Genomic DNA, 576,716 nt, shown 5'->3' with positions numbered 1-576,716 from the left:
AAATTGTTCCTTACTCCAGGAAATCAACTTCTTCGTTACCATCATCATTCATATCATAACATCTCCTAGTATTTACATAGTGCATTTCAAGAATTTCAAGTGTTTCACAAAATAAATAAATTCAAAGTGCTGCACATATATTTGCCTTGATCCAACAAGAGGAACAAACAGGTACTGCATGTACTTGCCCTGGGCTAAAAAGCATGATTGAGGAGGAGATGGTGTTTTGCATGATGCCAACTGTCATCCATCCTAAAATGCTACTGATGATAATTGGACAGGAACTGCACTTGCATACCACAACTCTTGAACTGGACTTTCCTGGCCATTTGCACAATATCTGCGCCCTTTTAGACTGGGACAAACATAGAATCATAGAATAGCAGAGCCGGAAGGGGCCTACAAGGCCATCGAGTCCAACCCCCTGCTCAATGCAGGAATCCACCCTAAAGCATCCCTGACAGATGGTTGTCCAGCTGCCTCTTGAATGCCTCTAGTGTGAGAGAGCCCACAACCTCCCTAGGTAACTGATTCCATTGTCGTACTGCTCTAATAGTCAGGAAGTTTTTCCTGATGTCCAGCTGGAATCTGGCTTCCTTTAACTTTTCCTTTAACTTGAGCCCGTTATTCCGTGTCCTGTACTCTGGGAGGATCTCTATTATTATTAAAACAAACCTGTGAAATCAGCTAGTCTTTATTAAGTTATATATAAAAATATATCCATCTGTTCATCACAATATGCAATATATCATTAAAACCAATAAAATGCACAATTGATCAGTTATCAAAAAAATCCATATATATCACCAGTTACCTTGCTCCGATTCATAAGCCCAACCATCTAATCAAAAGGCTTGTTTTTAACCAGCACCAAAGGCTAACCAATGTTGATACCAGCATTTCAAAACCAGAGCGCCACTACCAGGAAGGCCCTATTATGAGTTACAGAAGTCCAGACTTTTGTTAGATGGTGGTATAAACAAAGGTACTTCTGTGGCGGATCTCAATTCAAAGTCAGGATGATAAAAGCAAAGGTCCTCCTGTATTTAGGGTTTTATATGTTAAAATACTGAAGTGGGCTCAGTAACAAATAGGCAGCCAGTGCAACTCTCTAAAGACCAATGTTATATAGTCTCGCACAGCTGAACCTGTCAATATTCATGCAGCTCTAGACCATCTTCAAGGGCAGCCCCAGGTAGAGCACATTATGATAGTCCAACCAGGGGCATGTCTACACAAAGGGTTTGCCCCGGGATGGCTTCACAGTAGCGGCACATCATCTACATGATGGAGCTGCCATTGCGAAGCCATCCGGGGGCAAACGCTGGAATCTCTACTCCAAAAAAGTCCAGCACTTCTGCGCAGATACAGATAATAAAAATAAAAATAAATGTGGGGGAAGGAACAGGCAGCCGGACAGAGGGGAGGAGAGGTGGTTTGCCCAGAGTCCCTGCCCCCTCTCCTCACATCCTCCCTATGGCTGCCTGTTTGTCCCCCCCTTTTTAAATTTTTATTATCTGTATCCTCTCCTCCCTCCCCCCTCCATTTTGTTTTTTACTTTTAAAGACTGGAAAAGTTTGCACTTGCATTCCTTCCCATGCAGATGTTGGGAAGGAACGCAAGTGCGGGCACAAGGCAAAGCGCCGCTGTAAAGACAGGGGCCACGACTTGAATTATTGTGGCCAGTCTATCCCTGTCCAAAAATATCTGTAGCTGCCGAACCAGTTGTAGCTATTAGAAGTCACTCCAACTCAGTGCAGCCATTTCTGTACCTATTCCTTCAGGGCGTATGCAAATAATGATATCCAGAGCCAGCCACTCCCCTAATTTCAAGATCCAAGCCACCAATCCACAGTACCCCACAGCACAAATGTCAAGAGGCTTAGTAGAAAGCCTTCAAAGCTACTTTCTAAAACTGGCCCTGAAGGCAAGGGTAGAAGCCCTGTAATACCATGTCTCCAGCTCCCAATCCATGGAGCTTACACACACACACACACACACACACACACACAAAGAGAGTTTTCCTACTTAAACACCACTTTTGCCTCTTCTCTCCCCCCACCCCCTTAAACTGATAATTGTTGACAAGGAGAGATAGGCCTATAAAAATGCAGGCTCAAATTATCTTAGTGGTGAAATAATTTTCTACCACCCTCTTTTGAACTTGGCAATCTTGGGAAAGTTCCTGAAATAACAATTAAAAGGGCTTTTAAAAGGCACTGAGTCCAAGAAAATTTGCAGATCCAGAGAGCAACAGCATAAGACAACATTCTCCGATTGTTGCCTTTACTCTCACTTGTGGCAATGAAAAAAATGTAATCATATATATAGAGAGGGGGGAAGAGAAAGAGGGAGGGATAAAAGAACTGGTTGGTTCTTGGATTGGACTGTTGCATTACCATTGTGTAATCCAATGTAGTTACACAGAATGACTGGGTTTGCATGACACAACAACCCATTGTGGTTGACAAGCCACAGTAGGTTGTCATGTTGTGCGAACCCAGACTGATTCCCACAGGGTAGGGTGGCAACAAACCACCCTAACAACTACGGCTTGTTGTTGGGGGGTTTATGCTATGGAGGGTTGGAGTGTCTTCTGAACCCACCAATGCCAACATAACTTGGGTTATATATACTTTTGGAGTGCCCAAGTCCTCAGCATGCCACTTGCCCAAGTCCTCAGCATGTCATTTTCATAGACATCTAACATCCACTCTCCCCTTTCGCATGCATTGGAAGTAAACATGACTACATTTGAAAGCTGTCAAAGGAGCTGTCAAAGATTGCTGTGGTTAGTGGGAAAGGGACCAAAAAGAGAGTTATGTATAGATCTCTGTGGAAAAGACTTCCCACAGAGAAGAGAACTTTGTGGCAGACAAGACACGTTCTATCGCCAATCCCCTGAAATATCTGCCGGGGCCAGTAGAAAGACCGAGGAGGAAAGAGTGGAGAACAACCCATGGTGAGCCCAATTGCCTGTCAAGTTCACCATGGGTTGTTCCAACAACCCATAGGCTCAGTTCGGACAATACGCTAATCAACAGGGGGTGGGGTGTAACAGGAAGAAAATGGAAAACAACCATTGAATAGCGTGTCGTCCAAACTCAGCCATAGTGTGTGGCTTATTTCATAGGTTGAGTTGCCTTGTAGCATGAACTCGATCACTCTCTCTATTTTGGCTCATTAGACAGAGCTTGCGGTATAAGAGAAGTCTGAAGCCTTGTTTCTCAGTCCCTGCAGGCAAGATAACATACTCACACAAATATGGGTTGTGTACTGGTTTGAACAATGCAGTGTTCCAGCTAATTCACATTAGTTGTGAGGTTGTGAGCACTTCAGAAGTGTGCAGAGCTGTTGGGGATGAGGCTAAGCAGTGCACATGACTGTCTAGATTTGTACAACCATGGCAATATTTTTGAGACACTGCACTTATACAAATCAGTATTATAGACAGTCAGTCCCTCGACAAGTTAACACCAGTGGTGTTTGCTTTTCTGTGAATGCTGCCAAGCTGTGGACATGGCAAAGCCACACACTTCCCAGGGGCTCCCATGGGGGCCACCAGCTAAAGCTAAATTAAGCCCTCCCAGGGAGATCACAGCCCCTCATTCACCTTTAGGCAAATTGCTAGACAGGAGCAAACAGAACAGGGATTTGGAGCAAGGCATACTTGTTGGGATTCCTCACTTTAACTGTATAGCTCTGAAGTTTAGCAAGTTTTACAAGCCCCCGGAATAGCAAACTAATGAGAACTACGAACTATTGGATTCAATGGGATGGGTTTACTTCTGAGTGAACACTTTTATAAAGCTGGGTTCTAGTCTACAAATGAACAACAAGGATATAAAGTAAATACATTTTAAGTCAAGTTTTTACTCTAGAAAACAGCGCTCACAGCCAAAGTACAGATGGAAGCTTTAAAGAACGATTTAAGCGTCACTTGTGAAAACAACCTTTAGGCCGTAGAAAGAAGGCGGTTCCAGCCACTTCCGCCGACAGGCAGTCCTTGAAAAGGAGGAGCTTCTCACTAACTCACAACCTTCGAGTTGTGCTTTACAAAACGGGAGGGGCCATTTCCGAGTCTCTCGCTTTCTCTCTCCCTCCCCCCCCACCTTTCCAGTCGCTGCAAAAGCCCCTTTTCCCCTCAGCTATTTCCTTCCTTTACGAGCTTGGCGTGGCAGAGCACTAAACAAGGCGGCGGCCCCGCCTTTGTAGAAAAGTTCCCCTGCCAAGCACAAACTAAAGTTAAAATGAAAGTTCCCGCGCCATGCTTTTGTGTCTGGGACTGATTATTTGAAAAAGAAAATGCTATATAAAACAGTTTCATTCGGCTTGTGGAGGCCGGGGGGGGGGGGGGAGGAGAGGGAGAAATGACAGTATGCAAACATCCTCTTGTAACTAGTAACACGTTTGAGCTATTTACGAGAGTGCGAGTGTGGGCTGTTTCCTACACCAGAAACTTACCAGTTTCCAACGAAACGGAAAAAAAGGAGTAACGCTGGAAGGGAAAGGGGTGGGCGAGCGGGGGAGGAAGGCGACGGAGGGGTTGTGAATCAACGTGCAGCGATTCAGCTTGCAAAAATGCGAAGGCAGCAGGGTGCCGTAAAAATGGAGGCAATCCATTTAAATCAAAGCAGACCAGAGGCAAGGCTGCCTTAAACTGGGAAGTTTTTCGGAGTTGGGAAACGGCCTGCATAAACGACGCCTCTTCAAATTATGTTCCCGGGGGAGAGGAAGGAAAGCGGTGCGAGGTGAACGAGATATAAGCGCAGAAAGCGCTGTTAGCAAGTGGCCTCATTGCGTCGCAATGGAAAATGCACTTCAGGCGCGCGGTTTCGTAACAGCCAGGCCGAGCATTTTTAAAATATTGTCCCATAAACATCTGCGGGCTTGCGGGGGTGACACTTTGCTGTAACCAGGGCACATGGAAATCGGAAGGAAAGCAAGACTGGTGTTTCCACTTCACTCTAACCTTGTATTCCACAACTTAAGGACGCAGGGGAGAGTGTTGGGGAAGGGCGTAGAGCGCAATCGACTTTCTCTCCTAGATGCAAATTACGGAGTAGGGCCCTCTGTGTTGTGTCTGATAGAGACCGACCGTGTGTCACGTTCCTGTGCATGTGACCCTAACTCAATCCCGCCAAAAATATATGCATGAAATAAAATCTGAATAAATCGGGAAACTATCTGCTAAATAATTAAAAGGCATGGAGCGAACGGGAACAAACAAAGCAGAAAGATAAGTCGGCCATTGTTCAAACACAGACATTTAAAAGAATCGTTCGCATTTTCATGAAATTTATCAACGCCACGGTGGAATCAAAATCAGTATTTGAGAAAACCATTACAAACTGGTCTGTAACCCACCCACCCCCGTGAGGGGGGCGGAACTCGAGGAAGCCCTGCAAGACTACTTCCAGAAAAGACTTAAGTAGGAAAACGTCTCTCAGGGCTTTATCGACTTTCTTGTCCCCCGCCCACGCTCCCTCTTCTTACAGATCTGTTTGCAGTAGCTTTCAGATACTGATTTTGATTCCAAGACTGATACACTATGTTTCCGCGAAGACGACCGGATTTATTTATTTTTAATAAAAGACTAGAACTTCAGTACTGTAAAAATAAAAGAAAGGCAAAGTAAGGGCGAACACACTTCCCCACCCACCCCGTCTGTAACTTGCACATTTTAGCTTCAGACTCCTCGGCAAAAGGGGGTGAAAACTTTGCAAGTTCTTTCTTGTATATATCCCAGCGCTTACACACGCTTACACGGAAGCCAGCCCTTTGATTTTAACAGAACTTAACTTCCAAGTAATCGTGCCTGCAGTCACAGCCGCGCAGCCTGTTCCTATTCTTGCGGTGCTTACTCAGAAGGAAGTCTTGGTGAATTCAATTGATTTACTTCCCAAGTAAGTGGACGTGCGGTTTCGAGCCTAACTGCGCACGTGATCAAATACACTTTTTTTCTCTTGTTCGGTGTTAAAAGTGAAAAGTCTAGGTTCTCCTTTGTTTTCTCAGCAACATGGAGGAACGAAGAAAATGAAGTAACCAAGATACCCAGAAAAGCGTTTCAAAGGAAGACCTGAAAGTTTTGCGCGAGGAAAACAGTTGATCCCGCCTTTAAGCTGAAAAAGAAGGGGGGCGGCAGGCCAGAGCGGGTGAAGTGAATAGCGTCACATGTTGCATTCAAGTCTTGACAAAAGAGACTTCTCGAGTCCTTCCCCTCCCTCGCTTTCTAATTAGAGGTAACTTGCACAAACAGTGCCGCACTCCTTAAAACTCCCCCCCCTTTAAAAACAACAAGCTTCGTTTAGAGACTGCCTTAAAGTACTCCCCCTCCCCCTTTTTTCGCCCTCCTTGAAAGTTTTGGTAGATTTGACCGCATGGGTGACTCAAGTTTTCACGTCAGGCAGCTCCCTCCCCCCATTCCTCCTCGCTCATTTAAATGAAGTTGGAGCTCCTCCCATGGGGTAAGGGCTGAAACTTTATAAATCGAGCTTTACGCAAACTTCTTTGGAAGGAGAAAGGAGAATTGTTGGAGCTGGAGGGGGTAAAAGGAGTCCATTCCAGGGAAACTGGAGGCTGTGCCTTGCAACACTGTGATTCATTTTATTTTTCAATTAGAATTGTTCCACACTTTCATCCCTCTTTTTGTTAGCTGAAGATGTCTACAGCCCTCGTGTCTCCAACCATCTTTGAGCTGAGTGAAGTTTTATGCAAAGTAAGTTGCCTCCCGTATTCTCTTCCAAAACTTAAAAAAAGCGGTGGGGGAAAACTTTTTCGATTGTCTAAGGAAACTAAAAGCTATTGATCTCTCACTCTGCATCTGACACACACCCCATCCCGTTTTTCTTCCATATTCAACAGTTAAGACATCGAGGGATTGTGGGGTGCGTCTGTTTTAAGCAACACAAGATTTGTTTGGGATTGTAACTAGTGTGTAGTCCTGATAACGTATTTAGGAGACTTGCCTAGGAAGAAGTTAAGGTTGGGTGCTGCGCCAAAAGCTTTAATAAAACGCTGTTTAAAGGGGTTTTTTTTCAAGGCAGCTTTCTCTGCTACTAGTGTGCATAATTTTGTTTGGTTGTCTTTGACTTTCCTTCACTTTCAAGTCCTTGAAAATCGGGTGCTTTCTCAAAATAAACTTTCTAGATGTCTTCAATGAATTGCTGGGATTGCATGGCAACCGTTTTGGAATGCAGCATTTCTTTCTTTGTAACCAGCTTAAACGGCTGCGCCTTCCTCCTTTTCTTAAAGTCTGAAAGCCTTTCGAATGTGTGAAGCCGTGTGTGTGAAAATCTGTGGAAAAGTTACTGGCTCTCTATTTGCATGGATCTGAAAACGTGTTTAGGATTGCAGCCTCGTTTCTCCTGGAAGTCGCCCTACATCGTAGATTCTGTACTTTGAACTAAGGCGTGTTCTCTCCCTGCCGCCCCCACCCCCTTCTCCTCCCGCAATGTTGTGGAATGTAAAACTGAAATAACTTGTGCGCTTCGGAGAGCAGAACCAGCCTCTAGCATTCACTGGAACTCTGTTTCAGAGTGTGTGTTGGAAAGTGTATGCCTTGCTTGCCACACATCTAATTGCCTATTCGGGGTGGGGAAAGATGGCTGTTGTCACGATTCCTCGCGAGTCTGATCTGAAGCCGCTTCACGTTTATGGTTCTCTTCGTGTTGGAAGAGGGAAATCATGTGTGTCCGGGCTGAGGCTTCTGCAAAATAACGTTAGCAGGCAGTGACCCCGCCCCCCTCCCGCCTCTAGTTTTGCAGCCCTTACAGTTTGCTTTTTCTGCAGTTTGCCTCCCTTATCTCGCATCCCACTCATGTGGCTTGGCTTTTCTCTTTCTCTAGAGCTTATCTTTGTTTAGCCAAAGTCCTTGCCTGTATGCATTTCCCCCATTTTATGACCACGTCAGAGGAGTGTTGCTCACTGGTTAGAGCATAACGTGGTGGGAAAGCCATGTACTAGGTTTCTTTTTTGAGAACAATGTCTTCCTGAAACAGTTGAAATTCTGAAGTTGCACAATTGTTTCTGCTTTCTCGGAAACTTCCAATGCTTTTCAAAGCGGAGTTAACCTGGTTCTGTATCTAGTTTGCTTCTTTAGTTTTAAATGTGTGAAATCTGGCCACACAATAGTAACTCTGGGAAAAGAAGGCTTCTAGAATAAGTGTAAAATATATACTTTCCTCTACCCTACCCCAACGTTTCTTTCATTCTCTTATACTTTAAAGCCGTTTAAAGCTGAGGCTGCAGACTTTCTTTACAGCCAAAAGGCTACTTGTAAAGGAATCCTCTTGTGGTTATGGGTGAAATCTGCCATGGATCACATGAAATGCAATTCCTGTGCAGGAGGTGGAGTAAACGGGATGGGATTAATTTAGATTAGTAGCTAGTGTGTTTCCCAAAGTCTCACATCGCCTTTCGATTTAAGTCCACTTTCCACCCACCCTCTGAGACAGAACCTTTTGGGCTCCAGAAAGAGATCTGTTTTATATAACAGACTTACAAAGTCATAATAGCTAAACATGCCTTCCCTTCACCTCCTACCCATAAAATGCCTGATTCTTTCAAACTGGAGGACCATTGGAGTATGGGTTGAACAATATGCCAAGAGATTTGGAAGAAATTAATTATTAGGCTCTTGGGCATAAATTATGGTGGAAGACTAAAACTGGGAAAGTAGTATGCTCTGGGGATGTGGCTCTTACAGCTGCTTTAGGAGTGGTTAGATAGGCCGCTAGGGCCTTGCCTAAGGCAGAGAAACAAAATATGATTCGTTGATGTGGCTGGAACAAATGAACCTGAGGCAAAGGCTGTTGTATAGCAGCATTGTTCTCTGTGCTGATTGGAAGCACTTTGTTATATGGCTGTTTCATGGTAGCCATAAACTCATGTTTGGGTTTGTGCCCTTTCTTTACCTTGATGAGCCTGTGACACTGAGTAGGGCTTGGTCTAGTGACTCGTGTCAAGTCTCTTGCGCAGATACACAGAGAGGGCAGTGCAGAGGCCAAGTTTAGGCTGCATTTCAAAGTATAACTAAAAGGTTGTTGAGGACTTTGGGTCTCTGACTGCTTTCTTGCTTCCTACTTGCAGAGTAACAAGATGCTGAACTACAACCCCTCAGCTGTTGGAGGGTGTCTCTTGGACAGGAAGGCAGTGGGAACTCCGGCTGGCGGGGGTTTCCCCAGGAGGCATTCTGTCACCTTGCCGAATTCCAAGTTCCACCAAGCCCAGCTCCTTAGCAGCCTCAAGGGGGAGCCAGCCTCAGCCTTGGGCCCCAGGGAGAATCGCTTTCGGGATCGCTCCTTCTCTGAAGGTGGTGAGCGACTACTTCAGCAAAAGCAACCTGGAGGCCAAGTCAACTCAAGTCGCTACAAGACAGAGCTGTGCCGCCCCTTCGAGGAGAACGGGGCCTGCAAATATGGAGACAAGTGCCAGTTTGCCCATGGCATCCACGAGCTGCGGAGCCTGACCCGCCACCCCAAGTACAAGACAGAGCTCTGCCGCACTTTCCATACCATTGGCTTCTGCCCTTATGGGCCTCGCTGTCATTTTATCCACAATGCTGAGGAGCGGCGGGCGGTCGCAGGTGGGAGGGAGCCTGCCATCAACGAAAGACCCCGCCTCCAACACAGCTTCAGCTTTGCTGGTTTCCCAAGTGCTGTTGCTGCCAATGGGCTGCTGGACAGCCCTACTTCGATAACCCCTCCGCCCATCATGAGTGCTGATGACCTCCTGGGCTCTCCTACTCTGACTGACTGTGCCAGCAATCCCTTCACCTTCTCCAGCCAGGAGCTGACCAATCTTTTTGCTCCCAGCATGGGGGTACAGGTTTCTGGTGGGGGTTCACCCACTGCTTTCCTCCTGAGACCCATGTCTGAATCCCCCAACCTGTTTGACTCACCCCCAAGTCCTCAGGACTCCCTCTCTGACCATGAAGGCTATCTGAGCAGCTCTAGCAGCAGCCACAGCGGCTCAGATTCGCCCATCCTGGACACCTCAAGACGTCTTCCCATCTTCAGCAGACTCTCCATCTCTGATGAGTAACCTGGTGTTGCCTCTTGGCCTCTTCCCACCTCTCTTTTACAAAGTTAAGCTTGTAATCTCTCTCTCTCTCTCTCTCTCCCTCCCCCAAGTCTTCTTAACATCTCTGGGTTAGATGTTAGCACAAAGAGAGTCCACCTGCCAAGAGTCTACTCACTGGCTGAAACCATAAGTGCCAAATTACAACAAAAAGTGATAATCGTTTACAAATGTAGTGCCTTTTAACATGTTCACTGTGACTATATTACCTCCCCAGCTGCAGAGGGCACCAGCAGCCTCCATAGAGCTCTGTGCATTTCCAGATGTGCAGGGAATATCCGGAACCAGCAGCTCCCATCACTGGCCATGATGCAGGATCCTTCTACTTCCTTTCCCCCACTTCCCTTCTTTTGGCTAGTGTTTTGTAGACATAATGGCATGTGGACACCTGTTAACATCAAACCCCTTCTACCTTTTAAAGACTAATCTTGCCTGAAACTACTCAGGTCAGCCAGAAGAACAGCTGAAAATGGACAGTAACTATAACATGCGTGGGACTTGGGAACTGGAGAGGGAAGCCAGATGGACAATGAAAGACTTGCTTTTGGTGCTACAAGTTCCCCATGTGTGTACATGTGACATCTTCATCAACAACAACAACAAAATGGGGAGGGGTGTGTTTAACGGTGTTCATTCCACACATGCAAGTTCTGTGTAAACAAAGTTCCAGTAGTCATAGCTTTAATGGTTTTGCTCTAGAGTACAATAGACCCATCTGTAGAGCACTCACGCCAAGCTTTTTTATTTTTTTTCCTGGGTTTTTAATTTTGTATAACTTTTCAGAAATTGGAGAGCAAATTTTGCTTGTCACTGCACAACAATATAAAGCTTATTTAACTTATCAAAACGTATTTATTGCTGAACCTATGCTTTTTTTTGTTAATTTTGTTCATATTTATCTGGATGATGAATTCATAGAATATATTCTTTTATGTTTAAATTATGATCTTCCATATTAATCTTAAGATTGTGAAGTCTTTTTCTTTCCCCCTCCCCCACAGTTTAATATATTATACTACAATGACATTTTTTGTAACTTTACACTTTTTTGGTTATTTTATTTTAAAAAAATGAAAAATTAATTTAAAAAAATGCAACAGCTGTGTTTGGATTATTTATTTTAGATCGTTCCCCTTTTTGTGTCGGACTGCAAATTGAGTTTAATGTGCTTCTTTGCCTCTCTTTGCCCCAACAAGGCCTCTCCCAGATGGGATGGAATTTTGACCATGCTGATGTCATTGGAAGCTTTGTCACTGACTTCAGTAGGGTGAGGATTTCACTGTGGGCCTCTAGAATGTAAACGCACAAGCTGTGCTGTGAGACGATAAAATGGAAGACTGCTTCCTTTTTTCTTTTCTTTTTTGTAAGTATTTAAAGGAAAAACGTCTACCCTTTGCTTTCAAGTGCCTATCTTAAAGACATTCCAAATACCGTTTGTCTTTGCATTTCTGTATTCCAAGAATGGAGTGTTTCCTCTTTTAAGGTAAACTTTACTGGCACAAAGAACACATTGAATGTAATTTTCCCCATTACTGTTCACTACATTGCCTTTTTCTTTTTCCCCCTTTTGTGTGAGTTTATTTAAAAGAATCTTTTGTAACGACTGTTTGCAGTTTAAATCAATAAATCCCAAGTGTTTTTTCAAGAATTTGACAGTGAAACTGGTTTTACTTGCAAAAAAGTTAAAGAACTGTTCAGAACAAGACTCTGTCTTGCCAAGAACTTTTGCACTAGAATAGTTCATTTGCACAAACATCTTTAGCAATGTACACTGACTTTCTTTAAGTTCTGTATGATGATATTAAGCTAAGCTAGTATTTCTGGATCTTATCTTAGGCTTTCATCTCTTCTCTGGGCTATTTTAATAGAGTAAGTGCTTTAATATCTAAATCAGAACTTATTTGATTCCTGCTTTAAGAGCATATTGCATTGGCTGGGAGGGGGGGAAAGTATTGTCAAAATGCCAAATAGCTCATTTAGTACCACAGCAAAATCATTGGGTAGATTGCCTTCTAATCAAAACTTTATCTTCAGTTTCCAGGAATTGTTGAAAGCATGTCATTGCTTGGTATACTTTCTACCTCTGCCAAAAGTTCAAGAGCTCCTGACTATGAACCTCTGTCTCCATTGCCCACTCCCCACACACCATGTTTCAGTCTTATCATTTGGCTAGGTTGGATGACCATTCTTAGTTGCACCATGTATGAAAAACTTTCAGAAGTACCTAAGCCAAGAAAAAGTTCCTTAACACAACACATTCATGCACAATTTTCTGTGTTGTGCTACCTTTGTCTGGGATTTAAAGAAGGCTACAAAAAGTAGATTAACAAATAAAAATCAAGAGTGATCAGAACCCAAAGCAAACATAGTATACTTGTGTAGAAAAACTAGTGCTTGTCTCAACAAGCTTCATTAATTAGAAAGCTTGGTTGAACTAGGAAAGTAATAACTGGATTCATTTCTAGAGAGGGGAGTTGTTAGACTTTTGCAAAATCAACAACAAAACTTGTGGTACGGGCCTTTAATGCCCACTTGTCACATGCATAAAGTGTTATCCTTAGTTTACAGATTATATATACAAAGAGGTACAGAAGGGGGGAAATTGGGAAATTAAAGCAAGACATAGTAGGCCTGAGATTTTTGTCAAAGACTGTTCCTCTTGGATTTCATAAAATTATCTTTTTGTCAAGTTTGTATGTACCTGCAAACTAAGAATAACAATGCATTTGACAAAGTGAGCACTAGTCTATGAAAGCTTGTGCCATAATAAATCTATTCATTTTTAAGATGTCCCAAGGCACTTCAAAATCTGGGTTCTGTAGTGTGCATGTGACAGTGAAGCCTCTGGCAGTATGGTGTCCATGCCCTCCTAGTGCACAGTCTGTCCATGGGCCCCAAACTATGTGTTTGGGTAGTGTGTGAAAGATCCCTACATGTCAATCACTTCCACATCAAGGGGGATCCTGGGCCATTGAGGATCTCCCCTCACATGCAGGCCATTACAGGTCTAGGGCCATCTCATGTGCTTGAACATGTACCGGGGGGTGGGTGGGATGGCCACCGTGATACTGCTTCCCTCTCCATCAGCTTAAATGAAACCCCCAAATAATTGCCTGAGGTGTTATGATGTTACAAAATTTACCAACATTTGAACAGCAACAGAACCTTTGCAGTCTAGGTTCTCCGAGGAAAGGAAAAATTCCGCCATTTGGCAGGGATTAAAAGGTTGCATAGGCCTTGGGGCAGGATAAACTCTGGAGCAGGCGGGCAAGCTGAGGAATAGAAACCTGAATAGAAAGAAATAAGAGGTTGTAGGAAAGAGGGATTCTATAGACGGAATGTTTTGAAGAAAGAGGACGGGGCAGAAATGGTGGAGCCTGGCAAAATGGAAGGTGGAGACTGAAGCTTGAGAAAAAAGATGACAAAGACAGCTGATTAAGGAAAGGGACTAATTAGAAAGGGTGTTGCACACTCAAAAACTAAAAAAGAAGCTACAACGTTAGTGAATGGGGTGAAGAAGCAGGAGAAGGCTTGCTGAATAACTAATTCAGGGTAACTACAGGAAGAGGAAGACAGTCGGATGAGGGTTGAAAAACAGAGATCTTAGTAAAATAAAGAGGAAGGTACATGGAATTGAAGAAAAGGGAGCTAGCCAAAATCTTACATAGTGACTGGGGATTTGAGTCTACATGTTCCTGGCAGGAAAGAGGAAGGTAGTTAAGAGTGCTTGGTGGGTCAGCAAGTTAAGAGACATCAGATTGCTTTTAAGAGTTGCGTACAAGGAAGGAACATGTTAGATGTGACTCCTATGGTCACTGCAATATTATAAGGGGGAGGGGTCATAGGTCCTAGGTTCAGCCCGTGGCATCTCCAGGTAGGGCTGGGGGGAAATCTGCCTGAAATCCTGAATTGCTGTCAACAATATTGGGCTAAATGGACTAATGATCCAAGTCAGCTTTTTTTATTCTAATAGTCGGACAACCCCAAGGAGGCAGCAGCAGCAGCAAGAGCTTAAATGCAGTGCAGTGAATTGAAGTTCACGTGTTAATTTGAAGAACACTTAGTAATTGGTATTAGCCAATTCTTCTAGCATTCTGCTTCTAGTCTAAAGTGTTTTCTTATTTAAAAGATGAGTGTAAAGACGCAGAAGTCTTGTGAGGAGCGTTTGAGAACTGAGGCTTCACCATGATGGGTCTCTCTTGACTTGCCCGCCACTTCTCTTCCTGAGCACACAGCGCAATTTGTAATATGTCATTTAAACACACAGGACTCCCAAACGTGAGAGAGCAGTATATATGCAGAAACTGGATTAGCAAGAGAATCTAGGAGTACTTGACATATGTTGGGAAGCATCCTTGGGAAACCTTTGTGAAGGGAGTTGAAGTGGTTCCAGGGAGGCTTTCTACCAATGAAGATCGGTGATTGGGCAGATACAAAGCAAGAGCACAAGATTGTATCTTGGTTAAAAAGAATAAGTGCTAAGAGTCAGAGCTGTTCCTATTTGACTTCCACGCTGGAGCCTACAGGCATCAAGATGAGAAAATATAAGCAGATGCTTAGCTTCCCTCCACCACCACCTGTGCAAAATAGTCAATTTCTCTCTCTCTCTCTCTCTCTCTCTCATAGGCCATTTGTGAGTGTTCAGATAACGGAGGGCACATGAACTCCATCCTGGTGCTCTCTGTTTGCAACACCTTTGTCAATGATGATGTTGATGTAATCTGCTCCTGCATCCAACCCTCAGTTTCTTGTTTTACAATGTTCATATGCCCCACAGGGTTATGGAGACATGCATATTCTTAATCTCTTCTCGATCATCCCAGAGTGCAGGACACGGAATAACGGGCTCAAGTTACAGGAAGTCAGATTCCGGCTGGACATCAGGAAAAACTTCCTGACTGTTAGAGCAGTATGACAATGGAACCAGTTACCTAGGGAGGTTGTGGTCTCTCCCACACTAGAGGCATTCAAGATGCAGCTGGACAAGCATCTGCCAGGGATGCTTTAAGGTGGAGTCCTGCATTGAGCAAGGGGTTGGACTCGATGGCCTTATAAGCCCCTTCCAACTCTACTATTTTGTAATTCTATGTGTTTTAAGCCAATTATTGACCAAAGAGCACATTCAATATTTCTCAAAGAAAGCATGCTTCTCATGTGCAAGGAGCATCCAAAGAAATAAGCTTAGCTGGATTGGCCCATTACCTTCAGTGGTGTGGCCGATGGCAGAGAAATAGGAAGGGACGGTGGTGTAGTCCAGGCATAGCAACCACTAGGGCAAAGTTGGGGTTTGATGGAAAATTTCTGTCTACCCACATGCTTTGTTCTTTTGCTGTTGTAAGTTGCAGTGGATTTCTTCACGTAGAATTTCCCTAGACAACCTCTGTATTTAAAGGGGTCTTTAAAACGTCCTAAATGAGTACCTGCTGTGCTTTGATTGACTACTAAGGGCAAAACTGCTATTGATTTATAGCCTCCCCCTCTAAACCAAGAAGGGCTCTAAAGGAACCCACGATAGTGTTTAAATATAGCCAAAGGCATTGAGGAACACAGTTCTGCAATAACAACAACAAAGGAAACAGGACTTTGGGTCGGTTGCTGCCAGGCGTGATGTGGTTAATTACGTTTCCTCATGGGTATAACAGAACTCCTATTTGCTGTTGCTTTTTATGTGCTAGCCTGAGTTGTACTGGATTGATTGCGCTGCAAATATTTTGAATTCCACCACTTCATTTATATGTTCTCTCCTCCTCAAACCTCCGAATTTTGATCCTTGAACTACTATTACCTGCCAGTCTCTTGGAAACGACTTCACTCAAAACTGTGGCTTTATACTACAGAGGAACACGAAAGCTCTTGCTGCTTTAATACCTGGTACAAATTAATATTTTAAAAATAGTTTCATCTAAGATCTCCTACTACCACCCTCTTGCTCAACATGCAGAAGTGAAACCTCCACTTAACTGTCTCCAGATTTTTCAACTGCCTGTTTTAACATCTGGCTGCCATTTTCAAAACTTCCACAGTGTGCCACAGCAATTGCTATTTCCCAACTTTCTAAAATACTGGGGAAATCATTGGAACTACTAAAATAATTAAGGGTGCAATCCTATGCATGATTAGACAGAAAAGGGTTTACATCTCCCGGCCGGTAACCATGTGTGGAGACTTGTAGGACTTTTTCTGTCTAAATAGGGTGTTCAACATGTTCAGGTTGGACTCCACTTGGAGGAGTGGGTTCATAGCTTGGAGGTTCTCCTGGAGTCATATCTATCATTTGAGGATCATAGAATCATAGAATAGTAGAGTTGGAAGGGGCCTATAAGGTCATTGAGTCCAACCCATGGCTCAGTGCAGGAATCCAGCTGGACAGGGATAATCTGGTTTCAGTAATCTATGCTCTAATTATCTCCAAGTTAGATTACTGCAATGTTCTCTATGTGGGGCTGCCCTTGAAGACTGTTGAGAAGCTTGTGCAAAATGGGGCAACCTGATTAATTACTAGGACTAGAAGGTTTAAACATACAAAACCAATTCTGACCCACTTGTATTGCTGTTTATGTCTTTCCGAGCCTGATTCAAGCTGCTGGTTTAAACCTATAAAGCTTTACACAGCTTGGGACCACAATACCTGAACCTGACCTGAACCTACTCAGGCACTACAATCAACACCTGAAGCTGTCTTCTGGGTGTCAACTCCAAGAGATGCTCAGGGGCTGACAACAAGTGAGAGGAACTTCTCAAAGGTGGCCCCCTGAGAAGTTCCCCAGTGAGGCCTACCTGGCACCAGCACGGTCATCTTTTCAGCGCCAGGTTAAAGCTGCCCTCTACTCCCAAGCATTTAACAGCACATGATGGGTCACTATGTCAGCTGTCTTGAACTGGTCAATTATTGAAATTGTTCGTTGACATTATTTTTAGTTTAACTCATAAATTTTGTATGTTGATTTTTTAAAACTGTGTTTTATTTGTAATGTTGTATAATTGTGTGGTTTGCTTTTTTGGTGAATTGTTGTGAACGTCCAAGAGAGTTTTGGCAATTGGGCAGTGTAGAAATGAAATAATAATAATAATCTATATATATAAAACGCTTAGGTATGTTACCATTTTGCCACGCCCACTTTGCCTTCAGGAATTCTAGAATGGCTTCAGCTGATACAGGTTGCTAAGCAACAGTAACAACATGTAACATCAGCTGATACAGGTTGCTAAGCCCCTCGCCCGACTCCTCCGGGCTTTCCAAGGTAATCCTACCCCCCCTTTTGCCTCTTCGCTCCCCCCCCCCCCATGAAGGGGGCAGCACCACGGTCCGGAGCATGAGCGAGGCATGGCCGGGGCCCTTGGTGGCCAGCTGAGAGGCCACTCGCCTGCTGCGAATGAATAAATAAATAAAATGTGATGATATTTAATTAATAAACTTTAAGATATGCTACAATGGTGTATGTTACGCCGGGTACAGCTAGTAATAATAATACATAGGATTGCACCCTAAAAGGCAAAACCTTACCTTAATCTGCTGGTAACAAGAGAAGTATAAATACTTTATTATGATACACATCATTAGGTCTGTTTCTTTTTTTCTGTAGCACTTGTCAGCATGCCACACATTGACAGTCTCATTCAGCATTCTTTAACAACACTGTGAGCGTAATCATTATCACTCCTGCTGGGAATGTAACACAGGTGAAAACTGAATAATTTCCATGTTGAACTGAGCTTCCTCTTCCCCAGAGTACACTTTGCCCTTCAACCAAAATACAGCATTGAGAATGAGGTATATACATACCAAAGCCTTGATTGCCTCTTACACAAGTATTTGGAAAGCTTAACCATTTTTATGCCTTCTGCTTCTGGGTGTTTTCTTTCTAGGAGTACATGAGGAGAACATTTGTGTATTCTTTTGGAGTAACATTACATTTCTATATAGGATTCTTTATTATGTAGTACTGCAAGCACTTTAGAAGTCTTTGGAGGTATGCAAATATAAACAAGTCCCTTCTACAACTGAGGCCTTAGCTAGACCTAAGGATTATCCCAGGCAAATGGAGGGATCATCCCTGCCTGCTCCCGGTATCCCCTGTGTGTCATTTGTATGCACAGGGATGATCCCGGAATATAGGCCTGGTCTAGCCATGGCCTGAGTTACTTGGCAAAAGATAAGTCAACAGAAGACCCAGGAATAGCATTTAGAAGTCCTGCCCACCCCTCTTCTTTACCTCACTCCTCACCCTCACCCTCTTCTCTCTTGGGTCCACAGGAAATATTCCCTCTGAGAGTAGTGGATGGTTGGGAGGGATAGATGCCAATGTTGAACTGAATCCTTTGAAATACCAGCACTATACAGGCTAAAAGCAGATGTGCTTTCTGGAGAAGAGACCAACATACACAGAACAAAAAAGCTTTTTTAAAATGTACTTGCTTTACTTGAAAGTATGTTACATTTATTTTCTTCTGCTATTTTGTGGGATATAGTTATGTGTACTAGTTAAGGGAGCTATCAGGTGGAAATAAAAACTCACCTCAGTCAGGAACTCACTGGGCTGAGGTAAGCAACTTTGTCTCTCAACCCGGATCTGTAGTATGTGGGATAATGCTACCATCTTTACCTTCCCTTAAAGGGTGGTTGTAAGGATTATTGAAATAATGTATGTGAAGCACTTTCAGCATTTGTGAAAAGAGCTATATAAATATTCCATTTCATTCATTCATTCATTACATTTCTATACCACCCAATAGCCAAAGCTCTCTTGGCAGTTCACAACCATTAAAAACATGAAGCCTTATTACAATATTTATTAGTAGGTATTCTTATACCACCCTTCAGTCACACTGCCAGGGTGATTTGCAAGACAGAATGAAACAATTAAAATGAAAATTCAAAACGTAATAAACTAAAAGAGATCTTGGGGTTGTGGTAGACAGCTTGATGAAAATGTCAACCCAGTGTGCGGCTGCTCAATGTTAAGCATTATAAGAAAAGGAATTGAGAATAAAACTGCTAATATCATACTGCCTTCATACAAATCTATGGTGCAACCACACTTAGAATACTGTATACAGGTCTGGTCACCACAGCTAAAAAAGGATATTGTAGAGCTGGAGAAAGTGCAGAAAAACGCAACTAAAACGATTATGGGGCTGGGGCATCTACCCTATGAGGGAAAGTTACAACAACTGGGATTGTTTAGCTTGGAAAAAGGGAGGCTAAGGGGAGACATGATAGAGGTGTACAAAATTATGCATGGTATGGAGAATGTGGATAGGGAGACATTTTTCTTCCTCTCTCAAAATACTAGAATCTGGGGTCATCCCATGAAGCTGAGTTTCAGGACAAATAAAAGGACGCTCTTTTTCACACAGCGCATAGTTAAATTATGGAACTCACTACCACAAGATGTAGTGATGGCCACCAATTTGCATGGCTTTAAAAGGGAGTTGGATAAATTCCTGGAGGAAAAGGCTATCGATGGCTACTAGCCCTGATGGTTGTGTGCTATCTCCAGTATTCGAGGTAGATGCCTGTATGCACCAGTTACTGGGGAACATGAGTGAGAGGGTGCTGTTGCACCATATCCTGCTTTGTTGGTCCCTAGTCGACAGCTGGTTGGCCATTGTGTGAACAGAGTGCTGGATTAGATGGACCCTTGGTCTGATCCAGCATGGCATCACCCAACAGCTCAAGTTCCACAACAACCGGTATACAGGAGGATACTTCCTCCAATACACGTAAAGATAGGCATTTCTTCAATAAATATTTAATTTCTTTGTACCAACGTCTCATACCACTAACAGCCTACACTGTGTGCTTTCTGTATGCTTCTGCTTAGTGTTCCTAGCAGGCATTTATTCCTTCACTCTATTTGCAGTTCCCAGGGAGGGAGTGAACAGGGTGAGGTAACAGTAGTTTGGTAGCGGAGTTTGACGGAGGAGGTCACTAACAAAATTTCCCCATAGGTAAGTGGACAATGCATGCTTAGAAGGGCCCACCAACTGAGCAGCTAAGGAAATAAGAAGAAATACCACTGCACTGATAGCAAAGAGGGAGGGCTCACATGGAAGATAAAAATGGACTGATGTAATTCAGCAGTGGTGACCTGCAAACTATGCAGTGTGTTTGTTTTCCTGCCTAAAAATAATATGGTGTACATTACTAGAAGTAAAGGCAGGACTTCTGCGGGGGGGGGGCACTTGGAAAAAGGAGCAGGATGTTTGAAAGGAGACGCATCCTGCACGGACGAGCGACACTCAGGAGGAAGAGATTTAGAAAGCACTCTGCACTGCTGGAACTAAGAATCCGCTCTGAGGCTGTAGCAGAAGGGAGTGGCTCTGAGCTTTTGAGAGAACATCTACAGCAGACCTTGCAGGACAGGAAGCAAGATGCTGGAGCATGATGGAACAGATGGAATGGAACTGCTTCCTGCAGCAGGAAGACGAGAAGGGTGGTCATGGCTGGTGACTCCCTACTGTGTGGAATAGAAGGGGCTGTGTGCCAACCAGACCCATTGGCTTGAGAAGTATGTTGTCTCCCAGGAGCATGGATTAGTGATGTAATAGAACAGCTGCCAAAACTCATCTAGTTCACAGATAGTTATCCCCTAATGCTTACCCAGAAGAGCCACAAAGGTGATCAGGGGACTAGTAACTAAGTTCTACAAGGAAAGATTGAAGGAACTTGGTACATTTAGCCTTGAGAAGAGAAGACTGAGGGGAATATGGTAGAACGTTTCAAGTACCTAAGGGATTGTCACACAGAAGAGGGTCACAGCATGTTCTCTGTTGTAGGACACAAAGTAATGGGCTTATGTTACAGGAAGGCAGATTTCAGTTAATGGTCAGCAGTCAGACAAGGGAACCAACTGCCTAGGAAGGTGGTGGTCCCTCTGCGCTGGTGGTCGTAGAGCAAAGACTGGACAGTCATCTATCAGGGATGCTTTAAAATGGATTCCTGCATTGACTAGAGGGTTGGGCTCAATAGGATAAATGGCCCCCTCCAACTCTGATTTTATGACAATTGGTTTTATTATTACATTAATTAGTCCTTGTTTGTTCTTGGTTCAAGACTGTTTCCAAATCCTTCGAAGAGTGCATCAAGCTTCTTTATTTTCATATTGCTGCAAAATTATTATTATTATTTATTTATATAGCACCATCAATGTACATGGTGCTGTACTAATGCTTCCCAATGTCCACAGTGTTTTAGATAATTGTATTAACTGCTCTTAAGGCAAAGAAATATTTTTTTCTTCTCCCTTATAATTATGAGCCATATTTCACTTACCCTGTTTGGTTACCATTGTAAATTGCCTGCCTGTGGTAAGCTGGCACATTGGGGAGAAAGGTTATAGCCAGGTAGGGGTGGAGCAAGAATCTGTCTGAGTTTGACTTTTATTTGAACACAAAGAATTTGTAAGACCCTGAGCCCAAACCAGGCATGGAACCTTCCAACCTCTGAACATCCTGAACATCCTATCTCAAGCGCTCAAAATCCAAGTGCTTGGAAGGGGAAGTCTCACAACTTAGTCGCGCCTCTTCCACCTTCTTCTCACCCCCAAAGCAATCCATGCCTCCCGAGCATTTGAACACTTGCCGTCTTCCTTTCTTAGGGGGAGCAGTGGTCACAAGATGGGAGCACCAAAAGGGAATCCCCGTCCATGCCTCCTAGACACCCAGAGTAATGCTGCTCATGGGGAAAGTCTGGGAGGGGTACTTTATTCAAGGGTTTTTGCAAAGGCAGGGCATCAAGTAATGTTTTACATGTGTGAAAGAGCTACCATTGGCCATGTACCCAAGAAAGAACTTTATTACCACATCAGACGAAACATTTGCAGCTGAAGTAATTCACACATTCAGTTGTGAGTCATTGATGAGTGATGAATTCCAGAGGAGTAAGAAAGTTTGCCTATTGGAGCAGAAACAATAAAGAATCCTGTAGTGCACTAAAGCCTAACCTGCTGCTGAACTCAGTCACCAGACTTCAGTAACAACCACTAGCTTCTAAAGGAGCCTTCAGCATTAAATTGCTGAACTATAATTTATAGCATATTCTATTCTGGCTTATTAAGAACTGTTGATTTCTTTCCCTCTGCAGGTGTTAGAATCATAGAGTTAGAAGGGGCCTATAAGGCCATCGAGTCCAATCCCCTGCTGAATGCAGGAATCCACCTTAAAGCAGACCTGACAGATGGCTGTCCAACTGCCTCTTGAAGGCCTCTAGTGTGGGAGAGCCCACTACCTCCCTAGGTAATTGGTTCCATTGTTGTACTGCTCTAGCAATCAGGAAGTTTTTCCTGATAATCAGCCAGAATCTAGCTTCCTGTAACTTTAGCCCATTATTCCATGTCTTGCACTCTGGAAAGATCAAGAAGAGATCCTGGCCCTCCCTAGGTAATTGGTTCCATTGTTGTTGTTGTTTGTATGTGTTTTTAATGTTTTTATTGATTTTCTCTAACTACATAATAACCATACTTCTAAACAATACAAATGATACAATATATAATAATAACTCCGTAATACATAATAATACATACTTAAACTAATAAACATACATTCTCTACACTTAATTCTGCTTTGATCTAATGATTGATTAACATTAAAGTGCACCCCAACCCAGGTATCTTATTCTGATTTCCAAAATCTCATTGATTCTTCTGGAGGTGTTTTCCCTCTCCCCCTTAATAATACAAAATCCAAAAACTGTTTCCATATTACTTCAAAATCATTTTTTTCTCATTCCTCTTCTAACTCTGATGTTACATGTTAATTATCATTAATAGCAATATTCTATATTTCTTTATACCAATCTTCTATATGATAATCCCCTTAAACCTTCCAGTTCCTGGATATCATTAATCTTGCAGCTGTTAACAAATTCGTTATCAATTCTTTTATCTCTTGATTACATTTCAATTCACCATACACTGATAACAATGCCACGATTGGTGTCTCCTCTATCTCCATTCCTATAATTTCTTTTATCTCATTATAGGTTCCATTGTTGTCCTGCTCTTAACAGTCAGGAAGTTTTTCCTGATATCCGACCAGAATCTGGCTTCCTGTAACTTTAGCCCATTATTCCATGTCCTGCACTCTGGAATGATCAAGAAGAGATCCTGGCCCTCCTCTGTGTGACAACCTTTCCAGTACTTAAAGAGTGCTATCATGTCTCCCCTCAAGGCTAAACATCCCCAGTTCTTTCAGTCTCTCCTCATAGGGCTTTCAGCATAGCACAGCAAGATGACATTCTCACCAATTACTGCTGTTGTAAATTGGTCACTCTGTTCATACCATGCATAGATGCCAGACTTACATCTACCCCATGCATTTCATAGTCTTTTGACCCTACCATCTACCGTGTGTGTGTGTGTGTGTGTGCGCGCGCATTTGCGATAGCTATGCATGTATAATATATATAATCTGCCAACTGAGGATAACACTTCATGCATCTGACAATACATCTCCTCGTCTTAAAGGTGTCAAAAGCCTCTTTATTGAGTGATGAAAAATCAAATGATGCATATGTCAATTGGCTCATAGTGTTCTCATAACAAGGATAGAGAAGTAACTTGTGATAATCTTGAAGGTAGATATCATATTTCCCACCCTAACCACCACAAATGTTTCAAGGACTCATATTCCCTGTGCCTGTACTGAATCTGTGGTAAACACACAGCAGAGGGCTTCTTCTACTTAGTAAATGTCTTTGGAGGAACATGGATCAGGGTGGGAGAAGAGAGTAAGAAAAGTAAGCGGTAGCCTTGAGAAGAGTGCCCTACACTCAGCCAGTGATAACCTATGCAGGATATAGATTGCTGGATAGAACAGTGCCTCAGCACCAGGTGGGGCATGCCACCACATGGTGCAAACATTTGCCTGCTCTAGCATGCCCTGTTCCCACAGGTTAACCTCACCCTCCTTCCCATACAACACCGAGTCAGAAGACCCAAAAAAAGCCATGCAGAACTCTATGTTCTCCTGGGTGTTTTTAACCACATACTTCCTCTTACTGTGTTATTTTGCTTCTGCACTAGAGCTGAGGCCTGACTGGTGGTGGAGGGCGTGGGGCTTGCGGCACTGACTAAACACACCACTTCTTCAAGCAGAGTGCTGCTGCTTCAGCAGTCACACATCTACTGTTGTTGTTTCTGCTTCTAGCCCAAGTTGCAGCTTCTCAGAGCAAATCTTTACTGTAGTCGATACGACGCATACCAGACAAAACCAAAGGGCCACGTAGTCCATTGTCCTATCCCCAGAAGTAGTTCATGGGAGGAAGGCAGCTGACTTCCAGAAAATTTTCCCAGTTATGCAATGTTATTCTATGGAAAGGGAAAAGAAAACAATTATTTAGCCTGAGGAGGAAAAGAATATGTTATGCAAAGTTTATTATTATAGTTAATTACACCCTTGGTTGTAGGAAAATTGTAACTGGGTTGGGATAGTCAGATGACCTAAAATATAAGTTTATTCCCCCCCCCCTTATAATAATACTTAGCTGTCAATTAAGGTGGAAACCAATCCCTGGCCCAAAGAGAGTTCCTGTGCCCTAAACAACAGAATGTATTAAGTTCTAAGGCTTGGACTAACTCTGGTATTTTCCATCTCCATTGACAAAAACCTCTAGTTCTTGCCCCAAATGATACACCTATTCAGGTTTTCAAGTTCAGCATGCAATAATTTAAGTTGCTCAGGAGCTAAATGTCCTTCATATAATTGGATTGCTATTCCAACTGGTTCAAAGTTCTGGTTCAGATTTTCCCAACCTGGTGCCCTTCAGATGTTAGGCTACAGCTTGATGAGTTTGGCCATCCTTCAACTCTGGACAATGTACATGTTTGCTACAGGATGCATTTCATAGATTTTTGAGTGTGCATTTTTTGCAAGTAGCTTCTGTCTAGTTTGGCTTGTTCTCCTTTTGTATGCTACAGATTGCCTTACTGGGATTTCCCCCCTCAACTACAAGACCACAGAAAGTATTTAATCTCATCTTAACGGCTGGTGACATTGGACCCTCCTGGGTAGGGAGCCACACTTTCTTGAAATCCATGTAACTGAAGTTGTAAGGGCTCAGGACCATAAAGATTTGGTAACCAGTTTAGCATATCAAAACCACCCAGCTTAATTCTAGTATTCTTGTTACCGAAAAGTGTAACATTTGCACAGAAGAAAGGTGGCACTGAAATTTACCCACAGTTAAATACTGAAAGCCCCAGTGCCAACAATAAGAGCTTTGAGCTTAACTATTATGTAGGGCTTCAAATGTCTGTTTGTCTGATATTTAAATATGATTGGGGCAGGGGCAGGGGCAGAAGTACATGGTTGAAATTAAAATCTTACATTAAACCCATTCTCTGGCTCAAATCACACAACCCCATGTTGCCCAGACCCCTTTATCATATTTTGGATGTTCCTATCTCAGAGTCTGGACGCTGGGAAGCTGTTGCTCTAAACTTGTAGAATTATTATGCACACTGAGTTTGGAGTATGAAAAGAATAAATTTTAACTGTGCAACATTTACAAAAGAATTAAAAGGCCTCTGATCTGGGTTTCCACTCTATTGCAACTGGGTGGGTGTCTATGCCACTTTACAGCTGCTCCCCCCTCAAAACCCCGCAGCATCACTGCTGCAGGGTGGCAACGTGAAATCTAGAAGGCAGGAGGGAGTGTGGGCTATCCAGCAGCCATTCCGCTTGTCAATGCCCTGCATTCCCGGGCTTACCCTGTACTGGGATCTGCCCTTAGGACCAAACCAAAGCCACCACTGAAAGATGGGAGAAACAACATGGTGGCATCGGGGCATATGGAAAAGTCACGGGAAGGGAGACTGTGAGAAAATGCGGTTTCAAAGGTAGAACCCTGATGTGACTGTGACGGGGCAGTGCATCAAATAAACAATGCAGCAGCACTGCACAGCCACTATGAGTCATATAGAGAAGCCCCAGGAGTTTGCCCTGTAGGCAAACACACCATTTTATTTTCTCACAGCCCTGAGCTGAAGTGGGGCTCAATAAGGTAGATAGGGATGGATGAACCTGTCAGTTTTGCTTTCTTTCATGTTCTCATTTTTCCAATTTTAAATTTTAGAACTTAAATTGGAACATCTCGAACCTTGAGTGTTTTTCCAATCTTAAGTTCAGCTCATCGTGAACGTTGAGATTTTTTGAAAGTTTACATGAAAATTCATAAGCAATGTTGTGCATATTTCTCCTGGTACATGCATTTGGCTAGTGGGCGGTATAGAAATGATATAAATAAACAAATTTTTGGTAAGCATTTTAGAAAAGGATTTCCTCCTTTGGGGCTTTCCAGTACTACTGCCTGAGTGCCTGAAAACTGAGTGAGAAGGAGGAGGAGGTGGTGTCTTTTTAATGACAAAAACAAGCATGCATGGCTCTGCTTTCAGGCACTCAGCAGGCAGCAGTACTGGGAAGCCCCATAGGAGGAGGTCCTATGGTTAAATCCTGTAAGGGGGCTTTTCAGAAAGCAGAAACAGCTAGAGAGGTTGCAACCCACAAGAAAAAGGGACCTAAGTTGAAAAAGAAAGCACTGCGTACATACCTTGGCCACCTCGATACAGCAAGTTCAACCCTTAAGCACTGCATCTAAGAAATGTCTCTGAAATTCTCATCCCTTCCCTCAATTTTAGGATGTAAGTTCTTTTTGCCCCCCAACCTAACAAATGGTCAAAAATGCATATATTGAATAATTCAGCCCTATACCGCTTTATACAAATCTATGATGTGGCTATACTTGGAATACTGCATACAGTTCTAGTCAATGCATCGCAAAAGTGGTATTGTAGAACTGGAAAAGGTACAGAAAAAGGTAAACAAAGTGATCAAAGCTGGAGCAACTCCCCTATGAGGAAAGGTTACAACATCCGGGATTGTTGAGCTTAGAAAAAAGGTGCGTACGAGGAAGTATGATAGAGGTTTACAAAATTATGCTTGGAATAGCGAAACTGGATTGAGATCCTTTTTCACCCTCTCTCATAATACTAGAACCTGGAGTCATTCACTGAAGGTGAATGGTAGAAGATTCAGGACAGACAAAAGCATGGTAGCAGCCATCCCAGCAGGCTGAACTGAGGGATAAGCAGGACCATTACACCAGCCCTGCTGAAAGGAGTGCCCCCCCACCTTCCTTCCCTATTCCTTTTCCATTATGTGTCCTGTCTTTTCAGTTGCAAGCCTGTAGGCAGGGACTGTCTTGTTCTATTGACAATTTGTAAGCTGTTCTTGCAACCTTTTTAGTTGCTGAGCAGGATAAAAAAGACTCTTAAAAATGTATTTCTTCACCCAGCACATGAACCCTCACCCAATGATGTGGGGTACACTTTTTATTGCAGAATGTACACATATGTGCAATCTAGTCCATCTATGAGATCATCACCTGTATGGTAGTAAAAAAATGTTTCCAAATTTCAGCCATTTATCACTTAGGGCCCAGTCTTATGCATGAAAAAAAAGCCTATTGTATGGAGAGAAAATGTCCCCTGCACAAAACCCTCCAACTACTTAACCCTTGGTTGATCCCAATCAATGTAACATGTTGGGAAGCATTTCCCCCCAAGAATAACTGATAAGGGAGGCAGATTTGAGTGCCCATACATTAGGGTGACCAACTGTCAGGATTTCCCCAGATTTGTCCTGGTTTTTGTTCTTTCCATAGTGTCAGGGGGGATTTTCTATAATTTTCAATAATGTCCTGGAATGACACACCTTCCCCTTTAAGGCTGCCATTAGCATGGCAGGAGGGAATGACATGCTTTCTTGAGGCACATCATTCCCCCACCCCGAGCTCCAATTGAGGTCTTAAAGGGGAAAGTGGGTCATTCATGGACATTATAGAAAAGGCCCCAATTGGAGTACATGGTGGTGGTGCAGAATGAAATCCTTTCCCCTCCTCCACTCCAATCGAGTTCTTTAAGGTGGCGGGGGAATAACGTACTTTCTGCAGGACTCAGAAAGCGGCTTCCCCACACACACACTAGGTGTCCTCTTTTTTGGTTTCCCAAATATGGTCACCCTACCATACATTTTTCTTTCTGAAAGCCCAAAAGAGCCTCAAACAAACATACCAAAGAAATAATCCAATGAATCTGTTGGATTTTGCCACTGAAATGCTTTTGTCCCGGCTAATGTTAAAGTAATGGCATTAAGAAATTTTAAGAAGTCCCACTGGGATAAAAGATGCCCCGTGATACAATTAAGCAAAATGAAGTACACTTCTTCTGTAACCAGACAGGAGGCTTGGGGGACATTTTACTACTCTAAGACAGATTTGAATGTTGCTTGGGGTAATAAAATACCACAGTACTCATCTATGTCAGGGCCCTTTTTGTGGGGGGAGGGGTTCCATGAAAATTAAACTATAGAATTTGGTTCCACAAGATGTAGAGATGATCACCAATTTGAATGATTTTAAAAGGGGATTAGACAGATATGAAAAAGATAAGGCTAGTGGCTACTAGTAACAAGGGGCTATACAGCACAGACATTTGTCTTATCTTCCACAAATTTGTCTAGTAGTGGTCAGGGGCAACATGTCTCTGAATTCCAGTTGCTGAGGAACAACAACAGGCGAGAGCTATTGTCTTCATGTCCTGGTGTGGGCTTCCTACGCCTGTTGCTGTTTGCTGAATAGTGTTCCAGCTTCCTTAGTGTCTTCCTGTACTTTCTCTCTTGTCAGTAAGAAAAACAGAGATAGAGCAACAGAGGAAAGAATGAAAGCTGTGTCAGTTATTCTTTTAGGGACCTCAGGAACGTCACACGGGAAATGAACCCATGTGTCTTCTCCCATCAAAAGCATGAGTTGCATGCTACAAAACATGGCAAGAGTTGTGAAACGAAGAGATAAGAACATGAGAAGAGCCATGCTGAAGCAGGCCAAAGGCCTTCTGTTGCCACAGTGACCAACTAGCTGCCTATGGGAAGCCCTCAAGCAGGACTTGAGTGCAATAGCACCCTCCCTGTTGATGTCACCCAGCAACTGGTATACAGAGGCATCCGGTTGTAGGGAACAAGGCTTGGGGACTAGGCAGACTTTTGATATGATCAAGCAGGGTTCTTTTTATGCTCTTAAATGCCTCTGCCTGATTATGAAAGCCTGAGAGGACCTATACTGTAGTGTAGTGACTAAGAGTATGAGCTAAGAAATCCCTAGTTCAAATACCACCTCGGCCATAGGATTCCCCCTCCCCGCATCTATAATATGGGAGCGATAAATAACGCCAGCCTACTTTACAGGGTTAATGGAAAGATTACTGAGATGATGTATGTAAAACATTTTGAACACTCTATTTAAATGCTAGGCATGTGCATATTGTTCATGAAGAGGTGTCGTTCTTTTCTGTGTGGCCTGTTAGCCTAAAAGTTCCTCTTGCTGAACATTACGGCCCAAACAAGAGGTATTACCTTTCTCTGGTTGTTGAGGATATCTTGCACATTTCAGACTGAAGTAACTGTAGGGCAGGAACCTTATTATCTTCTGTCTGATGTATACTTAGTGTACCATCAAGTGATCAGGAAAGAAGCAAAACAGGTACTGCAAGGACAGTGACAAAGCAAACTGCCCTCTCAGATAGACTCCAGATCAGCCTGCAGCAGGCTGGTGAAGGCTGTTCTAGATGGACACACCCACCACTCCAGGGTTAGCATCAGCCCCACTTAAACAGTAAGTATTTCAGTAAGTAATTGTGCTCTATATGTAGGCTAATTGGCATTAGGTTTAGGCAGATCTGCACAACCTGTGAGCCTCTAAGATGAATGCAGCCTAGTTATATATTATAGGCTGCCGGTTCCTTGACATCACACACACTCCTACACCCCTCTTCTGTAGGTCCAGGCTGTCAGCAAAACAGGAGGTTTGTTGAACCCCTCATGGGCCACCATACAAGTCTGGTGGGCTTGTATAGGGGCAATCAGAAGTCAAGTAGGTGGCTAGGAGGGAGAGGGAATTTTTAGTTGTGTGTCCCTTCCCACTTCCTGGGTAAGACTTCTTAATTCTCCCAGTCATTCTGACGTCTTATAATAGAGATAGTTCAACACATCTGGAGGGCACCAGGTTGGGGAAGGCTACTCTGTGTGATCAGGTGACTTGATTGTGGTTGGTATCTGTTTTACTCTCTGTGCTGGCTGGGACATAATGGGAGTTGTAGGACTTTTTTCGGTCTAAACATGGACAAGATTGTGCCCTTAGTGTTGAAATTGATTGTACTATTGTTTGTTACATTTTACTTTTGTTGTTTACACCTAGTGATCTCATGTTATAAGGCTACTAACAAATATTATTTTTTAAAAAATTGCCCTCTACAAGCATGGAATGGCTAAACAGACTTAGAGAATGAGACTGGAGCAAGAGAAACATTATGCTTTTTCTATAAGGTCCCCCGAGCTACATCTGTGGCTCCCAGAGATATTGAAGGCAATTCTTAGGAGGAGGTACTGTAGGAGGATAGGTAAGATGGTTAATGTACAGAAAATATTAGTTTTGATTCTTCCTACATCTGAGTTCTTTTGCAAACTTTCCTTCTTACATTACAGTTGTGTGTAGAAGTTATTGGCAAGGAACAGTTTGCAAAAGTCCTGACTTAAACAGAATGAGGGAAAACGGAAAGAACGAAGTAAGTAAACAATACAAAATAAGACGACGAAGACAAGAGAAATATGATGGCAATGACCTCATACTAACCAACACCATGAATATGTCAACCAATCCAGAACTGGTTTTAAATAGCAAGAGAATGAAAATTTTAAAAGATGTTTTTCAAATACCATTTTCTGAAATAGCATTAGGGGCTGTAAAGGTTGCTGCTGTATATTTTTTAAAAGAGCTTTAAAACTAGCACCAGGTAGTGCGTGAAAAAGTGCACCGTGGCAAGGACATCCCACCCACCCCAATTTACAACTGCAAAGTTCCTATCACTGTATGGGTGTGGGGATTGTTAGAGTAGTATTGTCTGATAGGCCTGTGATAATCACCCAACCACATTCTATACTGACAAAAATCAATACACGTGTGTGGGTGGATTGCGTTTTCTTTGGTGGAAGGTGAAACAACAGAAGCCAAATCTCAAGGACATGTGTCTGAATAGCCTCAAACAAATGGGTACATGTGCATTTAACATTTTATAACCTGATTATCAAGAAAGGCTTTAAGAAAAGGAAATGGATTGACTTGTTAGAATAAAGAGACCTGTGAATTATTCAGGAAGGGGGAAAGTTTTTATTGACCTATTCGTCAAAAGCCTTATTCAGGTCAACATTCTATGGCAGCTGCTCAGAGCTCCGGTCAAGTAAGCTGCTATATCAATAATTTTAGGTTTTAATGTTGTTGACATACCTTAATACAATAAACAGAAATATTTTGGATAATTTGAGGACATAATAAAAGTATATGCCATAGTTCCAAAGTTGGAACGATTTCATAAAGAACTTGATCTTTAAAAAGGCCAAGTAGTATTTTATTTTAAAAAACACACACATAAGCCTTTTAATTTTTATGTGCAAAGTGCCTTACAGTCCTTGAAGGATTAAGGCAGCAGTCATTTTCATTCTACCTTTTCAGACAAGATACCACAAGACCTAGGAACATAGAATACGGCCTTATACTGAGTCAGACCATTGGTCCATCCAGCCTAGTATTGTTGACACTGTCCAACCTCAGCTCTCCAGGGTGTGATGCAGCAGTTTTTCCTGCCCTTACTTGCATTGCCAGGGATTGACACCAGAACCTTCTGCATGCAAAGCATGTGCTCTTCTGTTGAGGTATGGTCTTCCCAGTCTGTCTGTCTTCTCTCTGCCCTTTTCCCTCTTTGGTCTACTCTATTTCCTCTTCCCTTCTCCTAAAAATCAGTTAAACACTATGATATGGTATTATTATTATTATATTTATTTGTATCCTGCCTTTTGCCCAATACTAGGCCTCAAGACGGCCTAATGGCATCCTTGGGAAAGAATACATCCCTGTTATAGGTAAAGACACACCAAGTGCAGACACGTGTTCAGGACAGCTTTAAAAGTAGTGCTGGGCATGGGGGGGCGGAATTCCCCTCCTCAAATGCAGTACCATAGAGTTGGTCTTATCATGTCTACACAGCTGGCAACACAGAATCATAGAGTTGGAAGGAACCTTGGAGGTCCCATCTAATCCACCCTCCTGCTCTGCAATATCTACAATGCAGGATGTAATTATGCTTAAATCAGTTTGCTGTTTTTTACACTTAAGGCAGTATCCAATGCTGCCAATGGATTAGTAGGACTTAGCACTAGCGCAACAGAATATAGTGGCTCTTGAAGCAAATGTAAACAATGGAAATAGTTTTCTTTATTTTAATTATTTACATCTCGCCATTAAGAACAAGTTCTCCCCATTGTGTATACCTAAGCCATTGGTATGGCTTAGTGGTACCCAAGCCCTGGCATGGTAACACTGAGCATGTTGGGACCAATGCTGGCCGTGTGGAACTCCCCCACAGGCAAGGTCTTTATAAACAACCACATCCCTTTAAATACACAGTACACATCCCTTTAAACTGAGCAACCTGCTTTCATTCTGCATTTACATCAGTTCTTACATTGTTCTGAAGGGCTTGTCGCTAATGAACAACTTAACTACTTTACCCCTATTTTATATGTTTACTGACAAAAAGTCAGCTGAGCGATGATGCTGTGGGCAAAATGTATGTAAGTTCTAAACCAGACTGTAGAAAAGAGCTCGCCCTGGTGAAACATGGCCGCAAGAATCAACCCCCAATGGTGCCAAATATTAAATTCTGTACTACTCTTGTGCTTAACCAGCTAGTGCCTTCTATCAGCTTTGGTTGGTGGCCCAGCTACGTCCCTAACTGGATAAGAATAATATAGCTTCAGTGTAGTCTATACTCTGGTAATCTCCAAGTTAGATTATTGCAATGTGCTCTACATGGGACTGCCTTTGGAGACAGTTTGAAATCTATACCTTGATCAGACAGGCTGATAGCAGGGACCAGACTCTCTGAACATATGACACTGATTCTGGCCCTCTTGCACTGGCTGCCTGTATTCAAGGTGCCCAATTCGAGGCGCTGGTTTTGACGTATAAAGCCTTACATGGCTCTAGACCACAATACCTGCTGGATCATCAACCTCCCGGTATGAACCTACCCATAGACTATGTACATCATCTTAGACCCTTCTCCAGGTACCTCTTGGGAGGGAGGTTCAGAGGGTGGCAACAAGGGAATCCCCCCTATTATTGTCATCTTTTTGGCACTAGGTTTGACAGTGTACAGTAGGAATTTTAACAGGTCCTGGGATTGTTTGCTTTTTAAATCTGCGAATGATTTTTATATTAGATTACTATATTGTATTTGTAAGGTTTTAATCTTTGTAAATTGCCCAGAGAGCTTTGGCCATCGGGTGGTATAAAAATGAAATGAAATTCTCCCTCAGAGTCCCCACCCTCCATCTTCTCCTGAGAAAGAACAACCTCTCCCCTGGCGAGAGGTAGTGTGGAATCTGCCTCTGTTCCAAGCTGGCTTTGTGTAGTACAAGCCCTGTATGGCCAGGCCTCATCTTTCTTACCTAATCCCTTCTTGGAAGTAAATATTGAAAGAGAACAAAAAGTGTAATGTCCCAAGAATTTGGCAAAGGTTTTTCAAAGCCTGAGTCAGGATTGGTGAGTGGGCTTCCAACATTCCAGATGATGCAATGTTAACTTAAAAGGCCAAGCATGTATTTTCCTCTGGAGGCCAATGAGCACGACAATAATGCAACACAAGAACATACGAAAACAATGCTGTAGCACAACAGTAGCAGCAAAGGTGCTACAAACGGGGTGCATGTTTATCAAAGAGCAATCTGGGCTAGCAGCATTTTCCTCTCCGGCGCAGCGAATGCTCCTTGTGTCTCAACTGCGAGTGGCAAAGGCAGGAACCAGCTTGTTCTTCAAGGAAGTAGATATTGTAATAATTAGAGTACATGTTGTGTCTTGTGGGTGCATACAAGCCCCGGGCCCCTGTACTTACTTAAGGATTTCTTTCCATTATCCAAGGGCAGAAGTGTGCTGGCTTTGGTTCAATGCCCTAGATTCAGCCTTTCCAACCAGGGGGGATTCTACACGCCGTACTGAGGGTGCTTCCATGTGCCCCCAGTGCGGCCCCAAAGCGACCGTGTAACTTGCCTGGAGAAGACACGAGGAAGAGGCGTCCTTGCTGCCGCCGCCACCCACCTACTTCCTCGCCGGCCAGGACGGAGAGCTCGGCGGAAGAAGGCGGGGTGGAGAGCTTCTTCCGCCGAGCTCTCCGACCCGGCCGGGTCGGAGGTGGGTGGCGGCGGCGGCAAGGACGCCTCTTCCTCATCTCTTCTCCAGGCAATCGCTTTGGGGCTGCACTGGGGGCGCATGGAAGCGCCCTCAGTACGGCGTGTAGAATCCCCCCCAGGACTCTCCAGATGTGGCAGAGTACACCTCATGATCACGGTGCCTGGAGAAGTTGGGAATTGTAGTCCATCACATCTGAAGGGCACCAGATTGGGGTTGGCTGCAATGGTCAAATTATGATCCAGGAAAATGCACACTGAACTTTTAAATGTCCTTCGCAATATTAGCATTCAATATTCCCTGGTTTCAGTATTTAATTTAATCAGGGTCTAGCAATGGGGGGGTAGTTTTTAGGAAGAGGAAGTGGGCCCATTCAGAAGGCTTTTTGCTTTATTCACCATGGTTAGAGCCATGGATTAAGGTATCTTCTGAACAGAGCCCGGCTTTCTGCCTTAACCACGGTGATTAAAGCCATGGTTTACGGTATCTTCTGAATGGGGCCAATGTGACTTCCGGACCACCTTGGAACCTATTGATCACTTTCCAGTCCTCAACTATTTTGTGTTGAGCTGGTATTTCATTTCCCCATCTCCCTTTGGCATTTGTAAACATTGTGTGTTTTTGAGCCCTGTAGCACAAACTCTATAGTTAACAACGAAGGGCAGCAGCCAAATTTTCAGTTGCTCATATGCTTTTTCAACCAAACATCTCCAAGCATAAAATATGCTGTATTTGCTTCTAGCTCGGAGTCAATGTTTAAAGAGACTTCTGCAGAGTCCTTTCCATTATTTTATTTTACTTTTAGTCCTGATGGTGTATACATTGTCTGCAGTACAACTCTACTTCTTCAATAGATTTCAGACAATCAAAAACATTCAGAGTGGTTGAAAATTCAGATGGAAGCATATACTATCTGCATAAAGCCACATACACACGGAAGATACCCTTTCATACAAAGGGTTAGTTTATAAGATGTTCGATCATCTGGATTGTTCTTTGTTTTTAATATTACTTTTACATCATAAAAATAGCTCATTGAGGCTGCAACACTATACCTATTTGCATGGGAGTACGCCCCATTGAACTTAATGGGCTTATTACTGAATAGGCATGTATAAAATTGCACTGTAAGCCTGCAGACCTAAGCACACTTAGGGTGTGATCCTATGCACATTTAGACAGAAAAAAGTCCTACAACTCTCAGCATCCCTCAAGTTATCCATGCTAGCTAGGACATGCTGGGAATTTTAGGGCTTTTTCATGCCTAATGTGCATAGGATCGTACCCTTAAGGGTTCAGGGGAATTTGCTTCTGCCTAAATATGCTTAGGGTTGTACTGTAAGTGAGCTAGTTTGTGGGCTCACTTAGGCTGCGTTCAGACAACATGATAGTCAATAGTGGGATAATAATCAACCTGACAGATGTTTATCTAGGAGATACGCCCCACACAACCTGTTAATAATCAACTGTGGTGTGGATTAGGATCAGCATTGAATTGTCTATTAGTCCACACTGAGTTGACTCACTCATGCCCTGCCCTCTCTCCCCACTCAGTTCCCCAGCTAGTATCCCAACAGCCATTGCTACTGAAAATCTATCCTTCCAGCTGGACTAGAGTGGCAGCCACAGCTTTGACCGCTCTTGCCTTGCGACTCTTTGACTGACAAAATAACCAACGGTGGCCAAGGAAATAATCAACGGTGCCCTCCACACAACACGATAACCAATTGTGGTTCAAATAGCCAACTTTGCACAGTGTTAGTTATTTGTACTGGTTATTTCAGCCAAATAATCAACCATTGGTTAAAAATCTCCCTCCACACAACACAATAACCCATGGTGGATTAAATAACCAACTGTCATCTATTTAAACCACCATTGGTTATCGTATTGTCTGAACCCAGTCTTAGAGTGAAACAAACTGATTATGTTTGGGTCTGACTTTGAAATACTTCTCAGTTTTCAAAAAGCAAGTCCAACATGTCTCCCCTCTCACTACTTGCAGTGCAGCTTTGGCCACATGTCGTGATGTCTAAGGGTGAGTCCATATAGCATTAGTAGCCCATAATTGCCAATCGTTTTTCTGGTAGGTGTCCTGATAAAGCAGGAGTGTTGAACCTCTTTCAATCTGAGGGCTGAATTCCATTTTGGAGAAGCTCTTGGGGCCCGCATTCTAATGGTAGGGCGGGGTGGGGGGGTCAAAGGCAAAAGGAGTAGGGCCAAAATACCAGCATATTGTAGCTTCAAGCTGTTACTGCCAGTAACTAAGCATTTGGAGATACATTCCAACCTTTCAGAATGGGGGGGAGGGAACCCACACAATCCTTCGTTTGGGAAAAGGGGAAAGAGGTGTGACCATTTAGGGGAAGGGCTGGATTTGGCCCCCAGGCCTAAGGTTCTGCACCCTTGTGATAACATAACAGATGCAGGGCACTGACAGATATTGAAATTATGCCCCCCAAAATGAACATTTGAAACTATATGGGGGAAAGCCACTTGGAGGGAGAAAACTCAAGCAGGGAGTGAAGAGCCCCTTTGCCATGTGCCGCTTCTCCACCCTTGCATGCCAAATATGGAGGGCCCCCAGCTCGGTTGCAGAGCACAGGCTAGGCATACAGAAGGTCCCAGCATCTCCAGTTGGAGAGATGGAAAACTGATTTGTGGGGAACAGACTTCTGCAGGCCAAATCACGTCAGGGGCTGCTGCTGACATCATTTGGTCCCCTCTTGTTGGCAGTAAGAGCTTTAAGCTAAAATGTGGTATTCTGGCTCCACCCCTTTTGCTTTCAGCCCCACCCACTACTAGAATGCCCCCCCCCGACAGCTTTTCCAAAATGGAATTTGGCCCTTGGGTAGGCCAGACTGAAGGCAAAAGGGTGGCACAGAAGGCAAAAGGAGCAGACAAAAAAACCCCCACAAATAATAACCAGCATAGTTTCACTTAAAGACATTTCTCAGTGCCAGGCATGAAGCCTAAGGGCTTCTCTAAACAAGCTATTTACAGCACGGTCATGACTGGCCACTCTCAGAAGTTTGCAGGTCAATTTCATGACTTTGTAAAAAAAAAAACAGGATGCCTCCAGTGGTTGCCCTACCCCACTATTTCCATTTTTTAAAAAAGATCAGAGATAAGCTGTAATAAACGCTTAATGGTGCGAAATCGACTGTGTAAAGCTGCCATTGCACTATGAACTTGCCAAGTAAGGACTTCCTCTGCTATTGGAGGGAGAAGAGGATAAAATGCCTCCCTGCAGCAAAGGGAGGCAGATCTGATCCCCTACTCCACCAAGAACACCTCTTTAAGTTCAATGGGGCTTACTCTCAAGTAAGTGTGCCATGGGGATCTAGAGGGATCTATAAGACCACAAGAACAAGATCCTTGATTATGCTAGATTATAGTTGTGCTAGCTTTAAATTCAATGTCATTCTTTTAAATGTTTTATCTTCATTTTCTTGGCTTGTGCTAGTACTTCCCCATGTGTCTACTCAGAGATAAGTCCCATTGTGTTCAATAGGGATTACTCCCAAGTAAGTGTGCCAAGGATTGCCAATTTACAGCAGATGAAAACAAGACACATGCACACATGTCAGGGAGTGAGTGAGTTGCTCCCTTGCTTCAAATGGAACCCCAGGAAATAGCAGGATTTTCTGCTTTGTCGCCCCTCTCCTCCCATGTAATGCAGCCCATATCAATTGTGTCAAAGAACCAGGAAGCACAACAGCCCCGGATAAACAATGTGATTTCCCTTAGAGATGCTCTTAGGAGAGGCATTTCAACCTTGTAGAGTGAGTGTGTGTGTGTGTGTGTGTGTGTGACTGCACAAAAGCTTGAAAACCACCAAACAATTGGTGGTTGGGGGGGGGAAGGGGGTCTGGTATGGGTATCTAAGGAATCCCAGAGGGTTGAATTGGAAGGGCTGGATTTGGGTTTCTGTCCCTGTTCTAGAGGATTTCAAGAAGAATTAGATTGCTGTAGCTGAAAATGATCAAGTGATACTAGAATATTTGTCTTTTGTGATGTTACACATTGGACTGCTGGTTGCAATCAGATCCAGAAAAAGTGGGATTTGTGATGGCCCTCCTACATTGAAAATCTCTATGATGATGAGCATTTCTACAAGAGGTTGTTACTGTATCTACTTTCAGTTTTATTGCAGGACTGACAACCAAGCTCAACACAGAGCTTTTGCTTTTCTGCTTTTCCACTATATAACCTCTAGGTGGCACTGTGCTACAGCAGAATAACATAAATGCACAAGTAAGAAAATAACTTTTCTTTTGCTTTCAGAAATAATATCCAATTTTCCTCACTCAAAAAAACCCAAACAACTACAACAAATGGAATAGTGCTCTTAAAAAACAGGTGTACAACTGGAGGATCACAACATCATCTAAAGAATCTGTAAACAACCATGAGTAAGGAATCATGAGTGCACAGTAAATGCCCCATGTAGGAAAGCTGGACATTGACAAGACTTGGCAGCAACTTGAAACTGAGAAGGGGTCAAGCCTATGGGAGACCTATGAGCTAATGCTGGAAAGCATTATCCAAAACTAGAGCTGTGCACTGCCTTGGACCCGAACCCGAAGTAGATCCCTCCCCCTTATCTGCCCCCTCCCCGCTGCCCCCCTTACCTGGGTCCGCCACCGCCACTGGCTTGCATCCAGTGCCTTCCACTCGAGGACACTGAAGCCAGGAAGTAGGCCGCGGCCTATTTCCTGGCTTCAGTGTCCTCAAGTGGAAGCTGCGGGATGCAAGCCAGCGGCAGCGGCCCCAGGTAAGCCCCCCTCACCCCCTGTCCCACTTACCTGGGTCCACCGCTGCTGGCAGATGGCAGATGCAGGGAAGGGAGGAGGGGGGCTTACCTGGTGCCTCCGCCATCTGTAGCGGTGGACAGTGGAGGCACCAGGGTAGTGGGGAGAGTTGTCTGGGTGCTGAATTTCACCTCAGTTTTGGTGCCGAGGCAGATCGGGACCCCCCCGAGGCAGCCCTGAGGCGGATTGGGGCTGCTTTGGGGGCTCTGGATTGGCCTCCGAGGTGGATCAGGGGTGTGTGTCTCCCTGCACAGCCCTATCCAAAACCTAACAGATACTGTGGTTGGTAAAGAATGTAGATACATGAAAGTGTTTCAGAAAGAAACAGCTACTTGTTGAAAATAACCGTTAGTTTGCAGAACCTTTGTGCAGTCCATTTTCTACATGAGTTCCCTTTTCATATTTTGCAGGAAGTGGTAGAAAGTGGAAGTGAATCTCCTCACATATTTATTCTGAATGATTTCTTGAAATATGCTCAGCAAGCCAAATACATGGTTCTGCTGAGATGGCCCTGCAGTCTCTCTTTGTGGCTTTAACACGTTTCTGGTTATTTTGTGATGCCTAAGAAAGTGATCTAGGGTTTCTTGTCACACGGAACTCAAGCCTAGAAGGCTGTCTTGTTCACAAGTGAAGAGATTTGTAGGGGGATGTGGCTCAGGGGTAGAGCACAAGCTTCGTATGTAGAAGGTCCCAGGTTCAATTCCGGCATCTCCGCGTGGAACTGGAAAAAATCCTGCCTGGGACCCTGGAGAGCCACTGCTGGTCAGTGCCATCAATAGATGGACCAATGGTCATTATTCTGGATGGTTTTCTCTTCGGCATCCTAGTTCACATTAATACAGGTTACTCTATTTATAGTGAAATTATCTGTTTCGAGATTTTAAATACCATAAAAGAAAGTGAAAGAAATAAGCCAGAAACCATCGCCCCCCACCACAAATTGCTAATGAAAAAGTCCAAACTGTTATAACAAGAGATTTTTAGGCTGCAATCTTATCCAAATGCTCCTGGGAATAAGTCATATTTAACTCAACAAGGCTTACTTCTGAGTCGACAAGCATAGGATTGCACTGTAAATTGACTTTAGTGGTAATTATCTGGATTATTTCTGTTTAAGGGTTGTTTGTTGCTTTTTATCCTACCTCAGAATGTGAGTTCTGCCCAACCACATTAATTTAGAGTATTAGAAAGTAAAATGGATGCTGGAATTCTTGAGTTACTCTTCCCATCTTTTATAGATACCAAAATAGGCATCCCATTAAATCAATTTCAAGAAAATCCTATCAGGGTTAATTATGGATTGAAAACAATGGAGAACTGGACTATACAAAAATGGGAGGGCTATAAAAATGAAGATTCAACCAGGTTGACAGATTATCACTCATATATTGCCTGCACATTTTTTAAACATGAATGTTTAAGATCAGAAGACTCTACCAATTTAATGAAGAAGAGATTTTACCACAAAAGAAACGGGGATCAGCTCTGTCCGTACCATTGGGTGGGGGTGGGGTGGCTCCCTCAGGGGTCAGATGCTGGGGGTGGGAAAGCAAGGAGCTGTGCTGGGAACAAAGCTGTCTGTATCACTGTATTAGTAGATTCTTCCCAGAGGACCTGAGTGTGCGGGGCGGATTGTACGGGAGAAGGCGATCCCGCAGGTAGCCTGGACCCAAACCATGTAGGGCTTTAAAGGTGATAACCAACACTTTATATGGGTTAGCAAATTAGTTGCTTGGCAAGTGTACATTCAGAGTAGCTCCACTCAGGTTCTGCTTATATATTTATAAATAAAGAAAACAAGTGTGACCTGCAACAAAATGTTGCAGCATATGGTCCCTACTAAAAGGAGTGCTGCTCTTCAGAGTTCCAGTTAGCCATCCCTCCAAAGCAGGGCGTTCCACTCTTCCCCCACCCTCATGATCCCATTTTACGGTACATTCTGGGTCTGTGAAGCATGCCCAGTCTTTTTTGGGAGAGTCTTGATCAAAGCGTAGGGTGGTTTCTTCTTAATGTTGATGTCTCCCTCCTGTTTCTTGGTGGCCCAATTTTGGCATTCAGCATCTAAGTTCGCTATTACAATAAAGCAAATATTACAAAAGTATCGTATCCAGTGCTCTCTCCACTCCAAAGGAAAGGAAACACAGGTAGCCCCGCTCCTGCAATATCTTGCAACTTGGGGAAATGGGGACCCAGCATGTAGTTTCGTATCAGCTGCTGAGGCACCGTATCTCTGCAGAGCATAGCTCTCAGGTACTACTAATGCTGGCAGTGACCAGTTCCCCAGAGCCTTGGTGTGATGAGCACCAGCTTGACTCAATCTTTTTTCCAAAAGGACAGAGTCAGCATGTGAGGTTTGAAATGGTATGGAACTTGTCAACATTTGTCAAGAAATTTTTGACATTTCAAGTGTTTTGCCTGTCTCAAAGAGAAATATCACTACATAAGCAACTCTTTTCACATTTCAGCACTTTCACTTCCAGTCAAAGGCAGAACCAAGAAGTGTTGAAGCACTAAAATAAAATCACATTTAAAGCACAGCAGTCACGAAGCCAGTAGCTGTAGCTAAGGGGTGGCTGAATGTGACCAGGAACCAGAAGGTGAGAAGAGTTTTAATGAGAAAGATATAGAAAGGTACTTTAAAATACAATGAGAGGATTGGAAACAACCTGAAAATCAACGCAGTCTAAAGGTGCAATCCTATGCACATTTAGACAGAGAAAAGTTCTATAGGTTCCAGAAATCCCATGCTGGCTGTAAACTGCTGGGATTGTAAGGCTTTTTCCTGTCTAAACATGCATAGGATTGTGCTCTAAGGGTCCTTTCAGATGAAGCTCTTATGGTGCCATTGCCCTACCTCATGAGTTCACTTATATTTATGGGCGGTCCAGGTGTTGTCTTCTATTCATGACCCTCCTGAATTTTCTTGCCTCTCCGTCCATCTTTTTCCTTAATGCACAAAATCCATTAATGAGAACAGCTGGGGTGTGGAGTAGGGATATGATAGATGGTTATCTAAACTTGGTTTAGTCTTACAGCATCTTCATATGGGGGGAAATCGCGTTTCCTTACCGTCTCTTCTCCACCTGCGTGTTTGTCCCTCATTACTTCCTCTTTCGAAAGAGGAAGTAAACAATGTGCACGTGGCCCATTCAGTGGGCCATTTTGATCGCGCTGCTTCTCCTGCACACAGCAGGAGATAGTGGCAACTTCCATCTTTAAAAATAAGTCGGACTTACTGGGGTGTTTTTTTGTCATACAAAGAAAGCTAGAAGGGGTGAGAGGCGCATGGGACACATACAATGTGAGAGGGACCCGTGAAAATCCATGAGTGCCCAGCAACGAGCATGCAATAAAACACTTGTCTGATGACGTCCTTAGACAGTTTTGTAAAAAAACCTATAAAATAGCTGCAGACTTGACAAACCATATAACACTTCAACTTACATTATTATTTATCAACAACATTGTTATTAATGATGATGATAATAATTTAATGAATAAACAGTTAATATTAGTTTAACATGACTCTGAAAGTGGTTTCACATCTCTGTTTAAAGGCAGTTTGTCCCAGGTTACAGCTGAAGTACTTTAGCCTGGGAGTGGAGTATTGAAGCTACCACTGCTGCCATTGACCATAGCCAACCTGCTCTATAGAGAGAGAACACCATTCTCTGGGCCTAAGTGCCTGGTTGCTTTCTCACCAGCGCTAGAATAATATCTATGGAAATCTGCATTTTTGAAAGTGTGATTGGAGCCCCAATCCTGCTTTTGTTCCTGTTCTTTCTCACCCATTTCTATCTGCAGCTAATTAGTGAGCCGCTACCAGCTTGTTGTCCGGAGCAGGGAGTTCACTCCTTGTTGCTAGGGCACGCCGACATGCACCAGCGGTACTAGCTTCAGAGTGATGTGGGGGATTGTAGAGGGAAAAGGCTGATCAAACAGTGTGTGCGTGCGGGTGGGATTAAATCCACCCATTTCAGCAAGGCTGAAAAGTTCACAATGGGGTGGGGTGGAGGGAAACCTGGGTGAATGATAAGACCTTAAAAAGCTCATTAATTTGAGGCAAGCTGAGCTACGTGGGCAAGTTATCTCATCCTCCCTTGAAATGGAAGACTTTTTATCAAAGTTGGAGAGCCGGGTTCGTTCATGCTGAAAGAGCCTGTGCCTTGAAAATGTAATTAGTTCTGAGGATTTTTATTTTTAAATATTAGCTTTCTATGTTTCTAGTTTCTTTTAAAGATGCAAACTGAAGCCTGTTGAAAGTGCTGTATCAACAGCCTCTTGGGCTTTTGTTTAACTGCAGAAGCACTAATGCTGTCATAATTTTGCTTTCTCTCTTACACCCATATGTAGTCCTTGCCCAAGATTGGCATCTAAACACCTGTTCTCTGGTCCACTGGTAAAAGTGGTTACGCTGGACAGAGCCTTCTCTGAGGTGGCCCCATATCTTTGGAATGCCCTCTCAAAAGAAATCCAAATGGCCCCCTCTTTGTTGGGCTTTAAAGCTTTTCTAAAGACCCACCTTATTCATGGCATAGTGCTACATGTAAGGAGCTAAACACAGGACTTTGTTCAGGCTGCAGCATGGCGTCTACATATGGAGACAATAGGTGTGACCACAAAGATCCAAAGCTGAGCCCCATCTCTACATCTCTCTCTCTCTCTCTCTCTCTCTCTCGCATGGATGACACCATCTAATGTTGGATTGTCTTTGCAAGACAACTAGAAGAACTGATAGAAAATCTAACACCTCTTGTGCCACTGTGAACCCTCCAGGAACAACCATGGTTGGACCTTCCAATGTCTTTTTTCTTTGGTTAAAAGTAGCCATAGAGTGGCTTGATTTAAAGTAGAGCTGTGGCACTGGGGGAGTGTGTATGTGAGGGACTGCTGACACCTAGTGCAGATCACCCTTGTCCCCATGTCAAAGATAGAGCAGCTGTCTTGAGTACTGCTGCTCAAAAATAATGCACTTAGTCCCAGCATCAGGCATACTGGGGCATGTGCTGGGGCCCACCCACACTGGAAGGGCCTTCTGGGCTGTTTTCTTGCCTGTCCACCTGCAATGGGCCCCAGGTGGCAGCATTGTTGCAGCCACCATCCTTCCCCTTGTGATTGTGAGCACACGAGAGGGGAGGGGAGCTGTTGGTTGCCCCGCACTCTTGCTCTCGATTGGGCTCATCTGGTGGGACTGAACTGGGCTGGGAGTTGAGCAGCTGTGTGGCTCCTGCCTGTTACAATGCCACATCCTCTTCCAGGCAAGCCCACTCTCACATAAGCACAAGGGAGAGGCCCAAGTGGCAGCAGATGCTGGAGGTGGGAGATCCACCGAGCCCCCCCCCAAAAAAAGTCTGGAATCAGGCCTAATGACACTGAGAGGTGAGGTGCAGCCCAGAATTAGAAGTGAGAATTGGAAGAGAGCTTCAGCTATTGGGCGGTATAGAAATACAATCAATCAATCAATCAATAAATAAATAAATAAATAAATAAATAATTGTGGTAGCCCTGAGACAGGAGGCCAGCAGAAGGAGTAGAAACAAAAAGGGGAGATTCTTCCAGCCTGCTGGGTAAGATGACCGCTCAGGAGTTGCAGGGTCAGAGTGAAAGGAACCAACCACCGACTCTGTAAAACCACTGCAATCACTGAAGTCCTCATGTCTGTGCTTCTTCAGAGAGGGGAATCCACAGATGCTTATGACACCAAGCTACCCATCACTGGGCCAAGAGTGCGGTTAATCCTCCCCCTCCTTTGTGTGCCTTTTCCTTGACTTCAATTGCAACCCGCCCATCCACCCCCACCCAAAGCTGCTTCTAGCTTGCCATGTCTTTTTTCCTTATAGCAGCTAACAGCAGCTTTGAGGAGTGGATTTATTTTGGGGAAATGGAGAAAAGTCTTGATGTCACCTTTGCCCTGGAGTGGCTCCGAATCCGCGCTGTGTCGATTAGATGATGCAGCCGCAGATTCGAAGCCACCCCAGGGCGAAGAGGCTCGGCTGAAAAACTAGGGATTTACCCTGACTTTTCTAGCCAGAACAAGGTCAGCCTGGCTCTTCCACGGGTCTGTCCTCACTCGGAGCCACTTCAGGGGCGTTCCTGGGCAGAAAGTGACCTATTGGTTGCTGGAAGATGTGGGAGGGGGTGGGCCCAGAGAGCCTTACATCTGCTGGAAAACCCGTGCTGCCTCCCATCGTTAGAACAACTTGCCGCCACTGCAAACCAGGGATAGCGTGGGATTTGGTGGAGCGGCGCCATCCCTGCACCATGAAGACAGCCCCCAGGTTAATCCCCTTTCTCCTATCACTGCAGCCCTGATACAAATCTCCTGCCACCCTGGTGCAGCTGCTTGCTTTTATCCAAAGAGAAAGATGCCAGATCTCCTTTGGCTCTAACAAAACACCTGCAAAACTTGAACTGAAGGGAATGGGGGAGCATCAGTGAGGATCTTCTTAAAGATCCTTGCCTGTAAGCCCTGAAGATGGGATGCCTCTAGGAGTTCCTGCTAGTCAGACTGTTTTTCTGTGGCATCAGAAACGTAAGGCGGTTGGGGACTGATAGCTGCTTTGGAGCGCCTGGTAACTCTTCTGTATTCATCTCTGGGCACTTAGCACCTCCATTCACCTGCAATCACACCTGATTCACTAGGAGCAGCAACTACACTTCTGTTTCTAGCCATTGTGTGTGTGTGTGTGTGGGGGGGTGCTTCTGCTTTTCAGCCTTCGGAGGATTCCATCCCATATTTGAACCAAGCAAAAGGCTGGATGATCAGGTGAACTGCAGAGGCGCCTGCGTTCTTTGGGAATGTGCAACATTATTTACTTTCAACAGCTGTTTTCAGCTCACATTTTTAGATATGCAACCCCTCCTTGTTGTTAATCCCTTCTCTGCTCCTAGCATTTACCCCAAGCCATAGGGAACAAACAGGGGCCCTTGTTGCATGAGGAGGACAGGATTTTCCACATGGCAGCTCTGCCTGAGAACAGGGCCAGAGTGTTTGATCTCGTTCAGGTATCATCGGACATCCCTCTGCAGGCCACTGAAAAGGAATCCGTTCCAGCTGAAGGCTTTTCTCTGAAGGAGGATCAGTTGTCAGATGAGACAAGCTGAAGCAGGAAGCTGGAAATACCAGGAAGGAAAGAATCCACCCATTTAGGATCTTCTCTCTCTCTCTCTCTCTCTCTCTCTCTCTCTCTCTCTCTCTCTCTCTCTCTCTCTGTGTGTGTGTGTGTGTGTGTGTGTGTGTGTACAGACATGCTTGCAGTTTATTCACATGATCAGTCACAGACCAATTATAATTTTTTTAAAATTAAGCCATTTCTCTAATGCAGCCTTCTCCAACTTCGCACCATTCCAGATGTGTCGGACTACAACCCCCACAATTCCCATATGGGAATTGCAGTCCCACACATCTGGAGGGTGTTGGGTTGGAGGAGGCTGCTCTGACATTACAGGTCAGGGCCAAACCAGGTGTTATAAGGGACGAATGACTGAATCACATGTAAGTCATCCTGTGCTTTTTTTTTTTAAACAAACAAGATTCAGCTATGAAGGCCGGATGGAAGAATTGCCTAAGGAGGGGGGGGGGCTTTATCTTTTCCCTCCCTGGTTGTTTTTCCTGCTGAAAGTCACTCTTCATCTGCTTTTTCCCTTTACAGGGGAAAAAATGGATTCCTGCCCTGCTCCATGTCTTGTTCCCTTGTAAAGTCTCATTCAAACCATGATGTCACCCCACTGCCTGCTGCCTGCCAGCCAACGATGTGAACTAGAAACGGGAAGAAGATGTACTGGAAGACTTTTAGTATCATTTGCAGTAAGAATGGCCAGGAAAAGAGAAGCAGAGAGGTACACAGCAGTGGCAGCTCCATACCAATGATAACATTATTTAGTTTGGCTTTTAGAATAAATGCATTAAGCCCGTTTACTTTTATAGAACAGGATTGTTAGGAATGCGGGGTTAATTACTACCAACTCTAAGGGTTTATAACACTAGCTATGCTGCTTAGATAAGGAGTGAGACGTGCATTTCATGGTGATATTCCTGGTTTAAGTGTTCATACTAGACTCGCTAGGAAACGACTCCAGGAGAGGGCTTTTGCCTTTATGTCCTAGAGGCATCTAGTGGGCAAAAGGAAGCTAGTTGGACTTTTGCTCTGATCCAGCCGGGCTGTTCTATTTTAATCATGTATGCTATGTTTTTAATCAGTTTTTAATGTGTTTTATATTCACTGTTGTTCCCCGCCTCAATCCAAGTGGTGAAGCAGATAAGAAATTTATTATTATTATTATTATTATTATTATTATTATTATTATTATTATTATTTTCTAGCAGATTCAGTGCTGGGCAGTCTCCTTTAGCAGCTTAAAAGGGAGAACTTAAAATGTTTCCTTTAACATTGACACAGGATAAGCTACATCTGCTGAATTTCGTTGTTCTACCTTTTTGTTAATAGCAGCTGAGGCCTTTCTAGTATTTTGTCTGGGCGTTCTGATGTCATATGCTCACTAAAAACGTTGAGGTATGCTACTTTGTGTCCAGTCTGTACACAGCTTTATCACTGATTAGCATGAGCACTGTTTGTGTGGCAATCTGCTTTTCTTTTCAGCCCAAATTGCATTTTGCCCATGGCAAAGGAGGCATCGTCACAGGCCCAGATCACGATCGGTTATGCTGCGTGCCACTGAATCAGTCTGTGCCAAAGCTGCCAAAAGTGAGTTGAATATGATGGCACACTCATCTGTGTGCTATGAGCTCATGCTGGATCTCAGTTTGCCATGAACCAACAGTGGGAGGGGGGAGCAATAAATGACCATATTTTTGGCCTTGATAATCAGCCCTTATTGTACTGAGATTTATAGTGTGTGAAACTTTTTGTAAAACAAACAAACTTGCATTAGTCACTTCAACTCTTTTTTTTTTTGTTTTTTTGGTGAGTACAAACAGAGTTCAAGGCACTGTATCAAGTATTAAAAAGTCCAACCTTTTGCTCCAAGAATTATCTCTGGCATCTCCACGTTAAAAGGATCTGAAGTAGCAGGATCTGGAAAGACCTGCCTTAGATCTTGTAGAGCAGCTGCCATTTACATTAGGTTAGACAACCCTGGGCTATATAGACCAATGGTTTGACTCATTATCAGTCAATTTAAAAAGCATTCAGTTTGGAGCAACAGGGGAGCTGAGACTGGAATGTGAGAGAGAGACAGCACAAAATCGGGAGCTAATGTGGTTGCATATACTGTGTATTTTATGCTTGCTGTTGTTCCCCACCTCGATCCAATCGGAGAGGCAGGTAAAAAATACATCATCATCATCATCATCATCATCATCATCATCATCATTTTACTAGGAACAAAGAAGGTAAATGGCCTTATATATGAAGTGGGCTATTGAGGGATTTAAAGGATGGAAGAACATAAGGGTGTAAACATCCAGGGAGCAAAGAAGTATATGAAAAGCTTGATAGAATTACAAGAGGGAAAGTTGTAGACCTGAGTGGTATTCTTCTTTACCTCTGAAATGAAATTCTAGCAGAATACAGAGTTCATGTACCTGCATTTGCACAAAACCTTGTTGTATAGTCAAGCTCTCACATTACCTTCCCATTCCCTCTCTTGCTTCCCTTATTTTCATTTCTATGCTTCCTGAACATTTGAAGCTGCTGTATTATAACTGTTTAGTATTAATTGTTAGCTGCGCTGAGAATAGGAGTGTTATTAGATTAGTGTTTTATCGCACGCTCGCTACTGCCCACTTACGGATGTTCATTCGTCCTTTAGATGACGACGTCCGCCTCCCGCCCACCTCCTGCTCCTTCTTGCCTGTTTTCCATCACAAAATTAACCCCTTTTAATCTGACTTTTTTTTAATGAATGTGCCGCCATTTCCTGCTGTGTGCAGGAAAAGCAGCATGATAAAAATGGCCCCTGAATGGGCCACATGGTCTTTGTTTACTTCCTCTTTCTTCTCCTGGTAGAAAGAGGAAGTAGTGTGGGACAGGAGCGAGGGTGGAGAAGTGACGGTAGGGACCCATGATTCCCCCCCTTGTCTATTGACGTTCTAGAAATCTTGAAGGGGAGGATGTAATTTGAAAATAAATTAATAAATGGGAGCTGAGGACTCCAATGTCAGTGTAGCAGTGAATCTACTTCAGGTTTCAGTTAGTCCAGTCAGAACTCTAAAGGAGCCTCCTTTAGACTAAAATCCGGAGTGGATTCACCACCCCACTAACATCAGAGCCACTAGGTTCCACTGATCAAGCTATTTCCATGTAGCCCAGTATAGTCTCCTATGAGCAACAGCTGTTCTGCAGGGTCAAGACCTACTCCTTGAGATCCTTTCAACTGGGATGTTAGGTATTATTCTTGAAGCAACAAGCTTGACTTCTTTTATTCATTGTTACATTTATATCCCACCTTTTTTCCTCTTGCAAGGAACCCAAGGTGGCTTACACAATCTTCTTCCTCTCCATTTTATCCTCACAACAATCCTGTGAGGTAGGTTAGACTGAGGCCTTAGCTAGACCTAAGGTTTATCCCGGGATCATCCCGGGGTCATCCCTGTGCATCTAAATGACACACAGGGGATCCCAGGATCAGGCAGGGACGACCCCGGGACAATCCCGAGATAAACCTTAGGTAGGGTGACCATATGAAAAGGAGGACAGGTCTCCTGTATCTTTAACAGTTGTATTGAAAAGAAAAGTTCTTCTTCATCACAACAGTTAAAGCTGCAGGTGCCCTGCCCTCTTTTGTATCTGGTCACTCTAGTATAGCTCCTGCACCTTTAACTGTTGCAGTGAAGGGGGAATTTCACCAGGTTCCCCATATATACAAATGACACCTGCTGAAATTCCCTTTTCTATGCAACTGTTAAAGATACAGGAGCCCTGTCCTCCTTTTCATATGGTCACCCTACCTTAGGTCTAGCTAAGGCCTGAGAGTCAGCTGACTGGCCCAAAGTCACCCAGTCTCCCAAGTCCCAGTCCAGCACTCAAACCACTACACCACACTGGCTCCCTTATACTTGGTAAAGTCTGAACACTAAAGCCATTAGTTGGGCCAAGGGTGCAAAGAGCTATGAAATGATAAAAAGCCAGAGCTAACCCAAGATGTTATGTATGTCAAGCCAAGTGGTCAGACCAACATCTGAGATTTGCATCCCTCATGTCCTCTATGATATTCACTTCAAGCATTCCTGGGATGCATCTCTTGCATCACAGACTGCTTCACTGTCATCCCCTACAAATATTGCCACCCCAAATGACTCTTTGGAGAGCTCCTGAAATCAGACCAGCCTCATGGCAAGCATCTCTACTGGAGGTCAAGAGCACTGACTAACTGATTGGGGGGGGGGCTCTTAGAAGAGACTTAATGTGGCCAAGGTGGCTGGGAAGGTAAATAAAGAAGGGTTGATTCACAGGATGATTTTCAGTGTGGTAAAACCATCTTGTTAATTGACTTTTTTTGGCATGATGTGCAGACTTGGTCTGGTATCAGGGGAAGTTCAAGAGCAGCCATTGTTTTATTTACTTTACTCCAAACATAGAAGCTCATGTTTATACAAATACAAGATGCTTTGCAAGGTTCCAAAAATAGCCTCAACTTTTAGCTGAAGAGAATGCATCAAGACTATTCCCTAGAAAGGGGGTGTAGTCCTCGCTGTTTTTCCAGTGATTTTTGGTGTGGCCGGAAAGCTGGACCAGAGGTTTGGCTACATGTTGATATTTTTTGCCAGTTTTCTTTCAAAGATGTGTACTCATTTTAGTCAGTAATTTCATCCTAGTTTGGGGCCAGGGATTAATCCCTGCTGAAAAATTAATCTGTATACTTGACCTGTAGTCCCCTTTTCCAATCTCAGCACCTTGTCCCAGTCTATTACGATGTCTTGCTATCATCACTGTCGCCACCACCACCACCACCAATGAGGCAGCTTTTGCAATTACCCTGTGGTGAAGACCCACATGGTACATGCCAACTGAGCCTTGGAAAAAGCCCCACAAAATCTTCATTTGCCGGCCAACTCACAAAGATTGGCAAGCTGAAAATGTCAGGGTTGCCAGTTTTATCTTGCTCTGTGATTCCCACAGTAATATGGATTCTGCCTACAGCCCCATTTCCATATGCAGCTTCATTATTTATTGATTGCATTTTTATACCACCCAATAGCAGAAGCTCCCTGGGTGGTTCACAAAAGAAAGTGATGTCAAAAAAACCCACCCTCATGACTGGAAGGAATGGTCCGGTCGTGAGGGTGACAATGATGATTTTTTTATAGCTCTTTACTCAGTTTGCCTCTTTTTGGAATTCCATATTTTTACCAGGTCCATTTGTAAGGAGACGTATAGCATTTTTGTACTATCTGCTTTTAATTACAAGTATAAAAGCTGAGCAGGGGAAGAAGTGAGCATAAAGACAGATAAACAGTGCTTGTCTTGAAAGCAACATTAATTCCTCCAAAGCAACGGTTTAGCTTTGGAGCTCACAAATGCTCCTTCTTCCAGGCCAGCAGCCTCCTTTCTTCTTTACAAACTGCACTTCAACTGCCAAACTGCTTCCTTCAACCCCACCCACACAGTCAAGTAGCTAGAATCCACCAGCCATCAAAGCCTGTTAAGCAAGTGCCTTAATCTAAGACATTATTAAAATGCCTTAAGAGAAGGCCATTTTGCATATCCACAGAGCACTTATAAGACCTTCAACGAAACGTTGCAGTTTGGCGTCCTCTGATTCAGGGTTTTAACCAGCTAGCCCATTTTTCATGATACTTCATTCCATACATGGCTATCAATTGCTACTAGTCCTGATGGCTATATGATACCCCTGGTAGCAGAGACAGTATACCTCTGTATGCCAGTTGCTGGGGAACATGAGTGGGAGGATGCTGTTGCACTCATGTCCTACTTTCAGGGTTTCCCACACAGAGATGGTTCTGTGTGAACAGAAGGCTGTACTAAATGCCTCCTTGCTTTGATCCCGCCAGGCTCTTCTTGTGTCACATCCCCCCCACCCCCGGCCCCAGTTTTCTGTTTTAACGTTGGCTTATGATTGAGATAATCCTGAAATAAACCTAAAATCTCAATATGACTTATGAAGTTGTAGTATCATCTGTTGTCAATTACTATAAACCCATCTTCTAAATCCCAGAATTTAAAAAGATGAAAGATTGCATAAATGTATAGTTTCACCTAGGAACGAAGTGACTGACACTGACTGTAACATTGAAGAGCAAGAACAAAAAGAGGTTGTACAGCAAGGGTAAGCGCTCAGAGCCAGGCAAGGAACAGGCTGCTCTGCTTCTGAGTCCATTCTTGGAAATATGTAATTTATGGCCTCCACCGTGGCCCCAGCAGTATGAACTTCACTCTCAGCTGAAATTAACTTTTTCTAGATGAAGGATGGAGAAGATGAATTCTTTGTCCTTTCTTTGCCCTTCACAACTTTTGCACAACTCACTAACATTACTATCGGTCACATTTTACTCCCTACTGCTGAGCCCTGCTGCAAATAACATCAAACGTGCTTGAGAAGGAGCTGGTCATTCAGGTGGCTGAGAAATAAGTGGCATCTTCTAGAGAAGGACCACAGCTCAGTGGAAGAGCAGAAGCAGTTCTATTTATCTGTAACATCTCAGTCAGGAGAGGCTGTACACATTCTGAGCCAGTGTCTAGATGCAGTTATCAGCTGGATGTGGGCTAATAAACTAAGGATGAATCCCAACAAGATAGAGATCCTATAGGTGAGTGGTTCCCAGGTCCAGGAATTGGGTTCTGGTGGACAGGCTTGCACTCCCTCTGAAGGAGTGCTCCTGGATTCATCTTTGTCACAGAAGGCCTAGGTGACCTCAGTGGTCCAGAGTACCCATTACTAAATTTGGCTGGTGCACCAACTGTGCTCATTTCCAGATAGGGATTGCCTAGCCACTGTGATCCATGCACTAGTGCCCTCACAATCTGATTACTGAAATGTGGTGTACGTGGACCTCCCTTTGCGCCTGGTTCGGGAAAGTGTAGAATGCAGCAACAAGAGTACTCCATGAAGCACCTAGCACAGGCTTGTGCAGCACATTTCATTAGGCTATGCATCCAGAGATATATTTTTTTTAAAAAAAGATGAACATTTATTGAATACTCAGTCATAAAGGGCATTATTTTTATTCATTTATTTATTAAACACTGTAGACACCGATGTCCTACTCTGCGTTCAGCTTGCCTGACGTAGGAGGGCTGTTGAAGGTGGAGGGGGGATGATACGCTTCTCAAGCCCCAGCATTGGTGGGGCTTTGTAGTGACACTGGCCTTTTCCAGGGCTGGATGGGGGGGCAGTGGGCCCAGTTGGCATGGGCCTACGATTTTGAGGAGGCCTACTCGGAGTACCCCTGAGCAAAGTTGCTTGATTTTTCTCTCATTGTTGATGAATTTGCCCAAAGAAAAGCACGTAAAGCATTTCTGAATGTGAAGAAGTGATGTCTTATATACATCTTGAATAAAAGTGCTTGCCACTACCTTTTTAATAAATCGTTCTAGTTCATATGTATTTAGAACTGATTAAAAAATACTTAATGAGCAGTTTGAAATTTCCCATCTGACCCGGGCCTATTACCAGCTTTGCCCGGCCCTGGCCTTGTCATTCCTGCTGCCAGGGGCAATGATGCTCTCTCGGAGGCAGTAGTTCTTTGGCATGGAGGCGGAGCAGCCTGAGGGTCATTCCCACTGTTTCTGGATCGATCTCTGGATCCTACTCAATGGCCCCTCAATTCAGCACTTATTGCTTGAGACATTAGGGTGTGCCTGGGCACACCCCTTGCGCACACCTATGGCACCCAGATATATACATATTACACCCGTATTAAAGGAACTGTGGTGGCTGCCTAAGCTCCCAAGCCATGTTCAAAGTTTTGTTGTCACACAAAGCTCTAAACAACTCGAGGGTAGAACACCTAGCTAGCTGCCTTCTTCTATATATTCCCAATTGACTCCTGAGATTTTTAAAGGAGGCCTTACTGGTCATTCTGCAGCCAATGGAATGTCACCGGGTAATGGCTTGAAAGCAGGGCCTTCTCAGTGGTGCTGCATTCATGCCCTGTGGAATAATCTCCCATGCGTAGTTCAAGAGAGAGAAATGGCGGCAAGTTTTAAATGCCTTTTGAAAACATACTTGTTCACGCAGGCTTTCCCTGACCTGTAAAGAACTGTGTTGCTGCCCTGTCTTATTGTTATTTTGTTGAAAAGTTTCTAATTATTATTTTATCTTGTTATCTTGTTGTTGTTTTTTAATGTGAACAACTTAGGGATTTTAATATATTAAGTGGTATAAAATTATTGTAATGAAATAAGGAAATTAAATTTCAGGTACCATAGTTGAAAAAGACCCTACTGTGCCTGGAAGCTTGAAGAGCTATTGCCCGTCACCCCAGAAAATACTGGACTGGATGGCAGCTTCTGATGTATTCAGTGTACTACCAGATTTCTTGCTATAAATGCCTATATAGAGAATATAGCCAGGATCCAAAGAGCTACTTTAGGCACACCCAAAGGCTTGGATATACCAGTGGGACTTCTAACCACCACCCTTTGAACAGTAAGCCCACATTCCATATTGCAACATGTTTTTGAAGCCACCCTCCATTTCAAAAGAGACTTGGCCATTCAGCAAGCTCCTGTCTGAAACAACAACAACACACAAGTCCAAAGCTCTAGTGAGCATGCAGAACTAGTTGTGCCGTTCTTTGGATCTAAGCCACAACATCCAGGATTGAGCATCTTAGTATTATTACTGATAGTGCATAAGTTTTAAAATAACCACATTACTCATGTCTAGTAAAAGCCATAAAGGGCAGAAGCAGAACTTCGCAAATATACTGTATAAAATATGCCGTGCCCACCAACTGCCTCAATGTCTCACTTGCTTTCTTCTTAAACTCTGGCCTTAGCTAGACCTAAGGTTTATCCCGGGATCATCCTGGGGTCGTCCCTGCCTGCTCCCGGGATCCCCTGTGTGTCATTTACATGAACAGGAATGACCCCAGCCGGGACGATCCCAGGATAAACCTTAGGTCTAGCTAAGGCCGATGAGAAGCCAAAGGCACAGGGAGCTACCAAATATGAGAGTTTGTCTGAAGCCCTTTAGCCTGTGAAGACTAACACCTATCACCTGTAAGGCAGTGATGGTATCATTCCCACATGCCTAATACCTTTGATCCCCTTAGACCAGAAGATTCTATCTTCTGTCCATTCTCAATTCGGGCCAGTGTGTAATCAGAGGTGATTTCACAGTAGCCTTTTCCTCTGTTGTTGACATTGTTTGCACATTAATTTATTCCCAATAGCAATATATTTTTCCTTTTTTAAAACAAAGTGATGAGGAAGGCTGTGGCTCAGTAGCAGAGGACATGCTTTGCACGCGGAAGATCCTAGGCTTAATCCCTGGCATCTCCAGTTAAGAGGATCACACTCTAGAGAGCTGCTGCGGGTAGGAGTAGACAACACTGCATTGGATGTAGCCATGAGCTGCCTTACCATAAGGCAGCTTCATTAGTTAGTTGAAACTGAGTAGTACCACTGATTTGAAGCGATCAGTTTTAATATGGTTAGTGATCCTGTGGAACTGTGCCTCTCTCTGGGGCTGTCTATATGCCCTATTTACCTCGAGGTGGCTGCACAGTGGCACTGCATTGGTTATCCGATGCAACCGCCAACTTGCAGCCACCACGGAGCCTTTCCCTGAAACTGCACATTTAAAAACTTGCAGACTTACCACAGCTTCTTCCTTTGCTCTGAGGTCACCACCGTATTTCCTTTGTCTGTCGGTGGTGACTTCACTTCGGGTTCAGGCTGGGGGCAGATCGTGGCCACTGATATGGTGGGAGAAGACTGGGCAGAGGGTAGGGGGCGGGCCAAATGGAGGAGAGTGGCTGGCAATTGGGTGGAAGGGAGGAGGGGAGCCTGTCAGTAGCCTTTGCCATCAACATCAAAATGCCCAGAGATGGGCCTGAACGGAAGGAAAAGGGTAGCCCACTCTTGCGAAAGGCTCCAATGGAGAGGCTGATTGTTTTCTTGTCGCTGATGGGAAAGTGTGGGAGCGCAAGGCAGTGAGTGGGCATTTCCAGATGGGTAGCCTGTGCTCCCTCCTGCCCTGTTTAGATTTAGCAGTTTAGCCTCGCAGCAGCGATTCTGCTGGCTTCTCAGCTGACGCCCTTCCAAAATGGCAGCATATAGACCCTCCCCTCTATCACCTGCCTGCCCCTCTGCTGTTACGTTCACCATCTTCACTCTCTGATAAAACTCACAAGGTGGGAGAAAGCCTTGCCTTGTTGGTTTCTTGTATTGCTACCTGCATCAGTGCTGATGCACATATATGCCCCTTGAGAGGACTTTGTCTAAAAAGGCAGCCTAAAAAGGCTTAAAGCAAGCAAACAAACAGATCCCTCCGTCTCCTAGGAGCAGCAATGGTAGCAGAAGGGGTATGGTAGATAGATGCTCTTTGAGGGAGGGAAGGTGCATAATTAGTTCCTCCCCCCCCCCGCCAGCTCTTAGTGTCCCTGATTGATGCAATAGGCCTGTGTTCCCTATGCAATTTCTTGACTGTTATTGTTACTACAGGGCAAGGCCACCCACCCAAAAGTATCACTCGAGGTTGCCACTGCTGCTAACTGGCTAGGGATCTATCAGCATATGAGTTCCCAGCCTTGGCATTACAAGTGAGATGTTGAGTGAGTGAGTAAAACACTTCCCCCAAACGCTGATCCTCCCTCCCTTCTAGCCCAACAGGGATGTTCTACTGGCTTGGTAATTGTAGGCTCAGCTGCCTACCCTCAGCCTGAGCTCTCACTTGGCTCCTTAGACAGGGAGGAACTCAGGGAAGTACCTTTTTGTTAGAACATGGAGACCAGAAAATGTGCTGTTGCCACAGAACAGAGCTGTCCTCATTACTGATTCACTCCGTGGATGGATTAACCAGGCGTTTTCCAGTACTGGCCTGGTGTAAGGAATGAATCTGTCTCAAAACTTACAATAATATAAAGCCCTTAAAATTTTGCTCCTGTCCTGCCCAAGGATTTAATGGTTCTTCAAGAGGATGATTAGGCTTTTAGTTTGGGTTCACTAGGCAGAGGCCTAATCTACACCAAGCAGGATATTGCACTTTGAAAGCGGTATATAAAAGGCAGGAGCCGCACTACTGCTTTATAGTGGTATTGAAGTGCAGCGACAACTCTTGGGGCCCATTGACACATACCATATACCGCTTTGATTCTGCTTTCATAGTGCAATATCCTAGGCATTAGGCCTTAATCTTTTAGAGCACAAACCTACAGGGCTGATTCTTGATACATAGAGGGCTTCAATAGTGTAGGGTGACGAACTGTCAGGATTTCCCCGGATTTGTCCTGGTTTTTGTTCTTTCCATGATGTCAGGGGGGATTTTCTATAATTTTCAATAATGAAAATAATGACAGCTTTAAAGCTGCCATTAGCATGGCAGGAGGGAATGACATGCTTTCTTGAGGCACATCATTCCCCCACCCCGAGCTCCAATTGAGGTCTTAAAGGGGAAAGTGGGTCATTCGTGGACATTATAGAAAAGGCCCCAATTGGAGTGGATGGTGGTGGTGCAGAATGAAATCCTTTCCCCTCCTCCACTCCAATCGGGTTCTTTAAGGTGGAGGGGGAATAACGTACTTTCTGCAGGACTCAGAAAGCGGCTTCCCCACACACACACTAGGTGTCCTCTTTTTTGGTTTCCCAAATATGGTCACCCTACAATAGTGTGTATGTGTGTGTGAGTGTTTCCTCCTCACTATGCCCCAGAACAATACTAAGTCCTTGGTCTTGTGGAGAATGCAAAATGGTGCTGGGGTTACCAGCACAACCACAAACAAACAGGCAAAGAACCCTTAGGAAAAAAGACAGAAGACGCTATGCTACTGTCACCGCTAATGATGACCCCTGCCCCAAAGATACTGTTAGAGTATTTCTCCTCTTCCTGGAGAAATTGCTCTTGTAAAAACAGTCATTGTAAAGGTGTAGGAACAAACTTGGTTTTGTTTCACAGATGTGGCACAGCAGACACCAACTCAGAAGAGCCATTTCCTTCCTGTGTCAGAGAGTAGCAGCAATGTCTCTTCAGAAATGACTCAGATAAGACATTCTGTCCTGTGCATAAGAGAAAGGAGCTGGCTTTAGAAGCTGGCTGGTGATAGAAGAGACCATTCCCCAAAGTGTGTGAGAGAATGGGGAATGCCAACTAATGTTAAGCAGGAGGGAATACCATCATCATCTAGTATTTTCTCTCTCATAGAGGATGGAATACCTCTTCTAACATCATTTTAGAAGAGGCTTCCTCTCACACTTAATGCCTTTTTATGCAAGCATGCCTCTTTTAGGATGGCATTACAAGAGGTATTCCCTCCTCATGCAAGAGAAAGAGGAATGTTTCTTCTGCCTGTTCCCTTCATCTGGCATCAGTATCCGCCAGGGCTCCATCACTGTGGCAGAGCCCACCAAAATCCTGGGCTCATAGCTGTGGGCTTACCAGATGGTGGCAGTGGTGGCCATTTTAATTCCCCCCAGTGCTGTCCCAACACACAGCATCACTCTGGGAAACTTATAATGAAGGTGATGGCCCTCCACAGGGCATTTCACTGAAGGTTTCCTCAACCTTGAAGGCAGCCCTAAAGCTATCCATGGTTTTTGTAAATACGTTTATTAAAAGGAATTTTAAAAGCAACAGGGAAGCCTTTTAAATCTATTAGTCTAACTGATTAATCACATTGTGAGGAGAGGTTTCTATAAACAGTGGAAAATGAAATATTGGGGGAAAACAAGGAAGGACAAGAAATTCGGTTTCTCTACTTAATCTCTACTGAAATTTCATTTATACTGAAATCAGGTGATTTGGGGGCCCTTGAAAGGCAGAAGATGAAATGGATCTAACTAGGGACAGGGGGAAATTCATTTGGTTCACATTTTAATTCAAACTCGCCTAATTTTCATTTCCCAAAACAGTACTCGAAACAAACCATAGTTCTACTTTGATATTCGTAATTTCCCAAATTTTGTGATGCAGTTCTTCATTCAAACAATGCATGCAAAATGTGTATATATTAGAGGAATTGAACCTGGGACTTTCAACTTTCAAAGCATGTGCTCTACCGCTAAGCTACAACCCTTCTGGGGCCCCTCAGGATGGTTGCTAAAATGATTGAACATATAAATATAGATCCTGTCTGAGCCCATTGTTAGAGTTATATATGGTCACCTAACAAAATAGTGGGGATCGCAAATAATGATTGGATAAGAGAGCATGGGAAAAGGAGAGGATTTTTATTCTGAGTTCCCTAATGTCCCATTAAAACCCAAAATATACTATGAAGTAGAAAGGAATCTAAGCTGGCCAATTCATGTATGCAAACACACCCACGCACTGCTTCTCTGTTGCAAAGTGCCGTCAGTGAGTGGTTTGCAGGAGAGATGTGGTAGACTGGGGTGGGGGGGGGCGCTTAAGCCTTCCTCTGCCTTGTCTTACTCCACCCCCTAGCTGTTGTTTTTTTTACAAGGCCACAAAGGGGGCACAGTGTGGCTAAAAATGATGGAATCAAGGATGGGGATTATCAGTTTAATTAACCGCCCCTCTTCATCCCCCTCAATAATTCAAACTCTGGATATTGACTCAAATCTAGGACAATTAACAGCAAGTGTTTTGAACACACTTCAGAATAAAAACTCATATAAGCACTTCCTAAGGTTGAATGTTTGCCAAGGCCCACATTATTCACTGGCTCCGCTGTACACACAAGCCGCTGAGCTCTGTCCTTTGACACCTATAAAATCTAAAGCTGTTGTTTCTTGCATTCTGTGGGAAGAGGGGTGGGGAACTGCCTGATGCTTAGCTGTGGGGTGGGTGGGTGGGTGGGTGGGTGCTGAAGCAGATGCAAACCTTTTCCCAGAAGGAAAATACAGACATTGGTGGCTGGAAGAACCACTTCAGAAATTAGATATTTGGATTTGCTGCTAAAACCTTTGCTAAAATGCTGGACAGTGCTCTTTTTACAAGTACTGAAATCTTTTTTATTTAAGATCATCTGGAAATTCTAATTTGGGTATAAAAAAATGGGCCACCCATGGAAATAGGCCATGTGCAGGAGAGAAGGTGGCTTGATTGCAGATTCTGACATGGACCTATATAAATAGTAGAATAAATATAGACCATCCCAGCACCATAGAGAGCAGGCATTTGACCCAATGTCCTTTTGCAAGAGAAGCAAAAAAAGAAAGAAAGCAGCAGCAGCAGCAAAGAGTAAAATTCTGGAGCACGTTGATCCTGTGTTAGTATTTGCTGCAGGTTCCAAATTGTGAAATCTCTCCGCAATGTGGGACAGATGTTGTGGCAAGAAAAAGAAAAACAATCGAACTTCAGGCTGGGAAAGGCAGGGGAGACTGAAATGACAATTCCCTCTGGGACAGCTCCACACGGCTTTCCAAGTGACTGGACCGATGAGCAATTGGGAGACTGAACATGCCGTATAAACAGAGCAGCCGCTCAAGGTCTGCAATCAGTTCTGTGGAGCGTCTACAGTGAGCAGCAATTCCCAAAGGCAGGGGAGGGGAAAGGAATATCTGTTTGCTCCAGGGTCTTCTAAATGATCCTGACAATATTCTGTCCAGAGCTGTTTGCATTACAAAATGTAATCAAGTGGATTTTTTACAGTGCTCATTCTGGTCGCTATGGCAGTAGATCAACAAAAGGATATTCAGCTAATTCAGGGGAAGGAATTCCCTCTTGCAGAGGAGTTAATTCAGAAGTGGAGGTAAGGTAAGGGCAGAGACGTACCACAGGAAAAAAAGTGGGGGGGGATTTGCTTTCTCTCAGAAGAGACAGATAACAGAATCAACGTGGAATATAGCTGGGGGGGGGGGAGAAGGCAAAGAGGTGCAAGACTGAATAAGTTTCCCCCAAGTAGCTAAAGACATTGGATTAGATCCAGGATCTGCCTTCTGCAAGAGGAAATTTTCTACTAGTGGAAGGTTCCACTGCCGGATTTTGGGGCACTGGGATAACCCCTCCCCCACACACACCACAGCTCACCCCATTCACCAGGGTCTTCTGATACTCTGTGTAGCATTCTCAAGGGTCTGGAGGGGCTACGGAGAAGTCCATTTCCACCAGCACAGTTGATCCAGCACAAATCCGGATTCACCCATTACATGCATCTTTCAGCTACCTTATCCTGGAAAACTGGCCTGAAGTTACTTTAACAGCCTTGACAGCTGTCCATATGTGTTGGGGTAAATGGCCATGCTGGCTGGGGATTATGGGAGTTGTACTCCAACACATCTCGAGAGTACCAGGATTGGGGAAGCCTGCTGCTAGAACAGGTTGGAGCTTTTCCTTCCCAAGAAGAACTAAACCGCAAAAATACTAGGCAAGGCTAAGGCAGATTATGAAATCAAGGATTTCAGAGGAAATGCAGGGAAGTTATTAATTTACTTGAAGTCTTCATTTCATCTCTTAATACAACTTGCAAAAGCTCAAGAGGAGGGGGGTTGCCTTGCCTGTGGAGGTGGGGAATTTAAAAATAATAATCCTTGCTTAACCCATATTGTCACTTAAAATAATCAGTAGTCAGAGACAACTTCCTCCAATTCTTAGGTGGTAATTCTATGCACGTCTAGACAGGGGAAAAAAAAGTCCTGGCTGGCTGGGGAATGCTGGGAGTTGTAGGGCTTTTTCTGCCTAAACATTGCACCCTTACCTTGTTAAAATTATCCAATGTAGTCCAAGTATCTGGGGCATAATCAGTTTACTGCCCTGTTAAGCAATGTGCATCTTCTTGCTGCCTAAGCTGTGAAACACTGGGAATCGATTAGGTTGTGGCAACCTAGAAAGCCCTTTGGTTAATTAATTTTTAAACTTGGTTGTATTTCCGACAAAGGACAATCAAGCCAGGACCATCAAGTTCTGGCTTGATTGTCCTTTATATCCTATCACACTGATGGCCACCATATGGGAGGCCCCTGAAAAGTCTTCTAAATCAACACTGAACCCCTTCCAATTTGTCTTTAGTATAGACTCTATACTCTTATGGAGCTGTATACATGCTCAATGTTACCCAGACACTTGCCAGTCATTCCTTACTATTCTAGGTTGATTCAATCAATTGTCTGACAAAAAATGCCTCAGTGACAGGCACAAACATGCTCTCCCTGTTCCATATGTTTAGTGCATTCTAACGAAGAGTTAATTACTGGCTGATTCAGAAGTTATAGGAAAAATGAGCTTTGTTTTCTGCTCAGCCACTGATTTACCTTGGCCAAACTATTCTGTTCTAGGTTTGTTTGTTTGTTTGGGTTTTTTTTAATGTCAACATTATAAAATCTTAATAGGTTTTGTGAAGTTTGTTTACTTAAGGTTACATTTTTTATCAAAATGCTGGTTCAGGACAAGGACACATCTTGTCATGACTCATCAAAAGTGGCCTTGTACCTCTTCAGAATGGAAGCGTGGGAAATTGTGTTACCAAATTTTCCACATACATAAAACTCTCTATGTATAGAAAACTAGCATGGCTGGGAAAATATTTCTAACTTAATCTTTTCCATCAGATGCTAATATTCTGACTGCAGGAAATGTTTTTACATGGGGAAGCCTTCAGACATGTGATTCCTCACCTTCATTATGAAATGCCAGAGTTCCATGGGGATTATATCATGCGTTGTTCTGAACATGTAAATCAGTTGTCAGAGTCGTAGCATCACCATCACAGGACCTGAAGACATCTCAAGTGTAATTTAGTTCAAGTTCTTACAGACAACATTTGCAATACCTAAGCTATCTCTTGCTGAAGCTTCTCTTATCATAAATGTCTGTCTGTAACTTGAGAACTCCCCTTACCACCACCATTTTCACGGGCCAATAATTCCTAGTCCTTCTTATATCCAGGATTCAACATCTTTAAACATATTTTCTACTTTTCTGTATATCTTCTCCAGTTTATGTCTTTCTTTAAAAACAGAGCCTAAAATGAGACACTGTGTTCCATCTGAAACCTAAAGAATACAAAGAACCTATTGTTTCCTAATATGTCCCAGATCTTTTGAGTCTACTAATGGGACCCAAAATATTATTTGACATTTTGCCACACCCTCACTTTGCTGACACATTTGTGCTCACATGATTAATTCTAACTCCTGAAATTTCTCTGCACTGTTGCTGTACAGCTATTCACCCCCATTTTGTATTAATACAGTTCAATTTTTGCTCTCATGTGGGTGAAGCTTGTTATTTTTGATTTTCTATAGCTATAGCTCAGTGATAGCAAACAAGCTTTGCTTGCAGAAAATCTCAGGTTTAATTCCTGGCATTGCCATCTAAAAAGATCTCAGGCCTTGGACAGCCACTGCACGTCAGAGACAATGCTGGGACAGATGGTTCAGTGCAGTCTGACTTAGTATAAGAGAGCTTCAATTTATCAAGGGACTGAATTGTACTGCTAGCCTCCCATGTCTTTTCAAGGTTACCAAGCTTTATTGTCAGCTATATAATAGCTCTGAATTCTGTCCTCATCAATTCTTCACTATGGTATTCATCTCAATGGTAAGTACCAAATTCAGGAAATCTTGAATGAACTTTGTCGGATTTTTTTATTATTGTTTATTTATTACATTTTTAAACCACCCAATAGCCAAAGCCAAAATTATATTTGGACTTGTTTACATGTCAAAGAGTCTAGTTTAAAATGCACTTTCATAACATTGTGCTTGTGATTAAAGTATGAATCTTAGTTTTTTAACCTCTTTAACCTCTCTCCTAAACTTGTCTTTAACCTCTTTAACCTCTCTCCTAAACTTGCCATTTCTCAAATACTTAACAATCATCAAGATATACTACAGCATCCAAACATAATATTCAAAGGGCAGTCAACATATATATCTTTACTGTGAAAAGAAACAGGATCATCCTTAAAAAAAAAAGTGCTTGTAGTCAGAACTGGTGTCAAGGGTAGGTGTGGTTGGGCATGTGCCGAGGGCCCACATACCACCAGCAGCTCACTGCCTAGAATTCCCTGGAATTGTCCCTCCTCTTCACCATTGCAACCTGCTTGTTCACCTGCCTGACGATCAGTCCCAGAGTCAGACAATAGTGGTGGTGAGAAGGAAGAGCAGTAGATACTACTGCCTACTCACTGGCTCTATGCCTGTCAAGCAAGCAAGTGGTAGCAGTGATGGGAAAGCAGAGGAGAAGCAATAGCAGCTGGTGACAATGGCCGTGAGTAGGTAGAGTCACTGAGTGAGGGGCCCCATTAAGGGCTTCTTGCCAAAGGACCCTCCAAAATATGGAGCAGGCACTGCCTGTACTCGAGTTTTGTTGTTCTAAGAACATAGGGTGACCATATGGAAAGGAGGACAGGGCTCCTGGATCCTTAACAGTTGTATAGAAAAGAGAATTTCAGCAGGTGTCATTTGTATGCATGCAGCACCTGGTGAAATTCTCTCTTCATCACAACAGTTAAAACTACAGGAGCCCTGCTCTCTTTTGTATCTAGTCACTCTAGTATAGCTCCTGCAGCTTTAACTGTTGTGATGAAGAGGCAATTTCACCAGGTCCTGCATGCATACAAATGACACCTGCTGAAATTCCCTTTTCAATACAAGTGTTAAAGATACAGGAGCCCTGTCCTCCCTTTCATATGGTCACCCTATAAGAAGGGCCATGCTGGATGCCCATCTAGTCCAGCACTCTGTTCACACAGTAGCCAACCAGCTGTTGACCAGGGATCCACAAGCAGGACACAGTGCAACAGCACCTTCCCACCCATGTTCCCCAGCAACTAATGTATATATAGGCTTACTGCCTCTGATACTGGAGGTTGCACTTAGCCATCAGGACTGGTAGCCATTGATAGCTTTCTCCTCCAGGAATTTATCCACCCCCTTTTAAAGCCATCTGAATTGATGGCTGTCACTACATCTTGTGGTAGTGAATTCTATAGTTTAACTATGCGCTATGTGAAGAAGTGCTTTCTTTTATCTGTCCTGAATTTCCCACCAATTAGCTTCATGGGATGACCCCAGGTTCTAGCACTGTGGGAGGGGGAGAAAAATGTCTCCCTAAACACCTAATTATATCTTCAGACTAGAACCTTTGTACAGATGTGCACATATATTAAGTACATACTGCAAGGTAGACACACACATGTGCTTGTCTCTCATTATATGAGCGTCCACTGAAAGAGGAAGAGAGAGAAAATGAGCATACACTTTTTGAAGAACACTTGCCATCTTGTTATTTTTCAGTTGTGGAAAGAGGAACTGATGTTAGACTTGCATAAGAGAAGCCTGAATTGGGGTAAAAAATATGGTTCTCCTTCACTAGGTAGATCCAACTTCTGCATTCATGACCATTTAACATACAATACATTTTGGTTGCTTGAAACACATGAGTCAGTCCAGCCTAATGCTGCCCCCAATGGAAGACACTGGGATTAATGGAATTAACTATTTGATTCCAATGTTGCACATTATATGCATAATTTATTTTTCCGGGATATATATAATTAAAAATCATGAAACAGATCTCATGAAATCCTTTAAAACCAAATTGCAAAAGACCACAAAGGTTTCTGCCATTCTTCCTTCCACAGATGCAATTGGGTTGCACGTTTTGCTAGAACTTTCAAAATGTAAAAACGTACTTCATTTGTTAAACATCCTGGAAATCCTATTCTCGTAGTAGGGATCAGGCATGCCAGTGTGCTCTCTACCATGCAGGGATCATATTATTATCATTATTTACATTTATATACCACCCTATAGCCAAAGCTCTCTGGATGGTTTACAAAGATTAAAACATGAAACAGTAAAAACAAATATACAAAATTTTAAACCATAAAGAGCATAAAAATAGATTACATACAATATCCATCTATTCGGAGTAAGTTAAAAACTCAACATATGCAGTTATTTTAATAATGTATTAGTTTTATGTGTTTTAGTTTTATGTATTTTATAATATTTTTGTATTCTAAGTTGTTCCCTGCCTCGTTCCAGAGGGAGAGGCGGCCATCCTCCAAGCTTCCCTCAGAGTAGGCACCCAGAGGAGGACCTTGGATGTTGAGCACAGTGTATGGGAAGGTTCATGTCGGGAGAGGCGTTACATCAGGTATTGTGGTCCCAAGCCGTGTAAGGCTTTATAGGGTAAAACCAGCAACTTGAATCGGGCTCTGAAACATACAGGCAGCCAATGCAAGCGGGACAGAGTTGGTCTTATATGTTTGAACCTTCTGGTCCCTGTTATCAATCTGGCCACTGCATTTTGCATAAGCTGCAGCTTCTGAACCGTCTTCAAAGGCAGCCCCACATAGAGCACATTGCAGTAATCTAACTAGAAGGTTACCAGAGCATAGACAACTGAAGCCAAGTTATCCCTGTCCAGATAGGGGCATAGCTGGGCCACCAACTGAAGTTGGTAAAAGTCACTCCATGCCACCAAGGCTACCTGAGCCTCATGTGACAGAGATGGTACTAGGAGAATCCCTAAGCTATGAACCTGCTCCTTCAGAGGGAGTGCAACCCCATCCAGAACAGGTTGAATACCCACTAACAGCATCTCAAGTCTTGTCTGGATTGAGTTTTAGTTTATTGGCCCTCATCCAGTCCATTGTTGCAGCCAGGCACTGGTTCAGCACATCCACAGCTTCACCTGTTGAAGATGAAAAGGAGAAATAGCATACTGATGACAATGCACTCCAAAACTCCTGATGACCAACAGTTTCATGTAACTGTTAAACAGCATGGAGGACTTAAGTATGTACGTCCATCTGCTACATATCGCATGCTGCACTGAATGCATCAAAGGCATACAGACATGCACCCAGCCACCTCCAACACATACAATTCAAAAATGATTTGTATCCAAACTAGCCTTAAGCCAGCGGAGGTGTGGCTCCTAGTTCAGTGGGGCTGTGAATCTGTCCTGGGTTTCAAATGGAACCACCCAGAACTCTAAATGTGCTGTCCAAGGTACTGAAAGATTCACAATAGGGTTCCACACTTTGGATAGTTCTTTAGAATTCTGACTGAAACCCAGAACGGATTCACTGCCCCACTGGACTAGGAGTCAGGTGGAATGTTTTTGCCCATTCTTCCTTCTTTTCTTCCTTCTTCCCTCCCTCCCTCTATCAGATGGCCTCTCTAAAGCCAATGGGATGGATCCAGTTTTAGTCATACTTAGAGCAGACCCATTGAAATAAATGGTACTGAAGTTTTCTGTAAGAATAAGTCTGGATCCAAAGCATTGTTAATACTCAATGCATTAATTACAATTTATATAGATTTATAGTTGCCCATTCACAGAGCATTGAGGTTGACCTAAAACAGGGAGGGGGCAGGCTGGTAGTGGTGGCGAACCATACAAACAGCCAGAAGAGAAGACCATGGGCAGCTTTAAACTCAGCCAAAGAATAACCTTCCTTCTTCCATAAATTCTCAACAATATAAGACACAGTTCCCAAAAGGAATTTTTGATGTTATTCAAGGCATTGTGTGTGTGTGGAGTGAGGGAGGGATAGACATATCAATGAAATGTGTGTCACCACCCTAAGAACTATAAGCTTAAGGTTTGTTTGTTTTTAGGGGGGGGTCATCATTGGGCTCCAAAAACTGGGGACCCTAAGAAAATAACAAATATTGTGAATGTCACAAGAAAAAAAAACCCCAAAATTTGGCTTACACAAAGTAATGATCATACACAAAAAGTTCCTTCTGAGAGTATCATTATCATGCAGTTTGGCTTGAGATAAAACGTGTCAGTTTTCTGTCAACAACAACAAAAAGGATGTTCTTTTGTATCTGGACATGTAAATCTCAACAGTAGTAGAGACAACTTGGACATAGTACAAAGGGTATGCTGAGTAGAACAAGCATGGTTGAGAGAACAAGCATGATCAATGGAGCTTGTAGGCTTATAGTTAAACGGCATGATTACATGGCAGCAGGAGGTAAGGAGTAACTGTCAGTAAAAGGAATGGTCTAAATATTATGCATGATGGACTCTAGTATAACACCTTTTCCTGGTCCAAGGGTCATTATATGTGCAATGCTCCCTGATAGCATAAATATATGCACATTAAAAAAAAGTGTTATAAAATTAAGAAAATCCATATCGGAATAGCTTCACAGTTAAAAATAGCAATCCAGGATGACTTGCAGAGTCACATATTCCAGATTCTACAGTGTATAGTGACAGGCAGGAACACAAGATAGGGCAACACAGAGATTCCTTTTAAAGAACAGTGCATGGAAACATAACTATCTGGTTGCACACGCCAAATTATACACTCTTGCTGGGTTACCAGAAATCGATTTGGGGTGGTGTTTCCCCATGATGGCTCGTATCAAATAACAGGTTTTATTTTATTTTTTAGGTAGTGCCTAATAACATTGAGCTAGGAAATGAAACCGGGCAATCTGAGAGACACTCTAACAGAAAGTTAGAGTTCTACATGTGTGCTATAAGACACACATTCTCTTCTCATCTATACATACAGATTCATACTCTTGGACCTTATCTTTGGCAGTAGGTAAAGAATGAACTTTGGAACTCAGAAAAGATTGTACAGAAACATCCAAGGTAGGCTTGTCCAGGGACGAAGTTGAGCTCTTTAATCCTGTGCCAGCTGTGCTCTTAGGCAGATCTCTAGTGGTGAATTAGAGCAACCTTTGGACTGTTGTAAGGTATTTTGCTAAGAACTCCCTCAAGGAAACATCAGTCTGGAATCTCTGGCTTAGGCCCTGTGAGATAATGTCCTCCTTAGCCAGTAAAGCATTAGCATGAAAGGATAACTAACAAGCATATTAATTATTGGCTTCTGCTTTTTAACATGTTTAAATAATAACCTGTCTGAGGATTTTATTAAGTTTAAATTAGGTACTGTAAGCAAGCAAAGGGTGTGTTGTGTTGTGTTGTGTTGCGTTGTGTTGTGTGCGCATGCTTACTGTTCACAGTTGATGACTTCCTATGCTGGAAAGACTAAGGAAACGAATTAATGGATGAAGTAGAGAGGTTGCACCCTGCATGTATGTATGTAGTTGAGCTACTTTGCATTAAGCTATGAATCAGTTGCACCTTACCAGAGACAGCCTTTCCATTAGGCAGTGTGAGGCAGTTGCTGCAGGTAGTAGGTGCTGGCCAAGGTGGGGAGCAGCACCAAGGAGTTTGGAGGACAGATCTGTGTGTGCCACATGACCTGCCTTGCAGTATCTAAACTAGTCTGCTGCCCTCAAATACGATGGAGGGCTCTGCTCCATCATAGGGTGACCATATGAAAAGAAGGACAGGGCTCCTGTATCTTTATCACTTGTATTGAAAAGGGAATTTCAGCAGGTGTCATTTGTATGCATGCAGCACCTGGTGAAATTCCCTCTTCATCACAACATTTGAAGCTGCAGGAGCTATACTAGAGTGACGAGATACAAAAGAGGGAAGGGCTCCTGCAGCTTTAACTGTTGTGATGAAGAGGGAATTTCATCAGATGATACATGCATACAAATATCACCTGCTGAAATTCTCTTTTCTACACAACTGTTAAGGATGCAGGAGCCCTGTCCTCCTTTTCATATGGTCACCCTACTCCATCACGACTGTTGAAATAAGATGCAACTGACAGGCCAGTTGGTTTCTGTACGTGGATTAGGAGGGATATCATCCGGGCTAAATAGTGCCTGGAGAGGAATGCTTTTGGTGCCGCCCCACCCACCATAGTCAGTTTTGCAGGGCGACCTAGAGGATTTATGGGGCCTGGTGCCGGTTTGATGTCCATCAAGAACGACATTGCTCAAAACCCCAATCTCTGAGCCAATGTGCTACAGTTTGCACAAGCCAAAGTTCAAAAAAGTCACATTCTGAGCATGGGCAGTATACTATGCAACACAGCAGAACTATCACAGATTTTACTTAAAATGTTTTGTTTTGCTTTCTAGTGGTTTCTATCTTTTGGCAAGCATTCTTTATTTTAGAATATCCATTATTTGTGTCTTTAAAAATAATAAAGCAAAGTTATAAATAAAAATGTATCCAGCTGACTTCTTACAGTTTATGGCTTTATTTTTAAATTATTTATATAGTGTTTATAGCTTTTACAGTATGTGAAGTCCTAAACCCTCAAAGTAAAGCTGTGTTCCACTGATTTTTACCTAGCAGAAATTTCATCAAAGTGGAAATTGAAAAAGAAACATACTTTAAAGCTAATTGAAGGAAGATCATTTTTGTAGTTACTACCCAAACAGTCTGTAGAACCTTGAAAGAAAGGTTACAGTCACTTGCTTTTTGCCATCCCAACTCACTGCAGAGAGAAGAATAATAATAATAATAATAATAATAATAATAATAATAATAATAATAATACAGCAACTGAGCTCAACTTAGAGCCCTCCCTCAGCTCGACACCCCAGGTGACCTCCGAGCTCATCCACCCCCTAAGGGTGACCCTGGGCATCATCTTTGCCTCAGGGACAGTAAAATGCCTTGGGCCAGCCCTGAATTAGCCATGCAACCAATATGAATAATCTGCACTGCTGGCATGGACACAGTGTTGGTAGCCACGCTATATCAGGAAAATGTGCATGGTTCTTGGCTGTCCCGTGACACTTTGGTTCTTCATTAAGCAATTATGTTTCATCCCATGACAAAACTGCATAAGGGTACAACATTGGCCTCAGATGCAGACTGAACCAAAGAGGAGGAACTGTAGAACCCCCCTCGCTTTCCATTCTTACGGGTGAATCAGGACTTGTGATCCATGCTGATGAATGTGAATAGAGACCCAAAAGTTCAAATCTATTCTAGAGACTGATTGATATAGGATAAAACAATGTGATTGTGTGCACATCTCAGACATTTAGTGGCAAAGAAATGGAATAAGCCCCAAGCAGAACCTGAGCAATTGCCTTGCAATGGGTTAACACAGGATGTATGTATAATTTGGCACACGCTATCTATAAACAGGAAAGGAGCTGAAATGTCTGGCTGCACTTCAAGAGCATATACTCTTCACTGAAAGATATTTGCCTCCAAAGGCTCATGAGGTAATCTGAGTCATGCTGAGTCCCCTCCCAGGCAAGAAATTCCCCTACACATCATGACCAGCTTGATTGCAGTGGCCAGTGAAAGACATGTTCCCAGAGAAACAGGAGGTGTGTGTGTGTGTGTTTGTGAGTTTGTGTACTTGCCGTGTGCATTCTAACTCCAATATGCAGGCAAATGCAAATACTGTTAGCTCAATATTTACACTGTCATTGCAGGAATTCTGGGTCTGCTACTTGAGCTGTTGCCATCACCACCAGCTCGTATGTAGAAGAAAATGCTCCCGGGTGCAAATGCACTATAAAACAGCAAGGAGTCCATTTCCTTCACATGCATAAAGTCAAATTATGTTAATATTTATAAGTGCTCAGAGTTCCTTCTTTAGTTTCTATGGCAGCTGTCTAACAAATACATTATAGTTATTCTGGACCCATATGGAGTTGCTTTTTTTTCCTTTTCTTTGACACTATGTTCCATCACTTGGGATTTCCATAGTAACAACTGGCAAGCAAAACCAGAAGATGTGTTCCCATTCTGGTCACTCAGTGAAATCCAGACAGAGAAGCTGCCATATCCCCCAAGGCTATTTACAATATTAAAAGCTAGTTGAAATTCTTATTCATGACCTAGTTGGATGTTTTCCTGTTGTTTCTGACAGAATACACAACTTTGTCAGTGAGAGGGCCCTGCAGGTGTCCGTGGGGCGCCTCCACATGAGGTCAACAGGACTTCTCATGAGGAGGAGCCCCTACATCAAGGGTAGGTGAACTTTTGGTCCTTGAAGGCTGCATGTGCTGATCAGCACTGAGCTGGGATGTGCACTTCTGGGCTGGGAACTGCTGATGGGCAGGGCTGAGGGGCCTTCACCCCCTCACTCTTTCTCTCTCACACACATCCTCCCCCCTCTTGCACACACACACGCAATGTTCTTCCCTGCTCACTATCACATCTTAGTGTGGAGGAATGGGGAGGTTTAAACCTCCCCTCCCTGCATGCTGAGATACCATTCCCACTCTCCCCTTCTCACTGCCCACCTGATTGGTGGGGAACAGCTGAAGAGAGCTCTCCACCACAGCTTTCTCCAGTACTGATAAGCTGGGCAGGGTGTGTGTGTGAACAACTTCAAGAAGGTAGCTGGCATCCAGGGATGACCCTATCTACCTCTTCCCCATTGAAATCACATTCCTCACTGCTCACAAAACAGCTTTTCAGCAGGAATGTGGTTTCAGCAGCAGTGGCAGCAAGAGAGCACATGCGCCACAGGAGGGGCATCCATGAGCTACCTGTGGCCTATGAGCTCTGGATTGCCCATATGTGCCTTCCATGTATAGCTGTAGACAGATAGAGCAAAAACAACTCCCTGAAGCTGGCACATAAATGCCAATTGTTTGGGTTCCAAGGTATGTGGCCGGCAGGAATGCTAGCAGTACTTAGGGATGACTCTGATGTGTTCAGTGGATGTGTGGAAGGGCGTTGTTTGAACACTTCTTTACAGAACCACAACTGGATTGCAGCAACTGGGTGCTGCAGCAAGTCTTATCTTGAAAAGGCACAAGTGTGTAGGGATAAGGCAAGGAGAGGTGTAGCCACTGACAGGAAAATACAAAAGACTCTAATGAGTTCCTAGCTAGCGAGCTTTCCAAAGCTCCACTTTGTATTCTACCATCTTCTTGGTGACTATGCTTATCCAGTGGAGAGATGAGGAAGGTTAAAACAAACTTCATTTTATTCGGTTGGGTAGTAGCACAGCCGTTTCTGTGAAAAAGCTGGTGAAATTACCACAACCTCCTGATCTCTGGAAATGGCTGATATGTGGAGAATGCATACACTTCCAGCCACATAAGTCACTGGATTTATTCCAAGGTTTCATCAGATGCAGTCTGTGCTTATTGGGTGTTCTGGTATTTCTAGAAACTCAGGACAGATGTGTGCAATACCTCTCCAAACAGATTATTATTATTATTATTATTTATTTTACTGGGAGGTGGGCAACCAAGTTTTTTTTTTATGGCTGTAGTGACTTATTCTGGCCATTACATCCTTATGAATAACAGGGCAAAGTGAGCCCTTAACGCTCTATCAAACTGCAGAGTCAACATTACATAGCATTCTGCCTGGGAGGGTGTAACAGTGGAAAAGTAAGAATGAGATCTGTAATTGGATGTCCAGAAGCAAGCTGAAGTTTAATCTGGAGAAGATTGATTTGATGGTGGCTGGCTGAGGTCAGTGGCTGGCAGATTCGATGCAGGAGGTGGCAGATGTGTCATTTTCAGGTATCCAACTGAGGATTGTGACAGAGACGCGAGACCTGGGTGTCATTCTTGACCAGTCCCTAACTATGTCATCACAGGTGGGGACTGTGATCTGGAGCTGCTTTTACCAACTACATCTGACATCTGCTCCGCCAAATTTGCCACTTTCTATCACAACCTGAAACAAAGATCAATCATTAGAGCCTGCTTGAAGGCCTCTAACAGAACCAGACACATCTCACCTAAAATAGAACTCCAGAGCCCTAGCCCCACCATCAGGAAGTCCCTGGGGCTGTCTATATGATGCAGCTGTCAACTCACAGCCTCCATGGGCTTTTCGGATGAAACTACAGGGTAAAAAAAGAAGCCGGCTTGCCACGGCTTTTCCTTTTGCTGCGAGATCACCACCTTCTTCCCACCGTCTGTCGAAGGTGACCTTGCTTTGCACTAAGACTGAGGGAGGGGCATCCCTCCCCATGGTAGGTCAAGGGGACATGCAGGAAGACTGGGCAGAGGGCAGGGAGTGGGCCCAATGAGCTTAAAGCTTTCCTGCGCTGACCACAAAACCTGCACTCCCTCCTTCAGTGGAGATTTGCCACTTACACCCTACAGCTGCAATGCTGCGGGGTTTTCAACGAACGGGCGGCAAAGCAACCCCGTCAAGATGCCCCTCCGTCTCTCATGCCAACCAGCCTAATCATTGATAGGAATATGAGGAGGGCCTCCAAAGCTGATTGTAAGGCACAATAGGTTTGAACTGGTGAAGGCAGTCCTTCAGGTATTACAACAATAATATTTAGTATAGTGGTGCTTGGGTCCACTTATTTATATAATAATAAAATGTTGTTAAAATAAGTGGTTCCCAATCTTGAGTCCCTGGATGTTATTGATCTACATCACCCATGACAAGAGGTCTTCTGGCTGGGAATGATGGGAGTTGTAATCCAATAACATTGGGGGACCCTAGATTGGCAACAATCTATTGTAACCATATGTTATTATTTAATTAAGGCCTTTTGGAAATCCTTCTGGATGAAAAGGGAGGGTAGGATTAGAATAATTGCTTTAAAACCATAAATGAAGAATAAATATTGTACATAGTCATAACATGTATGTCATGTACTATAACTATTGCACATGGCCATGACCAAAATCATGACTGTGCAACCCCTCATATTCAGGACATTATTGTTTATAGTAGTAGTAGTTTATTATATTGACCACATACAACTGTTGCTTACATATGAGATCCCTCACTGTGTAAAACAATATCTTTGCTACCAAGTGCTGTCTGTATCCTTCATGTTCTCCTTCCATGCAAGGAATATTTATTTAATTTAAAATATTTAACTTGTACTCATTTTTATAAAACCAGTACTGCTAGAAGGTAATTTGTGAGTATATTGTCCTATCTGATGACCGCATGGGGTGTGTGTGTGTGCATTGCATTACATGTACTGGGGGGAGCCAGGATGGACTGGGCCTTCCCTGTGCAATCTGCACGTTCCGTAACCAGATGTGATGATCTTGCGACTTTTCTGCTATCCACCCACAAATGCCTTTTGCATAGAAATGGTGCCTTGTGCAAAGCAACCCTTGTTTTCCAGTGCTGCCTTGTACTGGTTGAAAAGGAATGTTTTGACATTTCACAAATCATATCCATTCTGAAAGCACAAGCTCCTTGCCATGTAACTTGCTTTCTACTCTCTATGGCTCCCATACCACTCCTTACAATGTCATAAGTGCTCACCCAGATTGCCTCGAAATAAAGAACAAACCTAGCTGTAGTGTTGCCCACATTAATCACAGCTTGAAATTACCCCACTGGGCCATGGCTCTTCTGTTTACTGACACAGTGCAACTGAAGTAGAGAACCAACTACATAATCTACTCTGGAGGCCTCTGTTAATCCACACCCACCTAACCCTCCTCTTGGTTTTCTATATCACAGTCTCTTCCAACTTGTGATAGCAGAATGGCCTTTGAGTGACCCCAGATTAATGTAAATATTTGGCTTTCGTTGGAAGGAAATGTGACATACATTTGGGATGGAAGCTATCCAGAGGCTGCAGGCTTGGGAGCCAAGCTTCTGGGGAAGCAGACACAGTGGTGGTCTCTGCAAGGCATTTCATTTCTAAGTGCTTCAGAATTCTCATTCCCCTCCCACGACCCCCCGCTCCTTCCTTAAGAACAGTAACAAACAGCTTTCAGACTACAGCAGCTTGCCTTCTAAGTGCCAGCTTAGCTGCATTTCTATGGCAGCCAGATAGATCTCCAGAATTCTCTACAAGAGATTGGAGGGCTCTTTGCTGAGCATAATATTTCTCATGTATAGCTGCTATTGTCTGGGAAACTGAGGACACACTCATATGAACAAAGGCAAATGTCATTTAGCACTCCTGAAGGGAATTATTCAAGAACACGTGTATGACTTCTGTACCGCCTAAACACCGATTTCCAGACAACAGCTGATTTCCAGGCACCAGAAGAAAAAAAACATTCCAAGACAGGGTACCTGCTACGACCACTAGTTGAGCTCCATGGCTGCTATGCTGTCCATGCCAGTTCTTCTCATCTGTTTGGATCAGCAGCACTCAACACAGAGACACAGCTTAGGCTATGTGTGAATTTTGGGCACCTGGGATGTGGACTGAATCTCCATCTCAAAGTGCTCTTTGTGCAAAAGAGCGCATACTCCCAATTTTGCCCCACAAGGAGGAGGATTGTGTTCAGTGAAGTCATTAGGCAACCAGGATGATCAGGGGTCTGGAAACAAAGCCCTATGAAGAGAGACTGAAAGAACTGGGCATGTTTAGCCTGGAGAAGAGACGATTGAGGGGAGACATGATAGCACTCTTCAAATACTTAAAGGGTTGTCACACAGAGGAGGGCCAGGATCTCTTCTCGATCCTCCCAGAGTGCAGGACACGGAATAACGGGCTCAAGTTAAAGGAAGCCAGATTCCAGCTGGACATCAGGAAAAACTTCCTGACTGTTAGAGCAGTGCGACAATGGAATCAGTTGCCTGGTGAGGTTGTGGGCTCTCCCACACTAGAGGCCTTCAAGAGGCAGCTGGACAACCATCTGTCAGGGATGCTTTAGGGTGGATTCCTGCACTGAGCAGGGGGTTGGACTCGATGGCCTTGTAGGCCCCTTCCAACTCTGCTATTCTATGATTCTATGATTAGAGAGTTCCTCAGAGGACTCCAGTGCTTTGTTTCTAGAGAGGCAAGTTGCCGGAATTCTATGGCTTTTGAGCCTACTTGGTCCGTTGGTTAACATGCAGAGCTGACGTCAGGTCCTTGTCACAGGACAATATTCTTGACTCTGTAAATAAAGAGCTCAACAAAATATGCAATGATGCACCATGACATTTCTGTGATGTATGGGTTGACATTTTTGGGAATAAATACAACTAATGTTGAAAGTCAGTTCACTGACTTTCCTTGTGCTGCTGCCCAGAATCACCCATCCTTTTTGTATTGCAGTCGGACACATTTTAAACAATTTACTTGAAACAGCCTGAACTGTTTAATAATGACTGTTAAAAAAAACACCTTACAAAATACCCAAAACCTCTTGGAAATGAAACACCAAGAAAGAGATTGAATTCTTAAAAAAAAAAAAAAAACTTGTAATTTAACAATTGTTAAGTTCTTAAAAGTTACGTAATCCTCCCAGTGCAATGCCAGTGCAGGTGTATTACTATTCATCAGCAGTTTTATTTGAAGCGAAGGACAAGCTTTGGGTGACTTCAACACATGAATGGGATCAGGTTTATTCTTTCTCATACCACCATCTAGACTCAGAAGGCAGAATCCAGCCAGTTAATGAGGACTGTTGAGTCATAGTGCAGTAAAAAAGATTTAAGTATGTGCTCACTCTGGTTAACACAGACAGGAATACCAGGAAGTGACTAAAAGTATTGGAACCTGATGGAGACACATGACATGCAGTTGATGGCTGGCTGCTTTCCACGCATCTATTATATTGGCTTTTTAAAAATACATTTGGTGTTGCAGAGTACTTGGGCCAATTGAGATTCTGCACTCAACAGCAGCAGAGGTCTTGGATAGAGCTTTTCCTTTGCATATGCTATCTGGTTGCACGATATAGAAGGGGGAGGGGCAGCTGGTTAAAAGAAATACCTTTTCTGCTGTGTAATTTTCCTGACTGCAAATGAAAAATGGCTTTAATACCCTTAAGGAGAAGTACTGAAAGTAATGAAGTACACAAAGGTGAGTTCAATTGGAGTGCTTGCCCTTGGGTCATGACATTGCTGTACATGTTCAACTTGTTCTTTGTCCACTGGCCTTCCTTCTCATACAGGGTCAAGTATTTGCATGCAAGGTACACAAAATCCTGATGACACGGCTGGACCAAGAAATGTTGCTTCTTGAGGCAAAGATGGCATCCTCCCCTCTCCATTCCACATACATAGGGTGACCATATGAAAAGGAGAACAGAGCTCCTGTGTCTTTAATAGTTGCATAGAAAAGGGAATTTCAGTAGGTGCCATTTGTATATATGGAGAACCTGGTGAAATTCCCTCTTCATTACAACAGTTAAAGCTGCAGGAGCTATACTAGAGTAAAAAGATTTAAAAGAGGGCAGGGCACCTGCAGCTTTAACTGGCGTGATGAAGAGGAAATTTCACCAGGTTCTCCATATATACAAATGACACCTGCTGAACTTCCCTTTTCAATACAGCTGTGAAAGATACAGGAGCCCTGTCCTCCTTTCCATATGGTTACCCTACACATACAAAAGCTAACTAGACCAGCATCTGGAGCTTACTTCAACACTGAGGACAGTACAGCATCCTCCATCACACCTATGGGCAGCAAGCTAGCTTGGAGGAAGCAGACCAGGCCATGCAGCACACACAGCTGTCATCCAATACTTCACTGCCGCTCCCCATCACCCAGCGTCTGCTGCCTGAGGGAGCCATCTCATTCTACCTAATGGTAGGGCTGTTCCTGACTGACAACACTGGGAGTGAGGAGTGCATGTGCGTATTCACACCATTCCCCTCACATTACTTGCTCCAGGGATCACAGCCAAAAGGAGACAGAATTCTGTCTGGATGTGAGTTTACTAAGAAATATCACTGTGCAAGTCACAGGGTGTTGCTCTTGTTTGTCAATGCTTGTTAATACTGGCAATAAGCATTAATAATATTAGGTACCTTTAAATAAATAAAGTTCCTAAACAGCATTATCACAGCATTATTTTGAAAGAGGAATAGAAAGGGAAAGAAAAATACTCCGGGTGAACGACAGGCTATGAAGGTGGTGCCGACGTGAGAGAGTTGGATTCCGGGACCACGGGCTATGCTACTTGGAAGATGGACTGCTGGCAAAGGACAGGTTGCCCCTCACAAGGGCTGGGAAGAATGTGTTTGGCCACAGCATGAAGAACTTCATCAGGAGGGCTTTAATCCTACTGGGGAGGGAGACGTAAACTTGGAGGCAACAATGGATGAAGGCTTATGCACCATAACAGAGAGAAGAGCTCAAATAGTGCCCCAAAATAGTCTTCACAATAATGTAGGAAAGAAGCCAGACCATAAAGCACATGGTCTTTGATGTCTATAATACTAACCAGAGTATGAGAAACAAATAGAACAAACTTGAACTCTTAATACATGAAGGCAAATATGACTTGATAGGTATAACTGAAACTTGGTGGATGACTCCCATGACTGGAATATGACAATTGAGGGTATAACTTGTTCAAAAAGAACAGAAGAAATACTGTAGAAGGGGAAACGGAGTTGCACTATATGTTAAAAATACTTATCCCTGCACAGAAATACATGAGGATGAGCCTGTTAGCAACATCAAGAGCATCTGGATTAAAATAAATGGGGCAAGGAATAAAAAGAACATGACAGTCGGAGTCTACTACTGACCACCCAATCAAAAAGATGACGACATTTTTGATAAGCAAATTGCCAGTATTTCAAAGAAGTTCAATGTCATAGTAATGGGGGACTTCAATTACCTTGATATCTGTTGGGAGACAAATTCTGCCAAAAGTGCCCCCTCCAAGAAATTCCTGACATGCGTGGCTGATAACTTTCTCTTAGGCCAAAGCTAGACCTAAGGTTTATCCTGGGATCATCCAGGGTTCGCCCCTGCCTGAGCACTGGATCCCCTGTGTGTCACCTAGATGAACAGGTTTGACCCCTGGACGATCCAGGGATAAACCTTAGATCTAGCTACGGCCTTAGAGAAAGTGGAAGAACGAACTAGAAGATCGGCTATCCTTGACTTGATACTCACTAATAGGGATGTCTTAGTGGATAAAGTGGCAGTTATGGGACCTCTGGGGAAAAGCAACCACGTCATACTTGAGTTCTTGATTTTAAAGGAAGCAAAAGCTGAGTGTAGCCATACACGTACTCTGGATTTTAGGAAAGCCGATTTTAATAAACTCAGAACTATGATAAGTAAGGTCCCATGGCAAGTGACCCTAATGAAAAAAAGGAGTCCAAGATGAGTGGGAGTTTTTTAAAAAAGTAAATTTTAAAGGCACAATTACAAACAATTCCAACTAAGAAAAAAAACCAGGGTCTCTTCTCGATAATTCCAGAGTGCAGGACATGGAATAAGTTACAGGAAGCCAGATTCCTGACTGTTAGAGCAGTACGACAATGGAACCAATTACCTAGGGAGGTCGTGGGCTCTCCCAGACTAGAGCCCTTCAAGAGGCAGCTGGACAAACATCTTTCAGGTATGCTTTAAGGTGGATTCCTGCAATAGAAAAGCTTATCTTACTTCTAACTAGAGAAGGGATTAATCATCAGAGTTTGAACCAAGTCCAAATGTCCCTAAAGTTCAGGGCTTTCAGCAACTGGGATTTAACAATTCTGAATGATGTACAAAAACCACCTTTTAGCTGTGATGTTCAAAGCCAGGCCCAAATTTAGAGTGCTGATTTTCAATGGAGGCTGGCAGCTCTGATATCAGTTGGGTGATGAAACTCTGGTTTTCAGCCAGAACCAGTCAGAACTCTAAATTAGCTATCCAAGGTGCGAAGCTCTTTTAGAGTTCTGACTGAGACCCAAAGCAGATTCACTGTCCCACTGCGATCAGGGGATTTACCACCCCACTGAAATAGGAGCCACCACCCCCGCACTGCTGTTTTTTCTTTCTTTCTTTTATAGGGCTTATACTGGCCTGGTGGTTAAGCAGCATGGTTTAGCGTGTTGTCTGAAGCAGGCCATATTTCGCAAAGGAGAGGTGAAGGGATTCAAGGATGCCTGGGAGTCAACCCTTCTATCCCAGAAACCTTATCTCCTAAACCCAGGCTAGGGCCAGATCTACACCAAGCAGGATGTAGCACTATGAAAGCAGCATGAAACAGTATATAAGAGTCAGGAGCCACACTACTGCTTTCAGCGCTATTGAAGTGCACTGACAATTTTTGGGGCCCATGACACATACCATATATCGCTTTCATAGTGTTATATCCTGCTTGGTGTGGCTCCTGCCTCTTATATATCACTTTCATAATGCTAAATCCTGCTTAGTGTAGATCTGACCTAAATCTGCCATGAGGGAAATGCACAGGCACTCTCCTATTTTTGATTACTTCACTGAGTTCTTACACTAAAACAGACTGCAAAAATGCCCTGATGCATTTTGCCTCAAAGTAACCCTCACACAGGTACAGGAAAAAGTTGTGTTGTTTCTTTTAATTATGTACGTCATGTTGACAAGTTTTGCATCAGCTAGTGTAACATATGGGTATAACTCCATTAGACAGCTACATGAGGAATTAGAAATGGTAAAAGCTCACTGCTCCAGTTGAGAGGCGTGAACTCCTTATACACATGCCCACACATCCTCTGAGGAAGAGCCTTTTCAATGCCAGTAACAACTTGCTGTCCCAGAATTACAGCTTCACAAGCCATGACTGACTAACAAAAGGTAGGCCAGACTTGGCAAGAGGTGTTTGCAGAATGGAAAAGACACCCCTGCCCCCACCGTCTTTCTTCTTTTTCTGTTTATCAACAGGATATAGGTGCTTGAAGGCTGTGCTCCTTGTGAAGCCTCCTTTTCCTTGACAGAACTATAAGCAAACAAGTCTTAGCCTGCTGCCTGTAGGGAAATGGGTTTTGTTATGGAAGGAGCGCCCTGCACTAAAACAACAAACAGAAGAATGGCTGTGTTTGTTTTTTCATGTGCTGGAGGTGAGGGTGCAGCCACCACAGGCCTCCCTTCATATCCTCTCCAACTGACAGAGGAGGGAGAGGCAAAGATATATGCAAACAGAGAGGCTTTCCTGAGGTAATTTAATGAATGATGATATTCCTTAATCCTTCCCGTATAGATGACTTCATCCAGACCAGATGAGAACTAATACTGTGCATATAAACTCAGTCGTAGATGTGCTTTCACACGTATCCACCTAAATTATGGGTTGTTTCCGTACCAAGCACATATGCCTAATATAATTATTGCGCAAATTACTTGCTCATGATATAGCTGTTTCAAACCCAAGCTGAATGACTGATATGGCTCCTCTTTTATGGTCAAAAGCACATTTATTATATTTATTGTATACTATTCCACGTCTTAGACCACACACCACAGACTTTGTAAAGTTTAAGTTTTGTATATTATGCTTGTCTTAATAAATCAAACTAGATTACAAAAAATATACAATAAAACCATAATAAAAACATCAACAATAAAATTACTTCAACTTTTATGTAAAAGTTTTAAATATCACAATTCAGTTTAAAAGTGCATTAAGTTAAATAATTAAATTCTAGTACTTGGAACAACAGTGACTTTCTAAAAGTTGTGACTTTCTAAAAGTAGGCATTAGGTAGACCAGCTTTCCCCAACCTGGTGCCCTCCAGATGTTTTGGAGTACAACCTCCAGATTTCCTGAACGTTGGCCATGCTGGCTCGGGCTGATGGGAGTTGCAATCCAAAACAACTGGAAGGCACCAGGTTGGTGGAGGCTGGCTTGGGAAACCACTGGCTTACGCGTCATTCAGGTACATATGCCAGGCACCTGTGATTGTTTGTGGCTCCCTGCCATAGATACATGTGGTGGCATTCACACATTTGTTATCAGTAGGTTGGATGAAGCTTCTTCGGCTCAGTATGCTCCCCCCAACAGAAGAAGGGGAGAGGAGATCTTTGCATATTCTCCTCTCCCTATGCATCCCAGCGCCAGCTCCTGCACTGTTCCAGAGGGCACCCCGTCCTGCCAGAGCAGATTTTCCGGGAGCGGGATAACCTTGTATTAACTATAGCAGGAGGGGGGAATCAATAAAGAACAGCACCTTCCCCATTCTGTCAGTAGAAATGCACAACTGTATTGGAGGCCTTCCACAGATGGAAGAAGCCCTTCCATCCATGGAACGAAGATGCTGGATCCAGCTAGTATCTCTTTCGTGTGTGTGTGTGTGTGTGTGTGTGTGTGTGTGTGTGTGTGTTGGGATGAATCATCTGGGGAAGGATGATTTTATTGGAAAAATTCTGGGTGAAAAAAATTAAGAGGTTGTGTCTGCACCACCACATATAGGTCTTGTGCTTCAGATTACAGCCTTCCCAATTGTATTTTTTTAAAATTTAGCTGGGGAACTACACGGAACTTAGCACCACACATAGTTTAGTCCAGATATGACTATGCTCAGAGAGAGAGAGATTCTTGTTCATATGCTTCTGTAAAAAACTCACCCACTACCCTCCCACATAATTTATTTCTTAGAATTTTTATCCTTCCCTTTTTCCTTCTCCTCCAGACACACACAATTGGTTCTCCTTCTCCCCCAGACACACACACACACACACACGCACATTTCATCCACACAACAATCCCATGAGGCAGGTTAGGCTGAAAGACAGTGATCAGTCCAAGTGAGCTTCTTGGCCAAGTGGGGATTTGAACAGGTCTTTCTGCTCATAGTTTGACATGCTGACAACCCCACCACACAGCTTCTCCTACATGCCTGGAATCCAATTTTGAAACCAATTCAGGACTTAGAAAGGAATAAAGCCGTTAGGTTATTTATTCCATACTTGAATTTATTTCTTGAACCTAGTGGTCTTAGAAACCTGCATCTCAGTCTGACGGTTTCCTTCCAGCATATAGATTTATGCTGCTTCTCCATCTGTCTTATAAATAATGCTACAAGTTCTCAGACCACTGTGATTAAAAGGAACAAAGTGCTTATCACCACCTTGGCATGAGACCTCCTCCAGTGGGAGGCAACAGGGTGGGACGAGGGGAGGCCAGCAGACTTTGAAATGGAGATTATTTCACACTTTAATGTTATGACTAATTCAGTTCTAAAATGAGCTGTGATTTATAGTATATTAAGTGTCAATAAGGGATGAGCCTACAAGACAGTCAAAGGGTTTGTGAGTGACAGAACCCCCCCTCCCAAATCTTCTGCATAACTAAGCACTGTCTGGGTTCATAAAAAGATTCCATCTTAAAAAAGGAGTCAGTTTAAAAATAATTTGTTTTGCCTAGCAAGTGTTTTCTAAAATTAGGTCTGGAAAGTCACTATGATTTGTGGAGTAGAAACTAATCTGGGAATTGGGGGATTGAACATGTATAATTGGGAAGTTATCAAAACTGTCCTCTTTTTAAAATGGGGATTCCTCCACCCAGACTTTTGTCACAATCAAATATGTTTAAAAGCCTCAAAGAGTTTGTTAGGCTTAATAAAGGATTTGGCAAGGAAACATCAAGCTCCATCACACCTGGGAAAAAATACTGGCTACTGTGGCTTCTCCACTCCTGGTTTCATCGCTCAGTTACTTCCTGTTTGAAAAGGAAGTAACGAGGCCCATTCAGTCGGGCGTTATAATCACGCTGCTTCTCCCACACATAGCAGGAGAGAGCAGCAACTGGACTTTTTCTGGTTTTTCTTGCGGCGCAAGGAAGGCCAGAAGGGGCAGAAGGCATGCAGGAGGCAGACAACATGTGAGGGACCAGTGAAAAATCTGAAAGTGCCCAGTAACGAGCGTGCAATAAAACGCTCGTCGGATGGAGCTCAAAATTGCATGGATTCAGATCTTCCAAATCACCAATAAGTATTTCAGCCATTTCTTTAGTGCTTTAATGTGCTAGAGAGTTGTTATTATACTATATTGTCATATATGCTTTAAAACTCAGGTCAAACATCAGTAAAAGGATACCCACTTGTAGGAGATGAATCAAGTTGTCTTCTTTGCCTTAATTGTTTCTTTGGCTTTAATTATTTTTATTTTATACTTTTACACTTTTATGTTATATTTGATTTTTGATTTTAATTCTACACTGTTACATTTTTCAGAATCAATACTTAGCTTATTATTTAGTACAGTAGTTACGACACTAAAGTAGATAAGGCACTGAAAAATCCAGAAAATCCATATTTTACCTTTGATAGCCCATTCTTAATCATCTTTAAAAGCACGGGTGCAGAAATAACATTCATTCTGAGTGAACTTTGAAACGTTCGACTCTTAAGAAACTTCCTCTTACAAGACAGACAGGAAAGCTGGCTTAACCACAAAAATTGCAAGAACTAGTGGCTTGCTTTCATATTGTGTCAGCAAGTATCCTTTGCACATGGTCAATTGTTTCATGCTTACATGACCAGAACTGGCTGATAAAACAGGTAGCAAATGCAGCAAGCCTCAGAGAAGGGTATTCCTTGGCAAAAGTACATCTTCTCCCCATTGCAATGTGAATTCCTTTCTATCAATAAACGTGTGTTGGACCATAAGAAGCATCTTCACACTGTTTGGTCCACAACATACCCAAGGGTGTAGGTCCTCAAATCACCTGTTGCCAGTCAATATTTCCAATTTGGCAGACATATCAGTTATGAAATGTTGGATTTCAGCATATCTGAATGTGCAAGTAAAATCCACCTAAACCCTAGAATTTTAAATGAAAGGTTTAACTTAACTAAAGGTGTACATAATTTTTTAATATTATTTTGTTAAATTTAACAGCTGGAGATTTCCTTTCTGAGCAATAACTAAACTTTGACTGGGTTACTTTTAACTGTAGGTGTCCCTTAACCCCTTCATGATTTGTTTACAAGCTGTATGTTACTTGCATACCATTGTACTTTGGCCTGCACCTGTGTTTACAAAGGTGTACAGAGACTCTTTTGTGTTCATATTTCATTTTGCTCCAATTTGCAATTAAGTATATTTGTTTAATTATACTTGACTTTTTATATTTAAAATAAAACTGTATAGTACTTTAATATAGAAGATAATTCTTTTTTTAAAAAAAGCAGCTTACGGACATAAATAAATTCCAGAGTTTGACTTACAGTGAAAATGGTTGTTATTTGTGGAATCTGTGTGTCAACAGTTTTCCAATGAAGTATGTTTCATGAGAATCAGTCAATGGGAAGGCAATCAAAAAGGGATGGCCAACTAACTCCCAATTTTGAGATACACACACACACACACAAAACAAAAAACAAAGCCACACCACATCTGTATGTACCAGTTGAGCTCACCAGCTTTTTTTGATTGTTTGTCTGCTTGCATGTGCGAATGTATGAGAAAGAAAGAGAAATTAGTTAGAACTTTGCACAAGATTGTGAAATACTGAAAGACCTACAATTAAAATACTGTGTTCAGATTTCAATATAGGAACTTTGTACAAGGAAGCTAACCAATATGCCTATAAAACCATCTGTAGTCATTATTTTGCAACCTTGTATTAACGTGGATTGTATATGCAAATTACTTTGTACAGACACAATCATCACAGATTGCAAAACAAGTAGAAGCTCATACTTCCAATAAATTAAGATAACACGTTTCCACTAGATCAAAGTAGTTCAAAATTAAGTTCATATGAAATGCACATCTGTGGAACATCCTTTCCCCCTGGATTCTTACCAAACTCTTAACAGTTCTCAGGGCTCCTCTAAACAAACAATTTATTGCACGCTCGTGATTGGCCACTCACAGAAGTTTTGGGGTAAATTTCATGACATCAACAACAACCAGGACATCTCCTGCAGAATCCTCTAGAAATCCTGGGATAAAAAGATCTACTTTTAATATGGTAATAACCAGGAAACAGCAGGATCTTCTGCCACTAGATGGCGCTGTCTCAATAGAACTCAATGGAACTGAATGGAAGGGAAGTATTCAATTTAAACCATTTGTTGCCCCTCTCCTCCCATGTTATGCAGCCCATAACAATTACACCAGAGAACCAGGAAGTAGCTCCTGGTAAACGACGTGATTTCCCTTGATGCATAGGCATTGCAAGACTGGGAAAGTATTTGGTGCCCAGGGTTAGGTCAACAGGGAGAGTGGGGTATAATGATGATGATGTATCAATGGTATTCATTTGGCACTTGTTAATAACTTGGAACTATTTGGTGCAAGGTATCCATCTAATGAGTTGAGGAGGGTGGTTAAGGAGAGGGCTTTTTCAGTGGTGGCCTGCCAATTGTGAAATAGCCTCCCCAAGAGAGGCTCACATGGCGCCTACGTTTTTGGATTTTGGGCACCATGTGAAGACCTTTTTATTTCCCAGGCCTTTTGATCCTTTGTTTTTTAAATGTATTGATATATTTTTAGATCTTTACCCTGCCCCTGGTTTTTACCCTGTTTTTATTGTTTTAAACTTTTTGAGGTTTTATTTTGAGCTCCATCACACAGCCACACCGTCCTGCTCCCCACCGTCACTTTTTAAAGGCAGCTACAACCACACTAGCCAGCCTTCAGTGCTTAGGATGACATTACCTTGGCCAAAAAGCAATACTGTCGCAAGCATTTTGAGAAGTGTAAAGTGATTGCTAGTAGTTGCATAGCTTGCCTAAGAACATGCCAGATCAACTTGGTCCCCTTGTTTGTTAATGTAATTGGCAAGATGAGGCAGCAGACATAACTATTTTGATTCACAGCCAGGCTGGTCATTCCTATTGTTGGCTATTGGAAGGGAAAGGCCCTGGCCAGATGTAACTCGGTGTATGGTGGTTAGCACTAAACCATCATGGTTAGCTCAAAATGCTTACTATCATGGCTTAGTGTCTAAATAGCTCCAAAGACTGCAGGCCTTTCCCTATCCCGATAGCTGACAAAAGAGAGCTTGCTACTCCAGACACTCTGTCATGGACAATATATGTAGGTAAATTGAATTTCACTTTCTAAAGCTGAATGGCTGATGATACAAGCCCTTCTGGAATTTATTCACTCATCTGAAGAGTTCTACTGCTCCTAATCAGCATTTTGACATTTGAATGTTACTTTCAAAATGGCCTCCTGCAGAGCTGTGATTGGTGGCAATCTTTGAGGTACATATAGTGCTTGAAACCTATGGAGCAAGCACTACCTTAAGACCAAGTTGTGAACTCAACCCAGGAGCAAGGAGGAGTATATAAATCAGGGGTTCAGAACCTCAGACCAGGCAGCCAAATCCAGTGCCCCAGGGTTCCCCAGAAGGCCATGCTCCCTCCCTCAGGTCCCACCAACCGTTTGCTGGTTTCCTGACTTTTGTGTATTTTCTTCCTCCATTCTAAAAGGTTGACATTTTATTTGTTTATTTACCAACAGTTCTACACCACTTAATAAATTAAAATCACTAAGTGGTTTACATTAAAATATAAAACAACAATATAGAAACGAGATAATCAATTAATTTTAAAAAAATATTTCATAATCGTAACAATAAAACAGGGCAGTAACATCTTCTTGAATTTCATGTGGGAGAATGTTCCAAAGATTTTGATACTGGCAGTAAGAGCTTTAAGCTAAACTATGCTGGGTTTTTTGGTGTGTGTGTGTGTGTGTGTGTGTGTGTGTGTGTGTGTGTGTTGGTGTGGCCCTTTTGCCTTCAGCCCCGCCCACCAATGGAATGCTGCCTCCGAAAACTTATCTAAAATGAAATTTGGCTGTTGGTCTAATGGGGATCTGCACTCGTTATATAAATTGACATGTTCTAGAAAAGGATTTTTGAAGTAATTCATGCAGGTCCAACAGTATTTACTTAGTAGCTTTTTCTAAAATTTGCAGTTTGTAATATGTGTGATTCATGAAGTTACTATTCAGTCTTTTATATATAATAATTTCATATAATAGATTTATGTAATAGTGAATTCATCATATTTATTTGCATGAAGAGGAATATATTATAGCAGTTTGGGGACCATTTTCTCTTTCATTTCCACTACACATGCTTCAGCAAGGGATCTCATCAAGTGCCAACACAACATCCTTGTGTGAAAGATGAAACAGACACTCTCCTCCAGCTCTCATGCCCTCCTGCAATGATGAGGGACCTTGATTTCATAAGAAAGCGCTAGCAACATTGTAGGAAAATAAACTCAGTGTACAGCAACAACTCCAAGCACAACATTAAGCTGTGTCCTCCCCCATCCCCTTGCACTCCATTTCACTTGGCTGCTGTTTATTTTCCCTCAATACAAGACTTTTTATTTATTGGTACTGGATTTCACATTGCTTACATCTGCCGTCAGATCACTTTGCAGCTGGATCCTCTTTAGTACAGTTGCTTCAAAAATATGTATTTTATATACTGTGGGGATGCTGTTTGTTCCAATGTCTGCATACGGTAAAAACAATTCTTCACATTTGAGAAAGTTGAGGGGGAACAATACTGTGTCATCCACAGATGTCAATTATTTTCATGAGATCTTGTAGAAATGATAACGACACTAAACCCAAAACTTAGGCTCCAGGATAAAAAAGGTAAGAGTTCAATTTGAAAACAAGCTGAGATGTGACCTGCACTCTGACTATCTTTGTTTTTGCTCTTTGTAGACTTACGTTATTGTTGGAGAACCTCTTCAAAAATGCTCTGAGCTTTCAAGGCTTTAGAGCAATGGTGGCTGCATACAGCTTCCCCTGGCCTCTGGTGCAGCTCCTGAGGTCCCCAACACTGTGCTGTCAAAACTGCTGCAGTGGCAAAAACAAACAAAACAGATAGAAATTGATGGTTTGCTGCCAAAATTTCGATGGCAAACCACTACAGAGGTTTCATAGTGGCAAAGGCAGCTTGAAAACAAGCTAAACTTGTCACTTCTAACCCTCCATAACAGTTTGCAAACAACATTTGTCAGCAAACTAACATTGTTTCTGGGTGTGTGTTTTTTGCCACGGCAGCCACTGAATTTCAGGAGTGCAGCCTGCAGTAGAGTCCAGGGGGAATTGGCCCCATACCCCTGAGGTTGTCCTCCCCTGCTTGAAAGACTCCAGCAATTCTTATGTGCAGGGTGAGTCAAAGCATCTTCTTCTCAAGTCAATATCAGTAAGTGGCAGCAGAAATGGGGGCGAGGTTGGAACTGAGGGGTCTTCCATCCCAGAATACAAGCAAAAGGCTTGATTATCTATCTATCTATCTATCTATCTATCTATCTATCTATCTATCTATCTATCTATCTATCTATCCATCCATCCATCCATCCATCCATCCATCCATCCATCATCTATCTATCTCAAATTATTAGAAAGGAGATCAGAGAAACATCTTAAACAAGGAAAGAAAGAATGACAAAAAATAGAAAAACAAGCATGCCAGCCTCAGAAATTGCGTGGCAAAATGCTGTCCCTTTGACTTGTTCATTTAACAGAAAACCTGTTGCATGGGGAACAGGGGCAAGCACCTCTGATGTTGGCCATACTTATTCCAGAAGCTTTGGTCTGTGGTACTGTACAGATGTCATGAAGAAAAATGTACACACTGTAAGTAGGGCAGTGCAAGACTTACAAAGCACACTACATGGGAAAAAGGAAGAACAAAGCACTAAAGGATTTGAATGGAAGCACACTGCTGTCGATGCATCCATAGAGCAGTATATTATTATTACGACCATGTGCTGGCAGGAGCGACTGCTTGTGCAATGGGGCTTTTGCAGTTCTACACACAACCACAAACAAATGGAAATACTTATTTCCCCGAATAGAGCAGGTTGGCAGAGCCCACGAAAAGCCGACCTGTCCTGATCTGAAACGAGTGTTTCCGCTCATTTCCAGGGTTATTTTTAGCTGTCACTCCCACTAGTGAAAAAGAAGTAGTGCGACTGCAGCAGCAGCATAGGATACTGCCCTTGAATTTTGAAAATAGGGACAGAGTGGATTCTCTCAGGCATAGGATTAGAATAGAAAAATGGGAAACTGCTCTTTTCCAATTTCTGCCAAAAACCTGCCAACAACTCTTTGTGATTTCAAGTTACTCACCCAATTTTCCAATCTTTAAACACCAATACTACATTTACACTGGCAGTGAAGGAAGGAGAAAACATGACATTATTAATGTTTATAAATATACTAGTTTCTTAAGAGAAATATCTCTAGAGAGACTGAGCAAAATATTTAAGAGTTCTTGCAAAATCATGTCCTGACACGACAGGAGAATCTGGTTAAACAACTCCTGCATTTTAAGTTCAAAAAAATACACTACATACACATTCTCTTTCCCCCGTCCACCCCCTGAAGTTTTTTGGCTTACACAGACCACGGCCGTTCCCTGGAGACCCAAATGTTCTCCGGTGGAATTTTCCTTGCCATTCAGGCTATTGTGCTGCTGAAAGGTCCTGGAACTAGGCATGTGATCAAGGGTGGGGGTGGGGTGCTGCCAGCAGGAGGGAAACCCTTCTGTGCCTTTGAATACTCCCACAAAATATCAAATGGTTATGCAGATCAAAAGCTGCCTCTGCGCTATCTAGTTAAAGCCAACAGTGGCATATGGCATCAAATGAAAAACTCTCCTTTTTATTTTAAATTACCCAACAGGTAACACAGAAAGTGGGGAGCAGTTCTTCCATCCAAGATCTAATTTGCATTTTTTTAAAGCGGCTCATTGAAACAGAATAATGCTCTTGGTAGCTGTAGCAACAAATTCTTTGTGACTGGAGACGAAAGCAAGTGCAAGAGTACGCTTCTAAAAGATTCTCTGTGGACTGATGCTATCCCCTCTACATGCGCATTTTTTTTTTAAAAAAAAAAACCTTAGTCCCAAATGATGTCTCAAAAGAGATACGGCCTCTTCCCTGAATAGGGAAGAGTAAGTGAAACGATATGGTAAACAATTTTGCACACAGGGACTCCACGCATGTATGGAACACTCTCCCCACTTAGACAAAATAATTTCCTATTTATTTAAATCAGTAGTGGAGAACCATTTTTTGGAAATTAGCTCCAGGCCTGCATACCAGCAGTGGATGGGACCACAACCAAGCATGGGTTGGGCCACCCCAGTTCTGGCATGCGGTCCCCAATGTGATTTCTTAGACCTCATTCATGTACTCATACACACATTGTCATGCACACAACACATAATTCTCTCTCCTGAAAATGCTCCCCTGCTGTATTTATGCTTTTCAAAAGCCTGATTGCAGCTGGAGAGGGGTGATTTTCAAGGGTTTTTTTCAGCATTGAGGAGGGATTGGTCCTTTCCTCCCCAGCAGCAACCTCTCCAAAAATTACCTCTCATGCCACATTTGGCTTTTTAAAAGCCTCCCTTGGGTGTGGGGAGCAGAAAAACTCTTATCTTGATCAGAGATAAGAGATTTTGAGCTGGGAAAATCTCTTATGTCTGATCAACTGCTGATTTTGGTCTGGGATGGAGAGGGGGTGGGGTCTGGGGGAGAAGCTGGTGGGCCAGATGGGGACTTCCTGTATCTGGTCCTTGAGTTGGATGTTCCTCAGCTGTGCTGTGAATGGAGGCGGCAGCTCTTTGCCTTATGCCTCTGTGTGTGGTACTGCTCCCTCCACTGGGGTCCTCATTCCAATGGTGGGCAGTGCCAAAGGAGTGGGACCAAAGGCAAAAAAGGAACGACGCCAAAGTACAAAAATACCAGCATAATCTAGTTTAATTAAAACTCTTATTGCCAGTAACTAAGCCTGGATATGTTTCATTTGGTACCTGTGTGATGAACCAAAAGTGTAAGAAGCAAACCATGTGGTTACCTTGCAAAAGCAGGTATCTTTTCATCTATAGCATAGTGGCTAAGAGATTGAGCTCTCTCAATATCACACCTGCCATAAACCCACTAGGTGACATTAAACAAGCCATTCTCTTTCATCTTCAGAATCCTAATCTGCAATATGAGGATAATAATACCGACCTACTGTGGGCGGTTGTTGTAAGTATTACAACAAGATTATGTTCCTGAAGTGCTTTGAACACTCCAAGTGAATACATAAATGTTTATTTGTTATTGCTTTTGTCATTCGTTCATAGGGCAACTGCACTTTCCATAGCGCTATTGGAGAGATCACATCATCCACACTGGTCTCCCCGTCACTGCTGCTTCTCATAGAGATAGTTCAGGATGATATTACAGTTGAATGTGGATTGCAGAGGTTGGAGGTTTTGTTTCCAAACAGGTATGTAAATATATCCTTGCTGTCAAGTATGGACAAATTATGTGATCCCATAAAGTTGTTCTGCTTTGATACACCAAAAGTATATGACATTAGGTAGTATTTGTGAAGTGTTTTGAAAATGGAAATTGCTAGTAGAAATTCATATTGACCTTTTGGATTTTGCTATAAGCGTGCTTTGAAGATTATGATCCATGCAGAGTGCTGGCAGAATTCACTACAATTTCTGAAACCTGGGTAGATTAGTTTTTGTTGCATCAGACAATAGTCAGATTAATCTAAAATGCACAGAAAATGGAAGACGAACACTGAACTGTATCTCAGTCCTATTAACCAGAAAAAGGCTTCAGACTATTGCAGGGATGGTCAACCTTTTTCAGCCAGACACATTTGGAAATTGGAAAATGGCTGCCATGGTAGGCATGACAAAAGACATGTCCACAAGACTGACCACAAGGCAGAAGTGAGGTTTGAGCCCCAACACATTAAGCAACACCTTTGAACCCACAGTTTTCAGCACTAACAAAAACCTATTTCACAGAAATCCCAGCTGCCAGTAAAAAAATGTGTTTACAAATCTTTTTAAGTGTGAGAGGTAAAGACCATGGCAGTTTCTAGGAGTGCATTGGTGACCGTGGTCACCACATTGCCAACACCTGGCCTACGGGGTTCAAGAATATTACCTTCCACTGTGTTCATACTAATGTTAAGGAGAACGTGAAAGATTAAAGATTCCAGAGTTTATCATCAGTTCAGAAATCTCTGGTTGCCATCATAGTGAGAGACAAAAGCAGCAACTCATACAGAAGTTCTTCCATACCAAGAAAAACATGGTATCTGTTCAGATCGACTGCCTTTTCTTTGTTTTCTGGGCTTCAGCATTCTCTTTTTCCAGTTGCTTGTATTTCTGAACATTGTAAATGCTGCAGTGAACTAGGGAGTGTCACTAGTGAAACTGGATAAAGCCATTTCAGGTTCATTGTAAAAGGTATCTTTCCTCAATTTTATTGTATGAAGTGCAGGACTCATTCCTTCCCAGCTGCAGCATGGCTGGTCCTTTCGATCTGATTCTGAAACACATAAGAAATAAAATGTATTTAGTAAAAATGTGATGTGCTATACCTGCCTCTATTTGTGCATGTGTTTTAAAGTTTGAATAATGGTATTTCTGCAGGCAAAGAGAGACTGGATTCTCCACTCAATCAGATCAGCACAATGTTGGAAGGCAACAATTTTCCAATGTGAGCTAGTCTCTGGCTGGTTGACAAGTGCTTCCTTATCTTTCTTCTGATTTTGATCAATGCAAGAATCATCATTATTTCTGATCAATTATTACAGAGGTGCCTGGTCATTTGGGAAAGTCCACTTGAAAGACCATAAAATACAAATAAAAATAGACTGGAACTGTTCTTGACCAAAACATTTTCATTATTTTATTTGGCTCTCCTCTTCAAGGCAAGTTATACTTACAACGTATATTTGTAATAGTGTGCAGATGCAGGCCTCCCCAATGCATCGACGTGAAGTTCTGTCCCTGTTGCTGACCCCCCTCCCTCTACAGTATTCTGGGGCACTGGGGGACAGATTGGAGCATTCCAGGGGCATGCTGATGTTTAAAAACCAGTTGGCACAGAAACTGGTAAAGAAAAAAAACACCCAACAACAACTGCTCCCCTCTTACTGCCCGCTGTGAGGTAGCAGGGGGTTCTGGACAGATACCTAAGATTGTTCCACCCATAATAAAAATTTGACTGACTGAGAACTTATACAAGGTCAAACCACATCATTATAATTGACCTCACACTAAGCACCAAAGTAAAGGGGAATGCTTACAGGTGCAAGCTTCCTCATAAGAGATGGCAGCACTTAGCATTAAATGGGGTAAAATCCCTCAACTCCACTGGTGGCATTAATAGGAATAAGCCAAAATTCAGACTCCGCCACCTGATGACCTGAGCAATTCCTTTGTCTATGAGCCAACCGTCAGTGGGTGTAGACTGGTATGTTTCTGTTGAAATTGATGAAACTTTGCTGATTTGTATCTGCAGAGGATGTTGACCTGGCCATATTCATCAGGTATCTCAGCCCTCAGAGAATACGTGAGGAAGGGCAAACAACGCTCTCAGCTAATCTATCCAATCTATGTATTAGAGATTTTCTAAAGGCAAAAGTATTTACTAAGGTTGGACAGAGCCAAGGGAGCTTAAACAAATTTATCTTGAGCTGTTCATCAAATGGCACTGGAACAATGTTCAATATTTATCAGGGTTTCAACTATCTTGAATTTTACAAATATTGGGCTGGGTTGGATGATACTCTCCCCTGATCTTATGTGTGAGATGGCTCTAACCTTCCCTGTCCAATGGAGACATTTCCTGCCAGCCATCCACACTTGGGTGTAATGTTTGAATAGGATGTGTGTCTGTGTATAAAAACCAAAGCATGTATGCCTGGACAGCATGATAGATAACTCAGTTATAATTTGGGAATTGGCCACACAATCTAGACTAACACATCTTGGATTTTATGTGTACGCACTACTAAAATGTTATGCCCATGCATGGCTGGCTGGCTGATCTTCCTAGAGGAGAGAGGCACAATTAGTTGGCAGGCAGGAGCCTGCTGGAGGAGAGTATTGCCCTAACCATGCCAGCACATGCATGAGGAGAGAACTCAAACTTCAAATTGCCAAAGGTTGTACATGAAGTGGAGGACAATATAGAAGCCTGTAGTAAGAGTGCCCCCTAAGATCATTCACTCATTGCTATAGGCAAATGAGATAAGAAATGAGCAGAGTAGCAACTAGGAATAGGATCCAGTTCTTATCAGGAGAAAAATATTCAAGGTGATAATGAATGACTGCAGATTACATCTCCTTGTTTGGAGGAGAGTTTAGACTAAAGAGAAACGTTTGCTGCTAATAATTGCCCAGCAAGGTGACATAAACCTAGGCAAACATGTGCTTCAGCATGTTGGATTTCTTCAGCTGATCATTCAAACAAGTTCCATTGTCGTGCTGAACAGCAAAGTTCCTCCAAGGACCCCCAAAGGGCAACATGCACCTAGATGAGCCAACTGCTATTGTTCAGGAACAAAGCGCTGAAGTATGTCAATAAAGCTGGGTAAAGATGCAGTTTAAAGGTAAGAGGATAGACTCAAAAGGACAGCGATGAGTCCAATGTGAAGCAGTATGTTGACTGCAAAGTTGGGGAGAGGGCAGCATGTGAAGCAGGTGTGGGGGACTTTTTAAAAGAAAAGAAAAAGAAAACAGAAGCCTGATCTCCAAGGAAATAAATTTAGACTATGAAATCACCATACGAGATTAAACCAGAGTCCAGCCTGAAGTTCCTGTCTTGTTCAAGAACTGGATCTGATATTTCACTCTTGAAAGCTCTAGAGAAAACAATCAAACTAAGTTGTAAATCTCAGCAAATTGTGAGTAGCTTCAGGGTGTTCAAACTCCCAACATAGAGTGTCATCACACAGGGGAAAATTGCATTTGCTTACTGTCGCTTCTCTGTCCATGCGTTTGTCCCCCATTACTTCCTCTTTTGAAAGAGGAAGTAAACAATGTGCACGTGACCCATTCAGTGGGCCGTTTTGATCGCACTGCTTCTCCTGCACGCAGCAGGAGATAGTGGCAACTTCTGTCTTTATTTTAAGTCAGACTTACTGGGATTTTTTTTGTGGCGCAAAGAAGGCAAGAACGGGAGGGAGGCACGTGGAAGGCAGACAACGTCGTGAGAGGGACCTGCAAAAAACCGTGAGTGCCCAGTAACAAGTGTGCAATAAAACGCTCATCTGATGGAGTTCAAAGTCAGTTTGCACATCTAATGATGGGGTGAGATGTGCACATTCCCCTTCAGACATCAGGTTGGATCCAGAGTTAGATGACCAGACATGCGCTCATGCAATGGCACTTCCCTGGCTTCCCCCTCCCACTACACCCCCCTGCGCACCCTAAAAAGCTATTCCTGAGGGTTGAAGGAAGCTGGGGACTACAGTGGGGTGGGAAAATTGAGAGTATTCAGCAGGGCTGCCTTCTGCAAATGGAAGCACCTTTCTGCTCACAGAAGACATATCTGGATCCAAATCATTATGGAGAAGCAACACCAAAACTATATGAAAGAGACTTCACTGAGCTGACACTGCTCCTCAATAAGCCACTAGTAGCCTGTGCACTTTGCATCAAACACGGTGCCCACTTTGTGCTCTACTAGTATTTTTAGCACTAAAATTAATTCATTACAAAATTGTTACTAATCTTCTAATGCTAGCAACAGTTGTTTTTCCTAACTCCTTTAATCCTGGATATTATCTCACAGCTATTTTGCCTATATGAGGCCTTACAACTATCTCTTTAAAATATTTTTTACCAGTCTTCACAAGAGAGATGTCTTTTTTTTAAAAAAACACCACTTTTCGCACTCCTGCTTATACGTCATTCTACAGAGATGTCTTTTGAAGGTTTATCCCCAACCCCTTTAAAATATTTGCTTATATCAGCAAATATAGCAGTGAATATGAGTGGTGCATGTCTGGGATATGCCCATTTGACTGACTGACTGACTGACTCACACACACACACACACACACACACACACAGCCCAAAAAATTAAAAGACAAGCCAATAATCATGAGACAAGAAAGTGTGCTGGGAAGAGCAATAAGCTTTAAAACTCCCCGGGCTGAAGATATCTGCTAGTGGCCCCTTTGAGGACTTTTCTTCTAGGAGCAATTAGCTCCCCTTTTACCTGGATGGTTTAAATCACACCACATCTACCAAGCAGGGAGTCATTTGTAGCCTCTTTCTGTGAAAAAGCAAGTTTAGCTCATGAGAACTGAGCTTAGCATTTCACAAATGGAACAGAAGCAACCAGGGATGTAACTGGACCATAAGGGCTCCATCAAAGCTGCATTATAGCCCACTGTCAATGTGGGTTATGTGCAAAGGACTCAGGTGACGTCGTCCATGTCCTGCCCTTGCTTCCCCCCCCCCCCCCCACTAGCACTGTTTTTTTGCACAGGGAAAGTCTGGTTCTTCCGGTAAATCAAAAGGACAACGTGCTACCTTCAACGTGTATTTTCGTCCATCGTTTTCAATCTGATGTTCTGTGGGAATGTTTTCAAGGGGCAGAGAGGGATATGCCTTTTCTCCAGTGGGCATTTTCACCTTAAAAGAAATGTGGAAAATGCACCCTCCTTGCCAACAGCGCCCCCATTTTTAAAGATAAAGAGATCAAAATTGGTACAGTGATAGGTCTTAAGGAGGGCTTCAGCCATGCCAAGTTTGAATCAGATTGGGTCATCTCTTGATTTTAAGGGATTTTTAAAATGGAAATCAAACAAATGCTTATATCTGCATAAGTTTTAAAGATAAAGAGACCAAAATTGGCGCAGTCTTAAGGAGGGCTTTCAGCATGCAAATTTGAATCTGATTGGGTCATCCCTTGATTTTTTTTTAAAAAAACCCAAAAAAATCCTTTTCCTGGTAGTTCACTAATGTGAAGGAACGATCTTCTATTCCTTTGATCGTGACAAGCTGTGCATCTTCAAATTGCACAGAATTACAGTTTGAGATTGATAAACAAATGGTCAAAGAACACCTAATTTCCTTGAATGAGTTCAAATCTCCAGGGCCCGATGAACTGCATCCTAGATTATTATTATTATTATTTATTTATTTATATAGCACCATCAATGTACATGGTGCTGTACAGAGTAAAACAGTAAATAGCAAGACTCTGCCGCATAGGCTTACAATCTAATAAAATCATAGTAAAACAATAAGGAGGGGAAGAGAATGCCAACAGGTACAGGGAAGGGTAAGCAGGCACAGGGTAGGGAAAAACTAACAGTAGAAAGTAACAGTAGAAGTCTGCACAACATCAAGTTTTAAAAGCTTTAGGAAAAAGAAAAGTTTTTAGTTGAGCTTTAAAAGCTGTGGTTGAACTTGTAGTTCTCAAATGTTCTGGAAGAGCGTTCCAGGCGTAAGGGGCAGCAGACGAAAATGGACGAAGCCGAGCAAGGGAAGTAGAGGCCCTTGGGCAGGCGAGAAACATGGCATCAGAGGAGCGAAGAGCACGAGCGGGGCAATAGTGTGAGATGAGAGAGGAGAGATAGGAAGGAGCTAGACCGTGAACTCTCAGAACCTTTGTCTATTATCTTTGCAAAATCATGGAAGACGGTTGAGGTGCCGGACGACTGGAGGAGGGCTAATGTTGTCCCTATCTTCAAAAAGGGCAAAAAGGAGGAACCTGGGAACTACAGACCAGTCAGTCTGACATCCATAACATTTATGCCCTCCTCCACAATGTTGCAGACCAGAAAGGGAGCTTCCAACATTGGAAGTTGCCCATCACTGCTGTAGATATTGGTAGAGCTCTCTCTAGAGCAAACGAAATTACTTCATTTGAAGAATTTCTGAGTGATGTCTTAGGGGCAAGGGGGTGGATTTCCCTGCCCTTATATAATCTGCTTTTGGATCTCAGCTTCCTCCATTAATATGGTTTTCCACAAAATTGCAATGGTGGCAATGTGCTCAGTGATCCGGCCGTCCTGCACACACCCAATTCCAGGTGACTAAACACAGCTGGAGGGAAAAGTTGAATCCTGATGGCTAAAGATGACTTCTGCACCAAAATAACACTGAAGAAGATATAATCCCAACTATCATTTATCTTAAATAACTAATACTCTAGTCTGGTCTGGTCCTATTTTTAACAGAGATCTTCTATGCTGGCTCCATGCTTTTCATTTCTACAATTTTACCAGAGAAGATATGCTGAAATATCAATATGCACAGATGGAAAACAGGATAGAAATTAATTTATTCTTTCTATTTAGCTACATTTATACTTCACCTTCCCATAAAATAAGGCCAAGACGTATTGGTTGTGACCTGTATTAATTATTTCCTTGGTCATTGAACATTTTCCTCATTCTTGCATGGACGTTGGTATTTTAGATTAAAACATGCATGCATTTCCTCCTTACCCCTAAACACTAGCCTTCTTTATACTGACTCTTGAAAGTAGATTCCATTAACAATACAGTATACTTCTTTCCTCCTCAGAGTTACCAAGGTCAAAGGAAGGCTCTTATAAGGAAGACATCCCTACAATGCTCAGAATTTGTTGTTTTAAATTGTTGTGCACTTCCTTGATGGCTTTTTGGCAAATAAGGTAGTATACACATTTTAATAATATCATAAAATAATAACAACCTCCATCTAAATTAGCTTTCTATTATTTTATGATATTATTAAAATGTGTATACTACCTTATTTGCCAAAAAGCCATCAAGGAAGTGCACAACAATTTAAAACAATAAAATCTTTTTTAAAAAACCAAGAACATTAAAACAAGTAAAACATTAAAACTACATTTTCTGTTAAATGGACCCTGATGTAATAATGTACTACTGCTAGAGATAAGCTAACGGTAAAATAAAATTATTGGCATATGAATACAGTTCTATAATGCTTTAATACTAGAGGTGTCAGCCAAGTGAAGACTTATTTCTAGTTTTTGGGAGAGGGGTGGTGAACATGGGGTGATCAAAATGTTGGACTGCAACTCCCATCAACCCCAACCAGTATAGCCAATAGGAAGAGATGATGGGATCTGCAGTTGAACAGCATCTGAAGGGCCACATGTTCCCCACCCCTTATAAATGGATTGATTGTAAATAAATGTACTTATATATACTAACAAAAACAACAATTATTTTCAATTGGTATCTTTTTGGATCCCCAAAGGAAGAGTTTTTCTTAAGATTAAGATAACCTACAGTTTAAGAAATGAAACACTCTTCTTTCTTCAAACAAAGGCTACCTCTCATGTTTCCTTTTTCATCAAATTTGGCAATATAGTGTACCACAATTATAGTAATATATGAGAGTCAAAATGCCTTCAAAAATAAACAAATCCAAAGTCTGTGTGGCTATCTACGCAGTAGGCTGCATTGTTCAAGGAATTATACAATAAAACCCCACTCTTCCTCCAGTCACACACAGTCCCCATTTTTAAATAAAACTCGGTCACTGTAGCTATTCTTTCTCACCCCTTTAATATATTTTATGGACAGTCAGTGAGAAAGATGGCGGCACTGATTTCAGCTGAGTGCTGCCAAGTAGTTTCATCCAGCATCGCAAGCTGTCTGCTTGTTATCAATAAGACCTGGGTTGGAAGGAAAGCTCATTGCTGAAGATTTTTGTGGGGGTCAAATTTTGTTCAGGGAAGAGGGAAACGCTGGGGCTGTTCACACAACATGCTAAGCCATACTCAGTAGCTGAATGTGGGTTGTTATTGAACCATGGGTTGTTTGTTGAACTGTGGGTTAGCCCAGGACATTTTCTCCAGGATGGCTTGTTAACTGTGCAGTGTGGCTTGTTAACCGCCCAGAACAACCTTACAACAAAACTATAGGTTCTCAAGGTGGCTTGTTTGAGAAAAATAAGCCACCTAGCATGGTTAACAAGCCATCCTATGGAAAATGGCCATACATCACTCTAACCCACGGTTCAACAACTACCGACACTCAGCCACTGAGGCTGGGTTCACACATGACACTAAGCCATGATGGGTTGCTAACCACTATGTGTCATAGAGTATACAAACAGTCTATTATGCCCATTTAATCCTTCAGGAACAGTACAGTTTCACAGCTTTAAAATTATCACATCTAACAAAAAAGTTGGGGCAAAAATAGAAGAGGAAAATTTATAAGACACCTGGCTTCCAAAGGGGATGAAAAAATCTGGACCAAGGGGCACTCCTAACACTAATTTGAGCTACAGGGTTAATATTTTCTCCACTGGAAAGTTCTAAAACACATTGCTTTTAAACATCATAAGGGAAACCATTATAAAAATGCACTCTCTAGAGAAGATTCCTGAACTGGTGGGGGCAGGGGGAGAAACATGAGAGACAGAAATAGAACATAGAACTGCATGACCTATCAGATGTCACTCAATGGTAATTTATTATTATAAGCAAGATCCCTATCAGTATGTTAACATTTGCTGTGGGATCTGATTTTTTATCAGTTTACTATCTGTGGGAGGAAGGGGCTATTCTGTGATCTTGGCGGAAGACGGACTCTGTGACCTTTTTATGTGCCTCAATTCTATTGTCCTAGATAGTTAAGGGTAGTGGCAAACATTTGTCTCCCCCATCAGAGTCCTTTAAACTACTCCCCCCCCCGCGTAAAATGTTGCCATTTCCTGATTTATTTCTTTACAGACACCCCTCCCCCATTACAGACTGCAACAAAACACTGGAGTGCACCCAAAAGCCTGGCATTATTAAAGATGTGGTTAGAAATTCCTGTAATGCGGAGATGTGTGGCTTTTGCTAGCCTGCATAGTAAAGGCATAGAGCCACAGCAGTGGACTTCATGTGATCTCACTGCTACTGACTGTGTGCATGAAGTGTCCTCACCGTCCATATGATTGCAAAATGGCCTGGGTAACCCCATGCTCCTGAGTATGAACAGTAATGGAGGTTTTGGTAGAGCAGTTAAGCCACTTACGCAATCCAACACTCACTTCAAGACAAGAGCTTTTTAATTATCCCGCCTGCCCCCCACTGCCCCACTGTGCTCTGACAGAGTTCTTCCCTTACATTTCTCAATCCTGTTTCCCTGAGGTACATAACAAGGAGATTTCTGACAGACTCTCTGTTGCTGTTGCTGTTAGAAAGGAGCGGGTGGTTGCTTCAAGAGCCCTTTGTCCAGCAGTAATGCAGCCAGGATTCACAGGGATGCATCACCAACACTTTCCCATTAACAGGGACACTGATGTCATCTGCCAGTCCCCACCTGCCCGACAATTTCCTTTCCCCTCTGAGCTTAGCTTAGTTTAGGTGAAGGAAAATATTTTTTCTCAGCAACAATATTGTGAGCTATCCCTGTTATTAAGTATTGGGGGCAGAAACTGGGCTTAAATGAGAAACAAAGAGTGCAATCCTATGCACATTTAGATAGGAAAAAGTCCTGGCTGGGGAATTCTGGGAGTTCTAGTACTTTTTTCGGTCTAAACATGCATAGGATTGCACTCTAAAGCCCTTTATCTTCACAAAAGTCCTGTTCCTGGTGAAGCGGAGAACTGCTAGAATGGGTTTGTTGATATGGATCAACACAGATACCTGAATTTTGGGTTCTTCTTGGGGAACTGGCTAGGGAAGCTGTCATGGTGAACGTGGCTATACTGCTACCTTTGCCAATATCTTGGCTCGCATGGGAGAAAGAGGTGCATAGCATGAGAGGTTAGTTAGCGCCTATTTGACAAGGAACTCAACTTGAGGTGAAGAAAATCCAAAGCTGAGCATTGTGCTAAATAAAGTATGGACTGCACAGTATTCCCAGGCACAAAACATCTGGAAATCATGTCAGGACATACCCTAAATATGTGCACAACTCATCCAAAACCTGGATCACACTACTAAGGCAAACTGAATGGTATTTCATTTATTTATTTACTTATTTATTTTTTAAAAATTCTAGGCCGCCTTTCAAGACAGCAGCCCTCCCAAGGCAGCATATAAGAATAAGATTCATATAATAAAAACTGACGCAGCAATACAAAAAGCAAATGTTCCTCAAAACAACAAGCATCAACATAAGGCAAAACCCTATAACACAATTGCAGCTACAAACCAGTACAATAAAACATAATTGTATGGGGACAGCTAGAGTAAACAATTATGTCTTCAGGGTCTTCTTAAAAGACTGCAGTGATGGGGCCTGGCAGACCCCCAATAGCAATGCATGACAAACTTTTATGAATGATAAAGGCTTGTATTTGGGCTAATATAGAGATGACCAAAGTGGAAAATAATTATGGAAAATGTATATAGTAAAGGGATCGAATTAAGATGTCATATATACTTTCTGGTTAGATTAATTATCTGGAAACTGAGGAATATCGTGCTTAGGAGGTGGTAGATATTGCCCATGCTAGATGGTTTAGCACATTTTCTTTCTTTGGCTTGGCTTCAGCAGGAGTTACCTGGCCCCCATCTATATGACAATGGGATTGCTCCTCATTAAATATAAACCCGATTTTTCGTTGATTCGAATGTAGGTAAAGAGCGTCACACTGCAGCAGCAACAGCGATTTATCTCCAGATTTGTTTGTAGTGCAGTTATAAATGTGCACGTGCACATATGTGCATGTACAATGATACGAAGCTACAGAGTAGAGATGAAGGAAGCTATAAATCTTATATGCGGAGTTTCTGGAGCCAATTGCCTTGGGACTGGCTTGGAAAATCAAACACGGTGCCTCTATTTAGTCTTTTGATGCTTGTTTTGACAATAGGTTTTGGGTCAAGGTGGCACAGGTAGACAAAAGGAAAGTGGGCCTTTCTGATCCACAAAGCTTTTTGCTCAGTAATGCAAACCAGCTCTGAAAGGTTCTCTCAGCCCTCTGTGAGCTCTGTGTACTCATGATTTAGCTTATCTTGAACATACTTGCACAAAAATGCAAGGGCTTGGCAAGGTTTAAGCTGTGTAATATACAATAGTACAAACTTTACCCGATACCTATTAAAATAAGAATTAACAATCTGTGTACTAAACCTGGTCCTGCATAGAAATGTATGAACAAAATGCCAGAAAATGAATTGACATGTTATCAAACCTGCTTTTGTGTTAAGGCAGAAAATGCTTTAATGTCCCTGCCTAATTCCATCTTCTTTACAATGCCATCCTAACTATGTTTACTCAGAAGTAATTTTGACCAAGTTCAATGGGATGTACTCCCTAATAAGTATGTTTAGGATTGCTGCCTTAGTGGGGGCTCATTCCAAAGCTGTCCTAAGAGATTTTGGCACCGGAGGCAAAGATTCTCCCCCCACCTTCTACATACAGAAGCTGTCCAGAGAGGTAGTTGAATCGAATTCCCACCCTGGTGACAGGACTGTGTTGTCTACCACACCTCAAAGTAGTAGCTGGCTTAAGGGGCATAGGGCATGTTGTGTGGCACACATACCTCTGTCCTCCAACACCCCAACACCACTCCCTATACCCGCCTGCCCCCATCATCTGCTCCCCAAGGTGGACACTTCACTCTGCCTTAATGTTAGGGCCAGTCCCAATACAACACAGCAAATTTTGCTACATTTAGTAATACTTAAACATCTTTCTTCCATGGTTTTAATATTCTACAATCTGGCATATTTCTTTCCTTATTTATCCTTCCCTCCCATCCAAAGGTCTCTTTTTCTGCAAGAGACTGATGCAGCTTCTCCTCTAGAACTTGTGGCCTTGTTATCTCCCTTCAGGGTTGAGTTGTTAACTTTTTAAAATTGTTATTCTTGTTGAATTGTGCTGATTCAACAAATTATCTCCAACAGTCTTCAGGATGTGAAATAACCTCAGAAAGTAATATAGAAAATACGCAACACATTAATTTTTAAGAAGGGAATTGCTAGCCATAAATGTAATTGTGCAGTTTCTGAAAAAGAAAAGAAAATACAAAACAAAATGTGAGACAGTTCTTGTGAAGATGACAACACCCAAAAGCAGGCACACATTTCTGGGCCAGTCCAAGAGTTACCATGTTTCACCGGCTTTTGCCAACAACCTCTGAATAGGTCCATTTTGGGGCTGAGTTTTCTAATTCCAGATGCTTTTAACAAAGTTATATTAAAGAAGAATTTGGCTTGAAAAGGCATATGCCTGGATGAACTCGTAACTAACACTTTCATTTTTAAGTCTCACAGCCATAACAGTTTCAAGTAAGAGTTCTCAGACAATGGAGGATTTCTAGGAGCTCAAATCAGGAAACAGTTAAGTAAAAGCAGGTGGAGCACTGTGAGAGCAAAGCAGGAAATAGCAGTGTGTCTGAATGCATTCAAAAGAATGTTCTCTGTCTCTCCCCCTCAGCCCTTGGGCAGCTGCAGTGACTAGCAATCCACCCACTCATCCTCTGCTGCCCTTATCTCTATCAGCCCCTGAAGACACACAGTCTTGAAGGCCACAAACATCATTGGCCTGAGTAATCCTCAGCAATCCTGAGCCAGGCCCTGGGAGTATTAGAAGGAAGCTGGCTGGAAGGCAGAAGAAACAAGAGACCCACCCACTGAATTAAGGGATGAATGAGTAAGAAACACCCTATAAGCGCCAGAAGCTGTACCTCAAAGGAACTGCCGAATGCTGTGGTTCCAAAAACAAAGAAAAGAAAAACTAGGAAAAACATCCTAGTTTTGAATAGATTATGTTTAATCTTATAATTCTTTAAACTGTGAAATCCAGGAACTAAGGTGAAACCCAGGAACTGGATGTTTTGCTTTTGGAATATATCTTTTAACTGAGGTCTTAACGACAAAATAGCCTCTAACTATTCCATCCACGTAATTATGGATCTGCATCATTGCAGCAGAGGCTCCATAGTTTTAAGCATCTTGCTTTTTCAGTTGAATGTTCTTGTAAAATCAAGACGATTTTGTCCAATTAGTATGAAATTTGACATGGAGAATCTATGCTGCTAGTATAATTTCTCTGGCCAAATTCCAGAGACATTATATATAATTCAGACAATGAAAAATGGCTGAATTATAGTAGTGTAAACTTTTTCTTTAAACTTCAGGCATACAACTGTTTACAAGCTTTTTTCTACCTACCCAAAATATACCTTCATTTTCTCCCTAAAGGATAGGAATGCTTTTCATGGTGTATTGTGTTTTACTAAACTTAAAAGGTTTCAAAGTTCCAGTTAATCATATAAGTTGGGGGTGGGGAACCTGTGGTCCTCTAAATTTTGTTGGACTAAAAGCTCCATCATACTGGGGGAAAACACACTCCCTACCTTCGCTTCTCCGCCCGTGTTTTTGTTCCTCAGTTACTTCCTCTTTCAAAAGAGGAAGTACACAAGGCGCGCGAGGCCCGTTGAGTCCACTGTTCTAATGGCGCTGCTTCTCCTGCACACAGCAGGAGAGAGCAGCAATTCTGAGTTTAAAAATACACCGGACTCAATGAGGGTTTCTTTCGTCACGTAAGGAAGGCCAGAAGGGGCGGGAGGCAGATGATGTCATGTGAGAGACCTGAGCAAACTCCATGAGTGCCCAGTAACGAGCGTGCAATAAAACACTCATTGGATGGAGCTCTAAAACTTCCATCATCCTTAACCACTGCCCATGCTAGCTGGGGCTGATAGGAGTAACAACATCTGGAAGATGATGATGATGATGATGATTTGCACTTATATACCGCTCCCATAGCCAGGGCTCTCTGGGCGGTTTACAGAAATTCTAAAATTGAGATAAAAACAAGTATACAAAATTTAAAATTCTAAAACACAGAACATACACACATAAAGCATTAAAAACAGTTAAAAAATAATAGGTTCCCCTGATTTAAGTAAAGGCATTTTAGTTGGTAAATCTTACTGCCAAGGTAGAATCTTTTCGTAAAAGAAAGCAATCTCTTCTGAAAACAGGATGCAGAAGCTTTTTGGTCGCAGAAGCTAGGTTTTTGGGGCCTAGGAGAAGAGGTGGAGCGAGCATTGTGCGTGTGACAGAGAGAAAGAGAAAGAGAGAGAGGTGCTGCTGCTGCATCTTTGTGTATGCACAAAGCTTTGTTTGTGAAATGCTGCTGTATTTGCATTTGCATGTGTTTAAACTGGATGTTCTTTCTGCGTGAAGTGCTGCTCCCTGTGTTGGTGACTGTGAACTCTGTGTGTGTGTGTGTGTGTGTGTGTGTGTGTGTGTGTAAAAGACACCTCAAGGCATTTCTGTCCCTATTCCTTATCTGAAAAATTTGACGATATAATCCTTATTATGACTTCAGTTATAGAGCAGCAATCAACAGGTCCGCTCCACCTCTGCTGGTTGTGTTGTCCTCGGAGGAGTTAGTGCTTCTGCAACAGGGCTTTGTGTTTCTAAAAATAAAACTGGAAACAAGCAGAAATGCTTGTTTCCAGATCAGGAGAGGTTAGCAAGACTCCCTTCTGCAGGCTCCACTGACCTGTCCTGACCTTTAAACGAATGTTTCCGCTTGGTTCGGGTTATTTGTAGAACCACAAAAGCCCCAGTGCGTGAGTGGTCGCACCTGCTGATTCATGAATACAATAGGTTACTACTCATAGTGTATGGTTCTGCTCACTTCCTTGAGTTATCTGCTCAGTATGGGTTTTGTGTTCTATGCCATGTTCACTTGATTTGCAGTCTGTGATAAGAACAGTGTACTATATTCATAGTTGTCTTTAGACATTTTGCCCCAGCTTTGGTACATTTACTTGGAAGTAAATATGTTGCATTCAATAGGTCTTACTTCTGTGTAGATATGTATAGGATTCCACTGTAATATTTTGTGTACGCAAATGGGAGTTATGATACTCATTGCTTTCTACTGGTGAAGAACTCCTATTTGAATGCTTCTACAATTACCTTTGGTGCATGATCACAGAGTGCCAAAGAGGGAAGTAGTCACCATGATTTCACCCACTTTCTGTATGGGAATTATCTCTTATCATTAGGGATGGACTCCATGTCAATTTCACATGTGTTGATTCATAAATCATTCTGTCCTGTTTCCACATTAAACTGTAGTTGTTACTTTTTAATCCACGTACACATTAATATTTAAATGCATATTATTTTTAATGTATTTTCTTACAAAATACAGAATTTTAAATGCATTTTCTCTTCAAGTATGCATTTCTAAACATATTTTATCCTAAAACGCACATTTTAATTTACATTTGGGCATGTTTTTAAATGACAAGTGCATCGCAAAGTTCAAAGCTGTGTGAAATCTGAAGGATAACGGTGTTCCAATCCACACATTAGTCTGGGAGTTCATATCAAAATTTGCAAAAGACGAATTCCTCAAGCATCCTTACTTGTCCCTACAACTTTCCAGACATCTTTCCAGACAACTTTCCAACCCAGGCATGGACCTGGAGGATGCTTTTGCCTCCCTGGTCCTAAGTAGTGTCTCAGACCCAAACCTGCAAAATGTGAATGAGAAAGCTCATGGGAACCTGAGGGACTTGGTCCAACTGTCTCTGCAGAGGCCACCAGTGAGGGAGGAAGCAGCAGCCAGGCACCTCTCCACCGTGCCTGGGTCCAGCTCCAGCTGAGAGCCCCCTCCCTCCTGCTACCAACTGTCTCTGCAGAGGCCACCAGTGAGGGAGGAAGCAGCAGCCAGGCACCTCTCCACCGTGCCTGGGTCCAGCTCCAGCTCAGAGCCCCCTCCCTCCTGCTGCCAACTGTCTCTGCAGAGGCCTCCAATGAGGGAGGAAGCAGCAGCCAGGCACCTCTCCACCGTGCCTGGGTCCAGCTCCAGCTGAGAGCCCCCTCCCTCCTGCTACCAACTGTCTCTGCAGAGGCCACCAGTGAGGGAGGAAGCAGCAGCCAGGCACCTCTCCACTGTGCCTGGGTCCAGCTCCAGCTGAGAGCCCCCTCCCTCCTGCCGTCAACTGTAACTGCTGAACTTTGCAACTAAGATTGTAGTGCCTGAATTTGCTTTGCTTTTCCCCCTCCTCCTCCTCCCTCCCAATCCCCTTTCCTTTTGTGTCATGTCTTTTAGATTGTAAGCCTGTGGGCAGGGACTGTCAAGAAATACTTTTGTAAGCCGCCGTGAGAGCCTTTTTTGGCTGAATGGCGGCATAAAAATCCTTAAATAAAATAAAAAAAATATATATAGGCATAAGCAGAGAAGGGATTCCATTACCAAAAGAGACTTCTGTCTGTTAAGGTACCAGACTCAGCAGAGGAACCAAGAGGACAAATTGAGCCTTCCAAGGAGCCACTTCATCACTTGCCGAAAAATTCATATTTAGCTACCCTTTCTCATTTGAGATGTCAACAGGCTTGTTAAGAGAATACAAAGCCAGAGTGTGGCCTCTTTAAGGGCAAAACTATTATTTATTTACAACATTAATAAACTAGATACTAGCATTTCAGTAATCCTGATTTTTTAAAACTCTTGTGTAAGATGCAAGACCCAATACAAATGAAGACCATTGGGAAGGTATTGTAATACCTTCCCACCCAGCTGCTTACCTCCCCCCTACATTTAATCCTCTACATGGGGAATAAAAAAAAGAGGTGGCAAATTTAGGCAGGAACCAGATGGATGGGAACGTATAAACCCCACCTCACATGTTGTGGTCGCAATCCATAAAAGTCTAATTTAGCCCTCAGAGGCCCATTATTCACTGAGGAGGTAGAGCTTTTGATATTTTGCCTCCTTCCCTTTTGGCTTTAGTCGTGCCCACCACTGGAATGGGGCCATCACGAACTTCTCTGGAATGGAATTCGCCTTTTGGGTTGAAAGAGGTTTGATGCCCTGTTCTTAAAGCTCATATAGGTTGATACAGGAAGTGATGCTCCTTCAGATATTTGGGTACCAAGCCATTTAGGCCTTTAGATGGAAGCACCACTTGCATCTTGAATCCAGCCTGGAAGCAAATAGGAAACCAATGAAAGATTTTCAGAACTGTATTATGCATAAACCTGGCCAAACCAATCAGAATTCTGGTGGTTACATTCTGCACTAATAGAAGCTTCTAAGTCATCTTCAAGGACAGGCCCACATATAATATATTGCAGTAATCCAATTGCAGTAATTTTAGTGCAACTACAGCATATGAATTAAAGCATCAGCCTGGGTTACATATGAACCAGACTACAGTTCTGCTCAGTTACAAGGACAGGGCCCACCAGAACAAGCGGTGTCAATTTCCTTGTTGTCCTCCTTTTCTTTCCAAATCTTATTTCCTCATTCTTGCATATCCTCTTTGATCTTTGTCTTTCCTGTCTTTCTTGATGTCATTGGCTGATTTGCTCTAATGGAGATCTATAGGCATACATGTCAGGGTTGGCACTGATTAACTGTCATGAAAACTGTATCTGTCAAGACAGGGGAACCACTGTCTTCCTGTCTGATTTTGTAACTGGTAATGAATTGAGGTGCTGCAGGCATGCCAATTTCCCCCCTTCTGTGCCAGGTTTTCCAACCTCTTTCCCTCTTACAGCCATTTAGCTTAGCTGTTTTGATATCGCACAGGACGGGGCAGCCCAGTGCAAAATTGCAGGGTGCTTTGGGTGAATATATGTTTAATTAATAAATACATGCTATAACACCTCACTTTTTATGTGTTTTGTACATTACCTAAGTGTTTTAGGTGCTTCACAAATCTTATATAAGAATATGGTATGGTAAGGCTTATTACTTGAGACCTACCAGACCAATTTTGCTCATTTTTGTTTTAAACTGGGGCTTGAGCAGTGTAGACATGCAGAAAATTTTGAAAGTTGGAAAAAGTTCAAAGCTTGAGCTTTAATAGCCAAACAACATATTTCTGCGCCCTGGCCAGGAGCTTGAGGCAATCGGGTAACTCCAGCTCCGTGTAGCTCCACACTGCAGAGGCATGCCAAGAGAAAAGCACAAAGGCAGAGGCAGAGGCCTTGGGCTTTGTGGCTCTCGAAGTGGCCATATTGGTGGCAGAAATGGCGGTGGAGTCCATAGCAAACACTCTGAGGCAGTGGAGGAGCAGGAAAAGAAGTGGCCCTATGAAAAAATGGGTTTTAAAATGTGGGGATAGAGGGAAGGAGGTGAGACTGAGGCCTGAGAGGAAGAAGTGGATGTCATTCAGTGGCAATGGGTGTGAAGAAGCGAAGGCCAAAAATCCTCAGTTGCATTGAAGGAAAGTAACCATACAGCTTCTGGAGGACTGACACAATGGGAGTCAAGGAACAATCTGTTTCATCCTCAGACTACAAGCACTCACAGCAATATGGCCTTTACACTAATAATAAACATTATTATTGGACTCTCTTGCGAAGGCTTCATGTAAACCGCCCAGAAAGCTTCGGCTATGGGGCGGTATATAAATGTAAATAATAATAATAATAATAATAATAATAATAATAATAATAATAATAATCCTCCTCTATTTCTAGGGCCCAAACCTGTGACTGACGTTGGGACTTTTCATTGCTCCAACTTTCAGGTAAGAATTGGAACCGGGGGTCTGGCTCACAGTGCCTTCTAAGATCATTGTAGAAGAATTCTGACTTAAAATTTGAGAACAAGAACTTGCTTACAATTACACAGAAGATGCATTAACCAAGAGACTTTTTTTTTTTTAAAAAAAATTGCTTTCTAGCAAAAAGTAATACTCCCAAATTGTGCTTTTGCATTGGGTCAGTTCACTTTGTGCCCATTCTGACTTAAAAGAAGCTTTCAATAGACCTTTCAATACTAGGGCTCAGAAAGGGTGAGAAATGAGAAGGCCTTACATCTTTGCCCTCTTCAGAGCAAGCATACACATGGAAAGAATGGAAGATATGCATGAGCAGCTCAGTACCTCTGACCTTGTGACCTCTGAGTCCTGTATTCCAGGAAATGTATTCTTCCTTTGCTATGCTTTTTTAAAAAAACTTGTTTGTATTTACTAGGCTCCTCCTGGGATCCCCTTGTCTTCTCTTTGGTGATCCTGTCTTGTGGCTTTATGGGAACACAACTATTTGTGGATCAGCATTGAGGCAACATGGGTTAAGCATTGCAACAAATCTTTAATTAAATGTTTATGAAGTCTCCCACAGTTCTTCCAGAGGAAAGGCAGGCAAACAATCTTGTGCAATTCAGACCCATTCATCTACTTGCCTGCAGCTCTCTGGCAGAGTGAAAGATTATCTTGCATTAATCCTGGTTAAGTTGCTTTAGCCATTCTCAACCCACTACAAGGCAAAGGACTTTGTCTTTGGTCATTTCAGTAATAATTTAGAAGAAGAAAAATCTGCAGAGTGAAATACTTAAGAAACAGCATTTTTTGCTTGAGGCACAAAGAGCTTGTTCAAATTATATGTCTTCAGAGATGTTGAAGTGCTCTTGTTCTGCCATGATCCACACATTTGTCTTTTTTTCTGCTTTCATTCAACAGTAGGAAATCCAGGTTTTCAGGGATTTTGGAGAACTTTAGAAGGTGCCTGTTAAAACTCCAAGAACCAATGCTGCTGAAGTGAGCACCATTATTGTGCTACAGTCACAAGCACCTATTGGATATTGCCCACGACGTAGCAAGTGGTGCATTCTCCACCACCCATAGCAATGCTTTATACGTATTAAAAAGTTTTTCAGCTATAAAAAAAAAACATTTTGCAAAAGAGTTTGGCCTCTCGAAGTCACACTACTGTATCTAGCTACGATTTTAAAACCACACATGGCAGGTGGGAGGAGGCACTACAAATGGATGCAGCCCATTTATGTGGGTTGTTTCCTTTTATTTGGAATTGGGTTGACTGCTCAAGACTGACCTTAGGAATTACAATGGCTGCCAAAGGCTAGTAAGTCTGGCCTTCTGCCCAAGGCATGCTGACAGTTGTAGGCATAAACCTAGGTTTTTATTAAATTCTTTAAAAAATACTTAAAACCCTAAAATTCATGTTTTTAGTTTTTTCTGCTACATTGTACAGCCAGACCTATCACCGTGTCAAACTTCAAGTTTCTAACTCATCTGGAAGTGGCTAAACATTTCCGGACATACAACACACACACACATACTTTCCACTTTATAAGTAGAGATACAGAGACCAAGACCTCTCTCCTTTACCCCTAATTTCACAGAAAGTGGACATTCTACTCCTCATGCTGTGCAGGCCAACAGCATGTTAAAGTTTCTCACAGCTGAAACAAAAACTGCTCCTTTGTTACATGTTTGAAACTGTGAGGAATGAGGCCTAAAGGGGACATGAATTGGGAGATCCCTGACTGAATTTACTCTTGCTTTGGATAAAAGTGTGTGTGTGTGTGGGGGTAGATTGGGGCCACAGTGCTAAGGTATTTATTTATGAAAAATATAAAACAATCAACCAAAGAGCCAGCATCAGCTGTTAAAGCCAAAACATAAAAAACCTGAGATAAAATTGTTTTCAACAACTGGCAAGAAACGGTGAGGAAGGGGACCAATCACTGCAGCCACTGAGAAGGCTTCAAACATGCCCCCACCCTAGAAGGACATGGAGCAGGCCCTCTCCTTCTGACAAATTTAACCACACTGTTTTCAATTGGTCTACTATTGGTATGATGAAACCCGAATCCAATCCCAAATCATAAATAAGGGGGGGAATATTTCAGTTTATTGTTCAATAGTCAACTAGGTGTTTACATATACATCAAATGAAACACTGGTGGGGGGAGCAAAAGAGAGAAAGAGAGAAAAAAGAGAGGGCATGAATGTAGTGAGAGGAATGTCAAGAGTTAATCCTTCATATATTACACTGGAGGCTAAATTCATGCTGTCAAAGGAACAGTTCATGTAAGATTTATGGGCTATCCCACCCCCCCAGTTTTGTGAACTTTAAGGTAAACCTCAGCCAGGGACTGCTGCATTCCTCATAAACCCCTAGCACAACCCACTTCTGCTATTCCAAACTGCTTTTTCATTATTCAATAGCACATTTTTCCACAGCACTCTGCTCTTGTTTATACATGCTTACTGCAGTACTAGCCTAGTTTTTTTTTACTCCTACACTGAAAACACCTGTATTTTATTAAGACTCAGAAATTGTGTTCCACCTCCTCTTTTTTTTTTTTTTTTTTACCGCAGTCGGTTAACCCCTTAAAAAGTCTGCTTTTGATGGCTCTCCTGAATGGAGCACAAAAGAAGAATGGATTGTCAGAGATGTATATGTTGAGAGACAGGAAAGAATCTGAGCAAAATAAAGTGTTTTGGGGAAGAAAGAAGACTGGCTCCTCTTATCCTGGCTTCCTTAATTCAATAAAATATGGGAGTGGGAAGAAAATGAATGGGGCACAAATCCCACATGGCTAGTGGTTGAGAGGAAGAGGTTTTTTTTTTTAGCTCTGGCATGATGCATTGCCATTGTCAGCCTATTAAAGCACCTAGGAGACTACTGCCTTTGATAACCCTTGCTGCTACACCAGTGGCAAAGCATGGATAAATGAACAGTTCACTGTAGCCCATAGCTGTGACCTGGCCGCAGAAAGAAAGGAATTGAGGGGATTGGGTAGCTGACTGAGTGCTGGATATGAAAGGAACTCAATAGTAATGGGTGAGAAGAGCATGCAGGTCCTTGGGTGGCCGCTTGTGAATCTCCAAAGAAGAGGATGTGTATCACCACAAAAGAAGACAAAAAAAAGCCACAATTTGCATAACATTTGCATATGAATATATATGCAAATTTAGAAATAATTACAATAGGGTGACCATATGAAAAGGAGGACAGGGCTCCTGTATCTTTAACTGTTGTAGAGAAAAGGGATTTTCAGCAGGTGTCATTTGTATGCAAACAGTATCTGGTGAAATTCCCTCTTCATCGCAATAGTTAAAGCTGCAGGTGCCCTCCTCTCTTTTGTATCTGGTCAAGAGGGCAGGGCTCCTGCAGCTTTAACTGTTATGATGAAGACAAAATTTCACCAGGTGCTACATGCATTCAAATGACACTTGCTGAAAGTCCCTTTTCTATACAACTTTAAAGATATGGGAGCCCTGTCCTCCTTTCCATATGGTCACCCTAAATAATTATAATGAATTGAATAGAAATACAGTACATCTCACCATAGTAACCAGGCAACCTGCGTGCCTTGCTCAGTCTGCAGTCCAGGTGCTATTGATGGGCAACTTCAAGGCCCAGGTCTTCCTTCTGATGGTTCTTTATCTTTAAACCGGACTTAGAATGGAGAGCCCTTTAAATAGAGGATGCCTTCAAAATGGAGGACAGTCTTCTGTTAGCCCTTCAAATAGAAAATTGTCCTCTGTACAAGAGGACACACGTGGCTAACTTACGAGCCCAATATATTTAGTATTTCACCTATGGTGCCAAAAACAAAAGTGGGGGCCTCATAGAAAGAAGGTTAGAGTGCTTAAGAGTGATTACATCATCTTAATCTCCTTTATACTTTCTTCAGAAAGAGTCAAATGAGAGCAGAAAGGGGAGATCCTTATGCAATCAGATATGCTCAATCCACTTACATGCAAAACCAAGCACATGGTGATACACGGCTCATTTTGGCCGGAGAAGGGGAATATAGCAGAGCCATAATCTACGCAACTCAAAGTGCTACATTTGTACAGGGTTCTCCTATGCCATTGTGTGCCTCTTTTGTTTCCAGGAAAATGCTTCTCCAAATAGAGGCAGGAGAAATTCCTGTGCAGATGCATCCTTAGTGCTGGGTTGCAGGAATGTTGGAACAGGGAATTTCCCTCAAGATACGATGTGTCCAAGACTCAAAGGCATAAAAAAAAAACCCAGCACAAGTGAACTAATGGAAAACCTTTCAGTACCATTTTCATAACAGCTTAATGGAGGCTGAAAACTTTAAAAGATAGTAAAAATCTTAGTGGTTTGGATGTTTCATTAGTTTTATTCTCAGTTGTAACAGAATTGTAAGGTACTTTTGGCCTCAGTTTGGCAGTTGTTCTTCTCTCCACCTCCCCACTCTAATGACTGTCTTCAGGCTAACAAGCATATATTATGGCATTTGTTAAATTCAAGGAATAAATAACTACCTCTTACAACTTTCTAGACAGCATTCTTCTATCTGCAGGCATTCTACAAAAAAGGAAATTTACCACAGCATTATAAACTTCCATGATTTATGTTAACTTGCACAGAGCTCAGTGTTAGGGTGTGCCTTCAAAATGAGTATACATAGCTACTGTGAGTTTGAAGAAGCAAAATTCTTCTATTTCACCTTAGGATGAAATCTGTGTGGACAGACGATTCACGGATCAGACATTCCAACACATGTACTTGAAAAAGTAAAGGTTTCCATTGTTATTTTTTCTTGGATTGTATTTTGTGGTATTGTGCAAATATACTCTCAGTAATTCCCATGGTGAAAAAAAAACCCCATGGAAAATATGAAAGTGCTGTCACAAATGGGCAATTTTATTAATGACAATAATGACAATAATCAAGAAAAAAGTGCCCAGGGGAGGGGTTAGGATGATGACAGAGAACAGAATGATGGCCATGTAGCACCTTTAGACAAACCAGTTGCCCAGAATGGTCTATTGCACATGGACATAAAAACAGAATATCGATGCAGGGCATAAATGTGGAATATGTAATCTAGTATGCCACAATCAAACCAAATAAAAGTAATTGCCATGCAGTAACAATATACAAAAATAAAGATAAGCTGTTTGGCAGAGCTTGTTCTTTTCATGATTTATTTAATTAGTACATTTTTAAGTGCTATGCAAAAATAACTAAGTGAAGCACAGGGGTAAAAGGAAGTCCTGCCAAAATGCTCACTATCATTCACTGCAAAACACACACAACAAGGGAGTGGGGACACAACAAAAATGAGTAAAATCAGCTTTGATGGGATTTACTAGATAGGAAATGATCATACATTTGATGGTAGCATTGCCTGGAGAGAGGCTTCAGCTCTTGAAACTCAAGCATCATGTTTTAGTGCCATTCACACATAGGTGTGTCTGAAAACTGAAATCACATTGTGCAATATATGTAAACCATCTTCCAACGTACCTCAGTGTAATTGTGTATAAACCTGCCTTGCACTTACAGAACTTCACTGGTTGTCGAAGTTGTAATTTGCATTTGGTTGTAAACTGTGGTTTGGAACCATTATGTATCAGAGCTGCAAAATGTGCGCAAATTGAGGAAATCACATAGCATCACCACTAATTTACATACAAATGTAAACATCCTTACTCATGAAGTATCCAGAGCCTTGTGATTATGGAGAGTAAACTGCAATGATTCGCCTGTTATTTATACAGCCACCCAAACACAGCATTTTCTACCACTCTCAGCCAGTTGGGCAGCACAGCAAGGGGTATAAAAGCCAGGGGCTGACAATTGTACCAAAATGGGCTCATACTCATTCTTCATAGGTGGCCTGGCCACCTGGATTATGACTCGACAGTAATGTAGGGTTTGCCATTTCTGATGTTGTGGTTGTTTAGCCATGTGGCATTCTTTTTTCTTTTCTTTTTTTTACAAAAGCCTAGAAAAAATTGTAGAAACTGAGATATTCTTCCTCACCCCTCACCCCCGCCACCTCACAGCTTTGAACATGTTTCTTCCCACTATTGGAATTACTTTGCCTAGAGATAATACACCCCCCCCCTGCATCCTGCTGTGGAAATAAATCTATTGTATTAACTTGTTTCATTCTATTGTACAGTATTTCTTTCTTAACATCAGACCTGCAAGAAGTAAATATGAATTCTCAAGCAGATTGTAGTGGTTCTGAGGAAAATGTCAGCTAGCTACCAGCTATGGAAGGTCATCTGAAGAATAAATGTATGTGACCAAGGCCTTAGCTAGACCTACCTGGCCTAGCGGGACAGAGGGGTGAAGATCTCGTGATATTTTTATCGCAAGGTCTCCCCCTCTGTTCACACATGGTGCACAACGACCTCAGAGGGAGATGCGTTGTGCCGCCATTTTATTTATTTTTTAAAGGAGAAGATGCGCATGAGCACTTGTGCACAAAAGGTAATTTTTTTTAAAAAAAATTCCCCGCTCCCTCCATCCCACGCCCGATGGGCGCAGTACTCCTGAGGAACTCTGTGCCCTGTGCACGGTTCCTGGATCCTCGTGAATAACCGTGAGGAACTGGGACAAATCACGACGCCTGGCCACATATTCCACGGTCTCGGGCTCAGCCCAGGACCGCATAAAAACCAGGCTCAAAGGGTAGGGCAAGATCCCGGGGCAAGGGAGGGATCATCCCTTGCCCCGGGATCTTGCCCTCCCCTTTGAGCCTGGTTTTTATGCGGTCCTGGGCTGAGCCTGAGACCGTGGAATATGTGGACGCACAGGGACGATCCCAGGGATCGCTCCGGGATTTCGCCCCGTCTAGCTATGGCCCAACACTTCTTTCATTTTCAATTTCCCCTCCTATTGTTCCAGTACTAATCTCTATTATATCTGTTTCATGTCCACACAACCTACTAACAGAATTGCAGGATGGTTTTATTTATTTATTTATTTTAAAAATGTATCTTTCCTAATAAATGCTGATTTTTCACAATTGCACTCATCACAACCAAACAATTTCGATGCAGGAGCATCCCAGGATATTTTCCTCTTCTATCCAAGTGGTGAGCCTTGTATTTAAGTAACTGGCATACAGCTTCCCCACAACTGACAGTAAATTTATAGGCCTATAATTGGATGGATCCTCCCTGTCACCTTTTTAAAATATTGGTATCACAACAGCCTCCAACCATTCTGAGGGGAGCTGTCCAGAGTTGTTAATATGTGTAAAAAGCTTGGCTAGAAGGGGAGCCCACCAATCTAGCTTGGCCTTCAGGATTTCAGAGGTTATTAAATCTAATCCTGGGGCCTTTCCTGGTTTAAGACATTTAATTAAAGTCTTTTATTTCAAGTGGGGAAACTGGGTCCCATTTTGGTAGGTAATTTGGTTCCAGAGAAGAAAGTTTTTCAATTGACTGTTCCCTAGAGTTCATAAAAATTTTGGAGAAATGGCTCTCCCAAATGTCAGCTGAAATATTACAGGTAATTGAGCCTGAAGCATCACCCAAGGCATCAGTGACCAGTGTCCAAAATAATTTGGGTTTGTTATTTAATGAGGAATCTATCAGAGCCTTCCACCCTAGTTGCACTGCTTGCCTCTTCTTTTGAGCTAGCAGTGTCTTATAGTATTTTTTAATCAGATAATATTGATGGGGTAGAACAGCCTGATTTCCCTTTCTGTATTGATTGTATACATCTCTCAGATTTTTTTTACTACTTGGCATTCCTTGTCAAACCACTTGGGAGGGCTCTTCTTCAAGACATTTCTCGGGGCATTTTGTTTCCGGCTTAGGGCAGATTTCAGAATAGATACCAATGTGGAGTAATTGTTTAAGACAGATGTAATTTCAGTGGCCCCTATGATTGAGTTTTTCAATTCTTCACCCACTGTATTTTAATACAGTGATTTTAATATTTATTGCTTCAGACCAATAAACTCTCTGGTACCTAAGAATTAGATCTGAATCTCTGTACTGGTAATTGGAAGCAATGTGTACAGAAACAGATAATAATAGGGTGAGATTGAGAGGTAGATGATCACTTTCAATCCTATTTCCAACAGAAAACTCCTTAATCATGCTTGATAAACAAGAGGAAAGCAACACATAGTCAACAACACTACTACCACGTCCGGAGGCAAAAGTGTATTCTGCACAGTGGTCAAAGGAATGGTTTCCATTCAGAATTGTGAGGGCGAGGTGGCCCACCATTTCTGTCAGGCATATACCACCATAATTAACTTTGGGATCTTTTGAACTTCTGTTATAGCTAAAAACATAACTCTCATTATCATGTGTTCCCCATAAACAAGATGGAAAAAGTGCCTTATTATTAGGACCAATTCTAGCATTAAAATCCCCCATTAAAATGAGGTAAGCCCTTGGAAATTTTGATTGTAGATCTGTTATATAGCTTTCCAAGTCTTCCCAGACCTTTTTGGTACAGCTTCTACTCGGAAGTGGAGGAATATACACATTAATAAACAAAAAAGTCTTAGTTCTAAACTCCAGGAGGCCCGCTACAGCAATTTTGCCACAGGGGATGAGCCATTTAGTTGTTGTTTGAAGGGAAGTGGAGATCAACAATGCCAAGCCAGCCTTTGGTCTGCTCTTTCCTTTTCCAGACTCTGCAAAAATATCATTTACTAAGTATCCATTAAGGACAATCTTTTCAGTAAGCCAAGTTTCCTGTAGTGCAATCACGTCATAGGATCTGAAGTAGTCCAAAACATCAGGGTCTCTTTGCTTAGACTTCCAGCCAGCTATGTTCCATGTCAAGATTTTCAGCTGATCATTGTCCCTGTCCAGTTCTTTATGTTTTTCCCTGGGTCTGTTGTTAGCATATTGGTTGGATATTTCAGGTGGCTGTTCAGTGTGATGCACCAACTGTCAGTCCAACTCTATAATTTGGTCCAGTGCTCCTCTTGTATCCACAAAGATGGATCCATTTCCTTTCTGGCATTTCAAGTGTTCTTTTTTAACTGTTGTATTTTGTTGTCTGAAAGGGGATTTGTATGGGTGCACTTCTTCCTGGCTAAGCTGTCTACTTTGTAGCCATTCTGTGTTGGTCATGGAATTCCTAAAAGGCACACTGGAATCATCTTCTTTGCTGTGGAAATATTTCTCTCCTGCATTATTGTCTAGATGTGATGGAGAATTATTTTCCTCACTTATCACCTGTTCTACTCTCATTTGGTGATTTTTTACTTCTAAATCCTCTACCAGAGTTGTTTTGGTTTTGTCATGGGCTCGGAAATGGATTAAAGTATCTCGGAGAGCTGATATTCGGTCAATTATTTCATTCTGTGCCTGATAGGGTAAGGCTAGGAAAGAGTTCAGAAGTTTGTTGTCTTCTGAAGCAAAAAAATCTTCACTCGCGAATTCTAGACAGGGGAGTCCTTGCTTTGGGCTATGCTGTATTGATTTATTATTATAGACATGATTCTGTGGGACCTCCAGGCTAATAAGATTGCCAGTAATATTATCTTTTTGTTCGGCTCTTACATCCTTATATACTAGGGAAGTGCAACTAGTGTTCTCAAAGACTCTAGTCACCACCAGACCCACATCCATAAAAAGAGCCTTATTGCTATAAACTTTTTTTGCAGACTGCCAAGATGCAAATGTCACCATGGCACGTGCATGGTGATAATTATAGAAAAGATACTGTATGTTTATTATATCATCAGTGTTAAGAGTCCCTGGAATTACTTCGTCTGCTAGCTGTAGAAAATGAATTTTACGTTGAGCCTGGGAGAGCATGCCTTTGGGTTTAGGGAAACTAGAAAAGGCTAGCTTTTGACGTTTTAGAACTTTTTCCCATTTGTGACATCTAGGTTTTAGTTTGTCTTGGGTGGAGATTTTGTTCTTAAACTTGTTCACTGGGCAAGGCCTCCTGTTGAGAACATGCTGCCATGGGTCTTGTATTAGATCCGTGTTAACCACTGGTTCGTTTGATCCATTTGTAGGTACAGGTAGCTCAGGGTCATTTTGAACTACAGGCTTCTTTTTGCTATGTTGGCATTGCTTACATTTCTGCTGGGTAGGTTTTGAGGAATCCTCCAGCAATTTAAAGAGTTTGTTAAAATTCATTTTCTTATATTGCTGAGTCATTTTTTGACTTTTCCTACCAACTTTGATATTTTTGCTCTTTTTTTGTGGGCCTTTCCTTTGTTTACTTTTCTTTTCCTTGATAGATTTTTTATGGAGCATGTTGTTTTTCTGGTCAATGTTTCCATATGTCTCCTTTTGGTTGCCCTTGCTTGTAGTAGAGCAGACTGGCTCCATGACTCCCTTACATATTTCAGCCATAGTGGTTAACAGCTGGTGGCATTTTGACAGGAATTGCTTAATTAACTCCAAATCCTTGGTTATTGGGATGATATAGTTCTCAAACATTCTTTCTTTTGAATCCAAAAGTCCCTGAAGAAAAATCTTATCTTGTTTATCAAAGAGTATGTTTTAAATAACTCTTTTAGCCTGTTGAACAAAAGACTGTGATTTTATGGTTTTAAATTAATGATTGTTGGTATTGCTTTTACTGGGTCTGTGACCGCATAATAAAAATCTGATGCAGGAGCATCTTAAAAACATGATTATGAAATAGCCAGATTTAGCTTCTGCTAAAGAAACTGGTACACAAAATTAATGTGATTTCTAGGTGAATGGGTACAATGGCACATTTTTGTCAGTTAAAATGAAAATGAAAAAAGGTTCTGATAATGGCCAGGAAGAGCGACAATATAATCCTTCTGTCCAGACCAGAGCAATCCCTCAAACGCTTGTCCCTCTTTAATGAGGTTAACCTTTTGTGCACAAACACCAGGAAACGGAGTGCAAACAATACAGATGGAGGTAAGGAGTGTGCTCCCTCTTCATGCAAATATCAACATCAAATTACTGCCTGTCTGCAGGCACCCTAAAATATGGAGCTCAGTAACAATGACAAGTTTATATTACTCATGATTGCAAAACTTGTTCAACAAATCTGGTGAATGACAGTTGGTAAATTAGGGAGATAAGCATTATCACCTGTAAATCAGACAGGGATAAAATGGTGCAGGGAACGCTTATCAAATTTGCAGATGCCACAAAATTGGGTGGGATAGCTAATACCATGGAAGACAGAAACAAACTTCAAAGTGATCTTGATAGGCTGGAGTGCTGGGCTGAAAACAACAGAATGAACTTTTATAGGGATAAATGCCAAGTTCTACATTTAGGAAATAGAAACCAAAGGCACAGTTACAGGATGGGGGAAACTTGGCTCAGCAATACTACAAATGAGAAGGATCTTGGAATTGTTGTAGATCGCAAGCTGAATATGAGCCAACAGTGCGATATGGCTGCAAGAAAGGCCAATGCTATTTTGGGCTGCATTAATAGAAGTATAGCTTCCAAATCACATGAGGTACTGGTTCCTCTCTATTCAGCCCTGGTTAGGCTTCATCTAGAGTATTGCGTCCAGTTCTGGGCTCCACAATTCAAGAAGGATGCAGACAAGCTGGAGCGTGTTCAGAGGAGGGCAACCAGGATGATCAGGGGTCTGGAAACAAAGCCCTATGAAGAGAGTCTGAAAGAACTGGGCATGTTTAGCCTGGAGAAGAGAAGATTGAGGGGAGACACGATAGCACTCTTCAAATACTTAAAAGGTTGTCACACAGAGGAGGGCCAGGATCTCTTCTTGATCCTCCCAGAGTGCAGGACATGGAATAACAGGCTCAAGTTAAAGGAAGCCAGATTCCAGCTAGACATCAGGAAAAACTTCCTGACTGTTAGAGCAGTGCGACGGTGGAATCAGCTACCTAGGGAGGTTGTGGGCTCTCCCACACTAGAGGCATTCAAGAGGCAGCTGGACAAGCATCTGTCAGGGATGCTTTAGGGTGGATTCCTGCATTGAGCAGGGGGTTGGAGTCGATGGCCTTGTAGGCCCCTTCCAACTCTGCTACTCTATGATTCTATGAAAATGGCAAACAATGCAATTACAGAACTGCAGAGTAAGAGTGCCTCTGACATGTCATGGGCATAGATCACTTTTATTTGTCGAGGAGGTCGAGGTTCTATTCACTCTAATAAGCTGACATGCTGAGGAGCACCCCAACATCTCTGTTGCATCCAGCTGGATCTAGGCCAGAAAAGGTGCTTTCTCATGATGAATGAAAGTGCCTATAGAAGTGTAATCATATGCACATTAACTCTGAAATAAGTCCACTGTGTTTAGTGGAGCTTATTCCTTAGTGTGTTTAGGATTGCAGCCTTAGTTCGTGCTGCTGGACCAGGCTCTGCTCTTGCCATTGGTTTACAAGCTCTGTTACCTCCTCAAGTGATCTCTGGGTTAGAGGGGAACTACCCTGGTCCCTCTGACACTTTTGGGTGGAGCTGATGCTTTTGGAAGCCAGCTGAGTACTGAGACAGTGAGTGTGCCAACATGCCAGAAGCTCTGACCACACCACCTGCTTTGAAGCTCAACCATATCACAGAAGAGGAGAGGCCAGAACATTACCACGCATGGCCGACAACTACAGGATGAACACAAAGTAGATATGTGATTTTTTTTTACATTAGCTAGCCTCATTCTTCCTACTATAAAGCTTCCTTGCCTGCTCCCCACCCCCCCCCAATTTTGGTATTTGCAGTGAGAGAGAAGAGGGAACTGGGGAAAGTTCAAACCCTTAAAATTCCAGGATTTTTCACAAAGGTCCTGTCACCCTTTTATTTGGAGCTGAAGCACCAATAAGTAGTCATATTTAGGAGTCTTAAACAGGCAGCACCATCAGGACTCTGACAGCAACCATAGCTGAAAATGGAATCCTGCATCCTGTCTCTTAAGCATCTTCTCTAACAATACTTGTAAAAGTATTAGGGCTGCTTTCATATTATGCTTCTGTGTCATGAGTATGGTCCACAGTATCAATTCTGTGCCTAAAATTCTTCTAAAATACATAGGGAGGTTTGAGGTAGCATCTCCCACTGAAGAAAACATGGAGACAAATCAAACACTTCTTGAACTTTGGTAACCTAATCTCCCCCACATTACATACTGGAATGTGAGATACGGGAGCATTCCTGATCTGTAAGAAAGAAACTCTGGAAAAAGTCCTTGGAAAATGAATTAGCTGACATTTAATTTAGACTTAACCAGGTTCTTGCAAAGATTAAGGAATAAAAACAAAAATAAATACCCAGAATACTGGGTGCTTCTTTTATTTCATCCTCAAAGCTAAGATATTAGCAGATTCAAACAGAATAAAATAGAACAGAAAATAGGCATATTTGTACTGATTACTCAAAAGGGGTCATTTGTGACAGGAAATGCAGCTGTGTGACTAATAGGCCTGACTTTCTCTTGGCTTCCTCCTTCAACATTTTTGTTTACTGCTTAGCATCTTTTTTTTAAATGGTAGAAACGAGCAATTTTCCAGGGGGGGGAAATGGTCTGTGCAATAAGCAAAGGCAGTAAATCTTAATCAAGGGTACAGAAAACTCCAAATATTTCTTCCAGGCTTCTTACTAGCGTCATATCTCTCCCTGCTTTGCTCAAAACATATGTCTAGCAGATCCCTTTTTCTCCTGAGAGGAGGGGAAGCATATGAATCACATTTTGAACATTTAACTCTGGACTTCCTCACAGGAAAAATAATTCCATGAAGGAAACTAAGGGACACCTTACATTTTGTACTTTATTCAATTCCATTGCTGGTTCCTAATAATTATTTTGCTTTATGTATACATTGGAAAGAAATTTTGCACACAGTCAAATGTCCGATCTTGATTTAGTAGGATGGGTCAGAGCCTAAAACAAAGGCAAAGCTTAATCTGCACCTGCCATTGAGAAGGTTTACCTGGAGAAAACCGAGTGGTAGAACAATGTCAATGCAAAGTACAGAATACAGTAAGAACCAAAGCTGTGACCAGAAATGAAGTGAGAAGAAACAGGTCCCAAGAGCCAATGCTAGGATCAGGTAATAGGGCATGTTCAATCGAGGACACAGCAAGCTTCAAAAAAGGTGATAGACGATACGGCTAGATATCATATGATTCATCTAGTCCAGCATCTGTTTCCTACAGTGGCCAGCCAGATGGAGTACACCTTCCCTCCAGCAACTGGCATTTCAGAGGCAGCATGGAGATTCCTTTTAAGTATTATGGTGAAGAGACTTATCCTCCATGAATTTGTCTACTCCCTTTTAAAGCCACCTATGCCAGTGCTGTCACTAGATCTTGTGTCATTAGATCTTGTGGAATATGTTTTTGTTAAAAAGAACTTTCTCTTCTCTGTCCTGAATCTACTGCCAAACAATTTCATTATGTAGTTCCCAGTTATGGCCTTTCCGAATAGCCAGTAGTAAAATTTGGGTAGGTGGCTGCCTGTTTTGAAGCCAACACAGGCTACTGCTGGAGTAGGAGAATGGCATTGGTGGATAATGTCTTGCTTTCCTCATAGTCAGGCCTGAAATCGCAACATGCTCTTGTCTGAGACTAGTGGGACACTATACATTATGCCTGTTGCATTATGTCTTCTATTTGGTCTGCATTGTGAATTCTGTATTGTTGAGCATTCAGACAAATAAATGGAGAGCAAAAATGCATCTCTTTATCAGAACGTTTGGTAAATTTGCTGAAGATAGGTTTGGGTTTAGAATACATAAGAAAGTGCAAAAGTGGGTTGCACGAAAATAAAAACATAGATCTAAAAATTCTGCATAGACATCCTGGAGTTCAGATCTGTCAGAAATTGTAACTGACAAATACAGTATATGTTGATACTGAGAGGTCAAAACTCATCACCCACAACTGAGAGGACTGCACTGTGTGTGCAGTGGGACTCCTTGTTTTGCTTTCCCCTACTTAGTAAATGTACCCCCAACTGGATTCTGATGCAATATCAGGAGCTCCTGTTTGGTGACAAAAGTGGGGGAAAGCCCTGATTTACTGTATGTGTCCAAAGGGCTCCTCTTGCTGCAGTCCTGAAATCTGTTTCTAAGTGTGAGTGGGAACCACCCAGGTTGAAGAAATGCTCCACTTAGAAGGAAAAAGCTCATCTAGGATTGATTGATCGATCGATCTATCCATCCATTTACTTGAGATATATTTCTCGTTACTGTGTGTCCAAGGAAAACTTTGAAGTCCCACCAATACCTCAAGCTCATTTTCATCTTGCCTTACTTGCATGGCCCTGGCCACCTAAAACAACATGCTCCCCATAGAGAAAGCTTATGAATAAAGTCATGGATTTCATCAAGTGTGGATTTTGAAGAATAAACAGAAATAATGGAAAAATCTGCTCTTGGTAGAACATCACTGATCACGGAAGTCAGAAGAGTTATAGTCTTTCTGGTTTGTATATTCTTTAGAAGCAAACACAACGAATGAGGCAGGAATGTCTTTCTTTTGAAATTAGCCCAGCATGTATGCTTTATGCACCATTTAATGGCAACTGTTGCTGTGAGGCGAAATTCATGTAGATTTATAGAGCACTTGGACAGGAGCCACTTACAGAAATTTAGAGCACTAAAGTGGCCCAACTGTCCCACTGTGTGATGTAGAGGAAGGGATCATGGGGCATAAGGAGGAGCTCGAGCTAGAAGCAAACATCATTACTCTCAGCAGTTACCAATGATTCTCCCTGTTTTTTCAGCTTGAAAAGTTATTCTTTTTATTGTTTTCCTTTCAAAGCAATGGTAAAATATTGCCGTAAGTTGAGAGTAGTTGCATTCTAGTCCAAAGGTGATTGCATGTCCACAGCAGCACAGTGATCCAGGAGCATACATCTGGTAGAGGGCTTAGGGATTCTTAAAGGCAGAATACTATGTTCTACCTGAAGTGTACAGAAACTCACATTGCCTTTAATCTCTTTTTGGTTTTGCTGCCACAATCAGACTTCAATTCCAGATGTTTTCCTTCAGGCTGGTTTGGAGCATGACAGGGTTGCTATTTTCACAGAATAAATAGTCTGGGATGTACATACAGTTATTGTCTACACACTCCAATATGCCCATTCTTGGAGATTGCTAACGTTTCATTTCTCACAGAGTGGTTAACATATGGGCTGCAGCATTTGAGGTATGTTAGCAGGGGGTTGAGTGTAGCATTTCCCATGCTCTGCATACATTCCAATGTATAGTAAAAACGGAGCTTCTAGGGGTTTTAGCCCCAATGAGGTTTCAGTGATTACATATATACATTCCGTTTCCTGAAAAGTTTCCCCTCACATTTGATTTGGAAAAAAAATAGGAGAAACAATTTGTCACTTTAACACTTCCACTTGTTAGCTCTTTCTGATCATTTATCCAGATCATTCCTAAAAATAGTAACAATAATCCTTCGTTTCCAAAATTGTTTAAATCCTGCCTTGTCAGTTTGGCACAAGTAAAAAGAATCTCAGATTACTGACTCATCAACAATCATCCTCATCTTCATCCTCATCATCAAGAGAAAACGGCCTAATCTACACCAAGCAAGGCTTTTACCTACTACTTTGAACTCAACTCTTCCTTCTACCCCATATGAAACCATATGAAAAAGTACAAATTGTGTAGCAATTTAACATGCTTAACAGACATGGAATAAATAGCACTGTGATGTGCAGAAACTTGAGTACGAAACAAATGGCCTGCTGCACGTAAAGGGAAGCAATGTTTGTTAGAACTATAAAATATGTTGGACGTGCCAAGCGACACTGAAGCTAATCTTCCCTGGCTGTCTCTCTTCTCCCCGGACTCTCCATCTATCTTTAACTTCGCCCTTTTCAAAAAATGTACTTTTTGTGTACTAGCAATAAATCAAAGAGTCTCTGGTGTTCTGCATCCACTCTTCAGATTGCTCAGAATTCAAAAACTAACAGACAAGATCAGAATGATGAAATAAAACAGGAGATTCTCCTTGAAGGAGTATGGGACCCAAGAGCAAGACAAAACTTGGCAAATGGCAATGAGAATGGAAATAATATTTGGTATGAAGGAGAAGAGATCTGACTTCTCTTTTCTGAAACGTCACAGAGCCTACAATTGCATGGTGCTGAGAGTATGAGTGCTACAATCACTATGTTGGAGCCATTTGCACCCTACAAGAGAGTTAGCATACATTTTAAGAAAGCAGAACTAATCTTCACAGTACAAACCTACAATAGATCTAGAAATGGAAGGCACAGCCAAACAAATTTCATATTAGGACTGCAGTTCCCTATACTTTCTGCTTCATATGCTCTCCATCAGTCATTTTTTAAGAAATATTTTCATTAAAAGAAGCCTGCAGCAACAAAACCTACAAAATACATGGTGGTGTATCTAATCAAAAGTTTTCTAGAGTGTGGCACACATCCTCATGGGATAGGGCAAAGAAAAATCATAAATGTGGGGGAAGGAAAGATTAATGAATGCAGCTGCAGTGGAAGATTGTACAGGCCTGGCAATCCTGAATCATTAAAAAAAACCTGGCTAAACAAACATATATGGATGTGACCAGAACGGAAGACAGAGATGGAAACCAGGGAACCTCAGTGGATGCTTCTCTCCATATATACCTGTCCATCCAATAAGAACCTCAGGAGGGGTATATGAGGTACAATGAGTGGCTACCAGGGAGAGGGCCTTCTCAGTGGTGGCACCCTGATTGTGGAATGCTCTCCCCAGGGGCATGTCTACACCACAAGGGTGCAGGGGGAGGCTTCCGTGATCCTCCTTGGGTGTCTTGACAGCCATACGATGTCCCAGAAAGACGTCGTGGATGCCATTTTTTAACAACAACAACGAGAGGAATGCACTTGCGCACCACTGCAAAAGGTAAAAAACAAATACCTGACCCCGCTCCCTACCCCGGATGGGCATGGACTGCTGCCATGCAGCTCCACGCCCATTTCAAGTGTCCCACTATTCGCGGGGAGGATGGGACAACCGGGGAGCAGCGGCCACATGGTATGGTCCCAGAACTGCAGAAAAGTTGGGTTTTCCTTAGTTTCTGATATTCTGATAAGTCCTTGCTCATCCCGGGTTGCCCCTGGGATCCCCTTTGTGTCATGTGGACGCACAAGGATGATCCAAGAACTACCCAGGGATATAGGCATGGTGTAGATGTGCCCCAGATCTGATGCCTGATGTCGCTTTGGTGCCATGTGAATACCTTATTATTTTGTGAACCGCCCAGAGAGCTTCGGCTATTGGGCGGTATGAAAATGTAATAAATAAATAAATAAATAAATAAATAAAATTATTTTGCCTTTTAATTAAATTTAGTTTTATGTTCCTTCTAGTGATTTTAATGTTTTTAGTATATTTTTAATTTGTATTTTAAAAATAGTTTTTATTGTGTTTTTAAATTTTGCAGGGAATTTTATTAAAAGATAGGATATAAATTAAATCTTTCAAACAAATAAAAGTCCCAGTCTTGTCCCAAAGGGAATAAGAAAAATGTACCAGGAACTGCTAAATAAAGATAAATAAAAGCTTCAGCATCTGCATTATAATTTTCACATGCAGGTTTCAAAATTCTTTCTCCAAACTAGGAAGCATGTTATGACTTTTCGTTTTCTTACACAGTTCACACAACCCCAAATCTGCCACTGGACATTATGTTAAAGAAACTGACCCTGACACATTCATGCAGCCCTCACTGGCCTCCCTTATCCATGATACAAGAAAAGTGAGACCAGAATGTTTGTCTATCAAAGTTTCCCATATTATAGGCAGTGGGAAAACTGGATACAAATGGGATATTTCCAAGACCTGGTGAAGAGATTTGTAATGTTCTTGAATATTGGGGTGGTGGTTTTTTCCTGAAAAGCTGGAAGATATACTTTGTGTGTGGAGAGCTGCAGAGACAAAAAGGGTTGAGGAGACGAAGGAGCACAAACAACTCAAGGAGGCAAGTGGGTTAGCCCAAACAGGCAAGACAGTTGGCCCAGTAACACAACATGACAGAACGAACAGGGAAAGTCAGGCAAGGAGCAGCAAGTGAAGTGAAGAAGGGACCAAGGAGAGAGACCAAGGGGAGAGCCTCACGCAGGGCCCAATGTCTAAAACTCCGTGGGCTAGACGGTTGAACTTCACACACCAAACTCAGATAACGAGGTAAACCTTTGGATGTAAGTAAGATGGTATACTTGTGCTTCTTTTTGTAATTTGTCTTTGAACGTTTAAAATATACTTACTATAATGCTTTAGAGCATGTTTAGGTTCTTAACATCTAGTAACGGAGTATTAAGTGTTATTGTGGGCAGGAAGAACCACCGAGACACAATGCATAGCAAAACAGCAACCCATTATACTAGGGATTCAAGGCATACATACTTTAGGGATTGAGGGAGAAAGGGATATGGTTTTAATTTCAGGCCTTCACTTTCTAGGTGCCCCCAAGGGGCATACACATTTCCTATATAAAGTTCAGTCTGTTTGTAATTAAGTCCTCCTGCTCTGCTTACTCCTAGCTAAATTAAAAATAGTAAAATCAGGATAACCTTGGACTTTTTGACATAAACAAGGCCACTGTTTCCAGAGGTATAAATATACTGATCAGGTTTATAGGTCTTAGAAACAGTCTTGTGAACTTTTCATGTTGAACAAATGTTACGTTTCAAAGGACTAATAAGCAGCTGAGCCTCTTTTTGAAACCTGAAGGCTTTTCGGTGAGAACAACTTCCTGTTTGAACTTCAAGTGTATTTAGAGCTGTAGAATATCAGTCCTGGATGCTCTCTTCCTTTCTCGGGACTTGCCTCAAATAGCTCTGAAGTGAGTTCTCAAAGGTTACCAGGATGAGGCTCAGGGACTTCCTGCATACTGACTTATACTAAGTATGGTTTTGGCCTGCCTAAATTGAAGCAACATTCCTGTAAAATAGGTTTTAGCAATATACCATCCACAATACATTTGGGGGGGGGAAGGTGGAGGGATGGGGAAAGACTTTCTGCTGTTTTATTTTATTTATTATTGCATTTATATCCCGTCTTTTATTCTCCAAGGAACCCAAGGCGGTGTATGTAATCTTCCTCCTCCTCTCCATTTCTATCCTCACAACAACAACCCTGTGAGGTAGGTTGGGCTGAGAGTCTGTGACTGGCCCAAAGTCACCCAGGGGGTTTCCATAGCCAAGTTTGTAACTTATATTTTTATTTATTTATTTATTTAAAGCATTTTTATAGCGCCGCCTCACCATTTCTGGCATCGAGGCGCTTTACAATAACATATAAAACAATTCCATTAAAACCCTCAACCCACATTAAAACAATTCCATTAAAACCCTCACCCTCAAACCATTCCATATATCATTCCAAAGTTCAACAGGTGAGCCTAGGTTCTTATGTAGCTAAAACAGCACCATCGTGCAAAAGGCAGTATCCAACAGGGCCGCTGCATTTGTGAAATTAACGTAATGCTAGTGGAAGCAACGTCTAGCACAATGTTAATAGCATAAGCTGCTGCGATGAGTTTTCCGGTGAAACCCATTGTGACAGCTTACATTATTGGCATTGCACTTGATGTCACTTATGCTAGCACTACGTCAATAGAGTAAGCACAGTAGCCCCATTGAATACTGCCCAATAGAAGGAATTATTAGCACACTTGAAGGAACTCCAAAGTTTACAGAAGTACAAAAAACTGTTTATTACAAAAACACCCCAAATAATCTAAAGAGGTCAAATTATGCTCGGTGGTCACAGAATGTTGACTGATTATTGGGCTATAAAAATGGAAAACAGGGTGCTCCTAGAAGATAATTTTATTGTGCTGTCACCCTGCCTCATTCACAGAGTTTTACAAGGGGTCCCGCTGCTGTCATCATCTACTCGTAACCCTTCTGTACTTAAGAGCGTAAGAAGAGCCCTGCTGGATCAGACCAAGGGCATCTAGTCCAGCATTCTGTTCACACAATGGCTAACCAGCTGTCGACCAGGGATCTACAAGCAGGACACGGTGCAACAGCACCCTCCCACCCATGTTCCCCATCAACTGGTGCACATAGGCTTACTGCCTATACTCCGTGTTTCCCAACACTTCTTCTGTCTTTTTTCTTACCACAGAAAATCTTTTAAAGAAAAAAGTGGAATAGCTGCACAATGCCTTCTGAGTGGTAGTAGTAGGAGTCCTCCATCTGGAGGCACCCCTGGATAGGAGGAGGAATTGAAAGGAGTACACTGAAGGAGGAATGGCTGACTGGCTGGAATACTGAACAGGAGCACTCCACACTGCAACATTTTGTTACAGTCCCCACTTTTCTTATTTTTAACAGCATAATATATTCTTATGGAGAAGATCAAAGAGCTATGAGGGAACCGAAACATGCTCTCTGCAAATCTCATTCAGCCCTTTCTCTGGCTTCTTCAATGTTAACAGAAATCACAGCCCCAGTGCCAGCATGCAGCATGCCCAGCAAATGGCCAGGCCCTAGTTTGGCACTATCCCTGTGGCTGATGTGGCTCAGCTGGGTGGCAGTGGGAACTGTGGGGATGATTGGCCCTAGCAATGCTGCGGAGTGTAGTTCTGGGCCTGCACACTATGCCTGAACTCAGAAAAGAATCCTTTCTCTTGAGGTGTATACCCTGGGGGCAAAGTACATAAGTTGGCTGTGCTGTTGAGTTCAAGTGTGACCTGTAGGCTTAGAGCTACATTGCGCACCATTGACAGGCCCAGCTGGTTGGCTAGCAGGGATTCTCTTTATTATTATATCTACTTGTGTCAAGGTTCAACCCTGCCTATGCCTGGAACCTGAGGTCTCCTTAGAGGAGAAGCAGGATCCCTCCGCAGACCCTCACACTGACAATGACCCTCAGGAGCCATTGGAGTCAAACCTCCCAGTCTTGGCCTAGGACTGGAAATCCCCACTGGGTCACTGGCTGGCTCTAAGAGATCCCTCGTCACCTTCAGGACTACAGGGGACAACAATTCAGCAAGGAATTTCAGGGTCACCAGCAAAGTCTATGCAAGTCTACTCGGAAGGAGGGGGAAGCATGTGTTGGGGCTTCACTGAGAACCAGGAAGGGGTGGTGCCTCCAGATCTTATATAAGCTCTCAGTCTAAGAAGAAACACCACTGAAGTCGCTGCTCCCTTAAAGCTCTAAGCATTGCCTGACTGGGGAAATGACAACCTTGAATTCCTGACATAGGCCATAGCTAGATGTTGCGAAATCCTGAGATGATCCCCGGGATCATCCCTGTGCATTCAGATGATGCACAGGGGATCCCAGGATTAGGGAGGGATGATCCCTCCCTTGCCCTGGGATCTCACACTCCCCTTTAGGCCCTGTTTTTCCGTGGAATGTGTGGCTGGGTGCCGCGGTTTGTCCTGGCTCCTTGAAATTCCTCGCAAAGATCCAGGACCTGCACACGGGGCACAGTGTTCCCCAGGAGCACTGCACCCATTGGGGCTGGGGTGGGGGAAGTGAAGGAAGTAATTATTTTTTAAAAAATAACTTACCTTTTGCACACGAGCATTTGTGCGCTGCTGGCCCTTTAACTGTAAAAAAAAAATGCTGGCGTGACGCCTCTCCATCTGAGGTAAGGGGGCAGAGAATGCAGCAGGCAGAGGCAATGGTGTAGAGGGAAGGAGGAATGAGAAAGTGGGGGACTTAGGAAAGTAGGTGTAGAGGAAGCAGGGACCAAGAGGAAGGAAGCTGGGGAAGGACCAGATGGCTGGTTAATGGAGACAGAAAGGGCCGAGGGGAAAGCGAAATGAAATGAGGCAGCAGATATGGCAAGGAAGTCAAGGAAACTAAGAATAGAGAATGCCAGGACTTCAGGAAGGAGGTGCCAAGGGAAAAGAAGGTGAGGCAAAGCCATCTGGAAACTGGAAGGAGAAGATGTCACTCATCCGCTAAAGCTCACCTTTATAGCTGCATTTCCATACACATCCCCACTAACTGGTGAGTATCTTGCTTGTACCTGAGATAATGTGGCCATCAAAAGATAACAACCCAGTTACCCAGAAGAACTTTACTTTCCCTCATTTTTAGGTTGCTTGACCTTCTGATTAGCTTCATGACCATGTAAAACAATCACTCACAATATCTAATGACTAGATGGGAATATTGCTTTTGAAGGAGAAAATGTACAACTAATGGAAAAGCTGGCTTTATAATATGTTGTTTATATATACAATAATTTAATGGGTATACGAAATTTGGCAAATCAAGATTAGAAGAACATGCATCCTGCATTAAGCAACATTTGGTGGCTCCAGAGTCATGTCTGAGAGTTTAACACCACCTGCAAGGGGAAGGGTGAAACTCAGTCTGCAAGCTCTTCAGGAGAGGGTATTATGGCAATAAATACAAAATAATGTGGCCAATAGATCATATTAATGTACTATGAAATGCTCGTACATATACAGTGAGAGAAAATAATCTATAAAAGAGGATGCCATTAGGTGTGCCATTAGGTCTGTAATAAGTGGGACTGCAACAAAATGTTGCACTGTGTCCTCACTCTCTAGAAAGAGTGCTTGTTTCTGCTGGCTAGAAAGTCATGTCTGCCTGCAGGGTACTATAAGCTTTAAGAAGCTCAAGTGGGGCACTCTATGATTCTTCTCCCACATTTTTCCATATCTCTTTTCCAACGGACCCTCAAGATTCTGTGGCAATTGAGCATGCTCCATCTTCATTAGTTGTTCGGTTGGGTGGTAGTGGTTTTTTGGTTTTTTTAAAACCCTGCGTTCCCCCAAACATGCTGACATTTCCCTCTTGTTTTTCAGTGGCCCACTTTGATTCTGTTTTTGACTGCACTCATCACTGCTATTAGAGGGAATGATGTATGTACATTATGCCGATACAATTTACATCCTAAGAACAATCATGACCCCAACAATTGTGACATTTCACAACTCAGAAAGAGTGTTTAGTTTTTCTCTGTCATGTTTTCCTGGATGAAGAATCTCTAAAGTTTGAAAGCTAACTTTGTTTCATTTAAGCAATTAGAGCTTGTCCAATAAAGGATACATCATCACTTCTTTTTTTTTTTTAGCAACTTGTGATTTTCCAGCTGTAGATGCAAACTTCAGCATGCAAAATACTGCTAAATTGTATTTTGTCTGCATCCGCCCCTCCTGCCTCTACACCCTCTCACCCCAGCATTCTTTGCTCCTTTGTTTATATTTCAGAAACCATATGTGGAGAAAAATGGAAGTTAAAACAAAAGCATTTTTTAATCCCTCAACTAAAAAAAAGCTGAATATTTCCATGATCCTCCTTCCTATCTCTGACAGTGAGGAAAGTGGGAAATCAGATCTAAATGCAGAAAGGCTAAATGTGAGGCTGTTGTCCCACCGGCCCTGCAATATGAGAAGGGGATTGTTTTTCTAGCAGAATGGAGTACCTCAGAGGAACAGCAGGGATGTAAAATAAAGGTCACAGAATTATATTTAATTAATATTTGAGCTGTGTATCAAAAACAACAAGAACCTGCAATCAAGGTACCTTTGATGGTGTGAAATATTCTTTCAAGTGTAACAAAAGTAATTACTGTGGCCTCCCAAAGTAGTCACCTTTAAGAGGTAAATAGGTTCAAGAGAAACTAAAGAAAAAGACTGGGTACACCTTTTCTATGTTTAACTTTGATTAAACTATACAAGATTGGGGAAAGAAATAAATTCCTTACTTTTCTCAAAAACCTAGGCTGGATGTGTTTTCATAGGCAACTCTAACATACTTTATGCTTGCTAGGTCTTTTCAAACCCATCACTACAAAGTTCTGTACTGTAAGTCCAACATTGGCCCAAATCAAAACTTACATATATTCTAAAATGGAAGCTGTGCAGGGACAGGAAAAGTATGTGAATTGTTCTTGAGAGAAAACATTAGTAGCAAACAAAGATTTGAATTAATAAATTAAAGAGTTGTGAGGGTAAATTATCTTGAAGATCATAGTTCAACCTTGTGTTAAGACAGGATGGTCCACAGTAAACATCCCTAGCACATTAATTTAAACATAATTCTCACTGAAATTTGAAGAATTCAATCTTCAAAATATATTTAGAGAAAATACACTCAAAGATACATATTTAAAAGTGAATTTTCTGATGGATGTTTTTTTTAAATTACATTATTTATGCAGAAATGAGATGGAGCAGATTTATGGATAAACACATATGAGATTGTCATGGACTGGGGGAGGGGGAGATTTGCCTATGCCTACTTGTCATAAGTACAAACCAAGGTGCGCCATGCTCAATTATCTTGTGAGCAATCTCCAAAGCCTCTCACAAAAAACCACTCAATACTCCCGCCCCATATCTGCCTTTGGAAGATGTAATAGGCTAATGATAATGATATTGGTGAATTTGGAATTACGAACTCCCCCAGTTCAGAAACCCACGTCCCATTACAAATAGGAGTCAAGCCCCTCCACATTCAGCGCTGTTTCATAATCAACTTTCCCCCTCCACCAGCTGTTCCTGTCTGCCATTTCTTCCATCCCTTCCAAGAAAACCTACTCTTGGAATTAGTGGCAGGGAGGCTCACTGGCAGAACCAGAGGAGAAGTCTTGCAAGAGACATGCTCAGGAGTATCATTTCCTGCCCCAGAGTTCATGGGATTTGTAGTGTTCTATGCCTCCAAACTCAACCTATTTCCAGTTAAGCAGGGGCGTGTAGAGCATACCACACTACTGATTTTCCCCATCCCTTTGGGAAGATGTCAGATTGCCTGGAGGTGGAGAGGGTTGGCAAGGGTTGATGTTCCCCGCATTCAGGTTTTCTAGCTTTTTCAGAAAAGGCGTGGAAAGACCAAAGCCTTTTTTGAGGGTTGTCCAAGAAAGCTTTCCAAAAACCAAATGAAATCTCAGTGAGAGGAGCTTTGCCCAATCACTGCTTCACACAAAGGTGCGCCTATGCGCTGGCACATAAAAAGAATAGATCTCTGAGCACTGACAGCAGCACTGAAGAGTCACAGTGTGGAATGGGATACATTGCAATAAGCACGCTGAGGAACTTCTCTGAAACAAAGTCAACATTTTATGCATTCTTCCTGTCTACTCTGCTTTAGACTGGGTTTCTAATTCACCCATCACCCACCAAATATTTGTTAATGATATCAAATGATGAAAGGAGAATTCAGAATGGCAGAAATTAGCTTTCCACTCAGTGTCACAGATGCCCCCTCTTCCTTGCCATGTGTTCTTGAAACCTGGGACTGTTCCAAATCTTAAACATACTGGAAAGCATATCCTTAGGCCAGCTGTGATCTGGTCATGCTGTAATGAATGCAGGCAGACAATAGGGCTCCTTGTTCTAGCCTGGAAGTGATCTTCGTCCTCCATACCCCACTCCCCATGAAAGCATCCCGCATAAAGCAGGGTTCTGAGAGGGTTATGCAATATGCCAGGAGTGATCTTTCCTCGCCTAAAGTGTCCTCTGTCTTGTTTTGGAGGAGATACTCCTTGCATTTGGGAACATATGGGAGGGGAACTATTATAGGACCTTTGAAATAGGTGATCAGCAAAGCAGTCATTATTTCTATTTATAAGCTCTGTGAGGATGTTGTCAGCAGTACATGAGAGGTTTAAAAATATATCTCTAAAACAACAAGGATAAGTCTCCTGAGAATGCTGGATTTAATCTGGCTCAGTATAGTTCTGAGAAAATCCACAAATCTTAGAAACCAGACATCATTTCGGCCTACAACTCTACTGATGCTTTATATAATATACACTATGAGCCAAATTTATCATTGTAGCCCTATTAGTATCTTGATCTAGGATTTTTTAAAAAAAGATTCTAAAAATGGCTTCTCTTCATTACATAGCTATCAGCCACAAATGCTGCTATTAGTGCACTATGCATGTTTACGTCAAAGTCAGGCCCACCAAGTTCAGTGAGACTTACTCCCAGGAAAGTGCATAGGATTGCAGTTAAGTCAGTGCTTCTCAAATGTTTTGAAACAGACCTATCTGTTAACTTACTCAACATTTCAGGATCCATTTGTAAACTAATTCCACCTTTTGAGTCCTACTTTCCCCTTTTGCATGAGAAATGCAAGAATATGTCATCAGTAATTAATGCTGAACGAGCCTAGATTTTATCCGTCATTTTTACTGTTAATATAGGCATAACACATAGGGAAGGATGGAGACTGTCTCTTAAAGGAACTATACAATGGTGTGCTTTTAGTCCAACGAAGAAAGAGAAAAGCCTCTGGAAATGAAAAAGGCCCTCATTTTGCAACCCATCCCAGATCATGTTCCGATCTAAAATTTGAGAAACATTGACTTAAATCAATACTTGCAGGAGATTAATTAATGGGATGCTAGATTGTGCATTGAATTAATGTTGATAGGAAACAGCAGTTTCTTTAAAATGCTGATAAACATAACATGTTGCTAAACTAAATTGATTATTGAGAGCCACTGTAGTGCTGTGATTAGAGTGTTGGACTGGGACTCAGGAGATCTGGGTTCTAGTCCCCACTTGGCCATGAACTGGGTGACTTTGGGGCAGTCAGTGACTCTCAGCCCAATCATAGAATCATAGAATCATAGAATAGCAGAGTTGGAAGGGGCCTACAAGGCCATCGAGTCCAACCCCCTGCTCAATGCAGGAATCCACCCTAAAGCATCCCTGACAGATGCTTGTCCAGCTGCCTCTTGAATGCCTCTAGTGTGGGAGAGCCCACAACCTCCCTAGGTAACTGATTCCACCGTCGCACTGCTCTAACAGTCAGGAAGTTTTTCCTGATGTCCAGCCGGAATCTGGCTTCCTTTAACTTGAGCCCATCATTCCGTGTCCTGCACTCTGGGAGGATCGAGAAGAGATCCTGGCCCTCCTCTGTGTGACAACCCTTTAAGTATTTGAAGACTGCTATCATGTCTCCCCTCAATCTTCTCTTCTCCAGGCTAAACATGCCCAGTTCTTTCAGTCTCTCTTCATAGGGCTTTGTTTCTAGACCCCTGATCATCCTGGTTGCCCTCCTCTGAACACGCTCCAGCTTGACTGCATCCTTCTTGAATTGTTGAGCCCAGAACTGGACACAATACTCTAGATGAGGCCTAACCAGGGCCGAATAGAGAGGAACCAGTACCTCACGTGATTTGGAAGCTATACTTCTATTAATGCAGCCCAAAATAGCATTTGCCTTTCTTGCAGCCATATCGCACTGTTGGCTCATATTCAGCTTGCAATCTACAACAATTCCAAGATCTTTCTCGTTTGTAGTATTGCTGAGCCAAGTGACCCCCATCTTGTAACTGTGCATTTGGTTTCTATTCCCTAAATGTAGAACTTGGCATTTATCCGTATTAAATTTCATTCTGTTGTTTTCAGCCCAGCACTCTAGCCTATCAAGATCACTTTGAAGTTTGTTTCTGTCTTCCAGGGTATTAGCTATCCCACCCAATTTTGTGTCATCTGCAAATTTGATCAGCGTTCCCTGCACCTCCTCGTCCAAATCATTAATAAAAATGTTGAAGAGCACTGGGCCCAGGACTGAGCCCTGTGGCACCCCACTCGTTGCCTCTCCCCAGTTTGAGAAGGTTCCATTGATAAGTACTCTTTGAGTCCGATTCTGTAGCCAACTGTGAATCCACCTAATAGTTGTTCCATCTAGCCCACTTTTATCTAGTTTGTTAATCAGAATGTCATGTGGTACTTTGTCAAAAGCTTTGCTGAAGTCAAGATATATGACGTCCACAGCATTCCCACAGTCCACAAGGGAGGTTATCCTATCAAAAAAAGAGATCAAATTAGTCTGACAGGATTTGTTCCTGACAAATCCATGTTGGCTTCTAGTAATCACTGCATTGATTTCAAGGTGTTTACAGATTGACTTCTTTATAATCTGCTCCAGAATTTTCCCAGGGATGGATGTCAGACTGACTGGTCTGTAGTTCCCAGGTTCCTCCTTTTTGCCCTTTTTGAAGATAGGGACAACGTTAGCCCTCCTCCAGTCGTCCGGCACCTCACCCGTCTTCCATGATTTTGCAAAGATAATAGACAAAGGTTCTGAGAGTTCTTCTGCTAGCTCCTTCATTACTCTAGGATGCAGTTCATCGGGCCCTGGAGATTTAAACTCATTCAAGGAAATTAGGTGTTCTTTGACCATTTTTTTTATCAATATCAAACTGCAATCCTGCCCCCTCAACTTCTGCTTCACTTTTTCCAGGAGGGTCATAGACCCGGTTTTGGGAGAAGAATCTATCTCACAAGGTTGTTGTGAGGATAAAATGGAGAGAGGGAGGAGGACCGTGTAAGCTGCCTTGTGTTCCTTGCAAGAGGAAAAAAGATGGGATATAAATGCAATGATAGATAGATAGATAGATAGATAGATAGATAGATAAAGATCCCCAGGTAGTTCATAAGAGATTAGGGAGATTAAGCCCTTACCATTTATTATAAGAAATTCAATAGCATCTAGAGCTTCTGACTTTTTTTTAGGCTCCTTGGACATACACCCAAATGATAATCCCCAATTTAACTGTTAATATCTGAGGACTAGCTGAATGTGCTTACAACCCCCTTTTACATATTTAGCCTAAACCAAGGGTGGGCAACATGTGCCGTCCAGATGTAGTGGCCTACAACTCCCATGATCTCTCTCCATTGGCTAGGCTGGCTACAGCTGACAAGAGTTGTAGGCCAAAATATTTGGAGGGCCACAAGTTGCTCACCCCTGTGCCAAATACTCAGAGATGTCAAAGGGGTGGGGCTTGTTTGTGCTCCCTCATCCCTCCATGATCTAATCCTTCAAGTGCCTACATAGGGCTTCTCTGTTCTAGGCCTGGGCCAGCAATTCACTCTTTAGAATATTGCTTGTTCTGTTATAACACTGCTTCTGATTGGCTCCAGAAAATCTCTCAAGATCTGGACAATAATAAAGGGAAATAAGCTTCCGTAAGTATCCTTACACATGAACTACAATTTAGCCTCAGTTTCGCCCCTCATGATAATAGGGCTGCAGCCTGGGCTAGGCACCAGTAAACTATATCTTCCACCCATCCAACCTTAGCAATGGTCAGTTTTACTGCAATGGCATAAATTTACACTTACAACAAAACAGTAAAAGAGCTCTAAGATACAACATTTTCAAAGAAAGAACATATACTTAAATAACTGTCTTACTTCAGTTACCATTACTTTTGTTATATTCAATATGGTACATTTCCATTTTAAAAGTGGGTGTCTGTTTGCAGGGGAAAGAGCAAGAAAGTGAGGCATGAATTAGTGTGGAATGTAGTAAAAAAGAAAAGAAAAGCCTGCCAAGGTCTCAGCATATGGAAAACAGACAGTTGAGCTATATTTAGTACACAATGACTTGCAATAATTTATGTAAAATAAAAAAAGGAAAGAGAAAAATGAGAATTCAGAATCACTAGGAAAATGAATGAGATGTAATGGAAAAAGAACATCAGCTTAGTGAAGTTGTTGGAAGCATTTAAGTTACTTGCTGTTATAAAGGCTGCTGGGGGAAAATTGCCACATAGAGTTAGCAGATGTATTGATAAACAATATGTGCAGATGATGTATAACTGTACAAATGCTTAAGTTCAAAAGAATGTAAAAGCATTTCCAGCATAGAACACTTAAGAACATTCACAATATCACACGTACAACAGCTATAAGAGGAACATATGAATAACTGTGAGCATTCTGTGGTTCATTTCATGTAAGTCTAAAAGAAGCCAAAATGTCATATTGGGAGCAATAATGACTTCCTTGAGAATTTTAGATTTTAATTTTGAGAAGTAGGCAACCAGGCCTTACTGTGAAAACAGGCTTGAAAGACAACCTTACTGTGAAAACAGGCTTGAAAGGTCTGGAAACAAAGCCCTATGAAGAGAAACTGAAAGAACTGGGCATGTTTAGCCTGGAGAAGAGAAGATTGAGGGGAGACATGATAGCAGTCTTCAAATACTTAAAAGGTTGTCACACAGAGGAGGGCCAGGATCTCTTCTCGATCCTCCCAGAATGCAGGACACGGAACAACAGGCTCAAGTTAAAGGAAGCCAGATTCCGGCTGGACATCAGGAAAAACTTCCTGACTGTTAGAGCAGTGCGACGGTGGAATCAGTTACCTAGGGAGGTTGTGGGCTCTCCCACACTAGAGGCATTCAAGAGGCAGCTGGACAACCATCTGTCAGGGATGCTTTAGAGTGGATTCCTGCATTGAGCAGGGGGTTGGAGTCAATGGCCTTGTAGGCCCCTTCCAACTCTGCTATTCTATGATTCTATGAATATGGGCAATGCCTGCTGAAAACTCAGAAGCCAGAATGGTGCATAATAAACCAGGTTTTCCAGTCGTCAAGGAGGGCAAAGCATCAGGGCCCTGCGCAGCTCCCATTCCCATGATTAGCAGGGGCAAAATAATGAACCATGTGGAATTAAATTGCACACCTACCCATCCACACTTATATTTGCATAATGTATACAAGTTGCAGAATTCAACATTTCTTCGTGCATTTTTTTTTAGTAGAATGTCTTCACATACACATGTTCCTTCAATTAACCATGGGCAACGTTTTCACTAAAATCTTCAATTGCAGGGGTTCTACACTAGAATACCATATGGAGATGGAATTGGAAATGGTGGTATCTGACGTTATATCCCCCCATTGGTGCTGGGGATACTCTGGTTTGCTTAAATACACTCCTTTGCTTAAATAAAGGACACTGTCAAATAATTCAGTGACTTAAATAAGCATCCTGCTGTCCAAATTCCATCAGACAGTGGTAGAGCTCCTGCCACTCGTAGAGGTCCCAGGTTCAATCCCTGGCATCTTCAGCATGACTAGAAACAACCCTGCCTGAAACTGTGGAGAGCCACTGCCAGTCAGTGTCAACAATATTGGGCTTGATGGTCCAAAGGTCTGATTCAATTTAAGGCAGTTCCCTATGTCCCTAATGGGTTTACGTGTGCCTCTACCTATATAACCACAGCCAAGCTCTGAGCTTAGAGGTGGGCACCCCGTGGGCCAGATGCAGTTTCTGTCCTATTTCTATGCAAATGTTGACACTCCCCCACACCCGGAATGTGCTGCCGCTGCTGGTGATACAAAGGCAGTGATACGCACGTGCAAACACGTCCTTTGAAAGTGTTCTCTGACTCAGTCGTGAGCTTGTAAATCAAGCAACAAAGCATGGCAGCTAGGCCGAGGTATCATCCTTAGGAACTATGCTCTTATTTATTTATTTATTTATTTATTTATTTATTTATTTATTACACTTATATACCTCCCCCAAGCCAGAGCTCTCTGGGCGGTTTACAGAAATTCTAAAATTGAGATAAGAACAAATATACAAAATTTAAAATTTTAAAACACAGAACATACACACATAAAGCATTAAAAACCGTTAAAAAAAACTAAACATGTGGGTGGGTGATTAAGATGTGCTGCCATATGCCTCTTGATATAGTGCTCTGTGATTTGGCCTCCAAGCTGGTGCCTGATATAGAGAACACTTTCAAAGGACATTCCTGCCAGGGTGAAGAGGGAAGCAACCTCCATGCCCAAATAGGGATGTGTGAGAAATTTGTTCAGTAAACATTTCACTGCGAAATTACCAAATTCGCACCTCCTGAACTTAAACACAAACCAGAACAGTTAGATGTTGAAATCTGTACTTTTATGGGCATTTACAATGCAGTTCATAAAAAAGGTGTGCATAAAAAATGCATACATTTGAAAAAGTATGCCCAAAAAGGGTGTGTATTTGAAACACTGCATACCAAAATGCCTATTTTGGGGGAAATGTGCACAGAAATGCATTTTTCAATTGGAAAATCACTAGGAACAACGTGAACATTTGAAAACACATGCACAGAAATGTATTGATTTAAAACTTGTTTAGAAAAATGTGCACAAAAATGCTTATGAATTTTTGTGTGGATTAAACAAAATTACAAATCTATGCAGAAATAAGATGGAACAAACATAGCTGTGGAAAAATGAGAATCTGAGCAAACTGAGCTTGAAAAATTCTCCTATCCCTACAGAAGAGCCCTTAGAAAGTGAGGATCCAGCTGGATCTGCACTTTCAAAAGGCATCCATGCCGTGTGTGCGTGTGTGTGTAATGCCTCATCCCCATCAAAGCAAGGAGGGGCCCTTTGAAAGCATAGTTCTGAAGGGATTCACATTTCCAAAGGGCATCCAAGGCAACTTGTTTATGTATGAGAATGGAGGCATGGGGAGGTGGGTGGATAGGGTCTAACCCCAGCCACTGCTTGCTTTGGCCTCCCTCCCTCACACCAACTCTGGCCTCTCCCAGAATGTAGCCCCTGACAGTTTTCCACTGAGGGAATGTGGTCCTCAGAGTTAAAAAGGTTGCCCACTATCGCTTTAGCCATGCATTAAAATTGTGGAAATTTCTCGTTCTTTCCTTTGTTGATTCCACAGGTAAAATGTGGAAGTGTTTGCATTCTCTCCTGCTTTCTAGAACACCCCCAGTTGTGCTGAGACATCCAAGCAGTCAGATTTAACTGTGGCTCAATTCCAGAGAAGATTAGTCATAAACTTAGGTACAATAACTGGGTAATTTTTCTGGTCTTCCAGCGTTAAAAATCAACCAAACAACATAAACTCCTCCGAAGACTTATGGTGCTGCATCCTAAACTAGGATGCAGATCTGAAACTGTTCTGCTGAAGTCAGCAGAAGAGGAGGATTTACTGTAATCGCTGCTGGAACACTCAATGGTGAGTCAGATTTATCCTCAACCTGTTTCCTAAGAAATGTGTACAGACCCAGCTGGGGGCGCTTCGTAGTTCTGGCAAAGGTCAGACCTGTCTCTTAGAATACTTAGTGAAAAGGAGCAAATTAAAAAAGGAAATTTAGTGTAAACAGTTCTCCACATTGTTCCAGCAGCAATTAATGGTGTTTTGTCTGGTGTATTACACACAGGTGTGAATAAGCAAGTGATACTACTAAACAGAATGCTCAGTGTAGCCACAACAAGGACAAAAACATTTGTTCCCATAGATGAGGGAGAAGCTAGATTGCCTGGTTGTTTTTTACACTTTGCATTGTTGCTGTGTTGGTTCCAAGGAAGGGCCACATGGCATTGGCTGGCTGATCCTTTTTTACTCCATCAACTTCAGTTGGCTCACTTTCAAGCACAAGCTTTATCTCTAAAAATGTATCAACTGTCTTTCCAAACAGCTTGTTGCTCAAGGCAGCTTACAATAGAACTTAACACATTTCCCCCCCAAAAATTAAACATTAAAAAAAAGCACCACTCTAAGCCAATAAATAGATGTTTGAAACCACAAGAGTGGGTAGAAGGCAAAAACCAAGTAAGTAAGTAAGTAAGTTCGGGTAAAATTTAATCTATTGTAAAACTAGAACTACATCAGGGAACATTGAGCTGACTTTTGGAGCTCAAGGTTTAGGAAGGGGCTCAGGATCCTTGGTGGTTGGGAGACTAAAGGCATGTCTACACCTCCCGGTGTTCTGGGAGGGAGGGGGAGGATCTCGCTGTATTCTGCTTGCGAGATCCTCCCCTTTGGATGTGCGACATCCCAGGAGGAACGAGGGATGTTGTGACCGGCCATTTTTATTTTTTTTAACAGAAGAAGAGCGCATGAGCACTCCAATGGGAAAGTAAGGTTTTTTAAAACACACACACACATGATTGCACTCCCCCTTCCCACCCCAATGGGCACGGAGTGCCTGAAAAGTTCTGTGCCCTGTGCCAGGTTACTGGCTTCTCGCGGTTACTCATGATGATCCGGGATGAAACCGGGACGGCCACCCACACCTCCCACGGTCTTGGGATGATCCTGAGACTGCAGGAAAAATCGGGCTAAAAGCCATCCCGGTTATCCAGGGGAAATGGAGGGATCATCCCTCTCTGCCCCCGGGATCCCATGTGCGTCATGGGGATACACAGGGATGATCCTGAGACAATCCCCGGGATAAGGCATAGTCTAGACATGCCCTAAGTTAATAATTTTTGCTGCTTTAGTTAGGAACCTAGCATAGTATTTGGCAACAAACAGCCCATGCTGACCCAGTTTTTTAGGTTGCACCATCTCCCCAGAGAGCTCTTCCTCTTTCTTCTCCAGCAGGGGGAGAGAAACTTCAGTGGCACTTTGCCTTTCTACTAGAAGAGGAAGGGGGGGGTAAGGATTACATAAATCCAGATGCTTGGACAGAGGACCCACGCCCGCTGTCTCTACCTGGGACTGAAAGCACTGAACTCTTTTGTTGCATGGTTTGGGTTCTGGGGTGGTAGGTGGCTGCTGAGAGTGGGGAGTTGGTTCTAGGAAAGAATGGGGGAAGACCAAACTGGACCTCCGCTTCTGGCATTGGCCTTGAGCTCCTGGCACTTGGAAGAATGGTGGCACCAGGAATTCCATTTTTCATTTTCTGGGTGAGAAAAAAAATGGCTCACAGAGCTGGAATAATTTCAGCAGGAATCACCCACATACTGCTGTCATATTTTCACAAACATAGGGGCTACAAATGACATCTTAAAACAGAACAAAACAAAACACCAGGAAGCTGAGTTATGTGGCCATTGCCACTTTGAGAGGGTTTTATCCTTAAAGGTGGCCGAAAAATAATTTAAAATAAATAAATAAATAAATAACTTAAATTACAGGTTTTTTTTCACTCTTACAATAATCACTATGACCACCAAGAAGAAAAGGACAATAGTGACAATAAACTTTATTTATCCCAGTATTAACAATGATAAAGCCATCGCACTGGATATTTTAAGATACAGGAAAGTGAACTGGAAGTGGTTACCAATTTCAGCATGTACCTTATGATGTAATTAAAGGTCCCCATTCACCCATTTGGAGGGATCAGAAAGGGGGTACACCCCAACAAAATCTGTCAGATTGGACAGTCTGGAATTATGTACACTATTCTCCAACAGATACTGCTTGTTTCATTCATGTACCTTAAGATGTAATTATTGCCCCCCCAAAAAGGGGTATTGGGAGGACTGCAGCAGTTGATCGTAACACTGGAGGCTTGGGAGATGTCAAAACTTTATAAGATGTCCAGATGTTCAAACCTTTTGTATCTTATGACATAAGTATTCTGACACAGGCTCTTGGACTATGAACTCTTAAGAGAGAAGCAACCAGGTGGTTTTTTGTTTGTTTTAAAAGCCCCAGTTGGGTTAACTTTAAACCTTTTGGGAGAACAACACAACCTCCTGACAACCCCTATATGTGGGGTTGTACAAGTGAGCAGGTAGAGGACCCTCAGACCATCACACAAAGACTAGTGCAAGCTGCAGTATAGCTTTCTACTATTGCGTGGATTTAAAAAATCTTTAAAACAACTGCTACAGCTCTCCTTGCAAACAAAACATTGCAAAAAAAACATTGCAAAATCCTTGTTAATTGACTCATATTAATACAGAAAAAGTGAAGCAAGTTGTTGAAGTCTATTTAGCAAGCTGTTTATGAGGCACGAGAGGACCTGGGGATGTTTTAGGACAAGCCAGAGCTGTACGAAAGGGACAAGCTCCAGTTGAACCAGAATGGAACCAGTCTTGCTGGCACTTAACTTGGAGAAGATGGCAGAGCAGCTTTTAAATAAACCCTGAAGTCTGGACATTCAGGCCTTAGCTAGACCTAAGGTTTATCCCGGGGTCATCCCTGCCTGCTCCCGGGATATCCTGTGTGTCATTTACATGAACAGGACGATCCCGGGATAATCCTTAGGTCTAGCTAAGGCCTCAGTTACACTGGGATAAATTGAAGCAATGCTGATACAGCAAAAAGAAATGTGCATTAAATCTATAAAGCAGTGTCTTCATAATCAAAGCAATCAGGATACCTTGTACTGCAATTAAAAAACGTGGCATGGATCCAGAGTTGCCCTTGCATAAACAGAGAGGCTCCTTCAATCTGCAGAAGGGCCTTTGATCCAACGGAAGCTCCCGCTGACAGAAAAGGAAGAGGGAGTCAATTTCCCTTAATTCCTCCTTCTCCCAAAAACTTCCCCCACATAAACACTTCTCATGCTGTTCCAGAGGGTCCTTCAACCCTCCAGAGCAGATTTTCAGGGGCATCATGGGGAAGAGGAAACAGCAAAAATGTCCTCTCCCTCCTGTCAGTGGGATCATCCTGTAACCACAACCCCATTCACAGAATCTCCAAAAGATATTAACTATTTCCTCTATAAATAGATTATTTTCTAGGTTACATTGTAGAGGTATTTGTTAATTATTTCTTGCTCAAAGCCTATCTTCCAAAATGTGAGAAGGGAAGATCTTTTTCCTGTGGGCACACCCATCCCTACTTCTTATTACTAATAACTCTGCCAGAGATCACATCCTCCAGGCTTTTACGCATTTTTCAGAAGTGGAAATTTGGGGGGAAGGGAAGATCGTCTTTGCAGTGAGCCAGAAAGCATCAAATAGCAGGTATTAAAAGTTCCCTGGAGGAAGACACCTGCAGCCTTCAACCTCACCCTTCTTTCAAAATTATTATATCTTGAATACTGCTCTACATTTTTTTTAAAAAGAACAAAGCTTATGATAAAAAGCACTGCTTCATAGAACTCTGCCACTGGGTGACTCCTTTGTATGGAAAAGCAATTTTGTTTAAGTAAGGAAACACAATCGCACTCATGATGTACTCCCCCTTCTACTGCATATTCCCAGCACAGTGAAGTTTCATATAGATATTTCTGCGGAAATTGCCTGAGGACTGAATTTGTAGAATATTGCTGTGTTAGCTACTGACAGGCTCACTAGTACCTGCTGCAGGATGCAAACCATATAAAAAGTGACCATTTGTGACCATTTTAGATGATAAGATCACATCCCCAACAATTGGGCACAACAAAATTAACATTTCATCTTTCTGCTAAAAGTTTTGGAAGTAGAAACAAAACAACCCCACTTCCCCTCCCTCACTGGCACTCAAATTTCCCACTATCCATTGTTGTTAGTAAACGTAGGGCCTAATTATACGATCAGTCTAGGCATAGTACAAACAGATTTCAGAAACTCACTTCATCAGTACCATTTTCATTCTCAGTTCTTTTTTTTTTATGGTAATGACTACATTTCCATGAAATGTAGGTAATGCTCACACAATTCCATTGCTACTTAACTTCTTTTCCTTCCAAAGCTCACTTGTTGCTAAGAAGAAGGGGGGAAACGTTGCATCTGTCCTATATGTGCTATTGCTCAGTGTTTCCTGTTTCCTTGAAGATAATAAATGAATATGGTACCAGTCCTGACTGGTTCGTGACATAGCACTAGACATCAAGCAATAAATCTGCCAAGGACAAAGAAAATGGCACAATTTCCTGCACCAGAAGCCTCCACAGTTTTAATAATTCTGCTGCCAGGCTAGAATGGAAAGCAAGGTTTGATTGCTGTTGCCTTGCCAAGAAAGCTCATAAAATAAGGAATTGTGCCAGTAAAGGGTATTACAAATGGAAATATCCACAGAATCAGAAGTCTTTGCCCAGCTAAAGGAGCCCAGTGTAGGAAATTATGATATTTGTTATATAATACTGTATCATACAAGGAAAACTGGATAACCTCCTCAGCTATAGGCACATGGACTAGAATTAGGCTATCAATAGAGTGAGGAAAAACTGAAGAAGTGTTTCAAAGAAGAAGGCCCTATAAGTATATGAGATATGGTTCTCAATTTTACAGCAGATAAATATTTCAGAGAATCCCCATGTCCTTGTTTCAGAAAATGAAAAACAATGGGCCATGTCATAATTAAGGATAATGGCTGAACCAGCCTCCTAGTGTGACACCATGGTCCCACTGAGATCTCAAGAAAAAATGGAAAAATATCTCTGCAGACAGTGAAAAACTGAATGAACCCGTCATCATGGACAAGAACATACTTCAACCAGTGAAGAACCTTCATATTGCAATGAAAAGGTCTATAGCATTTTCAATATTACTTATCTCAAGTACCTTCTACCTTATTAAAAAAAAGAAAAATGGACAAACTATTTATGATGCCTTTTAGTAAATTCTGATCTTAATTTTACCGTTTGAGATTACCAATGGTCAAGCAACCTGCAAGCATGCCAGAGAAGGGACTGTAGTGCCTCCTACATCTGCAATCCAATGAACAGACAAATCTGGGACTTAAGTCCTCCACACTGCTACTGACAGCCATTCCACTCCAAGGTAGTGGTTAAACTGGAACTAATCACAGCATGAGACACCATAACATATGCATATTGCCTAAATAATGTGTCTGATAAGGTGTGGACCTTAATGGCCACTATTTTGAATAACCCTCAATTAGTAGTTGAGTTATGTGAGGGTTGTTTAATCCTCAATAAACCCATGATAGCCGGGGTTCGCACAACATGCCGCAACCCCTCAGTTGCCCCAATTGGGGACTGCCTATTCAAAATAGCACCAATTATAATTAAATAATGCATAATGAACTGGCCGTGTCATGCAAACCAGCCTGAAAGGTTTTATATTTATTGAATTTTAAACAAATAACTAGTGACACTCATTATCTTCAAGCAAATACAAAGGCAAGTAGTGTGTTACTAAGACAAAAGAAGATCTTGAGGTCAGAAGATCTAGATGCAAGTCATAATCATTAATTGCTAACAGATATAGTTAAATTCTAATAGCAACCAGGACACTCATCTTAACACTTGAGAAGAATTGTATTCCAAAAACTTGTTTGTTCAGATGCAAAAAGATATTATGAGCATTTCTATAGAAAGTGCTACTCAGTGTAAGAAATACTACTTAGAGTCTGCGGACTGTGTTTATGCCAAGTGAGAAGAAATTGTTTGCCACAGATAAAGGAATCATCAAGGCCAAATACCCTCAAGTGGAGAATTTGACACAAATCAACAACACTTGCTTCCTATTCTTGACAAAGAATTATCACTCTCAAAGAGATAGAACTGGAAGAGCCAAGCTCATATAATTAAACTGTGTTTGAGCCATTTGACACAACTTCCAGTGGTCTTAGTAAATGGGCATGTTGTCCAGAGGCTATTGATGCTAGAAATATAGGAAATGGCCTTTTTATTTTTACCAAAATGAGGGAACTAAATTTAGGTTAAAATCCAATGCACATACCTGCGAGTAAGCCCCATTGAACACAGTGGGACTTACTGCTGAGTAAAGACACCCTGGACTGCACGGTTAATCTATATTTAGCCACCAAGTGACGTATTTTACATTGCAGGTTTGATTGGGGTGGTGGTTCTTCTTGCTCTGTTCTCTGGAAGATAATTTCAAAAATCACTATACAGATGTGCAAACCTTACAATTACAATTGTATTTTCAGTGGTGGCTTTAGCAGAAAAGGGCTTGTGTGAACACAGTGCCAGTCAATCTCATCATAGCCTGGTTGTGGAATGACTTCTCCAACAAGGCTCACCTGGTGCCTATGCTGTAGTCTTTTCAACACCAAGTGAAGAACTTTTTATTCTCTCAGGCTTTCTAGGCTTTCAATATTAAAACAAATTGTGCCAGTGTGGTTTAAGATAGCACAGCTGCTGGCTTTTATTTTGGTTTTACTTTAGTTTTATTGAGTTTTAAACTTTGTAATGTTTTTATATTATATTTGTTTTGTTATTTAATTTATGGTTTTAAAGTGCTACTTTATGAATCACCCAGTGAACTTTGGCTATTGGGCGGTGTAGAAATTAGGCATGTGCTCCGCTCCTATTAGAAGCGCAGAAGCAGGAGCGAATTGGCCTGCTCCGCCTTGCCCAGAGGCGGAGTAGAAGCGGACCGCGGACCCCTAGAAGCAAGGCGAAGAGAAGCGACCATTTTCGGAGCGCTTCTCTTTCCGCGGAGCGCTCCGATCGCCATCTTGAAACATTTCGCCCATAGATAACTGGGTTGTTTTTGAAGCTATCGTTCTGAAAATTCTTGTGCTTAGACAGTCGTGGATGGGGGTCATTTTGAGACTACTCTCACCTCTCTGCGTCGTGTGGGTCGCATGCTATATTTTTTAAAAAATTGGGTCAACAAACAGGGACAGCGCGGGTCAAACGGCGGTTTTCGCCCATAGGATTGCATTGGGGAAAAGAATCAGGGATAACTGGGTTGATTTTTAAGCTATCGTTCTGAAAATTCTTGTGCTTAGACAGTCATGGATGGGGGTCATTTTGAGACTACTCTCAACTTTCTGTGTCCTTTGATTCGCGTGCTATGTTTTTTAAAAAAATCAGGTACATTTACAATACAAATGGTAGGGTAAACCCGGCTGTGGCGCGGCGGGGTTTATTTGAAGCGATGACAGGCACATTCAACTCCCAATCCTGATGAGAATTGATCACCTTATGAAGCATCCTCCAATCCCAGCATTGGAGGGGGGGACTAAGGCAGAGGCACCCTCAGAGCTTTCAGCTTTCAGCGTCTTTGTGGGTTGTCGTTCGTGGAGAGAGGAGTTAGTTATAGGTGCTGCTGCTGTGTTTGGACTTTGGAGATAGATTAGGATTTAGCTTGGCACGTGTGTGTGTTTGTTTGCTTCTTTCTGACTTTTAGCTTAGTTTGCTCTGTGTTTTTCCCTTACTTTGATTTAATATAAACTTTATTTTTTAAACTTTGGAGTGTGTGGTTGGTTGGTTGGTTGGTTGTCCCCCCCCCTCTTAAAGCCTGACTGTGTTTCATCTTCCTTCCTTCTATATACCAAAAAATACAAAAAAATACAAAAAAAAATTATTCTCTATTTCTTCTCTCTGTTACTTGGACTCTGTGTGTGACTGTGTGATTGTGTGAGCATGCTGTGTGTGCAGTGCACTGTTTGTGAAGTGCAACAGCCACTGATTGAGCATTTCAAATCCTGTTTGGGCAAAGCATACACACACTTCTTGTCCCATTTCCCTACATACGGTAGGATTAGACACATGGATTAGCTTTCATGGTGCCAAGTTTGAGGTTTCTAACATGCAAAATGACAGAGCTATGGAAAGGGGTCTGAATGGGGTGCCTGATTTTCAAAAATTCCCCAAAAATCAGGGGATGATGGGATTGCCTTGAAACTTGGCGTCCATGTGGACACGTGGATAAGCTATCATGGTGCCGAGTTTGAGGTTTCTAACGTGCAAATTGACGGAGCTATCAAAAGGGGTGTGAATTAGGGTTATGGGTGGTGCGTTAGAGGTTAGAGCCGCGCCAAAAATCAGGGGATGATGGGATTGCCTTGAGTCTGGGCGTGTGTGTGTGTCCCTGGATAAGCTCTCATGGTGGCGAGTTTGAGATTTTTAGTGTGCAAATTGATGGAGCTATGGAAAGGGGTGTGAATGGGGTGCCCGATTTTCATAAATTCCCCAAAAATCAGGGGATGATGGGATTGCCTTGAAACTTGGCGTGCATGTGTATACCCCCATGAGGTGTCATGGTGCCAAACGTGAGGTTTCTAACTTGAACAGAAAAAAAGTTGTTTACTTTTTTAGCTTTCAATGCAACCCTATGGGGGGAAAAACAGAACTCCGATCCGGATCCGGAGCTCCGAGCGGAGCGGAGCGGACATGGGCGGAGCGGGGGCGGGGCGAAGCGGCCCGATCCGAAAATCACGGATCTGGAAGTGAAGCGGAGTGGGGGGTCCGTGCACACCCCTAGTAGAAATCTAATAAAGAAAATGTTAAAATATTAATTAGCAATCTAGCTAAAAATACACAATGTATTTACTAAGAGGGGCTGAGCAGATAGCGAGGTGCGATAATTTACATAACTGTTTCATACAGTGTTATCACTGTAACTCTAGACATTATTGTGCTGTGGCAGTAGAAGACATGATCCTGCACAATTATTTAGTAGCAGCACTAGTTCAAAAGAGAGGATAGAATTGTTCTGTCTCCCCAACTATTTTAGCATCAAGGGGGCAGCAGCATATTCAGTGGTCAATAACTGTATGGCTTTGCTCTGAATTGTGACCAAAGCATCCTACTTTTGCTCCAGCAGCCCAAGTTTCTACTTTGAAGTGTGACCACAGGATCAGGCTGTAAGGAGTATCAAATTAAGCCACCCTTATCTTGCAGAGAAGCAACTGATCAGACTACTATATGTAAGCTTCTATCTTCACCTCCTCCAAGAAGGATCAGAACAATGTACAAGACACTGCCCTTATCAGTGAGGATAGAACTGTAGTGGCTAACTTGTTGACAGCCAAGAAATTACCCAGATATTTTTTTTTAAGAATTCCCTATGGAATCACAATGTTTGATCTGCCGAACCCACATCCTGGCACATGGTATTTGCTTCAATCCATCCCAGTATATTACTGACATACCCGGATAAGTTTTGGGCTAACAAACTATGATGCTTAGTTCAGAGTTGCTTATTTATATTCATAGATTAATATATCACCCTTCATGTTAAAGCAATATAAACAATAACATAGTACTGCATAAAGAAACAATATTAAGTCAGCAGTTTGGTTGCAAGCAGCAGAAAACCAAGTCAGCAAATTTAAAAGCTTTAAGGCCTGTTAGAATGAAAAGACATTCTCCTGCTGCTGAAAGTATGCCCCAAGAAATTCTGCTGCCTGAGGTAAAATACCATACTTCCCTTCCCCTTCCCCCACTTACACACACATTGCACATACAGAAGCCAACCAGACAGGGCTCCTGAACCTTTAATCACTGCATGGAATTCACAGGGTGAACACTTTGCCTGTTGAATCCCTGCATTTAAAAATACAGGAGGCCTTCTACAAAAAGGCAGCAGCCCTGGTTATTGAGGAAAAGAGTGTAAGGAGAAATTCAGCAGTGGGTGGGCGCAACGTCAAGTATTAATTTGCACAGCAAACACTATAGCCATAAACATCATGGCTTTTCAATGGAGGTAGTTCACATTTCGAGCAATTAACACATTTAGTGAGGGTTTATAGGGAGATGTACCTGCAAAAAAAGTTCTTAGTTCATAGAAATAAGGGTGAGGGAAGAAGTGTGGTGGCATCGAGCACTTACCAGTCAGTGAAATATGAAACTCATTCCCCATGGATAAATCTATTGAAAAGTTTCTTTTCTGGAGACCTGGATGCCTGGTATGGGGACCAAAGTGAGGGGCTTTGATAGAGCTCCATGCTATGAGCGTTTTATTGCACGCTCGTTACTGGGCACTCACGGACTTTGCTCAGGTCCCTCACATGATGTTGTCTGCCTCCTGTGCGCCTTCCACCCCTTCTGGCCTTCCTTGTGCGACACCCACCCCCTCAATTAAGTCTGATGCTTTTTTAAACTCGGAATTGCTGCTCCCTCCTGCTGTGTGCCGGAGAAGCAGCGCCATTAGGACAGTGGACTCAATAGGCCTCGTGCTTGTTGGGTACTTCCTCTTTTCAAAAGAGGAAGTAACTGAGTAACGAAAACACGGGTGGAGAAGCGAGGTAGGGAGCGTGTTAACCCCCGGTGTGATGGAGCTTATAGACTCAGAGGAGATGGAATCTGAAGCAGCTGAGTTGGACAGCAGACTGGGTAACGGGAGAAATCAGGTGGGATTAGGAATAATTCTGGATGAACGAGAAGGAAAAGGCCGAGGAAGCCCAAGAAAGCTGAAGTGCACCAGGAGAGGGCAAGTGTGTAGAAGTCAGGGAAGAGAACAGGAATGCAGGGAAAGGAATGTGAGGTGAGCATGAAGAGAACTGAGTGGGGATTGTTTCAGCATAGAAAGGTGAGAACTGAAAAAGAGTCAGGCTGCCCGAACCCCAAATACCCCTGGCTATCTCCGAGCTAGACGAGAAATCCAGCTGGAAAATGAGGACAGGAAAGGAAAACTCAGACCACATGAAGGTTGACTTCAGCAAGAGTGGGGTGTTCCACTGACAGGAAAAGGCAAGAAAGCGTGGACAAGCGCATGCTTTCTGCATCAGTGCGTAGAATTCAGGAAGGCAGAGAAAGAGTGCAAGGGGAGAAAGTGGTGCCAGGCACTTCAGGGGGCAGTGCTGATGGTTCCCGCTCATCTAAGAAAAAAAATTCTCCTCATCTAAGAAAAAAGCTAACTGTTAGCAGCTTTGGTGATGTACGAGCCATATCAGAAGCTGCCTCTTTTTTCTTTTTATGTATAGTTCTCAGCACCACGCATGCAAGTGCACACTTCTAGTAACATGTCAAAATTTAACGCATCAGTGAATTAGAAGCTCCCGACACCTCATAAAGTAATGTGTGCATTGAGAAAATGAAAAACAAACAATCTCAGCATTCCCTGACTGAGTGGATTTATGCATGTACCATTCTAAGTTGTGTTTTTCATATTTGTTTGAGCATGTCTCCAAAAGGCCAAGGGGAAAAATAGTATGCAAGAGAGAGAAAACGTGAACGTCAGAGGTAAATTGCAATTTAATTTTCACCACTCCTTGCAAAAATAGAAGTTTTAATGTACAGTACTGCCCTATCTCTTGTTTACTTCTCACGTCTTCTTTCATTGTATCTGCACAGGTAAAGCATGCACCCAGGGAGTAAATTCTGACATATTGATAAGTATGCAAACAGGAATGATGTGCACCTTTGCTTAAAAAAAATCATGAACTGACTAATCTCATACTGCGAAGTCAAAGGGGCTGCAATAAGAAAACTATGTGGAGAGAAATAAATGTGTTATTTTACATTCCTTCATCTGTCTCACTTGCTACTAGCAGCATAGATAACAAAACATTAAAAATAGATGCATCCAGATTCTGCCTGTGAGTAGCAAGTACAGTCAGTTCAATCACAGTGGAGCTGAAAGTGATCCTCAAGCCTCCATATAAAGGGTTCCATATCCCTTTTCACCCCAGCCCCCCTCTCCCATACTCCTCTCTCTCTCTCTCTCTCTCTCTCTCTCTCTCTCTCTCACACACACACACACACACACACACACGGATAAAACTTTAATATTGAAATGAGAGGAATGTATGTACTCTACTTGTGTACATTAGCCAGAGCACCACTCCCTGCAAGCCAGCTGGGGGGAGGGAGGAGTCTGGACCTTCGGTGCAGCTCCACACTACAAAGGCCTCCTTTGTTATTCTAGCTCTGTTTTAAATATCTGATGACTATTCTGAACCCTGTCAATGCCAAATTCCCTTGCTTTGCTGAAGACTCTGTACAACAGCACATTGTGGGCAGACAGGATGGGAGAAAGGCCGCTGGTGTGTGGGTATCTCCCGATCCTTTGCTTCTCAGGCAGGTTTGCTTATTGTCTCTGCCATCTTTTTTTCTTTTCTTTTCTGTAATCCCCCATGATACTACCTGGCTGCTTTAGGAACAGAGAAATAGAGCCAGCTCCTGATATAGCAGCTTACCCTCACACTGCGTGCCAAGATGAGCGTAATCATTCTTTTTCAACAAAACAACCCAAGTGTATCCATCTTGCATGGCATAACTGTGTTAAGACTTGTTAAGCCTGTACCATCTCTTTTGTGATCTGGACAGGAGATTTCTAAGGGGATCCTAAGTGCTACATTTGGCAATGATTTAGGAGGTTGTACTTCCTTTAAACGTGTAGCCCTATTCAAGCATTCTCTTACCCAAGCAGATTAAGCACGCAAGGGGGGAGAACACTCCAGCCCGGCCTCTTCCCCTTGTCCGATCTGTCTTCTTGTACTCGTAGAGGATGATGGCTGAAGTGGAGAAGCTCCTACATCCATGGAGGCTCTCGGGGGGGGGGGGGGCAGATTGCTGGAAAATCAGGAGCCCCAATGGGTTCAGATGTTGCCTTCCATAGGTTAGAGGGCGATGGCAACACATGGGGGGGGGAGGCTGGAGCACTCCCCTTCCTCTTGTGTTTGATCTATCCAGGTAAGAGAACACCTGAACACATCCGGAATCAATAACTATAAGAATTAACTTCTTATAACTCTCAGTTAGGGCTGAGGGCTTCGTGTATTGGCTTCCATTTTCCTATTGCGCCATATCCATGTAACCATGTAACCATATATAAGGGTATGACTTTTCCCATTGCAATTTTTCACAACATCTATGTATGTTTATGTGTGCACGTATGTTAGGCACCAATAAACTAGAAAACATGGGCAAAGCATGTCATTGGCAACATGAGCTCTATTTAGGCATTCTCAATTCGCCTAAAGTGAATGCACAAGGAGGGCGAGGGGGAGCGGGGACAAAGTGTACTAGCCCTGCCCACATCTCACACACTTCTGTCATCCTCTACGTGTGGAGGGAGACTTTCTGAAAAGGGGAGCCCCGCTTCCATCCATGGAGGCTCTCTCGGTGATTTATAACCCTGAAATCACAGGAAGAACCTTAATGGGCAGAAGAGGCTCTCTCCTCCAGAAAGTCACCCTGTACATGTGGAGGGAGAATGATGAAAACAATGGCAGACGGGGGTGCGATGGAGCTAGTGCGCTCATTGGGCCCATTCAGAAGACACCTTAAACCATGGCTTTAACCACGGTGATTAAATCAGAAAGCCAGGCCGTGTTCAGAAGATACCTTAAACCACAGCTTTAACCACAGTGAATATGGCTTTTAAGGTGTCTTCTGAACACAGCCCAGCTTTCTGGCTTAACCACTGCAGTTAAAGCCATGGTTTAAGGTGTCTTCTGAACGGGGCCACTCTGTTCTCCCTCCACATGTATTTAGTTTACTCCTATTTAGAATGCTTGAATAGGGCCCCACAAATTGTATTGGTGTATGTAGATAGATGCACTGATGTGTGGCATGGGCTCAGACACACAGTGGAAAAATTGCAGCTGAGATAGGGGAAGTGAGACATAGGGTCAGCATGTGTCACCTTTGGGCAAATGCTGGGGACCCAAGTGCTCCAGGCAGCCTACCACAGCTGATGGCTTTGCCCCGTTACCCTTTAATTGTTATTTTATTACAGCTGGGCTGGATCAGACCAAGGGTCCATCTAGTCCAGCACTCGGCTTCCACCATCTTAATTTTCCCACAATGCCCCTGGGCCCCAACATAATGCTGCAGAGTCATGCTAAGTTGAGGGCAGAGCCAGAGACATTGTGAGGGAATTTAAGATGGAGGTGCTGCTTCTGGGGGAGAAATGCTAGATCATCAAGGGTGAGCTATTCCACCTGCTCCCCCCCCCCCACCTGGAGACATTAACGCAAGGCTGGAGCTGAAGGCTTTTCCCCCCCTTACCTGGTTTGTTTTGCTGTACACATGTATTTAGTATATTTTGAATATTATTTTGATATTGTTGATTTGTACATTGTTAAATATTGTTGTAGTTTTTAATTTTTGTAAACCGCCCAGAGAGCTTCGGCTATTGGGCGGTATAAAAATGCAATAAATGAAATGAAATGAAATGAAATGGTGGTGGCCCTTGCCAGTCAACCCAGTGCTCCCCCTCTGAGTGCCAGAAGGTTGGTTTCTGTCCACCACGCTGCCGCTAAGATCATCTTCTTGGCTCGCCGCTCTGACCATGTTACTCCACTTCTGAAATCTCTCCATTGGCTTCCAATTCATTTTAGAATCCAATATAAACTTCTCTTGTTGACCTTCAAAGCTTTTCATGGTCTAGCTCCGCCCTATCTCTCCTCTCTCATCTCACACTATTGCCCCACTCGTGCTCTTCACTCCTCTGGTGCCATGTTTCTCACCTGCCCAAGGGTCTCTACTTCCCTTGCTCGGCTTCGTCCATTCTCTTCTGCTGCCCCTTACGCCTGGAACGCTCTCCCAGAACATCTGAGATCTACAAATTCAATCTCAGCTTTTAAAGCTCAGCTAAAAACTTTTCTTTTTCCTAAAGCTTTTAAAACCTGATGTTGTTTGAACTCTATACTGTTAGTTTTACCCTACCCTGTGCCTGTTTACCCTACCCAGTGCCTGTTTGCATTCTCTCCCCCTCCTTATTGTTTTATTATGGTTTTATTAGAATGTAAGCCTATGCGGCAGGGTCTCGCTATTTACTGTTTTACTCTGTACAGCACCATGTACATTGATGGTGCTATATAAATAAATAATAATAAGGTGGCTGATGCTCCTGACAGCATTGCTGTTTCCCCCCGCTGCGGTGTGGAAAGCCAGAGTGTATGGTTTGGGTGCTAGGAAGGTGCCAGAGGCAAACTTGTTTGCCTTTTCCAAGAACTGGGGTAATGTGCATGGCCAAACCCGATGTAACTTGCACTGAGTGTTCAGCTGTACCTTGAACAGTTCGCATTTAAAGAAACAGAGCTCTGATTGCAGCACATTTGATATCGCGGTTGATCTCTGGAGATCTGTCTTGTGATGTGGGCTGGACCTGATGGTCTTTTGGTACCTTCAAACCCTATAATTTTACAGCATTAAGTACAGTAGCAATAAAAACAGACTAACAGACTATTAAAAGCTTTAAGAACTGTTTAAAAAAATAGTATGACAGTACTAATTAACTTAAAGTCCTACCCATTCAATTCAATTCAACAGAGCTGACTTTCAAAATTATCCTATTACCTGCATTTCAGCTTGCTTTATTAAACCCCAAATAATAAAAAAATTCAGTGACAGTGGAGTGATGGAGTCAGCAATGAGAAACAGAATAATTTTTAAATTGGCTGTGAGCAATGGAAAACACATATGGAGCGTCAATCACCACCATCAACTGCTGAACAACATGCTGGACTCTTCCCTCTTCCATGGTCAGTGTAGTATAATGGCTTGAATGTGGGATTTGGAAGTGTGAAACTAGGTTCTAATCCCAACACCGTCATCAAGGTCACTGAGGACCAAACCAGATACGATGCAGGAATCCAGGGTTAAAAAACAAAACAAAACCCAGCAGCCATTGCGTAGTTTAGATTGCAGCTGTGGAGCTGAGGGGGGAAGGTTAATCCCCACCTCCATATGCACAATTCTCCCTATCCAAATCCCCACCCTTGCAGAGCACTTATTTGCCATATGGGAGAAAACATATGGGTGGGGAAATAGTGGCTTTATGGATTTAGCCTGAGAACACAGCCTCGGCCCCCAGCATAGAGACCCCAATCTGAATTCACCTCCTCCACCACCACCACTGAGCTGCTATAAAAAAATCTTTTAAGAACGAAGAAAATCCTGGCCATGGGTCTCCCATGTTTTGTTTGGTTGGCCTGATGGGACAAAATAGATGTTGCACTGATGCTCTGTGTAACAATGCTCCAGCCGCACCATCTCCTTTGCAAAACACCCACATGAGGAAGCACTTTGAAGCACGGGAACAGTAGCTGGCAGAGAGCGCTTTGCTCTTCCTCTGGTAATTTCCCCCAGCTATTTTGACCACAACAAGGTCTCAGGTTTTATTGGGTCTAGAACACTGGAAGGAGTAAGAGCATCTGGAAAGGGAAGTGTAAAGCAGCCCCTTCCCTCCCATCTCCCAATACAAATTACCTTTTTCTATGGACAATTTGCAACGGAAAAGGAACTGTGCAGTCTGCTTCTTAAGCTGAGCTAAGCTATTACACAGGTGGTTGTCAGGATAAAATACATTAGCCACATCTATGCCTCCCTCAGATCTTTGACGGAAGGAGAGGGGGGAAATGAATAAATAGCCTGCAATTGACTCTGTGTGCACTGGAGGGCTGTGCAAGAGGGATAGGCTATGGCCTGTATATTGCGAGGGAGAGTCAAAGCAGATCGTGGCATAATTTTAAAGCAAGCCCTATTCCTTCTTGGTCTCTTGTACGTTTGGCTTCCTTGAAAGGCAATCACTGCAGACTGCTGGGTGAACAAAACCGAAGCAACAAAGCCACAGACAACCCCCCATGTGATTCTGCCCCACCCCACTGTGACATTGCCAAACTGCCTAGTTCAGAGGAAGACTGTGCTATGCTCTGAGGCTTGGTATGGGTCCATCTTCCAGCTGTGTTTCAATATGGCTAAATGAGCTGAGTTGGCAAAATCTAACTAGGAACGAACTGATCAACAGGTGTTAGCTTACTTTACTTCTGCTTTTAGCCATGACACATGGGGGAAAGCAGAAAATGGGTCTGTAGTAGGCAGAATCTATGTGAAAGACAGGAAAGCGCCAACACATATTTAGAAGTGAGCTTTCCCATCCTTCGCTATGCCTGAATCTAATCAGGCAAGTCTGAAGCACTTCAAGCTCCCCCCCCCCCCCCCGGCTCTTCCTTCCCATTGAGAACCTAAAGCAATGGAAGCTGATGAGAGACTGTGAATATGAATTGGGGTGGTGATTCACTGGTGTGTGTGTGTGTGTGTGTGTGTGTGTGTGTGTGTGTCAGAGAGAGACAGAGACTACATTTCTCACAGGAGACCTGAGGAATGGTGTATTGGAGCCAGGGCTCGCAGGGTCAAAGTATCAGGACTTTCTGATTAGCAGGGACCATGAGGTCATCTGCCTTCAGATTTCCTCTTCTCTTGAGCTCAGCTGCAATCCTCACAGTACCTGAGCAACAATATATTGTTATGAGCTATCCCTATTGCAATGCAAAGCATTCTGGGGTGACCTGGTTTTGAATGGGAAATTAAGATCCATTAGATTTACTAAAGACCTGCTCCTGGTGGAGTTAAAACTGCTAGAACTGTCTTGTTGATATGGATCTAGATAGCTTCTTGCATTTTTCGCCTCTCATTGGGGGCATGGCTATGGGGACTGTCACGATGAGAGCCTGCACTTCAAAATTTACCACTACACCACTGGACCAGAGTCCACAGGTGGATTCTTCTTTAGAGGAGTGGACATGCCTTTTATCCCTCATTGTCCATTCAGGGGTTTGTGTAGTTAACAATAGACACTGTTAAAATGCTCATACTCCTGTGTATAACATGCCTCTTTGTGTGAACGCATGGAAAAGTGATAGGGAAGGATAGAGCCATGTACTGCTAGAGGCACAGAGTACAGATGGGAATGTACTCTGAGTGGGAAAGGGCAGGGGAAGTGTTCATGCATGAACCATGTTCATGTGTGGTCCCTGGGCTATGTACCCCACCCCCAGCTATGCGATCCAAAATGAAAACAAAAGGCAGAGTTCTTAAGACAGACGGCACTTAAGAGGAGACAATCTTGTTCACTATGTTCATTCACCTGTCACAATCTCGTTCACTTATTTGTTCATAAGAACTGCATTTTTACACATGGCAAAAGGGTAAGATTGTGGACATAATTTAGAGCGGGCCTGAAACAACTCACAATTTTGTCTTCATGCACATTTTCTTGTTACTGATTATTGGACAGTCTTCTTGACATTATTTTTGTGTGTGTGTGGTTAATTTAAGTTTAATCTTTCCTTTGACTGCTTGGAAACTGCCTTCATACTAGAAGTGTTTTGGGTGCTGATTCAGGGCCTACACAGATCCAATCCAGTGCGAAGCAGCTTCAAAAACAACAACCTCCACTCCACCCTCTAACAAAAGAACACATTTTTCGTATCATCATCATCATCACCATCAAAATTCTCTAATTCAGGGGGGAAATCTTTGTTGAAGGTGACTATTTTGAAACTTGACACATCTTAATGCTATAAGTGTCTATAATCTCACAAATTAAGCAAATTTAAAACTAGTTTGTAAAACAAATCCATACAAATGTATGGAGATTAGGATTTATCAATGGATAATCCTTAGGATGCTCATTCTTTGGATTAATAGTTTAAAGTGCAAGAAGTTGATAATGGCAGGGAACGGAGAACCCTATACAATTGAGAGTTCTTGAAGAAGCATCTAGTTGTGAGAATTGTTAAAGGCATGATACTGGGCTAACAGCTATGAATTCAATCCAGCAAAGGTACTCTAAAGGCCACTAATTGATCTGTAAACTGGATAAGTGAGATCCAGAATGTGAAGGTACCCAACAGGGAAGGTTAAAAGCATACTAGGAAATCTATATATGATAAAGTAATTAGCATAGAGCAGTGTTTGTATTCCTTACTCTTCCTCCTCTAACGGATGTGTTCCCTCCCCCCAAAATTAGGAGTTCTGCTTCATAAAATCATGCATACTCCTGATTTTGACATCAGCAAACTGCCTACAATGCAAAGGACGTTTGCACAATGGTTATTTTCCCTCTGAGAAGGAACACAAAATTGATGGATTCGGTGCTAAGGACTTCACTCCTATTTCTTAGAACTTGAATTTACACAGATATGCTTTTCATTTAGCTTGTTCCCTTGAGGATTCCAAGATGCTCAAATTATTGCAGACGAGGGCTTTTAATCACTAGCAAGGAGTACCTGTCAAGGGGAAGCAAGCCTGAGGGCGGGCAGTTGTCTGTGATTACTTGTGTAAATCTACCCCAGGGCCTCTTCTCACCTTACATCTGTAAACAAACTGGTTTCTTAGAAGTTCCACTTATATCTGTTATTTATTTTACTTGTGAAATTAACAGCCAATGTATAAATATAATACACAGTTCTATGGAACATAAGCAAATGTCTCAGTGAAAATACCCATAACACCTGAAGATGCTTCCAGATTGTGGAGTTCAATGTTTTGGACAAACAGGAACTAGCATTGCTCTGTTTCATGGAGAAACAAGCTGGAAAAAGAGCAGGGAAGTAGCTTTGGTTACAGTCCAAGATTTACTATTTCTGATCAGCCTGTTCAAATGATTAAACCCTGCATCCCAGATAGAAAGCTTTGATCGCTGCAAAGAGATGCTGATAGAAAAGCTCTTAGACTAACAGATTATGGATGAGATCATGACTAATACAGCCAATAGAACCCACCATTATATTACAGCACAGATTTTACTCAATTGAACTGAGGGCTTGGTACTGATGCAGGGGGCAATTGTGGCAAATTTTGGTGGGAGAGCTGTTGCAGAAATAAATGGTGCTATTGGCTGAACCTTGAACATCCGCCTTCCACACACGTTTGCCTCCAGCTTGTTCAGTGGAAGGGCTATTGCAGAAAGGAGTGGTATTATTGCATGAGCCCTAAGTATGTGTGTCTGCCCCAGCTTCTACACAGGTTTTTGAGACTTCTGCTTGCCGGAAGTGTGAGACGAAGGGCGAAAGCCAAAAGCTCTCAACCAGAGGCTATTAGTCACGGGTGACAACCTGCTAAACAAGAGTGGAACTGGTTGAATGACTGGAGTGGGGAGAAGCCACATACATAAAGAGTCACAGTTGTGCAGATGGCAAGGTTTGGATTATGCTATCGATCCTTTGGGAGATACAAGTGTGCTAACTACCACCCTATTCTCCATGTGGAACAGTGAGCCTTGTTACCCCAGAACAGGAAGTGATGAAAGCACAGAGAAGATCGCCAAAACATTATGTTTTATATAATTTTGATTTTAATAAAGTATTTTAGATATTGATATTTGGTCTGAACAAAGGCTTTTTTCTTCTTTCATTTTTACGATCATTGCTAGCACTCCCCCTTCAGTCCCTTCTGTTGTTTGTAGAGCTGAACTGGCTATAGTGACAACAGAAACAGTTGTGTATAAATTATGTTAAAATACTGGTTAAAATCATCTTGAGGGAGCCATTGTATCCTCTTAGAATAGCCTTTGAGGAAATAAACGATTATTCTTGGAAGTGGGTGGTTTCATCCTTAGTGTGAGATTAGGCTTTACTGAAGTATTCATATGAAGAATTTGGGGAGGGAGCGTATATATAAAGGATCCGGGAATGGATATGATTCATCCTGAGCGCCTCCAGCTTTCTTCCCTCCCGCTCCAAAACACTCTCACTAGACAGGCTGAAAAAAAACCATCTAGTGAAAATGCAGGAGATCAGAAAATGGGGAAGTGAAGATCATCTCCACCGTTCCTCCCGTCCTGCTGGCTTCAGCCTGGCAGGGTACAGGAATCTCACAAGTGTCTGAGTTCAGAGGCTTCCAAGCAGCGACAGTGCAGTGAATAGGATTGCGCCCTTAGCCACGGCTACTCATGGAAATGCAACTTTTTTATTCTGGGATCTTTTTTGAGCTCTATTTAAGCCTGCACAAATTAAGCCAGCAATTTCAGTGGCAGCTGGCTTAACTTGCATTAATTAGTTAATAAATATTCCCAACTCAAGCTTTTTCATAACAGGAGGAAAAGGTACTCCCCACAAGCATATAAACAATGTGTAGTGCATGTAGTGGAAATCCTGACTCCTTAAGAACTGGGTGGCTAGAGTTGTTACCAGTTCCTCAACTGACATCAGTTATATCTAAGCAGATAGTAACAAAGTCCATGATCCACAGATGTACAAGTGCCTAGTGGGGCTTTTGACCTCCATAGCCCCCCACTTTTCTTTAAGTACAACTGCCCTGCACTACATAGGCAAGTCATTTTTTGGAAATCAGGAGTTTCAAAAGCAGTTTGTAGAACTGGGACTGCTTTTCAAAGAAAAAAAGAGAGTCTCACTGAGCAAACAGAAGCCTTTAAGTCACATGTAACTGATCTATCTGGACTGTGGCCATGATCATGTGAAGGCAACCGAAAGCAGCAGATGAATCCATCACAACAGAGATCCTGTTTTGAAGACTAATGCTTCAAGTATTTCAGAGGAAAAGGCCAGGAAATGTGAGACACAAGCATTGTTTCTAAAGAGAGTGCTTTTAGAGGTTTCTACATGACATTACTAACCGTTTATAAAACTATATTAGCTGTGAGATCCTTAGAGGGACATCACAAGGGAACATTTGCTTTTTAAGGTACAAGGCTCTATTTCTTTGAGAAAAAAAACATAAGCATCCATATGGAAAAATCATATACTTCATAAAACTTTGCATGCATGAAACACACACCCTCCTCCTCCTCCTTTTGCCCTTGCTTGTACCTCTTAATTTCTTCTCCATCTGTTGCTCTGTAGCTGCATTCAACTCTGACTGGGAATAAGAAGACACTGGAAGAGGTTTCAGCTGGATCTTCATGAAACAATCTCTCTGTTTAATAGGCCTTATCAATCTGAATGGACCGACTTGGATTCACACAGACGTAAAACCAAGTTCAAACACTAGCATAACCCTTACTGCCTTCAGTAGAGTGGTTTCATGTTGTGTTGAAAACTTTCCGGGTTGTGAACAGGGCATTTTTGAGTGATTTGCAAATTGATACAAAATTCGCATACATCCCTTATAGGAAAGAACAACTGTACCTATAGCATGTACTAGAGATGTCAAAAAGAAGGGTGTGAAGTACAAATGGGCTTCCAGCAGAAGGCTGGCTTTAAATGTCTCAGTCAGTCAGCATGCCTAATTCTACATATTTGCATTAGTCAAGACTATCCAACTCTACTCCACTGTCCCAGCAATGTGCCATCCCTGCCCTAAGAAAAATAGCCTACAACAAGATGTCACACACACAGGCTGTGTGAGACTATGTCTCATCCCCTTTCTGCCACCAACCATGTTCCAAATCAGTCTTAGTGTATTACAGCAAGGCCAGAGGGCAGCCATGAGCTTGCCAAGTACTGGTGGGATTGGAGTGCATTCCACTCTTCTACTGTTGAATTCACAAATACAGAGCTATTAGACACCATCTACAAATGCAGACAGAATCTATAGTAGCCTTCCCTAACCTGGTGCCCTCCTGATGTGTTGGACTACAACTGCTAATGGTCAAGCTGGCTGGGGATGATTGGGAATTGCAGTAAAACAAATCTGAAGGGCACCAGGTTGGGGAAAACTGTTCTAGGGCTATTCAAACACGCCTCTACCATATACCGTATTTCTTCGATTCTAAGACGCACTTTTTCCCCTAAATTAACAGCTCTAAAAATGGACTGCGTCTTAGAATCGATGGCATCTTAGAATCGAAGCAATACGGTAAGAGGAAAAGAGGAAGCTCCTGCAGCAGCCTCGAGCCATGCGAGCGAGGAGCTGGTTGGGTAAGCGCCTGGTTTTTTGTTAGGCAAATTTATTCGTAAGTCCCATCGATTTCCATGGGACTTACTCGTGTGTCGTCGTCCCCTGGTGCAGAGACAAGTAAAGAGCGGGACTGGAGAGTTAAGTTTACTCTTTGTTTCAACGCCCCCCCCCCTTCTTCCCGCACAAACGGCAGTTTCTTCTCTCACAGAGGGGAAAAATAAAAGGACACAACCATTGGAAGAAAGCACGGAGGGGGGGAAGGAGGTTGGCTGGGCGGTGAGGGAAGTATTTCTTTGATTCTAAGATGCCCTTTTCCCCCCAAATTAACATCTCTAAAAATGGGGTGCGCCTTAGAATCGATGGCGTCTTAGAATCGAAGAAATACGGTAACACTTAACACTGGATATAAACAGTCCATAAATGGTTCAGATGTCATGGCAATAAGGGGGAAAGAGAAAGAATAAACACTCCTCACTTCATTTCCCTTCTCTTCAGCAGAAGGCAACAGCAACACAGACAACAACAAAAGGATATTCAGATCTCCTTCACATGTAGGAGAAGTACAACTCTCATTGTTGAGCAGTTTGTACATCGTACCATTGGGCATATGGAGAAGTTCTATTTTGACCATGATGGGAAAGCACAGGAATGGGAAGTGCGAGGGACCTGCCATTCGTGTTCTCCCCACGTCTCTGTCGTGGTTGAAGCTGCTCTAAGAAACGTAGATTAGCTCTATGAAAAGAAAGGCATGTCTGAAGAAAAGATAGCAATCATTCTGATGACTAAAGGGTAACATTTATTTATTTATTTATTTATTACATTTATATACCACCCCATAGCTGAAGCTCTCTGGGCTGTTTACAAAGGTTAAAATCATTGGCAAATGAAGGACAAGAAATGTGTCAAACAATGCTAGTCTGATAGAAAGAAAAGTTGAAGGCAGGATAGCAACCACTAAAGCCTGAGCTTTGAATTCCAGGTACCAAAGTACGAAAAACTTTGAAAAAACACATAGAGGAAGAAAAAAAGAAAGCCATCACTATTGTTTAATCTTTTCCTACTTATTGCATTTGTGGCTGTCTTAAGAGAGGAATGCTACGTTTTCTAAATCATTTTCCATCTGGCAAACATTCCTCCCCCCACATGTTTCGATTTGAGCTGCAATTAACATACATAGCAGTTTTCCTTTAAACATCATCAACAGCTTATGCAACACTTGGTCTTGCCCAAACACCTCTGCTTTGCTCATCAGCAAACACTAGCATGCACAGCTATGGGAATGAGGTTTGTTAGTTAGCAGGTTCTAGCAGAGCCAGCAGAGGGAGCACACAATATTGTCATTTGCATGTATGGTAAAACCAGCAGCTGATTACACCACCCCACCCCTCATTTTCTGATGAGCAGTGCAATTTACTGGGACGTAAATTACACCCAATCACAGCTCTGCTTCGGAATCTGAGCAGGAAAAGAACCCTTTGAACTGACCCCCCTGCAGGGGAAGGAAGAAAAAGAAAGATTGTTACTGATAATTCTATTTTTAAAAACTTAAAGAGATAACTGAGGTCCTGTAGCAATGAGGGCTTGCAAAATACCCACATGAGCAGCATGGAATTTTCCTATCTGACTGCTTTAAGCAAAACTGGGTAAATGAAATGGAACCTGGACTTCAAACTTCAGCAGCTAAAGAAAAACCCCAAACAAACAAACAAACAAACCGGTAACAACAACAACAAAACTGATAGAAAGCCAGGAACATTTGAAATATGCTTCCAAAAGCTAAAAGCAATGATCAAGGACATGACCTGAATTTCATTAATGTACTCATACTTTTGTGAAAATTTTACTCTCAGGCAGAGGCACTGCTGTATTAGGGGTGCTTTATACTTGGCATTTTTGCTGCGTGAAATTAAAATTCACAGAGAATAAATGTGTAAACTGTCATTTGTACAGTGGTACACAAGTTTATATTCCCTTTAAATGTGCATGGATCACTTTGGATCAGAAAAGTAGAGGTTTGTGCCACACTCCCTAACTAATGCTATACTCAAGCTGACTCTGCCTTGGGAGCTTAGACTTCTCCTCCCCGTTGCGGGAGATGCTAGAATTCTAAAATGGACATGATGGGAAAGAAGGCTTCCCCGTCCTGCCCACCTCAAAATTGTGGCATGCCTGGAGCAATAATGAATCACAGTGCTGTGTTTGGGTGCATAAACCAGGAGGCCACACAGGGTGGTTAGAGTAGGAAGAGAAGTGTGGCCCCGTTGAGAAGACACCTTAAACCACGGCTTTAAACAGAAAGCTGGGCCGTGTTCAGAAGACACCTTACACCATGGCTTTAACCACGGTGAATGAAGCTTTTTGCCTTAGTCACCGTGGTTAAAGCCATGGTTTGGTGTCTTCTGAATACAGCCTAGCTTTCTGGCTTAACCACTGTGGTTAAAGCTGTGGTTTAAGGTGTCTTCTGAATGGGGCCTGCGAGTGTTACAAGTGCAGAGGAGGATTCTGGCAGCCCACCCCTTTGGGGAGTCCAGCCACAGGCCTGAAACAAACACCCATTTCTCCCTGAGCTTAACAGTGGGAAAGGGGAATATTTTCTGCAGCTGAATTTGTCCCCAGTGCTCATACTGGCAAAATCATATTGGCTGTGTTCAAAAAACTGTTGCTGCAGAGGTATGTTTTAGTTTTTTGTGGCAACCTGCCAAAAGGGGAAACTAAATTTGTTACACATTTCATTTTTATACTGCCACCCCCCAAAAGTAAAGGTAATCTATGTACTATTATTTATTATTTTTGTTGTTTCTGTATACTTTTTAGAAGTCTGAATACGGCTTCCATTTTTTTAAAAAAAGTCCCAAAACATTTCGATAAAAATAAAGTTTAAATACATTGTTACTACTTTGCCCCTACCCAAATGCATAGCAGGAGGCAGATTTTGAACCAACAAACAGAAAGCCCCTGGTTGGCCATTTCTGCAGGGCTCATAGCATAGGACTAGAGAGTTGCAATAGCCTAGATTTAGGAGAAGGAAAGAAGGGAAGAGCATTGGACCCCTTGAATACTAATTTCCCAGGAGCCCCACATTTCTGGTCCAGGCATATTCTGGAACATATCTGATGGAGAAAAATAACAAGCAAAGTGGCAGATCAAATATACAGCCATGAGCAATTCTTGCCAGCTGTAACTGTATGAGAAAAATACTGCGTGAACCAGCCATCAGCCTTCAGAATGAGCTTGAATGTATGTGTGTGTATGTGTGTGATTGAGACTGACTGCCAGCAAATTTACATGTATGTTTTTAAATAAGTAATTGGATATGATGGGACAGGTTTTTCTTTTAAAAAAGAAAGTGGCTTGCACTGGAATCTCAAAGCATGGCTCAGCCTACTAGTCTATAATTTTAATCAGGCAAGGTTTACTTGGAACGATGTGCACCAAGACAAGTCTAACCGTTTTTCCTGAACTTAAGCAGATTGCGCTCCACAGAAGGGCTCACAGATTATTTAATGAAATATTGCAGCCTCATGATATTAAATCATAAGTATAATTTACTACAGAATGATGAATAAGACAAGATCTAACCTGCCAGCACATCCACTCATCAGCAAACCCATTGACTGATGCAGTTTCATGATCTGCTACCAACTCAGATTAAATTTGAAGAACAACCCCTTCTGAGCTCGTGGTCCTGTAGTCAATTTAACAAATCTGAAAACACTCCCAAAAGATCTCTCTCTCTGCAGGGCAGTTTGTTCTGTGTACAACTTCCCAACAGATGTGTCTATTAGCATCATTGAACAAAATGGACTGAGGTCTGTGACTATGATTCAAGGTCTACCTTAGCGTTGTTACATGCTCAGTTTTTGTTCAGGCTTCTTACATCATAGTAGCCTCTCATCCTCCAATGGTTTTTCTAATTTTGCTCTTCTTATATATATATATATATATATTTAAAAGTTTTTATCACTGAAATATTTTTATCTCATACAAAAATGACTTTTTGTATGAGATAACTTACAACGCCCCAGTTCACATGGATTATGAGTCTGGGTTGTTTTTCTCCCAACAGCCTCCAATTCTGGGTTCAGATGTCATGATAAACAGCCTAGGGGTAGAGTGTCCCTGGGTTGTTTAATTCAGCAGGACCAGGTGGGCAACACCCTCACTTTCTCCCACACAATCATAGCTTGTTAAACCCTGGATAGCTATGACGTGTGAACTGGGTCAATATCTTTTTTCATTCTTTGTTACAATAATACACCAGAAACAAAATAGCCTCAACTGATAAACAAGTATGACTTTTAACTCTTAGGCTCACAGTTAAAAATACTTTCAACATCTACTGCTTGACTAACATCTTAGTAGATTAATCTACTAATTAAATAGATTAATCTATTGATTAAATCAGTCTAAACTTGTAGCTCTACTAGCTTGTTCTTTATTTAAAAAGTGTATGCAAATACACCCTAAAGGTGTTTCCAGACAGATGTGTTTCCAAGTACAAACTTGAAGGCCATGTGGGGACTTGCTGCTGGCCCAATAAACTATTGGGAATGGCACAGTTGACACAGCAACGGTGGTATCAAACCAGCCATGATTGTGTGTCAACCCCCCACATTAAAAAGTCCATTTTATTACTAGCCCTCATAGCATTTGCATGATGAAATAGAGATAGTAATAATGTAAAGTGACCAAAATCTCACCACAGAAAAGAGCATCCAATAAACCCAACTTGTAGTGAACCAGCACAAACTGGTTGATCTTTATAATTACCAACAGGATATAATTACAATTGTCAAATACAATTGTAAAGGCAGGCATTCTTTTCATTCAATATTCAGAGCATGTGTCCAGTGTTACAGAATTAAGCAGAGTTAGAGTAGAACACACATACTGTCTATGAATGAGCACACATATTCAGTCCTGGGCCTAACCTCTCACTCCTCCAGCTGGCAGACTCAGGGAATGCTGCATGGGAAGCTTGCTGGGAATTGGGGGAAGGTGAAAGAATAGAATTTGCCATACCAAATGGAGACAATTGCTTTAGCAGTTCTAGATCTCGATTTTCAGCAGCTGTTTGCTGCCTCCAGTGAGAAACTAACTCAGATGCCAACTACTTATAATCCACCCTGTCTGTGTTCCACTCAGCAGCACCTGGGAGAGATGGTGACAGTTCTCCAAAGAGATTTCTGCTTTGAGCTCTCCTCTCTGAAAAGCACAGTTACTGTGATAAGCCTTACAATGCATATTTCCCTCTGGGTGTGTGGTGAAAACACAAGATGCCCCAGGAATTGGGAGAGATCAGAAAAGAAGTGATATAATAATAATGTTCATGTCATTTTTCAGAGCTTTATCATTCTTAGGTTATCTATCCCCACAACGGCATGATGCCAAGAGAGACAGATATTTTCCCGAAGCCACATAGTGCGCTTCATGGCTTAGTGGGGATTTGAAGCTGCTTGTCCTACAGTCAATTGTGGCAGCAGCACTGGGTCCTAAACAGGAACACACATCTGGGCAGGTTCTACCCTAGAGCTCCTTTGGTGTATTAGACATTGCCATTTTGGTGTTTCCACAAAATCATTGCTATTCATGTGTTTATAACATGATCAAGCATCACAAATAAACACAACTGTGGGAGGAGGATTATTATTATAATTTTTTACTCAGCTGATAACATGTGCTCCTTCAACAGTGTGCAGCAATGGAAGTTTAAAAATAACTTGTATGGCAATTCAGATCTCCACTCAAACATACATGCACTGTCAAAAATAACAGATCCCCCCAAAAGAGGAGAATGTAGGGGGAACAGCCTTTTAGCTACTTCAACCTCCTTCTCTTCTTCTTGAAGGCTGGGGCCCTATTTATGCAAGCAGAGAAGAATATTGCATCCTCTCCCCTCCATTCTGTAGCCAGAGGTGACTCATTCTCAGAGACTCCAGCATGCAGGCCAAGTAGCATCCCCTTCCTAATGCAACACCGGTAGCTATATCTCACAAATGCATAACTAGGTGATAAACCTGGGTTTGGTCTGCAGGTGAGCCCCACACGATCAAATGCCCTTTCATTGAAATGAACAAGAAATCACGCATACAAAAAAGTCGATTTCAGGAAAGTAGTAGAGTTAGGCTAGAACTCTGCTCCTTGGTTTTTACCTTAGGGATGCATGAACAAGTGTTGTTCGAGCTCACCAAGATTCTTTGAACATCAGCTTGCTGCTCACCTCAACTAGTTTTCTGTTCGAGATCACTGCAAGTTTTCCACCAACAGGGAAATTGCGCAAAACAAACAGGCATCGAACATTAAAGTTCCACAAACAATTCCCAAATTTGCACAAATTCCCAACATTTTACAAATTTCCCCCACAGACTAAAGCATGGGTGATTTAAAATGTGCATATTTGAGGAAGTTGTGCATTTTTCAACTACACATTTTGCAAATGTGAAGGCAAGTTCTTGAATTTGCTAACATTGTCAGAGAAAAAGCATTTTCGTTCACATTTGGGATTGCGAACAGAGCATTTTCGAGTGATTTGCAAACTGAAACAAAAGTATCATACATCCCTAGTTTAATTTTCTATATGCATGGAATTGTTGTTTTTCAAGGGAGGTGTATTTATTAATGTCACTGCAGCCTAATGTAATTCAGCCCAGACACAAATGGTTTACCATCACATCTGCTGTTTATGAGGACTAAGCCTTACAAAGTATTTCCCCCCCTCCAATTGAGAGCCAATTGTCACATTGCATCTTCAGGGCAAGGAAATCACCCAATTTCTGGATACACATACATGCAAAGAATGTCATGCCTATGACTTGTTTGCTCACAAGCCTACATCGTAAGACAAACTGACATGAAGTATACGTGTTTGTCAAGAAGCAAGACACTCACAAATCCATGCAATATATTTCCATCAGCATCCAGACTAGAACAATCACTTGTGGCAATAATCCTGCATCTGGGAATAGTGTTAAGATGAGAACTAGTCCTCAGTCTTATCTAACAGGGCTCTTTTTTTCCACAGGCAAGAGTTCAGCTTATACAGGGTTAAAGATCCTCTCCTCTGCCACTTTGGCTTGGCGCCCAGAGTATTGATTACACTCCTCAACAATAGCAAGTCATTAGGAGAGATTTTCTTATTCGGTCTCACAATCGCCCCTGACACTAAAGCCAGTGCCGTGGGGCCTTGTCTTGGAGGAGGCACAGCAGGAATAATCCAGCAGGGTCAGAAGGAGAGGTCAGAGGCCAGAGGCCAGGACAGGTCAATGCTAGGCACCCAAAGCTCCAAGCCAGTGGAGCAGGTGAAAGGTCCATTTCGGTTTCACACTAGCAGTCCCGATGGAAACTTAAGATGCACTTTGGGAGACTCAGTGAGTTGGTTCAAAATAACCTGAAGTAATGGACAGGAGATCGCATATGTCCCATAGTTTTTAATTCAGAAGAAAAACGGAGCACTGGAAATGGGAGGAAGGGGAAATCTTCTCTGTGCTTAGTTATGCCAAATGTAGGGGCAGGCGGGGAGTGCAGGGAGGAGAACCAACTAGCTTTACCCTGCAGCAACAGCTAGTTACATGAGATGGGCTCATGCTGGCTTCATAAAACCAATGTGTCATGTGTCCCCCCCGCCCCAGAGGGTTTTTTCTGTGCTAAAGATGTCTAGACAGTCACAGTAACAACTGGATCTTATCTGTATCCAAGGATCTCTAGTTCAAAATTATCATAAATATATTTGGGTACTATTCAACAGGAATGTCTCCTCTTTAGAATACTCCCCCACCCTACAACCCCGGCATGCACAGGAGAGTATGCAGGCTGCATTTAGTGGGGTCCTGTTTTTTTATGTGCTGTTTCTTATATGACTAGATCATTAATAAAGGCAGAACACACCTGGAAAAAAATACTCATACCCTTCTGAAAGTTGCATGGCAAATCTATTTCAGTCCTTTATCATTAGGGACACTGTGCTAATATAGCCCCAGCCAAACTGGAGGCCCGGCTCTAGAGGACCGAGTGTATGAAAGGTGTACATGTACCCTTTAAGACAAGACACAGCTCATTTTTTAAAAAAGACCACACAATTCAGAACATGATTGTTGTTTCTTTATGCATCATCATCATCATCATCATCATCATCATCACCACGATCAAATGCCCATCTTTATAACAGGTATTACATAGGGATAGGGAGGTCTTATATATTATAAGGGTCTTTGGGAGATGTCACGCATTCTTCACAGAGACACTTATGCAGCCCACCCACCCATGGAATAGCTGCTAGCAAAGGCAGGCCCACTCAGTGTCAGGTATGGAGGACAGACTTTGCTCTCACTGAGCAGTGTCACCACAAGTGTGAATGGAAACCATTCACTTGCACAGCAGAAAGCAAAAGCGTGCATTTAGGACACAACTATAGTGGAGGGCTAAACCTGCAGCCACAAGTTGCCCCACCTGTGAAAACCAGCTTCTATCTACCGAACCCCATCTGTCAATCTGCATGGCCCCATACCAAGTACACTAGAGTGACATTGGTTTATCAATGGCTCCTTGCTGACTTGGACAGAAGTGACAAGTGGGATGCTGAAGGGTTCAGTTCTGGGCCCAGTGGTGTTTAACATCTGTATAAACTTTATAAATGACTTGAAAGGAGGAATAGAAGGGATGCTCATCCAATTTGCAGAGGAGGCCCGGGGTGGGTGGGGGTGGCGTAGCTAATACCTAAGACTACTAGCTAAAAATGAATCAACTGTGTGATGTGATGGCTAAAAAAGCTGATGCAGTTCTAGGCTGCATCAACAGATCATGAGAAAGAACATTACAACTTTATCCTGTTTTGGTCCAATCTCAACGGTGTGCTGCATCCAATTCTGGGCACCTTTATAAAGGATCTCAGCAAACTGGAATGTGTCCAGAGGAGGGTGACAAAGATGGTGAGAGTCCTGGAACCAAGTCCTATAAGGAAAGGTTGAAGAGGCTGAGTATGTCTAGGCTGGAGAAGAGCTATAATACCCACTTTCAAATATGCTCATCCAGAGGGAGGGCTGTCACATAGATGATGGAAAGAGAGGGGGAATCTGAGAGGGAAGGTCCTGAACCAATGGAGCGCAGAGACTGGAAAATGAGCACTCCCGGGCATGGGGAGGGGAGGAGACTGGGACATTGCCTCTTTCCTGCCCTGTCCCTAAAGCTTCTGCTAGACAGGCACAAATTGCCCATCTAGCTTAAATGTAGAGAAGCCAGGGCAATACACCTGCTGCTCTGCATAGGATACTTGTAAGCCTCCACATTCTGAGGCTTATGTGTACCAAGGATCATACAGGACTGTACCTTTAGGGCACAATGTTAGGCCTTTTCAAATGCCTGGCAGAGCAGAAGAAGCGACAGGGGCAGACAGGCATCTGAGCCCATCTAAAGAGGTCATGCTGCCAGGAGTGGGACTGGGGGTGGGGAGACCACAGGATCCTGCAGATACTGGCCTCTCCTCTCCCCTTTCCTCTCCACACACAAGGATGCCCCCCTGTTCATCTCCCTTATGGTTCTTCCTGAGCAGCTGCTGGAGGGGGAGAGATCAGGACTCGGTTCCTCTCCTGAAGTGGTAGGAGAATCTACGGACTCAGGAGGGAGAATCCAAGATCATATGGTCCCTGGGATGCTCTTCCAGTGAAGATAGGATTGCTCTATTAATCTCTGCTCACTAACCAGGATATGAAACCACGATCAGGTTGTGAGGTAGGTTAGAAAGAGAGGGAGTGGATTGCATAAGGATATCCAGTGACATTTATGGCTGAACAGGGATTCAATCCTAACCCTATAATTCATTATAGTAGCCACATTTTCAGTTACAGGAAAGTTTAAAGTACTAGTAGTGTCTAGTTTTTCCTCTCCTCTGAAGGAAACATCTCTTGTAAAGGTGCTCTGTACCTCCCACTGCTTGGGGATGGGAAGCAATGAAACAATATCCCTGCTAAACATTTTCTTCACTTAAACCTCAGGCTTGCTCTCTAGTATATGAATTATCTCTCTGAAATCCTTTTACACAGTGATTGAGACAACATATGTAACTTGACTGATTGACTGTCAATGGTGTTTAAACTAGACTTTCATTACCAATAACTATCAGCCACTTTCATTATCAAGTCTCTTACTTTCTTAGCCGTAAGCATACATAATGCATGAATCATTGGCAATCACCTTCCTATAACTGCCCTTGAGATTTGTGGGCCTATACTCCATCTGCAGATATATTCCCACAAAACACGAGAATTATTAACAAGACGGAGGGGAAATATCTGGAAACACATCTCAAAACCACCAAAAAAGAAAGAATATATGTAGGATCAGTGGATGTGTCATGCATCATTAAGGAAATAGCCTATCTTTCTCAACATCTAATATAGCAACAAGGCAACCCCCCTGCCCTGTAATCTCCAACCTGTTGGGAAAGAGGAATGTGGACCTGCTGCATGGAAAATGCTGACTGTTCTGTTTCATAAACAAGCCAAAGGGGGAAGTGGTCAGGAAGCAGCCAGGGTCAGTGCTAATATCATCAGAGCATGCTGTGCATAGGCTGTGAGAAATTCAGCTTTATAAGACCCCTGGCTCTGTGGTTTGGAGACAGGGAAACAAGCTACAGCAGCCCTGTCCTTCCTGGCTAATTGGCTTCCATTCCACTGTACACTCTAATCTTTTGGTCTTCCATCTTCCTGGCCATATCCCCTGTTGTCCAGCAGTCAGCTGATTTTGAGTGTTGGTACCAAGAGTTGGGTCAGTGAGGCAGAATTGGGATTTACCAACCACTCTGCTTCCTAATTGTATCCCTGACTAAGCTGATTTAGATGATCTTGGTAATGATGTTCGAGGCCTCTAGCTTTATTGTTCTGGGGGACTTCAACATCCACACCACGGCCCACCTGTCTGGTTCAGATGAGGACTTCATGGTTACCATGACAAGCATGGTACCGCCCACAGAACTTTGGCTATGGGGCAGAATAATAATAATAATAATAATAATAATAATAATAATAATAATAATAGATTAAGAATTGGTTCAACACAGGTGAAACCGTTTTCTATAAAACTGTTAAAGATGCAGGATCCCCATCCTCTTTTTCATATGGTCACCCTAGACAACTCTTAATGCTTAAACCAGAGGTGGGCCACATTCAGAGATCTGGGGGCAAATTCCATTGGGGGTCAACCCCCTGCCAAATTTGCTGCTGAAATTCAGTGGTGAGATGTGGTGGAACCACCCCTCCACCTTCATGATTTTGCTGTAAAACAAGAGGCATGGGAAGCAGATTGTTTATTTCAAAGCAAAACCACACTTCCAGTTGGATTCCATGATTTTGCTTCAAAGCAAAGCGTGCACTTGCCACCTACCTTGTCTCATAGCAAAATTGCCTGTGTTTTTCCCGCTATGGCAGTCTTGGTGGCAGTGAGGGCCACACAAAATGCCTGGAGTCACATGTGACTCATGGGCCACATGTTGCCTGCTCCTGGCTTAGACTAATGGATCTGGAATTAGAAATGTTTTAAAATTTAAAACTGATTGAATTAATGTGGTTGTTTTACATTTCTTTCATGAGAATGAGATGCAATGTTTACAAATATGGATCTGCTACCTTCCGAAATCCTAGTATGCTTTGACTTAGGATTTTTATGAAGAACCGAAGCCAAACGACTAGAGTGGGAAAAGGGAGGCAGAAAAAGAAAACAATACATGACAATGACTTAATTTTCATCTTATGATGTTATTGTTGGTCTCAAATCACATCCTCTACTTACAAACCCTGTGAGTTCCTAATATGGAGGAGGCAAACCTGACTTTGAGTTAGAAGAAAATAATCTTTTAAGGGCAATAAAAGCCAGACTACGCAAGAGTATCACCCTGTCAAATCTAGGTTTGAGCAAAGTAAATTGTACTTGTTTTCAGCCTGAAGAGATCAAACTAGGATGCGGAAGAGAGAGCGGGATCAAGACGCCTGCTGGCTGTCCTCACACAATCCAAAGGCTGTGCATGGTAGTAGAGCAGAGCACTGGTACTAAATTCTGCCAGCATCCATTCCAGCAGACCAATTCCTGCATGAAAATACATGTGGTTTCAAAGTATTCTTTTTATTTTTAGAGAAGCATTTTAAGCTCTGTGTTTCTAATTATCACTCTGTGTGATGGATGCGCTTTTTGTTGAAATTGGGTCACAACATTTTACCTTCTCCTCCCATGTTTAGGACTATTTGCTGTGTCAATTTGTGCTGCATTAAAGAATGTCTGTACAACCTCTGAGCTGGGAGCTGAAGTTATAAACTGTTACTGACTCTGGCTCGCTCCACTTTGGCAGGTTTTTACTTTTTTTTTGCATGAACAGAGGAAGCGTTCTGTGCTGCCATGAGGACATCAAGCAGTTTCCTCCTGTGCCAGCACAGGTTGCCAGGAACCCCACTCTATATGACTACAGAGGCAAGATGTCTTGCGACCTTCTAGACATCACAAAGGTAATATGTTGCTTCTACCCAGTCCGAATCCACATTTTTTCACCATCAGATGGCTGCAATTCTGCCCAGTCCTGTGGCACCAGGAACACTTGGCTCCATGGAGTTGCTTTTCATCATCAGAGACATGCTTTTGGAATCATTCTCAACAGGTAGATTGAAGGCCATGCCTTTCCCAAACTCCTATTTCCCTGAACACTGTTCCAAAGAAGAAAGTAGAGTTTAGAGGAAGGTCACAAAACAATTGCCAGATTTTCGAGCTGTTATGTCTGTGGGATACACAAGGTAGTGTACTGCTTCAGCATAGAGGCTGTATGTAAATAAGAGAAAAGCAGCAGAGGCCTTTAGCATGTCAGTGCACGCTCTCAACCCATTTCCTCACAAGCAAGGCCCAGATTCCAAATGTTTATTGTGCAGGTTGAGCCGTTCATGGTGTGGTGCACCACTTAGATGGGAGTAACTGAGCCTTTTAAGTCAACAATAAAAGAAAAATAAAGAGATCAGCTTTTGTTTCCACTATACCTTTCTTTTCAACTGGGAAGGAAACAGCAAATTTGAACTCATCAGCCATTTAATGGCCCCAACTGAAGACAGGCTGTTCCAGCACCACTGACCTTGGCTGTAAACTCCAGTCTCCTGTCACCTCCATTAGAGCATTCTCTATCTGGCCTCCTGCCCTCTTAGCCTTGAACAAGCTACATATGCTTCTAAGAGCCCCGAGGTCGGGGCTCAGGTTACACGCTGGAGAACCAGCAGCTGATCAAAGCTCTTCACAGTCCAGGGAAGAGTTGAGGAGGAGTACTGCCATTGCTCCTTCATTCTATTACCAAACCCATTGTTTGTGATGTGATATCACACCCACGCTACTGTAACAACAACCAATTAAATTCCTCAATGGCTGTTACGCTCCAAGAACTTTCACACAGCAGCATGCATTAGCCTTGTTTTCTTGTTTTCTGATGCAGAAAACAAGGTCTGAGTACAAACTAATCCTTCTGACCTATCAGTCTCTCCCCCTGCGCTTGTAAATAGGAATCTTCCAAGAAGATATATCACCTAAATACCCAGATGGTTAATTCAAGGCCTTCCATAGTTGTGAAATTGAAGGGCCTCTCCCCCTACATAGGGACATAGGAAGGTACCTCATACTTCCAGCATATGCTCTAGCACGGAGCTATGGCCACTCTCCAGCTCAATGCATTATTCATGTATTTAAATTATTTTTTTACTACACCTTTCAGTATTAAATTCCCAAGACAGTTTACAGTCATTGGATTGTGGAGAAGGGAGCATGGTTATATATATAAAAAAAACCACCCAAATAAATATATAGAATTAAAACAAAAAGGTTCATAAAATGGTGTAACACTATGATAGGAGAGAGATTGGTAAACCTGCCAGGATTCACCTCCTCCTCCACTCTTTTGAAGGCTAGACATGTGCTTCCCAACCTGGAGAGCGAGAGGTACAGTAAAGAAGTGGTCAGCATTTCAAGCAAACCAACAGAAAACATCACAAAATGACCGGAGATGGTTTGTCACTATGCCTCAGGCAACATCCAATAGTTGACCATGGGACTTCCACAAATGCAGTGGCCATGCTATGTAAGGAAGGAATTGCATTTCCCCAAGTACATAACGCTGCTCCTTGAATGCTTTGGTAATACAATATCTATCTCCATAACAGAAGTCTGGATCTTGTGCAAAGATTTATTGTTTTTGCCCATTTATAGTGAGGCACACAACAATGTAGCAAGGCTCTCGGTATCCACACTCCTCTCACCAGGGCCCTTATCTGGAAGAGGATCAAGAGTTGCAGTTTTGCTAAATGATATATTTGCAGGCAGTCTTGAATTATTATCTGTGAGAGACTTCACATCCAGATTCTGTGGTGCAAATCTTACCCCCCCCACACACACACACCCTTGCTGTTTCCCGTTCTCCTGCATGTTTTATTGTTCTGTAAATCAAAAATAGCTAACAAAAAGATTAATAAAAAAGGAGGGACTACTCAATTAGTAAAACCAAACATAGGTATCCCTCTGGATCAAAGGTATCTCTCATCTATTAAATAAGAATGGGATATTACTTTAAAGAAACCCAGGGTTTGTGTTCATTGTTTTTTGTTGTTGTTTTAATTCAGGGGATATTCTCTTCCTTTCAGATCTTAACAGTGGCTCCACAACACGTGGACTGTGATTACTTTTAAGATGGAAGATATTTCAGGTGTCGAGTGTACTGCATACAATTCACCTGACCTCTGCAAATCACATAGGCTTGTGCTAGTCCTAGTGCTGAACCCTGTCAGTGCAAATTGCGATTGACGTGTTCTAGAATCAATGTAGGCAGCAGTGTCCCTATTAGCAACTAATTCAGAAAAGCCTGACACTACTTTTTTGACATCTCTGACTCTCATTGCCAGTTTAGTGCTACAGAGCAAAACCGGTTTACCAGCTGGTAAAGTTTGAAGCTTTTATATTACTGATTCTGCTTTAAATGAACACAAATCTTATCAAAAACAATCTTTCTATAACTGACCATGTATGTGTGTAATAAGTTACAGTTCATTCTCTTCCAGTGCCTTTGACCTTCTGAGATGTCCATATGCTGCCCAACATACAAGGCTTCAAGATGGACACTACCCAAATGATACTTAGAAACTCTCTACATTGGTCAGCATTTCTACCAATCTTCCCTTTTGTTGCCATTAGAATGAGGATCCTTTATTATCAAATTAGCAGCGTTCTTCTCCAACATTCTTTGTAAATCAACATTGCTCGGGAGAAGCTAATGAAGAATTGGGTAACCTGTGGCTCTCCAGAAGTTATTGGATTGCAACTCCCATCAGCCCCAACCACCATGGCCAATGGTCAGGAATGGAACTGTAGTCTAATAAATCTTGAGGGCCACAGGTTTCCCAGCCTTGGGCTAAATATTTGATTTTTGAGTGTCATATGACTTCAAGGGCACACTCTTATACATATTTAGTGTCGGGATCAGGCCCAGTCTCCCTGGTGTGTATCCCAAATCAGACAGAGGCTGAAGAAGACCAGCCAAGATAGGAAGCTAGTGAGAAAATTCTCCAAGACTCTTTTGGAGTCAAGGAGGAATCTTCCCAGGAGCTTATCAGACAGGAGGCCCAGGCTCAGAAATCATCCTCCCCACCCCTGGGAACTCAGACTGTTGGTGGGAAGATGGAGCATTGCAATCACAAATCGCAGAGACTGCCGCAGGGTCAAGTGAGGAGGTGGGAAGCAGTCCATTAGACTAGCTAGTCACCAGAAGTTACAACCTGAAGACACTCCCTAAAGGAGGGTTTCAGTAAAATCCTGTCAGCCATGGCGGGAAACTGTCCATTTAGCTGATAGGCAACTGCCTTGTTTTGTTAGGCAAATTAAGCTTAGAGGATAGCTCCTAGCATTCACACTCCCTTTAGATGTGAAGAGATGTCTATTTACTGAATAAAGCTTTGTGAATTGTACAGCAGACCTCTTTATTGTCTCACATTTTGGAATCATGACATTTAGATAGGAAAAAGTCCAACAAAGTCCCAGCATTCCCCAGCCAGCCATCATGGCTGGGGGATGCTGGGAGTTGTAGGACTTTTTTCTATCTAAATATGCATAGGATTGCATCTTAGGCATATTTCTGGAAACAAGACAGCATTATCTGAAAGAGTGCTACTCCCTTTATCAGCCTGTCCATGACTTTAGATCTTCAGGGGAGTCTCTTCTCCAAGCACAATAGTATATTATGTGACAACAAGTGGGAGAGCCTTCTTGGTTGTGGTGCCCTGATTGTGGAACCCATGGAGGTGTGACTGGTGCTGGAATCATAGAATAGCAGAGTTGGAAGGGGCCTACAAGGCCATCGAGTCCAACCCCCTGCTCAATGCAGGAATTATATTCTTTTCAGCACCAGGTCAAAACCTATTTGTTTGTCCAGGCATTTTAAATAGGTTTATGAAGCTGATTGCTGCTTCTATTTAATGTATCTTCTGCCTTATTTGTTGTAATTTTATTAGGATTTTTTAAAAAAATTAATTACATTTCCTAAATCACCCTGGTACCATAAAATGGTGGTATATAAAAATATTTAAAATAAATAAATAATGATAATGAATATAAAAAGTGGACCTTGATAACATAAGCTGCTATCTAGAATCCCTTTACTCTGCAATAGGCATGGATAATACAGCTAGATCTTGGTAAGACCATGAGGAAGCAAAGTATTTATGACTGGCAGCTTTGTGGAGAATGCCTGTGCTACTTCCTCCATTTTTCTATCACCAGTGACACTTCAATCATGTCCATATTAAACACAGATGCTTGCTAGAAAAATAAAAGCTAATGCAAAGATAGTTCGCACCTTATTTCTGCCACAGTTTCAGCAGACACAGAATATTCTTGTGAAAGCTATTCACATTTTAATTAGAGAACTCAAGCAAAAAATTAATTGGGCCTATCTGATATACAAAACAGCTGTCTGAGGTCCTCATTGCTTTGCTTTGGCTTTTCTATTCCCTACATTTTCTCTGATTGCTACTTTCTCTGCTCTATGAGTGTGCATTTACCTTCCCTTCTCTGTATGGGCCTTAGCTTGTTATTGTGGGGTCAACGAATGACTGCATATGTGTGCCTGCTGACTTACTGAAGGGTAGCATGTGAATAATAGCTTGGTTACTCTGGTTTGCTTAAGTATCCCAAGATTCCGTCTTCCTTCCAATGAAGAAGTAGTTATTTTGAGATGACAAACATGAGGAATTACCCAAATACAGAACAAGGTTTTTGGTTTCTGTTTTTGTTTTTTAAGTATGAGGGAGAGTATGTTGGTGTTGGTTTGAAAGCTAGGTCAAAGCGCTACCCGCCCTGCACTCGAGTATGCTTCATGAGCGCTCCATTTTCAGTGAGGGTAATGAAGAACAGAGGTTCTAATGCTACAGGAGCTGTGGGCCCATTTGCTTTCATTGGCAAGAGTAGCCTGGGCGCAGCATGCTCATGTGGGAAGATGTAAACTGGGGTCAAGGAAAACCGCTGGCCCTGGATAGACATTGGCAGTCACTGCTACAAGTCAGACTTGGCCCCCTTCAGCGCTGAACGGATGTGAATAATTCCCCCCTCCCCCAAAAAAATTCTCAAAATATTTTTGCTGTATTTACACTTATCAAGTATCACATCCCCAAACCCAGAGATTTGTGTAGGATACTTTCCAGAAAGAGAAGAATTTCAAACGCCAGTCCAAACCCACCCTCCCAGGCAGACAGAATTTCCGGCCTTTTTGCATAGCATCCCTAAATCCTACTCTCTCCCTCTCAAGGAAAATAAAAGTGAAAGACAAGTTGCTGGGTAGTTTTTAAAAACCACAAGCCTTCCTCCCCATGTGTGCTCACTAGCTGTTTAGCAGAAATTTGGAGTTACGTGAAACTCAATAGTTGGTGATTCTAGCAGCCAAAATTCCAGCAAAAATTTCAGGGGCTGAGGTGAGGTGGGCCAGCCTAAGGCTCCTCTAAAATGCCTTACCACATGAGCTATTGGGGAACCTCCCACCCCCCCTTCTGAAGTTGTAAAAAGGTGGAGTAAGAAGCTCTGGTGGGAAACACACTTCATTGACCATTCTGCGTCCCTATGAATGGACTATAGATGTCAACCGACGTGTTTTGAAGTGTGACAGTGAATAAGGAAATACAGCTACTACTTGTTCTAACATTTTAAACTCCCAGAAGACCAGTCTGTCCAGGGCCATTTCCACCTACAGGTTTATAATTTATAAAGCCATTTTGTAGGTCCAGGTAGACGGCATATGCAATACTATCACAATATCCTACGTTTTTCCTTTGGGATCACAAATTGATCGGTACTGATGCATTTTCTGTCTGGAAAGGGGTTTGGGGATTTTGAGATCATATAGCACAACAATGTAAATGCAATTCTCTGTGCAAGAGAGGCTAAAACCCAGTAGGCTACATTAAGCAGTGGGCTCCCCACCACCACCCAGTCTCGGGGATTTGCAGCAATTGAGGATGCAAGCCCACCAGTGTTTTTCCTTTCTCTTCAGGAGCCTGTGATGTATGGAAATTTGGGGTTCTGATGCTTTCAGTTCCAGCAGGCGGTAAAGCAGCTAAGGAAAAACGAAGGGAGAAATCTGCAGATGAAAGTCTGAGGCTGTGTTTTCCTTTCCAAAGTGCTGCTATGTTCCCATAAGCTTGTGGCTTCCTGCATCCTGCTGCAGTATTAAAAAAGATCCTTTCTATGATATCTTAAGAGGCAAATGTCCAGTACTAACAGGAGGCCTTTTGTTCTCCTCATTTCTAAGTGGACTTTAACCCAGTTACTACAAAGTGAGTCACTGTATAAACACATAAAACAAAAGCTCTTCTGTTTTGTCCCCTTGGACAGGTCAGGGACATGTTAGACTCTGCTCTGCTCTAACCCTCTTCGCCGCCTGGAAGCAGTAACTAAGGATGGCATCACCAAACAAGAAACATGCTTAATTGCTGCTCTTTTATTGAAGCACATGCACACGCACGCACACACACTTATCCCTATCCCATCATTATTGGTATTCCAATAGAGTTAGGTATTTTTTTATTACCCTAAGAAATGTGGGATGAAAATACTCAAATGCACAATATTAGAAAACTGGAAAAACGTGTCTATATTGACTACGACTATGGAAAAAACTTGTCCAGCAATTGTTGCAATAGATCTGTCACAAAAACATGAGTTAGAACTGAACCCAAAATTAGAAAATTGAGCTAGTTTGCTAGGAAAAAATTGCTGGATCAAAATGGATTTGAGTAGGAAAAACTGGAGTTGGAAGTTAATATTGTCTAGCACAGTAAATCAACTCTAGTAGTCCATACATCTCAAAATGCATTAAATAAGTGGAATGCTATGGAGGACGTTTAGGTGGCTCCTGTCAAACAGCTCTGGATTTAGGCCTTGTATTAATTAGCCTATATTGGTTAGGCTTCTTTCTGGAACACTACTATGTTGGTCGATTTTCTGGAAGGGACAGAGGGTTTATGGCATAGTGGCATCTATATGCTATTTCACACCAATAATAAAACATAGTAAGCATGCCCACATTGTAAGCATACCTACAAAGCATGGCTCTTTCTCTGGCTTATAAATATTTATCTGAGGGTAAAAAGTAAACCTGATGAAACCAAAGTGGTATTTATATTTGAACTGATTGCATTAAAGAATCTGGTGAGTTCAAAGGTAAAAATGAATTAAATTAGAAGCTTCATACTGGTGTATATGGGGAAAGCTAGATTGCTTTGTTACTGCTGTTTTGCTCAGCTTGCAAAAGTTATCTGGCATAAATTGCTGACTTACAAAAGAGCTAAGCTCTTTTAAGAAGCTTTACAATGGAGTACAGGTGGAGCATGCACATACTTTGCATGTAAAAGATTGCAGATTCAACCCCCAGCAGTTAAAACAACAACAACAATATCTCAAGTAAAAGATGAGAAAGACCTCTTTCTGATGCCCTGGAAAGCCACTGTAAATTATGGTAGACAATATTGAACAAGATGTAATACTGGTTCGATTCAGTATAAGGCAGTCCCTTTCAGGGGTCAGCAACTTGTGGGCCTCCAGATGCTTTGGCCTACAATTCCCATCATCCTTCAGCATTGGTTCTGCTGTCTAGGGTTGATGCAACCAGTAAGCCAAAACATCTGGAGGCCTACAAGTTACCCAGCCCTGCCTCATATCCTTTGGTTTAAAGCACTAGCTCAGCTCAACTTTGCATTACTTACCTTAATCATCATCAACATTTCATAACTCTTTAGTTAAAAAGGACAGAGCAATCAGGGCTGGCCAAAGACATTTTGCTGCCTAAGGCAAAGTGCGAGATAGTGCCCCCTCCCATTCCATATACTAAGGCCAACTTACTGGCAGTTGGATCTTTCTTTGATATTGGCAATGGGACAGCATCCTCCACACCAGAAGGCAGCAAGGTAGCTTAGGGAGTGCAGGCCAGGCCATGTGACCCACAGCTCTCTCCTCCAACATCTTGCTGCAACCTCCCAGCATCTGCTGCCTGAGTCGGCTGCCTCACTCTGCCTCATGGTAGGGCCGGTCCTGAGAGCAATAGTAAAGTATCAGAGGAGTGCGGAGGTAGATCTGTCTTCTTTATCACTGCATATAATCTTATATCAATTTTGCTGTGTGGTTTTATCCTGGTTTTATCCTGGTTCAGTAGGACAACCCTCTCAGGGAATGGAGTGGACAAACCCCTCCTTCAGGTGCCTACAGAGATGGACTATGGCAGGGACTGGGCCTAGGGCTGCCAGTGGGCATGTTTTCACTCAGATAGGGCAAGCACAATGTGTCCAACTCTGACAGCTACATACATTCACTTGATGGCTTCACTGTATTAAACTAAGGAGTCTTCCAACCTCTGTGGTTGGGTCTCTTTGCTAATAGAAAAATAGAACCAAGGTATACACTCAGAAATATCACGTGGCACACTCTTCTGGGAACTGAATCACTTTAAAATCAAGGTTGGGGACTACATGTTTGAAAATACTCCCTGCATGCAGGAAAGTAGCACAAACTGAAAAGCAAGCTTTCAATGGGGGAGCAATTCAATTTTTCAGCCTTTAGCTTGCATCCTGAAATGGTACAATGCCATGAGCTTTGTGCCAACCTATTTCTGAACCAATACATTGGCCTTATCTTCTCATGGAGGATAAGTCTAAAGATGAGCAGAATGTTCTCAAATGAGATAATTTAAGTTGAAAATTGGGAGAGGGGGTAAAGGGGGGAAAAGTGGAGCAAAAATAATCTCCCTTTCTTCAATGTTTTCATCACTTTTGCAGCATTACATCTTCCTGGAGAGACCACCATTTCCCCTCCATAATCCACCTGGGACTGATAGAGGAACACAGGAATCTGCCTTATACTCAATGCAGTGATGATGCAGCGTCACACTCATGTGTGTGTGTTTTTTAAAAAGATGGCCACATGTCATAGCCTCATATTTTCTCCCAGAAATCTTTTGGGCAACTAATGCTACATGATTGCATAGTATATTTCCTAGATGGATTCCTGGGTTGCGGGGTGGGTGGGTGGGTGGTGGAATGATAGCCCTCAGCCATTGGCAAGAGCTCAGCTTGCCATGGCTGGCACCAAGCAACCCCCCATTTCATTCATCACAAATGGAACAGTGAAATGGAGCAGGAGGGGGGCATTGCCATTTAGCCCTAAATAGCTCTATCAGTGGCTATTAGACCTGATGCCTATATACATCTTGTTTTATTGACCGAGGATATAAGCCTCCTGGAGGGCATCTATATGAAGCAAAAAAGGCAAGATATAAATGTGATTTTTTAAAAAAGTAAATAAATAAACCTCCAAATTCAGAGGCAGTATGCCAGCAAGAGAAAGCTTTTGCTTTCAAGCCAGGCTGATGGGCTTTCCGTAGGTATCTGGCTGGCCACTGTGGGAAACAAGGTACTGAATTAAATGGACTTTTCATCTCATCCAGCAGGGCTCTTCTTCTGCTCTCGCTTCCCCTTGATTTCATCAGAACCCTGTTAACGATGCCGTGTGTCCTCTGGTATTGTGCACCCTCTCTACAGCACGTCTTGGTGATATCACAGCAAACCTTATGAACAGGCCATTGGTTATTCCAATCCTGTGCACATCTCCGTGAGTTTTGTGTCGAAAGAACTGTGTAGCAGTTCACAGCTGATGTTCAAATTCCAAACCCCTTGCTCAATGCTGTGCAGCAGAGACTGGCTGAATTAGAGATTCCACTCAAAATTAAATGCATGTGAGCAGGATGGTTTAGATTCATTACATGCTCAAGTGTGATTCCCGCCCCGTTCATAAACATCTTAGAAACTCTTTGCTTAGAGAGGCTGGAAAGTCCAGCAGTAGAGTCTTCTGAAGTGAAGCTCAGCAGACAAACGTGCAGTTTGTTTAGAGCTATACTTTATTTCTTTCAGACATCTGGCTGAGCCTGGGTAGCAGCATTTACAGCAATGGATTATTATTTTCCCTGTGTGAGCACAGAGGGCTGGAGAAAAGGGGGAGCCTCTTTTACAACTATTAATTGGACAATGAACGGCGGTGTAACTGTAAAGCCCCATAAAAAGAATAACACCATTGTATCTCTGGCTTGTTTCCCACATTTCAAAGGCTCCTAAGCAGCAGCATCTTTGCCCCTGGGTTACTGAGAAGGCAGAGCCTTGTGCTTATTATGATGGCTTTCCCTAATGATCTGAAACAAAAAAAAAATGCACACAGTGATGTGCATGTTTAGAGCTTCTGCGGCCACAAGGTCAAACACATTAAAAAACAACAACCGAAAGTTTGGTCCTACAGTATTAAAGGAGACCCATTTGTCCACCTCTCTCCCCCCCCCACCCGCCCCATTTCCCCCCCTGCAGTCGGAGGCCCTGCTTTCCAACACAATTAAGCCATGGGCCAATAGGATTTGCACCACCCTTTCTTCCACTTGGCTTCACTGCTGAGAAACCGCCTTGGTCGGCAGGGAGGTGGGAGCGCTGACTGAATAGCCTCTAAGCATTCATTATCTGGCTCCTAATTACGTGGCCGACATACTGTTGCCTCTGCCTACGTGGGAACACTGCATCACATTAATCAGCAGGGGGATAGGCCAAGATGAAAGGGTCTCCTTGTGTATGTGCTTTGCTGTGGAAAGCAGGGACAGGGGTCGGGTGAAAAGGAGGAGATTTATCAAGTCCCACTGGGCAGCGAAAACACAGCAGGTGAACCGCAACTCCATCCCTGTACCCAATTCAGCACCTCAGCTTGACTTCATCATCTTCCCATGCTGGCCTCCAAAAGTAATTCACAAACCTACTTTTCGGGAATCTGTGCTGCCAAGGTTATGGGGCCAATGGCCCTAGAGGTCTTTATCTGGAGAAAAGGTGAAGTAAAGGCAGCAATGAGCCAAGCTCCCCAACTCCATCCCTGGTGCCTAACTGGCCCTCCCTTCTGAGTCAGACAGGAACTTGACTGTTTAAAGAGATTCTTGGCAGTATAGAAATTCAATAAATAAACAAATACCATGGGAGGGGCATGTTTAGCATCCTCTGAGAATACACCTATGTAGCACAATTCTAAGCGTACATAGGATTGCAGCCTTGAACCTGGAAAGTCAGCATTCAAGCCCCAATTCAGTCAGAGTATTCACGTATTATGTGCAAATTTGCATATTAGATCCCTATTAGGGGTGTAAAAGAATTTTGTTTGTTTGCATTTTAATAGCAGCAAACCAAATTAGCACTTCTGAACCTAATATGCAAATTGGTACACAATTATCCTTCAGTTTTCACACTTTTGACTACTGCAATGTAGTTCACTCATTAAAAACTGTGTACAAAAATGCATACATTAGGGAAAACAGCATACACCGAGGAATATGGTAAGGAAAATTGTTTACAAAAATGCATATATTAGAGGAAAATATGTACAAACATTTTTACACATGCAAAATGTGTATGAAATTTTGTACATACGTTTTAAAAAATCACAAGCTGATTTGGAAACGGGGCAGAACGAACTTGCACTTGAAAAATGCAAATGTTATGGAAAGAGAAGCAGATTTCTTCAACCCTATCCCCAATACTTTAAATGGAAGAAAAGCAGCTTCAGGAGTAGGTGATTGACAATGGAGACCAGAGAAGTCATGGTGGGAGCCAAAGTAATGTATCCCTTTGCTTGCCCACTGTAGCACTGCTTACAGAGTTCCAAAACTTTTTGCAAAGGCCCACGTGTTTTGAACTCGGAAGGGAAGCGCTTGGGAGGGGGAGTTTTGGAGCAGGGAAGTGGCACGCAGGAAAGAGTTATGCGCCCCTCCCCTCTACCACCACTCTGCTCTCAGTTGCCCCTCTTTTCTCTGGTGGGGGTGGGGTGGGAAACTCATCCACTATCTTAATGCACACAATCGCCTGAAATGTGCAGTGGGCAATTTATGCTCTCTCCCATCCCAATAAGGATGAGGATATTTCACAAAGAGTCTACAGTAAATCACAACGGTTTATCAGTAAAAACAGACAAGTAAGTTACTGCTACACCTGTTTACCCAGTCCAAGAGCCTCCCACTCGTTTTTAAGGATTTCCCAGCAAACATTCTGCCTGAGGAGAAGAGTCTCAACTTAATTCTACCAATTTAGTCTATTCCTATTATTCTTTGTTAGACACTAGCCCATTTTGCATGTCGCAATATCCCAGATTTTTTCTAAAAAAAATCTGGCTTATTGTGAACAAGGCAGTGGACTGGTGCATGCTGCTAAATTATGCCTGCTGCAAACAAGAGCGGCTAAACAAACCATGACTTTCCATGGCCTGAGATTTGATTAGCATTATGTGTGAACCAGGGACTCTGGCTTGTCTCTTCCTCAACAATGCAGAGAAAGAACCCAGGAATAAACTTTATTATTATTATTTATTTATATAGCACCATCAATGTACATGGTGCTGTACAGAGTAAAACAGTAAATAGCGAGACCCTGCCGCATAGGCTTACATTCTAATAAAACCATAATAAAACAATAAGGAGGGGAAGAGAAAGCAAACAGGCACAGGGTAGGGTAAACAGGCACTGGGTAGGGTAAAACTAACAGTATAAAGTCAGAACAAAATCAAGTTTTAAAAGCTTTAGGAAAAAGAAAAGTTTTTAGCTGAGCTTTAAACGCTGCAGTTGAACTTGTAGTTCTTAAATGTTCTGGAAGAGCGTTCCAGGCGTAAGGGGCAGCAGAAAAAAATGGACGAAGCCGAGCAAGGGAAGTAGAGACCTTTGGGCAGGCGAGAAACATGGCATCAGAGGAGCGAAGAGCACGAGCGGGGCAATAGTGTGAGATGAGAGAGGAGAGATAGGAAGGAGCTAGACAGTGAAAAGCTTTGTAGGTCAACAGAAGTTTATATTGGATTCTGAAGTGAATTGGAAGCCAATGAAGAGATTTCAGAAGTGGAGTTACATGGTCAGAGCGGCGAGCCAAGAAGATGATCTTAGCAGCAGAGTGGTGAATAGAAACCAACGGACTGATGTGAGAAGAAGGAAGGCCAGTGAGAAGAAGGTTGCAGTAGTCCAACCGAGAAATAACCAATGCATGAACAAGAGTCTTGGACAAACCAGAATTTCTGGGTCATGTGTAATGCTAAGCAAATAATAATAATAATAATAATAATAATAATAATAATAATAATAATAATAATAACCCGCCTCTCCTACTGGATCAAGGCGGGGTACAACACAAATAAAAACACCATAAAATACATACAACTAATTCAAACATTTTAAACCAGTGCATCATTAAAAGCAGCACACCATTAAAAAAGGCATCTTAAAATTCAACTGGGTAGGCCTGCTGGAAGAGATCAGTCTTTTTGGCTTTCTTAAATTCTGTTAAGCTGACGAATCTCTCCCAGCAAGCCATTCCACAAACTGGGAGCAGCAGAAGAAAAGGTCCTCTGGGTAATAGTTGTCAGCCTTGTTTTTGTTGGCTGGAGTAAATTCTTCCCAGAGAACCTGAGTGTGTGGGGCGGATTATACGGGAGAAGGCGATCCCGCAGGTAGCCTGGACCCAAACCATGTAGGGCTTTAAAGGTGATAACCAACAGTTTATACTTCGCTCAGAAACTAATTGCTAACCACAAAGGTATGTGGTTGGTTCTGCTGCTCCTACTGAAATTGTGAGCACCAGCTCACTACCTGTTTCACAATAACAGATCATTTTTTAACATTCTGGGCTATTATGACATCTGAACTGGGCCCATATGAGGAACATAAAGAGGTGTCTTATACAGTCAAATCATTGGTCTATCTGTCCCAGTATTATGTTCTGTGACTGGCAGTGGCTCTCCAGAGTCTCAGGCCATGTCTGATCCTTTAAAATTAGGGATTGAACCTGGGAGTTTCCCATCCTCTAGAGCCCTCCTTTCCAGCAGTAACTTCACAGAAAATTGTCTGTTACTCTAGCATATGACTTGAAAAGGGCTTTGACAGTTAAGATTGTCTGGCCTACTTAAATTCCACTTATTATTTATATACTAATAACGTTATCTCGTAAACTGTAAGGCTATTATAGTATTATTATTATTTTTTTGGTACAGGGGATAAAACTAAATCATATAAAAGCTAAGGAAGCAAACGCACAAACTAATGTGGGTGAAAATCCTTCAGCTAGCAAGTCAAGGTCCTGAGCTCCAGGGATCTGGAAGAATTCATCTTTATGAGTAAAAAAAGAAAAAACTCAGGAAGACCTTTGGTATGATGCCTCTGTAAAAATAAAGTTTCATGTTCTTTGGCCTCTCTGCTTGTGTGCTCCTTTTGAATGTTATTGGAGACAATGTTCTTGGATAAGACCTCAGAGCTTGGCATATTCTGCTGGATCCCAGAGATATAGCTATCCTCATAGCAGTCTGGTCTAATAGATTCAACCCAGGACTGGGAAACAACAAATGCCTGAGTTTTAGTTCTGGCTCTCTGGATAAATTATTCTCTGTTCTTCCCATTGTCTCACCCCTCTAATGGGAATAATACTGAGCAGGAGGGAAATTGACTGATTTTGACTGTGTTTGTAAGGTGCTTTTAAAATGTGGTAATATGGTTATGAAGTGTGATTTCATTTCATCATACTGAACAAACTATTGGCTGTTTTGCAGTTGTTCTTCATTCTGTGAACGTGGAATCCTTCCTCAAACAGGAATATCTTGAATACTAGTGAAATGTCCCAATTTAATTCTGAGAAAACTAAGGTGCTTGGGTAACATGTTATTTCACAGCCCATTTTAATATTTGCAAGAGAATTTTGGCTTGAGAAGTGTTGAGACACAATTTTCAAAGAGTGGTTAGGCTGAGACTAGTTTTAGGGAGAATTTGTATAGATAGATAGATAGAAAGATAGATACTGAAGTCTTGCACTCCCTCCTGCATAGTAAACAATTAAATACAATATTTATTTATTTCTTACCTGCCTCTCCCTCTGGATCAAGGCGGGGTACAACACAAATACAAATCACCATAAAATACATATAAAATCCAATGGATTCCAGAGGGCTCTGGGGAGTTTCCCTGCTGGTATGGCTGGTGCTCCTGTCGAAGCCCAGGTTGCTCTGTGGAATGCAGAGATGACTTGGGCGTTTGACACAATTGCGCCCAAGTGCCCTCTCCCTCTGAGCAGAGCCCGGCCAGCTCCTTGGTATAACCTGAGCTGAGGGCAATGAAGCAAGAGGGGAGATAGCTAGAACGCAGGTGGAGGAAAACTCAAACATGGGTTAGAGCTCACTATCGAGTGTAGCAGTGAGGGTGGCTAAGAGACAGTTCTTTTTCACCAGCATTACATCTTCTCAGTGTCGTCCAGCACAGCTTTTCCAGGTGGTTCGTGGCCTGTTACACTCTGGGCCAGGGCAAGATATAGTGGAACCCTTGGAAGCACGCTGTGACGAATTTGCACGGCACTTTGAAGATAAAGTTGCTCAGATTCGTCATGAATTGGACACCACGCTTAATGTAGCTCCACTAGTAGAGGCGTTCGGAGCACCGTCTGGTCCAGTTTTATTGGATGAGTTTCAGTTACTGAGGCCCGAGGATGTGGACAAGGTGCTTGGCCAAGTTCGGTCAACCACCTGTGTGCTTGCCCCTTGCCCCTCATGGCTCATTACATCAAATAAGGAGGGGATCGCTGGCTGGGTCCAGGAGGTTGTAAATGCCTCCCTGAGAAGGGAGTGGTGCCGGCCTCTTTAAAAGAAGCAGTAATCAGACTACTCTTGAAGAAGCCTAACCAGGACCTGGAGGATGTTAACAACTACAGGCCGGTGGTTAATATCCCCTTCCTGGGCAAGGTGCTTGAGCAGGTGGTTTCAGGCCAACTCCAGGCACTCTTGAATGAAACGGATTATCTAGATCCATTTCAATCGGGCTTCAGGCCTAGTTCTGGAACAGAAACTGCCTTGGTCACCCTGTGGGATGACCTTTGCCAAGAGAGGGACGGGGGAGTGCGACCCTGTTGATTATCTTGGACCTCTCAGTGGCTTTCGATACCATCGACCATGGTATCCTTCTGGATAGGTTGTCTAGGTTGGGAGTTAGAGGCACTGTGTTGCAGTGGTTCCTCTCCTACTTGGATGGAGAGGAACCAATTCCAGTAGGTGGTGCTGGGGGATTATTGCTCTGTGCCATGGCATTTATGCTATGGGGTTCCACAGCATAAATAGTTTATCCCCTATGCTGTTTAACATTTACATGAATCTGCTGGGAGAGGTTATCCAGAGATGTGGGTTGAGGTGTCATCAATATGCGGATGACACCCAGCTCTACCTCTCCTTTTCATCAAACCCAGGTGAGGCAGTGGCTGTACTGACTCAGTGCCTGAGCACGGTACTGGACTGGATAAGGGCCAATAAACTGAGACTCAATCCAGACAAGGCGGAGGCACTGTTAGCGGGTGGTTCACCTGTCTGGCTAGGTGATGTTCACCTTGTTCTGGATGGGGTTGCACTGCCCCTAAAAGATCAGGTTCATAGTTTAGAGGTGCTCTTGGATCCAGAGCTGTCACTTGAGGCACAGGTGGACTCAGTGGCAAAGAACACCTTTTATCAGCTTAGGCTGATATACCAACTGCACCCTTATCTGGACAGAGATAGCCTAGCTACAGTTATCCATGCTCTGATAATCTCTCATTTGCATTACTACAATGTATTATACGAAGGGCTGCCTTTGAAAATGGTCTGGAAACTTCAACTGGTACAAAACAGGGCAGCACGTTTATTAACAGGGACTGGCCAATGAGACCACATCATGCCAGTCTTTTTCCAACTTCATTGGCTGCCAGTTCAAGTCCAGGCCCAATTCAAAGTGCTGGTATTAACATTTAAAGCCCTAAATGGCTTGGGGCCAGGCTATCTGAAGGAACGCCTCCTCCCATATGTACCTGCCCAGACCCTAAGGTCATCCTCAGGGGTCCTTCTCTGTGAGCCCCTGCCAAAGGAAGTAAGGCAGGTAGCTACCAGGAGGAGGGCCTTCTCTGTTGTGGCACCCCGGCTGTGGAATGAGCTCCCTAAGGAGGTTTGCCTGGCACCTACACTATATTCTTTCAGATACCAGGTGAAGACCTTTTTATGCTCTTAGCATTTTAACAGTCTATAAATTTAATTTTAATTTTGCTGTTTTAAATTTGTATTTTAAATTTGTATTTCTGCACGGCTGCTGATTTTATCCTGGTTGTGCCTTTATATTGTATTTTATATCATGTTTTTATACTGTTTGTTTTATACTTTGAATGGTTTTTATTTTTGTGAACCGCCCAGGGAACTTCAGCTATTGGGTGGTATAAAATGCAATAAATAAATAAATAAATGAATAATAAATATAATTGATTAAAAACATATAAAACTAATATTTATTTATTTATTGCAGTTTATACTGCACAATAGCTGAAGCTCCCTGGGCGGTTCACAAAAATTAAAAACATTCAAAGTATAAAAGAAACAGTATAAAACATGATATAAAATACAATATAAAAGCACAACCAGGATAAAATCAGCAGCAGTGCAGAAATACAAATTTAAAATACAAATTAAAAACATTATTAAAAGGTAGCACATTATTAAAAGACATCTTAAAATTCAACTGGGTAGGCCTGCCGGAAGAGATCAGTCTATGCTCGCTAAAAGGTTTAGGCCACCATCTTGGAACATAAGGTGCAGATTTAGATACAAATCTGGAGAACTGTATTAGCATGTTTATCATGTTCTAATCTAATATATCTATATCTATATCTCTATATCTGTTATATCTTGACCAGCCTTCTTGATCTTTTTTCACTGAAGCACATGGGTTGCTAGTGGGTTCACATTACAGTCGGGATAACATGGGGGCATTGGGTGATGAACCAGGATCTCCCCATGAGCAGAGAGCATGTGGCTTGACCAAAACTGTCTTAAACCAGTTCATTTCTATATTCTATTAAAGAGCAGCTGACTAAGTCAAATGGAAACCACTGATTTTTGGATGCATGATGAAACAATACATTTTGTATTAACAGTTTAATAGAAAACACTATGCTTAACCCAAAGCATAAGAAATGAAAACTATGTAAGAGTAAACTTTTACTGGTTAAATTCAATAAAATATACGCATGCGCTTGAATTACATAGGGTTAAAAGTTAGCACACTAACTTTCCATTACAAACTGGACCAACAAATTGTATCTTCTTACCTAGTTATTGACTGGGTTTGGACAATCATAGTGGGTGAAGAAGCCATTGTGGTGGCTGCCCTTGCCACTGTGCAAGTCATATGCATGACCGCCATTTGCAGTCTTCCCCAAACTATAGCATGGGATGGCGTATCATCTGAACCTGGCGTACTGTGCAGCAGCGGGCCTTGTACCCACCTTACAACCCATGATGTGCAACAGAAGCCTCCCCCGCCACACCAGATGTCAGATTTGGATAACATGCTAACCCATACTATAGTACAGGGAATAATGCAAATGGTGGTTGTGCAGACAGCATACGTGGGGACAGGGGAAGCAGCCACAATGGCTTCTTCCCCACTGTGATCATCTGAAAACAGCCATTAACTCTTAAACTAATATTAACTGCAGTGTTTGTATAGTATAAGGTGCAGGTAAAGACCATTATACTTACCACGCAGAAGCTATTCTTCCTGCTCAAACTAAGGCAAGAAATGCCAAGGACCAATGCAGAGGTAGCAGTCTATATACCTAACCATGGTTCAGTAATCAAGAGAGTGCCATGGGACTGCAACCTCTCTTCCTCCAACCTCTTACTTCTTGCTTGTAAATTCCAATATTAACCATAGTTAAGCATTTGCATTGACATGAACCATAGTTAAATCTTATCATGGTTCACTTTTAACTAGGGACTTTAAGCCAGCTTCAAACTCAGGTTTCATATCCAGGTCTCATTTCTATACTGCCCAGAGGGATTCGGCTACTGGGCAGTATAGAAATGCAATAAATAAATAAATAAAAACATGCCCTGTAAATGTAACCTTGAGTGTCAGATGTTTTAACCATGGCTAAGACTGTTGGGTGAAGGTTAAGAATATCTGCCATGATTAAAGGTTTGGGAGCATTGCATCGTGCCTGTTTTTAGGAAATTTAGTGGAATTAAAATGCAGAAATCTGTGAGAGAAAATCACTGAGCAAACAACTTTTTTGTTTTAGTGTCTGTTTGGGGGATATTTCTGGGGTGTATATGTCCTCACAATCTAGAGAGAATATGTAGATGCACTTCACAGGGAAATGTCTGCCAGAACATTAATAAGGAAAGGGCAGGAATGTAATCTTACATAATTCATTGCTGCTGAGAAAGGAGAGAGGTTGAATGGAAAAAACAGTTCATAAAGATGCCAGTGGTCTCTAAGCAGAAACAGCTGCTGAAGTCTTAAAAAAAGAGGTCAAGCCTTCAGCAAACCCAGCAACAGGAAAGCCTGCAGTTGATCATTTCTACCCTCATCCACACTCTGAGCTGTGACCTCCTGGGATCAATATAGATGCTTACGCAATAGTTTACAGAATGCATTGAACTCAGTTTTTTAAGGTGGGTTGAGGGAACAGGATTGGGGAACTCAATAGTTTTGTGAACCGCCCAGAGAGCTCCGGCTATTGGGCGGTATAGAAATGTAATAAATAATAAATAAATAAATAAATAAATAGTTAGAAAAGGAATACCAGTGGGTTCAAAGGAAGTTGCAAATCAGGAAAAAGCAATCAGATTATCCTTTCCATTCCAGAAGTGTCCTTTCCAGTGCTTTATCTGGTCTACTTTTAGATGCCTTAAATGGCAGGACCCTCTCCACTTTCCCTGGGAAACTATGTTGTCCAAAGACCTGCCTTTGCTCCCGTAATAATTTATGCTGTATAATACTCATTGCTACCTCCAGACAACAGCATTCCATACAATTCTCCTTTCTCTCAGTGAAGCTGTTCTTTCAGAAAGGAAATGTACTTGAAGTACTCCTATCCTTTTGGCAACAACCCTTTACTGAAAGCCTTTACGTATTATTGCACCTCTATCCCTCTGTCCCTCTTCCAAGGAGCTTAGAGCGGCATTTTATCTGTTTAGCAGCATAGTTGTTACAACAACTATGTGAGGCAGGTTAGGCTGAGAGCGAGACTGACATGCCCAGAGCCATCTAGTGAGCTTCATTTGTAAGAGGAATTTTCCACATCCAGACACAGCACTTTAAGTCATTGTAAGAGGGTTCCACTACTAAAGGTGGCCTAGCTTAATTAAATCACTGGGAGCAACTCTTGCTGTTATACAAAGCATGAGACCTCCTGAACCAGGAACTGTCTCTGATTGCTGAGTTATTGTTTTAATCAAGCTATCCAAGGTATACCCTGAATCAGCCAATCCAGAGCCATTAAGGGGGAAATGCTCAATTCATAAAGGGTAAGATCACCATCACATTAGTGGTCATTTACAACATTTAAGGGCAGCCACATACACCCAATAGTTATACCTGGCTTATATCACAACCTAGAACCTATGTACCAGCCTTCCCCAATCTGATCCCTCCAGATGTTTGAACGACATAAGAACATAAGAAGATCCATGCTAGATCAGACCAAGGGTCCATCTAGTCCAGCACTCTGTTCACACAGTGGCCAACCAGCTGTTGACCAGGAAACCACAAGCAGGACATGGTGCAACAGCACCCTCCCACCAATGTTCACCAACATATGGTGTATACAGGCTTCCTGCCTCTGATACTGGAGGTTGCACTTAGTCACCGGGACTAGTAGCTATCAATGCCTTCTCCTCCAGGAATTTATCCAACCCCCTTTCAAAGCCATTCAAATTGGTGGCCGTCACCATATCTTGAGGTAGTGAATTCCAGAGTTTAACAATGCACTGTGTGAAGAAGTACTTCTTTTTATCTGTCCTGAATCTCCCCCCAATCAGCTTCATGGGATGACCCCAAGTTCTAATATTTTGGGAGAGAGAGAGAAAAATGTCTCCCTATCCACATTCTCTACACCATGCATAATTTTGTACACCTCTATCATGTCTCCCCCAGCTGCCTTTTTTCCAAGCTGAACAATCCCAGCTGTTATAAGCTTCCCTCATAGGGGAGATGATCTAGTCCCTTGATCATTTTAGTTGCCCCTTTCTGCAGTTTTTCCAGCTTTACAATATCTTTTTTTAGGTGTGGTGACCAAAACTGTACACAGTATTTTAAATATGGTCACACCATAGATTTATATAAAGGCAGCATGATACTGGCAGTTTTATTCTCGATTTATTTTCTAATTATGCCTAACATGAAGTTTGCTTTCTTTATAGCGGCTGCACAGTGGGTTGACATTTTCATCAAGCTGGCAACCACAACCCCAAGATCTCTTTCTTGGTCATTCACTGCCAACTCAGATCCCATCAAGTTATACTTGAAGTTGGGTTTTTTGGTCCTGACATGCATCACTTTACACTTGCTTACACTGAACCACATCTGCCATTTGGACGCCCACTCTCCCAGCTTGGAGAGATCCTTTGGGAGCTCCACACAATCCCTTTTTGTTTTAACCACCTTAAATAATTTGGTGCTGTCAGGAAACTTGGCCACTTCACTGCTAATTCCAGATCATTTATGAACACGAACTGGCCCTAATACAGATCGTCTACTTACTTCCCTCCATTGAGAGAATTTGCCATTTATTCCTACTCTCTGCTTTCTGTTCTTTAGCCAGTTGCTGATCCATAAGAGGACCTCTCCCCTTATTTCATGACTGCTAAGTTTGCTCAGGTGTCTTTGGTGAGAGACTTTTATCAAAAACATTTTGGAAGTACAAATAATAATAATAATAATAATAATAATAATAATAATAATAAGAAGAAGAAGAAGAAGAAGAAGAAGAAGAAGAAGAAGAAGTCCACCTCATCTCCCCTGTTTATATGTCTATTGACATTCTCAAGGAATGTAAAAAGATGAGCAAGACAGGATTTAGCTTTGCGGAAGCCGTGTTGATTCTCTTTCAGAAGGACTTGTCCTTTTATATGCTTACTAATTTTGTCTTTAATAATGCTTTCAATCAATTTACCTGGAATAGGCATTAAACTAACCGGTAGTATCCCAGATCCCCCTGGATCCCTTTTTTAAAAATTGTGAATCCTAACCATTGGTTATGCTGGCTGGGGCTGATGGGACTTGTAGTCTTAAACATCTGGAGCACAGGCAACCTCCCAATGGTAAAGGGCCAACTCAGCTTAGCTACCTATCCAATTAAATATTTCTAGTCCAATAAATACAGAGCCTTTACCACCCTTTGAAAGCAAAGCTCGCATGTTTGGGATTTGGATTGGGTTCCAGAAGCATAATAATAGACAATAACCCAGCCCTTCCATGCACTGTCAAGAAGGCATGACACTGTCAACAACTGGCAGTTCCCCGATGACATTTCATTTCCTTCCTGGGCACACAGTTTGGCTTTTAGGCATAGCATGACTTCAAAGCACAAGAACAAACAAGAACCTGCGTGCATTGTGTCATTCCCATCCCAGGCCTTCAACTGGCCGCAACGTGGGCTAAGAGGTTTAATAAATTTGGAAGCATTAAGTCCCTCTTCTACTGTTGGTCCTTTTTTGTTAACACAAGCAATGAAATCTATGAAGTTAAGGTTTAAGGAAACCCTTAAAAAAAACACACAACTCAGTCAGAGCTTCTAGAAAATAAATGGAGGCCCCTCTGACATTTTATCTCTCAGCTGACAGATTAAAAATAGTCCTTTAGATCAAAGGCACAATGCATTCTTTCTTAATTCTTGTCAAACTTTGCATTGGTCTAGTCTCTGAAGGAAGGAAGGCTGCAATGTCTTGTTAGGTCAGTCATTAAATGCAAGGAGCCCAGAAGTCACCAGAGACCATAAACCAGAAAGAGATTCTGCCATCCATCAGACAGCATGACTTCTGACCCCGTTAATTCCCTTTCGCTCCCCTCATCACTCCTATTACTATAAAGGGAGAGTCACTCTGGTTTATGCATAAGATCTTGCCATAACAACTAGTAAAAAGGACAGCCTTGTGTTGGCACTGATCCTGGCTTTGTCTCACTGCATTCATTGTCCATGAGAACATAAGCCAGATTAAAAGGGTTTTTTAGAGTGCAGCAAGGCATCAAGATTAATAACCGCTCTGATTCAGCATCATTTGGGTGCGTACGTGAGGTAGACTTTTCTAAATAATTTGCAATGAGAGGAAGGTGATAACAATTACAAAATAGGAAATTTAGCAAATTGAGATTCAGCTGCTTTAGTTTTCTCCACCAAATACCTTGATATGTACAGAGTGAGCAAACACAAATCTCCATCCCAGAGTACTACTCATGTTCATCTGCAGAGAAAGAAATGTAAGAGAAACCCTTCTATCAGGAAGGTTGGAGCTCTTGTGTGAACTCTTTGGAAAAGGAAAGGAACCTCTCGTGCAAGCACTGAGTCATTACTGACTCTTGGAGGGACGCCAGATTTCGCTGATGTTTTCTTGGCAGACCTTATAGCGGGGTGGTTTGCCGTTGCCTTCCCCGGCCCTTATTACCTTTCCCCCAGCTAACTGGGTACTCATTTTACCGACCTCGGGAGGATGGAAGGCTGAGTCAACCCGAGCCGGCTGCCTGAAACCAGCTTCCGTTGGGATCGAACTCAGGCCATGGGGAGAGTTTCAGCTGCAGAAACTGCTGCTTTACCACTCTGCGTCACACTGAGATGAAAAGCTCCATCACGCCAGGGGTTAACATGCTCCCCACCTTTGCTTCTCCGCCTGTGTTTTCATTCCTCAGTTACTTCCTCTTTCAAAAGAGGAAGTACCCAACGAGCACGAGGCCCATTGAGTCCGCTGTTCTAATGGCGCTGCTTCTCCTGCACACAGCAGGAGAGAGCAGCAATTCCGAATTTTAAAAAAATCGGACTTAATGAGGTTTTTTTTGGTCACACAAGAAAAGCCAGGAAGGACGGAAGGCGCGCGGGAGGCAGACAACGTCATGTGAGGGACCTGAGCAAACTCTGTGAGTGTCCAGTAACAATCGTGCAATAGAATGCTCATTGGATGGAGCTTCTAATCTACACCAAGCAGGATATTGCACTATGAAAGCAGTATGAAAGTGGTATATAAAAGGCAGAAGCCACACCATGCAGGATATAGCACTATGAATGCGGTATGAAAGCAGTATATGGTATGTGTCAATGGGTCCCAACAGTTGTCAGTGCACTTTAATACCACTATAAAGCAGTAGTGTGGCTCCTTGCTTTTTATATAGTGTTTTCATAGTGCAATATCCTGCTTGGTGTATATTAGGACTGAAAATGTTTGCAAAGGATCCCAATTTTCACAGAAACAGTTTGACTTCAATAAAAAAACCAAAATCTGCATAAGAAGGTAAATTGGTGAGTGGCAAACACTTCCTTGTATGTTATAACCCTGGACACTTTTAGACTGTTGGAACTATAAAAGAGGGATACTGCTAAGCAGCTGGATGAAGCCCTAGCAGTGAGATTGCTACTTCAGCCCTAGGCCTATGTGTAATCTCACATTCCTTCAAGAATTGGTGGGAACAAACTCAAACCCTGAGGAAGCTTATGAAGGAAATTAGCTGAATTTTAAAAGATGGGTCAACTAACTAAATTGGACAGCTTCATATTTAAGGCTTAAACATTAATTGGAGATTCTTGAGATGTGAGTATATGACAGCAGTAGACAATTCCTCTTGTTTTCCAGTTAGATAAGTAATGCTAATTAATTTTGGAGTGTTTCAGAGGAATTACTTGTTTTTCGTGAATGCAATGAGGATTAACAGTCCCATCCACAGGTGAGATCATGTATTAGGATAAAGGGCAGACACTTCTATTTCCATTACTTTGAGTTTATTTTCTCCTTCCAATGTGGTAGATTGTCAATTCCCACCTTTATTAGTTAAAACACTTTCTGCCCAAGAAGCTATTAAAAGAATTTTCTATCCTGCAAAAGTCTTGAAATAGAACACCCATTATTTGTAAAGAAGATCTTAAGCCTATGCGGCAGGGTCTTGCTATTTACTGTGTTATCTGTACAGCACCATGTACATTGATGGTGCTATATAAATAAATAATAATAATAATAATAATAATAGAAAGGGCTTCCCCTTGGCTTAGAGAGTTCCAGATAGAGGCGTGTGCACACTTCAAAATAAGCTTATGGCTTGCACTCCCTCACACCTACTTTATTTTCATACAGACATGTGTGAGAATTCATAATTAGAAAGGGTTAGACAAAGAGACTATTTTTCCGCAAACAAGGACTCAAGAACCCACCAGGCAAGAAACATCATGAGTTAGGTGTGTAAGAAGCTTACTTTACCTTTTAAAACTTCTCTTCTTTTCTAGTTTTTAAATGCCATGTAAACTCTGATTTCCTTGAATAAATTCAAATTTTAATTTTATTATTACAAATCAGTACCCAAAGTTTATTTACAACCTCTCCCATATCTACTTGGCTGATGGTGCTGCAAAGTTTTAACCCTAAACAGGGGGATTCTTTTATAAATGTTTTGAGCTCCCCATAATTTCTGAGCGGACCTTTTATCAATGGTTTTCAAACAGATTTTCATCCGAGTCCAAGTGAATGTTGGATATGGTGGCAGCTCTTTAAAGTGTTATAAAATGTTGAGGGTCCTGACATTTTCGCTTTGGATCTATCACAGAGGTGCACTGCTGTTCTCATCAATTCCTTCCTAACCATCACAACTAGACTAGAGCTGATGGCAAAGAGAGCTTTGTTCTTCTTGATCCCCTTTTCTTTTCCTGATCCTCACAATACTGCAGGACAAACATCCAGTATTTGCATTTGATCCAAGTTAATATTCACAATCAGAGGTATTTCAAGAGAAAGGACTTACTTACGGAAATTACTCTTCCCCTTGAGCGTTCAGAGGTATTTAACATGGCAACAAGAAGAAAAGTATCAGTTAACAGATTGATCATGGACTTTGGTTCTGTAAAACTATCTCAAACTTCACTGCAACAGACCACAGTGGCATTAACATTTGAGAAGGAATTGTTCAAACTCTCTTCAGTGTCTTATATGCTAACAATTGGTTTCGGCTAGGTAGCAATTTGTGTCACTGGTTAAGGGAAGCGGGTACCACTGGCGGGAAACTCTAAAAAGAGGAGAACGTTATAAATCCATCACACCCACCCTACCAAGCCACTCAAACAAGTGGATTCTAGTGGGTCATTTAATTTGTTATTGTATTATTATTATTATTATTATTATTATTATTATTATTATTATTATTGGGTGTTTGTGGGATTTTCTACCTTGCATGCCAAAATAACTTGGCTGGCTTTTGGTACCATGCAACTTGATTTGGGTGAGGGGTGCCATTTGCTGCTCTGCCTCAATAATAATATTGAATAAAGACTTTGTGGATTGCCCAGCAAATCTTTGTCTCACATTTCGGTGGGAGTAGGGTGACCATATGAAAAGGAGGACAGGGCTCCTGTATCTTTAACAGTTGCATAGAAAACGGAATTTCAGCAGGTGTCATTTGAATGCATGTCGCACCTGGTGAAATTTCCTCTTCATCACAACAGTTAAAGCTGCAGGAGCTATACTGTGACCAGATTTAAAAGAGGGCAGGGCACCTGCAGCTTTGATTGTTGTGATGAAGAGGGAATTTCACCGGGTTCTCCATATATACAAATGACACCTGCTGAAATTCCTTTTTCAATACAACGGTTAAAGATACAAGAGCCCTGTCCTCCTTTTCATATGATCACCCTAGGTGGGAGGGCATAGAATCATGACATCTCCGAGGATGAGAGTTTAAGATCTTGGTCCGTGAGTGACACCCTTATCTTAAACTTCCTCAAGGAGTAAGAGAAAATAAGTAAATTCAGTGCATGCTTTGAAAGCGAAAATATATTTGTTGGGGGTGGGGGGAGAAGAAGCCACCTTGAGTGCCATTTTTTGATAGAAAGTCTGGATATATATTAAATATATAAATAAAATAAAAATGGACACCACACATTTTGAAGAAGATTGGAGCCACTCCCCCCTCACAGACTTCTGTCCTCCCTCCACCCTCCAATTTACACCCATCTACCCACACCAAATAAAGTGTCATGAAATCCCAAACTAGGCTGTGTTCTTGCTTTTTCTTTCAACACACAGAGGAAACAAAAGCTGCAAAATCAGAAAATGGATTACTTCCAAGCGCACCAGGAAGAGAGACTTTTCAAAAGAGCCCATCCCAGTGCCTGGCTTTTTTGTTTCTGGTTGGGACCTCTGTAAATATAGGTGGAAGGTTCCACGGGGGAGAGAGGCAAGATAGTTCTGGGCCTCACATAGCACATGGCTTTCAAGGTCTGCTTTTCATTAGTCCCGCTTCGCAGCCACTCATCTCCAGCAAATCTCATCACGCCCTGGCAAAGCATCCGCGGCATGTTAATCTTTTCATTTAATAGCAAAGCTGCTGTAATCTTTCTTCCTTTTTCCTTCTTAAAGGGCAGACAGTAATAATAATAGTAATCAGGCCAAAAAGACTGCAGCTCTATTCCACTCAGAGCTTTCCCCTCCCCAGTCTTGTTTAAAAAAATAACACTTGATGCATTCCCATGGATGACCTATGCATGCACTTGCATGTGTGTGTGTGGGCACACATTCTGGTTGATAACCACCAGCTGCAACAGGAAGCTTGTGCTATGTACAATGTAAAAGGGAAGTATTTGGTTGACTCTCAGCTGGAAGGGGAGGGGGGCAGTAGCGTGAACTTCTGAAGGAATGGTTTCAAGCTAAACTTCTGGGTTCAGATACTGTCACTGGGCCTCCCTAACACGCAAGCAAGAACTGATTTTATACAGGGTGTCTTGCAGACAAATGATGTATTCCTTTAGGACAGATGTCGTAAGTCACACAAACCAGTACTGCTTCTGCATCTCTTATGTGCTAACAACGAGGATCATACATATAAGATGCAGAAACAAAGCTGATTTGTGTGAGTTATGATGTCTGCCTGAAAGAAATAGAGGCCCCATTCAGACAACATGCTAAACCATGTTGCTTAACCACAAAATGGTTAAAGGAATGCATTGACCTTAATGCATTCCATTAACCATTTTGTGGCTAAGCATCATGGTTTAGCGTGTTATCTGAACCAGGCCAGAGTGTTTGTCTGCATGTACAAAGGAACAAAAGGGACTCAGTGCTCTCACTCCACCCTTGACTTGCTTGAAAATGTTTCCTTATTTCAGTAAGTCCTAAACTTTTTGTTATGTGTATTTAAAACGTTGAATTTGTCTGCAAGTTTCTACCACTGACTCTACAACACATCTGTTGATCCTGACCTACTGTTTAAAAATTAGAACTCTAAAGAACCTATTTTCTGGCTATGGTTCATGCACAATGTTCCTTTTAACAAAATCCTGGTGTCCAACAATACAGTGGCTGTTACCTTAGAACTGCAATTGCAGCAGCCCTCTGGAGAAGTACCTCTCTCCTGGGAAGTCCCACTGGCTTTGTACCCTGATGCACAGTGACCCAGAATGTCACTGTGATGGAAAGAGACTGGTACATTTCTACCATTCTACCATCCAGTGATACTTTCCTTTTATCCAGCTGGCAAAAATATAGCTTTCAAACTGTTTTGCATTCAAAAAGGAAAATATTTGTCAAGTTGGCAGGACATTTGCTAAGTGTAGGAAGGCACTTGGAGCTGGTCTCATTAACCAAGGCTACACAGGTGTTGCTGCTTCAAACTACAGAGTAAAATAAATCATCACTTGTTTGAAGGGGGATCTAGATGCTTGGATCTTCCTACTGCAGAGATCTCTAACCGCAAGCTTGCTTCAGCCATGCTGACTTCCTTCAGCCAGCCAAACATCACATTGAAATTCTTTAGTGAGTTGTGGTTTCCAGATTTTGCCATATGCAAAGCTGAGGTTTGCTCAGTTCTTAGAACCAGAAACTATTTGTGTACATTTTGGTAAATTTTTAGACTCAACATGCCAAAGTAAATCTCACATGTTAATGGGTCTGAGCACTGGGATGTTACACAGTCTTGTATGATTTCACAGCTTTGTTATCTTTATACAAAAAAAGTTTTCCCCACCTCCACAAAACCAGAGATCATTTCAAATACAATGGAAACAAAAACTGAAAACTGATATGACTTTAAAAACTCCCATTATGACTACCGAACGCATAGTGTCATGAAAGCCTGTAGAAAGGCTGGTTCTGTTATTAGTGGAAATGGGCCTAAAGCAAATCATACTGCTAAAAAAAAACCACTTCAGAGATATTCAGATTTAGGCTGAGCAGATATCTAACAGCACACTTGCAGGAGCTGTTTCTTGCACTCTGATGACTGTGCAAGATGCAGACCTAGTGATGGAAAGGATGATGGACCATAACTCAGTATGTGCTGAAAACACCTCTTCTAGGACTGCAAACTGCACCACCATTCTCCATGTTGGCAGTGCACATAGGTGAGTAGCCAGGAAGAAAAAAGTTCATACCGTTTCATGTAGCCGCCTTGGGAGGGCTTCTGGCCTGAAAGGCGGCTAAGAAATGTTTTAAATAAATAAATAAATAAATAAATTATAAACTTCAACATTAACCTCCCTTTAAGAGTGCACATTCCTTTCAGCACAGATATTTCAATGCTTGAATCCTAAGGTATGAAAAAATAATGTAGCAGTTCCCAAGCAGCAGACCTTCTGAAGTGCTCTTTCCTTTCTCCCAACAGTACTTATTTTTCACTGCTTATGAACAGGAGATGCAATGAAATCTGCCACAACGTTGTTTATTTAGCACTTCAAAGACCAGAAGTGTTGTAAATTTCAATATCCTGCTTGCTCAAAAGAATAGAGCAAAGCTGGGTGTGGAGGAGGAGAAAGGAAACGTTTTGTGGTTCAAAATGCAAGGGCATGGACCGTGTGGAGTTTAATTCTTATTCTATCAGTCTTGATGCAGTGTCTCCCTTTCCTTCGGAGAGATAAACAGGAAAGAAAACATATCGGGGTTACTGTTCACCCAAGCAAAAAAGGCCGTCAAGTAGGGAACGAAAGTCTTTTGTTCAGTGTCATAAACCTCAGTGTTAACAATACAGAATAAAATAACACTCCAGGACGACCTAGCATTAGTAAAATGGAACGCTCTCAAATCACTATGCTGGGAATCTGTGATATTATCAGTACGCAAACACAGACAGAATCTTCCTGTGTTATAAATATAAGTGCATTTTGCTATTCTAAGGCACCTATTATCAGGAACAATTAAACCATTAAGCCCGTGAAGTTTGAAAATATTATTTGATCATTCTAGTGATGGTAAAAGAAAATAATAGATTCCTTATCTGAAGGGTTCTTTTAACAAAGGATGTAACTTTAGATTTCAGAGAACATTAACCCAGGGATGGACCAAAGCATTTTGCCTGAGGAGGAGGAGGACAAGATGGTGCCCCCTCCCCCATTCCTTATTCAGAAACTGGCAGGATGGTCAGTTGAATCTTACATCCATACTGGTGATGGGCTAGCATCCTCCACCATATCTGAGGCCAGGTGGGCAGTTTATGAGGTAGAGAACAGGCTGCATGCAGTTCTGTCCTCCAAAAGACACAAATGACTGAGGAGGAGTTCAGGAGGAACATCTGGGCTGCCACTGCCACACACACCCCAGCATCTGCTGCCTGAAGTTGCTGCCTCACCTTGCATAATGGTAGGGCCAGCCCTGCATTAACCTCCTGACAAGATACACTTATAGAAGATTGTCATTAGGTCTGTAGTTTTAATCCATCATGTTGTAGAAGAGTAATGTTGCCCATATCACCAAAACACTCTCACCAGAGTGTAAGGAACACAGCTTTATTGGGGAAGCAGCGCCCTGGACAAAATCAGCTAGAGGTTCCAGCCCAGTTTCTACAAACAGGCATCATAACCAGTTATGCTGCAGTTAGCATTAACTTAGCCTTGCCTTTCAGGAAACCCCCTTTCCACAAATGTTGTCTGAATCATGTAGGAAGACATATTAATTCATAAGCACTGGAGAGGGCTCTGGCTTCTCACTTCTGTCACGCCACCAAAGATAATACATAAAATAAAGTTGGAAAGAAACTACCACTACTGCTACCACTGTTTGCACTGTCATCCTTCCAAGATGTTACCGAACTTCAATTTGGAGTGTTGTGATGCCAATACCTGTCTTTGAACATTCATTCTCATATTAAACAGCACTCTGGTTCTTCTTTCAAGCCAGTTCTGCATGTTACCCATTGACATTCACCTCAGCCATTGGTGTCGTTTGCAAATACCTAATTGACAAAAAACACCTTTCTCCTAAAGTGAATGCTGGGACAGAGAATATTCTAGGACACTCCTCTCCTCCTGCTCGATGGCCTTATAGGCCCCTTCCAACTCTACTATTCTATGATTCTATGGTATAGATTAAAGGCTTAAAACAACATTTAAACCTTCTGTCATGGGAAAATAGCTATTATAGCAGTTTCATTTAATACACTCGCACACACACACACAATCTATGTGATACAGCAAATGAACTTTGCAACTAATCTTCAGTCAGTACATTTGTTAATGAGACAAATTTGGAGGCTAAATGTTGGCAGAACATTATAGAATGTGTGTGTGTGTGTGTGTGTGTGTAAGATTAAATGTTTTTCTTCTCACAGTCTGCAGAGAGAATCAGAGTGGGCTGCTGGTTCTCTACACTGACAAGCAGACATTTGTTATCACCATAAACTGAAGAAACAGTGAGCTAATTCTGTAACTGATCTTTATTATTAGCCCATCATTTGTGACTGAAAAGAAAAAGTTATGTCTTCAGGTTCCTTCTACCAGTTTAGGAAAACAAAAGGAGAAACAGTAAAACGTAGCAAATTTAAAAGGAACTCAGCTATTGCTTTCGTGAAAATATCTTGACCTATGACCCATTTTTTCAAGCCTGATCCCAGACTTTTCCAGCCAGCTGTCTGGAAACCACAGTAGGTGCTTGAAAGCGCATGAGAAACAGTTGGTTCTAATCTTGAAGGGAGGAAACTAGAGGAACAAGGTGGCTACTTATGGCAGAATGTTATTTTTTCTCCAGTGTCTGCCTGCATATTTTCCTAACATGTGTACTCTGTCACTTTTCTATTTTTCTTGGGTAAATATCTCTGATTTGAATGAAAAGGGCCCAGGGGTCTGACTTGTTAGGGCTGTACTCACCTTGATATGTTGTTTTTGAACTGAGCTTATACACCCTAGATACAGTGGATGCATTTCAAAACGGGAGTATAGCCGTTATAGATGTTGGTTTTACTAATACTGGTCCAGATGCTGCAAGCAGCAATGATTGGAGCTCTATGACCTAACCATCACCAGATGCAAGGGGCTCCTGGAAGGGGATTATGCCAGCCTATTGGAAGAAGCTTGAATGTCTGAACTGTTTGCAAGAGACAAAGGAATGGATGGCAAAGAAAAGCCCTTCAACATATTCCAAATACAGTTGAGGATTAAAGGTTAATTAATGTTAAAGGCTCTTCTGTTTGGCCAGAAAGAAGCAACACTTCCTACTCTATGGGAATGAGCAGGTCCTTTGATGTCTTGCCAGTGGAATTTATTTAGATAGATGATCAAGAGAGATTACTTGATTGCACACTACTCTGTTCAGCCTTAATCTACAAGTGGGAGTACACCATAGAGCAAAGTAGGGCTTTTAAGATACTTCGCTTTAAATAGAACAGGCCTGGGATATCACAAGGTAGTCTGTTGGCCTTCTTGAAAGTAGCTTTTAAAACTGGTAACTGCTACAGGTCCAAAATGCCAAGATATAAATAAAAAAATATTTGTATGGAGATTTCTTGGAAATGTCTGGCATATACATACATTTGCCTTAATTACTTTCTCACCATTCCTTCCTCACGAAGGGAGAAGCCAACAAAAGTAAAATTATTGAACAAGATTCTTAAGCAAACTATATATGCACAAGAAGCCAGATGTCAAGGAAACATCAAAATGGTTTCCGTTATGTCATTCAAAGCCTGTCTGTTTAAGAAAGCTATATTAATAATAACAATAACAATAATGTCCTATAAGACTTGGGGCAAAAACACCATCAGCCTGGAATACTTATGAGTTCACATTTGGAATATATCAATTGGAATATTAATACATTTGCATTAAGCTCCTTCTAAAGATCAATATCCTGGTCCCCACAAGAGCCATTCAGATATAGCCACTGCTGTTCTACAGAGTTTAACAGCAATATAAAAGAGAACATACTTATATCTTGATACCCATCAGGGGATCAAAACATGTTCTTCAGCTAGTGACGTGTGGCCCCAGCACTTTTAGAATGATAACAATGGGAAATAATAAGAAAATGTAGCTAAGCACACCAAAATTCTACAATAATAGAAAGTTTGTATTTCCAGTGGAATTTATTTAGATAGATGATCAAGAGAGATTACTTGATTGCACACTACTCTATTCAGCCCTAATCTACAAGTGAGAGTACATCATACAACACTTTTAAGATACTTTCCTTTAAATAGACCAGGCCTATTTAAAGGAAAATATCTTTAAATAGAATCTTGCTAGCATAAAGTTGAGTACTCATTTTGAGTACTGGAGATCTGCATACCAAGAGAGTGTTGGATTCAACCTCCCTGTTCTTAAAAAGAGCTTCCAAACAAAACCATTTTAGTTCTAGCTTTATTCCCCTCCCCACTCCATGGAGGTAATACAAACCAGTATAAATCAAAGAGTGTTCTTGCCATCAGACCCGCCCTGAAACCGTTTCCAAACAGGGAATGTAAAATTACCATATTTACAGCATCTGCAGTTGAGCCAAGTACAAATCAAGATGAATAGCTGTGACGCACAAGGTAGAGTGTAAAAGTATGCAGCTGGGTTTGTGAACAATATAGGCCCTTGGTGTTAAAGCTCCTCTAATGCATTTCACAGTGCACAGAAACAACAACAAAGGGGGAGCGAGCAGGGGAGCGGGGGCAAAGCAAAATTCCAGTAAGATGAGTGAAAACATAGCTCAAATCCCAAGCTGCTCTGCTAATGGGCAATAGAAATAACTCACAAAGAGGCAAGTAGGGAATTCAATTAATTAGCAATGTGACTGCACTACAGGGAAGAGGGGAAGAAAAGAACACTGGCAATATCAGAAACTGCCTCCATTCGGCCTTTCTTGTTACTTGTTGTAAGAAAAGGCTGATAGAAAACCCCAAGGGAAGGGGGTAAAAAACAAGACAGGGATTTCTATAAGGCAGGCCCCCTTCTCAGGGCTCCTTATAGAACGCATAAGGAGGCAGTCCAGACTGAATTTTCTTGAATCCTAGATGAGAAACAATCCTTTGTGACCTGCTTTGAAAGTTCTTGGTTTGAAATGGAGGTGGGGGAAATCTCTGAAATATCTCATCATACCCTTTTTAGCAGTGAGTCCAACTGATTTCAACTACAAATATCTTCATGCACTGTGACTAGGATTGGGGTGAAAAGGAAGTAATTTAACAAAGCTGCTAAACAAACCAGTATACCTGTAGAACTTACACTTGCAAGTTTATAATATCTTCCCATAATTGGCTATGAAAGAGGAAAGAAGGGGTTATATTCAAAAGACCAATGTAGACACGACACTGTAGGAGCCTGGGCCGTTTATTTATTTATTATTTATTTATTTAGAATATTTTTATCCCGCACCTCAGCCAAAAAGGCTCTCAGAACGGCTTACAATTGATCAGTAAAGAAGACAGTCCCTGCCCTCAGGCTTACATTCTGAAAAAGACATGACACACAAAGAAAAAGGGAAGGGGAGGGACGAGGGAGAAAATAAAAAGGAATGAAGGATGGTGGGAAGGCCCTGCTCCGTCCTCTCATCTCCCAATGGAGGGGCAGATCAACAGCTCCTTCTTCTTCCCCACAGGGTGACAGTTTAGATTGTACATTCCTTCCCCACAATGCCTCTCCTCTCGTGCATAAATTGACTTCATCCTTAGCCTTCCTTAGTTGCACCGTGTCCTGCTTGTGGGCTCCTGGTCAACAGCTCGTTAGCCATTGTGTGAACAGAGTTCTGGACTAGATGGACACGCGGTCTGATCCACCATGGCTCTTCTTATGTTCTTATGTTATGCTTGAAATAACCATGGACTTTAGTTAATGCCAACCACGATTTAGCTATGCCTGCTAAAATTCCCACTTCCACACATTACTTTATTTAGGTAGCATTTCTATACTAATCCCCTGCTGCCAAAGTTGAACTTGAAGCAAGTACCATGAATAATAATAATAATAATAATAATAATAATAATAATAATAATAATATCCAGAAACTGATAGTCAGTGATTTGTCAGTTTATTACATATATTCTTATTCTACTTTTCAGACAAGTATTGCCTCCAAAGTGGCTCAAGGCAATTAAAATTCAATTGCTACTGGTGAGTGTTATGCATAAATTATTGTCTATTGATATAGTTCCATCTATGCTTTATAAGGAATGAGAGAACCCCAAGGGGCTTAAAATCTACAAAAGGCAACCGTGTGACAACAGAGGAAGGGGAGGGAAATGTGGGCAGAAGTAAACAGAGGAAGAAATAATACATAGGGCCTGCCCTAAGGATTACAAAAGAAAAGGGAAAATGCACAAGGGAAGGGGAATAGAGGGAAAAGGTGGAGGAGGTAGATGAGTTTGATACCGGCCCACTTCACATGTCACAGCAACCCAACGTTGACATTTTTAAACTCTGTGTTACCATGAGCAAACCTGTCCCTGGCTTGGTAACCAGAAACTCTGGCTTGTCTCTCCCCCAACAAACCAGAGTTGTAACCCAAGGTTTACTCTTGGGTTACAATTTTGGTATGTTTAGCCACTCCCAGGGACAGGAAGAGCCAAGTGGAACCCATCAACCTGCATGCAGTAGCTCATGTAGGCTCGCTCATGGTAATCCAGAGTTTAGAAAAACTGGATTGCATGATGTGCAAACCCTCCCAATGCCAGGTTAATAGGCACTTATATCCAGTTGGAGTTAGGCTGATCTGAACTTCCTGAGATGCAGCTGGTGCAACTACCCAGCAGCCCTTGGTTCTCTGTCTGGGTTCAGAGGCCAGAGTGTCCCGCCTGCCCTCCTCTCTGCAGTCACAGGGCAATTGGCATTTCAAATGAATTGCTTTCAACATGCCAGTTTAAAAGACTTGTCCAGCTGGTTTGCAGTAGCTCTGTAGCAAACCTTTTTTTTACAATCTCAAAGAACCTTTGGCAATTAAATCCATAGACATCTTAGAAGCTTTTCTTTCAGTGCCACTGCTCTCATCTTTGCTAAAATGAGTGGTGCTAAAGATGAGCAGTGGCTATTTGCATTGGCTGCCTGTGTGATTCCAAGCTCGATTCAAGGTGCTGGATTGGGACCACAGTACCTAATGGAATGCCTCTCCTGACCTGAACATACCCGGACACTACTGTCCCCCCGCTCTGAGTGCCAACTCCAAGGGAGGGTCAGAAGGTGGCGACAAGGGACAGGGACTTCTCAGTGCCCCCCCCCCGACTATGAAATGAGCACCCCACTGAGGCTTACGTGGCACCGACACTGTCACCTTTTCGGCCCCAGTTAAAGACCACCCTCTACTCCCAGGCATTTAATGACATATGATGAGACACCTTATGTTGTTTTAGAGCAAGTCTATTAGGAAAAGCATTGTTTGTTTTTAGCTGTTTATATTATTTTAATTTTTCTATGTTACTTTTTTTAGACTATTTTATTATGTTGTATTGTATATGAAACATGCTGTCAAGACTGAGATGTGTGGTAGTGCAGGAAGAAACCAAAACATTGACATAAGCTTTAAGAAGAGAAGACTAGGTCCTCTTTAGGATGGACTTTTGGAAGCCAAGGGGGTGGGCAGTTTGTAGTCAGGTCTGTGGCGCATCTGATACAGGATTGCTAGCACTTATCCTCGACATTGGACACTGCCCTTCAAAGACTAACTAGAGGATGACAGCATCCTATTAAGAATTGTGACAGAATCGTCCTTCATATCAAACAGGGAGTTTCGGGTATTTAAAGTGCACTGCAGCATGGGATGGGAAGGGGGTGCTGAATCCAACCTCGACTTGCACATGGTTTGAACCTGCTTTGACCCAACTGAAGCAGCGTGACCAGAAGTAAGCAACACCGGGGTGGGGTGGGGAATGGCAAAGGGAAAGCGGTTTCTGGGCAAGAACTGATTTGGAGAAGCCACAACTGCCTTTTCTCCTGCTTCAACTGGAGATTTAAGGGCAACATCTAGTATCCAAGATGAGAGATGCCAACCCTGCTCCGATGTACTTAAGCTCAAGAAACACAGTGATGAAAAGGTGAGGAATGTTTCAAACTGTAGCACCGCAAAATCACAGAATGTTCAAGAAAGTCACCCCGAATGCTTTTCCTCCCAACAGTGAGGCACTGCAAGGCTCAAAGGCAGTCTTGTGAAACGAGACACAGGCCACATGTTTAATGTCTGAAGTCCTTAAAACAGGTCTCTTGCTATTATCCCTCTCTGCATGATTGGAATGGACTTCAAAGGCATTGGATCAACATTTGAGTGTCTGGTTCTTTGTCAACGGGACAAATATGTTCAAGTTGCAATAGCCTGTTAAGTGAAAGGAATGGGTGATTTGGACACTGCTATCTGCAAGCATTCTGTGTGGAAGGCTTTATCTGAGTTGCTTCAGGTGCCTGCACCATTTGGCTGCACTAGTATTGCCAGAAAGATGGCATAGGAGTTCTGAAAAGGCCTCATGGCTACTCTTTAGGAGAGGGTGCTTGGATGGAGTGCTGCTCTCTTACCTCTTGGCATCAGTGGTGAATATCCTGTTGGATGGTGCCCAGAGGTGAAGCCAATCAGAATGCCTGCATTGTCAGTGATGCTATTTCTACCTACACTCATTGGCAAATAAAAGGCAGTGGCACTAAAATATTATATCCCAGTTCCAGTGCACTGAACCTACATGTAACTTGAATTATTATGAGAAAAATAAATGTATTGATGCCCTTTTCTCACACTTCATGATGCAAAGACATTATTTTAGGCTCTCCAGACTTAATGATACTGGTAGATATATTAGCAGTCCACCAAGTCTGAGGCAGCTGCTGCTGTTAAATGGCAGACTGGTTGGCATGTATCCTGCAGACCTGGTTGGACAAAGCAGGAGAATTGAATCTCTCACAACTCTGCTCACCACATTTCCAGGTGCAACATCAGCATTGGTTCGATGGGCAGGGAGGTGGAGTTGATGTGGTTGAGATTCTATCTTCCTTTCCAGATATCCATCCTCAAACTAGCCAGTTCTGAGTGTTTGCACATAGTGTTGGGTTCTTGAGATAGCATTGGGGTCCTGTTAGTGTGCTATCTTCGCTACTGCCTCTGACTTTCTGTACTTGAGTTGAAGAGGAATCAGAAGTAGTACTGAGGACCCCAATAGAATGCAACTGTTCCATAGTCACCCATTCTTGGGATCCAGGGAGGATTTCTTGAAGAGTCACCCCTTTCAAGGTATGTGGGATGTCTCAGTCTCACAGGGAGGCATTAATTACCTTCTAGACCCAGTCAGTCAGTCCTGCTCCACTGGATGTTAGCAACCATGATGGGCAAAAGCTGAGCAGACATGTGGTAGGCTGCATCCCTCCAAGTACCTTGTCTTCCTCCTCAGGCTGCATTGAAATTCATCCCATAAACCAGGACCAAATGGTGCTAGATGCAACCATTAATTAAACTACAGAATTTGTGGCATCTAAGTCATAATGCGTGTGATGGAAGTGACTTGCAAGCACGTCCCAGCATGCTTTTATACATACCCTGCGGGTCAAGATGGGAGTATCCTCTGAACTACTTGGAAAAGCTGAATGACACCCTGAGGATACACAGGGGCAGAGAAGACTTAACCCATCATTTAGAACAATGCAGACCATTGGAGAACACGTGCAGCTCTACTTTAGCATTTGTTTTTTGTTTGCTTTTTACAACTAATATAGGACAGAAAACACATACACTTAGCTAAGTTTAAAAATGGCTGCTAAACTGGTTCTTTTGATAGAATAAACATAACTTCAGGTTACATCCTTAAGCTTTCCAAATAAGGTGTTAACCACCCTCTTTTTTCTTTAGGTTTCAAGGTTCGCATTTTCTTCCTGCTTCTTGCTGTCACATTTTAGGTATTCATTACATTTTCTCTGCATAATTCCCCTCCATAATAGCCCTAATTCTTTATTCTATGATTCATTACTTGCCTGTGACTTCTCCTCTCCTTGCACAAAATTTCGTTTTATCACTTGCCATTCCTAACCCTCACTCTCGTTTCAAGCCCCACATTCACCTGCCTTTATCTTCATGCCTAGTTCATTCCCATCCTCTCTTGTTTTTTGTGAACCGTCAAGAGAGTTCCGGCTATTGGGCGATATAGAAATGTAATAAATAAATAAATAAATAAATAAATAAATAAATAAATAGTTTGCCCCATTTCAATTTCCCCCACACATTTCAGTATGCATAAAAAAATCTGTTCAGCTGGGGACTTTATTTATTGGCTGGGGGGGGGGGGGAAGAACACACACAGACCCAAAATCAGATTATACAACATACAAATAAGAGGATTCAATGGGCTTGCTATGTAATATGCTTACATCTGAGAACTTCACAAACTTGAGGTGCAATTTGACCAAAAACCCTGACCATTTCCCCTCAAAATAAACAAATGGCATAATTTCAAGTATGGGACTGACAATGTAAACATTTTGCATCCTTTACTGTCTCTAAACACTTGTATTATTAACCTAGTGCATTGGTTTACTATTTAATCTCTGTTTGCGGAGACCGCTGATACTCTGAAACCTGACAAGTGGAAAATCTCTTCGTCATTCCAGATGAACTGCTGAATTAAACCAATGCTTTTTCAGGCGTGGGAGAGAGCCTTTGTAGAATCATAGAGCTGGAAAGAACTTCAAAGCTGATCTAGTCCAATCTCTTGTTGCCAATAGAGGAAGTCACTATAGCACCCCCAATAGGTGGTCATCTAAACCTCTGCTTAAAAACATCTAATGAATGAGAGTCCATCATGTTCTGAGGTGGTCTACTCCACTGTTGAGCAGCTCGTACCATTAGGACAGTCTTCCGAATGTTTACCTTAAATCATTTTTTTCTTTTTGTAATTTCAACCCATTGATTGGGGTCATACATTCTGAAGCAACAGAAAACAAATCTGCCCCATCAAACACTATGCAAGTACTGTATAGGATATTTGTTCTGTAGAATCAGAGTGGAAAAAGACTTCCAAAGTCCTCTAGACCAATCCACTGCTGCAGCATCCCTGATAGGTGACTATCCAGCCTCGGCTTAAAAAGTGCTGATATAGAGAGAGTCCACCATCTTCCAAAGTAGTCTGTTGAACAATTTGTACACTCTGGAAGTTCCTCCTAACGTTTAGTCAAAACCCCTTGTAATTCGAACATGTTGCTTTGGCTTCTACAAATTCGCTCCATCATTTTCATGACAACTCTTCATATATTTGGAGATGGCTGTCAAATCATCTCTTAATTGTATCTTCTCCATGCTAAACATAGCCAACTCCTTAAAACTGTCATCACACGATTTGGTCTCCAGGACTCTCACTATCTTTCTTACTCTCTTCTGGACACTTTTCAGCTTATCTGTATTCTTCTTAAATTGTGATGCCCAGAACACTACTCCAGGTGAGATCTGACCGAGTAGAGTGGTACCATTACTACTCATGATTTGGACAGAAAACCATGGAACCTAGAATTGTATTAGCCTTTTAACTGCCACAGCACACTGCTGATTCATGTTTAGCCTGTGGTCTACTAAAACCCCTAGATACTTCTAACATCTACTGCTGTTCAGGTATCGCCCATCCTATATTTATTGGTCTGATTTCTCCTACCTAAATGCAAAACTAAATGTTGACACTGATTATGTTACTTTTGACTAGAGATGGGTGAACGAGCGAAGTTTGAGATCACTAGAATTTTCTGAACATGGTCTCGGCACTAGTGTCAAGCCTGATTCCTATTAGTGATCACTGCCTGCTCTGTGCGAATGGGGAAATTGTGCAAATTGAGCAGCGATCAAATTGCAATTTATGCAACTTTCCCCAAATTTGCACAAATTTCTTAATTTCCACAATTTGTCTCCATAGATTAAAGCAGGCTGATTCAGTGTATAGGGGAAATTTGTGCAAATTAGGAAATTTGTGTAAAAGTGAAACTGGTAAAGTTGCGCACATCAAATGCAAGCCCATTTCCAGCAATTTGCAAACATTTTTGCTGGATACGTACTTGTGATTGCATTCAGGTCTTCGGACAGAACATGTTCACATGTTTTATGAGCAAAACCAAAACTCTCATACATCCTTAGTTTTGGCATAGTTCTCAATCTTCTCAGCATAAACTTGAATCCTATTTCTGTATTTTAAGGTATTAGCTATGCTACATCATTTGGTATAACCAACAAATTTGACTACTATCCCCTCTACTTCTTCATCTGAGTCATTTATAATGATGCTAAACAACACTGAGCACAGGACACAAAACTGTAGCACCCCACTTGTCTTTTCTCTCTAGTTTGACAAGAAGCCACTGATGACCACTCTTTGGGTATGGCCCATCCACCAACTACAAATCTACCTAGCATTAGCATTGCGTAGCCCACATTTTTATCACCTTGTCAACAAGAATATCCTGGAGGCCTTGTTGAAGGCCTTGCTAAAATAAATAAATAAATAAATAAAGTATTCCTCTGGTCTACTAAGCTAGTAATTCTATCCAAAAAGCAGATAAAGTTAGTTTGGCATGACTTATTCTTGAGAAGCATGAGCTGGCTCTTTGGGCAGTATCCAATAAGATACGAGCACTAACATAAATTATGTTGCACTAGCACAGGGACCTCTAGTGCAATGCCAATAGTGTTAGCTGGTGTAATGGGCTTTCAACCCAGCCACACCAGCTATTGCTATTGGCATTGTACTAGAGGTCCCTCACACCAACACGATGTAATTTAATTAGCTCACATGACTTATTGGATAGTACACTTTGTAATTGTAGTTTTTTGCCCTAAATGCTCACAGACTGACTACATAATTATTTGTTCTAGAACCTTTCCAAATATCAATGTTACGTTGACAAGTAGGTAGCTGTCTGGATCCAGGCCCCAACTTTCTTTCTTAACATAGGAAACATCTGTATATTTCCAGTCTCTCAGCACTTCACATGTTCTCCAATAATTTTCAAAAGTTATAGCCAGAGGCTCTGAGATTACACTCATAAATTCCTTTAGTACTATAGGATGCAATTAGTCTGGGCTTGAAGACTTGAATTCATTTAGAATGGCTTGGTGTCCTGTACTACCTCTTTATCTATCTTGGGCTTTAACTCCTTCCCTTCACCTTTGATCTATCTTTGTCAAGTTCAGCAGTTTCCCTTGTAGGATAAGATAGAGGCAAAGCAGGAGTTCAGCAGTTTCACCTTCTCACTGAAACCCGCTAACATCTTCCCATCTTCTTGCTCCAATCACAGCAGCAACAACAAAATCCCTTCTTGTTATTTTTAACATCTCTCACAAGCCTATGCTCATCCTTAGCTTTAGACGTCTTGATACTCCCTACAAGCTTTGGCTCCTCGTTGGTGGGTTGCCCCTCTCTCCATTTCCTATACACACTAAGTTCTAAAGCTCATCAGAAAGTCCCTTCTACAGCTACCCCAGTTACTTTAGATGCCTCCCTTTCTTGCTCATTGGAGGAGTTTGTGATTGTGCTTTCAGCATCTAATTTTTAAGAAACTCCCACCCATCTTGAACTCTCTTCTCCTTGCATATTTCAAAGGGGTGCCATTCGATATTTCTTTCAGTTTGTTGAAATCAGCTTTCCTAAAGTCCAGGGTACACATCTGAATATGCCCAGCTTTCCTTTTCCTCAGAGTGATGAATCCAAAGATGACGTGGTCACTTCCACCCCCAACAATAGGAGACAAGAACCTAGGCCACAGTCCCTTTGGCTACATGCTAAAAACAGCAACAGTTTCATAAGTAGTTGCGGGAGGTGGGGGTGGGACAGAGCAATTTAGGCAACATGTATAAGCTTGAATGGCTACAGTTGCTAACATAAGATCCACAGCTGTGAAGCAACTTACACCAAGTAAATTTATTGTGAGTAGGGGCAGCTGCACAATGTTTGAAGGGTGGGGGACCATGTCCTTTGCAATGTCTGTCCAGACTTTGCAGGGAAGTTTAAAGCTATGTAATGTAGTACTGACTTTCCCATGACAAAACCCAGAAGTAGAGCCTTAATCAAGGACACCACCTGGGATGAAGTGCAGACTTCACCAGCTGTTCACAGTATGTTCCGGGACATATTCTGCAAAAGCAGCTGTTCAGGGTTAATAGGAAAGCAATTCTTCTCTTAATGCAGGTATTTTAAACAAGATGGTTGCTCTTGGTTCACAGATTAATGTAGACAATATCACGATGTTTCAAAGTGAGAATTAATTTATGTGCATCATTTAATCCCTTTACCTAACGTGGAACAAACAATGAAGGTTACATTATTATTTTTAAGAGAAATGCAGATATTAAATAACTGTAACAGTTTTAATTAAAATATCATGCTACTTGTCTAAAACTGTATTTTATTTTATTTATTGCATTCCATTTCTGAAAAGAAAAGCATTACTCATACACATACCACCTTTGAATTTTATTCCCATTGCTTGGTTTCTTGCCTAGTGAAGTACGTTATGATGTTTCCCTTTGTTTTGGGGACTGTGTGCACATGGGTACAGACGGAAGGTTCCATGACTGATTATTCAGTACTAGAATGTCAAACCAAAATATCCAGAATCCATTTCTCCATCATTAGTGTCAAAGTTTGACAGATGCAGATTGCAAGTAGCACAATGAACAATGCATCTTGTACTCCTGACTCCAAAAGAGTACTTTCCCCCTCCAAAAGAGTACTTTTTCTAAGGTTTATAGATACTTTTCAGCTGATAAACTGCTCAGTATGTAACTTCCCCTCGAATGTGATTGTGAATGCTTTCATTCATCTTAGTAACTGGGAGTGTACTATTGCACTCTTGTCCTGCTTGTGGGCTTCCCGTAGGCATCTGTCTAGCCACTGTTGTAACAGAATGCTGAAAAGATATGCCTTTGGTCTGATCCAGCATGGCTCTTCTTATGTTCTGAACGCTTAACCCTCCAACCTCTTTTCAATAGTAATGGACCACCACTAAATAGTCCTCACAAAAGCTTGAACACTCTCAGGACTAGTGTAGACATAGGCTAGGATCCTATGTTAAGTTAGCTTAAGAATGTTTACGGAAGAAATGTTCCCCATCCCCCCTGCACTCCCAAAAAGCCTCTCTAGATGATCAGGGGCTGTCCAGAATAATGTCATGTGGGGCATGGGGTGGGAGAGAAATTGTCCAAATGTAGGTAGAGATTTTGTATTATATCTATCTCTGAACTTAGTTAAGGAAGCTCCTAAACTCAAAATAAGAAGCATATTACATTTCATTGTACCTTAAGACCAAATCTGCAATAACTTGGCTGATAAGACAGGTTTGAAAATGCTCCAGTTATATAGGCTTTCAGGATGTATGAAGCAAACCCATCTGCTTGTGAAAATTGAGAATCTGCAGAATTCTGGAATATTCTCTTCCAGAACGGCATAAAGACAGTCGTTAAAGAATCAGTTCAGCTTGTACTACTGATCTGTTGTGTATACTAGGAAATTCCTGCAAAGTAAGCAAGAATGTGCTGTGGAGAGTCAGGAGACCCTTTCAGGTGGGGGATTGCAGTGAACCAGTTGGAAGACTGGCTCAACAGGATGTGCAAATCATCCTTTGGAACAAGGAAGATGAATAAAGGCAAGAAGAGAAGAAATAAGGGATACTGCAGGGGCCGTCATCTGTAGATAAGCCCAGCATCGAGGTCAGCATAGTCAGGCATCTGTTGAGGCTGACACTGTTGCAGAGGGTCTACTGCCGAGCCCCAGAGCCTCCATCCTTTTGCTATTCATCTGCCTTCTCCCAACATAAAACCAGTAACAAGAGGAAGTGGAACAGAAATTTACCCTTGCCTTATTACTCTCCCTCTGGACGATCCTGGGAAAAATTGTAAGCAAATGTGCAGCCATGACAGGGGTGCGGACAAGGCGAGTCCACCCAGAGAGGGAACCTATGAGGGCTTCTTGTCCAAGGGCCCTCACTGTCTGTAATGCTGAACATCAATGGCTTTCCCACAGATTAATAACAGAGTAGCTATGCATATGCCAAAGACATGCAATATATAGACATTGTTACACAGTCAACTACCAATAAACCAACACCTCAAGGAGAATACCACACAGTTCACAACTGTTAAACAAACTGAAGCACATGATATAATTAGAAGTTCTGAAACTCTGCATCAACAGGCCCTCCACCCCATCCTCAACCCCTCCCCCCATGGTGCTTCCCCCCCCTTTCTGGCACTTATTAGTGTCTTAAATAAACAGCTGCCTTCCCACATGCTAGCCAGAGCCAAAATAAGCTACCCCTGCAGATGTGAACACCCAGACACAAACACACTGCTTTTCTCTCACAATCTCTTTCCTCTGTAATATGAGACATGTTCAAGAGAAACCGGGTACTGTTCTGGATACTGCAGTGGAAATGCTTGTCTTCATACTCTGGCACAGAGAGGACTACTGTTCCCTTTTTCTTCTTTTTTTAATCCTGCTCTTGGCAATGTTTGTTTTTCTAACTCATTCCCAGAAATCTCTTGGGGGCTCCCTACCCAGAAAGGAGTAATTACTGCATTACCTTGGCCTTAGCCACAATGTCAACCTTGTTAGGCCTGGTCTGTGGAGACGGCCAGATTCAAACACCTGCTGCTGCTACATTTATTTGATAAGCTTCATGGTTTGTTAACATAAACCTGATCTTCCTGACCTGAACAAGGATGAAAAAGGATGAGAGATGGAAGGGACAGATAACTGAAAGAGTCTCATGGCCCTCCTCAGCACAAAAACTGAAGACGCTTTCCCCATGCAGTTCCCCTACTGCTAGTCTTTCGTACTTCATATCAAATGCTTCGAAGGGTTGGTTTTCGCCCAGCAGTTATGCAAGCAGATGTGGAAGAGGCTTGGATTCTCATACTTTATGAGGGATTAACCGGCAAGCACAGGATCAATAAGGGAATTGTTGTCATTGCGGCTGCATATGGTGCCTTCCAAAGCAGACAGAATGGCTACACACACTTGTTGGCATGGTGGCATGCACTGAAAGGCTCACTTAATAACGTGGCCCATTTGTTACCAGCAAGAGGGGAGTGATGCGGGGGGGGGGGAGGGAGGGAATGAGAATGACTTAAAACGGGAGATGAAAAATTGTGGGGGAGTGATGGAAATCTACATTTTGTTCTCATGCCACAAAGGGTGCCTCTTTGCACAGTAAAGAGGAAATGAAATAATGCTCCTACCCACTCCCGACACACAGATAACACACACAAGAGCCTGTCCTCCTTCTGTAATTGGTGGCAATTAAACAGAAATATCCTCCAATTTCCATAATGCTTAAAGCTTAGAAATACCAGAAAAAGTAAATAAAAGGACAGTTGGAGAATATACGTTTTGGTAATTTATTTATTTTATATGTTAGGTTTAGCATGTAACAATACTACAAGTGATTTCAAATGTTTGTTTGGCAGGTAGAAACAGTTCATCAGTCCAGAGGGGTGTGTTTCCCTAGTGTAGAGAAAAGGGAAATATAAACACAGTAGATTTCAGCATTTTGTTTTGTACAATGCTTGAAGAAATTAATTTATGAGGCAATTAATTAATACATACTTAAATATCCTTAAGCTAAGCAACTGTTTATTGTGAATATGTAGCAATTTCAGCACTATGGGTGGGAGGAGCTAAGTTTTAATCTTCATTGTAGACTTTCGTATGTCACTGCTTGAAGTGATCTTGATTTGAAGAGGGTGCGCAGGAGGAGACATGATCAGGATAGAAATTAAACTCAAAACCAGAGGCACAAAATGGTGAGCCAGAATTCCAGAGAATCCTGGCTTACCATTCAGGAGCAAGCATGTTGGTGCGTGTTGCCTGAACACTTCTGCTTTGCTCTTTCCATGAGCAGAAGCGACTTCAGTAGCCAGGAACTCACCAGAAAGAAAAAGCTTAATGTTACTTCCAAATCACATTCCTGGATTGTTACTCCCAAAGAAGCCAGGAATTCTAAGCCAAATTAGTCAATGTAGCGCTAATTGAAGTCACTCATTATTACACTTCCTCGTTTGGAGGCCTCCCTGATTTCATTTTCCATCTCAAGATCAGCCTGAGCATTCTGGTCTGGGGGACAATAGCATGTTTCTAATATTGAATTAGTTTTGGAGTCCGCTATTGTCACTTACAGTGTTTCTGCAGAAGAGTTTGCATTCTCTTCCCCTCCTTATTGTTTTATTATGATTTTATTAGAATGTAAGCCTATGCGGCAGGGTCTTGCTATTTACTGTTTTACTCTGTACAGCACCATGTACATTGATAGTGCTATATAAATAAATAAATAATAATAATAATAATAATAATAATAATAATAATAAGAGTTTGAACCTTTTAGCTTTTCTAGTCTGCTCGACATGATGCCCTCTTTGTCATACTTCTCTGACTTCCTGCAGAGTTTATATCCAGAGACAACCATATCACACTGGTTCTCTCCATTCCACCAGATTTCCACAATGCCCACTATATTTAGGTTCTTCTTTAACACCAAGCACTCCGACTCTCCCATTTTGGCTCATGAGTTTCTATCATTTGTATAGAAACAGCTACACACAGTGCTCCTCCCCAAATGTCTCTGGCATGTGTCTCTTCTACTATGGCACTTAGGCCTCTTTGACTGGATATCGTATTTCATCATAGGGTCACGGCCTATTTCCTCCCCTTCTACATTTGGGCAATCAGAAACATTTTCACCTTTATCCCCTAGGGTTGATTCCACCGGAACTTGATGCTTCCCAGCTCCTGTCGGCTTTCCACCAGGGTTCAGTTTAAAAGCTGCTCTACCACCTTTAGTAGGCTACCTCCTTTACCTAATATTTTTTCTTTGGGGCAAGCTAGGATTTTCTATTGAAGGTTGTTTTTAATGATGCATTGAAAACCACTACAAATCTTTCAAGGCAAACCATTCTCTGCATAAGTGACTTTAGAGCACACTGCATTGTAATTAATATTTATTTCAAGGTACTTCTAGCTGAACTAAGAATGGAAATCTTATTTGTATGATCTGATGGTGACTGAAGAAGTTCAGTTAATGGATGACTGAAGACCAGTCACAACCTTCTAGGTCCAGGTTATCTGAAAGATCCTATGATCCCTTACAAGCCTGCCCATGTTCTAAGATCTTCAGGGGAAGCCCTTCCCTCAGTCCCACCAACATCACAGGCACTCCTCTTGGGAACACGGGAGCGGGCCTACTTGGTGGCTGCTCCAGTACTCTAGAACTCTCTTCCCAGGGAAGCTAGACTGGTTCCCTCCCTGATGTGCTTTAGGAGGCAGGCAAAGACTTATCAGTTTTGGCAGGCCTTTGGTGAATGAACTGGACCTCCATCTGTGTCAAGGAGTTTTTAAAATTGTTATTTTAAATGTTTAATTTTTTTAATATTGGAATATGTTTAATATACTTTTAACATTTGTATATCTCAATTTATAGGTTTTTAATGTATATGTTTTAAATTTTGTGATGCCGCCTTGAGGCCCAGCATTGGATAAAAGGCAGGATAATAATAATAATAATAATAATAATAATAATAATAATAATAATAATTTCTAGTCTTCACCTTCGACTATTCAGGACCAAAGAACCAGAAAAAAGGTCCATGTGCACTCACAAACCTGCCCCTCTCCTTTCTTTGAAAATAGTAGTTAAGTACTATTAGGCTTTAAGGGTCTCACTGTATCTTTGTTCAGTGTGTAGAGATGACTCTTGTAAACATACATTGCTGTTAGGCAATAATAGTTGTTGGTTGTTGTTTTTTAAAGTCCTTCCAAAAAGGCAAATCACCCAACACTGCTTATTGTTGGATTATTGTAACAGCTGTGTCTTGGGAAGTGCTATAAGATACAAAACAGAAGGACTAATTGACTTCAAGCTAGAAATAACCCAGTTGTTTGGCAAGCTAGATTCTCAAGTATGGAAAAGACAGATGCAACTTATTAACGGCCCACTGGACAAGCACTGACCTGAGCACAAATCTGTATGGCAGTGACTGGTACAGGCAACCTGTTTAAAATGAAGTCTGACTCAACACTGGTTTGGTTGCAGCTGAAAAAAAGAGAGATTTGAGGTGGGGGGAGATATGAAGATATGATTTATCCTACAACTCTGCTTGAAGTGAATCTCCAGTCTCACTGTCTAGTGTGAGATACTGGGAAGCATGAAGGCCACATACCATGGCCTATATGTAGCCAACAGCACCAAAGGAGACCATGGCCCTTTCGACACCTAACGATTATCCCAGGAAAATGGAGGGATCGTCCCTCCCTGCTCCTGGGATCCCCTGTGTGTCATTTGGATGCACAGGGATGATCCCGGGGGGAAAGGCAGGTGTAGAAACAACCCCAGTCATTTTGATGGTACATTACCATGGTTTACAAAGGAATTAAGTCTATTATTTATTTATTTATTTATTTATTTATTTATTTATTTATTTATTTCATTTATATCCCACCTTTCTTCCTCCAAGGAACCCAAGGCGGTGTACATAATCCTTTCTATTCTATCCTCACAACAACAACCCTGTGAGGTAGGCTGGGCTGAGAGTCTGTGACTGGCCCAAAGTAATGTAATGACCAGCAGAGAACCTTGTGAAGGTAATTGTACATAACCTATGAATGCATCTGGACCCTTTCTGGACTGCTATGCTTCTTGTCATGTTGCCTATGTCCCATCACTATCCTATTGTCTTGCTTCTTACCCTTTCTCTTTCTGGTGCACTTTTTGCAACTGTGACAGGGATGAATGGAAATAAGGATACAGAGGTAAGCTAACTACATGTAATAATGCACATATTACTTCAATACATAACTGACTTTATAAGAAATTTAAGAATATTTTCTAATAATAAAAAGTTCAGACTGTTTTCTCTGCTACACCAGGATGGCAGAACTTTCTGTGCAAGGACAAAGTTTACCACACCAGAAGAAATGCCTTTAAGTTAGAAAATCACCTCATTCGGGTAATATGATTTTGAACTACAAAAGAAGGTATTACAGTTTGCTTACTTTCCCCGGAAAACAAGGGAGTGGAGCATTTCAAACAGTATATCTGAAAGAGTTTTTGTATGATTGTTAATGAAAAGGTTTTCATGTGCAATTGAAATTCTCTGCTCTTAAACAACCACTTAACCAAAAGTATTTAATTATATATGCTAAACACCTCAGAGCAGAAATCCAGTTGTTTATCAGTGGCAGCCAATCCTCTCTAAAGCTGGCCTTCACAGCACTACCCATTCTTTGTGTTAAGTAAATAAGTTGCAGGATAAGAGTCAAAATTAATTAAAACCACATGAAGATCTTCTCCCCTATAGTTCCTACTAAGAGACAGAGGCCTGTTCAATCCAATTCAACTCAGTGTTTTGTGTTTGCTAAAGTCTGATCTTAAGCTGAAGCCATTAATACATTGCAGGTGATTTTCATCCAGATGAACTTCTTTTATGAAGAAGACCTCTCTTCTCTTTGGTTCTAAAAAGGATTGTGTGTTATATATTAAAGCAAAAGGGAGACGCAAGTAATGGGAAATCTATTCTTCACTTGCTGTCCAGTTGAGCATCCTTATTATCCATATAAGGAGTAAAAGATGGTCTCTGGGAGAAGAATGTGACATATCATGGAAGTACTATGCCTAGACAATCTTGGTAAGGGATGAAGTTTCCCTCCTCTAAGCTTACACCTGTTTTGTTAAAAAAAAAGAAAAGAAAAAAGTAGGGGTTCAAAAGAAAAAACTTGCACTACACACAAAAACCTTATCTTCTCTGTCATGCATTCTGCTTCTTTTTGGGTGCCATTTTTTAAACTTGTGATCTCAGCTAGTAGTGAGCATTAGGATATTAGTTTTGTCTGCATGACATCACTGAAGGCAAACAAAACCTTCCCATTGCCCTTACTGATGTGGGAAGAGAGAGTACAATCTCCAGCCTGGCAACTGGGCCAATACTCCCTATCTTGTTTTGTTGCCCAGTGCCCACCAATATTGTGCAGCAAGACTTTCACTCTGATCCAGCTCTAATTGCCAGTAGTTTGCACATGATTAGTTGGGGGAGTGTATGAATAGGGAGGCATTTCCAGATGGACACTTGGATGTGTCGCTGTTGCTTCAGCAAATGAGGTCGCATTCCCTCCTTCCCTCCATAAGCCCTTCCTGAACAAAGGGGTACAAAAATCACCACAAGGGAGCCTACCTCATGAAGCGGTGGTTAAAGCTTTCATGGAACACATTCCCATATTTTGGATCAGCGTTAGTTGGCAGTAAGAAGAACACTCCATGGCTATATGATGGTTTATGTAAAGTGAACTTGTGGTTTTATAATGGTACAGGTAAAAAGAAAAGAAAAACCACTTTCAGCATGATTAATTAAACTGCCTTTCAAGCTGTTTCAGTGGTCAACCTAGAGGTCTTTGTTTTGAAATAAGAGGTCAAGGTAATCCTTATTAATCGTAGGGCTGAAAGGTTTCATCCAGTCTGACTCCCTGCATGGTGATAGGATTGAATGGGCCAAAGCCAGCCACAAAAAGTGTTTACTGAAGCTCAAATGACTGGCTTCAGGTTCTTCCGACCTTTCCACTCAGGCAGCACCACAATCACAAAAACAATGAGCAGGGACAGGGTTCGGGGAGGGAGCAAGACAAAACACCAGGGATGCAAGACAGGCCCAAAATGGAAGAGCATCTATGAAGGGCAAGAGAGATAGCAAGGGAAGCACAGTAGGGATTGTCAACAAGAAAACAGACAGGGCAGGAGAGTCAGGAGAGGGAGAGAAAGAGAGAGAAGGCTAGAAAAGGGATAATGCATCTGGAATTCTTTTAAATGTAAGCCTGAGTTTCCTGAATATAAAAGTCACCTTGAGATTTAAATACAACACTGCTTTATTACATGACATAGTTTAAGTCACATTTTTATATAAAAACCTTATAAACATTTTTTGGGGGGTGGAAAGTCTTGCTTTAATTAAAAAAATCCAAATGAAAACTAAGGTGTGCTACTTCTAGACCAGGGGGGCAAATCCTTCCATTCTCTTTCCCTGCACAATGCCTCCCCAGGTAACGTTCTCCCAGCCGTGCTTAATTCTGGTATTGCAGCTCAGCCAGGGCTTGGGGGAAGGACTTTGGGGATGGAATGCATAGGCAAGAGTGGAGAGGGTTCAGCCCACAACACCCATGCAGCCATTTTGCACTTTATATCGCAGACACACACAAACACACACACACACACTCATTGCTTTATATATGACTTAAGCAGACCAGCATTTTGAGCACTCTGATCTGCCATCACATGCAGTTTGGACCCGAATGGAGAGTAGATGCATCTTGACTTTAGTACATGCACGCACATAAAATGCCACTGCACTACTCCCTTTTCACTCACACACCAATAACTGCCCATCTGGATGGTAAAATGATGCTGAATTTGTCTTCGAATTTTGGCCATTCTATAAAAAAAGTACAAGTAGATCCACTGTGAAATTGAGCATTTTATTTCTGAATAGCTTGTCCAGTGCAGTTCCTGCAAAGAAGTTCCTGCAACGTGCTGTACTGGGCTTCAGTATATAGCCAGGCAGTGATTGTTGGTATTAGAATAGGGTTGAGAGAAGCACACAAAACTGCTGCTATTTTTAATTTGTGAAATGTTGGAGATATGGAATATGTTGATGTATGATATGATGTGCATAAAATTAGGACACCCTACCGCTCCCTCACATCTTTTGAGAACATTTAGAGGCAATTCAGTAATTTATGGATTATTTATTTAACTAAACTATTTATTTAACTACAAACTCCGGATTACCAAAAAATACTACGTCTAGTCAACATCACAGCAGATTTTATTTTCTGCCCGAAAGAGTGCTTGCTTATGTAATTAGTGGACAGTAGGCAATTGGAGGAAGGTTTATTTGTATCTTTAATTGTGTTGGGGTAGCTGTGGGAAGAACAAACAGCTGGAAGAAAACCTATGACAAAAGGAAAGTTGTATTTCCTGCTTGTGTTTTACTTAATAATGTTCTTCTGGATCATTCTCAAACTTTTTTCTTCATCTGTTTTTGTCCTGTGTGCAGCAAGCAGTGCCTCAGCAATAGAACTGCTTTCAAAGTGTTGGGAGGGTTCACTCCTTTGCCTCTCCCTACTGCAGCTGTTGGGCTCAAGTACCTGACGAAATAACACCATATTTCATGTGTCTTCTTGGATGATAAGAACAGCCTTGTAAATCCAGATCAATTTTCTAGAGAAATCCATTTTTAAAAATATAACAAACATAACTAACCTCATCATTTAAAATGAACATGCGATGATGATGATTGGATGTCTACATTAATCAGATATGGGGAAAAGATTTATTCTGAGTTGTGAACATTTCACAGTCCAATCCTATGCAGGCTTACTCAGATGTCCCACTGAGTTCAATGAGATTTATCCTCAAGTCAGTATGCATAGGAATGCAGCCTGTGTTTTGGCTTTTGTTGTCCACTATAATCCGACAGGTACCCGGGAATCTGAATAACGATCTCTCTCCTATAACTGTTTTTCTGTAATAATCCAATAGATCTAGCCACGCTGAGTATAGTCATATAGTTTATAAAATAACTTACTCTAAAGCCTTTTCCACAAGTATTATTTGGTTTGCAGGAAAGCATCTGTTTATAATTGTTTCTTTCATGTTCTCAGTTTGCTGTCACCTCTACTTAGTCAGTGCACGTTGAAAGTGTTTCTTAGGTAATAGGTTCTGTTCCTTTCTTAGGACTTAATTTTAAAAAGGAATTAGTATGGAGACTAATATTTATTTTGTTGCTTTAGAACCCCAAATTTAGCTATATTTAAATGTGATGGAGAGATCAACTCTGCACATCTGATCTGCTTGAGTTGTACTTTATAGTTGTACATAGTGAGAGTTTGTAGAATTTATGAGACAGGCAAATCACAAGGACAGAGGATGTTGCCTACATATATACTGTCCAGGGAATATATTCCTTATGGGACTAAAGGTTGCATTCCACATACTGTGACCCTTAGCAATGTAACATGGATTCATGTCCATTCCATGGCTTTTGGATTGCTCTGGCTGAAAGTACACTTATTACCTTATTTCACTTAAAACCGTCTTTCTTACAACACAAGATAAATAGTTCAAATGCCATTTAATCTGTTGCTGTTGTGAAGGCTGTGATTTTGCAAGGAAACAGAACCAGGGGGCTTTCAAATTTGACAGTGGGAGCAGGAGGCCTGCAAAAATAGCCAGGAGTACGCATGGCCTGTTTGTTGCCCATTCCTGTACTAAACTGGCCTGGCATGGATCTTGCCCTGTCTGCCTACCATGCCATCTAAATTTCAAAATGCAACATTTAAAGTAATTTTAATTTGTTTCCAGAAGACTACAGCCAAAGGTGGGTGGTCTTGTATTGTTCACTTTATTTTCCAGTCTGTAGGAGTTTTCTTCCCATGATTTTTGTAGAGCTTTGTGGTTTAATTTTGGAACCACAATGCCAAGACTATAATATTGTACATTTGTATTCATTTTTCCAAAGTCTCAAGCATGGCCCAAACAAAGACCCAAATTAAACATGGCCCACATCAAATTTCAAGGAAAGTTAGCAATCAAACGTCCTATGCTTTTTCATCATCTCTTACAGGATTTTTTGACCTCTCTTTCAAGCACACTTCTCAAGTGTTGCCTGGGACTTTTCCTTGTCTTCTCCCAGGTGCAGCCAATATATTTTCCACTCTGTCAGTTCATTGTAATTTATGGCACACACCAACATACTTTGACATTCTCATTATAGAGCTATATGTTTGAGGGGATCAATTTAACATCCACATTCAGTGAAAAATCATGATGTGTTCTTCACCTTTGGTATCTCTTGACTGCTCAAGCATGTCTGCTGCTCATTTGACTACTGAAAAAATATATACATTCTAGACATAATATGCAATTCACTAAGAATACAATCCTATGTATTTTTAGTCCTACAATGGGATTGATTAATCAGGCTAGAAATTAGCAATCAAAAGAGATACAGCTTTGCAACACAGTTCAATGTAAGAGAAGTTCCAGACTGTTTCTGACCCAGTAATAATGTATCAAATAATCACAAGCACTGAGGCACCTGAGAGGCAGGTTATCTATAAATTCAGTATACTTCACTTTAATCTACCAAATACCCACAGCAGTGTTGGGTATTCTAATATGATGCTTTCCTTTTCTCCAACATTAATTTGTACTCAGTTTTGTTTTCAAGGAAACTGTGAATAGAATGTATAACTTTCTAACTTCAGCATCAGCCATTTTGCTTATTGTTTTTAATACTCACACAGCTCAAGCCAATGTGTGTCTACTTAGAAGTAAGACCCATTGAGTTTAGTGGGGGTTACTGTCAAAGTGCGTGCATAGGAGGGTAGCCTTAAAGAGTCCATAACGTGGTATGTCTGGGTTGGACTTCAAGGGTTATATCTCCAAGTGAAAGGTTAGTCACAACATTTTGAAAACTGAGAGAAGAAGGAGGAGGATTTGGCTAACAGGAAGAATTAGATACAAGAAATAACAGAGGGGCTTGTGAGCTATGGGCAGATGGAGAGACAAGGAACCCATGGATCAAGCAACCAAGAAGGAAGGGGCAGGTAGAGTTTAATTTCAGCTATCAATTGAAATAATAAGCTACCATTTAGTGTTATATATAGGCCTATGTTATCTCATAACAACTAGAATACATAAAACATCTTTATTGCAAGTTTTCTTTAACTATGCCCTTATGAGACTCCAAGTTCAGTTCAGTAGGAACCACTTATGCTTAACTAATCAGAATTCCCTAGACTACGTGAAAAGGGAATGAGGAATGTAATAAAGTCATACAGTTTGGAGGGAGGTATCCCAGGAACGCAATATTTCTACGGGACCAATAAAAGGTAAGCTCCTGCAGCCATAGCACTTGCAATCAGCAATGGATAACCCTCTACATTGTGCCGATTGTGAAAGCAGAAGGGCTGGTAGTATTCTGCTTGCTGTTTTACTCAGTACACATCTCAAAAATGCTCTGAGAAAAGGAAGTGCTCAGTCCATACTAATACCCATTCCTCTTCAGGGAAGCTTACTTCACATTTTTGAAAACCATGGCTTCCAGCAAGTTATTTATTTTGAATGTGAATTGGAGACATCCTTATCTAAAGTAGAAATGCTGTAGAAAACCACTAAATGAAGCACCGGGCAAAGCATTTCCTTTCCTTGAGCAGATAATACTGGTTTTTTAGTTTGGAATGCTACTGTTAACTACCAATTAATCATAATTTAAAAGAAAAGAAGTAATGAAGAAACATCACTGGCCACAGATATGTAAAACTTTGTTTCTTGGCCAGTTTAGAGCAATGGACAAGAAAAAGTGACAGATGAAAAGACTGGGTGAAGGATTCTAATGAGCTTCCTCTTGAATCATCTCTCTCTCTCTCTCTCTCCTCGCCTCCCCCCACCCAACCCACAAAGGATGTGCCAGCACAGAAACCAAAGCAAGAATGAAAGAGGAGCTGAAATCTGCTAGGAATGAATGGGGTGCTGAAATTGTTCATTGTATTCTCAGGGCTCAATAAGCAAGTTTAACCCTTCTTCAATGGATGGGTTTGATTTGTGTACATACAGTGGTGTGCTGACGTTTCCTGTGCCTTTGGGGGATACATCAATTGGTGCAGCCTCTGCCAAATCACACAGCTGTGACCAGCTAGCGGGCTGCCTTTCTCTTTCTCCTGTTCAGACTTGGCGATGGAATTTAACTCATTTTATACTTAGCTTTCCAAGAGGAGATATCAGGAGTTACTCTCGCTCTCTGCTGTTGCCTGTGAGTCTTTCCCCTCAAGGGAATAAGAAATCTTTTGAAAAGAAAATGAAGCAGGGTTTCTGGTGGCTACACAATCAAGTCTTTTTAATGCCATAGCATGTGAGAAATTTTGTGAACCATTGGTTCCTCATTGCCTGAACTAGAAAAAATTATAAGCAAAACTCAGGAATAGAAGAAAGGAACTGCGATCATCATTTTTTCCATGAACAGACACTCGACCATAGAGGGCAATTTTTATAGTTTCTGAAGAGGTACTATCCAATCATAGCAGGAAGATGGTAGTCATAAGTGGAATGTTCACTTCTGGGTATCATGAATGAGATACTGTACTGGATGACCTCTCCGCTGGATGACTCTCTCCAAACCGCTCAGAGTTTTAATTATTTTTTAACAGTCAGTTTTCTGTTGGGAACTATCCCCCATATTTACAACTACCACCACCACCACCTACTTCTCTACACCCAGACAGGTTGGAGTTCTTGGGAATCTACATTAAGAAATCAGCTGTTGTGAATCTATGCACACCATCCTCACTTCTTACATGTAGGTTTCAAATCTACAACAGTACAAGCATATCTAGTATATATAACAGTACAAGCATATCTAACTGCTGGTCTACTTCTTTGTAAATGGTAAATGAGAGTTACACTGATAGTCTTAAAGGTTTCAGAATCCTAGTCACCTCAGTCCATATTATCAAGAGGGGAAACCTGGGTTAATTCTGAAAATGTAGTTAAAAGCGGGGCATATACAATGAAGCTCATCAATCATGATGACCTTAAACAAAACAGGATTCCTTTGATATTATAACTTATTGTAGCATAGAACTTTTCCAGACAATTGGCCACGTACATAGATATAATACAATTATGAGCTTCCAGGCAGACCAAAACTAATGTTTGAATCCTGTTCACCAAATCAAGTAGTTTATTATTATTACCAAAGGTATTGGTTTTTAACTTTAAAATTTATACATTTGAAAGAAATAACCATTTCACATTTTCAACCACTCCGCTTTTTAGAAATCTACCATCCTACCTTCCCAGTTCTTTAAGTCAGATCCACCTGACATGGTGCACAGTAAAAAGAAGGGGGGGGAGGAAAAGGGGTGGGTACAGGGAGAGAGATTAGGAAGAGGGGTAATGTGATGATCAATGTTCCCTTTTCTTTAAGAGCTGGTTTTCACTGTGAACCAGTATCATTTCAAACTGAACTTACCAGGTGAACTGCATATATTATAAGTCTCCCCCTGCCCCCCCCACACCACTTCTAACATTTTCCAACCACTACTCAATCTTTTTTGGGGGGGTGTTCATATTTTTCGAGTGTTGGAGGATTATTTTCTTAACCACTAAAGCTACCCTGGCAATCCTTTCATTGTATTTTTTTGGGAGTGCCCAGATGGCTGATACATATCCAAATGTTAAATGATTAAAGGTAAGAGTTAGATCCTGTGGATAAGGTAATGTTTATGTAATCTCCCACTTCTTTCCAGACTGGTGAGATGACAGGGCAATGCCAGAACATATGGATTAAATTAGTTTGTGGCTTGTCATACTTCCAGCAGAGATAATTTGTAGTCAACCTCAGACTTAAAAACTTACTCAGAGACCAACGAAGTTTCAGGAAAACTTTCTGCTGAATTAACTTAAGTTCCATATCAAGAGCAGACAATTTAACTAATGAAAGGGTAAGAGAAACCCTTTACAGCCCTTTTCAGAGGATTTAATCTTATTTGTTCACTCCATTTTAACCTTAAGGGTTTATACCAAGTCTGATTGGCTCATATATAAATCTATATAGGCTTGAATCAATCAATCCTAATGTACACCATCTATACATTCTTAATGGTGGGTAGACTGATGACTGTGGACTACACTCTTTGGACAGGAATATGCTCCCTACTATCCTAGATATATACATGATATAGGGACGCAAACAGGATGCAGCATAAAGCTGTGATTTATGTTCAGAAAACAAGGCATATTGAGTTAAAAATAAGTGGTTCCAGTATAAGTGTACTTCTCGCCTTTTGCTTCATTTAACTCTTATAGTAAATACAGAAGTACAGAGAAACATAGCAGGTCTATACTTTAAGTTACTGCTATCAGCACATATGACCAATTCCGGCTCATGTGCACTGGCTGCCTGTATGTTTTTGAGCCCGATACAAGGTGCTGGTTTTAACCTATAAAACCTTATACAGCTTGGGACTGTGATACCTGATGGAACACCTCTCCCAACTTGAACCTGCCCAGACACTACAATCAACATCTGGGGCCTTCCTCTAAGTGCCTCTTCTGAGGGAGGCTGGGAGGGTGGTGAGAAGGAGAGGGCCTTCTCAGTGGTGCCACCCCGACTGTAGAATGAGCTCCCCATTAAGGCCCATCTGGCGCCAATACTGTCATCCTTTTGGTGCCAGGTTAAGACTGCTCTTTACTCCCAAGCATTTAATGGCACTTGATGGGGCATTTATGCCAGTCGTCTAAACAGGTCTAGTATTTCATTGAAACAGTTTTTAGCTGCTTAAATTGTTTTAAATTTTGTATGTTAATTTTTTTAATGTAATATTTTATGTTGCATTTTTAGTGCTGTTTTTATTGTCTTATGAATTGTTGTAAACTGCCCAGAGAGCCTTGGCTATTGGGAAGTATAGAAATAAAATGAAATAAATAAATACTCCTAGGATAATGATGATCCTTGTTTCCCATAAAACAATGGTTTTAAAACATTTTCCTAGGTCACTGTAAATTTTAAAAAAGCAATAAAGACTGATCTATTCTGGCAAGCCTATCCAGTGAAATTTTAGAAAGTTTTTAGGATGTTTTAATCACGTATGGTATGTTTTTAATGTGTTTTATATTTATTGTTGTTCCCCGCCTCAATCCAAGTGGAGAGGCGGGTAAGAAATATATTATTATTATTATTATTATTATTATTATTATTATTATTATTATTATTCCCTGTGGCACTGGTTAGAGTTGTTACTGGCTTTATTTTTCCCATGCTACACCATTAACTATGTAATGGCCAGAGAGGGGAACTGCTGCTCATCAGCCTAGCTGAACATGAGAAACCAGCAGGGGCTGGGCATGCTATCTTACTTTCTCCAGGTGTGGTTACTTAGTTTGAGCAACTCATAGCCATACAAACTACCTCACCTCATTGCTTTTAACGAGGGATACTAAAAGCAATAAAAAAGCCATCTTCAGATACGTGAGTAGTAAAAGACAGAGGAAAGAAATGGTGGTTCAACTGCTTAATGAGGATGGCAAATTGATAATAGATGACAAAGAAAAGGCTGAAGTGCTCAATTCCTACTTTGCCTCAGTCTTCTCCCAAAAGCAGGTATATGACACCCCTGGAAAAAGTGAAGCAGAAGTTGAGGGGGCAGGATTGCAGTTTGAGATTGATAAACAAATGTTCAAAGAACACCTAATTTCCTTCAATGAGTTCAAATCTCCAGGGACCGATGAACTGCATCCTAGAGTAATGAAGGAGATAGTGGAAGAATCTCAGAACCTTTGTCTATTATCTTTGCAAAATCATGGAAGACGGGGGAGGTGCCGGACGACTGGAGGAGGGCTAACGTTCTCCCTATCTTCAAAAAGGGCAAAAAGGAGGAACCCCGGAACTACAGACCAGTCAGTCTGACATCCATCCCTGGGAAAATTCTGGAGCAGATTATAAAGAAGTCAATCTGTAAACACGTTGAAATCAATGCAGTGATTACTAGAAGCCAACATGGATTTGTCAGGAACAAATCCTGTCAGACTAATTTGATCTCATTTTTTGATAGGGTAACTTCCCTTATGGACTGTGGGAATGCGGTGGATGTCATATATCTTGACTTCAGCAAAGTTTGACAAAGTACCACATGACATTCTGATTAACAAACTAGCTAAAAGTGGGCTAGATGGAACAACTATTAGGTGGGTTCACAGTTGGCTACAGAATCGGACTCAAAGAGTACTTATCAACGGAACCTTCTCAAACTGGGGAGAAGCAACGAGTGGGGTACCACAGGGCTCAGTCCTGGGCCCAGTGCTCTTCAACATTTTTATTAATGATTTGGATGAGGAGGTGCAGGGAACGCTTATCATATTTGCAGATGACACAAAATTGGGTGTGAACCGCCCAGTGAGCTCCGGCTATTGGGCAGCATAGAAATGTAATAAATAAATAAATAAATAAATAATACCCTGGAAGACAGAAACAAACTTCAAAGTGATCTTGATAGGCTGGAGTGCTCGGCTGAAAACAACAGAATGAAATTTAATAGGGATAAATGCCAAGTTCTACATCTAGGAAATAGAAACCAAATGCACAGTTACAAGATAGGGGATACTTGGCTCAGCAATACTACAAACGAGAAGGATCTTGGAATTGTTGTAGATCGCAAGCTGAATATGAGCCAACAGTGCGATATGGCTGCAAGAAAGGCAAATGCTATTTTGGGCTGCATTAATAGAAGTATAGCTTCCAAATCACGTGAGGTACTGGTTCCTCTCTATTCGGCCCTGGTTAGGCCTCATCTAGAGTCTTGTGTCCAGTTCTGGGCTCCACAATTCAAGAAGGACACAGACAAGCTGGAGGGGGTTCAGAGGAGGGTAATAAGAATGATCATGGGTCTGGAAAGAAAGCCCTATGAGGAGAGACTGAAAGAACTGGGCATGTTTAGCCTGGAAAAGAGAAGATTGAGGGGAGACATGATAGCCCTCTTCAAATACTTAAAAGGTTGTCACACAGAGGAGAGCCAGGATCTCTTCTCAATCCTCCCAGAGTGCAGGACACGGAATAACGGGCTCAAGTTACAGGAAGCCAGATTCCAGCTGGACATCAGGAAAAACTTCCTGACTGTTAGAGCAGTACGACAATGGAATCAGTTACCTAGGGAGGTTGTGGGCTCTCTCTCACTAGAGGCATTCAAGAGGCAGTTGGACAACCATCTGCCAGGGATGCTTTAGGATGGATTCCTGCATTGAGCACGAGGTTGGACTCGATGGCCTTGTAGGTCCCTTCCAACTCTGCTATTCTATGATGATTCTATGATCATCATAAGTTTATTGTGCTAGCCGAAGGCCATGACAAATGCATCCATAGAAAAGCATACAACTATAAAAGTACACAATAGTTTCAGGTAAACAAGAGAACCATACAGACCTTAAACTTACTTTGATTAAAGCTCTCATTTCGCTCAGCACTCTGAGTCTCTGTGGCAGTTTATAGCAATTTTATCTAGTTCTCTCTTCCTAATCTTTTTTGCTGCCGGTGCAAACAGGGCCACTTTATGAGTGACATAACTGTTGGTATCACTAAGGAGGAGGAGAACTGTTTCTGCTTGGGCATTCCTGCCTCCATATGTCAGCAGCGGTTTCAGGAGTCTCTCTCTCGGGTCCCTATACAGAGGGCAAGTTAACATGTAGTGTGCTATGTCTTCCACTTGTTGTTGACCACAGATGCATAATCTCAATTCGAATGGTACCTTGTGGTAGCGTCTGTCCAGCACTGCGTTTGGCATCACTTGAAATCTCAATTCAATGAAAGCATTTCTCAGGGGCAGTGGCCTCAATTTGGACAGATAACATGCTCTATAGTGTTCTGTTTTTAGAAGAGGGAACCACCGAGATAATTTAGAGTTTTTAATAAGTTGCAGGTCCCTCCTGGAATCTATCCAAAAACACCAATCCCTTAGTTGCTTCTTATCCATGCCTAGAGCAAACTTCAACTCAGGGAGATAACTATGCAGGAGCTTTTGGAATATTGCCGTCCAATGACAATTATTATCCATTTCTAGAAAACAAATAGTAGGAAGATGCTCATTTTGCAAGATGGCAATTCGTTTAAAATATTTTAGCTGAGCACTCTCAATTCTTGCTCTGACTGAAGGACTACCGGCTTCTGTGCACAAGAAAGCTGCAGGGGTACCAGATGGAAGAGAGAAAAGTTTTCGAAGGAAGTTGATCTGCACAATCTCCAAGGCTTCGGTCATGGTGTTGTCAGACCTCCAGGTTTCAGACCCATAAAGCAGTTGTGTTATTACTTTGGTCTTAAAGATTTTTAGGGCAGGTTTGATCAACTGTCCCCCTTTATTATAATAAAACTTCATTAGAGCCCCTATAGTTTTTTGTGCTTTCAATTTCGCTGCCTCCCTGAGCCCTTTGCACGAGAGGGACTAACTAAAGACAATGTCCAGAAAACTACCTCACCTGCTTGGAACCTGACCACCAGCCCATTTTTGGCTTTTCATCTGCTTGTGGAACATAGCAAGCTGCCTCAGACTGAGTCAGAGCACTGGTCCATTTAGTCCAGTATTTCCACACTGACTGACAGCAGCTCTCCATAGTTTCAGGCAGAAGATATCCTGCTCTACCTGGAAATGGTAGGGCCGGAATCCCTAACCTGGGGATCAAACATTCTGCATGCAAAACTTCTCCTTTACCACTGAGCCATGCCCCCTCCTGCAAGATCTGGACTCCAGTTGCAGGTTGATTTGAAGCTTGGCCAAGGCTTCACAGGCAAGTTCTCTCTATTCAGAGCCTGCTTGTCTTAAGTGAAGTCCATCTACGCCTTTGTCATTACTCACTATATCAACTTGCTAGCTCATCTATAGGTTTTCTATCCACTATTTGAGAATTACTGTCATAAACTATGTACACTATGATTACAGGCTCGCCCCACAAATCTAGGAAGATTTCAAAGACTGAAAGACACAGCAGATAGTTTCTAGTGCAGTCATGGATTTCAAGATGACCATGGAACTCACATTCTCCAAACATGGAACCAACAAATATTTATAGTCCCTGCAGCTAAACTAAACCACTATATCAATGAAGCGAGTAAATGAACATCAAGAAAAGGAAATATATTGTGATAAGCAAAAAGTTCTCTACTATGCCTAGCATTACAATAAACAGTTTGCTGAAAGAGCATTTCACAAAATAGAAATAACTAGGAACTTGGCTCAATGAAAGTAATGAACAAATGCAAGAGATAAATGCAAGAATTGAGATGGCAAGAACCACATTTGTTAGAATGAAACAACTGCTATGTATTCAGAACCTTAAGATGTTATGTGTTTTCAATATTATTTTATTGGACACTTAAAAAGAACAATCTGAGGAAAATCGAATCTTTTGAAATGTGGATATACGAATGCACGTTGAAGATACCATGAACTGACCAAGTAACAAATTAGGGCACACTACATAGGGTAAACAAACAAAGGGAAAGAAAAAAATTACAATAACTTGGTCACATTATCCGAGGAGGAAAAATATGCCATACTCCAATTTATTATACAAGGGAAAACTGAAGGAAAAAAGATGACTGGGAAGAAGACGCACATCATGGTTAAAGGACATGAGGGAATGGTATAGGTGTTGTTGTTGTTTATTCGTTCAGTCATTTCCGACTCTTCGTGACTTCATGGACCAGCCCACGCCAGAGCTTTCTGTCGGCTGTCACCACCCCCAGCTTCCCCAAGGTCAGGTCTGTCACCTCCAGAATATCATCCATCCATCTTGCCCTTGGTCGGCCCCTCTTCCTTTGTATAGGTGTACTTCTATACAATTATTTAGAGCAGCGGCATTAAAAAGAAAAATAGCTGTAATGATAGCTAACATCCAATAGGAGAAGGCACCTTAAGAAGCAGCCGCAGCTAAATTGAACAAAAGCCCTCCGTACAACTGAAGTGAAAAGGTTTTTAAGGTGAAATTCGAGCTGAGCTGAAAATTCCCAGGCAAGAACTTTCAGCTCAAAACTTTCCCTTTCCTTTGCAATTTTCTCCAACACTGCCAATTTCACAGCAGCAGCAGCAGCAGCAGCAGCAGCAAAAAGAGCTCTTCCTGCCAGCCGCCATCCTGCCCCCCAAACATCTGGGAACAATGCTACATGGCCTACCATAATTTCAAGGGGGTTTTGCGGGGAAGGGGAGAGAAATGGCAGTTGCGAAGTCCCCCCCATTTCATCCCCCCTGAAATATTGCCAACCCCCTTTCATTATAGAGCAAACAGGGCAGTAAAATGTATATGTGTGTTCAGCTTGGACTCAGTATGCAATACCATAGCTCAACTCAAGATGAAATGGTACTATATTTTAAACTGCTCCTCTGGCAGCAGTAGGGAGATTAATACAAGGTGAATAGTGCTGTGGCCTTGAAGGAGAATAGTTAGGCAAGATTAGGCTTCTTATGGCTCTAGGTTCATAACACAAAAAGGCAATACATCTCATGTCTTGGACTATATCCAGAACAATCCTAGCTTAAGAATGCAATGGCTGGAGCAATTAAAATGAATTTCACCATAGAAACATTTTAATAAAAAAGCATTAAGTATATAGTATCTTCTGTGCAACAACCCACAAAGTGCTGGTAGAGGCAAACAAGAGTATCAAATATCAAAGTCAAGGATGGGCAATGTGTGGCCCTCCAGATGTTTTGGGCTAGAACCCCCATCATCCTTCCCCATTAGTAATACTGGCTAGAGCTGGTAGAAGTTGTAGGCCCAAATATCTGGAAGCCCACAAGTTGCCCACCCCTCATCTAAATCATCCCGTTTTATGTTTCCATTCCCAGGATGGTTTATTGACACAAATCACAAGCAGACCTTCAAGCATTATGTGTAAAGGCCTCTTGGAAACAACACATTGCAACATTTGTTCCAATACCTTGCTAAAACCATATGAGCACAGTCTATTAGTGTCAGGAATTCATTTCTGAGAGAACAAGCAAGAGAAAACTTCCTCCTCATAATGGCTGTGGGGGCAATTTCGTTTTAGAGACCTTTCAGGGGAGGTAAGTTATGTATTAGGTCTGCACAAGAAAAAAAGAATTTACCAAGTGAAGATAAATCCCTGCTCTCTATTTCAATAATATAAAAATCAAAACAACTCCAATAGCTTCAAAGTCCACTACTGAAGACTTAAACCAGTATGAAGGAAAACATTATATTGTAAATCATTATGTACAATTCCTTCATTTGAAAGAAAGGAAAAGCACTTATCTTATTTGGGTAGTTTCCTTCCTTTTTCAAATGATACCTAGCTGAACAATTTGATTAAAGTCAAGTTTCATGCAAAAGATAAAAAAGTGAAGAGGATGCCCAGGTAGTTTGGAACATATATTATATATTTACGATCTATTCATAAAACTGTTGTTTTAAATGGATGTTGCTGTTTTTATACTGTTGTTTTTATGTCTCTGATGGTTTTTAAATTTTGCATACTTTTAATGTTTACTGTTTTTAGCTTTTGTAAACCGCCCAGAGAGCTTTGGCTGTGGGGCTGTATATAAATGTAATAAATAAATAAATAAATAAATTCTTGCTCATTTTATTGAGGAGAGAGGAGGAGGAAATTAAAACCTAAACCTAAAACCTAAACCTAAAACCATTTTTCTTTTCCACTTTTACTTCCAGAATCCAAACAAGGGTAGTTTCCAGTTCAAGGTCTGAATTTTAAACTAACAGGAACAAACATCTTTTTAGATTAAAAAGAGGTGAAGTTGAGCCAAAACAGCCCTTTTAGTTTTGTTTTCAGTTTGGTTATTGTCAAACATTTGTATGCATGTGTGCTAGTGAAAAACTCAAGGCTCTGTTTGGGGAGTGTTTTCAGATACCGTAAACTGTATTGATCCTAGTCACGAGAAGGACGTCTGGAAAAGCACCCAATGGCCGCTTTTTAAAGACTGAGTAAAGTCTGAGCCAGGCAACAGGCACCACTCAGAGAAGTTATCAAGCTTGCAAGCAAAAGAGTTATACAGTACCATACCTTGTTTGACCAAGCTCCATTGGACTAAGCTAAAACTTACGCAGAATCCCTTTAAAAGCTTCTGGTAAACTCTTCCTTCAACCCATGTGATAGTAGGCAGGACTGGAGGATGGGGGAGCAGGACTGTTACCTGTCACATTTAGGGTTCCTTCTTCTCCAGGCCCAGTGGTTGACCTTTGGACCTCCCAGCCAGCAGCCCAAATTTCCAGACTATACCCTGATTGACGAAATACTTGAAAATACTCTGAATTTTCCAACTTTTGAAAGTTCTTCCAACATCATGTCCTAGAAGTGTTACCTATTAGCATACGTTCCAGTTGTCTATTTTCTGGTGCCAATTCCCTGGTAAACCACTGTCCCTATTTTGCTATCATAGGAATGTCTTGTTAAACTTTTGTTGGTGTGAGTTGCTCTGCAGGGTCTATTAAAGTTAAATCTCCAAGCCAATGAGCCTTTTCACTAGCACACAGCATATAGTAAATGTGTATGTATGAACATCAAGGCACCATGCAGTGCACAGCTTGCCATCTCACATTCTGATGAACTTCATTTTGAATTACTGATAACGCATTGCAAGGCAATTATGTTTTTCAAGTATATCTTTAGGCAGAAGAACAAACATCCTTGGATTTTAAATCAGTGCTGGATATTCTACTGCAAATTAAATAAATGCACCAGTTGTAGTGCAGGCTTTCAGCAATGTGTAATAGTTTATGTGGAGAAGCTTAAGTACAGAGTCTATAAAACAGACTCTGCATAAGCTTGAGATCAGTTTGGATGAGGATCTTCTCTGGGCTTGGTTAGACAAGCTCAGGAATTGCATAGCTCCCTTGTTCCCAAGGTTCAGGAGTTGCCCTGTGCTGTGCCTCGTGGTGGGCTAGCTCAGATTCTGTTCCTTTCCCCAGATCCTTTAAAAAACAGCCTTTGGGGCCTTTTACTGATCTCTGTTGGTGCTGTGATGAGTGACCACGACTTGGATGAGAAGTAGAGAAACGCTGTTGCTTTTTGTGCAATTTGTTTAGCAGTTCGACAGAAGGTTCTCCATCATCAAAAATGCACATTTCAAAAATAAGATCTTATAAAAGCTTAGCTCGAAATAAATCAGAAATGATGCACACATTCCATTTTGTATTAGATTAGTTTGTAAAACTTGGTATTTAATTAAATTTTTGGACTTTGGGTCTGATCCAAAAAGCTACTTAAGCACATCTTGATTTCATCGGCCAGATACATTCTCCCGAAAGCAATCCTAGACTATGAAGGAAAGCAAGGAAGCCCTACAGAATAATTTCTAGAAAGCACTTTTGGGTGGGGGCAGAGCAAAAGTTCAGTGATATTTTGCTTAGCCACACCTCTTAACAACATACAGGAGAGTGCTTGCAGAATAATGTAAGAGTGGAATTATCTTATTGCAGGAAAAAATCACCTGGTGGTAAAAACAGCTCTCTGATTTTGTTTTTCTCTGTTGTTGTGTCTATTACATATGTTTTGACTAGAGAAATTTATAAATTGGCTTGACTATGCAGATACAATTGAAACCACTAACTTGAATCATTTTTAGTCCTATAATCATAGACACCATACAATGGGGCTCCAAAATTCTGCATCAGTTATATCAAACCATCAACTTTGCTTGTACTTCCACAGGTACAGCTGTACAAATATGTATCTCTGCCATTGTACGGAGTGTAATCATTTTGTTCTTCATGCTGGGCAGGAACCAGTATGTTGCATTTCCCCACAACTGGGATATACAACATCACATAGACCCTGTTCAGACAACATGCTAATTCATGGTGGTTAAGCATTTTGAGCAAACCATTAGGGCTCAGCATGTTGTGTGAACCATGACTTAGCATGTTGTGTGAACCATTCCTAATCATGGTGGTTACATAACTACATATTAAATACACTTCCTAACTACTTGCTGCAAAAGGGTTAATGGCCTAACCATGGCTTAGTGTGCCATCTGAACAGGCCCATAGAGAGTTGTGAAGGTTTTCAAAGGAACCCTGCACAGGGGAACAGGGCAAATATTGCTTGGATTTAATCTACCGTATGTAAGGTGCTGTGGGGCTGGGATTTCAAACTGGGAACTCTGGCTGCAGGGCTCGGGCTCCTTACTTTCTCCATCACTAGGGCAACTTGCAAATAGAGGAAATTGCTGTCCTGAATGTTCGAACACTACAGTGCCACCACTACATTGTAAATTTAAAAAAAAATGTAAAAAGCAATCACAAACACATCAAATTTAAATATAGTTGTTGATTGTTGACAGAAGGTAGTATATTTAATGTTTTTTCCTCTTTATTTTACAGACAAAAATATAGGCTTGTAACTCTGACAGGCAAACAATCTTTCAAACTGCATGTTTGGCCTCATAAATCAGAGTCATTGAGAGGGAATAAATAAAAATATGAAACCTTATTTATACTTTCAAAAGACTTTTACTGGGTTTAATACAAATGCAATTTTAACCAGCAATAGGGTACTATTGCAGAGCTCAGGTGACAAAATTTAGATCCACATATGAGGATATAATCTACAATGTGCATATCCAAGTTTCTGTTTTGTCCGCTTATGCAAATGACATTACTTACAACATTTAAAAGCAGGATTCTCAAGCCTCAAGGAATTTGTGTACGGCTTGCTTATCTTTTTCCTTGTTCACACAATGTACTTGAAACATGGTTCAAAATCTAACTCAACCCTTTGACCAGCCATCCTTGTCTTCAAATTGTTGAGCAGCATTTCCCAAGAGGGAAAGCAGCAATAAAAGAGCCACTGAATAATTGGATTCTTTTCACCACTGAGCACTTCAAGTTTACAAAGGCATAGAAGTCTCCCACTGCAGCGCTCTTGGGCAGCCTGGCAATCTCCTAAAATGATATAAGAGGTGCAGTTTTCCCTCCACCCAAGTCTCACTAAACCATTTTCTGTGCTTGTACCTAGACCATGAGATCCAAAGAGACCAGGCAACAGAGCAGCAATTTACATCAACAAAGGGGATTTTGATGCACTCCTCTGAATGAGGCGGCATTACCATGTTAATAGCTTTTTCACTCTCCGCCTAGGACGCTGAAACTTTTGCAAATGGAGAACAGTTCCGCTTTCCGTTTTAACTGTAACAATAGCAGAGGAGCTCCTTAAACTGCATCAAACAGCAGTCGGTGAAATCCCTAACTAGCCATCCTCTCCTGCCGTTTTATTAACCACCAGGCCCAGAGAACAAAAGAGGGAGAAAACATGCAGTTTTAGCTCTATGATCCCCCACCTCCTAATTGCCTAGGGACAGCAAGAGGAATGGCCAGTGGAGCTGCTAACATTTTACCATGATGTTGTTGTTGTTTTGCCTCCTGTCCTCCACAATAAAAGAGGTTTCAGGTATGTTTTCTAATATCAGTTTCTTGGTGGCCTCCTGGTTAACAGAGTTGTGATGGGACTTTCCCTCCCCTTCCCCCCCCCCCACCCCAGCCTCATTTTTCAGACAGCTGTTGTTCTTCACCCGTTCCCACACTCATCCACTTGTTCCCCTGTCACATACTTTGAATGTGTTCTCCTCCTGACACTGACTGCTTCGCACAATAAAGAATGAATGGAAATGTTGCCTCTGCTGTCAGACTGTGGAATAGAGGCCATTCATTAGCACTAAAATGTTCTTCTGCCACCAGCATAGATACTATCCTATACCTGACACCTCTCAACAAGCTTCCTTTTACAGAAAGGGCTCTCCTTTTTATGCAGTTTGTGGCCACCTTTTTAAAGCTAGCTCAAGGATGGTCTTGTTTGGATGTAACTCCTCTGCCACTCATCTCTATGTACAGTGAGATCAGGGGCATATTTGGGGATTGCACACTTACTCCCCATACACGCAGATCAACATCTATTGTCAATTAATACAATATAAAAGAATCTTTGGTTAGTTATCACAACCTTTAAAAAAATCCATGCAGCACAACATACTGAAGTACTGAGAGCCAGTGTGGTGTAACGGCTAAGGTGTTGGACTGGGAGTCAGGAGATCCAGGTTCTATCCCCACTCACCCATGGAAACCCACTGGGTGACTTTGGGCCAGTCACAGACTCTCAGGCCAACCCACCTCACAGGGTTGTTGTTGTGAGGATAACATGTAGAGGAGGATTATGTACACCACCTTGGGTTCCTTGGAGGAAAAAAGGCAGAATATAAATGGAATAATAAATAAATACTGAACTACTCAGGTGCAGATAAATACGCAGGTAGTGTCTCTTGGTTGGTCTCCAGCAGCAAACAACAACAGCAGTGACTCTTAGCTATTCTGCTCCTCTCAGCACATGTACCAGGTAATGCCTCAACAGAGAGAGATCTGAAGGTTTGGACTGAGGATTTGCACCGAGCAGTCAGTGAGACCCTGTGTTCAAATCGATGCAGGATTGGCTAGTTTGGGTATCACTTTGTTCTAGTGGTGAAAAGAGTAGGGAGTAAGTGTGTGAACCCCAAGTTGCACTCCAAAAGGTGAGGGAAGAAGTAATATCCAAACAAGAACTATATCCTTGTTAACAGCCTTAACAGTCCTCTCTCATCTCCACAGAGTTGTTGCTTAGCTGGGTTTCTGAAACCAAAAAAGGCAGAACAATTTTTTGACATTCAGAATAAACTGTATTGTTCAGATGTGAAGAAACAGTGAGCCCACAGAAAAACATCTGAGTTTAATCAAATGTCCAGAAGTCATATATGGTGCAGCCCTCCTAGGATCGCATCATGTCACAATCTTGAAAACGTAACACATGCGCAGGAGGGTGTTTGTATTGTTTTGTTACATCATGGCATGCATTCCACATGCGTGGTATAGAGGGTTACACAGTGTTGTTGATGTTGTTTTTGAATGTTTGAATAGTCTCACTCATACAAAACCTAAGGCAGCTCCTCTAGATCCAGCCTATCTTCTCCACATATATGGTCAAATCTATTTAGCTGACAGACATGTTCCCCAATGATTCTGAGGTCATGAGTTTCATTACATCTGATACAGCTAAATATTAAGTTTAGAGCATCTCACAACTGATGCTTCCCAAACAATTATGAGCCAGACTTTCTTTTAGGAATAGGAGTTACAACAGGCTCAAGATAATCCATACACAGAGGAATTTAAAAGGCATTAAGACCACGACCTTCTTAGTTTAATCTGTGCAACTAGTACAAACAATAGCTTACTGAACGCAGTTCAACAAAACTTGGATTCACCGTATCAGTAGATGTTTATAGCACCTCATAAGCATTAGATAGGCTTATTGTCAGCTGACCTATGAAGATGGTTATAGTTGCACAGAGAATAAGTACAATGACTTGTTCAAAATATTATATCAACAAGGGGGGATGTATTGTTTATTTTTGCATAACTGAAGGAAAAAAATCTCTCTTATAGCAAAGTATACCTGCTGTGCTGGTGATATAAGAAAAAAAAGGTAAGACTTTTCGCATTTACTTCCTTCAGTACACAATACTTCAGTTCAATCTAGTTTGAAACAATTCAGTAAAAGTTGGGGTTACATCAATCTACCTGATATCCAAGCAGTAAAACAAAGCTCATTTTCACATGATGGTCTTACCTTTGAGAACCAAACCGGAAGTTTCAATCATATATAGAAAAGAAGTGAAAGGCGCAATGGGGCACTTAGCAACCAGAAGCTGCAGAAACAAAGACAAAACCCAACAAAAATGGTTATGGTGATGATTACAGTTCCAGTTTACAGAGAAACTCAACAATTGCAACCACAAAAAGTCTAGCATATTTTATCACAGTGGCTCTGCAAGGCGTTTATGCTAGCACTTCTTTCATTTGTAATAAATATGCCTTAGTTCTTTACGTTCAAACCATTGATTCAGATTTTCCAAAATTCCACACCATTCAAATATGCCCTTCCATTTAGTTGTCTAACAATATGCAGCACAGAATGCCCCAATCTCTTGGCTGATCTGTGTGTTCCAGCAAAAAACAGAAGGAGAAAAGATGGACTATGGCAAAGCAGTTTTATATAGCTGTTTTACAAATGGAAAGAAGAGTCATTTCTACTGATACCAGCCAAAGCTTGTACCAGCGTTGGTATACTTTTCATGGTGTAAAATACTGCATTGCAAGACCAACATGAGTTCATCCAACCAATCCTGGTACTATGTAGAAACTCCAGAATGGACATGGGCAGTTCATGGGACCCTGAGGGCTTGCTGCTGCCATTCCTGCAAAACATGTCTGCAACACAAATTTGAAGCAGATTTCCTCATTTCTGCCTCAGGAAAAAAAAGGGAAAGGAACTGGAAAGCAATTTCCCAGTCTGTGGTTTTCACAGCGGCATTTCCAACTTTGCAGCCCTAAGGGCACCATTTAACAAGCCTGCTGATCCAAAGCACATTCTGGTTCTTTTCATAGCTCTGTTTCAATTACAGTGATGTCATACCCATTTTACGAAGGCCCAGAAAATACACCAGACCATACTATTTCCCTCAGTTTTATGTATGCATGTCCATTTGAAAAATATCCGTAAGGCCTACAGACTGCACTGTCAGGGCCACTCTTCCATCCCAGGATTTAAGTTCTCCAGCTATACACCTTATCATTCTTCTCAACTTTGGTTCATGAAACAATCTGCCATTTCTCGTTGTTTGTTAAATAACCCAGTTCAGATGTGAGAGCCATGAGTTTATTACTACCATACCAAGTAATGGAATGATTTTAAAGATTCCAGTCTACAAACCAAAGGTTTTGTTGATCCTGAAGTATAACTGAAGGTTATACTGCAACCACAAAAAGTCTAGTATATCCAGTTCTTCTGAAAAGCCTTCTGTAGAGTCCTATGTTGCAAAAAGCACTATATGGGCAAGATCTGAAAGCTGCTACAAAATAATAATAATAATAATAATAATAATAATAATAATAATTAATAATAATAATACTTTGATAAGAAGTAAGAATTCTTCAGAAGAGTATTTTTTACATGTCCATTTTAGGGGCATCGCACAACTGAACTTATGCCATTTATATAGTTGATGTGCCTGGAAGATCATGAAAAAATCGTGAGAGTTTGTATGATTATGCACAAGGCCTTAGATACTTGTTTCAGGCTGTAATAGAAAGCTGCAGCAGATTCAGAATGTTCTTCTAGATCAGGGGTGAAGAGTGTTGTTGGACCCCAGTTCCCATCAGCCCCAGTCAGCATGGCCAATGTTCGGGGATAATGGGGGTTGTGGACCAACAATATCTGGAAGGCCAAAGGCTCACCACCACTATTCTAAATCTGCATTCACCTTAGAGACATCTCAAACTTTGGTTTGATTGATTATGAGAATGTCTAGCACTTTGTTGCTGCCTAAGACTATTTCAGTGCTTTAACAGTACATCATCTATTCTGGCCATGTTTGCTGAAAGATTGTTCCTCTGAAGATCCATGCAAGGTGATAAGACTTTGTTTATTATGTTCACATTTATAATGCCATGTGATACTGCTTGAAATCCATATTTTATACTACCCTATTTCTTCGATTCTCAGACACACTTTTTTCCCCATGTAAACATCTCTAAAAATGGGGTGCGTCTTAGAATCGTGGGTGTGTCTTAGGGGTGTTTTCTTCTGTTGGTGGTACTGAAATTAGTGTGCGTCTTACGATGATGGCGACTTACAATCGAAGAAATACAGTACCTACTTACAATATGATCCTAAAATGTAACATTTTGATGTGTGTGGTTTTTTAAATTGCAAGTGTTTCTCTAGCGCAGCCTTCCTGAGCCTAGTGCCCTTCAGGTATTTGGGACTAGACCTTCCAGAATTCCTGATTATTCCTAGCTGGGGCTGATGGAAAATCAAGTCAAGAAGCATCTGGAAAGCACCAGGGGCTTGTCTTGACAATGGTGCCTTGGTGCCTTGAACTCCCCAAACCCACAGTTTTGCTCCTGTGGGGTTGCGCCATGTTACCTCCATGTCAAGGAGCGAATGCGGGGTTTATATGGATCATCAGGGGTGCAGCTGCCACTACCACCACTGCTGCTCATCCCTCCCTGGCTTTTTCCCCCCTTATGTCAGGGAGATTGAAGCCAAGGGAACAGAGAACTTCTCTCCCAGCGAAAGGAAGACTCTTCTCCCCGTGCTAGAGGCAGCGTGGGGGCCTTCTGGTGACCATTCAGCTCACGCCCCCTCCCCTCCCCCCTGCCCAGGCAGACAGTGACCAATAGCCTCGCTCTGGAGAAAAAGTCAGGGTAAGTCCCCGACTTTTTAACTCCAGAGCTTTGGAGAAAAGCCTTGGGATAGTTCTGCACTGGCTGCTGTGTTGTATAAGCGACACAGGTTTCCCCAGGTATAGACAGCGCCCTGGTTGGAAAGGCTACTTTGTGGATTCTTGCCACTTATTTATTCTTCTGATTTCTACTATACAGCAAAAATAATAATAAAATAAAATAAAAATGGAAACATCCCCTTATAACTTTGTTGTACGAGACCTCAAGAAAAGAGTAAATGGTAGCTCCAGTCATATTCCCACTTTTGGGTGAGTATTAACTACATCATCCAGTGAAGTTAAATGCAGGAAAGGGAATTCCATTTCTGTGGGGATTCAGCACGGCTACAGGTGACATATTCCTTCCTTCTCCGGCAGCTTTTTTTTCCTCCCGGGAAGAACAATAACATGCTGAGGAAGGGAAAGTGCTTGCATTGCAGATCTGCACCATGGAGCAGGTCACCGAGTTTATATCACATCCTGAGATGGCTTTGCTGGCGTCACATTACTCAAAGCAAAACATTGACACTGGTTGCTAAACCTGCGCTTGCTGTGCTGTGTGTTTGTCTAGTACTTTCATACCTCCCAAGTTAAGGAAGATACGTACGGGCTAGCAGATGTTATATATAAATTGGAACAAGAGATTGCTTGTAAGGATCCCAACAGACATACCTTTAAGTAGAACACACCACAATTTCTCTATTGGAGTGAGCCCAGTCTCCCCTGCCTTCACAGCTTATTCAACAGGCATACTGATTTATGGTTCAAATTCTGATCTCAGTCATCTATCTTGCTCCTCCCTGCACCACTGCCCCAGACTTCAGGTGGACTGTCTGCCTTTTTGATTTTTTAAAAGTGCATCATGAGCATTTATTCATTTAAACATTCACTCATCACTTTAAAAAAAAAAAAAGGAAAACCAGTTTTAAAAGAGCTTCAAGACTGCTCCAGATGTCATTGTAAACTCCAGCCAATCAGCTCTGAGCACGACTGACAACTGCTGCAAACTGGCTGAAATCGATTTCCCCTGAGGTCAGCCCTGGACAGGAATTATATATCTGTATATACAATGTCTTGAGTGATCTTCCATAGCAGTTTATGGCCATTTCCTGCAATCAGTATAGGGAAGACCTTTGGTTGCTAGACCTATGCAGAGCAGAGTTTTCTAGTTCTGTACATATAGGAAAATTATTGGGTTTTAAATATATCTATATCTATATATATCAAATGGTTATAATAGTGTTCAAGTTCTGGAGCAGTCCACATTGTATACTCCATGTGTATTCATTAACCAGATGGCAAAAGGCAAGAACGTGGCTATTTGCTTCTCATTTGCTGCCTACAGTCTAAACATCTTCCCTCAAGGTATGCAGTCCACCAGCCACCAGTCAAGGCTCAATAAACCTCTTGCTATTGCTACCAGTGTGGGACTGAGAAAACAGAGGGGCTGTCAGGCATGGCCACATTATGGAGTTCTGTTTGGTTGGTCACAAATTGTGTAAGGCCTGGAGTAATGTGTTTTAAATGTAGATTAGTGCAGTTTCGTAGAGCTCAAAGGGCACCTTTTTATACAGTGGAAAATGAGACAATTCCTCCAAGTAGAAGTCATTGCTTTTGTGATTGCTGCATCAAGGATTTCCCTCCACTTATTCCATGCAGATGGGGTATTTTTCTACTTGTCACTTGCAGGAGCGATGGGGGAGGCATGACATGCTTTCCAGCTGCGGCAAACAGGAAGGCTTTACCTGAAAGCATTGCTGTCTGGAAGAGTCATTGGTTCATGTGTCAAAGATTGCTGAAATTACAGTCCTGAAATCCTCCAACAACAATTTAACTGTGATGGTATTCTATTACTGGAAATGGTGAGAGAAAAATAGTGCATCGAGTATCCTGTTTGGTGAGGTATGCAGTCACACTAACTGATATGATTCAGCTGCCATGCCCATACAAATAAGCATATTACTCAAGAGTTATATGATTTGAAGAAAACCAAGAAGTGCTTTTGTATTCTATAGTTATTGTTACTTCACAAAATTGCAGAAGAGGGCTCTGGTGAACTCCCTTCTTCCAGAAACAAGCATTTCTGTTTGTTTCGGGATTTGTCCCCAGAAGCACCATATCATGTCACACAAATACTAGGGGCTGCTTGCAGACCAGGGCCAGCAGAGCTGGCCGCTGTCATGATCAGGTCTGTTTCCCTTAGTGTTAGGGAAGGAGATTCAGGCTATCAATTGGAATCAGATTCCGAACCAGAAGAAACAGGACAAGAAATGTACCAGCCTACACAGGGAGTGAGGAAGGATATTCAACCAGGCTCTTCACCAGCCAAGAATGAATCTTGACCGGACCTTATCAGTGAAAACGTTAACACCTCAAGAGCCTGTGAGAACTTAACAATCCTCAGAGAGGGAAGGGATTTCAGAGTTGACTGATCCCAGACTCCACCGCAGATTCAAATAGGTGGAGCTAAAAGAAATTGAGAGGTGATCAGCTTGGCTAGCTTCTTGCCAAAGGCTTCTTCAGAGGAATTCTCCCTGAAGTTAAGGGACTCAGGGAAAAGACCTTCCCTTTTGTTGAAAGGACAATTGTCTCGCTTAGTTAGCCAAGTTTTAGCCTAGAGGAAAGTTCCTAGTGTTTGAAATCTCTTCAGGTGCGAAGAGATGTTTATTTGCTGAATAAAGTTTTGTGGATTACTTGGCAGACCTCTTTATTGTCTCGCACTGCAGCGGGAGGGCTTGGAAATACAACAGCCGTGGGCAGAAGGTCCCAATTGCTATTTTAATGTCCTGCAATTTTCATTTTCATTTCCCTGCCATTTTAATGCCATTTTAATTTCTCAAAGTGTCCCTCTTGGATCCACATTGGGCCCAGAAGTACTCTTGGATTGGGAAATTTATGGCAGGCAGGCATATAGAGCTTTATTGTTTCATAGGAGTGTACCCACCTTGCAATTTTTTTTAAAAAAAAAGCTATAAGGAGTAAGGAAAGATGGAAAGAGGCTGCCACTGTTGTCTGAGGGCCCTCTGGCCTGCAGGCCTGCCAACATATGCCCAGAGGTGTGACCCTACTGGTGCTATCAACAAAACCTTATTCTTAAAATCCACAAAATAAACTACCCAATATCCTTAAAATGATTTTTAACCTGCTACAGCATTTTTTAAAACCACAATTAACATTATTAAAAGAAACTTTTATAAGACACTTATCCAAAGGAAATTGCGAAATGGTGAACAGAACTTTGTTCAGTTGGCTAATCTGTAGTTCCTACCAATATTCATTAATTATCTAGTTTGTGACTATATTTGCACAGAAGAGCATGGCTGAAAAATGAAAAGAAATTCATTGAATCAGTAATGTTATTCAACAAGGGATGTGATTATCTTACAGCGTTCAATGAGATTCATGTACTAATAAAACCACTGCTAAGCAAACAAATCTTTCCTCTGATTGTGCCAAATGTCTGGGACAGATGATCCTTATGCCAGAATCTCCCTTCTTATTGTAGATGGAGAAATATTGTTTTTTCAGCTGCTTCAAAAAACCCAAAAACACCAGGAATGAGCCGATGGGGAAAACAACGCAGTTGTCTTTTGCAACAGTTCAAGAAACTTGACTTTTCCCTATTTGCTTGCATCTTATCTACCCAGCAGGGGTTTAATCTGCTGTTTTAGTACCAAAGCACAGGGGCAAAATACCCCACAAGAGTGAAAATCCTGAACTGGGGCTGGCATGACCTCTCTTGCCACCTGAGGCGAGGGAGGGCATGCACGACATCTCCACCCACCACCCATCACTGTTGTTGCAATTGCTTTTCTTCTTTCCCATTGCTGCTGCTACCTGCCCTCAGAATGAGCTGGTGGATAGATGGGCTCTCTGAAGAGCTGCGTCAGCCAACCGGAAAAGAAGTGGCTAACATGGCTCTCTAGGTAGCAAGCTAGGCCCAAAAGCCTGGCTAGGAGAGGGGCCTTCCTCAGAGCCAGATTCTGGGAAGGCTGTCCCTGGAAATTGCCTGAACTGCCTTGTCTCATGTGGGTGCCAAACGTTACTAAAGAAGCATCCATAATTGTAAGGTATGACCCCAATCCCCAGCTGCGTCACCCTATGCATGGATTCTGTTTGTATTTACATGTTGCAACTCCTATTCTTAATTCTCTGCAGCCTTTGCAAACATCTGTGGAAGACAGCAGAGACCAGACGGAGCAAGCAGTGTGAATTGGTTTTATTGGAGGAGGCTGAAGGTGGAGAGAGCCAAGACCATAAATAGTGCAACTTTGCTAGGGAGAGTGAAAACCAACACATGGATACTGAGAGAGTATTAAAAATAACTCAGTCTGTTTAGTAGATCAGATTTGAGGGAAAGATCCTGAAGTCTTCTTCAAGGACTATGCAACTCCACTTGGAAAAACTAATTGCTGCTATAGAAGTCAATAGATGGGCATCTGTCTCAAGCAATTGAATTGAGATGAGAGGAAGGAGTAGTGGAGGCATTCTGGGCTCCACCTTACCCCATTCAAGGTTATTCTACAAGGAAGAAGGCAGGAGGGAGCTTGAGAATTTCATCTCCAGCAGCCTCATCAACAAGGATAAGGAAGTTTAGCCAAGCAGTGGAAAGAATGAGTAATTAGCCCTAATGAGGAGAAATCACCCTAAGGCAAATGTACTTGTCTAGTTTTCTTCTGTGAAAAGGAGTCTGGGGTGGTAGTCAATGAGGCGTATAGAGATAAATTCACAGTATATAAGACTGCGGCATATTGGCAGTCATACATGGCATGACTGCCCTACACCTGGACAATATACTGTGAAAGACATCTGTGCTCCAGAACCATTCATCCATGAATACCATATCAGAACTGTCTCCAAACAAGAAAATCACACACTTATTTGTATGTGCTGCAGTGGAAAAATTAGACTTCCAAAGCTCAGTAAGTTTGAAGAGGGGTTTTCATTAAAACCAGGTTAATGGGTCATAATTCAATAAAAACTCTTTATAGTGCAGTCTAAATGCATCATACCTCCCCCTTACCCCATGAGAAAATCCTGTCCAACGGAAGCTGCTAAGAAAGGGATTTCCTCTTTGCTATTTTATAGAACAGCAGCAATGGCTGTTTGGGGCACTTTATGAGAAGTGGGCCATAAATCCAATCCAATTAGCGTAGACAGTACACAGGCAGCATTTGTGTTGAGTATACGTCCCACACAAGTACACTTCAGGAGGCAGGGAACAGAATAAACAGCAGCAAGATGAACAAACACAAGTCACAAAAGTGGGCCCTTCCCCAGAAATCCCATGACTACATTTCCTTGCCTTATGTTTGCCCCTACCTCAATTTAACGCAAAGTACAGATTGCATTAAAATTAATTGAATAAAATTACTCATGGGAATAAGATTTCAAATATTATCTTTGTAACTCTTCAAGCGCCTTGATGATGACAACGACGATTTATATACTGCCATTCATATACATGGTGCTTTGCAAAGAATACAAGATGGGTTCCTGCCCCAAAGAAAAGTGATATATATCACCATCCTCATCATTCCACCTTTATCCATCTGTTGCAGTTGGCGGATAAACTGATAATGAGACCGTTTATACCAGTGAATAAATGCCTAAGATGGGACATAATAGCTACAGCACCACAGTTCAGTCTTATGTTGTTTGATCTATATTCCAAAAGCATTACTCTGACCCTACCTGACTGGGGACTTGGACTTGGCTATTTGAATATGTGTCTATTCTTAAATTCCGCATTTGTATTAGATCTCTAGCTTTTGGGGGGAGGAGATAAACTAAGGGCACAATCCTAAGCAGGTTTGGACAGGAAAAGTTCCTATAACTCCCAGCATGCCCCAGATAGCCATGCTGGCTGGGGCATGCTGGGAGTTGTAGGATTCCCCCCCCCATCTAAACATGCATAGGATTGCACCTTAATTGACAAGGAACATCAGCAATATTTCTTGCTCCATTGTGCAGATCAAGATAGCCATACAGAGATAATTTAATTTGTCCATCCATCAAATCATTATGTAGGCACTAAGTTGTACTATGTTCTCACTATACCGCAAAAATATAGGCCTGAAAATAGTATAAGGAGCACTTTAAAGTTCCTCAGGTTTCTGGATTTCCAGTTGCAGCCAAGAACATATCTACGCTTAAAGAATGTATACTGTGTTTATTAATAAATACACAAAGAGACCACCTGTCTTGCTATGAACCTGCTTGAGCATTAAGAACAGCAGGAGAAGCCCTTTTGAGGGTGCCAGTACTTGCAGAAGCCCATTTATTGGGCATGTGTGAAAGACCTTTCTCTGTATTGCTCCCAAACAAAGGAATGCACTCCCCAAAGATTCACCTTTTCAACGTAGCCTTTCAAAATGTGTAATCTTAATGTTTCAACATTTTTACTGTTTCTAATGTTCTTGTTTTTATAGTTTTAAGGTTTTAATTTTTTGTACACCACCTTAATAGGTTTTTAACAGATAAGGCCGTATATAAATGGTAATAAATAAATACACACTTTTTGTTTGTGTTTATGTGTGGTTGGAAACACAGTGATACAGTTCTCTGTATTCTCTTCCTTCCTTGATGAGTTTTGTCAGTCCATATGTAGCATTCTAAGTTTGCTTCTACTGGGCAAAAATAAATATTCATGTAAGAAAATCAACATCCGAATCCCTAGCTCATAATCTCCAGCAAGCCATTCTGTAATTCTTTCTCACAAACTGGGGGATTTCATGTGATGACAGGTTGACAGCTATGCTGATAAGCATGAAAGAATTCACACCAGTGTCTCTCCCCCTCTCTCTTTTATGAAGGGTAGTGGGCACTAACTCACACACACACACACACACATATTGCCTATGCTAATAACAATATGAAGTGCATACAAGTTAGTAAGTCCCAGATTCCAGCCAAGAAAAGATGAGATTTATCCAAGCCCTAGACCGCAGCATAAATATTTTCACCCACAGCACAGGCTGCAAAATTATTTTAGCATAAAACTAGATGTTTTCCAAAACTCCATACCACTCCTAAAACACAACTCCTTAGTGAAAATTGAAGGGAATATTAGAGAACACACATTCAAAGGCTTGAATGGAATATATTTCAGGTCCCACTAACAAAAAGAGAGAAAAATAAATAGTTGAATTCAAGCCTGATGTATAAACCAACCAACATTTTCCAAAAGAACAGAGCAATACTAAATCAAAGGTTCTTGCCTCCAAAACAACATTACTTGAAGAAAATTGGGATGTTTCCCATTTTTCTATGTATATTTATGGCAGACATTTGTTGTAAGTACTGGTGACAGGCATAACATTAAACCATACCACACAATAACTTAATAATCACCTGTGCTGGCTTTTAACCACATAGTCCTCTTTGTAGTAATTAGAAAACTGAAGATACTTTTACCCAGTCTATAGCAAATTTTCCAGGATATCCTTAAGGCAAGGGTTAATTCCTATAGCCTTAAAAAAGACAGCAGTGAGACCCTTATTGGGAGAAAAAAATAACAACTTTGGAACATATGCTCCTAGATAATTATTGGCCAGTTTCAAATCTTCCATTTTTGTGTAAGATAATGGCAAGGATGATGGCATCTCAACTGAAGGCAGTCTTGGACTAAGCAGTTATTTAGACCAGGAGTGCAGAACCCTCAGCCCACCAGGGCCTCTCTTAGTTGCTCTCTTTTTAGAAAAAATGGATGGCTAAAGTGATATGAAAGACACAGATCTATTGTTATGTATTGCTCTCTTTTGTTTATTATTGTTTTTATTATTATTTGTAATGTTGATGTGGGCTTTAATTTATTGATTGATTTATTTGTTACATTTCAATTCTACCTTTTCTCCAAGGAGCCAAAGGTGGAGAATACGGTCCTCCTCCTCTTCATTTTATTCTCCCAGCAACTCAATGAGCAGGGTTAAACTGAGAGTCAGTGACCGGCCCAAAGTCACCCAGCTTCATTACCAAGTGGTGACTAGAACACAGGTCTCCTGAGTCCCAGTCCAACACTCTAACCACTACATCACAGTGGCTCTTATTATTTCTTGCATGCTGCCTTGAGAAAATATTGTATCTTGAAAGGTGTTTTATAAATCTTTTAAATAAAATAAAGAATGAAATAAAACCTTTGGTTTTTCTGACATGGAAAAAAATACTGTCAAGTCTACCTAACTAGTGCCTTACATCAATATAAATTCCACATAAAAAATAACACAAAACAATTACTGGAGGGAAACAGAGAAAAGCATATAAAACAATGCCACTGTATTATTTTTATATTTTATTTACTTTAATTTTTAATTTAGGTTTTGTAAAGAACTCACCACTGATGCCCGGTGGCTAATGGATTAGTATCAAAGCCCAGTTAAAAATAATGTAAACATTTTCCCTCTATAAAAGCCCTTCTGTAGAGGAGGAGGAGGACATAAATCCAACCATTTTGCAAGGCTCTGACAATGTTTCTTTTACGCACACATCCCACACATGTCCATTAGAAGGACTGAATCTTGATAAACAACCACAGCGTGAATTGACATACATTGCAGATAGCTCTCTAGCAATGGTTTAACACCGTCTTCTAGCCTTCCTCCCTTCTACACTACTTTCAGTCATCACTGCTCAAGTATTGAGACAGTGAGCCTTGCTGAAAGGGGGGAGGGGAGGAATAATCGGGGCCTCTACACAGACGGCTGGCTTAATCAGCCACTAACTGGCATGCCAAGTAGACCAAAGGCGAAAAAGGGAGAATTTGGGACCGTATGAGCTTCAGCATCCCACAGAAGTAAGAAGACCACAAGGGGCCGCCATGTTGTCCTTTGCTACTCACAACAATCTCAAATTGGTAAGTCATCAAACAATCTCTTTTATGCTTATTTGGGAAGAGGGCAAGATAGCACTTTCACCTCCTTGTTCAATGAGCTGAACTGGAGTAGGCTCAGTCCTTTGCAAGTAATTGCAACATTTTCATCTACATGATAGATAATCTTTCAGATTCAAAATGAATCATCATTTAGTCAGATTTATTACTATGTTTCTACTCCTTGGATACACAAAACCACCTTCTCTCAAAGCTTTTTGTATAACTTAATAGCTACAAATTTTTAATTAATAACCACTGATGTCTAGCTGATGGTCCTATAGTCAAGGCTGCAAGTCACACTTGCCTAAAATTTGGGACTGAAATTAGTGATCTGCCTGTGCGTGCATATGGTATGGTTGTGTGAATACAAGGAGTGCAAAACAATGTTGATTGAAATGCACCAGTATTTTTATTCTTTCCCTGATTTAACAGCTTTGAGAATACTGTTCTGCATAACACTACAGAAAGTCAAGGGGATACTGAAGTCCCATCTCTTTCAGACATAGTCCTACAAACAGCTACAATGAAAAAAGACCATGGACTTCAATGAAAACTATTTTTTACTTATAGACAGAGCACTTTTGTAACAGAAAACATGTTTAAATGCAGAGATGCGTAATCTCCAACCCATGAGTCAAATCTGGCTCACCAGGCTGGCTCATCCAATCCACAAGGCCTCAGGTGACGCCCGTCCCTCTCTCCCAAGCCCCGCCTCTGAAAGCTAGCAAGGAGAGGAATCCCTGCTATTATCTCTGCTCTGTGATTAGAAATAAGAGTGGAGATTCCCCTGCCTGCCATACCCCTCCCAATTGGCTGGGGTGGTTTTGCTCTGCATGCCAGATTGGGGGCGGGAGGTCATCCAGTCCTCCAACAATTATAGTTTCCCTCCCTTGTTTTAAAAGATGAGTAATGATTGAACAGAATACTGGAGAATTAAATGGGATCTCCAAATTAGAGAAACCAAAATGCTATACAACTATTAAAGTCCCATACCTGCTAATCCGACATTTTCTAGACAGTGCAGGTCCAGATTATTTCAGTTCACAGAGAAGAACAAAGGAAACCAAAATTAAGAGCACTGTGGGAAGGTAGGGAGTAAACTGATAGGGAAGGAATTTGGTTTAGCTGGCAAGTATTAATTATCTGTATATTTCAGAGATACAACATTTCCAGACATTTTGAAGCCATGGAGAAAATAATAATAATAATGGAAGTTTTGGGAAACACAAAATACATGCAATTTGTTATCAAAGCTAAACTTTCTTTACTACACTAAAATGTTTATGAAATGTTAAACTATAAACATCCCAACTGTTATTCAATCAATAATTACAAATATACCCAGTGTTAAAGACAGGGTGCAGCAGCTTGCAACTCTAAGGCTAAAATTCTAGGCCCACTTAACTTCCACTACAAAAATAAAAGTTGTAAATAGAAACCATCAATAGTAAAGAAAAGGAAGTCTTTCTTATCTGGCCTTGGAAACTTCAGTGTTATCACATAAAGAAATAGAAGAAACTGATACTTTTGAAAACAAACAGGACATTTAGATATTCATTTAAACTATAAAAACACTGAACTCATTGTGTATCATCATCACACATGGTGAGTGTCATAGTAACTGTAGACAGCATTAGCCAATATTTATTTTATAAGGCTCAGCTGAATGTTCTTCAGCAAATGTTAATGTGTCTACCACCACCCACATGTGGAACTTAAGCCACATCTCCAGTATTCGAGGCAATAAGCCTGTGTGCACCAGTTGCTGGGGAACATGGGTTGGAGGGTGCTGTTGCACCATGTCCTGCCTTGTTGGTCCCTGGCCGATGGCTGATTGGCCACTGTGTGAACAGAGTGCTGGACTAGATGGACCCTTGGTCTGATCCAGCAGGGCACTTCTTATGTTCTTATGTTTAGAAAGCACTCAGCTCATCTTACTAGACTCTTCATGTGGGATTCTAGATCCTTTTCCTTTCGCACAGTCTCCTGCTTTCTTGCATATCAGGTAACAGCACTGGCAAAGCAGGTTTCCCCCCTCATACATTCTAAAGCAAAAATGGGGAGGCTCTGACCCATGGGCTGAATTGCCCTGCCAGTCCTCCTCATTGGGCCCATGAAGGCCTAGGATGGGGAACTTCCCCCTCAGAGAAGGAAGAGGGGATGGCAGAGCTGCGCCTGACTGAGTAGCCACCTCAAGGAGTGCTCTTCAGGATTGTGGCTCTGTCAGCTTCTCCCCCTTTCATCTTTCTCCAATCAGACTGAGCCAATGTGACAAAGAGCTGCTCCTCAAGGCATTGGCTCGGTGGGCTTTGCCTACCACTTGCCTTGCCTGATCAGGAAGGTGAGGGACAGGCAAACCTGGCTCCTGAATGGGCTGGCACCTTGAAGAGTGCTCCTTGAGCTGGAGGCTCTGTTTAGAGCCTGCCTCGCTCCCACTTTTGCCTTTCCCAACTGGGAAAGGGAAGTCAAGAGTGAAGCCAGCTCCGGACCAAGCTGCTGCCTTGAGGACTGCTCCTCAAGGGGCTGGCTCAGTCAGGAGCTAGCTTTGCTTGCCCCTCACTTGATGTGGCTCAGTCAATATTGCTCCCCCCTCGCCAACTGGCATGGAGCAGCTGAGGAGTGGCATGGTCCTGGAGCGGCTTCTCCTCTAATATGTCATTTCTGGTACTCAAAACACCTTCGAGCAGCACTCAAGATCTATTTCAAAATCCCAAATTACTCTTTTATATATCCATTAGGTCTGCTTTTCTATAATTACTGCACAGCCTCAGCACACCCATTAAGAGTTGGATTCTCCTCTGTCATGTCATTTGTGGTATTAGAACATCTTCACATCTCATTGGGAATCTGAATCCTTCCACTGCCCACACTCATATGGGGCAAAAAGGCAGCATAAATCTAACAACGCTCTTTAATTTAAGAACTGATTTTAAGTTTTTATTTCCTCACCCCCACTGCACATCTTTCATTTCTACCCTTTTGCTTTTATCCTAATATTAAGTGCAACAGTCTACTTAATAGAATGCCTCCTTGCAAACATTTGTCTGAATGCTCCTAACTCCTCTACCACTGCAACACAAACATTCACTTAACTTGGGAGTACTGGGTTTAGAAGGGGGGAAAAGTCAAACCCTTACTAAAGGCATGGAGCAAGGAATGTGTTTGTCCCCCAGTCTTACCCACAAATGAATAAAGATATATGAAAAGAGGTGAAAAATTAATAGCTGTAAAAACATTTTTTTCCAGAGTTAGGACTTTCGTTGAAAGACTATAACAAGTTCACTTTTAAATTTTAAACATAAGCCATCCCCTGCTACCACTGTTCAAAATTATATTTGTGTGACAGTCAGAACACTGGAATGCTATTTATACAGCACTAATAGACAAGGGCAAAACCAGCTGGTCCGTAACCAAGGACACTCGGAAAGTTATGTCTGGCATCAGTAGGCCAGGGAAATCCTGTGCTTGTTCTTACATCATGCCTCAAAATTGTATCGAGAACAGAAAACTGCTAATCTACAGCTTTTGTGACATGTGGTGACAATACCCCTCTTCATGTATTACTTTGGTGAAGATGCAACATGGGTACAGTGGGGCTGCCTGTTTAGCCTGCCCCTAAGGATGCATGACTCCACCCCAATCCTGATGTGATGAGGATGAACATTTGCAGTGGGGAGGTTTTGTATCCCTGCAGGCTCGCCATGCAATTTAGAAACTTAGATCAGGATTCTAAATCACATGGGGAAGATGGATAGAAAAGGCTCTCCAGAACAGAAGTTATCCCTCAAGATATGAGGGACTGGAGGGGATCATGCAACCTTGGCGGTTGGACTAAACATGGAGCTCTGGTATATCCATGTTGCCTCTTCACTCAAGTAATGCCTGTATGGGGCTTATAAGTCTTTAAGCTTACATATTCCTTCCTGACAATAAGCTCCACAGGAAAGGAAAGAAAACATGGGATAATTAAGCCATTTGTTTAATTTATCCTATGCCAGCCTACAAAGAGATCTGGCTGTTCTCAGGAAATATCCAGCAATTATGGAAAAGGAACCAATAGTCTTAGGAACAAAAGTATTTGAGCCTGAAGTCTCTTCCTATCCACAAGGGCCTATATCACTAAATGCCATTAAAATGTTTTGAACATTGTGGAATTTGGGAGAATGTGTGTTCTTTCTTTCTTTATTTATTTATTTAGAATATTTATAAACCGCTCCCCATTGAAAAATTTCGGAGCGGCGTACAAGGTAAAATGAAAATAAAAACAGAATAAAATAGTTAAAACAAAATTTTAAATAAGCAATAACAGTAATCCAAGGCTGCATGTTAAAGAAAGGCTTCTTGGAATAAAGATGTTTTCAGGAGGCGCCGAAAGGAGTACAAGGTTGGCGCCTGCCTGACCTCCAGAGGCAGGGAATTCCACAGGAGGGGCGCCACCACGCTGAAGGCTCTTCCCCTGGTGGATTCCAATCGGAGGATGGATCTATGTGGAACCACCAGGAGCAGGCCCTCGGATGACCTCAGTGACCGGGCAGGTTGGTAAGGGAGAAGGCGTTCTCTCAGGTATCCTGGTCCCAAGTTGTTTAGGGCTTTGTACACAAGTACAAGAACCTTAAACCTGGCCCGGTAGCGAATAGGCAGCCAGTGCAGTTCCCTCAGCAGAGGAGTTACAGGCTGGAAAGGGGCAGCTCCAGACAACAGCTGAGCTGCAGCATTCTGCACTAGCTCCAGCTTCCGGAGCAGCTTCAAGGGCAGCCCCACATAGAGTGCGTTGCAGTAATCCAATCTTGAGGTTACCAATGCCTGTACCATCGTGGTCAAGCTATCCCTGTCCAGGAGAGGCCGTAGTTGGCAAACCAACCAAAGATGGTAAAAGGTACTCTGAGCCGTGGCGGTTACTTGAGCCTCCAACGACAGAAATGGGTGTAAGAGTACCCCCAAACTACGAATCTGTTCTTTCAGAGGCAGTGCAACCCCATCCAGAACAGGCAATGAGCCTGTCTCCCGGACTCGGGAACCACTCACCCACAGGGTTTCCGTCTTGCCAGGATTCAGTCTCAGTTTATTGGCCCTCATCCAGCCCATTACTGAGTCTAGGCACTGGTCCAGGACCTGCACAGCCTCACCTGACTCAGTTGTCACAGGGAGATAGAGCTGTGTGTCATCAGCGTATTGATGGCATTTAGCTCCAAATCCCCTAATGACCGGTCCCAACAGCTTCATATAGATGTTAAATAATATTGGGGATAAGATGGTGCCCTGCAGCACTCCATAGCTCAATTGCTAAGAGGCCGAGGACTGATCTCCCAATGCTACTCCCTGAAAATGACCCCGTAGGTAGGACCGGAACCACTGTAAAACAGTGCCTCCGATGCCCATCCCACAGAGTCGATCCAGGAGGATACCATGGTCGATGGTATCAAAAGACACCGAGAGATTGAGCAGGATTAACAGGGTTGCATTCCCCCTGTCCCTCTCTCGATAAAGGTCATCCATCAGGGCGACCAAGGCTGATTCAGTCCCGTAACCAGATTGGAACCCAGACTGGAATGGATCTAGATAATCAGTATCCTCCAAGTGTGCCTGCAGTTGCTCAGCCACAACCCTTTCAAGTACCTTCCCTAAAAAAGGAGTGTTAGCAACTGGGCGGTAGTTGCCTAATACCATCGGGTCCAGGGTGGGCTTTTACAGGAGTGGTCACACTACTGCCTCCTTAAGGACAGCAGGGACCACCCCTTCCCAGAGAGAAGCATTTATCACCCCCTGGACCCACCCAGTCAGACCCCCTCAGCTTGCTTTTATAAGCCAGGAGGGACAAGGATCGAGAGGACAAGTGGTCGGTTGCATTGCTGCAAGCACCCTGTCCACATCATCAGGCTGCAATAACTGGAACTGATCCCATAAAATTGGGCAGATGGTGGCATTGGACACCTCAACTGGAGCTGCAGAGAGAAGCAATCTTGTCCTCAAAGTGTGATGCAAAAAGGTCACAGTGGGTCCTTGACGGAGCCAGGGCCCCATTTGCTGGGGATGATGTTAGCAGCCCCTGGACCACCTGGAAGAGCTCCGCTGGACGGCTACTCGAGGATGCAATGGAGGCAGCAAAATAAGCCTTCTTTGCTGCCCGCACTGCCACGCCATAGGCACGATTATGCGCTCTACAGCGTGCTTGGTCATCTTCACTTCGAGTCTTGCGCCATTTGCGCTCTAGCCGACGTCCAGCCTGTTTCATTGACTGCAACTCCTTAGTATACCAAGGAGCAGAGCGGGCTCTACAGGACTGGAGAGGGCACTCAGGTGCGATCAAGTCGATGGCCAACGATGGCGTAACATTCACCATGCATCTATAGAGTTTAAGGTAAAATTGGTATTTTAAACTATTTTTAAAAATACATTCAATGTGAATGCAACAACAGAAATACAAAAGAAAATTAAATACCGTATTTCTTCGATTGTAAGACGCCATCGATTGTAAGACGCACACTAATTTCAGTTCCACCAACAGAAAAAAAGCTTTGATTCTAAGAATAATTGCACCCGCGATTCTAAGACACACCCCGTTTTTAGAGATGTTTATATGGGGGGGAAGTGTGTCTTAGACTTGAAGAAATACGGTAATGTGCTTGCTGAAAAGTGTGCTCTTGTAACCTTGTCTTTCTGTATCTCACTGTTCCCTTTCAAAAATAAATCTTCCCTCCCACACACAGAAAAGTAATAAAATGTTTTCAAAGACATCATTTGAAATTATGAGATTTGTTCATTAAAATGGTGAGTGTATTTTAATTCCTGGGAATTGTTTATTGTGCAAGGGAAGGGAAAGCTGTGTTTGCAGATGGAGATGATAAAAACTCTACTTCCAAATAGCTACAGAAATATAAACATTTACTTCTTAAAATCTAAAACGGATGTTTGACACAAAATTACAGGAAAAATAAGATAATGTTCAAAAGTTCCTAAAAGTCTATGCCTACAACTACTATAATAAAGCAGACAGTCCACCTTCCAAAGTAATAAGTTAAATTCTAAGATACTAAAATAAATACCAGAAAACGGTTTTAAAATATAGGAAGAACTATGACCCATTTAAGGACACAGGTAACCAAATAATTTATCTCCAAAGAACAAAGAATAATATTAGCCCTGGTGATGTACTAGATATATATGGTTCTAACCCTATATAGTCTTAAGATGCATGGAAATATTACAGAAGGATAGAAGAATAACACATACATCTATTTCTAAAAAAGGAACATATTTCTAGGTGTTCCAAGTCCTTTTCTAGATACAGATGGATGTATTATCTCTCCTATATAAACTTTTCATACATTACATTTATATATGTACCAATATAGGGTAAGGAATATAAAGAGGTCAGAGTGGGAGAGAGGTTTGGGCAAGAGAGGTATCCGGTTCACACAATCACAGGGGTGGGGATAGGGAAATAAGCCACAGTAGGTGTGTGTATGCATAGCTGCATAATTACCCTTGTCCGGGGGTGGGTAGGGGGTTGCCATGTTGTGCGAACTCAGTAATGATAGTATGTTGCCATGGTTAACAAGCCACCCCAGCTTATCTGTCAATGAAAAGGAGACCCCTAATATTGGGTGTTTCCAGCTGGAGGGCTACTAGTGCAACCAATTAAAAGCACTGTGCAGCTATTCCACCTGGTAAAAATAAAATAAAAGCCTCATCCAGAAGCATCCATTGAAGAAAAATAATGGGAGGTTGAAATGACCTTCACATCTTGCCACCCCCCTCCCCAACCTCCTGTCACTATAACCACAAAGACAGAGCATGTGTCAAACCTATCAAACCCCGAGCTGCAGAGAGCAGTGCACACACACTAGCTTTCACTCCCCGGGGTGAAAGAGACCACATGGAAATGAAGGCAGGCTGAGTCCTCTGCCACCAAAATGATCACAGGGGATGGGGGGGATTTTGCTCACAGACAACTCACTGTCTTTGAATCCAATTTCATCTCTCCAACAATAATTTCAGGAATTAAGGGAAGCGGCAGAAATTCAGGAACAGAATGTCTTCCCCCATCAATTGTTTTTATAGATAGAGAGGCTGAGTCCTCCCTTTGCTGATGGAATGGGCTCTGAATGGAAAGGGCTCTGAAACCACCCCTACAGTGACTGATTCACAGGAGGGGGAGGTTGGTGTTGCCCCCCTTCTCCCCACAGAGTCCCCACTTGTACCTACTAATAGCAACATAAGAATCGGAATGTAGAGTACCTTCTCTGAGCAGAAAAGACCTGTCAGACCTCAAGCAGAACCCATGATATATAGCTACAGGAATAATATGCCTCCTTTGATTCCTCACCTGCCTGGTCTTTGAATCCAGATACTGCAAGATCAGTCTCGTATTCACACTATGACTCCAAGTATTCCCCAGTGCTGCAGTCACATAGCCAGACCCGCCATCTCCAATTCTAGAAGACCCTAGAATAAAAATGACTGAAGCATTAGTGTTGTTTTATTGAAACTGAAGGAAAATTAAAAGTCAGACTTTGAATCCAACATATTTTCCAAGATAATACGGCACAGCTAAACTAAAAAGGAGAATATAACATATTCACATTGTGCTGGGCATGCTTATTATGGATAGCTTTCTGATAGAAGTTGTGTGTTTTTTAAAAAAATATATAGTAATGATTTACTAATTCCACCAGTAATAGAACTGCTTGAACTTCCCATGTCCTATCTGACAAAATGAGCTTGCATTAGTATGTCCCATAAAAGAGGGGAAACTTGCAATGTGCATCAGAACATCTTCTTATAGAAGAGCCAGGACTGCGGTTCTCAAAAGTCCCTGTCTAGGATATAATACAATTCACAGAAGGAGATCACCTTTCCCCCTTATCTCATTACTCATATGACTCAATCCTCTAACACAGAAACTTCTGAGCAGGAATCTTGTAATACATGAAAGTGGTCCTAAGAAGTGAGCAGGCACCTATCTACTTTTTAGTACCACAACCTAGAAAGCGGGGGCCGGGGGAAGAGAGAAAGCTATGTGTTAAAAGCTGGTGCTACTTCAGATTGCCTGAAATAGAGAGAGGACAATGGATTCGCAACCATTCTCTATGGCTAGTCAATGGTTTTGTTTCTTATAACAGACAGAACTGAATTCATGACAAACTAGTTGTCTGAAGCATTTGTCACAACCACTGATTACCATTTAAAATACTTTTGCTAACAAATAAATGGATTGAGTTGTGGTTTGCCAAGTTATGATTAACGTTTTGAACCTGTCATTTACTACAAGTGGAAATCTTCTCAGCTTATTAATAAATAAACAGACAAATAATTTAAAAGTAGCCAATCACATGTACAATGGATTCTTGGAACTGCCTCTAAATATGGTGGCTGTTACATTTATACTAAGTAAAGACGGTCTTCACTGTCTTCTCATTATCCATAATACAATAAAGGCATGTCCAATCTTCTATAAACCTCATACCTAAGAAGAGTTTTCTCTTCTCCTTCTTAAAAGGCTTCTTCACTTTTCACTCATGTTCATTCCCCCTCCCCGAAACCCAAATCTCCAACAAGACAAGGCTCACAATCATATGAAATAAAATTAGGATTCTCCATTCAACAAGTACTACAGACTTTCCATTACTTCACTAAAAGAGGAGGCATAACAAACAGCACATATATAAGAAATAGTTAGAAAACCATGGGGTTCAAAGTGGTATCAAACTTCCTCAAGTTCTTATTTCTGCACCATCTATCACCTTTTACATTCTGGAAATTGCCACATGGAGATGGAAATGGCTAGCAACTAGTTAATCCACAGCATCCAAGTGGAGGAAATATATCATTACCCTCTTGACTTCATGGCACATTCCAATACACACCCAGGACTCCCACTCATGCGGACAGGTATTCTGAGAGAACAGGGGAGGCAGGTTCTAGGACGCAGGGATTAGGAAACGAACAGGTAAGTAAATTACTCTGCCGTTATTTCTTGTGGTACCAGGCTACAGCAGCACTGCTTTGACAACTGTTTGCTGGACTATTTCTGGGACCAACCTTCAGATAAACTCACCTCTGTGGAATTTCCCACATGTATGCTTTAAGCCAGTTGTTTAAGGGTTGGGCAGCCTCCATTTTACAGGGTGGCCAGGTGTGTGTGTGTGTGTGTGTGTGTGTGTGTGTGTGTGTGTAACCCCTTGCAAAGAAATGCTATTTTTTAAAAGAGAAATGTTATACGTCTTCTGCACTCTTTACATGTTGTGTAAAACAGAGAGAAGCAAAACAGGAAGCGGTAATGTGGCCATGGAGGAAATGGAGCAGCTCCCCAGGAGAGTTCAGTGATAGATGACAGCCAGATGCAGTGCCCCTTCTTCTCGCACTGCACACCAGAAGACAACAGATGTCCCAGGGGCAGAAAATCAGAAATGGCAGGAAAAGAGATAGGAACTCAAACATGCCGCTTTAAACATTATTATTTCAACTGTGAAATGAATGTTAATATGATAATGAAAGATTATTGATGGAGGTTAGTGTATTCGGACACACATTCCTTTCCCTTCTCTATCTTCAACTTAACTGGAAGTATTTTCTTATTTGGTGATGAATGTCATTTTATCCTGGGAAAAAAGAGACCAGTCTGCTGGGCTTTCTTAATTTGCCAAGACCATCATTCAAGGCTAATTTCCCTATGAATCTTTCCTTTACCCTTCAGCATCCACTCTACTCGGTAATGGAACAAAAACATCACACCTTGCAATGGACTCTGCCCACCTAGTGGGTCCTGTTTCCACACTGTTACTATCTGTCTCATCTGTATACTTTCTGACAGTTTTGTGATGCTACAGAAGATCGGGAAATATCTACAGGTTCTCCAATCTTGCTCCCACCAACATGTACAACACACATGCACTACTGGGGGGGTGTATGTGTCACATGTGCCAGATACTTTGGGAAAACATACTTGGTCTAAGACATGGAACACAACAGTCTACTATTGTCCCAGTTCACAGATAACATGCAATCATGGGTTAATTAACTCACAAATTACTGGGCACAAGCAGAAGTGAGTGAGTGTGCTGCCACTGGCATGCTTATCACTTCTGCTTCCAACTAATCACCCTATACATAGGTTGCTAGTGTGATGTCTGAACACCCATGATTTCCCATTATGTGCAAACGGGATCACAGTGCATAAATAGCTCATTTCTCACAAAATGATTGGAGATGATAGTGCCTCAATATTTTGTGTCATGTCTCAAGTTCTACAAGTGCACAAGCTGGGAAATTTGGTTAGCTCCCAGGCCTCCTGATATGGCTACAGCACCTTTTGCCCTTGGGATAACCTTGCTGGGCTCCCAGCACAGGGGATCCCAGAAGCAGTGTTGTTCCAAAATCAGACCCGAAGTTGTATTAATAGATCCAGAAAATCAGTTTCATCCATGGCTGCATGGAACTGATCAGCAGCCACCCACTCAAGCACCTTGCTTACACTTCTCTGTGAGTAAGCACTTCTTGGCTTACTGGGAGTTACTTCTGATGAAACTTACGTTAAATTGCAGAGCTAGATTATAAGCCTATTCTGTTTCAAAAAGCAAGAGCAGGCTGTGGACGGGTCCAATATTGAATTAAAAATAAATTTGAAAGGGATCCTAACTTTACTGAAAAACAGTGAAGTGGACATCGGAACAGATTGCCTTGGGAGGTGATGGGTTCTCCTTCACTGGAGATATTTAAGCAGAGGCTGGGAAGCCATCTGTCAGGGGTGCTGTAGCTCCATTGGGCACAGAGTTGGGCTAGGTGAACCTTCCAAGTACTTGATTCTTTGCCTGATCATCCTTGAATAGGCAAAGTTCCTCCAACCAATCCGGGGGGGCGGGGGGAAGGCTCTAGCCCCCTCTGTTTCCCCACCCATTCGGAGTCCCTGCTCTTCACAATACACTATAAAAATAACGTCAGAGAAATGTTCAAAGAATCAGCACCCTAAACATGAAAAACAGATATTTCTTAAATAATTTTACAAATACTTCACTTTCCACTTCATGCTGAAGTATTATGACCTAAGAGGAGGCCTTGCCTCTTCTCTCTCATGCACAGAAGGGGAGGCCTCTTCTAAGATGGTGCTTGATGCCAAAAGTGGGCAGAAATCTAAAAACAAAGGAAGTTTGTTTTTCCTTCACAATTTTTGGTTTTACTCAGAGGTAAATTCACACCAAAGTAAAGTATTGCATGTATTATTAAGATTTAAACTCATGCTTTTTTTCTTTTCTTTTTTTAGAATAAGGAGACCATGCTAAACAAAGAAATTGAATGGGGCAGGGAGACAACAATTTTTAAAAGGGCCAAAGAAAACATGCCTACCTAAACATGATGCCCTTCACATTTATTTTGCTCCCACGATTCAATCTCTCCATTTCAAGCTCACAGTATTTTGTTTGATCTGAAGGTGCGCATGATAAACTTGATGTCCAAACGGATGAGGTCATTCCCTGGTCTGGCTGGCCAAGGTGCATTCCGTACCCATTACATGGCACACACTCCACTGCTGATCCATGTGTAACTAATAAACAAATAGTTGGGGGCTATGCAGAAATTGATTCAAACATGCATGCCAGCACTTTACATATAAATCACATTATTATTTTTATTCTGCCTTCTTCCTAGTACTGGGACGCAAATGATAGATAACTAACTAACTGACTGCGTTATCTTGTAGAAAAATAAAACACAGTGTGTGTGTGTGTGTAGAGAATCAAATAACGATACAAAGATGCGCATATTGTTCAGATAAACTCAATTTTGAGAGAAATTCTATCTCCACATCAACTGCTCCCCAGACAACCCACTACGTTCTATGGATATACTGAAAGGCAAAATTTAGATCATTTTATACATGTTTTTCATCCCTCTAACTTTGCCACTGCCACATCTTAACAAAACAGCTTGATGATAAACCCTGGATAAGCAATTCAGACATGCATACTACTAATACAGGAAAGCACTTCCTCAAGACATTGCTGATGCCAAAGGGGTACAATGTGCAAGCGCTGGTCCCCAGCAAGGGGTCACAGTCCTTCCCCACACTGGAACATCAGGATGGAGCTCATCCATTCATTCTTTCTACCTTCCTAGGTATGTTCAGTGACCACCCTGTGGGAAGCATCAGTTGATCGTAACAAGCTGTCCATGCTGCAGCCAGAAATAACACAGTCACTCCGAGTTTACTTTGCAAGCCACTTTGAGACAGTTGTTGGGAAGAGGAATTCAATTAATAATATCATTGCAATTATTGCAAGAGGGAGAGTTCCAAGAACCTAGGACTGCTAACCAACCAGGTAAAAAGAGAGTAGTTTCCTCTTCTCCTGGGCAGTTGCTAGAAAAGCAAAGGACAGTCCCCCATGGCCCCAACTCCGTAAAAGGCAGTTTTCACACACACCCTCTCAGATTTGTATTAATTTTAGGTCAAGGCTCTCAGAGGTTCCAAATTCAACCCCTGGAGGCCCCCATCTTTTAAGCCTTGCCACCTGGAGGCCCAGCAGGGAGAGAAATCCCCATTGTTATCCCTGGTCAGTGATCAGAGATAACACTAGGGATTCTCCGGCATGCCACTCTTCATCCCAACCTTTTGCCTCTCTGTGCACACAGCAAAGCCAAATGAGCGGGGGTGGGACCAGATCCAGTTTGCCAAATTGGTTGAAGGGTGTGTGTTAATCTGGCCCCCAGAATGATACCCCTGCCTTAGGTGAAGTGCTTTTGTACTGGACTTTTCCTGTCCTTCTTTAGCTGAAGCAGACTCAGCATTAGGGCAAGTCAAGGAGCAAATCCAATGGCATTCAGCAAACATACCCAAGGTCAAGCACAGAGGTATCAGTCCAGCAAAAGGACCGTTCAAGCCATTAGTCAGTAAACAGGCAATGGTCAAATGCATAATATTACCAGGCAAGAGGGGGAGTTCCAAAAAAAAAAAGAGTAAAGCAGGAGTTCAAAGGTCAGTAGCATGGAAGTTCAGTCATGGAGCAAGGTCAGAAAAACACACCATTGGAACTGTTAACAAGCTGTTATTTCCAACAGCTCTGAAGTTCAAACAGAGTTGATATAGCCAGAGCCCCCACCAAAGGCTCAGCTGCAAGTCCTCCACACTTTGGCAGGAGTCTCACTCACGAGAAGTACTTTAACTCCTCAGTAGAGCTTTACTCCTGAGAAGCCTAAACAGTCTCCTCATGAGTAAAGATCTTCTGAGGAGTAAAAGGTTCTTGAGGTGTGTGTTCCATTTCCGTGTGACAGCCTGTTTCTCCACCTTCTTGAGCCAAGACACTTGATGGCTTAGTGGGCACTCAGTTTCCTTCACTGAATTACAGTCCTTGGGGCTTCTATCTGGGGGTCTCTAATCATCCATCGCTGTAGAAGGGCCTGATGTACCTTTTCCCCTGATGCCAGAGGTACCTGGAGTCTCTCTAATATCAGGGACCCCCACAGGGAATATACATTCTGCCATTCTTTGTCTGACAAGTCATCTGGGGTGATGTCAAGACCAAACATGACATTTCTGGGCTTTGCCAGTGACCCAGAGCCTAACCAAGTTTAACCTAAACCTATACAAAGCAAAGATATTTCACTAGTTGTGGTGAGGACAACATTCATAGCAAGACTCAAAGACCTACTCTTCATTATATTTAACATAAATTGGACAAAAGCACTGTATTTTAAGGAGGTGTTATGGTTACTTTTTATACTTCGTAATGTGTTGCATCCAATACTTGAATCAGCATAAAGCGGCTTGTGCTACTAAGCTTGTCTTCCCTTCTTCCCCCACAGAAAAACTCTCCAGAAAGTTGGGAACTGTGTTGCACAGGGCTGCAGTGTGGAGGGAATAGACTGAAATTATGCAAAGGAACCAGGTCCTAGTGCAGTTGGAAATAAAAGAGTCTAAGAATGGAGTATTGTCTAAGAAAAACAACAGGTTCTACATTTAATCCCATAATGATCAGATTATTACAACCTGTTTGAGGGCTTATCCTTATTTTTTTATCATAGTGAGAAACTAGTAATATATCTGAAGTTACAGTTCTGTGTGTGTTGTGATGAGGGCACTGGTTGGGGTGTGTATATGTTTGCAAGTACACACACACACACACACACACACACACAGAGAGAGAGAGAGGGTGTAATTACACACCATAGATGGTTCAAGGCTTAAAAGCTAAAGAATCTTCCTTTTAAGCACACAGAAATCTTTTCTCAAAGAAAGAGAATAACTCCAAAGTGAGATACCCCTTTGAAATAACACCATTATCGGTATTAATAAACTGTGAGAATGGTCTACTTTCCTAAAGAAAGAACTGGGACCAAGTGAAAAAACAGTATTTCAGCAATGCATGGAGAGATAAGTTCTTCACTTCATAGTTATAGAACAAGGCAGTCACTAGTGATGGAGAAGCAGCAACCACAGAATAAGACAAAATCATTGGTATTGATGTACTTCACACATTTAAGAAGTGAGAAAACTTCGTCATATTAAACACATGGCAAGTTGGTTGTCTGAATTCTCCCAATATTGTGAATCTTCTGGAGACCAACTTAGGATGGATTTTCTTGTTATATGAGAAATGGGGCTGAATCTAATCCCTCCCATGCACTGGCAGGACCCATCAGAAGTGCAGCTGGAAGCTAGCAGTTCCAGGAGCAGTCAGAAACAAACGGTAACACTTATTTCTGAACCAGGGCAGGTCAGTAGAGTTGCAGAAGAAAGCTCCGCTGACCTGTCCCGAACCGGAAACAAGTGTTTTACTCTGCTGCACAAATTGGGTCCCAATTGTGCTACAGATTGAGTGGGAGCACAGCAGCAGAAGTATTGGATACTGCCCTGGGAAAGAAAGAGCGAAGTCAATGGATTTAGGAACCTGAGGAAGCCCAAAGCTACTGAAGAGCAACCCCAGACCCATTTATTTGTTTAATGAGAAGAATTGTAAGTTAAGTTATGATCACTGACTATGCAACAGTTCCTGTTGGAAACCAAGACACATAGGCTGGGTTCGGACGACATGATAATCAATGGGGGGGGGGCAACTGTTGGTTAAGTTAATTATTGTGTCATGGGGGGGCACAACACACACACAACTGAGAGTACGCTATTTCGCCATTTTAAGCAACGGAGAAAAACAACTGGCTGCTCCGTTGCTTATCAAATAATCAATTGATTAAGATGTCATGTGGAGGGCTCACCCCCTCCATCGAGTGCACTATTCCATTGGCCATAGAGTTCTCCAGCAGGAGCTGCCGAAAACACCCTGGCTGCTCCTATACAGCCGGCAGAACTTGCAATGGCTGATGGGATGCAGCCAGAAAGACTGAGGGAGGTTGGAGCACAGGCAGCCCAGAAGGACGCTGGGACTTTCAGCCACGTGACAGGGGGAAGGGCAACATGTTGTGTGGGGAGTACCCCCCCATTAACACATGGTGAATGCGCTATTTTACCTCACCCCCAGTTGCCTAATGTGTTGTCCGAACCCAGGCATAGTTTCTCAGAATCTAGGTGATATTCACAGTGCCATTATACTTTATGCAGCACCAACTGTAAGTAAAATGCATGAAACATTGTTATTTTAACAGCCATTTATTATTTATTCACATTTCAATAATAACAAGGGATCCTAAATTTATTTATTTTTAAAATTACTACCATATTTTTGTTCAGCTGTTATTTTAAAAATGTGTTGGCTTTTGTTCATTCTTTCCCATTTGGATCACAATGCTAAAGAAAGAACATGTGAATAGACGTATGTGCTATAGCAAACAGATTTTTTAAATAAATAGATGTTCTCCCCCACTTGCTAGTGAGTCTCATGATTTCTTTCAACAACAAAAACATCTAAGCTGTGCTCCACCCAGAGAAATAATTTGGAATCTTGATTTAGTATTAAGAACAGTAATGAAGAATACTCTAAGGGTTGGTCAGATGACGTTTTGTTTTTAATTTCAAGATCCTTAGAATTGGCTGGCAGGTTCATTGTCATCAACATGTTTTGCATTAGGGAATCTCAACTCCTGGCATCAGTCAGTTCATGCTGATTCCATTTTGTTTTTAAACTCTTCAGTGAGAGAGACCCTAAGCCTGTACTTAGTCTTTTGTTTTAAGAAAAGGGGGAAATGAAATTATCCAGCTGTTCTGAATCCTGGCCAGATGATCCACTAGATGCACCAACCTTGAATAGTGATCAGGTTTCATAGACGTTGTGGAGGTGGGAAGGCAGCTGGTAGTTTTATAGCAACAAAGACAGGACAAGATTAGGAGCTGCAGAAAACCACAAACCTAAGGAATTGATGAGATTGTCTTCCTCCATTTAAAAAAAAGCTTCTCTGGTTTAGCAATAACAAATATTCCAGCTTCCAATACTCCAGTGGCCTTCCCTTTCTGGAAATAGTTGTTCTCTGTTGTACAGCTTTTGCAGGAGTGATGGTAGAGGAGTGCACGAATGTATAAGAAGACAGAGTCTCTCCTCTCATCAAGGACTTACACTGCTATTGATCAAATTCAGTATTGTCCTTAGTCTAACTGTAAACTTGCAAAACTGTCCCTATGAAGTTCCTATTTTCTCTGCTATTGTTTCATTTTTCCTTTGCTAGAATTCCACATCCCTGATTCAATCCTGTTCCCTCTCTTCATTGTTATTTCTTGTATTACAAAATAGTTTCCATAGCAACAACATATTTACACATTTATCCTTAAAGAAAGAAAATTATTTCATACTGGTGGACAAGTACACCAATTCACACGCAACAACCCATTTTTAACAACAGCAACAACAACAACCACCCTGGGTTGTTGTGAACAAGACAGCGTGTTAGCTACTGCAGCTCCCATGCTCCTGCTTGGCTTTTCCTGCCAGCGGGAGCAGCTAAAAAAACCCAAGTATTCTCCATCCCAGGATTGTTTATTGTTATGTCCAAATCCAGAATTCTGGCTTGTTGCTCCCCCAAAAAGGCAGAGTTAGAACACAAGTACTTGCCTAAATAGCATTCCTGAATACAAAAAACAAGTGAGACCTGCAACAAAACGTTGCAGCGTGGAGTGCTTCTGTCCAGGGTTCCAGCCAGCCAGGCATATCCTATTTCATGATACCTCATTTGATTCTCTTTGGCACTATTTTTCAATCCATCCCCACACAGCACTCAGTCAGCATTCTGTGCCCACTGAGCATTCTGTGCCCAGAGGGGCAAGGGTCAAAATATTTTTGTGTGTGCAAATCTTTGAGTTCCCCCAAGCCTGCTGATTCCTCCCTCTTGTGCATGAATGGTGCTATTTTGGCTAAGCAGGGAGTGGTATTCAAAATATTGTGTTTATATGATAGCTTTAGTATGAGCTACTACTGGATAACATAAAAACTCCCCTTAGGAGATAATATAATGGTAATAAACATATTGTATGTGGTGTTTGTGGTGTAGTGGCAGGGCAGAATGCTTAAATTACATGTATTTATGTCCCTTAAGGCTTGAGTAAGAAACAAGAGAGATTTGAAACTGACAGTGCCAATGCAAACTATTCTGCATACTATACTCAAAACCTCAGGGTAAAGCATTTCATTTTCCCACGCCAGTCTCTCTCAGCTGTTGTGCTATGTCATTCTTTGCTTCTGTTGGCCATCATCTGGATTTACTATTTTTCCAAATTCTACAAGCTAAAACCTAGGAAGTTAGGGTTAAAAAAAGGAGTATATCTGGGAAGAAACCGGGGGGGGGGGGGGAGGAATAAAATCAGTATGATTTTACAACCCATTCACCCACCTAGCACACTGATCCGTATTATTATTTTTTAAGTACCTAAACTAGGCCATACGCAACAAATATGAAGTCATGGTGCAGGAAGATTCATCTCTCTATATGTGTTGTGTCTGTTAGATAAGGTGCTGCATTGACATCAATAGGGACTAAATTCCTTTCCTTGTAGGCAATTATTTCTGTCATCTCAATGTGAAATGCAAAAATATTTCTTAAGACAGTTCCTGCCAACAGGCTTACAATCTTTAAAAATAAATAAATCCAGGCACTAGATTCTTAGTTGCAAAGTTCAGAAGCTGCTTCCTTTCCCTCTACCTCTAATAGCCTCTAATAACTTGTAGTAAATGAATTAAAAAATTCAGTGTACAAATTAAAAAAAAAATTAAAGAAATCTGTGCCCAGGAAGTACTAGCTAAGAAGGCCACAAGTACTCCAGCTCATTTCACAGAAGCCCATAAAATTTTATCATTTAGTATCAAGCACTGGAGATTCCATGACTGTCATACATTTTGAGCAAGGTAGTCGGGCCAAAGAGTCTCATTGAGGGATGCGATGAAATTGTAAGCTGGAGCCAATACCAGAAAAGGTCAAGAGAGATCGCAATGAGGAACCAGTGAAACACTTGCTGGGACGGGGAGCAAAGCAAGAGCAGGCACAGTCAATCTGGCCTGAGTTTTTATCCCAACAGGCATTTCAAAAACAGAATGAAGAGAACGGTAAGGTCATTGCGGGATTCAAATAACCAAATGCTGCACACTATCCCTACTTTCTCTCACACAGAAGCAGGCATTGTCCTTATCCTGCCCAGACCAGAACTCTGCCACAATAAAGAAAACATGGTCATAATATTCACCAAACTGAGTGTAGAAATGTTCCTACCACATGGAAAACAGCCCAAGATTCTTAAGGCACCAACCATCTTGTTCTTAGCTGTTGGAAATGTTTGTAGGAGCAACTACTGTCAATCAAAAGAACAATTATACTCAGGACAACTTCTAATGCTCCTTTATTGGTGTGATTACCAAATCCTAAAGATGCAGATATTGGTGAAAGAAGAATGAATGAAAACATAGAATCAAAGAATAGCAGAGGTGGAAGGGGCCTAGAAGGCCATCGAGTCCAACCCCCTGCTCAATGCAAGAATCCACCCTAAAGCATCCCTGACAGATGGTTGTCCAGCTGCCTCTTGAATGCCTCTAGTATGGGAGAGCCCACAACCTCCCTAGGTAACTGATTCCATTGTCGTACTGCTCTAACAGTCAGGAAGTTTTTCCTGATGTCCAGCTATAATCTGGCTTCCTTTAACTTGAGCCCGTTATTCCGTGCCCTGCACTCTGGGAGGATCGAGAAGAGATCCTGGCCTTCCTCTGTGTGACAACCTTTTAAGTATTTGAAGAGCGCTGTCATGTCTCCCCTCAATCTTCTCTTCTCCAGGCTAAACATGCCCAGTTGTTTCAGTCTCTCTTCAAAGGGCTTTGTTTCCAGACCCCTGATCATCCTGGTTGCCCTCTTCTGAACACGCTCCAGCTTGTCTGCATCCTTCTTGAATTGTGGAGCCCAGAACTGGACGCAATACTCTAGATGAGGCCTAACTAGGGCCAAATAGAGAGGAACCAGTACCTCGCGTGATCTGGAATCTATACTTCTATTAATGCAGCCCAAAATAGCATTTGCCTTTCTTGCAGCCATATCGCACTGTTGGCTCATATTCAGCTTGTGATCTACAACAATTCCAAGATCCTTCTCGTTTGTAGTATTGCTGAGCCAAGTATCCCCCATCTTGTAACTGTGCCTTTGGTTTCTATTTCCTAAATGTAGATTTTGTGTCATCTGCAAATTTTGTGTAAATTTTATGTCATCTGCAAATTTGATAAGCGTTCCCTGCACCTCCTCGTCCAAATCATTAATAAAAATGTTGAAGAGCACTGGGCCCAGGACTGAGCCCTGCGATACCCCACTCGTTGCCTCTCCCCAGTTTGAGAAGGTTCCATCGATAAGTACTCTTTGAGTCCGATTCTGTAGCCAACTGTGAATCCACCTAATAGTTGTTCCATCTAGCCCACTTTTAGCTAGTTTGTTAATCAGAATATCATGGGGCACTTTGTCAAAAGCTTTGCTGAAGTCAAGATATATGATGTCCACATCATTCCCACAGTCCACAAGGGAGGTTACCCGATCAAAAAATGAGATCAAATTAGTCTGACAGGACTTGTTCCTGACAAATCCATGTTGGCTTCTAGTGATCACCGCATTGATTTCAAGGTGTTTACAGATTGACTTCTTTATAATCTGCTCCAGAATTTTCCCAGGGATGGATGTCAGACTGACTGGTCTGTAGTTCCCAGGTTCCTCCTTTTTGCCCTTTTTGAAGATAGGGACAACGTTAGCCCTCCTTCAGTCGTCCGGCACCTCACCCGTCTTCCATGATTTTGCAAAGATAATAGACAAAGGTTCTTCTGCTAGCTCCTTCATTACTCTAGGATGCGGTTCATCGGGCCCTGGAGATTTGAACTCATTCAAGGAAATTAGGTGTTCTTTGAACATTTGTTTATCAATCTCAAACTGCAATCCTTCCCCCTCAACTTCTGCTTCACTTTTTCCAGGGGGGTCATAGACCCGCTTTTGGGAGAAGACTGAGGCAAAGTAGGAATTGAGCACTTCAGCCTTTTCTTTGTCATCTGTTATCAATTTGCCGTCCACATTAAGGAGTTGAACCACCATTTCTTTCCTCTGTCTTTTACTATTCACATATCTGAAGAAAACCTTTTTATTGCTTTTAGCATCCTTCGCTAATCTCAGCTTATTCTGAGCTTTAGCCTTCCTGATGCCATTTCGGCACTTCTGTGCCACCTGTCTGTACTCTTCTTTTGTAGCCTGGCCTTCCTTCCACTTCCTATATGTATCTTTTTTTGTTTTCAGGTCATCTCTAAGCATTTTGTGGAGCCACATTGGTTTCCTCTGTTGTCTTCTATCTTTTCTCCTCGTTGGAATTGTATGTAACTGTGCCTTTAAAATGTCCTTTTTTAAATACTCCCACCCATCCTGTACTCCTTTTCTCATTAGGCTCATTTGCTATGGGACCTTACTTATCATAGTTCTGAGTTTATTAAAATCAGCTTTCCTAAAATCCAGAGTACGTGTATGGCTACACTCAACTTTTGTCTCCTTCATAATCAAGAATTCAAGTATGACGTGGTCACTTTCCCCCAGAGTTCCCGTAACTGCCACTTTATCCACTAAGTCATCCCTATTGGTCAATATCAAGTCAAAGATTGCCGATCCTCTAGTTCCTTCCTCCACTTTCTGTAGGAGAAAGTTATCACCCATACATAGAATCAATCATAGAATCATAGAATAGCAGAGTTGGAAGGGGCCTACAAGGCCATCGAGTCCAACCCCCTGCTCAATGCAGGAATCCACCCTAAAGCATCCCTGACAGATGGTTGTCCAGCTGCCTCTTGAATGCCTCTAGTGTGGGAGAGCCCACAACCTCCCTAGGTAGCTGATTCCACTGTCGCACTGCTCTAACAGTCAGGAAGTTTTTCCTGATGTCCAGCCGGAATCTGGCTTCCTTTAACTTGAGCCCGTTATTCCGTGTCCTGCACTCTGGGAGAATCGAGAAGAGATCCTGGCCCTCCTCTGTGTGACAACCTTTTAAGTATTTGAAGAGTGCTATCATGTCTCCCCTCAATCTTCTCTTCTCCAGGCTAAACATGCCCAGTTCTTTCAGTCTCTCTTCATAGGGCTTTGTTTCTAGACCTCTGATCATCCTCGTTGCCCTCTTCTGAACACGCTCCAGCTTGTCTGCGTCCCTCTTGAATTGTGGAGCCCAGAACTGGACGCAATACTCTAGATGAGGCCTAACCAGGGCCGAATAGAGAGGAACCAGTACCTCACGTGATTTGGAAGCTATACTTCTATTAATGCAGCCCAAAATAGCATTTGCCTTTCTTGCAGCCATATCGCACTGTTGGCTCATATTCAGCTTGTGATCTACAACAATTCCAAGATCTTTCTCATTTGTAGTATTGCTGAGCCAAGTGTCCCCCATCTTGTAACTGTGCATTTGGTTTCTATTCCCTAAATGTAGAACTTGGCATTTATCCCTATTAAATTTCATTCTGTTGTTTTCAGCCCAGCACTCCAGCCTATCAAGATCACTTTGAAGTTTGTTTCTGTCTTCCAGGGTATTAGCTATCCCACCCAATTTGGTGTCATCTGCAAATTTGATCAGCGTTCCCTGCACCTCCTCGTCCAAATCATTAATAAAAATGTTGAAGAGCACTGGGCCCAGGACTGAGCCCTGCGGCACCCCACTCGTTGCCTCTCCCCAGTTTGAGAAGGTTCCATTGATAAGTACTCTTTGAGTCCGATTCTGTAGCCAACTGTGGATCCACCTAATAGTTGTTCCATCTAGCCCACTTTTAGCTAGTTTGTTAATCAGAATGTCATGTGGTACTTTGTCAAAAGCTTTGCTGAAGTCAAGATATATGACATCCACAGCATTCCCACAGTCCACAAGGGAGGTTATCCTATCAAAAAATGAGATCAAATTAGTCTGACAGGATTTGTTCCTGACAAATCCATGTTGGCTTCTAGTAATCATTGCATTGATTTCAAGGTGTTTACAGATTGACTTCTTTATAATCTGCTCCAGAATTTTCCCAGGGATGGATGTCAGGCTGACTGGTCTGTAGTTCCCAGGTTCCTCCTTTTTGCCCTTTTTGAAGATAGGGACAACGTTAGCCCTCCTCCAGTCGTCCGGCACCTCACCCGTCTTCCATGATTTTGCAAAGATAATAGACAAAGGTTCTGAGAGTTCTTCCGCTAGCTCCTTCATTACTCTTGGATGCAGTTCATCGGGCCCTGGGGATTTGAACTCATTCAAGGAAATTAGGTGTTCTTTGACCATTTGTTTATCAATCTCAAACTGCAATCCTGCCCCCTCAACTTCTGCTTCACTTTTTCCAGGGGGGTCATAGATCCGCTTTTGGGAGAAGACCGAGGCAAAGTAGGAATTGAGCACTTCAGCCTTTTGTTTGTCGTCTGTTATCAATTTGCCATCCTCATTAAGCAGTTGAACCACCATTTCTTTCCTCTGTCTTTTACTACTCACGTATCTGAAGAAAGCCTTTTTATTGCTTTTAGCATCCCTCGCTAATCTCAGCTCATTCACAGCTTTAGCCTTCCTGACGCCATTTCGGCACTTCTGCGCCACTTGCCTGTACTCTTCTTTTGTAGCCTGGCCTTCCTTCCACTTCCTATATGTATCCCTTTTTGTTTTCAGTTCATCAATAAGCTTTTTGTGGAGCCACATTGGTTTCCTCTGTTGTCTTCTATCTTTTCTCCTTGTTGGAATTGTTTGTAACTGTGCCTTTAAAATTTCATTTTTTAGATACATGTCAGGAATTTCTTGGAAGGGCCGCTTTTGGCAGTATTGGTCTCCCAATTGAAGTCCCCCATCACTACTATATCACACTTCCTTGAAACACTGGCAATTTGTTTCTCAAAAGTTTTGTCCTCGTCTTCTCCTTGATTGGGTGGTAAGTAGTACAATCCGATTATCATGTTCTTTTTATTCCTTGTCCCATTTATGTTAATCCAGATGCTCTCGATGGGGCTCCCAGTCTGATCCGCCTGTATTTCTGTGCAGGGATAGGTATTTTTAACATATAGTGCAACTCCACCTCCCTTTCTATTTCTTCTGTTCTTTTTGAAGAAGTTATATCCTTCAATTGCTATATTCCAGTCATGGGAGTCATCCCACCAAGTTTCAGTTATACCTATCAAGTCGTATTTGCCTTCATGTAATAAGCGTTCAAGTTCATTCTGTTTGTTTCCCATGCTCTGGGCATTAGTATATAGGCATCGAAAACCATGTGTTTTATAATCTGGCTTTGTTCCTACCTTGTTGCAGACACTATTTTGGGACACTGTTGGAGCTGTTCTCTGTACTGTGGTGCATTGGCCTTCATCCATTGTTGCCTCAAAGTTTACTTCTCCCGCACCCATAACATTCAGTTTAAAGCCCTCCTGATCAAGTTCTGGAACTCAGACCAGATTCAGGGCTAATTCTTATGTAATTGAAACAGTGTGGTGGCTGTTCATCTGTGACTACTTCCAACACTGGTTTGGTGATTTAGGAAAAAGGGATCATATGGGAAGGGTGGAATCACATGGGAAGAACTATGCCATCAACAGAGGCCAGAGTGGGGAGGAAATGTTACAAGAGAAATAGCAAAACAGAAGCAAAAACTATGCTGCTTCCGTAATATTAATACAGGTTCTTGTGTCCGATTTTTTGCAATATGAATAGAGAAAAGCAAGAGTCCCTTTTTAGAAATGAGAACATGCTGGTTTCATGGAAAAACACAGATCAGCAAAGCCTTGCGATCAAGTGGAGTCATCACAAAATCACATTGGTACACAGTCATATTGAAAACAATTCCTCCAAACAACATTTGGCTGTGTGCTCACCATCATTTGAATCAGCCTGGAGAACTAAATGTATTATTTATCATTTAAAACCTTTCTAAACCGCCCTTCATCAAAGCAGATTTCAGGGTGGTGTACAATAATATAAATAATAACATTATTTAAATCCTAAATAAAATACTAACATAAAACAGCCATAATACCTTTTTTTGAGGCAAACTAAGCAATTGTGTGTATTAAAATACCTGGGTAAATAAAACCATCTTAATCTTGTGCCAAAAGATAGTAATATAGGACCCAGGTTTTACCTCTTTAGGGAGGACATTTCAAACCTGGGGCACCACCACCAAAAAGGTCCACCACTAAAAAGGCCCCCAAAGCCAGCCCCGAGGACAGCACCTGGAGTAGGATCTCAGCAGAAGATTATAACATGGGTCGTCTTGGAAAAACATTTCTTCAAGAATTTGAGTCACATTTAGAGCTTTAATGCATAAGCACAGTGGCTATACTATTCCTGATCAGGAATGTCCACAGCTGGCAAACCAGCCGAAGCTTGTAAAAAGATACTTCTGTGGCACTGAAGCTATCTGGGCTTCTAGTAACAAAGCCAAATTGAAGAACATCCTTAGGCTGCAAACCTGCACTTTCAAGGGGAATGAAACCCTGTTCAAAACAACTTGAACACCGATTCCCCAGAACATATAGCAATGATATATATGAGATGAAATTTATTAGGATTATATTATATTTGTCAGTATTGCAGCCAGGTCACCAGTTCACAACTGTAAATGAGAATATAAGGTTCTGATTCTTCAAGATAGAAGATATCTCCCTCTGGTGAAATTTTGACACAGAATGCATCTTGGTTCTTTTGGTCTTTATAATTCATTGTAAATAAGCCTACAAAAGTTATTAACATGCAAATTTAAAATTAAAATTTCATTTTTTGTGATTTGTTTCCTGACTACTCCTCACTGGAAGGAATTATTTGTATTTGGGGTTATTTGGAAGAGAATCTGCTTTTCCTTGTAAAATCTAGTCTCATTACCAAGTATTTTGGGACTTGGTCTTCATTTTGAGAGTCAGTGTCTTAAGTTTATATAATATGGACAAGTCCTATAAGCATAAATCATTTCCAGCCATTGAGAAAGTTCACTACAACTGGTCATAGCGCAAAGTGGTTACCTTATGACTAGGTAGTAAGGATGGATAAGAATTTGGGGGATTTGCATAGTTATACAGTGATATTCACACTTTTCTGAATTTTGTGACGCCATTTGCAAATTAAAAAAATAGTACAAAATTGCATACAATAGGAGGAAATGGCTCAAACTGTGAATATTACGGGAAAGTATGCACAAAAATGCAGTACATTAGAGGAAATCACTTCGTGGAAAATGCATATTGCAATGGCGCATACAAAAATGGTGCATACAAGAAATGTGTCTGAAAATACAAATGAATTTTCATGCAGAATGTTTTACCAAAAAAGACTGCAAAATAATGCAGAAAACGAACAGAATGAATTTATTATTGGAAAAATGGCAAACTGAGTGGACTCGAAGTAGACAAATTCATCCATCCCTACCTTGTAGCATGGACAACCCACAATGAAGCGTATGGATAAAGTTATCTTGCTGCAGGCTGAAAAGCATACCTGGCCACGCGATTGAACAATTAGATATGATATGCACTTCAGCTGCACTGCACATTGAATACTCCACATAGCTAAAGATGATTTTTGGTTGTCCAATTTTTAACAACTCTAAAATGCTGAATGTTTTGCAGCTTGAAAACAAGAAGTTAAAATGTAAATGTTGCTATAGTGTATCGATATATGATAGTCTATAGTGGTTGGTGCCATACCTCCCATAACAACAGCAAACACACTCCACATCTGTAGCATAATAAGAACCATTACTGCTTTAAATAAAGCGATTACCACAGAGCCACATGAAAAATAAAAAACTGGATGTTTGGGCTATGCTGATCTTGTCTCTTCTGTTAAATATTCATCCGTCCCCCACCCAGTAATTGAAATAAAAACAATACAAAATGTCATTTTTAAAATTTGAAGAAGATAGTTAAAAATGTTAGAGGCCAAACTATTTCGCAGAAACTTTTTTTGTTGTTTTTGCAATAGAGATGGGGGGAGCGGGGGGAGGGAATGGGAGGAAGAGAAGTTTCAAATAGCAACATTGTCCAAAAGGGTGAAAGGGAACAGATGGCCGTGGAGAATGCAGACTCAAAGCTCTGAAGAAAAGGCCTATATTGACAGATCTTGCTGTTTCCTATTCAAGCATGAACGCTCTGGCATGGAGAGTTAAGACGATACAAGGAGCGACCTCTGTTCCCAGCAACCCGCTACGGGCAACTGGCCTCTGAAGCTTTCTGAGAAAAACAAGGAGGCACAGACAGACAAACAGATATGGCAACAAGCCCAGCTCTTAGCTATCAGGGAAAAAAATAGAAAGGCCAGAAACAGCTGCCTTTTCCTGGCTCCAGAGCCGAGCATTAGAAAGAGTATTTCCAGCCTTTCACATCTTCCTTTTCAGAGCAAGCCTCTTCGAGAGGTCAACCTCAAGCTGCTGGTCTTTGCCCCGAGCTGAGGTGAAAAAAAGGACAGATCAGAACTTGTCTTGCTCATTGAAAACTGGTCCCTTTAATCATAAGAACTCCCTCCAGCAAACAAAAATATTTCAGACATAACCCCCTAATGATAATGCTTGAGGTTTTGTGTGTAACAAGCCTGGGGGATTTACATTTAAAGAATTTAAAGCTGCAGTTCCCACACTCAGGTTTAACTGAGCCCATTCTGTTGTGTGAAGAGCAGAGAGACGTTGTCCCCCCCGCCCTCAAGCACAGGGCTGGGACAGTTAATTATACTCTGGGAATCACACTGCTAACAAGTGCCGTGAGTGTGTGTGTGTGTGTGTGTCTGTGTCTGTCTCACCCTACCACCATATTATAGTCACTGTTATTTTCCTGTGCTGGAAAAAACACATCCAAAGTTCAAACTTTAGACGCAAAAGGTAAAAACAAAAAAACAAATTAATGCTAAAAACCCTCAATGGCTTGGGGTACTGTGGGAATTTGGGAGGTGGCTGCAGTGCACTCGTGTTTTGCTTTTAGAGCAGTGGTTCATGCCTTCCCCCATCACATTTTCACACAGGAAGTATCTATGTAAATATGGCCTAACTTTCTAGCCTCTATGTAAATATGTCTAACTTTCCTTTTACACAGTACTCTAATCAAGGAGTGTCCAACCTGCTCAAAAGTGAAGAAAGCTTCTGAAATATTTGTCACTATACATCTTTCAAATCATGACACTAGAATACACACACACACACACACACACACACACACACACACATGAAAACTGAACTTCTTGGGATTGAAAGCCAGCAACTAAGTGCTCCAGGTCCTTGTACAACGTGTGTGTCACAACTTTCTCATTCTCGTCTAACTCAAGAGTCACAATATTATTTTATTACTTATTTATTATTGCATTTATATCCCACCTTTATTCCTCCAAGTAGCCCAAGGCAGCGTACATAATCCTCCTCCTCCTCTTCATTTTATCCTCACAACAACAACCCTGTGAGGTGGGTTGGGCTGAGAGTGTGTGACTGGCCCAAAGTCACCCAGTGAGTTTCCATGGCCAAGTGGGGGCTAGAACCTGGCTCTCCCGACTCCCAGTCCAACACTTTAGCCACTATACCACACTGGCTAAAATATCAGAATCATTCTACTTTACAGTTTCCATAAATACACCTCTGGAAGCCCACAAGGGCAAAGTGATTTCGGAAGGGAGCCTTGTCCTGGAAAAGCAGCAGGTGGGGAGTATTTACGCCCCCACCCCCTCTCCAAATTGCACATTCTAGAAGCTGTTTTTCTTTCAAAGGGGCTTTTGGGCCTTGCTATATGCTTTTGGGTATAGCATGTCATTTGGCCCTTGGCAATGGAGGCTGATCCACTGAAGTGAATGGCACATTGTCCCACCAGGTTCAGGGTGCCTGCTTCACCTTCTTTACCCCTGCTTCCTTATTTACAAACAGTCCAGGAGGCAGAATTCGCTGTCAGCCTTCTCTTAGGATGCAATCCTATGAGATCTGCCCTTGATGCTTATAAGCCTCCGAATCTGGAGGCTTACGATCATTCAGTGCAGAGTGGGAGGCACAGCAGAGGCGAATCATCACTTTTGCTGCTTCTCTCGCTCAGCGTTTTATCTAGATGGGCTTGTTCACCCATCTCGATGGGGTGCCACAGAGAGAGAGGAAAGGAAGCTGGAGAGGCCTGGAAATACTGTGTAAGGCGGCCTCTCCAGTCCCTTTCTCCCCCATAAATAGAAATGCCCTATTTTCCACCACAGTGAGGCAGCCGGCACGGTTCTTATTGAATCCACTGGCCAATGAGGGACTCAGAAGGGTGGCAGGGCCCTCCACCGTCTGGTCAATGAGCCAGCATTTAATTAATATATTGTATTAAAAGTGTCACTTCCTAAATACTATAACTATTATAAATTTTCAGTGGAAATCGCCACTGAAAATTTATAATATTTAAGATTTTTTATTATTCTAGTTTTCATAGTATATTATATATGTAATTAAAAAGAGTGTTCCATATAGCCACCAGGTTCACAAGCTTCCCTGTCCATCCCTACACGTGTCAGCTAGACGGGCTCTAGCAGAAATTGAAGGAAAGTAGGACAGAGTGGCTAAAAACTCTCCACTGCTCCTGTTACTCCTTCCATCCTGCATAGGATGGGCAGAGGGCTCTGAGAATGGAGCCCTGCAGCCATCAAGCATCAATCTGGTAGAATTGCACTCTTACTATCATTGCAAGAGAGGAGGATGGAGACAAAACCAGAGTTAGTATGATCTGCCTATCAGTGGTTTGGCTCCTCTGACCATTGGCTTTGGCTCCACCTATCATCCCAACAGGCACCAGCTGCCACTAGCCCTTAGATATAAACTAAAGCCCTACAGTATAATGCAACATGTCGAAATGCTATAAATTGCTACATCAATTGCAGCAGGAACGGAAGTACGTTTGGCTGGAAGAAATAAATTAAATATATACTTTTATTCTACTATTTAATTTATTTCTTCCAGCCAAACATTCTTCCAGAAATTACAAATGTCCTTGGAATGCAAATAGTCTGATGTTACATTAAAACCCTTATTTTGCCAGAGTACGAGAACGAATGTGTTAATACCAATGAAAAAAGCAGCACTTGCAAATTGGGTCTGTCTTTCACATTTCAAGACAGGTGTCCCCCAAAGTATATTCCCACACATTCCATATACCACATCTGTTGTCTAATGCAATGTTAAGCTGCTGTAAGAACAGTGGGAGTTTTAAAATGTGATATATAAAAATGTTAACTGATCTCTCACAACATCTATCTGCACACGAGTAGTCTTGTCACTTCCAAACAAGATTTATGTCAAGAGACGTTTAGCCCTTGTTACACCACACCAAACAACAATATCCTTCTTTTGGGATCCATCCTTTAGGAAATAATCAGACATGTCTACATGTATTTAATACCACGGAAATAAGTTGTTTTGGGAAATATAAACCAGATAAAATTCCATTTATTTCCTTCGTTTTGCTAAGACTCCAAAATTCCCATCATTCTTCTACTTCATATTCAGTCCTTTTGAAATCCCATTACGTATACCGGGGGAGGCCTAATCCTGCCAACAAGGGTTCTCAATGCATAGGTTCTTGCCTTCCCCAAAAAGGATTAAATGTGCAAATATGCCTCCAAACATATTAAATATACAAAAATAAAATATAAAACTGAAAGATGAGATCTGGGATAAGGATAAACATGGAAGGAGTTCTGAAAATGCCTTCTTCATATTAGTTATTATCTATTTCGTATAGTGCTGATTTTCCAGAACAACTTCAGGAACAGAGGCGAAATCTAGCAATGATCCAGGAGCACTGTGGGCATGATCCAGCCAAAGTTTGGCAAATTAATAGTGCAATCCTAGACATGTCTACTCAGAAGTAACAACCACTAAGTTCAATGGGACTTACTCCTAGGTAAATGTGTATAGGATTGCAGCCTAACTTTCATTAATTCCAATAAGAAAAACGTAAGGTTATACTTTACGCTTTCATTTAAATACGTGAAAGTTATATATGCTTAATGTGGCCTGAACTGTGCCTTTTAGAATTAGATGTGGAGGTTTGCAATGCATAAGGGAGGGAAAGCAAGAGCAGAATTCAGAGTGGGCCTGATCAACTAAGTTATTTTAAGGGGTAGGCCCAGCCCATCTAGTTATTAATAATGTGGGGTCTCGGTATTTAACCATTTAGTTGTGTTACGTAACAGAAAACAACAGAAATATTTAGAATATTGCATTTCACTGGTGTCTTCCATCTGTACAATGGGTAAATGTTTCTAGCCTGTGACAGGCTAATTTTTTTTATCTACTTTGCAAATGCTTAATTCCTTGATAATATGCTACATATATGCTATGCTTTGTGACTTGCTATGCAGTCTGCAGATGAGATCATGTGCCTGAGTTATTGCCTCTGCATATATTTCAATGTGCCACAAACACAAAACTAGTCTGGATCATGGTAGATTGATAGCAGCGGCTTCATTTCTGCAGAGTTCTTGAGTTGCTCAGGACTGCTTAACAATAATGGTCAGAAAAGTGCACCAACACAAAATACTTCTGTAGTAAAATTTGCATTAAGAATGCATTTGATTGTGATTTGTAGTATATAGACCAGAGGCCAGACAGTGCAGCATTACTAATTCAGGAAAACTATATTCCCAAGCAGCGGAAGTGTTTTGTGCTTTTTATTCAACATTTATTTTTGTAAATATTCAAAAGCAATTACATTTTGTACTTGGGGAAATGAATTAATATCCTCAGCACAATCTTTCTTACCACCATTACAGAATGTCACAAGCATTTTCTGGAAAGGAGAAAAGAATTGTCAAACAAATTAATAAAACATGCTGCACCATCTTTTTTTAAAAACAACAACTTTAAAACAGAGTTTAAATTTTGTAAAATTGATCGGGAAGGTGCATTTTTGCATTGCAGAATTTGTGCACTGGAGAAAGCGTAGCAATTTTAAATGCATATCACCCAAATATAAAATGCATCTTTTTGTTTGGTGTTGCTTAAAGTGGCAAATTGCACCAGGGCAACCAGAAAAATACAACCCAACAACAATGCACATTATGGATGAAATTCTGTCAAGCACGAATTCAGAACCCAGTTGAATCACTTTCTCTCCATAATTTCAAATCAATTGAATCATTAACCCAGGGCTTGGGAATTTTTGGCCTTGCCGATGTTGGATTGCAAGTCTCATCATCCCTCACTACTGACTATGCTGGCTAGGACTGATGGGAGTTGCAGTCCATCATTATCTAGTGGGCTAGAAGTATCCTACTCCTACACTAACCAAACTCTGGTTTGTCCTAATAAATTCTTTGAACGTATTTGGATCTCCTGCCCTCATTCTCCAAAACCAGTTTGCCTTTGAAGTAGAGGATAGCACTATTTAAGTCAGAACAACACAACATGCGGATGCTGCTTTGGGAAACAATCAACATTTCTTTAGAGAAAAAGTGTGCTTCAAGCTGAGAATACAATGCTCCCAGGGTATTTGAATTACAGGACAGATGTTGCTGGATTTAAAGGAATGGATGCGCAGCCAATCAACTACAAACACATATTTTATAATATTTTAAAAGTCTCTTTGGTCTCCTTTTCCTTGAATTTGTCACGGGAGCCAAAAGAACATGGTAACTTCTTCTTCTTTGTTGACTTTTAAAGCATTCTCAAAAATACTTGAGACACAGGGGGGCAACAGTGGGGTATGTGAATATTTGCAGTCCTGTATGTCAGATATTTGGCTGTGCTGAGAAATAAATGTCCTATTTATTCGCAAGGCCAGATGTGGTGGAGGCAGCTCTGATGCAAACTTCCTTTGCGCGCTTTGCCAAGGATTTCAACCCTGACCCATAGAGACATTCTCTACGGGAGGTGAAAGGCAATTTACTTTCCAGGCTTAGATCAAATGCTAGCTCTGCCAAATACGACAAATTGAATGAGATGCTTTGAAGACTCAGACTTCATGTTTCTGACTGTCTAAAAAGGGAAATCGTGACTTACCATACTTCTTATTCTCAAGAGTGGAGAGAGGGCAGTCTTTGCCTCCTAGACAGCATCACCTCCCAGATGAAGTGAAAGTTTAATTTTGCTTCATCAGGGAGAGAATACTCCTTGCCTTTGCAGACACAGCCTGCCAGGCAGAAACCTCTCAACCCCTGGCACTAGTAAGTGAATAGTGCAGACACCAATTGTGACAACACTCCAAATGTAACAGAATACTGTTGAAAGTAGTGAAAGGGACAACCCTGAGAGGTCCTTTCTAACCTCACATATTTATTTATTTATTTATTTATTTATTTATTTATTTATTACATTTCTATACCGCCCAATAGCCGGAGCTCTCCGGGCGGTTCACAAAAATTAAAAAAAATCAAAGTATAAAACAACAGTATAAAACCATAATATAAAATACAATATAAAAGCTAAACCAGATAAAAACAGCAGCAATGCAAAATTACAAATTTAAAACACCAAGTTAAAATTTATTTATAGACAGTAAAAATACTGGGAGAATAAAAAGGTCTTCACCTGGCATCTAAAAGCATATAATGTAGGTGCCAAGCGAACCTCCTTAGGGAGCTCATTCCACAGCTGGGGTGCCACAGCAGAGAAGGCCCTCTTCCTGGTAGCCACCTGCCTCACTTCCTTTGGCAGGGGCTCATGGAGAAGGACCCCTGAGGATGACCTTAGGGTCCAGGCAGGTACATATGGGAGGAGGTGTTCCTTCAGATAACCTGGCCCCAAGCTGTTTAGGGCTTTAAATGTTAATACCAGCACTTTGAATCGGGCCCGGACCTGGACTGGCAGCCAATGAAGCTGGAAAAGGACTGGCGTAATGTGGTCTCGTCGGCCAGTCCCTGTTAGTAACCATACTGCCCTGTTTTGTACCAGTTGAAGTTTCCGGACCGTTTTCAAAGGCAGCCCCACGTATAACACATTGCAGTAATCCAAACGAGAGGTTATCAGAGCATGGATAACTGTAGCTAGGCTATCTCCGTGCAGATAAGGGCGCAGTTGGTATATCAGCCTAAGCTGATAAAAGGTGCTCTTTGCCACTGAGTTCACCTGTGCCTCAAGTGACAGTTCTGGATCCAAGAGCACCCCCAAACTACGGACCCGATCCTTCAGGGGGAGTGCAACCCCGTCCAGGACAGGGCAAACATCACCTCGCCGGACAAATGAACCACCCGCTAACAGTACCTCCGTCTTGTCCAGATTGAGTTTCAGTTTATGTCTATGACATATGTCTATGGCATGGTTAAGATTTAACACTAATGTTGTGTACCTCAACCTGGATCCCTCCAGATGATTCAGAGTACCAATCCCATCAGCCCTAAGCCAGCACAGCCATTAGTCATGGATTGATAGGACTTGTAGCCCAAAACATCTGAAGTGACCTAGGATGAGGAAGGCTCATTTAGCATTACATACATGAGCATTGGGCTCACGTGTTCCTCCTCCTCCTCTTGTGGTTTTGAGGAGACTGGAAGTTCTCACTTCTGTTTTCAATTAAGCCACTTCCAGATGATGGCTGCCAAAGCCCGATAAGTCTTCCCTCCTGCCCAAGGCATGCTGGGAATTGTAGGCATAAGCCTAGGTCTCTGAATAACATGTTAATCTTTGAACACCATCTGAAGTGTGGTGGGAGACAGTTGGAGAGTGGACCTTCTTATTTGTAGCACCCTGCTTATGGATTTCTTTTTCCCAGGCAAGCTTGCCTAGTGACTGCATTAATGGCTTTCCAGTGCCAAGTGATTTTTTTCCATTTTCCAAGGCCTTTTAACTTGATGAAATTTTTTATGCTGCTTGGTTTTTTCTGTTATAATTAAACCACAACATTCCAAGACAGATGCAGGAATTACTGAATAATGTTTATGATTCTTATATAAAAGCCATTGAAACAGAAGAGTGAATGGAGGAATGACTGATAGCTGAGGCTAGAATGGAATGGTGGGTGGGGTTAGTGGCAGTTGGAGAAAGTCAGGTAGAAGGAGAACAAAGACAGATAGTGAGAGATCAGGAAAGTGGGACTAGAGTTAGGACTGAGAGATAGTGACTTGGTTTGCACGTAGTGACCTGGATTGCAACCCCATGCTTTCTTTAAAATCATCCACTCTACATGCCACTACTACACCTCCCAGAATGCCTTTGGTGGCCTGCAGGTGCCTGCGTCCTCTGAGAAGGGCTTTCCTCCTCTCCTTGATCGTACTTGGACCTTATAGGAACATGAAGGTAGGCTTCTGAGTGGTATACAGACATTAGATCATTTTTCAACCTCAGTGGATTTGTCCTTCCATAACCATTCTAGAGCACAACCTTTTGCCACAATCTCAATGCTGAAGAATCTCTGGGGATTCTGGCCATTTGTGGCTGAAACACTGGTAGTGACCTTCAGTGCTGCCAGGACATGATGGTATGAGAAGTGTTGTTTCTTCTCAGGTTTGAAGGACAATGAATAACCTGAGGTTCCAGCTATGGAGGGATCTTTGGGAAAATACTGGATACAATCTCTCTTAATTTGATGCTGCTTCAGTTTATAGAAAGCTCTGAGGATTGAAAAGAAGCTTAAGTTGGATGTACTACTCATTTTTTTTATTATATTAATACCCTGCTCTTCTTCCTCTAGAAAGTTCAGGGAGACACAGTTCTTTCGTCTCCCATTTTCTCTCCAAAACAATCTTGTGTAGTAGGTTAGGCTGAAAGATACGGACAGTTCCAAGATCATCCAGGAAATTTCATGGTTGAGTAGGAATTTGGATTAGGGTCTCTCTGGCTCTCATCCAACCACTGTACCACATCATCTTTGAATGTGAATGCTGACGAATTGCAGCATGTGAGATTAACCTGGCTGGAACTAGAAATGACTGCCATAATTCAGAACCGCTGGTGCGATGTTCTTCATTCGTTCTGGAGGGGGTTTATAGGCTACATTTGTTTGAGAAACACAGCAATAAATTATTGTGCTTTCTCTATAGTTACATAGCTCAGAGACATAAGCTCAGCAGTACTAAGAAAATCCTTAATCCATCCTGATTTAAATGTTAGTTTTTAAAGGTAATTAGAGCAATAGTCTTTCACTTCAGCTTCCTTCTTCAGAAACTAGGAGGCACGTAGTGACCTCCAAGGAGCACAAGACTTATTTCATCATCATTACCCTCTGGGTATACTCCCTCATTATCCATCCTTTTATTTCTGCCCAGCTCAGTAAACAACCTTTGCTGGTGTCTGCCCAGCTTTCACATATACTATTCCATTCTTCTCAACACAGACTATCAGTTTGTCAAGATTTAATCCTGCAGTGGGTCCTGAACCTGAAGCATTAAAGGCATTGGACTGTGATTAGCTTGGGTGCTGCTGCCAATCTCTAACTATAAAAGAAGAATGAGTGAAGGGATGGCTGACAGCAGAGGCCAGAATGGAATGATGGGTAGACTTAATGTCAGTTGAGATAGCAGGTAAGGAGAATCAAGAGAGAGGGGGTGGATTAGAAGAGAGGGAGACAAGTTATTGAGACCAAAGATGTTGTATCAAGTTATTTGAACTATCATTTATTACTATTTATCAGATTACTCTTTCTGCTATGTAATTTCCCCTTAAACTTCTGGTAATCAAAATTCTGAGCAATTCAAGGGTTGTACCTTGTTCTTTCCCCTGCAAACCCCCCCCCCCCAACAAATCCCAGAAATTCTGATCTCACAAATTTAAATCCAAACACTAGAAATGAATTGTGATATGGAATGATTCCCTACAGTGCTCAGGGCCCTAGAGGCCACTGGGTCCGTATTTTTCCTATTCCTCTCCAAAAATACCTGCTGCCATTTGCAGAGAGCGGTAGGGCCCTTCTCTTTATATCCTTAAGCTGTGTCCTTCAAAGCTAGCACAGGATGAGATATGCCAACTTTAGAATATACCCAGATCAAAACACAGGTAGTTAAAAGATTAAACATATATTTATTTATTGAACATATCAGCATCCAGAACTGACAGCATATTTTTGTCAATGAAGAACTCAGCTGTTCTGACAGTCCAAACCTTCTTCCATATCTTTCAAGACATGAACTGGATGTACTTTTTTATAGCGACACAATAGTAAGAATGGATGAGCCCAAAAATGTAAATCAATCTAGCCTAAACAGGTCTCTAAAGAGAGTCACTGGTTAAGAAAGAGACAGATATCCCACAAAGGTGCCTTGATGGAACTGCGCATAGAAACAGGATACCATCTAAACATAAAGCAATGATCAGAAGGAATATTAACACAACAATGATCTTTGGCATTTCCTAGTGCATTGAGATAATGCTACCGTTTTGCGGGGAAAGCAGGTCTGAAAATATGTCAGACACAGCTGAAAACTTTGGAGGGGGGAATCTATCGTTAAAATAACACTGATGATATTCCCTTCTAGATCTGGATAAGACTTACTAAAATCAATGCTGTATCTAATCAACTGGATTAACCAAATGAAAGACAGATAATGTAACATTTCTGAAAGGCAGTCTCACTGACTCTGCACTATAGTACTCCCTTTGTTCAAACTGTATTTTTTCACATTCCTACTGGTCTGTCATATTCCACCTAGTGACAAAAAAGGAACAGCAAATTATAATGTGCCAAAGGATAAACTTGAATCATAAAAATTACACTTTTTGAGCTATCTCTATTTCAGTTGTAAATCAAACTGCGTAATTATTAGGCTGAATGGAAAAATTAATAAATTAAAAAGACTGAACAAGCTGAGTGGTTTTTTTTCCTCCCTAGGAGCATCTCATAAGCCTGCACCTTCACATTCCCAGAATGGTTGTTTGTCTGAACTTGAAATATAATTTCAGGAAGCATAAGGGAATTGGCTACAATATATTTTAAAAACTCAGAAAAATAGGAATTATGGAACTAAAAATAACAGATTGTAATACAAGTGTGGGCAACCTAAGGCCTGTGGGCCACATGTGGCCCTTGGAGGCAGCCTGTGTGGCCTGCTATGTGTGCCCTGCCCCCCCCATTTCACTCCCATGTTTCTACTGGGCATGAAGTTATAATTTTTTGCCCCAATGTGCATTAAATTACACTTGCTTAAACTGCATTTGCCACTTCAGTGCCCATTTCCCCAGTTTGGATTCTTTTGAAGCTCAATGCAATTAGCTTTTTGTTTTAAATCTAAACAATTTAGTGTCACCATTAAATTTGGCCATGTCACTGCAGACCTCAGATCATTTATGAACAAGCTGAAAACACCAGTCCCAATGCAGATTCCTGGGGGACCCCACTCTTTACATTCCTTCATTGGAAGAACTGACTATTTATTCCCATTCTCTGCTTTTTGTACTTTATCCAGTTACCAATCCAGTTACCAATCCATACCAATCCAGTTACCAATCCATCATCTCTTTTGATCCCACGACTGCAACATTTGTTTAGATGTCTTTGGTGAGGGACTTGGTCAAAAGCCGTTTGCAATTTCGGTAAACAATGTCTACCGGATCCCCCCTGTCCACATGTTTAATGAAACTCTCAAAGGACTCTAAAAGGAGATAGCCCTTTGCAGAAGTCATGTTGATTCTTTTTCATTAGGACTTGTCCTTCTATATGCTTGATAATTTTATCTTTAATGACACACTCTACTGGAAAGGGCAGGTTGCTTACCTGTAACTGTGGTTATTCGAGTGGTCATCTGTGCAGTCACACATATGGGCTCTCCCCCATATGTGTGATGCACAGGGACCATGAAGAAGAACAGACATGAAGGTAATTGGCCTGTAATTTCCCAGATCCCACTTGGATTCCCTTTTAAAAATTGGCATTACATTGGCCAGTCTACAGTTCTTTGGTGCAGAGACTAACTTTAGGGGCATGTTATATATTTTTGTTAGAAGATCAGCAATTTCACCTCTAAGTTCTTTACAAGCTGTCAGATGAATGCGATCTGGACACAAGGATTTATTTGTTTTCTATTTGTTTATAAGGTCTATAACTTCACCTCTTATCACCACTATTCCACAGTTTCCCTTCCTGAAAATATTTGTTCAGGAACCCTACATTTTCAGCAGTGTAGACAAACGCAAAGAATTAATTCAGCTTCTCTGCAATCTCTTCACATTCCTTTAATACTTCTTTAATCCATTGTCGTCCAACAGTCTAACTGCCTCGCTTGCCAGTTTCCTGATTCTGATGTATGTAAATCATTTTTTATTGTTGGTCTTAATGTTATTAATGACATGTCCCCCCAAATCCCTCCCTCTCCTTTTTGCACCCTTTATAGCAGGGACAGGAAATGTGGGGTCCTCCAGATGCTGTTGGACTGCACTACCATCCTCTCTCACTATTGGCTATGCTGGGTAGCGCTGATGAGAATTCTAGCCCAACAATATTTGGAAGGCCACATTTTATTCATTTATTTGATGAATTACATTTATAACTCACCTTTACATTTTATTTATTACATTTATATCCCACAAGATAAGTGTTACATGTTCCTCTGAACAGGCACAATTTTAAAAGCAACAACCAAAACAATGATTGGCTGTGGGCATCCTCCATGGACACCCTATTCTCCATTTAACTGTTGTTGGTTCTGGTTGGCTCAGGGAACCAACACACCATATATGTCAAGCTGGCAGAGCTGTCCTCGGATGCCCTGCCTGGGCTGCCTTTGCCTGGACTCAGTCTGGAGTTGTCAGAGCAAGGGGGTATCAGCTCGGCAGTATACTAGCTGGTAGGGATGTGCTCCGCTTCTCCTCAGACCGGAGAAGCAGGAGCGGATCGGGGGGCTTCACCTCCGCTTACAGCGGAGGCGAAGAGGGTCAGGGGAGCAGCAGAGCGTTGTGGAGTGGATCAAGGTGAAGGCGGATCCTTTGCCTTGATCCAGAGCTCCGCAAAAAAGGTAAGGGGGTTTACTTGGCCCTGTCGCTGTCGCTGCCGCCCATGCGGTGACAGTGGCAGAGTCAGGTAAGGGGGAGGGGGTCTTACCTGCATCCGTCCGCAGCCCTGTGGCTGCTTCAACATAGCCCGAGGCCTCAACCAGGAAGACTAGGCCGCAACTGCGGCCTGGTCTTCCTGGTTGAGGCCTCGGGCTCCGTTGAAGCAGCCACGGGTCCGCAGACGGATGCAGGTAAGGGAGAAGAGGGAGGTTTTTTTTACCTGGCCCTGCCACCGCCGTCCGTGCGGCGACAGCGGCAGAGCCAGGTAAGGGGGCAAGGGGGAGGGGGATCTTACCTCCATCCGTCTGCGGTCTCGCGGCTGCTTCAACGGAGCCCGAGGACTCAAACAGGAAGACTAGCCTGGTCTTCCTGTTTGAGTCCTTGGGCTCCGTTGAAGCAGCCACAGGTCCGCGGACGGACGCAAGTAAGGGGGAGGAGGGAGGGGGTTTACCTGGCCCTGCAGCCACCGTCGCCCATGCGGCAATGGTGGCAGAGCCAGGTAAGGGGGAGGGGGGTCTTACCTGCATCCGTCGCGGCCTGTCGCCACCTTCACTAGAGCCCGCGGCTCAACCAGGAAGTGTAGGCAGCAGCCGCGGGCTCTAGTGAAGCTGGGATGGGCCGGGACGGACACAGGTAAGGGGGAGGAGGGAGAAGGGCCTTACCTGGCGCCACTCCCCACCACTGCGGAGCTCCAATTCGAGCCCCATCCACAATTTGCAGATCGGGGGCAAAGAGGATCGGGGGCTCCGTGCACATCCCTACTAGCTGGTTCGTTGGTTGTGGGGAGTTAGAGAGTGGCATGGATTGATGAGGACACAGACGGGACTCTACTCCCCACCCATCGCCTCTCTCTACTTGTAAAAATTATAAGGATCCATTCCTTGGTATCTTTGCTTTTTCATCATAGTGGTGCCATGAAATGCTGGATCCGTGACTCTTACGTTGCTCCCAGAAGCAAATCCACTGCCCCTTAGAGGCATCCAAGCACCCAAGGAAGTTTTCAGTCTTCAACTCCTGGATTCTCTTTCTCTCTGTATAAACTGTAGTTTTGTTTTTTCTTCATACGGAGAGACCTCAGCTCAGGCCCCTTAGCTGCCAGGGGCAGGTGTGTGACTCTCCCTGGATTCTGATGGGTTTCTTCCTTTCAGAACACTAAAGATATCTCAAGCTATGCCCTTGTCCAAATTTCATATTCTGTCTAGGTATTGCTTTAAGGAAAACCAATAATACGAACATGGTTCACATTACTACCCACAGCATAATAAAAAGGCACATCCAGCACCATGTGGCACTGCTGCGCTGCAAAAATCTAGATCCTGTTGATTTGGGTGGTCCCCAACTAAAAATCATAAAGGTTCATGAAGCTCCTTCCCTCAGATCCATGTTTTTGCACCACTTTACCCATCATTTTTATGGTGCAGTCCATGGACAAGGTTGTGAAACTGTAACTTCATGCTAGATTATAGTGATCTAGAAAAATCATGCAAATTCAGGAAGAATCATTCAAAGTGATAAACTCGACTGAAATTGTGGATGAAGACCCATTTTAATGGTCTTCCTTGGTGAAGCAAGAATTACAAATCTTGAGAGAAGCCTGTTATTTTGAATTTTCAATGGTAAGGGTCAGGAAAAATTCATACAAGTGGAGGTGTTTGCATGCTTAGAGCTTAAGGGACTCAATAAATATTACATTCCAATAAAACTACTGCTTTTTCTCTTAAACAGTTACTGCAGTGCATTCCTTTCCATATCTGACTTATTTCTTCAAAGCCCTGTTTTTGACCCTCCCTTACCCTTGAAAACTAGGGCAGATTCTGTGGTTTACAACACTACTTCTGTACTTATGACACATCACCACGTTTCCTTCCCCTCTCCGTCTGATTCAGATCTCCAGTTGTTGCAATAACATTTCTGCCAGGATGATTCATCAATACCTAAAACGCAGTACATCCAAAACAATATTTTGCCCTGATCATGTATGTTTGAATCCTGGTGTACACATTGGTTCAAGGATTTTCCTATTCTTTGGAGGCCAGGTTTCCTGTTTGTGGTAGCCCTTGGTCACTCTCTCTTAGCTCATGCATCCATTTCAGATGCATGCCAAGAACAGATTTTCAGCCTCAGTCCAGCTTGGAATGCAAGATCACTGGGGACGTTTGACCTTCCCTTCTTTCTTTGGCTCCAGTCTCCCAGCAGCCTCTATGAAAGGAAGTAACAAGCTGCTGCTGACATGCTGGTCAACAGTTTTTGCTTATTGGCTTCACCTAGGAAAGCAATCCTAAATTGAGGGGTGGCAGGTGATCTGCCATTTCCAAAAGAGGGGGAAGGGTTGCTTTAGTAATTTATGTGGCGGTTTTAACTCCCCCCCCCCATCCACAGTATTGGTTTCAATTTTGTATGTGTGGATGTGGGTAACTAAATTACCTCCAGGCTGGCATAGTTTAGGGCTTGGTTCTGGGGCCTCTTGGGGAAGTGAAGGGGCTTTGGAGCCACTGGAGCCAAGACCACCTCTGACCTGCTCTGGGTTAGAGCCTAGCCCCAGCAAAACCACCACCAACAGCTTTCTACATGTCCACTTGGGGCCTCCACCATACATGTCCCCTGCCACTGGTAGAGCTCTGCTTCTCCTCTCACCCCCATCCAAAACTTCTCCAGCCAGCAGATGCATGACTTTGGATCCCTCTGTAGAATCTGATTGTTTTGCTGCTCTTTCTTGATTCTTCCTGAATCTTGCCCAGTCTGTTCATTCTCAGGTTTCCCCCAAACTTGCTGTACCAACCACATCCTGGCTTTCTTGGCAGGATAGTCCAATCAGTTAGACAGCCATATAGTACTGGCTTAATTATAGAGTCCTCCCTCTTCCTTGCAATCACCCTGCCTTTTACTCCAGAACATTGCCAAAGACTGCTCTCTCCTTTCCATGTCTGCAATGATGTGCTGAGTTTGGCTGCTCAAAGTACTGCTCCTATATTGTAGGCCATATTTTACATGGAAACAGCTCTGCATATAATAGAATGTTCACACCAGTTAAATGAATTTTATTTCAGTTCTTCTCACTCCCCTTTGTACTACACAATCTTATGCAACTGCCGTTAATTTAAAACCACTTTAACAGGAATTTGCAGTACTTCTAGTGTCATTATATCTGCCAGGCAATTTTTTTTTTACGAAGAACTTAAAGGGGACGGGGGAGGCCTGTGGGGGGGGGAATCCAAAACGCATTCAAGCTGAGTAGTATTAAATTTCATTATGCGGTTGCATTGCTAATTCTGACTTCATGGAACAATTGCTTAATTTATTAAGAACGTTAGAACATCTCTGCTGGATCAGCCTACGGGTCCATCTACTCCAGCATTCTGTTTCCCATAATGGGCACAAGCTGGACATGAGTGCAACAAACCTCTGTCGCTGTTCCTCTTCCCCAGCGACTAGTATTAGAGCTGGCCCAAGACATTTTGCCACCTGAGAGGGATGAGCAAATGGCACACGCCCTGTCCCCAGTTCTCAACCAGTGGGTAAGCAAATGAACAGAGGGAGAGCAAGTAGTGAAGGAAAAGTGAGCAAATGGCTGGGCAGGGAGAGCAGGTGGTTCAGGGATGGCTCCAGTTTTTTGTGGGCCCTTTAAGCAACAATGTATATCACCCCTTCTCCTCTAAGGCCCCATCCCTTACTCTTCTAACTACACTTCCGACAGACCTTGCATATCACTTCAAACATGATGCTCTTGAACTGAATCAGTGCAAGCAGAGAATAATCAAATGTAGCGAAATTACGTGATGGTCACATATTTTTTAAAACAACTTCAAAGGCTCGTTTCCCACCTTCACTTTTGTTAAAGTTGATTTTTACATTTCTAAAGTGTTACATGGGGAATAGTACTTATGAATGCAGCCATTGGTGATAGCTGTTACTTATTATGTCAGGGAACCTGTTCCTAAGCTTTTTACCTTGGCATGATAAAGTACCAGCGGTCCCCAAAGAGGGGAGTCCATTCTAAGAAATGTTGTCCACATGAAACATATGAGGTAAAAATAGCTTTTTGTTTTGGTTTTACATTTGGGAAGGGGGGCAGCTGGGGCCTCAATGGGCTGCACATTGCCCACCCCTGGTTAAAACCCTGTTACTTGGGTCCAGGACATCATAATGTATTTTAATATCAGGAGTCCACATTTCTACTCATCCACCTTGGCCATGGCGAGTGTTTCATCACCTTCTGTCAAGGGTGCTGAGAGATAAGATCTAGCCTTCCTCTCCAGCATGAAACTGCGAAAGAGTAGGGATTTTGCATTGAGCTTTAGAGGACTCAGCACAATAATGGAGAGGACTCCTGCCCCATCCCCTCCAGCTCTAAGCTAGAAAGGAAAGTTGGGCTGGTGGTTAGCGGTGGTCACCTAAGGTACTCAGTCACCCACCAGCAAAATGAGCCATAACCCTTTAAAGAGGAACTTTTATAAGGGCTGATGCATTGGGAGCACCTGCGCTGCCAAACAAGTGCCAGAAATGAATGCTGGGAATCACAGCTTGGGCCACTGCTCCTCTCCAATGGTACAGTACTTACTTAGGATAAAGTCTTACTTAGGATAAAGACTCAATGAGCACAATAGGACTTACTTTGAGTAAACTTGCCTAGAAACCTGAAAGTCCAGCAAACCAAATTTTGCCTTGGCTACCAAGCCAAACACGTAACTTCAAAGATGACCAAAGCTGAACACACTTCTCAATACATTTATTTTTATTTATTTATTTATTACATTTTTATATCGCCCAATAGCTGAAGCTCTCTGGGTGGTTCACAAAAATTAAAACCACAAAAAACAACCAACAGGTTAAAAACACAATTACGAAATACAGTATAAAAAGCGCAACCAGGATATACTTGCCTGGAATATTGATCTTAAAGACCTATGCCACTGAGGTTTTCTACTTTATTACATCTCACAAAGAGAGTCAACCAATGGCACCTTTCACAAGAGTTACCTACCTACTTACATTTTTTTAAAAAAAATCTTATATCACTCACATTTTGCTTTTATGTCAATCTCACTTCACATATCTGTGCTCTGGTTTCCAGTAGGAGCTTACACTTTCTGCCAACCATCATTTCACAAAGGCCACATCAAACACTTCAGTAAGAAGATTCCTTATTTTATATCCCAAAGCACTTGTGAATAACATAGTACAACAGCAAGCTGCTTGATAATTTAGACAATGAAGTTATTAATACATTATCTATTTGGTGGAAGCCTCAAGGTAGTTAGAACATCTAGCCAGTTACTGTTTCAGAAAGCTGACTTTTTCTTCAAACAAATCCACATCTATGAAATGTTGTTCTACCAATAGCTTTTTGTTTCATTCAAAGAAGGTCATGGAAAAGGCCAGCATGTTCTACAGTCAGTTGGGAGCTTCATTTTTGTGTCAACAACACAAGAACTGCCTCAGAGTTTTGATCAGAAAGTGAGACAGTAAGTCCATTGTTCATTTACTAGTTAGAGTTTACTAGTTACGTTTACTAGTGGCCATCAAAATAGGCAAGGAACTGTGATTAATTCCCCAACAACAACATATCTAATGAAATAATGGGCACATTATTTCTCATCTGAACAAACTCTCATGCGCTAACAGTATTTTTGGCAGAAAACTTGGCATCTGTATTCTGTGGAGTAAATGGCCTACACAAGAACCATTTCGATCAGCAGTTTAGCCTTCCTTATGAATCAGAGTTATATTAGCTTACCTAAAAAGTTTTGACTGAATATTTATTTTAAATGTTTCTTTTGTAAAACAAATGTATTTTTAAATGTGGCATTTATTTAAAAATGTCTAAAGCTGTGATTACCTTTCATTTATAATGTATGCATCAACCCTTCAGAATGGTAATTAGAATTCTCCTACTTAATAGTGGCTCTCTCTAAAACACTAAGCAAGCATATTGGTGCAAAGAACTAGAATAAAAGATAGCAAGACATCTCTCTGAGGGAAAGTCTGCCCATATGTTGAGAATGAAATTCTGTCAATTTTTTAAAAATTATGATTTATGTTCTCAGAGTGGCAAGCACCTCTACACATTTCAATTGCTTCAGTAAACATCAAAATTTGCTACAGCAATCAGGTGGACATTATATGGACATGGACATGCAAAAGAATACCTTGGCCTAATCAGGATTCCCATAAGTGTTTAAATGGGCAGGTATACATATGTTTCGGGCAACTAGTGAGATTTTCAGAGAAGCGCCTTCCTTCTGACATGCTTAGTTGAAACTTACAGATTTTGGCAGAGAATAGTTAGGGTATCTTTCCACTCTTAAAGAGAGTGTCTTTTCTTTTCTTATGATGCCAGCCAAATGGTTTCTGGCCTGCAATAACTGCAGAAGAATGTTTCCTGATGTGCTTGGGCTGGACATGGAAACCCACTATAAACAGAAACATGCCAAAACATAGCCATAAATTAAGCTCACAAGAAGTTGCAGATGGCTTCATACTGAATTGCATGAAAAGGAATATTTACACACACACACACACACCCCTCAGCCCTCCCAGGACTAAAGGGACTTATTTTAGATGAACAAGGCCCTTGCGAAAGATAATTATTCCCCTGTCTGATCCAGTGTCCTGTAAAGCTGTGAGAAACAAATGACCTCCGAGCCACATTGCTGTGTGTACAACTCCAGACAAACAGGGGAGGGGAAGGGAGGCAGTGCTGCAGGAAGAGCCAAATCTATGCTATCATGTCATCCTGTGATAGCAGCCCCTGCTGTGTAATCTCTAGGCACAACAGAAACATGTTGTTTATGCCGCAGGACCTCAAAATATAGTCTGGACACCAATGAGATTATATTGGTGGTTTATGAAAATATAAGGTATCCCATTCTGACATTTCATCTGGAATTGCTCTCATGACAGCTCAAACTTCTGAGCTGAGAAAACCTCGCAGATACACACACCGACCACATATGCACTAACACAAGTAAAGATTCGAGGCTATGAATAAAACTTTTATGATTAAAAATAAAAATACAAAACACAACTTTTATTGTTTAAAGACAAGTGCTTTCCTATAAAAATGCATTAGTGCAATTTTGCCAATGTCTTGGATGGTGGCAGGGGATGAGTGCAGGTTCCTTCAGGACAATGCAATAGGTACAGAATACCTCAGTACATGCTTGCAGAGAATATGATTCAGTTACATGTGCATTTAAAGTACAAACGGTCAAGGGTTCAATTCTGCCATATGTAAGCACTTTTAAGCCCTATTGCTCTCAATGGGTGAATCAAATATGTGCACTCTATGTTATGGGAGAAGGAAGCATTCCTCTAACTGATATCAATAGCATTTAAAAGTATTGATATTACCATTACTAATATTAACATGTACTAAAATATAATCTCAGTGGGGGACAAGGGAGACACACCTATTCAATATGTAAAGGCAGAGGAAAGGGGCAAGGAAGATAACAAAGTCATGACAAATTCTATTCACAGGAAAAATATCTATGTTCCTATACAACTGTATTTATTTATTTATTTATTTATTTATTTATTTATTTATTTGATGTATAATCTGCTTGCAAAATACAGTAATTTTCCAAGGTGGCACACCAAATATAAAAAATGTATTAAAATAAATAAATAAAACACACATACCAACACCAAAATAATAAATAAGAAAAACAATAATACATAAAGAGCAGTAAAATTATATCATTTCAGCCTGCCATTCTTTCATAAAATTCACTCATAAAACCAGAGCCATAAATAATATACAACAACAGAAACCATTGCTCTATCCTTTTAATTAAAACCAATCTGAAATAAAAATGTCTTTAGGGAACACTTAATAGAAAACTGGAGGAATGCTAACCATATCTCCCCAAGGGAAGTGTTCCATAAAAATGGGACCGCTACTAAGGAGGCCCTGTCTCTCGTGAATGCCAGACAGGGTCTAGATAGCTGATCTTAATACTCAGGAAGGTTCATATGGGCATATGTGGTCCTTGAAGTAACTTGGTCCCAAACCATTAAGGGCTTTAAAGGTCGACACCAGCATTTTGAATTGGGATCGAAAGCAAATAGACAGCCAGTGAAGCTGATGCAGAATAGATATAATATTGTTTGTCTGGCCCCTACCAACATCCAGGCAATTCCATTCTGCAGCAGCTGAAGATTCCAAGCCATCTTCAAAGGCAGCTCCATGTAGAGTGAATTATGGTAGTCTAGTCTGAATGTAACCCGGGCATGAATAACTGAGGCAACCCCAGATAGGGTTGTAGTTGGCTTATTCAAACGACATACTTGATACATTCTGATATACATATCTTATGACCATCATGCAGCTTCCCAGTATAGACCAAAAAAAAAATTATTCCACAGAAAAGCACATTCTGTGGTTACAAGGCTTTAGAGAACCACAATATCTAGTTCCCTTCTTCATTAGGTTAGCTGGCAGCATTTGTTCTATATGCTGTGGCTCTCAAGGCTCTGAGAAACTATTCAACCTTGGAACTGACTGTGTGTGAATTTATGAAGAGTGCTCCTTGAGGGTTCTAAAATGAAAACTCTTTAAAACCTCTGAGTAAATTTTCATTTTCACTGGGACTTTTTCCTCCTTACCATCTCCTCACTATTGCATTTGCTGATCATGAACAGAAACCTAAATAAACTTTTTATTGTGTTATGCTATACAATATGAAAATGCTTCCAGCTCCAATGCATTTTTAGTGAGAAAATGCTGCTGCAATTTCCTTATTTAGGAATTCTGAGGCATTTCTGTGTGAATGGTAACATCACAGAACTTTCAAAAAACATTCACTATCTATTTGCAAGCATTTTATGAAGAAGAGAGAAAGACCGATCTGGAATGCCAAAATGGGTGCATGTAGCCCCTGGCTCCAGAAGAATACTTCTCAGCCACAGAAACCATAAGAGTTCAGGCTATGGACAAAGGAGATTCTCCTGGAGCCATAATGGCCATAGAAATATTAAAGATTGTTATCCTGAGGCTACATTAGCAGTGAAGAACTGAACCTCCTTCCTGCTGATCCCTGTGTGACCACACTAGACCCAGGATTTCAGAAGTCAATGGAAAAGGCCTTTTTAGGAAAGCACTGGCAGAGGGAGAGCCCTACAGTACTGAGAAGGTGGACAAGGAAGGCATCTAAAGGGCAGTTTAGGTGCTTACAGGAGCAATGGGGCTTTTGCTGAAGTATGTCCAGAGAAGTGTGAAGAGTTTTCCATGGGGCCTCAGAAAACCAAGCCTAGCCAGGGTTTGCGCTCAAGGTGAGAAGAACATGCTCAAGGGAGCCCATCATAACTAAAAGTCAGATAGAATTATGGAAAAATGAGAGAATGAAAAATAAAATCCTACAAGCAAAATTCCTGAAATGGTACTAAGGTTGTGAAAGCCGAAATAAATGGATGTCTACTGAAGTGGATAACTTATTGATTATTGTAAATTACTGATTGAGCTTTCATAATTAAGCAACTGTTTAATTTATAACTATCAAATATTTACATTTGTCATTGATAACTGATTATTGATTCTTAGTTAATGCAACAGATTGAAGAACTTGGTCAAGGAGGTCAAGAAAAATAATTTGATTTACTTGGTGTCTCTGAAAAGCTAGAAAGAAACAGTTTATTTTCTTTTTTAATGCAGAAAGAGAGGGATAAATACACATTCATATCATATAGAAACAGTCAAGATGATACACTCTGGCTGGTGATGACAAATCAGAGCTAGATCAATCTAGTCTTCTACATGATTTCCTTCCCAATTCAGGAATGCCATTTTAACCAGCACGTGAAAATCCCCGGATATCAAACGACAGTATGGTATTTTTAGAAAATAAAGCAATGTTACTGAAGCAATTCCCTAGTGATTCAAGTGAGTGGAGAGAGAAAATATCCAGAAACAGGACAAACAATAATTACACACAAGCTAAAAAAGAAACTGCCAGCCCACGAACTAACCAGGAAAGGGGGGCAATGCTTGAAATTCAGACACTAGAACAATACTGCAGCTGAGGAACATGGGCAGGACGGTGCTGTTGCACTCACGTCTTGCTTCTGGATTTCCTGTTGAAAGCTGGTCAGCCATTGTGTGAACAGAATGCTGGACTAGATGGGCCCTTGGTCTGATCCGCCATGGCTCTTCTAATGTTCTTCATATCAACAATAAAGATTTCATTTGTGCCAAACTGCTGTTTCTTTTTTTTTTTGTAATCTTCCTTTGGGAGTGGCGGCAGGGGGGATGTGTCACAGAATGTTCACTAAAGAAGTGGTAGCATAGGATAAATACTTTCATTTGGAATGGTGAGAAGGCATGAGTAAGAACTAAAACTTTACCACCCTCAAAAAAGGGGCGAGTGATATCTAATGTTGAGATCTATTCTCAGGCTGCTCATATAACTGGGCTAGTTTAATAGTTTAACTGAAAAAGCACTAGAGCAAGAAATTGTTTCTATACTATTAACAACATTATATGGTTATCTAAGAAACAACAATCTCAGATTTTTGGAGCAAAGAACAACTATAGGGAAATGACCTTGTCTCACTTTCTTGTAGCTTCCCTCTACAGGGGTGGTGGACCTATTTGAATGATCTGATTCTAGAGGCTGATGGAAGCCTGAGAGCTCTGGGCGAGTTGCCAGCTGGCATGGCCGCATGCTTAAAGCCCTAGCCATTCCGAGATGAAATGATGATGTGGGCGGCTGACATAATTGTTCCCAAGTGTCCTCACCCGTTTTAACTGAGCCCATTTGGCAGCAGGGGAAACATGAATGCAAGTGGCATGAATTTGACCAAACATAGGCATAAGCTCATTTTTTTTAGCCTACTGTGTGATGTTGATTGAGTCTAGTCTGAGTAACTAGTGTGTGGATGAATGAGCTAGATTTGATTTGTCTAGAAAAAGCTGAGGTTGATGCACCAGCCAAAGCGGGTAAAAGGCACTCCTTGCCACTTCAGTCTCCAGGGAAGGTATTAGGTCAAGAATCACCCCAAAGTTTGAGGGGAGTGCAACCCCACCTAGAATAGGTTGCGTAATTTCTCCAAAAATCCTGGAATTCCTGACCAGGAGCAGCTCCATCTTATCTGGATTAAGAGCGTCATCAAATGAACGTTCCTCTCAGTTGTTTGATCTTTTCGGGATCCTTCTCGTCCTTGTTTTTAAGAACGTTCCGCAGGTCCCTCTCATGAAGCCGTCCGCCTCCTGCGCACCTCCCACTGGTTTCCCGCTCCTTCTGCTATTTTTTCATAGTAAAGTAGCCCAAAGAAAATGCGACTCTTCTGAGTTACAATGAAACTGGTTGCCATTTCCTGCCATGTGCAGAGAAATTTCGCTATACAATGCACACTAGAGGGTGCTGTCCTACACTGAACAGGCCACGTGGTTGCAGCTTGTTTCCCCTTTCTCTCCTGTGTGATTATTCTTGTTGCTATAGTGGAAGAGCAGCAGGAAGCAAGAGCAACGGTAAGGAAACATGATTCTCCCCCCCCCCCCCCCCCGTCTGATGATCTCTTAAGTTTCAGTTTATTCACCCATCTACTCCTGATCTGTTCCAGACACTGGGTATATCACCTTTTTTGCCTCTTTCAACTATGATGTTGGAAACCCCCGAATCTGAGGTGGTGAGAATAATTTGCATACTCCCAAAGAATTCTGGGAAGTGAGCAAAAGTCACCGCGAGCAGCAGAGAAGTTGGACTTCGACTGACCTGCTCAAGACTGGGATCTGAGGCAACGGGGATAATTTGCATACTCCTGAGGAATTCTGGTAAATGAGCAGAAGTCACTGCAAGCAGCAGAGAAGGTTAACAAATCTACTTTTTTCCCTCTATAGCATATAGAAAGGAGTCTCCAGTGGTGGTGACCTGCAAAGTGTATGCAATGTTTGTGTTCCTGCCTGAGATCAACATGGCGTACATCTGCAACAAGTGCAAGCTGGTTGCATTATTGGAAGAAAAAGTGAGAGTACTTGAGTGGCAGATGTCCACCCTTCCAAGTAATAAGAGAAGGCATAGAGTTCTTAGTCAGAACGGTGGAACTGCAACAACAAGAAACACAAGAGATGGAAGAGCAACAATAAGTTGAAGCAGATGTGGAGAATGCTGAGGTGAGGAAAGCCAATGAAGAGGAAACTCCCTGAAAATGGGTGAAAGTTAGAAGCAGAAGAGTTAGAAGACACTCTGCACCAGTGGAACCACTAGAGCTATGTAACCGCTTTCAGCTACTGGAGGATGAGACTGGAGGGCAGTCTGTAGAGGAAGAATTACAGGGGACCCCATGCAACAGTGAGCAAGAGGCAGAAGGGCAGTTGACCAAGAAGAGAAGAGTAATAATTATGGGTGACTCCCTGCTGCGTGAGATTGAAACCCAAGTATGTCATGAAGACCCATGGACTCACCAGGTATGCTGTCTCCCTGGAGGGCAGATTAGAGATGTGACTGAAGCGTTGCCAAAGCTCATAAAGCCCACTGACACATATCCTTTTCTTCTCATCCATGTGGGAACAATTTTAATAAACTAAGAATTATGATAAGTAAGGTCCCATGGCAAGTGACCCTAATGAGAAAAGGAGTCCAAGATGGGTGGGAGTTTTTTGAAAAAGGAAATTTTAAAGGCACAATTACAAACAATTCAACAAGGAAAAAAGATAGAAGACAACAGAAGAAACCAATGTGACTCCACAAAAAGCTTAGAGATGACCTGAAAACAAAAAAGATACTTATAGGAAGTGGAACGCCAGGCTACAAAAGAAGAGTACAGGCAGGTAGCATAGAAGTGCTGAAATGACGTCAGGATTGCTAAACTGAGAATAAGCTGAGACTAGCGAGGGATGCTAAAAGCAACAAAAAGGCTTTCTTCAGGTACTTGAATAGTAAAAGATAGAGGAAAGAAATGGTGGTTCAGCTACTCAATGAGGATGGCAAATTGATAACAGATGACAAGGAAAAGGCCAAAGTGCTCAATCCCTACTTTGGCTCAGTCTTCTCCAAAAAGTGGTTCTACGACCCCCACCCACCCCCTTGGAAAAAGTGAAGTACAAGCTGAAGGGGCAGGATTGCAGTTTGAGATTGATAAACAAATTGTCAAGGAACACCTAATTTCTTTGAATTAGGAGTTCAAATCTCCAGGGCCTGATGAACTGCATCCTAGAGTAATAAAGGAAGTAGCAGAAGAACTCTCAGAACAACTGTCTATTATCTTTGCGAAATCATGGAAGGCGGGTGAAATGCTGGACAACTGGAGAAGGGTTAATGTCCCTATCTTCAAAAAGAGCAAAAAGGAGGAACCTGGGAACTACAGACCAGTCAGTCTGACATCCATCCCTGGGGAAATTTTGGAGCAGGTTATAAAGAAGTCAATCCATAAGCACCTTGAAAACAATGCAGTGATTACTAAAAGCCAGCATGGATTTGTCAAGAACAAATTCTGCCAGATTAATTTGATTGCATTTTTTGATTGGGCAACCTGCCTTGTGGACTGTGGGAATGCTGTGGACATAATGTATCTTGACTTCAACACAGCTTTTGACAAAGTACCCCATGACATTCTGATCAGCAAACTAGCTAAAAGTGGGCTAGATGGAACAGCTATTAGGTGGCTCCAAAGTTAGCTACAGAATCGGACTCAAAGAGTGCTTATCAATGGAACCTTCTCAAACTGTGGGGGAGGTAATGAGTGGGCTACCACAGGGCTCAGTCCTGGGCCCAGTGCTCCTCAACATTTTTATTAATGATTTGGACAAGGAGGTGCAGGGAATGCTTATCAAATTTGCAGATGACACAGAATTGGATGGGATAGCTAATACCCTGGAAGACAGAAATAAACTTCAACATTATCCTGATGGGCTGGAGTGCTGGGCTGAAAACAACAGAATGAAATTTAATAGAGATAAATGCTACACCTAGGAAAAAGAAACCAAATGCACAGTTCCAAGATGGGGGATACTTGGCTCAGCAATACTACAACAATCTTGGAATTGTTGCAGATCACAAGCTGAATATGAGCCAACAGTGTGATGTGGCTGCAAAAAAAGCAAATGCTATTTGGGCTGCATAAATAGAAGTATAGCTTCCAGATTTTGCTAGGCTATGGTCCCTGCTATTCGGCACTAGTTAGGCCTCATCTTGAGTACTGCATCCAGTTCTGGGCACCGCACTTCAAGAAGGATGCAGACAAGCTGGAGGGAGTTCAGAGGAGGGTAATGAGGAAGATCAGGGGTCTGGAAACAAAGCCTGGAGAAGAGAACACTGAGGGGTGACATGATAGCACTCTTCAAGTATTTGAAAGGTTGTCAGACAGAGGAGGGCCAGGATCTCAAGTTACAGGAAGTCAGATTCCATCTGGACATCAGGAAAAATTTCTTGACTGTTAGAGCAGTACGACAATGGAACCAATTACCAAGGAAGGTTGGAGGCCTTCAAGATGCAGCTGGACAAACATCTGTCAGGTATGTTTTAAGGTGGATTCCTGCATTGTCTTTGTACCATTGCTGACTTCCCTTTTTGTAACAAACCATAGTTTGCCATTAGATCCAAATAAATCTCCTCCATTAGATCCAATTCAATCTCCTCCAGTGTCTTCTGGCAACATTCGGGCAAACAGTTAATTTTGTTTAGTTTTAGCTCTGTTGCAAATAAAGAATATATGAAGGAGAACTTCAAAATCTCAGTGAGACATATTAAAAGTTCACCAGTGTATACCTCCTGTTCATTTTTAACCAGCATTATATTAAATTTAGGGTTTACTGACTGAATTGGAAAATGTGGAGTCAGGAAAGTAATTTGTTACACTATTTTATGAATGTTCAGATAAAAAGCAATAAAATGGTATTTGTGTTTAAGCTGCAGTGGAAAGAAAAGAAGTGAAATTAGAAGAGGCAAAGGCATTTTATTTTATTTAGAACCTAATAATCCCTCTGTGAATTATCCAAGTTCAACAGAGTGACAGCCTGTTACAAGGACTAAGTAAGGTATTTGATGGAGCTTACTGTAATAGCAATTTGGTACATAATACGAGCTCTGTTGCTGAGGTCAGCACAAATTGATTTTAAGAGAGACAGTATAAGCCTGACTGATCCTGCATTCATACCTTACTCAAATCTCTCAGCTGAAGTTGAAAAAAATATGAGTAGAACCACGATCTCTGCCTGGCTTATAGCGATGTCTATGAAATTGCAAATTAATGGTTCTCTATCCTATACTTATATTGAAGGATAACCCAGACTTTGGAAAAACAATGTGAGGCATGTTTATTACTCCAGTTAATATCTGGAGCAGGGAAGAAAACATTTGTCATTTCATCAATGGACTATTATAAATCTGTTCCCAACAGACATATAAACTGGGGCCCAAGGTTACAGACAGACTCTGGAAAATGTAGCAGAATGTTCAGGTATCTCCACAACCACCAGGAGTGCATTTGAAAAGATACTTTAGAAATGAGCAAAATTTAATTAGGATGGGATCTATATTTGATTAGAACAGCTATTTTTATGTATACTTTAATTATATCAGTGTTCTAAAGCACATTCAGTGATAATGCTTGGAGATTCCATACTAAATAGATGACAATAGATTAATTTGCATATTTCAAGAGATATACAAGAGATTTAGTGCTACTTCATATATGTTATATTTTCTACAAGATTGTAAATGAGCATAAAGAAAAGATATGCACATAATCAGGTGTTAAAATTACACATTTATATCTTGCTGAGTGTACAAGGGTTGGGAAGCTGTGGCTAAGTGCCAATTCTCAACTGATGCAGGTTATACTTGACAATGTACACACACACACCCCACTGCCATGCACACATGTATAAGAAAAAGATTGTGTGTGTGAAGCACCTCTTAGTTTGCATTCATGAGGCAGTGGAAAATTCAGCACTGGACTCCTCCCAGCCACCTCAATTGCAAAGGAAGTAGGAGGGAGAGAAACCATGCTAAGTTGCAATGCCTCCTGAGTAACATCATATTGGTCATGTCAGAAAGCAATTTGCAGCAGGTTCTATAAACCACAGTGGAAGGCACTTCTAGGGCTTGAGTTTATCCAGCATTAACAAGCCCTAATAGTCTAGTTCAGCTCAGACATAACAAACGGAAATGTCTTTAAATTATCCTTCCCCAGAGACATGATTTCATAAGAGAACAAACTCTATATGCGTATGAAGAAATTTCCAGTATAAACATGTGGTGGACTCCAAAAGCACTGCAGTCGGGGTTAGGATATGGATATGCCAAATGCCGAGTGCAAGATAAAATTTCAAAGTGGCTGATTTCTTTCTAATTCACAGCATGTACTTGGAAGTCTGAAGAACACATGTAAGATGCTTTCTAGACAGGGCATAATCTATACGAAATGGCTGAGCTATAGAAGCTGCCAGTCTCATAGGTTGAGGACCAGCAGCCTCAGACATTTGGGTCTAAGCACACGCCCGAATTGTGCTTTTGAATTAAGCATAAATTAGTTTGAGGGAGATTTGATTACAGCTGTCTCGTTCTAGCAAAAGTCCACCAAAGTTTTCTTGGCATGATGAAGGAAATGTGAATTTGCACCTCATTCTTTTACTGACAGAGGCCTCAGCCTCCATCTTTCTGTTTCAGGTTTATTATTTGAAACAAGACAGACAACCCAAAAAGTGACATTAGATTATATATATGCAACATCCAGGCAAAGATTAGTTTTATCTTTGATGTAAATCGCAAATTTGTATTTATTATATATATTTTTTTAAAAAAATAATCCAACAAATCCTGAGGCAATATCTGTACTAATGCAAGTCCAGCTGTGTGCATGTCTTTAGACCCATATCAAATCAAATCAAGTTTTATTTGCACCAAGCCAATGGGCATTGTAATTTATAACAGTGTTCATACAGGTATACATCATCAAACATAAAACAGACAATAAACTACCCAGTAACCAAAGGAATCCTTAACACAGATATACTCAATATGACCTTGAAATCAATGCAGTGATTACTAGAAGCCAACATGGATTTGTCAGGAACAAATCCTGTCAGACTAATTTGATCTCATTTTTTGATCGGATAACCTCCCTTGTGGACTGTGGGAATGCTGTGGACGTCATATATCTTGACTTCAGCAAAGCTTTTGACAAAGTACCCCATGACATTCTGATTAACAAACTAGCTAAAAGTGGGCTAGATGGAACAACTATTAGGTGGATTCACAGTTGGCTATAGAATCGGACTCAAAGAGTACTTATCGATGGAACCTTCTCAAACTGGGGAGAGGCAACGAGTGGGGTACCGCAGGGCTCAGTCCTGGGCCCAGTGCTCTTCAACATTTTTATTAATGATTTGGACGAGGAGGTGCAGGGAACGCTGATCAAATTTGCAGATGACACAAAATTGGGTAGGATAGCTAATACCCTGGAAGACAGAAACAAACTTCAAAGTGATCTTGATAGGCTGGAGTGCTGGGCTGAAAACAACAGAATGAAATTTAATAAGGATAAATGCCAAGTTCTACATTTAGGAAATAGAAACCAAATGCACAGTTACAAGATGGGGGATACTTGGCTCAGCAATACTACGAACGAGAAGGATCTTGGAATTGTTGTAGATCACAAGCTGAATAAGAGCCAACAGTGCGATATGGCTGCAAGAAAGGCAAATGCTATTTTGGGCTGCATAAATAGAAGTATAGCTTCCAAATCACGTGAAGTACTGGTTCCTGTCTATTCGGCCCTGGTTAGGCCTCATCTAGAGTATTGCGTCCAGTTCTGGGCTCCACAATTCAAGAAGGACGCAGACAAGCTGGAGCGTGTTCAGAGGAGGGCAACCAGGATGATCAGGGGTCTGGAAACAAAGCCCTATGAAGAGACACTGAAAGAACTGGGCATGTTTAGCCTGGAGAAGAGAAGATTGAGGGGAGACATGATAGCCCTCTTCAAATACTTAAAAGGTTGTCACACAGAGGAGGGCCAGGATCTCTTCTCGATCCTCCCAGAGTGCAGAACACGGAATAACAGGCTCAAGTTAAAGGAAGCCAGATTCCGGCTGGACATCAGGAAAAACTTCCTGACTGTCAGTTACCTAGGGAGGTTGTGGGCTCTCCCACACTAGAGGCCTTCAAGAGGCAGCTGGACAACCATCTGTCAAGGATGCTTTAGGGTGGATTCCTGCATTGAACAGGGGGTTGGACTTGATGGCCTTGTAGGACCCTTCCAACTCTGCTATTCTATGACCAGAAGGTCTATCAAGCAAATAAAAACACTGAATATAGTTCAGACTAAAATTATACAATTTAAAACTCAGGATGCTATTGCAACCCTCGTTTTAATAGCAGTTGCTAAAAATTTAACAATTTTTGCTGTGACCAATCTATCACAGTCCTCAAGGAGAAAATTCACATAATAGTCAGTTGGACGCCCTGGATAAGCCAGTAATAAAGGGGTAATTAACTCTTCATGTGAGTTTCGGTACAGCAGCACTTGGGCCATGGTTTCAATCTTTCCATCTCCACAAATCCATACCCAATTTTGAAATGGAGTTCTCCTATAGCAGCCTTCAAGTACCACAGAAGGAAGCACATTAAAATGTGTGTTTGAAAAAGCTATTCTATGTTTAGGATATGTAACCTGATGTAAATATAATGGTATTATATACATGCTTAGGAGCAATGAGGAGTTCCAGACATATTTACACAGATGTATAAAGACACTAGTCTATTGTTCGAACATGTTTGCAGAGGGAAACATGTGCATAACCCCAGAGTATGTATAGTAATCATGTCTGCTGCATAAAGTTTTACATTCAGATTTTATTATTTATTTATTTATTTATTTATTTATTACATTTTTATACCGCCCAATAGCCGAAGCTCTCTGGGCGGTTCACAAAAATGCATATGCATTAATGAGCAACTAACATCTGGGAACTATACTATCATAGAATGGCTTTCCATCATATATCTATCTTTATACATGCTGCCCTTGGGTAAGCTTATTCAATCTCATGGCCTCCAATATCACCTGTATGCCGACGATACACAATTATATCTCTCATCTCCGGAACTTTCTCCTGATGTTCACGATCGTATCTCGGCATGTCTTTCAGATATCTCAGCCTGGCTGCTTCATCGTCGTTTGAAACTTAATATGGCAAAAACTGAACTGCTTGTTTTTCCTCCTAAACCCTCTCCTCACCTCTCATTCTCTCTTACTGTCAACGATGTCATGCTTACTCCGGTCAAGGAAGCTCGCAGTCTTGGCTTTATATTTGATTCCTCGCTCTCCTTTACTCCTCATATCGAGGCAGTAGTTAAATCCTGTCGCTTCTTCCTGTATAATATTGCCAGGATTCGACCATTTTTGTCTGTCTCTTCTGCCAAGACTCTCGTTCACGCACTGGTTATCTCTCGGTTGGACTACTGCAACCTTCTTCTCTCTGGCCTCCCTTCATCTCACACCAGTCCGCTGGTCTCTGTCCACCACTCTGCCTCTAAGATCATCTTCTTGGCCCGCCGCTCTGACCATGTCACTCCACTTCTGAAATCTCTTCATTGGCTTCCAATTCACTCCAGAATCCAATATAAACTTCTCCTGCTGACCTTCAAAGCTCTTCACGGTCTAGCTCCTGCCTATCTCTCCTCTCTCATCTCACACTATTGCCCCGCTCGTGCTCTCCACTCCTCTGATGCCATGCTTCTCGCCTGCCCAAGGACCTCCACTTCCCTTACTCGGCTTCATCCTTTTTCTTCTGCTGCCCCTTACGCCTGGAACGCTCTTCCAGAACACTTGAGAACTACCAACTCAATCACAGCTTTTAAAACTCAGCTAAAAACTTTTCTTTTCCCTATAGCTTTTAAATATTGAGTTTGTTCTGACTCTATACTGTTAGCTTCACCCTACCCGGTGCCTGGTTACACTTCCCTGTGCCTGTTTGCATTCTCCTTCCCTCTTTATTGTTTACTACAACTTTATTAGATTGTAAGCCTATGCGGCAGGGTCTTGCTATTTACTGTGTTATCTGTACAGCACCATGTACATTGATGGTGCTATATAAATAAATAAATAAATAAATAAATAAATAAATAAATAAATAAATAATAATAATAATAATAAGTACTCTGACTGGACAGTAAGAAGTGGTTCTGGTCCTACCTCTTGGGTAGGTTCCAGATGGTGATGCTTGGGGATAGTTGCTCCTCAAAGAAGGAGCTATTATATGGCATACCACAAGGTGCCATCCTATCCCCAATGCTGTTTAACATCTCCATGAAACCGCTGGAAGAGGTCATCCAGAGGTATGCGGCAGGGTGCTATCAGAACGCTGATAACACCCAAATATATTTCTCTATACCTTCGACAACAGTGTCAGCTAAGGATAGTGTGTCGCCTCTGAATGAATGCTTGGAGGTGATAGTGGGCTGGATGAGGAAAAACAAACTGAAACTGAATCCAGACAAGACAGAGGTGCTTACTGTCAAGGGCCCTAACCTGGAGGTTTGGAGGTGTGTCAATCAGTTCTGGATGGGTTTACACTCCCACTGAAAGACTGCATTCGCAGCTTGGGGGCACTTCTGGATCTGTCATTCCAAATGACAGCCCAGATAGATGCGGCAGCCAGGAGTGCCTACTATCAGCTTCAGGTGATACGCCAGCTGCGCCCTTTCCTAAAGTTGGAAGACCTAAAGACGGTAGGTGCACGCACTGGTAACTTCAAGGCTCGACTTCTGCAATGCACTCTACATATGGCTACCTTTGTACCTAGTTTGGGTCCGTGGGTCCGTGAGTCCATGAGAGAATTGATAACTTATTTTTGTTCTGAATTACCCTAAGGAAGGATTTTATGGACCGAAACGTGTTGGTAATTTTTAAATAAAATACCACATCTCTGTTTTCACCCCTTTGCCTCTGGCTTGTTTGGCTTCCTTCTTGAGGTTCTTTCCTTTTTTGGCTTTTTATTCTGTCACCCCCAGACTGTGGAATGGCCTGCCAGGAGAGATTCATCAACTTAACACTCTCTCCAAGTTTAAGACAGCCATAAAGACTAATCTCTTCCAGCAGGCCTACCCAGATGAATTTTAAACCTAAGAATTTTAAGACATTCTGATTGTTATTTTAATATTGTATTGGTTTTATATGCTCTTTTAATCATTTTTATGCATTTGATTTATATTGTATTTAATGTTGTTCCCTGCCTCGATCCAGAGGGAGAGACAGGTAAGAAATAAATATATGAAGATGAGGAGGAGGAGGATTACTACTACTATTACTACTATTTGATTTCTACTGTGCCTTCCAAGTGGAGCATTTGTTTCCATATCATGTCAGGAATATACAGTACCTGTCACCAGAATGTCTTATACTACTTTACTCTACAATATGTATTACAACCTTTCTTTGAATTTCTCCCATATTAGACTTGGAGGATGAGACACATGTATAGAGATGCTGGGGTCTCCAACCTTTTTGGATCAGTAGTCAGATTTAGGATTTTTAGAGAGGGTCATGGGAGCTCTTACAAAATGGCTGCCATGGATGTGTGTCAGAAAACCCCCATTTCCTAAAGGCAAACTGGTGAGGCCAAAAGAAAAATAACTTGTCCAAGAACAGGTACAAGGCAGAGGTGGCCACACCCTCTAGCCAACCAGTACACTCCTCATCACCCCAGCTTACCTTTTTCTTTTTTTCTTTTTCTGGAAGCTAGGCATGCTGGACTGCAGCTCCTTGCCATTTTTATGTTTCAAGAAGGGGGGGAGATGGTGCTGGAGACCAGCGCTTCAGTTTGGAACATGCCAGCCTCTCAATTAATTTTTTTAATCAAAATATCTTGACAAAAATCCTGCCTATCATGGCAACTATTACCCATGGCAACTATTACTCCCATCGGCACCTATGGAACCACGTATTCTGAGGCTAATAGCCATGCTTTGGGGGGGGGGACTGGGGGAGAAGAAGAAAGGGTTAAACCCCTCCCCCCATGATCCCAACAAAACATGCCACCCCTATGAAATTTTAAAAATAAAACCCTATGAGCAATGTTTATAAAAACATGAAGTGTCATCTTTAATGTCACGTTTGGCCCAGCGATAACAGTTAGAAGGTCATCATTATATTTTCTTTTTCATCCCTTATTACAGAATTATATCAGAATCCATAATCATAAAAAAGCTAACATGCCCATAACTCTCATCCAGATTAAAATTTGCTCTGATTAAATTGGCCCCTACCAATTAAAGCTTTAATTTATTCTTTTGATTAAAGCTTGCAGCCATGATGTCAATTAAATTACAGCAATATAAAAGCATCTTACAATAGTCTCACCATGCCAGCAAACTTTATGGCCTTTTTCTTTTCTTTTCTGAAACTTTAACAGACTCTTATGTCAGAACAAGGACCAATTCTTTGAACTGCCACATGAATTAAAATGGGGAACATTTTCATGCTTGCAGTGGCTCCTGCGACACTGGAAATCGCTCCCTTTCCATGAATAGACACTTATTTAGCACAATGAGAAATATCCCCAGTTTCCCTTATCTACATAAAAAAATTATAAAGATGAGCAAAGAGAACAGCAACTCAAGAGGAAGAAAGATCCATTATTCTATAAACTGGCATGCAGCCCAAAGGAAGCTGAAATGACTACTCTACTGTGAGCTATTCTTTGCAGAGGCAGTTATTTCTGAAAGAACTTAAGTTGCCCTAGATAGTTTTGACAGATGACAGGAAACTAAATCCAAATGAGATGCCAGTTACAAAGGGATAAACACGAGAACCACTGTTGGGCAATTCTCGGACTCTCCATTCAGATACAAGCAAGATCCCAGGAGATGCAATTGGCAGGAGAAATATCAAGCCAGCAGGATGAGCTGGGAAGGTCTCCCAGAGATCTGCAACCTGATTTGAAAGACTTTGGACTCTTGCCTACAAAAGCCCATGCCATACTGAACTAGTTTGTCTTTAAAGTGCCAAAGAGTGCTTCATCCCAAGAATGATGCTTGCATCTCTTCCTCCTGTCAGAAAATGACTCCAGTATCCCCTTCTCCAGAAGCATAAAGCCTGAGCTTCCTCATATGCCATCAGACCCAGCAGGGGTGGAACAGATTGATAGCAGGAGTGTTTCATTTTGTACTTCATCATATGCAGCTTGACATTATGTTGGAAAATTATTAGCAGACTATTTCTACTGCAGAAGTGATTTCAGATTGAAGAGAATTTTGGCACAAGATGCTATCCATAGGCAGTCACAAATACACAATGCATGAATAACCAAAGACATTACAAAGACATAACTGTGCTACTGATGTCGTCATAACTATAACAAAAAAGAAAAAACAGCCTTAGTTTCTTCAGTCTCTCAGCAATGCCCACTTATCTTTCTCTTTCTTTTACGTATGAATTTTCCAATTCCTCATCAGAAGTTCTGCACCGCTGCCCTCAACCTCAGAGGTAAGGTGGGTGGGTAACTGTGATGGCACACCACTTGTGGAACACTTTCCCCAAGGATACTCAGCTGATGCACCCTTTGTTGACTTTAAGGTGCCAGGAGAAATACATTGCGTTCTCCTGAGCTTTCAGTTGATAATTTTAATTTCTGTCTTGATTTTATTGGTATATCAATGGGGAGCTTGACATTGTAATCCTATGTGTGTCTCCCTAGAAGTAAGTCCCATTGAATTCAATGGGACTTACTCTCACATAAGTGGGTACAGTATTGCAGCCTTAGTGTGTTATTGTATATTTAAACCGAACTTTTTAAAAACTTTTTTTTTCCGTTTCTGCAGAAAGTTAAGATAAAATTAGTTTTAAATCAACAAACAAAATTTGAACAGTGTACATATCCTGCCAGGAGAGATTCGCCAACTCAACAGTCTTTTTGAATATAAAAAAGCTATAAAGACTAATCTCTTCCGGCAGGCCTACCCAGTCGAATTTTAAGAAGTCTGGCTGTTTTTAACCATGTATTAGTTTTATATCTTTTAATCAGTTTTATGTTGTTCCCTGCCCTGATCCAGAGGGAGAGGCTATAAGAAATAAAAATTATTATTATTATTATTATTATTATTATTATTATTAACAAATTAAAATAAAATCCCAAAGTCCATTTTAGTGTAATACTTTTATTAGCCCAACCAAAAGATCACCAAAAATGTGGAAATTTTCGAGATCTCCCAATCTTTTCATCTTTTGGTTAGTATAATAAAAGTATTACACTAATACGTACTTTGGAATTGGTCTTATGGTCAGCATGGCTATCGTGTGTGTGTGTGTGTGTGTGTGTGTGTGTGTGTGTGTGTAAACCTAGTCAGTCAGGGGATAAGGCTAGACTAGAACCCTGATATGCTAGTTTTCCAGAGGAAATACGGTTTCTCCCTCTCCATTTTGTTCATACCATGGTAAACAAGATTATTTTATTTCATACATTGCAAAGGCAGCCTGCCCTTTTCATTCCCCTGCTTTGACAGTGACATTAATCCACATTCTGGAGAAACTATATAGGGCAGGAAGTGTAAAGAAAGACGTGAAGAAAGAGATATGTTCTCCTCCTCCTCCTCCATAGCCCATAAAAGGCGGACACAGACCAGCACAGCAAGTCATCCCCACTCCCCTCATCTAAATCTTGTGATAACCCTTTGTCGAGCAGTTAGCATGTCCTTAGGAGGATAACCCGGGTCTTATGTAGGACTCAAGCTTTTTAGGGCTTTTTACATCAAAGCTATCACTGTGAAGTATGTACAGAAGATAATAGGGAACCAATGCAGGGATTGGAGAGCTAGTGTGTTCTCAGCATTTAGCACTATCTACAGCCTCCAAGCAGCTGTAAAAGGCACTCTGAATGCTGATTCTGCTTTGCAGAGCAAATTTGCTATTTTGTGTGGGGTTTGTTGAGGAGGGGGAATTGTTCAATGTATATTTTTATAAGTCTCAAAAGAGGCTGCTAAGTTTTCTTGTGCATATATAGGCTATTCTGTGAACTCAACTTTCATTCTCTCACACCCAGCTCATGTCACAGCTTGCAACTAACTGATATTACATAGCTCAAGTGCACTGAAGCTAATATTACTATCTTCCTTTCTTCATTGTCTCCATTCAAACTATATTGTTATTGGCAGGCAGATTTCTGAACCAGCAGCAAACGGATGAATTCCTTTCTCTAAATTCTAAAACAGTATATTGTATTCAAAAATGTGCTCCTATGCGCCACGCAAAATTACAAGAGGACAGGTAAACAAAATGCTCTGCTGACAGAAAAAGAATTTTCAAAAGGAAGCCTTATAGGGTCTAGCTGATTTAAGCATATTGGTCATGTGAATACTTTTGTTTCTGCAAAGCTACAGTTAAAAGACAAAAAATAATAATTATCTGGCAAGTGGTGCACTGTAACAAGATTCTAAGGAGAAGTATGAGTGTGATAAATTACAGCACTATAGATTTTGAAATTCTTTTAATTCCGCCCCCATCCCCCGCCCCCAGTATTCATTTTCAGTAAGATAGTGCAGAAACTTCAGTCTTGAATAGTCATCTTCCTGGCTAGTCCTATTGTTTAAAATATAGGGCACAGGGCTCTGTGATTCAGAGTTGAGGAGGGAGAAACAAGGGAATGTAATGTCACTGTACCAGGGAGGAGCCTAACTGGAAAGGAAAATTTCTTCAGTTCGTACATAAAGACCCTGGTAATAACTAACAATGGGAGGGACATGCAGAGAAATACATGGTCATTACTTTGTGGTCTGGATAAATTACTTTGTTCCGTAAAACTTGCTTGAGTTTGGCAAAGCTCCTGCAAGTCTGAATTTCAAAGCTTAGACAAGGCTCTTTGTTTATTGATGTTGCTGGACTGGTTCCTTTTTTTTTCCTCCTTTTTTTTTTAAGGAAGGTGTACAGAGAATATTCAGACTGAAATACAAACACTCTCACTAGTTTCTGTTCACCGCAATTTCTAGAGTGGCTTATGGAAATATTGCCAGCAGTGTATTTTTTGCTACAAGCTGTTACTGTGTGAGCTTCTCTGAAATTAAATATTTTGCTCACAATTCATAACTGGATCATTAAAAAAAAGGCACTCAAATGTAATTATGTGCCAAGAGAAGACAAAATCTTCCATCTGTCAAGGATAGCTGTTCAACACAAAAGAGGACATCTAATTACTGCATTTCTTGGGTAAAATAATTAGCATCTGTTGAACTGAATTCAGACTTTGGCTATGTAGTGCTTCATATTCAGCTCAAACTCTGATGAAATTCTGCAGTTACATAAAAGCATAAGAAGAGCCTTACTGGATCACACCAAGGCCCATCTAGTCCAGCATTCTGTTCACACAGTGGCCAGCCACCTGTCAACCAGGGACCCACAGGCAGGACATGGTGCAACAGCACCCTCCAGCCCATGTTCCCTAGCAAATGATGTACATGGGCATACTGCCTCAGATACGTGAGGTAGCATATAGCCATCAGGACTAGCCTTCTCCTCCAGGAACTTATCCAACCCCTTTTAAAGTCATCCAAATTGGTGGCCATCACTACATCTTGTGGTAGTAAATTCCATAGTTTAATTATGTGCTGTGTGAAGAAGTCCTTCCTTTTATTTGTTTTGTATCTCCCACCAGTCAGCTTCATGGGATTACCCTGGGTTCTAGTATTATAAGAGAGGGAGAAAAATGTCTTCCTATCCACTTTCTCCACACCATGCATCATTTTGTACACCTCTATCATGTCCTTTTTTCTAAGCTAAACCGTCCCCTCATAGGGTGGTTGCTCCAGCCCCTTGATCATTTTACTTGCCATTTTATAAGCATTTTCCAATTCTACAATATCCTTTTTAAGGTGCAGTGACCAGAACTGTACATAGTATTCTAAATGTGATCGCACCATAGATTTGTATAAGGGCAGTATGATATTGGCAGTGTTATTTTTAATTCCTTTCCTGATTATGCCTAACATGAAATTTGCCTTTTTCACACTGGTTTGCCATTTTCATCAAACTGTCCACCACAACCCCAAGATCTCTTATTTGTTCAGTCACCACTAGCTCAGATCCCATCGCACTATACTTGAAGTTGGGATTCTTTGCCCCAATGTGCATCACTTTACATTTGCTTACATTGAACCACATTTGCCATTTTGAGGGCCATCCTTTTGGAGCTCTCCAAAATCAATTTTTAATCGCCCTAAATAATTTGATGTCAACAGTTGTTAGGCCCAATTCATACATACCATGGGGGCAAGTGCTGAAGTAGCATAGTGAAGGAGAGCCCCTTCCCTCTACTACACAGATATCCTTCCTTGTGAGCCAGGGCCTCCACATGAATGGCCAATTTTGAAATAGCCCTGCTTTTGTAATTCCCCCCATGCCCTCCATACACACACACTTTTAAAAGAGGCATATTGGTATGAAGAGACACTCCGTGACTGGGCACTCCCACGGAGGCCTGAATGGGGGAGGGGTTTCCCCCCACTTTCCACCACATAGTTTCGGGACTAGTCTCTAATAAATGCATGAACTGAGGCTCCATCATTTCCCAGAAATCTGTAATAGGAAATAACACCCTTTAGAATGGTTTTCAAAGCTTGTATCAATTAAGCACATTTCTGGCACTTTCTTAATGGCATACTTTCCCTGGAGTCAAAAGCTGCTCCAAACTCTGAGGTCATTTGTTTAATATAAAAGCAAATGTTACGGAACAACAATTTCAGGTTTCATCAGCCAAACCCCTGTGGCTTTAAAGAAAAAACCAGCCTAATACAATTGCTGTCTTATGAACAAGATAAATTAATTATTATATTCCTGTTAAAATTATATCAAATTTCAGCCAGGGTTTTCCTTTCTTTCTCCTATTTTTTATATGTTAAGTACTTCTCTGCTCATTATGTTTTCAACTTTCTTTTCTGACTTTGTTGCTTGCTGTTCTTGCCTACTAAACATCTGGAGTAGATTTTGTCAGCTGGGTTTAAAGAAAGAGCTGTAAACTATGCAGTAATGTTAAAAATTAAATTTATTTATAGTAAGAGCCAGAATCATGTTTTAAATGGTTGAAGTTTCAGGCTGGTGGGTCTCCAGGAATGTGTAGGGCATGGTCTTTGCTGCTGTTTTCTCAAGAATTCCCTGGGTGGGATTATGTAATTCTTCATCTTCTACAAGACCCCTTAGTTTTGCACGTCCCGTGCCTGGAGCAATTTTATTATACTAATATATAAAATGTTTTCTGTTTAGTTTTTGTTTTATTTTTTCTCTTTGGTTTTTTGTAAACTAAGTCAGGCGATACATTTTGGATGATTAACAGAGTAAATGTGTCTTTAATAATTAGAAGAAGAAGCATAGCATCAGAATGTATGGAATTGATTTCCAATTCTGCTTTTAAATAAGCATGGGATCCAGGGAATGTGGCATGCCCTCTATAATTTAGCTCTACTAATTAGATGATGCAGGACTCTTGAATGAGCTGCCACCAATATGTTGACAACACCTAACTTTGTCATTCCATTTTATCTAAAACCAGGTCTTGTGATATTGGTGCTTACCCAGTGCCTAGCTGCAAGACTGGGTAATATGGGCAAGCATACTGAAGCTGAACACAGACAAAATTTAATAAAGATGGTTGTCAACCTTTGCAACTGGGAATGAGGGGAGGGGACATCTACCATTGGAGGGGCTCAGCGCCCCAATCACTCAGGTTCATAGACTGCATCATCACTACACCTGAGGTTTTGCGTTCACATGGCCACTAGTGCTTTCTGCTCACTTGCTTTGGGAGAAGGCAGCAATTGTTTCTTTCTATTTCAATGTGATCTCACCGGCCAGTCCCTGTTAGTAAATGGTCCGGAAGCTTCAGCTGGTACAAAACAGGGCAGCCCATTTACTAACAGGGACTGGCCGGCGAGATCACATTACGCCAGTCCTTTTACAACTTCATTGGCTGCCAGTCCAGGTCCGGGCCCGATTCAATGTGCTGGTGTTGACATTTAAAGCCCTAAACGGTTTGGGGCCAGGTTATTTGAAGGAACGCCTCCTCCCATATGTACCTGCCCGGACCTTAAGATCATCTACAGGGGCCCTTTTTCATGAGCCCCTGCCAAAGGAAGTGAGGCAGGTGGCTACTAGGAGGAGGGCTTTCTCCGCTGTGGCACCCCGGTTGTGGAATGAGCTCCCCAGAGAGGTCCGCCTGGCGCCTACACTGTACTACTTTCGTCGCCAGTTGAAGACCTTTTTATTCTCTCAGTATTTTAACACTTAATTTTAACTTAAATTTAAATTTTACTGTTCTAAGTCTGTATTTTAATCTTATATCAATTTTGCTGCATGGTTTTATCCTGGTTGTGCTTTTTATAATGTATTTTGTATTTGTGCTTTTAACCTGTTGGTTGTTTTATTATGGTTTTAATTTTTGTGAACTGCCCAGAGAGCTTCAGCTATTGGGAAGTATAAAAATGTAATAAATAAATAAATAAATAAATCCCATGATTACCATGTATGCCTCCCTATAATGCTCCAATGCCCTCTACATGGAGCCTCTTTGCAGCTAATGCAGAAAGGCTGCAGCTAGTGTAGAAAGCCATGACCCATCATCTCCAGACTATGACTGGGTTTGAACATCATGATAACCCATAATGGGTTATTTTACCCACAATGGCTAATTTGGCCAAAATAACCCACTCTGATAATCCACGGTGTTCAGAGTGGATTATTTAACCCATCATGGATTATCATGTTGTGTGGTGGTTAGCGTAGGTTATTTTGGCTGGCTAGAGAGTTGCATGACAAGAGCAGTCAAAACAGATGCCACTCTGCTCTTCACAGGCTTATCACATAGGAACACATTAAAGTGACCAAAGTAGCAGTGTAGAGGAGAAAGGGTATGAAGTTTGGTCCCGATCCCACAAACCCGCAAGATGTTATAGGCATCTCCCTCTTTTCGGTGCAACTGGGATTTTCATTGCTTTCAGAGTTAGGGCGCTGGAATTTCATAGTGCATCAGTTGATTTCCACTCTGATCTGACAGGATCCACGGAGCTGAAAAAAACAGACTATGCCTTGCTCAAACCATGTGGTTACAGCAGTCACACTGCACTCTACCCTGCTTTATTTTCTGATGGTTCATGTAGGCTGCCAGGACTCCGCCCAAACCGTCATGGGCTATCATGATGGCCAAACCCAGTCAATGACTCTGAGGTCGAACTATGGGTGGGATTAAACAAAAAAGAATCAACAATTTGACTCTGGGGAGTGAAAGGAGACCTCAGGGAGGTTGCTGGCTACTTTTCTGAGTTATAGCTAGCTGACTGAGCTTTTAAAAAGCCATGCATCTGGGAGATGGTTAGGTGAAAGTAAATAGTACAAGGAATCAGGTGGTACTCTAATCAGTAATCTATCTCAGGATAGGGACACTTCAAGATTTGGGCAAGTTTTCCACCAAGTGTCTGGATTGACCAATTTAAAGCTACCCTCGTGTGTTGGAGACGTGGAAGTCCTTTCCCCCTTTTTTCTTGTGTGTCATATCTTTTTAGATTGTAAGCCTGCAGGTAGGGACTGTCTTGTTTAACTGATAGTAAGCTGCTCTGGGACCCTTTTTGGCTGAGGAGAGGCATTAAAAAAAGAAAGAAAGAATGCATTTCAAGTAAGTTTTACATATGCATAGCTAAAAACACTCCATTAAAAGTTAAAGATTTGTGACAAGAAGGAATTAAGTCCACATCATGTTAGAGTGCGTGGAATCATTCCCAGGCCTAGGCACTAGCTTGGGCTTCAGAAGAGAAGGTGGCACTCCACATTGTTCAAGGCATGTGTCAGTGGTTTCAGTTCTTTAGTATTGAAAAGACAGGGGGGAAATGAAATGCGTTCTTTCTACCATCTACCCAGTTTAGCTACAGTCTTTCAATTAGTATAAATAAGACATATTTTTCTCCATCCACTTCCATCTAATGCTTAAGCATAACCCCCTGAGAAAATTACAGAAGTTAATGTCAGGAGGGTACAACTAATACATACTGGGCATGTACAGCGTGGAAGCGCAATAAAATCCAATTCTAGTCTTTACCAGAATCAGAGTGCTGACAGTTTAGACTACTCAAAATGATAACCTAAACCAGATATTTTATTACCACTCCAATGCATTTAATATCAGAAACCTAATTCCAAATGGATTTGTGGTTACAAAGGATGCCTAATCACTTATGATTTGTTAAAAACTTTCTAGTAAAACTGAGTACTTGACAATTATGAATCACTTTATTTCAGAGCATGCCTTCATGACGCACAGAGGCAAACGACTGCTGCCCTCAAAAGGGGCTTGCACAAACAAGTTTGCAATTGATTTAAACATTTGCTGCTGTAACAAAGAAGAGAACAACCCAGCATGTGTCAAAATGTTATTCCCTCAAGTGTTTTTCAATTTCTAACTTGCTGGAACACTTTATGCTTGAGATGCTTGTTTAAACTTCTCACAACCAAACAAATTCTGAGACTTTTTTGTGTTCGGCATTGTCATGATTATAAGTAAATGGCTCAAAGATGCACAATTCAAGTCACTCTGGGTGCCATTTTCACATTTTTACTAACTAAAGAGGGTTGGGTCACTACTTTAACCAGAGAAAAACATTTTTTCTTTCATTTTTAATTAACTGTCAGCCCAGTTTTTCTTTTTGCATCCCACACAGTGCTTCTCTCCTCTCTCTTTGTTAACCCTTCCTTCATTTCTCTCTCTATGCTATAACGCATACATGCTCTCTTTATGTATCTGAGTGTAACCCACGTTTTCTCCCTTTACCTACCAACTATCTGTATTCCCATCTACAAACCTAAAAAGAACCAGATGCTCACCTAGTCCTAGTCCAGTTTTAAGTGGCCAGCCAGATCCAATGGGAAGCCAGGGAGCCATGGCCAATCCCAGCTCCCTGGCACACATACCAATATAATATCTGCATTTACGAACACATATTTTTCACATACTCACATTACAATTTTCTGCATACACATCACAAATTTTCTACTAGCATAGACTGTATCACACTATAGGGCAAATGTACTAGCAGTAATCATTTCTAATTGCTTTTATGAAGGTTTTTCTAGTTAGAACTAAGTAATTAATAAAATATTTTCATCCTTAAATTTCTTATTTTCTAAGATACATAAAGCTTCTATTATATTTTCCATCAATATTTCTCTATGAAACAGTTCCCTATCCATGTTGCAACATACAGTGGGCAGTGTCCAACAAGGCACAACCACTAAGGTAAATTACATTGTCCTTGCATAAACTACTCTAGCACAATACCAATAGCATTAGCATTTGTGTCCTGTTGGATACTGTCCATAGTTCAGATGAATGCATCATGGATAAGGTAATGGACTCAGAAAATTGACTTTAATTCTGCCACTGACTCCTATAATTTCACTTTGCCCGAGTTTTACAAAGGGCATGCTGTAAGTATAAAAGCTGTAAAGGACTTAGATAGCAAAGAACTGGATACTATAGGGATAAGAGCACATGGCTAGATCGAAGATATTGTTCCAATTGCATAATTTCCACATGCTTATCAGGTGTAGGTTTTTAACAAAATCAGGCTGTGTTACATCATACACAAGTTTCAACAGCATAATGTAGTATTCAGATCGGCACTTTGCTACACTACACTTGAAACAAAAACAAGGCACGGTTCAGGATGCACAAGTGAGTATTTGTTCTTTCTCCAACAGAGCTAAGCTGTTTTTCTTTGAATAGCTGATAATTACTGTCAATTCCTGGTTTCATATCATATTAGATCAGAATAAATATCTACCTAGTCCTTCAAATATCTTGCCTCTAACAATTAGGGGAAGGTTTTGTAATTCACCAAGTCAGTGGATACATAGTCATTTTTTAAAACATGCTACCAAACAAATTGTGGGATGAACATTCCTTCTAAGGTCCAAGCATGCAGATTTTAGATCAATGACATTTACTGGTCTTAAACATTTAAACTGCCCAAATGTTGAAATCTAGCTACATTTTATACTGGGCCTGAAAACCACATTTGTGTTGCCTCTTAAATATGAACAAGAGACTTACAAATGGCAGTGGAGATTTGTGTCAGAATCAGGTTTCAACTGTAATAAAAAGGATTGCTTACCTTCAGACAGGAACAAGTCATCAGCTGGAGACAGAAGGTCTGCCTGTACTGCAAGGCCATCGCTTAGCCACGTGGTAATCTGATTCGTCAAGATAACCTGCAAACAGACATGGAGAAGAAAAATGTATTAGAATTATAAGAAGACAGACACTATAGTAGTCTGACTGAAATGTATAGGCAAGACATGCAGCCCTCAACACCCACTCTAATATTCAACTATTTCAACTCCTTCCTAGAAAATTTGGATCAACTAAATTAATAGAATATACAGGAAGCAAATACTTTCAAGTAATCCTTTTAAGATTACTTAGGGGCTTCACATGATACCTCATGTCTCTGGTAAAAGGAAGGGCTGACTCTATTGAAAGCAAAGAACCAGGAAGAGGAAATATGCCAGGATGAGAGGTGATGGTAAATATGGGGTCAGGGTGGTATGTGTTTGCATAAGAAGAACCAGGACAGTGGGAAAGAAATCAAGATAAAGAGCCAGATGGGTATACCCAACAAAGATCCTTCAGCAGGGATGGCACGGATATCTATTAAGGTCAAAATAAAGACTGATGTATGACTTTGTAACATCTGAAAAATACTGCGACACTCAGTGAATTTGACAAACCTATTTAGGCCACCTCATCAATACAAGTTCATGCTCTGTAGAACCCATCAGGTGATACTGAGCATTTCTATACTGGGCTTGAATCCATCAACTTTACTGGTGCTTCTGTTTCCAGATTCCTTGTGGGATTGTGATCAGCTCCTTTTCCCACTTTTTTTTTGTCAGAAACTTCTATGTTTCATTATAAAGCCACTATATGACGTTGTAGTATTATTTGTGAAAAAGCACCATTTCATCAACATACCTCCCATTCATAGCAGGAGGAGAGAAAATGCCAGACTTTTGTCACCATGAAAAACAATGCAATAAAGGTTGTAAAGAGCGTGCAGCGCCATGGAGTATGACAACATCATGCACAGGACCCACAAACTTCCGTAAGTGACCAATCATGAGCACATGATAAATGCCTCGTGTAGAAACAGCCATTGTTTGTCCAAGTTACTCATGCCTATCAGAAAAGGGAACGTGTCCAAAGCTATAACTGCTTTGCAACTCAATGACAGAGCACTGCATGCAAAAGGTCTCAGGTTGAGTTGCTGGCATCTCCAGTAAGGCTGGGAAAGCATTATGTCTGAAACACTGAGGAGCCACTGCCAATCAATGCAGACATGAGAACATAAAAGCTCTGCTGGATCCAAGCAAAGACCATCCTGTTCCCACAATGGCCAACCAGACAATACCACTGTCCTGTTCATATTCCCCAGCAACTGGTATTTACAGGCATACTGCCTCCAATACTGGATGTAATATATAGCCATGATGACTAGTAGCCCCGATAGGCAATACTGAACTAGATGGACCAATGGTCCAATTTGCTATAAGGTAGCTTTCCATGTTACTTAAATTCTCTTGCCTGGATAGCTAATCTGGAGAAGCAAATATTAATGTTCACAAGCTCAGGAAAAAAACCCTCTCTTTTTGGATGAAATCAGACCTGAATTAGAAACATGAGCTTTTGCTGCCTTTTATTTTTGGGTAGGCACACTACTGCCCAATTGTACCTACTCAAAAATACCAGAATTCTGAATTTTCTACAGGGCAGTCACTACTCCACCAGGGAAGACCCAAAAAAGGGGCTTTAAAATGAACTAGGAAGTTCCTTCTCCAGATAACAGGTGTCAGGTGTGCCATTCTAGCCTTCTTTTTGTTTATATGGCTAGCTCTGCTTTCCTAAATATCAATCACAGCTATGACTTCATTCATTGGCTAAAAATACTGAAAAGTGGGAGCTGGCTAATATCTTAAAAAGCAAATGGGTAAAACAGTGCCTGCACATTTTGCCTCATGTTTTGGGTTCCACAAGGAGATATCTTTTGATATGGTCAATGATATATAAAATGATTAAATAAATCAATGAATAATGGAAAATGCTATCTTCATGACTTGTTTCAGCCCTATCCTTTTCAAACCACCCTGTTTGACTTACATATGGCAGCTTCTATGTTCGAACAAGCCACAGATTGGCTGTTCTTCCCTTTTAACTAATTCCTATAACATATGCAGAAACAGCTAAGTTTGGGATCACCAAGATAGATATGTATTTGCTCTCTATTGACAAAGGTGAACTAAGGACCAGCCTAACAGCTACCACTGATGTCACTGAATGATTACATATTTGGGTTACCATGTGAAGACTAACTTCTGCTAGATGTCATGGCTAAATGGATAAAATAAATCTTCCCTGCAAAATAATATATTGGACACAGGCCAAGATAGTGATCTCAACTAACAGTCCCATACACTCTACGCATTATACCACACTGGCTCTCCAAACAAGCTCTTGGATCTCAGATCTTTGGATACCAGCTATTTTTTTCCCTTCTTTCCTTTCTGTCATCCCATACTCATGATCTTCCCAATTCCCCACAAAACTGAGCTTTCATACAGAGAGAGATTGAGAGAGAGAGAGAGAGAGAGAGAGAGAGAGAGAGAGAGAGAGAGAGAGATCTGGCATTCAATCTGCATTTTTCATATTGAATGTCAGATTTCTGCCATGGACTTCCAAGTTGATGTAACAAAATCTAATACATTTTTCTATGGGTTCCTGGAGGTCTCCCAATGAGTTATGCTTCACTATGCATTTGAGGAAATCTCTAGGCACTAGTGAGTCAGGGCTTAAAAACTGTACTTACTCAACACAGATGGGGGTTATTCCCACCAGCCCTACTTGTGTCAAGTAGAGGGACATGGAAAGGAGGGCCCAAACCATGCAATGCAGGCCACATGCTTCACAAAAAACCTGCAGTGTACTCAGGGTCATGCAGTATCAACAGCACTGCATCATTTGGACATCTTTTTGTCATCACTAGCTCTGAAAATTTTGCTCAGTAGTTAATAACAAAAATGCTAACCACTGAATGAACAAAGATGAAGGACAACTAGGAACATCTTAGAAGCCAGTTAGACACTTGATGCACTTTTTTATTACAGCAAGTAAGTTGTCCAAAAGATAATAAAGACACTGCTAAATTACTTTCCGTAGGACTGCCTTCCATTCTGCTACTGCGCACACTTTGAAGAGGCTTGGACATATGCGCACACATACAGTGCCTGGGAAACCATCAGAGGCCCAGACACAAAGAAGAAAGTTCAACATATAGAACTCCAAGCAGTGCTATGGTAAACCCAATATTATATAAATAACAATGTCAATCTACATAAAGAGAATTTGTCTCATGGGTACAAGACTAGAATGGATGCAGCACTGAAGCAGCCTCCATTGACAACAGTATACCAATCCCAGATTCAAAATCCTAAGGCAGAGTCCAAAGGAGTGGAAACATGAAGAAAAACCCAATAGAAACAGATGTGAAGGCAACGAATAGGATACATTTCAGATTAATGTACAGTGCGTGCACACACTTCCACATTATGGCATGGTATAAAGTTTTAATTGGCAGAAGTTTCCACTGACTACATTATTCACAAATGTCAAGAGAACCCATGAGTGATGTGGTCATCTCAAATTTGTTCCAATGTAAACTTTGCACTGTGCCATCATGTGCTTTGTTTATGTCACATGGCTTTTAAAAGTAACTACAGCACATTTAATATTTCCTTTTCAAAGCCAAAGTACTGTAATTCATAGCCCACTTCACTGAAGAAAGCCGATTCTACTAGCTTCCAAGCCCAAAGAAAATATACCTAATTACAAGTAGAGGCCTGCAAAAAGATTAAAATGGGAAGGGGGTTCCTATCAAGTACCTTCGTATCGATTCTATTTCACTTTCTTTCTTTCTCTTCCCAGCTAATTCACAATCAGTCGCGCGCGAGCGCGCACACACACACACACACACACACACACACACAAAGTCGCATAAACACACAGAGCTGCACTAGACACAATCCGACCCCACCAGCTAAGGAAAGAAATTATATCAGCCACTATGTCACTAATCACTACCCATGTTGCAATGGCTACAACTACAATAACCATAGAAATAACACAAAACACTGTAAAATAGAGCAGCAGCATTATTGATTGATTAATTACAAGCCAGAAAATCCTACTGAAACAAGTGTGTTTTCAGGAGATGTTTAAAACATGACGCCATTATTGAAAAGTCGTGCTTCCAAGTCATTATGGGGTGGCATTCTGTTGATTGCAGAACAACCAACAAAGTCTCCTCCAAAGATGTTAAAGTTCAGCTGGTTATATATAGGGACAGGCTAAGTATCCTGGTCCCAAGTTGTTTAGGACTTTGTATGCCAACGAAGTAACCTTGAACACGCTCGGTACTGAATAAGCAGACAGTGCAGTATTTTCAACGGAGGTGTAATGTGAACATGGCTGGATGCTCCACTAAGGACCTTAGCTGCTGCTGCATTCTGCACAAACTGCAGCTTCTGAACCAGGTACAAGGACAGCCCCACATAAAGTGCATTACAGTCCAGGCTGAACAGGACTAGAGGAAACGCAAGTTGAGGAATACATATTGAAGCCAACAGCCAGGCCATTGCAGCAGCTTTCCCCCACCCCTTAGCAGTGGCAGTTTCTTCAGAGCAGAATACTCTCTCACAAGATGGGGGGCAGGGAATTCTGCCCCCTCCTTCCCCACCATTCTCCCTCCTTTTCCTTTCACTCTTTCTTTCACACACATATGCACGGAGAAAGAAAGAAAATGTTCCCTCTATTCTCTGCCCTGCAACTCTTCTCAGTGCTCTCCCTCTTCTCCTGCTCCCCCCCCACACACACACACACTGTGTCCCCTCCATACTTTCCCTTTGAAAGAGTCAGAGGGAAATTCCCACCCTGTTCTTTCCTGGCCTTCAACCTACTGCTGATGCTCTGGGAGAAACCAGAGGACTGCTGTGATCTAGCACAGAGTCTTCTTGTTTTTTGGTTTCATGCAGGAAGAAGGTCCAGTAGCAGTCATTGCACCTCACCCACCAATCCTTCCTCTGCAGTCTGCCCCTGAAACTCTGCCCCCCACCCCCACCCCACTGGTTGGATTCTTATACCTAGAGAGAGCCCAGCTGGGAGACCCTCCTGTGGGTCCTCTGCAGACCCACAGGATGGTCTGCAGAGGGAAAGATGGCAGGCTGGGCATAGCCCTCAGTTGTTTTAGATGGCACACACATTTATACGAGATTGGGGCAGATCCCTATTTGAAGACCTGTGTCTTCTGTCATTACATATAGCTTACTTTGACTATTAACCCAGATCTCTTGTTCCGAAGAACTTAAAATACCTTATTTCAGGCATCAATATACAATTGCATTGGCTTTAATGCACACCTTGCGTAAATCTGTAGTGATGTTTCTAAGAGACCTGTCCCAGAAGTTGAGTTCCAAACAAGCTATTTTTACAGTGCAATTTCCCCCCAAACATATCTTCTGCCCTCCCCAGGACCACACTGAAACGACTAAATCTGACTCTGTCATCCTTGCGAATCTGGTTGAGTAAATAAGCCATTCTCTGTAAACTTGTGGTCTCAGCCTACTTGTTGGTTTATTGCAAAATTAAAGGGAACATAGTACAGAACCATCAATCAGTAACCAGCAAAAGTACAAAGGCTTTAGAATGCACCAAAAGGGGAGGGGGGAACCTCACATGAAATGGCTGTTTATTATGAGAAGAGGCTAAAATTCCCCATGTCACATGTAACATCATTTGGGAAAACTTATTAAAAGCTTCCTATTGAAATGGGAGAGCTAGTACAAAACATTAAAGAGGAATCGAAAATGGCTTTCCCCTTTATTAGTACATGTCTCTTACTGTCTTAGTACACTCCAGCAACACAGCTAGACATAATGAGGTAAAAGTAGCAGTCATTTTCATAGGGCTGGTGCAGTTACTCAGCATGTTGCAGAGGAAGACGGTATTAGATTTCTTAAATCTCTAGGGCAGCAATTTCATTCCTCTGGCAGGATGGACCGAGCATCTCAATACCCTAAGCTACATGTTTCTCCTGCCCAGAAATGTCAGCATGTTTAGCAAGCAGGACTGTTGTGCCATATGAACTGCTGATAATTGGTTGAAATGACAAGTGCCTCGAGTCTAGCCTTTGATGAAAGAGAAATGAGTAAGGTAGAGCTAGGAACACCAGGAAGACATTTACCAAGCCATCATGACTGGTGAAACACAGTGGAACTATTATTATTATTATTATTATTTATTTATATAGCACCATCGATGTACATGGTGCTGTACAGATAACACAGTAAACAATGGAGAATTCAGATCCAGTGGTGATGACGCAGTTGCACCCTGTGTTGAGCTGTGGTAACGGCCACTGTTCATCCGAGCACTGGGAGAGCAGCTGTACTCAGGCCTGCACCTGCTACAAAAGGCAGGCAGTGGCTACTGACAACACATAACTTAGACGAGACATTGGATTAGCAACTTCCTTCAGCTCTGGTCTCTGCCAGGTAAAAAATTGTTCCATGAGCATTAATAACAGCTTGCCACACATGGTTGAACAGTTGCCCATTACCTCATCCAGGCTTACAGTAAATCACTGTGATATTAGCAACTTTCAAAATATTAGTTGTCTTTATACAATCACATTATGGATATTTAGAATGAGAAAAACAAGGTTCGAGGTATTAGTGCAACTGAATAATTCTGGACTTCAGGACAAAAGAGAACCCTTCCACAATTGCTATAATCATGGAAATAATGCTGTCACATTACAGCCCTTCCATACATGTATTATTAGAATTATGATTCCTTGGCTTTATATTTGACTCCTCGCTCTCCTTTATTCCTCATATTGAGGCAGTAGCTAAATCTTGTCGATTTTTCCTGTATAATATTGCCAGGATTCGATCATTTTTGTCTGTCTCTTCTGCCAAGACGCTTGTTCATGCACTGGTTATCTCTCGGTTGGACTACTGCAACCTTCTTCTCTCTGGCCTTCCTTCTTCTCACATCAGTCCGTTGGTTTCTGTTCACCACTCTGCCGCAAAGATCATCTTCTTGGCTCGCCGCTCTGACCATGTTACTCCGCTTCTGAAATCTCTTCATTGGCTTCCAATTCACTTCAGAATCCAATATAAACTTCTCCTGTTAACCTTCAAAGCTTTTCACGGTCTAGCTCCTTCCTATCTCTCCTCTCTCATCTCACACTATTGCCCCGCTCGTGCTCTTCGCTCCTCTGATGCCATGTTTCTCGCCTGCCCAAGGGCCTCTACTTCCCTTGCTCGTCTCCGTCCATTTTCTTCTGCTGCCCCTTACGCCTGGAACGCTCTTCCTGAACATTTGAGAACTACAAGTTCAATCGCAGCTTTTAAAGCTCAGCTAAAAACTTTTCTTTTTCCTAAAGCTTTTAAAACTTGATGTTGTGCAGACTTTATACTGTTAGTTTTACCCTACCCTGTGCCTGTTTGCATTCTCTTCCCTCCTTATTGTTTCATTATGATTTTATTAGAATGTAAGCCTATGCGGCAGGGTCTCGCTATTTACTGTTTTACTCTGTACAGCACCATGTACATTGATGGTGCTATATAAATCATCATCATCATCATCATCATCATCATCATCATCTGCAAAGAGCAAGGTTCTGGTGAAAATATTTAAAGCATCAAAATGTGTTTTGTATGCAGGTTTTTTTCTATCCCGTGTCAATTGTTCTGAGAATAGCTGGCCTTATGGGGGTCCCCCGCTTCATTTAATAAATCCAAGCCAAAATGGAAAAGGGGTGCTGTGTTGTTGTTTTTTAAAAATCACTTGCAAAGTAACATCGCTCAAAAGTCTTTGTTTCTTTCACAGCAGATCACTACTCCTCTGGATGGTGTCCACCTATATTTATACACAACAATCCCCAAGTAGTCACTTGTGTGACTTCACCCAAGTAGTTAACCAAGCAGTTAGGCTCAGTTTGGGATCCCAGCAGCAACTAAACCACTTAGATAGTGCTTGCATCAGCCGACCTCAACCATTAACTTCATTTTCCCCCATTTTTAAAAAAAACTCAGTCACTTGCCACAAAATCACTACATTGCGGGGTGGAAGTTGTCTCCCAAAGGACTATTGACTGCTGGTAGCTTTCTTCCCATTAAAATGGCTACTAGGTTGGTGGGCATAATTAAGGTGCCTATCTGTGTCAGGCTACAACAGGAAAGAAATATTAACCTGCTCACTCAAAAGAAAAAAGGCCACACTTTATTGTTCAATTATGAGGACTTTGCACCCTCCTGTTTGGGGGCAGAGTTGTAGTTCAAGGGGTTGGTGTTTCCACAAAGGAGAAGATTTCTGTGGTCCTCTGAGGTAGAGCAACTGCTTGTCCCAATCTTCATCTCAAAATTCTCACACTGTCACCCCACTTCTTGCTTTGCTGCTACTAAATAAGAAGTATCAGGATCTTCTAGGATTTGAATAAGGAACCTCCAAATCTGTACACTGGTGTCATTTATGGTGAACTACTTCCGGCCCCAGAGAGGCTTCCAAATGCCAGCATGGTTCCAACCAGCCCATTGGTCCCCCGTGACCTAACTAGAAATGCTTCTGGATCTATGCCTGAGCAACAGCCAGACTCCAACCTTGGCTCTGTTGCTCTTTAATCTTTTCTGACTGTTCCCTGGTTGCCGCCTTTTCTCTATCCACTTGCCTACCTTTCTGCCTGCTTCCTACCTGCACGATTATTTCAGCACACCTTCTAAACAGACTTTCAGCTCAGACTGTTCTCTGCCACTGACTTCACCCCTCATGGTGCAGATTTGGTCTCAACCCTGCTCCCTGTGTGCCTGTATCCCTATGACCAGGCCCTGACAAAAAGCTCCTGAAATGCCAGGCTGTGCGTAAATCAGAAAACAAAGCCAAGGGACTTAGTAGAAAGGAACTAAACATCAGTGCAAGCTGACCCCTCTTTTAGCTCTACTTTAGAAAGGAAAAATACCAAGTTATGCAATTCCCTTTTAAGAGCTTTCTGGGAAGAGCAGAGCCTGGATGCAGCCCTGTGCCAAAGGCTTAAAAATAATCACAAGAAATTAATAAGTTCTACAACAAGGGGGGGAGGGGGACACAAAACAGCACACAAAAATGCACTCAGCCCAAGCAGCTACATGTCTTCAAGTTGAAACTACCACCACCCAGAAATAGCCTCCAGGTATTGCCTTTCCTCCTCTATGAGCAAGGAACGCAGCCAATACAAACGTAACCTTCAAAACCTACCCTCCTGCCCCCCGTGTTGTTCTGCTCCACCAGAAAAGTCTACGTGCCTGGAGGGACTGCTTCATAGCCAAACAGCCTATGCATTTGCAGCCTGTACAAACGTGTTTGCAGAGACATGCGCAAGACATCCCCAAAGGCCAGGGTGGATCAGATTGCCTTGCCTCTTCCACATCCTGCCAGACTCCCAGGGCTTATGAGTTAGTTTCAACATGCTTTTCTTATCCTCTAGAAATTTTTGAATACATGCACAGATTTCTGAATGGAGAGTCTTAGTCCAAAAATGAGAACTATCATAAGTACACAACACAGTCTGTACAGTGTCAACGTGTAAGCCAATTCTAAATAATAGCTAATTGATTGATCAAAATATTTTTCAAAATATTTTTCAAAATACTTTTTACAGTAGATTACAGGGGGAACGTTTTAACTAAAGGCAGCTTTGGGGTGGGAAAAAGCTATTTTGCACACAGCTTGCCTTTAAACACGTTCACTGTCCTGGATAAGAGCCTTTATCCTTTATAAGAGTGAAATGCTCACAGAATTAAGCGCCCTGTGGCTTTCTATTCCTACTTTTAATTCAGCGTAGGCTGTTGGAAGACTTAAAATTGTGAACAATCATTTGCTGAGCTCAAAAGATTCAGATGTAGGTTGTACTTTAATATTATATGAAAAATATATGAAATTGGCTGTATGAAACAATGGGTAAAGGCTTCACCATGTAAAAATGAAACCACCTCTAAGAAGAGCCCTGGTGCTTCAGACCAATGTCTTATCAAGTCAAGCAACCTACAGTGGTCAACCACGGAAGCCCACGAGCAGGATATTTGTGCAATAGCAACCCACCCAACCCTAGCAACTGGTATTCAGATGCATACTCTGATAGTGGAGGATATGGCCATTATAAAAAGTAGCACAGCATTGATAGAACAGCATTTTGTTCTTGTTTATTTCAATGCATGTAGATACTAGAAGCTTTACAGAAAAGCATTGTTAAACTCATAAAAACGCACACACATCTTTTATAGAGTAGACTGCTTGAATCTAAATGTGTGAGAGCTAGGGGTAGGCAACCTGGTGACCTCCCAACGTTTTGGACTACAACTCACATCAGCCGTAGCTAGCATGGCTAATGATCAGGGATTACAGGAATTATAGTCCAAAATATTGGGAGAGCCCCAGGTTGCCTACCCATTATGTAAAGCCATTATTTTACACTTTGTTGGTATTTCTATTAATTGGTCTAAGAATCCCATCTGGCTCTTTTCTGCACATGTGTCTATCACTACAAGGACAATTACCAACACACACCCTCACCCCCAACACACACACACACACACACACACACACACACACACACACACACACACACATTGGGGAACAAACATGTGAAGTATTGAAGCAGGCAGTTCTCTGAGTTTCTGGATAACCCTCCTAACATTATGTGTTTTCCCACAGATAATGTAGTCTGGATACTTGCATTCTGATACAGACCTTGCTGCTATTTCTCTGAGATTTCCAACATCTCATTCTGATATGTCTGTGCTAGCTAACAGACCATTTAAAACATGCATCTTTACTTGTCTAGGACAGATGGCAAGTCTATGTAGTATTATTAAGGGCAGGCTTACAGTATGTTCCATTGCCAAAACCACCATCAGTTTCACTTCTCTGCAATGCTGTGTGCAGAAATATGCATAGGAGGAAGTGAGAATAAAACAGCTATCTGTAACTAACAGGGCTTCAGAAGTTTGTCATGTAATGTAGTAATGTAAGCAGAGAGAAAAATCCACAAAGCTCGATGAGAATTAATTTCTATATTCCAAGTTTTAAGCGTTTTGTATATAAAAATGTAAAGGAAAATATATAATGTAAAGTAATGTTATATTACGTGGTGCCATGGTTTGGAGGGGGTTAATCTGGAATTAATGTGGGTGTGTCTACCTTGACCGGGTGAGTATTTAATCCAAAGCTCTCAGGGCAGATGGAAGGAGAAGGGGAAATAGTACTGTTGTTGCTGCTAGTTCTTGTTCAAATGATATTTGAAAGAAGAAGAGCATTATGGACAGAGCGTTGAAGCACAAGTTGGAAATTCCCCTCCTTCTTACAATTTTCTCCTTTTACTTGAAGATTCTCAGTATTTGATACATATCATGACACCTCCAGCATATGTTTTAATTTATTTATATATTTATTATTTTGTTTATTTTATGTCTATACCGCCCAATAGTTGAAGCTCTCTGGGCTTTAATACCATTGAATATTTTTGTTACCAAACATTTTTTTTCATAGCCTTTGAACTCAGTGTCTTCCCACTGACATAATGGAGTCCAAGCAGGCCCACTAAAAAACATGAGGGAGGTATCAGCATGAGAGGATTCCCAAGATTAGCAAAATTGTGCCCTGAAATCCTTTTTCAAACTGCACCAAAAGAGGAAGCACACACACTGTTAAGCCCAATGAGGATGAAGCATGCCCAGTGAACACCACGGAATGTTGAGTGTCCGTTGGGGAAAAAAAGAAAGAAAAGTGATATGAGAGGGGAGACTTGCCCATAGTAGCCTGGAGGAAGGCTATTCTGCAACATTTTCTCGCAGGTCCCACTTGTCAAAAAGAAAAATATTAACAGAAAATCAATAAGAAACATTTTCACCCATTTACAAGACGATCCCCCAGCAAGGCATCATTTTAAAATAAGGTGAAGAGTATTTAGTCTATCACATTATATAGAAAAAAATTAAGTACTGAGGTGGGCAGGCCTGGGAGGCCTGGAAGGGTAAAGACAAATTATATGGCCACCTTATATACTAAAATGCTGAAAAATGCTTCTGTTCTGCAAAGTGTTATCAAGAGAAGTCCAGAGAAGCATCAAGTAGGTGAAGGGTACTAAAATATCCTTCTGTGTATTACTTTTCCCTTGCAATGTTTATCATACCCAACTCCTTTTCCACAGATCCAATGTCCATATGAACACAAGTATGGAACCCCAGCTGGAGAAAAGTTGTAGGGGGAAAGCGACAGGGGCAGAGCTAATCCTGGCCCACTGCTATTGGTTTATAGCAAACCTAGTAATCCAAATCAGGCCATAGCGATTCCATTCGTGATCACTTATTAAGAGAGCTAAAGTGCTGGAATGGTTGTTTTGATTAAGCATTGTCGAATCAATCATATAATATGGTGCATTTCTTTGATAATGCTGGAAAGTTAGAGAAGAGGTGGAACACTATGTATTCTGAGGTAAAGGACAGCCAACGATTCTATCCTACCAGTCTAGTACAATGAAAATAGAAGTCTACTGAACTGGATGCATGCTGCACTGACTTAAGACAACAGCAAAAATTGCTTCTGAGGGACTGCTCTTGCCTATTTCTGATCAGCACTCAATGGCTCAGTTCAGACAACAAATTAGACAACAGTGATTTTAGAACTCCATGGTGGAGTTTTTACACCATTGTTGAGAAATGTGTTGTCTGGCAGGAAAACTCAACACAATGGTGGAGTCTTCCACGCTGTGCAGAGGAGAGTTCCTGCACAACCATTGAGTTGCGTGTTGTACAGCAAACTCTGTGTTTTCTGTTGCGTTGAGTTGACTTTTCCCAGAGTTCCATGGCAAGAGTGGCAAAAGAAGTGAGTGCCGCTCTAGGACAGCTGCTTGGGTTTTTTTTGCAGCAATACCTGATGGGATACCATCAGAGGACTGGGGGAGGAAGAAGTGTGGAAGAACTGTCAATCAAACATCACAATGCATTTTACTCAACTCCACAGTATCCCACAGTCACACAACGGTGGAGTTAGAACATGTTGTGTGAGGAGTGCCCCTTAAAAACTCAACTGTTGAGTGGAGTTTTCACTGTGTTGACCTTCGGCTATTGGGCAGTATAAAAATGTAATAAATAAATAAAAATAAAATAAATAAATAAACATGTTGTCCAAACTGAGCCAATGTTATACAATGGAAAATATCAGAATTCAAAGGCCTGTTACAAAATTATTATAGTGTCTGGCCCAAATTTCTCCAGTGAGAGAGATAGTGAGAGAGAGATAGGCTGAGAGATTGTGTCTGGTTGTTTTTTATGCTCTTCTTGGTTTTAATTTTTGTGAACCGCCCAGAGAGCTTCGGCTATTGGGCGGTATAAAAATGTAATAAATAAATAAATAAATAAATAAATTCATCCAGTAAGAGTTATGGCTGAGAGCCAAACTACATGTGACTACATGTAGCTCCACCCTTTAGTGCAGGGTAGGTTTTTCTGTTTTACACATAGCCAGCATATGTCCCCCTAGGATTAGAACCCTAACATAGAGATCGGGGGATGAAACTTTTGCCCAGTGCTGTGCTCCCAATCTAGATAGGGATCCTCAAGACTGCAATTTGCATTGCAAAAAAGAAGGAAACTTTCCATTTGTTTTAATGGGAACTTTTTTTGCAATGAAAATTACAGTTGTGGTAGGCCTGAGCTATTACATAGGATTCCCAGTGATCTGGATCAGGCCCACAGTGGATGGCAAAGGGTTAAAACCCTCCTAGGCTTGGGTCCCGACCAGAATTGGGGGTAACATGCTGGCCCTGTTCAGAAGATACCTTAAACCACGGTGGTTAAGGCTTTTTTGTTAACAAAAAAGGCTTACCCACCATGGTTTAAGGTGTCTTCTCTACAGGCCGCTGACTTTCTGTAATTTTCTCTTCCTGAACTGCTTTGCTGGCTTGGTTAACAGAAGTAAAGCTGAAAAGGAGGGGAAGGTACTAGACATATGCTTGGAAAACCTGCAACGTTGCCTGCCATGATCGGGGCGGGGCGACTGAATCCTTATGCTTGGCAGGGGAGAAGAAACCTGCAATCTTCTGCCTGGGAAGGAGACCTCCTTTGAATTGAATATGGCAATCTTACTGCTTTCTTTTACTTTAGGAAGAATACAATGCTTTTATGACATAAGAAACTATGACAAAAATCCCAGCCCTCATAATCACAGAACTATTTTCATGCCTAACAACTAACATACTTCTCATTAAGGAAATGGTACACCTTTAGCAGTGGAAGCAAAGAATGAAGAATAAATATAGGAAAACAGAAGAATACTCTTACGATTGTATCGATGCATGCAAGAATGGGTTTGGCAGGACCAGCACAGCTGGGAATTCAGTAGTTTAAAGGACACTTCCTGAGCAGTATGAAACAACCAGGACTAAACAGTGTGCTAGTTGAATTTCAAATTAGTTACCTTAGGGCGCAATCCTGTTCAATCTGCCCTGGGTTGTGCCTTCCGCTCTGTATTTTAGCTAGATAGGTATTTTCATTCATCTAGCGGAGGCTTTGGGGAGGGAGAGGGAAGGAGGCTAGGGACAGCTGGGAATAGCTCATATCCCCTGTCCCTACTCTTCTCCCTTCCCCACCCACCGGAATGCCCCATTTCACTCCTCCACAATTTCGCATCTGTGAGCTCATAGAGGAGCTGCTGTAGTTATCTCTGTACTGACTGAGAGGGGGTGGGGTAGGGGGGGAGAGCTTGGACTCCTGGATCCAAGGTCAGAGTGTTGTCTCTGGTCTCGGATCCAGGAATCTGGAATATCCTACGTCCCCCAGACACTGACTAGGGTCATAGGATTGTTCCCTTAGACTGGTAGAAGAATTGAAACGCTAGAATACTTCTTCTTACTATATCTGATCTGATTGTACTGCTCTTTTTTCAGCGAACCATATGCAGAATAATCTTTAAAAATACTAAATGTATTCTATTCTACCTTTGTAGAATAGGTGCTGCCATGGGTGCTGGTAGTCCTGCTCCTTTCCCACTTTTTTTGTCCCTCTGTCCCCTTACTACAGAGGGGCTGATGAATAATGCAAATGTGACTCATGCATAATGAATCCCCCCTCTGAAATGTGCATACGGCACGGTCCCGTCTCTTCCCTCACAAGCACCAAGTGGTGACCTCCGTTCCCTTCCCCCTCCCCACTGGTAGCAACAGCCTAACCACACAGCTGTGCCTGGGGGGGCCCTTTGCACCACAGTCATTGGCTGAGCAGGGCTGTCCATCATCCTACTGGCAGAGGGGCTGCCCTGCCTGTTTGGTGAGGAGTAAATTAATTGCTACTAAAGCTCAAACTTTGAACTTTTTCAAACTTTCAAAATTTTATGCATGTCTACACTGCTCAAGTTTCAGATTAAAAGAAAAAAGAGCAAAATTGGTCTGGTAGATCTCGAGTAATCATCCTTACACTACTGTATTCTTATATAAGATTCTATCTATTTCTGTGCTGACAGAACTCCCAGTGGTCTCCCATCCTGGAGACTGATCAGGTCTACACATGCTTGGCTTCAGCAGCACTGCAGTATCAGGTGGTCCTGGACCATTCACTGAACCTCCTCCACAATAAGCTTGACAATAAGACAATTTTAATACAATTTTGTGTGGAACAATGTTGTGTGGCATTTCTGCTGTACTGCAAAATTCAACGTGTATCTTAATTTATGCTATTTTCCAAAGATAATCAAAACAAGTATCAACTGGAAAACAGCTTGGCATTTAAAAAATTAATAACACAAAATCCCCTTAGCTATTGGCTTTTGCCCAGGTTTAAGGAGATCTGACAAACTGAGATTTGACATTTTGCCCACAAGGGTTGCCACAATTCTGAATAAGTTTCTTCCACTGTAAGTTTATTGGCAATTTCATACACGTGCAACCAGGAGGTCTGTTTCTATGTCATGTATACGTTTGTTATTTTTATCTGGGTAATAGAATATTTTCTCAGACTGCCCCTAATCATCCTAGACTTTGCCATATCCTCTGGAATAACAGGTTTTTTCCTGTTTAAAAACATTTATTCTAAGCAAATGAGAGTCACATTGTTGCTTTTATCCTTGATTCCTAAACCCACAAGCTGTGACACCTAGGAAAGCAGTGCAATTTTTCATATGTCACAAGGTCGAATCTTCCTTTCTCTGCCATTTCTAATTACTTGAATAGCTCAGGCTATTCTTGCAAAGATATAGTTCAAAGCCAAGACCAAAACCCCAAGTGATAGCGTCTTCACATGTCCCAGTGACGATGTGGGTAGGAATTCTGAGCACAAATGAAATGTCAGAAGACCTTGTGGAAGGAAAGTCTGTCAGCTGTTCCCCAAAGGCACTAATGGTGGTGCGGTGGTAGTGGTGGTGAGTTTCCATAAGATTTCAACCAGCAACATACTCTGGGTAGAACCAGCAATCACATTTTCTGAAGAATGAAAATAGTATTCTGCAGAAATCAGGGAGAAGAATGTAAAAGATAATGAGAGGAAATTAAGAGACTGTTGTCGGCTTGAACAAAATCCAAGTGTTTAAACGTGTGTATTAACAAACCTTGGTTAGGAATCTTTTGCTTGTTATGATGGTTGGTCTCATAACTATGAACAAGAACTTCAGAAGGACTATATAAACATACTCTAGTTTTTTGCCTAGTGTTCTTTGAGCTGTGCCTTGTGGTACTGCACAATTTGTTGGAGCACTACAGTCTAGCCTTCAAGAGCTTAGGCATACTTCAGCCTGGTCCAGACATAACATCAAATCATGCTTTAGCCACAAGGTTTAACCATGAAATCCAAACTCAAGGAACTGGGATTTGTTCTAATTATAGTTATTTAAAACTAACCAAGATCAAACTGTGGTTCCATATTCTGGTTTTTTAACTAACCATGATTAGAACAAACTACAGTTTCCCAGTTCTAAATATCACAGGGAAATATGGTGATTTCTAAACTGAAAGAAGCTTTTGATTCCCTCCGTGTGCACATGAAGGAAAAGAGACAAGCGAGACTGTGTGAAGCTGAGGCTCATGCAGGATTGGTTTAGCAATTTGTTTGAACCAGACTTTCCTCTAGTGGCTGGAATTTGGATATAAAATAGACATTTTGAGAGGACAATCAAGAGTCCTCAACCCCCAACCCCAACCCAATAAAAGGAACTTTTCAACAATAACAAAAGTGAAAATTAAACTATTTTGGAGCTTCAATTAAAACAGATTTTCCTAGTTTGAGTATGGTAATGTCAGGACCAGCCCAAAGCTAAGGTGGAAGTAAAGTATCAATCACTTTGTGGGAGGAGGGCTGCCATACTCTGCTGGAATCCATCTAGAAACATTCTGATGTATACATGTTGAGAAACTGGGAGCCACTCCAGTTTGGAAGAAAAATGTGGAAGAGGCAATATTCTCCCTAGGCCAAGTCTCCAGTATAGCTATATTGGTCCTCACCAATCCAAGCTGCTCTGAATACTTCTGGTTACATCCCTGGTCTCTGCCTAGAAAACAGTTACCTTTTTGCCTTCCATGTCTGTCTCACTTCTATACATTTTCTGAGTGTCACCCACTTGCATACTGTGCCCTCCAATTTATCTGCCTGTCTGCCCTTCTGCTCGTCATTTCCCTGCTTTCCTCTGCTTCCAACTTCAGACAGGCTCCTCAAATCTGACATTAGCTTTCAACCATATTATCCTGCCAGGGCCTTGAGATCACCATTGGACAGCCTTAAAGATCAATCAGATTGACAGATACTAAAGATAGTAGTGGTCCCTACTGTCAAGTAGATTCTAGGTCACGTACTTCTGTTTTACTGTTGTGACTCTGAAATTATATTTTAAAGCACTGTTGGTTGTTTTTATATGTTGGAATTTTGAAGTTTCTGATGTAATGTTACAGTATCATAATCGGATGTTTATATTGTGGCTTGTGGCCTCGGATGGACTTTGTCCAGAAAAGCAGCATATGAGATGATCATGATGATCGTGTTTAGAATCTCCCCATTGTAAAAGAACAACACAACTAATTAGCACTCCTATGTGGCTGCTCTGAAGATCAGGAAGAGCCCTCTTGGGAAAGGACAAGGAAAGAAATGGTCAAGCTCCCTCTTCCACCTTTCCCCACTCCCAACCAATTATTAGCTGAGGGGAGAAGACAGGTAAAAATGGCGTACCTGTCTCATTCCCCCCACCCACCCTAAAGCTAATAACAGTGTTGGGATGTGTGTGATTTAGGGTGCAATTCCTATGTATGTTTAGACAGAAAAAAGTGCTAAAATCCCAGCACTCTCCAGCTAACCATGTTGGCTGGGACATGCTGCGAGTTATAGTACTTCTTTCTGTCTAAACATGCATAGGACTGCACCTTTAGATGGTAAAGGAAACAGGAAGAAAGAGTTAAACTCTATTTATCAGAGCATCACTTCCTCAAACTTCAAAGCAGTAGCATGGTGCTGCTAATTAATGTTTTATAAGCAGTTTGGCCTTCAGTTTTTTAGCAACTCACTGTTGATTGGACTACCTAAAGCCTAATATTGATGCAAAAGCTGAGAGCCAGACAGGCCGCATGTCAAAAGGAAAGAGAGCTAGTTTGAATGCTACTTTCTTGTAGATATGGCTGATGAGCATAATCACTCATAATGCACACAAGTTGGGAGCAAGCATAGTTGGGAGCCAAGTATGAAGGCTGAAACCAGGCAGAAAAGAATCCTTAAAAACTAAAGGGAGGAGAGTTTGTAAAAGAAGAAAAAGATCAAGTGTGTCAGAAGCTGGTGAGAGATCATATAGAACAAGAACAAAATAGAGGCCCTTCGATTTAGCAGCCACGAGGTCATTGGTGATTTAGCAAGAACTGTTTTGGCAGAATTAAAAGGACGGAAACCAGACCAAAAGGGGTCAAGGGAGCAATCAGAGGAGAGAAATGTATTACAGCGGGTGTAGTAGACCACACATTCAAGTAACTTGGGAGACAAAAGGAAAGAGGGACCAAGTGGTGCTTTTTGAGGATGAAAGAAACAGTGGCATGTTTGAAAGCTGTGGGAAAGTGGGAAGTTGATGATGTGAAGCAAAAAAAAAGGCAAAATGGTGGCCTGTTAGAAGATAAAAGGGGGTAGAGCAAGAGAACAAGATGGAAGAAAGGATGCAAGGGATTTCACTAAGGGAAACAGGATTGAAAGTATTTTTAAAAACAGCACAGTGGATGGGAAGATGGAAAAGAAAACATTCTTGATCTATATAAAAAAGTAAGCTGCTGAGCAGTATGATATAAACCTTTAAGAAGAGAGTGGTGCATGAAATTCTGGAACGGGAAACAGATAAAAGAAGAATAGTGCTATTTTGCAAGCGCTACCCTAAGTGAGTTAATTTAAATCCACTTATTATGTGTGCTGACACATACATGTACATTGCTGGCACACCAGCATATCTGGCCCCAGTGAATACACTCAATTCTGCATGTGTATATGCCAGCATACTACATTAAGTATCATTAAATGAGGCCATGCCTATGTGCAATACTAACATGGGTAAAGTCATTCACCCATGGCCAATGTGGCATTTAAATTTCCCCCAAGATTAGTTAAGTGCCAAGACACAGAACTATTTCAGTTGTGGCTACAACACTACTCATTACTTTGCTCTTCGGATTCCTTTGCGCCTGAATCTGCAGGTATTCAGAAGAACTATTAAAACTTCTCCTGAGTTCCACTTCCTACATTATTCTTCATTGTGTGTATACATTAATTGCAGTGCTGATGCCAATCACAATTCCTTAATAACTGTACTGGTACAATACATGAGTTTGGCACATTCCCCAAAAATTGTTTAGATATGTCTACAAAAGAAGTATGAGTACAAATTAGATTTATGTACTTGCTCTGTGAATGAATGACTACTAATGTTGTTTTACCTGGAAGGTTATGGTTTTGTACTTTACAGGTGATGAATGCTGATGATATATTATAGAATTTTACTACACGTTTTTGCATTTTAAGTGTGTTAGGCTCATTGGTTGAAAGGAAAGTGTTATAAATGTGTAAAAATAAAACTCCAGTTGAAAGTAATCAAAGACTTAGAGAGGAGATAACTTAGAGAGGAGATAAAGAAAATCACTGTGGTATTTATTGTGGGAAAAAAGCCTACAAATGAATCATTTGACAAACCCAATTGTGGGTATACTCTCTTTCTCCTTTATATTCAATGAGTGGGACCTGTGAAATGAGATCCGTGACCTTTAGATGTAACTACTCTGCCACCTACTGTTGATTTCATAGATAAATTAGAATTGTTACTAAAAATTAAACAACAAACCAGCACAATATTGCTTATCAGGTTTTGTTATTTTTAGATGACACGAAATTTAGTACAAAATTTAATACTGTTTAGTACTACTTGAAAGGTCATGAGAAAACATATTAAAGCTATGTCTGTCCCCTTCTTTTTATCCTTTTGCATAAGGGCTGTTTTATTATCATCTGGACATATTACATCTTTGAAGTCTTATTTCAACTTGCACAGGATGATTCTTTCTAAACTAATTGATTGTAAAGTCTTTAAATCACCCGCATGAATTGGGGAAGTCAAATAAGTCTGGGTGTGTGGTGTGCTTTAATCCTGTGGTTCCCCAATTCTGACCAAGGTGAACCCCCAATGAAATCTTGCTTTTGTGAACATCATCCAAAACACCCCCACCTCCATGCCATGCCTTCATAATACTACCTTAGCAGCCTTCCAATCAACAACAATGATCCCTCACCCCACTGAGAGATTCCAGCCCACTATTTGGGAATTATGGAGTCTAATTCAGTCTGATGCTCTTTAGGTCTTAAACAAAACTTTAGATGTGTTTGCTCACATTCATTCCTCTTTATCCATATTATCTTTGCCTTTCCCACGCGTGGTTCCATTACACTGGTTTCTCTCTCCCCACCTCTGTTGTAATTTAGAATGTAAGCTGCTTGGGATCAGGACCTGTCCTTTTGTTTGTTTGTGTTTCGTGTGAAGGTACTACAACAACAACCTTTGATACAAAAAAACCGCTTTCCACTGAGGTACTGTTCAGCTTAAGCAGAAAGCATTGCCAATAAAGGCAGTAAAGGGTTAAAACAGTCTATCCCTCATTTACAACTCCATTAAAGACTTGTTGTACGGTGTTAGTTTTGGCAGCTAACAACTGCTATCTAGAGTAAACATACACCCTCTCTCCAGAGTCTTTGATTTCCAGCTGCCTCATAAGACAACATTCTCACTTCCCTAAGTAACACATCTATAGCAGCATCAGATTCCTACACAGGATGAAGAATTTCATTTCATCAAGTATACAGATTAACTGTCAAGACAACATCCCACCTACAGAATTTCTCCAGGACGTATTCTAGGAAATCCCAAGATGAAAACGCTGCAGGAAAACACAGTCAGCCACTTCACAAGGCAGAATGGTGTGATTGACAGACAGGCTTTCCAGCAATTCATTAAAACTGCAGGAATGTAGAGGTGGATTTTCTGGTTGGACTGCAAAAGTCAACCATAGTTTATGCATTTTGTTTATTTTACAACCATAAGGCCATTCTTTCATTTATTGTAAAGATTTATTTTTTAAGTTATGCTCACATGATCCTTAATATGTACTTTAGAGGCTTTAATTTCAATTTTCTTACATAAAATATTCAGTTACAAAACATGAACCATCATGCTCTTGATACTAATTAGGACAGTTACTTTCTCAAAACAAGATTCAGAAACATTACAACCATAACTAACAAGAATACTTCCATAACATAACTCAATTTGATCAGAAATAAACTGTATGAAACAGAAAATAAATTGTTTAACTCAAAGAAGTATTTTACACAAATAAAATCTGTTTATGTTCACTTAACTGACTTGATAGATTTCCTACAACACAATATAGTTTTTGGGATAGGCATTGGCTCTGCACTTTTTCTATTCAAAATAAAAGAATTGCTAAATTCTTTTAGCTTAATGTGGAAGTCTAGCATCGAAACTGAACACCAGTTTTTTCATCCTGATTTTTACAGCCATGATTGTATTTTCCTTCCCTTGGGAGGTGGGGGCATAGATCACCTATGCTCTGTTCAAAACCCTTTCCAAACCAGGCAGGGTTAGTGTAGTAATGCATACCAATTTCTAAGGCCCACTGTATTCAAGGAAGTGTGACATGCAGCATCACAGTTAGCTGTATCATCCCCAGTCCAATGTACCATGTATCCATTTACATCTTGGTAGCCTGGTGTCAAACTCACAACTTCCACCAATATAATCAACCCAATTACAGGACAAGCAGCATGCCTCTAGTGTGATCACACTGGCTTCTGGCAAGGAAAAAAAAATCTCATTTTTCTGAATTGTGGGATATCTCACAATATCTCCAACAGATTCTGGCACTGCCTACAGCCCCATGACCCGTTGAATTTCCTCTCTATTCCTAGACCAATCTAAGCAATATTTTTGAATTGCAGGAAGAATTCCATTCAGCACCTAACATCACAACAACAGCACTCTTGAATTTGCCATTGTGAGTCAAGTACAAAATGGACCTGTGATAGAAACATTTCCTCTCTACCCAAATCCTTCACTACAGACAGATCAGATGAAAGTTAAAAGTAAGCCAAATTAGCACTGACATGGCAAACACCTACTATTGCAAAGAAATTACAGGACAGGATATGGGAGGAAATCCAAGAAGGACAATACCACTACCCTCACCAAAGCAACACAAACTATTTCTTCTTTGTTTAAACATCAAGAATAAGTTTGCTGATCTGCAAGAAAGCAAATGCACAGAAATCCAGGTATGTGTAGGGACTGTGAAACAGGAAGTCCCCAGTTCAAATCACTTCTCTACCAGGAGCTAACTAGGTAAGCTCAGGCAAGGCGCTTTCTCTCAGTCTCAGGCTGAATCAGCAATACGTACAAAACAATACTGAACAGGGCCACTATAAGAATTATTGACATAATCTATGCTAAGTATATTGAGCACTTGAAATAATGCTTACTATTGTTGGTGGGAAATAATCCTGAAGCTTGGCAAAGTGGAGGCTCTGCAGGTAAACTGTTTCCATGTCCGGGAATAGGTTCTGTTGCCTGTTTTTGATAGGTTTTCACTCCTCCTGAAGGAGCAGGTGTTCATTGATCAAGTACTGTTACTGGAGGAATAAGTGTCTTCAATGGCTAGTAGTCGCTTTTGACAGCTTTGGCAGGCAGAACTGCTACGGCTATTCCAAGACAGGGATAGCTTGACTACTATGGTCCATGCATTGATAACCTCAAACCTGGATTACTGCGATGTGCTTTATGTGGGGCTGCCCTTAAGATTGGGCTGGGAGCTGCAGTTGGTGCCGAATACTGCAGCCAAATTAGTAAAGAGAGCAGCTTATTGCCATCATCTTAGACCTATGCTGAGGGATCTGCACTGGCTGTCTATATGCTACCAGGTCAAATTTAAGGTTTTGGTACTAATTTACACAGACCTAAACAACTCAGGACCAGGCTACTATGACCCTCTACCTGGCTGTTCGGTTGCTGCACTCATAAGGAGACACTCTCAGGGTGGTACCTAAGACTTTGGAGGTCCAGTCCATGATGGTTCAGAATAGCGGCTTTAATATCATAGTATCCACTGTCTGGAACTCCCCACTAATACAAATTAGTCAGGTGGCAACCCTTCTGGTTAACGGCACCAACTGAAAATGTAATGGTTCCAAAAAGCATTCCCCAAAAGGTGATCTTGTCTTCTCCATACAGTAATATACAACATTTTATCATGACCTTATACTGTATTGGTTTGACCAGTGCTTAGAAATTTCTTTTAAAGTAATTCATAAATATAGTTAAATAAATAATAAATGCAAATAAATGTCTTCCCTTAGAAGTATTACCCATTTGTGAATCTGAGATTTCTCACAGGTATTTTAATAATAATAATAATAATAATAATAATAATAATAATAATAATTTATTTCTTACCCGCCTCTCCGATTGGATCAAGGCGGGGAACAACAGCAAGGTTCACACATGATTCTGATCCATTTGATCATAGCCTGATCCAGTTGATCAACATTATTTTGGAAGCGAATGCCAATCATTTATCATTCTATTCTAAAGGCAACTATTGAAACCCTGTGTATTTGGGTCTGTAATTACTTTCAAATAGAAGTCAAACAATACAGCTGTCACTGAATGCTTGGGATATGTTTACACAAAGATTTATGTGGATTTGTTACCCTTAATTGTATTCCACATAGACCTTTCATGAATGGTAAAGTGTTTTTATTAACACACTTCTTTTTCTGGGAAGGCCTTCTCATGTGGTTGCCCCTTTCTGGCTTCTTCCCCATGGCTCCTTTTGTGTTTAAAATAAACTTGTTCCTCTTCTATAGAACAGAAACACTTTGTTCCATCATTCCAACATTAAGAAGGAGTAAGTGTTTTTTGAGGCTAAATTGTCCCCACCCCACCCCGCTCTGCTAAAGCAAATGTATTTTGTAACTTGGTGCAGCTTCACAACAGAACCAACTAATGCAATACAATATGTACCAACCAAAAAAGCAGGGTGGCAGACATGTTCAAGGATTCTTCTTATTCATAAGGAAGCATATTTAAAACTGGAACACTGAGGATGTCTGCTCACAAACCCAGAAAACAGCCACACATAAGGATTTGAGTTCAGCCTACTCTAGGTTTTATGCCAATTCATAACACCTCCACTATGACTAGACCAAATATGATGGAAAGGGATGCAAGCGACGCAGCCAATTCCTGTATTATTTTGTTTCTCTTCTTACTTCTTCCATTTATTTACTAACCAGGCACAGCTTCATTTGCTGAATATAACAAAAATTATATCTTAACACAGGTGGATGTGTGCTGGATACTCAGTATAGTATAGATTTTCCCTGTGTGAAAGTCAAAAGAAAAGTAAATAGAGTAACTACTTAACGAATATAGCTTTCTTGGGGAACTGGGATTTCAAAAAAACAAAACATGTCAGAATACACATGAAAATGTTTTGCAATTAACACGTCTGCTTTGAAACCAGGATTATACAATAGCTCCCTTACAAAATTGCCAGCATCTTAGTAGTCCTTGAAAAGATACCATTGACCAAATGTCTAATTTCCCCATAAATCTACCTGACTTTGTGACCTGCCCCACCCAATTTGGAATACCTTCAACAAACATCTGGAGTCATTTTTTCAGAATTCAACAAGAAGAGGTATAAGAATGCCTTATCAACATCAACTGTAGGAAAAAGCATAATGCTCCAAGAAACCCTGTGAAAGTAGAAGTGCAGCATCTGCAGAAGTCAGGGGGGTTCCATAAGTTAAAAAAACAACAACCTTGGGTCCCTTGCTAAGATGTTCTCTGCTTTTTATAAAAGTATAGCAGACCAATGATGATCATTTATTTTGACAGCACATCTGTTCTCTTTGGCTTCACTGTGCAACTGCTCCAGATAAAAGTAAAATCACTGAGCTCTGGTCTACAGCTGAGACATTTTTCTAAATGTAAACCTCAGCTTGTCAAGTTAGCCACTTTATTCACACATAAATTAGGTGGTGACAGAGTCTGAGACGGCAGATTCAGGATTCTGACCCTACTATACCCAGATACATATGCTGAATTTCCACAGTGATACTTCTACCTGTCTTATCTCCAGAACTCAGTAAGCATAAATTCAGAGTATGGTACTTATCAATGAAAAAACTAGTGTTTTCATAGCCAAACAACAAACAGGCATCAGTGACTCACAGAAGGATTACTCTAGCAATACTGTTGTCATGTTTCTCAGAAAGCTCCTGCTTTTGATGGGAGACAAATGAAGAGGCCTGCTAGATAATCTACAAAGCTTTTATTAAGCAGCAAACATCTCTTCTACTTGAAGAGAGTCTAATCTCTTGGAAACTTCCCCCTAGGCAAAACTATGCAAACTAAGTGAGACTATTGTCTGATCAAGGAGAACAGGAAGCCCCTTCCCATACACCTGTAACTTCTGAGGGCCTGTGCAGAGGCAGGTTCTGGCGCAACCCTAGTTGGACTGACTTTCTCACACTTTCCTTCCACTCTGTGCATTTTAGCTTCCAGCGGACCCTAGCATCAGCTAGCTTGTTGGGGCTCTGCTCTGGAAGAAAGCTCACTTCCCACTGAGTGTGTAGGATCTGGCCTTGAGGAGTTAAGCTCTGGAGAGGGCTGACTCCCAGCTGGGGAATCACCCGTGAGAGCTTCCTCCCCCACTAGTACAGGCTAGCTGGTGTCTGGCGCCTACTCCTCTAGTTCCGAATCTGATTCTGATTGATTACCTGAAACACCTTCTCCCAAAACAGGGGCAGTAGGGTTAGACATGACAACTGTAATGTTCAGATACTTCCATAAAAGAGAGCTCCGGCTATTGGGCGGTATAGAAATGCAATAAATAAATAAATAAATAAATAAATAATAAAAAATAAAACAATACAGGACCAGGACAATGTGGGACATCTTTGCTGGTCCCAGGCACTCAATCCTCCCCATCTGTATTTGGGCCTGAAAGACTGAAAAATGTAGATGCATGGGTAAGTTGTAAGCAAGCACAATTTATGAAATTGTGCGACATCATTACTGATTACGGGGCACATCTGTTAAAGTATCAGTCTAAGTTTCCAGTTTCCTGATTTTGTGGAGGTTGAGCCAACATGAGATCACCTTAATAATAGTCTTAAACTGGAAGGGTTGCATTAATCATTCAATATGATGGTTGCACAGCTAATCGCCATGCAAGTGGAACTCACTTGTACCATCTAAACTGAAGAAGGCTTCAAAGGATTGTGTACTTTTTAAAGTGAAGTCTGTGTCCCTCATCCACAGGTAATACTAGCCTCATCCATGTGCAACTGGCATTTTCGGATTCACCAGGTCCATTTCTGTAAGAATCTGGCCAAGGTTTCTATATCTAGCATAGTATATGCTACTTGGGAACTTTCGACCCTTAGGCTGAATTTGGCCCAAAAGGTCTCCCCATCCTGCCCACAAATGCCTCCACTGAATCCCCCCCATCAAGCCTCACCCCCTCAAAAAAGGGATACAGGGTTGGAGAACAGCTCCTTGAAACATTGAATCAGATTGCTTTGGAGGCTCGCCTGTCGCCCTTTATGTTTGGGAGAGGCAAAGAGGAACAGAAGCTGGCTCTGTATGTGTATGATCTGTGCGTGCGCAAATTGGCTCTGCACAACTATGTCAGGGACTGCTTGCCAACAGTAGGAATAACCCTGCCCATTTGGGGCCATAGCATCATCCACTGCTGGCACAAGGTTCCCAAAATGGTTCCCAGGAGCACTACAAAAAGGTTCCGGAGTCTGATATATAACCAATCCAAGCAGAGTCCTACAATTCTCTCCTCCTGACTACTGCCTAATATCTTTCAACCAGGTCTACCATCAGTGCTGTAAGGCTTCCAAGTGATGTCATCTTAAATGGAGCCAATGAACCAGCTTTGCTATTGCCACCGTGAATCAGACAACCACAGAATTAAACAAAGAAAGTTGCATTTCTTTTTCACTTGGCTTTAAAGAAAAAATATACAAGGCAGGATTCTTCTAAGAAATGGTTGGTTAGTCTTATGACCAAAATTTGATGCAGCTTAACGAAAAGGCCGCAGAACAATTTTGAGCTGAAATCTTTAAATGAAGTTTAGGTTTCTTTCTAAACATATTCTTAATTTAACTATGAAAAATCATATGCCTCATGAATAAAATAAATCAGACTGTGCTGTCTCCACCATTCCTATTTGGCCCTGAGAATTCTTGAGCTTAGTTTATTATTCTATGGAGTTTGTAGAATGCTGTTTGGTGATGAATGAGAGAAGGAAGCTGAAGTGTTGAAAGGAGACTTTTTGGGGGGGGGGCACAGCCCTGCGTCTTTTTGGCTTCATCCTGGGTCTGGGGCAAGGTGTCTCATGCTGCCACTGAGTTGCTCTGTGTAGCTGGCAGATGAAGTATGTTGTGCAGATGAGGAGGTGTATGATCTTCAGCTGCCAAGCTGCAAAGAGGAAAAAGAAGAGAGACCAAGCTTAGCCTCTAAGTTGCGCACCCAACCTCAAATCTCAAAATGTCAAGCTCCCTGGCGGCTTCTTTTCAGAGATGTGCGCCCCTATACGGGGACATGTCATTGCCCATTGCTTGGGAAGTTGAGTGCAAATGTGCAGCACACAGTGGTGTAGTGGTATTTTTTTAAAGTACAAGCACTCATTATGATAGTTCCCATAGCCACACCCATAAGGAGAGTCCAAAAATGCAGGCAGGCAACAGTGTTGATCCATTATACCAGTTCTAGCAATGTTCTTCTTCATCAGTAGCAGGCATTTTACAAAGATAATGGGTCTTAATTGCCATTCAAAACCATGCCGCTCCAACATACTTTGCATTAAAACAGGAATAACTAATAACAGTATATTGCTGCTAGGAAAATCCATTCCCCCCCCCTCCCCACCCGCAGCTGCAGTGAGCATTGCAGCTAAACTCAGAGTGGGCAGGAAGCCCAACGAAGGTGCCAGATGATGCCGTTATCCCTGCTAATCAGAAAGTCCCAGCGCTTCAACCCTATGAGCCTTGACTCCACTATACCATTAGCAGCGCAGATACAGACCAGCAGTTCAACTATTAGCTTCATCACGCCAGGATTATACTGTGCAATCACTGCGAATTGTGTGCAAAGGACTCCGAAGTTTTCCAGCTTATAATCTGCTTTGACTGTGAAGTACTACCATGCATCCTGCTTTAATTGTGCTTTAAAGCCAAAACACCCTCCCTATTTTGCTACCTGTTTAAGAGCGAAACCTCGTGTGGCGCAGAGTAGTAAAGCAGCAGTTTCTGCAGCCGAAACTCTCCCCATGGCCTGAGTTCGATCCCAGTGGAAGCTGGTTTCAGGCAGCCGGTTTGGGTCGACTCAGCCTTCCATCCTCCCAAGGTCGGTAAAATGAGTACCCAGCTAGCTGGGGGAAATGTAATCACGGCCGGGGAAGGCAACGGCAAACCACCCCGCTATAAGGCCTGCCAAGAAAACGTCAGCGAAAGCTGGCGTCCCTCCAAGAATCAGTAATGACTCAGTGCTTGCACGAGAGGTTCCTTTCCTTTCCTTAAGAGCGAATCATTTGTTGTTTTCCGAGCAGCCACTGGGGACACAGGAGGAGGATATGATATGTTTAAACAAATGCTTACATCTGCATAAATTTTAAAGATAAAGACATAAAAATTGGCACAGTAATAGATTTTAAGGAGAGCTTTAATCATACCAAATTTGAAACGGATTGGGTCATCTGTTGATTTTTTATAATTTTTCTTACATTTCCCCCCTTAAACCTTTTCCTGGCAGGTAAAGGATCTTAGGAGTCCTGCCGCCAGCTAACAACAACAACAGCTTTACGCTACAGGGGATAATTCGAGGGAAACAGGTAAGTGGGATGAGGGCTTAAGTAATCAGGGAAAATAAATGAACCCAGCTCAGCTAAGTTAAAGGAAGAAAGGAAGAAAACCACAGACAGGAACTTCGTTTCATAGTAAGATGCTCCTTCCCTCCCAAAGGGAATTGTGCAATTATTATTATTATTATTATTATTATTATTATTATTATTATTTATTTATATAGCACCATCAATTACACCCTATTTATTTTAAATTTTATTGGGGGAGAGGGGTAATGAAATTATGATTTATTAATGGAGGTAATTAAGGCAAACTGATTTCAGACTGGGAACTGGATCACCCAGGTGGGAAATTAATTTGGGTAATACATAAATTAATGACAGAACTGATGTGAGTGATCTGAGGTGGAGACTGGGGTACAAATTAAGTGAACAATTTATTTGGGCTGATTTAGATGGAACATTTGTTTCCTTGTGTGAAATTTAAAGTCTAGTAATTATTTCTAAATGTGCATGTGTACATATAAATTAACTTGTGCATATTTAATACAAATATGTGCCGTGGCGTAGGTCTTTTTAGTGCCTAGCAATGCCCCTGAGAGGAAGCCTGCTATGTTATTGTCATATGTATTTGTTTTATATTTGTTTTATAGTTAAAAGGTTTAACAGTTCTCAACATAGAGTGATATGACAAGATCCAAGGCATGGTAATAGCCAATTGCCATGTTTTTCTTAAATAAGAAGAGAGTTCCTGAACTTCATTTGGCCAAATATCATCAGTAGTGAACGCATCTTTATTTATTTACTGAAATGATTTATATACCACACTTCATCCAATAAATTCAAAGGCAAGCAAACATCCCAGAACATTAAAATATGCAATAAAACCATAACATTAATGATAAACCGAGGCAGCAAATAAAAACATAGAGCAAGCTAAAGCATTTCTCAAATTCAATTAAAGGTAAATGTTCACATGTCAAAGTCAGACAGTCAAATCAATCAATCAATAAGAAGAGGGTAATGAATCAGAACATGCAATGCAAGCTCTGAACTTGTGGTTGGGACATTTTAACACTTTCTGGAGGGCAAAATATTGTAAACAGTAAGAGTCTATAAGTACGTTTTCCACATTTGTGAATTGTTTCAAAGGTTATTCTTTTGAAATGTAGCCAAATACTTCAACAGCTTTAATTTCACTTTCAAATGTAATACAGTACAGATTTTGAAAATACAAATACCTCTAAAGAAAGCCATATGGTGAAAGCAGAGTCCTTAAGCTTTCCATAACCACCTAGAATGCTTTCTCTTTTGACTTTAAATTTACATGGGGTTCAAAAATATTTTTCACACTCATATCACACACACCCCAACATACCTATGTACAGCATACTTGAAGTCAAACAAATGTGCCTGTGAAAACCACCTCCCTTTCTTTTTATCTATGTATCTTCAAAGTGAAGTAAAATATACCATGCCCACCCAAAATACAGCATGCATCTTTCTTTCTTATAAAGTTGTTAAACATAATTAAGGTAGGCAAAATAGTTTCCAACATTTATGCTTTCATTCCTCTTTAACAGGTAGGAGCAATAAGAAATACTTGCCACAGTGGTGGACGAAAGAGAAGTGAGGAGAATAGGCGGGAAGCCGTTAGGGCATGCACAGCAGACTGTGAGCGAAGGGTTCCCGACTAAAACACCTCAGCTATGAAAGTTTCCCGAAATGAGGCTCCACGCAGGCGCAGAGCCTATATATGAGATGCAGAGACCATGGAGAAAAAATAGTTACCCTAAGAACATAAGGAGTGCCATGCTGGATCAGACCAAGGGTCCATCTAGCCCAGCACTCTGTTCACACAGTGGCCAACCAACCATCGGCCAGGGATGAACAAGCAGGACATGGTGCAACAGCACCCTCCCACCCATGTTCCCCAGCAACTGGTGCACACAGGCTTACTGCCTCAAATAGCTCCGGCTATTGGGCGGTATAGAAATGTAATAAATAAATAAATAAATAAAATACTGAAGATAGCACACAACCATCAGGGCTAGTAGCCATTGATAGCCTTTGCCTCCAGGAATTTATCCAACCCCCTTTTAAAGCCATCCAAATTGGTGGCCATCACTACATCTTGTGATAGTAAGTTCCATAATGGGGCTATGTGTAGAAACTTATAGCCGAAGGAGTTATGATACACAATGCAACTTCTCCGTGCAATTTAAGACATATAATGGCTTTCTTCAAACTGAAATCCTCCTGATGTGTTAGACTACAAGTCCCACCATCCCCAGCCCATATGGTCAATGTCCATGCTGGGTGAGGAAGGTGAGAGTTGTAGTCTAACACACTGGAGGGGAGGCGGTTGGTGAAGGTTGACACTGTGATATAGTGGTTAGAGTTTTGGACCGGGACTCCAGGTTCTATTCCCCACTTGGCATGAAGCTCACTGGGTGACTTTGAGCCAATCACAGACTCTCCGACTAACCCACCTCACAGGGTTGTTGTGAGGATAAAATGGAGAGGAGGGCCATGTAAGCTGTCTTGGGTTACTTGCAAGGTGAAAAGGGGTGAGATATACATGTAATATAATGAAGAATAAATACAGAATAGGTTGAAATGGTTTCATTAATTAGACCAATGTATTAGTTGAAATGGAAACAAACACAAACCGCAAAATTACATAATATATCTCACATCTCAAAAGGAGGAGGGATGGTAGGGGGCTTGGCCCCTCCCCTTAAATCTTTGGCTAAGTCACAGCTTGAATTTAGATGGCTGAAGGCAGTTTTTAAAGATTCTGAAAATTTTCATTTTTAAATAAGAGACCACACAAGAAATACCTTAAGTATTACAAAGCAACATGAAGACAACAATGGTATGGAAGTTCAAAGCATAGCTACCAACGTAATCAAATGACAGTAGAGTTTATTTATGCACAGAAGTTTAAAGAGCTAAAAATGTCTAGGTTGTCTAGGTAATAATTAAAGAAAAAACATAGATGATGTTTTCATATGAGAAATATAACCTTCCTAAATGTTGCCAGTGGAAAACACACACACACACACCAGCTTCAGTTTGATGTTGAGGCAAGTACAAAGTAAAATATAATTTTAATGTATTTTTATTTTGTTTTTGTTTTTATTTTATTTGTCTACCACTCTGAAATTCTGAATGGGGAGCAGTATGTAATTATTGTAAATAAATAAATAAATAAATAAATAAATAAATAAATTTATATTGGAATACAAGCAACTGAAAAGTATAGGAAACAGCAATAATTATAAACTCATGGATTTAGACTAAAAAAACTTATCTGGAATGGTTAAAGAAAGTTTTAGAATATGAAAAATAAGTCATATCATAAATGAAACATCATGGTGATTTTGCAATTTGAAGGATTTGTCATGCAAATCAAAATTATTTTATAGCAATATGGTTGTATATGTATTTTATAGCAATATAGTTTTTAATGTGTTTTATATTACTGTTGTTCCCCGCTTCGATCCAAGTGTAGAGGCGGGTAAGAAATTTTATTATTATTATTATTATTATTATTATTATTATTATTGAAGGCTGATTATCCAACACATAGTTTTACTCTACCCTGTGCCTGTTTGGTGCATTCTCTTCCCCTTCTTATTGTTTTATTATGATTTTATTAGAATGTAAGCCTATGCAGCAGTGTTTTGCTATTTTATTGTTTTACTCTGTACAGCACCATGTACACTGATGGTGCTATATAAATAAATAAATAAATAAATAATAATAATAATAATAATAATAATAATAATAATAATAATTCTAAACTACAGATGAAAGGAAGTCAGGAAATTCTTCCAAACACTTTCAAAGTGTTTTTAGCTGATCAGATTTTTTAGCTAGTTTGATATTTATCTGCTGCTTTTAAAATTATTCTTGTTGCTGCTTTTAAATTATTTTAATACTTTTTGTTTTAAATTGTTAGTGGTATTATTATTATTAGTCTCACTGTGTTTGTATTTATTACTTCCCTGCCATCAACAATCAATGAATGTGGGGGTGTTCTGGCCACTTTTTATGCCATTAAAACAGTTCCATTATTAATAGGCTGCAAATGCACCATTTATCTTTTTCTTACCACTGTTCTCTAAAAACATAGAGCCAAGGAAGGTTGCACATTGTGAAGACAATACAAACACTTTAAAAATTAAGATTGCCCTAGCATTAGTTCAGTACCAGTCCATGAAGCTGGCAGTCCTATCTTATTAAGAACATTGTGTCCCGGCCTTTCTCCAAGAAGTTCATTGTGGGAGTCCTAGACCAAGCAGGAGTACTTGCCAACCTCCTTGACTTGTTCTCTTTGACACTTCCCTGGTTAATAAAAGAAACCAATCACAAAAAGCTAGCTGAAGCTTGCTCAAAAGGGCGCATTTCACTTTATTGTTTTATGCGTCTGTGATGCTTTATGGTGCAGTCCTACAGAACTGATGCTTGTAGAACAGAGGGTTCCAAGATCAGAGCCCTCCATCCATGCTAAGCCTCACAAGAGGAACAGAGGCTTTTATGCTTCCCATTCCTTACAAAGAGCACTTAACGTAAGATAGACCTCTGTGCCCGTCTAACACACTTACTTTGCTGGATGGGACAGAAGCTGAGAGGTATGGGGATCTGGCAAATCCACAGCCTTCTCTTTCGTCCCCACCCACCAGCATGCCCTTATTCCTCCCTCCCTATTCTCTTTTAAGGCCCCAACTTTGCCCTTCGAAGAGAAGCTCCAGAAAGCTCTGCAGTTACAGCAGGGGTGGTGGAGAACCCTCTGCTCAAATTCCCCTCACGCAGGTCATAGCTCTGTTTATGGACTCTTGGTTATTTGGGGAGGAAACTCCAGCATCCTGTGGCCACTCAGGCACCATCTAGAGGTCAGGGGTTTTTCTCTTTTAATTTCTCCTTCAAAACTAAAATCTCCGTTTACCAGTAATGTATGATGTGAGAGTAGAGGCTTGTCACCAAATCTTTCAGAATTCATTTCATAAAAGAAAAACTAAAAAGCTCCCTGCCTTTTGAGTCTCGGGTATTTGCTTTCTTGAGATGCAGAGTTCAAAGGATTCAATTTTCAAAAGCAGGGTTACATTAACTTGAAGAAAGTGGCCTCCCTAAGCATATGTTCTCCAAGAATAAGGAAGCAGGAAACGGAACTTTGCCCAATAGCAACAGATTATTCCGAAAGGAAAGCTAAATTAATCTCAATCTCCCAGGGCCTAGGTCTCTGGTCTTTAAAAGGAAAACCACTTCAGAATCGGTCAACTTCTACCCTTGCTGCTTGGGATAAGTTCTTAAAAACCTGCAAAAGGGGGGTGGTGGTGGTGGCTTCAGAAAAGGATATTAGAGCTAAGAAAAGCATGAATGATAACATGCACCTGAGCAGGGGCAAACTACTTCTGCCTGACAACAAATGTTATCATTTTAATCAGAGATGCTAGGAAACATAGAGCATGGCTAGATGGGGCGATATCCTGGGGATCACCCCGGAATCATCCCTGTGTGTTCACATGATGCACAGGGGATCCCGGGAGCAGAGAGGGACGATTCCTCCCTTTCCCCTGGATATCACCCTACCCTTCTATTCTGGTTTTTCCCACGGTCTCGGGATGATCCTGAGACCGCAGGAGGTGTGGCCCGCCATCACGGTTTTGTCCCAGCTCCTCGCGAGTAAACTTGAGGAGCCAGGAACCGGGCACAGAGCTCCTCAGGAGCTCCGTGCCCTTCAAAGGTGGAGTAGGGAGAGAGCGAGAGTGTTTTTTTTTAAAAAAAAAACAAAAAACAAAAACTTACAGTTGCATTCGAGCGCTCATGCACTTTTTTCTTTTAAAAAAATGGCGTCCACAACATCCTCCATTCTCCTGGGACTTCACGCGCTGCGTGTAGACTAAGGGGAGGATCTCACGATCATCATATCACGAGATCATCCACCTCCACCCCCCTCGTCTAGCCATGGCCATAGAATGTCTATCCAACACTTTCTCCAATGGGAGTCCAACCAGTTTCCTCCAACTGGTGCAAAGGTGACAGACTCAGACAAACATTCCACTACGACTGAGTCCTGAATGTCTTTCTTCTGAAATGGACCTTGTGCTTTTTAAAAATGGAAGCCAGTCATGTCAACCATCCCAAACCTTAGCCATCCTGAGTAATATATGCTGAATTTATCACACTCATCTTTTGCTGACATTCCTACATGAAAAATTAATTATCCCCATCCTACATTCCTGCACAAAACCTAATAACCCTAATAATCTGAGGTTTAAGAGAGCAGTACTGTGTGAAACAAATTCTTGTGCTGCCTTACTGCAGTAAAGCCATTACCTCCAAACTTAGAATCATTACAAGAGTAGACTATTTTTTACACTGCTGTGAAAAGATAATTCTCACAATGTCTATAGCGTTATATTCAATGAAACAAGCAAACTCCACCAAATTTAAATCTGGGATGTATTCAGCCATCCAACTAAAAAAAAACACCTCTTTTGAGAAGTTAAGACAGTGTCATGAAACAATTCTGGGGCATATTTAATGAATTTCTGAGAACATTACACTAGGAGAAGAGGAGGAGTAACTTTTGGCCATTCTTATTCCTATATTCCTTAAAGCATTGTTCTGTTATAAATAAATTCTGTTTGTTGCTGTTATGTCTGAACAACATTGTTCTCATGCTGTCATTCTGAGTTCCACAATGACTATCTTTAGAACTGAAGACAACAGAAGTGAAATCCCAGAAGTTTAATATGGTTTATATACAGAGAAATCACTACCATGGGATGTGGAGTAAAAGACAAGCACACAAGTGAGGGACCTAATCTTGCACAACAGAATGTGGCTACCTGAGAGGTAAAACATTCTCAATGTTTCCAGGAAAGTCTCCCTACCATACAGTTATAGAAACGTGTTGGGAACATAAATTGCTACTCAGAGAATTTCTAACCTCAGTGTTAAGCCTCATCCAAATAACCCACACAAGGGTAGACTGCATGGCATTCAATATGTCATAGGAGAAGGGAGGGTTCAGTTGACCTTGCCAGGAATTTAACCTGCGGTTCCAGAGAGTCTGAGCCGTACCCTGAAAATCCACTGTACCACTGCCCCTCTACATTGGCTGTGCTGGTGCTCTGTAACACTTTTGACTGTAAATTAAATTGAGTTTAAAAAAACTTTATTGGGATTTTGGAAGCTAAATGGGAAAAGAAATATTTACTAGATGTTGAGATGTTTTTCTTGTTGCGTTTTAGCCCCAGAACCTTGATGGGTGTGCTGATGGAAACATTTTGATAGCAGTTTCATGTATGTATCATTTCATTTTGCATGAAGACCATTTTCTTTCATGTTTATTTTTGCCTCCAACACCTTCTGTACTCAAACTGATGCACTACTTCATCACTAGCCAGGAAGAGGCCTTTTTGGCTTATCCATGACTACTATAATTGGTCTCAGGTACAAATTAGTTTTCTGGTACAAGCTTTGATAGGTTGCAACATTTTAACTTCTATTCAAGCCACTACATATTTATTTATTTATTTATTTATTACATTTCTATACCGCCCAATAGCCGAAGCTCTCTGGGCGGTTCACAAAAATTAAAACCATAGTAAGACAACCAACAGGTTAAAAGCACAAATACACAATACAATATAAAAAGCACAACCAGAATAAAAACCACGCAGCAAAATTGATATAAAATTAAAATACAGAGTTAAAAGAGTAAAATTTAAATTTAAGTTAAAATTAAGTGTTAAAATACTGAGAGAATAAAAAGGTCTTCAACTGGCCAGGCGGACCTCTCTGGGGAGCTCATTCCACAACCGGGGTGCCACAGCGGATATTTATTTAAAGAGTTGTTCTGAATGTTAAAGAAAACTGTAGAAAAAGTGTTTAATATATAAATTACTTAGCTACACAGAGGGTGGCAAGATGGCGCCATGTTAAGAAGTGTTTGCTCAGAGCTCTGTAATTATCTGCTGTGTTCTTGGGACTTACTGAGCTAAACCACACCTCTATTTTTCTTCTATTTCTTATTAAGTCTTTATGTTATCATCAAGTGGACTCCAAGGCTTGCACTATTACAACTAATTGGCATTCTACTTTCATTGCCCTCCTGCTTTCTACTTACTCATGTTTTTGGATTGGAGCTCTATTAGAGCCATGAAAAGCAGAGGATGACTGAAGAACCTGGAGTTAGAGAAGATGTGAAGAGGAGATAAGATAAAGAGACAGCTCAAGTAAAGAGGACTGTAAGCTTTGGAATCTAATTTTACAACAAATACTACTGATTTACCAGTTTCCTGTTGTCAGGGGTGAGTAGCCCTGAAATTTCCACAACTGTTCACAAGTCTATTATTATTTATTAAGTTGTAGCTGATGGTGATTACAAGTGAGCCCTGCAATAAAATGTTGCACTGTGGAATGCTTTGGTTGACCGTTCCAGCCACGTTATTCCTTTTCTTTTCTTACCTACCAGCCTTCTGTGTCCACTGAGCATGCTCATTCCCCACTGGGCTGTTTTCCTCTCCAGTTGCCCCCCTCCCCCATTTTAGAGTTTTCTTCAGGAACAGGGTCAATCCCTGTTACATTAAAATCTTTGATTTAAACATTGATGTCTATGGGCGGCTTTCACTTGTTTCCCTGATGGTGTTTTAAAATATCCAAGTGTGAACCAGCACACAGGAAGGAAGTAGCAGCCAGGCACCTCTCCATCGTGCCTGGGTCTAGCTCCAGCTGAGAGCCCCCTCCCTCCTGCTGCCAACTGTCAACTTTAACTGCTGAACTTTGCAACTAAGATTGTAGTGCCTGAATTTGCTTTCCTTTTCCTCCTCCTCCTCCTCCTCCCTCCCAATCCCCTTTCCTTTTGTGTCATGTCTTTTAGATTGTAAGCCTGTGGGCAGGGACTGTCAAGAAATACTTTTGTAAGCCGCCGTGAGAGCCTTTTTTGGCTGAATGGCGGCATAAAAATGCATAAATAAATAAATAAACCAGACAATGAGATGGTTCTACCTATCTTTTTCTCTCCTGGTTATGACTGTGTTAAGATTATTTATCCTTTCTGTGTTGTAAGTGACAACTGTTCTTCAGGATGGTACTTGTGTCCAATAACTATAATTGGTTTCATCGATCAAAACAATGAAATATGTGTATAATTATATAATTTCATAATTTATTCTGCTTGATGTGATTGTGCAGAAATTTTATTTCCAGATTACAAAATTTTCTCTTTGACATGAATTAAATTAAGGTCCCTAATAATAATAATAAAAAAACAAGACAAAAGAAAATAAGAATCTGCATTAACATTCCTTTGTGTCTTTGGTAAAACCAATACAATGACTGTATTCTTTTCAAACTCTCACTAAATCCGTAGTTCTATACACATTTACCTGGGAGTAAGCTTTACTGAACTTTATGGAGTTTACTTCCGAGTAGACATGTACAGAATTGCACTGCATGTATCATCTTGTAATCAATTAAAGCTCCAAAGATTGCCCTTGTTCCAACTAATGAACTTGGCTTTGTCCAAATTATGATCAAGAACTTGGTCACTGAGCAGCCTCTGGGTTGAAATTTAACTGTATTGCACACAAAGCATGTCAGACAATTGAAAAGCAGATATGTTGCAACTATAGGAAATCCCCATGTCGTTGACCCGTATAAAATTCAGTCTATAGTGTGGAAACAACGATGATATCTGACAAAGAAAATCAATAAAATATTGCACAAGACTTCTCAAGTTTTCACAGCACAGGACTAAAATTTCTATTACACAATCAAGATAGTTTTAGAGTCCTAACTCACTGAACAAATACTTGTTTATCATCTTGGAAAATAGTAGTAGTAGTAGTAATAATAACAACAATAATAGTAATAATAATTTCTTACCTACACCCTTGTTAAATTTTACTCTACATCACACACACAAAACCATACAAGGAAATACTAGCTGTCATTCTCCTTTCATTTGCTTAATCATTGGCTGCAGTTGTACACACACTTATCTAGGTGTAAATCTCACTGCACTCAGTAGGGCTTTCTTACCAATAGTGTCAAAATAATATCCGTTATTTTTGCATTACATTTAATACTGAAATGAAAAATCATGCAAATTCAACAATCCCACTTTAAAACCAATAGCAACAAATACTGGAAAGTTCACTTCTTAGCAGCATAACTCCATTTTCTCCTCTCAAAATGTGGACAGACCCATTGTGGAATTTGTGGACAACTGTGGGAAGAAGAGTTTTGTGGCAAAATCTTTTTTAAGTGGAGAATTTTGAGGTTCTGTTTTGCAAATTTCTGAATAATGCTTCAGTGGCATTTATATATGAACCTTTTGATTTCAAACTGTTTTCTCTTCATTTCCTGCACGTACAGACTTGCCAGAGTTGCAGATCACCTGAGCGCTTGCATAGATGCTGTCTCCCACCACGCACATTGACCAAATAGTAAGCAGGTGCTCATTGGCGCATCTTCTTTCCTCCTTCTCAGCTATTTTTTCCTGGTTGCAAGTGGTGATTGTGTGGGGAGTGAAGGTTGTATGAGTATTGGCTGTTGTGTGAAGAGCTCCTCTGAGAAGAAGGATGACAAGTGGTCGCCTCCACCCTCCTCCTGGGTATCCATGGCCAGACAATGTGTGGTGTAGTGGCTAAAGTGTTGGACTGGGAGTCAGGAGATCTGGGTTCTAGGCCCCACTTGGCCATGGAAACCCACTGAGTGACTTTGGGCCAGTCACAGACTCTCAGCCCAACCTTTCTCACAGGGTTGTTGATGTGAGGATAAAATGGAGATGAGGAGGATTATGTATGGCGCCTTCGGTTCTTGGAGGAAAAAAGGCAGGATTTAAACATAATAATAAAAAATAAATAAAAATGATATGCCTAAATAATCATGATTTCTTTGCAGTGCCAGATTTGTTTGGGATAGTAATGGACAGAAGTCCAGGGAGTCAGGAGCTTCCCATGCAACAGAGGAATATAGATTAGGGGCCTGTATCGATCCGTGGGAACTTTATACCTACAAGGGAGAGGTAGTGTGATCCTCCCTGCACGTTTGCAGGGTAGGGACAACATTACACACACAGGTTTCCCTGATTTTGTAGGGGGCAACTAATGCTATACTTGATAAGCGCTTTGTAGTGGGTTTGATTTGCAGTGCTTGAGGAAGTGCACAGGAGGGGGAGGCAGGAGGAGCATCAGTCACAGACATAGCTGAATGCGGTAGGGAAACAAGCCTGCTCAAGGGCGCTCTACCAATAACACACATGCACAACAGAGGGAAATAGCCCAAGCACCTAAAAGGGGTGGCTGCTCTAACGTTGCGGGGCTGGAGCCAAATTTCAAACACAGGTGCTGCCCCTCATGGGGAAGCACCCGATGCATAACTAAAACCCCGCGTGGCTATGCCTCTGCACCAAAAACCGGATGGCAGATGAAAGTTGGCAGGAATGGGAGGAAACGTCCTACTCAGTTTCTCTCATAGGGAGGCATCTGATCCACAACTAAAATCCTGCACGGCTCTGTCTCTCCGTGGGGAACGTAAGGGTTGTACCACAGCTAATGAATTTTTTGGACATTTTCAGAGTGCAATACCGAGGGAAGGGTGAGGGAAGGCAGAAACAGGCGAAGAGAGACAACAGCATAATCCGTTGCTAATCGGATCGTGAAACAGAGATCGTTTGGCAGGAGCAGAGAAGCAGTCTTCACCACTCTTGCCAGGGGACTCTGTCGGCATCTGTTTAATCCACTGCGGAGCACCAGATGACACAATAAGCCACAATGGCTAAGATAAACCTCACTGCAGACTATGGTTTATCGGGGTGGCTTATTTGGGTTAAATAAACCAACGTGGTTGGGGAAAACCACACACGAGAAACCATTGTGGTTTAGTCTGAAAAATAAACCATTGTGGCTTATTGTGTTGTACGAACCCAATCTAGTTCTCGCCACAAAGAAAACTGCAAAATGGACATTTATGGTCACACACATTTACTAACACTAGGGTAAAAGAAAAATGATTATCTGGATACCTGCCAATGGGAACTTCAGAGCTTAATGGCTCTAAAAGGAGGAAGATGTATAGACTCCGAGAGGAAGCCTTCCCCCCTCTGAAGGATAGTGTCATGGAAACCAGCACTCACTCCCAAACAGTTTTCATGAAATTATATATCGCCAATGGTGTCAGAGGCAGTTTCATCTAGCCAGATGTTAAATGAATGAAAGGAGCTTGTTTTCTTTTGCCATCCCTTTCATTCAAGTGAAATGGGGCTGCTGTTCAGAATTTTAGTAACTTCTGATGGAAAATATGCTTAATCATTTTCTAAAAAGTCTTGACTGTGTCATAAAATGCCAGACAGAATAATATGTCTTTAGATTTATTTATCTGTTTGTTCGTTACATTTTTGGCCCTCCTTTCCTTCAAGGAGTGCAAGGCAGATATGTGATCTTCCTCGACACCATTTTATCCTCACAACAACCCTGTGAGGTAGGTTAGGCTGAGAGTCAGTGACTGGCCCAAAGTCACCCAGTGACCTTTATGGCCAGGTGGGGACTAGAACCTGGGTCTCCCGAGTCCCAATCCAACACTCCAACCTCTAAACCACACTGACTGTTTTTAGATATAAGGAGAAATCCCAGAATTTTCTCTATCCAGTGTTTGTGATCTGGCACACTCACAGTTAAAACCAGCAGATTATTGTCTTAAATACACCGCTTCAGTTCCATCTGTGCCTATATGGGGCAACATGAATGCACTGTTAGAACCATACTTTCTTCGTTTGTACCATATGACAAATTAATGTACTAGTTTTGGCAGTCAGAAATTGCATTTTGATCAATTTCCTGGCTATTGTCATTCCTCTGCCCTTCATTAATGAGCATTTCTCTCTCTCTCTCTCTCTTTTTAATTCTTTTAATATTGAATTTGAAGTACTGCATCCATTCATCTTATTAATTCTATATACTAAATCTGGCTATTGAATGGCCATTAAAATGGCAAATGGGGTTCACTGTAAACATGTGTAATGTGATGCACATTGGGGCAAAAAATCCTAACTTCATATACACATTGGTTAGAATTGAGCTAGCAGTGACTGACCAAGAAAGAGATCTTGGGGTTGTAGTGGACAGCTCAATGAAAACGTTGAGCCACTGTGCACTTACTGTGACAAAGGCAAATTTCATGTCGGGCATAATTAGAAAAAGAATTGAAAATAAAACTATTAATATCATAATGCTCTTATACAAATCAATGGTGCAACCACACTTGCAATCCTATGTACTGTTCTGGTCACTGCAACTCAAAAAAGATAATGTAGAGCTAGAAAAGGTCCAGAAAAGGGCAACCGAAGTTATCGAAGCAACTCCCCTATGAGGAAAGGATACAATGTCTGGTGTTGTTTAGCTTAGAAAAATGGTGAATACGGGAAGACCTGACAGTGGAGTATAAATTATGCATGGTGTGGAGAAAGTGGATAGGGGATTTCACCCTCTCTCATAATACTAGAACCCGGGGTCATCCAATGAAGCTGGATAGTGGCAGATTCATGACAGATAAAAGGGCGTACTTATTCACATAGTGCATAGTTAAACTATGGAATTTGCTACCACAAGGTGCATTGTTCACCATCACCTTGGATGGCTTTAAAAGGGAAATAGGTTCCTGGAGGATAAGGCTATCTAGGGTTGCTAGTCATGATGGCTATATAATACCTCCACTGTGAGAAGCGGTGCACCTTTGCAGGTCAATTGATAGGGAACATGAGCAGCAGGATGCTATTGCACTCATGTCCTGCTTGTGGGCTTCCCAAATGCATTGGTTGGCCACTGTGTGAACAGAATGCTGGACTAGATAGGCCTTTGGTCAGCTCCAGCATCACTCTTTTTGCATTCTTACCATTGTTTTCAGCAAATTGTTAACAGAGGTGTCAAGATGCACAGAGGTGTAATTGGGCCATTTCAGTATCATTTGTTTTTAAAGAGGACATTCCTGCAATTTAAATTCTGCATATAGATATAAAAATAAAATGCAAAGATTATCCATCAAGGGAGGAAGGAATAAAAGAAAATTAAATTCAATGTGAAAATGGCTTCAAGGACAATTCCCATACTCAGGCTCTGACTGCGTGCAAAAAGTATAACAGCATTTGAGATCACACAGATTGCACACACATAATAGTTGTTGTAGAAGTTAATCTGCTACTACATTTATACTACCTGGGCGCAACTGTGTTCAAAAAATGTCAAGGCTGTGTGCATTATCCAATGAAGATAAAGGCAAACATTTTCTAGTACTGCAATTAATCTCTGTTGTGTGCACACGTGTGTGTGTGTGTGTAAAGCACACAGTAGTGTCACAAACCAAACCAGAAAAGGCTGAGGTCATTCCATAACCAGACATCAGAATTTTAAGGTGGCTGGGCAGGAATTAACATCTACTGTACCTTACACTCCCTTCTTTGCCTAGCCTGTAAAACCCTTGGTGAAATTCAAACAAAAACATCTAGACTGCCCTGCATGATTTAGGTTAGGATGTTTTATAGAACAAATGCAAAATGCAGTGGATCCAGCTGAACTCGTATTACAAATTCTTCATTCCTCTTAAAGCTGCCTTGCTGGAACATGAACAGAGCTCAACAGGTAGATCATCATAATAAATCGGTTGATTAGAACTGCTCTTCAGGTGAAACTTGAATCAACTAGCACAATATAGCTGACATAAAAGCTTGAGGTTTCATAGATTTTGGAACAAACAAGCCAGAGACAAAAATGAAAACAGTGACTGTAAATGCATAGATTGGGACTAAGGACAATTCCTAGCTATATTATGTTTTTGTTTTTAGTTTTCTTCGATGCATTTATCTTAAAACAAAAAAAAAGCTAGGTGTGGCTAACTTTTTATTTAAATAAAAAGATGATATCAAGTTAACCCTCTCTCCCTAACCTCAGAATCTGCAGTTTCTGCCAACTTTCCTCCCTCCTCACCATATATATATGACCAGCATAGGCTCCCAATGTGGCAGTCCTAGGCACTCCCAGGCCATTCGCTAGGGCTCTGAACGTAACAGAATTATTGAGTCCCTAGTTTTCAACAGGAATATGAAATACCATCAGAAAATATGGAGAATGTAACCATTTCCAGCCATAACAGACACAGGCTCTTAACGTGAACATTCTCCTTTATGACGCTTTTGTTGAACTATTCAGCTTACAGATAATGTAAGCAAAAAGCAAACAGTACCATGCAACCATGAGTTCAGTCCTCACGATTTCAAAAATTAATGTGGCTTAATGTAAATTCCTTAGCTGCTCTGTAATCATGTTTCTTTTGTTCTCTAGCATTCAGAGTGTAAAATGGAATCTTATTTGACATCTGTGAAATATATTTGCTTGAGGGGTGTTAAACAAAAGTAAGCATTTGAAAATTGAAAACTGCTGCTATGAAGCTTTATTCAGCTCTGAGTTATTGACTAGTCTAACAGCAGGGAATGCAAATAACCGAAAGGTGGAGAATTGGCTAGGAAATTATAAACACTGGAATTTGCACTTGCATATTTTTTTCAAGATGAACGTTTTAGTAATAACCTATGGGCTTTTCTACATGAGGCATTTATCCGGCACATTCCCTACTCATGCTTGTTTACAGGTTCTTCAGACGATGTTGTGGCCCTACAGCTTAGTTTCTATGTAAGTGAGTTTTTTTAGAGAAGGGAAAATGCAGTATATAATTGTGAAAGTAGAAAAGCGCAATTTCCTCTTGTGTATTCATACTATTCCTAGAGGTTATGTAGCAAAAAAGCAGGAAAGCAAACACTCCTCTCAATTCTGTCATGAAAACCAACATTTCATGTAAAAAAGCTCTATACTTAATCAGTATAGAGCATTTTCCTAACCTATTGCTCACAAAAAAGGAAATTAGATACATTGCTGTCCATTTAGTCCCAAGCAATGAAAAATGTTGAAGCTTTTTTCCTCCTCACTCACTTATTCCTTTTATTATTTATTTATTACACTTATATACCGCCCCCATAGCCAGGGCTCTCTGGGCAGTTTACAGAAATTCTAAAATTTAAGATAAAATTTGTGTCACATCATTTAAATTTCAAGAGTGTAGGCAAGGATTGTCTAGTTTTGGTTCATTATATATAAGCCACTTTGGGATCCTTTTCAGTTGAAACATGGTGGGGTGTGCGTGTTAAATAAATAAATAAATATTCATGAGAGCAAAACTCTAGAGAAAGTGCTCCCTCTTGTGGTGCTATCTCAAACCAAATGATAACCCCAACATAAAAATGCAACACAATTTTGAGGCACAAAGGTGTTCTTTTTCCTCATGGTGAAATCAACATTTTGATCGATTTCACATGACTGACATGACAAGTTACCAGAACACAATAAATATGATAACCACTTTTACAAAAGATTCCCTGGAGAGCTATCTTTTCAATTCTGCTGTTTTCTAGAGGTCCTTTCCCTACAAATTGTAGCTTCCACCCCCTTTACCTGATTTCCAATTGTGTGCTTGTGTGAATGTTGAGATGTTAGACACAGTGTCTGGGCTATGCAGGTGCCTCACACAAAGTGCTGCAAAATACATCTCAGCAAACTTCGATCTAATCCAATTACCCTACCCCCTTCTGAATCCTGTGTATATTGTTTCCTTTCCCCCCCATTTTTATTTGGCCTTATCTGCTTAGTGTGCCTAGGACTGTTCATTGCATATGAACTAATTAATTCAATCTTGGAGTTCATATAGTGCTTTTTACCATCCACCTAATTCCCAATGTGATAACTGTGTATATGTCTTGATTCTTGTGTGTTAAATAAACCAACCCCATTTGGAAAAGATGTACATGCATGTGAGTGTATCTTTGGGACAAATCTGCCGAGATTCATTACAACCGTTAAATGATACTTTAGACAAGTGTATCTCAGAGTGTCCCTGTTCAGACGACACACTAAGCCATGGTGGTTAAGCATTTAATATGGGGTACTAATGGAGATTCCCTTGCAAGAAGTCACATTTTGACCCCATGTAGACGACATGCTAAACCACAGTGGTTAAACTTTTTGAGCTAGACATTATGGCTCAGCATGTGTTGTGAACGATAACATAGCATGTCGTGTGAACCATTCCTAACCAGGGTGGCTACATAACCACAGTTTAAACACACTCACTAACCATTTGCTACAAAAGAGTTAGCATCCTAACCATGGCTTAGCGTGTCGTCTGAACAGGCCCAGTGTGTATATACTCCTGCATGTGTTAAGAGAGGGCATTCGTTAACTACTATCTACATGACAACTTATATGAAGCTAAGCCTCACTGACATTGACAGGACTTGAATGTGTATAAGTGTTCACAAGCTTCATGCAAAAGACAGAACAGGCGCCATAGATAAGTATGACAGCGCACACGCTTTGCAGTCATAAGGTCCCCGGTTAGATCTTTGGCTTCTCCAGCTGGGTTGAGGAAAAAATCCTGCCCTTGAGAACTGCTGCCAATCAGTGTTGACAATACTGCGATAGATGGACCAGTGGTCTGAATCAGTATAAGACAGCTTCCTATGTCCCAAGAGTCAGAAACAACCATTGTTTCTAATTCAAGAATTAAGGACAAGGATAGCAGCGGGGTGGGGGTGTTGTTTGCAACTGAAAGTGACATGAAGAAGAGAAGCAACTTAGCTCTCTGAGAAGCCATTGAGCAACATTGACTAACTGCCATTGGTCTGTTTGAATTGCAGCTTCTGCTCCTCCCCCCTCCTTTTCAGGTACTTCAAGCCTCCAGTTTGCTGCAGTTTGCAACTTGAAGAGGAGAAGCAACTTAGCTCTCTGAGAAGCCATTGAGCAACATTGACTAACTGCCATTGGTCTGTTTGAATTGCAGCTTCTGCTCCTCCCCCCCTCCTTTTCAGGTACTTCAAGCCTCCAGTTTGCTGGAGGCGCGAGCCTTCGGCGCGAGCACAAGGGCTCTCGGCCTGTGGCTCTCAGCTGTGGGGCGAAGCCGGTCAAGCGGATCCTCTACTCTGGAGGAAAAACCCCAGCCACGGTCCGGTCGCTGCCACTTTCTGATTCAGGTCACGATCTTCTCATTGTCTCCTCTCAGTTCTTTTCTCCTCATATCTGTTCCTTATGGCTCGTTCCAATCTCGTCTCTCCTAACTTAGTTCCTATTCGGTGTCTCCCCTCTTCTCAGCTGCCTTTTTCGTGTTCCTTATGGAACTGTCGCTCTCTTGCTTCTAAGGCCCCTGTCATCCAGGACTTGTTTATCTCTAGGTCTCTCCACCTCCTTGCTCTTACTGAAACCTGGCTTCCTGCCCATGATACTGCCATCTCTGCTGCCCTCTCTCTTGGAGGACTCTCTTTCTCTCACACTAGTCGCCCAGAGGGTCGGGGTGGTGGTGTGGGTCTTTTATTATCTAGTTTGTGCCAGTTCCAGCCTCTTTCCATTCCACCTTCACATTGCTTCTCCTCCTTTGAGGTACATGTGGTGAGGCTCTTCGCTCCACTGCGACTGCGGGTTGCAGTTCTGTACCGCCCCCCAGGCTCATCCTCAAAATTTATCTCTGATTTTGATTCGTGGCTGTCCTTTTTCCTCTCTGACAACTGTCCTACTCTTATCCTGGGTGATTTCAACATTCATGTGGATGACCCTCAAGATGCTGCAGCTCTACGATTTCGCTCATTATCTTCCTCTTATGATCTTAAGCTTTGGTCTGATGCACCCACACATTCCCTTGGACACTGTCTGGATCTTGTTCTCACTCGGAATTGCTCTGTGTTGGACTTTTCTACTGCTCACTTTCCGCTGTCAGATCATCACCTAGTTTCTTTCAATATTACTCATAATCCTCCTCCTTCACGTCCCGCTTCTCGCTCTTGTCGTGACTTGCAATCTATCAATTACGAGGCTTTTTCCCAGTCTCTAGCCTCCTCCCTTCCTTCTGTCTGTTCGGCTGTCTCCTTGGACTCAGCTGTCTCCTTCTTTAATTTCTCCTTATCTTCAACTCTTGATAATCTTGCTCCATCTACAACTCGGATAGTTCGCCCTTCTCAACCCCAACCGTGGCTCACCTCTTCCCTCCGCTACCTTCGCTCTTGTTCCCGGGCAGCTGAACGCCTTTGGCGTAAGACCAGGGACCGGGCAGACTTTGTCCATTACAAATTTGTACTCTCCTCTTTCTTTTCTGCCATCTCACTGGCCAAACAGCAGTACTACTCAACGCTGATCCAGTCAAATGCTAGGCATCCTCAGCGGCTCTTTGTGTCCTTCAATTCTCTTCTGAAGCCTAATCCGCCATCTCTCCCCGCCTCTCTGTCTGCTAATAACTTTGCCTCTTTTTTCAATGCTAAAATCCAAACTATCCGCTCTGATCTGGCCAGCTCTGCTCCTCTTCCAGTTCCTGTTCCTCATCTGTCAGCTCCTCCTGCAAATTTCTCTGTGTTTCCTTCGGTCTCTGCGGATGAACTGTCTACAATACTGCGCTCTTCGAAGCCTTCCACTTGTTCTCGTGATCCGATTCCTTCTCGCGTCTTTATTAATCTTATTCCTGCTATCCTCCCTTCCTTGCTACATATTATTAATCTTTCTCTGTCCTCTGGTTCATTTCCTTCTGCTTTTAAACATGCTACAGTCTCTCCCATTCTCAAGAAACCTACTCTTGATAGGCTATCTCTGACTAACTACCGACCTGTCTCTTTGTTGCCGTTTGTTTCAAAGATCCTGGAGCGTGCGGTCTACTCTCGCTGTCTTGACTTTCTTTCTAGTAACTCTGCTTTGGATCCATTTCAATCTGGATTCCGTCCTCTGCATTCCACTGAAACAGCCCTTACTAAGATCACCAATGATCTCCTTACTGCCAAGTCTAAAGGCCATTATTCCGTTCTTATTCTCCTTGATCTAACTGCAGCCTTTGACACGGTTGATCATGATCTTCTCTTAGATTCCCTTCATGACCTTGGATTTTGTGGCTCTGTCTATAACTGGTTTGCCTCCTATCTAGCGGGTCGCTCTTTCAGCGTGTTGACTAATGGCAGCTCGTCTTCCTCCTTTCCCCTTTCAGTAGGGGTTCCGCAAGGCTCGGTGCTTGGCCCGTTGTTGTTTTCCTTATACATGTTGCCCTTGGGCAAGCTTATTCAATCTCATGGTCTCCAATATCATCTGTACGCCGATGATACACAACTATATCTGTCATCTCCGGAACTTTCTCCTGATGTTCACGATCGTCTCTCGGCATGTCTTTCAGATATCTCAGCTTGGCTGCTTCATCGTCGCTTGAAGCTTAACATGGCAAAGACTGAATTGCTTGTTTTTCCTCCTAAACCTTCTCCTCATCTCTCATTCTCTCTTACTGTCAATGATGTTACGCTTACTCCGGTCAAGGAAGCTCGTAGCCTTGGCTTTATCTTCGACTCCTCGCTCTCCTTTATTCCTCATATTGAGGCAGTAGCTAAATCTTGTCGATTTTTCCTGTATAATATTGCCAGGATTCGATCATTTTTGTCTGTCTCTTCTGCCAAGACGCTTGTTCATGCACTGGTTATTTCACGGTTGGACTACTGCAACCTTCTTCTCTCTGGCCTTCCTTCTTCTCACATCAGCCCGTTGGTTTCTGTTCACCACTCTGCCGCAAAGATCATCTTCTTAGCACGCCGCTCCGACCATGTTACTCCGCTTCTGAAATCTCTTCATTGGCTTCCAATTCACTTCAGAATCCAATATAAACTTCTCCTGTTAACCTTCAAAGCTTTTCACGGTCTAGCTCCTTCCTATCTCTCCTCTCTCATCTCACACTATTGCCCCGCTCGTGCTCTTCGCTCCTCTGATGCCATGTTTCTCGCCTGCCCAAGGGCCTCTACTTCCCTTGCTCGGCTTCGTCCATTTTCGTCTGCTGTCCCTTACGCCTGGAACGCTCTTCCAGAACATTTGAGAACTACAAGTTCAACCACAGCTTTTAAAGCTCAACTAAAAACTTTTCTTTTTCCTAAAGCTTTTAAAACTTGATGTTGTGCAGACTTCTACTGTTACTTTCTACTGTTAGTTTTTCCCTACCCTGTGCCTGCTTACCCTACCCTGTACCTGTTTGCATTCTCTTCCCCTCCTTATTGTTTTACTATGATTTTATTAGATTGTAAGCCTATGCGGCAGGGTCTTGCTATTTACTGTTTTACTCTGTACAGCACCATGTACATTGATGGTGCTATATAAATAAATAAATAATAATAATAATAATAACATAAAAACAAGCACAAGCAATTTCTCAATTTTAGCAGCAAGGCCAAAGCAGAATGAGCATTAAAAGACTATTCTTTCAAAGTAATCACATTTCTTTCCAGAATAGGCACATTGGCTGAAAGTAAACATGAATCTGTTGTGGGAGCTCGAGGTTGCTTCCTTTTCACATGCCAGCTCAATACTTTCTATCTCTAAGGTCATGCTTAGACCCCGTACAATTAATTGCACTTCAAAATCTGCATTGCTGCTCCAATCTGGAGGATCTCAGCATCTGTATGGTACAGCCACTAGCAAGAACTTGTTCCTTGGAGCTGCAGGGCTGTCAGGCCTGACTGGCACTGGATCATTCCACACCACAACAGCCCTAGTTTACAAGGTATTGAGTACCTCCTAACACCTCCTCCCACTTCCTGCTAAGCTGGAGGAGAAGGTGGTGGTGCAGACACAGCCTGATTAAACTCACACATGTAAACCCATTTAAAGCATTCTTGCAGCTTCTCTCCTTTTTAGTTACTGGCAACACACACACACACAAAAACTGTTGCTACTGAATTGCTGAGGGAATGCATAAAATGTACTGAGTGCACTAAAGAATAAAAAGAGCATTCTATAAAGGGTATTGTAAACTGCAATTCTTCCCATATTCGTGGTGAGCTAATCTTGGTAGGTAATACTCTATCCTTTGTTTACAAAGTTAATCTGCCTGATTTGTTTACTCAGTCTCATTTACTAAGACAAATACCTTGAGAGACTAAACATCTTATCCAACTCTGGGAAAGGAAAACTAAATGGGAGTGCTCTGCTTTATTAGCAGATAGAGTGCAAACATTTATAATCTTACCAAATGGCCAATGAAGACCCCTGCCTACCATTTACTAAAAACAAAATTAGCCTTGAAAAGCAAATGGTTATCAGATCTGAGAACATTAATCACAGTTAGTACATGTGGAGCTACAGGGTTTGTCCTTTCCTGAGCACAGAGCACTTCATTTCTTGAAGATTTGAATTTGAATTAAATACAACATTATGCACATTGCATCTGCTGTTTGGAAACCATCTACTTTGAGAGAGGACTAACAACCTAAAAATGGCATTTGGATCACACCAAGATTCTGCAACATACCCATCATTGTGTGTGCACGAGAGCATGCTTGTGTGCATGCACACAAGGTCTGGATTCATGCTAGAATTTACCAACTTTACCTCATTTCTGATTTCTGTTTCTATTATTCAAGGTATGTTATTATTTTATATGTAATACAAATACAACTATACTCCATAAGTCAAAAATACTTACACTTGTTATAAACAAACAACAATACATTAGAAATGGGGGAGAGCGAAGGGTAAGTGTCAATATACAGATATTACAATACTATAATTTAATTATCATCATGCAATAGGCACAATGCTGCCCATATCATTAGCTCTGAGCTCTGATATTGGAGGTGTGCATAGTTCTCCCATTCCCTGTAAAGTCTTGACAAAAATATATATACTATTTTGGGCTGCATTACTAGAGGTATAGCTTCCAAATCACGTGAGGTACTGGTTCCCCTCTATTCGGCACTGGTTAGGCCTCATCTTGAGTACAGCGTCCAGTTCTAGGCACCACACTTCAAGAAGGATGCAGACAAGCTGGAGCGGGTTCAGAGGAGGGCCACGTGGATAATCAGGAGTCTGGAAACCAAGCCCTATGAAGAGAGACTGGGCATGTTTAGCCTTGAGAAGAGAAGACTGAGAAGAGACATGATAGCACTCTTCAAGTACTTGAAAGGTTATCACACAGAGGAGGGCCAGCATCTCTTCTCAATCATCCCGGAGTGTAGGACACGGACTAATGGGCTCAAGTTATAGGAAGCCAGATTCTGGCTGGACATCAGGAAAAACTTCCTGACTGTTAGAGCAGTACGACAATGGAACCAATTACCTAGGGAGGTTGTGGCTTTCCCACACTAGAGGCATTTAAGATGCAGCTGGACAGCTATCTGTCAGGTATGCTTTAAGGTGGATTCCTGCATTGAGCAGGTGGTTGGACTCGATGGCCTAGGCTCCTTCCAATTCTACTATTCTACGATACTATACTTTGATAATTGGAGCAAGACCTATAGTTAGGGAAATTGCTCTATTATTTCACTCTTCACTAGGATATATTTAAACACACACACACACACACACATCTGATGGTGGAAAGGATTATAAAAGAGCCACAATGTTGCTATGAATATGAAAATCATTGCTAGTTCTTAGCCATGTGCTAGTGCATTTAGGAAGGCTATAATAATATGTTTATGATTCTTAGCAGGCAGGCAGCCTGTTGTTAAATATCTTTAAAATCCAGTATGGTGGTGGAGGTAACATTTACTATTTACTGTAGCTTTGGTTGTTAGGGGTTACCGTGAAGGTTTTGTTATTCCATGACATCAGCTGCATTCTGAAGGAAATGTGTGCCAATGATTTTCAGTAATGACTGTTGTCTCACCACACTGAAAAGCCAGCCAGACTTGGCTGCACCTGCAGGCCAGCTGAGCAGAGGGGAAAATGAAGTATACAGATTAAGTGGGATTTCTGATTTGGTTCCTAATTAATCAAAATTCCTTTGGCAGGAAGTGTATGAAGTTTTTCTTTGGTTCTTTTCTTCTTTCAATTCTCAAAACACAGTTCTTGAAAGCTCCGAAGTGATACACATCTGTCCAAAAGCAAGATTATTAAGGCAAATTCCCCTATTTAACGTGTTATATCAGGATTTGCATATTTCTTAGGAAATCATTTTGGCTAACATTTTAAAATGAATGCCATACTCATCATTTAAAATGGTTGGGAATAAGCTTCAGTGAGGTGGCTATATTTCTAGCCAAAGAAAAATAAGAAAAAGAATTCTTGGTGTAGCCATGGTGCCTTGGCTAGCTTGCCAGGTTTGTAATGAATACAATCCACTTGGATCAAAAGGGGTAGTAATAAGCCTTAATCAATTGTTAAGGAGCTATATATTATATTGATGATCAGGAAAGTCACACATTTTTAAAAAAACATTTTGCACCCCACCTTTACATCTATCAGAATCCACAACGTGTCTTACTAACAATGAATATTTTCATGTATTAAGCAGAGAAGCATTTGAAGAAGCCTGGCTGTTCTTCCTTGTGTATCAGCTGCTCCCATAAATTTTCAAAGTTTAATGAAGTCATATAAAAAGTTGAAAAGACAACATACTTGGCCTGTAAATTGGTATAAACACTCCAATGAGAGAATGAAAATCTAACCCTACCTTATAGCTTTTCTGATTTTCCATTAGCAGCTCAGCATTTCTTAGGTATAGCCTATCCCTTTATTTGTAAGGCATTTTCTTTTCCACTCATCTTAGATGTTTTCCACTTAAAGAGTTATCATCTAGAACTGTAACTGAGCCTGGCACACAGTTTACCGTTGAAAGATTTACAACTTGATCCCATGTGTTTACTTGGAAAGTCCCACTTTGTTCAGTGGACTTGCTTCCCAGTATACATAACTAAGATTGCAGCCTTTGACATCCGCCAGATTTTATCATGCAATCCATCGTGGAGCAGGAATGTGAACCAAGTAAACCAATTAAAGGAAGGGAACTTGGAATTATACTAGGGAAATTCTATTGAAAATCAGCATCAAGCTTGAAATACACCACTGTGTTCAAGCGCACCACTGGGTGTTTTTCTCTTGGGCTATTTTGGTGAATTGGTATTGCTCTCTTATTTCTGGATTGAGTGCATGTTATACCAGAAAGTGAAACACTTGTTTTTTTCAAACTCCCGACTTACTGTCTATTCTGCCACTCTGGAACTGAAAAAAGATATTTTGTTCAGAATGCGTGATCTGCAAAAAACAAACAAAAAAACCCCCAACAACCAACCTCTGCTGTCTTCACTGATATCCAATTTCATACCTTCAGTCGAGCCCCACAACAACTTTAAGCTTCACATTTTGTTTTACATCTATCCTGGTTAGAGTTATTGATTGAGGTATAACTAATCATCAATACAACTCCATTGCATGCACATCTATGAAATAATACCAAAAAACAACATGCATGAATCTAAAGCCATTCATTTATATACAAGGATATTTTGGAAAAAGAAAATTACAAGGTAACTGCCAACATTATATATTGAAAATTGCAGATATTTTCCCAAACACTCATGATTCTTTCTTCTGTAGACTAGGGATGGGAAATTCAGGATCTATTGCCAGGATGATTTGCTATAGATGGGCAAAAGTTTCAAACTCCGAATTGTTTAACAATTGCAACAACAAAAAACCCTAAAACAATTAGCTGTCAGAATCCCTGATCTAATAGATTTGTATATGCAGGTCATACATGCCAGAATATAATGGGGTGCAGTTTGTAATTGGGTCCATCCCCCGAGCCATCATCTTGCATCCGTCTCAATCTCCCATGCCAGTATTTTGCACCTGGCTCTGGTTTGTGGATCTTGGGTTTCTAATAAAAAAACAACAATCCCAAAGTACATCCAAAAAGCCTGGGATTATCTTGCCTGTTCTAGATGTTTAGGTGAGGTGGTTAACTATCACCTTTGAGGATCCACACAACTTTGCATTTCTTTGCATTACAATGTTAAACCCACCAATCTTAGTCAAAATCATTAGCCATGACTTTCCTTCTCATGAACACACACATGTTCATGGTCTTCTTACAAGGAACTTGGGGTAGCAGAATTGCATGCAGGCGGGACAAACCTGGGTCTTTTCTGAACCTCCCAGCCATGAACCTCTCTCCCTACACATGCACCAGATGAAGGCAATACAAGATGTAAAGTATATCAAGTTACAAATTCATTACATGGGAAGGAACATAGCCAGCTTGCCTCCCAGATGGGGTAACAAGAAGAAATTGCCATATTTCAAAGTTGCTGTTGTTTTCATTCTACAGGAAAATACATTTGCATACTTAGACCCTGTTTAGACTACAAGCTAAGCCATGATGGTTAAGCATTTTGAGCTAAACATTATAGTTTAGTGTGTTGTGTGAACCATGACTTAGTGTATTGTGCGAACCATTGCTAACCATGGTGGCTACATAACCACAGGTTAAACACGCACACTCACTAATCATTTGCTGCAAAAGGGTTAGTGGCCTAACCATGGTTTAGTGAGTTGTCTGAACAGGCTCTTAATTGATCAGCCAGTCATACAATCAGCATGCATTCACATAACTATCCAATTACTTTTCTGAACAGTTTCCCCCTTACTTTTCAATACTGAGTCAGAATGATCTTCCCATTACTGACAAGGCCATCATTTTATTTATGTGAATAATTTATATCACATCTTTCTCCTAAAAATATAGCACTCAAGACTACATTGGTAATAGCCAAACATATCAGTATCAGACTCACAAGCATACATTGCCTTTCATCCTTAACAATTTGAAATATATCCAGGAAAGCCCCCAAATATATTAGTGTCCCCAATAATTAACAAGCATTGTGGTGACATGGGGATCTCATCAACTGTCACCATAGGCAAGACCAATGAATCTTCGCTTCCAATGTTATTTTATTACTAGAAGCAGAAGATATTCCCATTTCTGCAATACAACTTCTAGGTAACATACACATCAGTCCATCCTCCCAAGAAAATATAAAGAACATATTAAAATTTCCAAGACTGGTGATTTTTGGCAAGCCCAGAAATATCTTTATAATGCAATATAATGCACAGGTAATATTTTTGCTGAATTAAGATTTATTCTCTGTTGCAAGTAGCTTTGCCTTAACTTAGTATGTGAGCAAAATGCTTGCCAGTTTTACTTGTTTTTTGCAACAGATTTCATCTAGAGTAAGTGCCATGCTTGGCATTCTACATAAATAAGCTAGCCACCTTCTGAGTTTCAACGAAGAGTAATGAATAGAAATTCCGCGGGAAGAACTATGAATAAAAGAACAGACATGCAGTTTTCAGCACAATGTTAAACCAGTCTTACAATAATTTTTATTCAATTAAATCAGGTCACAGGAACTGGATGAGTCACTCATTTCATCCACCCACTTTCTTCGCCTTGTCTGAGCCAACCAGTGAAGGATTGTTCACACAAGTGTATTGCAACCTAAATCACTGGTAAAATGTTTATGCTGTCTGTCAAGGATATTGCATCACAGGTTTTAACTAGCATGGAAACATTTCCAAATGGGAACACAAAAAACTTAACAACATGGCTATAGTTTAAAGGGCAGAAAGAGAAAGTCTGCCAAGCAGAGTGAAGGCTACAAAGTATATTAATCAAGCCAGTGTTCCTTGGGTTTAAGAGGTCTGAGATAATTTGTAGCAGCAGAAAATTAAAGAAAACATCAGCATGCTCATGATATGTTAAGAAATATGCAATGAGCAATTAACAGAGCAATCTTATGGCTCCCCGAACAGCGTCTGAGGTGCCCCAGAAAGCAGCAGATTCCCTCCTCAAAGGGCAGAGATAGGAGTTCCAACCTCAGAGCAGGAGATCCAATCATGACTTTCCTCCCCTCCCAGCCACTGTAGAAAGCTTTGTGGTAGCTCCTCTCCCAATGTCAGACCTCCAACCATGGGAAGAGGATGGAGAGGGAGGAAGGATTTGTGTGCTGATGGGCAGGATGGGGAGGGGAAAGGCCAAGAATCCACCAGATCCAAAGGCCTCTCAGGTCCTGGCCCTGTAATGCACCCCAACTGGACAAGCCCAGAGCGATCCATCTAGTGAAGAAAGGTTTTCAGAGGGCTGAGAAGTGAAAATCACCTATATTATTCCTCCTGGCCCTCTGGCAACAGCCTGGCATAGCTTAAGATTCTCTGGTGCTTCCAATCTGATTTTCCCCTAAGAGTTCTGAAAAAAATCAAAGAAATCTTGGGCTTGTATGTATTACCACAGATTAATATTAAATTAATAAATGTATTAAAATAATATGAAATTATAAGTCTCTGACCTACAGCCAGATTTAACATGGTTAAAAGTCTAATGAATGATACCCCTGGAATTTAAAGAGGGTGTTTTTCTTCCTGCTTCATTTTTGAGCACTCATTCTGTAGTGCCATCACATCTACTGTACAATAGAATAATTTGTAGATCTGCATTTAAAAGATTTTTTATTTATTTATTACATTTCTATACCGCCCAATAGCCAAAGCACTCTGGGTGGTTCACGAAAATGAAAATTTAGACAGTGAGCATCAGCAGACAGGTGGGTTTTCGCTTTTCCCTACCGTTGCTATGGCCTCCTGCTGTTGTCTCACAACAGCAACAGTCTTTTTACATGGGGAGAGAAAGAGGAAGCAGCAACGACCATGTGGCCCATTCGGGGGCCATTTATATCGCACCACTTTTCCTGCACACAGCAGGAAATGCTGGCACATTCCGTGGTTTTTTTTTTAAAAGGGGGGGTCTATTTTGACACGGAAAAACAAGCGGAAGGAGTGGGAAGTGTGTGGGAGGTGGATGTCATCATCTAAAGGATGCACGAATATCAACACGTGGGCAGTAGTGAGCATGTGATAAAACGCTTGTCTGATGATTCTCAGTAAAAGCAGAAACCTGACTCACAGATCACAAAAGAAAATCAAATTACTGAAGCATAATGCAGCGGTTACAAAAACACAGAAGGAAAAGGTAAGAGAAAGGACCCATAGAAACGTATGAGTAGGAAATGCAAAGTGAGTGAGATGTAAAGCAATATAAACCAAAACAGCACAAAATGCAACCAAAACACAATGAGTAGAATTCATTTCTCCAATTTAGTGCACAATCCTTGCATGACGAAAGAGAACTAAAATCCAAAAATCTGCTTCTGATATTTATTTGTCTATTTTATTTTAAAACCTTTATACCTTGCCTTTTCTCCTAGGAGTTCATGATGAAGATGACTTCCTACAACATAAAATCAAAATAAAAAAACATAAATACTAAACATGAAAACATCAGCAGAAATTGACCATGTGACCGCAATCAAAATAATATAAATGAAGAGCAAGCTAAAATGTAATACTAAATGAGTTCCTAAGAAGAAAGGTTTTGACCAACCTCTAGGAGGTCATTAACAAGGAAATGAGACAGGCCTTCTTCGGAAGAGAGTTCCACAGCCTAGGCACAAACACAGAAAATGTCCTCTCCCAAGTATCACTGGAGTTGTTGGGACAGCCAAGAGGACATCCAAGATTATCTCAAAAGGCGGCTGGCTTGTAGAGGAGAAAGCAGTCCTTCAGATATCCTGGTCCTAAACCATTCAGGGCTTTAAAGGTCTTCACCAGGTTTTATTCTTTCCTGCTGGTTTTATCTCGATTTTATTCTGCGCTGCTTTTATTCTTTGTTTTCTTGTTTGTATTTTATGTTTTAATGTATTGTGCATCTGTGACAACCCCTTCATTCTTCCTTCATTTCTTCCTAAAATTAAAGGATCCCAACTCAGCGGTGAGTCAGTAGAATGCTGCTCACTGGCTCTGTGTCTCACTGACCCTTTTCTGGCCACCAGCCCAGCACTCTCTATGCACCCTTGTCCTTCACCGCTGCCACCATAAAACACTGTACCTTACCCTCAGGTACCTCAAGAATCCAATCCAGTTTATAAAACAGAAATTTTATTTAACAATAAGTAAGGTTATGAAGTTTACAAAGCATGTGGTTTCATTTATCATATACTTTTTTTCTTTCAGAACAGTTTTAGAGGTAACACTGCCTACTCTACCCACTAATCTACACTATCTCTTCCCATTCACTCCCCCCACCACCAATCAGAATAATCAAACACATTGATCTTACATTCTCTAGACCCTCTCACAGACCCAGACTCCACTCTCTCTCTCTGGCTCATACACACACACACACACACTACTGCTCTGTGCTAACTCCTCCCTCTAACTGCCAATCCAGACCTTTGGCCCACCAGCCAATCAGCATTCACTTCACATACATTTCACTCTCTCACCCTCCCAACATTAACTACTTACCATCCGAAGTCCAAACAGCACTTACAACCTCAAATAGCAAGCATCATTAAGACATTACAAACACTTACAATATATAATTGCCAATAAACTGTAAAACATCACAGCATCACCCAGAGAACTCTGATTAATAGGTGGTTTAAAAGTGCAGTAAATGACATACATACATAAATAACTCACCAGCATTTTGCATTATACCCAGAAACATCCTCAAAGCAATCATTTCAATAAGAGAGTCACATGCTCACGGTACCTAAACCTAACCCAGATAACAATTGGGCTGCTGCATTCCACACTAATTGTAATTTCTGAATACGCTTCAACAGCAGCCCAACATAGCGTACACTGCAACAATCAACATGAGATGCGACAAAGAGATGTGTCACCCCAGCCAGTTCTCTATTCTCCAGGAATATGCAATAGCATAGGTCATCCACCAAGATCACCAAGGCTGTCCTGATTCCAAAATCTGGCTTAATGCAGATTCAAATGGATCAAGAAAATCCATTTCATCCAGAAAACCATAGTGATGAACAGCCACGATATGCTTGAGCACCTTGCCCTAGAATGGAATATTAGAGACTACCAAGAATGGTAGGACTGGGTGGGATGGGGGCTCAATAATGTTCTGGCCACAGCCTATTTCAAACATGCAAGGACCAAATCTTACTGTAATTATGCATTTACCTTTCCTACCAGACACTTAGCCAGCCCACTTCCGACTATTCTTATTAGTATGCATGGGCAATGGTTGAGTATACATGTAGTTGGCCCCACCTCTCCAAGAATCCTGTCCATACCCTCAGGCTGCACAAATGAAATGCATCCAATTTAACTGGACAAAGAGGTGTCCAGTTAAAGAGACATCTACCGGTACTACCCTAAATACAGCATCTGAGTCAGAACAAGTACAATCAACTTTGTACATAAAATATGGTGATTAAAAGTTACAACTTGTGAACTTAGATGTAAATGCCCTCTAGCTACTCATAACCACTCCATCGGCTGGCCCTGAGCGGATACAACGGTGGCAGAAAAGTAGTATTTCTTAGCTACCACTACTGCCACAGAATAGACTATAATACGTGCTCTAGCCCGTGCTCTATCACAGTCGTCACAAATCTTCCAATCCACTCATTCTAATCATCTTCCTTGCTGTTTCACTACCAGGTCTTCAGGCCACAAAGGAGATAACTTAGCTCACTGTCTAGGGAAAAGACAGTAAGGAAAAATCATGTCAACTGCCTGGACTATTCCTCTATTCAAAAAGTCAAACAGGGCTTTAACTGTCAGGGATTGCAAACAATCTGAGCTTGGAGAAAAACTATTAGAAGCTGCTGACTTCTCCTCTCTGGCTCAACACAGCTCAGTTGGAAGCAAAGCCTCCTGTAGATAGCAGAGTTTCAGCAGATGTTTCCAGGATACTGAGTTAGCTTTATAGCAGGAATAATATTAATGCTCCACAGGATTAGGAATAAAGCACTGCAACAGGTTCAGTAAACACGAATATAACATTTACTTTGAGGTAGATATTTGCAGGATCAAGACATACAATCAGTACTCCCGAAACGTAACACTTTCAGAAATACATCACACAGGAGAGAGTTTACAAACTGTACAGACACTCTTTATATACAGATATAGCAGATCACATGATTCAATCAATCAATTAACACCATATCCCAATTGTCAATTAACCCTTGACATTGGCTGATGCAATGACTTAGCCTGATGCAATCTTCCTCAAGACTTGCCTCAGCTCTGGTTGTCACAAAAATCTGGACAATAAAAATCCAACCCTGAAAGCTAGGATTGCTAGCTTTAATGAATGAAAAATTCCAAAGGTTCTTTTTACGTAGTTTAAGTGTGCCAGTGTTTTGCATCCCAAATGTGTACCTGTTGAGATAGACACTTAATTTACATATGTGAGCAACAGTTACAGTTTTAAGAAAGAAAGTATCAAGACCAAAGAGCTGCATTTCAGATGCATGCAAGGGTTATGCCCATACCTAGTTTAAAAATAAAAATAAAAACCAACAGTTTCCCTTCATATGTCACAAAGTGTTTTTGAAACTTGCCTCAGTTTCAAAAGTGTTTTGCATTATGACATGTGGGTAGCAACACCACTATTTGAGAAAAGCATGGCCAAAGCTCTCTTGCATATGCAGAACTAGTGGCATGGTTTTGAATCCTGGTCACAGTATTTTGTTATTTCCTCCTCACAGAAATTGGATTTAGACTGGGACACAGGCCTGTCATCACAGTGTCTGTCTCTTTAAAACTTGGCAAAGATAGTTCGCATATATTGTTCTACACTGACAATCTCACCTTTCCCCCACAACTTCCAGATTCCCAAATTGGTAGCCTTTAGATGTACTAAATCTGTCAGAGTAATCTCCTTTTTAATTTATGCCTCTCTGGACTCATCTCAACCCAAAAGATGAGAAGATTGCCTTCTTGACAACACATACTTTCTTTCAATCTGGATCTGAAATTTAGTTTCTGATGAACTCAAAAGGGAATTCTCCTCCCATCTGTCTAGACTGCCCGAGTTACACAACCAGGCTTTAAGCAAGCAGGAAGTAAACAGGAGAGGATGGGGTGAAACCTGACCAGCAGGAGCTTGGGGGCATGGCACCTTACATATTTAGGGGAAGTGCACTTGGCTGGCTAAGAGACTGCATGGTGGCAGCTGTAAAAAGAGAAGAGCACACATTGCCTGCAGCCTGCCTCATAGGGTTGGCGCTAGAACAATGTCATTTAGTCATCATCACAGAGACATCAACAAAACACAACTCCATGCCTACAACTCCATGTCTTTGTTGTCCTTATATGGTGATTGTGAATGCTACAGGCTACATTCTAGCAATTATTTGCAAAAAAATGGGAAGAAATGACCTTTGCTGTGACCTATGGTAGAGCACTTCCAATTATCTAAGTGGACATACAGACTAACCATAAAATCTGAATACTCACATTTATTTAGATGTGTTTGTGTGTTTAGCCGATTACTTTACATCCTTCCTTCTATTTATTGCACTCACTTTTCTTAGCTTAGATCTTTGACTTCAAAGCAGCCTGGCAGATATTTCACAGAACTACCAAGATAAAGCAACTGCGCTGAGCTCTACTCCGATGAGAAAAATATAAAAGCAAACGCTCTTGTGCCTGCTTCTTCTCCAAGCCTGCAGTTAATAGAACACAGCTGGAACACAGCTGTCGGTTTTTATTTCTCAAGCCTCCACTAAAAACAGCTATAGCTCAATCATGACAATTACCTCAGAATTACAGAGCTCTGAACTCAAGACATTAAGAACAATTAAAAAAAATAGCTAAGAGCTTGAGGATGACAAACAAGCCTGAAGGCTCAGTCATTTGGGGCATATTACTTTTATATGTATTTAAAAATATAAAACACACCTTCTGCACTTACAGAGCCTATAGGCAAAAGTTATTCTTGCTACTCTATATAGTGTCTTTCAATTATGAAAACTGTGAAAGGATAATAATGACAACACACCCTATTTCTACAGAGTGAGTAGCTGCATGTATTTCTACACAGATTTGTATCCGTGTATGGAATGGTTGAATGCCTTTCTGATTTGAATAACCACAACAAAATTTGCTCTAATTTGAACACAACATTATATTCATTCATTCATTCATGTTTATATGATACAAATGAGATAAGTTTTCTAGACACTGTATAATTATTTTAAAATAAAACAATAATATAATCAAACACCACAAAAGAACTTAAAGCACTATACAAAACAAACACTATACAAAACAAATGCAGACACAAATAAGAAATCATCATGATAAAAATACAATGCAGAGCCAACTCAATAGAAAACAGTAAAAAAAAAAAAGAGGCGCTAAAACCAACCAAGAAATAAAATAGGAGTTAAAAGCTGCCAAGATGTAATAGGGACCCAAACAGCAAAGATTTTCAGTGCCTGGGAGAAACAAAAAAGTCTTAACTTGGTAACAGAAAGAAAACAATGATGGTGTGAGGCAAATTTCCCTGGGGAGAATATTCCATCGCTGAGGTGGCATCACCAAGAAGGGCCTTTCTTTAGTAGCCACCCCTCTGAGATTCTGAATGAGCAGGCACTCAGAGAAGGTCTGCTGTAGATAATCTTAGGGCATGGGTAGACACCTGTGGGTGGAGACATTCTATCAGGTACCACGCCTTGAAAGAGCTTCATAAGTCAAAAACAGCACTTTGAGTTGGACTTAGAAATGAAATGAGATAGGACTGGCATGCTACCTTCAAGCCACCTGGTTGCAGCAAAAATTCATTGCCATATTTTGCACCAGCTGTAATTACTGGGCCATCTTCAAAGGTGGCCCCACATACAATGTAATATACTTTATACTAGTCCAAATTGAAGGTTTCCAGAGCATTGGTCACTGCAGTCAAGTTATCCATCTCCTGATACAATCGTATCTGTTATAGCTGCCAAAGCTGGTAAAAGAGGTAACTCAGCGCTTCCACTTTCAATCATCTGTAATCAACAACACAGGAATGCCCGTTCCTGGGATATTATCATGATGTATGACCCCCCCCCCCAAACTCTGGATTGTTTAGGGGTTAAACAACCTAGTTAACCAAGAATTGCCCATGGTTTTTTGTTGGGTTAACTCTGAGTTATTTAACCCCTAAACAACCCAGAGCCCCGGGTTCAGATGTCACAATAACAACCCAAGAATGGGGTATTCCTGGGTTGTTCATTACTCCTCTTTGAAAGTGGAATTGACAAGTGCACTACAGGGAGGACACTCATTTGCAGCTGCACACCCCTGCCAATTCCTAAGTTAAACAACTCCGGAATTGATCTGATGTGAGGATAAAATGGAGAGGAGGAGGATTATGTACGCCACCTTGGGTTCCTTGGAGGAAGAAAGGTGGGATAACAACAACAACAACAACAACAACAACAATAATATTGTGTGAATGGCCAAACTGCTTAGATGGTAAAATGTAGACCTATTAGAAAAATTAGGAAAAATATATAAGATATTTCAATTATTTAGCTTTTTTTAAACTACAGACGCAAGTGTTAATTTGGTTGGAATTTAAAACTATGCTCCATGTTTGTTTATTTTACTAAGTATTTATTTAAATTTTAATCCACTTTAAGTTGTGCCTTCACAAAGCAATGTACAAACAAGAGCATGGACAGTTACAAGAAATAACTGCCACCATAGCATACATAAAGAGTTACTTTGCAAAGCTCCTTTGAACACAAAAGTCAATTATAAATTCAACTGAAGGCAACTTTAAAAGTCTTAACTCCTCACCTAAATGGGGCTAGGTAGTAGTCAGTGGAGAGTCCCACAGTGTTGGGATCACTATCTCTTGTGCATACTAACCTAGCAAATCTTAATGGGCCTATCTCAAATTATACTGGGCTCAAGATATTTTATAATTTGGATCTGGGGTCCTGTTAGGTATTTGGGTAGGAGAACAAGCAATGGTTTCAGTGGACAGCATTATCTAATCATGGGATACTTGTGACATCTATAAAAGTCAAGGACCCAATTCAATGGTCAGCCCACAAAGAATGAAGTCCTTCAGGTATTATTTTGAAAGCTTAGCAGCAGTCCTATTAAAATTCTTTTTTCTTAATCTACAGATTAACTTTTTTAAATTTACAGATTTATCTACAGAAATCAAACTTTAAATTTACCTTCATTGAACACAGCACATCAGTAAACTATCTGATAAAAGATGCTTTCACAATTAATATAGGGAATACATTTCTCTGTCTTTTTTTGCTCCTGTGGTATCCAATGAGAGAAGTGACTTATTTGGATTAAATAGATTGCCCTCTCTAGCATTCAAATTTAAAATGGACGTCTTTGGTGCTGTTGAGAGTATATGACAGAGCAGGCAAGCAAAGGTGCTAAAAATAAAGTGCTAGGCTCCTCTCCTCTCTTGGGAGCATGGTCTTATCCATACTTCACTTAAAACATAGACAACCCATTTAAGATTCAAGTGGTGTACTGCAAGAGCAGTCACTGAAGCAAGATGTTTGGATCAACTGATTTGATGACAGGCTGCTATCAAAGCCTGCTCCTTATCTAAGAGAGGAGTTCTTCGAAGGACAGTGATAATCCCCTGTGGGTAAAAGGAGCTGTGTACGTACGTACTGCAAATATGCAAAGAGAAGAACAAGAAAAGATAAACTAACCAAAATGTAATGAAATGATCTGCAATACAGGGCTTTCTAGTTTGACTTTGGATTTCTGCTGGAATACTTATCTTCAAGTCTGCATACATCTCCACACTATTTATTTATTTATTTATTGCATTTTTATACCGCCCAATAGCCGACGCTCACTAGGCGGTTAACAAGGCAGTTCCTACTAAAAAAAACATTAAAAGTAGCAGCTTCTAAGGTTTACACAGCTGCTCAATTAATACCAGCAGATTCTATTTTTTAAAAGGTACAGCCTTGAAATTTCCTTAGCTTACTTATTCTAATTAAGCACATTTTCTTCAGCTGCTTTAAGGAGCATTAAAATTTATTGCAGCTTTCCTTTAACAAATAGCCTGAAGAGCCATTGCTTCCTGCTGAACAAAACCGAAGGCCGGATGTTCAACCCTATTGCAAGCACTCTATATAAACACATAAAACTACTCATAAAATGACTGCTGTTTACAAATCAAAGAGATACAACTAAATGAATGCTCCCTACACTGAAGTCACCAAGCTGTTATTAAAATTTAATCAAACTGTGTGCACTTAATCAAACTTTAAATCAATCACAACATGCTTCAATGGGCTTCTGTGTTGTTGACCTGCAAACTTTTTTAAAGTAGTAGAAGCATCAAGTCCTCCTGCAGAAGCCTGCTGGCCATGCCAGGAACAACAGAAAATAGGAAAAACAGTTCCTAAATCAAAGATGTGCTCTTGGGAATAAACATATTTTCAAATGATGTAATTATAACAGTATGTCACATGCTGTTTCAAAATTAATATAACATTAAAAATAAAGAATATGTGGGTAGGAAATATAAACAAAAATGATATAATTTTCGTTTGATGCCAGTTGCTGTCTGTTTTCAATCAGTCCAGCTGTTGAAAAGCTATTTTAAAGGGAGGGAAAGTCTCACTAAATCAGGGAGAATTTTGTTTAGATCAGATCCCAATGAACCAAGGTCATATTTAACCTTGCAATAGAAATAAAAGCATCCAAAGAACAAGGCAAGTTTGGTTTCATATTAAATTACTACTGTACAAAATGTATCAACTGCATGGCAGGGCTAACCTAAGGGAAATGAAAGTAATCATACAAATGCACAAAAAATGAAGAAGCAGGAATAAACACATTGAAGACACAAAAAGCTCCAGGACTTCACCTTGTGATTGTCTCATTATAATCTGTCACACATACAGACCATGTCTTGAATGTATTCTATTTATTTATTTATTTATTTATTTTATATCCCACCTAATAATCCTAACATGATGCTCAAGGCATGCAGGAAGCAACATTAAAATTGCAATATTAGAGAGTAAAACAATAAAAAAAATCAAAGATCCATAATAATGTCAATAAACAGCAGCAATAAAATAATTCATAGAACTATCATAAATCATTAGTAGACAATACATAAAACAGTTTGCCAACTGGCTAAATATACCTACATACACTGTTGATGAGTTATTCGTTACCTAAAAGAGATCAAGGGCACTCTTCCAAAAGAAGCACTTAGAACACTGGCTTCTTGTGAAGTGTTACATGTGAAGTGTTGCTTGAAATAAGAAGAAGAGAGGTGAAGGCTCAAAATAGAATTCAAGAAGTGATTTTCTGATACATTTCAATTGCCCAAAATATTTTGATAGATAAACAGGGGCACTGTATCTCAGGAACAGGGGCACTATCTCAGGCACTATAGTGAGATACTAGCAAGAAAGCATGGATGCCTATATTACTATGAATGTTTGTACCCTTTACCTAAAAAATAGCCTTCTTGAAGTGCAATGGCCTGTCTCTGTTGTTCTTTGGTCCTTGAACTTATACTGAAACCAATTTCTAGATATTCTCAGCTTCCCTTTTGAAACAAAACGAATTAAATAATGTTTGCACATAAAGACCCAAGTTAGAACAGGGCCTCCTGTCCTTGATACTAACTTTGTTTGTTTGTTTTTTACAATCCCATCAGCCACAAGCTCTGGTAACACATGCTGCAACATTTTGTTGCATGGCCCCATATGTATAAAATAGCAACATCAATTATTCAACTGCCAATCTTTATGAAGCCAAAATGGCACCATTCATACACAAGAGGGAGGTATCAGCAGCCTTGGGTGAACCCTAAGTTTGCCCGAGTATAAAACATATTTAGAAAAAGAAGCCATAAAGGAAGGGGGGAGAACTCAATAAGGACATAGCATGCCCAGTGCCGTGGGATGCTGGCTGATTGTTGAAGGGAAGGTAAACAGCAAACTAGACTGTAGGGAGAATGTAGAGGGCATGGCTGACTGTCTGGTATCCCGAACACTAGTACTCCACACTGCAACATTTGGTCCCACTTGTTCAACAACTTTTGCATAGTCAGTTTAACAGTCTCCTTTTCTAAATAACTTTTTCAACTCAGAATATTCTATATTGTTATTTGGGTGAACATAATCTTTATCAACACCACCCAACCTACTTGATAGGGCTATTGTAGGCCATTGAATAACCCGTAGATAGTTAACCCTATCTGGGCGGTTTTGTGAACCGCCCAGAGAGCTTCGGCTATTGGGCGGTATAAAAATGTAATAAATAAATAAAATAAATAAATAAACCCTTAGATAGCTTTGATGAGTTGCTCATCTCTGCTGAGTAACCATAATGGTTCAAAGCACATTAATGCTTGCTTAACTCATGACAGGACACTGACTGGATGTATAAACATGTTATAGAAAATAACTGCACTGAAGCAAAAGACATAACAGTGCCTTACAATTCAGTAGCACAACCAGGCAAAAAATGTATTGAACAGAGATTAGAATAAAATAACATTCCAAGAGAAGTGTTGAGCTGTATCCAGTGGTTGTGTGAATGGAAAGCAGCTTGCGCAATCCCATTTTTCTTTTTCCTCCTCCCCTTGATGCCCCATGTTGTTGTTGTTATTATTATTATTATTATTATTAATAATAATAATTTATATAGCACCATCAATGTACATGGTGCTGTACAGATTACACAGTAAATAGCAAGACCCTGCCACATAGGCTTACAATCTAATAAAGTTGTAGTAAACAATAAGGAGGGAAAGAGAATGCAAACAGGCACAGGGAAGTGTAAACAGGCACTGGGTAGGGTGAAGCTAAACAGTATAGAGTCAGAACAAACTCAATATTTAAAAGCTATAGGGAACAGAAAAGTTTTTAGCTGAGTTTTAAAAGCTGTGATTGAGTTTGTAGTTCTCAAGTGTTCTGGAAGAGCGTTCCAGGCGTAAGGGGCAGCAGAAGAAAAAGGACGAAGCCGAGTAAGGGAAGTAGAGGTCCTTGGGCAGGCGAGAAGCATGGCATCAGAGGAGCGGAGAGCACGAGCGGGGCAATAGTGTGAGATGAGAGAGGAGAGATAGGCCGAAATCCCTATCCAGAGGGTTTGGCCGCCATCCCGAACAGTGGGCTTTGTGTTGTATGGGGCTGCAGCGCAAAGGAAAGAAACATCTGAAATCAGGCAGAGGGATCTCAAGCCAGTCGAGCTGGCACTAGTGCATGATCCTTCTGCCCAGTTCCTGGCCATTTCCTTCTCAAACAGCAGCCTCATGGGATACCCTAACCCTTTTCTCAGGAAGGAGCCCCAACCTGAAGAGGGATTTCAGAGGGTACAGGGAGCAGTAAGGGAGAGGAGGAGGGGAGAAAAAGATAGTTTTCACAAGTTACTTTCCACTCACACCACCACTGGATACAAACCATTATTCTAATAAAACATAGGCTTGATGATATTTTTCGCAAAGTCTTAGAACTGACAGCTGCAATTTACCAAACTTTTTCAAGTGCACCCTTAATAACTAAACTTTCTTACTGCTGCTTCTCAAAGCCAAGTTGCTATTTTGTTTGTTTCCAGCTGTGGAAAAAAAGATTGGCGAACACATTCAGTATAAAGGAATGCTTGTGCCTTATAAAAGTCAGATAGAAAATCACTGTTATAATTAAGTATATAAATGTAAGAATGGTGGGAGGGATTTGTAGGCAAACTAGATGATATGAGGAAGTGCGAGGTTCCACACCCTGATAACAGTTATTCAGGGACTTGGGAATATATCCTTTGCAAATCCCCCCGACCCCACTACAGGATGGTTATGGGTGTTTTTTCCCCCATTTGGACTCCAAAGCCAGAAGTGAGCTCAGATGGTACAGCACCTGCATTGCACAAAGGAGACACTTAGTGTAGCAGCCTCATCTGTAATTGATTAACTGGAGGAAATGTCTTAAAATTGCATAAAACTGGTTATTTATTTATTTATATATATAGCACCATCAATGTACATGGTGCTGTACATAGTAAAAGAATAAAACAGCAACACACTGCCACATAGGCTTACATTCTAATAAACTCATAACAAAACAATAAGAGAGGTAAGAGAACGCACCAAATAGGCTCAGGGGACAATAAAACTAACAGTGTAAAGTAAGAATAGAGTCAAGTTCTAAAAACTGTAGAAAAAAGAAAAGTTTTCAATTGAGCTTTAAAAACAATAATTTTATAACCTGTCATTTGAGAAAATCACTTTGGATGATCCTATTTTCTCTTAGTCAAATTAAAATTCTTTTGTCACATTCTATAGTCTACATTAATTTCATCACACATGAAGGTGTGTGAGTAACAAGACAAATAGAAATGCTTTTCCATCTACAATTTACATGTAAACTCACCTGTGAAATTTATTTATGTTCCATCTTTTCAAGTGCCTGTCCAATAAGCTACCATATCCTAATTGAATTAGTTCCTTCCCCTGCCCTCTCACCATTCCCAGTGCAAGAAATTAAAAACTTTTCCACTTGATAGGATAAACTCAATAGAAGAGCTAGAATTTCCTACCATTTCTTCAACAAAACTTAATTTAAGTGGAACAATATCAAATTCTACACACACACACACACCAATTCAACAATGGTTCCAGTGTTATTGGATGATACTGTCAATCCACCTGTCAAATACTTGCAGAGTAAGACAAATTTAAGAATTTGCACAGACTTCCTAGGAATGTTCTCTCTAAGGAGACTAAATACCCCACAAGTGTGTATTTTGTGAGTTGGAAACAACTTATAGATAGGAATTTGAAAATGTAGACCTTTACTATACTACACAAGGTTCAATATCTACTAAGTAGCGGATGTAAAAAGGGAATTCCCAAATTTTGCCTTTATCAGCCCTTTGCTCTAATGAAGAGTCCATGTTTGCAACTTTGCCTAGGCGGTCTCAGTTTCAGTAACTGAAATCACTCTCATGGTGCAAACCTCTACAGCAAGAATAGCCAGTTAAGTCAAAGTTGTTGTTGTTGTTGTTGTTTTAAAAAAAGCTGATCTAGGTAAATTTCAGTTTCTTTTTCACAGGACTGTAGGTCTGTAGTTATTTGGATCCTGTCTATTTCCTTTCTTATATATTGGCACAATTATACTCAAATTCCAACCTTTTGGGAGGAAACCTGTGTTCTTTATATGTGTAAATAGCCCTGCCAGTAATGGGGCCCACCAATCAACACCACTTTTGAACAGTTCAGGTGGTAAGAAATCCTCACCTGGGGACTTATTATTAACAACATTAGCTGTTTGGGCAGTTCACAACAATTAAAACCACAAAATACAGTATAAAATATATTATAAAATTTTATAGTATAAAATGAACTAAAACCCAGAATGAAATCTAGCAGCAGTGCCAAAAGTTAGAAGACAATAATAGGCTTAAAACAACAGAGCAAAAAGAGGCTACTGTGAGATCTTTATTGAAGAAGTCTTCATGGACTCCCACCATCTTCAATAATTCTTTTCCAGTTTCTAACCTCCCTTTGTCTGAACAATGTCTTAGAGAGGTAGTGGCTTCGGAACTCCAGGTTTTCTTGGATGAAATTAATTACCTGGATCCTCTTTTATTTGAAAGGGAAGGGGAGTCCCCTCTTCACAACCAGAAGTCCACTTCCAACACTGGATGGAATCCACTATCTCCTTGTATTCCATTAAGTATAAGTATTATCCTATGAATCGTGAACAAATGGTGTATTTTAGTGACTTCCGTGTAGCAGAGGATGGATTAAATATTGTAAGGATTGTTATGGCAGTCAAAAAATTTGTAATTTAGATTATGAGCATTCAGGACAGAGACATGTTTTCACTTGTGTAATATTGTACTGTGATATGCAGCACTTTACTGTGCTCTTGTGGATAGTGAGGATACAAATCTAAAGTAACACTAATCAGTCTGAGAAATCTACTACTGCTTGCATGGTCATCCTCTATTAAGCAGTGGGCTCATGTTTTATTTTTCTTAGGGAACTTCTTTACATCTATTTGTTTATTTTGCAGTCTCATATATATGCATGTATGTTTTTGAAGACATGTGGGCACTTGAAGCTGATTTCAGGTTTGGTTTGGTTTAAATGCCTTCTATCAATACATAAGATCACTTTAGTTAGATCATAATTGATATTTATACCCCCAGGTTTTGAATATTGGGTACCTGTCCTAACATGTGTTAGTAATATATGAAGAGTTGGCAGATTTGCAAGTAATCAATTTGTTTTCCAAAATCCTCCATTAAAAAAATGTTCCGACATACTTCGTTACCACAATTCTGGGTGTTAAAACTAGATGCACTGCAGTTAATTTATCACAGCTTCCCACGATGTTGAACCTAGGAATTGTGACTAACATTTAACTATTGTTAGTTAAAACAAACCTGCTTCAGAAATCACAGTTTGACACTGGCTTCTTTTCAACAGACTATGGTTAACATTAACTATAGTTAATCACTCCAGACAATGACAGCCCAGGTAAAGGGAAAGCAAAAGCTTCCAAACGGTTCTTTCTTGTCTGTGTGGGAAGAGGAGAAGGGCAGGTGAAACATGTGAGCCTGAGCTTGCTGCAGTTCATTCCTGCTTTTGCACATCATGCTAAACTATAGTTAAGCATAATGTGTGAATGTAGCAAATGTCAATTTACTCAATGGTACATAGCAGTTTAAGCAAAATGTGGAGAACAGAATTAGCTAAACGTGACCAGTAATTCTCAATTCTCATTTGCACACATTCATCTATACATTTTATTGGATGCTCAGATGTAATAAAAGATCCTTTTATACTCAAGAAAGTATTTTTCAACAACAACACACCAGATACTAATGTGTGACATTCTCTTCTGTACTTGAATTCTAATTTTTCTATAAACAAAATCCTCAAAATTAGAAACACAGTCCTACAAGCTAATTAGGCAAATCTCATTAAGGCATTAGCTTATTAATAATTTGCTGTGCTTAAGTCCAAATTTCCTTACTATGCAGGTCAAACTGAAGGAACATTATCCCAGCAATTAAAATAGTAAGGTTTGATTGGACTCAAGGGAAAGCAGCTGCATGTTTTTCATTCCATACAGAATCAACATTCAGCTACTTCTAGCTATGTGTCTATTGCAAGCAAAAAGGATTAGGAACTATTTGGAGAGGTCAAGTGTGTATGATGAAGGATCTGTTACCAGGAAAGCAGGTTCCAGATAGAAAAGCTGGACTACGTAAAAACCATTTGGAACTGATAAACAGGGAACCTTTCTAAATTCATCATAATGTTATGGTGTAGATCAAACTGGTTAACTGACCGGTTGCTTTGTCCTTCACTTTAAAAAGTGTTGTGCAAGGTAACACTTTGTCTCAGCACACTCCTTCAATATGGCTTTTCCCATGAGAAACTTGGTTGGGTTTCAGAAGAACATGGAGAACAGCACAGTAAAAGTGGGATGATCACTTGCCAAATAACAGTTATCCTCTTGTATGCAAAGTGTTTTGTTTGACACCCACTAATTAAAAACACAATTAAAAGTGCTGACATACAATCTGCAAGACAGCATTTCCCATGTTATTAGTCATCTTCTAAGAAGTGGGACATGACATATGGAAGAAAACAATACAAAGGATTATTCCCATTCAATTGCATGGGAAATCTTGGAGTGCCTGTGAAGACATTTTTTGCCTCATACACAAAACTGAAATAACAAGATCCCAATAGTCAAAGTGTACTATTTAAACTTGGATTTCAAACTTTTAAAAGGTTGGTGTGTAACTTATTTACTCTGCAATGCATAAATCTAGATGGCGAGCAAAAGTGGACCAAGAAAAGCACAGTTATGAGGGCAGAGAAAACCAGCTTATTATCTAAATAAGTTGTTTTCCCAGCTCATTCTGAAGAAGCTATTTTTAAATGACCTCAGGGATAGGAGGGAGAGCTGCCTATAGGAATCAATGGAGAAATCTAATACATACAGACACCAGTGTGTCCACCTCACCCCCAAGCCCCCACTGCCACACAAAAGGTAGAAGCAAAGAGAAGAGTTCCTGTTCCAACTCAGTTCTTATTTAGTGTGAAATGTTTGAAAGAAACAGCCCTGCTAATACAAATTCCAAAGTAAATACAGTCCATTGCCCCCACATTGCATGATGGGATGGACTGTGCTGAGATAGAGTAACTTACAGTGGAATGTACTATTGCAGGGAAGTGGTACGCTAAGGCTAATTTGAATTCCCAGTCAAAAGTTCCCCTTTCTCTCAATTTGCACCAAAGATAAATCTACTTCAATTCCCCCCTCAGACCTCCTCCCCAGCCAAATCTTGCACTCAGTTGAATGCAGAAGCCTCATGTTCCATTGACTTACATGCAGACTGGTTGCATTTTTAAAGCTGCAACCCAATACACACTTTCCTGGGAGTAAGTCCCACTGAACTCAGTGGGGTTTACTTAGAATCATAGAATAGCAGAGTTGGAAGGGGCCTACAAGGCCATCGAGTCCAACCCCCTGCTCAATACAGGAATCCACCCTAAGGCATCCCTGACAGATGGTTGTCTAGCTGCCTCTTGAATGCCTCTAGTGTGGGAGAGCCCTCAACCTCCCTAGGTAACTGATGTGTGTGTGTGCTTCTCAGCACACACACACATATAGGATTGCACTGTGAATATTCAAAAACTAAATAAATGTTGCATATGAAGGAAGACCCAAAGTAACAGCAGTTCTTTCTGTCTTTGATGCTAACTTTTGTTTTTGCAATTGCTAGAAGCTCAGGTAACACATGCTTTATTTTGTTAAAATATTATAATCGTTTCTAATAGGGGCTACCTTATTTTCTACTAGGGCTCCTGTGACTAGTAGCTATCTGACAGGCAGAAGTTCAACAGGCACAACTTTCTACAGCAGAAATATGTTTGTGAAGAGTATAACAATTTTCAGGCACACCAGGAAATGGTGGAAGAAGATGGATTAAGAAAGAGGTAAAAGAAACAACAATTTCAAGCATAACAGAAGTTGCACTTTAGTGCATTTTTAACTGACACTGTAAGCATAACCTCCAAACATAAATTGTTCTACTGAAAACTGGTCATGGCTATATTAAAGAGCAACTCTACTACAGTCAGTACAGAAATTTTATTCAGAAAAGATGTCTAATAGACCCTTTTTCCTCATTATAGGTAGGTATCAAGATACAAAGGGCCTGTTCAGACAACACGCTAAGCCTTCGTTAGGCCATTAGCCCTTTCGCAGCAAATGATTAGTCAGCATGTTTAAACCATGGTTATGTAACCACCAGGGTTAGGAATGGTTCACACGACATGCTATGTCATCATTCACAAGACATGCTGAGCCATAATGTCTAGCTCAAAAAGTTTAACTACCATGGTTTAGCATGATGTCTGAACAGGGTCAAAATGTAACTTCACATTTAGAGAACACTTGCTGTACTTGCAAGGGAATCTCCATTAATAGCCCATATTACACTTTCACATTGCTGATTCGAATGTACTGTAGCATATTGAAAAGTTTCTCCTCTCACTAATAAAAGCTAAAGCAAATGGTTGGAGCAATTCATCTATTGAAGGCTTTGTGGCAATGTTTCTGAACAAGATTGATAAATATGGAAATAGTGAAAATGTTCTTACTTGTTAGACTTCCACAGGCTAGTTAGCACACTTCTTGGCCATAGGACGCACAGACTGCTAAACAGACATGCCTGGAGCACAACACATCACAAACTGCAAGTCAAAATTTTCCACAACAATGGAATTGAATGAAGAGGCCATGCCCAAAAACATAACTCAGGTGCAAAGCTTCACTTCATTACATTCACTGCTTCCATCCATCCAAACCATAAAACTGAACTTGTTATTTGGATCAACAGCTGGATTTGTACATTCATAGCTAACTCCAGCCTGTTGTAGGACTTTCCCCCCCCTGTCTAAACAAGCATAGGATTGCACCCTGAAACTCATATAATCCAAGTGTATTGGGTGCATAGTCAAATAAAGCAGTAAACTTAAATTTGGTAATTTGTACAGGGATTGACTACTATAAACACAGAGCTACTGTGAGAACAACAATGAGTTACAATTGGCATTTCTAGGTACAATACATCAGATTCAAGTCAGTTCTCAGTTATTCAAGTTCTCAATAGATTTGCAGAAACAGATTGCTATGGCTATGCACCAGTTAAGAAGGCGGGGTTGGGGGGGGGTTCTGAACACTGAAAATGAAATAAATCGCTGAGTAGAGAAAAGGGCATGAAGAGGCTATAAATGACTGCAAGTTCATCTACAGATTACCCAGGTGAAAAGATGCTGAATTATGTGCATTGAGCCTAGAAATTAGGGCTGTATATAATGAAGAATAAAAATGCAATGGAAACTGTACAGTACCCTTACTCATTAATTCTAAATAATGGATTATCTTTTACTCTAATATCCAAAGGTCCATCATACCTCCAGTTTATTAGTCACAGAAGGTATGTCTATGAAACCATCATTTTAGGCTATATTTCAGTTACCAGACTTTTACAGCATGACTCAGTTCACCACATCTTTCAGTTTGACTTGTGGAGGATTCAATGGGCAAATTGAAAATTGCATCAAGTTATCATGTATTGTAGCTAGAATATAAGAAACTTTCCTTAGGAAAGCCTGGCACCCTTGCAATGTATCCTCCTAAGCCGTTTTTGCAGCAATAAATGCATATAGGTCCTTGGTTACACATGTTGCTCATCAGCCTAACACCTTTAAAATGTGGTGCTTTATCACGTCAGTAGGTCGTTCAGTTTTTAACACACACAAAAAGCCATATTCTATGAATGATGAAATGCTTTGATCAAAATAGGAACATAAAGAGGCTGCCTTATACCAGATCACACTATTTGTCTATATAGTCCAGGACTGTCTGACTGGCAGCAGCTCTCCAGAATCCCAGATAGAGGTATTTCCAACTAACTGAAAGTGCCAGGGACTTGTGCTCTGCCACCAAGCTGTGGTCCCTCGTCCTCCTGCCATGAAAATACATTATAGAGGTAAGATTTCAGGAAAAACGTTTGCAAATATTTGGTAGGAATATGCTTCTGCATATACTGGGGGGGGGGGAACATCCTCTTGTATTAAAGGAATTATTAGGTATAAGAGCCCACTACACCTATTTATATTGTTGTGCTATTTTGGCACTCATTTGAAAAGAGATTATTGCAAATATGAAGACGGGTAGGGAAATCTCCCAGATTGTATAAAGATTCAGATACACTGAATGTAAGAACTACCATCTGATATGCAGTTCTTATATTAAACGTATGACTGCTTATTGTATAGATAAACTGATAAAAAGAGATGTTCTGAATTTTCATTTGAGTTTAATTCGTACCACTTTCATTTTAAATCTAAAAAGGCACTGCTACATAATTTAAACAACAGTAAATGGGATTTAACAATTATGAGTCATCCTAGACATGACTTAAAACCTAAAATTGATTCCAGAACAACTGCTTGAAAGAATGGCTTTACATCATAAAGAGGCCAAATTCTTGTTTTATAAACTCATAACTCGCTGAAGCCAGCTTTAATATATCCTGTAGGTGTACTTTTTTTAAAAAAAAAAGCCATAATGCATTATAGAGAAGACGCTCTCTCCCCTGAACCTCCACTTGTTATATCAATAGCAGAGAAGGATAAGATTGAACAGTGGTTACGCTACATGATTAATAATGCAATCCTCTATACCAGGGGTGCAGAACCTTCTTCAGCCTGAGGGTTGAATTCCATTCTGGAAAAGCTCCCAGGGGCCGCATCCCAGTGATATGCAGGGCCAAAGTCAAAAGGTGCAAAAAAAGGGGAGAAACGAGTTGTCAAGATGCTGAACTTTTTATTTTTTATATTAGGTTGAGAAGCCTGACACGTTTCAGCCTGTATTTTTTCTAGGCCTTCCTCAGGGGGCTGTAAGCAATTAAAATGCATATTGTAAATACATATTGTAAAACATGGAAGGAACAACACATAGTAAAAATATATTCTTATTGTAAAATTGACATATGGCCACAGGGGGCTCTGTACATATGGAATATGTATAAAACATTTTTAAATTTAATATATGAGGACAAAGTCAAAAGGAGCAGGGGCAAAAAACAAGATATGCCCAAACAAATACTAGCTATTATAGCTTAAAGCTCTTACTGCCAGTAACTACTGTATTTATTTATTTATTTATTACATTTCTATACCGCCCAATAGCCGGAGCTCTCTGGGCGGTTCACAAAACTGTAAGCTTTAATAGACACATTTCAACCTTTTATAATGGTGGGGAGCATAAAAGCTGGGAAACCACCAAATGATTGGTGGTTAGGGGAAGGGATGGGGTCAAGGGAAGGCGGGGCATGGCCATCTCAGACACCCATAGGGCCAGACTGGAAGTTGAGCACCCCTGCTAAACACACTTACTGGGGAGTAAGTCCCCATTGAACCTAATGAAGCTTATTTGTGAGTAGACACGTGCAGGGGTACACTGATAGTGAATTAATACATTAGCACTTGGACTTTTTAACTGCTGGAGACTGAAATACTGGGTGTCAGACTGTGGATAAAAAACAAGTGACACAAAATTACAAAATGCTTCTTTAGTTTGTGCCTGCCCATCAATTATTTAGAACTGAACTACGTCTTTGCAGTGGTGCAATGACAAGTAGTGTTTAACAGTTAGCCCTTGAGGAAGTAGTTCATTTCTGAAACATTACGAACTTAAGAAGAGCCATATTGGATCAGAACAAGGGTCCATCTAGTCCAGCACTCTGTTCACACAGTGGCCAACCAGCTATCGACTAGGAACCCACAAGCAGGACAGGAGTGCAACAGCACCCTCCCCCATCCCATATTCTCCAGCAGCTAAAAACTTTTCTTTTTCCTAAAACTTTTAAAACTTGAATTGTTCTGACTTTTATACTGCCTGTTTGGTGCATTCTCTTCCCCTCCTTATTGCTTTATTATGATTTTATTAGAATGTAAGCCTATGCGGCAGGGTCTTGCTATTTATTGTTTTACTCTGTACAGCACCATGTACATTAATGGTGCTGTATAAATAAATAAATAAATAAATAAATAAATAAATAATAATACATAGACCTACTGCCTCTGCCACTGGAGGTAGTACACAGCCATCAGGATCAGTTGCCATTGATCCCTTCTCTTCCAGGAATTTATCTAACCAACTTTTAAAGCCTACCAATGACAGCCATGCCTATTGTCTGCCATGCCCGGCTATGTTACATATGCACACTGCCTCCTGACTATTCCTGTGCATCTGGCACAGGAGGAATGGGAGCAACTGCAGAAGACTTGGAGCACCTTGCTGTTTCCCCTCCCCAGGTTAAATTACCTCAGCTCCCATAGCCTGAGAAGATGCAACCACAGCACATAGCCTTGTTCCCATTCCTATGTGCCTGGCCCTGTTTGGAAAGGGCACATTAAGGAATCACTAAACCTTGTGGTGACAAATTCCATAGCTTAACTATGCACTGTGTAAAGAAGTACTTCCTTTTGTCTGTCCTGGATCTCCCATCAACCAACTTCATGGGATGATTCTGGGTTCTAGTATTTTGGAAGAGGGAGAAAAATGTCTCCCAATCCACACCATGATTAATTTTGTATACCTCTAATTATTCAACAAAATAATTAGAAAAATATTCTCCCCATGTAAATAAAACGTGTTCTAGCATTTTCACATACAGAATGGGAGAAAGCAAGGGGCATTATATCTGTACACATAAATTCAGTATGTGTGTGTACACCACTTGCTGGGGACACATGGGTAGGAGGGTCCTGCTTATGGGCTTCCGTTGAGTAGCTGGTTGGCCACTGCGTGAACGGAATGCTGGACTAGATGGACCCTAGCATGGCTCTTATGTTCTTATAATATGACCTGTTATTCTGCACTTCCATTCTTTGCTTCACCAACTCTTTCAAAATTATTTTTACACAGCATAGAGGCGTTTTTTCTTCTTATTCTATTGTGTACCTTAGAGTGTACAGGTATCACTTTACCAGTTTGTAATAACATGAATGACTTTTCTGCACAACTTTTGAAACGATACAAAACTGTGATTTAAAAATTAAGAAACATTGCCACATATATGCATCTTGTAAAACATAGTTATTTCATATCCTGTTGGAAATTTTTAGGGCAATTCCTGGCAGTGATTGCTAGAACTGACTGACTATTATGGAATATAGTTAAAGGCTTGGTGTATGCCGAAGGCTCACAATTTGGAGACAGAAGAAGGGCTGACAAAGTACTAAAGCTTCAAGCAAGGCTTCTAAGCTTCCAAACAGTGGGGAAGAAAAATAACACACAAGTCAAGGAGAAAAGCCAGAGCCTGCCATGAGGTATCTGATCAGACTATAAGTCTGTGTGCAAGAGTTTGTCTTTGACTTTTATCTATTTTAACATGCTTTGATTTGGAAGCACTTCAGAAACAATAAACATTACAACTCCTTTGAATATGGCTATTCTTCCCACGCCAGCACTGTTCTAGAAACTGGGGTAATGGTGGCAGGGGAGGAGCTGAAGTGTGGGTTCCTCCAACACAGCCCAGGACTTGCAACAATACTTGTGTGATGTGGGAAAGATCAATACTGGAACAGGTTCCACATCATAAAGTGTCGTGATTCCAAGACCTCTCACCAAGATGTGAGACAGTAAAGAGGACTGCCGTGCAATCCACAAAAGCTTTATTCAGTAAATAGACACCTCTTCACAGTTGAAGAGAATGTGAATGCTAGGAGATATCTACTAAGCTTCATTAGCCTGGCAAGGCAGTTGCCTATCAGCTAAATGGATGGCTTCCCGCCATGCCTGACAGGCTTTTACCGGACCTCTCCTTCAGGGAGTGTTTTCAAACAGTAACCTCTGCCATGTGGCTAGTCTGGCAGACCACCTCCTCCCACTTGACCCTGTGGTAGACTCTGGGATCTGTCATTTCCGATGCTCTCTCTCCCCCACCAACAAAGACTGAGTTCCCATGGAGATGGGGGAATATGATCTCCAAGCCTGGGCCTCCTGTTCAATAAGCTCCAGGAAGATACCTCCTTGACTCCTGGAGAGTGTTGGTGAATTTCCTCCCCCGCTTCGTGTCTCAGCTGGTCTTCTTTTTCAGTCTCCGAGTCTGATTCAGAATCAACACCAGGGAGACCAGGTCTCATCCTGACACAAAAGTAATATGAGATGGTTTAGAAACTGGGGGGGGGGGATTTTGGGGCTACGGACTAAAAGGTTTGAAATTCACAATGACAGAAGACTCCTACTGCAAAACTGCAGTCTCCCCAAAACTCAGAATTAGTTACACAATGATGTAAGAATGCAAGCCAGGCTTGAACGTAACCACTTGCCTTGTTGATGGCAACTGTTAGTGATTGTGAATTGCATGCAGGAAAGTACATGTAATTCCATGCAGAAGAGTGAGCAGGCTGGCGGAGAAGGTATGGAGTGCTCTATCCATTTTCCGCACTCAACATAGAAACCAAGCAGGCTGCTAGCAGAGGAAAGCCCACTCCTCCATGCCCAACATAGAAATACAGTGCTCTGTCACTCCTCTGCCAGCGTGTAACTTTTTTTTTCCAAACTATGAACTTTTGTGGGTTTATTTACAAAGCATAACTAAAGTAATCCTAACAATAAACTTATCTTGGTTGTATGGAATCTGGGAGAAGGAAAAAAAGTTTGCTAGAGAGTTACCAGAAGGCATACTAAATTCATTAAGACAGCACTATCAAACTGAAAGCTTAAGTGAAAAGTAATATTCATGACAACTCATAATCACCCATACTGTAAATATGATGCCAAAATCATGTGGTTTTTTTAATGTTAATGTTCTACTGATTCGGAAGTCTGGCACAACTATTAAGTTGTGTATTAAAAAATATTACATAAATTATCCTACACACATCGTTGTAACACATTTTATCCATTGTACTTATGGGGAAAGTTTCTTTGTTTTGCTTTATAATACTTTCTCTGCTAAAGTAGCCAACAAAGTTGTCAAGCAAAGGAGTAAAAGTTTGAACTGCAGAGTAGATTGAGGCCAACTAAGTTAGATACTTTTTTCATGAAAATTACTGGAAAGCCATAGCTACTCCCTATTGTAGGACCAAGTGTATGTCTCTTTATATACTTTTACATCACTCAGTAATTAAATGCCCATTCCAGTTTTGATCTGAACTCTTGACTCCAGCTATTGATAGACAGAACAGGCGGCATTCTCTAAAAGATGTAAATATAAAAAGCTAAAAATTGTTCTACAATGGTATTTCATTATTTAGATGTTCAGAGAGCATTTAACTGATTCACTTCTTTAAGAACAAAACTGAATAGCCATAAACAATTTCTTTCCTTTCCTTGAAGCAATGAAGGCTAGCAGCCATCAGATATGTTTCACATATGTTAGATTATTCTGTTAAGTTATTTTAACTTCCTGTATCTTTTGATGAAGTCTATCTAAGAGAAGGAAAGCATCCATAAAACGGGTTTCTTGAGGGTGGGGGTTGCCCAAACCTACTAAAGATGAACAAGTACATCTTTGTTCAGACAAAATACATCTTCTATATACAATTCGAAGTTGGGAGTTAGTTGGTCATCCCTTCTTGACTGCCTTCCCATTGACCGATTCTCAAGAAACACACTTCATTGGAAAGGACTTGACACACAGGTTTCATGAAGAACAGGTTTTCACTATAAATCAAAATTGGGATTTTACTTATGTCCATAAAGTGCAGAATTTTTTTAAGGATTGGGCTATCTTCTATAACAATGCACTACAATTTTTTTAATATCAAAATTGTCAAGTATAATTGCAAATTGGAGCAATATGAAATATAAATTCAAAAAAAATCTGTGTACACCTTTATAAACACAGGTGCATGCCAAAGTAGAATAACATGCCAGTGACATATGACCCATAAACAAATCATACAGTTAAAAATAACTCAGTTTAGTTATTGCTCAGAAATAACTAAATAAACAACAGAAATATCTGTTAAATTTAAAAAAATGTTTACAAGTCTCTGTACCCCTTTAGCTACATTAAACCTTTAGTCAGATTCTATTTTTCTCTGCGAATTGTGTTCTCAGGAACGCAACTGGTGTGTATGTGTGTGTGTATATATATGTGTATGTGTGTGTGTGTGTGCATATATATATATATATATATATATATGTGTGTGTGTGTGTGTGTGTATGGAAAAGGAAAGGAAAGGAAAGGAACCTCTCGTGCAAGCACTGAGTCATTACTGACTCTTGGAGGGACGCCAGCTTTCGCTGACGTTTTCTTGGCAGGCCTTATAGCGGGGTGGTTTGCCGTTGCCTTCCCCGGCCATGATTACTTTTCCCCCAAGCTAGCTGGGTACTCATTTTACCGACCTCGGGAGGATGGAAGGCTGAGTCGACCCGAGCCGGCTGCCTGAAACGAGCTTCCGCTGGGATCGAACTCAGGCGCTGGGGAGAGTTTCAGCTGCAGAAACTGCTGCTTTACCGCTCTGCGCCACACGAGGCTCATATATATATATGGAGCTTATGAAAAGTACTTGTTTCAATGACCCAGTTCGCATGTAACTTATTGTTAAACTAGTTTGAATAAGAACATTCTGTCCCTTGGTGTATATTCTTTAAAAAAGGCTACTCGAAGAACATCCACAGGCATCTGTGTACAAAAAAGTAGCACAACGGCTCATGCATATTCTGGAGCTTGGCATGCAGTAAACACATTCAAACAACTAGACACCGATTCAATCCTTTCACATTTTGTATATATGTACCTGGAAACTAACAATTTATTTATTTATTTATTTATTGCATTTATATACTGCCCCATAGCCGAAGTTCTCTGACAGTGATTTCAGTGAATCTGAACGGATTTCATGTGCAATCTTGGACTAGTCACAAAGTCATACTTCTATATTTCAACCGATAGTAAAGTTACCTGATGTAATAGGCTAAGAAATCATTAAGAACTACATACATATTTTTATCAAGGTTACAGAACTTTAGCAAATTTTAATCTCATAACCATCTTTAAGATAAGGTTAATCTTACTAGATAAAAACTGAATTTAATTGCATAGTTGAAAAAAAACTGGGCCATGATGTTCTGTAATTTCCATTATTACATGGTGCCTTTCAGTAGCTGGCACAAACATACAAGCATATTTTTCTATGGCCACAAGGGGTTCTGAATGACTGTCTGAAAAGAATATGATCTTCCAGGATTAACAGAATCACCAGGTGTCTACATAGATACGTCTATTTGTTTTGGGGATTCGCAACAACCCATGATGATTGATAAAACATTTAGTATTTTCACATTTTGGTGTCAGTGGTTTATTAGTTTTGGCAGAAGACTGTGGAAACTGGTATGAAATAGCCAGGATGCCTTCATATTTCAATGCAATTGAGTTTTTCAAGGAACAGTTCCTCCTTGTAAATTTGTCTACACCTCATTTAATCAACCAAATTTCCAGTTGTTAACAGTTTGTTCTTTTTTATCACAATAGTATATAAATTTTGTAAACTGGTACAGAAGCTGACTAACAATGAGACTGTTAACTGGACAGTACAGAAAATGAATAAATGGAATTAAAACTAACCATAATTTTTTTAAAAAAAATTGCTAGCTGCAGGGGTAACCATTTTCCGCTGAATACATGTGTATCTCCTGAACTAGGTTAACACAGCTCAGTACATTAGTGATTTTTTTTAATATACTAAAAAGCCCTACAACTCCCACCATTTCCCAGCCAGCATGGCTGACTGAGGAATGTTCAGAATAGTAGTAGTACCTTTTGAGCAGTATCCAATGGTGATCAGCCACCAGTCAATTCTATGGTTAAAGTGGCTCCTACCACTTTCACAACAGCAAGTTAACAATTCTGGGGGCAATCCAAAATGAGCGAAAATGCTAGTTCCTGGAAGGGGGCAGGTTGGCAGACCTCACATAAGGGAGTTCTGCTCAACTGTCCCTTTCTAGAAACAAGCATTTCCACTTGTTTGGGGGTTTGCCCCTGGAAGTGCCAAATTGCCATTGCATGAGCAGTCAAGGGCCACTTGAGCACTGGAATTAACAGGGCTAGCCACGTACGGAACAAAAGCAGCAGCGGGCAGCACACAGAGACAGGCAGGACTGGATACTGCCCTTTCTGTCTAACCATGCATAGGATTGTGCCCTAAATGAAGTTAAAGTAAATCAACAACCTGAAAAAGCTAGAAGAGATTTAAAAAATAATCTCAATAGAAATATCTTCCTAATTTTAGACCTATGATTGCTCCACAATGATGTGCATATTGATCCTGCAATATAACTGGGATGGCCTCCTACGGCCATGGATGTGCTGGGTTGGTTTGTGTCAATTGGAGCATGGTTTCTTGTAGGTAGAAGGTAACAGCTTGAGAAGCAGACTGTGCTGGACTTTTTCCAGCTGGTTTAGAACATAGGCACTTAGCTTTAAACCTTTTGGGAGCTCTACTGGTATATCTCCTATTGTTCCAAAAGGACTGCCGAGTATTGACTTTCTTGTCCCTTCATTGCCATAGGGATTTTGGTTTCCAGTGGAACAGCTTCTAGTGAGTCAAACAGTTTTGAGCCTAAGGATGACACTGATGACACCCAAATATATTTCTCTATGCCTTTGACAACAGCGTCAGCTAAGGATAGTGTCTCCTCTGAATGAATGCTTGGAGGCAGTAATGGGCTGAATGAGGAAAAACAAACTGAAGCTGAATCCAGACAAGACAGAGGTGCTCGCTGTCAAAGGCCACAACCTGGGTTTGGAGATGTGTCAACCGGTTCTGGATGGGGTTACACTCCCCCTGAAAGACTGTGTTCGCAGTTTGGGGATGCTTCTGGATCCGTCGCTCCAAATGACAGCCCAGATAGATGCAACGGCCAGGAGTGCCTACTATCAGCTTCGGCTGATACGCCAGCTGCGTCCCTTCCTAGAGTTAGAAGACCTAAAGACGGTAGTGCACGCACTGGTAACTTCGAGGCTTGACTTCTGTAATGCGCTCTACATGGGGCTATCTCGTGCCTAGTCCAGAAACTTCAATTAGTCCACAATATCGCAGCCAGGCTGGTCACTGGTACACCTAGGGGTGACCACATTACACCAGTTTTAAAATCTATTCACTGGCTGCTGATTAGTTTCCAGGTAAAGTACAAAGTGTTGGTTATTACCTTTAAAGCCCTACATGGTTTGGATCCAGGCTACCTGCAGGATTGCCTTCTCCCGTACAATCCGCCCCGCACACTCAGGTCCTCTGGGAGGAATCCACTTCAGCTAGCAAAAACTAGATTAACAACTGTTACCCAGAGGACCTTTTTTCCGGTGCTCCCAGACTGTGGAGGAGGAGATTCGTCAACTTGACAGTCTTTTAGAATTTAAAAAAGCAATAAAGACTGATCTATTCCAGCAGGCCTTTCCAGTGAAATTTTAGAATGTTTCCAGGATGTTTTCAGGATGTTTTAATCATGTATGGTATGTTTTAATCCGTTTTAATGTGTATTATACTGTGTATTATACTGTGTATTAATGTGTATTATATCATGTTTTTATACTGTTTGTTTTATACTTTGAATTGTTTTAGTTTTTGTGAACTGCCCAGGGAGCTTCGGCTATTGGGCGGTATAAAAATGCAATAAATAATAATAATAATGACAAAGTGCTCAACAGTCTGGACCACAAACAGGTAGTAGTAGTAGTAGTAGTAGTAGTAGTATCCCGCCTTTTGCCCAATGCTGGGCCTCAAGGCGGCCTTACAAAGTTTAAAATATACGTGGGGGGGGGAGGGAAACAAAACCATAAACAATTTAAAAATTCACAACAAAATTATAAGATATTAACATAGATGGAGGGCTGGATTATTCTCCAAAGGCCTGCTTGAACAAAAAAGTTTTAGCCTGCTTCCGAAAGCCCATCAAGGAGGGAGCCAGCCTAGCTTCCCCAGGAAGAGAGTTCCAGAGCCATCAAGAAGGCCCTCTCCCATGTTCCCACCAAGCGTGCCTGTGAAGAAGGTGGGACTAAAAGAAGGGCCTCTCCAGAAGATCTCAAAGCACGGGCAGGCTCATAAAGGAGAATACGTTCTTTCAAATAACCTGGACCCGAACCATATAGAGCAGCGGTTCTCAACCTGTGGGTCGGGACCCCTTTGGGGGTCGAATGACCCTTTCACAAGGGTCGCCTAAGACCATCGGAAAACACATATTTCCGATGGTCTTAGGAAACTGTATTCACTGAACTATGTCATGTAGCATCTTTTGTATTATTAAAGCTATTGTTATGTATTATTTTCAATAGCAAATCATCCCATGACAATGGATCGTGTAGAGAAGTACAAAAATAATTTTATGGTTGGGGGTCACCACAACATGAGGAACTGTATTAAAGGGTCACGGCATTAAGAAGGTTGAGAACCACTGATATAGAGCTTTATAGGTCATAACCAGCACTTTGAATTGAGCCCGGAAACGGACTGGAAGTCAGTGGAGCTGTTTTAACAGGGGAGTTGTGTGCTCCCTGTAACCAGCCCCGGTCAACAATCCGGCTGCAGCTCTTTGAACCAGCTGGAGTTTCCGAACACTCTTCAAAGGCAGCCCCACGTAGAGCGCATTACAGTAATCCAGTCGGGATGTAACTAAGGCATGTGTCACCGTGGCCAGGTCCGACATCTCTAGGAACGGGCGCAGCTGGCGCACTAGCTTTAACTGTGCAAATGAACTCCTGGCCACCACCGAAACCTGGGCATCCAGGCTCAGGGCTGAATCCAGAAGTACACCCAAGCTGCGGACCTGCGTCTTCAGGGGGAGTGTAACCCCATCCAACACAAGCTGAATCCCTATTCCCTGATCTATGTAGGTATCATAGGTATCTATGCCCCAGCTTCATAGCCAGATATGCATTTGCCCATAATGTTGGTGGCCAGAGCCCTTGAGGTCACCTGGACTTCATCCAGATGAGTCGGCTAGAAACTCTGTTAACAGAGATATTTTAAGGCTATTCTTGCCACTTTTAGGGATTCTTGACTTTGCAGAAGCAATTTCCTCCGCTCACAAATTAGCAAACATGGAATTTGCTTTGAAGCTCTCAGTGAAGCTTCAAAGTTCTTATGGAGGTCAGCTTCTACTCATTTGTCACTGGAGTCCCTAGACCCCTCTCCCCCTTTAGATGGAATGGCTGCTTAAGAGGACAGGGCTGTACCAGGTGCAACCACCAGAAGGATGTTAATGCAGTTTAATGCATGTTAATGCAGGTAATGAGGAAGTTCACAAAGACAATAAACCATCTTGTTCCTAAGTGAACTGGTCCAGCCTGCTAGGACTCAGTCGAATGATTTGGGGAAGGGCACCATGACTGGCTACAAGTGTTCTTGAGAAAACAATGCTTGAACAGCAAGGGGCAGAGAATATGCCTTGATCCTGTGGCTTGTTCACTGTGAGATGTAGCATCTACAGGACTTGAAAGAAACTTGGGGAAACAATTCGGTGAGGAACATACTTGCCAACGAATCTGGAAGACTCTGAAAGCCCTTGTGAGGAAGCCAAAACTGAACCATTCAGCCACCATCAAACCTGCCAAACATTCCAGTCAACTGGCTGGATGTCAACCATCTTTTGGAACTGATGGCACACACTATCCTTTGGAATCAGTTTTCTGGAAACCAAGGCTAATGCTAGAGCAGCAGGAATCTCTACTGTAAAACCTGGAAATGCTTCTAAACGAGGATTTGTGACTTCTCCTGTGGGGTTTATGTTTTTATGTCTCAGCTCACCCTATAACTTTGGTCTGAGAGCACAGCACCTTTGACTTCCCTTGCCACAAGAGATTTGAACCAAGCCAGTAACTCTGGTCCTAACAAATCTTAGGTCTGGAGAGGGCAAGGAAGATTTGCTAGAGGAGCTCCCATTCTCCTATCTCACTGCTTTCTTCCATCTGCTCACCCTCTGGATCCGCCTCAAGCTAGTGTTGCTGGACAGCCTCAAAACTAATGACAGCCATGCCGTCTTTGTCTGCCATGCCCTATTAGGCTATGTTACATATGCACACTGCCTCCTGACCAATCCTGTGCAGAGGACTTGGAGGACCATGCTGTTTTCCCATCCCCCAGTTAAATTACCTCAGCTCCTGTAGTCTGAAAAGATGCAGCCAAGGTGCAGGCTGCAGGGGTTGGCGCATGGCCTTGCTCCCTAGCCATGTTTGGAAAAGGCACTTTAAGGAATTGGTGAATGGGAGAGGGATAGACATAGAGAGAGGTAGAGAGAAAACTGGCTGGCCCGGGACTTCTGCTGATGTTCAGGGTCAGGGGGAAAAAGGAGAAGATGCAGGCTGCAAGAACCTGTGGGGTGGTATATAAATGTAATAAATATATAAATGTAATAAATGTAATAAATAAATAAATAAAATAAACCAGATAAAAACACCCCACTTTTCCTTTTGCCTTGTGCAGACCCAGCCAACTGCCTCCTCCCCACAAGCCTGTAAAGGGTCCTGCCCATCTCGAGAATGTGTCAGTGGGGGAGGGAGGAGCTGAAGAAAAGATAAATAAAAAGGAGTTAAATCCACAGAAAAAGAAATGACCCAGAAATCAACAGGATCTTAAGGAGGCAAGCTAAAAGTCTGCTAACAAGCTACTAGGCAGACCAGGTCTGAAAAACTTGGGAAGGGCTCTCCTGAAGGATAGTGACTGTCCTTCCTTTCCCCAGAGGAACCCCACACCCCGATCTAGATTATGCCCTCAGTTTTCCATATATTTCCTGTTACTTTATTTCTTAGAATTACCCTTGGAATCATAGTTCTGCTTTGCTGGTAGATTAGACACGGTGCTGCTCCCTATGAGATTTTGGTTAGAAGTTTGAAGCTTGAAATCTGAGTTCAATATTCCCCTTACAAAATGAAATACGATAAAAACAGTCCAACAGCAACTAAAGTAAAAACAAAACAAAAGGAAACCTCACTCCTACTACATTATAAAATATATTAACCCAGCCTTTATTTAATCTCCCTGAAGCTTTAAATATTTGAGGATTTAATTGAGCGGATGCATAAAACTTTAAGGCAAACAGTTCTATGGTGTTTACCAAGCTCCCCTGGCACCAGATGGAGAACTCTTTTAACAGTTCGTCTCTCATAAATAGGAAGCATAGGTTACCTAACTACTCACCCATTTTATACTTATATTTCAGTTTCACAGGATTCATCATAGAAATAGGATACCTTAGTGGTCAATTCATTTGAAAGGGCTGCCAAAGTAATTTTTTATAACATTAGGTTTAGTTCCCTCCTAGGATACTTGTTTTCCTGTCTCTTGATGAAGCTCAAAATGATAGCATTATTTAACACCATGTTTTAGCTACAATGGATTCTTATCAAAAAGCAAGATCATTTTGAAAGCAATTATGCTGGCCTGATAGCAGAACAACATGAGCATACTGAATATTTTTGAAGGGTACTTCACACATCATTTTTCCCCCAAAATGGAGATTCAGGGTTGTATCTAATGCTGGTCATTTGTTAGAAGAACAGAAACTGCTAGCAAAATAACATCCTCTCCACCTTGCAGCCCCCCAAAATCTGCTCCAGAGTTTGGATGACCTTCCAGAGCACCTCTGGGGCACTCAGCAGGGCTGCCGGGGGTGGAGGAGAGAATGGAGAAGTCTCACTGCACCAGCGGAGATCCAACCCTTAATGAAATCCCTGAACAGTGTGCATATTGCCAAGAGTCTTTCATGTTCTTATGCACATGCTGCAGATTTCACACTTTCAAACATAGCGTGTGTCAAAAGAGGAGCCTTTATCTTGCTTGGGAAACCGTCATATGGATATTACTTCTTAGTCTTCTACTCATGATGTATTTTGGATGAAGCTGAGCAAGCTGTCCGCGGTAGTATTTTTGCTAAGGAAATTAAAACATTTCAAGAAAGAAACAAAACAATGAAAAGTAACTAATACTGAGAGAGGGTGTATTGAGATGAATAGATTTAAAACATCTGCCACTGCAGAGTTGAAACACTGTGACTTTTCATGCACTACTTGCCCCAAAACTCTGGTGGCAGATTTCAAACTTCTCTTCATTGCCTAGAAGCAACATTTAATGTCAAAACCCTCGTGACAATCACACCAAAGAGTTTGGAACCAAAACATACATAGAACAATAAAAAATGAACAATAGTGATTGGGAAGATTAAGCCAGTGAAGGTGACCTTGGGCCTCCTCACTAAATGAAGTTTATAACAATGTAGTCAACAACAGTGATATGACAGAGAAAGAAATTAACAGTTGCATAAAGCTTCTCCTCCAAATAGGAACAAAAATACTAATAAAGGTTAACACATAACAAGAGGAAACAGCAACAAAATGTCGTAGCATTTGGTGCTTCTGTTCAGGATTCTATTCTCCCTACCAGTTTTCCTTTCCGTGTCATGTTCCACGTTCACCATGCTTGCTCAAGTCCTCACTCGGTTGTTCCATGTTTTTTCCTCCTCAAGATTTTTTGTTTCTCTGGAAACCTTGAGTTTTCCCTCAAGACTGCTGATTTCTCTGTCTTTCATGTGGATGGGGCTACATATGAACCATCACTCAGGAGAACTGAGAGCATTAATAGTATTATTAGTATATACAAATGGGACCTGTAACAAAATGCTGCAGTGTGCAATGCTTTTTGTTCAGGGTTGCAGCCACTCCATTCCCATCCCCCATCAGCATTTGTGGCCACTGAGCACACTAAATCCTCCTCATCGGGCTGTTTTTTGGAGTGTCCCCCCCTTGGGGAGATGGGAAGGAGAGCACCGACAGGAGGAGAAATGGAAGGGAGAGAAAGAGGAGATGGCGTACCTAGGAGTGTGCATGGAGGAGCAGAAGGCATCTTGCCCAGAGACCCTCAACCCTGGCAGCAGCATTGCCTCCTTATTCAAAGAAGGCTTTTTAAAGAGCAGAAGGATCACTTCCTCATTTAAACAGATGTCACCCTACCCTTCTTCAAGGATGTATTTATACTTCTAGTCAATGATCAAACAAGAACCCCTAAAGAGGTTCGTCTAGCACCTACACTATATTCTTTTAGACACCAGGTGAAGACCTTTTTATTCTCTCAGTATTTTAACAGTCTATAAATTAATTTTAACTTTACTGTTTTAAATTTGTATTTAAAAATTGTATTTCTGCACTGCTATTGATGTGCATAGCATAATTACTGGATGTGCTTTTGTATTGTATTTTATATCATGGTTTTATACTTTGAATGGTTTTAATTTTTGTGAACCACCCAGAGAGCTTCGGCTATTGGGCGGTATAGAAATGCAATAAATAAATAAATAAATAATAAGATACTCTTAGAAGGCCACCACCAGCCAGTGGATCTAAATTACAGGTAGTAGCTTTCACAACTTCCAGCACCTTGTCAATATCTTTGGAGTGGGCGTGAGGTGGGCAGAACAGGCTGAACTGATCAAAGAAATTACATTGATAGGGTGCATTTGATTCCCAGTATAAACTTAGTATACATGGCAGCAACTATCAGATCAAACAAAAGTGTGAATTACCCTAACCATATTTTAAGAAACTATCTTTCTCATATGAGACCAAAGTGCAGGCGCTGAAGTCAGTACCTGAGTTCTTTTTTTAAAGGAAAGCTACAAAAGTATTTTAAAAGTAACCTGCATGCCTGTTTGTTTTTGGAAATCTAAAATGGCTTCAATAGAGCCTATTAAAGCCATATATAAGGCCTTAATAAAAAAATATGCGCAGAGAAATGCTTCATCGCTTTTGTTGGAACAACCTGCATAAAACTGACCCCTGTGATATTTACAAATGCTGCTTCCAAGTGCACGCCAAAGTTCTCAAAAACCAACAAAAAATTCTTTAACATCATAACATGAAAAACATTAAAAGGAAGACAGAATTCATTAACTACTTGTTCTAGATAATTTTGTCACTGGGAAATATTTTCAGAGTTTAGCCCCTTGAGTGTGTTTAAATCAGAACTAAATAAAGTCAGCTCAGAAGACGAAACAAAAACAACAACAAAACCATCACCACCCTCCATGCAGAATGGGGCGGAGGGGGGGGGGCTCTCTCTGCAAAGCAGCACTTTTGTTTTTGTTCTTCTGTAGTCTCTAATTTTTTGCGAAATCTGTTTTATTTATTTCCTAATCTCTCTGATCACTGTTAATTCCAGTTCTTTAAACGCACCGTCTTTATTTTATTTTCCATAATGCCAAGAAAAAGTACTTTATAATGCTTGCCATTCAAGGTCAGTTGCACTTTGACTTTATACTTTAGGTACTCACAGTACCATAGTACTGAAGCATTATTTTCTCGGTGGAAGTCTTTTCAAAATCTGTTTGCTATTTAGAATTATAGAATCCTTTTCTTTTTTTAAAAAAAAAATCATTTAATTAAATTCAAACTGTTAGCAACTAAGAGTATCTGCTTTAGGATTCAAATACCTTATCTAAGCAGCTTCATATTCCAACTGAATTCTGACATAAATAATGTGAATTCCATAAGAAGTCTTTTCCAACAAATTCTAATGATCTCATTTCATTTGAATGACACTGCAATCCTAGACATTGCTGCTCAGAAGATATCCTTGGATTCAATGGGACTTGCCCTGATATAAGGGTAGAAGATTGCACAGAGCTTTTCCTCTCAAAATGGATTCACTAAATTTTCTTTGCTATGCTGTACATTGTTTTGTTGAAGTCCTCTATCATGTACCAATGTAAAGATGGTACAAAATAAGCCAGGAATGAACACACACATACACAATTTATGAGTTAGTGAGACTCTAAGACTGCTTAGAAAAGCATGGAGGCCAAGATATATGAAAGAGCAAGCACTTCCTCCTGTATGAGCCCACCTGACCTTGCCATTTTCATCAGAGGTCACAATGTATGTCCCAAAACTAAGAGAGGCTATGATGGTGAGTACCCAAGACAGGACCTTTCATGTAGCAGCACCCCAACAATGAAACTCCCTTCCCAAGGCCAGTTTGGTTGGCTCCATCCCTACTGGATTTTTGAGAGGCAATGAAAACCGTACTGTTTTGCCAATGCTTTTTGTCTTTCAAAATTATTTTGACCTGTTTTAAGGAATGTTTTATTTTTATTATTTTTTATTATTTTATGTAATTCTATATAATTGTACATAACTTTGAGAACCCTACTGAGCAGAAAAACAGCTAATACTTTTAATAACAACAATAATATATTGGATGAAGCACCAAAGTTCATTCGATTTACCTCTTTGCTGATGCCCTATGAGGCAATTGCTGTATAGACAGTTATGATTCTAAACCCATGCAATACCTAGAAGAATTTATTAGGTGTAACTAAAACCCAGTTGTCACAGTAATATTTGCCACCAAAGTATATCTAGGCCAGGAATGGAGAACCCTTTTTGGTCCAAAGGCTGAATTGGCTATGGACAAGCATACTGGGAACCAGATGTGAGCAGTCAGAAGGTCACAACCTATAGCAGGCAGGGCTACTACAAATGCTGGTGTGGAACCCTGACATACTTGTCCAGAGCCAATTCACATATACATACTGTATACAGACCCTACTATACATACCCAAAAATACACCACCCCATTCACTCACATACATAAACATACAACCATTTACTCCCAAAGATAATACACAATACACTATATTCTCTCTCATACTCCATGCTCATTTATCCTCTCTCCTACGCACATGCACACACATGCCATTTGGATTACATGCTCTGCTGTGGGAAGGGGGCTTCTTTCTTCACTAGGTAGCACAGAAGTGAAGCAATCTGGACACGGAGAAAGAGTAATCCCTCATCACTTACCTAGTTTGCCTAGTCTCCTCTAACAGGAATTTTCCCTTGTTCAGCAAAAGAGAGAACCTTCTCCTCTTCCTATTTTCCCCAGTGCACTCTATTTTTCTACCAAACAGAGGGCTCAAACAGAACCCATGTTTTTGTTTTAAGTTCCTACAAGCGCACAGCCTACCCTCAGCCTCCTATCAAAGCCCTTTTACTCATTGTTTGTGAAACAAACAACACCTTGTTGTCTAAGATCCAGGATAATTTAACCTATTCATTACTCATAAGTAACAACCTATGCAATCCAGGTGATCTGGTCCCAGAGATGAACTCCTGAATCACAGCAGACCCCTAAGGAAGAGCCTTAGGGAATAGGTAGCATCTGCATTTCAGTCTCTTTTCTTTTCTAACTTTGCATTCCTCTCTTTCCTAGCTTTGTAACAGCTACCCTTGTATTCCAGAACCAATTTATTTGCATTCTGATCTCCATCTCCAATCTAATTAGATCTTTTGTGTGTCTATCTGGCTCATATCATCTTCATCTAAGATAAGTAAATGGGTATTTTCATTACATTGTGTTAATTGGCTTACCTAACATTGGGATATTTGTGTCATCACATTGTTTTAACAATGTATATTATGTTTTAATTCAGTTTTATGTATTTTATATTTACTGTTGTTCCTCGCCTTGATCAAAATGGAGAGGCGGGTAAGAAATATATTATTATTATTATTATTATTATTATTATTATTATTATTACCCAGCTTCTTCATAAGATGCATGTTATCCTGAATTATATGCATCTAATGTATAAACAGTGAGGTCAGAAGAAAGTGAAATGCAATCCCATTGTTAACAGTGACCATTCACAAAACAGTGGTTGCTGATGACTACATTTCTTCATATTCAGCCTGCCTTACCCATATCTCTCTGTCCCTATTTCCCCCCATTGTAAGCTCCTTGTGGGCAGACACTTGTCGGTGTGAACATCAAATAACAGCAACAGCAACAACATGTCCTTACTGTTCATTTGACTATGCAATTCATGTATTTGAAGAACTGCTCAATATAAATCTTCATGACATATAATGTTCTAAAATCCCTTGATTTCACAATCATCTCAGAAGAACTATGTTTTAATGTTCCTACTGCCATAGGATTGTGAACATTTTTACTGGCCTTACTCTTATGCTTTTAGCAGCAGCTTGACACATTTAGTGGGTGAAGCTTTTCCTGGCATGGGGGTTAAGTCAGAGAAGGTCTTTAAATTTTTGAGCTAATTAATAAACTGGGAGTAGTAGGCAGCCAAAGAAACAAATACTACACAACTGAGCCAAAATCTGAAAAAAGAGAATTGGAGGAGAGCCAGAAAGCAAGCAGCTAAAAAGGGAGTACTCTAACTGCTGAGTGGAAGTTTATGAGGATGGGAAAGTGCATCCTTACTGGTGTTTCGTGAAATGAAAGAGTTCCCCCCACCACACACACACACACACACACACACACACACACACACCACCACCTTTAAAAAAGAAATGAAAAGTGAAGGCAAGAATTCTCTTATCTGGTATCAGAAACAAATGTAGTTGAGCAATATATAGTGACAACATGGTGATTCAGAGCTCACATTGTTAATTAAGAAAAATCAGATCAAAGAGGGGGGAGCAGGGACAGGGTGTAACAGTTCCTTTCTCTTAATTACTCCATCTAAAACAGCAGCAGAGAACCCCAGGGCTCTCCTAAGAGCTTAAGTCCAAAATTCTAGACTTGCTCAGCTACGGGAGAAATAAACTACATAAAGGCTGTGGAAGCCTATATGGGAATACTATCTAGTATGTACTAAGGAGGCCCCTTTGTAAATGGATTTTCACTCATGTAGCCAGATGAACATTTGAAGCTACCTTAAACAAAGTTACATTATTGATCTACCCAGCCCAGGACCATCCACTCTTGACTTGCAGCAGCTCTTCAAGGTCTCAGGCAGAGGTCTTTCCCAGTACTGAGAAGATTCTTTTACAGGGAGATTCCAGGGATAGAAACTGGACCTTTAAGGAAAGCATGCAGTCTAAGACTATCCTATAGCTCCGCCCAAATGGTTCATTTGGAAAGTTTGTTGCTAAACTACACCTCATGTGGGGGATTTGACTGGATTGCCTGTCTTTTAAAAACAAAAAACATGCAGTCGCAGAAGAAGGGCGACTATCTGATCAGAGCAGCAACAGAACAAGAGGTGTTTAAACCTTTTCCGCTTGGAGCGGTTTCCTGCTCAAAATCTCCCTCAGTTATGTCGTCATCCTCCCCAGGATATTTGTATCCCTGCCTCCTGCTGCGAACAGTACCCACAAGAGATAGATTCGGAGCAAGAAGAAGGAAAAGGGCTAAACACACACACAAACACACACACACACACAGAGAGACAGAGACAGAGAGAGCGTGTGCTCTGTTCAAATTGGCAGCCCCGATGGCTGCATTTCATTAACAAAAAACCAAATCATGAAGACAAAACATTGGGAGATCCTACATAGCATGCAGTTTAGCCCAGAATCAAGGAGTAGACCTTGTATGCTAGTCACAAATTATTAAGGGACAATGCAAGTGTTAAGCCCTATGTGGTGACCTTTCTATACAGGGAACATAAATATGGCAGTTGCTTACCACAAAGATTAACCCAGGCAGAATCTACCCTACTGCTTTGTAGCGGTATCAAAGTGCACTGATAACTGCTGGGACCCATGACACATTCCATATACTGCTTTCATACCACTTTCATAGTATATTCTGCTTGGTGTAGATCTGGTCTTAATCATGAGAATCTCCATACTAGCATCATAGTATATAGAAGAGTTGTTCTGTTCAGTGCCAATGGAGCCACTTTCCACATAATCAGGGTGATCCACATAGTAAATAAATTATAAACATTACATAACCCATGTGAAGCAACCAAAGAGCAGTTAAATATGGTCAGGATCCAAAGAGGAATGCACCAAGGATTTTCAAGACCTCCTGCTGCAATTCCTGGGGTTTGTCTTGACAAGGGGTTTGCCCCAGGGTGGATCCGGAGTGGCGGCAGGTCATCTATATGATGCAGCTGCCATCCCAAACCCATCCAGGGGCAAACCCCCAAAACTCCACTTAAAAAAAGTCAGGCACTTAACCCATTTTTTTTCCTGTGGAGTCGTGCCACAGCCAATGGCCACCCCTGACTGGTCGGCATCAGGTGACAGGGAAGGGGGCGGACTGCCTCCCATTTTTTAAAAAAATAAATTAACTGTACATAAAAAGGGGGGAAATAGGCTGCCCCCTCCCCCCCCAGTGCTGCGTGCAGAAGCTTGGGTGGCACCACTGCTTGGTGTGGTGGCGGCAGGAGGTCTGAGGGAGGAGAGCTGGGTCCAGGCATCCCTCTCTTCCTCGCCCTCTGCCCCCCCCTGTTGTTTCTTTTAATCTCTATATGCAAAGCTTCACATGTACAGATGAATGAGGGGGGACGGCTGCCTTCCCCCCCACAGCGCCTGCACTGCACACAGGGGTTTGGGCGGGAGGTCTGAGGGAGGAGAGCCCAGTCCAAGGGGAGGGGGAAAGGAACGGTGCAGCTGGAGGGGGAGGAAGAGAGAGCCGCGTGGAGCCCAAACTGGCTCTCCTCTCTCTGACCTCCCTCTGGCTGCCCCGTTCCTCTCCATCCCCCTTTGTTTTTTTAAAAAATCTGTAGATGCAAGGGGGAAATGGGGGGTGGGGGGGAGAGAAGAATGGGGCAGCCAGAGGGAAGTCAGAGAGCTGGCTGCCCTGTTCTTCACCCCTCTCTGGAGCTAGAACCGGTGGCGGCGGCAACTCTGCATTGGCACTCCTTCCTGTGCAGATGCCAGGAAGGAGTGCCAAAGCGAAAGCCTGAGGCCTCACCACGCCAACCCACCGCCATCAAGATGGGGGCCTGGCCTTCCACAAAAAACCATTCTTGAAGGTTGGAGGGAAATACACTGAAATGTTTTAGGTATACATAGAGAGATCTTTAGATTTTTCTCCAGCTATGTTATCCTTTAAGTTTTGTTTAAAAACCTGGGTTTCTCTCAGCAATCTTTTGTATCTTGTTTGGGAAATGACGTAATATCTGAGTGTTCCTTAGTTTGTCAAGCTGAGCCTTGGTTAGGTGAAAAGATAAAATATTTATCTCGTTTTTACCCCTGTTAACTAGACACAACAAGATAGTTAACCATTCGTCCTACAGGCAAGGAAACATCATCAAATGGAGTTAGAATGGCAGAAGGGAAGCACAACCCTAAAACATGACAAGTGTTCTAAAATTCACAAAGAAGGGTTAAAAGGTATAAATATATCACAAAATTAAGAAGTATTATTAAAAATGACTTTTTTCAGGAGCAAAGAAATTAATAAGCAACAGAAGCTAAGAGAATGCTCAACAGTCCAGACTAGTCACCACAGTAGAGCACTGCAGAAATAAACCACCCATCAAATATGACACCCATATGCAACTTTGAAAAGTAACAAAGTATGGATGTTTATGTAAAAGGGCATAGCATTGCCATGATAAAACTTTTTTTAAAAAAAACTTCCTTATTTTGTTCACACACACTCAATTAACAGAAATATGTACACGGTCAGCAGAACCTGATGTAAGAAAAACTGCCATACATTACAGTGGATTACTTATCAGTCCATTCCATTTTGTTTTAAAATTTTGAAAATAAAATGTTATTAAAGTGTGACTACCGTTAAGCAAGACAGCCAGAAAGACCAGGAAATGAAGCAAGAAATAAATATCAGAGTAACTGATTGGAGGAACAGATTACAAAAACAAAGCAAACACTTGGCAGCATTTAAAAGAGAAATAAACAGATAAATTGCACCGATGTATTTATGGTTCCAATGGATCTTGTCTTACAGTTTTAGAGACCAATGGAGCATAAAATCAGGGACCCTCAGAATAGTGGTTTGTTTTTTGCAGGGGGGAACTAAATCTTGCTTATCTTATCATAAGTTTTCCAACTCCTTTACTGATGAAATATTGCCTATTCAAAAATTGTATACTTCAGAGCATTACCAGCTTTAAATCTCTTTTCCATCTGCATAGTCAGGAATAAAGCGCCATCTACTGTGTCTGCACTTCAGGTTCAATATCAGTGCCAAGAAAATAGTGCAACTATTATCTGGGAACAGGGAGTAGAAGTAAAATGTAGCTTTATAACAGCAACTCCCAGCTCACTAAATCTTCAAGATTGGTTTCAAGATTTCAGGCTTCATATTAATTGAATAAATAGACCATGCAGTTTCAGTCATCATTCAGAACAAAAGCCATATGGCCAAACAACTTAATCTGTCAACAGAGTCCCTTGTCCACGTTACATGTTACTTCCTGGTGTTTGTTTTCTCTTGCTATTGTTATCTACTCATGTGAGCAATGCAATGTGTGAGTAGGGAACTTGCAGATTTCAGCTGAAGCAATTTACATAATCTATTGGTTACCATCTGGAGATTCAGAACAAAAGTTGTTTCAATGTAAAACCATGAGTTCCCAACTCACCAAAGATAATATTTATTATTTTTATCACATTTATATACCACCCCATAGCCGAAGCTATACATTGGGAGGGGAGGGGGGATAAGTGGCAAAACATCATACATGTATAAGTGGTATAGAATTATATTCTCCAGTTCTGTCACCTACTTTTTTGGTTCTGAAACATATTTTTCTCCAGCTTATGTGGAATTCGTAATCAACCCTTGCAAAATACATTTCTTTTCTTGCAAGTCACAAAGGTAGAATTGGAAGGTTGGGAATAGAGAGAAAGCTTGGACATTTTTAGAATGTTTGCAGCAAATCTAACTGCAGCTCTTCTCACACTTATTTATCATAAACAAATAAACAAACGTATGTCATGAAATTGCCATGAGCATGTCGGAAGGGACCACTGTGTAAAATATACACAACCCCACCCACTCTGCTCTATGACATTACATCATACATAGTGGATATGAATTACAGTTCAGAGTGGGCAGAATTATACATATCCTTATGATGATTATGATGTATCTGCAACCACTCTCAGTAGTAGGCCGGTGAAAAGGCTGTTTGGAAAGGCATGCTGCTGGGCTGGCATACTACTACCTTCCTGATTACTGATTAACTGCACTATCAAGAAATTGCCAAGGGACAACACCCAGAGATTTCAAAATTCAACTGCTTTAACATTCTACAAATGCCACTTCAAAATAAATAATCAAAATACTACTTATTCCAAATCCAAACACAGCATTCAGCTACCCTGAGAGCTAAGCAAACAGTACAGATTCACAGCATGTCATCTACATTCTATTTTGTGTTTTCTGTCCAAATTGTAAAATCTATAATAATAAAAGAGGATGTATGTTTGACTGTCACTGCCATATCACCAAGACTGTGAAACCTAGATATCTGAAACTTGGCATGCATAATAAGGGGACCCTAGGGATGTGCACCTCTAGGTTATTTCGCTTTAAACATGCATTAATTAATTTTAATCTAAGAGTATGGTTGAAAACTGCAACAATCTTTAACCAGTAGGGGCAGACTTCCCTATCAGAGCATAATTTTGCAGTTGATATAGTTTGAAGCTAGGGGAGATTACTAGGCCCTTCCTCCTGGTTATGGGTCACCCCACAGGGGAATGAATTGGACAGCCCCCCTCCTTGAAGAGGCAATAGAAGTGCACCTGGCAAGGGATGTGCCTAGCTGTACCAGTGGAGATGGGGTGGGCACAACATGTCTCTGACCATTGTGTAAGTTTGCTTGAAGACTTTGCTATATCAAACTAAGGGCTATTTAATAGGCCAAGGGGCAGAGTTATATGCCTGCAGCCTCTCCTCTGCTGTAGGGCAGCCAACCCTCAGGGTGATGTTTTCTTCCTCAGGGGTCTATAGGGGTGCACCATGGCAGGGGCTACATATAAGGATGCAATGGCTACATATAAGTATTGTCCTTACTACCTGAGAGTAGATTTGAAGAGGAATTCTTACTTGTGCCCAGTTGTGTTCTCTTCGAGCTATACAAAATTACTATTCTTGTATTAGAATTTGGGCAGTTCCAACTTTTTCTTCCTACCAAACAGGAAAAAGACTTAAGCATCCCTTTATAAGTTTTTCCATTTATTGACTTGGACCTTAGTTGCATGATAAACATGCACCACCTAGTGGCTATTTTCCCATGTATAAAAAAAAATCTACTTCAGTTTTTTTAAAAACAACAACACACATCTCAATCTAACTATACTGGGGAGAAATAATTTGCTTTCATGAAAAGAATTTTCAGAAACTGAGACAAACTGGAAGCACAAAATGTTTCAATAAAAGGTGCCTCTGTAAAATCCAGCTATTATTTATTTATTTATTGCATTTCTATACCACCCAATAGCCGGAGCTCTCTGGGCGGTTCACAAAAATTAAAGCCATTCAAAGTATAAAACAACAGTATAAAACCATAATATAAAATACAATATAAAAGCTCAACCAAGATAAAAACAGCAGCAATGCAAAATTATAAATTTAAAACACCAAGTTAAAATTTATTTATAGACTGTTAAAATGCTGGGAGAATAAAAAGGTCTTCACCTGGCGTCCAAAGGCATATAACGTAGGTGCCAAGTGAACCTCCTTAGGGAGCTCATTCCACAGCCGGGGTGCCACAGCAGAAAAGGCCCTCCTCCTGGTAGCCACCTGCCTCACTTCCTTTGGCAGGGGCTCGCGGAGAAGGACCCCGAGGATGACCTTAGGGTCTGAGCAGGTACATATGGGAGGAGCCGTTCCTTCAGATAGCCTGGCCCCAAGCCATTTAGGGCTTTAAATGTTAATATTCTAAAGCCTTTGACTGTGTGGATCATAACAAACTGTGGCAAGTTCTTGGTGGTATGGGGATATCAAGTCATCTTGTCTGCCTCCTGAGGAATCTGTATAACGAACAAGTAGCAACAGTAAGAACAGACCACGGAACAACGGACTGGTTTAAGATTGGGAAAGGAGTACGGCAGGGTTGTATACTCTCACCTTATCTATTTAACTTGTATGCAGAACACATCATGCGATGTGCTGGGCTTGACAAATCCAAGGCTGGAGTTAAAATTGCAGGAAGAAACATTAACAACCTCAGATATGCAGATGACACCACTTTGATGGCTGAAAGCGAGGAGGAGCTGAGGAGCCTTATGACAAAGGTGAAAGAAGAAAGTGCAAAAGCCGGGTTGCAGTTAAACCTCAAAAAAACCAAGATTATGGCAACTAGCTTGATTGATAACCGGCAAATAGAGGGAGAAAACGTGGAGGCAGTGACAGACTTTGTATTTCTGGGCGCAAAGATTACTGCAGACGCTGACTGCAGCCAGAAGACGTTTACTTCTTGGGAGGAGAGCAATGACAAATCTTGATAAAATAGTTAAGAGCAGAGACACCACACTGACAACAAAGGTCCGCATAGTTAAAGCAATGGTATTCCCCGTAATAACCTATGGCTGCGAGAGCTGGACCATAAGGAAGGCTGAGCGAAGGAAGATAGATGCTTTTGAACTGTGGTGTTGGAGGAAAATTCTGAGAGTGCCGTGGACTGCAAGAAGATCAAACCAGTCCATACTCCAGGAAATAAAGCCAGACTGCTCACTTGAGGGAATGGTATTAAAGGCAAAACTGAAGTACTTTGGCCACATAATGAGAAGACAGGATACCCTGGAGAAGAGGCTGATGCTAGGGAAAGTGGAAGGCAAAAGGAAGAGGGGCCGACCAAGGGCAAAATGGATGGATGATATTCTGGAGGTGACAGACTTGACCTTGGGGAAGCTGGGGGTGGCGACAGCCGACAGAAAGCTCTGGCGTGGGCTGGTCCATGAAGTCACGAAGAGTCGGAAACGACTGAACGAATAAACAACACAACCAGCACTTTGAATTGGGCCTGGACTTGAACTGGCAGCCAATGAAGCTGGAAAAGGACTGGCATGACTATTGAGTATCTGCAGACTCTCCTCCCACACTTCCATCTTGGGACCCTAAACATGCAGATACTGTGACATCACCAGCATTTGTTCTCCCCCTCTCTCCTATCTTCTTCCACTATCTGCTTTTTGTAACATCTTGCCTGATGATCTGGAGATCTCAAAAATTTCATATATTTTTAGATCTTTTGGTTGGCTTAAAAGTTTTTCACAAATATAGATTTTGATAATTTGCTGTCAATAAATATGTGCAACACACCATAACGCTTGATTTTACATCGTCGTATTTGTGAGCATTTTCATTTCATCCTAATTAGACTGCAGATTAGCTAAGGTTTCCTTCAGTAAAACCTTCCCGTCTTATTTTTCTCCTACCCATACTATTAATAAGAGTCTCAAGTGGGACAAAGTTACACATAGTAATAACGGAAAAAGACATCAGCAGTTTATTAGCATTTAAAAAACCAGACTTTTTGAAGTTATGTCTAAAATGACAATTTATAGCCTCGTTTTCATAATGTTTCTGCCACAAAGTGAACAATGAGAGAACTTCAGCAACCTGAAAACAAAAACAGACAACCATCTTCTTCAACGTTGTATTACTTTAAACCCACTTCCCTTTCTACACTTTTCTGTGACACTGAAATAAGAAAATATTGCACTAGTCTTTTACTTCTTTTTCTCAAAAGTATTAAAATTTTATGAGCATGACTATTCCAGAAGGAACACCGTGTCAGATCATAAACTGCAGAAATGCATATTCTTGAGACACTCATAACAAAGCACATAGATGGCAGCAGCATTGAAACTACTTACAAAATACATTTTTAATGTAGTAGTTTTCAAAGTAAAAGTTGTTTTGCAAGAAAATACATTTTAAACCCACTCTTAAGAGAAACATTTACATGATGAATTTCTATTATTCAGACAGGCAGGAAGGCATTCCGCACTGCCTGAGGGACAGAAGACAGGGATAAAAGTCACTTCTTGAGGAAGAAGGGTCAGACCATCTCTGAGTGAGTATGAAGTTATTCAGGAGCTAATCTAGCCCTATATGGCAGTTTACTATAACTTATTAGAGAAAGCGGAGCTAAAGAAAGCCAGAAATCTGATGAGCAGACTTCCATTTGCACAATGGGACTTCGCCTTTCTGCCTTATCCGCTACACCACCTGTGCTCCCCCCAATTCTGCTCTGGAGGGGGCCCCAACCCCCCAGAGCAGATTGGCGATGTGTGGGTGGGCTATAGGGAGAGGAGGGAATCAGTCCCACCATCAGTGTCCATTCCATTGGTGGATGGACATAATTGGATACAACCCAATGAAAACAAAAGCAAAGAAGCCCCATTGAGCACACATTCATCTGGGAGGCCAAAGGCTCAAAGAAGTTCCAAAACATTCCATAGCGATATACCTGTACAAAGAAGCAGTGCAGATTATTTTCTTGCCAACTAACACTGGTTTTGAATATAAATGCTGTAACTATTTCAGTGTTACTGATTGCTATAGCATGGTATGATTTGGTTTGGTTTCAATCTTAGTAGCTAGCTGTTTTTCACTTTTTGTGGAAGTTTAAAAATTAAAAAATCTCCTAGGCCAAAGGTAAATAAATTAATCTTCAATACACAGGAAAACAAAAGCCAGATTTCCAAGCCTCGCAATAGAAGGGTATGTTAACGGTAACATAATCTGTTTAGGGTTTTTTTTTTTTTTTAAAAAAAACAACCCCTCCAACTAAATATTCAAAGTAGTATACACAATCATTCTAAATGGAGTATAGATACACAAAGTTCAACAACTCAAAATAATTATATGAATCACTTTGATATTCTATGAATTTAACAGTAATAGTTCAAGCTTCTTTTAAATTGGCTGTGCATGGTAAATACACAGTTAAATATCAAAAGGATGCATTAATAAAATAAGCACTAGTGCTGCTTTTCCATTCATTCAGCATCTCTGGAAAACATTAAAAGCTTCATGGATCTTAGCATTCTGTCTCCATGTTCTTAAGCAAGGCCAAAGGGCAGGGTCTCTGGGCTGCTCCCCATAGCTCAAATTTACAATTTAAATCAACTGAAGACAGAGATATTAACATCTTCCAAAACAAATTGTATAACCTTCCACTTTGCCAAGGAACTGCATCATATTTGCTCTAAATATGAACAGAAGTGCCATAAAAGTCATTGTTTTTCAAAAACAATTTTCCTGGCTCCTTTTTAAACATATAGTTTTTAAACAAGCATCATTGTGTGCAATGGTCTGGGCCACTACATTTGCACACAATTTTATAGGAATGGATTAGGAATGTTTTAGTTTTTCAAGACATCTGTCAAGATTTATATTAGATTACAAAAATAAAATAGGTCCAGCTCCTGCCAAGTTTCAGACGTCCTTTCTTCCCTAGTTCAAAATGAATGATTCACTGAGGTGACAGCTACAAGAACCAGAGAAGTCACCGACAGAAGAATCCACAGGTGGAACAGGTCTACCCAACACACACTTTTTGCCTTATAAAGTGTGCTTCCTACACTTGTTGAATATTTAAAATTAGATCCAACTGATCTCTCTTGGCAGTCATTCTGTTCTAAAATTGTTCCTGTTGGATGTAAGGGGAAATGTTTCCGAGACACTATTTCTTTTAATACAGATTTACTTAACTTTGCTCAAAAAGAACCTATGATTTTGCATTATTATGATAATTTATTACATGGATACCCTGCTTGTTTTCATAAGGTACTCAGAGCAGCTTATATATGGTTCTTAAGGTGGTCTCCTCTCCTGACAGCTTACAGATCCAAACCTGCTTAACTTCAGCATTAGTGCTCTTCATGTATTCTAAGACCATTTTCTGGGCCTCCTGAAAGCACACATGGGAGAAAGACACACTGTCTACATGACAAATTCTGAAATAAGGCATATTTTTAAATCAAAGACACTCAAGAATACCAAGATTGCTAGGAAATTTCATAAACCTCTCCTAAGTTCTCTGAACACACACACCCAACCCCTACAACATCAACACTGTGAGATGCAATACCGTCATTTTCTAGTTTAGTTTTTTAACCTGACTTTGATGCTACGTCTCCTAGAATGAACAAATGAAGCAGGAATTCATCTCTAATTACTTCCAAACACAACGATTACTGTCCAGTACTTTCTCATCACTGAATAGAATATGTTCTGAAAGCTCGCCTTCAGCCTGATCATGTGAATTAAGATAATCCCCAGAAGCTCTCCTGTCTATTTCAAAGCTATGATTGGTTGGAACAAAAGAGAGAGATTCTTCTGTTGCTGCACCAAACTTTGACATTCCTGCCTAGGGAGATCCGCCTTGCCCTCTAATTGTTGGCATTCCACTGCAGTGTCAAGACCTTTCTGTTAAGAAAACATTTGGCCTTTAACTTAACCTTATTATATTTGTATGGCTTTCCAAAGTTCTCTTATTATATTTTCATTACTACTCTTTTTAGTTGTTTTCTCTTTTTGTTTTTGTTTTTTAAATTGTTTTTTTATTATTCTTCACATATAGCCATCTTGGACTGTACAAAGCAAAATATGCTTTCAATGTTTTAAATAAAAACTAAATGACTAATAAGTACATCTTATGAAGGACCAGACCTACCAAATACATGAGAAACAACAAGATATCAACAAACTACATCTCATTAATCGTCATACAAAATTACAACATGGAGGATGTAAATGTAGCTACCTATTGTTAAAATTTAAGTTAAATCTAACAAAATGGCCATGGTTGTGAAACTTCCTTTCTTTGCACTGGAGACTATTAGCAAAATACTTGATGATAAAACATGCTACAGCATCCTAATGACGAAAATCCATACAGAAGAGATAAGAAATCCACCCGTTCAGTAATGGGGTTGTAATCGTGTTAGTCTTCTCACACATAAGTTAGCATACAGGCTCCTCATGAGGCTAGCTAAAACTGTGCCGAAGTGCAGTAACCACCAATTTGCCTCAGTATAACCCATCAACTTATTTCTTCCAGCAAATGTAATTCATGCAGAACATATCATTAACAGAATACTCAAAAGGAGACTTTTAAAGGAATGAGAGCAAAAGATGCCAGTGCCCTGGTTAGCTAAACTCAAATGCCCTCAAAGTTGGCAAAGGGTAGCACTAATACTTCATGTTGGGATCATGGAACCAGAACCGCAATTTGCTTTATTCCACGTCAGGAAGGCCATTCCCCATGCAGTCTTCATGTCAATAGAAAGAAAGAGTTTATTCTCCTACCAAAGCAGAGGTACATACCAAGTGGCTTCTTTCCTTTCCCTGCCTCCTGCTCTACAGCTCTCATCTAAAATGGTGGGGATGCAGTAAAAACACTTATTCTGAAGGTTGTAAACTATCACTTCACTTCTGATAAGCACTGTGTTTTTCTTTTACTACAAATGCACTGCACTCTGTGTCCCAAAGGATATGTAGTCTTAAGAAAGTTTCAAGCCCTTCTAATACCTACAAGTTCAATCTTCATCTGTAGTCTCTAGATATAAAATTTTAGGTCAAACATCACACTCAAAAAGTAAAAAGGCCGAGAACTTACTGGTATTGAAAATTCTTCAGCCAAGTATTTCAATATTGATGCCTCTCTAGTCAACAAGTTGCTCCTTTCTTGCAGGTTGCCTTGAATTTTTGTATCAAATTCTTTTCTGATTACAGAAGCAATAGAGTCAATTATTACAAGTTTAACATTCTTCGAAATAATTTCTTCTTCCAAAGATTCAATCCTGAAAAGAAATAAAGCATTGGTTTAGTAGAGATGCTATTACTAGTATTAGTGCATTTATGTCAGAGGCTAAATTAAGACATAGAAGTAGCAAAGTTTGCCCAGAAACCTTCTCTTTGCCTTAAAACTCTCACATGAGCCCTGCATTCTGGTAAGCTGAATACCACACATGTGAATGCATGCATGCATGTGAGCAAATGCTCATGAGGCATGCACTCTCATAGGATGGTTTCACATTATTCAGGGAAATCTGGCTTGCGTATGCTTAACAGGTAGCAGCAGCAATATCAATTCACCATTATCAGTTCCCCAGTGAGAGTACTTGCATGATACATGTGTTGCCAAAACATACATTTGGCATTTGCAATTGAACACTTTTAGTGCTACATTTAAAACATTATATGTAAGGCAGTTTGTAGATGCATGACATATCATCTCAGTTGTGCCAGAGAAGCTCAGCCTGGTGGATTTCTGTATACATGTAGCATGTTTTTATCCCCACTGGCATCAACCTGGCACATTTGCTGAAGAATCTATTTGGTTTTAGAAAAAGCAGCAAGGGCACAAGGCTTGAAGGCTGACAGAAATGGGAAAGCCCTGCATGGCAGCAGGAGGATCAGCAACTAATTGTTTATTATATGCCATCCACTGATTAAATTAAAAGGAGTTGCTCCCATGGAACTGCAGATACATCCAAGAGGTTTGATTTCCAAGTCACCACCCCAGCTTCACTGGCTGCCAGGCCCAATTCAAAGTGCTGGTACTAACATTCAAAGCTCTATACAGCTTGGGGCCAGGTTATTTGAAGGAACGCCTCCTCCTATATGTGCCTGCCCGGACCCTAAGATCATCCTCAAGGGTCTTTCTCCGTGTGTCTCTGCCAAAGGAAGTGAGGCAGGTGGCTACCAGGAGGAGGGCTTTCTCTGCCGTGGCACTCCAGCTGTGGAATGAGCTCCCTAGAGAGGTTCGCCTGGCACCTACGTTATCCTCTTTTCAATGCCAGGTGAAGATCTTCTTATTCTCCCAGTATTTTAACAGTTTATCATCTTAGTCTTTTAACCTTGCTGTTTTAAATATGTATTTTACATTGGTGTTTTAAATCTGTATAAATCTCTCCATCGCTGCTCAGTTTTGCCCTGGTTGTGCTTTTATATATTATATTTATTGGTTTTTTTATATTACTGTTTGTTTTATACTGTTGTTTGTTTTATACTTTGAGTCGTGTGTGATGGTTTTAACTCTTGTGAACCGCCCAAAGCACTTCGGCTATTGGGCGGTATACAAATGCAATAAATAAATAAATAAGACCATCTTTAAGTTGGTCAGCGTGAAACCTTGGCATGAAACATGGCCCAATGCTAAAGCATCTCCACCCCAAGATAGATCAGCTAATTAAAGTACCATGCTTTTGTTCTTACCTTTATTTTAAAGTTTCCCAGATGCATGGCATTTGTAAAGCTCAGTCAACTAGCTTTAACTCAGTCATGTAACCAGGAACAAACTCTCCCTTCATTTCCCAAAGTCAAATTGTTGATCCCTCTGTTCTACCCCATCCTTTGCCCCCTCTTTGTTCTGAAGTCTATAATTGCTCTTGAATTTGGGCACCTACAACATTTTATATTTGTGCATTCTTGTTGCTCTCCCACCAAGCACATGAGTCAATGTTGGGCTAAAAAGACCAATGGTCAGACTATCTGTTCAGCATGAAGGCAATGGTTCTGGAGTTCAGCAGGTGACCCTTTTGTTTCTCACAGACATTATGCATGTTCCATTACATTGCCATCCACACTCAACTTTCATTGTTAAAAATTATTCTGTTGAAAATGTAATATACCGTTCCCTCAAAATAAGCAAATCATCAGAGGTTTTGAGGATTTGCATACCATATTCTGGATGCACAATAGTGAGTCTTTAGAATACAGACATGTAGTTCTGGTTGTGGGACAAACATGTTATTCCATAAAGCTCTCAGTAACTCCTAGGAAGAAAGGGCACTGAACATCAAGACAAATGCCATGTGTTTATCCACTAGCAGAGAAGCCTACAAAAATGCTGCCCTAACAAATAAAAGCCTTGATGTTGCTACGTTTTCTGTACATAAGGCACATGGTAACATCTTAAAATAGTAAAACTTAAATATTCTTGAAGGTACAAACATCCTTGTATTTAAAAAACAAAAAGTCCTAACAAGTTTACAGCAGCAGCCCTTCTTCAAGGAAAAAACAATGTAGAAAATAATGCAGAGCTCTAAGATATTCTTCTGTGCAATCTTTGCGTATTCCGTACAGACTGTTTTACACATCAAATATCTTGTTGCACCCAACAAAGAAGTCTTACCTTTTAAGTACATTGTCACAGGTGAGTTCCCGATAGAGATGAATGCTGCTGGGCATTGAAAGCAGCTTTTCTTCTGTGGCAAAATAATGAGGGAAGCGGTGCTGTGCTATCTCAATAAGCCTGTTGAGAGCCCAAAAACATGCCACTGAGAGAGAATATGAGTCCAAATACAGTCATTTTTTCCAAACTTCCAAATTCATCCTCGGAATTACTGAACACGAAAGAAAAACAACAACACAAAGCACAATACAGCAATGACAGGGTTGCATAACCTACGGCCTGTGAAGCCAGCAGGACCCCACACACTTTCCTCTGAAACTGGTCAGCTGGACTGCAGCAGGGGAAACAGTGTTCCAGTGTCGGAGATAGTTAGGGGATGAGGGAGACTTTCATCTCCACCACTTCCATCCAGCAATTCCCTAGAACTCAACAGGCAGGGAGGGGAGGGGAGGCTGAGCTGTGTATGTGTGGGGGTGGGGAGTGGGGTGCGTGGGGGTGCACACAGGCAGTCATGTGGCCCCTGGCCCCCAGTCAACACCAGATGTGGCACTTGGGGCCAAAAAGCTTGCGCACGCCAAGGTAAATAGACACTGATGTAGAATAGGCACAGCTTGATAGGACTACAACAGCATCCTCTGTGAGTAAATGCAATCCAGCCAGACAACTCTGCCCTACTTGCCTCTGAACAAAAGAGAAGTCTTTGCTATAGCTCCTGTGATGTGCGTGTCTTGGGAACTTAGATCTGCTCTCCTGAATTACAACCTGATTCCCTTTAATACCCAAAAAGGCCCATTTGCACAATTCATGGGCAGCAGACTGCACTGATTCCCAAGGGTAGCACTTGTGATGGAAGCACTAATGGGAGCTTCCTCATCAACACAGAAGGCATGGGCAACTCCAGAAGGATTCCGTTTTATTTGGCACAAGGCGCTAACTATTAAGTTATATATTTGTTGCAGAGAACAGGGGTGAGTTCTTGCTTCCTTCTTCATTAGCTAAAGAGGAACCATACGTACAAACTGGGAAAAGAAATATGGGTGTCATGAGGATTCAAGTAGGGGTATTTCACCCGTGCTCAAATGCTTGCAAAAAGGATTGTGATAAGGAGAAAGAGCAGGTAGCAGAAGCAGCCTGCAACTAAAACAAAAAACCTCTCCTCAAGAAGAATGATGTTTATAGTGTCCATTTCCTTCCAGGGATTCTGAGACACATAGACAGAAAAGACACTCTTCTAGGGCTCTAGGAGTATTCACCATCATCTCCACCACTGCTTTTGCTTTCCACATGCATCTGAGTCTTGGCGAAGGGAAAAGAGAAGGCAGTGGAAGCAGCTGTTTTGTGATCACCTTTAGACCTTTGTGAGCATCCACTCTGAACGTTTGCAAAGCCCTCCAGTTTTTGCAAGCATTTGATTGGAATGCTCACAAAGGCTTAACCTCTTTCAAGGCAAGCACCAGAGCATTCCTGCAACCCTAAAAGAAAGTCCAATTGGAAGAAAGAGAAAATAAAAATAAGTGAAGGTAACAAGAAGAGGCAGTGGAGAACGGGGACTAACATACGCTGGTTGCAATCCAACTTCATTAAAACTATTGGAGGGTAGACTGTTGAGCTGGATTATACATCTTGTTGTATTACATGTGATTTCTGAAGATATTTTAGATGCCTAAACTAACTAAACCCACAATCAACCTCTTCTACCAAGTATTTCTTAATTATCTTAAATGCAAAACAAGAGAAATTAGGAATATAATATATAAGCATCAGTAGACATATAGCAGCAATGATACCCATTATTATTTCAGAAGGCTGGAAATGAGAACATTCTGAATGCCTCTGAAGCTTTCACCATTAACTTCAACAGGATGAGGATTGAAGCCATGGGTGGCATTTCACAGATATACTGTGTCAAAATTTCTCCCTTACAGCAATGGCATGGGCAGCCAAGCTCCAGAAAAACCTAGGCATCCCTGAACCCCAGCATCTGGTATTTTCAGTCACCCCAGAGTGCCTCAGGCTTGCAAGCTATTGTACCTTTCCCTCCTGCCACCCAAAGCAGCACTGGAGGCTGATGCACTGCTTATGGACCATGAATAATCTGAACTGAGTGTTTGGAGCTTGCAAATGCTGGAGGGCGGGGGTGGGGGGTTGTACTGGGTCCTTATTTCTTCTCAACAAGGACACCGAGGTGCTTGATTAACTAACTTTAAACTGTAGACATATATCATTATTATTATTATTATTATTATTATTATTATTATTTATTTATATAGCACCATCAATGTACATGGTGCTGTACAGATTACACAGTAAATAGCAAGACCCTGCCGCATAGGCTTACAATCTAATAAAGTTGTAGTAAACAATAAGGAGGGAAAGAGAATGCAAACAGGCACAGGGAAGTGTAAACAGGCACCGGGTAGGGTGAAGCTGACAGTATAGGGTCAGAACAAACTCAATATTTAAAAGCTATAGGGAAAAGAAAAGTTTTTAGCTGAGTTTTAAAAGCTGTGATTGAGTTTGTAGTTCTCAAGTGTTCTGGAAGAGCGTTCCAGGCGTAAGGGGTAGCAGAAGAAAAAGGACGAAGCCGAGTAAGGGAAGTAGAGGCCCTTGGGCAGGCGAGAAGCATGGCATCAGAGGAGCGGAGAGCACGAGCGGGGCAATAGTGTGAGATGAGAGAGGAGAGATAGGCAGGAGCTAGACCGTGAAAAGCTTTGAAGGTCAACAGGAGAAGTTTATATTGGATTCTGGAGTGAATTGGAAGCCAATGAAGAGATTTCAGAAGTGGAGTGACATGGTCAGAGCGGCGGGCCAAGAAGATGATCTTGGCGGCAGAGTGGTGGACAGAGACCAGCGGACTGATGTGAGACGAAGGAAGGCCAGAGAGAAGAAGGTTGCAGTAGTCCAACCGAGAGATAACCAGTGCGTGAACAAGAGTCTTGGCAGAAGAGACAGACAAAAATGGTCGAATCCTGGCAATATTATACAGGAAGAAACGACAGGATTTAGCTACTGAAAAATGCCATATAAAACTGAAAATAAAAATTTTGTGCAAATCTTACCTTTCAGCACTGAATGCAGACTCGGTATCAATGTATATAACAGCCCCATCCAATCCTCCCATGCTGGAGGGCAAAGTGGCCAGCAAGCTCATCATAATACAAAACTGAGTTTTGCCACAACCTGATGGGCCGGTTATCTAATAAGAAAAATACACATATGAAATAGTGTCATGTTTACTCTATAGAAACAAAATCTTTGCTTTAAAAAAACCCACTTTAGTCTAGAGACTGCCATTCATTTGCAACTTCATGCAACTTATAGCAATGCATCTCAACATGATGAGAATGAGAAACTGGAGCTTACATTAAAGGTACAACTTCTAATCATTAAACATGCTCTAGAGAAAAACTAACGATCTTATACAGGGCAACAAAATTAAATATTCATTTTGGGAGAGATTTACCTTGCTTAGCCAATGTACCACTGCCCCTATACTTTGCTAGAGTATTAAAGCATTTTTAGAAGGGGGGCTATGTTTCCACCCCCTCAAGAAACACAAAATACTTCGCAAATTAAACATTGCTGCCCAATTTATAACTGTATGTATTAAGGATATCTCTTTGCATTTAAAACAGATGTAAGAAATTTGAAGGATAGAATCCAGGGTCATCCCATGAAGCTGATTGGTGGGAGATTCAGGATAGATGAAAGGAAATACTTTCCACAAAGCACACAGTTAAACTATGGAATTCGCTAACACAAGACCTAGTGATGTTCACCAATTCAGAAGGCTTTGAAAGAGGGTTGGACAAATTCCTGGAGGAGAAAGCTATAAGAAGGGAGCTGGATCAGACCAAGAGTCCAGCATTATGTTCACACAGTAGTCAAACCAGCTGTCAACAAGAAACCCACAAGCAGGACATGAGTGCAACAGCACCCTCTCACCCATGTTCCCCAGCAACTGATGTACATGGGCTTACTGCCTGTAATACTGGAGATAGCACAAAGGCATCAGGATTAGTAGCCATTGATAGCCTTCTCCACCAGGAACTTGCCTAACCCCCTTCTAAAGCCATCCAAATTGGTTGCCATCACTAGGTCTTGTGGAATCAATTTCCATAGTTTAACTATGCACTGTGTGAAGAAGTACTTCCATTAATCTCTGTGGAATCTCCCACCAATCACTTTTATGCAATGACCCCAGGTTCTAGTATTATGAGAGAGGGAGGAAAATGTCTCCCTATCAACATTCTCCACACCATGCATAATTTTATTCTCCTCTGTCATAACTCCCCTTATTTGTCTTTTTTCCAAGCTAAACCTTTCTTGTAACCTTTCTTCATAGCAGAGTTACTCCAGCCCCTTGATCATTTTAATTGCCCTTTTCTGGACCTTTTCCAGTCCTACAATATCTTTTTTTAAAAAAAAATACAGTTACCAGCACTCTACACAGTATTCTAATTGTGGTTGCACTATAGATTTATATAAGGCAGTATAATACTGGCAGTTTCATTCCGAAGTCTTTTCTTAATTATACCTAATAGGAAGTTTGCCTTTTTTACAGCAGCTGCACACTTGGTCAACATTTTCATTGAGCTGTCCACCACAACCCTAAGATCTCTTTATTGGTTTGTCACTGCTAGCTCAGATCCCATCAGGTTATACTTGAAGTTGGTACTATTCAGTTTGCTCAGGAGTCTTTGGTGAGGGACTTTGTCAAAAACGTTGCCAAAAAAGTAGACAGCGTCTACTGGATCACCCCTGTCTACATGTTTATTGACACCCTCAAAGAACTATACAAAGTTAGTGAGACAAGACTTACCTCTGCGGAAGCTATGCTGATACGTTTTCAGCAGAGTTTGTCCTTCTATATACTTATTAATTTTATCTTTAACAAAGCTTTCAACCAATTTACCTGGAACTATCAATGGCTACTAGTCCTGATGGCCATACATGCTACTTCCAGTATCAGAGGCAGTATGCGTATGTACATCAGTTGCTGGGGAACATGGGCACAACTCCCTCCTACCAAGATTAATGGGACTTAAACATACTTATCTTTGGCTGATCATGCCCTTTTTTGTGTGTGTAATTGGTGGTGGAATGAAAATGCTGACTCTTCAGAACTATTTTATTCCAAAAGCCATTGAAAATTCATTGGGTTCATCTTATTCCAATTTTAACTTGAAATCAGGTGTCCACCCATGTAATAGAGACCTCACTATGATAACAGCATTCAAATTTTCCTGTTTGGAAAGAGGCACTTTTCTTTTTTCACTTAATACTACATTATTTTCAAGACGTGCGTTGATTGACCACAAAAAGTTACTTACAATTCTGTTCCCAGTTTAAACCTCAATAGTGGCTTGGAAAAAAAGGGTCAGTGCCAGCACAGTTTCCTGGCTCTGAGTGAACAAGCACAAGATCTGGCAGTAGGGGGTTACCACTGAAATCTTTACTTTAAATGGCTTCTGTATTTGAGTTCCAACTTTCCAACCACCATCATTGTTGGATAACATAAGAAGAAAGAACGTTCACATTTTTTAAAAAGGATTTAGTTAAAAGCACAGCCACAAAAGTAGGGATTAAAACACTCTTCCCTTGAGGTAAAAGTGCAACCTATGCATTAGCTGTGTTTTAGGATATATAGCCAAAGTAGGAAATAAACTCAACTGAGGCCATGTTCAATCAAGATAGAGCACTGTATTAAGGGTCTGCTCATCTGCAAGTTTCAGCTTCATAACAAAGAAATAAACTGCAGCGACGTACAGCAAATACCACAACACATATAATTGTTTATAGCAAACATTGTGCCAGTTCTAATATACTTTTTCCTGTATGATTCTCATTCAAAAATACACACAAGAAACCTTAACATCAGAATGCAAAAGCTGTGTAGACACAAGAGCACGATAATGTGTTCTGCTCAGGCATAAATTCTTCAAACATTGCCTGAATTCTGACATAACATTTTCTCCATCTATTCCTCAACATTATTATTTTATAACATTCTAGGAAGAAAAGCTTAGTGCTTGTTCACTACAATTTCATAAAAGGAAAAATTGTTAATTGACATCGGAGAAGAGCGTATCTATGGCACATTGTTTTATGAAAAGCTAAGGTTGGCCAAAACAAAACAAAAATCCAAAAGGAAAATGCTAAAGTTTGTATTAGCATAATACCTTTATTAGGCTCCCAAATACTGTGAAAGCATTCAGGTTCTTTAGGCAAGTTTGTAAACAAAAGCAAACAACATTTAAAAACAACAACTGGGGAGAAGTATTACATCCGTGGGTTACTGTCTTAAGATAGAAAGTGAGCGAAGGTTACAGACATTCAAATTTGGCTCTACCAGGCACAGAGATGGTTTCAGTGTACACCTGGGACCTTCCCAAGGGTTTCTGGGAAGAACAAAAGAACAATGGTAGATGCCCCATTTTTGAAAATATAAAATCCAGCTGTTTTCTCAAAACTGCTCCAACCTTAGGCCAAACACAGATTCCTTAGTAAGTGAAAACAGAAGTAAAGAGAAACTAAACAGTTTTTATAATGACGAAGTGAGATTATTTCTGACAGTGTACAAGGTTAAAAAAAAAAAAAGGTCAATGGGTGCCAAATTGGGCAGTTCTATCTAGGGGTGGTGGTGGGGAGAACCCTCAGAGAATAAAGTCTCAGCCTCAAGGGGTATAAAATCATCTTCCTCCAGCCACATGAAAAGTGAGGGTAACTGTGTCAACTAAAAGAACAAAATCTAAATCCCTATTAGGGCACTACCTTGACTAGGCCAACACCAAGGTCACAAAATGTGCAACTTTTCACATTCTTTAGAATTCTTCATCAGAGAAAGGGTAAGCAAAGAAGGGGGTGGAGTGGTTGATGTTAAAGCCATAGAGACTGCATTTGGTTACAGTCTTAAGACGGAAAGCGGGAAAGATGAAGTATCTCACAAATAGCCATTTAAAAAGTTTAAACTAGAAAAATTAGTAACTTTTTAGAAGCTTAGCTCACATGAACTGCTTCCTATCAAATAAATTGTCTCAATAGGGGTGCTTATAAAGGAGTCTTACAGCAAAATCCTATGCCTATCTACTCAGAATTAAGTCCTATTGAATTCAGGCTGAATTAAATGGAACTTACTCCCAGGAAGTATCTACAAGACTGTAAATGAAAGCTATGGAATGATTTCATTCCCTCTTGTTAACAAGGGGGGAAAGGTAGATCCAGGAAACTACAGGCCAGTCAGCCTGCCATTAGTATCTCGCAAAATTCTAGAGCCAATTAAGTGAATGGTCTGTGAGCATCTAAAAATAATAATAATGCATTGACTCCTAGGAGGCAACATTGATTTGTCAGAAGTCATGCCAGACCAAGTTTATCTCCTTTTTGTGGGGGAGTTACTACCTTGGTAACTTACAATTATGTCCATGGGAATGCCTTGAACATAGCATATCTTGTTTTCAGCACTGCATTTGACAAGGTTTCCCATAAGATGATAAAATGTGAGTTGAATTTATTTATTTATTTATTGTATTTATATACCACCCCATAGCCGAAGCTCTCTGGGCAGTTTACAACAGTTAAAAATAGTAAACATTAAAAAGTAGACAATTTTTTTTTAAAAAAAAAAAAGTTGAATGTACTACTATTAAGTGGAACAATGACCTGGCAGCTTTATTGTGGGTTGCTGGGAATGGCTAGAGTGCCACCCAGCAACAGCAGAGAAAACCTGCCACTCCTTGGGATCTCACTAGTGCTGCCACCATTCTCCTTCATACCATCTCAGTGCCCTCTGCCTAGTTCTCCTAAAATTAAGAAGTATACCAGAGAGTGCCCCAAATGCATTCACAACTTTCTTTTTCTTTTTCGATCTTGCACAAGTGTGCACATTTGAAAGACAGCGACTATGAAATTTGCGTAATGTCCCCCTCCAATTTACCGCTCTGCCATGAAATGTGTGCATATTTACCCGCCCCGCCCGCCCCCCCCATGCTCTGTAACCCATATGTATATCTGACAACTAACCACAGAGACCAGTGGAGAGAAGCGACAAACACAAAGCTGGGGGGAGCCAAAAGTGGCTGGCAGCATTTCAGGCAGGTATAATTGGTAATATGTGAGCAGTAGAGGAGAATGAAATTATCAAGGAGGTTGACAAGAGAGCTATGCTGGGCTGAATAGCAAACTTCTGCGATCACCCCCCAAAAAAGTTTGCAAACACATTTCTGTATTCATAAGGGCTTAGAAAATTAATTTCATTTGGCAATTGATGCAAGTAGGGGAGGGAGAGTTTCCCTAGGTAGACAGCAAATCCTGCAGATTAATTGCAGAAATGGTGCTGAGGTAGAGAACAAGGAAACAAGAAGTTCTGTGACAAAGGTCCCTAGGATACCTGTTGGAGCCAGCAGGAGGACTGAGAGGGAAACAAGCAACAGAAAGCCACAGAGCATTTGATCGCCTCTCAGGTTAGCAAGTGAACAACCAATCCATGGTGGCTTATTTTCAGGGTGGCTTAGCATGATGAGAACTTGCCCAATGAGCACTCATTAATAACTCAGTATCCTCCTGGAGGGAGGGTCCAAATGTTGTGCCATTGGACTCTGCCCTATGCCCTGTGCTATTCAACATTTCATAAATGACCTGGATGAGTGGCAGTTTATCAAATTTGCAATTGATACAAAATTAGGAGAAAAAGCCAACACCATAGAAGACGGGATCAAGACTCAACAGGAACTCGACAGGCTAGAACACTGGGACAAAACTGACAAGATAAAATTCAAGAGAGATAAACGTAAAGATAAATATAGGATGAGGGAAACCTGACTTGGCAGCAATACATGTGAAAAGGACCAAAATGTCTTAGTGGATCATAAACTGAATATGAATCACTGGTGTAATCCAGCTGCAAAAAAAGCTAATGCAGTTTTAGGCTGCATTAACAGAATCATAGTGTCCAGGATGCAAGAAATAGCAGTTCTACTCTGTACATTAGTCAGGCTGCAATTGGGATACTGTGTTTAGTTCTGGGCAACACATTTTAAGAAGGACATTGACAACTGAAGCGCATCCAGAGAAGACCGACCAGAATAGTGAGGGTCTGGAAACCCATGTCCTATCAAGAACTATTGAAAGAGCTGGGTATGTTTAGCTTGGAGAAGAGAAGATTAACAGGAAACATGACAGCGGTCTTCAAATATTTGAAAGGCTGTCATGCAGAAGATGGAACAGAACTGTTCTGTGATGAAGGCAGAATGAGAACCAATGGGTAGAAATGCGGGGAAGCACATTTCGCCTAAATATTAGGAGAAACTTCCTAATAGCAAGTGCTGTTCAGCTATGTATCAGATTGCCTCAGGGGACGGTGGGTTCTCCTTTAGTGGAAATATTTAAACAGAGACTGGACTGCCATCTATCAGGGATGCTGTAGCTGCATCCTGCATTGTAGAACTTGCAATGAACAGGTGGGTTGGACTAGATGATCTCCAGGTTACCTTCCAATTTTAACTTTAGCTCAAAAGCAAAAACAACAACAACATTATTTAAATGTAGACAAGGTCGCACAAAAGAATCAGCAGTCCACTTCCTATAGAACTTCCTATAGTGAAACGAACTCTAAACATCCCCAAAGAAAATCTATCGATTCTTTTTGCCTCAAAGACAACCAATTCATCCTGCATTTGAAACTTTGTCAGTAAAGCACATACTGTAGAAAACAGAGAAACACTGTCACTTCACCCATTCTCTATGTGTAAAATTTCACAAAAGCAGTGATGGGAGTATATTATCTTTTGATTTACCACTATTATTGAGCAAGAATACAGCACACTTTGTTGTTAATCATCATTCAGATCCAAAATGAGCTCATTATTATTTTATTAAAAAGTTGAACACCTCACATTTTAAAACATTTAAATATTAACTCCTTTCAATATATAAAACAAAAAAAATCTCTTCCATGTTCTGTTATATAAATGGAAGCAGATATGTTCAGCAACATGTCCTTTCTTTTTTTACCTCTGTAAGAGATCCACAGGCAATTCCGCCATGCAATATTTTATCCAGATCTTCCAGTGTTGTTGGCAAGAATGCTGATGAAGGATTGATGGTTCTTTTCATTTTCATTTCATAAACCTACAATTACAAATAAATAATTTGTAATTTTGCATTGCTGCTGTTTTTATCTGGTTGAGCTTTTATATTGTATTTTATATTATGGTTTTATCCTGTTGTTTTATACTTTGAATGTTTTTAATTTTTGTGAACCGCCCAGAGAGCTCAGGCTATTGGGCGGTATAGAAATGTAATAAATGAATAAATAAATAACCAAGATCAATTAGAAAAAGATGTTTCATTTAACTGGTAAGAAAAATGTCTGGTATTTGTTTCTTGCCAAAGAAAAATTGCTTAGTGCTTGCTTGCAAAAAAAAAAAAAAAAAAGACCATGTAGGCCTTTCCCGTCCTTTAATAACATTTTCCCCAAACTTCTGACCAAACCCAAGACCACAAATAATATTAAAGACTGTAATGTCTATAAACATTTTTATGCTACGGTCTTCAACTTTACAAGCTTACAAAAGTATTTTAAAATCATTTTTCGTCTTTTGGACAATATGCAACGCATGATTTGCAAATTACCACTTCAGAAGAAAATATTATCCTTGTGGTTAAGTACAGCTGGAAAACACACACAATGAAACCCCAGACTAAGAAAAAACTGGCTTGTTCCGTTAGATTTTCCAAAATGTCTGGGTTCATTAGAAGGTTTATTGAGTTTTCTATGAAAAATTCCGAAGCTTTTATAAAGAAATATAACACAATGTTTAAACTGAACAAAAGGTAGCTAGAGGACACTTGGATACTCTTTTCTGAATACATTTTGCTTTGCCTCAAGAAGTTAGTTGACAGGGGAGGGGGTGCATGATTATTTTTTTAAGGCTTTAAAAACTTATGTAAAACACTATGACACTAAACTACAGGGCTCTTCATGTCTCTGATGCTCTAAGAAATTTCATTACAAGGAAACATTTGCTATTAGGGAACTTGTATGCATATGTTTAATCTAACCCAAAATATCCTCCTACATATTAAATAACTTTTTCTCGCTTTTTGACAACATGCAAAACTTGATTTATAAATTATGATTTATTAATACTTGTGGCTAAATAATCAAATACCCACTACATAAACTAAATAAATACAATTTCTTAGATCTCTCATAGAATCAAGTGTGTCTCCAAACTTGCAGTAATTTTTGTAAAAAGATAATTGAATCCTCTTCGGCATCTTTTTAAAACTAATCAGAATTAATCCTATTCTAATACTCTAAGGGCATCAGTCTTTTAGACACATTACTCTCTAGGGAATGATGAAGCCTGAGTGGTTACAAATCACAATTAGTCCAGGACTTGCCACAGAACCTCGGAAAAAAATAGATGTGCAAAGAATCTTTTTTGTATTTCTTTCAGACTCATATAGGAATACATTTAACTTGAGAAGCCATTCTCATTCTGGTGCATGAATTCTGTAACTGCCATTTTCCAAGATGGCTGATACCCGTTTGGGGTTATGCAATAAATCAGCAATGACTGCACAGTGAAAGTTCATTTTGATGGCTAAATTTAAGGTTTCTTTCTGCCAAAACAGGTAGAAGAAATATTACCAGCCACTGTTACCACCTGCATGGTCTAGTCAACAGAATGCTGGACTAGGAGCAGGAAGACGCAGGTTCAAAACGCTATTAAATTTTGTATATTTTTAATGTTTACTGTTTTTAACTTTTGTAAACCGCCCAGAGAGCTTCAGCTATGGGGTGGTATATAAATGTAATAAATAAATAAATAAATATCACTGGATGCACTTCAGTCACCATCTCTTAGACTAACCCATCTCAACAGGACTGTTGCAAGGATAAGAAGAGGGGGGAAATGTACACCACCCTGATTTCTTTCTTGGAATAAAATGATACTTACTTAATAGCATTGAATCAGAGATTATATTCTTACAATAGCATACATTTTTGACCAATAATTACAAGTAAATTATTGAATTTGTGTTCATTATTGTGTTCTGAAGTTATTGAATGCTTTTTGGATGTGTGTTGGTGACATTCCACCAGCCTCCACAAGAGAAGTGTTCAACTTTCAGTACACAGCAACCCTAAACTTGTCAAAAGTGTTCATTTTTGCTGATACTGTCCTCACCACTGGTCCCCAACATGTCGGCGCCCTACTGATGTTTTGGACTTAAACTCTAGTCTGAAATACCTGGAGGTCATCAGATTGTGGAAGGCTAATCCACACTCTTAGCATATGCTTTTCAGCATTTTCAGCGTCTTTTTATGACTGGGTATCTGTCTTTCCAAATTGTGCCAGACTTTCTCAGGCTATTCAATCTGTGTTGCGTGTCTCGTACCAATCCAGCACAGGTTCTGTATTGGTGAAGGTGGCAAAGAAGGATTTCTTCTCCACCTCCATGACATCTTCACTGTGTCATTCAGTAGAGCTTTTCCAGGTGTTGAGGGGTCTGTTGCCATCTGGCCTAGAGAGCGAGAGAACGCATTGTACCCTCAGTTGCACTCTGCGGCAGTTCTGCAGATACTTTGAAAATAAAGCTGTTCACAGCTGTCATGAGTTAGACTCCATAGTTAGTCCAATTCCAGTTACAGAATAATCATACCAGAGCCTTTTAGTGTTGCTGAGGCATTGTTTTTTCATAATTAACAGGAAAACAGATTAAAACAAAGGCTCCAAGTAAGCACTAAATATAATGCTATATTATCCAGAAATGCCCTTCCCTGCAGCCAAGGTCTTCCTATAATATTTACTTCTCAACTCAGTCTCGTTTCTAGCAACATTAAAGTTTCTTCAGTTCATTTTATTACTTTGGGGTGGGTGGGATGGTAGTAGTGATGAATAGCCTATTAACTGCAAATATAGTAGACCGTTTTAATTGTCCCAATGTCAGTTTCTGTTCCTAGGGAGAAGGAGAAACTTTAATTACCTATTTTCTCTCATTTTCTTCTCTTATTGCAAAGTAACATTATTTCTCTACAGAAGCATTATATTTTTTGCTATTTCTTAATGATATTGTAAGCATGTATTTGCTAGTACAAACATCCTCAAGAGCAAAACTGCCAACACAAAAGACTTTACTTCTTTCCTATAAGGAGATAAGCTTTCAATGCATATCTGGTGTTTGCCACAGTAGACATACCAAGCAGGCAGTGATAACAATTAGTTCTTTCCTATCCTGCTTTGCAAATGAATACTTACAGTTTGCATTCTGGGAGCACAGGACTGGCTGACTGTACGAACAAGTTTCTGCACATTCCAGTAACTCTGTCCAGTCACTTTCATTAGCTCCAGTAGCGAAAGACATAAGAAGTCCTGAAACACAATAATCAAAAACAAATCTGAGGGCATGAAGAGTAGAAAATGGCTGAATAAACTTCACAAATTTAAAAGCAATTTCTTAAAATGCCTTTTTTGGTTCTGTATATGCTCAGTCACCATACTTTTAGGGATGGTCTTGTTCATACCATGTGTCCTCTAACATTACAAGACTTTATGTCCCTATCACATGAGTCTCACCTGACAAGTAGTGATCTGATGTCGACTTAGTCTCTCGCAAAGATCCTGTGGCAAACCTGCTCTTCTCAGTTTTTTACTTGCCATATTTAGTGGCCAAAACCTCAATCCTAGGACATAAGAAATACAGAATTTGAAATACCAAATTTCATAGAATCATAGAATAGAAGAGTTGGAAGGGGTTATAAGGCTATCGAGTCCAACCCCCTGCTCACTGCAGGAATCTACCTTAAAGCATACCTGACAGATGGCTGTCCAGCTGCCTCTTGAATGCCTCTAGTGTGGGAGAGCCCACAACCTCCCTAGGTAACTGATTCCATTGTCGTACTGCTCTAACAGTCAAGAAGTTTTTCCTGATGTCCAGCTGGAATCTGGCTTCCTTTAACTTGAGCCCGTTATTCCGTGTCATGCACTCTGGGAGGATTGAGAAGAGATCCTAGCCCACCTCTGCGTGATAACCTTTCAAGTATTTAAAGAGTGCTATCATGTCTCCCCTCAATCTTCTCTTCTCGACTAAACATGCCCTGTTCTTTCAGTCTCTCCTCATAGGGCTTGGTTTCCAGACCCCTGATCATCCTCATTGCCCTTCTCTGAACACGCTCCAGCTTGTCTGCGTCCTTCTTGAAATGTAGTGCCCAGACCTGGACACAATACTCAAGATGAGGCCTAACCAGTGCCAAATAGAGGGGATTCAGTAACTCGCACAATTTGGAAGCTATACTTCTATTAATGCAGCCGAAAATAGCATTTGATTTTTTTGGAGCAACATCACACTGTTGGCTCATATTCAGCTTTAAGAACAACCATGTCTACACAAAATTACTTTCATCCTACTCAGTTTTATAATGCACTACAACTCTTGATCCAATTTATTCTGTACACCCACCTCAGTGCATCTGTCCTGCTTTACATTAATAGTTATAGATCCAGCTGTGGCCCCTTCCCTGCATTCATTAAAACACAACCTACAGATACCACCCTACAAAGATACCTCTTTCCATGGCTTTTTACTTCACCTCAACTTGTCTGATAATACGGCTGCACTCAAAACAAAGCTGCCACAAATGCCTCTTTCTGAGGCAGCAAACAAGAGTGTTCTTCCAAGCTGCCCTCCATGAGGGATCTTTTGAGTCTTTACTACTTCACATTAAGGAGTAGGGATTGAAACCAATCAGGTCCTGTTATGGGCAATGGAGTGGGAAGATTTGGAAGTGTATTGATGTTCCTCTGAGGCAGAGGTGTAATTCTGCTTGGCACACCTGAGTACTGAGAAAGATTTAAACCCAGGTCTTTATAGGTTTAACCTACCTTAGATTCACATAAAGCTCATTTACTTGGAAACACAGCACATTGATGTCAAGGAAAATAACTTTGAGATCCCAATGTAAGCTAAAAACAACTGACTGAATTCATATTTACCTGTTCCTGCCCCTTCCCAGTATGTTTTCAAAAGAGATACACCAGGGTACAAGGCCATCCGAAAGCCATTCCCTTTAATTAAGGGGGTGGGCAACTTGTGGCCCTCCAGATGTTTTGGCTTACAACTCCTTTCACCTCACCACTGGCTATGCTGGCTAAAGCTGACAGGAGTTGAAGCCCAACACATCTGGAGGGCCACAAGTTACCCACCCCTGCTTTAATCTCAGCTATCTAGGGACAGCTGCAGCTACTCAGGCATGAGCGGAGCAAACTATGCACAGAAGTTTAGGATTTACACTTTTATGGCATTCATTATGTCAGTGTTTTTAGCCTATCATTTTTATTGGCCAGTGGCATTTTAAACTCGTCTTACTGTTTCATGACAGATGATTGAAAGCCACCTTTAAGACCTCCATTGTTGCAGAATGCAGGATATTAATTGAAAAAGATGAAGCAACTTTCCATCATAAATGTCGCAGTTTAACCCATTTTGCTCCCCAAAGGATGTTAGCCTGGAAGACTTCACTTTCATTTTTCTCTCCACACACCAATATTCTGCATTTGCCCCAGAGTGAAGATAGTAATCTCTTTCATTATCCTGGTTGAAGCTGGGGGAGGGGGAGCATCCAAGAATTAGTCTTAAAGGGAGAGAGGGAGACAAAACAAGTACACAATATGGCAGAGATGCTATTTTTGGTGGACAGAATGCCTTCTTTGCTTGTTCTGACATATTTGATGTGTTAAAGGTTTCATAAGTGCTTCATAGAGGGCAAGCACTCAGCCTCTATAATTTAATTCATGGCAATGTAAATGTAATGTTTTATGTGTGTATGTTCTGTGTTTTAGAGTTTTAAATTTTGTGTACTTGTTTTTATCTCAATTTCAGAATTTCTGTAAACCGCCCAGAGAGCCCTGGCTATGGGAGTATATAAGTGTAATAAATAAATAAATAAATAAATGTAAATGTCACAAAATAACATGGGGGAGAGAATTGCTCAACATCAAGATTAGCCAAACCAAAGGCAAGAAGGTTCAGCCAAAGGTATGGAAGTGTCGGGTGAGGGATGGGGATATATTTGCAAGCATTTAATGCCGTTCGAGATAACACTCAGTCTTTGAAGATGTTAAGTGTATATTATTTGGAGGGGGGTATATGTGTTATAGTCCACACACTTCTTCCTAGTGGAGCTAGCACTTTCCCACTGATTAAACACAGCAGGCTTGAAACTTTAGAACTGTGATGGATCAGACCCAAGGGTCCATCTAGTCCAGCATTCTGTTCACACAGTGCCAATGGGAAATCCACAAGTAGGACAGAAGTAAAATAGCACCTGCCTGCTTGTTACATAGGAAGCTGCCTTATACTGAGTTTTACCATTGGTCCATCTAGCCCAGTATTGTCAACTCTTATTGGCAACGGTTCTCCAGGATTTCAAGCAGGGGGTTTTCCTACCTGGAGATGCCGGAGACTTCCAAAAGGCTTTTGGTAAAGTCCCACACCAAAGACCCCTGAACAAACTTAGCAGTCATAGAATAAGAGGAGAGGCCCTCTTATGGATCAATAACTGGTTAAAGAACAGAAAGCAGAGAGTAGGAATAAATGGTCAATTCTCCTGATGGAGGGACATAAATAGTGGTGTCCCACAGGGATCGGTATTGGGACCAATTCTTTTCAACTTGTTCATAAATTATCTGGAATTAGGAGTGAGCAGTGAAGTAGCCAAGTTTGCTGACAACACCAAGTTATTTAAGGTTGTAAACAAACAGGGATTGTGAAGAGCTCCAAAGAGATCTCTCCAAGCTGGGAGAGTGGACATCCAAATGGCAGATATGAATCAATGTAAAAAAGTGTTAGGTGATGCATGTTGGGGGGTGGGGAACCCAACTTCAAGTATTACCTAATGGGATCTGAGTTGGCGGTGACTGAATAAGAAAGAGATCAGCGCGATGAAAATGTCGACCCAGTGTGCAGCCACTGTAAAGAAGGCAAACTCCATGTTAGGCATTATAAGAAAAGGAATTGAAAATAAAACTGCTAGTATCATACTGCCTTTATACAAATCTATGGTGAGACCACACTTAAAATACTGTGTACAGTTCTGGTCACCACACCTAAAAAAGGATATCAAAGAGCTGGGAAAAGTGCAGAAAAGGGCAACTAAAATGGTTAAGGGGCTGGAGGATCTCCCCTATTAGGGAAGGTTACAAGAACTGGGATTGGTTAGCTTGGAAAAAAGGAGGCTAAGGGGAGACATGATAGCCGTGTACAAAATTATGCATGGTATGGAGAATGTTAATAGGGAGATATTTTTCTCCCTCTCTCAAAATACTAGACCCCGGGGTCACCCCATGAAGCTGATTGGTGGGAGATCCAGGACGAATAAAAGTACTTCTTCACAAAGTGCATAGTTAATTTATGGAACTCACTACCACAAGATGTAGTGATGGACACCAATTTAGATGGCTTTAAAGGGGGTTAGATAAATTCCTGGAGGCAAAGGCTATCAATGGCTACTAGCCCTGATGGTTGTGTGCTATCCCCAGTATCCGAGGCAGAAAACCTGCATGCACCAGTTGCTGGGGAACATGGGTGGGGGGATGCTGTTGCACCATGTCTTGCCTTGTTGGTCTCTGGCCGACAGCTGGTTGGCCACTGTGTGAACAGAGTGCTGGACTAGATGGACCGTTGGTCTGATCCAGTATGGCACTGCAGTACTTCCCAAGCAATTGATGTTGAGAGGCATACTGCCTCTGATAATGGAGTCAATATATAGAGCCTTCATGACTAGTAATCACTGATAGCCTTATCTTCCATGAAGAATTTGTCTAATGCCCTTTTAAAGCCATCCAAATTGGTGGCCGTCACTACTTCTTGTGATAGCAAATTTCATAGTTTAACTGTGTGATGTATGAATAAATACTTTTTATCAATCCTAAATCTTCCATCATTGCGCTTCCTTGCATGACACTGGGTTCTAGCATTGAGAGGGAGAAAACATCTCCCTACCCACTTGCTCCACACCATACATATTTTTATACACATCTATCATGCCCCATCTTACTCATTTTTTTCTAACCAAAAAGGCCCAAATGTTGCAACCATTCCTCATAGGTGAGTTACTCCTGCCCCTTGATCATTTTTATTAGCCTTTTCTGCACATAAGAAGTTGCGTACTTAATTGATTGAGGGTCCAATCCTATGCATATTTAGACAGAAAAATGTCCCGGCCAGCTGGGAATTACATAGCTGTTTTGTGTCTAAACACACATAGGATTGTGCCTTAAAAATTGCAATCCTGTACACTTACCAAAGAGTAAGCCTTACTGAACTCAATAGGACTTACTTTTAAGCAGACAAGCATAAGATTGCATTGTAACAGCATAGCCTACAACAGCCTTCTCTTTCTTGGTGCCCTCCAGATGTTTTACATTACAACTCCCATCAGCCACAACCAGCAACTGTCTTGGATTATGGGTATTAACGTTCAAAACATCTGGATGACACTAGAAGGCTATCCTTACAACTAAATAAAAACTGAAGAACTACTAAATATGCTTTGAAAAAGCCCACAACAGTCTTCAACCTAACGGATCAGGTAGCACTTTCTGGATTTAGAGATGCGAAGGCAGCCACCGAGTGGGAAAAGCAGGCAGGCTCTAACACGCAACTCTTGAAAACAGCCAAATTTGCTGACAACTTCCCAACGTTACGATCGGTTTCTCAGGGAGAGTGACACGATACAGGCTCAGAATGGGCCGGCAGACCTGCACCCGAGCCCGCCTGCAAGCTTTGGGAGACGGAGACCAACACCAGCAGCCCACCCAACACAAAGTCCTCCCTCCGGCTCCTTCACCTCCTCCGAGAGCGGAAGAAGCGGTACAGGAGAGGCCCCTTTACCCACCCTACTGAGGAAAAATGCTCCCAGCAGGGGCGGGGGAGCCTGCCTGCCTGCCTGCCTCCCAGACGACAACGACAACAACGCCCAGTCCTAACCTGGAAACTTTTCAAAGTCTCCCACTTTCTGCAGGAGGCGGAAACATCCGCGAAGGAATGTCGAGAGCTATGATTGGTCTCTGACTCAAGCACTTCATCCAGTCATTTGCGGCAATAATTCCTAGGCCCGTGAAAGGGATCCTGGGAGTTGTAGTTTTCTCTTACTGGGGAGGGTGTGGTGACGCGATTCCGAGGAAAGAAGCGCAATGTTCGATAAAGGGCCACAACCGGATTTTTGTTTGGGGTTATTTTGAACAAACATTTTTGTGCATCTGGCCAAGGGACAGTGTTCACGAACGCTTATGCTAAAATAAATGAGTTCGTCTTTAATATGCCACAAGACGCTTTGTCATTGTTTGCGCTATAGATTTGGTTTGGCCGAATAAAAGCTGCAGCTGTTGAATTTCTGTCTCTTAGTAGAGACACACGTGTCTTGACAGAAACGTAGCTGCCAATGCCTATTTATCTTATAGTGATATTAGAACAAGATAGTATGTGAAGTGCTTTGAACGTTTGTAAATAGCTTTGTAAAAGTGCTATGTAAATAGCATTATATCCCTATGTCAATTGACTGCCCCGGAGGTTGTCTTTACGACGGTGTTCTGACCACACTCTCCATAAAACTCTCACAGCATCGCTGCTGCGGGGTGGGGGCGGTGAATCCTCACGACAGGAGGGAGCAAAGGATTTTCCGCCGGCCATCCGGGTACTCGAGCCCGCCCCCTGCCTGGCTTCCAGCCAATACATAATTAATAGAACAGCTAGTTCAGAGCAAGAATCAAAAGGATCCTGAAGAGAGTAATCCATAAATGACATGACAAACTGGGAAAGAAATGGGATCGCCCATAAAAGAATCGTGTCAAATATGCAGAGAAGCTGCAAAATGCAACAGCAAGTGGGAGCAGAAGAGAAAGGGGAAAGAAATAGAGGAGTTCCTCCTATGGTGAAAGTAATTATAATAATGGATTTAAAACAAAACAGAAAGGGTGCTGCGTAAATGGAGATTTGTGCAGTTGCCTGGCCATTGATTTGTAGCATGATTTTACTTCATGCTAAAATGGTATCTCAGACCACTAACCTACTCGATGCTACAAAAACTGTTCTCTATAAGCGATAATAGGCAAGACAATGCTTTCAGCTCCCACCATGTCAAATTAAACATTATCAAGCAGTACTCGTTTAATATTCTAGGATATTTATCACTTCAATCCCTTTCTTCTTCAAGTTACCCTGAAAGACTGATATGTCCAAGGCTAATCTGACCTAGCAGTCAGGATTGCCAACAATCAAAAGACAAAATTCTTTTAGAGAGTAATTATCCCCTGATATTAGAGGTAATGTATAGCCGTGGTGACTAACTATTGATAGCCCTCCTGAATTTGTCTAATCTCCTTTTAAAGCAGTAAATCTTTTTTCACTACGTAATCACTACGTTTTATGGTAACAAATTACGTAATTTAACTATGCTTTGTGTTAAAAGGTACTTCCTTTTATCTATCCTGAATCTTCCCCCAATCAGCTACATGGGATGGCCCCCAAGTTCTACTACTATGTGAGGGAGAGAATAATGTCTCTCTATCCACTTTCTCCACACCATGCATAATTTTGTACACCTCTATCACGTCCCCCATTACTTGCCTTTTTTCATTCTGGTTGCCTATGGCAGGAGTAGCGGCAGCAAGGTAAGCAGATATTGGAGGCTCACATGAGAGGGGGGAGAAACTGGATGCTTCACCAGCTCAGATTAAAAACTAAACCAGCCAGAAAAGAATTCAAGGGAACAGGGTCGTTGAAATGCTCATTTTGCATTTGAGGAAAGCATTAAACATTGTTAGTGTTCATATTCCTAGCCAAGAAATTATGAAATATAGTGTACTGATTTTCTGATGTGTTGAAATAGTTAGGATAGTCGCACATAACGTAGAATCTGGTAAAAGACACCCCAATTATTAGAAAAACTTTTTTAAAAGGATTTTATACAGCTATTCCTCAAGACTGGAAATGCTGTAACCACTTCAAGATTGCTGCGTTTAGCTACCTTTTCAGTTTCTACCAGCAGGATTTTTTCTTGCTTTCTTCTGCTTTTAAATCTGTCCTAATTCAGCATTTTGCTGTTGAATATAGTGTAACCTCTCTGGCTTATGATTCTAGATTTGGCTGTAATAAAACAAACTGATAATGTACTTCACTGCTAACTGTTGCTGTACTAACTAAGTGCAACTGCCCTGCTAAACTGGGGAAGGTCAGATTGTCACAAGAAAGGCAAAGAACAACAGCAACAACAAAGGGAGATTTGTGAGTTGACATCAAACACTCCAATTACCACCAGGGACTCAAGGATAATTAGCTCACCAAAGGACAAACCAGATGATGGAATATTTTTAATCTCTTCTTCACCACTTCACTTGGAAGCTAAATTAAGATGACTTTGCTGCATTTCTGCATTCTAAAAGGCACACTACCCACCCTACAGTTGTCAGAAAGGGAGTCAAAAAAGCAATCTAACCCTTGTGCAAAAGATAATGCAGATCTTGTAAGTATTTTTGGGAAACATTTATTTATTTTACAATATTTATATACTGCTCACCATTCAGAATTTCAGAGCGGTGGACGAAATAAAATAGAATAAAAACATAATAAAACCGCATTAAAGTACATTTTAACAGAAACAAAATGCAAAATAAACCATGGCTGGTCATTAAGGGAAGGCGTCCTGGAACAACGATATTTTCAGGAGGCGCCGGAAGGAATACAAACTTGGCACCTGCCTGACCTCCAGAGAAAGGGAATTCCTTAGGAGGGGGCCACCGCACTACCCACTTTGTTCAGGAATGGGATAATCCTCCCCTATTACACAACAATGTAAAACGGCTTAGCTCTGGGTTAGGTAAGTAGCTTCCTGCTCACCTAGGCAGGATCTGTACTACTGCTTTACAGTGGTTTATAACAGTAGTGACAACTGTTGGGGCCCAGGACACACACCACATACAGTTTTCAAACCATTTTCAAAGTGTCATATCCTGTTTGGTGTAGAGCTGGCCCTAGACCTGAAACTCTGCAGTCTAGTGGTTTGTTTGTTTATTTATTTATTGTTACATTTGTATCCCACCTTTTCCTCCAAGGAACAGAAGCCAATGTACATGACCCTCCTCTTATTTATTTATTATTTATTTAAGGATTTTTATGCCGCCATTCAGCCAAAAAAGGCTCTCATGGCGGCTTACAAGAGTATTTCTTGACAGTCCCTGCCCACAGGCTTACAATCTAAAAGACATGACACAAAAGGAAAGGGGATTGGGAGGGAGGAGGAGGAGGGGGGAAAGGAAAGCAAATTCAGGCACTACAATCTTAGTTGGAAAGTTCAGCAGCTACAGGTGACAGCAGGAGGGAGGGGGCTCTCAGCTGGAGCTGGACCCAGGCACGGTGGAGAGGTGCCTGGCTGCTGCTTCCTCCCTCTCTGGTGGCCTCTCCAGAGACAGTTGGTAGCAGGAGGGAGGGGGCTCTCAGCTGGAGCTGGACCCAGGCACGGTGGAGAGGTGCCTGGCTGCTGCTTCCTCCCTCACTGGTGGCCTCTCCAGAGACAGTTGGTAGCAGGAGGGAGGGGGCTCTCAGCTGGAGCTGGACCCAGGCATGGTGGAGAGGTGCCTGGCTGCTGCTTCCTCCCTCACTGGTGGCCTCTCCAGAGACAGTTGGTAGCAGGAGGGAGGGGGCTCTCAGCTGGAGCTGGACCCAGGCATGGTGGAGAGGTGCCTGGCTGCTGCTTCCTCCCTCACTGGTGGCCTCTCCAGAGACAGTTGGTAGCAGGAGGGAGGGGGCTCTCAGCTGGAGCTGGACCCAGGCACGGTGGAGAGGTGCCTGGCTGCTGCTTCCTCCCTCACTGGTGGCCTCTCCAGAGACAGTTGGTAGCAGGAGGGAGGGGGCTCTCAGCTGGAGCTGGACCCAGGCATGGTGGAGAGGTGCCTGGCTGCTGCTTCCTCCCTCACTGGTGGCCTCTCCAGAGACAGTTGACAGCAGGAGGGAGGGGGCTCTCAGCTGGAGCTGGACCCAGGCACGGTGGAGAGGTGCCAGGCTGCTGCTTCCTCCCTCACAGGTGGCCTCTTCTCCATGTGTTTAGATTCATTTATGTGTTTGTTAGTTACATTTTTAGACCTCCATTCCTCCAAGGAGTGCAAGGCAGCGTACATGATCCTCCTCTTCTCCATTTTATCCTCACAACAACCCTGTGAGGTAGGTTAGGCTGAAAGCCCCATCACATCTAGGTCGAAATGCACAGCTCCCATCGCTTCTCTGTCATCACTCCGACGTCGCTTCCTGAAAACAGGAACGAATACGCCCATTCAGTCTGATAGGAGAGAGCAGCAACTGGACTTTTCCGGGGGGGGGGTGTGCGGCACAACGAAGGCCAGAAGGGACGGAAGACGCAAGAGAGGCAGACAACATCATGTGAGTGCCCGTGAGTGCCCAGCAACGAGCATGCAGTAAAACGCTTGTCGACTGGAGCTTTGAGAGGCCTTAGCTAGACCTAAGGTTTTTCCTGGGATCATCCCGGGGTCATCCCTGCCTGCTCCCGGGATATCCTGTGTGTCATTTACATGAACAGGGATGACCCCGGGATGATCCTGGAATAAACCTTAGGTCTAGCTAAGGCCAGAGGCACTGACTGGCCCAGAGGCACCCACTGAGCTTCATGGCCAAATGGAGATTTGAACCCAGGCGTCCAGGTCCCAGTTCAGCACTCTAACCACCACAGCACACGGGCTGGAGTCCTGCTGAAGTTCAGAGCTAGTGAGAAGGAAGGTGCTGCCAATCCTGAAATAAAAGTGTGGGAAGGAGGTATTTATTTATTTATTACCTCCTCTTCTCTATGCTCGATGGATAGTTGAAAGGAGGAAACTAGGCTCAAGGGATGCACATCAGATCATGTATATCGCTGGTCCCTATTTTCACACACATCTTTGTTCCAAGATACTTCAAGCTGTTAGAGACTGGATTCACAATTGAAAGAATCTTGGTGGGGTGGTTGTGGATTAATTAGGATTGGAGGATGCACTTTTTCTCTAATCTCTCCCAGGACACTTTGACTCCAAGGGTATAAGAGCCCTGAAAGACTTATAGCATTCCTGGACTCGGCAGTGGATAAATGCCAAATCACTCAACACCACCTTTTCCTACCAGGGCTTGAAACTCTTAGCTCAAGAGACCTATCCCATCCCCGTTTTTTCTTCTCCTCCGTGCTTTTCTTTTCCAGCTAACACTGGACTCTGCTTGGTATTCCACACCTCCTTAACGGTAATAGTTGCATTCCGTCCTCACTGGGCGCCTTTGATGTTTGTTTTTCCTTTTTCTTTCTCTGCATATCTGGGGAATAGCCTGGGTGGCGCCGTTTCTCAGTCCTGTTGATAGACATGGGACAACCAAGTCCTCCATGAAGAAATGTGATACAAAATATCATATGAAAGTCAAATAAGATGGAGAGCCCACTTTCCAATCTCTCAGCTGCTTCCAGCCCAATTGTAATCATATTTATATGGAGGGAGGAAGTCCTGAGACTTTCTTTACTCACTTGTTTGCACCTACTTGAAATTGCTATAGCTTAATGTTTAAACAATAAGCGTTATGACAATGAAATCTTAGCCTGTTCAATGGGAAGTAGTTGCTTCCTAGTATTAACTCATGGTAGTCTGGGACACAAAAAAGTAGCCCAAATAAAATGTTCTTAAAATGTTTCTTAAAGTTGCTCAGGTTTGCGCTTTTATATGTGTATTTGAGTTTATGGGGATAGCTTTGGGCAGTGGTGTATTGTAAATGAAGAGTTACATAAACCAAGAAAGATGGTTTACATGTCCTTGCTGTTCTGACTTGGAGCCCACTCCCAGATAGTATAATCAAGACCATAGCCAGAGGTTGGTTGTGGTGATTGAATTAAATATCAAACTCCACTTCAATGTAACATGATCTTCACTATATAGATCCTGCAAATTAAGCAACTTTACTTTGTATATTTAAGATGCATATTCAATTCTAATTGCAGGATTTGGCTTTCCGTGATGAATATCGTGTGTCTCTTGAACACAGCTTGCCCTACCAATATTTTCAAATAATGTGCACCACAGACCTGAATCCAGAGAAGAGGGGGGCAACAGTAGTATAATTGTCTAGAAGCTCTGCAAATTCTCTAAAGCCAGTTTACAGCAAAATACTTCTTCCCAGAAGTCCTTGAGAAGCAGAAAATAATGATGAAGGTTTTTTACATGAAAAAAGAGGCAAGCATGGAGCCAACGCCCAAAGAATTTGCTTCTCCTGTCTCTTGCTCCTATCCCAATTGTTTCCTCATCTGGTTTGTTTTAAGACATTTCCATTTTGCTTTTATTTGGTCACTGGATATGTATTGTTATTTTAAATTATTACATCACATTAAGGGCCTTAATGGACAAACTATAAATACTTTCAGTAAATAATAATAGTACCTACATTCTCTTTAGACCAAGGGTAGGCAACCTTTTTAGGCTATGGGCACATTTGGAAATTAAGAAACTGTCCCTGGCACCACCACAAAATGGCTGCCATGAGAGGCATAGCTAAGGGCAAGTAACCTGCCCAATAGACTGAATAGAAAGCAAAGGTGGATTTTGAGACCCAACACACTCTTTTGAATCCACAGTTTTCAGCACCAACAGAAACCTATTTCACAGCAATCCTAGCTGCCAGTAAGAAAATCTGTTAATTAAAAAAAAGTGGGAGAGCTGCCAACAAAGTTGTCCATGGGCACATTGCTGCGCCTGGGCATTGCCTACCCGTGCTTTAGATTTGTGGGGAGCAATCCTATGCCTTCTGGACAGCGTCTGGGGTAGAGCATAGGATTGCTCAGTTTCCTGGCTATTTGCTTAGACACAGGGCTCCGAGCTTGGAGCCAGGAGACTGCACACACCCATCTTGCTTCCTCTAGCAGCAGTTAAAGCCCTTTATAAAGCCCCAATCTACTCTAAAGTTGGTGGTGGAGGTTAATACACTTGCATTTCCTCAAAGACAGTATTGCTCATCATGGCCCTGTTGAATAAAGAAGAAGGCACAGCCGGGCAGACAATTTCTGTAATGCAAAGCAAGGGCCTCTTGCACAGAGTATGAACCTTGCATGCTTTTCATCTGAAGCCCCATAGGATAATCGAGAGGTCTTGGGGGATTATTCTACATTTAGCCTTGACTCCTTTAAGAGGATTGTTCTGCAAGATCATATTTGTTTACCTTATCTTGGTTTAACAGAGAAACAGTGGCCATCTGTCTGTGGCAGTCATTTCTAAAATAACTCGGCCTTATGTTCTTCTTTGAAAGGGCTTTAAAAAGAGTCAAGGGACAATGAAATTAACAAATTACTGGGTCCAAATGGAATACACTTGAGAGTGCTTAAAGAATTCAAATGTGAAATTGGTGATCCACTGACAGGAATATGCAAACCAGCTACTTTACCAGAGGATTGGAAAATAACACTGATTTTTTTTTTAAGGGAGCCAGGAGGGTGTCAGGAAATTCCAAGACACTTAAAACACAATCCTATGCATGTTTAGATAGGAATAAAGTCCTACAACTCCCAGCATTTCCCAGCCAGCCATGGTGGTTGGCAATTTGGTCTTTCACCAAAACACAGTTCTGCATGATAGTGGTGATTGCTTCAGAAATTAAGCTTGTGTGGAACAGTCCATTAATTTAGTAATGGTTAACTAATAGAAGTTGTTCATGGAATTTTAATATTAGGAGTTTTCGTAATGGAGTACATAGATATTCTACAGGTCACTGTACTTCTATTCTTAGAACCACTTTACTTGTTTGGTTTCTGACAGTCATGCAGCCGTTAGGCACAAGAGCACCTATCAGTTAATAATATGTATCCCTACTTTAACTATATGTGATGTAAATATAGAATCTTCTCTGGCCTGTTTTAAGCGGCTCATAACAGGAGTAGAAATAATTTTGATACATGCTGGACGTATATCTGAAAGTGATATAAAATATGGCCAGCAGATGGCAGTAGTACATAATCGGACAATCCCAAAAAAGAGTATTAAATGTCTTAAACAAGTTTGCCGCACCAGTACTGCAACAAGGAGCTAGCGGTTCTCAAAGCAAATCAAAACTAGCAGAAATGCTCACTTCTGGAATGGGGCAGGTCAATGGAGCTTGCAGCTGACCTGTCCCAAGCTGAAAACAATGATTTCCATTTGTTTCCAGGGTTCCTTTTTGAACTGCTACCTTTCTATGGTGGGACCCGCTAGTGCAACAGGAACAAGTGGGATCACACCCAAGTGTTTTGGTGCCCATTTGACGCACATATAGGGCAGCTCACTCTTGTGTTATCTTCTCTCAAATATCAGCAATGATGTCATCATAAAAACACGAGGCACAGGGTGGGGCGATAGTCAATGGCACTGTGGTGCACAGTGAGGGGAGATTTAAACCTTCCTTCCCCACCTGTGAACTTAGTGGGGAAAAAGAAACTAATGGGTGACACACACACACACACCAATGTTAAGTGCTGCATTGGAGGGGATTTTTTTACTGAGCATGGCTAGGGACACAGCGGCTTACTTCCCCTTCCCTCATGTTGCATTGTTGAGGACTATTCCCCACACACCCACATGTCTGATATTTAATTTTAAAAAACCGATAACATGACTGATGGCCCCTTTTTCTAATTTAAAGAAATCTGATCCAATCATATAAGTGTAACGGCTTAATCAATTAATTGCTTGATTAAATCTGCATCAATTCCATATGAGAAAAAATAGTTCTAAAAGGAAAAAAATGTACTGTCGTTTTTTAAGATAATGGAGTACACATTGCAGTGAATATCACCTTAAAACAGGCATTTCCCCTTCTCTCACACACACATAGGTGAGAATCTGTCTTGCAGTTAAATCCTGCTTGTTGGCTTCCCACAGGCACCTTGTTGGCTACTGTTCTGTCTCGTGTATTGGCAAGATTCTACAAGTTTAGATTAAACTGCAAAGTACTTGTGATAAGAATAAAAGAGAGAAAAGATGGTTGTTCCAGTAAATCTCAATATTTAATGGAATTAATTTAACGTTCTTCATGGCTGGAGACCAGGGCATCTGAAGGACCATCTCTTGCCACATGTTACCTACTCAGACCTTGAGATTTTGTGGCCATTTCTGAGTGCCCCCACTGAGTGAGGCATAACAGGTGGTCAGATGAGGGAAGAGGGTGTTTTTTGTAGTGTCACCTCAGCTGTTAAATATTCTTCTCATAGAAGCTTGTCTGGTTGGTACCTACCTTGGTGTCATTTCGACGCCAGCTGAAGTCTTTTCTATTTTCCCAGGCCTTTAAATCTGTTTTGGCTTTAAACCATTTTTACTCTTAGTCATTGTTGTTATGCTGTGTTTATCCTTTTATTGTTTTTATTGTTATTGAATGTTTGTTTTATTTCTTGGTGTGAGTCACTTTGAGAACTTTGTTATAGGTAGCTTATAAATACTGAAAATAAGTAAGTCAAGCTCCAGTAGCTGAGCACGATGCATATGTCTCCATTAACTGGATGACTCCAGAAGGTGACATTGAGTGACTTCTCTTCCACCCTTTGAGATTTATGCCTCACGGTTCATCTAGACACCAATACTGTTTACCATCCACGCGAGCCAATGGAAATAACAGTCCTGATACATTTTCCTCTTAATAGTTATGTGAATTGTAATCTAATACCTAAGATCTGTTAAGAGACTGAAGTTGATTTTGAATAAGACAAAGCTGAGGTTGGTGGTCTGCTTTGGAATTTTAGAAAATTTTCTCCTCCATTATACATTTGATGACAGCTGATTCTTCCTGCTGCCTAGTAGTTTAGTATTATTTATGTACTGCTTTATATGTCTTTATGGATTTGTTCTTAATGTGCATTGTACTGTGGTTTAATTATTATGCTATGCATCTTTTAGGGTGCTTTTCTGGCAGAACAGTAGTTACACATATTGGAAAGAAAACTAAAATAAATGAAATCCATTAGAAGACATTTGGTTCATAATGACCCAATGGATCAAACTACATTTTAATCCATTATTTATTTATACTTTTTTAAAAAAAATCCAAGACATCCTCTTTCAAATGACAACATGGCTATGCTTGCTTTCTTCAGCTGCAGCCTTGCATTTGTTTTGTTTTTTAAAACCCTAAAAAAGCAAAATGAGTACTTTTGAAGAAATTGCACCAGAGGGGGGGGGGAGTCAAAGAGAGCAAGCTGTTCTAGGAATACTGCCTCTACAACAAAATGGGATTTCTGCTTGGCCTGCAACAGTTACAAAATAGAGTTACAACCATATTTATCTCCATATGGGAGCTGACTGTGGAGGTGCCCTTGACAGAGAAAGTGCACACTTTACTCAGCAGATGACAATGGAATAAGAAGTTCATAATCCAGTAGTCTTTTCATCACCACATTCTAAGAAGTACATTTCAATGCATGCAAGATATTGTAGGAGACAATGCACATCATAAAGAAACGCTGATCTCCATGACCAGCCAAAGTACAAATAATTGAAGTAATCACAGACTAACATAAGAGCCATACTGGATCAGACCAAAAAGCTATCTAGTCCAGCATTCTGTTCCCAGAGTGCCCATGGTACTCTTCCACTTATGTGCCCCAACAGCAGGTATTCACAGGAATACTGCTTCCATAACATACAGACATCATAAATAGTAATATAGATAGGTAATATAAAGCCATCATAACTACCAGCCATTGACAGCCTTATCCTCCATTAATTTGTCTAATCCCCTTTTAAAGCCATTCGAGTTGGTTTTGGGTCTTTGCTGCATCTTAGCCCTATTCAGGCATTCTAGAAGTAGGTAATGCAATGAGAGGAAGTGCTCTAGCCTCAACCCTCTCCCTTGACATTTTTGTCGTCTTCTACTCATGGAGGGTGACAGTCTGAAAAGAAGAGCCTCCTGTATCTGTGGAGTCTCACCAGAATGCTAGAAAATCCATGTTTTTGCTCAAGTAGAGCGAACCCACTGATACAGACAGTCACCCTCCATGAATAGAGGGTGACCAATGCAACAATGGAGTGGGGCAGGGCTGGAGCATTCCTTGTCATTACATATTTGCTTTATTCACATCTAGAATGGCTGAATAGGACTCTTGTGGAAATAAATTCCATAATTTAACTCTGTGCTGTGCGAAAAAGTACTTTCTTTTATCTGTCCCCAATCTCCCACCATTCAGCTCCTTTGGATGACCCTGGTTCTAGTATTATGAGAGGGAGAAAAACTTCTCTGCAACTGCTTGCTCCACACCATTCATAATTATATACTTTGCTGTGATGTGTCTTGCCCCTTACTTGCCTTTTTTAAGCTGAAAAGCCCCAAATATTGTAATGTTTCATCATAAGGAAGTTGTTCCAGCCCCTTGATCATTTTCTGTCCTTTTTGAGCTCAACAGTATCATTTTTGCATCGTGATTAGAATATATTCTCCCCCTGCTTACCTGTGCCTTCATTTCCCCACCTCTTCCTCTGTTGTTACTTTGTATCTGTTTTAGATCATAAACCTGTCATACCTATTCTTTGTAAAGCACCATCTACAAACATGGTGCTATATAAATAAATATAATCATCATGTTATGGTACAGGAGCCTCACTAAGTGTTCCAATTATACATGAATAAAGTAAGCCTGGGCTTTTCAAAAAACAAAAAACAAAACTAGAGATTTTTTTCTCCCTTGGTTTTCGTACAGTATTAGCTTGAATTTATTTTTTGGGGGCTGTCCAGGTTCCCTGAAATTGATTTGTTCTCCCATGAATTTCCCAGGAGTCCTCTACATCCTTGTATATGTGATTTCCTACATCCAGTGCTTAGAAGCCCCTGGGTCACTTTGGCCATTACGGCATAGATTTGGACCTTCTGGCAAGCCGATCCAGATGTCAGTAGGAAGGGCTGAACTCCAGCCATGGCACCAGTGAGGTTTCATGGATTTACAGTCTGGAGAAGTTTTTCCTGAATATAAAATCCCTGAAAAATCTTTATTTGTTTATTTATTTATTTATTTATTGCATTTCTATATCGCCCAATAGCCGAAGCTCTCTGGGCGGTTTACAAATTTAAGACAATTCAAAAGAAAACAATAGTATAAAACCATAATATAAAATACAATATAAAAGCACAACCAAGATAAAAACAGCAGCAATGCAAAAATACAAATTTAAAATACAAATTTAAACAGCAAAGTTAAAATTTATAGACTGTTAAAATATTGGGAGAATAAAAAGGTCTTCACCTGGCATCTAAAAGAATATAATGTAGGCGCCAAGCAAACCTCCTTAGGGAGCTCATTCCACAGCCAGGGTGCCACAGCAGAAAAGGCCCTCCTCCTGGTAGCCACCTGCCTCACTTCCTTTGGCAGGGGCTCACGGAGAAGGACCCCTGAGGATGACCTTAGGGTCTGGGCAGGTACATACGGGATGAGGCATTCCTTCAGATATCCTGGCCCCAAGCCGTTTAGGGCTTTAAATGTTAATACCAGCACTTTGAATTGGGCCCAGACCTGGACTGGCAGCCAATGAAGCTGGAAAAGGACTGGCGTGATGTCTCTTTTTGCCTACCAAATCTTTGGGCTAAATATTGGTATACAGCTTGAGCAAACAATATGGGGTAGTAGCCTTTGTTTTCTGTGTTTCATCCAGTCCCACAGCCAACTTCTACTGAAGGAATTCAAGGTCATCTGGTAGTCTGCAAAGGCCACAATAAATATTGGATGTCTAATATGAAGAAATGTTCAGTAGTGGAACAGCTTTCTCTTAATCCTGCTTGTTCTCAGTCCTGCAGCCAGGACAGCAATTTAATATTTGTTTGCCTATATGGGGTTTAACTTCTATGTATTCTGTGAAATATCACCCGATGATAGGGGAAGGAGGGTAGTTCTTCAGTGAGATTAATTTCTGTGTATATAAAACAAAAGTAGATGAACCAGAACTTAGAGTAGATTTCTGGATCAATTCCAGCTTTACATACATTTATGGCAACATAGTGATCAAAAGTTAGATCTGGGGTGCAAAACCTCTTTCAGCCCGAAGGCCAAATTCAGTTTCGAAGAAGCTCTTGGGGGCCACATTCCAGTGGTACGTGGGGCTGAAGCAAGACAGTGGGGCCAAAGAAGTACCAACATCTTGTAGCTTAAAGCTGTTGCTGCCAGTCACTAAGCCTTAGGAGAGGCATTTCAACCTTTTAGAATGGGGTGGGGGAGAAACTGCAGAAGAGCTGGGGACCCAGCAAATGTTTGGTGGTTTGCAGAAGGGGGTGGAACCATTGTAGTCCAAAAGTACTAAATTACTTTTGGAACCTGAATAATAGTGCTTCTGCATATTAGTCTGCCCCAGGGTGGCTCCAAATCCATGCTGCATCGGTTATATGATGCAGCTGCAGATTTGGAGCCACCCCGGGACAAAGAGGCGAAGATTTGCGGCTGAAAAGTTAGGGATTTATTCCAACTTTTCCAGCCAGAGTGAGGTCAGCCCGGCTCTTCTGCCAGTCTGTCCTCACATGGAGCCACACTGGGGGCATTCCCGGGTGGAAGGCAACCTCCTATTGGTTGCTGGAAGCTACAGGAAGGGGAGGGGGTCTGGTGAGCCTAATGGCTGCTGGAAAGCCTGCGTTGCCTCCACTTGTGAGGACAACTTGCTGCCACCATGCACCAGTGATAGTGCAGGGGTTGGAGGCGGAGTAGTGCCAGCTGGCAACGTGAAGACAGCCCCCCTAAACTATGCCCTCCTTAACGTAAAGAGCGACACCATCTCCAGGTCCTCCTTTAAAACCAGGCACTCCAACTCTCATGTTGATGTATGACTGTGTGTGAAGAGTAACTAGAATATTCTTCTGCATTAGTGCTCTCAAATTCTCAGTTTTTTCTGCCACCCTGTGTAGGCTTCCACATGCCATGGAATGAGACCCTAATCAACAAAGCATGTGCAGACACACAAGGAAAATGCATAGGCGTGTTGTAGCAGTGCGTGCTATACATGCGAATTACAATCAGACACCACTGTGCAGTTTTGCACCCACTCCCCCAAGAAAAAATACTGCAGAGGCATTTTCTCTCTCACTTCCCTTTTGTGTTAAGGTTAAAGAGTTCAAAACTAGCTGCTTCTTACAAAACAATGTATGGAAGGATGGGACAAATATCTCTCAAATTCTATGATACAAGACAATTGAACCTGTTGTAAACCGCCCAGAGAGCTTCGGCTGGGGGGCGGTATATAAATGTAATAAAATAAATAAATAAATAAACCTATTGTACACAAATAAGAAACCACAAAGGAAGATAGAAAAGAGCAAGATGTCAGAGAAGTCCAGAGAGAGAGAGAGAGAATATTCCTGCAAACTGTGTTAGGAAAATGTAATATAACTGATCAAAGACTCATTGAAATATAGATAAGGAAAACAAGCACATAAGGATCATGCAAGTGTATGCTTCACCTGTAATGGTTTTTCCTATATGGAGATCATGTCTGTAGAGAAAAAATATGTGTTCTGTCATTTCTGAAGTGCAGCAAAAATAATAATAATAATAATAATAATAATAATAATAATAATAATAATAATAATTTCAGTTTATATCCTTCCTATATTCAGAATACCCTAGGCAGCAGTATTCTTTTTACCACAAGGACATAGTTTCAGGAAGTTGGTGGATGTTAAAATAAATATTGCAGGCTCTGCTGTCCCTATGGAAAGATAACCTTGCTGTCCTTTCTTGACCCCTGTAACATTTATGGGGACTGTTATACTGCTGCGGCTAGCAAATGAGGAGGCAGGTGCTGAAAAAGTACATGCTGATGCATAGACTTCCTGTACAGCCCCATAATCATGACTAACTTTACTCTCCTTTAATATATTGTGAATTCCTTTCTTTTCTATTATGCATGTTCTGCTGGAAGCCACATTCTTGATTTCAGCTGGATGATGATGATGATTTTTTAAAACCTTTAAGTAAATAGTATGCAAAAAGCATTTTTAACAATTAACATTTGCTAGCCTAGCTTATTTATCCAGTTTTTACATCCTTGCAAATAATACTCTGCCATTGACCCAGGATTGATCATTCCTAAGCTCTTCGTGTTCATATAAATAAGAGATATAAATAAGAGAAAACTAGAAGCAAGTTCATGGCTTAGCAGAAATCTGAATCCTTATTTTCCAGGGCCTTCTGTCTGTCATCAGTATAAACAGCTACCTAAACTACCAAGGCTTAAAGTTTTGTGCCTGACTGACATTCACCTTCAGAAGCATCAGTCATGGCCAGATAAGATAACCAAGGGGGGCTAAGGGAGGTTATCTACCAAGAAACCATCCCAAGGAATCTTAACATTGAATATTCTTAAAACTTCCACAGGAAACCGTTGTGAGAAACCTATGAGCAGTATTCCATCTGCAGGCTTTCCTTGCTAGGTGAGAAAGTCCTCTTCAAATAGGGTGAGCATATGAAAAGGAGAACAGGGCTCCTGTATCTTAACTGTTGTGATGAAGAGAGGAATTTCACCAGGTGCTGCATGCATACAAATGACACCTGCTCAAATTCCCTTTTTCTATGCAATTGTTAAAGATACAGGAACCCCTTTTCATATGGACACCCTATCTTCAAAGAGCTTCCTTTATTAAGAAATTGTAAGTACCCCCTCCACAGAGTGGAGTACTTTCCTGACTTCATCTTAGCGTTCCTTACAGGACTGGAGCTGTCAGTAATCCCTTAACCCTGCCACTCCAAAGTCCCCCATCAAACAGACTTCAGGAAGAAATGAACTTAGGTGCTTCCAGAAAGACAGCTCCTAGTGCTAAATAATTGCTCTTCTGCTGTAAGCTATAGGCGGAATTGCAACTGACTTTCTAGACTATCTAGGGATATTGTGCATTTTCTGTGTTCCATCCGTACTAGTGCTCTTAGCACTGATCTTCCACCTTTTTTAAGGGAGTTGAACCTATCACAGGTCAGTACACATTCACTATACCCTTTGCAGTGGGGGCTGTTATTAACAGCCTTTTAAATAGTACTAAAACATCTTTCTGGTTGTTGTTGTTTCTTAAAAAAAAAGCAAAAATATTGAAATAATGAAATAGCACATAAATGAAAGTGTTATAGCTCTTATAATATGATATCTATGATGGGGGGAAATCCTTTCCAGCTAAATCTCCTGCATTAACCACATTTTAGCAATGTGGTTAATGCAGGAGTTGTTTATTAGCATTGTTGTTGTTTATTCGTTCAGTCGTTTCCAACTCTTCGTGACTTCATGGACCAGCCCACGCCAGAGCTTTCTGTCGGCTGTCGCCACCCCCAGCTTCCCCAAGGTCAAGTCTGTCACCTCCAGAATATCATCCATCCATCTTGCCCTTGGTTGGCCTCTCTTCCTTTTGCCTTCCACTTTCCCTAGCATCAGCCTCTTCTCCAGGGTATCCTGTCTTCCCATTATGTGGCCAAAGTACTTCAGTTTTGCCTTTAATACCATTCCCTCAAGTGAGCAGTCTGGCTTTATTTCCTGGAGTATGGACTGGTTTGATCTTCTTGCAGTCCAAGGCACTCTCAGGATTTTCCTCCAACACCACAGTTCAAAAGCATCTATTTTCCTTCGCTCAGCTTTCCTTATGGTCCAGCTCTCGCAGCCATAGGTTACTACGGGGAATACCATTGCTTTAACTATGCGGACCTTTGTTGTCAGTGTGGTGTCTTTGCTCTTAACTATTTTATCAAGATTTGTCATTGCTCTCCTCCCAAGAAGTAAACGTCTTCTGATTTCCTGTCTGCAGTCAGCGTCTGCAGTAATCTTTGCGCCCAGAAATACAAAGTCTGTCACTGCCTCCACGTTTTCTCCCTCTATTTGCCAGTTATCAATCAAGCTAGTTGCCATAATCTTGGGTTTTTTGAGGTTTAACTGCAACCCAGCTTTTGCACTTTCTTCTTCCACCTTTGTCATAAGGCTCCTCAGCTCCTCCTCGCTTTCAGCCATCAAAGTGGTGTCATCTGCATATCTGAGATTGTTAATGTTTCTTCCTGCAATTTTAACTCCAGCCTTGGATTCGTCAAGCCCAGCACGTCGCATGATGTGTTCTGCATACAAGTTGCTTTCCTTCTTTCTTGGGCTACTTCCTGTGTCTCAGCAGACAGCCATCTTGCCTTCTTGGTTTTCTTTTTCTTTGGGACGTTTTTTATTGCCACCTCTTGGACAATGTTGCGAACTTCTGTCCATAGTTCTTCCGGGACCCTATCTACTAAATCTAGTCCCTTAAATCTGTTCTTCACTTCCACTGCATATTCATTAGGAATATTAGTGAGCTCATATCTAACTGATCTGTGGGTCTTCCCTATTCTCTTTAGTTTGATTCTAAATTGTACAATAAGAAGTTCGTGATCTGAACTACAGTCAGCTCCAGGTCTTGTTTTTACTGTCTGTATAGATGTCCGCCACCTTTGGCTGCAAAGGATGTAATCAATCTGATTTCGGTGTCAGCCATCTGGTGAGGTCCATGTATAAAGCCGTCTTTTTGGTTGTTGGAAGAGAGTGTTTGTTATGCACAGTGAGTGCTATACCACTATGATGCTAATTAAAAATTGTAAAAAAACAAACACCACTACCCAAAAAAAACCTTCTGGTCACTGCCATTAACCGACTTTCTGGTGAGCAGCAGCTGGGAAGGGGTTTGCACTCATGTCCTGCTTGTCGACTTTCCAAGAGAAATCTGGAAAACAGGATGCTGGACTGGATAGGCCTTTGGCCTGATCCACTAGGGCTCAGCTTATGTTCTTTGTCTTAATTTTCTTCCCCCACTTTCTAAATTCTAAGCTTTCTCAGCAAGGATTTGTTACTCTCTTTTCTAGAACGCTGACTGCACTGGTGGCAGTAAATAATTAATAACAAATAATTGTGTAGTGGGCAATGACTGAACACCAGGGCTGGCTGGCTGCCATACATCCTATTTTGTATTCATCTGGGCTCTGCTTTTAAAAACTTTTACTGAGGAAATACTAATCCTTTTTTTTGGTACATTTAATGTTGTTTCAGTAATGCGTATTTCTAACGTGACAGGATGAGAATATGCATAAGAGGGTATTTTTATTTTTGTATCAGCTGATTGTTTTAATACTTTTGGGGAAATTAGATATAAATCAATTGTTGAGAAACTGTTATTAGAAAAAGAAAAAAGTATAATGGGTTAAATTCTCTCTTCGCATCATGTAGCCTAAGTAGTTTGATAGCCTTTTATAACTGAACTAGTGTAAAGCAGATGTCACCATGGGCGCTAGTAGTCTGAGGCCAAAATATACTGTTCCTTGACTCCTGCCATGTCAGTTCTCCAGAATTTGTATGAAGGTTACTTTCCTTCAATATAATCAAGGACCTTTGGCCCTCGCTTCCTCACGCCTGTCACCACTGAATGACATTTGCTTCTTCCCCTTAGGCCTCAAGTCCACCTCCTTGCCTCTTTCCCCAGATTTTAAAACCTGCTTTTCTAAGGGCTGTTTTTTCCTCCACCACATCAGAGCATTCGCTGTCAGCTCCACCACCATCCCTGCTGCCAATATGGCCGCTTCGAGAGTGGGCTCGACTCACAAAGCCCTCCCTCTGCCCCCTTTTTGTGTTTTTCTCCCTGCATGCCTGCGCAGCGCAGAGCTATGTGGGAATTGTAGTTCTTCAACTGCCCCAAGCTCCTGGCCAAGGCATAGAAACATGTTTGGCTACTAAAACTTTGAACATGTTCAGCATATCTACACTGCTCAAGCTTCAATTTAAAATAAAAATGAGCAAAATCAATCTGGTAGACCTCAGGTGATAAGCCTTACACCACCGTATTCTTATATAAGATTAGGTTGCATTCTATGACCCCCGGGAAGGTGTCCCAAGAGTTATAGGATATATTGCATCTCCTGCACCAAAAGCAGAGAGAGATGTGGGTCCACCCTTGAAGGCAGAGATCTGATCTCAGATTCCCTCTTCCATCACCTGCAGACATTCCACATCACTTATCTCCCCAATGCTGGAGCTCTGACACTAGGAGAGGCCAAAATGGGGTAGATTGGGGACTTGGCATGGGTAGATTACGAGCAGGATTTTAAAGAAATGCTTACATCTGCGTAAGCTTTAAAGATAAAGGCACCAAAACTGGCACAGTAATAGATATTAGGGAGAGCTTTAAGCATACCAAATTTGAATTGAATTGAGTCATCCATTGATTTTTTATGATTTTTTACATTTCCCCCCTTAAACTTACTTCCTGGTATGCAAAGGATCACTGTCGCCCCGCAGCAAAAACAACAACCGTGAAAGCTTAGCGCTACCGGGATAATCCAAGGGAAGCAGGTACGTGGGATGAAGCTTTAAGTATACAATTGCCCTGCCCACATGTCTAATGATTTACTGTATTTGTTTCTGTCCTTCACTTTATCCATTATCAGTTTCTCCTAATATTAATGTTCGTACATATTAATTTAAAACTCCCATTACATCTTGATAGAAAGTTTTCTGATCTTGATTGGGGGCATAAAAACATCATATTCCTGTGAAATAGTTATTCATTTACAATGAAATCCCTAGATGCTGCACACAACTGCTACTTAGATGTAAGGATTTTTAAGAACAGGCCTATAATTCACCACCAAAAGTGCATGGGAATGTTAAATATAGAATGCTTGTGTTATAAATTAAAATTTCTGAGCCAAAGGAAAGATCAGCAGCTTCAGCTGTTTTTGCTTGCTTTGGTTTTGGGTTGGAATGTTGGGTAACTGGGAAGGAAAGGAAAGGGAGAGGAAAGTCTCCATTGGATGGTTCTGCACTTGATAAACGCTTTCATTACCAGGCTAACCCTGGTAAAGGGAAGGCTCATAGCTCAATCATAGAGCCCGTACATTTCATGCAAAAGATTCCAGATACAATGTGTGGTATTTCCAGGTAGGGCTGAAACCCTGAAGAGCCATGTTGGTCAGTCTACTGAGCTAGATGGACAAATGGTTTGACTCAGTGGACCTATTCACACATGCAAGGAAGGTGTGTGTGGTTACGGTAACTACGGAGACAGGAAGAGTAGACAAACCACCGCATGGGGGCCCATCACACAACTGGGACCCATGTGGTGCCGCGTAGTTCACAGTATCCCCCCCCCCATATTTACCTGGCAATCCTCTGTGTGGTTTAACTATGCATCCCAGCATCCTTGGTGGTGTGAATGTGCTCTCGGGGGCCACACCATCCATTGCATAGCAGCAACACCAGAAACCAAACAGTGGGATACTCTAGGCCACCATCTTTGTGGTTGTGGCCTGTAAACGACCTGGAACCTATTTTAACCACCAGGGGCCCTTAACCCTACTGCAGGGAGGTCATTATTTAGGGTGGTTCAGTAAGCACTGTTATTGTATTTTTCTCTCCCCCACCCCCGGTTAGTTCAAAATGCTTAACCATTATGGCTTAGCAGGATTAAAATATTTTGGGTTAAAATATGAATGGAATTGAGGCATCAAATCTCCATCTCACTGTAGAACTCTCTCTACCATCTCACTTTACTCAAAATAATACCCCAATTTGAAAAGAGTTCTCACTTACCAAAAAATAAAAATAGCGTATCCGCATTGCTCCCAGAAAGATTCTTTTTATCATGTGCTTAGAGCTGCAATCTTTGATGTTTTTGTAGTACTCAGCAGCCATCTCACCTGTTTTGTCTGTCCTTTGAAAGTAATGGCACACAACAGATGGGAAATAGAGCTGAGTTTACAGAGATCACTCTAACAGCATTACCAGCAAATCCTTCTGCCCCTTGGGAATTGCAGCCTGTGTGCTATGCAGGGGAAATTGGAATGTCCTTTCCCAGTCATATAGCTTCAGAGAAGTCAGACAGACTAGAACATTTTTATTTATTGTTTTTTTAAAGACAGACTTATGACTTGAGATCTGCCTGCCCAAAATAATCAACTGGGCAGAGCTCAGCTTTCAGAGAAAGATTGGAACTGGAGTGGGTGTCAGTGTTTCTTAATTCTGGGGGTAGAAATAGGGGGGATGCCAGATTTAACTTACTACACCAGAGATCACCACAGCTGGAGATAGGTTTACAATGACCTTATACTAGAGGCCTAAAGACTTGCCAGGGAGAGTGTCTATGAAACAAGTAGCGCTTTGCTTGGACACAGGTTCTCAACATTTACAGTAATTAAGGTTCAAAGTGTTTCCTTCTTTCACCCTCCCCACCAGATTAGTTCCTCATCCTGGGGACATATATAGTTTAGCTTGGTTAACTATTTTTTTCGTAATAATTGTTTTGGGGATTATAGCCTTAATGTTCTAAAAATGTTTCAGCGGTTTTACATGCAAGGCTTCAGTTGGTTTTAAGCCTCTCTCATGCTATTTTTGCCAAAATCTGATAGTTGATCATACAAAAGGGAAAGCTGGGGGCAAGAATTTGTAATACAATGGAGTATTCTGGCCAGTATGAGTTTCACATTACCAAGCAACTGAAGCAAGAGCTGATTTAAAGTTCCTGGTTAGTATAATGCCCTTTCAGCTATTTGTTCGGTGGCATTTTTCTATGGTGTACTTGCTCAGTATGTAACACATTGCTGTCTGGATTGGATGACCTGATCTATGTAGTGCTGGTGGATTGATGGCGTGTTTTGTAGCAAAGAAGAAGAACTAGTCATACTTTTGTTCACTTCTAGTTCAATTATGTTATGATTTTGTGTTTCTGGCATGGATCCCCTTACTAGTAACCCACCACCACCAGTGACTATATGAACTATAATAATACTGAAGTATTGTGTCTGTTAAGGGAGTTGGTTTAAGGCCCCTGCCTAGAGAATGAGATAATCTCACATGAACTACCGTAGTTCTTCGATTGTAAGATACCATTGATTGTAAGATGCACACTAATTTCAGTACCACCAACAGAAAAAAAAAACTAAGACACACACGCGATTCTAAGACGCACCCCATTTTTAGAGATGTTTATATGGGGGAAAAAGTGTGTCTTAGAATCGAAGAAATAGGGTAGATCCATCACACCAGCAATTAGTGCACTCTTGCCATGCCTGGTGTGTAGGGTGACCATGTGACCGGATTTGCCCGGGCTTTTGATGGCAAATCTGGAAGGGGGAGGGGAAATCCGGATTTTTTTTTCAAAGAGCAGCTCTTATGGGAATTAACAAAAATGCTTATAACTCCGTCATTTTTTAAGATAAAGTCATGAAACTTGGCACAATGGTAGCTCTTAGGAAGGGCTTTAGTCATACCAAATTTGAAACAGATCCGTTCATCCATTGATTTTTTAGGAATTCAAAAATTGAGGTTTTAAAATTATTATTTTTAAAATCGTCATTTTTAAAGATAAAGAGATGAAACTTTGCACCATGAAAGGATTTAGGTAGAGCTTTAGCCACACCAAATTTGAAACAGATCCGTTCATCCATTGATTTTTTAGGAATTTTTTAAAAATTGAGGTTTTAAAATTATTTTTAAACTGTCATTTTTAAAGATAAAGAGCTTAAAGTTGGCACCATGATAGCTTTTAGGTAGAGCTTTAGCCATACCAAATTTGAAAAGATCTGGGGCCAGTAACAAACCCTGTTAACAACAACGGCAGCTTGCAATGAGTGAAGATACAGTCAGAAAAGATATTTGAGGGAAGGGGAGAATGTAATACACAGAGTATAGCAAAAGCTTCAAAGTACAGCAAAACCTACAAAAGTAGGAGTGAGTGAAGTTAATTTCAGATACATTGAATCTCTCATTTGTTCTTTATTTCAGAGATTTTAACATTAAGATGTTATGTAGAACAGATTTGTCTTAAATGTGTGCTGTAAAATCAGACATGTGACCAAGGCTATGTTCGGGTGGGCACGCCCCCTTGGTGTTGGACACGCCCCCTTGGGGGCCGACCATGTTGTCCTCCTTTTTGGTTTCCGAAATATGGTCACCCTACTGGTGTGTGGATTTGCAGCCCGGTACTCACATGACGCCATGCCTGTCCTGCTGACACCCCGCCTCTTCCCCAGCCTCTTCCATCTTTTCCTAGAACACCTAAAGTTTGGATTATTTTCCCTAAGTGCGTTTTCCTTTGTTGGTGTAGTGTGCTGTGATGGGAGCCTTGCTGTTAGCTTGAATGGATTGCATCAGGTCCTGGCAGGGAAAAGTGATATCTCCCAGTAGCCAGCTCCAAGCCTCAGTATAAAACCCCAAACTTCCATCCCAGGCTGGAAAGCATTTTTTTAAATCGTACAATGCTCAGATCTCTGCAGAGGTAGGATTGTACTCCTTCAATGCCCCCAAAAAGCCAGACTAAAGGGTTGTTCCATTTTTGCTGAGCAGAAAGGTGGTCTGGTTGAAGTACTCATCTGACAGGATCTGTCTTGTTAAAGTGCGGGGGGGGAGGAGCAACCAATGAACTGGAGGGACAAAGAGAAGGGGCGGGTGAAGTGGACTGGAAGAGCAAACAAGTGAAAGAACATCAGAGGTAAAAAAGCGCTGAGACAAAGCGGGGGGGGGGAATTATGTGTGATGGAGCCCTAATAGAGGCAAAGATTTGAACTTGGTCCTTTTCAAAAGATGCATTTATACCTGTGTGTGTGTGTGTGTGTGTGTGTGAGCAGGATGGTTATGCCCCCATTTTCCATAATCATGAGGGCTGGAATCTGACTATTTATTTGATATTTCCCTGCCCTTCCACCAAGAAAATGGCACGCAAGGCGATTTTTTTCATTGTCCCTGTCCAAGATAGCAATTCTGTGGTTGGCAGGAAACCCATGAAGGAACCAGGCCCTGTTGCTAGGGGCGGCACAACAGCTTTGTTTCATTGTGGAGGGGAGGGGGGAAACAACATGTTAAGCTCATTGCATGATGTGTAGCTGAGGGCTGCCTTTTTACTCTCGTGTGAGCACATGTGGGCCCAATTTGGATTGGGACCACAGTGTTTTGGAAGGGGAGGGTTAAATCGTCTTCCTGGTTTCCCCTGAAATTCCAGCCCCCTCTGAACCTGGGCTGTGCTCACTGACATGAGAGTGAAAAGTAGGTTAAGCCTCAGGTACACACAATGTGATTAGCACAATGGCTGGATCTACACTACTGCTTTAAAGCGCTTTATAACAGTTTTATAGCGCTTTAAAGCAGTTAAAGCGCTTTATAACTGTTATAAAGCACTTTAAAGCAGTAGTGTAGATCCTGCCAATGTGTAGTTTGGCCAAGGATGGCTCGTTGTGGCTAGATGGAGGGAATTTCCAGCATCTGCGCATAGGACTATAGCATTTCTGTCTCTGTGGAAGACATACACTTCTAAACAGGAATACCGAAAAAGAACAAAACAGTGATTTTCTCACAACCTCCAGAAGTTTCTATAAATCAGTTGTCAACCTCAAGCCAATGGGCCTGTTCAGACAACACACTAGGCCACGTTTAGGTCATTTACCTTTTTTTCAGCAAATGGTTAGTGAGCGTGTTTAAACTGTGGTTACTTTGCCACCATGGTTAGGAGTGGTTCACATGGCATGCTAAGTCATGGTTCACATGACACACTAAGCCATAACATTTAGCTCAAAATGCTTAACCACCATAGCTTAGCCTGTTGTCTGAACAAGGTCTATTTATATTTCAGCATCTATAAATGGTTAGTGCAAGAAATATATGTTAAATAAGAAAAGCTTTTGTAAGTTCAAATGTTTGCCTAATTATAGTGAGCACTTTCCTTAAATAAACACTTTCCTTAAATAAATAGAAGCTTCCTTTCATTGTGCCTTACCCTCTTTAAACATCAGGCAATGTTCATAGGATACATATAGGAAGTGGAAGGAAGGCCAGGCCACAAAAGAAGAGTACAGACAGGTGGCACAGAAGTGCCGAAATGGCGTCAGGAAGGCTAAAGCTCAGAATGAGCTGAGATTAGCGAGGGATGCTAAAAGCAATAAAAAGGCTTTCTTCAGATACGTAAGTAGTAAAAGACAGAGGAAAGAAATGGTGGTTCAACTGCTTAATGAGGATGGCAAATTGATAACAGATGACAAAGAAAAGGCTGAAGTGCTCAATTCCTACTTTGCCTCAGTCTTCTCCCAAAAGCGGGTCTATGACCCCCCTGGAGAAAGTGAAGCAGAAGTTGAGGGGGCAGGATTGCAATTTGAGATTGATAAACAAATGGTCAAAGAACACCTAATTTCCTTGAATGAGTTCAAATCTCCAGGGCCCGATGAACTGCATCCTAGAGTAATGAAGAAGCTAGCAGAAGAACTCTCAGAACCTTTGTCTATTATCTTTGCAAAATCATGGAAGATGGGTGAGGTGCCGGACGACTGGAGGAGGGCTAACGTTGTCCCTATCTTCAAAAAGGGCAAAAAGGAGGAACCTGGGAACTACAGTCTGACATCCATCCCTGGGAAAATTCTGGAGCAGATTATAAAGAAGTCAATCTGTAAACACCTTGAAATCAATGCAGTGATCACTAGAAGCCAATATGGATTTGTCAGGAACAAGTCTTGTCAGGTTAAATTGATCTCATTTTTTGATCGGGTAACCTCCCTTGTGGACTGTGGGAATGCTGTGGATGTCATATATCTTGACTTCAGCAAAGCTTTTGATAAAGTGCCCCATGATATTCTGATTAACAAACTAGCTAAAAGTGGGCTAGATGGAACAACTATTAGGTGGACTCACAGTTGGCTACAGAATCGGACTCAAAGAGTACTTATCAATGGAACCTTCTCAAACTGGGGAGAGGCAACGAGTGGGGTCCCGCAGGGCTCAGTCCTAGGCCCAGTGCTCTTCAACATTTTTATTAATGATTTGGACGAGGAGGTGCAGGGAACGCTGATCAAATTTGCAGATGACACAAAATTGGGTGGGATAGCTAATACCCTGGAAGACAGAAACAAACTTCAAAGTGATCTTGATAGGCTGGAGTGCTGGGCTGAAAACAACAGAATGAAATTTAATAGGGATAAATGCCAAGTTCTACATTTAGGAAATAGAAACCAAAGGCACAGTTACAAGATGGGGGATACTTGGCTCAGCAATACTACAAATGAGAAGGATCTTGGAATTGTTGTAGATCACAAGCTGAATATGAGCCAACAGTGCGATATGGCTGCAAGAAAGGCAAATGCTATTTTGGGCTGCATTAATAGAAGTATAGCTTCCAAATCACATGAGGTACTGGTTCCTCTCTATTCGGGCCTGGTTAGGCCTCATCTAGAGTATTGCGTCCAATTCTGGGCTCCACAATTCAAGAAGGACGCAGACAAGCTGGAGCGTGTTCAGAGGAGGGCAACCAGGATGATCCGGGGTTTGGAAACGAAGCCCTATGAAGAGAGACTGAAAGAACTGGGCATGTTTAGCCTGGAGAAGAGAAGATTGAGGGGAAACATGATAGCACTCTTCAAATACTTAAAAGGTTGTCACACAGAGGAGGGCCAGGATCTGTTCTCGATCCTCCCAGAGTGCAGGACACAGAATAACGGGCTCAAGTTAAAGGAAGCCAGATTCCGGCTGGACATCAGGAAAAACTTCCTGACTGTTAGAGCAGTACGATAATGGAATCAGTTACCTAGGGAGGTTGTGGGCTCTCCCACACTAGAGGCCTTCAAGAGGCAGCTGGACAAGCATCTGTCGGGGATGCTTTAGAGTGGATTCCTGCATTGAGCAGGGGGTTGGAGTCGATGGCCTTGTAGGCCCCTTCCAACTCTGCTATTCTATGACTCTATGATTCTATAGCAGTAACAGCTAAAGAATTGTTTTTCTTTAAGGATGACTTAAGGCGTAATCCTATGCGTGTTTACACAGAAAAAAGTCCTACAATTCCCAGCATGCCCCAGCTATGCTGGGAGTAATGGAACTTTTTTCTGTCTAAACATGCATAGGATTGCATAGGATTTTGTGCGATCTCCATTATTCGAGGTAGTAAGCCTGGTAGTAACCCAGCAACTGTGTGCACCAGTTGCTGGGGAACATGGATGAGATTGTGCTGTTGCACCATGTCCTGCTTGTTTATCCTTGGCAGATGGCTGGTTAGCCACTGTGTGAACAGAGTGCTGGACTAGATGGACCCTTGGGTCTGATCCAGCACGGCACTTCTTATGTTCTTATGATTTCACGCTTAAGCGTGATCAGAGTGGTTGTGACCTTCACAAATCCATCCCAATCTATGGGGGACTCTTGGGTGAGAGGAGATGGATAAGGCAGGTAGCTGAAGTTTGGAGCACGCGGGCCCATCACTGGCTGCCTTTAAGAACAAAACAACAACCCAGAAATGTTCCGGTTTAAAAGGAACTCTAGCTTCAGCCCTGCCTGAATAGAAAGAGGAGATGGGTTTACAGTACAGAAGCCAACAGTTGCAGGAAGTGTTTTCTTGCCAAGGTAAATTCCCAGTAACTTTTTAGTCTAATTATAGTCTCTTCCAAGTTCAACCACAATAGATCAGCTGATTCAGTAAGGGAGCATTTGCTATTCACAAAACATACGCTTCTTCCAAGCTTCTCCAGAGGAGATGACCAGAGAAAGACTGAGCTTACCAGGGGGAGAAGAGGCCGGCCGGTCAATCGTATCATGAGAGGGAAAATGGTGTTCACTGTCATGTAGGGTGACCATATGGAAATGAGGACCGGGCTCCTGTATCTTTAAAAGTTGTATAGAAAAGGGAATTTCAGCAGGTGTCATTTGTATGCATGCAGCACCTGGTGAAATTCCCTCTTCATCACAACAGTTAAAGCTGCAGGAGCCCTGCCCTCAATGACACCCGCTGAAATTCCATTTTCTATACTACTGTTAAAGATACAGGAGCCCTGTCCTCCTTTCCATATGGTCACCCTACTGTCATGAATTTTTCAAGGCTGGGGGAGTGCAAAGCTGCACAGAGCTCTGAAACTAATTCATATGCAAGCATCCGCTGCTACAACAGACATGTGCATTTTTCTTGGTTGTCTGCACATGCTTTGTCGCTAAGAGTCATACTCCATGATATTTAGAAGCTTACACAGAGTTGCAAAAAATCCTGGGAATTTGACAGCACTAATGCAAAAGAGTATTCTAATCAGGTTTCTTTAAAAAAAGAATGTCATACTTGATATTTTAGAGTATCACAGTCCTTACCATAGAATCATTAGAGACGGTCTGGGTATGTCCTTACACTAGAATATCCAGAAAGAAGTTTCTTCCAGTCTGAGCAAAGCAATACAGCATACAACTGGCATGTAAGCTACTCCAGTACTGACATAAGTGCCTCCAACATGGCATCTCTCTAAAGCACTTGCTTTAAGAAGCTTGTACACCAGGGATGGGCAACCTCTGGCCTATGGGCCAAATTTGATTTGCCAATCTAATCCATATGGCCTGCAGGGCCTTGCCATCCCTTCCCCAAAAGCCCATCCCCCTGAAAGTTAGCGAGGAGAAGTCCCCTGCTGTAATTGCCAATTAGTGATTGGCGATAGCAGGATGATTCCTCTGTGTCCCACTCCCTCATCCATTTGGGGCTGGGGAAAACCCATGCACAGTGAAGCCAAGTCCCTGGCCAAAGTACAGGAACACCCAAAGCTCCCTCTATCTAGGCTAGTATTGCCAATACTGACTGGTAGCAACGGCTCTACAGGGTTTCAGGCAGGATTTTTTCCAGCCCTATCTGGAGACCTTCTGCATGCAAAGCTGGGGCTTGATCAGACTGAACTGGAAGAGCTCTAGCTAGCACTTTAGTTGGGGACTGAATGATAGACCCACCCTCCAGATATCATTTGGCCTGCGGAGGACTTACGGGGGGGGGTAGTCATCTGACCCCAACACACAAGCAGTTCCCACCCTGGCTGTACCCAATGTGGATGCCCAGTGGCATCATGGAGGCATTTCCCCATTGCCAGTAGCCCCAGTGAGCTTGGACCCAGAAGCAACATCCTCTATAAATTGTGCCTCACTTTTGCTGCATGGGGAGGCAGGGTGTTTAGCAAGATCTTTGCATGATTTACCCCTTGTCTGTGAAGCATGATGTTGAAGCTCTATCCAAACGGCTAAGAGAAGTGCTAGCTAACCTGCTATATCCCTAGGAATGCCATCTATGTTTGGGATCTATATCGTAGTTGTTTTAGAAAAACAGCCTTGGAACACAAGTACAATACAATACATGAACAAGGTTATAACCCATCCACACCACCCCCATTTCCAACAAATGTAAATATTAAATCTTCCTCTCCTTAAAAGTGAGAGGGCAAAGCCAACAAACCACACATTTTTATTGCTGGTGAATTCAAACAGGCAACTTTAATCTACTGAGGAGGATACAGATACAAGCAAATATTTAACTGAGGATTGTGTGCGTTTTATTGTTATGTGTTTTGTATGCCACTATTGTCAGCATTGTGGCTGTCATTGCTGTGTAGTTTAAGCAACACGGCTGTAAAACAACATCAGTAGTTTTGTATTGTTTTTCACTTGAATTGAGAGAAGAAAGAAACATATGTGAAGTTTAAAAAAGGTAGATCTCTGGCTGCAACCAAGTTGAATTTCTTCAAAAACAGTAAAGAGATCTGGGGCCCTGACACTTCACAGTAACTTGGAGAGAATGAAGACAAATGTTAAAGAAAATTCATTTGGTCAATGGGTTATCTGGTCGATGCTACACAGGCAAGAGATCATTTATTAGACCCAGCTCAGTACTTGGTGTGCAAACTGTGAATAAAGTGCACTTGTGTGTGAAAATTATAGCCCCCTGACAACATGTCTGTGCAGTACAAACCAGATAAAATGACATAAAGTAAGCTTTAGGAGGTGATGTTTTGATGCACCATGGGAAAATGTAGCTAATTTGTATGAGGGCTTCATAAGCTCTTCAGTGTAAGCAAGTAACTACTGACCAGCCATGTAATAACTGTGCCACTTTGGATGAGATTATAGACCCCACAAAGGACATGGGATTGTGCTTCTGGTCAATGCACAGGATAGATATTACTACCACCAAGATGGATACCTTCCTAGTCAGCTGCTTTGCCATTTTAAAACCTTTTATGCTTTTGAAATGCCAGTTAAGGAACCAGGGTTTCAAGGTAATATAGAACGGAACTGAATGTCTAAGGGCTCAATCCTATGTATGTTTAGACAGAAAAGTCCTACAATTCCCAGCATGCCCCGCCCCAAGCAACCATGATAGCTGGGGAATGCTGGGAGTTGTAGAACTTTTTTCTGTCTAAACATGCATAGGATTGTGTCCTGAACTCATTAGAAGTCCGTGACCACCAGTAAAAGTGGAAGACTGTATTTATCCAGCTTTATCTTATAATTTACAAGTGGATACCAGAAACTTCACACTTTGGCCATTTTATACTTGTACTATTCCCTCCATCACAAAATACTTGGGAAGAAAATTTCTTTTAATGTTTTCTAAACAGTTCTTTTGTGGTTGGGATCTGAAGTTTAGAGGCGTGAGATGCCAAGAGAACAATTATTTTCACAGTATTCACTAAGTCCCACTATTTAAGGCTGTAATCCGATACCCACTACAAATCATATCATTTCAGAGGTGGAAAGAACTTGGAGATCATCTAGACCAACCCCCTGGCCTATTGCAGGGGAACTAAAATGGACTTATTTCAGACTACATGTATAATATAATTGCACTGTAAGAGGGCTTAAGTCCATGAACTGCCCCACTACTTTATTTACAACTCCAGTTGAGCATAGATTTAGGGCCAGTAAGAAATCTGCAATGTATGGTTCCGCACCATACACAAAACAATTTAATACAGTAGTATTTTTTTTTATAGGAACAAAAAACTGATGAACTGCAACAAGGGATTGCTAAACTCTCTCTGTTTGCTGAGGATTTCAGGCAATAGACTGTCTCTAGCACAGGGCAGACCTGATTAAGCTCCTGTTGCCAATGCTCCTGCCCATCATAAGAACATAAGAGGTGTCCTGGATCAAACCAAGAGTCCATCTAGTCTAGCATTTTGTTCACACTGTGAACAACCAGCTGACCACAGGAAACCTACAAGCAGGACATGAGTGCAACAGCACCCTCCTGCCCATGTTCCTCAGCAACCAGTCTACACAGGTATACTGCCTCTGGTACTGGAGGTAGCACATAGCCATCAGGACGAGTAACCATTGATCCTCCACAAATTTGTCCAGTCCCACCACACTGCATCTTGTGGAAGTGGAGCTCATAGTTTAACTTTGCATGGTGTGAAGAAGTAGTGTATCTCCCACCAATCAGCTTCACAGGATGAGCCCGGGTTCTAGTATTATTAAACGGGGAAAAGACGTCTTCTTATCTACTTCCTCCGCACGGTGTCTTCTCTCACTCACCTTTTCTCTAAACTAAACAATCCCAAATGTTGTAACCTTTCCTCACAGGGGAGTTGCTCCAGACCCTTGATCATTTTAGTTGCCCCTTTCAGCACTTGTTCTAGCAGTACAACTTCATTTTAAAGTGTGGTAACCAGAACTGTACACAATATTCTAAGTGTAGTTGCATCATAGATTTATATTTTCAATTCCTTTCCTAATTATGCCTAACATGGAATTTGCCTTTTCACAGTAGCTGCAAACTGGATTGACATTTTCATTGAGCTGTCCACCACAAACCCCAAGATCATTTTCTTGGTCAGTCATTGCTAGATCAAATCCCATCAGCACATATGTGAAGTTGGGATTTTTTTGCCCCAACATGCATCACTTTATACTTTGCTTACATTGAACCACATTTGCCATTTTGATGCCAATTCTTCCAGCCTGGAGAAAACTTTTTGGAGCTCTTCACAGTTATTTTGTCTTAACCACCCTAAATAATTTGGTGTCATCAGCAAACTTAATGCTCACTGCTCATTCCTAATTACAGATCATATATGAATAAGTTGAAAAGCATTGGTACCAATACAGATCCCAATTCTCCACTGGGAGAATTTACCATGTATTCATACTTTTTCTTCTTGAACCAAGTATTGATTCATAAAAGGACCTCTCCTCTTATTCCATGACTGCTAAGTTTGCTCTGGAGCTTTTGGTGTAAGACTTTGTTTACTTGGACTTCCAAAAGGTTTTGGATAATGTCTACTATATCACCCCATATACATGTTTATTCACACTTTCATAGAACTCTAAAATATTAGTGAGACAGGATTTACATCTACGGAAGCCATGTTGATTTGTTTTCAACAGGGCTTATCCTTCTACATGCTTACTAATTTTACCTTTAATAATTCTTTCAACCAATTTACCCAGAACAGATGTTAAGCTAACTGGCGTGTAATTTCCTGGATACCCCTGGAGCCCTTATTAAAAATTGATGTTACATAGGCCATTCTCCAGTCTTCTGGTATAGAGGCTGAACCTAGGGACAAAGAAACATAGAAACCTGTCTTATACTAAGTCAGACCACTGGTCCATCTAGCCCAGTATTGTTTACACAGACTGCCGGCGGCTCTCCAGGGTTTCAGGCAGAATTCTTTCCTCGCCCTACCTGAAGAAGCCAGGGATCAAACCTGGGACCTTCTGTATGTAAACCATGTAACTTGTTACACTGAGCTATGGCCCCTCCCATGTTACATATTTTTGTTTGAAGGTCAGCAATGTCATATTCAACTTCTTTAAGAACTCTAGGATGGATACCATCAGGGTCAAGTGATTTATTTGCTTTTAATTTGTCAATAAGGTTGAGAACTCCATCCTTTGTCACCACTATTTGCCTCAGTTCCTCGGAGTCCCTTCCTAAAACATCAGTTCAGGCACATGTATCTGTCCTATATCTTCTGCAGTGAAGACAGATTAAAAGAATTCATTCAGCTTCTCTGCATCTTCTTAACTCCATTGTCATCCAACTACCTCCCTACCTGGTTTCCTGATTCTGATATATTTAAAGAATTCTTTATTGTTGGCCTTGATGTTGCTAGCAATGCTCCTCAAAATGCTTTTATTGTGGTTTTGAGTAACCATCCATTGCCAGCAATGGATATCACATCCACGAGGAACTGGGGAGAAATTATCAGACTCTCAAAAAGGCAAGTTAATGATACATTTCTTAAGACTGTGTAGAACATATTCAGGGTGGAAGGAAGTCTTTGTCCCCCCACCCCACCCCACCCCTCCAGAATGGAACTCAACAGAACAATAGACAGCTGTGTGAACTGAGTTCCTGGTGGATAAAACGGTCAACAGTCAGCCAAATAATAACACAGCCTCATTGTAAAGAAAACACAGAAGAGGTGGCTCTGCGACTCCATAAAGATATTCACATCACAAACCCAGCTCATTGTTAGTGCAATTCCATCCCATTCAGTGCAAATTATACCTGGAATTTTTCTGGTCCAGGAAGCCTAGTGACAGCATACCTTCCTCTTAAGGCTATTGGATGCTTGTCATTTTGAGCAGCCAAAAAAGTGTTTTTCATTCACAGAACAGAATGTTTTAAAATCCTTTGTTGGATTTTAAATCCATCAAAGAATACATGCTTCTTTCTTAGGACTATTTCTCACAATTTCTCTGAAAGTCATATCTCCTTGAGATATTCACATTTACCTCAGACTCTAGAATACCCGCAGTCCTTCCTACACTGTTCACAGCCCAGCTGGAAGATCTTGGAGAGGCACCATCCAATGCACCCCACTAAGAGGCAGTGGGATGCCATCACCAGCTCCTCATAGTTTTATAAAGAGAATTTTCTGCACCTCTAAATACTGCTGTTAGTACACTGAGAACACTAGACAGAGATTAGTGAAGATCAGTACAAAGAGAAATGAGCACAAGCACTGAACAGTCTGTCATGCAGGATTCCAACTCCGGATGAATCCAGGTGACTTTAATGCTAGGGTTAGCGGTCTGCATTTATAGTCAATGGTATCACTGGCGACAGAGAATTCCCTGGGAAGGAAGCCAGAGAGGATCCTGGTGATGTGAACAGTTACTATGGGAGTTGCAAAAATCAGACCTGAAGCAGCCCTCCTGTAATGTTCCACTACTAGGAGAAAAGAGAAGAGGCAGGGAAGACTTGAGCCATTTCTCTCCCACTTTTGACTACTTGGCCAAAATCCAGCTTGCACAGTAATGATATAATTCATCCAGCAGAACAGGCCTTTATTTAAAAATATATATATATGAGAGTGGGAGAACACGCTCTCTAGTGAGCATCAGAATGGATGATTCAAAAAGTAATCTTTTTTATATATATAAATCCAGCAAGATGTCCAGCACCATAATATCATACACTGTGGTGCAATAAAAAAGTGTTAGGAGGAGCACACAAGAGGGCAAATTTTACCTCCCCATTAGACTGCCACTTTTGGGCCGTCTCAACAGCTGTTGATTGTTCCTTGATCCTGCAGCATCTCAGGTCCCATGGGAGGTATTGGTTGCAAGCAAGCACCTGAATATTGCCTAATGGATATAAGCCAATCAGTAAGTTAACTGGGGCATCCGTGCCAATCTACTAACTTGTTATTTGTACAAGGTTGACTAGCAGTTTTCTTATTTTTCCCCCCGTATGCAGTAAAACGCAGGTAATAGGATTGGTTTCATAGTAAGTTAAAGTTACAAGTCAAACTATCTAGCCAACAGGTAACTGACAGTGCTACTTGTGGCTTAAAAAACCAAAAAGAGTAAAATCCATAGAAAACCTACTGATTCCATTTTTTTCATGCACACCTCCAAATGCAGGAGGTTTGTTTATCATACAGGAAGGAGAAGTTTTGTTTTTGAGGCCATCATCACAAGTCTCCAATGAAGGGGGCAGGAGAGTTCACTTAGTCAAGTCGTAGCTCTAAGTTGCTATTCAATTAGTTTTCACGTGGCCATTGGCCAAGGTTACAGCAGCAGTGGGAACCCCTGGTTCAGCATTCTCATCAAAACGCAAACGCAGGGTGTTCCTGATGACTAGCTGTTCCATGATAAATGCTGCACAGAACCATGGAATGGCATACTCCAGGGTTATGAGGCCCATGAAGTTCAAGTCAAACTGTGAATAGTCCCAAGGGCAGGCATTGAATTGGCGCAGGATGAAGCCAGTGGTGAACTCCCAAGCATACGTCCACATGGTGTAAATGAGGCAGCGCACTAGTATGTTACACTTGTCCTTCAGGTACAGGTACATCTTTTCTACAATGAGGATGGAAGTTCCATAGATGAAGAGTGCCCATACACTGGTGACACCTGGGAATTTCCAGTTGAAATTCACCACAAATTCCCAAGCGGCTGTGAACATCACCTCACAGAAGTAGCCATGAATGGCATAGAGGTACCAGCGGGAGAAAGCAGTCAAAGGTTCTGCAGCTGCCATCCTTCCATACAGTCCCCAGCAGGAACTCTGTAGGACAGGGAGAGAGAAAAGATGAAAGCCTCAGTAAACAAGGATAACAGCACTAGGCATTGTCCCGCTGAAGGACAAATACGTAAAGTAATAATGTAATTGATAACAAAAGTGCCCTCGATCTTCAAAGTGACCTACTCGAGGCCAGAATAGAAACTCACTTTCACAATTCGTCCATCCTTGCACGAAGTGTACCTCATTACAGCAGCCAGGCGAGAGCAAGCTAAGGCGAGCATAATAAGAGAACACTCCACACTCAAATGGACAAGAGAATTGTGGCGTTCTAAATCTAAACAGAAGGTTTACAAGGAATATAAAGATGGAGATGTGAGGAAAGAGAAGTATAAGATGCAACACAGTTGAAAGTCAAATGAAAGGAAGGAAAAAGAATGTGAGGTACAATTGGCAAGTGATACAAATTATTATTATTATTATTATTATTATTTATTTATATAGCACCATCAATGTACATGGTGCTGTACAGAGTAAAACAGTAAATAGCAAGACCCTGCCGCATAGGCTTACAACCTAATAAAATCATAGTAAAACAATAAGGAGGGGAAGAGAATGCAAACAGGTACAGGGAAGGGTAAGCAGGCACAGGGTAGGGAAAAACTAACAGTAGAAAGTAACAGTAGAAAGTAACAGTAACAAAAGGTAATGAAAGGGCATTTAATAACAAGAGAACGAAAAAAACCCAATAGGTCTGTTCAGATGTATTGTCAAAACCGTGTTTTGGTGTTGGGTGAATGAACCTGGTTCTTGCACACTCTTTCTTCCCCTCGCGTACTTTGATTTCTTTCCTCAAGTCCAATTCAGCAGCCGAGCCATAATTTTGCGTAAACCATTATTTGCCTGATACAGATTTAATAGCTTAATAGCTAAGTATGGCTTGCTGTTAAAGCAGAAGGGAGGACAGGGGAGTGCACCCAAGCACAGAGGTTATTCATGTAGTGCCAAACCTTTATTTGGCATAATATCTGAACTAATACAGTATCGTGCCTATACTGAATGAGGTCAGGGAACTGGAACAGACAAGCAAAAATAGTACAGGTGTGCACACATACATATATGCACACATTCAGATACTACACTTCTCTCTCTCACTCTCACTCTCTCTCTCTCTCTCTCTCTCTCTCTCTCTCACACACACACACACACACACACACACACACAGGTTTATCCCCCCTAAACACAACTACCAAAAAGCCCACCAGCATCCACACATCTATTAAATTAACAGAGCAATTAATCACAGATACTGCACCACAGTTTCGGTTGAAAGTGACATAAGCTAATATTTTTTATCTTTAGTTCACAAAAGAGCATTGCCACCCTTTTTGTAGGAGCCCCTGTAGTAGGACAGGTAGAATAAAGATCAGATTGGAAGCTGAAGCCCCCTCCCTATCCCAACCCTATTGCCTCCCCCGGAAAAAATGCTCTAGGAAAAGTGATTATCATTCCTGTCACAGAAGCCTTGTTCCTAGAGCGTCCCTGATCCTAGGAGGCTGACAGGAACCTTCATGTTCTGCTTCCTAGGGCACTCCAGGAATAAGGTTTCCATGGAAGGAACTGGCTGCAGAGCAGATGGAGGGATGGGAAACAGGGCCACACCATCAACTCTGATGAAGACCAGTCACTTTTGGCTCCTCCTGTCAACAATTTTTTTCCATCCCAGCTAGTTGTTATAAGAACTCTAACTTTAAGAACAGATGTCTGGGTTTGCTTTTTTGTCCTCTTCAGCCTCCCCCCTTCCTTTTTCTGTTGTGTCTTTTAGATTTTTGACTTGTTTTTCTGTTTTGTTTTTTGTATTGCTCTTTAAGCTGTTTAGTGAGGTGTTTTGTCTGAAGAACAGGGTAGAAAAGCTTTAAGTTAATATGTATGTATTGTGCTACTCACATCCAGATGAATTGTTTCTAGGTCCCACATGAAGGCTTGTTCATCCAGGAAGGTTACATATAGTTGCTGCTGCTACTGGGGAGTATAAGGCATGGTGGGACCAAGATGACCACTGCCCCATGACTGAATTAAAATGTTCACAAGAAGACAACCTTATTCACTGTAGTTAAAGCTGTGGTTTAAATAGAGTGACCATATGAAAAGGAGGACAGGGCTCCTGTATCTTTAACAGTTGCATAGAAAAGGGAATTTCAGCCGGTGTCATTCACCAGGAGAACCTGGTGAAATTCCCTCTTCATCACAACAGTTAAAGCTGCAGGAGCTATACTAGAGTGACCAGATTTAAAAGAGGGCAAGGCACCTGCAGCTTTAACTGTTGTGATGAAGAGGAAATTTCACCAGGTTCTCCATATATACAATTGACAACTGCAGAAATTCCCTTTTCAATACAACTGTTAATGATACAGGAACCCTGTCCTCCTTTTCATATGGTCATCCTAGTTTAAGGTATCTTCTGAACAGGGCCATTCTGTTCTTTCCACAATAGAAGAGCTTTTTATTAAACCTATGTGGTATGCTTAGGTAGAAGGGTGAATTACCTACTTGATATCAACTGGTCCTCCATGTGAGATGAAGCTAGTGCTATGTTGACATCATGCCTTTTCCTGCTTTATAATAACATAAAAAACCAGCCTTCAAGGTGAGACATTTTCCGGCCATATCCAACCCTAAGCTTTCTGAATATAGTACATTATCAACTGCTCCCTAAGCAGATCTTAGTTAATTGGCCTTTTGAGGCTTGTGAGGTGTCATTGATGAGGTCACAACTACTCCATTGAGATGGGAATAAACTAGGTAGTGGTATACTTAAACATGTGTTTTTACATCTTCATTCCCAGTTGCATCAAAGTGTCTAAATTCTCTGTAACCTCTGTGAAGGCATTATAACACCATTAATGGTTAGACACTTGATTGCCCTGTTGTTTCACCAGAAAGGTTCTATTTTTTTTCAATTCAGAATGCAGATGTATGGATACTGCAGTCCTCTTGAAAATGCCCACACTCTGCTGGAAGTAATGTGTAAGTAAGACATAATACAAAGTAAAGGGGAACCACAGAAATAAGAAAATGCTAAGACCATGTGCCTGAATAATGTAGTTAACATATTGAAACTGGGTAGATTTTTTTTAGATTGTGAGACATCTAGTGGTGCTCACAGCACTTGACAAGATTCTAGGTCATCTCTGTACCATTTTGTGTTTTCATTTAGGGCTGTGTAAGCAGCAGTTTCTGCAGCTGAAACTCTCCCCACGGCCTGAGTTCGATCCCAGCGGAAGCTGGTTTCAGGCAGCCGGCTCGGGTCGACTCAGCCTTCCATCCTCCCGAGGTCGGTAAAATGAGTACCCAGTTAGCTGGGGGAAAGGTAATAACGGCCGGGGAAGGCAACGGCAAACCACCCCGCTATAAAGGCCTGCCAAGAAAAGGTCAGCGAAAGCTGGTGTCCTTCCAAGAGTCAGTAATGACTCAGTGCTTGCACGAGAGGTTCCTTTCTTTTCAATAGTTATTGTGATCCAGATGTGAACCTGGCTTATTCTTAGTTAACTGTGGAAAAGAGCAAATGAATTCTGGTATAATTCTTTAAACTAGGGTGACCATATGGAAAGGAGGACAGGGCTCCTGTATCTTTAACAGTTGCATAGAAAAGGAATTTCAGCAGGTGTCATTTGTATATATGGAGAACCTGGTGAAATTCCCTCTTCATCACAACAGTTAAAGGTGCAGGAGCTATACTAGAGTGACCAGATTTAAAAGAGGGCAGGGCACCTGCAGCTTTAACTGGCGTGATGAAGAGGAAATTTCCCCAGATTCCCCATATATACAAATGACACCTGCTGAAATTTCATTTTCAATACAACTGTTAAAGATACAGGAGCCCTGTCCTCCTTTTCATATGGTCACCCTATTTAAACAATGCAGTCCTGTACATGTCTACTAAGATGTAAGCCTCATTGGGTTCAATGGGACTTACTCCAGGGTAAGTGTGAGTAGGATTGCTGCCTAAGTGAAGTTTTTTATTTCCCATTTATACAGACAAAGGAAGGGAAGTATTTCTTCACACAATATATTTGGCTTACAGAATCTTCTGCCACAAGATATAGTGATGGCCACATGCCTAGATAGCTTTTTAAAAGGGTTAGACAAATTTATAGAAGAGGAGAGCTCTATCACCAGCTAATAGACATAATAGTGAATTTGAACCTCCATGTTCAGAGACAGTATACTTCTGAATACCAGAAACTGGGGGCAAAAAGTTGCCTTAATTTCTTACTTGTGTGTTCCCAGGAGGTATCTGGCTGACGACTTTTGGAAACAAGCAGCTCAAGAAAGTCAGTGTAGTATAGTGGTTAAAGTGTTTGACTGGGAGTCAGACGATCCGAGTTCTATTCCCCACTTGGCTATGGAAGCTCACTGGGTGACCTTTGGCCAGTCATAGACTCTCAGCCCAACCTACCTCATAAGATTGTTGTTGTGAGGATAAAATGGAGAGGAGGAGGATTATGTATGCTGCCTTGGGTTCCTTGGAGGAAAAAAGGCAGGATATAAATAAAGTAGATTGGTATGATCTAGCCAGGCTTAAGTATTACCTCCTCCTCCACCACCATCCCATTTTAGGACATACAACAGGACCTCTGACGAAGATCACAGATTAAAGCCAGACTCATATTGGAGGTGGTCTTTCAATATTCTGATCCCAAGCCATTTAGGGCCTTGTAGGTCAAAATGAGCATCTTGAATTGGGCTTGGAAACAAATGAGAACCAGGGTTGTTGATTCAAGATCAGTATTATATGGTCTATAACGCACACTCCAGACAACAATCTGGACTTCATATTTTGAACAAGCTGTAGTTTCCAAATACTTTCCAAGGATAGCTTCATATACAGCACTTTAAAGCAGTCTAAGCAAGAGGTAATTAAGGCATGGATCACAGTGGCCAGATCTGCCTTCCCCATGAAAGAGTGAAGGTGGCACACCAGTCACAGCTGGGCAAAAGCACTGATAGATACAGGCACTGCCTGGCATTCGAGGGGAAATGCTGGGTCCAAGAGCACCCTTAAACTGCAAAGTTGATCCTTCAGAGGGAGAGCAAACCCATCCAGAACAGGTTCAATTCCCAATCTCAGGTTGGCTTGACTAATGACTAACAGAACCTTCATACTGCCTGAACTGAGCCTCAGTGTTTTTGCTCACATCCAAGCAAAATGGAGAAAATGTGCACAAAGGAAAAAAGAGTGGTAGGGTCTGCAGTGACAGAACTGCAGTGACAGACAACTGCAGTGACAGAACCCCACAGATTTCTGCCTTCACAACTGTAAGACATTGCAGTAAATTTTAATTCTGGACAACTTTTAGTGTATTGACTACAGATGCCATAGATAAGGCACATTAAATAGACACAACTGCATGGGAAAGAGCCAAAGCAGACAAGGGACGAAGATGACTAACATTTGATACTTCTGTCTTGTGGGGGAAACTTGTTGGGTGTGTCAGCTTTGTTCTTATTTCATCTCCCCAATTAGAAAGAAGAATAAATATCTTTGGGGCATATCCCGTATCTCAGATGGAGGCAGCAATGTGAGCAACGGTTTGTGAATGGCTATTATATTTCAAAGCAGCCATCCCTCCCTTGCAACACTAAATCTACTTTTAAAAAAACATTTCATTAAAATACTTTTCTTTGAAAGGTTAGAGGGGAAAATATAGCTGTGTATTTTCCTTGTGTCATTTTCTCAGTCTGCTGCGAATTAGAAAGAAAAGGAGAGGGTGTCAAAATGAAAATCTGTGTGTGGCATTGCCTGCCTAAGAGCAGACTGCACTTATCAGAGGCCTGTCCCTGCCTTTCTGGCGGTTAACGATAGTATTTGCTGTCAGGATGGAAGCCAGTAGCCACTCAAAGGCTAAGATCCTACCTCCTTGCTCTGAAGCCACTTCTCTTGAAATTATGGCTGTTTCCATCCAATACGACGTTGACCCTAGGGCACCAGCTTATTAGTGCTTAAAAGTATGGGTTATGCATAAGAGTTATGTGCTGGATTTCTGCCTAGGGAAAATATTTTAATTTCAGGTAACAGAATTTTATCAGCCATAGTTATATTTATTGTAAGTTGTTTGCACAAGTACACAGGGTAACTTCAGAATAGCAAATAAACAGATATTGCCAGAAGCATGTCATTCATCCCATTGAAATCATGGCACAACTTCCATAAATTTTAATGGGTCTTTATTTAGTACAACAGGGCTGTAGGTACCATACATAGCATCACAGGGGTACAATCTTTGCCCAGACTGTTTACAATCTGCATGAGCCAGGCAAGATGGAGATGAGGAAAGATGTCAAAAGGCTTTTGCGCTCATTTCTCACTCTGTGTTTAGACTGTGTAATTCAAGTATGGAAGCACAGCAACCTAACTTCCATTGGTTTGATTTTAGATATTTTCACTGTGCCTATGCTTGCTTCTTTCTTTTCTAGAGAATTCACCTCCCCCTGGGCTGTCTTGCGGCTCAGTCCAATGCAGGCTGTGTCTTGTGTCAGGAGATGATCCCTGACTAGCTCTCAAATCCACCCTGAGTAAGATGGATAGAATAAAAAAGAATGACAAAAGAAGATTCAGTTAAGCCAAAAGGGAGGGAGGTGCAGGCTTTGCAGTCATCAGTGGAACACATCCATTCATGCTGGTCAACAAGCATTTTGCCCTAGTTCTCCCATTCAGTGAATTTCTCAATCCTATTTCACTTACAGACCCCAAAGAATGAAAAATGGGGCAGTGAGGGGATGGGACTGAGAAGTAACATGAAGACACAATTCCAACAAAGTGTGATGGAAAGCAATGTCTGAGTAACAAATGGTCTGGAAAACCATCAGGGTGGAATAATCTAAAGTCTTTGAACAATTGAATTTGGCTCTTGGAAATGTCTTGTTGATCAAGACTATACGAACCAGTCTAATCCCTCAGAAAGCAGCTAATGCAGAAATGAGGAGACACACATTAAAATTAATATTGTAATAATAAAAAGGATCCACCGAGGTAGTACCTGATCAAAACTAAGTAAAACTAGCTGCAGTTATTATGACTAGATAATGTTAAAATCTAGGATAAAGCCAAAACAAAAAGAAAGATTTACCACTTTGGGATTTAGGCAGAAGGACTAAACCATGTATCCAATCTGGATTCCAGCTATATGGCCTGTGGATTGGGCTAAAAAAGTAAAAGTAAAAAAAAGAAGACTTACAGAACTTCAAAGCTCTGGAGCCATGAAGAGCATTCTGGTTATCTAATGAATCATTAGATTCCTGAGAATGTCACTTACTCAGCTGCTCTGATGATGAGATTATTGCAACATTCCTCCAAGGAATTTAGTGTGCACAGACATACCAAAAACAGGAGCCACTGCACATATCTACCCAGTGAGGTTGGCTTCCTCTTGCCAATGACAGTCACACTAATCAGTAAATCAAAACGGTGATTCAATTGACTGTTTTACCTTTCCCCATGCCTATAACTTTTAAAATGTTAACTTAAAAATTATAAACAGCTTGTTCCTCCATTCAAGTGAAAATTAATTCCTAGCCAAGAAGAAGAAGAAGAAGAAGAAGAAGTTTCTTTTTAAGTTGTAGAACTACTCTGAAGAGGGACGGGGAAGTGGCCTTGTGTCACCACGAGGAAGGAACCAACCAGTTCAGCATACAGTCAGCCAGCAAAAAAACAGGTCAAACCTATTTCCCCTAACCTCAGTCCTTAGGAGAAGATGGCTAATGTACAAGTGAAAACAACATGGTGGATGCATTTTCACTGTGGGCAAAATGCCCAGATTATGCACATCCAGACACACCCATAGATAATGCCCATTTGTAAGTTCATTTTGGTGGGCTCCAGGTTCAAGGTATGTGCGTGTTACCATTATTACTGGTGACTCCAGAGAAAGGTTCTTGAATTAGATGCAGCTCCACTGAAAGCAATAGAACTGTGCTTGCATCTAAGGAAAGTATGCAGTTTTACCCTTGGGAGAACAGACTGCCTATGAATTCAGGATTTGAAGAAAATATTGTACCTAAACCGGTGATAAAATATATGTCATAGCTTTAGATGATTTCCTGCATTTGAGAAGCTGTTTCGTACTTTATAAAAACATCTGTTTCATTGGCAATTCACAGCTCCCCTGCCTAAATTCCTCTATATTCACAGGCATGTCTGGGCATGTACAATTCCTATAAGATAAAATTAAAAAGTGAACTAAGATTCTAAGAAAGGGCAATGTTTTCACATTGGAACAACCAAGTTGGAAGCAAGCGGCACTCGAATCTTTAAGCCGCAAAAGCTTCCTCCTGGGATGATGATGCAGAACAAACCAAGAACTGATCTGACTTATAACTGCTGCAAGTGCAAAAATACCCCTCTCACAACTTGTAGATTGTTAGGCTGGAAAGGTCATTTACGTCGCAATCCTATGCATGTTTAGACAGAAAAAGGTCCTACAACTCCCAGCATTCCCCAGCCAGCATGTAGGACTTTTTTCAGTCTACACATGCATAAGATTATGCCCTTAATATTCATTTTTTATTACAAGCATTTTGACACTAATAGCTGGGGACATACTAGCAGAGGTGCAGTGGTTAATCTCTTCCTATGCAAGGCCAACAGTTGCCACAGCTCACATTTTCAAAAACTGCAAGCAAGTGAAAGGTTGCCCCAGTTTCAAACAACTTTTTAAGAAAGGTATGGGAAATGAAAAACTTAATGTTCTTCACGGGAAAAAATATCAGTGCTTCTACTCTTCCCTCAACGAACCAGCATTTAGGTATCTTAGCAATACCTGTGAACCACACAAATAAGATGCGGTCAGGATTGTGTTCTAAATAAATTCCAAAGGGAACATTTTGTACTTCTCTTTTAAACAGGTTGAGTTTACTGTCAAAGATGGGCAGTAGTTTGAAATGTACACATGGAAGACAGATTTTATTATTAAACATTTAATTAATAATTAATGGATGGCTTCGCTAGAAGATGTAGAGAGGGGAGAGCTAAACTTAAAGTTGCTGAAATGGTTGAAGAACATCAACAGTTTGTATGTAGGAGAAGAAAAGAGTCAGATGGTGCATACTTGAGAAAAATAAGAGGGATTGTTAGTGATGGGGACAAGGCTGGTGGAGAACAGAGGGTTTCAGTAGAAAGAGGGGGAGCTGTCTTTATCATGTGCTATTTGAGGTAGTAGTGAGATAGGGAGTGTGGGTGCTCTAGAAGTGTTATTGCGCAGAAGGTGGAACGTTAGATTGCTTTGAGAACAGCCCCTGTTAGTGTAGTAGCTAAAACCACACAATTAAAAGTGCAATAAAAGTGGAGGTGGAGTGGATGGGGTCTGTTAGAGTTTTATGGGAAGAACCGTCCATGCGATGGAGAAGGAACAGAATGAGAGAAGTAGAAGGAAGAAAAGAAACTGTGGAGAAGATCATGTTGACCGGTTGTGGAGAATGGGATAGAACTCCTTGGATATGTTTGGGAAAGAGGCCAGCCTAGAAGGATGGGCTGAAGAAACTAGACTAGTTGTACGAGCCCAAATATTACCTTCAGCAAAAGTACTCCCAGCTCAGTAGCTCAGTTACTAAAATGTATCAGAACGTGCTATCTAATGGCCCACAGTATTTTCCCTGAATCAGAAAAGGGAAGAAACAACAGAAAGTAGAACGAACTAAATTCAGGACATCAACAGCTCTTTAAACTATGCTTAAATTTAAAATTGGGGGCTGTTGTGGGTTTGAAGCCATATTCTTTCATGCTTATTCCTAAGACCATGTACCACAGTATACAACAATGGTTATCTGCCCTGCTGCACAGGAGAAATTATCATTCTAAATGCTCATTTGCAAACTTTACGGGGGAGGGGAATAACACATAGGAGATAAAAGATCCTGACAACAACGACATGCAAATGAGACCATGGCGGACTCTTTGCATGGAAATAAATTTATAGCCTTGTTCACACAACTGTGTGTTTACAAGTGTAGAATTATATTCACAAAGGCTTGTCCGTTAAATTGCCATTTAACTTATATTGCTAATCTGAATATCTTTCATGCCACCCTGAGACACTGCATTTCAATTTTACTCTTAGTGCATTTCACCAAGCACTGCTGTCTGTCATCTTTAATTCATTTCAATGGGGTTTGCATAGGGCTCTCACGTACAGACCCCATTTGATGAATAGATGATACACAGTAGTAGTCCTTAGTGCTTATCATTTAAAGAGAAGACGTTGCACATTCCAATTCCAGAATTCCTATGTCAGTTTGACTCTTAAATCCTCCTAAGTCATTGTGCAACTGCTGTTGCCTTTGTCTGCTTGACATAATTAACTCCAGCTTTTTCCAAGGACAGTTGTTTCATACATTACATAACAATCACGTTTGCTATGGCTACGCTGGCATTTGCTGCAGAAAACAAGCGAAATTCGAAAGACGTGTGCATTTCTAAACAACTGGGGATGCGTGCTGGAAGTTGTGATAGGCCAAGGTGTTGAGGCCATGTTTGGAGATGTACCTCTCTCCCCTTCATATATTTACCATAACAAATGTCACTGTATCAATGGCACAGCCTCAGCAAACATGACTGCCATAAAAAATGTGAGACGGTCCTTATACTGAACCCTAAAGTAATTGTGGAATATAAGATGCACCTATATGACCAGCATACTTATCCTCTTCCTTCCCTGTGTAACAATGACTTTTTAAAATTAAGACTTAGGCTTCATATAATTATATTTTTAGTTAGCAAAACTCTTTTAATGACTATCTCCACATGAGTGTGAGAGAGTAAGATATGTGGTTAAATAATTGACCATATCCACATAATTCATATACGTAGAAAGAGTATATTTTCTCTTAGAGTAGGCACTATATTAGGGAGAGAGGGATTGCTCCCAAAGCTCTTTTGTTTATACATTACTTATTAGCAAATTAATATTTTATTAGAGAATAAACATTAAAAATAGTCTTTGCATTCACTGTTTGCTTTTCTGGCAAATGAAGAGGCAATAGAGTAGACAATATAGATCCAATAATAAAATGCAACTGCATATTGCTGTCAGTCAAAAGATAACAAAATACAGCAGCATATTGCTAGAGGATATATTTTTAAATTGTGTGTAGAAGTTTGATTACTCTTCCGATATTCCTGTAATAGCGAAAGGCTAACAAAGAAGGTCGATGAGTGCACTGAAAAGATGGGAGATGGTCTGTAGCTCGGAGGTAGAGCACCTGCTTTGCATGCAAAAGGTCCAAGGTTCATCTCCAGGGAGGGCTGGAAAACACTCCTGATTGAAATCCTGGAAACCTGCTACCAATCAGGGTACCTGAGCTAGATGGATAAATGGCCTGACTCAGGGGCTGTCTATACGTCTTCTTTGCCCTGTTGTGGCTGTGCAGTGGCGCTGCATCGGTTATATGATGCAGCCACTGTCTTGCAGCCACCGTGGGGCTTTTCCCCGAAACTGCGCGTTTTGTGACCTTGCTCCAATGTCAAGCTGGGGGTGTTCCAGGGCAGATGGCGACCGTTGATTGGTCACCAGAAGCCGAGCAAAGGGCAGGGGGTGGGCCCAACGAACCGAATGGCCGCTGGAAAGCCCATGCTGCCTCTGCAACGCAGATTACTTGCTGCCACTCTGCAGCAGTGAAAACACGGGGTATAGCGGCAAAGTGGCTCCACGAAGGCAAGCTCTCACTAAAGGGAAGCTTCCTATGTTTCTGTGATTCAAATTATCACCAGAAGACTTTTATACTGAAAATCCTTGAGATCTTCAGCCTCTACCAAAAACATTTGTGCAGTGGTGGGGAACCTGTGGTGCTCAAGGTGTTGTTGGGCTCCATAAGCCACTGTCAACATGACCAATGGTCATGGATGATGGTAGTTGTAATCCAACAATATCTGGAGGGCCACAAGTTCCCCATCCCTGATTTTGAGGAAAAGGATGTAGTTCCATCAGTTCAGCTATTTAAGTCTGATTCACCCATTTCCTACAGTAGTTTCATGTAGAAAAAAGTATGTATTGCGTACAGACTGCTACATGCTAAACTCTCAAGTTTGTTTCATGAATATGTGGCATACTAGGAAATTTCAGGCAATTACCAACTCAGTGAAAAAGGCATATGCCTTTATCACACATGACATCAAAATGTAGTATGCACATTTTCTTTTCTTAAGATGCTGGCTGGATAGGAAATTTAGCATATTTGAAATAGTCCTGCTACTTATGCTGATTCATACAAGCACCATATGGACTTATTTTTTAGTTTTGTTTTAGTTGCAGGTTTTTCCCCGTCTGTCTGGAAAATGTGTATGACAAATGCATTGTGTGGATCTGCTCTTACTGTTTGTACTATCAATAACAGCCAGCTGACCACCAAATCTGCCCAGTTAAATGGTCCAAAATAAATCTGACAGTGTGCATTACTTCTGAGTTTGTGCAAGAGCTAGTTCAAATTTTGTCAGCATTAGCATCTTTTCTAGGCACAGAAAGACGTTTCTTATGGCGTAACCCTTATGCATTGTTTTCACAGAAAGTTCTCCAACTTCCAGCATTCCCCAGCTAGCCATGCAGATAGGATAGCACCCTTAATTTGATTTGGATTAATTAATTCTAAGAGGAAACAAGTTCAATTGAGAGTTGAAAAAGTAAAATAGATGTTCTCTCTCTTCATGACAATGACATGTTCAGATGACACACTAAGCATTTTGAGCTAAACATTATGGCTTAGTGTGCCTTGTGAGCCCATAGTTTAGCATGTTGTGTGAACCATTCCTAATCAAGGTGGCTATATAACCACGGTTTAAACACGCTCACTAACCATTTGCTGCAAAAAGTTAGCAGCCTAACCATGGTTTAGGATGTTGTCTGAACAGGCCCTATGAATCAAACTCAGTCAGGCATTTATATTAGAGCTCTGAACAACAGGCTAAATAATTTACAGAATAATCATTGTGTAAGCAGCAAACAGGGATCTTCACATGAAGATATGCTTATAAGTAAGAAAACTGTCATTTGTGAGTGTTAACAGGGTTAATTTTGAGTCAGGGCTTATGCTCAGGATATGTTCCACATGTCAGAGCATAACACTAGAATGACTGATTTATAAGAATCCATCTTATAACTGAGTAATAACCCCAGCCTATCCAATGTCACTGAAAATTAGGGTACAGGGCCTACCAGTCAGGCCTGAGCCCTGGCATAACCTATTAAGAGATAGCCATCTGATGAAACATGACATTGCACCAACATTCAGTCAGTATTGCAGGCACAAGAAATAGGCCGTTTCTGTGGTGGCTCCATCCTTGTGAAATGTCCTAATATGGGATGTGTGTATTCCTCCCTCTCTGACTGTTTAAAGTATGATAGATACATAAACCTCTTCAAGGGCATTTATAAGGAGGCATTTTTCTACCACTTTCTTGGAAGATGCAACCAGTGTACAGTCAAGGCACTACTTTTTAAATTATATCAGCCAATTGAGAATGCCACTTTTGAAATAATTGCCAAAGACAAATGGAAAACTTGGTTAAATCACTGATCAGAGCTTTCTGCTTCCTTTTTCAAATCTATTCATTGCAAGACAATGTCTTAAAACACTTGAAAGCATGAGCTGCTCTTTTTTAACATGAAGATATGAAGGATGACTTCCATCCACTGTCACTTTTGGTGAATGCTTGCTGCATCCTTCCTCAACTTGGCACCCTCCAGATATGATGCACTACAACCCCCATCAGCCGCAGCCATATGAATTGTTGTCCAACACGTCTGGAGAGCACCAGGTTGGATACAGTGGTCTTACTGTTTGGACCTGTTTCTTAAAATGAGCTGCTGCTTTCAACAAAGGGACGGCTGGGTCCCTGAAGTAGTTTCCTTGGCGGTAAGCCAGTCTCTTGCTAGACCACAGCAATTATCTTACCGCAGGGATTATTGTGTTGCTTACACCTGTGGTTTACAGTTGACTTCATTAGCAATGGAAACATATTGTATGGTCAGTGATGACTTCCACCCATTTGAGCCATGTGTCTTCAAGGCATTCCCTGGAATCTGAAGAACCTTTAGCAAACCACAGTCAGTCAGACCATATTTGCTCCAACAGTTAATTTCTTATCAGATATCATATTACGAAATATACTATCTAATATTTATTTATTTGTTACATTTATATACCGCCCCATAGCAGAAACTCTCTGGGCGGTTTACGAAAGTTAAAAACAGTAAACATTAAAAGTATACAAAATTTTAAAACATAAAAACAACAGTATAAAAACAACAGTACATTAGAAGACATTAGAAGGGCCAGGGTGGGGTGCGGTGGGGCGGGGAACAGCCTAGATTGGATGACATTGTGAGCCCAAGTTCTGCATCTCCTTTTGTCCCTGTGGCTCTGAGATCAGGAGTGGGCAATGTGTGTTCCCCAGATGTTGGTGCCCTACAACTCCCATCAACCCTAGCCAGCAAAGCCAATGGTGGGGGCTTATGGGAGTTGCAGTCTAACAACATCTGGAGGGCCACTTGTTCACCCATCCCTGTCCTAGATATAAAGGGCTGTGCCATTATAATGAGGCTACAAAGCTACTTTATCAGTGTATAGTGTTGATTGACCGGTTGGGTGAAGACCCAGACCTGTGTCACTGAAGCAAGGGTGGAAGGCCTAGCAGGTGCTTTCTCCGTCCATGTGAGCTGTTCAGCTGCGCTGTTGGTAACCATGCTGGCGCCACAGAATGAGTGTCTTGGAAAGTTTAGTTATTTAGAACTTCTACGAGCCACTAGCCTTCTTCATGAGGCAGAAACGTTCACAACAAAAAGGGAGAAAAGAATATAAGGAATAACTCAGGGACACAAAGAGGGCAAACCTGTGCCTAAAGAGGAAGGGTAGCAGCTCATGCTCAGACCATCCCATAATTCCATCAAAACCTCCCTAGAGGGAATAGCTGAAGACACGATCATATTCCTATGAAGCTACAGTCGACTCCAAAGGAGGTTGATGTTTGGCCAGGATTCAATGTGCATTCAAGCTCCTAATCTTTCAGGATATAAACAATGCAGTTCAAGAGCCCAACATGCCCTTGGGGATCATAACACCAACAGGTGACTACATTTGTTAGTACCACCTTCCTTATTTATTACTTAAATTTTTATTTACCCTTCCTCTAAGCAGCTTGGGGCAACATACGTGGCCCCCACCCCACTGTCTTCCTGCTTTCAGTCTAATACTCTAACCTCTACAGCACAGTGTCTCTCCAATGGATAAGGAAGAACCATCCTCTAAAGCTGCTGCCAGATGCTGACGGGGACCAGAACATCTCAGCATATGACACCTCTTTTGCGCCAGTTACATTAATTACCAATTTGTTTCTAGGCTAATTTCAAAGTGCTGGAAATATTATCTTCAATGCCTTAACTGGTCTTGTATCAGGTTACCTAAAGGAAAGGACTTCCACCCTTGCTTCAGTGACACAGGTGTGGGTCTTCACCAAGAGGGCAGTTAACATTTCCTTTCCGCCTTGCCTTCATCCATATGACCTTATCTGTATACTTAGGTTGTCATCAGGAGCTCTGCTCATGGCTTACTGGTTAGAACTAGATCCTGGTGAATATGAGGGGCAGGGATTTTTTTGGTGGTAGCCCCTCAATTATGGAACTTCATTCCTTTCCTGCTGCTCTGCGCCTTACACCACCACTGCAGGCCTAAGAAAGCTTTAAAAAGTATTTGTTCTGGCTTGATTCCTCAATTGATAGGCTGTTTTTGCATATTTTTATTGGCTTGTTCCAACCCCTCTATTGTTTGTAAGCCGCTTTGTGGGGGCATATCTTTGAAAAGTGGGTTATGAATGTATTGAATTAAATAAATGAATGCATCTGAAAAAGCATGTGCAAAGCACATGCTCTAAAACGCCCTGGACACACTAAATGTCCAGGAACAGTGTTGATTTTTGAGCATTCTCTGCAAAGGATCCACAACAAAACTCTTCACCAGATCCAACCATCTTGCACCACTGCTACATCCTGAAACCATGTCAATCCTGGCTACACCAAGGCAGATCAAAGGAAGGAACTGGCTTCCGGGTGCCCTGTTACTCATTTAACAAGCATCTGTCAGTTCAGAGTAGAGATGATCCAGATTTAACTTCTACGAAGTTAAAGTATCAACCCAAAATTTGCTCGTTTGATTACACCCAAGCCCTTTTTTTGATATATTGCTGTAGCAGCTTGAATTTTCATGAAGGTTCAATAGTGATTTCCCACCCCCTTGCTCAGTCACTGACTAAGCAGATGGGTCCGTGAGAAGAGTGGCTGTGTTTATTCTTTTGTTGACATATCACCAGTACACAAATGCCTGTAGATACGGCAGCAGCAAGAGAGCAGATGGACCAATGATGAGTAGAGCATCTGCTTCTCTGCTTTAGAGGCCTGAACCACCTCCCAGAGTTGCCTTTCTGTGAGCAGTAAGGCTTCTGTGCCATCTGCTTTCCACCCAGCTCTTCGCTGATACATATACATGCAGATGTAGGATCTTAAAATCTGAGGCTTTAGCTACCACCAGTGCCTGCATGCTGACAGAAGAGGCTTAATTCATACCAGGACTCAGCCCCAGAACCTGCTTTCAGCACCAAAATCTAACTACAGAGCATGTGAAGTAATAAACAGTGCCTCTGAACATATGTAGAGTTCTGCATAATACACAATACAGCACTCAAAGCAGGAGGATGCCATGAGGCCTAGCACCTGTCTTTAGAGATCAAGCACCCCACATGGCCCATGTCTTAGGTGTGGACTAAGAGAAATTTGAACTTTGCTGCTACTTCATAGCAAGAAGTCCCCATCTGCACTTTCTACTCAAGGCAGGTGTCATCACACTACTGGCTCTGGCAGTTTAGGAAAGAAGTGTCTGAAGCCACGAGATTCACTGTCTTGTCTGCAGTGCACTTGATGACAGATATTTGGACCAGCTGTCCCAAAGGACTGTCAATAATTCCCTCAAGGTCCTCAGACAACCCTGGTGTTAAATTTCCATCTGGGTGCAGTTCCAAATGCAGCCGAACTGTCGAAATATCTTTAAAGAAAAAAACAGTCTTGAAAGAAGCAGGCAGGCTTTGCCTTACTCTGAAAATAATGGGTGGCTGCTATAGCATCCAAACCTGAGAATCAGTCACTGATTATTCCTAATTAATCAGGGTAACCATATGAAAAGGAGGAGAGGGCTCCTGTATCTTTACCAGTGTGTTCACTTGCTCCCACATAACCAATCAATTCGTGGATTAAACAACCCAGGAATTGGCTGCGACATGCAAACTGGGTAGGGTGACCATATGGAAAGGAGGACAGGGTTGCTGTATCTTTAACAGTTGTACAGAAAAGGGCATTGCAGCAGTTGTCATTTGTATGCATGCAGCACCTGGTGAAATTCCCTCTTCATCACAACAGTGAAAGCTCCAAGAGCCCTGCCCTCTTTTGAATCTGGCCACTGTAGTATAGCACCACCCTAGTGTCTCATTTAAAGTATCAATGTTGCTTCAGAAGGATCAAGAGGCTTGAAGACAGCTAGGAGCAATGTGTAAGCTACTAGCACCTAATAAACTTGAGGGTTATGACTTATGTGTCATCTGCTCTAATCGAATTAATGTGAGCATGCAAAACTCCAGGCATATGCAGAAGCCTACCTACCACATCACCACCATAGTGACCCCACTCAAAGGGTAACTTGAATTAGCCAACTAAAACCCTGGCAGGAATTATCCTCCTATCCTGAAACATCTGCACCTCCATATAGACCATTAGATTACAGCACAATCTCTTTGTGCCTCGGAAGCATGGCTTTATAATGCCCATTTAGACAGTCCAAATTCAATAATAGAACCAGGAGTCTTGGGAAGGTTTCCATTCACTCTAGGTAAAACGCTAAACTTCTTGTTTAACCCTAACTTGAGCACATCCAAAGCCATTGTTTCCTTTGCAATCCTAGCTTGTTACCTATAACTGCCCTTGATCCCAGCTTCTCAGCACCATTGCAGGACCTTAACATACACAGACCCTCTGTTCTTTGTGATCCATTCCTAGCACTCTCCCTTGGGGGCCCAACCCATGTTTCCAGGCCAAGCACTTTCCCTCTTTGCTTGTACTATCCTTTTGCCTTGCTTTGACAGATGGAGCTTCACTCCCTATGAAGAGCTCACTGCTGCATTTAAGCAATTCCCATTCTAGTAGTGCTAACCAACCACACTAGGAACTAGGGTATCTGGCTGAGATACAAGAGGGAATCCATTCTGCATGTATAATTGCAATGTCGGGACGTGTGTATCAGAAATCCAGGCAGACCCATGCCTCACTTTGAGAGAAAGTAGCAGGACGCTTATGAGTCATTGGCTTTAAACTTAATGGCTCACCCTTCTTGTGGCCAAGCTATGAGCCAAGGGCATTTTGCTAAGCCTTCAAAGTGTCCCAAGTTGGGCACGTCTAAAACCTAGCTACTTCCTTTTCTCCAGTTTCCTTGTTTCTTCATGTTTGTTATTTTCTTTGGATTAGCCAGGATCTCGGGGGGGGGGGGGGGGATCTGACCAGGAACCTGTAGAAGCTGGGTTGCTATTGCCCTCTACAAGCCTCTAAGAACTTATGAGCAACCTTGAAGAGAAGCACTCTGTTTCCCACCTCCTCTGGAACAAATAAATATATCCACTACAACTTGCTTTCTCCTTCTCCTGATGTCATTCTGAATCTGTGTGTTCTGCCACACAACCTTGTGCCATTGAAACTCGTTTTCCCAGTTGGGTTAATGCCTTACAAGACCACTCCTCCATTATCCTAGTTCCCTTCCAGCTTCTTATTTGGGAATCTCTATTTCCCATCTCTGTCTCATTTGACTCTATCGCTGCTATTAGGAATCTCAATTTTCTGCCGGGCCAGTGCTATGGGTAGTGCATCAGCCAATCATTTCTTTCTGTAAATATTTGTGGTAAATATTAAAATGTATATACTTCATACTTAAGCTTTGTCCATGTCCTTGAGCTAATTTCCTTGCTGTATCTAGCACAGTGAACAAACTACCCTGTCCACACATGCCTCTGTCACAGATCATGCTATTTCCAACTCAACGAAGTACATGAGTATAGGTGTGTATCTATGGGCACATGTGATTGAAGACAAAAGGCACAGTTTTGGTAAAAAGTATTATAATTTGATTCTAACACTGCAAATTTTTAAAGGAGCATCATGTTACTTATCCATTATGCAGGTACTCACAAATAAACATTTCTCATTTATTCCCTTACAAAAACCAACAACCACCTGTTAAAATAGCGTTATACGTGTTTGTGCAATTTGTATCAATGACTTAGTATGCAATGGTCTTGGAATGACATTGCAATTATCCCCAAGATCTAACGTGATAAATCGAGCAGATGCAAAGTTTCTATTTGTCAAATCAAGATACTAGAGCCCATGAAAATGGGCTGGGGGTGGAGAAATGATGTTCTTATAGTACTATCTTTCTACTAACATCAATGTAGCACAAGCTGTGCAAGATCTTGCCCCATAAAATGGAAGGGGTGATAGAATTACATTGCAAGGTACAGACGGAACTGTTTACCACATCAAGATGAAGTCAGCAAATATGTATACCCAAGTGCTGAAGAAGCAGAGTATGCCACCTTTAGAAGAGCTACACATTTGTTTATGAAAATTAAAAGGGCCAGGATGTTGTGGGGCATTGCTCTGTTGTGATTGTTAAAGCACTCTTGCATTGCAATGCAGGGCTCCTGCATGAGGACTCCTGCATGAGCACTCCTGCATTGCAATGCATCAGGAGAGTAAGCAGCCTCCAAATGCAGTAACATGCACTATGTATCGGTTTTAGTTGCTGGTAAAATGCAATACCTCATAACAGAACTTATGTCTGGAAGAATTTATTTATTTATAATATTTATATACTGCTCCCCATTCAAAATTTTGGAGCGGTGAACAAATAAAAACAGAATAAAAACACATTAAAAGTACATTTTTAAAAGAAACAAAGTGCAAATAAAACCACGGCTGGTCATTAAAGGAAGGCTTCCTGGAACAACGACGTTTTCAGGAGGCATCGGAAGGAATACAAAGTTGGCGTCTGCCAGAATTCCAGAGGCAGGGAATTCCATAGGAGGGGGCCACCACACTGAAGGCTCTTCCCCTGGTGGACTCCAATCGGATGATAGGTCTGTGTGGAACCACCAGGAGCATCCCTCGGATGACCCCAGTGACCTGACAGGTTGATAGGGGAGAAGGCGCGCTTTCAGGTATCCTGGTCCCAAGTTGTTTAGGGCTTTGTACACTAGTACAAGAACCTTAACCTTGGCCCGGTAGCAAACAGAAGCCAGTGCAGTTCCCTCAGCAAAGGAGTTACATGCTGGAAAGGGGCAGCTCCTGACAACAGCTGACCTGCTGCGTTCTGCCCTACTCTAGCTTCTGGAGCAGCTTTAAGGGAAGCCATGTGCCTTGCAACAATTGAGTAACAAGCATGAAAATAGGAGAAAGGTCCTAAGCCACCAGCAATGACTTATAACAACACAGAGACATGATTCACACCTATCAGTCCAGGATAAAACTAACCAGACCTATGCAGATGGAAGGGATAGATAATCACCTCTAGTAAGAAACAATGACAACCACCACAGCCATTTTTTGGGGACATCTCAGAAACAAGCATGAGGGGCTGAATTCCATCTTGCTCCAGATGTACCTACCCCAGAGTTAGTGCTTTGAAATATGCGGGAATAGGGTGGGTTTCACCATTATCGCTGATGCTTTCATTTTGTTGAATATCAGAAGAGCGCAGCAATCCTTAGAGCTAACAAAGCAACCAGCACGAAGTTCCCCTTACCTCAGTCCCTGGCATTCTGGTGCCCTTATCACAGTGGAACACAAGAATGACAGAACTGAACTGGAGTAATCCAGCCATCCAGGTGCCAGCTTATCTTTGCCCAGGGCAAAGTTTCAAATGTAAACCATATGGAGAGCAAAAAGGGTTCCATTACCTTGCAATGGCTCATTTCCTGGAGTGGCTCTCTCTGCCTACAGTACTTGTGAAATCATATCTTATTCACAGGCAGCTCATCCTTGGAAGAGAGCCCTCTCCTGTCGAGTGAGCAAGTGAACTACACTCAGCAGCTTACAGCAACCCAGTATTACAGCAACCCAGTATTTCAGTCTCAGAAGGAAGTTGTGTGGAGGCCACTTCCTGTTTGCAAAGCCCTCTGGCAGCTGTAGTCATGCTTACAAGTTGCCATACAGATTGCTGAAGTCACAAAAAAAAGAGTTTAGGGGAGATATGAGACACCTGCTACATTAACTCCATCAGAAAGAGTTGGCGGGTGCTCATATATCCATGACTTTACAAGGGACATGAGACATTGCCTAGAACTAAGATCCATGAAGCCTGTACAAAGAAGAAAAAAGACAGCTGGGTAGTACTCCTCTTCAGGGGCATTGCTAGGCCTGGACCCATGAGGACCTGGCCTCCAATCTATTTCCCGGGGACTCAGATCTATTCCAAAGGTGCCAATGGAGGGGTTTCCCCCCTCTCAATGTAATTGCCTGGCACAGGACAATTTTCAAGGGGATGCGGTTTGAAGCTGGAGAGAGAAGAGTTAACTCCCCGCCCCCCATGCAGCAACACACACATACCAGTCTCCCCTGCATGGCAATTAGACTTGGAAAAGTACTTTTCCCATTGGTTTGGGATGATCCAGATCGGGGTTTAAATTAATTGAAGAATTAATTATATTTGATATGATTTGGATGAGAAATTAATTGGCTGGCTTTGCCTTCTGTGAAATCTCAATAAATCTTAGTAATTACTTCTAGATTTACATATATATAAATTTGCCTATGTAAATTTTATGCAGATTTGTGTCCGATGCACTTGAGCTCTGAACCATCCCAGCTCCTCTTGGAAGGAGCAACTTGTCATAGTGACAAATATAAATAATAATTTTGAGGCACAACATATTTTAACTGGCTATATTCTAAATGCCTCTATGCCAAAGTCTCCATCACTGCTGTATCCTGGTCACTAAAATGGAACTTATGGTAAATAGTTCTTGGCCCCAAGATAATATGTGAAGGCTGGGAACCTCCCAGACCTCAACAAATTCCAAAATCGAAACCTTTCAATGCCAAAGCTCTCCGCCCCAAGGTCTGGCCAGTTTTCAGCTTTATTTTTTTGTTCCCAGGCACATGTAGCCCAGTAGATTTTGTAAGTATGTCCACCTGAGTACAAATACATAAGTGAGAATCATAGGATCATAGAATAGCAGAGTTGTAAGGGGCCTACAAGGCCATCGAGTCCAACCCCCTGCTCAATGCAGGAATCCACCCTAAAGCATCCCTGACAGATGCTTGTCCAGCTGCCTCTTGAAGGCCTCTAGTGTGGGAGAGCCCACAACCTCCCTAGGTAGCTGATTCCACCGTCGCACTGCTCTAACAGTCAGGAAGTTTTTCCTGATGTCCAGCCGGAATCTGGCTTCCTTTAACTTGAGCCTGTTATTCCGTGTCCTGCACTCTGGGAGGATCGAGAAGATATCCTGGCCCTCCTCTGTGTGACAACCTTTTAAGTATTTGAAGAGTGCTATCATGTCTCCCCTCAATCTTCTCTTCTCCAGGCTAAACATGCCCAGTTCTTTCAGTCTCTCTTCACAGGGCTTTGTTTCTAGACCTCTGATCATCCTGGTTGCCCTCTTCTGAACACGCTCCAGCTTGTCTGCGTCCTTCTTGAATTGTGGAGCCCAGAACTGGACGCAATACTCTAGATGAGGCCTAACCAGGGCCGAATAGAGAGGAACCAGTACCTCACGTGATTTGGAAGCTATACTTCTATTAATGCAGCCCAAAATAGCATTTGCCTTTCTTGCAGCCATATCGCACTGTTGGCTCATATTCAGCTTGTGATCTACAACAATTCCAAGATCTTTCTCGTTTGTAGTATTGCTGAGCCAAGTGTCCCCCATCTTGTAACTGTGCCTTTGGTTTCTATTCCCTAAATGTAGAACTTGGCATTTATCCCTATTAAATTTCATTCTGTTGTTTTCAGCCCAGCACTCCAGCCTATCAAGATCACTTTGAAGTTTGTTTCTGTCTTCCAGGGTATTAGCTATCCCACCCAATTTGGTGTCATCTGCAAATTTGATCAGCGTTCCCTGCACCTCCTTGTCCAAATCATTAATAAAAATGTTGAAGAGCACTGGGCCCAGGACTGAGCCCTGCGGCACCCCACTCGTTGCCTCTCCCCAGTTTGAGAAGGTTCCATTGATAAGTACTCTTTGAGTCCGATTCTGTAGCCAACTGTGGATCCACCTAATAGTTGTTCCATCTAGCCCACTTTTAGCTAGTTTGTTAATCAGAATGTCATGTGGTACTTTGTCAAAAGCTTTGCTGAAGTCAAGATATATGACATCCACTGCATTCCCACAGTCCACAACGGAGGTTATCCTTAAGGTCACTAAGGTCTTCATGAAGCTGCTTCTCTAAAGTATAAATGCCAGGCACACTTCACACAGTGCAACAGCTGTAAAGCACTGAGAAACTGGCTGTTTTAGGATTTTTACAAAGGTAATGCTTTATAATACAAGCTGCTGGAATATGCCTTGCACAGCATGATAAATCTTCAATTTCATGCTCCTAAGCATGAGATGCAAGGTAGGGGGCGGAGCAAATTACCCACTGAGTGACACCAACTAGTTCAACAGGTACATGATTACCAAGGATAGAAGCTGATCAAATCTTACCGTACCTGCTTTATAAAACTTTATAGAACAGTAGGTGGGATTTCACCATCTTGTTAATATTAAAGCTTTTAGAAATGTTTTAACTGGCACTTCTGTGTCATATGCCTTTTTGTCCCTTTTCCATGGGCACTTCTTTCTTTCTGGTCTCCTCCCTTTTTCATCTTTACTCAGGGTCGGCTGAGGACATATTGCTGCCTGAAACAGAGCAACAAATGGCATCCTCTTCACCAAGTCAAAGTTCAGCATTCCCAAGAGTGGCCACATTATTTTTGCACTTGAGATAGAAATCCCACAAGCACCTGCCTGGCAATAAAATAAAATAATACTACATTAAATCACTAACAGTTTGCTGCCCTTTCATGCCACCCGAAAATGGACCCTCATTCTACCTAATGGTAGAGCCGGTCCTGTTTTGTTGTCTGACCTGCCACCTCCTCTTGCAGGTGCCCCTTTTGCAGGTGCTACTCATCAGTTATATATTTGTTTGCTGGAAATTAAATTAAATATCCCTTTCTATAAAAACTCATTACACCCATTAGGACAGCGTTACACAAGCACAAACACACAAGAACACAGCCTTACCCTAAGGCAATGGAACAACAAACACCCAGGAGCACAGCCGGTGTCACATGCCCAAGACAGGCTGCAGGAGAGGGCGGGGGTAGTCTTCAGCTCGAAAGCTCCAACTTCAACTGAACATAAATATCTGATAGTGGTGTATAGATGAGCAATTGCTATAGAGGAGTGGTATGGGTTGGAAGTTATGCGAACAAATTTCCTCAGATGTTACACAATAAATGTACAACTAAAAAGATTGAGCAAGTTATACAGATTATGCAAGCGCTACTTGATTATTTGTCTAACAAAACCAATGTCTTTCAGCACCAGAAGAGGTAATAGCATCTTCAAAATAGCGTTGCCCATGATAGGCCAGATATTCTGCCATAATGATAGTTCAGAGCAATTGTGTTGCGGGAAAGGAGGAATGCAAAGCCGTAGAAAGCAGGTAATGACTGGGGGGAGAGTCCATGAAGAAAATGGCTGAGCATGGAGAGCAGCACAGTTAATGTAGTTCCCCCATCCCTGCAAATAGTCATGGGAAATGGGAATTATCTACACAGGGCACTGAAATCTCAGTCCCCTGGCTACCTGATATCCTACTTAGCATACTCTCCCATCTTCTGAGAACCCACCAGCTATTGCTCACACACTTTCACACCCATCCTCACAGCCATAAAGTTGCTTTGAAAGTAGAGACACTCAGGGTGCTGAATTCAGTGCCCCGTACCAAATGCTGCATTTGCACAATGCTGGTTTGGGTTCACAGAGCAATACATTCACATCATCCATCTTTAATTGGTTGTAGAATTCTGGAAACCACAGGATTCCACTAGATGGGCACGTATCACATGTACAGCACTTTGATGATGATGATGATGATGATGATGATGATGATGATGATGATTTTATAGTATATACCACAGTATATGCCAAATTCTGTGACTTGCTGTCCAATATGACTTGCTCATATGTGACTTGCTCATATGTTAAACTAACATTCTGGATACTGGCATGTTTGTGGGGAGAGGGTTCATGGGTGCACTCTATCTGATATCATTATTAATCCACCTATACCCCAAGCATTGGGCAGGTAACAATATTCAATGCAATGAGTGCATATTGGTGCAGTTGCAAGTATTGCATTGAATATTGTTACCTGCCTCAATACTTGGGGTATAGGTAGGATTAATAACGTGCGTAAATAAATTTCAGCTCTGTGGGAGAGTGTAGGTTACATAAAAACCAAATAATAAATGAACAGCAGGTAAATAGGAAAAGGCATAGTAGAAAATTACATAATTACACTGAAAACCACAGTTGGAAGTGGGGTATACTGTGTTTTAAATTAAGTAATTAATAAAATACTAGAAATTATTTTATTTTTCATTACTTTTCTATACCATCTCATATCCGAATCTTAGACAAACGTTAGTATAGAACAGCTTGCACAGGCATGCCTATCACATGTTAAGAGACAGATTATTATATCCGTTGGCAGGGATAAAAGTCATGCCCTTTTATATTGGCTACATTTCCTCAGTAATTTGCCTCAATCCAAGGCAAAAACAGTAAATTCAGATACTGTGACATTACTAAGCCTCTCCCTTCCTCTTTTGCAATTAAGAAGCCACAGAAGTAATTGTGAAAGTCCTATAGTCATTCTCTCAAGAAACCGAGGTTTGGTTTGGTGTTAAAATCTTATTTTCAGTTTACCCTGATGGCTAAATCTCATGACAAACTCAAAAATAGAATGGATGGGAAATCATTAGAGAAAATGAAAAGAAATCAGATTTTTAAAATTTGAATCGGAATTTGAAAAGTTATATTGTTTCTTTAAAGAAGGTCGGTGTATTTAATTCTAACTCAAGGTAATACAAATCAACATGTTAGTCTATAAACCTTTCAGAAAAGAATCCATGAACTTCTAACTCACACATGGACCTTTATGACATACGTTAACTATTTTAAGTGCCATTGACTTAAATGGGAAAACATTAGCCCCATCCCAGTACTTCTAATCATTACTGAATTTTACCCATCAGCTATTGCATGAGCTTTTAACAGTAAGGAACTTTCAATGCAGACCTCTGCACATTTACTCAAAATGAGAGTACATGGTGAGCACCTGAGCAGGGATACTTCCAAAAACGAGCACCCTTCCTCGAACACTTGCTTTGAGCAGGGTTGTGTTTGCCCTCACCAGAGAGACATTTCCTCTGTATCTCCTAATGGCCTGGTTGGTTTAGCATGTTGTCTGAACCAGGCCATTGAGGGCTTACTCAATGACTCGCTGAGAACTTTATCAAACCAGCGTTATACTGTGCAATCACTGCGAATTGCATGCAAAGGACTCCGAAGTTTTCCAGCTTATAATCTGCTTTTATTGTGAAGTACTCCCATGCATCCTGCTTTAATTGTGCTATAAAAGCAAAAGACTTACCATATTTTGATACTAGATTTCGTATCATTCGAGCGGCCACTGGGGCACAGGAGCAGGATTTGATATGAATTAAACAAATGCTTACATCTGCATAAGCTTTAAAGATAAAGACTTCAAAATTGGCACAGTAATAGATATTAAGGAGCGCTTTAAGCATACCAAATTTGAATCGGATTAGGTCATCCGTTGATTTTTTATGATTTTTTTACATCCCCCCCCTTAAACCCACTTCCTGATATGCAAAGGATCTTGCCGCCCAGTAGCAACAACAACAACAACGCTGACAGCTTAGCGCTGTAGGGATAATTCGAGGGAAACAGGTACGTGGGATGAAGCTATTAGTGTCAGTTACTGACTAGGGATTCCCCGTCTCCAGTCAAAAAGGACACTCCCCTGGGACCCTGGAAACACCCACCACATCTGCCCTGCCTTCTCCTTCCTCTGCCCCAAAGGTTTGTTTTTGAGTTTGGGTGCAGAAAAAGAGGGAGGCAGCAAAGGCGAGTGCTTTCCAGCCATCACTGAGCCTTTTGAATTTTCTTTCAACTAAATGCTCACAAAAATGTGAAGAGTTTCAGGACAAACAGTAAGATGCTTGTGTAACCTTAGCCTCACTGTTTTCAATGGGCTTTCTCCAAGGTAAATGTGTATAGGAGTGCAGCTTTAGCCAGTTTTGTTTCATCTATACTGCTGCTGTTTTTCTGTTTAGGATTTTTATTGTACTGATTTTTAAATGAAGATTTTAAGGTGTCTTAAATACTTTTATGGTGGAACCATAGGGTATACAATTTTAAATAAATAAAATAAAATAAAATATACTTAGCATTTATATGCCACTTTAAGTGTTCAAAATATTTCATATACATTAAGGCAATGGCCATTTCTACACCAGCCCAAAAATCCAGGCTGATCACGGCCAAGTCCCTGAGCAAATGATTCTTCTCGCGGTCTTGGGATCATTCCGAGACCATGGGAGGTGTGACCGCCCGTCCTGGCTTTTTCCCTCCTCCCCGCAAGTAGCAGGGATCAGTAGAGTGAAGGAACTGGGCCAGGAGGAATCAGGAGTGGGGGACGGAGCAGGGTCATGGCTTTTTTAAAAAACAAACACCCATATATATATATATAGTTGGAGCGCACGTGCGCTCATCTCCTTTAAAAAAAAATTTTTTAATGGCGGGCACGACACCCTCCTTCCTCCAGAGATGTTGTACCTGCACGTGGCCTAAGGGGAGGATCTCGTGATCAGAATGTCGTGAGATCCTCTCCCTCCCTCCCTCTACACCACAGCTTCAGGTGCCCTGCCCTCTTTTAAATCTGGTTACTCTAGAATAGCTCCTGCAACTTTAACTGTTGTGAAGAAGAGGGAATTTCACCAGGTTCTCCATATATACAAATGACACCTGAGGCAGATCCACACACAGGCTTCGGGACGCCCTGAAGGCGCTTTAGGGCGCCCCGAAATCGATGATGTAGACCCTACCTTAATCGTTCCAAGAAGAGGCGGAGGAGGAGGAGGAGGAGGAGGAGGAGGAGGAGGAGGAGGAGGCCCCGCATCGCCCCTCGCGGGGACAGGATGAAGAGTTGCCACACCCGGCAGCTTCGCCGGGGAATCAGCTGCTGCCCACCTACCCGCCGGCCTCCTTTTGCCGGCGAAAGAGCCACCCGGGCCCACCCGGGTCGGACAGCTCGGCAGAAGAAGCCGCCGGCGGCTTCCGCCCGGGTCATAGAGCTTAGGAATAGGTAGCCTTAGGCAAATCACTATTAAGTTAACAAAGCAAGATTAGGCTAGTCATTATGTTACACCATTATTATGGCCATTATTAGATCCAGCTGAAAAGTTCTGGGCACTTGGCTGACAAGAAAATAATCTTTTGTTGGTTCTTGTATTAAGGGCCAAATAGAAATCCATTAATTTCACAATTGCCTTATCTCTACGCAGATAAATCTGAGGCACCAAGGGTATGTAGACTGCATGTCTACTGGTTCTGGACTATTCTCCTATGTTGTATAAAAAGCTTTTAGTTGCAAAGCAGTCTCTTCATTGTTATAGAAACCAATTGGTATGAATTACAACATGGAAAAAAACATTTAGATCTGTCTTTTTATCAATCAATCTATTCTGCTCAAACTCTAAAAATAAAAAGGCCTAAGAATAAAAGTAACTCTGGCACAAATAGAATGATTAACATTTCCTGCAAATATATCTGTATCATAAACATGTTTGAGGCTCACACATGCAACGTTTGAAGCATACATGACAGCAGCATTAGCACGTATCCTAGTGTAGTAATTGCACAATTGCTATATGTCATGATGGCTATGAGCGGTAGAAGCAAGGGGAAAGGGCATCTGCGATTAATATATATTAAATACATATAGCACCATCTGCTGCTTCTGAAGTTCAAGTGCTATTCCAAAAATCCATGTGGACTTTCAAAGAAAAAGCACAAAACGGGGAAAGCCTTTCTGTTGAAAGCTAAAGCCTTCCAACTCCATTTCTCTAAATGCAGTTTGTTCAGTTGGTCTTCAACAAATATGAAACCAGGCACACACACACTCTTGTCCATCTTTGGATTTCCAGTCTGCTTCTCAATTTTGATATATTTAGGGTGACCATATGGAAAGGAGGACAGGGCTCCTGTATCTAACAGTTCTACAGTGTAACGGGTCCAGGCCTGATTCAAAGTGCTGGTATTAACATTTAAAGCCCTAAATGGCTTGAGGCCAGGCTATCTGAAGGAACGCCTCCTCCCATATGTACCTGCCCGGACCCTAAGGTCATCCTCAGGGATCCTTCTCCGTGAGCCCCTGCCAAAGGAAGTAAGGCAGGTGGCTACCAGGAGGAGGGCCTTTTCTGCTGTGGCACCCCGGCTGTGGAATGAGCTCCCTAAGGAGGTTCGCTTGGCACCTACATTATATGCTTTTAGACGCCAGGTGAAGACCTTTTTATTCTCCCAGCATTTTAACAGTCTATAAATAAATTTTAACTTGGTGTTTTGAATTTGTAATTTTGCATATGCTGCTCTTTTTATCTGGTTGAGCTTTTATATTGTATTTTATATTATGGTTTTATACTGTTGTTTTATACTTTGAATGGTTTTAATTTTTGTGAAACGCCCAGAGAGCTCTGGCTATTGGGCGGTATAGAAATGTAATAAATAAATAAATAAATGGAGGCTCTGGAGTCAAGAACAAGAAGGGCTGTACAGCAACATTCCTCTGGAAACCACCCAAACCCATCACCTGATCCTGCTCTGTTTGACAGTCTTTGTTAAATGGATACTGTTGTTTTTATACTGTTTTTTATGTTTTTGATGGTTTTTAAATTTTGTATACTTTTAATGTTTACCATTTTTAATTGTTGTAAACTGCCCAGAGAGCTTCGGCTGTGGGGTGGTATATAAATGTAATAAATAAATTAATTAAAGTAGGCAGTGGATCCTTGCTCCACTGTACTCCCCCCTCCCTTTTACCACAGCCTAGGAGCTGTACAAGAGAGTGTCACGATAACCCATTCATGTAGGGAGTCTGTTTGAATATCTCTGGTGCTGCATCCCAGGGTAGGACACAAGACATGGAGCCATGCCTACATCACTGTCCTCTAACGTTGCACGCCATAATAGCACTGTCCCCGGTATCTGTGCATTGAGTATGAACAACTGAAGCAGAGCTCATATGTGTGAGTAGCTGTTCATATATGAGAGATCCTTTTTGGATATCTGTATTTCTTGTGTGGAAGTCAGGGGCAAGGGCCTCCACCTGGGCAACAGGTTAGTTGTGACATGCCATCTCATTTTTCCAACATTGAGACCTGATGCAGACATAATGCTAAATATGTTCCCTTCTCCTCCTTTGCACATGCACAGAGTGGATTGAAAGCTTCCACTTCAGAACTATACTTTCCTTTGACTTCGGGAACTGTGGGTTGCTTCTAACTCTGGATAAATAAATCAAGATTTGGGACTTAGCTCTTATGGACAAATTAACAAATGAAACCTGGAACTGAAGAAGCAACACAACCGCCACCACTTTTGATAAAACTTGGTTTAATTTTATTTCCTATGTGGTTACTAAAGAACATGGGTATCATCCTCCAGCCACACATGGTGATCTTTGGAACGCTACTTTTATTTAACTGGTAGAAGACCCTTTCCCCCCTTTTGCTACTGTAAACTTTGTTTTGTTCTTGTTATGCATATTTTTCAGTGGTACTCTCATTTGGGTGGTGGAGAGGCAAGGAGGAAGAGAGAACTGTTGTTTATGTGTATTGTTTTACATAAAACAATAAAATACAATTTAAAAACATCAAACCAGTTTGAAATCCCAGCTTGTTTGAAATCCCAGCCTGTAATTAGAACAAACTAATTACGGCTAGTTAAATTAGAACAAACCACAGTTCCCCAAATTTGGAAGTCATTTTGACCTCTTTCTTAGATGAAGGCAAGAACACATGAGCCTGAGGCTTACGTGGCCTTGACTAAGGAACTGTTCTGTCACACTTGAATGTAATCAAGACACAATGTCCAGGACAGGTTTATGTAGATAGGAGCAAGGTTGGTTCTTGATGTCTAGTGTTAAAATGTAATAAATTTATATACCATAGCCAAAGCTCTCTCGGCAGTTTACAAAAGTTAAAAACAGTGAAAATTAAAAAGTATACACAATTTAAAACCATCAAAAAACACAAAAACAACAGTTGTCAGTGCATTTCAATACCACTATAATGCAGTAGTGTAGATCCTGCCAGGGATAACTTTGTGATGGGGGCAAAACCTGCCCCCCACCCCCACCCAAGACAAAAGCCAGGTGTGAAAGAGCCCAGGGCAAGGTTCCCTTTGGTGGGCCCACAGGGCCATCCTAGCTCCTCCTGTAAGCTTGCCAGATATTGGACGGCACCGGGGATGTGCATCCCTTTCCTGTTTCTTTTCTCTTTTAAAAACATGTTTTTAGAAAGCCGATGGGCCAGCAGCACTCAGCATGGAGCTGTGAAGAGATGTCCCTAGAGAGGCTGCAGCTACCGCCATCTTCATTTCCCCAAAAGCCTCTCCCACCCCACCCTTAAAATCCAGGAGTGAAGAGATGTCAGAGGAAGGACTGAAACTCTCCATCACTCTCACCAAATCAGTGAGCCTTTAAGTAGTGGTGGTGGTGGTAAAGATATAATTATGTTTTTAATACTATTCAGGGGGAAGACTTCAGCTCTTGCAGTGCAATTTTATTCAAGTCTACTCAGAAGTAAGTACTACTGAGGAGAATTCGATGTATTACCATATAACTGTGTAAGCTATACACTATTGTATATACTGTAAGGATTGCAGCCTTAATCTTTTACTGAAAGCCAGTTAATACAATACAGTACACAGAAGCATAGTGGGGAACAGTAATAGTGGGTGTTGACAAGATACTGGGCCTTCCCAATTGTAGCTCCTCACTTGTGGATCTCCCTTCCAAGACAGCCTCACGTGTCACCATCTTTATACTCTATTTGGTGCCAGATGAAAACTGTTTTATCTGCTGAGGCCTTTTAAGTTTGTGTAAAAAGCCTGAGTTTAAAATGCTGCTGTCATTGGTTATTACTTTATGGTATTACTATATTTTATGTCTTATGCTTGCACTGCTCCAGGAGCCAAACACTTTAATAAATAAATACATAAATAAAAGTAAATAAAAAGAAGTACAAGTGAGTTGTGCTTTGGTGATCCCTGCTTCTTTCGTGACATGAATCCCACGTGTAGCTCACATTTTCACCTGATGGAATATCCATACATTACAGCAGACGCGTGACACACATTTCTATCTACATTTCTATCTTCATTCCCTCCACCCCCCACCCCCAAAAACCTTTTCTGTGAAACATAAGGATGGACGTTAAAAAGTGGCAGCTCTGGAAAGGAGACTGAAACCACCTTGAGATGGAATAAGCAATGGTCCATTGTTAAGAAATCTGACTCACAGTGGGATTAAACACCTGCTTTAAATAACTAGGCAGTGCACTCACCTCCGCAGCTTGGCAAGCCAGGATGCAGCCTGTTGGATCAATGGTTGTTCAAAATGCCAAATGTAAAAGAGGTGCTTGAATCTAAGGGCAAAAGCCTTTTATCATCAGTGCAAGCAGGGAGGATAAAGGGCCGCACTGTGAATCAATACCTGGGAGTGAGCAAACAAAGAAGAGGATGTTCTGCAGGTACTAGATAGCTTGGGAGAACAAAGTTCTGTTTACTCTCCACTCAGACTTTCTCCTCCCATTCTGACTACTCTGCCAATGCACCTCACTCCTGACCTAAAGAGACCTCTACAGAGACAGGGAGAGAAATTCTCTCTCTGAAACCCTCCGCTGCCAACTATGGTATGGCCAACTGCCCAGCTAGTAAGTGACTCTACACAATTAATTCACTTCACTGAGCAGCTCTTTAAGCAGCTTTGCTTCTTAAGGTGGTGGTTCAGGTCAAGTCAAAGCCTTGTCTGTTTTTAGCAAGGTTTTGGCAGAGTCCAACCCTGCCATGCTTTCGCCTGTTCCCACAAGAAAAGAAGTTTGGCACATATACAATGCCATTTCCAACAAAGCGCTGGGCCACCGCCCTCCTCAGCCCACCACAGACTTCCTGGTAAACACGCCAAACCACCTTGTTGCATCACTCACCTAGAGAAGGAGCCAGTTCTAGTGTCTGCCCTCACTACGGAACTTCTTGGGATCTACTACAGTTTTGATGAGGTGACAATGATGGGCCCGGCCAACATCACAGCAGCTGCAATGTTCTGAAGCGGAGGCAACAATCAAGAGCCTGTCAGGTTTTATCCCTGCAGCTTTGGAAGTTGAACTGTCTGCATCTCGGCAGCTAGAGCGCCGAAGCAGCCGAAATGGATGAAATGCACAGGAGGCATTTGGGGCATGAATTATTCATGCCCTCGTTCAGCTGCCAATACAGCTACGTTCTTCGAGGCCCGCATGGTGCTCCACTTTTGTTTTAACAGTAATGGAAGACAGCAAGCTTTCCTTCGATGGTTCCGGAGGGCAAATGATAAGCGGCCCTTGCCCCACTCATAGCAACAGCAAGCAATCCTGGGCCGGAACAGGAAGACCCTCACTCATATCTGTACCTCCCACACTGCACGGTTGCCTCCTCTGTGGCTCAGTAGTCCAGAGACAAAACCACCAAGGCACTGTGTGGAAGTGATAGGGACTGTATATCGTAGTATGCACCAGAGTCTTATACTTGGGTCATGGCTGTGGCAGAACTTGCTCAAAAGGAGGATCGGCACTGCCTTGGGAGAAACTCCTAAGCCCCTTCCCCGTAAAATCTCAAAGTTAAGGAGGGCAGAGTTATCAAGAAGAGAAGCTAACCGGCAGCTACAACACAGTGGATGATTGCTTACTTGAAATGCACTATTTCTCACAGGCAGTCTGCAAGGCCCAAATAGATTCAGACAATAATGCAGCCCAGAAGCCGCTATCCTAAGGAAGGAGCGAAGTTTAGGTGATTTTTTGGGGTGTGTGAAATTACCGAAAGCATTAGTTACCTGGAGGAAAAAGCTAAGTAGAAGAAAGAGACATATTTCAGTACTTCGAACAACTGTATAAAGGTAGAACTTCAAAAACAAAGAGTCAGAATCTTCTGGGAAGCAACTATTAAAAATAAACTCTACTGGGGAAATGAGATACCATGGGAGAGGAGATGGCGAACTGACACAAGTTTTTTTATATTTACTGTAGGAGTTCAGTATGAACAATTGCTGCTGTGCAGGTCCCCAAGAATAAGAGCCACAAACAAAGTCATTACCTTTTGCTAGATGAACAAACAATGTATTTCAATTCTTAATGTATTTCAGATTTTTAGCCCAAGAGCAGGAGTGGATAAGACTATACTAGCTCAGGAATCCAACAATGTAAAATGCCCATTAAAATGTAGAACATTAAAAAAAAAAACCCAAAACTCCACATATTAATATGGGGGTCAATATCAATAATGAGGATCAGTATTATTGAAGTCTAACCCTACTACCTAGCCACTGCAGCTGTCACCATTCACATCACTATGAGCAGTACCATAGCTACCACAGCATCCTCTTCCTTGCAAGAGCGCAGAGCAAAATACTACAGTTCAGTGCTGGAAAGCCCTTTCTCCATCCCTTAACTTTCACGTGAAGCCAGCCATCCTCTTGCAGATCTAACGGCCCCCAAAGTCCCATAGACTTCCACCTAAAGGGACCATTGTCAGTAGTGTCTTCCCCATGACCCACGAAAGCACACCAGCTTTACATCAGAGTCGAGATCACCCACCAAGATACCACCAGTGGCTTCTGCTAAACTGGAATTTGTATGGAGGTCAGATAAAATTGCCAATTATGGCTTTGCAGCAGTTTCGAGAAAATATTGTACATATTCTGGGCTTCTGCAGGATCTCATAGGATCAGGCAAGAAGAAGAAAAGGCTATTATTGTTAAATTTACTGGCCTCTGAAAGGAAAGGATTTACAGCTGATGAACAGTATCACACAGATCTAGCACAGATCTAGGTCTAGCACAGATTTTGCCTTGTTTTAAACTTTGTTCTGTCTTTGTCTCCAGGGCAAATGGAGCAGGCTGCAGAAATATACTTTATACTAATATGGAGGCTTGGATTCAATTTGGGGTCTCCTTTTCCAAAAACAAATTATAATCTAATAAAAGCATGTTTCTCTGAATCAAACCAGGAATACATATTTTGTACTGTAACTGGATTAGTGAGGTCTACGTTGCTATATAAATACAAGGTTTCTCTCTCTTCTCCCCCCCCCTTTTTTAAAAAAGTTAACTTTATCACAGTAAGATTTTTATTTACTTGCACCAACATTTCTTCCCTGACTTTCTGTATTGACTATAATTGAGACCGCTTACAGCTTTACAATGATAGAAACCTCAATGTAAAACAGTGTAGAATAATATAAATCCAATGGCCACAAGACAGCATCAGACCAAAGCCAGTTTAAAATACAACATGTCCTAAAAATGCCGATTGAAATAAACATATTTTCACTTCCCATCAAAGGGGCCAAATGAATAGTAATGGAGGGTATTCCACTTCTGGGTACCACAGCCCAAAATGCCCCGCTTCCTGTGTCTAATTGCTGAACTTCTGATCCCAGGCAGGCATAAAGGAAGGCCTCTGAAGTGCAACAAAGTTCTTACGAATGCTCAAACAGAAGAAGGTGACTGTTAAAGTACTCTAGTCCAAAAACCTAACCTTTGGCGAAGCGCATGCTGGAAGGCACAGCACCTCTACAAAACCTGTAGACTTTGAGTTGAGTCCAGGAACAAAATAGCAACTGGTGAAGTTGCTAAAGAACCAGCACAATATCATCAGATCTGCTAGTACCAGACAAAACCCTGGCAGCAATCACATTCAACTCCATCTGAAGTCTCTGGACTATCTCTGAAGTACATTACAATACTCCAACCTGGAGGTAGGTACATGTAACTATCCTCTTAAAAAGAACTATGAGAACCTCAAAACTTTTCATTCAGACCTACCTTCCCTCAATTTGTTTTTTGGGCAACAAGAAGAAAAATGTTATCAACAAGCAGCTTTGCAGCAAATATGAATATCTCTTATTTTTCAGGCCCTTCCCTTAAATATCAAGTTTGCCCCTGACCTTAACAAACATGTGTGCTCTTTGAAGTCACTCCCGGGCCTTAACACTGAAGCATGAAGCTGTTGGTTGCAGTCCAGTAATTCTGAGAAAAGTGTGGCTAAGCATACTGACTAATACATGCATGCACCTGATTGGAAAAGAATGGGAACTTTTGATCCTGCTAAAACAAAATGACATCAGAGCAAAATGTTGAACAGCCAAGGGCCTTTGACAAAGCTAATGCTGGAAGGCACAGCACCTCTACAAAACGAAATTCAAAGTGTGGGATGCATCTCAGAATGTGTGATGCTAGAAAGGTTCTGCCAGTTCTCATTCTGGTTACCAAACCTGGCCTCATCCTCCTAAAACTTGAGAGCTGTCACGGTGTGATTACTTTTTTCTTTATTTGCCTTACTTTCTGCTGATGGAAACTCTCATCAAACATTTACACTGATGATCAGAGGTCTGAACAGTCACTGATAAGCAAAGCATGACCTTTTTTCACACTGACTTTCCTCTATGAAACACATATTTAATCTTCAGATCAGGTCACCTGCAGAATGTGGTTACTCTAACTACCTAGAGAGAGAGAGAGCTAGGATAAAGGAAGGCCTCTGTATGAATCCTGAACAACTAAACGTATATAGGGAAGAACATGGCCAATATCGGCTTTCCCCAACCTGGTGCCCCCAGAAGTTTTGGACACTTCCATTAGCCTCAGCCAGAACAGCCAATGATCCATGGTGATAGGAGCTGTAGTCCAAACATCTAAAGGTCACCAGGCTGGGAAAGGCTGGGCAATATGTTGGGAAATGGCCATAGCTCAGTAGTAGAGAACATGCTCAGTATGCAAAAGGTCCCGGGTTCAGTCACCAGCATCTAAAACCCTGGAGAGATGCTGACAGTCAATGAAAGGAGCCATTAGCTATTCCGCCTGGGGATGATAGGAGTTGTAGTCCAACACATCTGGAAGGCACTTAACGTCTCTTTTACTTTGTAATACAGACAAATCAATCACTGAGCAAGTGGCCAAGTTTTTGAACTTGGCCATTTCTTTTGGATCTTCTATGATCGCCTGACTTTTAATAGTTAATGGTATGTTCAGTTTGCTTGTATGTAACATTTTTATTTGCTGGAATGGTCTATTGACCGCAATAAACTGTTGTTGTATGTTGGCTCTTTATCCATTTGACTTTTACTCTAGCAATAACATGTTGAGGATAATTTTGGAATACTGGTGCTGACAGGAAAACCTATGAAAATTAAAGAATGTTTTATAATTTAGCTTTGTGCAACTTCATGTTGCTAGATTCCAGCTTCTTTTAAAGTTTTAATTAGCTCTATTGAAATTCATGATCAGCATGCCTTTGCAAATGCAGTAAACAAACAATGGTGGGCACTGGACTCCAATGAACATGAAGGAAAGGGTCTGGTCTCATAAAACCCCACCCACACCCGCTCTATCAAGGTTTAGAGTAGAAAACGTAATTCATCAGAAAAACTCCCCTTGATCCAATAGGGATTGAGGTCAGGACACAGTTGCTTAGCAATTTAGCAGATTAACATTTCCCAACTGTTACATACTCTGTGGAGGGCACTGGGCTGTTTTTACTGGGACACTTCACTTTTATTCCTGGTTCTTGCACTGTTTTACTGTTTTATTCAGAAATGGGTAACTGGGCTGCAATCCTGGACACACTTACCTGGCATTAAATCCTATTTTACTCACTAGGGTTTACCTCTGAGTAGATATGTATAGAAGTGTAAGTGTGTGTGTGTGTGTGTGTGTGTGTGTGTGTGTATATATATGTATATATATATATATATATATATATATATATATATATATATATATTCGCAGCTATGGCTATGCATTTATTTTACGCAGTTCTATTCACCACTTTTCAAGCTGATCCCACAAAGAGTTTACATACAAATATATACCAGAGATGCAAACATGTAGAACCACCAAGAAGGGTATGATGTTTAATCGAAATGCATTTTTCCATTAATTATCACTAAGATCATGTGCAGCAGTTTCTTTTATATTCTCAGGATTTCTCTTCACTCACTAAATGCATAACTTACTGGTTTCCCTGTTTAGTACATTATCTTGGTTGCTTAAATAGCAAATTAGCAATCTGATATTCCATTTTGTTCAGTAATAATAAAAAGCTTTTCGTTTCCATTGTCAGTGATTGAACAAAGGACAGTCATTTCCAGCGGTTCTTCATCTTGGGTAAGAGAGACTGGAAAAGCGTAGTGGCTTTATTCAGATGCAATGGAAATGAACCTGGGCTCACCTTGAGCTCAGGTATTACCTCTCTCCCCTCTGATATGGCTGCAATATGTCTGAACTGGGAACTGCAGTTTGAACTATGTGGGTTTTTTTTATCTGAACAAATCAGGATTGTAAACTATGGTTTGAATTTGACTTGTTTGGACTCATCATAGTTATAGCTAACCAAAATTTGTCCCAGTTCAGACATAACAACAAGCTGTGGTTAGTTTAAAATGGAAGCAGGTGCTTCCAATCTCCTCATGGCTGAGGAGAGAGTAGAGGGGAATATGCAAAACTGAGGCTCACTCAGAGCAACTATTTGTTCATTGGAAACACCTCTCCAGTGCAAAAGGAATTTGCAATAAGCACTTGATTCTTGACAAAGATTCTGACTTCAAATGGAACAAGCAGCAGTGAAGGTCAACTTTTAGTTCAAGCCCCATCACTTAATTCTAAACTAACGAGCACCAATTCTCAAGCCTTATGCAAGATAGAGAAGAGAACACATGATAGTGAAGGCGCTTAATGGATGAGCTCCTCCTTATGCTCTAATCCATCTTTTAGAGAGAGCTTGAAGACAAGATTGCATAGGGAGAGGATTTATTAGGAAGGGTTGTCTCAAACTACTGCACCAGATTAATTCAGAGGCAACAGTCAAAGCACAGGATGACATAGTTCCTTCCTTCCTTCCCCACTAACATAATTCCATCCCAATCCTCATAGGAATGATGTGCCAAGAGAACTTTCAAAGCAACTTTAGTCTAAAACTGTTATGAACAAGCACTCAATGTGAGAAATAGCAGAAGACTTCCAAGTTAGAGGTTCCTGAGAGTGTCATTAGTCTCTCCTCTTTGACACACCTTGGTAATCATGTCACTGACCAAGAAGTTAACACTCACAACCAGGGCTGTCCCAAGACGTTTTGCTGTCTGAGGTGAGGGCAAGATGATACCCCATGCATTCCACGTATAGAAGCTAAGCAGACTGAGAGCTGAATCTTACTCCATCACTGGCAGTGAGCCAGCATCCCTCACCACACCTGAAGGCAGAAGGCTAATTTAACGAGTGCAGGGAAGATCCAAGTAGCATAAACAGCTGTGTCCTCCCAACACCTTGCTGCCCCTCCACATCTACGGCCTGAGGCGATGGGTCAGCACTGCTCTCAACAAACCATAATGTGGCACCATGATTTCCAAATAGGGCATACAGTAGTATCTTTTGCTAATGTGCCAAAGCATCACAAGAAGTCAGCACTGAGTTAAGTTACAAATTCCACTAGCGGATGGAAAATAAAGCGCCCTTTTTAAAGCAGAGAATAGGGAGTTATATTAGAGGAGGTAATATTGTGGACTCTCAGATTTATTCCTTCCCCATTATGCTGAATTCCAAAGTTGCTAGAGTCAAAACAAGAGACTAGTTTTGAATTGTGACTACAGCAATCTTCTACTAGGATCCAAGAATCTTTGTGAATCCTGTATCTTCATCGGCTATAAAAACTTAGATGACACTTATTTCATTTCCAAATTCCAAAATTAATTTCATTTCCATATTGGAGTTACACAATTGTCAAGAAAAAAAAAACTGCTAGTGGCAGGAAGGACAGAAGATGCTTGGCTTAAATGTACATGGCAAGCTGAACTACTAAAGCGGTAGGACCATATTGTATAATAAAACAAAGGAATACAGGAGGAGTATTTGGCACTAAAACAATCTTTTAAAACACACACACACAACATAACAGATACATTTTACTATGACTGGGTAATGTTTCTTGCTAAACCAAACAAGTTCATCCCTGCTTTATAGACCAAGCTACAAAGTTAAGAGCTGTTTCATTGTGGCAAAGCATAAATAAAAAGTACAACCTCTGGAGTAGATTAAAGCAACACTGGTGCCTTCCAGATGGATTGGATTACAAGTCCCATAATTCCCAGCCAGCATGGATTTCCCTGTCTGTCCATCTATTTTCAATGACAATTGAAAGCGTTGGGTCTTACCTCTAAAGTCGTATATGCCTCAATTTCTGGGTATCTGATGGCCACCTAGTCCTGTCCAAGCATCAAGGAAATTTGAAGACCCTTCTCTGACTGCCTCCACCTTCTGAAGTTAGACTGGTGGCAACCCAGAGATAGTGCCTTATCAGTTGTGGCACTCCATCTGTGAAACGCTCTGCCCACAGAAGCTCATTTTTGCTTCGTCATGTGTTTTCATTTTCCCAGGTCAGGCTTTTTAAAATATAACCTGAGCTTGGTTTTATTTTGCAGCAATGCTGTTATAAATGCTGCTCTTCTAGCCACATGTCTTTCCTGTTTTATTGTACTGATTGTTTTTAAAATTTATATTAGATGAATCAGCAAATGAACAGATAGGTAGATAACTGGAGCGTATTTCATCACAAAGAAGGACACATGCATTTAGCTGTGCTACACTGCAGTCTACATACAGGCTTCAAGGCGCATTATTCCCTACGAAAAAGAACTCTTATCTTCTGAACTCCACATTTCTCTGGACAAGAGTCAATACTGACAATCTAGATCAAGGGTGGGGAAACTCCTTTCAGCCCGAGCGCTGAATTCAATTTCAGAGAAGCTTTCAGGGGCGCATTTCAGTGGTGGGCAGACCCACAGACAGGGTGAGGCCAAAAATATTCCCCCCAAACAAAAAATACTACTACCATATTTTAGCTTAAAGTTTGTATTATCAGTAACTAAGCCGTAGGAGAGGCATTTCAACCTTTTAGAACTGGGGAGGGGGAATTGCACAAAAACCTGGAAACAAACAAATGATTGGTGGTTGGGGGAAAGCGAATGGAGTCAAGGGAAGGGGATGTGGCCATTTGGAGGACTCTGGAGGGTCAGACTGCAACCCCAAGAGTACAGGATTTGGCCCTTGGACATGAGGTTCCCCACCCCTGATCTACATCCCTCCATGTTTGGGTTTCAGCCTGGTTTTAGGTTCTGAAATTGTATAGGTCACCCTAGTCACTAATGTATGACTTGCACCAGGAGATGGTTAGGAGAATGTGAAATTGTTAATTCTCCTGGACCTCCCAACAGCCTCTCATACCATCAACCATTCTGTGATGTCTCTTAAGGATGGGTTTTGGAGGCACCATTCTCAAGTGGCTCCACTTATTCCTGAAGGACAGGTCCCAGAAGGTAGTACTGGGGGTGGGAAGGTCTACAGTTCTGCCCCATGGCTTTGACAGGAAAATAGTCAGCCATGCTCATGCTTTGTTCGGTCTTACTGATAAAGCATAGAGATCCACTTTATAGGCTACATGGGGGGGGGGGGCGTCTAGCTCTCACAAATAGCAGACAAGATGCTGAATGCCATACAGACTACAAGCTCATGTGAAAAATTTCCTCCATGCAAAAAAATAAAGATAAAATCCCTCCACACACAAAACTAGACGTCAGGCAAAAGAGTTCTAATCTAGCCTTCTACCTGTTATCTAAGTAAGAAAAAAGTTTATGGAAGGAAAATCTATGCAAGGAAATTTCAACAAGTGAGGGCTCAAAGTTTTTGACACACACACCCCACACACACCTGCGATCTGCAGTGATGCTACCCACAGGTTCACCACTCCACCTATCTTGTGAGAGCTAGCTAGAGACTACTAAAATATTTGGAAAAAAGAGTATGAATTTTCTCCCCAAATATTTCTTCTTTAGATATCATCCAGGAAATTCACTTCCCTTGCTCACCTACTAAACAAAGCGGGTGAGACAACAGTTATTTGTTAACAACATAGGTCAAATTTTTATTCTGAGATTTAGCCTAGAATCTTATTACTATAATCTGCCCTAATTTATGCCATTTGGGGGAAGGGATATGTATCAGAATGCAAGGTTATCAACTGAATACCTTTTGCTGGATCAAGCCAGCCAATTTTGGTCGCAAGCAAAGTCTCTCTCTCTCTCTCTCTCTCCAGGATTTCATTTTCATTATTTATTTATTTATTTATTACATTTTTATACCACCCAATAGCTAAAGCTCTCTGGGCGGTTCACAAAAATTAAAACCATAATAAAACAACCAACAGGTTAAAAGCACAAATACAAAATACAATATAAAAAGCACAACCAGGATAAAACCACGCAGCAAAATTGATATAAGATTAAAATACAGAGTTAAAACAGTAAGATTTAAATTTAAGTTAAAATTAAGTGTTAAAATACTGAGAGAATAAAAAGGTCTTCAGCTGGCGACGAAAGGAGTACAGAGTAGGCGCCAGGCGGACCTTTCTGGGGAGCTCATTCCACAACCGGGGTGCCACAGCAGAGAAAGCCCTCCTTCTAGTAGCCACCTGCCTCACTTCCTTTGGCAGGGGCTCACGAAGAAGGGCCCCTGTAGATGATCTTAAGGTCCGGGCAGGTACATATGGGAGGAAGCGTTCCTTCAAATAACCTGGCCCCAAACCATTTAGGGCTTTAAATGTCAATACCAGTACTTTGAATCGGGCCCGGACCTGGACTGGCAGCCAATGAAGTTGTAAAAGGACTGGCGTAATGTGATCTGTTAGTAAACGGGCTGCCCTGTTTTGTACCAGCTGAAGCTTCCAGACCGTTTTCAAAGGCAGCCCCACATATAATGCATTGCAGTAATCCAAACGAGAGGTTATCAGAGCATGGATAACTGTAGCTAGGCTATCTCTGTCCAGATAAGGGCGTAGTTGGTATATCAACCTAAGCTGATAAAAGGTGCTCTTTGCCACTGAGTTCACCTGTGCCTCAAGTGACAGTTCCAAGTCCAGCACCGGGAGTAGGCCCACACCCCTACGGAGAACCCACTCTCAGTCCCTGGAGCATCCTGGTGCTGCTTCTCTTGTTGCTGCCCTTTCCTGGCATGGTGAAAGTAACTTCAAAAGTGAGAAGATGGAGCTGTGATCTTCACTTGCTTTGTACTATCCTTCTGAGCACTTCTACAATCTGGGTTCAGATGAAGAGGGCAAATGGGTGGGCAGTGGGGACAGAAGCAGGGATGGGCAATGAAGACATCTTGCCCAAAAGATCTTTCAAAACTTGGAGATGGCAGTGATTACTTCATAATAGAGATCAAGATTCAAGGTACTGCTCAACCACGAAGCTTACTGGCTGATCATGGGACAGTCCCTATTCAGTCCAGGGTTTAAAGCTGATAGGAAAAACACGGTTAAAGGGGAGCTTGGTTGTTACAATCTATTGTGGTTAATGTCAATGCCGATTCACAAAGGGGAGGAGAGGAAGGGGAAGGGATTGTGCAGTGTTCCAATTTCTAAACCACAGTAGGAGAGATGAGGAATGTTATATCTTCACCTTCCCAGTGAGGGCGAACAGGAACATACTTGAAATCCATTGTATGCCTTCTTACACAGTATTTAATTCCTCCTTTATTCTTTCCCTTCGTTTCTATGAGCAGCCAGGCAGGAACAGTTAATGACAGAAAAAGTTTGCATTTGGCTAGAAATTAAACCCTTTTTGTATAGAAACTGTGAAATGGAAATTTAAAGACTAAAGTTAATTAGCTTCTAAAGCACTCCAACAACCTTGAGTACTATGGAAATGCTGATTAATAAAAATGGTTGTCTTTGTTGGGTTACCAATTCAGTGGCAGATTATCACATAAATACCGTATTCCTGAAAGCTTGTTCCCTTTCACTGAGGGTAGATTCCCACTCTACTCTGCTATTTTCAAAGGAGAAAGTAAAGGTTTATTTTCTATCATAACGAGCATGGCCAAAAGCTGCCCTCTGCTAAAGGCCCCAAAATTACAGGGGGAGATCTGTAACATACAGTATGATCACAAATCTTTGTTCCTTTAATATTTGTGTGTGTTTTTTTATTTGCTTGCTTTGCTTGTTATGGCTATTTATATACTACCCTTCAACAACATTCTAAGGGCAACTTACAATTTTTGTTACTTGCTTTGTAGCTCTTCTGCTCATCTCTTGCCAACATATGTGAAAAATCCTTACATTTACCACACATGTCCAGAACCCGATCCACAAGTTCTGCAAGTCAAGTACCTGAAAATCACCCCACCTCTAAGACTACAAGCCCGTACATGTTTCCTAGGAACCAAACTGCATTAAAATGGGTGTAATTTACTTCTAAGTAAACATTCTTGGGTTCAGGCTGTGTAATTCCTCACCTCTCAATCAAGAATGCATCCACGGAGTTACAACCCAACATTTTAAATCAGCAATAGAAGCTGATTTAGGGGGTGCTCCAGTCGACATCACGCTAAAAGTATGCTTAAAATATCTTCCACTGAAACCAACAGGTTTAAAAGTGCTCACACAATACCCCCAGTTATAGTCTGAGGCCTTTTTGCTAGACCTTTTTGCTGATACCCGGGATCATCCCTGTGCATCCAGATGACGCACAGGGGATCCCGAGATCAGGGAGGGATCATCCGTCCCTTGCCCTGGGATATAGGCCTACCCTTTGGCCCCGGTTTTTCCCTCGGTCTTAGACTGAGCCCGAGACTGCGAGCATGTGGCCTGTTTCTGCGGCTTTACCCAGCTCCGCATGATTACTTGCGCTGAGCTGGGAGTTGCGTCCACACGGGTTATGGTGTGGGGGGAGCAGGGAAAACAATTTAAAAAAAAGATTCACTGTTTGTTGCTGGAGCGCTCCTGTCTCTTTAAAAATAAAAAAAATGGTGGGCGCAACGCCTCTCTTCTTGAGGTCATCACACCTTGCATGTAAACGAGGGCAAGATCTCACATTATTCACAATGGGGGCCCCCACCTCCCTCCCCCCCAGAACAACAGGTAGGTCTAGCTAAGGCCTCAGTTCTATATATGGATTGTGAATTTACCAGTTTTACTAGTTATTTTTCTCAAAACCCTTGACTCCCACAAAGATACATTTTGAATAGTGTTTGTAATATTGAGGCAGTGATCTAGCTCTATCAGACAAGTGTTTTATTGCACGCTTGCTATTGGGCACTCACGGATTTTCGAGGGTCCCTCTCACAACACTGTCTGCCTCCCACATGCTTCTCGCCCTTGCTAGCCTTCTTCATGCCACAAAAAACACTCCAGTAAGTCGGACTTATTTTTAAAGTCAGAAGTTGCTGCTATCTCCTGCTATGTGCAGGAGAAGCAGTGCGATCAAAGTGCAGGTTGTTTACTTTCTCTTTTGAAAGAGGAAGAATTGAGGGACAAACACGCCGGTGTTGAAGTGATGCTAAGCAAATGCGATTTCCCCCCATGTGATAACGCTCATAGACAGCAAACAGCTGCTGAACCAGTCAGTGTTAGCCAGTCTTGTGGTCCTGAAAACTCAAGAGCAACAACGACCATATATGGAATTAAACACAGTAGCCAAATCACTTTAAAATGGGTTCCTCTTTTCAGATGGAGGAAAGGATGACCTTCTGGTAATTAGGCGTTCCAAAGTAAAGAAAGCTTCTCAATATCTAATTAGCATAGGTCTCCATCAGATTCTCCAACAAAATTTGTGATACTTATCATCTGCTAAGAAACTGGTTATTTTATTATAGCGGTGCATCAAGTCATCAAGATTGCTGTTACTGATTTGCTAAAGTATTATCAGGGTTATGTTTAAGATAATAAGAAACGCAAGCACACAGTGAAGGAATTGTAGAATTTGTTGATGGGTACAAAATTCAGCATCCCAATAATTTCATTTTTAAAAAGCAAATTGCTAGAACTTATGCCTCCCAAAACAGGCTTGAAAGTAGCCATTGCCTAGTGAAATCTCAGGAGCTGGGTGTGAATCTGAAAATAATTTCCTGAAGTCAAGGAGTTCAGGCTTGAGTAACTCTTTCCATAACCAGTAGAAGCAGAATAATTTATGCAAAATAGGCATTGTATAGTTATTATTTATTATGCATCATTCAGATTTTCTTAGCACAGAATTTGTGTTATTTGGAGAAGAAATCTGATTTATTTATTATTTGGAGAGAACACACCACCCCAACTAGAATTTCTAGCTTACTAAGGAAATCTTTTATTGTAATCTGACATATGTCAGGTTGATTGTTCACAAGAATTCAAGAATTCCACATTTGCATTAGCAAATTCACCTCCATTCAAATAACAGTCAGGCTGTTGGCCATGTATGAAATTCCCCAGGGTTCTGTTTCCTCCCCAATGATTATAGGCCCTATTTTTAAACATTGGTTATTTTAGTCAACACAGTTCAGAAGGTTTAAGACCTACACGTCTTAATTACAGAATAGTACACACACCTGTTGGCAAGCTGGTCCATGTTTAGCCATGACTATAAGGAGGATATTGACTTTTCCACCTTGAAAGAGAATTAAATGGGGAGTAAGCAATTAATGTCCCATTCCTCCATCACATTCACTTTTGGTCCCTGAAGGAGTCCTTTTAAATTCTCTGTTAAAAGGGAAAGAGTGCAGGCTTATCCACTGAAGCAACATTATGTGAAAACTTTCTTGCCTTTTGGTGGGATAGGAGAAAAAGATTGCTAGTGGAAATGATAACACAGTCCCTAGTGGTTAGTTCACACACACATGTTCACCACTTGATGAGTTCTGTGTATGACTGAGCCATCACAAATATACAAACCGCCACACCACAAGTAGAATTTTCACATCGCTTCACATCACCTCAAAACACAAATGCTTGTCCATTTACATGTTCAGATGCCACTCATGATCCAGTGTACAGAATTTGTGATGTACATGCTTGTAATGAGCCAGGCCCAACATCTTAGATATCATAATAAACTCACATCAACTGTACTGAATTTCTATCTCCCCCCTCTGTGCTGGCAGGTTCTGGATGTATGGGAAGAGCACTCTACTACCTAAGGTGTTTTCAAACAAGGCTTTTATTGTGCTTTAGCCCTGCCTCATTCATAGAATTTTACTGGGGTTCTTCTTGTTGTACTTCTTTCCCACTGCTTCCATCTTTTATTTTTCTTACAGCGGAAATCTGTTACGAAAAGAAGAGGGGAGAGCTACACAATGCCTTCTGCCTTTTAGCACTATGACCCCTCTGTCTGACTGCATCTCTAGACACGTCTATTACTGAGATAGTAGATGTCCTTATTATAGCAGGAGAACTAAAGAAATTTGACAAAATTCCAGAGAAATGACTTACAACAAAACAAAGATAGCCATGCTGGTCCGTGAGAAAAAAATAAATCCAAGATCTACAGGAGAGCGATACCTTTATTAGGATCAACCAAAATACCACAAAAATGTGCAAGCTTACGGATTCTCTAGAACTGTTTATCAGGTTAGGTGGTACAAAGAGTAGGGGGAAGAAACATAAAGGTCCAAAAATTTGGTCTGTGGTGGCCACGAGCCACACACAACTAGCCACAACCACTCATGGCCACAGCACTTGGAATTCTACTCCAATTAGGAGCATCACTCCAATGTTAAGTCTGTAAAATGTGAAGCGGATATGTGAAGTCTGTAACAAGGAAAAAGAAAAAAGGGCTACCACATTTCAGAGAGCAGCAAGTGGATTGTGGCATGTGTTTTCATAGGCAGCCAACAACAAACTCATCAGATGCACAAAGTGGGCTGAGGAGGTGGTAGGAATGATGAAGGAATGAATCAGGCAGAGAGCAGCAAGAGTTAGCAGACAGAGATCTAGGCTTTGATTTGGTCCTATCTACACTTTCCACCTCAGTTTCCTATCTGTAAAATGGGGCGGCCGGGTGGGTAACAATGGCCAGCCTAGGAGGATCACAGAGCAGATGAACACAAAGGAAGTTATAAAGAACTTTGCAGAGGAGGAGGAGCGCTATAGAATGACAAAGAGTAGAGTAGTAGTTCTCCTGAGGAGAACTAGAGACAACAGCCCATCCTGACAGCTGGAGAAGGCAACATGCAGCACACACAACGAGAAAGCTCGCTGGAGAATCGGGGGAAGCCCTAGCGTTTTACGACGATTGCTCCGCTACACATAAATAATCCTGTCGTTCACTACTAAGAAGGACCCAAAGGCTTGGCAAAAGGCGAGAGAGCAGAGAGCGAATAAGAAAAGCAGGGCCAAGGCAAGGGGCATTCTTGGGCGGGCAATACTGGCCCAGAGCTTTCGACTCTAGCCAAGCTCTCCCGCCGCGTCTAAGCAGGCAGGATCACCGATCTCTCCCCTACCCTCCCGAAAGCCCGCCTGTCTGTCTGTGTCTCTTCCTGGACCGCAGCGAAGCACTCGAGGCTCCGTTATCTCCTACGAGGCAAGAGCGCGCCCAGCCAGCCCGGCTCAGCTTCCGGGCCGAATCGATGCTGACTAGCTGCAAGCCAACTTGCCCGGCAGCGGCGGGATGCCACCCGCATCCTTCTCCGGCCGGCGGGGGCGTGGCGGATCGGAAGCCACGAAGGATCGAGGCAGGAACGCGGTGGCCCGGCTGAGCGCTCAGGCGGCAGCAAGATCCGGCAAGGGGAAGCCGCCTGGTCGGGAGGGCGCGCCGCTCGTTCGCCTTCCGCCGCCCAGCCAAGCGCCGCCTTCTCCCGCTTTGTTGCGGGCTGTGCTCGCCCCTCCCCTGCTCGGTTGCCTCCCTCCTCCTCCCTCCCTCCCGTCCCGCTCCGCTCTGATCCGCAAGGAACTCCCCCGAGCTGGGATTTCCATTGGGAAAGCCCGGGCGGCGCCTGGCGCTGCTTGTCTCGGTTCTGCGCATCCAGGCATCTCCGCCGCCCGCTCGCCCCGTTGCAGAGAGGGAGGGAGGGAGGAGGCCTCTGCGGATGCACCTACCGGGGCGGCGCTACTGGGGAGCGGGAAGGGGAGCGCGGAAGAGGGCCTGGGCGCAGGTGCCCGCTCGCGGCGACGCGGCTGGGCTCGGCTCAGCAGCAGCGCAGAGCCCCGCTCACCTCCATGCAAGGCTCCCGGCGCCGTCCGCCGCCGCGGCCGGAGATCAAATGTGCGGGTGGTGGGAAAGGACCCATAGCACGGATGCGGCGGTGGCAAACTGCACATGCTCTCTCCTGACAGCCGGCCTCTCCCCCCGCCCCGCGTCCCTTCCTCGCTTAACTCCTTCGCTGCTGCCAGCCGGGCGGGGCGAGCGCGGCCCCAAGAAGAGCCGCGCTCCGAGCATCGCGTCCATGCCTTAAGCTGGGCTTAGGTCCTCCCCCGCGCCCTGCGGCTGACCCCAATCCCCCACGCCTGCCAGTGCCGCCGCCGCCGCCGCCGCCGCCGCCTCTCTCTGCTGCAGTTGGGTGATCGGCTCGGCGAGCCGCAGCCTGCGAAGAGTTAGTCCGTCCAGGTCCTTTGCCAGCTACAGTCAGTACCTTCCTGCTTTGGATAATGTACCTGGCAGATTTGCATGCCGCGAGGTTGCTTCGTCCGGCAGTCGTCAAACACAGGCTCAGAATCCACCGGGCTGCTCGGCATCTGAGGCCAGAGGACGGCTCCATTATGCCAAGGAGCGTGGTCTCGTCGTACGCTTGTGAGGTGCTGTTATCTGACGTGACGACAGGAGGATTTGCGGGAAGAGAGACTCGTCCTTCCTTTCCATCCTGCCTTGTAGCTGTCATGCATACATCACATTATCTGCTAGGAATGAGGGAAGGATAGAAATGTGGAGTCCAAACGGGGATCCCTGGCCCATCAAGCTTGTGCAGGACTAGGTGGCTCAGGGCTCAATTCAATTTTGGAGAAGCTCTTTGGGGCCACAATCCAGTGGTGGGTGAGGCTGAAGGCAAATGGGGCAGAGCCCCCCCAAAAAAACACCACCACCCCAGCGTATTTCAGTTTAACTAAGTAACTAAGCCAGTAACTAAGCTTAGGAGAGGCATTTCAGCCTTTTAGAATGGGGAACTCTAGGAACCACCAAATGATCAGGGATCTGGGGGAAGGGGTGGGACCAGGGGAAGGGGGCGTGGCCATCTGGGGAAGACTGGATTGGGATTCCAGGCAGGCCTCAGGTGTAACGCCTCTATGCTAAACCATTAGCTGTCCATAAAAAAATTAGGAATGGGGGTGCTTGTCCCATGGACTCAGTAATCCAATGTTTAGCCCTAGGTAAAATTGTACATATGTAAAAGCGCCCTTGGCCTCAACAGAAACCACAGACAGAACTCCCTGTGCAGCTTCCATTCATTTCAATAAGGCATATGCTATAGACTTTCTCAATGGATTGTGCTGTATTTTGTCACTGAAATTGGAAGATGCTCTTACCAAGTGGGGTTCCAGAGTGCTGTGACTAAAACCCAGATATTCAGGCTCTGGAGATTTTGGTCAGTCAGTACAATCAGGAGTGAGGTGTACATTAGGTAGTAGTTATGTATTCTTCTTGAACAGCAGCTGCTGTATTCTGATTTGAAGGTGACTGATATTTCCATGGCTAGGTATCAACTGCTGTAAACTCATCATTTTACTCATATACATCAGAACTAAAAATAAAAATCCATGACAGAACATCCCTGTGAGATGTCACAAGTCAAAATGTCTTCAACAAGACTTGCAGTGTCTCCTCCTTTTCTTTGTTAAGTATCATGGATCAAAAGACCGGCATTTGCTAAAAAGGAATGATTAGATAAAGTCAATTTGTGCTAAAGCGTTATATTATTCTAATCTCTTACAAATTCACAGTAGACTGACTTTGAAGTCACACACTACCCTTGCACTGAGAAAGCTAGATATTTCTAACCTAGTCTTCTACTTTACATCTACGATTTCAAGGGATTTATATATAGAAGAGTATTCAGTCAGTCAGTCAGAATTGGATTTACCACTTCATCTGCTCTTTGTGAGAACTAGGCCCTAGTCCTTCCTTATTAAAAGAGCCAGTGACTATAGGTTGGATGAGAGTCATGCATGCAATTTTCAAAACGAGCACAGTGGGTTGGATCCAACTTCCTCACTGTGCTTGCAGAACAGATAATTCTGGTGGAATGGGACTTCTGCACCCTTTCCTCCCCCTGCAGCTTGTTTATTTATTTTATTTTATTTATTTATTTATTTATTTATTGCATTTTTATACCGCCCAATAGCCGAAGCTCTCTGGGAGGTTCACAAAAATTAAAACCATGAAGAGCATAAAAACAACCAACAATTTAAAAACACGAATACAATATAAAAAGCACAACCAGGATTAAAACCACACAGCAAAAATTGATATAGGTTAAAATATGGAATTAAAACAGCAAAGTTTAAATTTAAGTTAAATTAAGTGTTGAAATACTGAGAAAATAAAAAGGTCTTTAGCTGGCAACGAAAAGAGTACACTGTAGGCACCAAGCGAACCTCTCTGGGGAGCTCGTTCCACAGCTGGGGTGCCACAGCAGAGCTTCCCCCTGAACCCCCAAATCTGCTCTGGAGGATCCCCTACCCAGCGGAGCAGATTTGGAGGCTGCATGGGAGGTTGCAGGGAGGAGAGGATATGGAAGCCCCATTCCACTAATAGTGTCAGTAAACACAGGACAGTGGCCCATCCCTGTGGCAGTGGGGAGGGGGTGCCTCTCCTCAAGGGTGCCACCTGCAAATAGATGTCACCCAGGAGAGGGGCAGGGCAGTGATGCATGCTGGGTCCAAGAAGGAACAAAATTCATTTAGTAGGGAGCAGGCATGAACGAGTTATCGTCCCAAGATCAAGGATAAGGAAGAGAAGTCATCAGGGCTGAGGACAGATCATAGGTAACTCAGCTCCAGGCTATGGTAACCTTCAACACTGATCCAGTGCTGCTGGTTGAACACTGCTGCAGGGTATGGCGCTGGCTGTGTGTTACATGAGAAGCTCAGCTCTTGTTTATGCAGTCCATGTTTTGGTCTTGACTTGTACACTCCAGAGCAAGTAATGCTAGTAAGTTTCCTGGGAATTATGCATCCACAAAGACAAGATGACAGAAACACAGGGAATCACTGAAGTGGAGCCGTTGGTGTCTGAGGACATTCCCAGGGACTAGGATGCGTGGTGCTTGGAGATGTTTCTCCCTCATGGCTCTCTGGGCAATTCACAAAAATACAAAAGATTAAAATACATTATATAAATGGTGAGGATGGTTCACCAGTGCTGGTTGCCTGGAACAGTCCAGTAAGGGGTCTCCACAAATCACAAGACCTTCAGTCTGCCAAGAATCCTACTGTGATAAAGAGGTTCCTGAATGCAAAGCCTGAGCTAGAGCAGGAAGTGTTTGTTACATAAAGCGGCAGGTCTGTCATGTTCTACTTCTGCAATCCAGGGCCATTTTTTCAGCACCACCTTCCTTTGAAGACAAAACAGAGCTATATTATGTCTTTGTGAAAGATTTTTAAATATATATATATGCAAATGTTCAGGCTGAGAAGAACTGGTAGGAAAGCAAAAAGCAAACTTCTCCTCCAGAGTTGGACTAGCTCATGGCGGCGGCAGCCAATTCCTTCTTTTCAACACTCAATAAAAACAAGTTCAAAATGCTTCCCTTTTCTTCTGCCTGATTTTCAGGGGGGAAACCGTCTATGCCTTCCATGCAGTCAAGCAAACAGGTTTGAATGAAAGACTCCTTGACTCCGGGAAACAGCTAATGAATCCTTCAATGCAACATAATCTGATCAGCTAGAGCAGTGGTTCCCAAAGTGGGCGGTACCAACCCCTTGGGGGCGGTGGGATTGCATGGGGGGACATTAAGAGGCAAAGGGATGGCAGGGGGGCGCTCAAGGTGGTCTCCCCAGAAGGTCCTAAAACTGCTCCTGCTCAGGAAGGACTTTCTCACTCACGCAGCCGCTCTCTCCTCCTATCTCAAGCCCACAGCGGCCCCACCAGACGTAGGGGGTGGGGGAAGCGCCCACAGGAGGCAGCAGAGCAGGAAACAGCAGCGAATTCAGCTGCTCTGCCCACTCTTCTCCTGCCTAGGAGGGCCCAGGGCTTCTTTCCTGCTGGAGCCACCGCCACCCACTCGCTCGCTCGCTCGCTAAGCCAGAGCTGCTCCCCTCCTACAAGTTGCCCCAGCAGACCTCTCATGATAGTTGCTGCACAAGGCAGGAGCAACAGCCCTGTGGTGGAGAGGAAGGAGCACGTGGAGGACAGCAGGTGGCAGAGCCGCTGCCAAGAACAGTGGCCGGCTGGCGGGCTGGGAAGCAGGACTGCTTGTGCTGCTGCAAGGTATCACCAGGCTCTCTTCCCCATCAGGAGTTGCAGGTTGGGGCCATCTCCCCTCTGAGCTGCTGCCCTCCTGTCGTAATCAGCCCAGCAGTGAGGCTTGGGGGGAGGGGGGTTGGAGAGAGAGGGGGGGCTTGGAGGGAGGGGGGTTGGAGAGAGAGAGAGAGAAAGAGATGCTGTGTGTTTCTGTGTGTGCTCCCACCCCCCAAAAAATCTGGACTACAACAGGATTGGGAGAGAAAAGAAAAGGGGGAGGGAGAGAGAATTGCAATTCCCCAGGTCCTTCCTGGCTAAAGAAGATTCAGCAGCACCTTTTTCCTGAATGCTTGCTGAAACAATTCCTATCTGCCCTTGCTTATTTCAGGGTGTCCAACCCCCTTTTTTCAAGCGTTCTTTTGGTAAACATGGTATGTGTGTATCTTGTGTCACCATAAAAACAGAGCTGCAGCACAATCCTAAGTATGTCTACTCAGAAGTAAGCCCCACTGAGATCAATAGGAGGTAAATGTGCATAGGAATCAGCCTGAAAATGAAGAGAGGGTGAAGAAAAGACAGGAGAAAATGAATTGTAGAAATAGAATAGCAAGGTAACTGTGGGATATTTAACCATATTTAAAGACAATAAGTACAGTAAAATTAGTGCCCCTCTACTTCAGTCCCAGCCAGGTTTTCCATAGGAAAACTCTGTGCCAGGTGGCAGATAATTATTTTAAAATTTTAATTAAAATACGTTATCCTTTCCTATAACAAAATGGTGCTTACTCCTAAGTAAGTGTGTTCCACTGAAGAAGGAAATCCTATTTGATTCCTGTATTCATGCTAGTGTGACATAAGTTAAAGGCACAATTTTATGCATTTTTATGCATTTTATGCATTTTTATACAGAAAAAAGTCCTTCAACTCCTAGAATCCCCTCTAAATGGGAAGCACCCACCCCAGGCTTGCCAAGGGAGGGAGGGAAAAGAGAGCGAACACCTCTGCTTGTAGCCAGCGTGGCAGGGCACGCCAACTGGATTTTGAATAAAGTATTCAATTAATTGTTATTGTTTTGAATTTTATTGTTATGATCTTCCTTAGTGGGTCATTGAATAATGTGAATAATGATTTTTCTATTCTATTCTATTCTATTTTCTATTCTGAATAATGATTTTTATAGTGTAGGGTAGGGGGCGCTGGGCATGAGTTTGTGGAACCAAGGGGAAGGTTACCTGAAAAAGTTTGGGAACCACTGAGCTAGAGGTTTCAGGGAGAAGGTGGAGCCCAGACAGTATGGCAATCAGTATAATATATTGCTGGTCACACAAAACTTGGTTTCGCTTCAAATAGCTACAATCATAAGCCACTTGTATTCAGGAGAATCTGCAATAGTAGTGTAGCCAGACTGGCCCAGAAGAAATGTCACATTTGCCATATGAACAGGGCAATTGTGGTCACTACAGGCGTGGCTAGACAGGGCAATATCCCAGTGATCGCCCCATGATCATCCCTGTGCATCCACATGATGCACAGGGCATCCTGGGAGCAGGGATCCCTCCCTTGGCCCGGGATATCATCCTATAGTTTAGTTCTGATTTTTCTGTGGTCTCGTGATGAGCCGGACACCCATTGAACTCAATACAGCGTTCTTCTGGGTAAACATGTATAAGGTTGTTCTGTTAAAATGGGGGAAGGGGGGATGGCACAAAAGCTGGGAAGCCATCGAATGACTGGTGGTTGGGGGGAAAGGTGGGGAGCAGGGAAACTGGAGTGGCCTTCTGGGAAACCCCATTGGGACTTTGGGAGGGCCAGATTTGGCCCCTAAGCCAGGGGCTCTGCATCCCTGCTTTAAGCAAATATATTCTCTAAAAATAACATTTACTTCACTTCATGAATTCAAATAACAGTACTGATACCTCTGGACTTAATTCCTATCTGTGACAATATCCATAATTAATCCCTTTGGGTATGTAACCCATCTCTGAAGGTTTCTCTGGTGTTGAGTGGGAATTTAAGCCTCATTAGGGTGCAATGTATGAGCCTGCATTCTGTTCCATTTCATAAATGAAATCTTTCTTTCTCTAAAAGATTCGTTCCAGTTATTTAAAAACTTAAATAAAAGTTTTTATATCCATGGGGAAAAGGTCTTGAGGAAAAATATGTCTTTGAAGACTAAAAATCTATGAATGAAAAGTATTTCAGACATTAAGTATTGACACGGTAGCACAATCAACATAAAAATACAGTTAAAGCTTTGTACATGAATTTAAAGAACCTTACTTCTGCTACCAAATGTACATAAGATTCTTTTCCTATCTATTTGGTGATAGAGTAAAGAAGGCGGCTTTTCTGGGAATTATGCAAATTATTTATGCCATTGTAGTGAACCTGATTTTCATAATATTTAAAATAGGCTATCTGGTCTTGTGGTTCATGTATATGGCAACCCTGTCAGAAGGAGCTATATGAGTCAAATATCTTTCATGTCTATGGGGGAGTTTACACCAGCTGCTTATTGCAGGACTGTATTGCAGTTATCACTAATGGGCCACATGACATTCACATGTTCCCGCAGTGATCTCGGCTCCACCTCTCAGTTTTCCCGGAATATCCCTGACTGCTTTTGTCACATTTTTTCCGGCTCTCTTTTTCCATCCCGAAGAACGTTTGCAGTGTGCCCCCCCCCCTTTGCCAGGTCGTTGCTGTTCGCCACGAATACTGGGCTCAGCAAACAGCCAATCAGCTGTGAGAGGCGTGTGCATGGGTATCGGAGGTATGTGGGAGTGGACCTGTCCACCATTTTCGCTACATGTTTTGGATGGGTATTGGCATATTTTACCGCCAAGCGTGCTTGTTGTTGTTTTTAATATAAACATATCTCTGTGCAAGAGCACATATTTGACAGAGTGTGTATCCCCCCCATGTGTTGCTGCACATTTGAGCTCATGCGCATCCCTCACAAATCATTTTAAAAAAACCTCTGCCCAGTACCCATATGGACTTCAAAATCATAGAATCATAGAATAGCAGAGTTGGAAGAGGCCTACAAGGCCATCGAGTCCAACCCCCTGCTCAATGCAGGAATCCACCCTAAAGCATCCCTGACAGATGGTTGTCCAGCTGCCCCTTGAATGCCTCTCGTGTGGGAGAGCCCACAACCTCCCTAGGTAACTGATTCCACCGTCGCACTGCTCTAACAGTCAGGAAGTTTTTTCTGATATCCAGCTGGAATCTGGCTTCCTTTAACTTGAGCCCGTTATTCCGTGTCCTGCACTCTGGGAGGATCGAGAAGAGATCCTGGCCCTCCTCTGTGTGACAACCTTTTAAGTATTTGAAGAGGGCTATCATGTCTCCCCCTCAATCTTCTCTTCTCCAAGCTAAACATGCCCAGTTCTTTCAGTCTCTCTTCATAGGGCTTTGTTTCCAGCCCCCTGACCATCCTGGTTGCCCTCTAAACACGCTCCAGCTTGTCTGCATCCTTCTTGAATTGTGGAGCCCAGAACTGGACGCAATACTCTAGATGAGGCCTAACCAGGGCCGAATAGAGAGGAACCAGGACCTCACGTGATTTGGAAGCTATACTTCTATTAATGCCGCCCAAAATAGCATTGGCCTTTCTTGCAGCCATATCGCACTGTTGGCTCATATTCAGCTTGCGATCTACAACAATTCCAAGATCCTTCTCATTTGTAGTATTGCTGAGCCAAGTATCCCCCATCTTGTAACTATGCATTTGGTTTCTATTTCCTAAATGTAGAACTTGGCATTTATCCCTATTAAATTTCATTCTGTTGTTCTCAGCCCAGCACTCCAACCTATCAAGATCACTTTGAAGTTTGTTTCTATGCTGCTAAGAGACCTGTGTAGCCTAACACAGTGGGTTGATTTTAGCCTGCTTTAGCTGACAAGAGCAGGTCTCATTCCCTGGATGGGCTGCTCATAGTTATGTCACACTTTTTTCATAGAGTCTTATCTCAAAATGAGCTGGGAGGTTTTCATGCCTAACAAGGTATAGAGGAAGGCAATTAGCTTGAAGCCTCCCAGCTTCTTCTAAGAGTGTGGAGGGATGCAGCCTATCAGCTCCTGAGCAGAGGAGCCTATAAGATCCAATGCACAGGCTTCAGGCTTCGGCCTCGCTTCAGGAGGAAGGGTGCATGCTACCGGCCTGGAGGACCAGCTGTGGCTCAAAGGGACAGCTCCCGTCTATCATCCCTCCCCCCCCCCTCCCCGACAGAGACCCAGCTATGAAAGCTTGTTTAGCTAGAAGGAGATGTGAACTTTCTTTGAACATATATATGTTCTGCATCCATTTTCTATCAATAAACTGCCATTTGTTTGCCCAAGTGGCTTGTTTCATCTTGATAACACTCGGGAGAAAAACCAGTCATCGGGCTTATTGCAGATACAGTGGCCTTCCAGAAACTCTCAAACTGAGGGCCAAAAAAGCCATGAATTCATTTACACAAAGAGCTACTAGATATTGATTTATTAAAGGTTTTTATATATTGCTTTATAGACTGACCTCACAAAGCAGTTTACATGATATTTTTAAAGCAATGAAATCAAAAACAAAAAAGACAAACAACTCTTTGTCTTGGAGAAGCTGATTCTGTTTCTTCTCCTTTCAGGGCAAGATGGGAGTCTGCAAGCCAGTGGCACCACCCTCCACTGGGTCTTGGGTACTGGTGCAGATCTATAGTGCCCTAAGGTGCCTCATCAGGACACCATCTCTGTGGCTCATTGAGCCTGCAATGGGGGAGAGAGAGGTCATATCCCCCCCCCCCACAAGCCCTGGGCACAACATGCACCAGGAGGAGTGAAAAAGGTTATGTTGCATCAAACTGGAAGCCCTGTGCCTTATTTTAATGGGAGGGGTGGTTAACTCCACCCCTGCTGAAAGTCCGATCCCATCCCTGGGAGTCCCACTTCTGGAGTCCTGCCCCAGAAGGAGGGATCACTGGATGGGGGTCATATGACTCCTAGATAAAGTCATCATACCTCCATGGACCAATAGGATGGGGGTAGAGACCCCTGCTGTACATTTGGGGGACTGGAAGTGACCCAATAGGGGCCATTTTCAACCCCATGCCCAGAAGTCCGACCCTGGAGGGAGGGATCATCTGATGAGGTCATGTGACCTGTCTACAAACTCATCCTGCCACCTCATCCTCTTCAGCCACCATAGCATGGACTTGGTAACGGGGTCACGCAATCCCATCAAGTAAACCCTCCATTCAGGCCAGGACTTTTGAAATTGGGAATTCCTGGGATGGGGTTGGAAATGATCCCGCATCTGCTACCTTGCCTCCCAGACTTTGTCTTGTAATGGATGCTCTGTTCTACTGACCCTTGGACTCTTCTGTGACTCTGCTTCCAGACTGTATAGTGCATGTGAGTGCCTGACTGTGTTTTGTCCCCTGACTGCTATGTTGACCCCTCCTGCCTAGGCCTGAACCCTAATCAGCGTTGTCCAGGAATCCATGTTGGGGGTGGAGCTTCACAAGCTTTTGTCAGCTCAGCCCCACAGACTCCGTTGTGTCTTCCACCAATTGGCCCCAGTGTACAGTGTAGTCAGACCAGCTGGCAGAATTCTCCATTAAAAAATTTTTGCCCAAATTTGGCTGCAAATTATGCAAATCTGCATAATTTACAGGTGAAATGTATGCAAATTCCTATTTGCACAAATTAAGCCAACACCAAAAAAATCTGTAAAACCCCACGACTTGGGTTGCAAAAGGAAACCAGAGTCAGGCGTGCCGTGGAAGTCCAGCAAGCCCAAAAGAGCCAGATTTATTGGCAACGGACATGCCTAACCCCTGTATCTAACTGGTTCCAGTGCCCCACATGTACGGCAGAGGCTTAATGGACAAATTCATAGAGGTCTCACATGACCCCCTTCAGGTGATATCTCAATCTGGGATGTCTGGGGATGGGGTGGGGCTTCTGGCAGATGCCGTGCTAAACCCCCCTTTGAATAAGGGGGAGGGCTTAGGGTTTGATGTGAGGTAGCCTTTCCAGAGTCCCTTGACCTCTTCACTTTGTCTTTCATTGCAGGCTCACCCAATGCCAAGCCCAAGCACGTTTCGTTGTTCCACATGGAGACAGAGATGAGGGAGGAGGATGGAAAGGTTCCCTTGAACGGGATGAAGGGAGGGACATTGGCTGCTAATGCTTCCTCCCCTGAAGCTCTAGGAATAGGTATCCTTGCTCGGTTAGAGGCCCAGGGGAAACGGTGCACACTGTCTGTTCTGGATTATTCTGAGCAAGACAGGATCCACATCGGAGAACGCCGAAGGTAAGGCTGGAGGCAGGAATAGGTCTTTGGAGAGCACTGTGGATGAAGCGGTGGCTAGCGATTTCTCCCAGAAGGAGCTGTTCTTATGGTGAAGGACTGCAGTCAACTGACGCGTTGAGATGGTTGGCAGAGCCTCTGAGGCCTCTTCAGCTTCAGCTTACCTCTCGCTTCCACAGCTGCCTTTCCGGACAATATAGTTCCTTCCAGTGCAAGAAGAGAGGCCCAGGCAGTCTGAGCCATCCCAGTCGCTGCTTTCCCACTGTGAATGCTTCCTCCCCTGAAGCTCTAGGCATGGGTTTCCTCACTTGGTGTCTGAACCAGGGGAAGTGGTGTACACATCGTATCCACATTAGGGAAGGCTGGAGGCAGGGCAGAACCTTGGAGAGCACAGTGCATGAAGAGCTGACCGGACATTTCTCCCATAAGGAGCTATTATTCAGGCGAAGATCTGCAATCCACTTAGGCCTTAAGAGAGCTGGCTGTGCCTGGTCTTTCAGTGGCTCCCCCCATGTTGCCTACTAACTGGAGTTCTTCAAGGGCCGCTATGAGGTTCCGTAGTCCTGTGATCTTGGTGGCTGAGGAACAGGGGGCGCTGGAGGTATAGAAGGGGGTGCTAAGGATGTCCGCTGAGGTGATATTATGTGTCCGAGTCATTTGTAGGGTCCTCTGGAGCCTCAGATCTTGGGGTCAAGATGCCTTCCCCAACTGTAGGCACACCCCATCTCACCTGACTTGGTCCAGGCTTTGACTGAAGTCATTCTTGAAATTTTATAGAATCATAGAGTAGTAGAATTGGAAGGGGCCTATAAGGCCATCGAGATCAACCCCCTGCTCAATGCAGGAATCTACCTTAAAGCATCCCTAACAGATGGCCATCCAGCTGCCTCTTGAATACTTCTAGTGTGGGAGAGCCCACAACCTCCCTAGGTAACTGGTTCCATTATTGTACTGCTCTGTCAGGAAGTTTTTCCTGATGTCCAGCCAGAATCTGTCTTCCTGTAACTTGAGCCCATTAGTCCACGTCCTGCACTCTGAAATGATCGAGAAGAGATCCTGACCCTCCTCTGGGCGACAACCTTTCAAGTATTTGAAAAGTGCTATCATGTCTCCCCTCAATCTTCTCTTCCCAGTTCAGTCTCTCCTTCTTGAATTGTGGTGCCCAGAACTGGATGCAGTACTCAAGATGAAGCCTAACCAGTGAGAGGGGAACCAATAACTCATGTGATTTGGAAGCTATACTTCTATTAATGCAGTCTGAAATAGCATTTGCTTTCTTTGCAGCCACATCACATTGTTGACTTATATTCAGCTTGTGATCTACAACAATTCCAAGATCCTTCTTGCTTGTAGGTTTCTTTTTCCTAGGTGTAGAACTTGGCATTTATCCCTATTAAATTTCGTTCTATTGTTTTCAGCCTAGCTCTCCAGCCTATCAAAATTACTTTGAAGTTTGTTTCTGTCTTCCAGGGTATTAGCTATCCCACCCAACTTTGTGTCATCTGCAAATTTCTAGATGAGTTGATGTGCCTGGACATGCACGGAGGCTCCCGTGAGCATTGTTCTAGACCCTAACCTTTCCAAAATTTCAGTAATTATTGCACAATTGTAATTCCCCACTTGTCTGTTGACAAATCAAACAGGTACCTTGGCAGGTGAGGTGGTAGATCAAAAGAAACCGTGCTTTAGATTTTTAGCCCAATTCCATGATGGCTGCCAGTTCAAGTTGCTCTGATAGGGAATGCAGCTGGCCCATAGGGATGCAAAGTCCTGGGACAAGGTCAATGGGGCAACCTATGGCACGGCATCCTTGGCCAGTTGCCGGGGCCCACTGCTGTGCTGATATCTGCCCCCACCACACACACATATCAAGTAGCATTGAACCACCATTTAAAAATACCCACAATGCCCTGATGTGAGACTATATCACAGGTACATCATGGAGAATGCACCAAAACAGGAAGAGGCCCATTAGCTTAGGGCTGGGGAATTTCAGGACCTTAGGGCAAATATGGCCTTTCAAGAGTGGCAATCTCTGGCTCTTGCCACATGGCCACGCACCCTTCACATAGCTCCCCCCTCCCCAAATATGTTGGTGGTTTCCTGCCTTTTGTGCAATTTCCCCACCATTGTAAAAGGTTGAAATGTTAGATACCAGCAGTAAGAATCTTAAGTAAAACATGGTGGATTTTTTTTGTATTTTTGCCCTCACCCATTTGGCCTTGGCCTTTTTGCTTTGCCCCCTCCCTCAGATTATGTCTCTCCCCCCTCCCAAGAGTTTACCAAAATGGAATTTGGCCTTGGGCTGAAAGAGGCTCCCTACCACCACACAGCCCCCTCATCAGACCTCGATCTGACACTCCTGGGGATCCTGTGAGGAGGCCTGAGAAGACACTCATAGTGTTATGTTCTGGGGATCAGTCTATATGACCTTCAGGGAATGCTTACAACTCAGTGTGTCTGAGTAAAAGAGATTGAGAATTCCTTCACACCCCACCCCATGCACGCACACAGTGTAATTAATTCCTAAATGGGTAACCCTTTTGTTCTACAAGGCCTGAGGGGGTAGGAGGAAATGAATCTGAGTGAAGGCTGAACCCGGGACAAGAGGAGAGTGTCTTTGGTCTTGAAGGGGAAGATCTGCTGGGCACCAGAGAGGAAGCAGAGTTGACTTGGCGTTGGGTTGTTGTGGTTGTTGTAAGCCTTGAACCTAAATCCAGAGGAAATAAAACTTCATTAAAGAAACACCACAAGTGCCTAGTGCCCTCTTTTCTAGGATACTGGAGTCTGTGTAAGCACTGAAGCCCCTACAAGTTCACCCCTCTCAGGACTAGAGTGCAGGAGTGTAACAATATGTTCTTTAACGTAGTCCCATTTGTCCTATGCTGTCATGACAATTGTACACAAAAATGGGCATATGGTGAGCCATTACACCACACCTTGGACATAGATGCAGTAAAAACCTTAGAAAAATGCCTCATAGTATCAGAAGATGAATAATACAATATGGTTCCAAGTTAAGACATAAGGTTCTGGATGTGCCATTAGTACAGTGAAAAATCACATTTTTAAAAATTCCTTGTGAGAAAACTGCTACACAGATATCTCTGAAATTTTTCACACATGAGTAGCTACAGGCCATCTGTAAGGTCACCAAGTTTCATGTTTCTATCTTGAAAAATAAAAAAAGTTATAGCCGTTCATTTCTCCCAGTGCAGGTCTATGAGGAAAATGAGTCGTCCGAATCTCAATTCGGAGGTCCGAATCTCGCTTCGGATTCTGTTCCAAAGTGAATTGGGGGAGGTCTGAATCGACCCGAAGCGAATCAGGCCCGATTCAGAAGGGCCGAATTGAGATCCAAAGCAAATCGGGGGGTCCGTTCACAGCCCTACTTTTTTCTCTCGCTCCAGCAGGGATGTCGAAAGGAGAGAGCAAGAAGGGCGTTGGCAGCATCCACTCACTGAGGCTGCTCTTTGTTTGGGAAACCTCAGCCTGGCCTGCCTGGCACGTGCTGCTCACTCTCCTCTTCCCCTTTGCTCTTGCACACATTCACTCCTTCCTAACCTTCCCACCCTGCCCCACCTCTTTCTAAAACAAGCCACAATTAATCTCCATGACAACAAGGCCTCGAAGCCCCCGGAACTGGCTTGGAAGCAGATCAACCCCTTGTCCCCACTGCCACTGTCTTCGTGGCTGTCCCAGAACCCAAGCCCTTATAACAGGAGGCCAGCAACTGGGGTGGCAACTGGGGTGGCAAGCTCCTTGTTTGGGGAGGGCACTTGCCCCCCTCCGCCTCCCTAGGGCCACCACTGCAGCTGGGGCACAGAGGCAAGGATTCCCTCCATGCTCCTCTCTTCCTGCATTGGATCCTTGCAGCCTCCAACTTCAGAGGCTGCCATCTATCAAGATAGGATTGCACCCTAAGTTGTTGAAAGGAAGATCCCTAAGAGTCTGTAATTTACATCTAATTCACAGTTATGGAACAGACCATCAGCTATTCAAGCAATATGCAAACATGTTACAATTTTTAAATATATAATATACAAAATTTGATATTCTTTTGCTGGCTGGGTGGGAATTGCATGAGCTCCAAGAAGAGTTTCATTTGTTCCACTTGGAAGACATACGTCTTCCTTTCAAGTCTATGATAATTGTAAATCTACACAACAGAGCAAAGTCAGTCGGAAGGGGAGCTGTTCAGAATCACTGCAGATCTTGATGCAAATGCTGACTGACATGCTAGGCGGACAACATATATTATTCAGCAGCATGAAGCACAATAAGCCTGGGAAGGTGATTTGTGGGAAAGAATTTAGGTCAGAATTTCCAAGAAGAAAAGAGTAAAATGTGCTGTAAACAACTTGCCTGAGGGGATGAGATGGAAAGTACCTCCGATGGCATATGTTCATAAGACTATGAAATTGAGACTTCCCTGTGACAAAGTGGTACAGTAACTGCTGGTACAGCTGCAAACCTAACTTTTGTTTCTGGAAATAATAATTTAAAAAATACCTGGAAGAAACAAGAGAACCCATCACAATGTCTTCACACCCAAATAAGAGTCTTGCCAGAATTCTGACATGTGCTGTAAATCTCTGTCAGCCAAATATTGTTGGTAATCTACCAAATATCTTCTTGTTTTTCATGATTTATCAGTAAATGATTATATTTACTATAGACAAACCGAGAAAGAGAAGACATCTCTGGAGCTAGATAACGACAATAGCCTTGACTATGGCCTTGCTGTGAGCCAAGCTACTGTCATTTTCTACGGGCCTCTGAATCATCATTATCATGAAATGATTGGTAACTGCAACATTCGCTGAACTTCCAGCATTTGCTGTAATACCGTATTTCTTTGATTCTAAGACGCACTTTTCCCCCTAAATAAACAGCTCTAAAAATGGGGTGCGCCTTAGAATCGATGGTGTCTTACAATCGAAGAAATACGGTATTTACTTCGTCTCTCTATAGCAAGGGTGTTGAAGCTCAGGCTGTGGACAAAATCTGGCCTGCCTAGGGTCCCAATCCAGATGGCCATGCCCCTTTCCCCCCCAACCACCAATTTTGTGGTTTCCTAACTTTTCCACCAGTGAAGTCTGGTGGCTCCGATGTCAGTGGCACAGTGAATCCCCTCCAGGTTCCAGCGAGACCATTAAAAGAGCTATTCACACATTGCTTTTGCATGTTCCGCCAACCCCATTCTAAAAGGTTGATATCCTCTTCTAAGGCTAAGTTACTGGCAGTAAGAACTTTAAGCTAAAACATGCTGATATTTTTTGGGGGGTGAGCCCTGCCCACTCCTAGAATGTGGCCTCTGAGAGCTTCTCCAGAATCAAATCGGGCCCTCAGAAGGCTTTGCTAGACCTACCTTAAAATCCGGTGGTGAGGAGGGGCCCGGTCCTTTCCACACATCAGATGCGAAGGGGTAAAGGAAAGCCCCGTCGCGTCCTCCATTTTGTTCGAGCCTTAAAGGGCCAGGTGCGCAGGAGTGCACCAGCGGCAAAGGTAGGTTTTTTTTATTAAACACAGGGTTCCCTGTCCCTCCTGCCCCTGATTTCCCCAACCTGGCCTCAATTCCCCCCCCCCGTGATCTCCGGTTTCCCCCCCATCCCCCATGGCTCCAATTCCCCCCATCCCCCATGGCTCTGATTCCCCCCCATCCCCCATGGCTCCAATTCACCCCCATCCTCCATGGCTCCGATTCCCCCGATCTCCCCCCCTCCCCTGATGGCTGCAGCACTCCTGCGGAGCACTGTGTGCCGTCTGCCACTTTTCCCAGCTACTCACGAGTAATTGCTGTAGCCGGGAAAAGCGGCGGACTGGTCTACACGCCCGTGGTCTTGGGCTCAGCCCAAAACCACGGGAAATACCGGGCCACAAGCGGTAACGGTTACCCCGGGGCCAGGGAGTTTTGACCCCTGCCTGAGCCCAGGATCCCCTGTGCGTCATCTGGACACACAGGGATGAGCCCGGTCGTCGCACCGGGCTAACCCCTCGTCTAGCAAAGGCCAGAGTGAAAGAGGGTCGACCCAGTCCTGCTGTATAGCCTGCAACTCCCTCAAATGCCAAGCATAAGCCTGGCCAGGGGAAAGCTGCCTTTAACAATCCTTTATTCCACTGATCTGCTAGGCAAGAGACAGGAAGGCAAGTGGTTGGTGGTAAAACAGAGCATTCTGGAATCCTATTGGATCCATAAATCTCTTGAGGACACTTTTTTTTAAAAAAATAAAAATAAAACAGGATGCATTCACCGTGGCTGCAGAGGGAAGGTAGATCCACACAGATCTGCCATAGAAAATTAAAATTTGATACAGATGTCATCACTGAACCTAAATTTGAAAGGACACTCTTGCTTCATTTCTGAAGTTCTCACACTGTGTTTCTTATGCACCAGTGGTTTTGCTGGAAGTTACTTAGCTATTTTCTTATACCAAGAAATACTACATGGAGCTTTTGTATGACTGAACGTTGGCCAGAGAGTCCCAAAGGCTACATTGGGACCACAACCCCTTAGACTTTAAATCCTGTCTTAACTTATTTAAATTCTGTAATTAGTTTTCAAGCTGAGTTCTGCTGGCACAAAATATAGCAATAGGGCCATTCACTCTGCAAAAAGCACCTAGAAACATTGACCCAGTATTTTAAATACCATGTTGCTTTCCCTTGCATTCTTGAATGGGAGGTGGTTGATGTTCTAGCAGTGTACAAAGGGGCATTGTTAAATGAAAGCTAATTAGGATGGGATTTCATGTTGCTAAGAGCTATGGCTTCAGTATGCAAAAGAGTCAAACAGCAAGGGAAGGGCAGTATCAAATGCTGAATATTGCTTCACACTCTCCCGGTGGGAAGTTCAGGAGGAACTTTATAGAGTCAATTTCCATTCAAGGAGAATAAGAGTCCAGCCCACATCACTATTCTGATCATGTGTTTCAGCTGTTAGAGGTAAGAGTTTTGGCAATGCGGTTGATGGGGAATGTTTAGTCTCATTTAAAGAGGATTTTTTCCTATGTCAAAGAGCCACACTACATAAACTAAAGAAAATAATGCAAGCAAGGATAAAGGTAGTTTCCCTACCCACCCCAAATTATTTTATTTGCTGGAGACTTGTGTAGGGTGACCATATGAAAAGGAGGACAGGGCTCCTGTATCTTTAACAGTTGCATAGAAAAGGGAATTTCAGCAGGTGTCATTTGTATGCATGTCGCACCTGGTGAAATTTCCTCTTCATCACAACAGTTAAAACTGCAGGAGCTATACTGCAGCTATACTGTGACCAGATTTAAAAGAGGGCAGGGCACCTGCAGCTGTAACTGTTGTGATGAAGAGGGAATTTCCCCAGGTTCTCCATATATACAAATGACACCTGCTGAAATTCCCTTTTCAATACAACTGTTAAAGATACAGGAGCCCTGTCCTCCTTTTCATATGGTCACCCTAGACTTGTGGCATCTTTGCAATAACCTGCTTATTTATAAAGTTGAACAGGTGGTTTAGGGACAATTTGACTTTCACTGCAACATCAGTTTAGGCCTCCCAGACACAAACAGCACACCAGCTTTTCCAACCTTTTCAGACTCTCTGCAGGACATCCATGTGGTTTATTTATTTATAATAGTTATTACTGCTTAATATAATAAAGTATCTAAGCATATAGTTTTTTCTTGTCTCTCTCCTCTGCATCCTACTCCAGTAAATGGTGGCATGTGGCACAAAACAAACTTTTAAAGACTTTTTTTGCTACAGCTAATTGCTCCTTGCCCAATCTATTCTCTCTGCTAATTGCTGTATGTTTGGTTCTTTAAAGTTTAGGTTATTTCTGCTATCACAAACTCTCTCATGAAGGGAACTATAGCTCTGACATAACAGTAACTAAGGGTGCAATCCTGGGCATGTTTCAAGAGGAAAAAAGTCCTATAATTCCCATGCTGGCTGGGGATGCTGGGAGTTGTAAGACATTTTCTTGTCTAAACAGGCATAGGATTGTGCCCTGAATTTTTAATGTATTGGGCTCCATCTCTTCCCCAAATCAACACACTTGGTGCTTTGGTCCCCTATAGTTAAAGCTCCATCCAACGAATGTTTTATTGCATGCTCATTACTTGGCGTTCACGAAGTTTGCTCAGGTCCCTCACATGACATTGTCTGCCTCCCGCGTGCCTTCCGCCCCTTCTGGCCTTCCTTGCGCACAGAAAAAAACCCCTCTTTAAGACTGATGTATTTTTAAACTCGGAATTGCTGCTCTCTCCTGCTGTGTGCCAGAAAAGCAGCACGATTAGAACAGCGGACTCAATGGGCCTCATGCTCTTGGGTACTTCCTCTTTTGAAAAGACGAAGTAACTGAGGAACGAAAACACGGGCAGAGAAGCGAAGGTAGGGAGCATGTTAACCCCCGGTGTGGTGGAGCTATCAGACAAGAGAAAGCACAACGTAAAGCCATTTAGCTGTGGTCACATGCAGCTGGCACATAGTCTGGGTTATTGTGAATTAATGGTGTTGGTGGGAGAATAGTAATATAATGGAGCCAGGGCTTACAGGGATGGGATGCAGCATCCACACTTTTTTTTTTACTAGCCGGAGCACTGATTTCATTACACACACACACACCCTCCACCCAATGATTTCTAGTTCCCTCTGAGCTTAGCTGCAATTCTCACAGTGGCTTGGGGAAAATGAATTTCCTCAGCAACAGTATATTATTCCCCATAATAAGGTAAAGTATTTTGGGGTGGCTTGGTCTTGAATGGGGAATTAAGACCCGTTAGCTTTTCAAAAGACCTGCTCCTGGTGGAGATACAACTGCTACAACTGGTTTGTTCTTATGGGTCAATATAGCAGCCCAAATGTTTGGACGGTCATGATGAGTGCTTGCACTTTGAAATGTTCCTCTACACCACTGGGGGAGAGGAAGCATATATTGCATGTACAGCATTTGCACATGTTTGTCAGGTTTCCCAGTCCCTCAGGCAAGGACACATTCTGGCAAACTGATAGCTTCATCCAACATACCTGTTTCCCGCGAATTATCCCCTACAGCGTTTAAAACTTACGCAGATGTAAGCATTTGTTTAATTTTTCTTTGAACATATCAAATCCTGCTCCTGCGCCCCCAGTGGCCGCTTGGAAAACAACAAATTATTTGCTCCAAAAGTAGCACCAAAAAAGGGCGGTTCTTTTGCCTCTGAAGCACAATTAAAGCAGGATGCATGGGAGTACTTCACAGTCAAAGCAGATTATAAACTGGAAAACTTCAGAGTACTTCACAATAAAAGCAGATTATAAGATGGACAACTTCGGAGTCCTTTGCATGCAATTTGCAGTGATTGCACAGTGTAACGCTGGTGTGATAAAGCTCTGACACAGGACACCCAAATCAGTGTGACTTCTTTATTTCAGGAAATCCCATGGCAAAGCTTAATGGTTGCACTTCAGAAATCATATAGCTGATGGTCAGTAGCTACAGTATAGGCTCCAAGAAATCCCAGAACAGTCAAAAGCTAATCACTACTACTGTGACAAGATCCCCATCAACATGGTTTCCCCATTGTCATCTCCATGGTTCTGAACAAAAGGGAAGGACAATCTATACACGGTTCCAAACCCAGAAAAGGAAGAGGGATAATTCCAGGGATGATCTCTCAAGCAATCAGATTCTACAAAGGCCAAACAAACCACCCAAAGAGAGCTTGTCCAACCTCGGATCATACATTGGTAACTCAAAGGGAACACGGTCAAGGCTTAAGCAAGAACATGGGGAAGGTACACCCTCAGACACAAGGAGCTCCATGCCACAGCTTTCGCATGGCCAGCTCCTCGCTGCATGAGTCCAGGCAGAGGAGGGAGAGGTCCAACAATCAATGATCCAGCCCAATCTGCCCATGCACTGAGCTGACGACAAACAAAGCCACAAAATCCACAGCAAACAAGAGTTCAAGTCTATGAAAAGCCTCACAGTACTATTCATGTGATAGGGACCATATGGGCGAGTGATAGGGACCATATGGGTGAAGGGTTCCCAGTCCAGGATATCCTCTGAGGAGCCCTTACTGGTTGTTTTGTGGCCAATGGGATGACACTTGGTAATGGTACTCAAGTTGACCTTCTCTGTGGTGGCACCCAACCTTTGGAACACTCTCCCACGTGTGATCTGCAGAAATGGTGACAAGTTTTAAACTTCCCCAACCAGTGAGAGCTTGTTATCACCCTTTTAGTGTTATGGTGATGAAATGTTTTTTAAAATGTTCTTATCTGTTTTTAATTATTATTTGTAGCTTATTTCTATATTCTTATGTTGTATTATAATGTAAACTGCTTAGGGATTTTAATATATGTAACAGTATAACAATATTGTAAATAAAGCAAATATATAAATAAGATCACTCTCCTTCAGATAGGCCCTAGCCCAGTAGAAGAGGACAATCTTTGTATGTAGAAGGCCCCCTGTTCAGTCTTTCAGTCCCTGTCTGAGACACTGGAGACAGTGGAGGCTGGTGGCTTTGATGTCAGTGGGGCTGTGAATCTGCTCTGGTTTTCAATCAGAACCAGTCGGAACTCTAAGGGTGCATAACCTATTTTGTGGATTTGGTTCGGCACCTTGGAGAGCTCCTTTAGAGTACTTTTGACTGAAACCTAGAGCAGATTTATAGCCCCACTGACATCGGAGCCATCAGCCTCCACTGCTACAGAAACTTTTATAATTCTAATCTCATTTAGCATTTTGATAAGCTAGTAGGGGGAAAAAAGCTTCAGTTGAGTCGCACTGCGTTCAATGGAGATTCCTCCCAGAAAAGAGTGCAGAAGATTGCAGCATTAGTCTATTCATTTTAAAATTTATTTTTGTACATTTCAGTTTGTGATCTTTTCCATCCCAAGGATTTAGGCAAAACAGGCCATGTTTAAACCATCCAAATAAAAATAATAATAAAAATGTCCATTTAAAATGTAAAATTACTGGCCTCAGATTGTAAGGAAATATGCATTAAAAAAAGGCAATAAAATTCAACAATAAAGGAAGGATCAAGGACCAGGGAGGCGGTTGTGAGCAACCCTTTCAACAGAGAAAGGTTTAGCTGGAATCACTAGCTATAAAATGCTGGCAGAGAATAGTGCAAGAGGGAATTCTAGTAAATCCCAGCTCACTGCAGCCAGTTGCAGGAGCATAAATCCTTCTGTATGATTTCATTGCTGCCTCTTGCTGTCCCAGCCGTGCTGGTGCAGAGGCACCCTGTGCTTGCCTGGTGCATTCACTGAACTGTGACACACTTGCATTTTTGTAAACGTATGATCCTAAAAAAGCATAGATTACAGATGTAAGTGAGTGTTGCAAAATACAAAAACTACTCTTTGTTTACAGATTATTTGTTGCAGGGGAAAGGGGACAATTCTCTGCTGTACTTTTCCATTTGAGAGCATTTCTTTCAGAGGAAGACACATCATACTCAGCCCCAGGGCAAGAGGTTCAACCGCACTGAAAAAACTGAAACCAGTGAAGCTGTGAGAGCTCTAACGTTAAGTCACTCAAAACCATTTTCCCTTGGAGAAAACATACAGAAGTGGGGAGCACTCAGGTGCCCCATAAAAGTATGAGTTGGCAGCCATAGGCATATCTCCCATACTTCTTGTGGGTATGGAAGGGGAGGGCCCACTCTAGTTGTACCCCAGATGGGATCTCTCCACAGAGAGCTTCCCATCTTCCCTGGAGAATGGCATCTCTCAATCTTAGTAGTAGAGACACAAAATGGATGGCTACAAGGGGCGGGGCAATCTTTTCATCCTGCCTGAGCTGGCATCTTTGTAATCATCGCCCTGCCTAAACCTATCAAAGTTCTTAACCTTCCCTCCCTCTGAGATGGACAAATCCCACACCAGGGGTGGGGGCAGCTCCCGTAGGTACTTCTGAGAAGTTAGCCAGCTCTGACAAACAGCCAATCACTGGCTTTGCTTGTCTCACAACAGTCAATGACATCTGGCCTTCCCCTTGGCTTAGAAGTCGCTGGGTCTGTTCAGATGACATGCTAAGTCATGGTTAGGCTTTTGCAGCAAATGGTTAGTGAGTGTGTTTCAACTGTGGTTATGTAGCCACCATGATTAGGAATGGCTGACATGGCACACTGGTGCTAGATAATCCAGGATGGAAGAGGGAAGATTTCGCGTTGTGTTTAACGTGAGATCCCTCCTCCGTTTACACGTGAGGCGCGACGACCTCAGGAAAAGAGGCGTCTCGCCTGCCTTTTTTTTTTTAAGGAGAAGCAGCGCACGAATGCTCGTGCGCTGAAGGTGTTTTTTAAAATTTAATTTAGTTTCCCCACTCCCCCCACCCTAACCCCGATGGGCGCAGCGCTCCTGGTTCCACACACAGACACACACACAGACACAAAGCAAAAGCTCCAGGCAATTAAGCATGTTTAATAAATGGTAATTAGGAATCCATAGAAAAACAAATAAATAATAAGGTAACAATAGAGGAGACACAAGCAAGTTCACAATGAATTCTGGATAACTGGCATAAAAAAATAATAGTCAAGTTGACCTGGATGGTATCTAAAGAGAAAATGGTGAGTTAAAGTCCTATTACTTGGGCCAAAAAGTTATTTGAGTAATGAACAGCTGTGAGACTGTATTATTCCAAGTTAAAAGTGTACTTAAGTTTTTGCTTATCAATTAATGAGCAAAAAATATTGTGTAAGGTATACATAACAAAAAGATTGATATATAGATGTCTAGAAAAATGTATAGACTTAAGTTTAATTGGCAAATTTTGAGTAAGGAGGTCTTCTCAAAGATATCATTTACAATTCTTCTTATCTAGCCTTAAAGGTGTACGTGTAACCATTTCAAGTATGTTCTACTTTTTGAATGTTTAATAACAATGACATAATTAAGATTGCGAGCCCTAATTTATGGGACAATAGATAATCTTAGTTTTGAGGTAATTTCTACACACACAAAAAGGTGTAAATATGTGCTTGTTTTATAATGCGGGAGCTTCTTATTAGAACCTGTGTACCTGTCAGCTGAATAGCCCATTTAGTACTGAATAGTACTTGGTACTTAGAATGAGATCTCTCCTTCTGAAGCTATTAGGACTAGAAGTCTAATAACAAAAATGTTTTAATATCATTTTATACAAGTTATATTTTGATGTGATGTTACAAATATATTTCTAATAAAAATGATAAATAGATCAAAAAGATTTTCCTTTACTAATTCTTGTTAGTGCAGAACCAAAATTGAAGCCAACTTTACACCAAGCAGGATATGACACTTTGAAAATGGTTTGAAAACTGTATCTGGAGTGTTTCCTGGGCCCCAAGAGTTGTCACCTCTGATATAAACCATTTTAAAGCAGTCGTGTAGATCCTGCCTCAATCCACCTAAAACAATTTTTTGGTGTGCACTTTGT

At 41.8% G+C, this 576,716-nt stretch overlaps 3 protein-coding genes and 1 long non-coding RNA gene across 13 annotated transcripts; 2 read left to right on the top strand and 2 right to left on the bottom strand.

The window, feature by feature from the left end:
* Positions 1–6,495: 6,495 nt before the first annotated feature.
* ZFP36L1 (ZFP36 ring finger protein like 1) lies at positions 6,496–11,728 on the top strand. Its single transcript, XM_063117575.1, has 2 exons — positions 6,496–6,718; positions 9,091–11,728. Exons 1-2 carry the CDS (start codon positions 6,662–6,664, stop codon positions 10,042–10,044), a joined length of 1,011 nt encoding a protein of 336 aa, XP_062973645.1. The 5' UTR covers positions 6,496–6,661; the 3' UTR covers positions 10,045–11,728.
* Positions 11,729–63,755: 52,027 nt separating this feature from the next.
* On the top strand, positions 63,756–71,697 carry LOC134393756 (uncharacterized). The gene is made up of 3 exons (XR_010025100.1): positions 63,756–63,768; positions 71,176–71,363; positions 71,472–71,697. It is a non-coding gene; the product is annotated as an uncharacterized LOC134393756 (long non-coding RNA).
* A 21,719-nt stretch (positions 71,698–93,416) lies between these two features.
* Positions 93,417–462,811, bottom strand: RAD51B (RAD51 paralog B). 4 transcript variants are annotated; one of them, XM_063118844.1, is made up of 10 exons: positions 462,728–462,811; positions 462,410–462,523; positions 459,153–459,269; positions 452,201–452,337; positions 449,142–449,261; positions 446,622–446,805; positions 338,141–338,237; positions 273,131–273,249; positions 253,280–253,358; positions 93,417–93,921 (listed from the first exon to the last, which is right to left on the bottom strand). In XM_063118844.1, exons 1-10 carry the CDS (start codon positions 462,809–462,811, stop codon positions 93,785–93,787), a joined length of 1,188 nt encoding a protein of 395 aa, XP_062974914.1. In that variant the 3' UTR covers positions 93,417–93,784. The 4 variants fall into 4 exon arrangements, with proteins under 4 accessions (XP_062974914.1, XP_062974918.1, XP_062974915.1 ...); XM_063118845.1 differs by lacking the exon at positions 93,417–93,921 and adding an exon at positions 230,098–230,157; XM_063118848.1 differs by lacking the exons at positions 459,153–459,269; positions 462,410–462,523; positions 462,728–462,811 and adding an exon at positions 454,475–454,608.
* Positions 462,812–488,825: 26,014 nt separating this feature from the next.
* On the bottom strand, positions 488,826–553,302 carry TMEM229B (transmembrane protein 229B). Of its 7 annotated transcripts, none has more exons than XR_010025067.1 (3): positions 552,842–552,928; positions 502,377–503,417; positions 488,826–488,843 (listed from the first exon to the last, which is right to left on the bottom strand). XR_010025067.1 is itself a non-coding variant. In XM_063117570.1 (2 exons), the coding sequence occupies exons 1-2, from the start codon at positions 553,293–553,295 to the stop codon at positions 502,887–502,889; spliced, it is 546 nt and encodes a 181-aa protein (XP_062973640.1). In that variant the 5' UTR covers positions 553,296–553,302; the 3' UTR covers positions 502,176–502,886. The 7 variants fall into 7 exon arrangements, 5 of the variants coding, with proteins under 5 accessions (XP_062973640.1, XP_062973639.1, XP_062973641.1 ...); XR_010025066.1 differs by lacking the exon at positions 488,826–488,843 and adding an exon at positions 497,368–500,453; XM_063117570.1 differs by lacking the exons at positions 488,826–488,843; positions 552,842–552,928 and adding an exon at positions 553,281–553,302 and having other exon boundaries at positions 502,176–503,417.
* Between the last annotated feature and the right edge of the window lie 23,414 nt (positions 553,303–576,716).

The sequence above is a fragment of the Elgaria multicarinata genome, chromosome 2 (assembly GCF_023053635.1).
Source record: "Elgaria multicarinata webbii isolate HBS135686 ecotype San Diego chromosome 2, rElgMul1.1.pri, whole genome shotgun sequence".
In the NCBI taxonomy this organism is placed as follows: domain Eukaryota; kingdom Metazoa; phylum Chordata; class Lepidosauria; order Squamata; family Anguidae; genus Elgaria; species Elgaria multicarinata.
Note: the sequence above shows the minus strand (reverse complement) of the source record. Positions and strands in the feature narration are given on the sequence as shown.

Excerpts from the sequence above, each read along its gene's own strand:
- ZFP36L1 (XM_063117575.1), top strand. The coding sequence starts at position 6,662 with ATGTCTACAGCCCTCGTGTCTCCAACCATCTTTGAGCTGAGTGAAGTT. Across the intron at positions 6,719-9,090 it reads TGAGTGAAGTTTTATGCAAA|AGTAACAAGATGCTGAACTA; the intron begins GTAAGTTGCCTC and ends TCCTACTTGCAG.
- RAD51B (XM_063118844.1), bottom strand. The coding sequence starts at position 462,811 with ATGGCAAGTAAAAAACTGAGAAGAGCAGGTTTGCCACAGGATCTTTGC. Across the intron at positions 459,270-462,409 it reads GTGCTCCCAGAATGCAAACT|GTTTATGAAATGAAAATGAA; the intron begins GTAAGTATTCAT and ends TTGTAATTGTAG. Across the intron at positions 446,806-449,141 it reads TGTGACAATGTACTTAAAAG|GATTGAATCTTTGGAAGAAG; the intron begins GTAAGACTTCTT and ends ATTTCTTTTCAG.
- TMEM229B (XM_063117569.1), bottom strand. The coding sequence starts at position 552,916 with ATGGGTCCTTTCCCACCACCCGCACATTTGATCTCCGGCCGCGGCGGC. Across the intron at positions 503,418-552,841 it reads GCCGGGAGCCTTGCATGGAG|AGTTCCTGCTGGGGACTGTA; the intron begins GTGAGCGGGGCT and ends CCTGTCCTACAG.